Source organism: Homo sapiens, chromosome 1, assembly GCF_000001405.40.
Source record: "Homo sapiens chromosome 1, GRCh38.p14 Primary Assembly".
Lineage (NCBI taxonomy): Eukaryota > Metazoa > Chordata > Mammalia > Primates > Hominidae > Homo > Homo sapiens.
This window is the reverse complement of record NC_000001.11, coordinates 149,831,024-150,244,559: the sequence shown is the minus strand read 5'-3', so window position 1 is coordinate 150,244,559 and position 413,536 is coordinate 149,831,024. Positions and strand designations below refer to the sequence as shown.

The window sequence follows — 413,536 nt, the reverse complement described above, 5'->3', positions numbered from 1 at the left end:
TTTGTGGCATTTTGAGCATCAATAAATAATAAGAATGATATTTTAGGGAGCAGAACTTTTTGTGCACCCATGAATTAAACAGGATTCTATTGGTAACCTTTGGAAAAAGAGTTGAACTTCGAAAAAGAGGAAATAGAGGAAATGAATTTGAGTTTCATATTTACAAATTACTAATCACTACCTCTTGTTTTAGTTATCTTCTAGTTATCTATTATTGCTATTGTTTACTTATTAATAATTAATAAACAACCTTAAAAATGAGTAGTTTAAAACAACAACTATGCTTTATTTATTCAATATTCTTTTGCTGTTGTTGTTGTTTGTTTGAGACAGGGTCTTACTCTGTCACCCAGGCTGGAGTGCAGTGGGATGATCTTGGCTCATTGCAGCCTGGACCTCCATGGCTTAGTTGGTTCTCCTACCTCAGCCTCCCAAGTAACTGAGACTACAGGTATATGCCACGATGCCTGGCTAATTTTTTGTATTTTTTGTAGAGATGGATTTTTGCCATGTTGCCTACAGTGGTCTCAAACGCTTGTGCTCAAACGATCCGCCTGCCTCTGCCTCCCAAAGTGCTAGGATTACAGGTGTGAGCCACCACATCTGGCCTTACTCAAGATTCTTTTTTTTTTCTTTTTGAGATGGAGTTTCACTCGTGTTGCCCATGATGGAGTGCAGTGGTGCAGTCTCGGCTCACTGCAACCTCCGCCTCCCAGGTTCAAGCGATTCTCCTGCCTCAGCCTCCTGAGTAGCTGGGATTACAGGTGTGTGCCACCATGCCCGGCTAATTTTTGTATTTTTAGTAGAGACAGGGTTTCATCATCTTGATCAGGCTGGTCTCAAACTTCTGACCTCGTGATCTGGCCACCTTGGCCTCCCAGAGTGCTAGGATTATAGGTGTGAGCCATCACATCTGGCTGTACTCAAAATTCTTTAGGCCAGGCGTGATGGCTCACGCCTGTAATCCCAGCGCTTTGGGAAGCCGAGGCAGGTGGATCACCTGAGTTTGGGAGTTCGAGACCAGCCTGACCAACATGGAGAAACCCCCATCTCTACTAAAAAAAATACAAAATTAGCCAGGCATGGTTGTGCATGCCTGAAATCCCAGCTACTCAGGAGCCTGAGGCAGGAGAATCGCTTGAACTCAGGAGGCGGAGGTTGCGGTGAGCAAAGATCATGCCGTTGCACTCTAGCCTGGGCAACAAGAGCAAAATTCTGTCTCAAAAAAAAAAAAGAAAAAAAGAGAAAGATTCTTTAATTTGGCCAGAACATAGTGGAATAGCCTGTCTCTACTCCACATGGTGTTGGCTGGGCAGCTTGACAAAAGGCTGGAGGATCCAAGTCAACTTCACTTGCATGGCTGGGGCCTGCACTGGTTGGCTGGGACAGCTGGAGGATGTCTAGGCTCTCTCTCCCTTCATAATCTCTCATTTCCCAGGGCCTCTATCTACAATGAAAGATACATGGCCACTCTCTCCAATAGGGTAGTTAGACTTCTTTATATGAGAAATGGCTTCCCAAAGAGCAAAGCGGAAACTGCCAGGTCTCTTAAGGAATAGGCCCAGAACTGGCACAGTGTTATTTCCACTACATTCTATTGGTGAAAGCAAGTCATAAGACTAGCCCAGATTCAAGGGGAAAAGAAACAGACTCCACCTCCTGATGGGGGGAGTGTGGTGTGTGCACAGGGATGGGAGAAACTGTTGATGACTATTTTTCTACTTTTGCAGACAATTTACCACACCACTTAACCTCATAAAATTCAGTGTTTTTTGTTTTTGTTTTTGTTTTTTTTGTAAAAGTAACTCACTTTAGATCTATAGATAGAATATAAATATATAGACATATATCCCCTAACTCTAAGGTCCTGTACAAATATAAAAACCTACATTGCCTTAAAAGGTGTTGACCTGGAAGGTTCTCAAAACATATTAGCACAGTGGGCATCTAGAATTATTGGTGTTCTCTGGGTATTGATCATCTCTCCTAGTGCTAAGGAGAGCAGTAGTGACCCTGTTGGGTGGTTTTCTGGGACAGGATTTCTTAGTGGTATGAGTGGGAATGATTTCTGGTGGTTCCAAGTGAGTTTAAACTCTGGAGAAAATGCATTAGTTGCACTGGCCTACCTTTATCTTTAAACTGCAAATTAACTAGTTTGGAAAAGGGAAAGTGAAAAGGTTAAGAGAAGAGCAGAACAGCAGTCTGTAGCTATTCTTTTTTTTTTTTTTTTTTTTTTTAGACAGAGGCTTGCTCTGTCACTCAGGCTGAAGTACAATGGTGCAGTCTCAGCTCACTGCAATCTCTGCCTCCCAGGTTCAAGCATTTCTCCTGCCTCAGCCTCCTGAGTAGCTGGGATTACAGGCACGTGCCACCACACCCAGATAATTCCTGTAGTTTTACTAGAGACGGGGTTTCATCATGTTGGCCAGGGTGATCTCGATCTCCTGACCTCGTGATCCGCCCGCCTCGGCCTCCCACAGTGCTAGGATTACAGGCGTGAGCCACTGCACCTGGCTTGTAGTTATTCTTAACTCCTACTCCATCACCTATTCCCCAAGAAAGCATCAACCAAATTATTTCCTAATAGAAGTATGAATTTAAAGGCAGGGCGTGGTGGCTCACGCCTGTAATCCCAGCACTTTGGGAGGCCAAGGTGGGCAAACCACGAGGTCAGGAGATCAAGACCATCCTGGCCAACATGGTGAAACCCCATCTCTACTAAAAATACAAAAATTAGCTGGGCGTGGTGGCACGTGCCTGTAATCTCAGCTACTCCGGAGGCTGAGGCAGGAGAATCGCTTGAACCAGGGAGTCGGAGGTTGCAGTGGGCTGAGATCGTGCCACTGCACTCCAGCCTGGCTACAGAGCGAGACTCTGTCAAAAAAAAAAGAAGTATGAATTTAAACTACTAGCTGAGACTTATTTGAGGTATAATCAATTATTAAAACTGTCTTAAATACCCACTCTGTGCTCAGCACTGTGCCCACTCCTATGAGTGATGCCAGAGAAAGCCAAGTTAACTGACTTAATTTCCCTGTAGGAAATTCCAATCTAGTTGGGAGCAATCAGAGTTAAATAACATATATGAGACCGGGCATAGTGCCTCACCCCTGTAATCCCAGCACTTTGGGAGGCCGAAGTGGGTGGATCACCTGAGGTCAGGAGTTCAAGACCAGCCTGGCTAACATGGTGAAACCCCATCTCTACTAAAAATACAAAAATTAGCCAGGTGTGGTAGTGCACAGCTGTAGTCCCAGCTACTCAGGAGGCTGAGGCAGGAGAGTTGCTTGAGCCCGGGAGGCGGAGGTTGCAGTGAGCCAAGATCTCGCCACTTACTTCTAGCCTGGGCAATGGAGTGAGCTCTGTCTCAAAAAAAAAAAACAAAAACACGCACACACACAAACATATATGAGATGTTGCAAGGCATCATAGGGTAAATGCTAAATGAGTAGAACATTTAATAAGTGCTGAGAATTCAGAGGAGGGAATTTGTTTTGTTTAAGGTAGAAAATAGCATAAGCAAAACTAAAAGGAGCAGAATGACTATCACCTGTCATCACAGAACAAAAAGGGCACTAGTGAGATTTTGTTTGTTTGTTTGTTTTTGTTTTTTTTTGAGATGGAGTCTCACTCTGTCACCCAGGCTGGAGTGCAATGGCACGATCTCGGCTCACCACAACCTCTGCCTCCTGGGTTCAAGCAATTCTCCTGTTTCAGCCTCCCAGGTAGCTGGGATTACAGGTGTCCACCACAACGCCCGTCTAAGTTTTTGTATTTTTAGTAGAGACAAGGTTTCACCATGTTGGCCAGGCTGGTTTCGAACTCCTGACCTCAAGTAATCTGCCCACCTCAGCCTCCCAAAGTACTAGGATTACAGGCGTGAGCCACTGTGCCCGGTGCACTAGTGAGATTTGATCAGAAAAATGTGTGCTAGGAAGTTGTTCCAATTACTATTGCTACCTAACAACCCCAAATTTAGATATTTAAAAGAATAATGATTATTTTATTATTTCTGGTGATTTCTGTGACACAGGAGTTTGGGAAAGGCTGAGCTGGCTGGTTCTGACTCAGGATCTCTCATGAGGTCAGATGGTGGCTGCAACTGGAAATGGGGGTTGAAGAAGCTGGGGGCTGGCTGGGCACCTGTCACTCTCTTCACATGGTCTCAAGGCTTCTCTAGGTGATTGCTTTTATAGGTTAGTTTGGGCGTTCTCAGAGGGTAGGTATTTGGAGAGAGCCACTGTCACATGTCCCCAGGAAGCAGACTGAGATGTTGGGACATTTGTTGTTGAGTGATATTGGGACCATTACCTGTGGGAGGAAGAAGAAAGAAGCAGGATGAAGTAGAGAGAGAAACTGAATGGCAATGCCATCCTAACGAAGGCCTCAGCTGACCCCAACAGGGTGCTCTGGAGCTGGGATGACCCTTCTGAGTTTGTCTAAAACTGGGCAAAAGGGCAGGCTGGTCCTTTACACCTCTGTGTTAATCACTCGTTGGATTCAGGCTTCCCCAAAAGGAGGTATAACCTTGAGTGAGGTAATCTTGAGCCAGGCAATCCCCTAAAAGGGCTGACAGTTTAGGGTCATCTTCCAGTAGTACTCCCAGCAGCTACAGGAACAAGTTCCTCATTCCTGAAGGAAAAGCTGGGTGGTACATCACAGTGTCCACCACAGTTCTGACACCATCTATGGCTTTCCTTAGAGGGACTCAGCCATTTTGTATGGACCTGGCAGAGAGGAAGCTGGGGAATAAATGTCCAACCTCACTTTCCTCCTGACTTGATTTCCTATCAGGACCAAGTCCAGGAAGCCACAGGACTTCACGCAGTCCATATAGGTTCTGGGTTACAGAGCAGGGTGGAGAAGCGTGAAGAGTAGATCTAGAAGTGCAAACAAGATATTCAGCAGCAGTAGATGAGCTTGGATTTTGAATGTTAAAGGCATGTTGAATTTAATAATATCCTGAGGGGCCAGGCGTGGTGGCTCAAGCCTGTAATCCCAGCACTTTGGGAGGCCGAGGCGGGCGGATCACGAGATCAGGAGATCGAGATCATCCTGGCTAACACGGTGAAACCCCCCGTCTCTACTAAAAATACAAAAAATTAGCCGGGCTTGGTGGCGGGCGCCTGTAGTCCCAGCTACTCAGGAGGCTGAGGCAGGGGAATGGTGTGAACCTGGGAGGTGGAGCTTGCAGTGAGCTGAGATGGCGCCACTGCACTCCAGCCTGGGCGACAGAAGGAGATTCTGTCTCAAAAAAAAAAAAAAATGATAATAATAATAAATATCTTGAGGGAGCTTTCTTACTGGTGGATTAAAGGAGTTTCTGAATCACTCTCTCGCCTGCTCCACTTAACTTGTTTTTTTTGTTTTGTTTTTTGTTTGTTTTTTTTTGAGACAGAATCTTGCTTTGTTGCCCAGGCTGGAGTGCAATATCATGATCTTGGCTCACTGCAACCTCCACCTCTTGGGTTCAAGTGATTTTTGTGCCTCAGCCTCCCAGATAGCTGGGATTATAGGCATATGACACCAAGCCCGGCTAATTTTTGTATTTTTAGTAGAGATGGGGTTTCACCATGTTGGTCAAGCTGGTCTCAAACTCCTGGCCTCAAGTGGTTTGCCCACCTCAGCCTCCCAAAGTGCTGGGATTACAGGCGAGAGCCACCGTGCCCCACCTTAACTTGGTTACTTAACCTCACTTTTCATTTTGCCATTTAAACCCTACCTAATTACTTCAGCTTAAATAAAGAGTGATCTGATCTGGTACATGTGTTTGGCTTTGGCTTTTCTCCTGACTAAATTTCACTCTTTTTTTTTTTCTTTGAGACGGAGTCTCGCTCGTCTCCCAGGCTGGAGTGCAGTGGCGCGATCTCGGCTCACTGCAAGCTCCGCTTCCCGGGTTCACGCCATTCTCCTGCCTCAGCCTCCTGAGTAGCTGGGACTACAGGCGCCCGCTACCACGCCCGGCTAATTTTTTTGTATTTTTAGTAGAGACGGGGTTTCATCGTGTTAGCCAGGATGGTCTCGATCTCCTGACCTCATGATACACCCGCCTCAGCCTCCCAGAGTGCTGGGATTACAGGCGTGAGCCACCGTGCCCGGCCCTATGGCGTACTTTCTGCAGCCACTATTCAATGGTAAAATGAGTTCATGGCCTTTCTTCACATTGATTATTTCCAGGATACAATTTAATCCCAATCATCATCTTTTATTTGAAACCCTACCATTAATAATCTCTTCCATCTCTTCTTTGGCTTCCATACATTTTTTTCCTTCTCTACCTACTCCTCAGTTTCATTGAGGACTTTGGTAGACAGTCCCTCCCTCTTCTCTTTTCCCCTTCAACCATGTTTTGCTCTCCTTTGCCTGAGAATCTTATGTACATGCCCTATGGGATTTTATTTATTTATTTATTTATTTTGAGACAGAGTCTCACTTTGTCGCCCAGGTTGGAGTGCGGTGGCGCCATCTCGGCTCACTCTGTCGCTCAGGCTCATTGCAATCTCCCGCTCCTGGGTTTAAGCGATTCTAGCCGGGGTTACGGGCGCGCGCCACCGCGTCCCACTAATTTTTGTATGTTTAGTAGAGATGGGGTGTCACGATGTTGGCCAGGATGGTCTCGAACTCCTGACCTCAGGTGACCACCCGCCTTGGCCTCCCAAAGTGCTGGGATTACAGGCGTTAGCCACCGCGCCGGGTCAGCATTTACATTTTAAATGTAATCCTCTTTGAGGAGCAGTGTGTCTCTGAGTGGGGTGGAGTAGGGAAGGTGGAGTTGTGAGGAGTCTGTGTTGGAAAGCCAAAGATCTCTAACCTGAGAAACAGGAAAAATAGCAACCAGTTCTGGGAGGCATGGGACTAATTCCCCCACTTTCCACTTCCTTCCCCAAATCATTTGGAATTTATTTGGTTATTTATCCTGAGAATGGTGTAAGGGAATAAGAATGATATAATTTAAGCAAGAGCTAAGAAAAAAGTTAGACCGTCGAGACAAAATTTTAAAAGATAATTCTTTTTATTTTTGAGACAGGGTTTCGCTTTTGCTGTCTAGGCTGGAGTGCAATAGCACGATTTCGGTTCACCGCAACCTCCGCCTCCCGGGTTCAAGCAATTCTCCTGTTTCAGCCTCTGGAGTAGCTGGGATTACAGGCGCACGCCACCACACCCGGCTAATATTTTGTATTTTTTGTAGAGACGAGGTTTCACCATGTTAGTCAGGCTGGTCTCCAACTCCTGACCTCAGGTGATCCAACCGCCTTGGCCTTCCAAAGTGCTGGGATTACAGGTGGGAGCCACCACGCCCGGCCAAAAGATAATTCTTATCCCACTCTTTTGTATCCCATCCCACATAGACAGACTGTTTTTTTTTCCTTCTTCTGTTTTGAACATTAAATTTTAATCCCCTGAGGGGGTGCACTGTTCCTGGAGGTACTGCAATACCAGATCGATGCGTGAAGTGAACAAGCAAGCTCCTATTCCGTCTTCCTGCTCCCCAAATCCATTTAATATATTGGACTCGGATAGAAAATATATCAGATATTAAACTGTTAAGAACAGATCCTACACTTGATCTTAGCCAAAAGGCAGAGAAGCGATAAACACTTTTAAAAGCACACTTTACCTACAGATTTCCATGGAAACCAACCAAAGGGAAATTAGAGCGGCATCGCGGTGCCATTTCTATGCTAATTAATGTCTGATTTTCATTAGGACAGCGTCGTTTTTCCTCCAAGGTCTTAGTGTTTATTACAGCAACAATTAACTCAGTAACAATTCCTCCAGGATAGTTTTATTTAAATATTACTAACTTACATACTGCTTTCACCCAACTGCTTTCAAAATTGTTGTCTTTTATGGTGTTAACCTACCATCTTTAAAATCTCGGCTCTAGCTCTGCATCACGGAAGGTCAGTCTCTGTGAAGAGCCTGACCCCAGCAGGACAATGCCACGAAGGCATCTTTTTAATGTGATGCGCACGTTGCTGTACACCTTGGTTGCAAAGCAGAGGCTATGCTTTTAAAACGGCCAAGAGCCAGTGCGTGCCGTGTGGTGAATTCTCAGTATCGCAAGTTGGGCACGGAAGGATGCTTTCTCCCTCTTTAACACTAACAACAGAATAAAAAACCAAAAACTAAAAACCAAATCCAACAGACAACGAAACTGTCCGAGTGCCTAGGGAAAGCGCGCCAACTACATAAAGAAAAGTAGGGGGGGTACTGGGATTCAAAATCATTTCTCCGGGACGTACACCCTCCTGGACCTATCAAAATTAACTGCGCGCTTGATCGTAGCCAATAGGTACGGAATTTCTGGTCCAGGGCCTCCCTGAAGACTGATAGACCTTTACCTAGCCCAATGAAGTAATGTGACGCTGAAGAATCAACCAACACGTTTGGGAGGTGGGTGGAGTGTAGGCCAGGGGGTTGGCGGTGCCGTGTCATGGAGGCTCAGTCTCTGAGCAGCCATTGAAGGGGAAGGAACTGCGGGTGTGTGTGTGTATGTGTGTGTGTATGTGTGTGCGCGCGTGCGTGCGTGTGTGTGCGCGCGCTAGTGTGTGGACAAGGAGGTGGGGGCAGCTGAGTTAGAGTCCCAACTCTTGGACTCCATTTGCTATTCTCTTCTTTCTCCCCCACACCTATCTGGTGGTGGTAGTGGGCGTTTATATTTGCGTTCCTTTTCATTCATTTCTAAATCTCTTAAAAATTTTGGGTTGGGGGTATTGGGGAAGGCAGGAAAGGGAAAAGGAGAGTAGTAGCTGAAGAGCAAGAGGAGGACATGGAGATGAAGAAGAAGATTAACCTGGAGTTAAGGAACAGATCCCCGGAGGAGGTGAGATGACTCAGCCCCCACCGCTTCCCCATCAGTCCAGTATTCTGAGGATCGGATTTCTGGTGGTCCTGGGTGGGTGTGCGGGGATGGAGTAATAAGTTAGCCCCCATCCCCCCGGGTTAGGGTTGGGGAAATGTTTAATTTTAAGTTTTAAATCATTAAAATCTTCTACTTAAAATGGCGAAGGGTTGAAGTTTCTAGGGGCGTTTTTGTGTGTGCATGGGGGCTTAGCTCCTTTCGGCTTTCATCGAGTCGGGCGTCCTGACCTCGTGGGGGCGGGAAGCGGGCTGGTGGGGGCGCTCCGCCGCTTCGCTCCCGGCACTCCTCCTCCTGGGGGCCGGCGGCGTGGGCGCGACCCCCCAGTCCCACTCAGCCCCTGCCGCAGCCATAGGCGCCTGAGAAGTTAGTCCAACTTTTCTGCAGTGCGGCCAACTCATCTTTTTAGGGGGTGGGCTTCCCCGGCCTCGAGGCCCTGGGCGTCCGACGTCGCGACGGGCGCGGGCTGGGGTCGCTTGCAGGGTCCGCGCACTGTCTGCTCCGGCGGCGCCCACTCCTCCGGGAAGCCGCGCGCGCCGCCCTCTGCCCTTCGCCCGGCGGAATCTGGGTCAGCGGCGGGTTCTCCGACCGCGGGCGAGTTTGGGGACTCGTCGCAGTGACCGGAGGTGGAGAGGGGACGGGAGGCGTAATCCGCTTCTTCCCCCGCCGTGTAACGATATGTGGCACGTCGTGTGGCCGCAACTCTGAATTTGATCCCTGGAGACGGTTTCACAAAACTCAACATAAGGGACGTAGTAGTTTCGTGCTTTAAAGATGGGTTCGCCGAAACTAAATGATGCGCTCTCACTGCTGTCGCCTTAAAGAGACGGGGTTGGGAGGGGCCATGTGAGGCGGGGTCGCGGTCAACTTTTCGGGGGTCGGGTAGGAGGCGTTTCCGCCTCCTTTTCGCGGTTGCCTTCTCGGCCTCACCTACCCAGGGCGAAGGCGCGAGGACAACGCGGGTTGGGAGGCGACCCGTTTTTTCCTTGGGGAGTCCCCGCCCCGTGTGGGGTTTCCCGTCAGTCGGAGCGGCAGGTCGCGAGAGCAGGGCTGGTGGCCAGCGGGGAGCCTCGCAGAGGAAAGCATCAGTCTTGCTGAAATAAGCCTAGAATTGGAACGTAAGGGAGTTGTCTGTAGCTGAATCGACCGATCGATAGAAGGATATAACTGGGGTGGTGTCTGTGCAGATCGGCATAGAGGATGAGCAGGGTCTGTCTGGGCTTTCGCGTCCGGCGTGTGGAGTGGCAACTAAGATTTTTTTTTTTTTTTTAAGTGCCTGTTTTCTGAAATTGGCAGGGGCCAGGGAGAGGAAACAGTTGCTTGCTATCAGGGTCATCCCGGAGATAACTTGAAGTTTCTAGAGCTTATTCTTAGAGGCTTCAGGAAAAAAATAAAAAAACCAAAATCAAACTTTAAAAGCTGTCTCTCACAAGCACACGTTTAGAATACTTTTTGGTGGCTTGGGTTGGAAAATTGAATCCCGCCCCCGCCTCCCCCGCCAGGATTCTTTCACTTAGTGATTGTAGTAATTTCTTTGCCAGTTTTGGGGTGTGCAAGACGTTGCCTTTTTTCAACTTCTTCCGCTGTGTTGTAATAACGGTCTCTTATATTTGTATAGACAGTTTACAAAGCACTTTACCCGTTTGTTATTTACTTTCCTCCTTACGTACTTGTAAGGTGGATTGTGTTGTTCTAGAATCCAAATTAGCAGACAGTCTCAGGGCAGTGAAATGATTTACAGAAGTGGAGGAACTGGTTTTCTGACACCAAATCTAGTAGCCCCCACTCCTCAGCTAAACGGGGAGTCTGAAGACAGAACCAATTCACAGTCCTTCGGCAAACCAACTGTGACTCTAGGCAAGCCATTCTTCATCTCTGGGCCATAGTTTCCTCTTCTCCAAAACGGAGCTCAAGATGCTCTTTCTGGCCACAGAAATAATTATGTCAAAATCATATTCAAATAGAGAAGGTGGCATTCCTTGTTGCCAAATTTTAGCCCTCGGATACCTCAAACAGGTTTTCACATTGGGTATAGAGAACCAGGATCTTCAACCTTTCCCTTAAAGATTAAGTCCATTCAGGCCCACACCAGGAAGTTTGTTACTACAACTCTTACCTAATAGGGAATTCAGCCCCACTCCTTGAGGAATGGGGAAAAGTGCACAGAAATGCTATTATACCAGAGTGGTAGGGAGAAGTAACATTTTGTTAAGAATGTATTGTTCTGGGTGATACCGTTTGGCCTGGATGTGAGAACCAATAACACCCTCTGGGCTGTTCCCAGAAGAGCTTTCTAACGTTTCTTCATAAAGGGTAAGGAGGATTTTTTGAGTTATGATGGTTTTATCAACCAAAGAGAAGGAGGTTTAAACTGAAAAAGTGATTAAACAGTTTCTTCTCTTTGTAGGTTTTTTTTTTTTTTTTTTTTTTTTGAGATAGAGTCTCTATCTGTTGCCCAAGCTGGAGTGCAATGGTGCGGCCTCGGCTCACTGCAACCTCTGCTGCCCGGGTTCAAGTGATTCTCCTGCCTCAACTTCCCGAGTAGCTGGCATTACAGGTGCCCACCATCACGCCCGGCTGATTTTTGTATTTTTAGTAGGGACGGGGTTTCACTATGTTGGCCAGGCTTGTCTTGATCTCCTAACCTCAAGTGATCCACCTGCCTCAGCTTCCCAAAGTGCTGGGATTACAGGCGTGAGCCCCCGAGCCTGGCACTCTTTGTAGGTTTTAGGGCAGCTCACTTGAATCTTTTCCTGGTAGCTCAGGTACTCGCTCCTTGCATAAATATATTATCTGATGTTGAGGGTCCTCCTTATCAGGGTCAGAAACAGGTTTCACATGGGAACTTCTTCAAAGTTTGTTTCTTATGCATCAGTGATTTGAAGCAGGCATTGAACTTTAGTCCAAGTTTAAATTTAAAAAATGGCCAGGCAAGGTGGCTCATCCCTGTAATCCCAGCACTTTGGGAGGCTGAGGGGGGCGAATCACCTGAGGTCAGGAGTTCAAGACTAGCCTGGCCAACATGGCAAAACCCTGTCTCTACTAAAAATACAAAAAAATTAGCCGGGAGTGGTGGCATACGCCTGTAATCCCAGCTACTCCAGAGGCTGAGACAGGAGAATTGCTTGGACCCAGGAGGCAGAGGTTACAGTGAGCCGAGATCGTGCCATTGCACTCCAGCCTGGGTAACAGAGCAAGACTCCATCTACAAAAAAAAAAAAAGAAAAAAGAAATTTAAAAGATTACTTATAGTGATGACTTTAGATTGTATATCAGTTTTGGGGGGAAATGAAAAGGATCCGTGTAAGGGGATTGGTGGGGTTTCTGTTGTGTTGTTATTTTTTTTTTTTTTTGAGACGGAGTCTCCCTCTGTCGCCCAGGCTGGAGTGCAGTGGCGGGATCTCGGCTCACTGCAAGCTCCGCCTCCCGGGTTCACGCCATTCTCCTGCCTCAGCCTCCCAAGTAGCTGGGACTACAGGCGCCCGCCACTACGCCCGGCTAATTTTTTGTATTTTTAGTAGAGACGGGGTTTCACCGTTTTAGCCGGGATGGTCTCGATCTCCTGACCTCGTGATCCGCCCGCCTCGGCCTCCGAAAGTGCTGGGATTACAGGCGTGAGCCACCGCGCCCGGCCGTATTTTGTTTTAACTGACGGGCAATCAAACTGGAGATTGGTGGTTTTAATACATTTCCAGAGTGTCAAGACCCAGGTCTCTACCTAAACAGATTACAAACTAAAGAATCATTAATTAATGTTTTCCCTCTTACAGGTGACAGAGTTAGTCCTTGATAATTGCCTGTGTGTCAATGGGGAAATTGAAGGCCTGAATGATACTTTCAAAGAACTAGAATTTCTGAGTATGGCTAATGTGGAACTAAGTTCGCTGGCCCGGCTTCCCAGCTTAAATAAACTTCGAAAAGTAAGTTGGCATTTACGTGAAGCATCATGATTTCAATGCCACGGCTATATGTCTAGTGTTTGGCCAAATGGAATGACCATTCTGCTTGTTAATTAGAAGTTTTTAAGTTTCTAGAGATAAGAAAAAGTTATATAGGATTTTGAGAATAAGCTCTAATACTGCTTTTATAAATTTATTTATTTATTTATTTTTGAGACAGGGTCTTGCCAGGCTGGAGTGCCGTGGCAAGATCTTGGCTCATTGCAACCTCTGCCTCCCGAGCTCAAGCATCCTCCCACCTCAGCCTCCCGAGTAGCTGAGACTACAGGCATGCGCCACCACACCTGGCTAATTTTTGTATTTTTTGCAGAGATAGGGTTTCACCATGTTGTCCAGACTGGTTTCAAATTCCTGGGCTCCGGTCATCCTCCTGCCTCGGCCTCCCACAGTGCTGGGATTAAAGGAGTGAGCCTCTGTGCCCGGTCTAGAAATGTAAATCTAATAGTGGAATTGCCTTATAATATGAATTTGGATTTAATATATACCAAATATTTTTCTCTACATCATGAAATCCAAATGTAGTACAACTAGAATCCAAGCTGGGTTAAGAGCCCATTATGTAGGTGTTCTAATACATTATTTGGCAGATGTAGAAAGGAATTTGGAAATTAATGATCTGTCGTGATAGTTTCTTGAAGCCAGAGAGAATGACAGTTTTTTTTCTTCAAATTGATATACTTTAAAAATCTTTGATATGCCAGGCTCAGTGGTTCATGCCTGTAATCCCAGCACTTTGGGAGGCCGAGGCGGGTGGATCACCTGAGGTCAGGAGTTCGAGACCAGCCTGGCTAACATGGTGAAACCCCATCTGTACCAAAAATACAAAAGTTAGCTGGGTGTGGTGGTGGGCACCTGTAATCCCAGCTACTTGGGAGGCTGAGGCAGGAGAATTTGCTTGAACCCAGGAGGCGGAGGTTGCAGTGAGTGGAGATCGCACCACTGCACTCCAGCCTGGGCGACAGAGTGAGACTACATTTCAAAAAAAAAAAAAGTTTGATATGATACCTTTACCATTCTTTGTTTTTTCCTTTGTTGAATGTATAGTTGGAGCTTAGTGATAATATAATTTCTGGAGGCTTGGAAGTCCTGGCAGAGAAATGTCCAAATCTTACCTACCTCAATCTGAGTGGAAACAAAATAAAAGATCTCAGTACAGTAGAAGCTCTGGTAAGTGGAACAGTTTTGTCTCTGGACTTGCTTTTTTTGGTTAAATTTTCTGAGATTTGTTTGTGTCTATTAATTTCTATTTAACTCTTAAAACTTAAGAATTTTTTGTATGTTGTGATCTAGGCAGTTACTGCTTTTGTTTCTTTTAGACTAAAATATTCAGATGAATTTTTAAATCAATGAGAAATTTATTTTATCATCAACTTCAGGAGTTGACTATCTGGTTTTAACATTTCCAGTATTTTTTTTTAACCTTCTTTCATTCTTTTTCTTTGCTTCTTGATTATTTTTTGAGTTTTTTATTATTTGTCCCCTTCTTTCCTGGTTTGAGGGAAGGAAAAGAAAAACTGACATGCTGAAAATTATTGCTCTGATTTTGAAAAAAGATTGGAGGCTGGGCACAGTGGTTTATGTCTGTAATCCCAGCACTTGGAGAGGCAGAGGTGGGAGGATCGCTTGAGTCCAGGAGTTTGAGACCAACCTGGGCAACATAGTGAGACCCTGTCTCTACAAAAATAAAAAATAAAAAATAAAAATTAGCCAGGTGAGCTGGTTGTGCTTGATATAATAACCCTTCATTATAAAACTCGAAAAATACAAAAATCATTCTCAATTTCAAATATATATTTTCTGGATCATAAATTAAAAAGAAATGATGTGGTCGGGCACGGTGGCTTGCGCCTGTAATCCCAGCACTTTGGGAGGCCGAGGTGAGCCGATCATGAGGTCAGGAGATTGAGGCCATCCTGGCCAACATGGTAAAAGCCCGTCTCTACTAAAAATACAAAAATTAGGCCGGGCGCGGTGGCTCACGCCTGTAATCCTAGCACCTTGGGAGGCCGAGGCAGGCAGATCACCTGAGGTCAGGAGTTCGAGACCAGCCTGACCAATGTGGAGAAACCCTGTCTCTAATAAAAATACAAAATTAGCTGCGTGTGGAGGCGCATGCCTGTAATCCCAGCGACTCGGGAGGCTGAGGCAGGAGAATCGCTTGAACCCGGGAGGCGGAGGTGTGGTGAGCTGAGATCATGCCATTGCACTCCAGCCTGGGCAACAAGAGCAAAAAGTCCGTCTCAACAAAACAGAACAAAACAAAAACACAAAAATTAGCGGGGCATGGTGGTGCGCACCTGTAGTCCCAGCTACTCGGGAGGCTGAGGCAAGAGAATCGCTTGAACCCGGGAGGCGGAGGTTGCAGTGAGCAGAGATCGTGGCGCTGAATTCCAGCTGGCAACAGAGCTAGACTCCGTCTCAAAAAAAAAAAAAAAAAAAGAAAAAAGAAATAACATGGTATTTTAAATCTTGAATGTAAGTTTTAACTTTACTTTTCCAGCAAAATCTTAAAAATTTGAAAAGTCTTGACCTGTTTAACTGTGAGATCACAAACCTGGAAGATTATAGAGAAAGTATTTTTGAACTACTGCAGCAAATCACATACTTAGATGGATTTGATCAGGAGGATAATGAAGCGCCGGACTCTGAAGAGGAGGATGATGAGGGTAATCGTTCTTAATACTCATAAGTGTGTCATAATTATAGCCTCTGCTGTAGCTGTGCAAATTAGATTGGGCCTGGAAATTTAGGTGTGAAAAAAAAAATCCACAACAAGATATTAGTAAGACAAGAAAAAATTAAAAACCCATAGCTCTAGCCAGTATTTCTTCTTTCAGATTTCCCATAGTTTCAGGGAATTTAATGACTATTATAACATGAAGCTCTGTGAAATTTTATATCTGTAGAAAGTTGTACACCCAGTAAAAGTGGCAACCTCTTAAATAGTATTTTTTTAAAAAAGCAACCACTTATAATAGCCAGAAAGTAGAAACAACCCAAGTGTTTATCAACTGATGAACGGAATTTTTTTTTTTTTTTTATGTTGAGAGGGAGTTTTGCTCTTATTGCCCAGGCTAGAGTGCAGTGGCACAATCTCGGCTCACTGCAACCTCTGCCTTCTGGTTTCAAGCAGTTCTCCTGCCTCAGCCTCCCAAGTTGCTGGGATTACAGGTGCCCGCCACCACTCCCAGCTAATTTTTTTGTATTTTTAGTAGAGACGAGGTTTCACCATGTTGGTCAGGCTGGTCTCGAACTGCTGACCTCGTGATCCACCTGCCTCAGCCTCCTAAAGTGCTGGGATTACCAGCGTGAGCCACCACGCCCCGGCCCGATGAACAGATTTTAGAAATGTGGTTTATCTATACAGTGCAATATTATATCACCATTAATATGAATGAAGTAGTGATACATGCCACATGAATGAACCTTGAAAATGTTCTTCTACGTGAAAGAAGAGAGACACAAAAGACCATGTGTTGTTTGACTTCATTTATATGGAAAGTTCATGGGAAGCCGAGGCAGAATTGCTTGAACCTGGGAGGCGAAGGTTGCAGTGAGCTGAGATCGTGTCACTGCACTGTAGCCTGGGCGACAGAGTTAGACTCTGTCTCAAAAACAAAACAAAAAAGCAAACAAAAAACCATATATATATATATAATATATATATGGTTCAGAATAGGCAGAAACTTCAGGATAGGCAAATCCATTGAGACAGAAAGTAGATTATTGGTTGCTTGATGCTGGGGGAGACGAAAATGGGAGAGTGACTGCCTATGGGTATGGGATTTCTTTTTGAGGGATGAAAAATAATCTAGAAGTATATTGTGAGCATACAGTTTTAGGTAAGTGGATGACTAACAGATCAGATGACAGAATAGCTGTTAGTAATAGGATACTGCTCATTATTATTGAGTGAAAACTTCTTCATCGTAAAAAGAAATTTGATGGATAAATACTGTTATAAAATGATGAAATGATAGATAAGCAGGTTTATTTTTTATTTTAGATTAAGGGGGTACGTGTGCAAGTTTATTCCATGGGTGTATTGCATGATGCTGAGGTTTGGTCTTCTACTGATCCTCTCACCCAAATAGTGAACATAGTGCCTAATAGGTAGTTCTTCAGCCACCCTCCTTCCCCTCTTTTGAAGTTTCCAGTGTCTGTTCCCATCTTTATGTCCCTGTGTCCCCAGTGTTTAACTCCTGCTTGTAAGAGTGAGCATGCAGTATTTGGTTTTTTGTTTCTGCATTAATCCACTTAGGATGATGGTCCCCAGCTGCATCTATGTTGCTGCAAAGGACATGATTTCATTCTTTCTTTATGGCTGTGTAGTATTCCATCATGTGTATGTTCTACATTTTCTTTATCCAGTCCACCATTGATGGGCACCTAGGTTGGTTCCATGTCTTTGATATTGTGAATAGTGCTGTGGTGAACATACAAGTGCATGTGTCTTTTTGGTAGAATGATTTACTTTCCTTTGGGTATATACCCAGTAATGGGATTGCTGGGTCGAATGGTAGTTGTATTTTAGTTCTTTGAGAAATTTCCAAACTGCTTTTCATAGTGGCTGAACTAATTTACATTCCCACCAACAGTGTACAAGCATTCCCTTTTCTCTGCAGCCTCTCCAACATCTCACAAGCAAAGTTTTGAAGTGTTCACAAAGTAAAACAAACTTTAGTGCATGCAATATTTTCATGAGAATCTAGATATATATTGGATACCAGTATTTAGAAGCCATACTTCTCGCATTTGGTTTGTAGGAATAACTAGGAATGTTGTGAAACAGAAATCTTAAAAAAAAAAAAGTATCGCTGTGAGTTACTTTCCACCTATTGGCTTACAAGTTTGAAGTGATTGGGCAAGGGTAAAAAGCATCAACATCCTAGGAAGAAACATTTACCCAGTCATTTACTCATCTTTAAATGATTTTTTAAAGATGGCGATGAAGATGATGAAGAGGAAGAGGAAAATGAAGCTGGTCCACCGGAAGGATATGAGGAAGAGGAGGAGGAAGAGGAAGAGGAGGATGAGGATGAGGATGAAGATGAAGATGAAGCAGGTTCAGAGTTGGGAGAGGGAGAAGAGGAAGTGGGCCTCTCATACTTAATGAAAGAAGAAATTCAGGTGAATACACACTTCTTACCTGCACTGAAAATTAATTTCTAGGCATAGGAGTAAGTACTATATAAAGTGTGTTTTGTAGCAATCTGAGAGTTGTTTCTAAGTTGTGGGTGTGCATATGTCTATCCACCTGTCTTTTTTTTCATTGTCCTCCACCCCAAACTATATCCAGATAATCATAAACACCTATTGATTTTACCTCCCAGATAACTTTCAAATCTGTTACAGCCTCAATGGCATGGTATGGTGGAAACATTTTACAAATGTCTGTGAACCTCAATTTCTGCATTTATAAAACAGATTAGGCCGGGCATGGTGGCTCACACCTGTAATCCCAGTACTTTTGGAGGCTGAGGCAAGTGGATCATGAGGTCAGGAGTTCGAGACCAGCCTGACCAACATGAGTGGGGAAACCCCGTATCTACTAAAAATACAAAAATTAGCTGGGCATGATGGCACACACCTGTAGTCCCAGCTAATCGTGAGACTGAGGCTGAGAATCACTTGAACTCAGGAGGCGGAGATTGCAGTGAGCTGAGATCGTGCCTCTGCACTCCAGCCTGGGCAACGGAGCAAGACTCTGTCTCAAAAAAAAAAAAAAAACAGGTTATATCAACCTCATAGGATTAAGGATTTAACAAGGTAATCTATGTAAAGAATATAGTCCCTGGCACATTATAGGCACTCAAGAAAACTTAAGTTTCTTTCTCCTAATTATCTCTTGCTTATACTTTTGTAGTAGCTTTCTAAATAGTCTGTCTGAATACAGCATCACCACTTAGGAGTATTCTCCACAGTGCTGCCTGTTTAGTCTAATGCAAATGTGATTATACATCAGCCTTCTTGAAACCCTTTAATGTTTCCCTCTTGCCCCCAAGACATACAAGGCCTTTCATTTCTGGCCTTTGCTTCCTTCTGCTTTTTTTTTTTTTTTTTTTTTTTGTTACAGTCTCACTCTGTTGCCCAGGCTGGAGTGCAGTGGTGCGATCTTGACTCACTGCAACCTCTGCCTCCCAGGCTCAAGCAATCCTCTCACCTCAGCCTCCCAAGTAGCTGGGACTACAGGCACACTCCACCACGCCTGGTTAATTTTTGTATTTTTTTGTAGAGACAGGGTTTCACCATGTTGGCCAGGCTGGTCTTGAACTCCTGACCTCAAATTATCCGCCCACCTTGGCATCCCACAGTGCTGGGATTACAGGTGTGAGCCACTGTGCCCGGCCCCTGCTTTCTCCTCCAGCTTCATCTCCCTTGATTCCAAATTAAATGATCACACCAAACTATTTTACCTTTATGGCTGTGTATGAATATGTTGTTCACTCTATCTGAAATGAGCCTCTGATGAACTTTTTGTTTTTTGCTGAGTGAAGCTTGTGAAGTGCACTGATTTTATTTACAACTCCATGGAATTTTACATATGCATGTACTTGTGCAACCACCACCCAAATCATGCTTTGTGAATTCTTATCTTTACAAACCCAACTCTTCAGTTGCCTCATCATTGAAGCTCTCTATATTTTTTCTTAGGCAGTCACTCCTCCATCTGTTACCTCTGAATCGTGATCAGAATTCTATTGCCTACAGACACTTGTAAAATAATTTGGCCACTTCCTGCTAAGTGGTGAGCTCCTTAAGGGGAGTGCCACTCACCTTTGTATCTCAGCATCTAGTACACTGACTGGTACATGGTAGGCTCATGGGAAATGTCAGTTGACTAGAACAAGTTATCTACAGCCCCTGGGAGTTTAGGTTAGTTATTTTCTCCTAATGTTAAATTGAAGTTTATTTTAAAAACTCATAATTTAAAGTATTTTTTATTATTAAAAATAACATCTCTTATTTAGACTGGAAGTTGCTAATATTTGTTTCAATGAGTTTTGCATTGGTTAGATACATAATATAAACGATCAATGACACATATTTGCTGATGAAACTAGTATGGAAAAAATAGGATTTATATTCATTTGGGGTCTTGGCGAGTTAGGAGCTATATATAATGAAGAACAGAACTTTAAGTGTTCTTTTTTTTTCTTTTTTGAGACGGAGTTTCGTTCTTGTCGCCCAGGCTGGAGTGGGTGGTGCGATCTCGGTTCACTGCTACCTCTGCCTCTTGAGTGCAAGCGATTCTCCTGCCTCACTCTCCTGAGTAGCTGGGATTACAGGTGCCCACCACCACACCTGGCTAATTTTTTGTATTTTTAGTAGAGACAGGGTTTCACTGTGTTGGCCAGGCTGGTCTTGAACTCCTGACCTCAGGTGATCCATGCACCTCAGCCTCCCAAAGTGCTGGGATTACAGGTGAGCCGCTGCACCTGGCCCCACCTTTTCCTTTTTTAATGAACAAATTCTGCAACAAAAGCCACATTCAGTCTTCCCCTTTTTTTCTTGTCTCTCCTTCTTCAGTTTAGTCTGCAGTATTTCCTGATTTTCATTGTGTTCCTTTTTATGCTTTTTGCTATCTCATCTATTCCTTTCGCTCCTTATAGCTTACTGGTATTCTGGTATGGAGATGCTTTATTTCAACTGATTGTATAAGAATGATTTCTGATACAGGAATTAGGCAGTTGGCCGGGTGCAGTGGCTCACGCCTGTAATCTCACCATTTTGGGAGGCTGAGGCAGGCGGATCACTTGAGGTCGGGAGTTTGAGACCAGCCTGACCAACATGGAGAAACCCTGTCTCTACTATAAATACAAAATTAGCTGGGCGTGGTGGCGCATGCCTGTAATCCCAGCTAATCGGGAGGCCGAGGCAGGAGAATCGCTTGAACCCGGGAGGCGGAGTTTGCGGTGAGCCGAGATCACGCCATTGCACTTCAGCCTGGGCAACAAGAGCGAAACTCTGTCTCAAAAAAAAAAATAAATAAATAAAAAGGAAAGAGAAAAAAAAGACTACAGATTTAGTTTAGGTTTTTTTTTTTTTTTTTTTTGAGATGAAGCCTTGCTCTTTTCTGCCAGGCTGGAGTGCAATGGCGCTATCTCAGCTCACTGCAACCTCTGCCTCCGAGGTTCTTGCGATTCTCCTGCGTCAGCCTCCCGAGTAGCTGGGATTACAGGCGCCTGCCACCATGCCCGGCTAGTTTTTGTATTTTTAGTAGAGATAGGGTTTCACCATGTTGGCCATGCTGGTCTGGAACTCCTGACCTCAGGTCATCTGCCCGCCTTGGCCTCCCAAAGTACTGGGATTACAGGCGTGAGCCACCGCGCCCGGCCCTTTAGTTAGGTTTTAAAAAGGACCTTTATAAGAATGGCAGAGGTTGTCAAAACACAGAATAACCATAGTTTCTTTGCTCTTGTTGGAATATATTACAAGAAAGAGTGAAAAATCATATGGATTTTTCAATCTTCAAACTGAATATTTGAATTTCAAGGATGAAGAAGATGATGATGACTATGTTGAAGAAGGGGAAGAAGAGGAAGAAGAGGGTGAGTTACATTAGCCATAAACAAATTATAAAATTAAAGACATAGTCATTTTTTATACTTTATTTATTTGTATTTCATACACTTTAAAGAATGAGCCTATAATGCCAATTTTTACTGATCCCTTTGATTTTGCTTTATCATAGAGTGCCTTCAAAGTTATAAAAGTTTTTTTTTTAAGAGTAATTGTCTTAGGGCACTCATTAATTCATAACTCATAAACAGCTTATAACATTTATTTTAAAAACAAATGAAGAGATGAATGGAACCTTGAGCTCAATTTATTATTTTTATAGAGTCTCATTTTGGACAGAGTGAAGCCTTATCTTATAAGAGAGGAGCAGTTGAACTCCAGATAATTAATGCTCTTTTTAGATTTGTTTTCCAGGCCTTTAAAAATTTATATATATATATATTTTTGTTTGTTTGTTTGAAACAGGGTCTTACTTTGTTACCCAGGCGAGTACAGTGATGCAATCACAGCTCACTGCAGTCTCAATCTCCTTGGGCTCAGGTGATCCCCCCATCTCAGCCTCCCAAGTAGCTGGGACCACAGGCACACACCATCATGCCCAGCTAATTTCTGTATGTTTTTTTTTTAGAGATGGGGTTTCGCCATATTGCCCAGGCTTTGTTGAACTCTGGGTTCAAACGATCTGCCCACCCCACCCTCCCAAAGTGCTGGGATTGTAGATGTGAGCCACCATGGCCAACCAATATTTTTATTTTATTTTATTTTATTTTATTTTATTTATTTATTTATTTTTTTTGAGATGGAGTCTCGCTCTGTTGCCCAGGCTGGAGTACAGTGGCCCGATCTCAGTTCACTGCAAGCTCTGCCTCCCGGGTTCACGCCATTCTCCTGCCTCAGCCTCCCGAGTAGCTGGGACTATAGGCGCCGCCACCACGCCTGGCTAATTTTTTGTATTTTTAGTAGAGACGGGGTTTCACCGTGTTAGCAAGGTTGCTCTCGATCTCCTGACCTCGTGATCCGCCTGCCTCAGCCTCCCAAAGTGCTGGGATTATAGGCGTGAGCCACCGCACCCGGCCTATTTTATTTTATTTTATTTTATTTTATTTTATTTTATTTCATTTTATTGTTTTGAGACAGGGTCTCTGTCAGCAGTGAGTGCAGTGTGGCAATCATAGGTCACTGCAGCCTCGACCTCCCAGGCTTAAGCAATCCTCCCACCTCAGCCTCTTCCAAAGTAGCTGAGACTACAGGTGCCCACCACCACACCTTGCTAATTTTTGTATTTTTTGTATAGACGGGGTCTCACTGTTGCCCGGGCTGGTCTTGAACTCCTGGGCCCAACTGATCCTCTTGCCTTGGCAAAGTGCTAGGATTATAAATGTGAGCCACTGCACCCAGCCTCAAAATAATTTTTAAAATTTACTAACAATTGCATTGATGTCAAGCCCTTGGTTTCTTAATCTGTACTTCATGATATGGCCACAAGGGTGCATAGCAAACTGTAATTATGGATTTCTAAGCCTGTTAAGTCTGTTTTCAACCTTCTCAAATTTAAAGAAATTCAGAGAGGAAACTTGAAGTATAATTTCCTTCCTTCCTTCCTTCCTTCCCTCCCTCCCTCCCTCCCTCCCTTCCTCCCACTCTCCTTCCTTTCCTTCCCTCCCTCCCTCCCTCCCTCCCTTCCTCCCACTCTCCTTCCTTTCCTCCCTCCCTCCCTCCCTCCCTTCCTTCCTCTCTTCCTCTCTTCCTCTCTTAGCCTGCCCTCCCTCCCTCTTTTTGAGACAGTCTTGCTCTGTCGCCCAGACTGGAGTGCAGTGGTGCAATCTCGGCTCACTGCAGCCTCTGCCTCCTGGGTTCAAACAATTCTCCTGCCCCAGCCTCCCAGGTGGCTGGGACTACAGGCACCTGCCACCATACCCAGCTGATTTTTATATTTTTAGTAGAGATGGGGGGTTTACCCTATTGGCCAGGCTGGTCTCCAACTCCTGACCTTAAGTGATCCGCCTGGCTCGGCCTCCCAAGGTATTGGAATTACTGGCGTGAGCCACCTTACCTGGCCAATTTTCTTCTGCCATTAACGTTTTTTTTTTTTTTTTTTTGGAGACAAAGTTTTGCTCGGTTGCCCAGGCTGGAGTGCAGTGGCGCAATCTTGGCTCACTGGAACCTCTGCCTTCCAGGTTCATGGAATTCTTCCTTAGCCTCTGGAGTAGCTGGGATTACAGGCACCCGCCACCATGCCTGGCTAATTTTTTGTATTTTTAGTAGAGATGGGGTTTCACCTTGTTGGCCAGGCCTCAAGTGATCCATCCACCTCAGCCTCCCAAAGTGCTGGGATTACAGGTGTGAGCCACCGTGCTAGGCCTTGCCATTAACTTTTCACTAAGATTCAAAAATGTAACCAATCCTCATTTGTTAAAATTAAGCACTTTGCATTTTTCTTTCCACTCTTTAAGAAGAAGGAGGTCTTCGAGGGGAGAAGAGGAAACGAGATGCTGAAGACGATGGAGAGGAAGAAGATGACTAGATCATTCTAAGACCAGATTCTCTAATGTTTCTGGGTGTGCAATAGAGTGATCACATCTTTGTTTCTTCATGTACGATAGCTATCCCTACAGAAGATAATGTGTAACTTTTTATAGGAAAAGTGTGGTTTTACTATTTTTGCCTTATCATTCCAAATAAGAACTAGTCTGTTAATGATCATATTGTATGTAGAGAAAAATTTTCATTGACTCCCATTGTGGAATTCCCTAGCAATTTATTTAGACTTAATTTTTTAAATTCAAGCTTACTGTATTAGTCATTTTTAGCCCATAATTAAAACATGATCACTTTTACACAGGTGTAGTATGGTGCATTTCATTCCTTATTTATAAATTAACTGAAATTACAGTTTGCTATAATATAAAATGACAATAGTCTCTTGAGTGGTAAGTTGGTTATTTTTTTAGTAGGTGATCCAGGAATCTTTAGTTTGAAGGCAGTTACCTTTTTTTTTTTTTTTTTTTGACTAAGAGTGTTTGGTTGCTTTTTTGTCACAAGTAACTTGGAAAATAGAAGCAGAATAGTAAAGGTTCTATTCAGCAACATAGTTCATGGATTTTGTGGAGGTTCTATTCAGTAATATGGTTCATGGATTTAGTGGTGACTGATAAGATTTTATTTTTGAAGGAAAAATTGCTTATACTAAGTCCAGAGACATGCAGGTGAGCCCTTTTGTCAGGCTGCAAATCATGACATGCCGATGGTTGTTTATTTTGTTTTTAGGTGTGCATTCTTTTTCTTCTTAGCAATTCCTTTATGATCACCTTCCCTTCTTGTTTCACTCCCTCCCGCTCTCTCAAAAGGAACTTGGGAAACTTGTGAAACCCAGGAAAACCTTTAGTCTTATACCTCAACTACCTTTCAGTCCTGTCTGGGTTTTAAATAAGTGAAGTAGAAGAAATTGAGTATTTTCTGACATAAGAATATATTATCAATACAGTTTTATGCAGTAAGCTCTCCTTACCATAAATGTTTCTTGGTTGACAACATCTAAGACAATATTAGTGGGATGAAGAAAGAAAAGCAGGGGTGCTTTTGGAAGCAGTGTTAGTGTTCCTCAAAAGTCGGAACAATTGCCTGTTGATATATTAATAAGACATTAAAGTCAAATTTTAATGTTGGCCTCTCAAATGATTTGGATACCACTCTGCAAAGTATTTCTAACCTTTAATTCCCAGTTTTAAAACAGATATAATAATAGCATTTAATTGGAATATACTAGGCAGCTGGAAAAGTATTTGAAACTAAATTGACATTAAAATTAAGATTTGTTTTCAAGTGGATGTCCATTAAAAGTAGAAAAATATTTGGGATAAGTGAGTGTGTGTTTCCTTACATGGCTACTAAATAAAATATAATGAGTATACAAGTATATCTCCTCTTTTGCTATGGAGGCTCCATGTTCAAGGCAATGGCTTTTTAAATCTTGGCTATCTAAAATTTTTTCCCTTTGTTTTGAATATTTGTAAGTTTTTAAGAAGTTAGTGTCAGCAAATTAATTGAAGTTATGCTTCTATACTGGGACATATTTAAATACTGAGTATAGTACTGCTGCTACTGCTTCTACAATGTAAAATGTATGACTTGGTGTTTTAAAGTAAAAATTATGATGTTACTTGTGGAGAAACTAAAAATGTTGTACAACTGACCGAAAGAAAACCCTTGGGGATAAGTTTAGTGAGGGGATTGGAATCCCCAAAAAGATAACATTTTTCTTCTGCTTTTAAAAACTGAAATTCCCTGTTCTAGTTCCTAACAATTCTCATTACATACTATGCCAGATTACAAAATACTTATTTTTAAAATGAAATCTATATATTGACTTTCTTATCAATCATCTTACTGTGCAATCAAAATTAGAGTACTTTGGTTTGAAAACAACACTTAGAGCCTCCAGATAACTTTTAAGACTTATTTAGCTTTGTGGGTGGTATTTTCATGCAAATAAGTAAGGGTGGGTTTTATATTTTGTAGAAGTTTTCGGTCCTATTTTAATGCTCTTTGTATGGCAGTATGTATATATTGTGTTAAGTTCCTCAAGAATCTCCTTAAAAACTTTGAAGTTAATACTTTTGTGCAACTGTGTTTTGAATAAAGCCATGACAGTGTTAAAAACAAACAAAAAAATTTGCAGTACTCCTGATTATTCTTTTATTGTTTTTGACTGTTCCCTGTTTTTTTCTGTGACTGCTGTAACTTAAAGTTTTTGAAACTGAATTGCTTCAAATAAATTGAAGATTTGTTATAATGATTAGTTTCAGTGTATAGCATTCACTTTTTCAACAATACCATTAGCGGCTTTGAAGGTCTTTTTAAAAACTAACAGCTTGAAAGTTAACTGATTTAAATACTTGGATGTGATATAAGGCATTACAATTTATTTATTATTTTTTGAGATGGAATCTTGCTCTATCGCCATGCTGGAGTGCAATGGCGCCATCTCGACTCACTGCAACCTCTGCCTCCCGGGTTCAAGCGATTCCCCTGTCTTAGCCTCCTGAGTAGCTGGGACTACAGGCATGCACCACCATGCCTGGCTAATTTTTTGTATTTTAGTAGAGACAGGGTTTCACCATGTTGGCCAGGATGGTCTCGATCTCCTGACCTCATGATCTGCCTGCCTCAGCCTCCCAAAGTACTGGGATTACAGGCATGAGCCACTGCTCCCAGCTGGCATTACAATTTAATAGTTTTAACTCATCATCTTCTTTCTTAACTTTTTTTTTTTTTGAGACAGAATTTCGCTCTCATTGCCCAGGCTGGAGGGCAATGGCGCGATCTCGGCTCACCACAACCTCCACTTCCTGGGTTCAAGAGATTCTCCTGCCTCAGCCTCCCGAGTAGCTGGGATTACAGGCATGTGCCACCACGCCCAGCTAATTTTGTATTTTTAGTAGAGATGAGGTTTCGCCATGTTGGTCAGGCCGGTCTCGAACTCCCTGACCTCAGGTGATCCACCAGCCTCATTCTTCCAAAGTGTTGGGATTACGGGCGTGAGCCACCACACCCGGCCTTCTTTATTAACTTCTTGTCCAAAAGGCAGAAAAAAAATTTGTATTCTCTTAATTTTCCTTTTGGGGTTGCAAATTGAACCAGTACTTTCTGCAGTTTGATTTGAAGTAATAAGTTTATTACCTATACTTGTATTATCTGTGGTTTATTAAAGTGATTATAAGACTATTGTATATCAATAGTTTTTTCTAAAGTGAATCCAAAGTTCTCCAATTATACTGTATGTTTATCTTCTGAATCTTGATAATATAAATGGAAATATACATAATACTTAAATGTTTACTAGAGCAAAATCAAACTTGAAACAATAGTTTTTTTCTGCTCTCTTCTTTTTGGTTTCTCTACGGTAAGTGATTTTTAAAATGTTTCATATGTAGACAACTGGAATTTTATATTCAAGGCACAAGTATAATTAGTAATGTTTTCATGATTGCTTTACAGTTTAATATTGAAAAGGTATTTTAATTATTGAACTCTGCTTCCTGAGAGATGGAAAATATTGAAGTATTTTCAACTAAAGGTATTATTTACTGAAATTAATATAATTTTTTGCAGGTATTATCTTTAAAAAATTCAAAGCCTTTCACCTCTTGGTTACAGAAAGTGGTGGAACCACACAAAGTTTTTGATGAAGTTGTTAGATAATGAAGCAATTCAGTGAGAGATTGTGACTGAAGACACCTTTAAGTATAGTTTTTTCTATATTTTAAAGAGAGGCTTTGGAATGTGACATGCTTTCAGTTGCTGAAAATTTCCCCTCTCTTGTTTCTAGTACTGGATGCAGTGATATTCTGCAGCTGTTGCTTAACTATAGAATTCTACTACTGCATGCCTTTTTCATGTACTAATTCAGCCTAAGATTTGAGAACCTGGCATGGGTACTTCCGCCTGAGGTAGTTACTTGTGTTACTAACCCTAACTTGAAGGAGAATGGTTACACCACAAAATGGAAATTACAAAATGAGTTGATCTCCAAGAAAATTGCTTTTTTTTTTTTTTGAGACTAGTCTCGCTCTGTCACCCATGCTGGAGTGCAGTGGCACGATCTTGGCTCACTGCAACCTCTGCCTCCAGGGTTTAAGGGATTCTCTTGCCTCAGCCTCCTGAGTAGCTGGGATTACAGGCACGCGCCACCATGCCTCGCCCAGCTTTTTTTTTTTGTATTTTTAGTAGAGATGGGGTTTCACCGTGTTGCCTAGGCTGGTCTCGAACTCCTTTCCTGAAGAGACCTGCCCGTCTCGGCCTCCTAAAAGTGCTGGGATTATGGGCGTGAGCCACCGCACCCAACCAAAAATACTTTATTTCATACAAATCTAGTCACATTTTTGGGTAGTAAGACCCTGAAGTAAGGTTATCCCATAATACTCTGGGGCCGGGTGTGGTGGCTTACGCCTGTAATCCCAGCCCTTTGGGAGCCTGAGGCGGGCAAATCACCTGAGGTTAGGAGTTCCAGACCAGCCTGGCCAACATGGCGAAACCTCATCTCTACCAAAAATACAAAAATTAGCCAGGTGTGGTGGGGCTCACCTGTAATCCCAGCTACTCCGGAGGCTGAGGCAGGAGAATCATTTGAACCCAGTAGGCAGAGGTTGCAGTGAGCCAAGACTGTGCCACTGTACTCCAGCCGGGGCAACAGAGCAAGACTCCATCTTAAATAAATAAATAAATAAATACTCCAAAACTCGGATTAATAATCAGAAGCAGGTATAACCTTTTCTAACTTCACGAATATTTACAAATAATTCAAATTTTTGTTTGGACTTGATCCCTTATAATATGGACACATCCATGTTGATGGTTAATACTGACACAAGCCACCAAATAGGCACACAGCTCTGGTGAAAACTACCTGTTCTAGCTTCAAGAAGTAACTTCGACACTGTAAACACTTGCCTACTTTCTCTGACTTCCCTATTATCTTTTTTTTTTTTAGACAGAGTTTGACTCTTGTTGCCCAGGCTGGAGTGCAATGGCATGATCTCGGCTCACTGCAACCTCTGCCTCTCGGGTTCAAGCGATTCTCCTGCCTCAGCCTCCCGAGTGGCTGGGATTACAGGCGCCCGCCACCACACCCAGCTAATTTTTTGTATTTTTAGTAGAGACGGGGTTTCACTATGTTGACCAGGCTGGTCTCGAACTCCTGACCTCAGGTGATCCACCCACCTTGGCCTCCCAAAGTGCTGGGATTACAGGCGTGAGCCACCACGACTGGACTCCTATTATCTTTAAAAAACCTTTTTTTTAAAAATATGGCAGTATATTGATGATTTTTCTATTAAATAAACTGCACCATCTTGCCGATGGTGAAGGCTACGATCTGTTTTCCGCTTTAGTTGTGACTTTTCCTGGCTAGAGTCACTCCCCGGAATTAGCTCAAAGGGGTTACAGGGTTTCTCCACTTGGAGGGATTTTCTCCCAGAGTCCATTTCTCTTGGCACTGAGTAGACACCAACAGTGTAGTCAGTGGCTTTCAAAGCCATTTATATAGAGAGCTGTGACTGAGGAATTCTGGGGGTCCGTAGAAGAATCTGTAAGTGTAATGGAAGGAACTGCAGTTGAAACTACTAAATTATCAATGACAGCAACACCAGAGGAACCCAAGGGAAGCAGCAGTCACTATCACTGCAAGTCTGCAGCGAAGCTCCTGTGAGTCCAGCGCTTTGAGCTGTGTTGCACTCTGCTCCACCACCGGCCACTTTTCTGAGAATATGCTGAGTTAAAAACAAACCAATTTTTGTAGTGTGGAGGATTTATTATCTGTGGGGAATTAGTTAAATCTTTCTGAAAAGGATTACGGGTGAGAAATTTTTTCAGTAAATTGGATACTTTTACCAACACTTTTTTTTTTTTTTTTTTTGGAGACAGATTCTCACTCTGTCGCCCAGGCTGGAGTGCAGTGGCACGATCTCGGCTCACTGCAACCTCCGCCTCCCGGGTTCAAGCGATTCTCCTGCCTCAGCCTCCTGAGTAGCTGGGATTACAGGCGCGTGCCACCACGCCCAGCTAATTTTTGTATTTTTAGTAGAGACAGGATTTCACCATGTTGGTCAGGCTGGTCTCGAACTCCTGACATTGTGATCCGCCCGCCTCAGCCTCCCAAAGTGATAGGATTACAGGGGTGAGCCACTGCGCCCGGCCTGTCAACACGTATTTTTACCAAGCCATGTATATTGGGGTATGTGACATGAACCACTGCTAAGCTTCCTGGGCTGTAGCAGTCAGTACGTGAAGGATTAGAGCTCTAGAACTCAGCCTCATCCATTTTGCTTTTCCCCCAATTCCCTTTATTTCAGGGAAATGAGGAAAGTACTCCAGTTTTAAGATTAAATTTCTCTAAGCCCTGTTTCCCCGTCACACTCCACTGGGTTGGACCAACCACATATTATCTCAGCATCACTACTTCAGATTTTTGATAGGCTTGAATAGACAGATTGGGAGATTTTAAATGCTTAAACTGACAAAGTGACCTTTGGGGGTACGTGTTGAGGTACGTATCTGTCATAGTCCTAGGGGACACTTGCTTCTTTAAATTTTTCATCTTTATTTCTCCAATCCTCAACCCCCTGATATAGATAAAACTTTCTCTCTCTTTTTGTGGGGAGTGCTATTTTTACAACAGGGCGCCCTCCAGCGATTCTGGAATCTCAAGCAATAGAACAGAATTCGAGCGTCTTGGGGAGACAGCAATGTTATTTTAGTTGATGAAGGAAAAAAATAAAAAGTGCTGATCACTTTAGAGTGTGTCCCTAATGTAATTCCTGGAACACAGGGAAAAACTTCTGCCAAGGCAAATTTTTAGATTCGAGAGCAGAGTCGAAAAGCCAGAAGCAAAAGAGGAGGTCAAGACTCGGAAAGGACCCGGGCAACCCGAATTGCTCTACAGGGCGCTCTACGAAACCGTCTCGGATTGGGCCAGAAATGCCGCAACCCCAGTCACGTGGTCCCGCACCGCCCTTCCCCTCTAGATAAACTAGGGCTGGCGCGCACCCGCCAAAACGGTCAGAGACCTGCGCATGCGCGGGGGCGCAGGCGGCCTGCTGAAAGCGTTTTGGATCCTACTTCCGCTTTGCTTCCTCTGGGCAGGTCCAGGTTACTTGGACTGAAACTCGTGGGTCAGATTCTTAGGACCTTCCTTTTCTTTACTGTCTTCCATTTTGCAATCCTTACTTAACGATTAACAAAGCTTTTGTTTTCTTAATTTTTTTTTTTTAATACACATGGAGTCTTGTCCTGTTGCCCAGGTTGGTCTCGAATTCTTGGGCTCAAGCGATCCTCCTGCCTCGGCCTCCCAAAATGCTGGGGTTCGAGGCGTGAGCCACCGTGCCTGGCCTTATTTTCTTTCTAATTTTATTTCAAACATTGCATTATTCTAAACCCCACGTTGACGAATGTCATCCACCTGCTCAGCAGCTATAAATGGTGGAGTTAGGTATGTTTTCAATCTCTCTAAGGTGGAAATGAGGGCTGATCATGAGTGTGGTTTATCAAGTGCTGCGTTTGCAGCTGAGGCCACTTTCGCTTCTGTCACTTGTTTGTGCACAGTCTGGTTCAAGTTTGCACTTAGGTGACCTTTGCTTAAGTGAATTTCTCTTCTTGTCCCCAGGGGCTAACCTACTATTCCACGTTGTTCCTACTCCTATTTTTCTTCTATTTTATTTTATTATTTATTTATTTATTTATTTTTTTGAGACAGAGTCTTGCTCTGTCGCCCAGGCTGGAGCACAGTGGCACGATCTCGGCTCACTGCAAGCTCTGCCTCCCAGGTTCACGCCATTCTCCTGCCTCGAGTAGCTGGGACTATAGGCGCCCGCCACCACGCCTGGCTAATATTTTGTATGTTAAGTGGAGATAGGATTTCACCGTGTTAGCCAGGATGGTCTCGATCTCCTGACCTCGTGATCTGCCCTCCTCGGCCTCCCAAAGTGCTGGGATTACAGGCGTGAGCCACCGCGCCCGGCCTTTTCTTCTATTTTAAAGCCAGAATTGCTGAATTGAACGGTCAAGTTGGTACCTAAGAACGAATCAATTCTGGAAAATATTGGAGCAACCAGCTACCCAGAGGGAAACCGTTGAAAAATGACATGTAGCCCACATGTAAAGTGATTAAGAGCTTTAAGGTATAAGATGTAGGATCCTTTTCCTCTCTCTCCGAAGGAAAGAATGGGTCCATTGAGGGACATTTTGTAGAGGTCACTGTGTGAGATTATTAACATTTTTCTTCTTTTAATTAGGACAACTAAATTATAGTTTGTTAGAAGTGTCTTAAACTATTGAAGAAAAACTGTCATCAAATTATACTTTTTTTGTGTGTGTGACAGAGTCTCGCTCTGTTGCCAGGCTGGAGTGCAGTAGCACGATTTCGGCTCATTGCAACCTCCGCCTCCTGAGTTCAAGCGATTCTCCTGCCTCAGCCTCCAGAGTAGCTGGGACTACAGGCGCGCGCCAACACATGGTGAAACCCCATCTCTATTAAACATACAAAAATTATACGTTTTATTGGCATCAGTCACTTTTCAGAGAATATTTGCTTCACTTTTTCTTGTGCAACCAAAAGATGTCTTTGATCCTATGGAAGGAGAAGAGAATAATTAAATTTGAAATCTTGTATACACAATTTTTATTAAAATGTCAAAGGACAGTTACATGTTTCTATAGAATTAGCATATGTATATATATACGCTCTATCTATCTATCTATCTATCTATCTATCTATCTATCTATCTATCTATCTAGAGAGACAGGGTCTGTTACCCAGGGTGGAGTGCAGTGGCTATTCACAAGCACGATCCTGCTACTGATCCGCACGGGAGTTTTGACCTGCTCTATTTCTGACCTTGGCCAGTTTACCCCTCCCCTTAGGCAACCTCGTGGTCCCCTGTTCCTGGGAGGTCACCATATTGGTGCCGAACTTAGTGCGGACACGCGATCGGTATAGCACACTACAGCCCAGAACTCCTGGGCTCAAGCCGTCTCCTGCCTCAGCCTCCCAAGTAGCTGGGACTACAGGCACGGGACACCGCGCCTGGCAAAGTTAACAAATATTTAACTGCAGTAAAACTAATGTCAGTAGTTTCTCAGGCATTTTCATTGGCTTTTACAAAGTCACAAAATTGGGTAAAATGAGGGCCATTTACTTTATTTAAAAAAAAGAGGCCGAGCGCTGTGGCTCACGCCTGTAATCCCAACACTTTGGGACGCCGAGGCAGGTGGATCACAAGGTCAGGAGTTGGAGAGCAGCCTGGCCAATATGGTGAAACCTCGTCTCTACTAAAAAATACAAAAATTAGCCGGGCATGGTGGCACGTGCCTGTAATCCCAGCTACTCAGGAGGCTGAGGCAGGAGAATCGCTTGAACCTGGGAGGTGGAGCTTGCAGTGAGCCAAGATCGCGCCACTGCACTCTGGCCTGGGCAACAGAGTGAGACTCTGTCTCAAAAAAAGAAAAAAAAAAAAAAAAGAGATGAGAATATTCTTGGATTTTAAGAAGCCAAGATTTTCTAGTGGGTAATAGCATTTCTCAGAAAAGACTTTTTCTTTTAACAGACTAAATATTTAGGAAAACTTTTTTTCTTATATTGAGGGATTGTATTTTCAGCATTGTTTCGATGTTGCCGCAATATTTTAAAAAATACTTATTAGCAGGTGGAGATGATGTGAATTTGTTGTTTACAACCCGTAGGATATTGAAGAGCTACCTGCTGAGAGAGGAGCTGCTACCATCTGGTCTCTGCTATGAGGCCAAAGCACTACATTGGTCCCATGATAAACCTACTTTTCTTTTTGTGTCATTTATTTTCCTTTCCACTGCTATTCTATATCAGCCTTGAGGTTGCTATTGGAGTTGAGGGACAAATAAGAGGTCATATAATGTAGGCCATCGCATAATGATGAAACATCAATTCTGTGGTCTGTCTCTAAGGCTCTGTCCTTGATAATAAAATACAGTGTGCTGTAATGGTTATCAAGTTTCCACTCCATATTATTAGGTTATTAGCTATTAATTAGATATCACTTGCCATTTTTACTTTACATGACTGTAAATAACTGCTGTCTTTCAGATCTTCATGTACTCAATCTTTACAAGCGGTTTGCAATTAACATATTAAGAAAAAAACCATGGAGAATTATGTGCAAATCCTTTTCAAGGCAAGCAGTCTTACAGCTATGATCAAAGGCATAAAATGTAGAATATTTAACAAACTTTTAAAATCCTTTGTTTAAGGAACATAAGTGATAGGAAAACAAATATGAATGATACCAACTCTATCCCTTGAAAAACAGCCTAAACCCAAGATTATAAACCAAGAGCGAAATTGCAGGCAGAGAAATGGCTGAGCTGACAGCTTGTGCCCAGAAAGCTCAGAAGATGCCAAAACTTTGATTTGCTCACTTCAGTGAAGGCGTGATCCTTCATTTTGCAGGGCTATAGAAGGAGATGTATTTGAGTTTGTAAATACAAAATCGATCAATATGTGAGGGACAGACTTGTGCCGTGAAAATTCACCAAAGTCAGATTTCTAAATCAAGTTGTCAATTTATTAATTTACAGGGAGAATGTATATTTACATTGTTTATGGTATTATTGTTCAGTGTTCTAAATTGGCGCTCTTTAATAGACATATAATTCTGTCAAAAATGCAAGTTGGTGGAGTGCGGTGGCTCTCACCTATAATCCCAGCACTTTGGGAGGCCAAGGCGGGTGGATCACCTGAGGTCAGGAGTTGGAGACCAGCCTGGCCAACATGGTGAAACCCTGTCTCTACTAAAAACACAAAAATTAGCCAGGCATGGTGGTGGGTGTCTGTAATCCCAGTTACTCGGGAGGCTGAGGTAGGAGAATTGTTTGTGCCTGGGAGGCAGAGGCTGCAGTAAGCCAAGATCGAGCCACTCTACTCCAGCCTGGGTGACAGAATGAGACTCTGTCTCAAGAAATAAATAAATAAATAAAATAAAAATGCAAGTCACAGATGTATTTAGAATTTTCTAGTAGACATATTTAAAAAACTAAAAAGAAACAGGTAAAATTAATTTTAATGTATTTTAATTAACCCAACATATTCAAAATATTATACTTTCTACATGTAATCAATGTAAAAAATCATTAGTAAGATGTTTTGTATTTTTTTCATGCAAAGTCTTCCAAATCTGGGATGGATTTTATGCTTACAGCAAATCTCAATTCAGATAGCCACTTTTCTTTCTTTCTTTTTTTTTTTAACAGAGTTTTATTTTTATTTAGTTACTTTCTTCTTCTTTTTTTTCTTTTTATAAAGATAGGATCTCACCATGTTGCCCAGGCTGGTCTCAAACTCCTGGGCTCAAGTGATCCTCCCTCCTTGGCCTCCCAAAGTGCCTGGATTAGCCACATTTCAAGTGCAGTAGTCATGTTGCTAGGTGAAGGTCTCGTGTATCCCTTCTAGGAAAGGTAACTGAGAGGCCAAGTGCACAATCAGAATCCTCTCAGGTGAGCATAGAAGTGGAGGAGAGGGTGCTAGAGGGATATTTTATGTGTTTGACAAGTATGAGGAACCTACCCTGATCCACACTATTCTTTCTAGAGGTTTTAGTATTTGTTGTGTTCAGTTTGTCTGACTTTGGCAGCAGTACGCTCAGCACTATTAGACTAATGCTGCCAAATTCTTGCTTCCTTTGATTCTATGTAAATTACTTTATTCTATTAACATACTTTCTATTTTTCTTTCTTTCCTTTTTTTTTTTTTGAGACAGAGTCTCGCTCTGTTGCCCAGGCTGGAGTGCAGTGGTGTGATCTCGGCTCACTGCAACCTCCGCCTCTCAGGGTCAAGCAATTTTTGTGCCTCAGCCACCCGGGTAGCTGGGATTCCACCACCCTGGCTAATGTTTATATTTTTAGTAGAGGTGGGGTTTTGCCATGTTGGCCAGGCTGGTCACAAACTCCTGGCCTCAAGTGATCCGCCCACCTTGGCCTCCCAAAGTGCTGGGATTGCAGGTGTGAGCCACCGTGCCCGGCCACAGTTTTTAAATATAATAATTATACGAATCATTTTTTATATTAGATGATAATATTTCTCCTTTTTGTCTTTTTAAAATTTTTTAAATTTTATTTATTTATTTATTTATTTATTTATTGAGATGGAGTCTTGCTCTGTCACCCAGGCTGGACTGCAGTGGTGTGATCTCAGCTCACTGCAACCTCCGCCTCCTGGGTTCAAGCAATTCTCCTGCCTCAGCCTCCTGAGTAGCTGGGAATACAGGCATGCACCACCACGCTGGGATAATTTTTGTATTTTTAGTACAGATGAGGTTTCACCATGTTGGTCAGGCTGGTCTCAAACTCCTGACCTTGCTAACTGCCCGTCTTGGCCTCCCAAAGTGCTGGGATTGCAGGTGTGAGCCACTGCGCCCGGCCACTTTATTTATTTATTGAGACGGAATTCACTCTTGTTGCCTAGGCTGGAGTGCAGTGGCGTGATCTCGGCTCACTGCAACCTCTGCCTCCCGGGTTCAAGTGACTCTTCTGCCTCAGCCTCCCGAGTAGCTGGGATTACAGGCGCCCACCACCACGCCTGGCTAATTTTTGTATTTTTAGTAGAGATGGGATTTCACTGTGTTGGCCAGGCTGGTCTTGAGCTCCTGCATGCACCTGTAGTCCCAGCTACTTGGGAGGCTGAGGCAGGAGAATCACTTGAACTGGGGAGGCAGAGGTTACAGTGAGTTGAGATGGCACCACTGCACTCCTGGGTGACAGAGTGAGACTCTGTCTTTAAAAGAAAAAAGACCTACCAAATGAGAGAAGCAACGGCTGTTTATTCTGAGCTTGCTTTAGCAAGGGAGTCAGCTACCAGCACTGGCATTTGGGCAGAGACCCAAAGGCAGGCAGAGAAATGGGAAAGCTTTATAGAGGAAAAAAGCCCTGATTGGAAGCTGTTGGCATGAGGAAGCTGTAGGTGAGCTAACCAGAAGTGGGGCGTCTTATGTGATTGGTTAGTGGTGCATATTTGGCTTTCCTTGGTTGGTCCTATGCTGGAAATGGGGACTACAATTCTGGACGCCGTCAGTTATCGATCAAGTCCTGGCCATTTTAGGCCAATTGTTACAGAAGTTATTTTTTAGCTTCTTGGATTGTCACTAGAGATAGCAAACTGGCTTCCTCTAAGTCTGACTTATAGCAGGCTGGCTTCCTGAGTTGTTTATTTTAGATAAAGGGTTGATCTCCTGGGCAAGGTGTTGCACATCATGGGTCAAAGTTCAATTTTTCATATGATCTTGCCATTGTCCATTTGTTATTCAGTCTCTCAGCCTCTATAATTTGACGTTGTTATAGAAGTTCCGACAAATACAATAAGATAGTAAATAAATAAGTGGCTTAAATTCTGGGAGAAAAGCAGATGATGGAATCTTTGTGCTCAACTAAACTATTTGAATTAATGAAGTTGTTCAGAAAAAAAACACTCTAGACCAGGTGCAGGGGCTCATGCCAGGTGCTGTTTTCTGTAATCCCAGCACTTTGGGAGGCCGAGGCAGGCAGATCACTTGAGGCCAGGAGTTAGAGACCAGCTTGGCCAACATGGGGAAAACCCATCTCTACTATAATAAAAATACAAAAATTAGCTTGGCGTGATGGCGGGTGCCTGTAATCCCATCTACTTGGGAGGCTGAGGAAGGAGAATCATTTGAATTCGGGAGGCAGAGGTTGTAGTGAGCCAAGATCGCATCACTGCACTTGAGCCTGGGTGACAGGGCAAGGCTCTGTCTCAAAAAACAAAACAAAACAAAGCACTCTAATATTCTGGCAATAATTAGGTAAAGAACGTAGAGAAAAAAAGATCCCATGCACCATATCAACAAATACAATTCATAGGCATAGTCTTACTGAGGACTTGTTTGAGCTATATAATACAAACTATCAAACTATTACTAGAGAGAAAAAATTAGAAACACCCTTTAATAGAAACACTCTTAATTTTTCACCAGTGAGTAAAAGGAGAGGCATGCTAAGTTTTAGATGAAAAGGCTAAACATTGTGAAGATTTTAGCCTGTCCTCAATCAATTTAAAAATTCAACGCAGTTCCCATCTAAATTCCCACTGGATTTTTTTTATAGGGAGGAAACCATGAAAAAAAATTTTTTTTTTGAGATGGAGTCTCACTCTGTTGCCCAAGCTGGAGTGCGGTGGCGTGATCTTAGCTCACTGAAATCTCTGCCTCCCGGGTTCAGGCAATTATCCTGCCTCAGCCTCCTGAGTAGCTGGGACTACAGGCACGTGCCACCACACCCGGCTAATGGAAATTTTCTAAAGGTTATCTAAAAGAGTAAACAAAAAAGTACAAGACAAATTTACTTATTTAATAAATATTTATTGATTTCCATGTCCAAGACCTAAGGATATATAATATTGTTTCCTCACCCATTGGTTCATGGCTGAGGCCACATAACAAAAGACAGTTTAACAAGAGAAATGCAAACAAAAAAAATTTTTTTTTAACAACACGGCTGTTTACTTCACCTGGGTGCAGGCAAGCTGAGTCCGAAAAAGGAGTCAGCAAAGGGTGGTGGGATTATCATTAGTTCTTACAGGTTTGGGATAGACGGTGGAGTTAGGAGCAATTTTTTGCAGGCAGAGGGGTAGATCTTACAAAGCACATTCTCAAGGGTGGGGAAAATATTACAAAGTACCTTCTTAAGGGTGGGGTAGGATATTACAAAGTACCTTCTCTTTTTTTTTTTGAGACGGAGTCTCGCTCTGTTGCCCAGGCTGGAGCACAGTGGCGCATCTCCGCTCACTGCAAGCTCTGCCTCCCGGGTTCATGCCATTCTGCCTCAGCCTCCTGAGTAGCTGGGACTACAGGCGCCCGCCACCGCGCCTGGCTAATTTTTTTTTTTTGTATTTTCAGTAGAGACGGGGTTTCACCGTATTAGCCAGGATGCTCTTGATCTCCTGACCTCGTGATCTGCCTGCCTCGGCCTCCCAAAGTGCTGGGATTACAGGCGTGAGCCACCACACACGGCCTAGACCTGATATATGTTAACCTAAATAACAAGCAGAAAGAGAGGCTCTCTAAAAGCAAATGATGTTTATTTGGGAATAGAGCATTGCAATGGGAATCCGCATGCCATAGTAAATGATGTGCATATTCAAGGAGATAAAGGAAGACCAAAGTTTTTAAAGGGAAAAATCAGGAGGATTATGCAATTGTTTTGAAATAATTATCTTTGGCTACAAGGATTAATAACAGGGGTGATACCAGTCTGAGGCTGAACAAGTAGTTGCTGGGCAGATGTCCTTGTAGAAGTCTTTTTTGCCTAAGATTGTGATGGCTTTTTTTGTAAGGTTGTGGTTTTTGTATAGTCTTTTTCATTCTCAAGCATACAAGTGTAAAAGCCCTTTCATTATGACTTCTTCTGGCCTTATTTGTGAGGGTTTTCTTAACATTAGTGACTCCATTTTGATTCTGACAACTTTTACATACGAGAACACTAATGTCCAGGCACTGTGGCTTAAGCCTGTATCCCAGCACTTTGGGAGACAGAGGCGGGTAGACCACCTGAGGTCAGGAGTTCGAGACCAGCCTGGCCAACATGGTGAAACCCCCATCTCTACTAAAAATACAAAAATTAGCTGGGCGTGGTGGCGGGTGCCTGTAATCCCAGCTACTTGGGAGGTTGAGGCAGGAGAATCCCTTGAACTGAGGCGGAGGTTGCAGTGAGCGGAGATCATGCTGTTGCACTCCAGCCTGGGTGACAAGAGCAAAACTCCATCTCAAAAACAAAAAAAAAGAAAAAAGAAAAAATTAATGATTAAAAATCTTAAAGAAATCAGGCAAGAGTAAAATGTGTTTTATTTTTTCTTACTAAGTCCCCATAGTGGCATAATACTGGTTTTAAAAAACAGGTATAGTAAGATAACACAGCTTAAATTACATTGATTAGATGAACAAAACTTAAAAAAAAAACTCATTACAGGAATGGATGGTGATAGAATTATTTCTAAGGATTTATTCTAAAAAATAATCTGTAAAACACCAGAATGTTCATTGCGAGGATAATTGTGTTAAGGAAAAACTGGAAGCAGCCTAAATGTCCAGCAGTACGGTAATAGTAAATTATCTTTTACTCATAAGTAGGATATTATGCAGCCATTAAGAATGGTGTTTTGGCCAGGTGTGGTGGCTCACACCTGTAATCCCAGCACTTTGGGAGGCCCATGTGAGCAGATCACTTGAGGTCAGGAGTTTGAGACCAGCCTGGCCAATATGGGGAAACCCCATCTCTACTAAACATACAAAAAAATTAGCTGGGTGTGGTGGTGTATGTCTGTAATCTCAGCTACTTGAGAGGCTGAGGCGGGAGACTAGCTTGAACATGGAAGGCAGAGGTTGCAGTCAGCCGAGATCGCGCCACTGCACTCCAGACTGGGCGACAGAGCGAGACTCCGTCTACAAAAAAAAAAAAAGAAAAAAAAGAGTGGTGTTTTGAAACTATTTGTTTATTTATTTATTTAAGAGAGTCTCGATCTGTTGCCCAGGCTGGAGTGCAGTGGGGCAATCTCAGCTTACAACCTCCGTCTCCCGGGTTCAAGCGATTCTCGTGCCTCAACATCTGGAGTAGCTGGGACTACAGGCACACACCACCAAGCCCCACTAATTTTGTATTTTTGTAGAGACAGGGTTTCACCACGTTGCCCATGCTGGTCTGGAACTCCTGACTTCAAGTGATCTGCCTGCCTTGACCTCCCAAAGTATTAGGATTACAGGCGTGAGCCACGATGCCCAGCCTTGAAACAATTTAAATGAAAAGGGGAAACACTAGAGTTGAAAGGAACATTAGTAATCATGGAGTCCACCTTCTCTATCTTAACTGCATGGAAAACCAAAATCTGTGGGGTTAAGTGACTTGCTTGAGGACACAGGGAGGAAGTATCAGTTGTTACCAGCACAGGCTCTTGAGTGAACTGACCTGGCTTTGAATCCTTACTCTACCAATTACTGATATTACGATCTTGGGGCTCATTATATAGTCCCTGCGTTTCAATCTCCTCACCTGTAAAATAGAGATGATAAATAAGGTTGGTATGAGAGTTAAATGTGCCTGTTATATATCTAGTCCTTAATCCTTAATAAATATCATTTATTAAAATGTATGTGATATAATAAAGGCTTGGCACGGTGGCTCAAGCCTGTAATCTGAGCACCTTGGGAGGCTGAGGCAGGCGGATCACCTGAGGTTAGGAGTTTGAGACCAGCCTGGCCAAGATGGTGAAGCCCCATCTCTACTAAAAATACATAAATTGCCGGGCGCGGTGGCTCACACCTGTAATCCCAGCACTTTGGGAGGCCAAGGCGGGCGGATCATGAGGTCAGGAGATCGAGACCATCCTGGCTAACACAGTGAAAACCCGTCTCTACTAAAAATACAAAAAATTAGCTGGGCGTGATGGCAGGCGTCTGTAGTCCCAGTTACTCGGGAGGATGAGGCAGGAGAATGGCGTGAACCCAGGAGGCGGAGCTTGCAGTGAGCCGAAATTGAGCCACTGCACTCCAGCCTGGGTGACAGAATGAGACTCCGTCGCAAAAAATAAATAAATAAATAAAAATAAAAATAAAAATACATAAATTAGCCAGGCATGGTGGTAGGCACCTGTAATCCCAGCTGCTCGGGAGACTGAGGCAGGAGAATCGCTTGAACCTGGGAGGCAGAGGTTGCAGTGAGCCGAGACTGCATCACTGCACTCCAGCCTGGGCAACAGAGTGAGTCTCTGTCTAAAAAAAAAAAAAAAGTATAGTGATATAATAAAGAATACTGGCATATTTTATTGAGCTTCACCTTTATTGCACTTTGTAGTTTTTTTTTTTTTTTTTTTTTTTTTTTGAGATGGAGTCTTGCTCTGTCACCCAGGCTGGAGTGCAATGGCACGATCTCGGCTCACTGCAACCTCTGCCTCCCGGGTTCAAGTGATTCTCCCACCTTAGCCTCCCAAGTAGCTGGGATTACAGGCACCTGCTACCACGTCTGGCTAATTTTTGTATTATTATTTTTTTTTTGTAGACACAGAGTTTTACCATGTTGGCCAGGCTGGTCTTGAACTCCTGACCTTGGGTGATCTGCCTGCCTCGGCTTCCCAAAGTGTTGGGATTACAGGCATGAGCCACTGCGCCTGGCCTGGATGTTATATTTTTTACAAATTGAATGTTTATTGCAACCCTGCATCAAGCAAGTCTATCGGTGCCATTTTTCTAACAGCCCTAGTCACTTCATGTCTCTGTGTCACATTGTGGTAATCCTTATAATATTTTAAACTCTTAAATTATTATTATATCTTTTAAGGTGATCTATGATTAGTGATTTTTGTTCTTTTCCCAACCCTCAAGTGGAAACAGAGATGATCAGTGATCTTTGATGTTAGTATTGTAATTATTTTGGGGTGCCACAAATTGTGCCTATATAAAATGGTAAACTTAATGGATAAATTTGTGCGTTCCGACGGCTCTTCTGAATGGCCATTCCTGTGTCTCTCCCTCTCTTCAGGCCTCCCTATTCCCTGAGACACAACGACATTGAAATTAGGTCAATTAATAACTTTACAATGGCCTCTAAGTGTTTAATTGTAAAGAAGAGTTGCATGTCTTTCATGTTAAATCAAAAGCTAGAAATGATTACATTTAGTAAAGATGGCATTTCAAAAGCCAAGAAAGCTGAGATAGGCCAAAAACTAGGTCTCTTGTGCCAAGCAGCTAGCTAATGATAAGTTAGCCATGAATGATAAGAAAGCTAAACAGCCTTATTGCTGACATGGAGGAAGTTTGAGTGGTCTTAATAGAAGATCAAAACAGCCACAGCATGCCCTTAAACCAATCCCTAATCCAGAGCAAGGCCTTGTCTTCATTTCTGTCCCTTAGGAAATTCTAAGGGTTTTACTTAGTTTGTTTTTAGAGATGGGGGTCTCACTCCATTACCCAGTCTGGAGGGCAGTGGTGCAGTCATAGCTCATTGCAGCCTCAAACTCCTGGACTCAAGCAATCCTTCTGCTTCAGCCTCTCAAAGTGCTGGAATTACAGGCGTGAGCCACTGTGCCCATTCTCCAAGGGTTTTTGAACCCATGTGCTGGCAACCAGAGACAAAGATCAGACATATAGGCAAAGCTCAGAGATGCTGCAGTTTGTTTCCAAACCACAGAGGTGAGGAAGCTGCAGAAGAGTAGTTAAAAGCTAGCAGAGGTTGGTTCATGAGGAAAGAAGCTATCTCCATGACATAAAAGGGCAAGGTGAAGTAGCAAGTGCTGATGTAGGAACTGCAGCAAGTTATCCAGAAACTTTAGCTAGGATCATTGATGAAGGTGGCTCCATTAAACAACAGGTTTTCTTTTTCTTTTTCTTTTTTTTTTTGAGACAGAGTCTTGCTCTGTCACTTAGGCTGGAGTGCAGTGGTGCGGTCTTGGCTTACTATAGCCTCCACCTCTCAGGTTCAAGAGAGTCTCATGCCTCAGCCTCCCAAGTAGCTGGTACTACAGGTGTGCGCCACCACACCCAGCTAATTTTTGTATTTTAAGCAGAGATAAAGTTTCACTATGTTGCCCAGGCTGGTATTGAACTCCTGACCTCAAGTGATCCACTCATCTTGGCTTTCCAAAGTGCTGGGATTATAGGCGAGAGCCACCATGCCCAACCCAACTGGTAACTTTAAGTTGAAGCCAATGCTTATTTACCATTCCAAAAATTCTAGGATCCTAAAGTATTATGCAAAATCTACTCTGCCTGTGCTCTATCATTGGAAAAACAAAGCCTGGATTACAGCATATCTGTTTACAGCATGGTTTACTGAATACTTTTTTTTTGGTTTGTTTTTGATACAGGGTCTCATTCTGTCACCCAGGCTGGAGTGCAGTGGCACGATCGTGGCTCACTGCAGCCTCGACCTCATTGGGCTTGGGTGATCCTCTCACCCCAGCCTCCCTAGTAGCTGGGACCACAGGTAAGTGCTACCACACCTGGCTAATTTTTGTATTTTTTGTAGAGACAGAGTTTTGCCATGTTGCACAGACTGGTCTTAAACTCATGGGCTCAAGTGATCCTCCTGTCTTGGCCTCCCAAAGTGCTGGGATTGCAGGCACTAGCCACTTCACCTGGCCTATTAAATACTTTAAGCCCACTGTTGAGACCTACTCCTCAGAAAAAAGATTTCTTTCAAAATATTACTGCTCATTGACAATCCACCTGGTCACCCAAGACCTCTGATGGAGATGTAAAAGGAAATTACTGTTGTTTTTATGCCTGCTAACCCAACATCCATTCTGCCACCCAGGGATAAAGGAGCAATTTGGACTTTCAAGTCTTCTTATTTATGAAATATATTTCATAAGGCTATAACTGTCATTGATAGTGATTCCTCTGATGGATCTGGGCAAAGAAAATTGAAAACCTTCTGGAAAGGAATCACCATTCTAGATGCCATTAGAACATTTATGATTCAAGGCCAGGTGTGGTGGCTCACGCCTGTAATCCCAGCACTTTGGGAGGCCGAGGTGGGTGGATTGCCTGAGGTCAGGAGTTTGAGATCAGCCTGGCCAACATGATGAAACCCCATCTCTACTAAAAATACAAGAATTAGCCAGGTGTGGCAGTAGGCACCTGTAATCCCAGCTGCTTGGGAGGCTGTGGCAGGAGAACAGCTTGAACCTGGGAGGCAGAGGTTGCAGTCAGCCGAGATTGCACCATTGCACTCCAGCCTGGGCAATAAGAGTGAACCTCCATCTCAAAAAAACAAAAACAAAAGAAAAAGAACATTTATGATTCATGGGAGGAGGTCAAAATATCATTAACAGAAATTTGGAAGAAGTTGATTCCAATCCTCATGGATGACTTTGAGGAGTTTAAGACATCAGTGGAGGAAGGAACTGCAGATGTGGTAGAAATAGCAAGGGGACTAGATTTAGAAGTGGAGCTTGAAGATGAATCTGAATTGCCTCAATCTCATGATAAAACTTTAACAGATGTGGAGTTGCTTCTTATGGATAAGCAAAGAAAGAGATTTCTTGAGATGGAATCTACTTGTGAAGATTCTGTGAACATAGTGGAAATGACAACAAAGGATTTAAAATATTACAACAACTTAGTTGTTAAAGCAGTGGCAGGGTTTGAGGATTGATTCCAATTTTGAAAGAAATTCTACTGTAGTTAAACGCTATCAAAAAGCATCGCATGCTACAGAGCAATCTCTTGTGAAAGGAAAGGTCAATTGATGCAGCAATGTCATTGTTTTATTTAAGAAATTGCCGCAGCCACCTCAGGGTTCAGCAACCACCACTGTGATCAGTCAGCAGCCATCAACATCAAGCCAAGACTCTCCACCAGACTCAGACGATCGTTAGCATTTTTTTTAGCAATAAAGTATTTTCAAATTAAAATGTGTATACTTCTAAGACATAATGCTATTGCACACTTAATAGTCTACAGTATAGTATAAACATAACTTTTATAAGCACTGGGAAACCAAAAAATTTGTGTGACTCGCTTCATTGTGATATTCACTTTATTGCTGTGGTTTGGAACACAAACTGCAACATCTCTGAGCTTTGCCTATATGTCTGATCTTTGTCTCTGGTTGCCAGCACATGGGTTCAAAAACCCTTGGAAAATGGGCACAGTGGCTCACGCCTGTAATTCCAGCACTTTGAGAGGCTGATGCAGGAAGATTGCTTGAGTCCAGGAGTTTGAGGCTGCAATGAGCTATGACTGCACCACTGCCCTCCAGACTGAGTAATGGAGTGAGACCCCCATCTCTAAAAACAAACTAAAACCCTTAGAATTTCCTAAGGGACAGAAAGGGATATTTTTTTGTTATTCTTTATGATCCTCTTTTGACCATACCTGAGTTGATGTGACTGAATTAACACACTGTGAGTCCTTTGATATTTTCAAGGGACTGGCTGGTCACACCAGAAAGACCAAGCATAGGTTCAGAGGACTGAACTTTCAATCTTTCAATTTTACTGACCTACCCTACTCCCGGCAACCCTGATCTTCTTGGAGGAGAGAGAGTCTAGAGATTGGGTTCAATCAAGTGGCCAATGATTTCATGAATCATGCCCTACATAATGAAAACCTAATAAATACTCTAGACTCCAAGGCTCAGTGGAGCTTCCTAGTTTGTGAACACGTTGATGTACAGGGAGGGTGATGTACCCAGATTCCATGAGGAGAAGGCACGGGAAGCTCTGTTCCTGTTCCCTGCTCCCCCACCCTCAGACCTTGCCCTAAGTGTCTTTTTCATTGGTTGTTCTTGAATTGTATTTTTGTTTTTGGAGACAAAGTCTCTGTTGCCAGGCTGGAGTGCAGTGGCATGATCTTGGTTCACTGCAACCTCTGCCTCCCGGGTTCAAGCGATTCTCCTACCTTAGTCTCCCAAGTAGCTGGGACTACAGGTGCGCACCACCATGCCTGGCTAATTTTTGTATTTTTAGTAGAGACAGGGTTTCACCACGTTGGCCAGGATGGTCTTGATCTCCTGACCTCATGATCCGCCTACCTCGGCCTCCCAAAGTGCTGGGATTACAGGTGTGAGCCACCACGCCTGGTTTCTTTCTTTCTTTCTTTTTTTTTTGAGATGGAGTCTCACTCTTGTCACCTAGGCTGGAGTGTAATGGCACAATCTCGGCTCACTGCAACCTCTGCCTCCTGGGTTCAAGGGATTCTTCTGCCTCAGCCTCCCAAGTAGCTGGAATTACAGACGCCTGCCACTACTCCTGTCTAATTTTGTTGTATTTTTTTTTTCAGTAGAGATGGGGTTTCACCATGTTTGCCAGGCTGATCTTGAACTCCTGACCTCAGGTGATCCGCCTGCCTTGGCCTCCCAAAGTGCTGGGATTACGTGGGATTACAGATGTGAGCCACTGTGCCTGGCTTTTTTTTTTTTTGACAATCTTATTCTGCCACCCAGGCTGGAGTGCAGTGGTACAATCAGCTCACTGTAGCCTCAAGCTCCTGGACTCAAGCAGTCCTCCTGCCTCAGGCCTCTCAAGTAGTTGGGACTACAGGTGCATATCACCACGCCCTGGTTTTTTGTTTTATTGAATTGTATTCCTTTTTTTTTTTGAGGCAAAGAAAATTGTCATTCAGGTCTGTCATCCAGGCTGGAGTACAGTGGCACAAACATGGCTCACTGCAGCCTTGGCTTCTTGGGCTCAAGTGATCCTCCCACCTCAGCCTCTGTCTGAGTAGCTTAGGACCACAGGTGTGCACCACCACACCCAGCTAATTTTTAAAAAATTTTGTAGAGATGGGACTTGCCATGTTTCCCAGGCTAGTATCAAACTCCTGGGCTCAAGCAATCTTTCTGCCTTGGCCTCCCAAAATGTTGAGATTCCGGGCATGAACCACTGCATCTGCAGTGAATTCTATTCTTTTTTTTTTTTTTTGTGAGGGAGTCTCGCTCTTGTCACCCAGGCTGGAGCGCAGTGGCGTGATCTCTGCTCACTACAAGCTCCACCTCCCGGGTTCACGCCATTCTCCTGCCTCAGCCTCCCTAGTAGCTGGGACTACAGCCGCCTGCCACCACGCCTGGCTAATTTTTTGTATTTTTAGGGGAGACGAGGTTTCATCGTGTTAGCCAGGATGGTCTCAATCTCCTGACCTCATGATCCGTCCGCCTCAGCCTCCCAAAGTGCTGGGATTACAGGCATGGGCCACCGCGCCTGGCTGTGAATGCTATTCTTTATGATACAAATGTGATGTTAAATAACAGTTGTATTATTTACCCAGAACAGTGGGTTCTGGGTTGTTCTAGCAAATTATTGAACCTGAGGAGGTTGTGGGAAGCCCCGAATTTATAGTTGTGTGGGCAGAAGTTTGGGTGGTTTGGGGACACCCAAGATGCAATTTTGTGAAGGACTTTGTCCTTAACCTGTGGATTCTGCACTTAAGGTTCATAAATTTGGAAACAAGAGTTTTATTTTTTATGATGGATTGCAGCCTGCAGGCTGGGAAGTGTAGCCTCTGGTAGAAACTGAAAGCAGGCACTTTGAGGGAGGAGAGGGTGAGGCAGGAATTTATGCTGAATGGATTGGCTTTGTATACAGTCAACAGGTTACAGGAGGAGCTGTGAATATTCATAAAGAGGGGGGCACATGCTAGTAAGTCAAAATGCGTGTTACAAATGTCACATGTTTACTTTGGGGTGGTGACTTAATATTTAAATGTATTAAAATTAGGCTGTAATGTCAGAAAGTAATTAAAATTAGGCTGTAATGTCAGAAAGTGAAATGGAGGACATAGAGGCATCCTGTGTACAGCCTCTGTAAAGTGGCCAGAACAAGTCCACGGACAGTGGTCTCTTGACCAAGAGGGGGCCCATTCAGTTGGCTGGGAGTACTTAGGATTTCATTTTTATTTCTCAGTAGGTAGTATCAGAATTGAAATGTAGAACACCCAGTTGACACCCGAGAATTGGTGTTAGAATGCAGTTTGATTAATGTAACAATGATAATAATTCTAACACTATTCTCCTAGTCCCCAACTTCAGTCATACCTCATCTCTTATAACCAGGCTGTCTTGTATGTCCCATTCTTTACAGATCTATGGACTATTTTATTTGATGCATCACGAACCCCCTCTATTCCTGAAGTAGCTCTCTGACTTTTCCTATTCTTTTCTCTTTTTCTACTATAATGAATTTTAAATAATAATGACAAATCAATTTTCCCAAATGGACAACTTTATTAGTAATACTCCTTTTAATTTAATTAATTAATTAATTAATTTATTTATTTTTTTGAGATGGTGTCTCAGTCTGTCGCCCAGGCTAGAGTGCAGTGGCATGATCTCAGCTTACTGCAGCCTCTGCCTCCCAAGCTCAAGCAGCCTCCCACCTCAGCCCCCCAAGTAGCCGGGATCACAGGCATGCACCACCATGCCCAGTAAATTTTTGTATTTTTAGTAGAGACGAAGTTTTGCCATGTCGCCCAGGCTGGTCGCAAACTCCTGAGCTCAAGGGATCCACCCACTCGGCCTCCCAAAGTGCTGAGATTACAGGCGTGAGCCACCACACCTGGCCAGTAATACTCCTTTACTTAAAAATATTCTGTGCACCCTAATGGCTGGGCGTGGTGGCTCACGCCTGTAATCCCAGCACTTTGGGAGGCCAAGGCAGGCAGATCACCTGAGGTCAGGAGTGCAAGACTAGCCTGACCAACATGGAGAAACCCTGTCTCTACTAAAAATACAAAATTAGCCAGGTGTGGTGGCACATGCCTGTAATCCCAGCTACTTGGGAGGCTGAGGCAGGAGAATCGCTTGAACCCGGGAGGCAGAGGTTGCAGTGAGCCAAGATCGTGCATTGCAACTCCAGCTGGGCAACAAGAGTGAAACTCTGCCTCGAAAAAATATATATATATATTCTGTGCACCCTCATTGCTTATTCATCAAGGTTCTCTATACTCCAGCCCCTTCTTCCTGAGTTACTTCCACTCTTTCCCTAGATATACTCTACTTTCTGACCACACTGACCTTCTCATGACCATATGTTGTGGGTTGAATTGTGTCCTTCAAAAAGATATGTTCAAGTTCTAATGCCTACCTATGAATGTGACCTTATTTGGAGATAGAGTCATTGTAGATGTAGTTAAGATGATGTCCTAGTGGGTGGGTGGGCTCTAATCCAGTATAAGCTATGTACCTATGAGAGGAGGAGATATAGATACAGACGCAGAGCTGGGGGGCATGTGAACAGAGAGACATATAAAGAAAACAACATATCACGGTGGAGGCAGAGATTGGAGTGATGTGTGTCTACAAACCAAAGAATGCCAAGAATTGTCTGCAACCACCAGAAGCTAAGAAGCAGCAAGGAAAATCCTCTCTTAGAGCCTTCAGAGAAAGTATTGCCCCACCCACAACTCTATGTCAGACTTCTGGCCTTCAGAACTGTGAGAGATTTCTGCTGTTTTAAGCCACCCAGTTTGTGGTACCTTGTTCCAGCAGCCCTGGGAAATGAATACACAAATCTCTCTGTCTTTGCTCACACTTTTCCCTCTGCCTGGAAGGTTTTCCATCTCATCAAGATCCCACCCACCTTCAGGCAGTCTCTTTCATGGACCCCTGGAGACAGTCTTTCTCTTGCATATCCATGGGTTGCTTGTCTAGACTACCCTCATGATGCAGCCATTACTCAGCCTCTTACCATTATTCTTTCTGTCCCCACAACAGAGAAAACTGAAAGGCAGTACTCGTCTCAGGGAAATTCTCTGGAGGGTAGGAACTCTCTTTGTGTCTTCCATATTTTGTAGCATTGTCTTGCTTACAATGTCGGTTTAGGTTCTTTTTTTTTTTTTTTTTTTGAGTACGGAGTCTCACTCTGTCGCCCAGGATGGAGTGCAGTGGTGCGATCTCAGCTCACTGCAAGCTCCGCCTTCCAGGTTCATGCCATTCTCTTGCCTCAGCCTCCCGAGTAGCTGGGACTACAGGCGTCCGCCACCATGCCTGGCTAATTTTTTGTATTTTCAGTAGAGACGGGGTTTCACTGTTAGCCAGGATGGTCTGGATCTCCTGACCTCGTGATCCGCCCACCTCGGCCTCCCAAAGTGCTGGGATTACAGGCATGAGTCACCGCGCCCGGCCGGTTTAGATCTTTATAACCAACCCGCTTAGTTGTGATTAGCTGTCTCATTACAGAAATGTAAGACAGAAAGATCTTAAGTATAGCTTAAAAATGGCTGGAGTTGGCCGGGCGCAATGGCTTACGCCTATGATCCCAGCACTTTGGGAGGTCGAGGCGGCGGATCACGAGGTCGAGATTGAGATCATCCTGGCCAACATGGTGAAACCCCATCTCTACTAAAAATACAAAAAAATTAGCTGGGCGTGGTGGCACATGCCTGTAGTCCCAGCTACTGGGAGGCTGAGGCAGGAGAATCACTTGAATCTGGGAGGCGGAGGTTGCAGTGAGCCGAGATCGTGCCACTACACTCCACGCCGTGGGTGACAGAGCGAGACTCTGTCTACAAAAAAAAAAAAAAAAAGGATGGAGTTTGCTTTTTTTTGATATCATCCCTTCAACCCACACTGTACTTGATGTTTAGACTTAAAGCATACAGTTTTCTACAGACATTTTAGTAGCACATCAAGGAGAAAAAAATTATGTAAAACATCTCAAAAGAGAAATACAGTAAAATCTCCAAGTTACTATAGGTATATATAATCCATGTTACCAATTCAGATTAAACTGCTTAGTAGGAGGACACCTTGATGCCCACATTGATGCCAGCTGAAAATAAAGAAAATGTTCTGTAATGAACTAATTTATTCTAAACACACTATTTGAAAAGTCAGTCTACTACATGACCATTAGTTAGGGCTAAGAAGAAATCAACTCATGTCCTAATTGAAGCCAAAGGCCAAATGATATTGACACATCACAGGAGAAACAGGAGAATTTTTGAAGCTTACTTTCTTAAGATGTAAGTGCTAAACTGAATTGGCCAATTTAGAAAACAGCATCTGGATTAAACATTCTTGTTTTTCTTAAGCATTTTGGGAAAGATGAGGGACTAGTCTGTGTACAGAGTTATCTGCATAAAGTTTCAAGAGTCATAATCATAAGAACAATGAACATTATGTTGGGATTTTATCTTTTCCAAATTTGTCAATATATTGGCAAAGGAAGAAAAGTTTTCTTTTTAGAGTATGTGCTATTGCTTTAGTTATTTGGAGGAATTACAAGCCTTAAAAGTTGCAATTAGGATTCCTTAAGAGGGTCGGGTGTGGTGGCTCATGCTTGTAATCCCAGCACTTTGGGAGGCAGAGGTGGGCGGATCCCTTGAAGTCAGGAGTTCGAGACCAGCCTGGCTAACATGGTGAAACCCCGCCTCTACTAAAAATACAAAAATTAGCTGGTGTGGTGGCGCACGCCTGTAGTCCTAGCTACTCGGGGGGCTGAGGCAGGAGAATCGCTTGAACCCGGGAGGAGGAGGTTGCAGTGAGCCGAGATTGCGCCGCTACACTCCAGCCTGGGCAACGAAGTGAGGCTCCATCTCGGGAAAAAAAAAGAAAAAGGATTCTTGAAGAGTGTCCAAATAATACCTTGCAGGAAAATGAAGAGTGTATGGATGCTGCAATCAAGAGGAATTCTGGGAACTGCGAGATGAGAATGAGGCCTAACAGGTGCCATGCAGCGAGCTTTCGCAGTGGCAGCTTCCACTGTTAAAATGATAGTGGAACAAGATGAGACTAAATTGTCAGTGATTTCTCTCTATATTATGGGGATAGACCTGTTTTCTTCATTTATCAAGCTCTGCTCTCTCCTACAGACATACCTTGCTTTTTAACAACTGCCGAAAAGGTCAGCTTTCTGCTAAAGGGTCACATCAAAATAGCATTGTTAACGTTACCATTTTTGTCTTCTGAATCAGATTCTATTTTCTGAATCAAATTTCAGCCTGTTTGACAGCCAGTGTGGTTGGGCTGCTGGACTTTATCTCTTGAGATTTGATAGGTAGCTGCTTAGAATTTTCCACATATTTAAATGCATGTGTCATGTCTACTAAATGTGTCTGGTATTGCTAGAGTGGTGCTCCTTATTGTGTGTATATTTGCCCTGGATTTTAATTCTGGAATACATTATTCACTTAAAGGTAAATAGCAAGTATATTTGAGCAAAAACATTTTTATTAGCAACCATAAAAAGGGTGCATACAGTTTTATAGCCAACATGATAATATGAGATGTAATTGGACAGGCACGGTGGCTCACGCTTGTAATCCCAGCACTTTGGGAGGCCGAGGCGGGTGGATCACGAGGTCAGGAGATCGAGACCATCCTGGCTAACATGGTGAAACCCTGTCTCTACTAAAAAAAAAAAAACAAAAAACAAGACAAAAATTAAGCCGGCGTGGTGGTGGGTGCCTGTAGTCCCAGCTACTTGGGAGGCTGAGGCAGGAGAATGGCGTGAACCCAGGAGGCGGAGCTTGCAGTGAGCCGAGATCGCCCCACTGCACTCCAGCCTGGGCGACAGGGCAAGACTCCATCTAAAAAAAAAAATACATATATATATGAGATGTAATTATTTAAATGCCACAATTCTGACTGAACGGGATAGTCAAAGTACTAAAAGACTAATAAAATGCTCCTGTATTAGTTTCATATTGTTGCTATAACAAATTACCACAAATGAAGCCACTTAACACAAATTAATTTTCTTACAGTTTTAGAGGTTAGATGATGGAAATGGATCTTACGGTGCTAAAATCAAGGTGTCCACAGGGCTGTGTTCCTTCTGCGGGCTCTAGGGGAGAATCTGTTCTTTGGCTTTTCCAGCTTCTAGATGCTGCCCGAATTCCTTGGCTCATGGCCCCGCTTCATCTCAAAGCTAACTATTGCACCACGCTGACCTCCACTTCCAGCATCTCTGGCTCTGACTTTCCCGTTTCCCTCTTTTACTTATAAGGACTCTTGTGATTACGCTGGGCCCAGGATAATCTCCCCGCCTCAAAATCCTTAACTTCATCACACCTGCAAAATCCCTTTTGTCCTGTAAGGTAACATATTCACTCTGAGGATTAGGACATGGACTTAGGGTGAGGAGGGATTATTCTGCCTGCCACAGTTCCTTAATATAAAAACCTAAGGAATTTTCCTTCACCTAAGGGATTTAAAGTGCTAAGAAATTAGCAATGAATATATAAACAAATTTCTACCATAATTTGTTTTTTAGAAAAACTTCTGGATGTTTTAAATAATTGCATATTCCAGAATAGCTTGACTTTTTTATATAACTGAAAAAAGATCCTTTTAATATCTGGTGACATATACCTCTCCTCTCTCTGTGATCAGAATGATATATTTCCAGATTTTGTGTTTTGCTTTAGCTTTTTACTTCCAAGTCATATGACTTTTCTAGGTTATAGTTTCAAATATATATATTCTAAATCATTTGGTTGCCCTTTAAAGATGAAAGCATAAGAACTATTTGCACTTTGCTTTATTGTATGATTAGAAGACTTTCTAATTGCATTAATCAGAATGGGGCCAGGTGCGGTGGCTCACACCTGTAATCCCAGCACTTTGGGAGGCCGAGGCTGGTGGATGGCTTGAGCCCAGGAGTTCAAGACCAGCCTGGGCAACATGGTAAAACCTGTCTCTACCAAATCCATCCCACCCTGTGCCCCCTCCAAAATTAGCAGGGTGAGTTGGCACGTGCCTGTAGTCTCAGGTACTCTGGAGGCTGAGACAGGAGGATTGCTTGAGCTCAGGAGGCAGAGGTTGCAGTGAGCTGAGATCATGTTGCTGTACTCCAGCCTGGTGACAAAGCACGACCCTGTTTCAAAAGAAAAAAAAAGAGAGAGAGAGAGAAAGAGAATAGGATGAACCCAGTAAAAACAGAGTCAGTAATGCCACAGCCTCTGAAGAAGAGATCGGGCAGTGATCACAAACCGCTCTGGGTAGCTGTATTAGTCAGGGTTCTCTAAAGGGACAGAACTAATGGGAGAATAAAGGGGAGTTTATTAACTCACATGATCACAAGGTCCCACAATAGGCCATCTGCAGGCTGAGGAGTAAGGAGAGCCAGTCCGAGTTCCAAAACTGAAGAACTTGGAGTCTGATGTTCGAGGGCAGGAAGCAGCCAGCACGGGAGGAAGATGTAGGTTGGGAGGCTAGGCCAGTCTCTCTTTTCACATTTTTCTGCCTGCTTATATTCTAGCTGCACTGGCAGCTGATTAGGGTGCCAGATTAAGGGTGGATCTGCCGTTCCCGGCCCACTGACTCAAATGTTAATCTCTTTTTGCAACACCCTCACGGACACACCCAGGATCAATACTTTGCGTCCTTCAATCCAATCAAGTTGACACTCAGTATTAACCGTTACAGTAGCTAAAACAGATTTCCATTCCAACGGTCTGCTAATAAGAGCTTGACGATTGTAGAGCTCTATGACTTTCAATTTCACTAAATGATAAAAAAAACTAGGTCTGAAAATGTTAATAAAGAATGAAATATTTTTAATTATACAAATGTATTTAGGCCGGGCATGCTGGCTAATGTCTGTAATACCAGCACTTTGGGAGGCCAAGGAGGGCAAATCACTTGAGCTCTGGAGTTCAAGACCAGCCTGGGCAATATGGTGAAACCCCGTCTCTACTAAAATTACAAAAATTAGCCAGGCGTGGTGGTGCGTGCCTGTAGTCCCTGTTACTCTGGAGGCTGAGGCACGAGAATCACTTGAGCCCGGGAGGCAGGGAGGTTGCAGTGAGCAGAGGTTGCACCACTGCACTCTAGCCTGGGCGACAGAGCGAGACTCTGTCTCAAAAAAAAAAATTATTATTTTTTGAGACAGAAAAAAATTATTATTTTTTTGATACAGGTTGCTCACTGCAACCTCCGCCTCCCAGACTCAAATGATTCTCGTGCCTCAGCCTCCCCAGAAACTGGGATTACAGGCATGCACCACCAAGCCTGGCTAATTTTTTGTATTTTTAATAGAGACGGGGTTTCACCATGTTGCCCAGGCTGGTCGCAAACTCCTGGCCTCAAGTAATCCACCTGTCTCAGTCTCCCAAACTGCTGGGATTACAGGCATGAACCACTGCTCCCGGCCCGATTATTCTTATTTTTTGTTTAGTTCTTCAGTGAAATCAACTAAGTCAGTGAGAAATTTGATGAGGGGAGGAAGTTAGTGACAGTCCAAACTCCTTTTTTATTTTTTAAATATCAAGTTCTCAGTAATTTGCAAGTGTTAAAATTCATAGAACTAGCCAGGCACGGTGGCTCACACCTGTAATCCCAGCACTTTGGAAGGCTGAGGCAGGCGGATCACGAGGTCAAGAGATCATGACCATCCTGGCCAACATGGTGAAACCCCGTCTCTATTAAAAACACAAAAATTAGCCGGGTGTGGTGGCGGACGTCTGTAATCCCAGCTACTTGGGAGGCTGAGGCAGGAGAATTGCTTGAACCCGGGAGACGGAGGTTGCAGTGAGCTGAGATCGTGCCACTGCACTCCAGCCTGGGAGACAGAGTGAGACTCCGTCTGGAAAAAAAAAATCACAGAACCAAGGTTTATAAGCATAATGCACTTGTATGAAGAATAATCATTCATAGCAGATTGGAATAAACCCTCCTAAATATCTTTCTAAAAGCCAGATTTGAAACTTATTTTGATATTTGATAAGAATTTTCATATTAGGCTGACAATCAATACAGGTTCCTGGTTGGCTGGCATTATTAATGCTGAGCCTTAACGCTTTGCTAGAGCCCCTCTCCTTTTTTTTTTTTTGAGACAGAGTCTTGCTCTGTTGCCCAGGCTGGAGTGCAGTGGGGCAATCTTGGCTCACTGCAGCCTCCCTGCCCCCTAGGCTCAAGGGATTCTCATGCCTTAGCCTCCAGAATAGCTGGGACTACAAGCACCTGCCACTGAACCCGGCTAATTTTGTATTTTTAGTAGAGATGGGGTTTTGCCATGTTGCCAAGGCTGGTCTTGAACTCCTGCCCACCTCAGCCTCCCAAAGTGCCGGGATTACAGGCACGAGCCACCACATCTGGCCAGAGCCCTTTTTTTGAGTACAAATGCTCAGACCTCCCTTCTTCCTTTTCCCTACCACATTCTCTGCATTTGGCTAGAAGGGCAAGCTTTGTTTGTGATGCACTTTGAAAGGAAGTGAAGAGGTCTAAGAGGTAAAGCTGGAACAGAAAGCTAAAGGTGTAAAAAATGTCCCAATGGCCAGGACTTTGCGGGTACGTGGAGGCGGGGAGCTGAAAATCTTAATTCTCTACCTCCTTGTTTTTCATGCAGAAATGAAGTTCTTTATCTCATTCAATGGAATTAGCCCAGAGAAGCCCTTTTCCCTTACAATTTTCAGGTCTAATGTGAATGTTTTGGACAACCTTTAGACTAATACAGTGGATCTCAAGCAGGGGTGATTTTGTTCCCCTGGGGACATTTAGCTGTGTCTGGAGATATTTTTGGTTGTCACACCGGGATGTGTGTGGGAGTGCTACTGCATCAAGTGGGAAGATGCCAGGGGTGCTGCCAAAACGTCCCACAGTGCACAAGACAGCCCCGCAACAAAGGGTGATCAGAATGCCAGTAGTGTGAAGGTGAAAAATCTTGGGTTAATAGGATATTATTTAGTTTTTGACAGATTTTCCATGCTTTGAGGTCAGTTAAAAGGGTAGTGTGTAAAATTTTTATTATAAAAGTATAAACACTAGAGGGCAGTACCTGCCCGATAATTGCAACGGATGTGACTTTGGGCGGGGTCTCTGAAGGAAAAAAAAAAGAAGCTAGTGATTTAGGTAACTGGAAGATAAGTGACTATAGGAGACCCTTAAAGAGGTATTTAAGTAATTTTAAATCAAAAGACAGTTTTGCTTGGTGTGGTGGTGTGCCTGTAGTCCCAGCTCTGCTTGAGCCCAGGAGATGGAGACCTGTCTGGGCAGCATAGCAAGACCCCATTTTTTTTTTTTTAAAGAGTTTTAACAACTACTGCTTCTGAGGTCAGGAAAAGCAGAACAAGCAGTTTTTTCTTCTGCTTTTCTATAATGATGGCTTGTGAGCTTTTGCCAGAGAAGGGAAAATTCACACTAGGTTTTCACACACACAAACACTAACGTCATTGCCACTTACACTTCTATTTGCTCTGATGAGGCAGATGATGGAAAGTCGCTATTCCTAGGGCATGTAGATCATTGTAATGCTGTGAGAGATGTGTCTGGAACAGGGGAACTTGGAGCAGACAGGCAAAACATCACGACTGAGTCCGTTAGACAAGTCAGAATCTGACTCAGCTCTTTTTTTTTTTTTTTTTTTTCCCGAGATGAAAAAAACCTCCAGCCCAGGCTGGAGTTCAGTGGTGCAATCTCTGCTTGGCTCACTGCAACTTCCACCTACCGGGTTCAAGCGATTCTTGTGCCTCAGCCTCCCCAGTAGCTGGGACTACAGGCACGCGCCACCATGCCCAGCTAATTTTTGTATTTTTTTGTTGTAGACATGGGGTTTCACCACATTGGCCAGGCTGGTCTCCAACTCCTGACCTCAGGTGATCCGCCTGCCTCGGCCTCTCAAAGTGCTGGGATTACAGGCATGAGCCACCGTGTACAGCCTGACTCAGCTCTTTTGAAACGGATCAATAATATCTAGTTTGTTGCTTGAAGCTATTTACATTAGCTAGCTATGCAAGAATGTAGTACAATTTTCTGTTTTCTCCTAAGGTTCAGTCCAATTTTAAAAAATGAAACAAATAGGCTGGGCGTGGTGGCTCACGCCTGTAATGCCAGCACTTTGGGAGGCTGAGGCAGGTGGATCACGAGGTCAGGAGATTGAGACCATCCTGGCTAACACGGTGAAACCCCGTCTCTACTAAAAATACAAAAATTAGCTGGGCGTGGTGGTGGGCGCTTGTGTTCCCAGCTACTCAGGAGGCTGAGTCAGGAGAATGGCGTGAACACGGGAGGTGGAGCTTGCAGTGAGCCAAGATTGCCCCACTGCACTCCAGCCCAGGCGACAGAGCGAGACTCCATCTCTAAAAAAAAAGAAGAAAGAAGAAAGAAACAAATGGGGCATTTTTTGTTTTTAGTGTCAGAAATCTGGGCTCAAACCAAGTTTTTGGATATGTTAATATAAGCTGACCTCACCTCTGCCCTCAAATAGGACAAACCATTTGCTAAATTCACATTAAATCTACACATTCCTGGCTGGGCGTAGTGGCTCATGCCTGTAATTCCAGCACTTTGGGAGATCAAGGCAGGTGGACCACTTGAAGTCAGGAGTTCGAGACCAGCCTGGCCAACATGGTAAAACTCTACTAAAAATACAAAAATTAGCCAGGCATGGTGGTGCACGCCTGTAGTCCCAGATACTCAGGATCTGGGCGTGAGCCCAGATCACGCCACTGTAGTCCAGCCTGGGTGACAGAGCGAGACTCTATCTAAAAAAACAAAAAAAAACAAAAAAAAGCCCAAAACTGCACATTTCTTTTTATTTATTATTAAATATTTAAGGTACACAGTGGTATCAAGAATGGACATTGATCGACTTGTCACTCAGTTTAAAAAATGAAACATCAACAATGCAGTTGAAGCCCCCTGTGCATCCTTCTCCAGTTGTATCCTTCTCCTGCCTCCCCCTGACGTCATTCCCAGGTAAATGAGTTTGATGTGGAACATTCCTTTTTGTTTTTTGAGACAAGAGTCTTACTCTGTCACCGAGGCTGGAGTGCAGTGGCACAATCTTGGCTCACTGCATCCTCTGGCTCCCGGGTTCAGTGATTCTCCTGCCTCAGCCTCCTGAGTAGCTAGGGTTACAGATGCGCAACAACACACCTGGCTAATTTTTGAATTTTTAGTAGAGATGGGGTTTCGCCATGTTGGCCAGGCTGGTCTTGAACTCCTGATCTCAAGTGATCCACCTGCCTCAGCTCCCAAAGTGCTGGGATTACAGGCATGAGCCACTGCGCATGGCCTGTTCAGACTTTTATTATATATGTTAAATATGCTCAGTAATATATAATTTCTGCATATTTAAAATTTGTATATAAATGACGTTGTAACTGTTCTTCTGTAATTTGTGTTTTCTCTTAAATAGGTTTGTAAGATCATCCATGTTGATACATGTAACTCCAGTTTTTGTCTACCAACATTTTTGGTATCTGCATACTTGCTAATTCACATAATGATGTTATGAACATTCTCATGTGTAGTTGAGTTATGTGTATGTAAGAGTTCTTTTTGTCTGTTTGTTTTTAAGACAGAGTCTTGCTCTGTCACCCAGGGTGGAATGCAGTGGCACGACTTCGGCTCACTGCAACATCTGCCTCCTGGGTTCAAGCGGTTTTCGTGCCTCAGCCTCCCAAGTAGCTGGGACCACGGATGCGCGACACCACACTCAGTTAATTTTTGTATTTTTAGTAGAGACAGGGTTTCACTGTGTTGGCCAGGCTGGTCTTGAACTCCTGGCCTCATGTGATCTGCCCACCTTGGCCTCCCAAAGTGCTGGGATTATAAGCGCGAGCCACTGTGCCTGGCCTGTAAGAGTTCTTTAGAGCAGGGATTGGCAAACCATGGTCTGGCCCGTGGACCCTCCACCTTTTTTTTGTATGACCCAGACACTAAGGTGGTTTTTACATTTCTGAATGGTTTTTAAAAATGGAAAGACTAATATTTTATGACACATGAAAATTCAAGTTTCAGTGTCCATAAGTAAAGTTTTATTGGAACAGCCATGCTCATGCATTTATATATTACCTAAGGCCGTTTTCAGGCCTAGTGAGTGGTTGTAACAGAGACTGGATGGCGTGCAAAGCCTAAAATATCTGGTATCTAATTCTATGCAGAAAATGTTTGCTGATTACTGCTCTAGTGTGTACGTGGAATGAAATTGCTGGGTTCCACATATTCATTTTTTGCTGTCTTATCAATTAGATCTATTTTTTAAAAATGCAAAACTCTATAATCTGTGCATCAGATTATGTTTTCTAAAACCCTTTTTTCTTTCCTTTTTTTTTTTAATGAGGCCTCACTATGTTGCCTGGGGTGGATACAAATTCCTGGGCTTAAGCTATCCTTCTGCCTCAGCCTCCCGAGTAGCTAGGACAACAGGCATGTGCCAGCCTGCCCAGCCTTTCTGAAGCTCTTAAACAAACATAAAAAGAACTCTCTGGATCTTATGTTTTCATTTTGTTTAAGTAATGAGCTTTAAATACATCCTTGTATAGCTTCCTTTCCTCTCACTTCAGTGGTCCTGATTGTTGTAGTGGTAAGGAATACCAATTAGGTTTATCTTTCTTTGGAGTGGAGAAAAGACTAGGAAAATAACAGACTCGTATAATTTTTGAACTTCAAGATCTTTTTTTTTTTTCAGACGGAGTTCTGCTCTTGTTGCCCAAGCCAGAGTGCCATGGCGCAATCTCAGCTCATTGCAACCTCCGCCTCCCAGGTTCAAGGAATTCTCCTGCCTCAGCCTCCCGAGTAGCTGGGATTACAGGCGTGCGCCAAACACGCCTGGCTAATTTTTTGTGTTTTTAGTAGAGATGGGGTTTTACCATGTTAGCCAGGCTGGTCTCGAACTCCTGACCTCAGATGATTCGCCCGCCTCGGCCTCCCAACATGCTGGGATTACAGACATGAGCCACTGCTCGGCCCAAGATCTCTTTTAAATACCCAAGAATAAGTCAGCTAAAAAACACAAGTGTTGGTCACTGGCTTTTATCGGTCACTGGCTTTTCTGCCCTCTACTAGAATATAGAGTCCATAAAGACAGCAATTTTTGTCTACTTTTGTTTTTACTTGTAAAAATGCCTAGCATGTCGTAGATGCTCAAGGAATATTTATTAGTTGAATGAATATGAAGAACTCCATTCATCTGGATGAAAACTTGAAATTCACTGAACTATTTGGACATAATACATTAATATTTAACAATACTGTATTTGGAATTATGGAAGGCACTTCCTGTTTTCTTCTTCTTCTTTTTTTTTTTTTGTGAGACTGAGTTTCACTCTTGTTACCCAGGCTGGAGTGCAGGCTCAGTCTTGGATCACTGCAACCTCTGTCTCCTGGGTTCAAGCGATTCTCCTGCCTCAGCTCCCGAGTAGCTGAGATTACAGGTGTGCACCACCATGCCTGGCTAATTTTTTGTATTTTTAGTAGAGATGGGGTTTCACCATCTTGGCCAGGCTGATCTTGAACTCCTGACCTCGTGATCTGCCTGCCTTGGCCTCCCAAAATGCTGGGATTATAAGCATGAGCCACTGTGCCCGGCTAAAAAGATTTTTAAAAAATTACTTTATTGAGGTAAAATTCACATGTGAAAATATTTCTATTTTTACATTTTGGAAGGCTGTATTATTTGATTGGGAAAAGATAGATGGGCTGTGCACATTTATTTTTTGTTTTTAAATTTTTTTGTTACTCCACACCCTGAAGAGTCCCTTATTGTTGATTCCCAGGGTTGAGGACTGAGTTTTTTTTTTTTTAATTAGTACTGGTTTCTATGGGATGCAAACTTTTCTCTAATAGCTGAAAGCAGAGGCTTCTGGGTGCTTTCAAATTTATTCTTTCTTCACGGTTTTAAAAGAGGCCCTTGCCTCTTCTGTGTGTCGTTATGCGTACTGGAGTGCAGAATAGAAAATGCAAAACAAGAGAGCCGTACAGGAGGTTTTTCTTTTTAAAGGAGTTGATAGACAAATGGCACAGAGTTCACTGTTCTCGCCAGCTGAGAGTTTAGCTTCCAGAAAGCACTACTTTAGGGAACAAGTGAAGCAGTGTGGAGGGCCTGAAAGGCTTCATTGACACAGCAGCCGGGAGGCTCTTGTAGCACATTGTCTGGGGTGCGGTGCCTTCGGAAACCAGCTCTCGAGATGTCTACACCCCCAACATCCCCAACGCTGAAAACATTCGGGTTTTTTTTTTTGGTTGTTTTTGCCATTATACTTGGTTTTCCAAGTGAGATTCCTGAAAAGGTATTTGCTTTTATTTGTTTTTGTTTATTAGTTTCCTCTGGGTGTCAGTCAGTTCTTCACATGGTCACTTGGCTTACTTGGTAGGAACGTGGGGGATCTGGGTGGTGGGGCCGAGGCAGTTTCCCCAACAAATCACTGGTACGGCATGAATGCGTTTGTTTTCTGAATGAGAATCTAAGTGCTGCCACAAAAAAGGCATGCTGGGGTAGAAGAAATAAGGTGAATTTGAAGCCGACAATTGAAATCATTATTGATAGTTTCCTAGTTTTCCTGAAGGTTGATCTGGAGAGATGGAAGTCTAAGCTAAGGAATAATAGATCTGTATCAGTGAAGTTGTAGAGTCACTTGTAGGCTCTGAGGGTCTGTCCCAGGGAAGATACAATGATCCATGGTGTGTTGGTTTGGTATAGAAATGCCAGGGCCAGGCAAGCTCTTCATCCGTGGTTTTTATTCAGGTATTAATAGAGCTCCTAGTATGTGTCTGGCCTTGAGAAGGGATGTGGCTTGTGTTTCTGCACTTTGAGGAGTTTCGAGTCATAAACCCATAGACCACGGAAGATCCTTAGAGATCGGCAGTCCTCCTCTTACCCTGCAGGAAGCACCAAGGCCCAGAACATTGGCTTGCTCAAGGTTACACAGAGAGTTAGTGGCGGCCTCTTGAGAGGCCAGATCTTTTTTTTTTTTTTTTGAGACGGAGTCTTGCTCTGTCGCTCAGGCTGGAGTGCAATGGCCCGATCTCGGCTCACTGCAACCTCCGCCTCCCAGGTGCAGGCGATTCTCATGCCTCAGTCTCCCGAGCAGCTGGGATTACAGGCGCCCACCATGACGCTTGACTAATTTTTCTATTTTTAGTAGAGACAGGGTTTCACCATGTTGTCCAGGCTGGTCTCGAACTCTTGAGCTCAGGTGATCCGCCCGCCTCAGCCTCCCAAAGTACTGGGATTACATGCATGAGCCACCGCGCCTGGCCTGGAAGCCAGATCTTTTTACTCCCAGTTTGGTATTTTTCCATTCAACTACCGTTGAAAACGCCTCATAGTTGTTAGAGAACAGTTCCAGAGAATATATAATTCAGTGTTAAATTGAATAATCAACTGTTACTGCATAGGGGGAGAGTTCATTGTTCACTGGAACTATCTGGAAGTGTGACAGATTTTGAAGAATGGGAATGGTGTGGACATTCCAAAAGGACCAGAAACCTTGTCTCTGTTCTGTGTTGTTTGGGGATGTCCATGAAGAAATGTATAACCCTCAATCCAAGTGTGAAGCCTTTGCACATGCTGTGGGAGCAGGCGTGTTCAGGGAGTGCCCCTGCTGAGCATCCTGCAGACTGATAGGGAGAGAGACATATTGTGTAGAGACCACTTTCTCCCCAAGCAAAACCAAAGCAAGGTGGGGTGGAGGACCCAGGGTGGGAGGGGAAGTGGAGTCCAAGTGATTTACAGGTTTTCATTACACATTTGAGGATGAACCTAGGTCGCTAGAACTTTGACTCAATGACAGAAGGGGCCTTTGTGGAGGTCTTGATGTAAAAAACACGAGTCACCTCTCAGAACTTCTGCATAGCTGCTAGAAGTTAGTTCTCAACCTTAAAGTTCCTTCTTTTTCTAGAGGATCGCTGAAAGCAAAAGTAACAATCTAAACCATCTGCCACTTAAATAAGAGGAGATTTATTGCTTTTAATAGAAAGGATGCTTGTTCCAACAGAAGGGTATGGCTCAGAGAAGCAAGCCTGGCTGGGCACGGTGGCTCACGCCTCTAATCCCAGGACTTTGGGAGGCGGAGGTGCGTGGATCACCTGAGGCCAGGAGTTCGAGACCAGCCTGACCAACATGGCGAAACCCCATCTCTACAAAAAAAGACAAAAAATAATTAGCCGGGTGTGATGGTACACCTGTATAGTTCCAGCTACCTGGGAGGCTGAGGTACGAGAATTGCTTGAACCTGGGAGGTGGAGGTTACAGTGAGCCGAGATCGCACCACTGCACTCCAGCCCGGGCAACAGAATGAGACTGTCTCAAAAAAAAAAAAGAGGCAGCTGCGGCTTCATCTCTTTGGCCTTCCTGAGCATATATTCTGGTCACTGCTCTGCCGTCAAGCTGTGGAGTAGGGGGGATCCCTAAAGAGCAAACAGCAGGTATGAGTGTTAGAGACCAGAGACAGCAATGCTGATTCAGCGCATAAAGTTCACCAATGTGCAGTGTGGCTGGAGTTTAGAGCATGGGGCAGCCCTGAGGTGTCTATAAGGGGAATGGAGAGGAAGGACAAGGCCAAAGAAAGAAGCGACTAGGATCACAGAGGCCCTGTAAACCGTGTTAAAGAAGGTGGACTCTAACTCAAGGGCAGTGGGGACTATAAATATCAGATTTAAAATTTTAATTTTTTTTTTTTTGATATGGAGTCTTGCTCTTGTTGCCCAGGCTGGAGTGCTATGGCATGATCTGGGTTCACTGCAACCTCTGCCTCCCAGGTTCAAGCAATTCTCCTGCTTCAGCCTCCCGAGTAGCTGGGATTACAGGTGCCTACCACCATGCCTGGCTAATTTTTTCTTTTTCTTTTTTTTTCCGTATTTTTAATAGAGACAGGGTTTCATCATGTTGGCCAGGCTGGTCTCAAACTCCTGACCTCAGGTGATATGCCCGCCTCGGCTTCCTAAAGTGTTGGGATTACAGGCGTGAGCCACTGCGCCAAGCCAGATTTAAAATTTTAGATCACTCTAATTGCAGTGTGGGCATAAGAAACAGTAGAGTTAGTGACACTAATTAGAAGACTGTTGCAGTCGTTGGAGAGAGAGGGGTTGATGGCCTGAAACTGTAGAGGCAAAACCATGAGTAGCAATGTTGGCACTCAGGGCAAACAACTCAAAATTGACCTTCAAACAGCTCTGTAATGCAGGATACAGCCAGGTGTGACTGGTAATATGCCTTTTGATAGTTTTCAATTTAACCAAATGGTCTGGATAACCAGGTGTTTTTTTTTTTTAAACAATTATGTTTTAAAGGAAACATGCCCCTTGAGATTATGGAATTCAGGAGCAAAGCACAGTCCACTCCTGTAGTTGGGCTGGGGCAGAGGCAGTGGGAAGGGGGTGGTAATCAGATTTGGGAGATACTTAGGAAGTAGGGTGGACAAGTAAAGCTTTTGGTAGAAAAACATGTTTAGTTAAAGTTGTTTTTGTTTTGTTTGAATTGAATTAGTAATATATGCCATGGTAAAATTCAAACAGCACTAAAGGAATACAATGAAAAGTGTCTCCTTAACCAGAGTCAGCCATTCTTAACAGTTCTTGTGTATTCTAGAGCTTTTTGTGCCACTGTAAGCCTATGTTTAATATTTATTTTTTATAAAAATTGGAACATACTATACACCTTGCTCTTCCCTTTACTAATTCACTTAACATTATATTTTGGCAGTCTTGCTATATCTATTTTTGGTTTGTTTCTAAAGAGACAGGGCCTTGGTCTATTGCTCAGGCTGGATTGCAGTGGTGCAATCATAGCTCACTGTAACCCCAGACTTCCTCCTGCTCCTGCCTCCAAGTAGCTATAACTACAGGAGTGTGCCACCATGCCCATCTAATTTTTAAATTTTTTATAGAGATGGGCTCTCCCTATGTTGCCCAGGCTGGTCTCAAACCCTGGCCTCAAGTGATCCTCCTGCATTGGCCTCCCAGAGCACTGGGATTACAGGTGTGAGCCACCATGTCCTGTCTACTTTGTTCTTTTAATAGTCCATTGTTTGAATGTGTGCTCTCATTATTTATTTAAACTAGTCTCCTTTTTTTTTTTTTTTTTTTTGAGACAGGGTCTCGCTGTATTTCTCAGGCTGGAGTGCAGTGGCGTGATCTCGGCTCACTGCAACCTCTGCCTCCTGAGGTCAAAGTATCCTCCCACTTCAGCCTCCTGATTAGCTGAGACTACAGGTGTGTGCCAACACACCCAGCTAATCTTTGTATTTCTTTTTAGAGTCGGAGTTTCACCCTGTTGCTCAGGCTGGTTTCAAACTCCTGGGCTCAAGCGATCCACCTGTCTCAGCCTCCCAAAGTGCTAGGATTACAGGTGTGAGTCCAGCCAAATTGGTCTCCAAATTGATGTACATTGGGGCTGTTTCTAATTTTTGATATTTGAGTTAGATTTTTTAAAATTAGCTTTTAAATAAGGGAAGAGACACAAAATAATGAAGGAAGAATTCTAGGTGGTGAAAAAGATTTATACATAAATAGGGACCACTAGTGTCTTTGTGTCTGACGGACTACTCTTGACTCGCCTAGGCCATAGGATGAACATATTTATGAGGAGGGAGGTGGGAGAGTAGTGGGTGTTTCTGCAAACCCTTGAGTCTATGTGTAGAATTGGGATGTGACTTAAGAACTGGGCATTTCTAACAGGGTCAGAGTGAAGCTGGCTATAGCCACTTCTTCTCCAATTAAAGATCTTTCAGGGGAGCAGGCTGCCACAGCTGTGAACATTGATCATACTCCGCTCCAGTAAAAATGCCTTCCTGCCCGTGCACAGACGTCACCCTGTTGTATCCTAAATCCACCTGTTGTCATAGTTGTTTCTCTGGGAACCCCAGCCATAGTAAGAAATATGAAGTACTGGCCGGGCGCGGTGGCTTATGCCTGTAATCCCAGAATGTTGGGAGGCCGAGGCAGGTGGATCACAAGGTCAGGAGTTTGAGACCAGCCTGGCCAACTTGGTGAAACGCTGTCTCTACTAAAAATACAAAAATTAGCCGGGCACGGTGGCATGCACCTATAAACCCAGCTACTTGGGAGGCTGAGGCAGGAGAATTGCTGGAACCAGGGAGGTGGAGGTTACAGTGAACTGAGATTGTGCCACTACACTCCAGCCTGGGTGACAGAGTGAGACTCCGTCTAACAAAAAAAAAAAAAAAAAGAGAAAAGAAGTATTTGTGAAAGAAAATGTTTGCTGGCTTGGGTAGAAAGTTGTGTCAGGGAGGAATGAGAAATGGGCCATTTGTTTAAGGCCACCCCCGACTAGCTCTTCCTTTTCTTTTTTTTTTTTTTTTTTTTTTTTGAGACGGAGTTTCATTCTTGTTGCCCAGGCTGGAGTGCAACGGTCTGATCTCGGCTCACAGCAACCACTGCCTCCTGGGTTCAAATGATTCTCCTGCCTCAGCCTCCCGAGTTACAGGCATGCAACACCACGCCCAGATAATTTTTTCTTTTTTTGTATTTTTAGTAGAGATGGGGTTTCTCCATGTTGGTCAGGCTGGTCTCAAGCTCCTGACTTCAGGTGATCCACCTGCCTCAGCCTCCCAAAGTGTTGGGATTACAGGTGTGAGCCACGCGCCCGGCCAGCTCTTCCTTTTCATGTAAGCATGCTCTTAACTTTTCTGCTGGAGTTGGAGAAATTTGTTTTGATGCAGCCATCTGCCAGTTGCATAATCTTGGGTATGTTTCAACATCTCCAAGCTTCAGTTCCCCATCAGTCAAATGGGCATCATAATTCCCACTTGGCACAGTGTTGGGAAGATTTATTGAGCCAATGTATGTGAAAGGGCCTATGTTTCATTTTACTTTTTTGCAAGGCCTTGTCACAATGGAGTTCCTAAGGCAATGTGTAATCCAACCCAAGATAATAGATACCAAAATGTTCTATTCTTTCCTGGGATGTGACTGCCAATGTTAGCCTCCCATACTCTCAGCCTGTGTGCTTTACTGAAACTGTCTCTGAAAGCTCATCACCTTCAGGTAATTCATACAAGATTTTTTTACATTTGTATAGTACTTTATAGCTGTCACAGAGACCTTAGCAACAATCATCTAATTTGAACCCCCTAGCAAACCTTCTGGGGCAAGGCACATTTTATCACCATGTTACATATAACATAAACGAGGCTCAGAGAGAATGATATAAAGAAACTGAGGGCCGGGCACAGTGGCTCACACCTGTAATCCCAGCATTTTGGGAGGCCAAGGTGGGAGGATCACTTGAGGTCAGGAGTTCAAGACCATCCTGGCCAACATGGTGAAACCCCGTCTCTACCAAAAATATGAAAGTTAGTCAGGTGTGGTGGCACACGCATGTAATCCCAGCTACTCATGAGGCTGAGGCATGAGAATTCCTTGAGCCCAGGAGGCGGAGACTGCAGTGAGCTGAGATCGCACCACTGCACTCCAGCCTGGGCGAGAGTGAGACCTTGTCTCAAAAAAAAAAAAAGATCCAGGTGCCATGTCTCATGTCTGTAATCCCAGCACTTTGGGAGGCTGAGATGGGTGGATCACCTGAGGTCAGAAGTTCGAGAGCAGCCTGGCCAACATGGTGAAACCCCGTCTCTAGTAAAAATACAAAAATTAGCCGGGCATGGTGGCAGGTGCCTGTAATCCCAGCTACTCAGGAGGCTGAGGCAGAAAAATCGCTTCAACCTAGGAGGTGGAGGTTGCAGTGAGCCGAGATCGTGCCATTGCACTCTGGCCTGGGCAACGGAGTAAGACTCTTGTCTACAAAAAAAAAAAAAGAAAAAAAAAGAAACTGAAGCTCAAAGAAGACAAATAATAAACAGCAGAGACCAGGAGTAGATTACTTCTAGACTACTTCAAGACTAAAGAGATGAGAGGTACCTTCCCTGACCTCAATCTGCCTAGGTTTAGAATTCTTGAGTCTGTTTCCCCAATCATGTTTTGCATCCTAGTAAAATGCATGCCACTTCTAAAATAATTTTTCTGTTGAAATAATAACATCAGCAGGCCGGGCGCGGTGGGTCACACCTGTAATCTCAGCACTTTGGGAGGCCGAGGTAGGTGGATCACCTGAGGCCAGGAGTTCGAGGCCAGTCTGGACAACATGGCGAAACCCTGTCTCTACTAAAAACACACAAATTAGCTGGGTATGGTGGTGGGTGCCTGTAGTTCCAGCTACTTGGGAGGCTGAGGCAGGATAATCATTTCAGCCTGGGAGGCAGAGGTTGCAGTGAGCTGAGATGGCACCACGGCACTCCAGCCTGGGTGACAGAGTGAGACTCCGTCTCAAAACAGCAACAACAAAAAGAAATAATAACATCAGCAAAATACTTCATCGTTTGTAAAACACCTTAAAATTGATGGATTCATTTGATTCTTACAGTAGCCTCCTGGGTAAGTAGAGCAAACATGAGTTATTCTGTTTTTCAGATGAGGAAATAGATGTGAGAATTGAGACCTGCCCAATGTCAAACAACCAAGGAGCAGAGCTGGAACGGGAAACTGACTTTCTGGGCAGCAACTTCAATGCCTTCTTATAGGTTCATTATTGTTGTTATACTTTTATTATGCTTCTATTGTGCTGTGTAATTTTTTTTTTTTTTGAGATGGAGTCTCGCTGTCGCCCAGGCTGGAGTGCAGTGCCACGATCTCGGCTCACTGCAGGCTCTGTCCCCCGGGGTTTACGCCATTCTCCTGCCTCAGCCTCCCGAGTAGCTGGGACTACAGGTGCCCGCCACCTCTCCCGGCTAATTTTTTGTATTTTTAGTAGAGACAGGGTTTCACCGTGTTAGCCAGGATGGTCTCGATCTCCTGACCTCGTGATCCGCCCACCTCGGGTAATTTTTTTTAAAAATTCAAATTAGTTAACCTCTTGTAGACATTCATTAAAATACATTTGTTGAGCACCTGTGTAAACTGCTCACCATCTAGTTGGGAGAAAGGTAAATAAACAGTTACAAAAACAAAACATACTTTGCAATTTGGAGACTTAATAAATGTTTTTGATGACAGTGTGATGACAGCTTGTACTCCAAAATTAATAATCACAATGAAGGCTGGGCGTGGTGGATCAAGCCTATAATCCCAGCACTTTGGGAGGCTTAGGTAAGCAGATCATGAGGTTAGGAGTTCGAGAACAGCCTGGCCAACATGGTGAAACCCAATCTCTACTAAAAATACAAAAAAATTAGCCAGGTGTGATGGCGCATGCCTGTAATCCCAGCTACTTAGGAGGCTGAGGCAGGAAAATCGCTTGAACCCAGGAGGCGGAGGGTGCAGTGAGCAGAGATCATGCCACTGCACTCCAGCCTGGGCAACAGAGCGAGACTCCATCTCAAACAAACGAACAAAAAACCCGCAATGGACTTTTGTGAAATAAGAGAGAAAGCAGCCACACGTTTATATACCCATGTGCATAAGCTCCCACCACACACCAGTGAAATCATCTGAATTTTACATTTCAATAAGTAACTGGCACCTTCTTGGCATATTAATCTGTAGGAAATTATAGGCTGCAGTGTTGTGGTATATTATCAGAGAATGTCAAGTAGATTACAGTATTATGTTACTTTGACATCACTGCCCGGCATTGCTTTGGTCTTTTCCTTACTAACAGATACATTTACTAGAACTCATTTCAATGTCATGTAAAAAAAGATAATTTATAATAATTTCCATTGTAAACAGAATATTTCTTGCTTGATCATAAAGACTTCACTTACCTTCTGTCCTCTTGCTGTTTGGGGTCATGATTGGTGTCTGCTCACCCTTCTCGGTTCTCCAGAGCAACATGTGACCTGAAGCCAACTTGGAAAGAGAAGAAACAGGTCAAAGAAGAGAGCAAAGATTAAACAGAACAGTGTGTTATAGCACTCGATCTCGAATTAAAAAAAACAAAAGGTAAAACTCCCCTGTGTAGTGAAGAATTGATTTTACCCAAAGAGAGGTCTGGCTTTGGCCCTCGGCTACTGGGAGATGATCTCTAGGCCTCTGGAATGTCCTGCCCAATAGGAATGTCATTGTTTGCCTGAGGAGTTTGGCCACCAGATGCTCAAATGATGTGATTTATAATGGGGGCTCCGAAACACGCCATATCAGTTCCAGCCCCCATAGGGACTGGAGAGCAAAGGTCAGTCATGCAGGCAGCATGTGGTCAAGCTCCAGCAAGGGCTCTGGACACCAAAGACTCGGGCAAGCTTTCCTGGTGGCAGCACTCGCAAGCACTGCCACACCTCGTAGCAGGGAGGGGCAGTGATGTCTGGAACTCCACAGGAGAAGGTGCCCAAAGCTTCCCGTGTAGCTCTTCCCAGACTTTGCCCTCTGTATCTCTTCTCTTGGCTGGTTCTGATTTGTACCCTTTTGCTGCAATAAAAGTTTAACTTATCATAAGTATAGTGCTTTCCTGAGTTCTGTGAGTCATTGTAGCAAATTATCAAACCTGCAGGGGTAGTGGAACCAACCCCTGAACTGGCTACTGGTGTCTGAAGTGAGAGTGGCCTGAAGTGGAGGACTGTTCCTTACCCTGTGAAGTCTGGCCTGAATCCAGGCAGTTGGGGTCAGACATCACTGCATTTCCCAAAGCCTGCTTTTAGATTTTGATTTTGACACTTTTTGACACTTTCTACCTTGGTTACTTCTCTCGATTTCATTTTTTTTTTTTTTTTTTTTTTAAGTACAGATTCTTGCTCTGTCACCCAGGCTGGAGTGCAATGGCACGATCTCAGCTCACTGCAACCTCCGCCTCCCAGGTTCACCTGATTCTCCTGCCTGAGCCTCCCGAGTAGCTGGGGTTATAGGTGCCCGCCACCACGCCCGGCTAATTTTTTTTGTATTTTTAGTAGAGATGGAGTTTCACCATGTTGGCCAGGCTGGTCTCAAACTCCTGACCTCAAGTGATCCACCCGCCTCGGCCTTCCAAAGTGCTGGGATTACAGGCGTGAGCCACCATGCCTGGCCGGCTTCAATTTTTCTAATCCTTAATTTGGGGGTCATACTTGTCCTATTTTCTTCACAGGGTTAATTATGAAGATCAAAAATTAAATAGTGTGTGTGTGAGAGAGCTATTGATGGCAAACAAGAACATGCTATCTAAAACTGTAAAGGACCATCAAAAGGTATTACTTTTATTACAATGGAACTAAATGGTGGGGATAATGTGGTGGAGATGTACATGTGTTAGGTAAGGCTTTCTTCAATCATTCATTACACAAATAAAGATTGAGTTTAGGTGTGGGGAGATAAGTCAGGGCCCCACCCTGTGCGGGCTTCTATTCTACCCAGGGAGAGAGAAAATAAAGAGGCAACTGAGGAGAATAATTAGACTGTGGTCATTGTTGTGATGGAAGCAGAATGATAAGGTAACAATTCTGTTGGAAGGGGTGCCTCTCAAGACAGAGCAGCCAGAGAAGGCTCATAAGAACTGATGTTTGGATAAAGAAGTTAAAAAAGAGAACAAGGGTATTTTAGGCAGAAGGAATAGCAAGGGCAAAGGTCCTGAGGTGGGAAAGAGCTTGGCGTGTGTACAGAACAGAAAAGAGATCTGTGTGTCTGGCCTGGGGATAAGGTTGGAGATATGCATGAGTCAGAAGAAGAAGGACCTTTTTTTTTCCCTTTTTCTTTTTTGAGACAAGCTCTCACTCTGTCGCCCAGACTGGAGTGCAGTGGGACAATCTTGATTCACTGCATCCTTGACCTCCCAGGCTCAAGTGGTCCTCCCACCTCAGCCTCCCAAGTAGCTGGGACTATAGGTATGCATCACCACGCCTGGCTATTTATTTGTATTTTTAGTAGAGATGAGGTTTTGCCATGTTGTGCAGGCTGGTCTCAAATTCCTGGGCTCAAGCTATCTGCCTGCCTCAGCCTTCCAAAGTGCTGGGATTACAGGCATGAGCCACTGTGCTTGGCAGAGAAGGGCCTTATTTGCCAAAGAAAATATTTGGATTTTTAAGAGTGACATGAAATTAGGGTGGTTTTAAGTAGTCAAGTGACATGAACTGCTTTAAGAAGACACTCCAGGCTGGGCGTGGTGGCTCACACCTGTAATCCCAGCACTTTGGGAGGCTGAGGCTGGCAGATCACCTGAAGTCGGAGTTCAAGACCAGCCTGACCAACATGGAGAAACCTCGTCTCTACTAAAAAAAAAAAAATACAAAATTAGCCGGGCATGATGGCACATATACCTGTAATCCCAGCTACTCGGGAGGCTGAGGCAGGAGAATCACTTGAACCTGGGAGGCGGAGGTTGTGATGAGCCGAGATTACACCATGGCCCTCCAGCCTGGACAACAAGAGCGAAACTCTGTCACACACACACACACACACACACACACACACACACACAAACAAAAACAAAAACAAAAACACCCACACACATACAAGAAGACACTCCAGCTGCTGAATGGGGATGAGAGGAGGCAAAGAGACATCACTAGACTATGTAGGGAAGGAGCTGGCAGAGGAGAGATGGAGAAATGGTCATATTCCAGCTATGCTTTAAGGTAGAACCAAAAAGACTTGCTGATGGATTAGATGTTGGGGATGGGAAAGACAAGAGGAAGAAAGGTTTGTCAGCTGCCTCCTCTGAGAAGCAGATACTGAATGAGGAGTGTAAGAGGCCTAAGAGGGAGTACCTATGAGAGGGGACAGGAAGCAGGGTTCAACAAGGAGAGCCTCAGACTGAAATGCAGATAGAATCTTGGGCAACATATTGGGGAACTCCAGAGCAAAGGTGTTTCATTAGAGGGGTTCGCATAGGGCAGAAATGTCCAGGCCCTAAGAACCCCTCCACTCTGCTCAGTCACTGGCCAGAGCCTGCTGAGAGCAGTGTGCCTTGGCTGGAAAACTGAGACAGATCCCTCAGCACTAACAGCTGGAGGCTGACAGCTAACTGTCCTCCTTGCAGCTGAGCAGCAAGTTCTTTCTTGAAGACAAATCCAAGTGGGGCACCTTCATGGCTACCACAGTCTTCCTTTTGTACCATGTGGATCTACTTTCCACACACATTGAGGGGTAGCTCTTCCGGGGTTTCAATGGGCTCTTTTCTTGAAGGGACTTAGTTAAGGGAGGTCAGTGGGTTAACCACAGGCTGTTGCTGCAGTTGGTCTTGCAATAGGTAACATCATTTCCCTCCTCCATTATCCATTCTAAATTCCACTCTCCCTCTCTGCTACAGATGACACCACTGTCATTTCTGCTGGTCTCGATAGCCTACCAGGTGGCGTAGCACAACCCTGATTCCTGAGAGGCTCTGAGTCCCTGATCACGTCACCCTTCACAGGCTGGGCTGCACTTGCCATTCAGGTCACCATTGGGCATGAAAGGTATCATCAAGAGGTGCTCAAGTGGCTGACCTGAGTTTCACACATATTCCTGCCTTATTGTCCAAGAGCAGTTCTAGCTCCTTTTGTTGATCAGGCTCTATATCCCTGCCCCAGGCCCACACAAAGCTGCACCCTCTAGAATACAGGCTGGAGCACTATTCCCAGGCATGGAATATGCTTGCTGCCAGAACCCTCCAGGCATTTTAGTTCCTTCTTTGTGCATGCAAGACGCAGCATTTTGTCTTTTGTTTCAGAGGCAACGTCCTAGTACACCCTTTACCACTGGATTCCAAAAAACTTTATGGGAGGGGCAAGCCCTGGAATCTTCAGAGAGTTTATGTCTCATTTTCTAGAGTGCATGTGTCTTCCCGAGGCTTTCAGGTGTCAGCCACCTCTTGCTATTCTCCCAAATTAGCCTAATGTCATTGATGAATGGAGCATTGTGATATTCTGTGGGAAGTCCAGATGATCTAGATCTTTTCTGAATGTATCATGACATAGATTGGGAGAGTTAACAACAACCCTGGGGGCCGGGGGAATCTAAATGAATATTGTCATCCAGTCCATGTGAATGCTGTTTCTGATTCTCTTTCTTGATCGAGATAAAGAAGAATGCATTTGCCAAATCAATGGCCAAATGTCATGTACTTGAAGCCATATTTATATAATCTAGCAATGACACCACACCCTGCATGATCACTCGGGGCTTGAGCTGAGCTAGGAATCGTCTATGGTTATTTCCCAGGATCCATGTGTTTTCTGCAGGGGCCAGGCTGGTGAATTAAACAGAGGTATGACACAGACCACAATCCTTGCATCCTTGAGGTACTTAAGGGTGGCAATGATCTCTATCTTCCCTCTGGAATGAGATATTATTTTGTATTTGCTATCTTGGCTGGGTGAAGGGGGACGGACACAATTTCAGAGGCTTCCACTGACCTTCCCCACATGATAGCTCTTATATCATAAAGCAGGGGCCCCACATCGGGGCTTCCCCAACTGCTGAATATACCAATCCCAGTTATACACTCAGGGACTGGGGCAATGACCACCAGGTGGAGCCACGGCCCCGGTGGACCCACTTGAAGCTGGACATCAGCCAGAATCCCCATTTTACCTGACCTATAGCCCATCATTGTAACAGGGGCCATAATGACATTTCAGGTCTTTGAATATCAGTGTCATTTCAGGCCCTGTGTCTAGTGGATATTCCTCCTCTCCCAGGTGACAGTCACCCAGGACTGGTGGAATTATTACAGTGCACACTTGCTGTGATGTTGCAGGGACCTTCCTCTCGGGGACTCTGTCACATTTTCCCATTCAATAGATTTCAGGTCTGAAAAATGTCTCAGGTCTAGGAAATGAGAAGGAATCATGACTTTTTTTTTAGTATTCTTAAAACATATATTTTATTTTAAATAGTGATAAAAACATAACATTTTCAGCTGGGTGTGGTGGTGTGCGTTTGTAGTCCCAGCTACTTGGGAGGCTGAAGTGGGAGGATCGCTTGAACCTAGGAGGTCAAGGCTGTAATGAGCCGAGATAGCGCCACTGCACTTCAGCCTGGGCAACAGAGCGAGACCCTGTCCCCAAAAAAGAAAAAAACCACACACAAAACAACATTGATTATCTTAACAATTTGTAAGTGTACAGTTTCATAGTTTTAAGTATATTCACAGTGTTGTGCAGCTGAGCTCTAGAGCTGCTCATCTTGCAACACTGACCCCCCCATACCTATTAAACAACAACTCCAAATTTCTCCCTGCCCCTGGCTCCTGGCAACCACCATTCTACTTTATGTTCCTATGAATCTGACTACTTTAGATACCTCATATAAATAAAATCATACAGTATTTTTGTCTTTTTGTGACTGGCGTGTTTCACTAAGCATAATATCCTCAAGGCTCATCCATGTTGTAGTATGTGACAGGACTTTCTTCCTTTTTAAGGCTGAATAATGTACATTTCCCATTTTATTTATCCTTTCATCCATCAATGGACACTTGAGTTGCTTCCTTTTGGCTGTTGTGAATAACGCTGCTGTGAATATGGGTGTGCAAATATCTCAAGACACTGCTTTCAATACTTTTGAAGTGGGATTGCTGGATCATACGGTAATTCCATTTTTAATTTTTTGGGAACACTCAGACTGTTTTCCACAGCAGCTGCACCATTTTACATTCCCACCAACACTGCACAAGGCTTCCAATTTCTCTACTTCAAGACTTTTTATGGGGGCAACTGTGCTCAGCCTATTCTTGCATTTGTTTGATTTGCCCTTGTTGGCTGTTAATTTTATCCCTAGGGATATCATGTTCTATTAATCAACTTAATTTCCCCTTGACTGGCTTTTTTATTGATTGATTGATTGAGACAAGGTCTCACTCTGTCACAAGGATGGAGTGCAATGGCACCAGCCTAGGAGGCTCACTGCAGCCTCCAACCCCTGGGCTCAAGGGATCCTCCCACCTCAGCCTCCCAAGTAGCTGGAGCTACAGGCACATGCAACTATGCCTGGCTAATTTTTTTTTTTTTTGAGATGGAGTTTTGCTCTGTCGCCCAAGCTGGAGTGCAGTGGCGCGATCTCAGCTCACTGCAAGCTCTGCCTCCCGGGTCACACCATTCTCCTGCCTCAGCCTCCCGAGTAGCTGGGGCTACAGGCGCCCACCACCACGCCCAGCTAATTATTTTTTGTATTTTTAGTAGAGACGGGGTTTCACCATGTTAGCCAGGATGGTCTCGATCTCCTGACCTCGTGATCCGCCCGCCTCGGCCTCCCAAAGTGCTGGGATTTATAGGCGTGAGCCACCGCGCCTGGCCGTGCCTGGCTAATTTCTAATTTTTTTTTTGTAGAGACAGGTCTTACTATGTTGCCCAGGTTGGTCACAAATCCCTGGCCTCAGGTGATCCTCCCACCTTGCACCAGGATTACAGGCATGAACCGTACCTGGTCTTGACTGGCTCTTTGACTTTGCTGGTCATTGAGAGAACTGTGACCTCCTGGCTTCTATTGTTGCCACCTGGCCTTTATTGCTTGGCATTGGGGAGGGGGTCGGTTATTTCCATTGCTATCAATAATCCCAGCTTTGTTATGACCTCTCCTACCTTCATCCCTGGCCCACTGTCTGTCTAGCTCCCATTTTGTTTATTGATGCTGGTGCCCCCCTCACCAATGCTGTGGTAAAGGATGTGTGTCTTCCATGGAACATAATCCCACGGTGAGTCTTTAGACCTCAAATAATACATTCCAACATGTCTACTTTCCTAAACTTTTAAATTTCTTCCTCCACTGCTGATGTGGAGGAAGCATTGAAATTCAAGCATTTCAACTGGGCTGCGTGGGTCATTACTTTTTCAAGGCTTGTAGGAGCACAATAATATTCATATATCTGAACTATTTCGTGGGGTCCTTGCTGGAGTGTAAATCCTGTATCCCAAGAAAGTGCCCCTAAATTAATAAACTTTCTTATCCAGGTTTCTATTCTGATATTCTCAAAACTCTAGGTCCGGCTGGGCACAGTGGCTCACGTCTGGAATCCTAACACTTTGGGAGGCGGAGGCGGGTGGATCACTCGAGGTCAGGAGTTCGAGACCAGTCTGGCCAACATGGTGAAACCCCGTCTCTACTAAAATTACAAAAAATTAGCCGGGCGTGGTGGCAGGTGCCTGTAATCCCAGCTACTAGGGAGGCTGGGGCAGGAGAATCGCTTGAACCCAGGAGGCGGAGGTTGCAGTGAGCCGAGATCGTGCCACGTGCTCCAGCCTGGGGGACAGAGCAAGACTCCATATCAAAAAACAAACAAACAAACAAAAACAAAAAAAAATTCTAGGTCCATGGGAACCTCCCCCGCTCCTGTGGGTACATGCTTGGTTTAGTTCCTTTCTTCCTTGTAAGGCCCAGCACATTCTTGGCTCTGAATTACGTGGTGACTTATGTCCAGTTATTCTGGTAGCCAGAAGAGGAGATGGGGCTGATCTGGTGGGGCACTCCTGTTATGTTTCAGGGAGAGATCTCTGCATTGCCTTTCCTGGGCAGCAGGTGGTGCTAGCTCTTAATAGAGAGGGGTGGGTCCTCTTAGCAGGGTATGTGGGGTCAGAGGAATCTGGGAACCAAAATCTTCAGGGATCTCCACCATCCAAGGTACCAGATGTCCCCATTCTGCGTGTTGGAATCCCAGCCCAGGTATTCTCAGCCACGGCCTTGATCTTGATGGGGCAGATCTACCTTGGCTGAGGGTTCTAGCCACCTGCCTCAGCCTCAGTGGGGTGTTAGTTTTTGAAGCTCCTGGTTGCTATCAATTTCTGAGTTCTGTCTATCTTTTATGGCTCTTCTGTTGCAGGCGATCTCTTTGCTACCAAAGAAGCCCCTGGCCCTCACACTTAGTTTCAGTTGTTTGCTAAGTGCCTTTCCTTATCTTTCTGTACGATACCAGTGCAGCTGAGTAACAGCCAATTCCTTTGTCATTGTGTGCTTTGTTCTCCTGTGCATTTTTGGTGTGTTTTAATTTTAATGTTAAAAATGGACACACTGTTATTGCCCATCCTTATGGGGTACAATTTATCTCTGTACTTTTCAAAAGCCTGAATTGTTTCACTGACCAGGTGGTCCCTGCCATCAGCACATTCTCCTAAATTACCAATGGTGAAAGTTTTTCTTGCTGGAGACTGTTCTGGTCTCTTATTTTTCTGTCAAATTCTGCTTGCAAACTGAAAAGTTTCTTTTTTAGTTCCTCTTTCCTGCAATACCTTACCAATCACAGCTAAGAAAAGCCTGTTGCTACTTTTAACATTCTGCCTGGAAGTCTCTTTAGCTACCTCCAACAAATTTATTAGGTATATTTTCTAGCTCCCAAGATACCACAGGTGACAGTTTTGTGAATGATTCCACCGCCATATAACACGGGTGGTCTTTCTCCCGTCTCTGAGAGCAGTTTTCTCCCTGCTCATCCAGACTCTGTAAGTCTCCTTGCTGCCCTTCTAGGCTGTCTGCTGCTGGGTCCCAAGATCAATGCCACTTGTTTCAGGTTTTAGTTAGGGCAGCATCCCACTTCCAAGAAACAATCTTTGTTTTAGTATCTATTGCTGAGTAACAAACCACCCCAAAACCTAGTGACTTAAGACAGCAATGGTTTGTTAGTTTCTCACACTTCTGGGGGCTGGCCGAGCGGCTGGTCTCTGGTCTTGCTTGTGTGCTGCTCCAGCTGTGTCTGACTGGAGGCTTGGATGCTGGGACAGAGCCATGTGGTTTCATGGTCTCATAGCAAGGATGCTCGCCCAGGCTTCTTAGAAGCACCTGAATTTTAAGAGAGTAAAGGAGTGGAAACTACAAGGCCCTTTAAGGCCTAGGCGCTGGAACGTACACAGCACATGTTCTTTGTTCTATTGGGCAAAACAAGTCACTGGCAAACCCAGATTCAAGCAGCAGTTGGAGAGAAAGCAATACCTCTCAAAAGGGAGGAACAGCAAACTCATATTGCAAAGGAGCCTGGAGTGGGGCTGGTTCACTGAGGATCATTATTTAGTCATTTATTACATTTATAGTACATTTAAGATGCATGTTAGATACCCAGGTAAAGATGTCAAGTTGACACTTAGCTCTAAGTGCCAGAGAGGGAAATTTAGGCTGGAGAAATAAATTTGGGACAACACATCAACATACAGATTTGGTGTGTCTCGGAATCATCCTGCCCTTAGGGTTGCCGGCTGCTGTATAAGTCTGGACTGTGCATGAATTGCGGTACAAGCGGAGTGCGGCCCTCTGCAGCCAGAGCTGGGTGGAGGCTGGGGCAAGAGGAACATTGTGTTTTTGAGTCCACTTCCCTATTTGTGCACAGAGTATTCCACTAGTGTTCTCTTCCCTGCCTCCCCCACTTGATAGAGCCAAAAACATTAGGGATGGTATTAGGACAACTGACCTGCATGCCAAGGACATAGGACAGGAGACTATGCCACTGCCTTGTTTTGCCACTTCAAATCAGGAACCTTAGGAGAAAGGGGCTGTTTGCTGTCATGGCTTTAATATCTGGAGGAAGGGAAAGAAAGAACGGACATGAGCCTACTATTTCTGAAAGAAAGGGGTGATTTCTGAGCCATCCCAAACCAGCAGGAAGGACAGGGGTGATAACCCCAACTTGTTCACAGCAGGAAGCAAAGAGGAGAAGGGATTTGGTGTCGGAGACCATGACAAAGGTCAAGAGTTCTAGTGCTACTTGCCTTTCTATGAGTTACTTTTCCTCATATTAAGTCCTTATGAAAGCCGCCTTATGTCCATGGTTTCTGTAGCTGCACCAGCCTCTACACTTCTGATAGTTCAGGAGGAGTTGGGAATCTGTATTCTCCAATTGCTCCCCAACCTTAATGCACTTAACAAGTGTGTTCTCCACACTTTTTAACCCTCCAAAACCCCGTTTTTAAACTGGTCCTGCTAATTTTTGCATTCTCCCCATCCTTGCTTCCAACCCCAGGGTTGGGGTGAGGTTGGGGTGGGCCATGTACAAGACTTTCTGGCTCTATCTCTCATTTCCTGAGCAGAGCTGGGCTGCACTAATTGACCTCGAGGGTCTCAGCTGTTCTAAGTGGGGTGTTTGTTAGCTCTTGTTAGGCTTGTAATTAGTGCAAGGAATCTAGGTCAGAGGCAACGGGTTGGAGTGATGGTCTCCTGGGGCACGACTAAAGGTGGGGAATAGCAAACAGCCTCCTCATTCTGTGGGTGGGACTTGTGTCACACAGAGACAAATAGACACAGGGTCACATGCAGAAAGGCGGTCAAACTCTGCTGTGTGTGCATGAGTATGTGCATGAGTATGAGTGTGTGTGTGTGTTCGCTCCTGCATTTACTCGGGTTTCTTTCCAACCTCTCCATATATGGCGTGGCTCTAGAGCAGGCTGGGGATTGGCTGCTCCTGTTGGGAGACAGGGAGGTAGTAAGAAAGCAGAAAGAGAAAGGAACCCAGCGTAGAGAAGGGAGTGACGAAGTGGGGGGTGGGGGCAGTAGCTGAGCTTGAGGGTTGCAGAAGTGGGCTGGGACTGCTTGCCTGTGAGGTTTAGATAGAAGAGAGATTCTTAGAGACTCATTTCCTGGGAGAATGAGGCAAATTTATTACTGGCAGAGGGGTTGGGAGAGCGGCTGGGGAAGGAGGCGAGAGCTGTTTCCCCAGGGACAGAGCTCTAGGCTCAGAACCGCATAGTATGTGAGGACCAGGGCAGGAGTTAGAGAAATTTGCACCTTTCTTTTCTCCCTGGTAAACCTATGCTGTGGAGATAGAAGGAAATCAACTCATCAGCGTTCCAGGCCAACACCCCAGACATTCTTCCTAATGGAGGGAGCCGGGACTGCAGTTCCTTTATCCCTCCTCAGGCCCCTGGCTAACAACCTGATGGGGAAGGACAGGAAAAGTTGAGGAAAGTGTCACTGAAATGAGAATTAAGATTTCGTTCTTTACCTGCCTCTACCCCTCACCCCCTCTCAACTCTGTGTCCTGGGTTCCACCCCTTACCCCGTCTCCCCATCCTAGGGCCTCCGGAGGGCACTTCCCTTTGCTTCATCTGTGTAAGAAAAGAAGGGAGCAGAGCGGTTGGGAGTGGAAAGGGAGGGAGAATAAGTGCACCCTGAAAGTGTCTGGGGGCAGCTGTGTGCTGAGAAAGTTGCCCCACACAGCTACTGAGCCAGCCCATTTGCCACGCATCACAGTTACCGGGGGCACGGAAGGGAAATATTGCAGGCAGAGGGGCTAAAATGATGAAGTGAGGGAGGAGAAGCACTGGGAGGAAGGGAAATGAACGTAAGCACCTTCCCATCCTCCTGTCACAGTGCCCAGGTTCAATACAAATGCTTCAACAGAACTCATGCCAGCAGCCTACCACAAGGGTGCACCTTAAGCGATTTTTCTAGTGGGAAGCCTGGTTCCATGCTAAGCTCTAAAGTTCTTGAAGACCAGGGACCATGCTTTCATCCCTTCTGGCTCTCTCCTCTGAAGAGAGAGGTCCAGCACAGCCTGTGGCCTGGATCTAGCTAAGTGACAGTGACCCCACCCCGGTGGCCTCATTCACACAGTGCTCCTTCCAACTGAGCTAGCGGCTCACTGCCCAGAGTCAAACCAGTAACAGTAGCTGCAGTGGTCACTTTCTGACTGACAGGCATTTTCCATATTGTCCTCACCCATCCAATAGCTCTGCAGCTTGCAGATGAAAAAAACTGATACTCGGAAAGCATGTGCCTTGCCCAGAGCCTCATAATCAAGAAGTAACAGAGTTAGAATTTGAATCCAGATCCATCTGGTTTCAAAGCTGGGCTCATTTCACCACCCTAGGGCCTGGATGTTCCAGTAACTGCTGGAGAACTGGAAGCTGTTGGTTTTAGAGCCTGAAGCCCAGGAGCACAGTGCCCAGCTCCTCTCTTACTGTTGTGAGGTCCCCGATCTTTCTTTTCTGCTTCTTTCACCTGTCATTCTCCTCTCTAGTGTCTCCCTCCATCTTCTGGCTCCCCTGGGAGCCACAGATAATTGACATGTTGGGATACACATGTCATTTGTGCTTTTGTCTTTTTTCATTATGTGGGAGCAACAAGGAAGAAAAAAAGAAAAGGAAAAATGCTGGTAAAATACAAAGATAGAGACTTGTAAAAAGAAAGCATAATTCTACCTTAGACTTCAATACTTGTGACAATGGATGGCTCTGCTGACCATGCTTAGGGCTGTGGAGAGTGCAGCTATTTGAAGGACAGGAAGTCTGGAAGCCTGGGTTCTCACCTCATACCCCAAGAGACCATAGAATGACATGAAGGTGGCACTCTTGCACACTTTCCCTCACTCAACTGGGATACACATTCTTCAAGGAAGAGGCTAGGTAACTACAGTCTAGAGCTGGGGACAATCTCCATGACAGAGTGGCAAGGGACTAGAGAGAGCAAGAATTCCTCTGCCCTAGGGATGGTTTAACAGCAGTGATAAGGTCCAGAGAAGAGCTGTGAAGGAAAGAGATGATTTCTGGAAAGGGGACAGAGGCCCCCATTTTGCTTACATGGGTTGTAGGAGTGACGTTAGAGCAGAAGAATGCGGACTGAAGAATCTGTTTCTCCCACAGGTTTTTCCCCCGCTTCCTCCTATCCCATCTTCCTATAACATCGGGGCAGCGTCATGGCCAGGTCTACATGTAACTTGGCCCCGTTTCCTCCCCCTCCTCCCCTTACCTCTAGTGAAGCCCCGCTGCTCTTGGAGGATCAAGCAGCTAGCAAGGCACACTTCAATGTGGCTTTTAACCCCTCATTTACTTGATTCATGAGACTCTGTCCCCTTCTTTCCCAAAATCAAATTATTCCCTTCATAGCTCTTCTGGGGACCTCACCGTTACTAAACCTCATCTCACACACTTCCAAGGAAAGAGTGAACAGTGAGTTGTGTGGGACCTACCACAGACAAGAATGTTGGGAAGCCTGGCAACTTCAGAGGTGGCTGGGAGGGTGGTGGCGTGGGCATCCAGATGCTTTTCTAAAGTGGGGACTTGCTTAGTGATGGAAGAGGTTTGAGGAAGGAGAGGGGGAGGCTACAGGAAACCTCAGCATGGCTGAAAGAGGAACTTGGACAGATGTTTGGTTTTCCCCTTCATCCTACCCAGCTTGCATCACACACCAGTTTCATTCTTAGTTCAGTTCTTCTGTGGGGTCTGTCTCTAGTTCCCCTGTGCTAGGGCCCTGAATCAAATAATGAAACTAGTCTCATCCACTCAAGGTTGGATTTTTTTTTTTTTTTTGAGACGGAGTTTCGCTCTTGTTGCCCAGGCTGGAGTGCAATGGCACAATCTTGGCTTGCTGCAACCTCTGCCTCCCAGGTTCAAGTGATTCTCCTGCCTCAGCCTCCCGCATAGCTGGGATTACAGGCGCCCACCACCATGCCTGGCTAATTTTTTGTATTTTCGGTAGAGACTGGGTTTCATCATGTCGGTCAGGCTGGTCTCAAACTTCTGACCTCAGGTGATCCACCCGCCTTGGCCTCCCAAAGTGCTGGGATTACAGGCGTGAGCCACTGCGCCCGACAAGGGTGGATCTTTGAGTCAAGGTTGGGAAGGGTGTGGAAGATGAAGGGAAGAAACACCTCATGTAAGAAAATCCAGGCAGCTCGATCTCAATGAGAGACTGCTAGGAATGAGAAGCCAGTGTCTGGCTGGGGAGATTTTAATTCCACAAATCCTCCTCAGGGCTGGGATAAATTTCACTTCCATGTGCACGGACAGGTGACACTGGCCTCCACATCCCTACAACTAGAGTTGGGCAGCTGAAACTTCACCCTCAAACTGAAGGCCTGGGGTGGGACATAACAGAAAACATCCTCATCCCCCTCCCGCTCTAAGCTTAGAAGCCCACTGTATCCTTGGGAGCAGCAGTGGACTCCCTGTGCCGTCTTGGGGGCGGGCGGTGTGTGGAGTGGTCAGACTGTGTCTTTACCGTGCCTTCTCTCTCTCTGGCTGGGTAAAAACTTCCTGCTACTGCTGCGGGGTCACTTCCTCAAACCTGAGGGGCATACGAGGGGCATATGGAAAGTAGGTGGGGCAATAAGGGTTGTAGTGGGGTCAGGCATCAGCAAGAGCAATGAGTTCATTTTTGTTTTCTTTTTTTGATTGAGGTAAATAAAAAAGCTTTATCCAGCAACACGGAGATAAGAGTCTGTCCAACCCGACAAGTTCCAGACCCCACCCTGCCCTCACATCAGGCTCTTCCGGTACTGACTGTGCGGGGTGGTCTGTCTGAGGTGGGAGTCCGGGGTCTGCAGGTCCATCTGTCTGTACAGGTCTCTCAGCTCCCTGACCTCCTGCAGCACCCTCTTTGCCTGGCTCCAATTCGATGATGCCTCTCCCAGCAGCCGTTCCGTCTCCAGCAGCAGCTGCTCTGACTCAGAATCCGGCGGAGACCGAGGGGGGTCCTTGGCCTTTCGCTTCCCATCTCCCAGTCCCTGAACCTCTGCCAGAAGCTCCTGAGTCTCCTCCAGTTTCCTTGCTACCAGGTCCTGGATCCGGGACAGCTGCCCCGGGTTGGGGAGGGCAGGGGTTGGGGGTTCCTCAGCCCGCAGCTGGAGGGTGCGGGCAGAGGCAGCATCCCGCTGAGATAGGATCTCCTCCAGGGAGGCGCAGCGGCCTTTCTCTGTGGGCGTCAACTTCTTGGGTGCCTGGGGGGTGTAGGTGGCCCCTTTGTCTGTTTTTTCCCAAGGTCGGGAGAGACTGCTTGCCCGGTCTGCGGAGGGCTGGATGCGGTCTGAGTCCGCTCTCCGCCGGCTCCCTGCCAGCTGGGCCACAGACTTGTCCAGGTCAACCCGAAAGCTCTCAGCACAAGAGGTTGGTTCCTCAGGGGAAGGGTCTTCCTCTTGGATCAAGTCCAAGGTCAGCATCCCATCCGAGGTAGAGGTGGAAGCCTGTGGAGGAAGGGGGGAATGAGTGGGGAACCTGTCATCAGGAGGGATTTTCGGAATGACTGCCTAAAAGATGCAAGCTGTGGTCATTTTCCTCTACAAGCCTTCCTTGAATGAGAAGTACTTTTTTTTAGAGACAGAGTCTTGCTCTGTCACCCAGGCTGGAGTGCAGTGGCACGATTTGAGCTCACTGCAAGCTCCGCCTCCCGGGTTCACGCCATTCTCCTGCCTCAGCCTCCCGAGTAGCTGGGATTACATGCGTGCACCACCACGCCCAGCTCTTTTTTTTTGTATTTTTAGCAGAGGCAGGGTTTCACCATGTTGGCCATGGCTGGTCTCAAACTCCTGACCTCAAGTGATACACCGTCTCAGCCTCCCAAAGTACTGGGATTACAGGTGTGAGCCCCCCTGCCTGGCAAAGCCCTCTGCTCTTGACTGAACCCTCCTACTGAATGTGCTGTTTCTTATTCCTTTGATAGTGACTTGAATGTTTCTTCTTCTGTGATTTAGTTTGTTACTTGTTTCCTGTATTCTCCACTCTACCATAAGCTTCCTGAGGGGCGCCCTCTTCCTTGGTATTGTGGACTCTCAGCAATTAAACTGCATCTGATGCACACAGGATGCTCCCCATGGCACGACTGTCCTCCTCCATCTGCATCCTCTGAGTCCCACACTTCAGCCCCCTTGCCTTATAATAAAATTTGTTCTCTTATTTCCAGAATACTAAAAATGATGAGTATTCAATACCAAATATGTTGTTTTAGTCATTCCTCACAGCAGCCCTTCAAGGCAGGCATGATTACTGCCTCATTTTACAGTTGGAGACATGCAACTTCAGGGAACCACACAGGTAGCTGATTACAGTGAGGTTCCAACTCAGGTTCTAACTCCAAAGCCTGTGTTCTCTGCATTATACCTGCCTGCCTCTCTCTCTGAAGACTTAAGAGCTCAGAGGCATGAAAGAAACTAGCACGTTGTATGTTTCAGGAGTTCATTGTGATCCTTTCTCCTCCAAACACCCGCGGTACTACATGTTGTTACCCATCAAGACAGCCACCATACAGTAGCTAATTTTTCATTTTCCTGTGGGTATAACTCATTTTCTCCGAAAGAGGGTAACATTACTGGGAGCTGGGACTTTTGAACTCCTAATGGGCGCTGAATAAAACCTTTTGATTTAGATCTGGCAGAGGCATTGGGTGGAAGGACTTCCCTCGCCTTTGATCTTGGCATCAAGGAGGCCTCCCGCAAATGCCTCTGGTGGCATACAGTTCTGTCTGAGATGGACTGACACAGAATTGGCCCTTTGGCAATGTTTATTACAGTCTTACATACCACAGCCATTAGGTGTCCCCTTGTTGGGGGGCGGCGGGAGTGCTGGATTTTTGCCCTGTCTCGAGTGGGATGGGCAAGATAGCTGTCCTCCTCAACGGTGACCTGAAGAGATGTACTGTGAATCATGAGTGCTCTTCAGCGACTCGCTGTCCCAACCCAGCATCCCGAGGCCTGAACATGTGCCCACTCCATTCACTGCTTCTGAATGGGCAAGGGGATTTACTGGACACGAAGGGGGCTCTTTAAGCTGACCCAAGGCTGGCTCCCCCATCATGAAGCGGGGAAGAGGAGGTGTCAGATGAGACTTGGAGAGAAGGTAGAAAGAGATCAGGGCTTTTAAAAGGGTGGTAAAGAAGTAGAGCTGGTGGAGGAGCGAGTAAACGGGGCCTGCACAATCCTCCCCCTTCAGTGGGTCACAGCTGTTCCCTCTGCCCCAGCGTTCCTCCCTCTCCCCACAGTGAGCCCCCTGACCTCATCCAAGATACGGTTCTTGGCTCGGGTGATGGCAGAGTTGAGGGCATTGATCCACGATTCCTTCTCTTCTGGACTCACTGCCAGGAAGATCAGGTTGGGTGCCTGTGAGGGGAAGATTCCTGTTTCAGCCAGGGTTTTAGAGGTGGTGCCTCACCTTGACAATGAAGAAATAAGAGATTATAATCTCACTTTCTTAGACCTAGCTCCAGGAAGGAGAGATATTCTGCTTCCAGAGTCATCCATAACTTAAGGAAACCCAGCTTCTATTCCTGCAAAATGCATAGCTAGGAGGTTGTTTTAGAAATGACCAAGGAGGAGCTAAGAAGGATACTGAATATTAGTATGGTATTAGAGATAATTAGAGGAAGTCTGATGAAGGATAGGTATTAAAATACAAATCTTTCAATGTTTGAAGAAATAGAATGTGACAGGAATAACTTCCCTGGGTTCCCTCAGACAAGATGAATTAGATTCAGAACTTCAACCACCTATCAGGGTACAAGGACAGGGATTTTCTTCTAAGGGATGTAAATATGCACATGTGTGGATGTGTGTGTATAAGACAGAGAAAAATAAAGAGATATATAGAGAGATGATCTTTGTGGCTGAACAGGTTAAAGGGTGGCCTGCCTGGAAAGAAGGAAATGGCTACAATATTCTCAGGTGAAATGATAAAAGCCAGCAGGAGAGCAATTCAGGGAATCTGAACCAAGATTGCTGAGAGAGAAACTGAGGGGAAGGAGTTCTCCCCTGCCCCCTCCAACCCTGTCCATGTTCCAGCAGCCAAGGTGGCAGGAGAAACATACCGTGTTACCGGGCTGTTTGGAGTGGGCAAGAGTAAACTTGCTATGATTTTTCTTGCTCCTGCTCTTGGACTTCCGGAGCTCTTCACACTTCTCATAGTCACTCAGGTCAAATACCTCTTGAATATTTTTCTCATCTTTTACCTAGGGGAGGGTTGGGGTGAGGTGAGGAGGATAAAATTATTTAGCCCCTCCACCCAGACTGTTAGTTTAGATCATCTTGGGAAACAGAGGAAGCCTGAGGAGAGGGAGGCACGCCAGGAGAGGAGAGGGCCGTCTGCCCAAAGCCTACAAGGTCCTCACATCGAGGAGGACGCTAGGGCAGCTCCAAGTCTTGAATGTTAAGGTGTGTTTCTGTTTAAACCCCTTCTCTTCACTCTCCTTAGCCAGGCTGCCATTTCCAGAGTCCCACTATGCCTCTCTTCACCAACCGCCCCACTCTTTTCCTTAAGGACACAGCTTACATGTTCTAAAAAGGCTCACGTCCTTAAAGGGACATGGTAGATGGTTGATCCATTGCCCTCAGTAAGACAGACCTGTATGGCCCTTGATGGTCCACAGAAAGAAGATCAAGGCAGGGCCAGTTATCGGGGTGTCTGGAGGGAACGAGGGGCGGTCTCTGGCCTCCCCACTCACATGTGTGCAGTATAGCTCTCCCACCCCACCTCGCTTCCTTCTCTGGTATGTACAATTATAGAGACTCATCTTCCTTGTTCATTTCAGGAGCATCGCCACCACAGGACGGCAGCCCCGTGTTCAGTTTGCTGAATTTGTCCAGAGAAGCTGAAAACTACAATTACAGTTCCTACCCTTTCCTCCTCCCTCTAAGGTACTGTGACAATCCAAACTAACTCCTCCAGACCCCCTATCTCTAGGCAAGAATGCACTTAGACTCTCCCTGGGAGACTACACTTTAGACTTGGAAAAAAGTGACTTCTGTGACTTCTTGCCATTATTCCAGTTTGAGTGCCTGGGCCCCCTTTACTGCCAGGAAGCTCTTCCTCCTATCTAAACTTAGCCCTCCCTGCTATAGTCTCCGTCCCGCACTCTGGTTCCACCTTTAGCAGGTTTTAAGCAACATTTAGCTCTTAGCACTCCTGCTGAACGTCTCATCGAGGCCGCATTCCTAGTGACATTCTCCAACCCCAACTAGCCTTTTCTGAGCACTGCAAAGCAGCTCTAGGAACATTTCTTCGCAGGTTCATCTGAAACTGACCACAATGTTTTCTCTTTTCCCCTAAGGTGGTGTTCCTACAACTCTGGGACTCTGAAGCAGTGGCTTATGGATTTGTTTTGGCTAGCAAGGACCAAAGTTACAGAGAGGAGACTTAGTTACAAGTCCAGACCGTGCAGTCTGTCCACCCTCCGTGGCTTGAGCCCAGGGTTGGAACACCTCAGGAAAAACCTGGTCACGTTTTCCTGGAATGAGAATTAAAAGCACCAGCACTTGTCTCATTAAAACTAAACAAACAGATAAAAGTAGCCTCACGTCTTCCTTGGATGACATCTACCCACCCTGACTGAAATTATTTTCCAAAACAGTCCCCAACTTCCCAAGTTCTGAAATAGGACTCGTGTGCATGGAGGTGAACTCATCTATCCTCCTGGTTCCTGGAAACCTGGAAGTGGGGAAGTGGTTCTCCCTTCCATTACCCAGACCATCTACAGTCTTGTATCTGCCCATCCTTCTGAACTGCTGCTGGACCTGGAGGCTGATGACAGATGAGGACAGATGTCAACATGGCCCCATTCAGGTGAGTGACGCCTCATACATCTACCTCCATTTGTTTCAGCAAGGCTTGGCTCCTCCAGGGCCTCCCACTTTCCAGGGTTCCCTGGCTTTGGGCTGGAAAGTGGCCAGAGGCCTTGAATGATTACGGGTGGAAGTAGGACAAGGTGCTGGCAAGGGGTGTCCAAGAGCAATTCCCAGAAACACGGGACAGGGATACAAGATGATGCATCATCCCTCCTCTCCCCCTCCTTCTCCAGAGCTGAGACTATCAGCAGAGCCCAGAAACCGTGGAGAGGAAAGTGTTGGGTGTGTGAATGTAGCCAGGGGAAGAGAGTTAACTTACTATGTTTTCCTTAGGGGAAGGGAAGGAAAGGGAGTTATTCTACCTTGCATACAGACTGATTAGGAGCTCTGGGGAGCAGGAGACACTGATAGAGGTTAGCCCTTGGTGGAGAGGGTGGGAGATGGGGTGAGGCAAGCAGTAGGACAAGTATATTCCAGTGCCTGGGAAGATGGACAAAGCCAAGCAGCCTTGTTCTCCACCATATTGTTTTTTTTTTCCCCACATATCTAATTCCCAGAGTCTCATTTATAACTACCCATCTTCCAAATTAACCCTTCCTTTCCCCTGATTCTTCGTCCTTGACTATAGAAAGGGATTTTTCCCACGCCTGTCCAAAGAGTTGCCCCGAATCCAATTTCCTCCACCATGAGGTCTTCCTAAGGTCTAGCTTCTGTTCTTACACATCAGCCTGTGATCATAAGGTGCTCCAGCCCTCTTTGAGAGAGGATGCCCTTTGAGAAGGAAGAAAATGATTACTATCGAACACAGAAGAAATTCTACGGCAGAGGTGGTTGTGGGAGACCCTGCCTTTAAGAGAGGAAATAACAAAAGAGACTGGTGAAAATTCTGGGAGATAGGGTTAGAAATTTTCTTGCATTAACAGTAAATGATATAGATTATACTCTGCCTTAAAAAAAAAAATCTTGGTCAGGGACTGTGGCTCACGCCTATAATCCCAGAATTTCAGGAGGTTGAGGCAGGAGGATCACTTGAAGCCAGGAATTTGAGACCAGCCTGGGAAACATAGTGAGACCCCATGTCTACAAAAAATAAAAAAAATTAGCTGGGTGTGGTGGTGCATGCCTGTAGTCCCAGCTACTCCGGAGGCTGAGGTGGGAGGATTGCTTAAGCCCGGGAGGTCAAGGCAGCAGTGAGCTACGATTGTGACACTGCACTCCAGCGTGGGCGACAGAGTGAGACCCTGTCTCTAAAAAACAAAACAAAACAGAACACCGTGTCTTGATTCTATTGGCCCTGGAGCTTTTCACAAGTGGGCAAAATAAAGCCCAGAGTACTCTGTCAATTTCACTTTTTAACCAGGCCCACTGTAGCATTGAAACTGGCTCTAAAAAAGCACAGTATCAATATGCCTAGTCCCTCTTTCCTGTGCCCTTCCCAGCAGGAGACAGCTGGCTCCATGACCAGTCAGATGGTCCTGACTCATAGGACACCAGATATCCTAGGCTGAGGTCATTCCATCCTTTCCTCTGTCTCTGTACCTAAAAGCAAGGATCAACTACGCTTTTGCCCCCAGACTCTGCTCTTTGGGCAAATACAAACAAGCAATGGATGTCTTATTCCTCTTACCCTTTCACTATTATGTTTTTCTCTTTGATGTGTAGGAAGTTCTCCCTGATTCGTAACTAGAGTTTCCTGCAATTAAGAAGTTCGGGGAAGACAGGAGATACACTTTGACACTTGTTTTTTTTTTTTTTTTTTTTTTTTAATTTAGAAAGCCAGAAAATTGTGGAGAAAACTTTCTGGAGGATTTGTGATTGGGCAGAGGTAACTCTTAAAAATAAATCCTCCTGGCCAGGCACGGTTGGCTCACACCTGTAATCCCAGCACTTTGGGAGGCTGAGGCGGGTGGTTCACTTGAGGCCAGGAGTTTTGAGAGCAGCCTGGTCAACAACGCGAAACACTGTCTCTACAAAAAATACAAAAACTAGCCAGACATGGTGGCACCCACCTGTAGTCCCAGCTACTCCAAGGATGAGGTGGGAGGATCACTTGAGCCTGGGAGGTGGAAGCTGAAGTGAGCTGTGATTGAGCCACTGCATTCCTGCCTGGATGACAGACCAAGAAAAGTGCCCTCACCTCACTCCTAAGACTTTCCATCACCAACTTGCTAGTTTTGTGTAAACAGCTAGGTTTCAATACCCTTAAGAGGGATCTCTTTGGCTGTGGCACAGCTTAGTTCTTCCCTAGATGCCTCAGTAGATGTTCTTTTAGATGAGTACTTTGTCTCAGGGTGTGTGTGTGTATGTTTCAATACCATAAAAGGTTTTATTTACCTAAATATAATCTACTGAATAAGGATGTCTACTGCAGAAAGCAGAAGAGGTTAGAACTCAGGGAGGACTTCCCAGTTAGCCCTGGGTGAGGGAACACAGAATACCTCCCGTGAGGGCGGGAGGAAGGGCCACTCTAACCGGTACACAGGACAGTCTTCCAGGCTATACTGACTGCCTTTGGACAGTCACAGAGGCAGGGAATGGAATGACTTCTAACCACTGTAGGGGCAATTCTGATTTCTCCACATTAGTACACGTTATTGATCCCAAGACTTAGGGAAAAAAGGGAGATGGGTCTGGATTCAATTATCATAGCTCAGGTCTTGACACAGTGTAGACTGTGGTTTTCATGGTTAACTACACAGCCAAAGCTATCCAAAGACATACAGGGGTTCTTAACTCCATTTCTCTCCCTTCTGATACAAATGGAGGGGTGGGCAGGAAGTGGGTAGAAAATGGGTTCCTTGCCTTTTTTAAATGGGGTGGGGGTGGGGAACAGAGAGCATACTGGTTAGGGACACTGGCTTCAACGAAAATAACTGCCACTCACACACCCGAGGTCACAGGGGCCTGACGGCGGGGTGCGTGTTTTCTGTGATTCAGGGCGGATGCGCCACGGACAGGACCTGTGCACGCTCCTGCCACAGACAGGAAAGGGGAGGCTGGCTGGGTTAAGGTGGGGGGACAGGAAGGGGTGGCGAATAGGCTAAACTGTTTCAGCAGAAATAGAAAAGAAATCCTATATGCAGGAGGCCAGGTTAGGGTGGGAGGCAGCAAGGGACACTTAGAACTTCTGGGGCATCTTGGGAGGGGCTTATCGTTGTTAGAAAGGTATTTGCAAACAAAAAAACACTGAGTAAGCGGCCAACTCAACTTCTAATTCTCACTCTGGTCTTCTCATTAAAGGGTGGCCTTTCTCTGCAGATGAGATGGGGGTAGAGAGGAGACCACTGAACTTGCCTTTGGAACAAAACGGGGGTGGAGTAAGCTAGGCGAGCCCTTGGGGAGTGACAAAGTGGGGGCTATGAGAAAACGGAGAGTTAGAGGCAAGAGGCACCCACCTCCTTCTCAGAGATGTAGAGCTGGTCCCCTTTCAGCACCACATAGCGGTTTTTCCAAATCTCCCTGAAAATCCCTTTCCCGCAGAATTTCCGGACCCAGCCGACCTTCTCGGGCGGTGCAGGCTGCTGGTTTCCATCCTGAGGTCCCTGCCCCAGGACAAGATGAGAAGCGGGCGGTTAGGAGATTCCAGCCGGCGCTTCCTCTCCGTCCGTCTCTCACGACCGCCTCGGCGGCCCAGTCTCCTCCGAAGGCTGCGGCCGGGGGGCGGGGGGCCGCCCCAGGTTCGCTCCCACTTCGGAAAGGTTTTCACTCCGAGGAACTCCCCCCGCTCCCCTCCCCCGCTCCCGAATAAACAACCGGGGCTGCAAGTGGCAGGGGCGCCGGCCGGGCGCGGAGAGGCTCCCAGGTTCCCTCCAGGCCCTGCGCCCCCGCCGCCCCGTCCTCGCCGCGCGGGGACTAACGGCGTTTCTCTGGTTTTCTCTCCCATTGTCTCCTCGCCACGGCGGAGCGCGAGGCAAACGCTCGCCCGGCGCCCGGGGGCGGGGGAGGTGCGGGTCGTGGGGAAACTCAGCCAAGTTGAAGCCCCCCGAGGCGAGTAAACAAACAAAAGCCCCCGCGGGCGCCTGGCGGGGCCGAGGCCGAGGGGACCGGGCCGCCGGGGCGGGGGCGCGGCCGGGCCGTGGGTCTCCCAGGCCGCCGCGGCGCCGACGGAGCGGGGGTCGTCAGAGCGCGGAGGCGGCGGCGGCCGCAGGGCGGGCAAGCGCACTCACCCGCTTGGCGGAATTGTTCTTCTTCATCATTCCCAGCGGGCGCGGGCGCGGGGCGGCGAGCCGAGGGGCGGCCCCGCGTCGGGGCCTCGGCGGCACCGCGGGGGCTCCTTCCCCGCGGGAGGGCGTCGGAGCTGCCCCGGCGCCGCCGCTCCTCCCTCGCGCCCTCCCGCTCCCGGACTCTCCCCTTCTTTGTAGCTCCGGTTTCACTCAAGGCCGGCCTCCCTCGCATTCGCACTCGCACACACACGCACGCCCGCTCCCCGCCCCTTGGCGCCCTCCATCCCGGCGCCCACGCGGCCCGGGTCCCCGAGCGCACCCCCGCCACCCGCCCGCCCGGCCCAGCGCGGCCGCTCCCCCGGCCCGGTGCGCTGTGGGCGGCCCAGTCCGCACCCCGCAGCTCCATCCGCGGGCCGCTGACGTTGCGAGTTCAGAATAAAGGGCGAATCGCGGAGCCGCAGCTCGGGCGCTCCCCCCGCCCCCCCGCCTTTGTTTCTGACTCACGGAGGGGGAAGAAGGCGGCTTCGAAGCGGCTGGAGACCGCTCCCCAGGGGGCAGGGACCCTCGCTCCGGCGGCGGCTCGGGCGACACGCGGAGCCCGAGAGACCCGGCCGCCGGCCGCCCCGGGGCCCAGTGGGCGGGCGCGGTGGATAATGGAGAGACGTGCGGATTCGTGAAGACTGGAGATCGCCAGCCTCTACAGCATCGCCTTACCCGACCAAAAACAAAAACGAGAGCGGGAACCGGGAGGGCGCGCCACCCACAACCCGCATCAGGAATTCACGCTCCTAGGTGCTAGGGTGGCCTGGGCAGGTCAGATGCTGGGGGAAAGTTTTATGCTCCGGAGGGGATCGACGTGTTGGGGGATGGGGTGGGACAGAAGTTGCTATTAATACACGTTTCTTCCAGCGTACAATGCCTCAGGCCTTATTGTAGCTTCAGGAGAATAATCCTAAGGATGAGGCGGATTTTATGATCTCCATCTCACAGGGAGAAAACGGAGACTCAGAATAGCTGAGGGATTTGCAGACACAGTGTCGATGCTGGCTTTTCAGACACAGTGTCAATGCTGGCAGGAATAGAACTCTGTCTCCAAACCATTATCCTTTCTACCAAGTGGCTTTCAATATAAGTTCCAGGTGAGGCTTAAACTTCCTGCCACCTGGGTATCTTTTCCCGCTATACTGATAGGTAAAAACCCCACCCTCTCTACAGCGCTGGAGCCCAGTGGAGGGAAGGGCTGAACGCCCAGAGAATGCCCTGACTAGAGAAGCCTCTGCTGATCCCTCCTACAGCAGATCTGCCTCAGAGCCTCCAGGACACATCTTAGTAACTTCATGTCTTTTTAATATATATACGTGTGATGGAAAAGGGGAGTGAGAAACCCCGCGCTTGGGTACTGGTTTCATCACCACTCTGGGCTTTGGTCAAGTCACTGAATTTCTTTAGGCCCGCGTCCCTCCACGTATTAAGTGGTGAGGGATGAACTGCCATTTTTATCAACAAGGAAAGCTAGGGGAAGATATGAGATGACCTCTGAGAGTCCTTTGAAGATATGTGTTGTCTTCCAGGGCTAATTTTGAAATCATAATAAGCTAATAAACACATTGCCTGGCATATGGCAAGCATGCAGTAACCACAAAATGAATAAAAATCCCTGGCACTGAGGAGCAGGGAAAAGGAAAAATCATTTTTCCAGAGATGTCTCAAGATAAAAGTGTTGGCTAGATTTGTGGTTTGAATAGTGGAGGCTCTTTTGACTTTTTCTGGTGTCTGTCAAATGAAGGAGGGGCTCCCTCTCTTTTCCAGTTCCACCTTTCCTCCTAATCCAATGATATTCCTCTCAACTTCTTTCCATTCACCATACCAATTAATTCCACGATTTTAGACTGACACAGAACTTTATCCTTTCAAAATGCTCTTATATGTCATTTCTTTACACTTTTAATGCCACCTTGTAAGGTATATAGAGTATTAATATTTCCATTTGGAAAATGAGGAAACAGGGCATGCCAGATAAACTGACTTGCCCAAGTTTATACATCAAGTTACTGGCTAAATGGATTAGAATCCAGGCTTCCTGACTGCAGTCTCCTCTTCAGATTTTGTAACCCCCTCCCATGGGCATGAGTGTGCACACACCACGTTCCCCAAACCATCTTGTCCCCTTTCCACCGTCTCTATTTTCTAACCCCCTGTTTAAAGAGCGATGAAAAAATAATGAGCAAATCCAGGGTGTCTTCATATGTGAGGATGCAAAATGTCCAAATGTACTGGTGAGCAAATAGCCTGCACGATTTTTTGAGGGCTTGCTGGACAAACACACAGGAGTGGTTTAGAGTTATCATTTAAATAGATTCTGATTTATGGGAAAAAAGTAATTCATCATTTGCCCCATCTTCCTCCTTTCCCAGTAGTTTCTATCAGTCAACAAATATTGGGCTGCGTGTGGTGGCTCACGCCTGTAATCCCAGCACTTTGGGAGGCCGAGGCGGGTGGATCATTTGAGGTCAGAAGTTCAAGACCAGCCTGACCAACATGTCGAAACCCCATATCTACTAAATACAAAAAAAAATTAGCTGGGTGTGGTGGCACACGCCTGTAATCCCAGCTACTTGGGAGGCTGAGGCAGGAGAATAGCTCGAACCTGGGAGGCAGAGGTTGCAGTGAGCCGAGATTGCACCACTGCACTCCAGCCTGGGCAACAGAGTGAAACTCCGTCTCAAAAATAGATACATAGATAGATAAATAAGTATTTGAGTGTCTCCTATATGCAAGGTCCAGGGTTCCTTTCGTGCCTCATCAGATAGGTGCCAGAGCATTGTGAAACATTAGGCAGAGGGGCTAATGAAAAAGAAAAACCGTCTAAAGTAATTTTCAGATTCCACAGCAGATGCATGTGGGCTGCAGAACCTTCCCTGCCTGTCTGCTCTCTTAAGATGTTACATAAATCTCTGGTGTCCTCTCTTTCTCTCTGCCCTGCTCCATCCTGTGATCCTGCCCCTACTTTCGTTCACCTGTTCTCCCTTTGTCCTGTCACTCACCCCTTTCCACTTCCCCTGGCCTATTCTTGAAGCTGGTTTGTCTCACCAGGTGAACCTCATGGCACCTGAATTGGGATGTAGGTGGGACTGTTTTCCAAAGACCAATGCTAAAGTGAGAAATCTGAGAACGTATGTGTTCCTATACACATTTTTATAGCGCTGTCTCCTCAGCGCTCCTCAGTGAGCTTGACACTACACGCACATAAACCACAGAAATCACTCTCAGCCAGTTTCTGTCTGTGGTGAAGATAAGACACTGGGAGGACCTCATGATGGGGGTACCTCTCTAACAACATCTGAGGATAAGACGCGACTGCTAGTAGCTGTATTCTATAACGGAATATTTTATAACTTCACTAAAGGGAGAAAGAAGGGAACTATTAGAGATAAAAACTTGTCAACTGCTGCTTGCAAGTTTACTGGACAGAAACTGTTATTCAAACACAGTTGTCTAAAAACAAATATCCTTGGCTTTTGTGGAGTAAATGGAACACAGAGGTTTTGACCAGGGCATTTCCACCTATGGGGGAGAGGATTATTAAAAGCATACAAGACCTTAATTAAAGTGATGTTTTTAAAGGGCACAAAAATAAAGGGCCAGTACAAATGGAATCAGCTCTGTAAATCTTACACAAAAATACGTGTCTTTGATTCTTAATAAAGAAATGCCAACTTCTGACATCAAACACCCTGATGGTAGGGCTCATTTCTTAGACTTCTTGATATTGTCAGTTGAGTAGGCACAATGGAAGCAGATGAATAATGAGGAAAATGACATAAGGAAGGTCTCTGTTTTTGCTCTTTTTATTCCACAGCGTTATCTTGCTGATAGGAAGAGAAGCACAGATATTCCTGCTTGGAGGAGGGAGTTTTTCATATTTTAAAAGGCTATATAACTTGTAAAATGCTGCATTTAAAATACTCCATCCCCAAGTGCAGGCTGTCTTAAATACTTATAAAAAATGAAGAAGAAAAAATTACCCAAAGGGACCCACAAAAGCAAAAAAAAAAAAAAAAGAACTTGGATTTTACTTCATGAGTGCGTGTAAAGAAACAACAGCTGAGGCCGAGTGCAGTGGCTCACGCCTGTAATCCCAACACTTTGGGAAGCAGAGGCGGGTGGATCACGAGGTCAGGAGTTCAAGACCATCCTGGCCAAGATGGTGAAACCCCATCTCTACTAAAAATAAAAAATAATAAAAAAAAAGAAACAACAGCTGAGAGCTGGGACGAGTGGAAAAAAGAGAGGGACAGAATGACCTTTCAGCTTTTCCCTCTATTTTTTGAACTGCTTATTAGTGCAATGATTAGATGTGCAATGATTAAAATGATTAGTCCAATCATTTTACATGTGACTCTGTAACCCCAACTTAGAGACAGAAATTAATCTTATTTACTATTAGCCAAATTTTATTAAATGATTACCGTATACCAGTGTTTTAAGCACTTTTCATGTATCATCTCATCTCATTTAATTCTTCTAATCCTATGAGGAAGGTTCTATTTTATAGATGAGAAAGCTGAGCCACAAAGAGGCTAAATAATATTCCCAAAGCCATATAAATATGACATAGGTTTGACCCTTACTGTCTGATGCTAGAGAATATTTGTCAACATACAAGTTTACACACACACACACACACACACACACACACAAAACAGGGAGGGATTGTGCTTTGGTATTTTTGCTATGATGATTTGAGGATGCCTTAATTTCCTGGCAATAATGATACTGTCACTTTCTCCTGTTTTCAAGAGAGGTGAAATTGACACTAGAATTTATTATTTGCCTTGACATACTTTAAATATCCTTCAGGTAGAAGTAATGCCTTCATTATGTTTGGTGTGAAACCAGCTCATGTCCCACCTCATAAATTCCCATAAATTAGCCTCAAAGAAATAAAACTAAATCACTCATATCCTTTCACAAAATGGATTTTTATTGTGGTCATACATGGTTTCTCAGTGCCACAGAAAATTGCTATGTAGGGACAAAAAATTTTTGGATGGCTCTGTAAAGAAACATGGTAGGTTTTCAGAAATGAGTTGTGCAGGAATGTGGTTAATGAAAAGCAGAAAGGGTTAAGGGAAGAGAAAGGAAGCCAAGGAGTGTGGTATGTACATCAAATGATTACTTTTTAAGCCCCTCTAGGCTCTGATAACCCTTTCCCCAAGTCAGATCCCAACAAAATTCATCAGTAACTGAAGTGATTGTGCTAACAGATACATAAAGACTACCGGAGAAAAGTGGGTTGAGATGGGCTCAGACTTATTGTTAGGACAACTCTGGGAGTCTTGTGTCTGTGCCAACCACGTATCCGTGGGCTACCTGGAGATGAGTTCTAACAACCAGCACAGAACCCAAAGCTGCTCTCCAACACCTTTGTTTAGTAGGGAAAACCTGTAGTGGGGACAAGAGAGGAAGCTGTGCCCTTCCCCCAACCACCGTTTCATCTTCTGCTCGCTGACCTTGATGTGACTTGAGAGCTCTCCTTGCTTCGGCTGTGCAGTCCAGAAGCCAGAACTTCCTCTAGGAAACTGATAAGTAGTTTGAGGTTACTTGAAGGAAAAAACAAAAGCATCTCCAAAAATAGAATGTCTTGCTCTGGACATCTAACCAGATGAAAATATATCATGAATAGTAGGCAGGAGGTACTGGTCTGATATTTGGGTATAGAATGGAAGCATCAGTTGAGCACTACAACATCCATACTGCAAGGACAGTCCTTCTGTGCTCTTCCCCAGGGTCTTCATTTTTTTTTTAGAATTAAATTTGTAAGATCTATTAAGACTAACATTTCAAGTTTGAAGTTTCTATTTAGGATCCCAGAATTTTTAAGGGCAAGGCCACTATATTAACTCAGTACCATGTTACATCAGCACCTGTTATCTGTACTCTTGAAACTGTCTCAGAGCTTGTATGTTGTCTATAGTTTCTTTCTTATCCAATCTACTCTCCAGAGTGGCACCAGAGTTACTTTTCTAAAATGCAGATTACAGGCAGGCGCGGTGGCTCAGGCCTGTAATGCTAGCACTTTAGAAGGCTGAGGCGGGTGGATTGCTCGAGCCCAGGAGTTTGAGACCAACCTGGGCAACAGAGCAAGACCCTGTCTCTAATAAAAAAAAAATTAAAAAATAAAACAAAATACAGATTATATCCTGTTGTATACTCTCCCTTCTTCTGCTTTAAAACCTTTCTTTTACTTATGGAAAATGTACAGTTCAAGGCCTTTCATAATGTGCCCTAATAAAGAATACTTATATTCATTTTGTTCTGAGCACCGTTTAAAGCCATGTGTGTGTATATATGCATATATGCATGCGGCCCTGTCAAACAGATGCTACTATTATCCTCATTTTAAAAAACGAAGAAACAAAGCTATAGAGGGGAGGTTAAGTGACTTGCCAAGGTCACAACAGCTAGTAAGTGGCTCAGCTGGGATTCAGATCCAGGCTCTAGATTCTGTGCCTTTCAGCATCTTGCAATACTGCTTCCCACTTGTCTGTTCCATCTCTCAGAGTGCAGCCTCTATGCCATCCATGCCCAACTACTCACTGTTCCTAAACACGTCATGAGCTTTCCTACCTCAAGTAGTTATTCTTACTATGTCCTATGTTTGACTATTCTTTCTCTGCTGAAATCTTCTTTTTTTTTTTTTGAGACGGAGTCTTGCTCTGTTGCCCAGGCTGGAGTGCAATGGCACAATCTCAGCTCACTGCAACTTCTGCCTCCCAGGTTCAAACGATTCTCCTCCCTCAGCCTCCCGATTAGGTGGGATTACAGGCATATACTACCATGCTGGCTAATTTTTGTAGTTTTAGTAGAGACGGGTTTCACCATGTTGGCCAGGCTGGTCTCAAATTCCTGGCCTCAAGTGATCTGCCTGCTTCAGCCTCCCAAAGTGCTGGGATTACAAGCGTGAGCCACTGCGCCTGGCAAGAACCTTATTCTTCAAGACTAAGGATTAAAAGTCACTTTTCTGGCCAGGCATGGTCTCATTCATACATACATACATAAATACATAATCATAAAAGTCACTTTTTCTGTAAAGCCCTTCCAGACCCCTCCATGCTGAACTAATTACTGTTATTACTTTATCCCACTCCTATCTTAGCACTGTATAATTGTTGCCAAGACAGACTGTGAGCTTCTTGGGAGGTAGGGGGAAGTCTTACTCACCTTAGATCTCCAGGGCTTAACACAGAGGTATCCAATAAAGTTATGCTGAGTAAATGAATAAAATAGCTACCCATTGGCAAGACAGCCTTCTTTATAATATAAAAGTTATTTGGATGGACGGGTGCAGTGGCTTACGCTGTAATCCCAGCACTTTGGGAGGCTGAGGCGGGTGGATCGCTTGAGCCCAGGAGTTCGAAACCAGGCAGGGGAACATAGTGAAACCCCATCTCTATAAAAAATACAAAAATTAGACAGGTGCCTGTAGTCCCAGCTACTTGGGAGGCTAAGGCAGAAGAATTGCTTGAGCCTGGAGGCAGAGGTTGCAGTGAGCCAAGATTGTGCCATTGCACTCCAACCTGGGCGACAGGAGTGAAACCCTGTCTCAACAACAACAACAGCAACAACAACAAGTTATTTGGATGCTCAGGACTCTCTCTCAGAGCAGACAGATATTTAAAAGACAGAGGACTGGAGGAATGACCAGTTATTACCATTGTTTTGCAGTTTTATTACCATCTTGCATTGAAAGATTCTGGGCTTGGAGAATTTAAATTCCAAACTCCTTTGCAAAAGAAAAAATTGCAAAGTAGAGGGAAAGGAGTAGAAGCTAAGTTCATTTGTTCCTCTATGGAAATACAGACATCTTTGGCCTGGCTTTTTGGCCAGTTGGACTAGACACAATTGGAGGTCAGAAAACAAGTGTTAGGAAATGAGGTAGCACTGATTTTTTTTTGAACAATAACACAATAAGTCTTGATGACTTCTAGAAAGAATGAAATAAATGTGCTGGGAAGCCCTATAGGAATTTTATCAGGGGATCTTTGGTTCATTTCCAACTCTGCTACAAAGGGAAGAAATAAAGATCCTCCTCTGTATATCAACAAGACCCCACATTCCTGACTATAATGAGAACACACTTACTATTTATATTTACCAGCCTAATTTTGTTTCCTAGGGCCACTATGACTTAAAAAAAAACTATTTGGGGACTCTAATGAGTCATTGCTCAGAATGCTTAAAAAATTATGGCGAATGAACATATTGCTAGCTGTACCCCAAATTTAGACTATGTTTAAAAACAAAACAAAAAGAATAATTTTTCTTTCTAAATTCATTTTAAATCAATCTCACTTAAAAGCAAACTCAAAAATCCCCTTCTCCGTTGGTGCCATAGTCCAGTTCAATTCAGTTCAATTCAATCCAATTCAACAAATGTTTAATGAGCATCCATTATGAACTAGGTGTTGAACTAGGTGTACAAATGTACACCTTAGTTATGATTCCTACCTTAAGGGACTCTCAGAGACAGATACACAATCACAATCCAATATGAGTATAAACAGAGGCAGTGCCAGAAACTAACAGAGTGGATTAATGCTACTGCTTTTTTTAGTTTGTGCTGTCATCAAGGGTGTTTTCCTGACTCCATGTATAGAAGGAAGGTGGGTGGAAAAAAGCAGAACCCCAACCCTGATTTTAAAAAGTCAACCTTGAGAAGTCTTGAGTCACACACTGAAAAGCAAGCTTCTCCACTTACATCACTGGTAAGGGACTAGAGACCAATGTTTATAGGATTAAAAATATTAATTACTAAAATAATTCAGCTGAACAACTGTGTTTCTATTCCTAAACAAAGCTATCATACTGTAACAAAAACTATGTGTGTGTATGTGTATATAATTTAAGGATATGTCTTCCTCCTTTTTCACTATACTCCACAGGTAAAAATTACATGTGAATTTCTTATACCAAAGACACCAAGGGGAATCTAGAACCTGAATAGTGTTATAATAATTAAAAAAATAGAACTTGTGGGGAGCAGAAAAATAGAAAAAGACTTTCAGGAAAATAATGAGAAAAACCCCAAGATATTTGTCTTAATGGAGTAATAAGCTCCTAATTACAGCCAAACACTTACTTGGAGAAGTTAGGAGTATGGGAGTGGGTAAGGCAGAAGGATAAGATGAAATTATTAATAGCTTAAAACACTGAAAATGCTCCTCACCTCTCAACTTCCACGGCTTGCAGTTTTCAGAGCCACTGCTATGTTTCATACTTCTTTGCTTTTGCACCTGCTATTCAAAGGCTGTCCCATCCATCTCACACTTTGTTTGGTGGAACTATGCATCTTTAAAAACCCAACTCTCACATTATTACTCCTCTAGGAAGCTTTCCTCAACTGCATTGCTTTCCCCTTAGAGTTACGTACTCATTCTTCCATATCTTGTAAATATACTGTGTTGTAATTTATTTGTCTGTATGTCCATTTTCCATGCAAGCTTATGAAGCTTTTAGGGGCACAAGGATACATGAGTACATTCTCTTTGTAAAAGTTCTAAACATATACCTTGTCTTCCTTGACCCTCCTTATCCTCATCACTCCAGAAATAACATAATTTGATCAACAAATATTTACTGAGTGTCTACTATGTGCTAGGCACTGTTCTAGAAGCTGTGAATACAGCAATGAAGAAAGTAAAAAAAAACCCCTCTGCTCTCATGGAATTTATATTCCAATGGGAGAGAAGGAAAATAAAATTAATTAGTAGTTAATAATAATAATACAATAATAATGGTGTACACATATTACTATATGCAAAGTACTGCTCTAATGGACAGAAACCATTCCACTTTAAATACACACACACACACACACACACACACACACACACACACACACCAGAAGTGATGGAATTGGGATATAATCCCAGGCAATCTGGCTTCAGTTTGTCTTCTTAACTATAATGCTATACTGCCTCTTTGTAATATGTTAGATGAAGAAATACTATGGGAAAAGATAAAGCAGGTTTAAAAAAGGAGTATTGGAGATGGTAGTGGTGTGAGATTTTAAAACTAGTGACTGGGCTGGGTGCGGTGGCTCACGCCTGTAATCCCAGCACTTTGGGAGGCCAAGGCGGGAGGATCACTTGAGGTCACTTGAGGTCACGAGTTTCAGATCAGCTTGACCAACATGGTGAAACCCTGTCTCTACTAAAAATACAAAAATTAGCCAGGCGTGGTGGTGCATGCCTGTAATCTCAGCTACTTGGGAGGCTGAGGCACAAGAATCGTTTGAACCTGGGAGGCGGAGGTTACAGTGAGCTGAGATTGCACCACAGCACTCCAGGCTGGGCACCAAAGCAAGACTCCATCTCAAAACAACAACAACAACAACAACAAAAATAAAATAAAACTAGTGACTGGCTGCCCATGGTGGCTCACGCCTATAATCCCAGAACTCTGGTAGGCCGAAACAGGAGGATATTTTTAATCCTATTGCTTGAGTCCAGGAGTTCAAGACCAGCCTGGACAACATAGCAAGACCCTCTACAAAAAATTTTAAAAATTAGCCAAGCATTGTGGTGCACACCTGTAGTCCCAGCTCCTCAGGAAGCTGAGGTGGAAAGATCACTTGAGCATGAGCCCAGGATTTAGAGACTGCAGTGAGCTATGATCATCCCATTGCACCCCAGCATGGGTGACAGAGTGAGACTCTGTCTCAAAAAAAAGAGAGTTCATCAATGTTAGGTAATAGCTTTTCTTGAAGAGGAATAAAATGCTACCATAAAAAACATCCCCCCAAAACAAAAACAAAAACTAGTACCCAAGGAAGGCCTCCCTGAGAAACTGACATTTGAGTCAAGACCTGAATGAGGCAACAGAGCATGTATCTGGGAAAGAGCAAGTGCAAAGGGATCAAGGCTCTGTATGTTTAAGGAACAGAAAGAAGGTTAGTGTGGCTAGAGTGAAGTGAATAAGGTGTTGGATAGTAAGAGGTGAGATTGGAGAGGTAAGGAATGGGTAGAGCGGGCTATAAGGAGAGACCATATAAGGCCTGGCATGTCATTGTAAGAATTTTGGTTTTTACTTTGGGTAAGATGAGAGACATCTGGAGGGTTCTGCAAAAAGATGTGACATACCCTGAATGACACATTTTCACAAGATCACCCTACTACTATATTGAGAAGGGGGTGTTGGGGGACAAGAGTAAAGCAGCTGCAGTAATCCCAGTGGGAAGTGACGGTGGCATGGACCAGAGCAGTAGTGGTGAAAGGGCATTAGATTCTGGGTGTATTTTGAAGGTAAAGCTCTCAGGACTTATTGATAAGTCAGGATGTAGGTGTGAGATAAAGAGGAGATTCAAGAAAATGCCAAGTTTTTTTTTGCCTAAGCAACTAAAGGAATGGATGTGCCACTGAGGTGGGAAGTCGGAGGGAGGATTATATTGAGCAACAAAGATCAGAAGTTTGGTTTTGATCACGTTAAGTATGAATATTTATTAGACATTCAAGTAGAGATGTCAAAAAGACAGTGGATATACAAGTCCAGAGTTTGGGGGAGAAGTTCGGACAAGAAACACTGGTTCTCAATGGGGTGAGGAGTGTGATTTTAGTCTCAGGGGACATTTGGCAGAGTCTGGAGATGTTTTTCCTCGTCATAACTGGTGGAGTGCTGCTGGTTTCTCATGGGTATAGGCCAGGAATGTTGCTGAACATCTATAATGCAAAGGACAGTCCTCCACAACAACAGATTATCTGCCTCCAAATAGCAATAATGAAACTCAGGACTAGAAATATAAATCTGGGAGTTAGTAGTCGAGACATACAACTTAAAGCCGTGAGACTGAATGAGGTGGCCAAGTCCCAGGGATTCCAAAAATAGGAGAAACAGCAAATGAGACAGAGAAGGAATGGCCAGTGAGGTAGGACGACCAAGACAGTATAGTTCCTGGAAGCTAAGTGATAACAACGACCAGCCTGCGCAACATAGCAATACCTCATCTCTATTTTTTTTTAAAAAATAAGTAAGGGAACTGCGTCAGATGCTGCTGATAGGTCAAGCAAAATGAGGACTGAAAGTTGACTCTATGTTTAGCTATGTGGAGGTCCCTAGGGACCCTGACAACAGCGATTTTAGAGTGATGGGAGTGAAGGCCTGAATGCAGTAGTTGAGGAGAATATGTGGATTTAAGAGAATATGTGAGGGAAGGAATTAGAGACAGTGAGTGTAAACAACTCTTGGAGAATTTTCCCATGAAAGAGAACACAGAAATGAGATGGAGCCTAGAAAGAGTAAGGGGGTTAAGAGAGGGCTTTTAAAGATGCAGAACATAGCAGGATATTTCAAACTGTTTTTTTTTTTTTTTTTTTTGGAGACGGAGTCTCACTCTGTCGCCTAGGCTGGAGTGCAGTGGCACAATCTCGGCTCACTGCAACCTCCACCTCCCGGGTTCAAGCAATTCTCCTGCCTCAGCCTCCTGAGTAGCTGGGACTACAGAAATACGCCGCCATGCCTGGCTAATTTTTTATATTTTAGTAGAGATGAGGTTTCACTGTGTTGCCCAGGCTGGTCTCAAACTGCTGAGCTCAGGCAATCTGCCCACCTCAGCCTCCAAAAGTGCTAGGATTACAGGCGTGAGCCACTGTGCCCAGCATAGCAGGATATTTCTATGCTTCTATGAATAATACAACAGGTGGGAAAAAATGATTTGGGAAAGAAAGGGGAGTTTGGAGAGATATCCCGGTGTAGGTGAGGTAGATGGGCTCTGGTGCCCAAGTGGAAGAGCTAGCCCCAGCTAGGAGCATTCATCCCCTATGACAGGACAGAAGGCAGTGAGCGGGTTTTCTTCCTCCTAATTCTCTTCTAATGGTTTGTCTTACTAGTTAGTGCACATCTTGAGTATTACTTTCTTCATCCTTAGTATAAAGTGGATGAATTGTTTGCCAAATGAACATGATTCAGATACAGATTTTTAAAAGAAGACCCCAGCTTAAATGTCACCTAGTGTGCTAAACTTTTTCTAAATATCCAACAGCAGTTTTATCAGGAGCAAGGGAATAGGTTGGCATTCAACATCTACATCTGAGGCTGGGTGTGGTGGCTCACACCTGTAATCCCTGCACTTTGGGAGGCCAAGGCAGGTGGATCACTTTGAGTTCAGGAGCTCGAGACCAGCCTGGGAAACATGGTGAATCCCCGTCTCTACAAAAAAATACAAAAATTAGCTGGGTGTGGTAGCATGCACCTGTGGTCCCAGCTATTTGGGAGGCTCAGGCTGGAGAATCGCTTGAACCTGGGAGGTGGAGGCTGCAGTGAGCCGAGATGGCACCACTGCACTCCAGCCTGGGTGATAGGGTGAGACCCTGTCTCAAAACAAACAAACAAATCTACATCTGGAAATACCAGGCATCTCACACACAGAGATCATCCTGCCCCTCACTGGAGATAGACTTTACTTATGAAGAACTTCTCATTATTTCTCAAATGTGGTACACCTTTTTTTTTTTTTTTTTTTAAATCTTGCTCCTGTCCTTAATCATGCTTTTCCTCAGCCTTGACTGCTCTTTCTTCCTATGGAAATCCTACTTATCCTTTATGGTCTAGTTCAAAAACCAGCTCCTCTGTGAGGCATTTCCTAGTTACTCTGTCAGAATTAATTATTTATATTTAGGATACATTTTGTTTAACTTCTGTACATGAACACTTTTCAATTTTTTTTGTTTGTTTGTTTGAGATGGAGTTTCGCTCTCGTTGTCCAGGCTGGAGTGCAGTGGTGCGATCTTGGCTCGCTGCAACCTCCACCTCCTGAGTTCAAGCAATTCTCTTGCCTTAGCCTCCTCAATAGCTGGGATTACAGGAGTCCACCACCATGCCCAGCTAATTTTTGTATTTTTTAGTAGAGACGGGGTTTCACCATGTTGGCCAGGCTGGTCTTGAACTCCTGACCTCAGGTGATCCACCCACCTCGGCCTCCCAAAGTGCCGAGATTACAGGTGTGAACCACCGCACCCGGCCTCAAATTTTTTTTTTTTTTTTTGTAGACAGAGTCTCACTCTGTTGCCCAAGCTGGAGTGCAGTGGGACGATCTCGGCTCACTGCAATCCCTGCCTCCCAGGTTCAAGCAATCCTCCTGCCTCAGCCCTGCTAGTAGCTGGGATTACAGGCATGCACCACCATGCCTGGCTAATTTTTGTATTTTTAGTAGAGATGGGGTTTTGCCGTGTTGGTCAAGCTGGTCTTGAACACCTGACCTCAGGTGATCCACCCGCCTTGGCCTCCCAAGGTGCTGGGATTACAGGCATGAACCACTGCACCCGGCCTCAAATTTTTATACCTAGGAAGAAGCAGGGCTAGGCGTGGTGGTTCATGCCTGTAATCCCAGCACTTTGGGAGGCTGAGGCAGGCAGATCACCTGAGGTCAGGAGTTCAAAACCAGCCTGGCCAACATGATGAAACCCCATTTCTACTAAAAATACAAAAATTAGCCAGGTGGGATGACATGTGCCTGTAATCCCAGCTACCCAGGGGGGTGAGGCAGAATTGCTTGAACCTAGGAGGCGGAGGTTGCAGTGAGCTGAGATCACACCACTGCACTCTAGCCTGGGCGACAGAGGACAAAAAGAAGCAAATGAATTATGAGTCCTAAGGGTGTAGTCCAGATTGGTATATCAGCTTACATCTTTCTTTGACTTTCAGTATTTTGTTTTAAAAATGCATAACTGGCCAGGCCCAGTGACTCATGCCTGTTATCCCAGCACTTTGGGAGGCCGAGGAGGGTGGATCACGTGAGGTCAGGAGTTCGCGACCAGCCTGGCCAACTTGGTGAAACCCTGTCTCTACTAAAACAAATACAAAAATTAGCCAGGTGTGGTGGTAGGCACCTGTAATCCCAGCTATTGGGGAGGCTAAGGCTAGAGAATCACTTGAACCTGGGAGGCAGAGGTTGTAGTGAGCCGAGATCACGCCATTGCACTCCAGCCTGGGTGACAAGTGTGAGACTCTGTCATAAAAAATAAATAAATAAAATAAAAAATAAAAATGCATAATAATTTTATATTATTTTTCATAAAAGGACCTTTTAAATTTTGACACAAACATATTTTAAGGTACTTATCAGTTAAATTATTTAATTCTACCCCTGCACATCCCCCTGATTATAAGAAACTGGGCACTTCAAAAGATGTGTCATGTTTATTTTGTGCCATTAGTCTTTGAGACTAATCATATCCTAATATGAAAAATACAGAATTTGTTTGACTCCTCCACTGGACCATAAGATCATTGAAGACAGGGATGTTTTATTTATGTTTGCGTTTTAGTTCCTGCCTTGAATAGTAAAGGCAGCCACTCAATAAATATACTCCTTAATGCTCCCAAACAATATAATCATAATATTCTGTCAATATTCTTAGCTCACATTTTCTTCTTGTTTCTCCTTGAGAGGAGCAATAGTAATAATAAAAAATATAACAAAAAACCTCACGTCTATGGACAGGTGAATGGAAAAGTAAACTGTGGTATGTTCACATAATGGAATGTTACACAGCACTGAAAAATGATTGAGGTTACCTGCAACAATACAGATGAATCTTAGAAGCAAAGTTTAATGAAAAAAGTATGATACTATTTTTATAAAGCTCAAAAACAAGCAAAACTAAACAATGTGTTATTTAGAAATACATAGGTAAGTGCTAAAAACACAATCTTCTTCCACCAAAGCAAGGGAATTAAATACAAAATCTAGGTTAGCACTTACCTGCTGTAGGGAGATAAGGGATGTAATTGGAGAGGAACACATGGATACATCTATGTTACTGGCAATTTTCTAGTCCTTGGGTTAGGTGAAAGGCTCAAGCGTATTTATTATATTATGCTTTCTAACTTACATGCTACATATATTTTATCAAATATTATATTAAAATACAATTAAAAAACACAAAAGTGAAGTGGGTTTCTTTACCCTAGATTTTCTCAGAATCTTTAATATGCTAATATGAGTTTTGACTTTTCAAGAGAAGGATAGAGTGTTTTCCAAACTTAGTTGGCTATAGAACCCTTTTAAAAATGGAATACCTATCAATATCTCCTCAAATAAATTTTCTATATAATAAGTCTTGGAATACACTGAATTAAAGTATAAGATATTTCCTTGATTCTAACTAATTCCACTGGGGTTATTTTACCCTATGACACTTTCTTACAAATGATATAATTGCCTATTCAAAAATGTAGCTATTCCTTCGGAATTCCCTCCTTAGTACTGGCCACCTGATTTATGAAATGAAACAAAACAAAACAAAACAAAGAAGCAAACAGGAGCCCTTGGCACTATTTCCTCTCTTATTGAGAAGAAACAGCAAGAAAAGCAAACAATGAGATTCTGCATGGATCTAGCACTGTTTGTGTCATTCACTGGAATGTCATGCGAAGAGAAAGGAAAAAATTACCCTCATCGTCCACAGGGTTAAAAATGGACTCCTCAAGGACAGAACTCAGAGATCTGAAAGGTGGTTATCATCTGAGAACATATCTGAAAGGTAGTTATCATCTGAGAATAAAAAGAGGTGTAGATGTATGGGAACATTCAAGCCCACATCAATGTGTCAGAACAACCACAACTACAGGGGCAGCATGGTGAACACTATTAAAAAATGCAAGAAACGAAGCCCCAAATAGCCCAGCTGTAGCAACCATGAATGCTGAAGACTCTTTGCAAGTCTTCTTTATTTTTTTGAGATGGAGTCTCGCTCTGTTGCCCAGGCTGGAGTGCAGTGGCACAATCTCAGCTCACTGCAACCTCCACCTCCCTGGTTCAAAGGATTCTCCTGCCTCAGCCTCCCGAACAGCTGGGATTACAGGCGCCCACCACCACGCCCGGCTAATTTTTGTATTTTTTTTTAGTAGAGATGGGGTTTCACCATGTTGGCCAGGCTGGTCTCGAACTCCTGACCTCAGGTGATCCATACACCTCAGCCTCCCAAAGTGCTGATATTACAGGCGTGAGCCACCACGCCTGGCCTTCATCTTTTAATTATAGTGGTACTGACTCTGGGGGGCCCCAAAGGAGAAATTTTAAGTGAACACAAATGGAAATGGAACTACTAAAGATTTTTCTTCTCACAGACTGCAAAGTCATCTGACATCGGACTATCTTCATAGTACATTTTATCACTGCCTCAGTATATTTCCACTTGGAATAATAATATAATTCTGCCTTTGAATTATGGTAAAGGGTTTTAAGACAACTTATTTGGAAGTAAGGGTGATGACAGAGGTGGTGATAATGAATACCCAAAGTCTGTTTTACTTTATCTCCCCAAAATGTAACAGTAATAACAGCAACAGCAGGTAACATCCATTGAGTGCTTACCCTCTGCCAGATCACCTCTAAGCATTTTACAAATATTAATCATCTAATCATCACAACAATGGTATGAAGGAGCTATTAATACCTCCATTTTACAGCTGAAAAAGCTGAGGCAGAAAGAGGCTAAATGATTTGTCTCAGATCATACAAGTGAATATGTGGCAAAACTGGAATTTAAACAAGGTAGTCTGGCACTGAAACCCATACTCTTAATTGGTATGTTACACTGCTTCGAACAAGACCAAAGGGTACTAAAAGGTGATTTATAAGTAACAGGTTCCACTTAGGCTCAGAAGCTCTAATGATAATCCTAGTGAAAGAACATATGTGCTGAAGGATGCATCATTTATTTGGGGAAGGTAATACTGTATGGTTTTGTCAGAGGAATGGAACTCAGGGCTGTGTTGAATATAATCAACTGGACACTTTATTATTTAAATAATTCCAGTGGCATCAAATTGATGGCTCTTTAAAATTGGTAGAACATTTTAATATTTTTTGATCATGAAAACAGAAATATAGATAATACTGGAAATAATGAGGTAAACAGGTCACTTCTGTCTCACTATACAGAGTTAAGCATGTTTGAGTTTTTCCTTACATTTTTAACTTTTTAGTTTTACACAAGTCCTGAAACAAATATGCAAATCTGTATTGGATCTTCCACATGACACAAAAAGGCATATCCTACAAACTTGTGAGAGAGAATAACTTTTTCCCATAACTCAACATTCTGGCTGCAGGAAACAAACCCATTCAAAGTAGCTTACACAAAAGAAAAATGATTATTATATGGCATTGACAGGGCAGGCGTGTCTGTCACTGACTTAATGTAAGAAGATCATTGCTTCATAAAACCCTGGAATCTGGAACTGGAAGGCTGCTTTGAAACTAGATAACATCTACCTTGCTGACTCTTGCCTCCATTTCTTTCTCATTTATTCATTGGTCTCTTCTTTAAGCTTCACACTATTAATCTGTTTCTTCCTTCTTTCTCTGCATCTGGGTTGAAGTAAACTGCTTTTTAACTGACCTTCTCCACACACATTGATAATTTTTATTTATTTACTTATTGAGACATAGTCTTGCTCTGTCACACAGGCTGGAGTGCAGTGGCGTGATCATAGCTCACTGTAACCTTTAACTCCTGGGCTCAAGTGATCTTCCTGCCTGAGTCTCCCAAGTAGCTGGGACTACAGGTGCATGCCATCATGCATGGCTAAAAATACTTTTTTTTTTTTTTAGAGACAAAAAAAGAGTCTGGGCTTTGTTGCCCAGATTGGTCTCGAACTCCTGGCCTCAAGTGATTCTCCTGTCTCGACCTCTGAAAGCATCGGGATTATACGCATGTGCCACTGTGCCTAGCTGATAATTTTTAAATTTTATTTTACCTTATTTTTATTTTTTTGAGATGGAGTTTCGCTCTTGTTGCCCAGGCTGGAGTGCAATGGTGCGATCTTGTCTCACTGCAACCTCTGCCTCCCAAGTTCAAGCGATGATTCTCCTGCCTCAGCCTCCTGAGTATCTGGATTACAGGCGCCCGCCACCACACCCAGCTAATTTTTGTATTTATAGTAGAGATGGGGTGTCACCACGTTGGCCAGGCTGGTTTCAAACTCCTGACCTCAGGCAATCCACCTGCCTCGGCTTCCCAAAGTGTTGGGAATGCAAGTGTGAGCCACCATGCCCAGCCTAAATTTTATTTTTAAGAATCAGCAGCAGCTAACCTCAGGGTTGGCACGGGCATGATGTGAAGATATAAACACACTATTATGTGTATATACTATACAGGTATAATAAAATTTTTCTGGCCGGCAGTTTAGTAATTTTGCATCTTAAAAACGCTTACACCCTCTGATGCCTAACCAACATTGCCAGCAGTGCATGGAATCCAGCATCACACAAATCTGAGCTTGAGTTCCAGCTCTGTATTTCCCTGCTATATGACTTAAAGCAAATTACTTAATTTCTCTATGTTCCTATTTCTTCGTTTGAAAATTGAGATCATAATGATCTCACTTCTTGGATCATGAAGATTAAATGAGATAATATATGTAATGAAGTCAACCAACTGCCTGGCACATAGTATATATTCAATTATTATTATTCCAAGTCAACAATTGAATAAGTGTTTAAAGATGTATGTAAAATGATGTTTATTACAGTACTGTTTATAAGAGTGAAAAACTGCAAACAATATCAAACAATATTTGTTTTGCTCACCACTATATTCCAGTCTCAAGGTAACCCCTGTAATATAGTAGGTGCTCACTAAGTATTTGTTGAATGAACAAAAAATTGAGGATTGATGAAATTGTGCTACACTTAATAGAATATAATTCAGTTATTAAAAATGATATAGATAAGCATTTTCATTGAAAGCACATGTAGAGTATGTTTCCTTTTATTTAAAAATATATGTGGGCTAGGCCTGGTGTGGTGGTTTATGCCTATAATCTCAGCACTTTGGGAGGCTGAGGCAGGCAGATCACTTGAGCCCAGGAGTCTGAGACCAGCCTAGGCTGTAACATGGTGAAACCCTCTCTCTACAAAAAATATAAAAATTAGTTGGGCATGGTGGTACACACGTGTAGTCCCAGCTACTCGGGAGGATGGCTTAAGCCCGGGAGGAGGAGGTTGTAGTGAACCAAGATCACATCACTGCACTCCAGCCTGGCAACAGAGCAAGGCCTTGTCTCTCAAAAAAAAAAAAAAAAAAAAGTGTGTGTGTGTATTATATATAGATATATATGTGTGCTGGGCACAGTGGCTCATGCCTATAATCCCAGCACTTTGGGAGACCGAGGCTGCAGGATCTCTTGAGGCCAGGAGTTCAATACCAGACTGGGCAATATATTTGAGACTCCATCTCAAATAAATAGATAGATAGATAGATTAGACAGATAGATAGCCAGGCTTGGTGGCCCATAGTCCTAGATACTTGGGAGGCTGAGGTGGGAGGACTGCTTGAGCCCAAGAGTTTGAGGTTACAGTGAACTATGATCACACCACTGCATTCCAGCCTGGGTGACAGAGCAAGACCCCATCTTAAAAAAAAAAAAAAATTGGCCAGGCGTGGTGGCTCATGCCTGTAATCCCAGGACTTTGGGAGGCTGAGGCAGGTGGATCACTTGAGGTCAGGACTTTGAGACCAGCCTGGCCAACATGGTGAAATCTGTCTCTACTAAAACTACAAAAATTATTTGGGTGTGGTAGCGTGTAGTCCCAGCTACTCGGGAGGCTGAGGCAGGAGAATCGCTTGAACCTGGGAGGCGGGCGTTGCAGTGAGCCGAGGTGGTGTCACTGCACTCCAGCCTGGGTGACAGAGCAAGACTCCGTCTCAAATAAATAAATAAATAAATAAAATTAAAAAAAATGTGTATACATTCATAGCAAAAGATCTAAAAGGCTGACAACATTCCCTATGGTGGCAGTATGGCTATTTTTTTGCTTAGCTGTATTAAATTTTTTTTCCTACAGGAATTATATATTGATTTTGTAATGAAAAGATATTTTTCTTTTTTAAATTTCTTTTTTACACACAATTCAGAGGTAAAATGAAAAGCTATTTTTTTAATTAAAAAATATACGTTACAGTGCACAAACAAATTGGAATCAAGGGACATGCCTAAATTTGAATCCTGGGTTAAATTCAACTTTTAAAAAGGCATCTTATTAGAGTTGTTCATTTATATGTTTATTTTCCTATTAGACATTGAGATCCTTAAAGATACAGAACATGTCTTCATCTTTCTAGCACCGTGCACAGAACATTACACATAATCAGCACTCAATAAATGCTTGTCAGTGACAGGCGACACACTCCATCACAACTCTTGCAATGATGTCTAATCCTTTGGTCACTGGAGGAAAATAAGCTGTCAAAGAAAATCTCTTTGCCGGATGCAGTGGCTCACGCCTGTAATCCCAGCACTCAGATCACGAGATCAGGAGATCAAGACCATCCTGGCTAACACGGTGAAACCCCATCTCTACTAAAAATACAAAAATAATTAGCCAGGCGTGGTGGCACGCACTTGTAGTCCTAGCTACTTGGGACTTTGTGGCAGGAGAATCGCTTGAACCCGGGAGGCGGAGGTTGCAGTGAGCCGAGATCGTGCCACTGCACTCCAGCCTGGGCGACAGAGCGAGACTCTGTCTCACTGAAAAAAAAAAAGAAAGAAAATCTCTTTGGGAAAGTTTCAAAACTTATCCTGAAACGTCCGTAGTGAAGAGAAGTCCCCTCTGGGTTCCTGCCTCTTTGAAATGCAAATTCTGTCATAGTATCCTAATTTTTCTGTAAATAATTCAGAGATTGAACCTACTGGTGGTTACAGGAGAAGGTCCAAGTTTCTAGTGTTACTTGTTTAGGTGGAAATCTATAAAGTACCTGTTGATAACACAAATTGAATCAGCCCCCTACCAGCCTCAAACTTATGTATAGAAATTCAAGATGCCAACTATTTTTTAGGCCCTTAGCTGTATTCACTACAAAAAGTATTAATTTCACTTACTCCATGTCAAAGTTAAATTATTATAACACTTAGGCATCATTTCAGATAGTTATGAAACTAAAAGCTTCCACTAATTAATCAAGTTAATTTTCTTTTTTTTTTTAAGACAAGGGTCCCATTCTGTTACCCAGGCTGGAGTGCAGTGGCGCGAACTTGACTCACTGCAACCTCTGCCCCCTGGGCTCAAGCTATCCTCCCATCTTAGCCTCCCGAGTAGCTGGGACCACAGGCACGCACCATCACGCCCAGCTATTTTTTTGTATTTTTGGTAGAGACAGGGTCTCACCATGTTGCCCAGGCTGGTCTTGAACTCCTGAACTCAAGCAATCTGCCCGCCCCGGCCTCCCAAAGTGTGGGATTACAGGTGTGAGTCACCATGCCTGGCCAAGTTAGTCATTTTTACTCAAAGAGCAACACTGTCTCTTAAATCTCATTTTTAATCATCATTGAATGATAAAATTCTTAAAATAAAAGTAAATGATCCCTCAGTTCTGTATTATTTTTTCCCCAGCTTTGGTTTACAATATTTCTTAGTAGTCTGAAAGCTTCACATATTATCCATTTGATAAAAACATATTTTGCCTATCTTATAGGTGACATTTATAAACAAAGGATTTAAAAATATCATAGCTAGATAAATATTCCAAAATATTATTTCAACTGAGTGCTTAGGTACTCATACTGGAAACAGACTGTGCCCAATTCCAGGTTTACCACTTACTAGCTTTATGACTTTGGACAAGGTACTTAACTTCTCTCTACTTTGATTTCCTCATCTGAAAAAGGAAGTTGATAACAATTATAAAAATATCTACCTTGGCTGGGTGTGGTGGCTCATGCCAGTAATCCCAGCAATTTGGGAGGCCAAGTTGGGAGGTTTGTTTGAGCCCAGGAGTTTGAGACCAGTCTGGACAACATAGCAAGACCCTGTCTCTAGAAAAAAATAAAAAGTTAGCACAAGCTACTTGTGAGGCTGAAGTGGTAGGACTGCTTGAACCCAGATCAATGTCACAGTGAGCTGTGTGTGTGCCACTGCACTCCAGCCTGGGCAACAGAGCGAGACCCTGTTTCAAAAAAAAAAAAATCTGCTTCACTGAGTCATTATGAGAATTAACAAAATTAAATGGATAAAGCAGTGCAAGTCACAAATGTTCTCGTGGCCACATTAAAAAAGTAAAATGAAACAGGTAAAATTAATTTTAGTAGTGTATTTTATTTAACCCATATATCCAAAATATTATCTTTCAGCATGTAATCAACTTAAAAAAGTACTGAGATATTTTACATTTTGTTGTACTGTCTTTAAAATTTGGTTAAGTGTTTTACCAAATTATCATCATACCCGTTGCTTTAGGAATTGTAATAGCCCAGTTTTCCTCAAAGTGTGTGAGTCATAACATCAGTTGACATCAGGTGGTTCTGGGGCATGGCATTAAATAACATTGAATTATGCAGTGAGAAACTATTCCATTTTAAATTATCTTTTTTATCTTTCTGAACATTTGAAGGAGAAAATGTCAGTTTGGTACTACAGTGCTTTGTCTTACCTGTAGCTATGATTACAGGTGCGTACCATGATGCCTGGCTAATTTTAACGTTTTTTGTGGAGATGGAGTCTCACTATGTTGCCCAGGCTGTTCTTGAACCCCTGGCCTCAAATGATCCTCCCAATTGAGCCTCCCAAAGTGCTGGGATTACAGGCATGGGCCACCTCTGCTCAGCTACATATAAATTTTTTTTATTGAGCTATAACTCATAGACAATAAAATTCACTGATATCAAGGATATTCTTTGATGAGTTTGCCAAATATATCCAGTTGTATAACCAACTCCTCAATCAAGATATAGAACATTTCCATCACTTGAGCAAGAGCTTCTTAAAAATCAAAAAACAGGCCGGTGTGGTGGCTCACGCCTGTAATCCCAGCACTTTGGGAGGCCGAGGAGGGCGGATCACGAGGTCAGGAGATTGAGACCATCCTGGCTAACATGGTGAAACCCCATTTCTACTAAAAATACAAAAAAAAATTAGCCAGGCATGGTGGCAGATGCCTGTAGTCCCAGCTACTTGGGAGGCTGAGGCAGGACAATGGCGTGAACCTGGGAGGCGGAGCTTGCAGTGAGCCGAGATGGCACCACTGCACTCCAGCATGGGCGACAGAGTGAGGCTCTGTCTCAAAAAAACAAAACAAAACAAAAACCCAACAACAAAAGCCATGAAATTAATCCCATACCTTAGAATATATAATGCTAAATTGCTTTCTAGGAAAGTTATACTAATTTATCCTTCTACTGGCAATATTTCAGACTGCCTCACTATACGTTTATCTTAAACCTTTGTCCCCACCGAGATGGGGACCAAGTTTTATCAGTACGTAAGATGTTTATTGAAGCATTATTTATATTAAAAATGTAAGCTTGGCCAGGGGCAGTGGCTCATATCTATAATCCCACCACTTTGGGAGTCTGAGACGGGTGGATCACAAGGTCAGGAGTTCAAGACCAGTCTGGCCAAGATGGTGAAAGCCCGTCTCTACTAAAAATACAAAAATTAGCTGGGAGTGGTGGCAGGCGCCTATAATCCCAGCTACTCGGGAGGCTGAGGCAGAGAATTCCTTGAACCTGGGTGGTGGAGGTTACAGTGAGCTGAGATCACATCACTGCACTCTAGCCTGGGCAACAGAGGAGACTCCATCTCAAAAATGATTAAAAAATATAAAAAAAATAAAAAATATATCTCCTAATGCTATCCCTCCCCCCTCCCCCCAGTGTGTGATGTTCCCCTTCCTGTGTCCAAGTGTTCTCATTGTTCAATTCCCACCTATGAGTGAGAACATGTGGTGTTTGGTTTTTTGTCCTTGCGATAGTTTGCTCAGAATGATGGTTTCCAGTTTCATCCATGTCCCTACAAAGGACATGAACTCGTCATTTTTTAAATGATGAGTTAATGGGTGCAGCACACCAACATGGCACATGTATACATATGTAACAAACCTGCACATTGTGCACATGTACCCTAGAACTTAAAGTATAATAAAAATATATATATATTAAAAAATAAATAAAAAAAGTAAAAAAAATAAAAAATACATATCCAATACAGAAAAAAGAAGATTTTGAATGTTCCCAATACAAAGAAATGATAAATGTTTGATGTGCTGTTATGCTAAATATCCTGATTTGATCAGTATACATTGTATACATGTATCAAAATATTACTCTGTACCTAATAAATGTGTAAAATTATTACATGTCAATTAAAAATTTAAAAAAGCAAAAAAATAAATAAATAAAAAATAAAAGTAAACTTGCAGCTGAATATGCTGGTGAAAAAAATGTAAACAACCTAAATGTCCAATGGTAATAGTTAAATAAAGACCCATCCTTAAAAATAAAATTATATAGCCATTAAGATTGTTTTAAAGACTTTTTAGTAACATGGGAAAATGTTCTCAAATGATTAAAGAAAAAAACTCTATAGATCTTATGTTAAAAACAAAACATAAACAAAATTCTAAAACATTTAGGTTAAAAAAATATTAGAAGGGGCTGGGCACAGTGGCTTATGCCTATAATCCCAGCACTTTGGGAGGACAAGGCAGGCGGATTACTTGAGGTCAGGAGTTCAAAACCAGCCTGGCCAACATGGTGAAACCCCATCTCTACTAAAAATACAAAAAAAAAAAAAATTAGCCAGGTGTGATGCTGCAGGCTTGTAGTCCCAGCTACTTGGGAGGCTGAGGCATGAGAATTACTTAAATCCGGGAGGTAGGGGGGTTGGAGTGAGGCGGGATTGTGCCACTGCACTCCAGCCTGGGTGACAGGGCGAGACTCTGTCTCAAAAAAAAAAAAAGAAAAAAGAAAAAAAGCCAACATATTAACAGTGATTAGCTCTGAGCTGTGGTATTATGAATGATTTTTACTTTTATAATTCATTTTTTTTTTCCAAGACGGAGTCTTGGTCTCTCACCCAGGCTGGAGTGCAGTGGCGCGATCTCGGCTTACTGTAACCTCTGCCTCCCAGATTCAAGCAATTCTTCTGCCTTAGCCTCCTGAGTAGCTGGGACTACATGTGCACGCCACCACGTCTGACTGATTTTTGTATTTTTAGTAGCGATGGGGTTTCACTACGTTGGCCAGGCTGGTCTTGAACTCCAGACCTCGTGATCCACCCGCCTCGGCCTCCCAAAGTGCTGGGATTACAGGAGTAAGCCACCGTGTTCAGCCTCATTTCCTTTTAACAATGAGCATGAATTACTTGGTCAAGGGGAATGCCTACTTTCCTTTACCTGTTTGCCAGCACTATCTGTCTTTGCTACTTATGGGGAAAATAATTGAAAATGGGATCATTAATTATTCTTTAGGTTTATAGCTAATGAGGGCTTAGTTGGATCTAGTACTATGACAAAGAATATACTATGTACAGTAATTATTATTGGCTTGAAAGGGAATCTGGCAGCGAGAGAATTGTTGCTCTCATGCCATCTTCTAGCAGGATATGTCTTTCTATTTGTCAAAAGTTTTAAGAAGAACTGGAGACTAAATAAAGTTCACATAGTGTTCAAGCAATGGCAGCGCTATTGGCTAATGAATTCACCTAGCCACCCTTTTTCCCTCTACTTCTATCCTGAATCCCATGAAGACAGGTATTTTTGCCTATTACGATAACAATTCCATCTATATGGATTGGGTTCTTGACCTCTCAGCTCACACAGCTAACTTAAAGGTGTCAATTACTGCTGGCAGGGACTAGAACTCTTTAATATTGATCGACCTGTGAAGTGCTAAGGCAGGCCAGCTCAAAATCCAAACCAAGATGCTCGTTTATTTGCAAGGTAGGATCATGTGCTTCAGAAAACCAACTACAATAATGGCTCAGTTTATTGCAGGTGAATAAAATAATGGGTATAGTTTATTTAACTACATCTAGAAATTTGCATTTTTATAATAAGCAAATGTTCATTTTGGTGGATAATTTCTTAATTCACATTGCTTTGATAGATCCTCCTAAAACGTAAGTCAGGTGTCATGGCTCTGCTTAAAACCCTATTAACGCACACAAAAACTTGTACATAAATGTTTATAGCAGCATTACTTATAATAGCCAAAGGATGGAAACATCCTAAATGTCCATCAATTGATGAATGGATAAATAAAACATGGCACATGCATACAGTGAAATATTACTCAGTCATAAAAAGGAATAAAGTACTGATGTATGTTACACATGGAGGAGTCTTGAAAACATTATGCTAAGTGAAAGAAGCCAGTCACAAAAGAATACATATTATATGATTCCATTCACATGCAATGCTCAGAATGGGGACATTTGTAGAGACAGAAGTTAGATTAGTGGTTTATTAGGGCTGGAGAGGGGGATTTTTGGATACAATGAAAATGCTTTTTTTTTTTTTTTTGAGAAGGAGTTTCGCTCTTGTTGCCCAGGCTGGAGTGTAATGGCGTGATGCAACCTCCGCCTCCTGGGTTCAAGCAATTCTCCTGCCTCAGCCCCCTGAGTAGCTGGGATTACAGGTGCGTGCCACCATGCCTGGCTAATTTTTGTATTTGTAGTACAAATGGGGCTTCACCATGTTGGCCAGGCTGGTCTCAAACTCCTGACCTCAGGTGATCCACCCGCCTCAGCCTCCCAAAGTGCTGGGATTACAGGTGTGAGCCACCACGCCCAGCCAATGAAAATGTTCTAAAATTGACTGTGGTAATAGTTGAATATATCTGTGAATATACTAAAAACCACTGAATTTTACACTTCAAATGGGTGACTTGTATGGTATGTAAATTTTAGCTCAATAAAAACATTAAAAAAAACCCCAACCCAAAAGTGCTCTCTAACTCCTAGTGAAAAGCAGTCCTCACAGTATATAAGGTGCTCCAGGAACAGCCCCAGGTATTGATGCCTCTCGCACTGCATTTCTTTCTACTCCTCTTGCTCACTCCACCCAGACTCACCAGCCTCCTTGCAGCTCCTCCAACGCATTGCATGATTCTTAGGACATGGCTGTGGCTGTGCCTGGAATGCTTTTTCCCTCTATCTGTTTGGCTTACTCCCCCCACCTCCTTTAAGTCTTTGCACACTCTTCTTTCTGTCGCCCACGCTGGAGTGTAGTGGCTCAATCTCAGCTCACTGCAACCTCCACATCCTGGGTTCAAGTGATTCTCCTGCCTCAGCCTCCCATGTAGCTGGGATTACAGGAGTGCACCACCAGGCCCGGCTAATTTTTGTATTTTTAGGAGAGATGGGGTTTCGCCATGTTGGCCAGACTAGTCTTGAACTCTTGACCTCAGGTGATCCGGCCGCCTTGGCCCCCCAAAGTGCTGGGATTATAGGTGTGAGCCATGGCACCTGGCCTACACACATCTCTTCTTAAGGAGGCCTTTCCTGATACCATACTGAGTAGTGTAACCTACAGCCACTGTCCCCAAGCACTATCAATTTCCCTTTACACAGTTTCATATTCCCTGCCCCCCCACTGCATCTATTACATACTGATTTACTATAAAATATACCTATTTGTTAAGTTTATGGTTTATTTCTGTCTCCCCCTGCATTAAAATGAAGCTTCACAAGGGTTAGGATCTTTGTTTTATTCATGGAGGTATCCCAGTGCTCAGTAAATATTTGAGTGAACCAACTATTGGCTTTACATTGTTCTCACATGTTCAATAAATATCTATTACAGAACTCATAACTAGAACTCCTGACTGTTCTAGATAGACGTTGATGAAAATTTCTGTGATGCTATAGCAATGACTCATGCCATATATAATTCCTAGAAACTGAAATTTGACATTCCCCCTCCCCTACAAGTAAATATATATCTGGCTAATACAACTAATGAGACAAATGAAGAGGAGGAAATAAGGTAGTAAGAGGAAGAAAAGTAATTCCATAAGAAGGGCAAATACTGAGACAGGAGATAACAGTCTGTACACTGCAAACCTGCATAGACCCCAGAGACACACTAGACTAACTGCTTAGGACAGCATGTGTTCAGGTCAGATTCTTTTTCAGGGCAGGTTCTTTGCCTTCAAAAAAGCACAACAGTTATATCTTTAAAGAAGTCTCTGTAATTGGTTACTACATTTTATTTCTGTGTATTTCATTATATATGAAATGAAAAAGGGAAGTAATACAAAATTCATGTTAAACTTCATATGGCTATGGAAAGAGAAGAAATATTGACTGCCTCTCTTTATTTAGAAGGCAATTTTATTAAGAATGTTGCTAAGGAGGGCAGGGCATGGTGGCTCATGCCTGTAATCCCAGCACTTTGGGAGGCTGAGAAGGGTGGATCACAAGGTCAGGAGATCGAGACCACAGTGAAACCCCATCTCTACTAAAAATACAAAAAATTAGCCGGGCGCGGTGGCGGGCACCTGTAGTCCCAGCTACTCAGGAGGCTGAGGCAGGAGAATGGCGTGAACCCAGGAGGCGAAGCTTGCAGTGAGCCGAGATCGCGCCACTGCACTCCAGCCTGGGCCACAGAGCAAGACTCTGACTCAAAAAAAAAAAAAAAAAAAAAGAATGTTGCTAAGGAGATAAGTTGCTTCTGCAAAGTTCCTTGGTGTCTTAGCAGCAAATACATGCCTTCTATTTTAAATGGTGTTTAAATCTAAACAAAGATAATCACAATTACAGCTAATCAGAGCAGGCCCTATAGAAACAAATCATACAACTACGGAAGGCCTGCATATATAGAACTCTGCTTCATTACAACCAGCGCCTGAATCACTAAAAAATATTATCGCAAAAGAACTGTTTTAAAGAAATAAAGTATGCAAGAAAGAGCCACTTTAAGATAACTTTGAATGGCAACTTCAATTTCAGATTAAACTAATGTATATTTCCTATTAGGATCTAAGGGACCTATATCTTCAGGTGACTCCTTGCTTAAGATGACGAGCTTACTTATACAAAGGCTCTGTTCTTACACTAAAAATTATGTTCATTTTTGGAAATATACTAGGGAGGAAAGGAATAATTGCTTTCTCTTCTTTATTTTTAAGTTTTGTTTACAACTAAGATTTTGTTTCAATTTACAGTAAAAGTGATCTTGATATATGTCAGAAATAAAAATAGAGAAACCATGATTAAGGTTGCTAAAATTGCTACCTGACGGGTAAGGGTACTTGTTATTTTCTGGGATGCAGGAGATCAATTTTGACCTATCTACCCATTACATTAAGTGATTAAGTAATAAAAAAACTAGTAAGTGGTAGTTCTGAAATTTGCATGCAGAATAAATCTGTTTAGTAATCTCAGATTTATTATTTTTTTTTAGATGGAGTTTCACTCTTGTTGCCCAGGCTGGAGTGCGATGGCGCGATCTCAGCTCATCGCAACCTCTGCCTCCTAGGTTCAAGCGATTCTCCTGCCTCAGCCTCCCTAGTAGCTGGGATTATAGGCATGTGCCACCACGCCTGGCTAATTCTGTATTTTTAGTAGAGACGGGGTTTCTCCATGTTGGTCAGGCTGGTCTCGAACTCCCGACCTCAGGTGATCCGCCTGCCTCGGCCTCCCAAAGTGCTGGGATTACAGGCATGAGCCACCGCGCCCGGCCTCAGATTTTATTTAAGAGTTGTAATAGGGAAACCAAGTGACCTGTATTCCAGAAATATTCCACAATAGACATTTCCTATTCTGGAAGGATAGTAGCTTCTGTATTAATACATCACACAGTGACAAGATATCATTTCTTTCCTGTTTATTGGGGTACCCACTAATCCAAATCCATGGATTTGGATGTAAGACATGTAAGACATGGCCAACCATACCATGACTTACATGATTCTAAGTGTAAAAGGAGAGCAATATCGCGGCAAATCTAAACGTATACCATTTTCTAATCTCCCTAGTCTCTCAAAAAGCTACTTCTGTGCTGCAGAGCTCTTGAGGTCAAGGCTGCATTTTTGTCACTAATTCTTTTGGCCTGTTTCCTTAAGAAATAACCCATATATTACAGAGAAAATTATACACTAAAACTCCTACAAAATTAAACCCTAATAATTCACAGAAACAAATTATTCAATGTTTTCTCCTCCATATCATATTATTGCTAGTTCACTGCAGCCCTACTATATCCAGGTATAAAACTGATTTTTAAAAAATATTAGCCTTTCCATTACTGAGAGTCTAAGATTCCAATATGTATTAAGAGTTGTAAACTTACTAAATATGTTAGTAATACCCAAGGTATCCTACATTCATCATGAAAATTGAGCCTTTCCATTCAAAGGTGAAACTATTGCTTTCAGTTACTTAAGCCTTCACAATAACTGGCCTCTGAAATATAAATTCCATAATCTTCTTACTGGTATGATAAATTTCACTATTTACTTATTGGCTAGGGCTATCTATTTACAAAAGTAAACTATAAACACTTGATATTGAATCATTTATGTGTTGCAAAAATCAACTAATATTTTTTCCTGTTTGGTGATTGCCATAGCAACTCCCTCTTTGCAAAAGTTTCTTTGGTCAGGAAGCCAGTGAACAATTCTGTCCAAAATTTTATTGAATCTTTATTGCTAAGATATCTGCTCAAATGTAATACAGTGTACTGCTTAGCATGCTATTAGGTCACACAGAGATACCAACGCTGACAATAGCTGGAAGAATCTAGCATAAGGCCTTCGCAGGACTGCCTTACCTTCTTAATTTTATATAAGGATGATTTGTTGAGGCCGGGTGCGGTGGCTCACTCTTGTAATCCCAGCACTTTGGGAGGCCAAGGCAGGTGGATCACTTGAGGTCCAGAGTTCGAGACCAGCCTGGCCAACATGGTGAAACCCCGTCTCTACCAAAAATACAAAAATTAGCCAGGTGTGGTGGTGCACGCCTGTAGTGCCAGCTACTCTGGAGGCTGAGGCAGGAGAATTGCTTGAATCCGGGAGGCAGAGGTTGCAGTGAGCTGAGATCAAACCACTGCACTCCAGCCTGGGCGACAGAGCAAGACTCCGTCCCCAAAAAAACAAAAGGTCATTTGTCAGGAACTTGAACACTAATTTAAGGAAAACCCTAGATGTTTCATTTTTTTTTCTTTTTTCTACTTTTTTGAACAGAAAATGAAGTTTTATTCATAGTACCTTTTTTTTTTTTTTTTTGAGACAGGGTCTTGCCCTGTCACCCAGGCTGGAGTGCAATGGTGCCATCTCAGCTCACTGCAAACTCTGTCTCCTGGGTTCAAGTGATTCTCGTGCCTCAGCCTCCCGAGTAGCTGGGATTACAGGCACACACCATCACACCCAACTAATTTTTGTATTTTTTAGTGGAGACGAGGTTTCACCATGTTGGGCAGGCTGGTCTCGAACTCCTGGCCTCAAGTGATATGCCTGCCTTGGCCTTCCACAGTGCTCAAAATGCTGAGATTACAGGCGTGAGCCACCGTGCCCAGCCCATAGCACTATTAATTAGTCAAACACATCTAAAACATGTATTTTTGTATGTACTATGACTAAATTACAAAGACATATAAAAAATCTTTACTAATCTATCTTTCTATCTAAATCCAACTTATATTATTTATTTTGAGACAGGGTCTTGCTCTGTCACCCAGGCTGGAGTGCAGTGGTACGATCTCAGCTTACTACAGCCTCCGCCTCCCGGACTCAAGCGATTCTCCTGCCTCAGCCTCCCAAGTACCTGAGACCACAGGTGGCGCCACCACACCTGGCTACTTTTTTGTATTTTTGGTAGAGATGGAGTTTCGCCACATTGCGCAGGCTGGTCTCAAACTCCTGAGTTCAAGCAATCTGCCCACTTCGGTCTCCCAAAGTGCTGGGATTACAGGCCTGAGCCACGATGCCTGGCCCCCAACTTATTTTTAATTTTTTATTTTTACTTATTTATTTATTTATTTATTTTTGAGACAGAGTCTCACTCTTGCTGCCCAGGCTGGAGTGCAGTGGTGCGATCTCGGCTCACTGCAACCTCCGCCTCCCAGGTTCAAACGATTCTCCTGCCTCAGCCTCCTGAGTAGCTGGGACTATAGGTGCCTGTCACCATGCCTGGCTAATTTTTGTATTTTTAGTAGAGATGGGGTTTCCCCATGTTGGCCAGGCTCCTCTCAAACTCATGACCTCAGGTGATCCGCCCACCTTGGCCTCCCAAAGTGCTGGGATTACAGGCATGACCCACCATGCCTGGCCCCCCTACTTATTATTATTATTATTATTTTATTATTTTTTGAGACGGAGTCGCCCTCTGTAGCCCAGGCTGGAGTGCAGTGGCACAGTCTCGGCTCACTGCAACCTCTGCTTCCCAGGTTCAAGTGATTCTCCTGCCTCAGCCTCCTGAGTAGCTGGGACTACAGGTGCACGCCACCACGCCCAGCTAATTTTTGTATTTTTAGTAGAGATGGGGTTTCACTGTGATAGCCAGGATGGTCTCGATCTTCTGACCTCATGATCCGCCTGCCTCGGCCTCCTAAAGTGCTAGGATTACAGGTGTGATCCACTGCACCTGGCCTATTTTTTTAAATGGAGATATATATGTTTAATTTTAACCTGCTGATATTTCAGATTAAAGGGATGATGCTACAATTCTTAGTCCCTGGCCATAAGGCTACAAATAGTGAGAAATATTAACTCTCAGAGGAATCACTTAAGGGTCAAATCATCTTTTTGAATTCTGATATGGAAGCCTATTTAAAAGCATATGATTAACTAAACATTCATGAAATAACTCATTTGGATCAAGAAGACAAAATCCCATATGGCTACCATCAAGTAATAAAACCTTCTGCACCCTAAATTATTAAATATTATTTAGAGAATAATGCAGCATTAGGCATTCAAGTAATACTGAGGAAGGAAATGCATAGTGGTTAAAAGCATGGGTTCTGGCTTCCAATACTAGCTCCATCTCTTACTAGTCATGTTTACTTGAATAAGTTAATCTCTCTGTGCCTCAGTTTCCATATATAAAGATAATAATAGTACAAACTTTATGTGAGGATTCAATGAATTAATAGATTTAAAGTACTTTCAGTACAGTGCCTAGCATACAGTATCTACTCAATAAGTATGAACTATTATTGCTTTATTAGCAGCAAAGGGAGACACTTGAAAAAATAGCTCTAATAATATTATGTCACTTCTGTGCTCAAAAATATTCAAGAGGTGCCCTTGAATTAGGTACAAAACCCTCAGTTTGACATTTTAGGATGCATGGCTATCCTTCCAAATCATATCATCTACTGATGTTCAAAATGGAGTTTCTATAATGTCACTACCATTTTATCCACTCCCAAGATCATAACCACACTGACACTTCCATTTCTAGAATTAAGGGAGATTATATAAGGTGAAAATTATCTTGTAATAAAACACATACAAATGCAGGATAAAAAATGACAAACATTCTTTTAAATGAATATCTAACTTCTTTGGAAAGTGAGAGGAATTGCTAAGGGTCAGCACAAAAAGGGAACCAAAACTTAGCTTGATAAGTATAAACTGATGCTACAACTATCTAATAGGTGTGTGCCAGTGTTATTAAACAAGGGCACTGTGTTTTAGTAGCCACAGAGGGTCAGGAAAGAAGGCTTAGGCCTCGGTAAGAAAATAAATCAAAATTGAGATTTCCATGTAATATAGAGACCCTCACTGAAAAAGTGGACTAAAAAAATCTATCTGCACAAGGAGATATGCTTTGCAAGGTTCAGGAACCCTTATGTATAGCAACTAACATAAAAATGATTCCAGACTGACAATGCTCTTGGGGTACCTAGCAAAAATGAAAGAAGAATATGCAAGAGAGATGTATCTTGAATGTCAGCTCCTCACGGGTGCTATAGATAAAATCCTTCTTAAGATAACTCATAAGTCAAAATCACAGAACACATGCAGAAATGCTTCATCATGAGTTAATGTTAGCAGATATAACAGCAGAATTAGACCTACACATACTTCAGATTATAGAGTTAATGTGGTTTAGGAAAAATAAAGGATTTGAAAACATGAGAAAAAAAGAGGATACTAACAAAAACATCAGGCAAATTTGAAAAAGAAGCAAAATAGAACTCGTGAGCATAAAAATATAATATTAGTGGACTTAGTAGACAAATTAAACATAGATTAGATATAGCTGAAGAAAGAATTACTAAACTGGAACACTGATCTGAAAAAATTATACAGAAGACAGCACAGACAGATAGCAGATGGATAACATAAATGAGAGATTAAGAGACCTGAAGAATAGATGAAGGTTTAACATATATCTCACAGTAATTCCAGAAGGATAGACAACAGGAGATGAAAGAGAAGCAACAGTCAAAGAAATAATGACTGTAAAATTTCCAGAAATTATGCCAAACATGACTTTTTCATACCAAGTAATACAGCATTCCATTGTTGTCTTACTTTTAAGTAAGTGAAAATTATCAACCTGAAATTCTAAACTTGGCTGAATTAAGACACTTTTAGACAAAGGCATCAAAATGAACAATAGCTGAAAAAAATACTAAAGTTTTTTTTTTTTTTTAAGACAGGGTCTTGTTCAGATAGGCTGGGGGGTGGTGACATGATCACGGCTCACTGCAGCCTCAATCTCCCAGGCTTGTGATCTTCCCACCTCAGCCTCCCAAGTAGCTGGGACCACAGACACATGCTACCATGCCCAGCTAATTTTTGTGTTTTTTTGTAGAGACAAAGTTTCACCATGTTGCCCAGCCTGAACTCCTTGAACTCCTCTTGAATTCCTGGGCTCAAGCAATCCGCCTGCCTTGGCCTCCCAAAGTGCTGGGATTACAGGTGTGAGCCACCATGCCTAGTCCATGCCCAGCTAATTTTACCTTTTTTTTTTTTTTAGAAACAGAGTCACTCTATATTGCTCAGGTTTGGTCTTAAACTTCTGAGCTCAAATGATCCTCCCGCCATGGCCTCCTAAACTACTGGCCAATAATTTTTTTTTTTTTTTTTGAGATGGTGTTTTGCTCTGTTGCCCAGGCTGGAGTGCAGTGACTCGATCTTGGCTCACTGCAACCTCCACCTCCCCGGTTCAAGCAATTCTCCAGCCTCCTGAGTAGCTGGGATTACAGGCATGTGCCACCACGCCTGGCTAATTGTTGCATTTTTCAGGAGAGATGGGATTTCACCATGTTGGCCAGGCTGGTCTTGAATTCCTGACCTCAAGTGATCTGCCCACCTCGGCCTCCCAAAGCGCTGGGAGTACAGGCATGGGATTCAGGCAAGAGTGTTCTTTAGTTAGAAGAAAATTGGATTGAAGAAAGAGCCAGGAGGAAAGAAACAAAGTGGAGGGGGAAAAGGGGGCAAATATGTGAGTAAATATAGATAAACATTAACTACTGAAAATAATGATTAATTTGGGAATTTAAAAAGGTAAAACCAAAACACTGGACAATGATAGTGTACAAATTGGGAGGAAAGTGATTACAGTTAAAACATTTTAATATTCTTATATTATTTGTGAGAAAGGCAGAAATAGATTAAGTGTAGCCTTTATTTCTTCTTCTTCTTCTTCTTTTTTTCTTTGAGACAGAGTCTCTCTCTGTCACCCAGGCTGGAATGCAGTGGCATGATTTCGGCTCACTGCAACCTCTACCTCCCAGGTTCAAGCATTCTCCTGCCTCAGCCTCCTGAGTAGCTGGGACTACAGGCGCCTGCCACCACGCCTGGCTAATTTTTGTATTTTTAGTAGAGACGGGGTTTCACCATGTTGGCCAGGCTGGTCTCAAACTCCTGACCTCAAATGATCTACCCACCTTGGCCTCCCAAAGTGCTGGGATTACAGGTGGGAGCCACCACGCCTGGCTTATTTCTTCTTTTATTCAAAAAATATCTTTTAAGAACAGGTAAAACTAATCTACGGTGACAGAAGTCATAATAATGAATACTTTGCACGGATTTGTGACAAGGAGGGAGCATGAGGAATAAGAAAGGCTGCTGGGGGTGCTGGCAATGTGCTATTTCTTGATCATTACACTCAGAGGTCATCTCATAGATATATTCACTTTGCAATGTTTTACTGAGCTGTTTATCATTTATATACTTTTCCGTACATAATGAAATAACTGTGTGTAAGTGTATGTATGTGGTATCACAGAAAGATATTTGGTCTTTGTCCCCATTCTTGGCACAGAGCTCCTAATTCCCTAAGAATTTTCTGAGTACTGAGGGTGACGGGAGTGTCTTTTGTTTCAATGAGATGACTCTTGGTGGGCCTCTAGATAGCTTCAGGATGAGGGCTAGTTGCCGGAAAGGCCAAGCCTTAATAAGAAACTTTGAATTTTCAGTCCCACCCCTGAACCTCCAGGGTGGGGAAAACAGTTGGAGCCTGAATCAATCACCAGGGGCTAATGATTTAATCAAGCATGCCCACATAACGAAACCTCCATAAAAACCCCTACCCAATAGTGTTCGAAGAGTTTGTGGGTTGGTGAACGTATCAAGGTGCTGGGGTGGGGTGGGTGTTCCTAGAGCAGGCATGGAGACTCCACACCCCACCCCTATACCTTGCCCTATGCATCTCTTACATTTGGCTGTTCCTGAGTTGTATCCTTTGTAATAACTGGCAAATGCAGTAAAGTGGTTTCCTGAGTTGTGTGAACTGTTCTAGTAAATTATCAAACCTGAGGAAGGGGTCATGGGAACCCCTGATTTACAACCAGTCACTCCCGAAATACGGGTGGTCTGGAACTTGTGACTGGCATCTGAAGTAGGGGTGGTCTTGTGGGGTTAAGCCCTTTTAACTTTGAGATGAGATGCTAACTCCAGGTAGATCGTGTCAGAATTGAATCAAATTGCTAAATATCCAGTTGGTGTCTGGAGAATTGGAAAAATGGTGTTGGGAAAGACATGGTGTATTTGGTGTCAAGAAGAAAAAAGCCCCTCACTGTAATATTTCTCACTGTAATATTTCTGTAGAAGTTATAAAAGGAAACCCTACAGCACAGTTTACACAAAACTAAAATTCTGATAGACTGTAAAGATATCATGTTAAATATGTATCCTAAAAATAATTTTTAAAATGCATCTTAGTATTTATATAATCTTGTGTAGGAAATAACTTTCTAGGCATGACACCAAAGGCAGAAATCACAGGTAACTGTGACCATATAAAATTAAAGTAATAACAACAAAACTTTTATACAACAAAACACTGTGAATAGTATAAAACAAAAATATAGAGGAAAAAGATTTGCAAAATAAATACTAGACAAATGGCCAATAACCTTATTTATATAAATAGAATTAAAAAAATTATTAAGAAAAAAAGGAATACTTCAATTGTGGAATGGGCAAAGAATATGAACTAGCAATTCACAAAAGAAATATATAAATAGCCAGTGAGTTCTGGACACTAACAAAGAGGTTAGTAATTGGCCCAAGTTTACAAAAATAGTAAGAGGGAAATCAGGATTCAAACCCAAGAAATCTTATCCAGTAAATATTTGTTTAATGAATGAATGATTATATATTTAACACTAGAAGACGTTTACATCAGACTGCAAAATGAAAGTTAAAACACAGAATGTACGATGAGATCCCTTTCTGCCCACACACTCATACAAACGTCTATACAGGCTTAAAAAAAGGCCTGAAAACACTAAAACGTAACAGTGGTTAGATTATGGAAACGTTTTTTCTCCTTGTACTTTCTGAATTAAAAATATTCAGAATATGCATATATTACTTCCATAATAAAGGAGAAAAGTTATATTAAAAACCAAATAATCATACAAAATTAAAAAGTATACAAATACTTTTAATGACTCCCAATTATCTAGAATACATGGCTCAGCATGGATCTCTCAGGGTCCCCAATCTTTAGATTCAACAATCATGTCACGGTTCTCCAGTCTTTTCCTCTTCTACCTTTAGCTGCCAAATTAATCCTCCTAAAACACCGTGAGTTTCTTGTAATCACTACTTTCAATAATTCCCCATTTTCTATGTAAAAAAGTAGAAATTCCCAAGCCTGGCACTCAAGGCCTTCCACAATGATGGCATTCAATCATCCTTTCACTTTATTACACACATTCCAGCTAGTCAACTATTTGCTGTTCTTTGTGTATGTATGTTGCCTACAGCTTTTATAACTTGTTCACGTGGTTAACTCTACCTAGAATGTGCTCTCCCTCCATATGTCCATTTTCACCCAAGGCTCAGCTAATATACTATCTTCTATGTGAAACATTTGCTAATTTCCCTTAGTCACTCTGAGAATCCTTGGCCCTTTTATCTGCCTCTCTGGGCACTTGTTTTCTTATTTTTAAATGTTCTTTCCTAATAGACAATAACTTGAGGTAGGATCTTTAGATTATTCATCTTTGTATTCTTACTGAATACTTGCTAAGTGAATAAAGTTAATCAACAAAATAGAAAAACTCACAGACTTCAATACCATTATGTTTAAGTATTTTCAAAGTCTAAGCTGTGGCTATTAGGTTTCTCCCTCTTTAAAAAAAACCCAATTTTTAATTTTTCCCCCTTCCTTATGAATTAGGTCCAAGGGTTTCTCCTTTTTTGAACACAGGAAATACAAATTGTTAACAGTGTAAGATGGTTCTTACTTTCTAGGTCTTTGACCTAATAAAGAGATTTATGAACTTAACGAACTTAACTACTATAGATCCTTTCTCTCACAAATTCTTAAATTATTCTGGAGCTGCAAACACCAGAGAATTTCAGTCTACAGCAGTTTGGTGAGTATTGACCAAATTTTTCCAACATAAAGGGAATTTAAGCTTTATCCTCTGGGAAAGAGGACACAGTTGTAGAATGAATGTTCTCTTTTACCTTTTCGTGTTGTGCACTGTGGTGCCTCCCAGGACAATCCTCACTCCAGGAGTGGTGCGGTTCAGGTTATAAACTGTTAGAGCCTCTTCATAGGTGGCTCCTCCAATTACAAACACAATGATATCCTGAGGTCTGCAATAATGAAGAATGAGATATTATCACAGGATAAGAAAAAAAAAGGACTGTGACTTACATACACAGAGTTTTAATTTCTAAATCTTTTTTTTTGGTGGAGGAAGCAGAATTAAAGCAGAATAGAATAAAAGGTTTAAAAAAAGTTTCAATTATCTGAAATTGGCAGGAAACAGAGCAGGAAATGCTGAATAGTGATTTGCTTTCTGTTTATGAGCGGATGTCTTATAATTTCTGTGCTGTGGATTTCAGAATAGCACAATAGTGTTTGCTGGAACCAAATGTAGAAATATTCTTTTATATTCAAGAGGGTGCAGAGTGCCTTACCATGACATGATATCAATACGGCAGAATTTTATGTTTGTATTAATACTACACATCTCCTTTCATGTATAAGCCTTTGTCAAATACTTAATACAGTGCTATTACAATGGCCTCTGTACAAGGACCTCAAAGCATTTTTGAAAGAACTAGCATATTTAGATGTCCCCAAAACATGGAAACTAGAAACATTTAGTATTTTGAGTATAAAAAAAAGAATGGGACACAAAAATTAATGGTGCTTCTAGGAACTCTATCTTTTCTTGAAATCTTTTTTCTGAATCCTTTGATAAACCAAGAAAAAGAAACCATGGAAACCAAAAAAACCATGAGTGTAGCTGATACTGGACATGCGAACACAGCTCAGTCACTAGCTTCACTTGGGTAGCACTGTGTTGTTTTACTCTGTTTCCTGTTTCAATCCGTATCAAAATGGCTTCATAACAAAAGTGAATGTTCCTATTAGCTCCTTCCTTAAATATCACCAAGAAGGAGATCAAATTATTTTCAAAACCATTACTAGGCAAATAATTTTGTTAAATCACTCATTGGACACTAAAACTACATCAATCAGAAGCATCCGTTTTGAATGTTATTGCACAAAACTAACCAGAAACATCTTTAATCAAGGAATATACATGCTTATGTATAAATCATGAAAAAAACCCCAACCCTACATTTCCTTCCTGCTTGTCTCTCTCTCTCTCTTTCTAAAATACCTTGAAAGAATTAACTGAGAGAGTATTTGTTCTTGTGGGACTTCACTGAAACAGAATCAGCTATTGTGGCTATTTTAAAATGTTCAGATAGTCTCTAAATTGCAGAGATTTCCCAGTAAAATTTATACAAGGGTGGGGATGATGGCTCATGCCTATATGCATTTTGGGAGGCCGAGGAAGGCGGATCACTTGAGGTCAGGAGTTTGAAACCAGCCTGGCCAACATGGTGAAACCCAGGCTCTACTAAAAATACAAAATTAGCTGGGCGTAGTGCTAGCTGCCCGTAATCCCAGCTACTCGGGAGGCTGAGGCAGGAGAATTGCTTGAATCTGGGAGGTGAAAGTTGCAGTGAGCCAAGATCGTGCCACCATACTCCAGCCTGGGCAACAGAGACTCCATCTCCAAAAACAAACAAACAAAAACACCCCAAAAAAACCTTCCCCCTAAAAACAGTTATACAAGCTACCAATGATGAAGAGGGTGTTATGGTAAAGTGTCAATTACGATAAGGGTCCCCAAACCCAGGCTGAGGACCAATACCAGTCCGTGGTCTGTTAGGAACTGGGCGGGGGCACAGCAGGAGGTGAGCAGTGAGTATTAGGGCCTGAGTTCTGCCTCCTCTTAGATCCGTGGAGGCGTTAGATTCTCATAGGAGTGCAAATCCTACTGTGAACTACGCATGGGAGGGATCTAGGTTGTGTGTTCCTTATGAAACTATTGCCTGATGATGGGTGAGGTAGAACAGTTTTATATTACTTGACTTATCAGCAACATATGACTGAGGTGATCACTTGCTCCTCCTGGATATACCTTCTTCAATTGGTTTCCAGAAAATTTCATATTTGATTTTTTCCCTTGCTACTTTTCAGTATCCTTTTATGGTCCCACTTCATCTCTGTGACCTCTTAATTGTGGAATACTCAGAGCCCAGACATTGATCCTCCTTTCTTCTTAATCTAAACTCATTCTCTCCATCTGTTCCATTCAGTATAGTGACCACTTGTCACTTATGGTTATTTAAATTTAAATTAACCAAAATAAAATTAAATATTTAATTCCCCAGTAGCACTAGCCACATTTCAAGTGCTCAACAGCTACACTGACAAGTGGTTACATTACTAGTTACCAGAGAAACAGCACATTTCCTTCCCTGGATAATCACACCATTTTTTGGTTGTAAATACATCTGCTGATGGTTCCCAAATCTCCATCTCCAGCCCAGACCTTTCTTCTAAACTCCAGACTTAAATACCTGTTTACTTGACATTTCCATTTGGATGTTTAATTATTTCTCAATTCAACACATTTTAAATCCCCAATCTTCCCTAAGTCTGTTCTACCTATAGCCTTCCCTATCTTACTTGATGGTCACTTTAGCCTTCTAGTTGCTTGGGCCAAAAACTTTGGACTCATCCTAACTCTTCCTTTGGAGCAGAAGTGAAGTTGGGGACATAGTGAGAAAAAGAGGGAAAAGCATAAGCCAGCTCACACACCTCAAATCTCACAGGTCATGGGGTTCTCACAGGTTACTATGATCAAATTTGCTTTTTTTTTGAGACGGAGTCTTGCTCTTGTCACCCAGGCTGGAGTGCAGTGGTGCAATGTCAGCTCACTGCAACCTCTGCCTCCTGGGTTCAAACGATTCTCCTGCCTCAGCCTCCTAAGTAGCTGGGAATACAGGCGTGCGCCACCATGCCAGACTACTTTTTGTATTTTTAATAGAGACGAGGTTTCACCATGTTGGCCAGGCAGGGGGTCTTGAACTCCTGACCTCAGGTGATCTGCCAGCCTTCGCCTCCCAAAGTGCTAGGATTACAGGTGTGAGCCACCATGCCCAGCCAAATTTGCTTTTTTGAAGGATAGTTTTGGCAGCTGTGCAAGAATGAATTGGGTGTAACTGTTGGGAAAAGTTGGAGAATAAAAGGCTAGTGTAAGACTTCTGGGAAGATATGATGAAACCTAGAACTAAAGACATCCCAGAAAGGGTGAAGAGGAGGTACTGGATGTCCAGTCACAAAAAAATACATATTCTTCAGTATTTGGTCAATGACTGAATGTGGAGGATAGGGGTAAAGGGGGAGTCCATAACTTTGTTTTCTGGTTTTGGTAACTAGGTGTAGTGGTTTAGGTTTGAGAAAAAGGACATTTACTGTGCATAAGACAAAAACATGCTGTGTTTTAGATACCTGTGGAATATTCTAATGGAGATGCCCACTAGACATCTGTATATTCAGGTCTAGTGCTTTCCCCGAATATGTGGTAGCTGAAGCCATGGGAATAGATGAGTTTTATCTAGGGAGATCATGTAGAATGAGAAGAAAACCAAAAGACAGATTTTTTGCTGAGTCCCTAATAACTAAAAAACAAGTAAAAAGAGTAGCCAGCATTAGCAACTGAGAAGGACATTTTCAGAAAGGTAGGAGGAGAATCAGAAGGGAGAGGTTGAGGCCCAACTGAGTCTCAAGAAGAAAAGAATGGTTAATAGTGTGAAATGCAGCAGTGGGGAAAATAAGGTGGGAATTGAGAGTCCCCTGGATTTACTACTGTGATTTTGCAAGAAATGTTTTAGTGTGTTGTAGTGGAGTAAGGAGCCAGGCTACATGGATTGAAGAATTGAGAAACAGAAGACAGTGACTGTGGGCTTCTTTATCCAAAAAGCTTGGCTATGAAGGGAAGGACATAACTTACAGGAAAATCTAGGACCAAAGGCTTTAAATTTATTATTTAACAAAAGAAAATTGAGTATGATTATAGCCTGTGGAAAAGAAGTCGGCAGAGAAGAAGCTGAAAATAATGGGGTGATGGGGGGAGCCAGAGCCAGAGTGAGAGCAAGAGCGAGAGCAAGAGAGAGAAAATAACAAAGGCTTCAGAAGAGCCGGTAGGAAGGTAAAACCAGAGTGGTGGCATCTGACTTTCTGACTAGCGTAAGATGATATCTCAGTGTGGTTTTCATTTGCATTTCTCTGATGATCAGTAATGTTGAGCATTTTTTCAAGCGTTTTTTGGCCACTTGTAATTCTTTTGAGAAATGTCTTTTCATGTCGTTTGCCCAGTTTTTAATGGGGTTGTTTTTACTTATTGCGTTCCTTGTAGGATGTGGATGGTAGTCCTTTGTTGGAGGCATTATTTGTAGGTTGTCTGTTTATTCTGTTGGTTATTTCTTTTGCTGTGCAGAAGCCCTTTAGTTTAATTAAGTCCTACTTGTCTACTTTTGTTTTTGTTGCATTTGCTTTTGGGATCTTTGTCATAAATTCTTTGCCTAGGCCAATGTCCAGAAGAGTTTTTCCTAGGTTTTCATCTAGGACTTTCACAGTTTCAGGTCCCACATCTAGGCCTTTAATCCATCTTGAGTTAATTTTTGTATATGGTTAAGAGATAGGGGTCCAATTTCATTTTTCTGCATATGGCTGGCCAATTTTCCCAGCATAATTTATCGAGTGGGGTGTTCTTTCCCCATTGTTTATTTTTATCGACTTTATTGAAGATCAGTTGGTTGTAGGTATGTGGCTTTATTTCTGGGTTCTCTATTCTGTTCCATTGATCTATGTGTCTGTTTTTGTACCAGTACCATGCTGTTTTAGTTACTGTAGCCTTATAATATAATTTGAAGTCAGGCAATGTGACTCTGGATTTGTTTTTTGCTTAGGAGCACCTTGGCTATTCAGGCTTTCTTCTGGTTCCATATCAACTTTAGGATTCTTTTTCCTAATTCTGTGAAGAATGATGTTGGTAAATTGATAGGAATTGTGTTGAATCTGTAGATTGCATTGGGTAATATGATCATTTTAATATTGATTCTTCCAATCCATAAGCATGGGATGTTTTTCCATTTGTTTGTGTCATCTATGATTTCTTTCATCAATGTTAAGTAGTTCTCCTTGTAGAGATCTTTCACCTCCTTGGTTAAATATATTCCTAAGTATTTTGTGTGTCTCTTGTAAATGGGACTGAGCTCTTACTTTGATTCTCAGCTTGAATGTTATTGGTGCCTAAAAATGTTACTCATTTTTGTATGTTGATTTTGTATCCTGAGACTTTAATGAAATCACTTATCAAGTCTAGGAATCTTCTAGAGGGATCTTTAGGGTTTTCTAAGTATATAATCCTATTGAATGCGAACAGAGATAATTTGACTTCTTTTCCAATTTGGATGTCTTATATTTCTTTCTATTGCCTGATTGCTCTGGGTAGGGCTTTCAGTATGTTGAATAGGACCAGTGAGAGTGGACATCTTTGTCTTATTCCAGTTCTTAGGGGAAATGCTTCCAACTTTTCCCCATTCAGTATGATGTTAGCTGTGGGTTTGTCATATATGGCTCTTACTATTTTGGTTTATTAAAAAGTCAAAAAACAACAGATGTTGGCATGGATGCGGAGAAAAGGGAATGCTCATATACTGTTGGTTGGAATGTAAATTAGTTCAACCTCTGTGGAAAACATTATGGAACTAGCTCAAAGAACTAAAAATAGAACTAGCAATTAAGCCACAGGGAGGGGAGCAAATGCACAGGGTACATCCTTGCTCATGTCCCCTCTTCCTCCTTAAAAACAACAACGAAAAAAGGCTGGGCCTGGTGGCTTATGCCTGTAATTCCAGCACTTTGGGAGGCCAAGGCAGGTGGATCGCTTGAGCCAAGGAGCTTGAGATCCACCTGGCAACATTGTGAGACCCCAACTCTGCCAAAAAATTTTTAAAAATTAGCCCAGCGTGGTGGCTTTCCCCTATAGTCTCAGCTACTTGGTGAGGCTGGGGGCAGGGAGGGGGCACTGAGATGGGAGGATCACTTGAGCCTGGGAAGGCTGCAGTGAGCTGTGACTGCCACTACACTCCATCCAGCACTCCATTCAACAGAATGAGATGCTGTCTCAAGAAAGGAAAAACAAAAAACAAAAACAACTTACCATTTGACCCAGAAATCCCACTACTGGGTATCTACTCAAAGGAAAGGAAATCATCATATAAAAAGAGACACTTGCACTCATGTTTATCCCAGCACTATATACAATAGCAAAGCTATGGAACCAACTTAAGTATCCACCAATAGTGGACTGAATAAAGAAAATGTGGTATATATACACCATGGAATACTAAGCAGGCATAAAAAAGAATGATATCATGTCCTTTGCAGCAACATGGATGGAGCAAGAGGCCATTATCTGAAGCAGAAAAATCAAATATAGCATATTCTCACTTATAAATGGGAGTTAAACATGGCAGGTACACATGGACATAAGGATGAAGAGAAGAGACTATGGGGGACTCCAAAAGAGGGGAAGAAGGAAGGGAGATGACTGAAAAATTACCCAGATAGTTACAGACTATGTAAAAAGCTGGAAGATAAGAGGCAGTTAAAGTGTTCGGAAACAATAAAATACTCAAGGCTGAAAGGACATTATATTCACCAAAAAACATGAAAAATGTAGGAAAGTAATATATATATTTGCTCAAGATAAACTGCATAATGGATTACTCAAATAAACACATTTTATTTACTTAAGTAAATAAATGAATTGCAGATTATTTTATTAAGAAGAAGGGAGGGAATCTTTCCTTTGCAGGGGTACAGTGACCATCTTGGTGACTAATGGGAAGAATCAGATAGTTAACACCTTTGTTTTGAGCTTCTGATCTGATAAGTCAATTTAAAAAGCGATTGAGCAGACAAATGAGAGCATCATGGAAAATGATGTTGCTTCACCATAGCTATCCTCTGACCATCACCTGCCTGGACAATATATCTGTCTCTTATGGAAAAGAAAGGCAAGAACTGGGAAGGAACAAATTCAAGTGGGCTTTTAGCATAGTAAGAGAACACTGTCCTTCAGTCTGATCATTTCAGGGTGGCAGGGTATTTTTGTACTACTGGAGAGGAAAGAAAATGTCACGGATGGTAAACTGTGGGTGTAGGTTATATACATGTAAGGACAAAACCTAGATACAGGGATAGGCTCTTAGAGCTTGGCTCAATTGTGTACCTCGCAAAGATGACTATGTCACATTTGGTTATGAAAACATTAATAAATGTTTTCCTGAGCCTCCTCCTACTACTTATTCAAGCTGACTTAAGGAAGAACGTCTATGAAAAACAATGTTTAAATACCCCTGACATTTTTCCTTTTCATTCCTTTTCCCAGTAAATTTTAAAAGTAGATGTTCTGATGAGGCCAATGGTAAAACACATAGCAAATCTTTTCCATATGATGGTTGAAGCTAAGTGGAATACACAAGTTCAATTCTTTGTATGCATCTTCCTGTGCTTTGTAATTCACCATAGCAACCAAAGCATTAATTAATGCAGACAGCAAACATTAGAAAACAGCAGCTAGCTCATGCTGTATAGAGATATACAAGGATAATCAAGGATAATATCTTATTTTGTTAAAAATAAAAAAAAATATATAGGATATCTGGAAATCATTATTTCTTTTTAAAAATTTTTAACTTAAGTTTGGGGGTACATGTGAAGGTTTGTTACATAAGCATGTGTCACGGCGGTTTGTCATACATATTATTACATCACCCAGTTATTAAGCTCAGGACCCAATAGTTATCTTTTCTGTTCCTCTCCCTCCTTTGACCCTTCCTGCTCAAGTAGACCCCAGTGTCTGCTGTTTCCTTCTGTGTTCCTGAGTTCTTATCATTTAGCTCCAACTTGTAAGTGAGAACATGCAGTATTTGGTTTTCTCTTCCTGCATTAGTTTACTAAGGGTGATAGCCTCCAGCTCCATCCATGTTCCCACAAAAGGCATAATCTCATTTTTTTATGGCTGCCTAACATTCCATGGTGTATATGTACATTTTCCTTATCCAGTCTGTCATTGGTGGGCATTTAGGTTGATTCCGTGTCTTAACTATTGTGAAAAGTGCTGCAATGAACATTTGTGTGCACGTGTCTTTTTTTTTTTTTGAGACAGAGTTTCGTTCATTGCCCAGGCTGGAATGCAAGGGCACAATCTTGGGTCACCACAACCTCTGCCTCCCAGGTTCAAGCAGTCCTCCTGCCTCAGCCTCCCAAGCAGCTGAGATTACAGGCATGCACCAACATGCTCCGCTAATTTTGTATTTTTAGTAGAGATGAGGTTTCATTATGTTGGTCAGGCTGGTCTTGAACTCCTGACCTCAGATGATCCACCCACTTCGGCCTCCCGAAGTGCTGGGATTACAGGCATGAGCCACCCAACCTGGCCATGCATGTGTTTGTTTTTTTTTTTTTTTTTTTGACGGAGTCTCACTCTGTCGCCCAGGCTGGAGTGCAGTGGAGCAATCTCGGCTCATCACAATCTCCACCTCCCGGGTTCAAGTGATTCTGCTGCCTTAGCCTCCCGAGTAGCTGGGATTACAGGCACCTGCCACCATGCCTGGCTAATTTTTTTATTTTTTAGTAGAGACGAGGTTTCACCATGTTGGCCAGGCTGGTCTCGAACTACTGACCTCAGGTGATCCACCTGCCTCAGCCTCCCAAAGTGCTGGGATTACAGGCGTGAGCCACCGTGTCCAGCTGCATGTGTTTTTATGGTAGAATGAGTTATATTCCTCTGGGTATATACCCAGTAATGGGATTGCTAGGTCAAATGGTAGTTCTGTTTTTAAATCTTTGAGGAACTGCCATACTGCTTTCCACAATGGTTGAACTAATTTACACTCCCACCAACAGCATACAAGTGTTCCCTTTTCTCTGCAGCCTCGCCAGGTTCTGTTATTTTTGACTTTTTTTTTTTTCAAGGTGGAGTCTTGCTCTGTCGCCCAGAGCTGGAGTGCAATGATGCGATCTCAGCTCACTGCAACCTTTGCCTCCCGGGTTCAAGCCATTCTCCTGCCTCTGCCTCCCGAGTAGCTGAGATTACAGGCACGCGCCACCAGGCCTGGCTAATTTTTGTATTTTTAGTAGAGAAGGGGTTTCACCATGTTGGCCAGGCTGGTCTCGAACTCCTGATCTTGTGATCCGCCCACCTCGGCCTCCCAAAGTGCTGGGATTACAGGCGTGAACCACCATGCCCAGCCTATTTTTTGACTTTTTAGTAATAGCCATTCTGACTGGTGTTGAGATGGTATCTCACCATAGTTTTGATTTGCATTTCTCTAATGATCAGTGATACTGAGTTTTTTTTCATATGCTTGTTGGCTGCACGTATGTCTTCTTTTGAGAAGTAGCTGTTCATGTCCTTTGCCCACTTTTTTTTTTTTTTGCGACAGGGTTTTGCTCTTGTTGCCCAGGCTGGTGTGCAATGGCACAATCTCGGCTCACAGCAACCTCCATCTCCCCAGGTTCAAGTGATTCTCCTGCCTCAGCCTCCCGTGGCACAATTACAGGTGCCAGCCACCACTCGTGGCTAATTTTTTGTATTTTTAGTAGAGACAGGGTTTCACCATGTTGACTAGGTGGTCTCGAATTCCTGACCTTAGGTGATCCACCTGCCTCGGCCTTCCACATTTTAATGAGGTTGTTTTTCTCTTGTAAATTTGTTTAAGTTCTTTATAGATGCTGGATATTAGACCTTTCTCAGATGCATAGTTTTTTTGTCATGAAATCTTAGCCTGTTCCTAGGTCCAGAATGGTATTACCTAGGTTGTCCTCCAGGGTTTTTATAATTTTGGGTTTTACATTTGTCTTTAATCAATCTTGAGTTGAAATTTTTGTATACCGTGTAAGGAAGGGGTCCAGCTTCAATCTTCTGCATATGGCTAGTCAGTTATTTCAGCACCATTTATTGAATGAGTCTTTTCCCCATTGCTTGTTTTTATCAGCTTTGTCAAAGATCAGATGGTCATAGATGTGAGGCCTTATTTCTGGGCTCTCTATTCTGTTCCATTGGTCTATGTGCTTGTTTTTGTACCCATACCATGCTGTTTTGGTCACTGTAGCCTTGTAGTATAGTTTGAAGTTGGGTAACGTGATTCTTCCAGCTTTGTTCTTTTTGCTTAGGATTGCCTTGGCTATTTTGGCGTTTTTTTGGTTCCATATGAATTTTAAAATAATTTTTTCTAGTTCTGTGAAGAATGTCATTGGTAGTTAGATAGGAATAGCACTGAATCTGTAAACTGCTTTGGGCAGTATAGCCATTTTAATGATATTGATTCTTCCTATCCATGAGCATGGGATGTTTTCCATTTGTTTGTGGCTTCTCTAATTTCTTTGAACAGTGTTTTGTAATTCTCACTGTAGAGCTCTTTCACCTTCCTGGTTAGCTGTATTCCTAGGTATTTTATTTTTTTGGTGGCAGTTGTGAATGGGATTGCTTTCTGATTTGGCTTTCAGCTTGGTTGTTGTTGCTGTATAGGAATGCTAGTGATTTTTGTACATTGACTTGTATCCTGCAACTTTGCTGAAGTTGTTTATCAGCTGAAGGAGCTTTTGAGCTGAGACTATGGGGTTTTCTAGATATAGAATCATGTCGTCTAAAAACAGTTTAACTTCCTGTTTTCCTGTTTGGATGCACTTTATTTCTATCTCTTGCCTGATTGCTCTGGCTAAGACTTCCAATACTCTGTTGAATAGAAGTGGTGAGAGAGGGCATCCTTGTCTTGTGCTGGTTTTCAAGGGGAATGCTTCCAGCTTTTGCCCATTCAGTATGATGTTGGCTGTGGGTTTGTCATAGATGGCTCTTTTTTTTTTTTTTTTTTTGAGACGGAGTCTCGCTCTGTCCCCCAGGCTGGAGAGCAGTGGCTTGATTTTGGCTCACTGCAAGCTCTACCTCCTGGGTTCACGCCATTCTCCTGCCTCAGCCTCCCGTGTAGCCGGGACTACAGCCACCCAACACCACACCTGGCTCATTTTTTGTATTTTTAGTAGAGACAGGGTTTTATCGTGTTAGCCAGGATGGTCTCAATCTCCTGACCTCATGATCCGCCCGCCTTGGCCTCCCAGAATACTGGGAATAGATGGCTCTTATTATTTTGAGGTATGTTCCTTCAATACCAAGTTTGTTGAGAGGTGTTTTTTTTTTTAATGGAGTCTCACTCTGTCGCCCAGACTGGAGTGCAGTGGCGCAATCTTGGCTCACTACAACTTTGCCTCCCGGGTTCAGCCAATTCTCCTACCTCAGCCTCCCAAGTAGCTGGGACTGCAGGCATCTGCCACTGTGCCTGCCACCACACCCGGCTAATTTTTGTATTTTTTTTTTTAGTAGAGACAAGGTTTCACTATGTTGGCCAGGCTAGTTTTGAACTCCCGACCTCTGATCTGCCCCACCTCAGCCTCCCAAAGTGCTGGGATTACAAGCATGAGACACATTGCCCACCTTATTGAGAATTTTTAACATTATTTCTATATGTGGTTAAGTTACATGGAAACACAAACTTTCAAAAGGCAACATTTTATCTATTTTGTGGAGCATTACACTTATGGCTAAAATTGTAATTTCTGAACATACTTACAAATGGTACAGTTCTTATGAGCATTTACTGCAGGAAAAAAGGCCAATGAAAAAGGACTGCTGCTTCACAGAAACAAAAAATAAGCTGTAGCAACAAGATTCTACTACATTTGTATAAACATGAAAAGTACTTCCTTTTTGAATTGACTGATTCTGGAATGCATGATCATATAGCTCCATTTCCTCACCAAATGAAAAAGTTGCTTGCCTTTATCAGAGACAAGAGGCAATTCTAGAGTGAGAAAAAAAAATTAGCTTGAAAAATAGGGTATGCAAGAATCCCATCTGCAGAATGATCAAATCCAATTTGTGGATATAGCTATACTGCCAAACAGCTTAAACACTAATTTAACAGCTAAGGGCTAAAAAAATTTCCACCAGTGTTCTGGTTTTGCAAAGTTGTGTTCTTGCCACATTTCCTTTGATATTTTCTATTATTATAGCAACAATAAAACCTAGAATTTCTATTATGATGAGACAAATAATAATAAATACCACTATAATCAAGGACTCTTTTCAATATGATAATACAGGGCCAAGAAAGTGGCTAGAGCTGATAGTGTGGCCAAGTGAATACAGAGCCAGAATGTTTTAAAGGGTTGTTTATGAACTTCAAAAATCTAAATTTTGTATAGCATCAATTAAGTTTATTCTCTGGTTTAAATTTTCCAACTATAAATATTGGCATATCAACTAGAAGAGATGCCTATAGAATTTACCAAACATCTATTGAACACCTATTATTTGTAAATCACTGTGTTAAACATTGTGAAAACCCCAAAGATTAACAAAACATAATACTTACTTCAAGATTACAATACCTAATACAATAACTAATAGGAAGGATAGATATGTAACTAACTACTGTCTCAATATCCAGAGGTAACGACTATTAACAACTTCTTGATTATTCTTTCAGAAATAATTACTGTAGGCAGGGCATGGTGGCTCATGCCAGTAATCCAAGCACTTTGGGAGGCTGAGGCAGGCAGATTGCTTGAGCTCAGGAGTTTGAGACAAGCCTAGGCAACATAGCAAAACCTTGTCTCTATAAAAATGCAAAAATTAGCTAGGTACTGTGGCATGTGCCTGTAGCCCCAGCTACTTAGGAGAATGAGGTGGGATGGCTTAAGCCCAAAAGGTGGAGGCTGCAGTGAGCTGAAATCACGCCACCACTCTCCAGTCTGGGCTACAGAGCCAGACCCTGTCTCAAAAAAACAAACAAACAAACAAAAAGAGTTACTGTATTTATACATATATGTGCTTGTGAAAATATATTATATATATAATATACATACATATGTATAGTCAAGCACATATTTATATACATGTACACTTTTTTTGTTTTGTTTTGTTTTGTTTTGAGACGGAGCCTTGCTCTATCACCCAGGCTGGTGTGTAATGGCATAATCTCGGCTCACTGCAACCTCCACCTCCCTGGTTCAAGCGATTCTCCTGACTCAGCCTCCTGAGTAGCTGGGACTACAGGTGCATGCCACCACGCCTGGCTAATTTTTGCATTTTTAGTAGAGACAGGGTTTCACCATGTTGGCCAGGCTGGTCTCAAACTCCTGACCTCAAAGAATCTGCCCGCTCGGCCTCCCAAAGTGCTGGGATTATAGGCATAAACCACTGCACCCAGGATTATACAGTTTTTTTACCTGAAAGAAATGTTATGGCTGGGCACAGTGGCTCATGCCTGCAATCCCAGCACTTTGGGAGGCCGAGGCGGGCGGATCACGAGGTGAGGCGGGCGGATCACGAGGTCAGGAGTTCGAGACCAGCCTGACCAACATGGTGAGACCCCATCTCTACTAAAAATACAAAAATTAGCCAGGCATGGTGGCATGCACCTGTAATCCCAGCTACTCAGGAGGCTGAGGCAGGAGAATCTTGAACCCAGGAGGCGGGGATTGCAGTGAGCCGAGATGGCACCACTGCACTCCAGCCTGGGTGACAGAGCAAGACTCTGTCTCAAAAAAAAAAAAAAAGAAAGAAATGTTACAACATCCTGCTTTTCTATCTAATATATCTTAAAAAGCTTTGCATATCACCCGTGAGGAGTTATGTCATTTAAAAAAAAAAGAATACGTAATATTGTACTGTAGTTTAGGTAACCAGCCCTCTATTAATAGATATTTAGCTTGTTCCTAGTTTTTTTGCTATTACTTCAGTGAACATCCTGGCTTAAGTATCTTTGTGTACTTGCACAGGAATATCTATACAGTAAGCTTTTAGAAGTAGAATTGGTAAATAAGAGTATTTTCAAGTCCTTTGCAGTATTCCTTCTGTTAGGCATGGCCAGGAGGTGGTATAGGTATGTTCTGTGACACCCACTGTAGTTTTGTAACCATTTCTTTGCCTTCTTCCTTCAAAATTTCCACTATCTTAGAAGCTCATAATGTAGCTGCACCGTTTTCTCCTGACCTCCTTTCCTGGTCACTTTTATTCCATGAAGACTTTAGCTCTGGCTTATTTGTCCTCCTTTTTCTCCTTCTCTTTTCAAGATTGTCAGTGACTTTAACATCACTGTGGATTACTCATCTAACATCCTGGTCTCCTTACCAATCCTGATCTTTTCTTTTACCCACTACAACCACCCACATCCATGCTTACAATCTAAACTTCTTCGTTACAAGTATCTGAACCCCCTATGAAATCTTGAATTCAAAATATCTTTATCCAATAACTACCTCTCAACTTCCAATTTACCTGTACTAATACTCTTCTGTAATAATTCTTTGGCCTCATCAAATCTCCAATTCATTCACCAATACCTTTGTCATGATCCAATACACTCTCCTCTTGTTTCCATTTCCCCAACTAGTTGCCTTTTCCATGTTTAATCTGGAGCAGTTCAACATTTCCAGAGGTTTTAATATTACTAATGTTTTTGTCAACTCTCAATATGTGACATTTCTACTTGTTATCTAATAGACATCTCCAACTGAACAACAAAACTCTGTTTCTCCTCAAAGCCTGAGAGTTATTCTTGACTTCTCTCTTACCCTTGTTCCATAAATCTGTGCCATTAAATATGACTATTGATTCTGGCTTCTCTCTCAGCCTCCTACCCAAACCACTTCCATTTCTCACCTGGACTACTGCATTCATCTCCTCAGTAGTCTCTCTGCTTCTATTTTTGCCTTCAATAATCCATTCTTACCACAAATATCTTTTAAAACACAATTAAGTTCATGTTACTCATATGCTTAACTCTTCAATGGCTTCCTATGACATTAAAAAAAAATCTCTTTACTAGGGTCTTCGAGAACCGATGTGATCCAACCCTACCTATCTTTCAACCTCTTATTTCCTCCTTATTCACTATGCTCCAGCCAAGCAGGGCTCCCTTCTGTTCCATTAACTTGCCAAATTCTCTCTTTCTTCAAGACCTTTGCTCTGGTGTTTCCCTCTGCTTTGGATGCTTTCTCTCCTAATCATAGTGTGATTGCTTTTTTTTTTTTGAGATGGGGTCTCACTCTGTTGCCCAGGCTCGAGTGCAACGGTGCAAATTTCAGCTCACTGCAACCTCCGCCTCCCAGGTTCAAGCGATTCTTCTACCTCAGCCTCCTGAGTAGCTGGGATTACAGGCGCCTGCTACCCACGCCAGGCTAATTTTTGTAGTTTTAGTAGAGACAGGGTTTTGCCATGTTGGCCAGCCTGGTTCAAACTACTGACCTCAGGTGATCCTCCCGCTTTGGCCGCCCAAAGTGTTGGGATTACAGGCGTGAGCCACCGTGTCTGGTCTGGTTCTTTCTTATGACTCAAAGCTCATCTTAAATATCACCTCTCAGAGAGGTTCTCTCTCCATCTAAAGTAGTCCTCCCCACCCCTACAATTACTTTGAAGCTCATCACCCTATTTATTTCCTGGATAGCACTTATTAAAATTATATTCTTCATTTGTTTACTTGTTTACTCATTGTCTCTATGTAAGTTCTTTGAGGGCGGGTACCTTGTCTTTCCTGTCACTTCTATATCGCCAGCATCTACAACAGCTCTTAACATACTGAAAGCATTCAATCAACATCTGTTGTGTAAAAGGACAAAGCAACTGAATTATTAACTATATGCATACTTAGGTTATAGTGACAAATGGTAACAGATGTTGACAACTGATAAATGTGCATTTTGTTCAAGGAATATAATTTTGAGCTTTGTGTGGGAATGAATTATGTAAATTAGAAAGGTTTCCTGCTGTGTACTGATCATATACAGTATATTCTTCCGGTGGCCTGTGGTTTCCCTTTGGTAATAAATAATTCCTTGTTCAGTAATTCTTATAAAAATTCATAAGCAAATAAATGTTTTTATTTATCACATTAATGCAAAAGCTCAAGAATAGTTGTTTTTTAAAAAGCCTCTCAGATAGGTGCATAACTTTGGGCTGGCGTTCATTCTTCCCACTTAGCTGACATTTCTGAATCTTGATCCCAAGGTCTTTAAACATTTTATCTGAATGAGTGTACTCTCTGAATTTAACACCAAATGTTCTGCATCTCAACCTTGGACTTTTAAAAGATGATTTTTTTTTCTGTTCTGTACCAAATTACAGAAAAAAATTTTTTAAAGGACAAAGTGAAAAAATACACTTTATCACATAAAAGAATCACCTATGTATCTCAAAACATTTTTCTCATTCAGAATCTCATTATGTTTATAAAACACTATACTTCCAAGGCTCTTAGATGTTTATTAACTGAAATAATAGAAGAATTATGTCAACAGTAAAATTTTCACATTAATCTATCCAATAGGATTCAAGTATATATGTTAGCCCCTTAGATAACATGTGTTCCAACAAAAAAAATATATAATTTTTAACTAGGTAGAATTTATGTATACAGTATTTAAAATTTCAGGTTGGCCTAAATAAGTTGTTCTGGACAAGTTTTGTTTTTATTAAAAATTAACCACTGGATTAAGATGACAATTATTGCTTCCTTTAGTTAATACTCAAAAAGAAAGCCATCCTTTGCTCCTGTGTAACAAATGGCCTTTATTAATTAGGTCTCTCAGTTTGTGTGCTGGCAACATTTGGCAAAGTCCAGTCCTCACCAAAAATAGTAACAACCTGCTCTGGATGGCAATCAAGCAGCAAGCCTATTTTTGGCCTCAATGTTTGAAACACCAAATGCCAGATGCCATCGAACAGAACCTTAAATGGCATAAGTAAACTGGTCTGATACTGAAATACAGAAGGATTTGAGGCTCTCCAAAACACTTGTTTCTTTAGTACAAAAGAAATAAATGTTTCAGACTTAGCAGGGGAATTCATATCTAATGCTGACATATGTAAAACCAAAAGAATCTTAACAGAAGAAAGGAGCAGCAGAATGCTATAACCTCAGCTTTAGTCCTTAACATTACTCTAAATTTTCTGTTTGTTCAGTATTTCTGGCTTTTATTATTAATATCTTTGTTAGCTTACCTGTCTCTGAGTGTGCTGGGGCCTAAATAAGGATATAGGTTTTCCTTAAGCCTTCCTTTGATGAGATGATCCAGGGTTTCATGTAGGAAAGGTTGATGCTGTGTATATACATTTTCTACTCCCTAAAACAGGGGAAAATGGTTCTTATGTCATTTTTGGGAAATTGGCAACACAAGAATTAATAATATTCATATCAGAAAAGGACATACACTCAATAGAGATTTCATGGGATAGATTTACGTAACTGTGGGAAATTTAAAAATTATTTTAATCAGCTAGAAATGTTCTAATCTCATAAAAATTACTCTGTAATTTAGGGCTAGTTATTGTAAAGGATTTTTTAAAAATGGAATTGCTTAAATCCTTAATCATGTCTTCACTGTCTCTCACCCTTTTGTGAAATGTTAAATGATAGGTAGAGCAAATAAAAGGAAAGGATTATGTATAAAAAAGACTGAAAATACCCAGGAAAATAGAAAAACTTCAGGAAACATAAGAAAGGCTGCCGGGCGCGGTGGCTCACGCCTGTAATCCCAGCACTTTGGGAGGCCGAGGCGGGCAGATCACAAGGTCAGGAGTTCGAGACCATCCTGGCTAACACGGTGAAACCCCATCTCTACTAAAAATACAAAAAAAAATTAGCCGGGTGTAGGTGGTGTATGCCTGTAGTCCCAGCTACTCGAGAGGCTGAGGCAGGAGAATGGCGTAAAACCCGGGAGGCAGAGCTTGCAGTGAGCCGAGATCACGCCACTGCACTCCAGCCTGGGAGACAGAGCGAGACTCCGTCTCAAAAAAAAAAAAAAAAAAAAAAGAAAGGCTAGCAGATTAGAATTAATTTTTGAGTATTTTAAGAAAACAGGTTAGTATTTTTAAAAGATCAAAAGTTTGCTTCATCTTTAATTTCCTTCAAAGAGAAACTACCTAAAAAATCTTTAATTATAAACAAATGGTGTAAAATATCTGTGACTAACAGAACTGTTGGTCTTTTTCTTCTTATTTCCTGGAAATACCTCCAGTTATTTCCTGCTAAGCTATTTGGTCCAATGTTGATACGGCTCTAAGACAGAAAGCACTAAAAGAAAAAGCTTTCAAGAGGATGCCAGTTTTAATTTCATTTAACTGACACAGTACTAAATTAGCAGCAATCTTCAAGATACTTTGAAGATCATATTCATTCACTCTCAGCCTCAAGGACTTCAACTGTTCTCACTCAGGAGAGCATAGAGGAGATGTCTATACCTTCAGTCCTTTGAGGAATTGTTTGGTGATAGCCACAGCATCTTTGGGGCTGAAGAGGTCACTTCCTCTGACTCGTTTACCACCATATTCAACAACTGCAGACACGAGCTATTAAGAAAGAGAAGCAAATTTTGATTGCTTAGGCATCAGGAAGCCCATTTCATAAGAAAATAATTTTATTAAGGAAACAAAAATGAAAAGACAGAATTATACATTTCTGTAAATAAAAATAGTATGATTTATCATTCGTTAGAGCTAAGAATATAATAACAGAGTTGGTTCCTGTTTGGTGGGCTAATATGGAAACTGGTTACCTTTCGATACTTCTCAGAAACACCTTTATTCCTGAGGTCCATCATTAGTCCTGGCAGGCTATTGCTGCTGTGTCGCTCATAATGTAAAGCATAAAGCATCACCAGGCGGGCAGCATCAAACTCTGTCACTTTGGGGTTCTGCAGAAGCCTTTTTATATTCTGAAGAAAGATAGAACTTATATTTATCCCCCTTTCACTTGAGTCATCTGTTGTACAATGCCTTAGATCTAATAATTATTGAATGGTAGTGATACATCACTACTATGACAATTATAAGTCATACATTTAGCAACTGTCTCAACTATAGAAAATTAAATGCCTTTTGTCCAAGGTAAGAATTAAATAAGGAAATATATTTCCATTGTAATTGCTTTAGGACAAAAATGAATTTAATAATGGATAGTTCCACTTTTCTTTTCCAATAGCTGAAGTTGTAATTTCCTTGCTGAAAGAACACTTACTATTTCCACGACTTGAATCAATACGGCACAACAAAACTGACTAGTTGATTTGCAAAACCTACTGCTTTCTCTTAGTATTAATGATTGACCAGTGAAATGGAGACAAGTTGGTAGAATTTTACACAGACTGGGCTTGATCTCTAAGAAGCATCAGAACATGTCTCAACATGGTTGACAGAGATGAGTATGTAATAGCATGTAATCTCTAGATTTAGTACTTAATGATTTTAAGAGGCAGGTACCGATAGGAAAGGGGGCCAGGAGAAGCCATGTTTACATTTTTTAATCCTCATATTCAGGACCTTCCATATAGTATAGATTTATATTTATTATGCAGCAGAACAAATAATTTAATTCAAGTCAACAAATACTTTTGAGTCCCCATAAGGCAGTATGTCATGCACTGTTGCAGGCACACAGATAAGTTAAAGACAATTCCTGTCCCCAGTGAGTTCACAGTCAATGGGGTGAAGGATGATCAAAGTAATATAATTTATTCTGCTATATACATGTTTCTTTAATGTACTTTAGTTCTGTGAGATGGATAAATATGGAAATGGTGTCAGTTTAACACAGAAGGCATATTGGTTCACATGTAATTTTTCCAGAATGGATAGGCTTTCTTATGATTAAAGGGGAAGCCTTACCAATACCTTAAGAAAAAAAGATGATAATCCTACAGAAGTGTGTTCTGCAAGAAGTATCTGGTTTTGTAGCTTCAAGAACTGTTGCACTTTCCACTGTGTTATGCTATATGGGGAAAGGGCAAGTGCAAATAAAAAGGATGCAAATATATTGCACTGTGTAAAAAAGCAAAACAAAACAAAATAACAATCAAACACTGATTGATGAAGAAAGCTGTCTCCATATGGTATTTTTAATTTTGACAAAGTAGTCTTTATGAGAAGTGAGTATTTTCAAGACCTTATAATTTGAAGAAAACATGAGCCCCAGGAATAAGGCTGCAGAGGATGGACTGGCTCTATTTCTAGGTGCAAATGCCGGTGGAGATTTAACCATGCTAGTATTTTTATTATAATTGTTACTATTTTTATTAGGGCTCTGATTTAAAAATTATATGAATGTTTTCTTTCTTTCTATAGTCATGTAGATTTTAAGTGGTCTGCTTATAACCCTATATTCTCATAACCCTTTTTTTAGTGCATGTTTTTATAGAATATGAGGTTTTTCAGGAACAAATATGTGGTGTTATAACAGAAACATGTATGCAAAAAACAAAACAAAAAGCAAAAGCTGAAAATCAGTGCAAAAGAGGAAGGGGAGAGAAAGGGGAAGAGAAAGTATATTGGGTTGTTGAGAAATTAGGAAAGACTTCACAGAGGTGACACTTGCCAAAGGTCCTGAAGAATCAGTAAGTATTGGAACCAGTGTGAGAGACCAAAAGCAGTGGCACTATCAAAATAAATATGGAAATCAGAGGAAGAAATGGCTTGGTTTGAAAGGCTGGCAAGAGCCTTGAAGGGCACTGAATTCTGAGGACATAACTATCAACTATATGATTACTTTACAACTTACAAAATGCTTTCACGTACATTATCTCTTTTGTACCTGACAACAACCATGTCCAATGTCTAAGAGCTCTTCTGTTCACACTGACTAGGGACTATGATGATAATGGGGAACCTCCCATGTAGCTTTCAAGTACAGAGTTCTCTGAAAGAGATTTCTATTGTTGATTTTTTGGGTTACTATTTCACTACCATCATCCTTAAGGGATCAAAAAGGGAGAAACTTCTCTTCTGTAGATTTCGATCCCAAATTCGTAAGATTTTTCTTATTTTTTTCCTTTCATGGGATCTTTCCCCTAGAGCAGCCACGGAATACAGCCCATTTAGGGTATCTGTTCAAATGTTCCACTATTTTCTACTATAATATGAAGAAATTTCAGGTACAAATTATGTATGTATCTCAATCAACAGCGTAAGTTTAAAACATTAAGAAATCCTGTTGGGGGCCGGGTGCCATGGCTTACACCTGTAATCCCAACAATTTGTGAGGTCGAGGTAGGTGGATCACTTGAGGTCAGGAGTTCGAGACCAGCCTGGCCAACATGGTGAAACTCCCTCTCTACTAAAAATACAAAAAATTAGCAGGATGTAGTGGCGGGTGCCTGTAGTCTCAGCTACTCAAGAGGCTGAGGCAGGAGAATTGCTTGAACCTGGGAGGCGGAGGTTGCAGTGAGCCGAGATTACGTGCCACAGTACTCCAGCCTGGGCGACAGAGTGAAACTGTCTCAAATAAATAAATAAAAATTTTAAAAAATTTTTTTAAAAAGAAAAGAAATCCCATTTGGGATTTCTGTTGTTACTTTTCTTATAGGCACAATGTCTCATTTCCTGCCCTTGCAGTCACTCTCTTACCACCTTTTCTGGCTGATCTGTCTCTGTACTTTTAAGCAAATCTGAGAAATCCAAGTAACTATAAATTCACAAAACTGGTATGATGACAGTCAAAGACTATTTGCAGTAATCAGTCTCTGCCCTTTTCTATTTACCTTCACTTGGATCTTGACTCTTGGCTGTTTCTTATTAGAGATAGTAAGTGTTGTTGATGATGACGTGGAGAAATAAGAACCCTTACACACAACTGGTGGGAATGTAAATTAGTACAGCCATTATGGAAAATAGTATGAAGATTCCTTAAAAAATTAAAAATAGAACTACTATATGATTTAGCAATCTAACTACTTGGTATATATCCAAAGGAAATGAAATCAGTATGTTGAAGAGCTATCTGCACTCCTATGTTTACTGCAGCACTATTCAAAATAGCCAAGATATAAAATCAACCTAAATGTCCATCAACAGATGAATGGACCAAGAAAAGCAGTATTTAGGTCGGGCACGGTGGCTCAGGTCTATAATCCCAGCACTTTGGGAGGCCGATGCAGGTGGACTGCTTGAGCTCAGGAGCTGGGGACCAGCCTGGACAACATGGTGAAATTCTGTCTCTACAAAAATACAAAAATTAGCTGGGCATGGCAGTGTATACCTGTAGTCCCAGCTACTGGGGAGGCTGAGGTGGGAGAGTAGCTTGAGCCTGGGAGGCAGAAGTTGTAGTGAGCCAAGATTGCACCACTACCCTCTAGCCTGGGCGATAGAGCCAAACCCTGTCTCAAAAAAAAAAAAAAAGAAAAAAGGGAAAAGAAAATAGCAGCATATATATATATATATATATATTTATTATTCAGCCATGAAATAGAACAAAATCCTGTCATTTGTGGCAAAACAGATTAACCTGGAGGACTTACATTAAGTGAAATAAATCAGACACAGAAGGACAAATAGTGCACGATCTTACTCATATGTGGAATCTAAAAAGTTGTTCTCATTGAACTCATAGAAGTAGAGAGCAGAATAGCAGTTACCAGAGGATGGGATGGTGAAGGATAGGGGTGGTTAGAAATTGGTTAATAGGTACAAAGCTACAGTTAGATAGCAGGAATATGTTCTGGTGTTCTATTGCATAGTAGCATGAATAGAGTTAACAATAATGTATTATATATGTCAAAATAGCTATAAGAGAGGTTTTTAAATGTTCTTATCGCAAAGAAATGACAGATGTTTAAGGTGATGGATATGCTAATTACCCTGATTTGATCACTACACAATGTATACATGTATTGAAACATCACATTGTATTCCATAAATCTGTACAATCATTATGCATCAATCCTAAAAAAAATCCACTTCCATTCCTTGAGACTTGGTAGTGGTATTTAGATTGCCTGGCTTGACTCTTAGTTCTTGACTGAGGACTTGGCCCAGATCTGACCAGGCTTACTGCGAGTAATTATTTTGCCTACTTTTGAGCCCTTAGGACCCAACTCATGGCTCAGGTCCATGTTCTAGCTAGAGGCATCTATTCTCTCATGAAAAGAAACCTGTAGGTACAAGCTGAGTTCTTTCTTTTCTTTCAGCTGTATCAGTCCTTGGAGACGCAGGACCTTTTTGTCTGCCTTGATCCCACTTTATCCTTTGACTTCATTTTGAAGGATTTCCCTCATAACTACTTGACTTGTCAACTTGATTGACAGTGGCATACATTACATTGAGATTTCAGGGCACTAACCAGAGAAGAGGAGAAAAAAGAATCAGAGAGGCTTATAATTACAAAGCAAGTTATATGCTACACGGTAGTATTTATCTGTTGGAAATTAACTGAATTACATAATTTTTTGGTTTCTCTTATTAAATTTTCCATCAGCCTTGTGACTATTAGAAAAGAACACTGTCACATTATAACAATGACTGAGTAAAGAGCAAAACAGAAAATTGTCATCTACTTAAGAAGACAGGATTCGAAAACCTTGCACTGAACTCTAACATTTGTGTGGGCGTAATCAAGGAATAGGAAAAGCAAAGCAAAGCAAAGCAAAAATAGTGTCTTTGGAGATCAAGTTTCCTAAAGGAACTAACATTCATTTATAAGACATCAACGAGAAAACCATTCTTCTTTTCTGATATTTAGAGATTCTTCCATTGTTTCTGGCTAAATCTTTTTTTACTTTTCTGTTTTCTTCTATCAAAACTATGATAAAGCAGCACAGCAAGAAGAAATCATTATGACATACACACATTTCAAACTATTATACAGATTACAGTTGGTCTTGGTAATAAAGATAGTCTCCGTCTTTTTTTTTGTTTTAGTTTAACCTAAAGAACAGGATCCCTTCTTTGTTATCTACTATATTAATGTAGTAAAGTCAGAGAATAACAAAATAAACCAACAGATTAGGACAGTAAGATGGAATTGGCAGAAGACTTCCACATGCTGATCTGACAAAAATGAGCCTAACAGTTTGAGAGAACAGTGTTGTGGGAATATAAAAAGCTTATCAGGGAAAAATGATAGAAAGCAGACAAGACCCAATTCTACTGACTGGTAAATACATCGGAGCCAGTATTCCTTTTCTTAATGACTAGTCAACATAAAATTGAGCTTTGCAGTAGATCTTCTGCTGATCAATACTATTTCTAAAATACTGGCTAAATGTTGTTTTAGAGTAAAAGGATCATTTTTACATTTAATTAATCAAAGTAAAATTGTCAGTCAGTTCAATGTGTCCCAACCACTTTTCTTATAATTTTAATGAGTGGCAAAACAAAACAAAACACACACACAAAAAAACCAAACACTTTTCTGAAATCAGAGAGATACAAGGCTATCACTGAACTAAAAAACATGTCTTGGATGCCATTAAGAAAATTAAATGTACCATCAAATAATAATACTCTTAATGTTGGTAGTTAATATTTCTTGAAAGCTGTAAGTACCAAGTACCATAAGTGTTTTACATGTATTAGCTCATTGCACTCTCACAACAATTCTGAGGTAAGTACTATTATTTTTCCCCCTTTATAGACAAAAGGACTGAGTTTTAGAGTGGTTAGGAATTATTTTCAAACCCAAGCCATCAAAGGCCCAAGCTCTTAGCCACTACTCTATACTGCTTCAAATAGAGCTCTTCCTCCTCATTTTTCTAATAAATATTTATTGAGTCCTTATTATGTATCATTAACAGGATGATTTGAGATCTTTATGAAAGGTCAGGAAAAAATACAAAATAGACTGGTTCCTCTCTCCAAATGAAAAACTGTGATATGACAACACAGGCTGGGCATGGGGGGCAGGGTATAGGGAGGATGGTAAGGGTGGAATTGCTCACTTTCTAAAGATGCTTTTCTTCATGGTATGGCAAATCTTCATTACTAATTAATAAATCTCTTCTGAGGATATGTATATGTTTCAGTGGTAGTAAATTTCACTTTGGTTCTAGTGAAATTCTTTCTAAATGAAATTTTCATTAGCCTACAAAATAATGGTTAGAATGGCAGCAATTTTTAAGTTAACTTTTAGCAATACATGCTTTTTTTTCTTGTCATGATACTATTCAATAAAGCAAACCCCATCTCTACTCACAAACCTCATTTCATTGCTTCATGACGTATTATCATCTAAGGTCAAGCCAAGGAATGCTATAACCCCTCTAGAAGTCAGGCCCCTGACATCCACTTACTATCAAACAAAAGATCCCTTTATAGACTATTTAAGTTATGTTGCCAAATAAGTCGTTTATGATGGGGGACTCCAAATCAACTGCTCACTGTAAAATCCCAATACCCTAGACAAGAAAACCTTCAAAAGATAAGTTCTAAAAATAAAAAGTGGATCACAAATAGAATTTATATTTTTAAAGTGACTATTTTTCTTTTAAAGTGAACACAAAAATAAAGTTTCAGACAAGTTATTACAAGAACTTTTTCTAATTGCTTTCCACATGTAGAGAGATACAAATAAAGACAGTAAAACTGGCTAGTGATTAAGTCTGGTTCTACTGTTTTCAAGGGAAAAATCAAATGATAAAGAAATATAAGAAATTTAAATTTAGTTACGGGACACAATTTTGTTTTTTATTTAATAAGAGGCAGAAAACTCATTTTTTGTGGTAAATATCAGGACATTTCTATTAGGCCCACAAAACAACTATAAAATACTATTAGTAGTGTTGTTTAAAGGCCAAGTTAAATAGATTAGGATACATCTTTACAAAGGATACTATTTAGTGATTAAAAAGAATGCGACTTTAGGTTCTGATCCAAAACCCAACAACAATAAGTCCCAGTAAAGACCCTGGTATAACTAGAGCACCCACAGGTAGACTTCTTTCTTTTGTTTGCACTATGTGTAAAAAAAAAATCATGCTTAGAGGAAGGGAACTAACATTTACAAAGCACCTATTACATGTGAAGCATTTTACATATCTCATTGAATCATCGTAACAGTCTGAAAGTTTGAAATCATAATCCCCAAGACTTGGGCAAATCAAGTAATTTTCCCAAAGAAACTTTGGTAAGGAGAGGTAGGATATAAGCCAAGCCAGTCTGGGTCCAAAACCTGAGTTGTTTCCAATATAACAGGTTGGCATTATTTTATAGAATAAAGTGGAACTGTAGCTGGGAAAGAAAGAAGCTAAGCTTTAGAATATAGGGCCCTATTAACAGGGAAATGTGCTTCTTATAAGTGGCTTAGAAATGGCTATTTCCTAAAGGACTCGTAGTCCTAAATTACTTGTCAGTGACATCATACTTTGTCATTTCTCAGGAAACATGGGATTACCTCTGATTTATTCTATCTTTATATCCAGCCTGTCGTCTAATTCTTCTCCCTTTGAAATGTTTTTCAGTTCAGCCCCTTGCTGTACATTTTTACTACTATCACTGTAAGTCTACAAGTCTCTCTGACCTGTTTTTTCACCTCTAAAGCATCCTTACTAGGTTACATTTCCTAAAATACTGCCTTCCTCACCTCAACTTTCTACATAAGATCCTATACTGGATCTCTTTGCTTATCTCAGCAGGTATAAATTCTTACAAGCCTCTTCATAAAGCTTGTAAACTGTTTTTTGTTTACCAATTCAATTTTATCTAATTCTGTTTCATACTCACTCTCTACAGGTCAAACTGTTTATTACTTCCTGCATATTTCTACATCTTTGCTTTTGCTGCTCCTGGCTGAACTCCTTCCCCAAATTCTATTCATTCTTTTGTGGTCCATCCAAATCTTGCCTTCTCTAAGAACTGTTCCTAATAACCTCAAAACCTGTTACAGTCAGTATTACAATTATGACTTAATTCTCATCTTGAAACATTATCTAATTTTTTCTTGTGCTTTAGTTTTGTCTCTTCAACTAGACTATACATTTCTTGAGGCCAGAGTCTGATTATGTTGCTATTCTTCTAAAATCCTCCGGGAGCCCCCATCATTTTAAGATTAAAGCCCAACTTCCTTCCAATGGCCATAACCTGGCTTCAGTCAGTCTTTCCAGTCTAAGACCACTCATCTTGTACCCTGGACTAGCCACACTGAACTATTCTCTGTTCCCATATATATATTTAAATATATGTATATTTCAAATATAAATATTTTATATATATATAGAAAATATATATATATATCAATATTTATTTCTTCACATCTTCATGCCTGCATTCTCTCTGCTGAGAATGTTTCTTCCTTTTCCCTGTTTGATGTTATTTTCCCTAAGAAGTGCTAAGAAGCTTCATCCTTGGGGAAAACAGTTGTCCTTCCTCTGTATTTCCATATTCCTTTGTAAATACCTCTAATATAGTACATAGTGCTTGGTATTACAATTGCTGGTTTAAATTTCTTTCTCCCCTACTGTAATGTGGTATCTTATTCATCTTTGTATTCAGATCCTCACAGCAGTAGTATATACATATAGCAGGCATTAATATGTTGGTGCGATGAAAAGCAGATCTTCAATAATGAAAAAACTTAGACAATACATTTTAATATATGTTTTATCTTTTAAAGTCTTCCTAACCACTCTGTGAGATGAGTATTAATATACCTATTTTACAAATAATGAAACTGGCTCAGAGATTAAGTCAACAGCTCCATGTCACAAAGCCTGTAAGTGGTATACCAAACACTCCAATCTAGATCTTCTGATTCTAGTTTGGTGCTCTTTCTAGTAGACTAGGCTGCCCTTATACTAATTAACTGAACCCTTGGGAATTGCACATTACACTTCTCTTGTGACTCTTTTTATAGATCTATCTTAAATAATATTAATTTGTGTTCTCATGTCAGCTCCTTGTTGGACTAAATTCCATGTTGATGAAGAAGGATTACTTGCCTTTTTATCTCTTGCTCTGCCTGGCACAGTGCCTTACACATAGTAGGTGCTCATCAAATTGGACTGACCTGGAGAGCACTAGAATGGTCATTTTGACAGGCCAGTTCTTGCTCAACCTCTGAAACCTCCAGCAGATTCCGTTCACTGACCAATCGAGACAGTTCTCCAACCACTGTCACATGCTTTGAAACAGTCCCAGACATTTTCTTGAACTGTGGATAATTCTCAACAAACGCCTGCCATGGGAAAAACATCAATGGGAGGTTCTGTTATTTTTTGACTGAGGATAAGCATGTACTGAATGGGGGTTGGGGAAAGCGGGGGTTGTTTTTCAGCCCAGATTAAAGCATCTACAACTTTCAGCCACATGGCATTTTGTTATGCTTAAGAAGAGAAGAACTGGTATATGTTGGTAGACTGAGTTTTTTTTTTTTTTTGAGACAGAGTTTTGCTCTTGTTGCCCAGGCTGGAGTGTAGTGGCGTGATCTTGGCTCACTGCAACCTCCCAACCTCCGCCTCCCAGGTTCAAGCGATTCCCCCGCCTCAGCCTCCCGAGTAGCTGGGATTACAGGCATGCGCCACCACACCTGGCTAATTTTGTATTTTTAGTAGAGACGGGGTTTCACCATGTTGGTCAGGCTGGTCTTGAACTCCCGACCTCAGGTGATCCACCCGCCTCGGCCTCCCAAAGTGCTGGGATTACAGGCGTGAGCCACTGCTCCCAGCAATAGATTGAGTCTTTAAATAGTCCAGATATTACTGAAGAATGGAAAGAAGCACATGGCTTATCATAAAGTTTTCACTATATTGTTTAAAGACATTACAGAAAATAAGTCTCAAACCAAATAAAATCAATCAAGGTAGAAATTAGACCCAGAAGATTCCAAAAGTGTTGCTTACATGAATAGTACCAAACTGTCACATGTTTGTCATTCATGTACATGTTCAATTTACCTTCATGTCTGCTATTGATTCTAGTTTTTGCTGTTCTTTTGGTTTCTTCTTCTGAAAATCTTCCATGAGATTCTTTATATTGCTACCAATCTCAGCAAAGTTCAGGTACATATTCTGTGAAAAAGAAAGTTGGAAGCACACTTCATCAACTAGTCTGACTTTCAGACAACTTGAAAGAAGTGAAAAAGAATTTGGAACACAGAATTGAAGGGCAGGGAAATTCTATTTTAATTACCAAATTTGGACATTAGCTGGGACACTGTTGATGAATACCATTACTATTCTCACAAACAGCTACTGGAGGGGAGAGAAGTAAATAACTACGTGATCTCTATGAAAAAAAATTGCTAAAGGGTCAGAATCCAAGTCTTCTGCCTTCCCTTCAGAGGCAGTTTATGCACAGGATGCCCCTATCATCCTTTCACATGAAATCCCATGCCTGCCCCTATACTAACAAGCCAATATTGATCTTCTTACATAAAAACAACTAAAGACAATTTAAAAAAATTTAAACCACCTACATTAGCATAGAATTCATCATTTTCAGCAGATAGGACCACTTCTCTTAAGTCTTTACTGATTCCCGGCACTCTGGAAAGATCAATCCGATTGTTGTTTATGCCTAGTAGTTCGTGGACCATGGCCTGATATGTCCACTAAATAAAGAATTATGAAAAAAAAAGGTAACTGACAGAATATGGAAATAGTAAACGTTCAGGAAAACAAATAAAAACTGATAACATTCTTTAACTAGTCTTCTTTACATGAAGATTCTCGAGTTAAATTTTATTCATACTTTGTGCTATAAGCATTAAGACTGTCATTTTAATTGATTAAACACTGAAGAAAAGTCAAAATACTTTTAGATTTCATACTTTTGGAAAAAGGGCAGCAAGATTAATATTCTTGATAGAAAGAAAACAAATTAGAGCTATTATTAGCTCCAATTTTTTGCCTGTGAATTAAGAGTATATTTTTGGCTTCACAGATAGAGCTATATTGGTACTGCAGTTACAAGCTGTACCATTTCCTGTATGCTTCTATGGTTTTCTGCAGCATGAGAAGTGTGTTCTTGCAGATCTGAGTGGTACTATATTTGTCCTGGGAACACTAATATTATCAGAAAAACCTTGTGAGTTGATCAAAACACTGGGATATTCAGAAACTTACCTTTGAACCCATTTTATTTTATATTTTTACCTAAGGGGAGATGAGAGGAAGGACTGGTTTCCAGTCTCACAAATTGAGAATTTATTTGGTAAAACTGGAAATGAGAAATCTCCAAATTTTCCCTTTTCACCAATTATGGAGAATAGATTACTTTCAGTCATAGGTCTGTTAGACAAAATGAAGTATTTTCTAGCATGTTCCCTTCTGCATCTAGAATCTAAATGCTAGAAATATTTATATACATATTTTATCTTAAGAAAACTAGATTTATTAAGAAATAATTTAGAAGGTTATAAAAGAAGGTGCTTATTTCCTAAAAGATTTGCCAAAGGAATTCTTGAAAAAGCAAGTTCCATTAAGTCGCACTTAAAATAAGTACAACAAGGCTGGGCATGGTGGCTCATGCCTGTAATCCCAGCACTTTGGGAGGCTGAGGTGGGTGGATCACTTAAGGTCGGGAGTTCGAGACCGGCCTGACCAACATGGTGAAACCCCATCTCTACTAAAAATACAAAACTAGCCGAGCATGGTGGCACATGCCTGTAATCCAAGCTACTCAGGAGGCTGAGGCAGGGAATCACTTGAACCCAGGAGGCGGAGGTTGTAGTGAGCCAAGATCACACCATTGCACTCCAGCCTGGACAATAAGAGCAAAACTCCATCTCAAAAAAAAAAAAACGTACAACAAAATGTTTTATGCTTTTATGGATAGCTTCTTGTACATGCTTCTAGCACTTACTCTACAATTAAAATTATGTTTATTTTTCTCATAATTGGACCATGAGCTCTTTGAGGACAGAAATTGTAACTTTTAACCTTTTATCTCTAGTACTTAGTTTAGTACGTGGCACAAAAGAAGTCCCCAGTGAAATCTGTGGGATAAATAGTTGCTTTTCTTTGGGAGACAGAATAATAGGCAATTAATTTTCTTTCTACTTTTTGATATTATCAAAAGTTTCTTTGGTGAACATATATTACTTTGAATTTTAGGAATACAAGGCTATTTTATACTACAGAGAAGTTTCACTCCACAGATTTCCCTTAGCATTAACATTAGTACAAGCTGGGAAGAAACTGAAACATAGACTGTGCCTTTCTCTGTAAATACAAAGTCACAGCCGGGCGTGGTGGCTCACGCCTGTCATCTTAGCACTTTGGGAGGCCGAGTCGGGCAGATCACTTGAGGTCAGGAATTCGAGACCAGCCTGGCCAATATTTAGACAGAAACCTTGTCTGTACTAAAAATATTTAATACAAAAATTAGCCAGGTGTGGGGGTGTGCACCTGTGATCCCAACTACTCAGGAAGCTGGGGCATGAGAATTGCTTGAACCTGGGAGGCGGAGGTTGCAGTGAGCTGAGATCACGCCAATCTGGGTGACAGAGAGAGACTCTGTCTCAATAAATACATACACACATACAAAATCACTATTAATAGAGCACCCGCTATGTGCACTGTTCTTATACTTGAAGGAGAAAAAACACTGGTGAGACTCAGTCTGCCTTGAAGAAATATGTAACGTAGGAGAGGATGTAAACAACCAAAGCTACAACATGGCAAGTACAGCATGAGACATGAGAGAGACACAAAGGTCTACAAGTCTACAGGGATTTTCAGGAGATAAGAACAATATCTGACTGAAAGAATACAGGCTTCGAGATGTTGAAGAATGGCTGGATGTTGGAGATGGCTTTTGAGTGTTTTTTTTTTTTTTTGAGACAAGAGTTTCGCTCTCGTTGCCCAGGCTGGAGGACAGTGGCATGATCTCGGTTCACTGCAACCTCTGCCTCCCAGGTTCAAGTGATTCTCCTGCCTCAGCATCCTGAGTAGCTGGGATTACAGGCATCTGCCACCACGTCCAGCTAATTTTTTGTATTTTTAGTAGAGACAGGGTTTCATCATGTTGGCCAGGCTGGTCTCAAACTCAGGACCTCAGGTGATCTACCCACCTCGACCTCCCAAAGTGCTGGGATTATAGGTGTGAGTCACCGCGCCCGGCTCTTCTTTTTTTTATTCTTTGCTATTATTCATATAAATCATTTTATTTATTTATTTATTTATTTTTGGAGACGGAGTCTTGCTCTGTCGCCCTGGCTGGAGTGCAGTGGCATGATCTCAGCTTACTGCAACCTTCGCCTCCTGGGTTCAAATGATTCTCCTGCCTCAGCCTCCCAAGTAGCTGGGACTACAGGTGTGTGCAACCACACCCGGCTAATTTTTTTGTAGTTTTAGTAGAGACGGGGCTTCACCATGTTGGCCAGGTTAGTCTTGAACTCTTGACCTCAGGTGATCCAGCCACCTTGGCCTCCCAAAGTGCTGGGATTACAGGCGTGAGCGACCGTGCCCGGCCAGATTGAGTGGTTTTAACAGCAGTATTTTGATAGGTGAAGATGGGAAGAGAAGGTATTCCAAACATTCTAGAGTTTAGAAAGCAGTCACAGTAAAAGCATGCTGGCAGGAAACCATGTGGCATTATCTATGTAAGTGGTGAACTCTAGGTTTTATAAGAGGTTTAGCCCACATTGTGAAGGCTCTTGGATGCCAAGTTCAGGAGTTTCTTTTTAACCTAGTAGGCAAATGGGAACCAATGAAGTTTTTTAAGCCAAGAGTAATAAGATAGAGCTGTGCTTTAGGAAATTGTACTTGTGGAACATTTGGAGTGAGAAGAAATAAAAAGTAGGGAACGAAGTAGATGACTATTTCAATATTCTTGCAAGAGATTAGGATCTAGACCAAGGCAATGGCTGTAAGCATGGAAATGAGGAGACAGAAGGAAACACAGGGAAATAGAATCTACAGAATTAAGAAGCTGTCTTGATTAGGGGTGGAGGTACTGGCAGAAAGGTACAGGAGAGATGAAGCAGAAGAGTTATGATGACAGTGGATGGAAGAATCATGATACCAAAACACCAGGAAATACAAAGCAAAACCAAGAATAGCTAAAAATAAGGAGGCAAATAAATGGACCATGTTTTTACTTCCCTATCTGTATTTTGATGAATATCACTTAAAATTATCCTTCTATTATGCCAAGAAAGGGTTTTGTACCTGGTTTAGCAATGGGGTGATGGCATCATCACAGCGATCTAAAATAAGGAGCAATGGAGGAACCTCTGTCCGACGGAATTCAAACAGTTCATATTCTTTAGTTATCACTTGCTGTGGGTGAGAGAGAAAGATGGTTTGTGCAACCATCTAGTTACATATAGAAATGATATAAATAGGAAATTAATAAACACTACATTTAACAATAGTTCTTTGCACCCACATAGATCTTCCATATGAAGGATTCAAAAGTCTCACAAAGTTTAGTAGCATACTATTTAAGAGGTTAGGATATGAAACCCTATTTTATAAGTGGTTTAACTGGACCAAAAAAAGTTAAATAGCTTGTGAATGTTTCTTGGGTTAAACCTAAGAATCTTAGCTCTAATTGTTGCTTTTTGTTTTAAATTACATATACCTACCTCTTTTCGCGGAAACCTAACATACAATCATCTCCTTGGTTGTAAATAAACTATTCCTTTAGTTTCTGAAATATGATAGAGAAATGAATGGCCTTTATGTTTTGGAACCAGGAATAGGTAATGCCATACCTTAACGCACTCTGCAAGTCTCTTTGCTGCCTCTGATGAGAGCTGATAACGAATCATGGGACACTTCTTCAGAGATAAAAGGAGAGCTGTAAGCCCTTGAGTTGTTCTAGATAGCTGGGCTGGATCCCAATTTCGACCCTTTTTGTTAAAAACATATATTCAGAGAAAATATTTGAATTTTCTCTTACAAGTCTAATTATTTGCTGAATTAACTCTCGACTGATAAATTAAACCTTTCCTTCCATACCTGGCAGCAACCCAAAATATTGAGGGAAAACAAATGTGGGTTCACAGCAATGTAATCACCATAAAATTCCTGCAAATAAAGCACCAAGAATAGTCATTCCATAAACTTCAATTGTATCAAGCAGTAATATTTTCATAAGTGATATAATATGATATAGCCAAACTTTGTGAAATACAGGTGTAAAGAGATACTAAATTGTTCAATTAATAATTGGGTAACAACAGTCAACGTGGGAGAATTAAAATAATTACAAAACAGTAGCAATAATAATAAATCTAACAAATAAAGGTTGTAAGGTTATACACATTATATTTCTGGAGACCTCTATGCATACTTATCAATTAGTAAAAATAAAATACTGCTAATAGGAGATACAATGTTCTACTCAGATAAAAAAGAACTTTGCTGTCCAATGTGTTGTCATGAGAGAGAATATAATTTAAAACAGGTATTCTTTTTATTCATTTATCACCTATCACATCCTTCTGAAAAATTCAAAACTAGTTTATTTGCTGCCTCTGAAAACAATATTCCTCATTTATGTGATAAACATATTCAAGTATTCATAATAAAACTTCTTTTGAGACAGACCTTTCCTTATTTTTTATTTTTAGACTCAAATATTTAAAAAGGGCCAACATACGAGATGTGTTACAGGACCAATATGTTTACCTGAACCTCAGCCACAACTTCCTGTTCATCAGCTTCAGCCAATGACTTCACGTCACTCTTGCTGATCACATTACTGAAATCTGAAACACATGAGTTGGGGTTGACTCAAAGGAGATAATTTCTGCTGCAATATATGTAAAAGGGCCTGATAGTTAAAGCCTAATGAATAAGTGACCTTCAAATTGGAATGGGTAGCAAAAATATATTTAATCCACAAATTCATAATTTTATATATATATATATATATATTTTAAAAGGACTGGCCAGGCGCGGTGGCTCACACCTGTAATCCCAGCACTTTGGGAGGCTGAGGCAGGTGGATCATGAGGTCAGGAGATCGAGACCATCCTGGCTAACACGGTGAAACCCCGTCTCTACTAAAAATACAAAAAAAAATTAGCTGGGCGTGGTGGCGGACGCCTGTAGTCCCAGCTACTCGGGAGGCTGAGACAGGAGAATGGCATGAACCCAGGAGGCAGAGCTTGCAGTGAGCCCAGATCAGGCCACTGCACTCCAGCCTGGGCGATAGAGGAAGACTCCATCGGAGGAATTGGAGAATGAGAATACTAGGGAAGTAAGTCATTTTATTGAAAATAAGGAGAAAGAAGTAAACTTTCATGCTGTCTTTTATATATAAACTGTACTACCAGGTAACCAAATAGATGAGGGAAAATTTTTCTTTGTGAAAACATTCCAGCTCAACAATAACTAACAAATGTTAATGACAGAATTAGAATATCATCATTTTTTCTAACCCCCAATGAATCAATTGAATGGACCCAGGCATTGAGCATCAGCAGCTACTAATATCAAAAGAATAAGCAGCCAATGAAAGCACACAATACCACCTATAAAGTATTCTTGCCAAGAAGAAATCAAATCTTAACCTAATTAAGGCTCTGTATTCACCTATGAATTTACAGGAACTAGAAGACAGAGGAATATTTTAAACTTCAAGGAACATGTTAAACTACCCCCTGGGGATGCAATCAGCAAGATCCAGTCTGTGGAAAACTTAACAGTTTCTTCAATAAATAAATTGCATGGGGCAGCAGGGGCAGGGGTGGGAGGACCTATACAGAAGATTAAGAAACTTAACATATCAACCAACAGCAATGTGTGAACCTTACTTTGATCCTGATTTTAAAAAACTGTAAAAAAAAAAAAAAAAAAAGACAATTTTAAATTTGAACGCTGAATGGTTATTTGAAAATGGTACTAAGAGTTCAAGACCAGCCTGGGCAACATCACTTGAACCTGGGAAGTTGAGGTTACAGTGAGCCGAGATCATGCCACTGCACTCTGTCTGGGTGACAGAGGGAGACTGTGTCTCAAAAAAAAAAAAAAAAAAAAAAAAGAATAAATAATTATTTTTCACTTTTAATCTAGATGTAATAATGGAAATGTGTTTTTTAAAAAAATGAGTCCTTATCTTTTAGAGATGCCTACTGAAATACTTATGGATAAAATTATATAATGTCTTAGATTTGCTTTAAAATAATATTGCTGGAGAAGTAGGTGACAGTATAGCTAAAACAAGATTGGGTGAGGCTCAATAATTGTTGAAACCAGCTGATAGGTACATTGGAACTTATGATACTATTCTACTTTTGTATGTCTTTAAAAGTTCGGTGCGGTGGCTCACACCTGTAATCCCATCACTTTGGGAGGCCAAGGTGGGCAGATCACACATGGAATTACCATATGACTCAGCAGTTGCACTCCTGGGGGTTATTTACCCCAGAGAATGAAGACTTAATGTTCACATAAAAATCTGTACACAGATATTTATAGCAGCTTTATTTGTAATAGCCAAAACTGGAAATAACTCATATGTCCTTCAATGGTGTATAGTTAAACAAACTGTGGTACATTCATACCATGGAATACTACTCAGCAATAAAAAGAAATGAACTATTTTTAAATTAAGAAAACTTTTTTTTTTGCAGTTCCAGCTCAAAGGAGGAATGAACTATTAATACACACAACAGGTGAGGTGTGGTGGCTCATGCCTGTAATCCCAGTACTTCGGGAGGCTGAAGCGGGCGTATCACCCAAGGTCAGGAGTTTGAGACCAGTCTGGACAACCAACACGGTGAAACCCTGTCTCTACTAAAAAAAAATACAAAAATTAGCTGGGCGTGGTGGTGTGTACCTGTAATCCTAGCTACTCGGGAGGCTGAGGTGGGAGAATCGCTTGAACCCGGGAGGTGGAGGTTGCAGTGAGTTGAGATGGCGACACTGCACTCCAGCCTGGGTGACAAAGCAAGACTGCTTCTCGGACAAAAAAAAAAAACAAAAACAACACACACACACACACAGAACAGCCTGGATGACTCTCCAGAGAATTATGCTGAGTGAAAAAAGCCAGTCCCAAAAGATTATATGCTGTATGATTTCATTTATAGAACATTCTTCGAATGACAAAATATAAAATGGAGAAAATATTAGTGGTTACCAGGGTTAATGAGGGGGTTGGGGTGGGACAGAAGTCCATATAAGCTAATAAAAGGGATCCTTATAGAGATGAAAATGTTGTGTATCCTGACTGTATCAGTGTTAACATCTTGGTTGTGATATTGTACTATCATCATGTAAGATACTACACAGGGGGAAGCTGGGTAAAGGGTATCTGGGATCTCTGTATTATTATTCGTTGTTTTTTTTTTAACTGCACATGAATCTACAATTACTTCAAAATAGAAAGTTTAATTTTAAAAAGAAAACCTGTGACTATTAGCCAAAAACAAACAGACAAAAACAAACAAAAATTAAGTTGCCACAGATTAATAAAATTGCCTATTTTTACCTCTTGGGGCGTCGTGCACTGAAAACCCACTGGACAAGCTTTATGTAACTTTTCAATTCTACACAGAACTGAATGAAATAAAATATGAGAGAGCTCTTATATATATATAGTCTTTTCGCAAATGTTAATTTTTTGTATCATTATTCTATTTAAGTAGTATACGCTGAAGAAAGTATGTACGTCTTAGACTGTAGTCTAAACCCTAAAACTCTAATACCTTTAAGTAAGCTTTAAAACTTCTCAAATGCCCTACTTACTGTTAAATCTAGTCCTTGGTTTTGGAAATGTTACCAAATAGACTACACTAACACTATTAACATAAAGATAAATAATGACATCTAGAGGAGAATAGATGTAACTTCTACAGCCGAATGTATTGGATCAAAAAAATCCATGTAAATTGTATAGTAAACACAAACCTAGTTTATTTCCAGATCTCCCCTACCTAACCCCCACTCCAAGAAAGTTGTGCACATAAGAGATCACTACCTGATGATTTATACTTTCAGTGCATTAAATATAGTAACAAAGAGAAGTGAAAGGCTTTTATCTGGTATGTAAAGTAAATTTCTGCTTTTCCAGCAAACTCAAGTATTACCTTCCCACTTCAAAAAATAAATCAGCTTCCATGCCTCAATTTTTAAGTGTAAAACAGGGATAAGTATATACTTTTTTTTTTTGGCAGGGGTGAGATGTGAAATTTGTCTACTTAAAACTTTTGACTTACAAAGCATCTTGAAAGGCAAAGTAAAATGTAAAATTTTTAATTTAAGCAATCAAAGATGAATGGAAATCACATTTAGCCCTCTGAAACAGAATATTGGTCAAAAGTATTTTTTTTTTTTTTGAGATGGAGTTTCGCTTTGTTGCCCAGGCTGGAGTGCAATGGCGCAATCTCGGCTCACTGCAATCTCCGCCTCTCCGGTTCAAGCGATTCTCCTGCCTCAGCCTCCCAAGTAGCTGGGATTACAGGCATGTGCCACCATGCCCAGCTAATCTTGTATTTTTAGTAGAGATGGGGTTTCACCATGTTGGTCAGGCTGGTCTCAAACTCCTCAGATGATCCGCCCGCCTTGGCCTCCCAAAGTGCTGGGATTACAGGTGTGAGCCACCGCGCCCGGCAGGTCAAAAGATTTTTAATACTTTGGAAGGACATTAAATAAACTAGACTTTTATAGTGACAGATTCAATGAAGTTATTGATGATATGAAGGGCTCAATGAAACACACTAACTGGGATGTTGTTACATGTTTGAAAAAGTGAACTAACATACTTACAAATGAAATATATAGTGTATTTGGGTCTTCGGAGCTCCTGAATAATATAATCCACATTCTCCTAGAAAATGAAGAACAAGCAAACAAAATATGAGGAGAGTTGCTTAAGGAAAAAAGTAATAAGCATTCACCCATTGATTTGTTTATTTACTGCGTCTACTGCATATTGAAGTCTAGGTTAAGTGTGCTTATGTTGGTGGGTAAGGGCTGGAGACAAAAGAGATAAATTAAATACAATGATCGGGAATCATATATTATTTAATAATATGTGTATAATATTAAATATTAACCAGCTGCATTTTGGCCAATTAAGATAAAGAATATAAAGGACACAGATGTTGAAACACAACATAAAATTGATTATAATTCTGCAAACTCACATCAAGCTGCTTGTCTATAAATTGTATTCATTTGCTCAAAATTCTTTTTTTTTTTTTTTGAGATTAAGTCTCACTCTGTTGCCCAGGCTGGAGTGCAATGGCACAATCTTGGCTCACTGTAACCTCCGTCTCCTGGGTTCAAGCAATTCTCCTGTCTCAGCCTCCCAAGTAGCTGAGATTACAGGTTTGTGCCACCATACCCAGCTAATTTTTTGTAATTGTAGCAGAGACGGGGTTTCACCATGTTGGCCAGGCTGGTCTCGAACTCCTGACCTCAACTGATCCACCTGGCTTGGCCTCCCAAAGTGTTAGGATTACAGGCATGAGCCACTGCGCCTGGCCTGATCAAAATTCCTATATAGAGCATTAAATGTGTCTATTCCTTTAAAAATTAACATGCAAGAGAAAATAAAGTTAATTATATTCACTTTGGCTTTTAACTTATTGGGATGTAAGACTCTGCACAACTACAATGTTTGTGAAGTATTTGCAAGTAGCAGGCTAAGATCTTTTCTACAATTACATTGTTTTAAAATAAAGTATGAAAGTTTAAAACAAAAAAGTTGATTTTTATATGGTCAAAATATAAGATTCCAATTACATAAGATTATAATGCAGGTTTTATTGGTTTTTGATACTATAACACCTGGTTAAATTTCAATATAAATTGTTCCCTAAACATATTAATTTGTTTTAAAAATCACATTTCTTTACAGAATTAAAAAAAAGTAAGCAATATATACTGCTTATTAATGGGGAAAGGGTTTTAAAAATTGTAATTTAGATTTAAAAATGCAATTTAGATTTCAAATTAACTTTATAATATAATCTTAAGGCAAAAAATTTAAATAATAAATCTTTTAAACCTCAATTACTTCCTCGTAATATGCTAGGCAAAAATAACAAAGTGAATTAAAAGATTCTTAAAAGTTCAGACAATGTGGAAAAAGACAAAAGAGAATATATAAAAGAGGAAAAAGAAAAAGGAAAGATTCTTTTTTAAAAATTATTTTTAATTTTTATTTTATTATTATTTTTTGAGACGGAGTCTTGCTCTGTCGCCAGGCTGGACTACAGTGGCGTGATCTCAGCTTACTGCAACCTCTGACTCCCTGGTTCAAGCGATTCTCCTGCCTCAGCCTCCCTAGTAGCTGGGACTACAGGCGCCTGCCACCATGCCTGGCTAATTTTTTTGTTGTTTTTTTTTTTTGTATTTTTAGTAGAGACGGGGTTTCACCATGTTGGCCAGGATGGTCTCGATCTCCTGACCTCGTGATCCGCCTGCCTTGGCCTCCCAAAGTGCTAGGATTACAGGCGTGAGCCACCGCGCCCGGCCAAAAGGAAAGATTCTTAAAAGAGTTCGAGAGACAGTACATAACAGTGAAAGAGTTTCTCTAATAAAAAACATTAGGAAATAATGAACTAGATGATCTCTAACATATCTCTTGAACCAAAATTTCATGACTAAGAGCTACAAACATGAAACAATTGGAAACTATTATAACACAGCATGTGTTCATTAATTCAGCAACTGTTTATTGAGTGTCCACTGTGTGACAGGAATTGGGAATATAGGGTGAGAAAAAACAGATATCATATCTGTTTTCATGGAGCTTACTGCTGGTAATCACATAAACCATATAAAAGTTCAAACCATTACACACAATAGGGAGATAAAGATGGTGTTGTAAATGCATATAAGGGGCAGGTTTGACCTGGTCAGCAAAAACAGTGAAGGGTTACTTGAAGAAGTTAAGTTCCAGGCAGAGGAAGAAGACTATGCAAACGTCCCGTGGCATGACGGGACAAGGGGAATATAGCGGATTGATATACATAGGGTGATTAAGATGCAGAGTGCAAAAGGGGGATGGTTCGAAATGAGGCTGGAGAAATGGTAGAAACCAGACCATGCTGCACCTTGAAGGCTACAATTAAGGAGTTTTGCCCTTATCAGAAAAGCAATGAGAAGTCATTCAAGGATTTCAAGCAGGAGTGTCATGATCAAATTTGCATTTTGGAAAGTTCATATGCACAAGCATGATAAAATGCATTAGAGTTGAAGAACATGAATATGAATCAAGAAAGTATAACAGCCGGGCACGGTGGCTCCCGCCTGTAATCCCAGCACTTTGGGAGGCCAAGGCGGGCGGATCATGAGGTCAGGAGATCAAGACCATCCTGGCTAACACAGTGAAACCCTGTCTCTACTAAAAATACAAAAAATTAGCCGGGCGTGGTGGCGGGCACCTGTAGTCCCAGCTACTCGGGAGGCTGAGGCAGGAGAATGGCGTGAACCCGGGAGGCGGAGCTTGCAGTGAGCCGAGATTGCGCCACTGCACTCCAGCCTGGGCGACAGAGCGAGACTCCATCTCAAAAAAAAAAAAAAAGTGTAACAAATAAGATTAAAATAGCAAAGGCTTTTTAAAGGAGAGACTCAAGCTAGATTTAGAAGATGATGGATAAAAAGTGACAAATGGCCAAAGAACTTTTAATCAGTGCAAGAAAAAAAAAACAAGGAACAGGAATGAGCATGTAGAATTGCTCATTCCAACAGTAGCCTAGCTGGCTATAGAGGAGAAGCAGACCTAGGACATAGGAAGGCTGGATACACATGGGCAGATCAAACCAACAAAGTAGGGCTTTAATGGCTGGGCTAAATATAGATTTAATCATGGAAGTAACATCAAGCCACCACAGGTTCCTGAGCATAAATGTGAATAAAGTGGCAAAGATTCAAGACACTCATAGCTGTATATAAAATTAAGTGTTGATGGTGTTCAATGTGACAGATACGGAGGTTAATCCAGGAATAAAGTAATGTGGGTCTCCGTTAAGAGTAGTTCATTAGTGGCAATGGGAATGGCTGTGAACCTAAAAAACATCTTGAAGGAAGAACTGGCTGTAAGGGGTCAACTGAAATATGGAAACAAAACAAGAAAAATGAAGGTTATAACACTGATGAACCAGGATAATTATGATGCCACAAATTATGATAATACAAATTTATTTTGCCTTCTTAATGCTTTCAGATCAGAGTGTTCTGCATCTGCCTGGGCAGATGGAAGCTCAGTTTATGCAGTACCTTTGTAGGTCGAAGAAAACAAATTGCCTTCAGGTGTTTCATGATCTCTCGATTTTGAGAATCAATGCGTTCAAAGAGGTACACTTCCTTCTGTAGAATCTCCGATTGTGTGTATACCATACTCACTATGCCAGTCTGTAAAAACAAAAGATTAACTAAAAGTATGCTAGTCTAGAATAATAAAAACAAGTAGCACATCTAACCCTCTTTTTTCATTAATACTTAGCTGGATAACTTAAATAGTAATATACGGAAAACATTTACTGAACATCCAAACAGGTAGGTAACATACGAGAATGAAAAATACGCTCTATCCTTTCAGCTGAAGCTTCAAGATTAAAAACAAAAAACATGGTCTCTTTGAACAGGAACAATCCATAAGTTTCCAAAAATATTTTTTTCTATCACCTTAAAGAGTTTTGTTTTCTGGTCTGTGGCCAACAAATAATCTGTCATTTCAGCTTGAGCTCCAACAGCTTTACTTTAAAAACACAATGTTGAGTGGAAACAGTAGGCCCATCCCAAAGCCTTCCAAGTGCTCTGACATATTAATGATTTCTTGGCGGGGACATTTAGAAAAGGATTTCTGATTCCAATAAATTGTTCCGGGTAGAAGTAGTCTCTAGGCAGTGGCTGGAGCCATGTAGACTGAAAACCCACCGGGCAAGCTTTATATAAACAACTTTTCAATTCCACACAAACCGACCCTCATTTTCGTATGTTTAATTAAATGCTAAGTCCTACAGTGGAATGGGACGAGCAATTGTAAGGTTGAGAGGGTTCCTTCACAAATGCTGAGCAAAAGCAAACTCACCGTCTCTTTATCCATGAGAAGTACTTTCATACCAGGCCCGCTGTCCTCTATCATTTTGGAAATGTACTGCTTCACAGCAAAAACCACGTTCATGGCGGCGAATTGACAAGTACCCTACAGCCCTTCCCGCCCCCTTTTCTGGCTAAATTAACCCCCAGTCTGTTGGCCGGGTCTCAGCTGCTTCCTCCCAGCCGGGATTCGGCTTCCGGGAGTCCGGGCAGCCACGGTGCTGGGAGTTGTAGTTCCGCTGGAGTGTACAGGGGACCAAGCCTACCCCGGGGATGGAAAAATCCGGCTGAGACGGCCTGGGCCGCTGCCACGCGCGGGCGTTATTCTCCACCCACCTGCGGCCTGAAGATGCCTGAGGCCCGGACTCTCAGACCCCTATTGCCCTTTGGTGCTGGAGGCCCAGCGGCAGCCTGAAGCCCAAGAGAGTGGAGCCTCGCGAAATGAGGAACCTGGCACAAGGTTTGCTTGGAAGCAGGAACGACGGAGTGTGGCTACGTGCCCTATTTGCCATTAACGCTTTCTTGCATGGCAGTGAGAGATGAGGGCAAGGGAGGTGGCATAATGCTCCCGGCCGCTTGGGACTCGGAGAGACGGCATTTAATAAATCACACGCGGTATTTGCGAAACAGTGGTCGAGATTCGTCTTCCCGGGTTCATTGCGTCATTAATAGGCGGGAACAGTGCCCCTGTGTTGAGGCTGCAGAGGCCCTAATTGGTTTTCCCAAGACAGAGGGGCATATGAGATTGAACAAATATTTGTTGAATGAATGAACAAAGGGAACGCCTTTTAGGGATGTTTCTGGGGGAAAGGCCTGAGGTTCTCCAGGAGGGTCTGCAGCTAGGGTCGGCCGTGGGGGCTCGCAGCCCGCGGGACCACCGGACCTGCAAGCGTCCCCCTGCCCCGCCCCCGCCTCGGCGCTCTGAGCAATTGGACTCTGCCAGCTCTAACTCCGGCGGGACTCTGAAACTCAGGCAAGAGCCGAGGTGACTGGGTCCTTTGAAATGGGTAGGGGACACGTATCCGGTAGAACTAAAACTAGCGTGGGGATTTGAAGCCAAAACTCTCAAGTTTTTACTGAATCTTAAAACCATCAACTTCCAAATGTCTGCATTTGTCTTTACACCACACAGGTCTCCCCTCTATCATGGCATTTGTCGAAAAGGAGGGTAGATGTTTGTTTTTCGCACCTTTACTTTGGGGAATTGTAAAATCAGGAAGATAATAAGAAACAATTGTTAGAAATCAGTAACTAAAAATGCTTATGAATATTTCCACCAAAATAATGACCAGTGTTTGTGAGGTCAATAGATTCAGGATTACCAAATAAATTCTTTCATTATATTTTAAGAAGTACACAGTTAAAATAGACCAATAGCACTTTAACATTAATCAGCTTAAGATTATGCAATATTATATATAATTCTCAAATCCCTTAAGGGAGATCAGAAACTACTGAAATATAAGAGATTTTTGTCACCTCTGAAATTGTGAAGAATATGTTTTTTTTCTTTCAGCTTTTCTACCAAGTAAATAAAGCTTCCCTTTAGGCATTTTACTAATTTTTAGATGTGTTTTGAAAGAAAAGTCTTAAGTTATATATTAAAGTGAAAATGTGAATCTTTAAATGGATACAAGAAATGTTATATGAACATTCCATTCTTATCAATTTAAATGTTCGTATCTTACAGAAAACATGGAAACAACGCTAATGAAAATCCTGTAAATCCTGTAAATTACTGATATTTGAAAATTCACTGCCAATCTCCTATGTCACTTGGTTTTTATTTTTCTTACCTATAATTTAGATTGCAGTATAGAAGATTTTTCCCCATTTTCTGTGCTTTTTTAAGAAAGAAGGAGATAAAGACTTGTCTATGAAATTCGTGCCTTTTTAAACAATAGTCAGTCTGTAAGCAATAGATGGAAAGAATCTTTATCCTTTTGATGATTTATACTTGGGCACATAACTTTTTGAGGGACGAGGAAAATACCTACTTGACACTTACTAACTCATTCCATTTCACATAAAATTTCATTGATGTCAGTGGCAGTGATATTTTATACATTGAGCGATAAGATATGGAACATAAACATTTTGAACAAAATAATTATTACATATTTAAAGGGTGCTGTGATGGTCCTGAAGTTAGACAGCATCCTTCCTTCCTGAAGAAAACCACACAAGCCATTTTAAATGTCTCCAAATTAAGAACTTCTTTTGTATCCCCATACCTCTAAAAATAGAACTGAAACCAATGATAAAATCCAAGCTCTTGCTTTGTGACTCATCCAGGATAAACCCAGTTACTTGTTTTGTTGCAGGCAAGTGACAGCAAATCCAGAATATGAAGTGCCTACTTATTTTTAATTTAGGGTATAAGTAAACTATAATAACAAGAAATATTTTCAATAGTAAAGACATTAAATTTAAAAAATAAATCATGACATCCTTCAAATATGAATGACTACATTAACTTAAAATCTTCAACTTGAAAAATTTGTTTTCACTGGGTCCAAGAAATCAGTGCTTTAAGGATAGAAAACAGGAAGTCAAAAAATGCAGTATTGGTCAGGCACGTGGCTTACTCCTGTAATCCCAACACTTTGGAAGGCCAAGGCGAGGCCAATCGTTTGAGTCCAGAAGTTCAAGACCAGCTTAGACAATATGATGAAACTCTGTCTGTACAAAAAAATACAAAAAATTAGTTGGGCATGGTGGCCAGCGCCTCCAGTCCCAGCTACTTGGGAGGCTGAGATGGGAGGATCACCTGAGCCCAGGAGGTTGAGGTTACAGTGTGCCACTGCACTGCAGCCTGGGTGACAGAGTGAGACCTGTCTCCAAAAAAAAAAGCACTATTTACATTTGTACATTTTATTTAGGCTTGTAAATATGTAAGTTAAATAATCAGGAATGATTATCTAAATAATTAAATGTACTTCAGCTTTCTCCATGTATACTATTTAGAGGTTTAACTGCCCATTTTGTGTTTAATCAAAATCATGATTTTCCCCCACCAGAGCTCAAGGCTTCAACACAAAACAAAGAATATGTAAATAAGCTTCAGCATAATTATAATAACAATATGGCCAACTCAGTTATTTTAGATTATTAATTCTCTATTTACTATAATCCTTGTTGCTTCATGTTAACACTTCTCTCATAAGCCATGGATAGGAAGGAAGTAAAGATGAAATTCAATGAAACTGAAGTTAATTAGATTTCCTACTTGATAACAATTGAAAAAAATATTTGCATAAAGAATGGCAGTATTGGCCAGGCACAGTGGTTCATGCCTGTAATCCTAGCACTTTGGGAGGCTAAGTCAGGAGGATTGCTTGAGCCCAGGAATTTGAGACCAACCTGGGCAACATAGCTAAACCTTGTCTCTACACAAAATTTAAAAATTAGCTAGGTGTAGCGGGTACATCTGTGGTCCCAGCTACTTGAGAAGCGTGCGGTAGGATTGCTTGAGCCCTGGAAATCGAGGCTGCAGTGAGCCATGTTCATGCCACTGCACTCCAGGCAACAGAGTGAGACTCTGCCAGAAAGAAAAGAAAAGAAAAAAGAGAAGAGAAGAGAAGAGAGAAAAGAAGAAAGAAAGAGAAAGAAAGAAAGGATTACTTGTGTCATACAACTAGTATTTGTGCAGTGTTCTTAATTTCTCTAACCATTTCTTCATCAGATAAATGGTAATAACGTAACCTACCTCATGAATTTGTGAGAATTAAATGAAATAATGTGCAAAAAAGTATTTTACACAGTGCCTGGTGCATAGTAAATGCTCAATAAATATCAGCTTCGATTATTAGAAATCAAAAGGTAAACATGTTTTAGCTTATTTTTCACTTATGGTTATATGTATTTCCCATTGACAAGAAAATTTAAACATAGAATCAATTTCAGAAAATGTCATCCATAGCTTCTAAATATAATTTCCATTAAGACTTGATCTTGTATTACTATACAATAATAGAAATACTAATGGGAAGATTTGACCTGCTCCATCATAATTTGTAAAACATGCAATTTTTATGAAGAAAAAACTTAGGAAAAATATGCTTCAAGTGATTTCAGAGGCTTAGTGTCTACGCAGCCTCAAATCAAACAGAATTTGTTAAATTTTCATCACAGTTCACCAACTGTGATGTGCTGAGCTTTATGGTAGCAAAAGCATTTAATAGCTTTAAATCATTGAGTAAAAATTATCTGCATGAAGAGTTCTGTCTGCACATTCAATAATTTCAGTGATTCCACCTTTCTGAGTAGGTAAATTGATAATAGCCACAGTGAGAATATTATAGCTGAGTTGGCTTGTAGCATGACTACCAACCAGCTATCAAATCCTGTGCAGACTCCTTTAAAATAACGATCCTGAATTCATACTTTTTATTACAAATAAGTTCACCATTTGTAGCATTTTGAGATGGCCAAAGAAACTGGATTTCTGTATTGCAACCACTCCACAGCAAGAAACATTTCTTTTTTTTTCTTTGAGACGGTCTTGCTCTGTCACCCAGGCTGGAGTGCAGTGGTGCCATCTTGGTTCACTGCAACCTCTGCCTCTGGGTTCTAGTGATTATCATGCCTCAGCCTCCTCAATAACTGGCACTACAGGTGCCCGCCACCAAACTGGCTAATTTTTGTATTTTTAGTACAGGCAGGGTTTCACCATGTTGGCCAGGCTGGTCTCGAACTCCTGGCCTCAAGTGATCTGCCTGCCTTGGCCTCCCAAAGTGCTGGGATTATAGGCATGAGCCACCATGCCTAGCCTAGAACCATTTCTATCTGCAGAAACTACAGGTAATATACTCAGAGACCTGAGTAACTGAAAATTTAGTTAAATAAGATCTTTGCATTCCCAAGGATGAAATGATCTAGTCTGAGTGAAATTTTTGGTGATTTGAGCTTGTTATAAGTATAAGTCAGGGCCAGCCTTGGTGGGTCACGCCTGTAATCCCAGCACTTTGGGAGGCGGAGATGGGTGGATCACTTGAGGTCAGGAGTTTGAGACCAGCCTGATCAACATGGTGAAACTCTGATTCTACTAAAAATACACAATTAGCCGGGCGTGGTGGTGCATGCCTGTAATCCCAGGTACTCAGGAGGCTGAGGCAGGAGAATCGCTTAAACCCGGGAGGTGGAGGTTGCAGTGAGCCGAGATCGCGCGCCATTGCAGTCCAGCCTGGGCAACAAGAGTGAAACTCCGTCTCAAAAAAAAAAAAAAAAAAAAAGAAAGAAGAAGAAAAAGAAAACAAATGTATGTCAGGTTTCCCCCTTCACTTTTTAATCAGTTCTAGACCATTTTATAGATTAGCAGCTTTCAAAATGTAGACTGTGCACTATGGTAGTTTTGTAAGTTGCTCTGATATATAAAATAGAATGTGCTTTTGTTTAAGAGAGATTCCTAGCTAACACAGGTAGAAAAGAACAGTTGCTCAGAGTAAGACATAATTTCTTGGCAAAAGATTAGAAAAGGGAATTCGCTGAAAATGAAATAAATGACTAGTAAACATTCGAAGAGATGCTCAATGGTAATCTAAAAAATGCAAATTAAAGTCACAATGGAATTACCATTTCATATCCAAAAATTAAAATGTCTGATAATACCAAGTGTTGGTGAAAATGTAGAACAACACTTCATATATTGCCAGCAGAAGTGTAAAAATTGGTATAACATTTTGGAGAGCAATGTGGACATTAAAAAGCTAAAGATATACTGTACATACTCTTGTACTCAAAAATTCGTCCCCTTGGTATATTTCCCTCTTCCTTCCATGGAAACTCCCAAGGAAGCTTCCTTTCTTTGTTCCGTGAAAGGGCCATATGTGCAAAGTGGCCCCCAAATGCTGAAGGAGCTGAGAAGGCAAAGAAGGAGGCAGACAAATCCAGTTTGTCAGTTTTGAGTGATTTATTAGGGGAATGTACAGACAGAAATATGGTTCTGGGCAGCTGCATGACAGGTAGATCTCTGCATCGAAACCTTCCAGACCCAGGGCTTATATCTTAGGGAAAGTATATGTGATCTGGAAGGAGTATGTAGGTGGCTGTGGGCATCACAGCCTATGATTTCTGCAATTGCATCAAGTGTGGTTTAGGAGGAAACTTACAGTGAATAGAAGTTCTTACATAAAGACTAATACATCATTTAGACATTCTGGAGGCATTCCCAGACTCGGGGTTAGTCAGAAGTTACGTGGCAGATTAGCATTTAAAATAAAGTCACTCTTGTCCCCACACTTGTTATTAGGCTAGGAGTAGCCAAGCAGGTCTTGGGGCAGCCAGAGCCCCTGGGCAGGTCACTGCTGGCTATGAACAGCCTCCTTTTTTTTACCTATATGCTTTTCCAAGATTTCCTATGTGCGGTCATGAAAGGAATTGGAAATCGTTGCCCTAGAGAACTCTCACATGTATGTGAGACACGTATGAGAATGTTCTTAACAGTATTGCTGATAATAGCAAAAAAGTTGAAAACAACCTAAATGTCCGTCAACAGAAGAATAAATAAATAAATCATGGTATGATTTTATAACAAAATACTATATTCATATTTAGCAGTTAAGACAAATAAACCAGAGTTAAGGGCATCCATATGGTTGACTCTCAAAAAGATGGTAGGGGTATAGAAACAACATACATAGTCCTTGTAGAGTATGATATTATTTATATAACATTTGAAAACATGCAAAAAATAATAGTATATTGTTTAGGGCTACAAACCTATAGATAGGTGTATGAAGAAATGCTACATGTGGCTGGGCACAGTGGCTTACGCCTATAATCCCAGCATTTGCGGGCCAAGGCAAGAGGATTGTTGGAGGCCAGAAGTTTGAGACCAGCCAGGACAACACAAGGAGACACCATCTCTACAAATTAAACAAAAAAAATTTTTTTTGTTTTTTGTTTTTTGTTTTAGTCAGCCGGGTGCGATGAGCTTGAGGCTGCAGTGAGCCATGAACGTTCCACTGCAGTCCAGCCTGGGGGACAGCAAGACCCGGTCTCAGAAAAAAAAGAAAAGAAAAGAAAAGAGAAAAAATAAATCCTACACGAGAATGATAACCAAATTCAATTAGTGGTTATTTCTAGCATGGGAGCAAGTGGGATGCCACTGGGAACCAGAGCATAGGTGCTTCAACTATAATGCTGATGCTTCATTTCTTAAGATGGGTAGAGGGTATGTGGATATTCCTCATATTTAATAATAGCTTTTTGCCTGTCTTACTGCATAATAAATATTTAATCTGACTTTACTGGTGGAAAGTCAACCTTCAGCCTCAGCTTTGGGCAGAATTAATTGCTGGATAAACTGTAACCTTCGTTCCTTCAGTAAATACCTATTGCATATCTTGTATGTCAGATGCTATGTAAGTTTGAGAGGGCTGCAATAACGAAGTACCCCCAGACTCAGTAGCTTAAACAATAGAAACGTATTTCCTCAATAGTTCTGGTGGCTAGATGTCTAAGGTCAAGTGTCAAAGGTTGGTTTCTTCTGAGGCCTCTCATAGATGGCTGTCTTCTCCTGTGTCTTCACATGGTCTCTATGTGGTGTCTGTGTCCTAATCTCCTAATCTCTTCTCATAAGGACACCAATCATATTAGGGCCCACCCTAATGACCTCGTTTAACCTTAATTACCTCTTTAAAGACCCTTTCTCCAAATGCAATCCCATACAGAGATACTGAAGGTCAGGACTTCAACACAGGAATTTTGCAGGGACACAGTTCATCACCTAACAGATGCTAACTGGTGAATAAATCCTTCAGCCCTAGATGTCACCTAATAGCCTGAAAATATGTGAGATGAGGCATTGAAATCTCACTGAAGGAGTCACGCTGATATTACTTGTATTTTCTCTTTTATATGCCAATATTAAATAGGAACATATGGCCCTACTTCTATCCTGGATTTTTTTTCTCTTTTAAACTATCTTCTATTTCATGAAATGGTTGAGATGACTAAAAATATTCTAAATCAAAAGACTGCTGGTTTTTTTTGTTTGTTTGCAATGGCAAACAGATGTAATGGATCATGTAATTCATATTGGTCTGAACCCTTCCAACTTTTAGCTGAATATTTTGTATTTACATTGTTATTAAGTTTTATGTTTATGTTTTAAAATAATTTTAAAATAATTTTTCTTTCTTTTTTTCCCTCTCTTTGAAGAGCAAGGCTGCTCCATAGGCAGTGTGCCCAGAGTAGCCGAGTTTTATGTTTATTTTAATGAACATATTAGTAAATGTTAATCTTCCCTACCTAGACTGGGCATTAAAGAAAGAATATGATGGTGGCTCGTGCCTGTAATCCCAGCACTTTAGGAGGCTGAGGCGGGCAGATCATCTGAGGTTGGGAGTTTAAGACCGAGCCTGACCAACATGGAAAAACCCCGTCTCTACTAAAAATACAAAATTAGCCGGGTGTGATGGCGCATGCCTGTAATCCCAGCTACTCGGGAGGCTGAGGCAGGAGAATCGATTGAACCTGGGAGGAGGAGGAGGCGGTGAGCCGAGATTGCGCCATTGCACTCCAGCCTGGGCAACAAGAGTGAAACTCTGTCTCAAAAAAAAAAAAGAAAGAATATGAAAAGTGGCCAGGTGCGGTGGCTCATGTCTGTAATCCCAGCATTTTGGGAGGCGGGGGGGGGGGGGGTGGATCACGAGGTCAGGAGTTCAAGACCAGCCTGGCCAAGATGGTGAAACCCTGTCTCTAGTAAAAACTACAAAAATTAGCCAGGTGTGGTGGCAGGCACCTGTAATCCCAGCTACTCAGGAGGCTGAGGCAGAAGAATCGCTTGAACCTGGGCGGCAGAGGTTGCAGTGAGCCGAGATCACACCACTGCACTCCAGCCTGGCCAAGAGAGTAAGACTCCGTCACAAAAAAAAAAAAAAAAAAGAAAAGAAAGTAAGAAAGTATATATTTGCATTCAGTACCTTAATTTGTCAGTATTCTTTAAAAATGTCTAATACATAATATATTTACTTTAAAACACAGATTTGGTATATTTTGTAAGAAAATTATAAAATAAGAAATTTATTGTAAAAGAAATATTTTTTCCTAACTAGTCTCTGACAGATAAGCATAAAGAATACCTAAAATACCTTTTATACTGGATGTTTTATTGTGCTTTTCTCTTCTAAAGTGAGATTGAAAGGCTGTCTAATGAAATACCAAGCTACTTAAACCACCAATTTGGAGATTAATGTGGTATGACATATCTTATTGTTTATTTCCTTAAAACTCAATGTGTTTGGGAAATGTTGATCAAACTTTAATGTGCATGTACAAATCTCCTGGGGATTCATCAAGTGTGGATCTTGCTAAAATGAAGATTTTTTAGTCAATGGATCTGGGATGAGGTCTTATTACATCATGTATTTTTATTTATTTAATTTATTTACTTATTTTTATTTTTCAAGACAGGGTCACCCAGTCTCAAAAAATAAACAGCCTGTCACCCAGGCTGGAGTGCAGTGCTACAATCATAACTCGGCTTACTGCAACCTCAAACTCCTGGTCTCAGGTGACCCTCCTCCCTCAGCCTCCTGAGTAGCTGGGAGTACAGGGATGTGCTACCATGCCCATTAATTTATTTGTATTTTTTTGTAGAGACAGGATTTTTCCATGTTGCCCAGGCTGATCTCGAACTCCTGGACTCAAGTGATTGGCCCCGCCTTGGTCTCCCAAAGTGCTGGGATTAAAGGCACCAGCCTATATCCTTTGTTTTTAACTAGCTCCAGATGATGTTGGTGCTGGCGTTCCATGGACCACATTTTGAGTAGCAAAGCAGTAGAGGGTCAAGATTATTGGGGGCTGAGCGAATACAAGGAGATTGAGTAGTTTTTGTTCTCTTTCCGTTGAGCTTTAATACTATTCTTTACCCCTAAATCTTCTGTCCCACAATCCTTCATCCAATTCTATTAGTATTTGCCCCTTAAAATGGGCTCATAATTATGCTCCAAGGGCATTTGGGCAGTGCTTTCACTTGTCATACTTTTCTGCTTTAGGCTTGGTTCAGACCTTTTGAGTTAAGCTGTGATGTTAGCTAGCTATACATTTCTGTTTATTCATACTTATTGCCTTAGCACAGTCATATCTCTACATTCTTAGAGTAAGGATTACTGAGTCTACATGTTTAAAACATTATGATAATGAAAAGTACTTTATTGGACAAATCCTAACAGAATGCTGTTTCACTGTATATAATGTTTTAGAGTATCAAGACACAGAACCTCAGAATCATGGGCAATAATTTTATTTCATGATTAAAAACTAATGAACACCTCTAAGAGAAAAGACTGAATCCTTTCATTTTAAAATAGTTGTTCTTACTACTTACAAATACAAGATTATTGTGTATCGTCATCATCCAATCTCCTTACAGAAGCATGTAGTATATGGAGAAGACAGTTGACCCATGGAGAACTATTCTTAGCTCCTCTGCCAGTGACACTAGTCAACTCATGGGAGAACTTACCAATTTGGCCTCTCTGAGAATAAAGAGGAAGATAAATTAATAAGGTTTGGATTATAGATTTTAAGAAAATTGTTACTTTTTCAACTTCTTATTTTGAAATTTAAAACTTACAGAAAAGTTGCAAAAATAGAGAGTTCCCTTATACTCTTTACCAAACTTCCTTCAATATTAACTTCTTACATAACCATAGTACAAAGACCAAAACTGGGAAATTATCATTGGTAAAATACTATTAACTAAATTACTCTTTCTAAGCACACTGGTCAGTTGTTTCGTAGAATATCCGTCAATATGGGTTTATCTAATGTTTTCTCATTATTAGATTGAGATTGTGCATTTTTGGCAGAAATATCAAAAAAGTGATGTAGCCTTCTCAATATCATGGCATACATAATGTTGATATATCTTATCATTGGTGATATTAACTTTGATCACTTGGTTTACCTGGTGTCTGCAGGCTTTCTCCACTGTAAAATTACTATTTTTCTCCTTGTAATTAACATATGTCATATGGAGAGATGTGTTGAAGCTATGAAAATATTCTGTTTCTCATCATACTTTCACCTCCTAATTTTAGCTGTAATCCATTGATGGTTCTTGCCTGCAACAATTGGTGTTTATCTAATGGTGATTATTTTCTTCATTCCTTGTGTATGTATTGGAATTTTCTGTAAAGAAGACCTGTCCTGTCTTCCCCCATTTATTTATTTATTCAGTCATTTATTTGTGTCAGTTATAGACTCATGGATATTTAAGAAAATTGTTCTTTTTAGGTATTAGGAAAAATATAATATAGAGGTTAAGAGTGTAGGCTCTGGAATCAGTGAGCCTGGATTTGATTCTGTGTGTACTAGCTGCATAACTTGGCAAGTTATGTAACTTCTCTGTGTCACAGTTTCCTCATTTGTAAATGGAGAAAATAACGCCTACCTCAGATTGATGTGAGAATTGAGATAATACAAGTAGTCTTTAGCCTAGCTATAATTAATTTTTCATAACAAGTATTTTATACTGTGCTTAGTTTTACTGTTTATAAGTTTCCTCATCAACAAATGGAATATAAAAATATTTATCATGTGCTTGCCTCCTCCCAGAATTATTGCAATTCATGAGATGAATTTTAGAATAACTTATAATGTTAAGGAGATACAGAATAAGTTTTATTCCTTAAAAAAGATCAAACTAGATTAATTGCTAAGATCCCTTTTATTATCATTATTCTGTTTTGGGGCTGCTCTTGGTGTTAGATATGTAGATGACCATAAATGTGACTGAATTATTTTTAACATCTTAGATGATGTTTTAAGAGAACAGGCAAGCCATATGAAGTAAGTACTAGAAAATTCATATTCCTGTAACTCCTTAAATTTCATTGGTGGTAAAGGAGTCTTGAGTATAATAGTTTTTTCTTATTTATTTATTTATTTAAACTTTTATTTTAGGTTCGGGGGTACATGTGCAGGTTTGTTATATAGATAAACCCATGTCACAGGGGTTTGTTGTACAGATTATTTAGCCACCTGGGTACTAAACCTAGTACCCAATAGTTACTTTTCCTGCTCCTCTCCCTTCTCCCACCCTCCACCCTCAAGTGGGCCCCAGTGTCTGTTGTTTCCTTCTTTGTGTTCATTAGTTCTCATCATTTAGCTTCTGCTTATAAGTGAGAACATGCAGTATTTGGCTTTCTGTTCCTGCATTAGTTTGCTAAGGATAATAGCCTCCAGCTCCATCCATGTACCTGCAAAAGACATGATCTTGTTCTTTTTTATGGCTGCATAGTATTCCATGGTGTATACGTACATTTTCTTTATCCAATCTGTCATTGATGGGCATTTAGTTTGATTCCATGTCTTTGCTATTGTGCGCAGTGCTGCAATGAACATTCGTGTGCATGTGTCTTTAGGGTAGAATTCCTCTGGGTATATACCCAATAATGGGATTGCTGGGTCGAATGGTAGTTCTGCTTTTAGCTCTATGAGGAATCACCATACTGCTTTCCACAATGGTTGAACTAATTTACACTCCACCAACAGTGCAGAAGTGTTCCCTTTTCTCTGCAATCTCATCAGCATCTGTTATTTTTTTTTGTTATCAGTTATTTAATTAGATTCTTCTTAAGAAATTTAGAACACCAGGCCGGGCGCAGTGGCTCACGCCTGTAATCCCAGCACTTTGGGAGACCCAGGCGGGTGGATCACGAGGTCAGGAGATCGAGACTATCTTGACTAACACGGTGAAACCCCGTCTCTACTAAAAAATACAAAAAATTAGCCGGGCGTGGTGGTGGGCGCCTGTAGTCCCAGCTACTCGGAAGACTGAGGCAGGAGAATGGCGTGAACCTGAGGGGCGGAGCTTGCAGTGAGCCGAGATCAGGCCACTGCACCCCAGCCTGGGTGACAGAGCAAGACTCCGTCTCAAAAAAAAAAAAAAGGAAATTTAGAACACCAATTTGTAAGGATAAATTCCATTTGTCGGGGCAAACACAGATCAGAGGTAGCCCTGGAGCTGAGGAATAGCTTTGATTTTGGTTAAAATCTGTGAGTCCACAGCTTTTTGATCAATCTTGTGCTGCTCTGTAATCTCGTATTTCTCTTTCTATATGGAACATGTCACGTTCCTGGTGTCTGGGCTTCTGCAGCGTCTTTTTTTTTTTTTTTTTTTTTGAGACTGAGTTTCCCTCTTGTCACCCAGGCTGAAGCGCAGTGGCACGCTCTGGGCTCACTGCAACCTCTGCCTCCTGAGTTCAAGAGATTCTCCTGCCTCAGCCTCCCAAGTAGCTGGGATTACAGGCCCATGCCACCACACCCGGCTAATTTTTGTATTTTTAGTAGAGACAGGATTTCACCATGTTGGCCGTGCTGGTCTTGAACTCCTGACCTCAAGTGATTTGCCTGCTTTGGCCTCCCAAAGTGCTGGGATTACAGACATGAGTCACCATGCCCTGCCTGCAGCTTCTTCTTGAAGTAAGTATCAGTAAGATGTTTTGGGATTTTTACATTGCTGATATCAATTTTGGCTGAGGTGGCAATGACAGATTTCTGGTGTGTTCTTTGTAGAGGAACTTGATTGAGGACCAGAGGTCCAGTCACAAGTAACCAGCCACTAGCCAGCTGCTTCAGGAAAATCACCCTCTTGCCCCTGTGGCTTTCAGTGAGGATGATCAGAATGGTCTTGGGAGTGATCCTGGCTCACAGTTTTCTCATGTGCTGACTGAAGGGTTTTTTTCCTTGGCTCAACAGCTTTGAAAGCACATCTTCAGTAAGATAATATGTAGGCATTTTGCAAAGTTTAACCACCTGCGTACCACCGTTCTTGCCACCACCAGCTGGTTTTGTAATAGTTGCAGGAAACTTCTCCTTTTGCTTTTCAACCTTGGATTTCACAGCTGAGTACTTCCTCTTGCACGTGGCCTTTCTGGAATACATAGCAGATGGAGAATATCTGCCAATCCCTCTGACAATGACAGGATTTTGACTGCAATGGGGCTTCCTGTTCTTGGGCTTCTTAGCCTTGAGGTTACCCTTTTTCACCTTGCCACCAGCATCAGCCTTCTTGACTTCAGGTTTCTTCTCTTTAGTATCTGGCTTCTCAACTTGTTCACCCTCCATCTTGTAAGATGGAAAAGAGCTGACTTTTTAATAATGGCCATTCTGACTGGTGTGAGATGGTATCTCATTGTGGTTTTGATTTGCATTTCTCTAATGATCGGTGATATTGAGCTTTTTTTCATATGTCCGTTGGCTGCATATATGCCTTCTTTTGGAAAGTGTCTGTTCAGCCGTGCGTGGTGGCTCATGCCTGTAATCCAAGCACTTTGGGAGGCTGAGGTGGGTGAATCACTTGAGGTCGGGAGTTCGAGACCAGCCTGACCAACATGGAGAAACCTCGTCTCTACTAAAAATGCAAAATTAGCCAGGCATGGTGGCACATGCCTGTAATCTCGGCTACTTGGGAGGCTGAGACAGGAGAATCGATTGAACCCAAGAGGCAGAAGTTGCGGTGAGCCGAGAGTGTGCCACTGCACTACAGCCTGGGTGACAAGAGGGAAACTCAGTCTCAAAAAAAAAAAAGAAAAAAAAAGGGAAAGAAAAGTGTTCATGTCCTTTGCCCACTTTTTAATGGGGTAGTTGTTTTTCTCTTGTAAATTCGTTTAAGTTCCTTATAGATGCTGGATATTAGACCTTTGTCAGATGCATAGTTTGAAAATATTTTCTCCCATTCTGTAGATTGTCTGTTTACTCTGTTGATAGTTTATTTTGCTGTGCAAAAACTCTTAAGTTTAATTAGATCCCATTTGTCAATTTTTTGCGATTGCTTTTAGCATCTTTGTCATGAAATCTTCACCTGTTCCTAAGTCCAGGATAGTATTGCCTAGGTTGTCTTCCAGGGTTTTTATAGTTTTGGGTTTTATATTTAAGTATTTATTCCATCTTGAGTTGATTTTTGTATATGGTGTAAAGAAGGAGTCCAGTTTCAATCTTCTGCATATGGTTAGCCAGTTATCCCAGCACCATGTATTGACTAGGGAGTCTTTTCTCTATTGCTTGTTTTTGTCAGCTTTGTTGAAGTTCAGATGGTCATAGGTGTGTGGCCTTATTTTTGGACTCTGCATTCTGTTTCATTGGTCTATGTGCCTGTTTTTTTTTTTGTTTTTTGTTTTCGTTTGTTTGTTTGTTTGTTTTACCAGTACCATGCTGTTTTGGCCACTGTAGTATAGTTTGAAGTCAGGTAATGTGATGCCTCCAGGTTTGTTCTTTTTGGCTTTGCTATTTGGGCTCTTTTTTAGTTCCATATGAATTTTAAAATAGTTTTTCCTAATTCTGTGAAGAATGTTATTGGTAGTTTGATAGGAATAACATTTTATCTGTAAATTGCTTTGGGCAATATGACCATTTTAATGACATTGGTTCTTCCTATCCATGAGCATGGGATGTTTTTCCATTTGTTTGTGGCTTCTCTGATTTCTTTGCACAGTATTTTGTAATTCTCATTGTAGAGATCTTTCACCTCCCTGGTTAGCTGTATTGCTAGGTATTTTATTTTTTTAGTGACAATTGTGAATGAGAGTGCCTTTCTGATTTGGCTCTCAGCTTGACTGTTGTTGGTGTATAGGAGTGCTAGTGTTTTTTGTACATTTATTTTACATCCTGCGACTTTGCTGAAGTTATCAGCTGAAGGAGCTTTTGAGCCAAGACTATGGGGTTTTCTAAATATGGAATCATGTCGTCTGCAAACAGAAATAGTTTGACTTCCTCTCTTGCTATTCAGATGCCGTTTATTGCTTTCTCTTGCCTTATTGCTCTGGCCAGGACTTCCAATACTATGTTGAATAGGAGTGGTGAGAGAGGGCATCCTTGTCCTGTGCCAGTTTTCAAGGGGAATGCTTCCAGCTTTTGCCCATTCAGTATGATATTGGCTGTGGGTTTGTCATAGATGACTCATTATTTTGAGGTATGTTCCTTTAATGCATAGTTTATTGAGAGTTTTTAACATGAAGAGAGCATAATATTTTTATATTGAAATAATCTTTTAGAAATGGCTCATTCCTGATCTGTCAAGCATTTAATCAAGATCACTGTTTTTCTTAACTAGAAAGACTGTTTAATATTGTAAAAGTAAATCATAAACTTTTTTATTTACATATCTTTCCATTTGAAGCAAATAAAATGTCTTTAATGTAGGACACTATTATTTAAGATTATTCTCTTAATAATAGTAGTAAATAATAACAACCACCTTTCATTAAGCTTTTACTATGTGCTGAGACCTTTACAGATATCTGAATTAACCTTTGCAACTTTCCTTTAAGGTGGATATTATTTTTATATTCCAGATAAACTGAGGTTCAGAGAAGTTGAATAACTTCCTTAAAGTGGAAGCAGATGGAAAGAAACCTACTTTTTAGTGGGCATTTCACTATATATTTTTGTACACATCCTTTTTATGTGTCTTGTTTTAGAAACTAGACATAATAATAATAATAAATAACATGTCATTTATTAACAATGACATGTTAAATAAAGTACAGAGTTTTACATGGACAGGACAAAAAAAGAGAGCAATAAACTTATCTAGGTGACTCATGTCAATAATTTCATTGAATAATATGGAATAAATTTTGAGAAAAATATCATGGAATTTCCAAATTTCCAGGTAAATTACAGAGATGTAGACATGAATTTCTTGTGCTCTTGTAACAAATGACATGACATTTGTTGGTGGTTTTTTTTTTTTTTTTTTTTGAGGCGAAGTCTAGCTCTCGTTGCCCAGGTTGGAGTGCAATGGCGCAATCTCGGTTCACTGCAACCTCTGCTTCCTGGGTTCAAGCGATTCTCCTGCCTCAGCCACCCGAGTAGCTGGGATTACAGGCTCCTGCCACCACGCCTGGCTAATTTTTGTATTTTTAGTAGAGACAGGGTTTCACCATGTTAGCCAGACTGGTCTTGAATTCCTAACTTCAGGTGATCCACCTGCCTTGGCCTCCCAAAGTGCTGGAATTACAGGCGTGAGCCACCGCACCCAGCCGTTTTTTTCTTTCTTTTCTTTTTTTTTTTTAAGGACTATCTGCCAGCAGTGATTAAAGACAGGATCAATTTCATAGAACTGTTTATTAAGAATTTACTTGAAAGCATGTTTTTACATAGTTTTAAATTTGGGTTTGGATTTTTTCAGCACTCAGACAGAGGGCGCCCTTGAATCACCAAGAACAGGCTCTGTAACACTGGGAGCTGGCATACTGAGTAATTGTTATGTGAATGAGGGAAAATGCATTGTTTTGGCTAAAATAGATTGCAAAATGCTTGTTTAGTGTTGGATTTAGCCTGTTTATGGCTTTAAATTTATTGAGTCACTGCATGAGTTTGCTGTTACATTATTTTTTCATTTCTTAAAGACTAGATAAAAGTAATTGCTGTAAGATTCAAATCAACAGGTGTTCTGGACTTGGAAGATTTGTTGAATTACTATGAAGTCACATCTAAAGTTTGAAAGGTGAGAATCTGATTATGATTTCCATTCATGTCTGACTGCAATTGACAGTAGTGTATCTGTCACTATGAATATATATATGTGTTAGGCCATGTGCTAAGTACTTTCTGTGCATTTTTCTCACAACTCAAAGACATAAGTAGTAGTGCTATCTTCTTTTTATTGTTTAAATTTTATTCATTTATTTCTTTTATTTATTTTTACTTGATTTCCTGGGATATGAGAGATAAATATTTATTTTTAATTGGCAAAAATTGTAATATTTATCATGTAAAGCATGCTTTTTTTTTTGAGACAGGGTCTCCCTGGATTGCCCAGGCTAGAGTACAGTGGCGCAATCATGGCTCACTGCAGCCTTGACCTCCCTGGTTCAAGTGACCCTCCAGCCTCTACTGGCACGTAACACCATGCCTGGAGAATTTTTTTAAAAGTTTTGTACAGATGGGGGTCTCACTGTTCTGCCTAGGCTGGTCTTGAATTCCTGGGCTCATGCTACCTTCCTGCCTCAGCCTCCCAAAGTGTTGGGATGACAGGAATGAGCCATTACACCTGGCCTCATGTACAACATATTTTGAAACAATAACCTTTCTTTTTTAAAAATGAGAAAATAGGGCTGGGCACGGTGGTTCATTTGTGTCATTCCAGCACTTTGGGAAGCCAAGGCGGAGCCCAGTAGTTCAAGACCAGCCTGAGCACATGGTAAAACCCATCTCTATAAAAAATACAGAAATTAATTGCGTGGTGGTTTGCACCTGTGGTCCTAGCTACTCGGGAGGCTGAGGCAGGGGGATTGCTTGAGCCCAGGAGGTCGAGCCTGTAATCAGCCTGTCTCAAAAAAAAAAAAAAAAAAAGAAAGAGAGAGAGAGAGAAGGAAAATAAAAGCTTAGAGACATTAAGATAATGTCCCCTAATAAGTGACAAAACTGAGATTTGAACTTGGGGATGTGAACACCGGAATCCATGCCTATGCCCAGAAAATTATACTGTAAATGACAATTTCCTCTGTTCATGGCACAAAATATACAAGTCATAGTGAATTGGGGTTTTTTCTGCTTCAATTTTCAGTTATTATTAAAAGTATATAGCAACATCCTGACTAACCACGATTTAATTTAGGAATAATATTGGGAAGTTAGACTTTTTTATTTCCTGGTGATATAGTAGTTTCAACTCAGATATAGAGAATAATTTAATTCCTGGTCAAGAGAACACTCAAATTTAGAGAGCAGCATGACAGAATGAAAAGAACATTGAATTGAGAACCAGGTAATCTGATTTATAGTGTATTTTACTACTACTGTCTGGAAAAGCTTCAGAACTGATTTAAGTTTACTAGACCTCTAAGTAGACGGGGCATGGTGGCTCACACCTGTAATCCCAGCACTTTGGGAGGCTGAGGCAGACGGATCACTTGAGGTCAGGAGTTCGAGACCAGCCTGGCCAACATGGTGAAACCTCATCTCTACTGAAAAAAAAATACAAAAATTAGCCGAGTGTGGTGGCGGGCGCCTGTAATCCTAGCCACTCAGGAGGCGGAGGCAGGAGAATTGCTTGAACCAGTGAGGCAGAGGTTGCCGTGAGCTGAGATCATGCCACTGAACTCCAGCCTGGGTGACAGGGTGAGACTCCGTCTCAAATTTTTTTTTTAATGAAACAAAATAAGAAAATAGACTAGGAAACTTGAGTTATTAATCTATGAGTTTTATGTTTTGTACATGGAAATCATTTTCTTTGTTTATATCCACATACTGTGTATGTCTTGTTTAATTTCTGGAAGTAGTGTATTAATACAATTTTTTTTTTTAAGAGTCAAGGTCTTACTCTCTTCCCCAGGCTGGTGTGCAGTGGTACAATCATAGTTCACTGCAGCCTTGAACTCTTGGGCTCAAGCAATCCTTTCACTGTGCTAATTTTATTTATTTATTTTGTGTAGAGATCGGGTCTCACTATTTTGCCCACGCTGGTCTTGAACTCCTGTCCTCAAGCAGGATATCCTCCTGCCTTGGCCTCCCAAAGTTCTGGGATTACAGGTATGAGCCACTACACTCAGCCTTATTAATATAAATCTAATAATATTATGTCTCTGTGTTAGCAATGGTATGAAACCCCCCAAATGGTGTTAGATCCAGAGTCATTTGTCTCTGACATTTCTTAGGAAATGTTTTTCCTTTCTATCGATGAATGGGTTCCTACGGATAGCTTGTTCATTCTCTCTTTAATTTTGGTTAAAGCATTTCCGAAAGTGGGAGGATACGTCTCCTTTCTTTAACTTCTGGTGGAAGGGTGTGGAATTTATCAAAAATATGAGGGAAGACTGCATAAATGTAGGGGCAGAGTATTTATATTAACATTACCTTGTTTTCTTCTGTGGGATATTTAGGAACTATTTTTTTTTCTGGAAGTAGTGATGGCATCAAGGCTTAAAGTAGGAAAGAAGTAAAGAGAATAATTGTGTAGTTATTATGTGAATGTTTAATTGAATGCTCCCTATTTTTAATTAAGATGTTTAAATTAAATGAATTTTTTTTTTTAAACGTAGTCTCGCTCTGTCGCCAGGCTGGAGTGCACGCTGGAGCGCGATCTTGTCTTACTACAACCTCTGCCTCCCAGATTCAAGCGATTTTCCTGCCTCAGCCTCCCGAGTAGCTGGGACTACAGGGACGCACCACCATGCCCAGCTAATTTTTGTATTTTTAGTAGAGATGTGGTTTCACCATGTTGGCCAGGATGGTCTTGATCTCTTGACCTCGTGATCCACCCGCCTCGGCTTCCCAAAGTGCTGGGATTATAGGCATAAGCCACCACGCCTGGCCTGAAATTATTTTTCTATACAGTTCTTAGAGGAAGTGTTTGGGTCACCTACATAGGCATGTAGTTCTTGACACTGGTTACTAGAGGATTTATAGAGGATGTTCATATATTCAACAAGCATTTGTTGAATACCTATTAGGTGCTAGCCATGGAAATATGGGATTGAAAAAAACAGACAAAAATCCCTAATCTCTCTTACAATCTAGTGAGGACAATCAGACAGTACACAAAATAAGCATAATATATAGTAATCATGTGGTAGTAAGTTCTATAGAGCAAAAACAAGTTTAAAGAAGGAGGTTGGGGGGAGTGTTGAGATGCATAAGGTTTGCAGTTATAAATGTGGTGGTTAGGGAATCATTTGCTGAAAAATGAACATTGAGCAAAAACCTGAAGGATGTTAAAGGAATAAGATACATGTAATCCAGATGAAAGTTTTTTGGATAAAGGAAAGAGCAATTGCTAAATCCCTGAGGTGGGAGTGGGCTGTTCATAAGACAGCAAAGCAGCCAGGGTAGCTGAGTGATTGACAGCGGAAGATGGAAAATGGGGAATAGTTGGTGTAGGACCTAGTTGTGAGGATATTGACTTTGTTTTTTTTCCAAGACAGAGCTGTGCTCTGTCGCCCAGGCTAGAGTGCAGTGGCATGATCTTGGCTCACTGCAATCTCCGCCTCCCGGGTTCAAGCAATGCTCCTGCCTTAGCCTCCCCAGTAGCTGGGATTACAGGCACCTGCCACCATGTCCAATTAATTTTTGTATTTTTAGTAGAGATGGGGTTTCGCCATGTTAGCCAGGCTGGTCTTGGACTCCTGACCTCAAGTGATCTGCCCGCCTCAGCCTCCCAAAGTGCTGGGATTACAGGCGTGAGCCACCATGCCCACCCTAGGATATTTACTTTTATTTTGAATAAGGATGCCACTGGAGGCCAGACGTGGTGGCTAACGCCTATAATCCCAGCACTTTGGGAGGACGAGGCGGGTGGATCACGAGGTTAGGAGATTGAGACCATCCTGGCCAACATGGTGGAACCCCGTCTCTACTAAAAAAAAAAAAAAAATTAGCCAGGTGTGGTTGCATGCGCCTGTAGTCCCAGCAACTCAGGAGGCTGAGGAAGGAGAATCACTTGAACCCGGGAGGTGGAGGTTGCAGTGAGCCGAGATCGCCCCACTGTACTCCAGCCTGGGTGACAGAGCAAGACTCTGTCTCAAAAAAAAAAAAAAAAAAAAATGCCACTGGAGAGCTTTGAGGAGAGGATCAGTCTGGCTACTGGGTTGGGAATTAATCATAGCAGGCAAAGGCAAAAGAAGTGAGGTTAGTTAGGAGGCTTTACAACAACCCAGATGAGAGATGGGAGGTTTTAGCCAGGGAGATGGAGATGTTGAGAGAGTAGCTGGACTCAGGATTGTGACAGTGGACTGAAGGAAAAGCAGGTTTTGGGGGAAGATTGCATTTCTCCCTTCAACTTCAGTTACGTAGATCACCCATATGCCACACAACTGCAACTCTGTAACAGCCAATTTTTAGCTTCTTCCTTATCTAAGCCATCCTGTAGGCCATAGGAATTAAAACTAGGTTGGATCAAGGAAAAGTGAATGCTAGATCCATACAAAACTATTTGGATATTTGCCTTTGTATTTTATTGTTTTGAAATTATTTTTAATGGTTCAATAAACTCTTACTAGAACTACAAGCAATATAATTATTTCCTCTGCTTTATTAGAAATGTTTTTGTAATCATGTTAATTATATTACTTTTAACTATATAAGGCTTGTGTCTCTTTTTTATAAATTGATGTTTATATCCTCTGTAAGATAAATATAAAGGCTTTTTGTTCATATGAGGATGTGCTGTAAGATTGCAGGGAGTATAAAAATTGGCAATGGAGTAGGTGACTTGTATTATTAGTCTGATCTTAATGTTGTAACATACTGATCATGCAAAATATATAATTAGTTTGTTTTTGCTATTTAATATGTGTAGGACTGTAACAAACAGACTAGAGAAGATGGCCATAAGTTACAAGAAAGCAAGTAAATTACTATCTAATTAAAAGTATTTGATTCTAATACTAGCAGAGTTCTGTCTAGAAAATAAATTAACTTTCTGTATGCTTTTTTTGGTCTCAATTTTCCAATAATTTCCCTCAACTCTGATATGTGTCTGTTGAATAATATTTCTGATGTTAAGAATTAAAGGGGGTGTAGATCAGTGGTAGGGCGCACGCTTAGCATGCATGAGGCCCTGGGTCAATCCCCAGCACCTCCACAAAGGTTTTCTGGCTGGACACGGTGGCTCACACCTGTAATCTCAGCATTTTGGGAAGCTGAGTTGGACAGATCACTAGAGGTCAGGAGTTCGAGACCAGCGTGGCCAACATGGTGAAACCCTATTTCTACTAAAAATACAAAAAAATTAGCCGGTCACGGTGGCACACACCTGTAATCTCAGCTACTTGGGAGGCTGAGGCATGACAATCGCTTGAACCTGGAAGGCGGGGGTTGTAGTGAGGTGAGATCATGCCACTGCACTCTAGCCTGGGTGACAGAGCAAGATTCCATCTCAAAAAAAAAAAAAAATTTAGTTTAAGAACAAATAATATTGTTTATTTTCATATGGGATTTGAAATCTGAATCTAATAATTATTGGTATTATTACTAATTCCCTTGCACCACTGAACAATTTTCTGTTTAGGGACGTTGGCTATAACAAGTATATAGACATAGTGATATATAAGTTTTCTGTTTTAAAACTGAGTTTCTTTTTTTCCCCTGCCAATTTAAAGGCACACAATCAGAGAGCTATTTTCACAGGTAACTAATACATCTTGTTTCTGCTTCATATTTTAAACTCTTATTTTTCACCCTTATGAAGTTGGAAGGAGTAGATGTGTTTATTTTATAGACAGACTATAATGTTGGGTTGTTGTAAGTGATTTTCTTTGCTACATATCCTTGAACTTTATTTTTATTTATTATTATTATTATCATTATTATTATTTTTTGAGACAGAATCTTGCTCTGTTGCCCAGGCTAGAGTGCAGTGGTGTGATCTCGGCTCACTGCACCCTCTGCCTCCTGGGTTCAAGCGATTCTCCTACCTCAGCCTCCCAAGTAGCTGGGACTACAGGTGTGCACCACCACCCCAGGTGGTGGGCTCATGCCTGTAATATAACAGGTGGCTCATGCCTGTAATCCCAACACTTTGGGAGGTTGAGGCGGGTGGGTCACTTGAAGTCAGGAGTTCGAGACCAGCCTGGCCAACATGGTGAAATCCCATCTCTACTAAAAATACAAAAATTAGCCAGGCATTGTGGAGTGCACCTATAATCCCAGCTACTTGGGAGGCTGAGGCAGGAGGACCACTTGAGCCTGGGAGGCGAAGGTTGCAGTGAGCCAAGATCATGCCACTGCACTCCAGCCTGGGCTATGGAGCAAGACTCCATCTCAAAAAATAAAAAATAAAATAAACCTTTAAAAACTCTTAAATTTGAAAAAAATATAATTGGGTGAGATTTTATTTACTCAGACCAGTTTTTATTTTATTTTATTTTATTATTTTTTTGAGATAGGGTCTTGCCCAGGCTGGAGTGTAGTGACCCTATCATGGCTTACTGCAGCTTTGACCTCCTGGGTTCAAGAGGTCCTCCTACCTCAGCTTCCTGAGTAGCTGGGACTACAGGCACGTGCCATCATGCCTGAATAATTTTTTAAAATTTGTAGGGGAGGAGTCTCTCTATGTTGCCTAGGCTGGTCTTGAACTCCTGGGCTCAAGTAATCTTGTAATCCTTTAGCCTCAACCTCTCAAAGTGCTGGGATTACAGGCGTGAACCATAGTGCCTAGCCTCAGGCTTGTTTTTATATACATTGTGTGAAATCACTAAATGTGTCTACATCCTTGACTATGAGGAAATGGGCTTCTAGTATCACCTGAAAAATGTTATAATAATTATAACCCATATTGAACTCATATTCCTAAAATTAGAGAATCTTAAGAATCCTGAGTTGCAAGGGAATGTAGTGATCAACTAGTTTGATGTAAAAGTCCCTCTTCAACATCTCTGGCATAAAGTCATTCATCATCTGCTTGACTATGTCCAAATAGGGGTGAACTCACGAATTCACAATAAGTCTATTCCATTTTTGAAGAGCTCAAATTGTTGGCAATCTTTTCCTTACATTAAAGCGGAAATCTATCTCCTTCTAATTTCTACCCTTTGAACTTACCCTCCAAAAACTGTATGGAATAAATCTAAAGTATTTTTCACATAAGTGGCATCTCTCATGTTCTGCCAACCAATTCTTTTTTATGTTTGTTTTTAGTACTAAATATCCTACGTTCCTTTAAAATTCTTTATATGACACGGGTCCTAACACCTTTTTACCTAGTTGATCTGCTCTGTACTTAACTGAAGCTTATCAGGGTATCACTTAGAGAAATAGTTGTCAAACTTCAGCGTGCTAGAATAAACTCATCTTGAGGGTGCTTGTTAAAAATGGAGATTCCTGAGCCCTCCCCCTAGAGATTCTGACTTAATAGATCTGAGATGGGGCTCAGTATATATACTTATAATAGTACCACTGGCGATGCTGGTGCAAAGGTCTCTGGACTTTGCTTTGAGAATCATTGTTGGAAATGTATCTCTGAATACATTTCTGAATGTATTTTATATGAAGAATTTAGTTTAAAAACAAATAATGTTATCTATTTTAATATGAGATTTGAAATGTGGATCTAGAAATTATAGATATTCTTACTAATTCCTTTGCACCATTGGACAATTTTCTGTTTAGGGACATTGGCTATAACTACTATATAGACATAGTGATATATAATTTTTCTGCTTTAAAACTGAGTTTCTTACATTTCTGAATGTATTCAGAGATACATTCTGAATTCCTTACCTTAGGGCCTTAGTGGTGGGAAAGATCTCTAAATTCCTTACCTTAGGGCCTCAGCTAAGTGGGAAAGACAAATGTGTAAAATGACTCTTACAAGAAGGAGCAGGGTGAAATGAGGGCATGCTGCTCATTAGCCCAGTGGATGGGGCCAGTCTTGGGAGTCTCAGCCCTAAAGTGGAGGACTAGTTCTCTGGGTGGAAATGAGTGTAAAGGGAGGAGTGGGAGGAAAAAAATATGTATAGTGCCAACAGGTAACTAAAAAGGTAACTATCTGCTTGTAAGGTAAAAAGAACTCTTGGGGCGGGTTGCGGTGGCTCAAACCTGTAATCCCAGCACTTAGGGAGGCTGAGCGGGGGCGGATCACCTGAGGTCAGGAGCTCGAGACCAGCCTGGCCAACATGGTGAAACTCCATCTCTACTAAAAATACAAAAATTAGCTGGGTGTGGTGGTGGGCGCCTGTAATCTCAGCTACTTGGGAGATTGAGGCACGAGAATTGCTTGAACCTGGGAGATGGAGGTTGCAGTGAGTCGAGTCCGCGCCACTGCATTCCAGCCTGGGCGACAGAGTGAGATGAAGGAAGGAAGGGAGGAAGGGAGGGAGGAAGGAAGGAAGGAAGGGAGGAAGGAAGGGAGGGAGGGAGGGAGGGAGGGAGGGAGGGAGGGAGGGTCTGCACCTCTGCATTCCAGCCTGGGTGACAGAGTGAGACTCTGTCTCAAAAAAATAAATAAAGAAAGAAAGAATTCTTGGGTTAAAGGGTAAATCAAAATGGAAATTAAAGACAATACTGAAAACATTACAAAGCAAAACCTATAGTGTACAGAAAGTGGCATTCAAAAGAAGATGTATAGCTTTAGAAATGCACTCAAAGAACATAAAAGATTGAAAATCAATGAACCAAACATTAAACTCAATAAGCTAGGCAAAGAACATTACAAACAACTCTTTTAAAAGTTGGGGGATGGAATTAAAAGAGATAAAGCAGAAATTAATGAAATAAAAAACAAACAATAAAAGGCACACTCAATTAGTGTACTAAAAATCTGATTATTTGATAACCAATAAAACAGACCAATCTTTGGCAAGTCTGATTAAAAAAAGAAAGATGGAGAAGGAGAGAAAATATAAAAATAGCATCAGGGCCAGGTGCAGTGGCTCACGCCTGTTTTCCTAGCACTTTGGGAGGCCGAGGTGGGTGGATCACTTGAGGCCAGGAGTTTGAGACCAGCCTGGCCAACATTGTGAAACCCCATCTCTACTAAAAATACAAAAAATTAGCCGGGTGTGGTGGCATGAGCCTGTAATCCCAGCTACTCTGGAGGCTGAGGCATGAGAATCGCTTGAACGCGGGAGGCGGAGGATGCAGTGAGCTGAGATGGCACCACTGCACTCCAGCCTGAGCAACAGAGTGAGACTCTGTCTCGAAACAAACAAACAAAAACAACAACAACAAAGCATTGGAATGAAAAGGACATATAATCACAGAAATAGTGAAGATTTTAAAAGCATACTAATGTATTGCATATTACCTTATAGCAATAAATTTAAAATTCGGGTGAAATTTATCTAAGTATATAACAAACCAAAATTGACTCAAAAAGAGGTGGGGAATCTAAGATATTAAAAAAAATTATTGAAGAAGAAAAAGAGCACAATATAGTTAACATGACTGAACTGTACACTTAAAAATTATTAAGATGGTAAATTGTATGTATTTTTTTAACTACGATGAAACAAATTTTTTTAATTAAAAAAAGGAAAAGAGGCCAGGCGCTGTGGCAAACACCTGTAATCCCAGCACTTTGGGAGGCCGAGGAGGGCAGATCTCTTGAAGTCACAAATTTGAGACCAGCCTGGTCAACATGGCGAAACCCTGTCTCTACTAAAAATACAAAAATTAGCTGGGCATGGTGGCGGGAACCTGTAATCCCAGCTATTTGGGAGGCTGGGGCAGGAGAATGGCTTAAACCCAGGAGGCAGATGTTGCAGTGAGCAGTGACTGCACCATTGCACTCCAGCCTGGGCAACAGAGTGAGACTCCATCTCAAAAAAAAAAAAAAGGAAAGAAAAGGTCTCAAGTCTAGGTGATTTTATGGGCAAGTTATAGATAATCTCTAAAGAAGAGACAAATTCATTTGTTACTTTCACATTTCCATAGCATAGAAAATAATGAGACATTTGCAATATATTTCTGTAAGGTAAATCTTAATAAGGGAAGCAAACAAGTATGGCACAGAAAGAAATACTTGTATCAATCTCATTTATAAATGTAAATATAAAAATATTAAATCAAAAATTAGCAATTTTAATTCAACAACAGGTTAAACAAAAAATAGATCATGGATATCTACTAGAATATAAGCTCCATGAGGGTAGGAATCATTGTGAGTTCCTTTAATACAAGCTAAGTGGCCAGAAAGCTGCCTGGCATATATTAAGTACATGAATATTTGTTGAATTGAATGAACTGAATTAACCAAGTAGGTTTGATCCAACTGTGGTTGACCTTAAGGAATATGTTCAGTATACTGAAAGAAAAATAATAAAAGAGATCATCTTTCTAAGATACTGAAAACCCTATTGATAAAATTTAACTCCCATTCCTGATAAAAGCTATTGTAAGCTAGGAAAAGGAAATTTCCTTAATTTGATGTAGGCTATCTATTTAAAAACTTAAACATCACAGTTTATTATGAAACGTTAGAAGGCTTTTCATGAATAACACAAAAAATGCCTGCTATAACTGCTGCTATTCAACAGTGTTCTAGAGGTCTTAGCCAATGGAAAAGAAACATAGAAATGAGTTAAATACTGGAAAGGAAGCAACAAAAATCATTATATACACAGGCAATAGAGGTAATCTAAGACAACCAATGAAGCACTAATTTGAATTAATGAGAGTGCAATAAAATGGCTCCGTATAAGGAAAACAAAATCAGTATCTGCTCTTATGCCACAATAACTAATGAAAAAATGTAGAGGAAAAAAATTACATTTATAAGAATAACAAAAGCCTAAACTGGACAAGAAATGTGTAACACTTATATGAGAAAGAAAGTATAAATATTTTCTGAAAGACACTTTAAAACATTTTGAATAGGCCAGGCGCAGTGGCTCATGCCTGTAATCCCAGCACTTCGGGAGGCCGAGGCAGGCGATCACGAGGTCAGGAGATTGAGCCTATCCTGGCTAACACGGTGAAACTCTGTCTCTATTAAAAATACAAAAAATTAACTGGGCATGGTGGTGGGCACCTGTAGTCCCAGCTACTGGGAGGCCGAGGCAGGAGAATGGCTTGAACCCGGGAGACGGAGCTTGCAGTGAGCCTAGATCGCGCCACTGCACTCCAGCCTGGGTGACAGAGCGAGAATCCGTCTCAAAAAAAATTTTTTTTTTAATAAATGAAGAGATAATATAATTTATGATAATATTCAGTCTTATGATTATGGTAATCTCTCAATTAATCATTAAATTCAATGTAATCTCAATCAAAACCTTGATAGGAATTTGACATATGAAGAGAGAATTGAGGATAGGAACTTGACATATGAAGAGAGAATATAGACAAGAACAGACAATTGTAAAAGTTTTTTCTTTTCTGTTTTTAAAGAGCAATGAATAGCATATAGGGCTGGAAGAACTTGCTCTATTAGATATTAGAAAGACAAGAGTAATTAAGATAGTTTAGTAATGGCAAAGGAAAGCTAAATAGATTGGAATAGAGTAGAATGTATCAAAATAGATCCATATATATGGAAATTTACTTAATAATAAAGATTACATTTCAAATCAGTGGGGAAGAAATGGACAGTATAAGAGGTGTTCAGACCATTAGTTATTTATTTGGACACTAAATAAAGGTAGATTCCCTCCCTGAAACCCTACACAGAAAGAATTATAGATGAGTTAATTACTAAAATGTACAGACAAAAATTATAAAAGTACTACAGAAAATAAAAATAATTTTTATTCTTGAAACTGAGATTAGCTTTTCTAAGCAAAACATAAAACTCAAAAATCATGAAGTGCCATAATTTTAGACTTTATAATTTAAGAATGCATAATAAAAATTAAGAATAACAACTTAGGCTGGGCGAGGTGGCTCATGCCTGTAATCCCAGCACTTTGGGAGGCTGAGGTGGGTGAATCATTTGAGCTCAGGAGTTCAAGACCAGCCTGGGCAACATGACGAAATCCCGTCTCTACTAAAAATACAAAAATTAGCCAGGTGTGGCGGTGTGTGCCTGTGGTTCCAGCTACTCAGGAGGCTGAGGTGGGAGAATTACTTGAACCCAGGAGGTGGAGATTGCAGTGAGCTGAGATCATGCCACAGCACTCCAGCCTGGGCAACACAGTGAGACCCTGCCTCAAAAAAGTAAAAATAAATAAATAAATAAACAATTTAAAGAATGAAAATAAAATGTAAAACTTGGATACTAAATAGAGGAAAGAAAGAATAAAGAAAACATAGTCAATCCAATAGAAAGCAGGAAGTGAAGAGAAAAGGGTATGGAAAAGAAATCTAAAAAGCAAAAAAATAAAGTGGGGGAAAATAACTCATTTAAATGTGTCAGTAATCACAATAATTAGGATAAATGGATTACAGCACCAGTTTAGCTGGGCCCAGTGGTTCACGCCTGTAATCCTAGCACTTTGGGAGGCTGAGGCGGGTGGACTGCTTGAGCACAGGAGTTTGAGACCAGCCTGGGCAACACAGCAAGACCCTGTCACTACAACAAAAATACAAAAATTAGGGTGTGAAGGCATGCCTGTAGTCCCAACTACTTGGGAGGCTGAGGTGCCCTGAGCCTGGGGAGGTGGAGGCTGCAGTGAGCTATGATTGCACCACTGCACTCCAGCCTGGGCAACAGAATGGGACTCCATCTGAAAAAAACAAACAAAGCTACCAGTTTATAAATATATTCGTTTGTTAGATTTAAAAAGAGATATAAAATAAATATTTTATTTAAAAGATATCAGAATGATTGAAACCCCGTCTCAGCTGAAAATACAAAAATTAGTTGGGCATGGTGGCATGCACCTGTAATCCCAACTACGCGGGAGGCTGAGGCATGAGAATCGCTTGAATCCGGGAGGTGGAGGTTGCAGTGAGCTGAGATCGCGGCACTGCACTCCATCCTGGGAGACAGAGTAAGACTCAATCTAGAAAATAAAAAAAGAAAAGTAGATACAAACTTCATCTGTAGTGAGAGAACAATACTGTCCAGATTATACCAGTCTTGAATTTTTCATAATTAGCAATTTTTAATAAAAAAGGAAAATATATGAAGAGGCTTGAAATTTATATAAGGTATCATCTGCCAAAATAGATACTTATTAGCCAACTTTCAAAATGTCGTGTATCTTTTCTCCCATTCTCTTTGTTCTTGGAGCTGTATGCCTTTACTGCCATTTTAGTGGGGTTTATACAAGGCAAATGCTTGTATTTGATTCACTATCTATAAATAGTCCTTTTCTTCAGATTAAGGAATGGGCAATAAGCTTTTACTTAAAAAAAAAAAAAGAGGGTATTTTGTGCGGCTTCTTGAACATTTTGTGATCTCTCCTATCAAGGACAGCCAGCATGCTTTCTTAGGAATTGATCTTCAGCATCACTTCCATTAGATAGAATGCTGAGTTGACCGGACTGTATCTGATCTAATTTTTGCTAGCTCTTATTTTCTCGTATATGCTTGAAAATTGCCCTAAATAAAGGACATGCCATATTTAAAAATTAACAGTTGTAGTTTTTGTCTATAGGATGAATAGGAGCAGTAAAAGAGCAGTTTACCATTATTTTAAAAGGGTTAGACAGCTGAGTGTTTATACATTGCTTCCATTTAGATCTTACTAGATGAATAATTCAATTCTAAGAATGAGTTAATGACATACATGAGCTCACATTATTCAATTTTGTGTGTGTGTATGTGTTGTTGTTATTAAGCTGTTGTGGAACAAAGATTTTTTTATTAAGTAAGAAAAACTAATGATTTTAATCAATATGGAAATGGTCTTAAAGTGTATCTTAATTTTCTTAATTTCATGATGTTTATTTCTAGATCCGCTCCTTTGTGGATCATTCTATTAAAACAAATTTTTCATATTCACTGTAGCTTTATTTATGATCATAAAAATTTCAGCAACGGAAAAATGGTTGATTACATAATAATGATAGCTTCACTCCTTGGAATGCTGAACTTCAAAAAAGTTACAATGGGCCAAGTGTGGTGGCTCAGCCTGTAATCCCAGCACTTTGGGAAGCTGAGGTGGGTGATCACTTGAGGCCAGGAGTTTCAGACCAGCCTGGCCAACATGACAAAACCCCATCTCTACCAAAAATACAAAAATTAGTTGAGTGTGGTGGCACATGCCTGTAATCCCAGCTACTTGAGAGGCTGAGGCAGGAGGATCACTTGAGCAGGGAGGTGGACGTTGCAGTCAGCCGAGCTCGCGCCACTGCACTCCAGCCTGGGCAACAGAGCAAGGCTCTGTCTCAAAAAAAAAAAAAAAAGTTACAATGAACTGGGCACGGTGGCTCTTGCCAGTAATCCCAGCACTTTGGGATGCCCAGGTGGGAGGATTGCTTCAGCCCAGGAGTTCAAGACCAGCCTGGGCAACATGGCAATACCCCATCTCTACAAAAAAATACAAAAATTAACCAGGTGTGGTGGCACGTGCCTGTGGTCCCAGTTAATTGGAAGGCTGAGGGGGGAAGATCGCTTGAGCCCGGGAAGGGGAGGTTCAGTGAGCCGAGTTTGCACCATTGCACTCCAGCCTGGACGGCAGACAGAGAATGTCTCAAAAAAAAAAAAAAAACAGTTACAATGGTGAAGACCACATAGTAACATGATAAAGTCTCACCAAAAAGCAATGTATGCGTAAGTAGCAGGCAAAGATATTTTATGGGAGAGGCAGTTGTGATGTCATTAAAAGATACTGACTTTGAACCCAAAGCAACTAGGGTCCCAATCTTAACTTTATCCCCTCACCAGTTGTGTGGCTTGACTCTCTGGGCATCAGTGTCCTTATCTGTCCCATGAGGATATTGTTAGCTACTCTGCAGGTTTGGTGTGAAAATAAGGATTATCCCCCTACCTAGCACTGTTCTTGGCACACAATGCTAATATTAACTGAGTACCTACTATTATTGCAACTGTAAAAATGACGTAAGCCTAAGGAAGACAATAGAAACATATACATATGGTAACCCTTGCATTAGGGTTGTGGTTGGCATATTGTTTTTCTCTTTTCTAGAGACTGGAACCCAGGCAGCTGATGGTTCTGTGTTAGAGGACATTAGATGCTCTAAATAGCACTGTATTTTGTCAGTGAGGGCATCCATGCCACCCATACCTGAACCCTGTGTTCCCCTCTCTGTCTCTGAGGCTTAGGCCTCCCGGACTCAGGCTGCCTTTTTCTCCCCTGCTGTTATGACCACTCGTTTCTTGGGCTCAATTTCTCCCAAGCCTAGCTCTGGATTGGATTACTGTATTACCAATATATCACTAATCAGAAAATATTTAAGTATTGGGAAGCTGTCAAGTGTTGGTCTTATGAAAAAAGCTGTTAAAATCAGTTATGCAGTGTACTGTATTAGTACTCTAAATCATACTGACCTTTTTTTTTTTTGAGATGAAGTTTCGCTCTTGTTGCCCAAGCTGTAGTGCAATGGCGCGATCTCAGCTCACTACAACCTCTGCCTCCTGGGTTCAAGCGATTCTCCTGCCTCATCCTCCTGAGTAGCTGGGATTACAGGTGCACACCACCATGCCTGGCTAATTTTTTGTATTTTTAGTTGAAACGGGGTTTCATCATGTTAGCCAGGGTGGTCTCAAACTCCTGATTTCAGGTGATCTTCCTGCCTTAGCCTCTCAAAGTGCTGGGATTACAGGTGTGAGCCACCGTGCCTGGCTCATAATGACATTTTTAAAGGCCCATAAGTAAACATAAAATAATAAAGCCGCAATGTTCAAAATATGCTATTTTGAACAAGTCAAAGCCTATGCATATATTTATATTTTTGGACAAATCTAATGGCATAACAATACCAAAAAATACTAAAAACACAGGCATTTTAATTCTAGCATCAGAAAACAGATTTCTAGATTATTCTGACAGAGTCCTATTCTGCTAAATGCCAGAGGGTTGAGCTGCTTCACATGTTTGCAGAAATGATTTCTTTTTTTAAAGTAGCTCTGTCAGCTGGGAGCAGAAACAGAGAAAGAACAAGCTTGCTGAATGAGGATGGGTTGGAGTTGGCCAGAACTCCTGTCATAATTCTGTCACTGGCATTCTTGCTGCAGCTAGCAGAAACTATGTGTGTGTGATATCTATAGGGCTGTCATCTACATCTAACTTAAAGTGCTTATGTGAGTAATTTTTGAGTTCTAACTGCAGGTATGGTGCTGGTTATGACCCTAATAGGCAGCAATGGACATGTGTTTATTATTATATTGGAGCAGACTTTGCCTTAGTTCCCTAATCTAGAATTGATCCCAATACCTTTAATCATATCCCACAGACTTATTAGGGCCAAACTATGTATATGAAAGTCTTTTGAGAAATTAAAAGTACTAAATGAAACAGATTTATTAGTAATAACTGCTTAGAGACATTCTAATGTCATGGTTTTGGAGTTAAACTAGCTTGGGCTTGAATCCTGGCTTTGCCACTTATCATGTAACTTTAAACAAGTCTCCTTAACCTGTGTGATCCTCAGTGTTGTCCATTATAATTCTTAAAATAATATTATTAGGCTGGGTGCGGTGGCTCACGCCTGTAATCCCAGCACTTTGGGAGGCTGAGGTGGGCGGATCATAAGGTCAAGAGATTGAGTCCATCCTGGCCAACATGGTGAAACCTGGTCTCTACTAAAAATACAAAAATTAGCTGGGTGTGGTGGCGCACACCTGTAGTCCCAGCTACTTGGGAGGCTGAGGCAGGAGAATCGCTTAAACCTGGGAGGTGGAGGTTGCAGTGAGCCAAGTTCGCGCCACTATACTCCAGTCTGGTGACAGCGAGATTCCATCTCAAAAAAAATTATTAATATGTATAGTACATACTAATATTGATAATATGTCATAATATTAGTATGTATTGTTGTGAGGATGAATGAAGGCAAAATGCTTGCTACGGTGCTTAAACATAGTAAAATGAGCAGTAGATGATAACTACTGTTACTGTTAACACTACATGGTAGAGATTAGCAGAGACTAAAAATATCCTATATTTTAACTCCTCTTTTTTACCACTGGCAAGTTCTTTGTGACATAAAGACACTGGATAATATTGAAGTGTTGATGTTAAGGATAATATTGATGGCTATAGTTAGGATTATTGCCTTCCTCCAACTATTTCACTTAGTTGTCTGGGCAGCAGGGAAAAGAATGAGTTTGGGAGGCTGGAGGGAAGAATATTTTGTCCTCAAAAGGCCATATTTAAAAGATGTATATTATTTTATTATTAGATTTTTTGGGCAAAAGTTTTAAAAGTGATAATACAGATATCAATAACGTCAGAAAAGTGGGCTGGTAGAAATGTACAGTAGTACAATTTTTTTATAAGGTAATTGAGCAATACATATTAAAGGTCTTAAACGCATTCAGACTTTGACCCAGCATTTTTATTTTTAGGAAAAGAGATGTAGAAAATAAGTATAACAAAGATTTATAGATGTTCTTCCCAGCATTATTTATAATAGTGGGTCAAAAAAAAGTTAAATGTCTAACAATGGAAACTGAGTAATTACAGAATGTCCTAGTCATGTAATAAGATAATATGCAGTTACTAAAAATTATGTTGGGGGTTAAAAACTCAAATGCCTTCAGTTGTTTAGCAAGTAAAGTATATGTGTGAAGACACTAGGGATTGGTGAGGACGGTGGTGAACTGGAGAGTTTATATTCCACGTGGAGGCATTAATTTACATTATAAAAGAATACTGTTTTGGCCAAGACACGATTAAATTCTATCCACAGGTTTACCAGTTTGAAACATCTACTGTTGAAGAATTTTAAAATGTGGGAAGATACTCATGGTATACTTTCTTCTTCTTCTTCTTCCTCCTCCTCCTCCTCCTCCTTCTTCTTCTTCTTATTCCTCTTCCTCCTCTTCTTCCTCTTCTTTTCTTCTTTTCTTCTTTTAACAGGATTTTGCTCTGTCGCCCAGGCTAGAGTACAGTGGCAAGATCATGTCTCACTGCAGCCTTAAACTCCTGGTCTCAATCAATCCTCCCACCTCAATTTACCAAGTAGCTAGGACTACAGGCATGCACCACCATACCTGGCTATTTTTTTTTTTTTTTTTTTTTCTGTAGACAGGTTCTTGCTATGTTGCCCAAGCTAGTCTCGGAACTCCTGGGCTCAAGCAGTCCTCCCAATTTAGCCGCCAAAAGTGCTGGACTACAGTCTTGAGCCACCATGCCTGGCCTCATGGTGTGCTTTTTTTTTTCTTTTATTTTTTTGAGACAGAATTTCGCTCTTATTGCCCAGGCTGGAGTGCAATGGCGGGATTTCGGCTCACTGCAACCTCCGCCTCCCGGGTTCAAGCGATTCTCCTGCCTCAGCCTCTTGAGTAGCTGGGATTACAGGTGTGTGCTACAATGCCCAGCTAATTTTTTGTATTTTTAGTAGAGACGGGGTTTCACCATGTTGGCCAGGCTGGTCTCGAACTCCTGACCTCAAGTGATCCACCCGCCTCAGCCTCCCAAAGTGCTGGGATTACAGGCATGAGCCACCGTGCCTGGCCTTATGGTGTGCTTTTAAGTGACAAAAGCAAATAAGAAAACATAGGTAAAGAATGGTTCCAATACTTTTTAAAGTATGTGTGTTTATAGTTATATCTCTTCTCTGTTGGTCTGTCTTATCTATCTGGAAGGATATTTGCCAAAACAATAATAGCAAATACTTAACATAGACCTTATTATGTGCCAGAGAGTGTTTTAAGCACTTCACATATGTTAGCTCATTTAATTCTCATAGCAATAATAGGTACTATCACTATCTCTGCTTTACAGATGATAAAGCTGAGACATAGACAGGTTAAGTCACTTGCCCAAGGTCAAAGAGCTGGAAGGTGGTAGAGCTGGGATTCAAGCTTAGGCAGCAGAGTCTGGGCTCTTAACTACTATGCTATATTAAAACCAAAATGTTATGACTTGTCTGATTTTTGTGTGTGTGTGCTTTTTATTTTCTATATTTTGGTGCTTAAAATTTTTTCAACAATAAAAATGTATTTTATAATTAGAAAAAGCACAGCGTTTTATTAAAAATGCACATTTATTGCCTAGGCATGTGCTTCTTTTGGCTTCTCCAATTACTGTTCTCTATTAATGAAAATTAGTTTGTCTGACTTGCTGGCTGAAATCTTAGACCCTGAGGAAATAAAAAATAGGACAGGTAAATTTTATGGCAGTAGAAGGGAAAGTAACAGGCTCTGTGGGACAGCAGAAGAGCACTGAGCCAGAAACAGCAAGATGAGGTTAATGAGGAGTATAATGCAGGTAGTTGTCACCAGAGAAAAGTTTTGTTTAGGCCTAGCCTTGTGCCTCATCTAAAATATGGTGGCATCGTGCTCTTTCATGTTACTTAAATTTTTCTTTAATTTATTTAACAAATATTCGTTAGATTTCTTCTTGCTGGGCACAATCAAGAATACAATGAAAAATCAGATAAGGGGATAAAAATAAAAATAAAAAATAGAGGCCAGGTGCCATGGCTCATGCCTGTAATCCCAATACTTTGAGAGGCCAAGGCAGGTGAATCACCTGAGGTCAGGAGTTCGAGGACCCAGCCCAGCCAACATGGTGAAACCCTGTCTCTACTAAAAATACAAAATTAGCCAGTGTGGTGGCGGGCCTGGGTGACAAGAGCAAAAGTCTCTCAAAAAACAAAAACAAGAAAAACTGTGCAGTAACTGCACAGACAAAAATTCAAAGCTATATTCAATGACAAAACAGAACACATAGGTAAACAATAGTAATCATGAAAGGGTGACAAGTACAGCTGCTACAGACATTTGCTAGAACAGTTTCAGTGAACTGGTGGAAATGGAAGCCCAATTCAAGTGGTTTGAAGAGCAAATGGGAGTTGAGGAAGTAGAGAGGAGAGATTTGGTGTACATTTCAAGAAGCTCATTTGTGAGGAAGCTCAGCAGTTTAAAGGAGACACAGGTTCCAACGAATGTTTTATGAAGCTGACTTTTGCTTTATTTGTTTTAAAATGAGGGTGCTGTGGGCTGTAGGGAGGAATCCAGGAGAGAAAGAGAAATGGAAAATATAGAAGATAAATGAAACATTAATGGCACAAATTCCCTGAGGAAGCAGAAGGGGATAAAACTATGAACAATAACGGGGAATGTTAACCTTGAACAGAAGGGGCATTTCGAAGGGGCATTTCCTCTACGCTAGAGGGAAGGGTTTTTGTTCAGAAACTTGTGTGAGATAAGGATAGATTCAGCTGTAAACAGCCTTATAAATGTAGGGCCTGGAGGGTAAGGAAATTCCTTCCCATCCACACCAAGGCCTCAATTTTCTAAGTGAACTGGGAGATTAGGTCATCTTTTGAGAAGGAGCAAGGTGATGGTCATAAAGGAAGATGGTGGTTAAAGTTTAGAATCGTGACTGAAGGAATGAGAGAAGCGTTTTCTAACTTAAATTTGATATTTAAAAATTTGTATTGTTATCAATCCACAGGTGTAATTTTCCCCAGCTGTACTTAGAATGCAGTAGCAGAGAAATCAGTTTGACTGATCCAACATTAGGAGTTCATGAATTATGTATGTAAGGACAAGAGAGAACCAGTGCATGAACAGTTTGACTATGGGACCTGGGCTCTTCTAGATAGACTCAGAGAAAATGAAGATATCTAGAACTTGAGCTGGCTGTGGTGCTAAAAGAGGGGTGTGGAGAGTATGAGGGGTAAACAGATGGAGGGATAGGAGATTTGTATAGGTTGTGGATTACTGGACTTTTAAGATTTCAGAGACGACAGCATCTTTGGAGAACCCATTGCACCTTCCCTGCTATATGACCTAGGGTGAGTTACTGAAATATTTTGGATCCTCTGTTTCTTATATGAAAAATGGGAAGCCAAGAGAATGCAACCACCAAATTGCTTGTCCTGGAGACTGTGGACTCTGAGAGAATGAACAACCTCTACTGGAGACAGTGGCAAATAAACGCTTTCCTTGAGCTTTCTTTGGGCTAAATTGTTGAAACTTCTCTTGGACCCTCCAGTAAGTTCATTCTTGAGCTATTGCTTCTAGAAATCTAAAGCATCCTTAAGCAATAGGGTCATAAATGCAGTTACTTACTATAGTTACTTATGTGCCAAACATAAGTCTTCTAAGTATCAAGAATGACCTCGCTTGAATCACAATTCAAATATAGATAGAATTGTTGGTGTTCCATAGCCTGCTGATATCAGAACCCTGGACAATGGGTTTAATCAAGCAACAGTTTGTGGGTGGATGGGTCCTTCTGTCAACATACCACAGTAGGGATTGTTGTTTTATCACTGAAACTTTCCTATTAAACTTATAACAATTTTGACAAAAATTATTCATCTAATTAACTGTATAGATAAATATATTCTCTCTGGTATCTTTTGAGATTTGGAAACAAAACTGAATTTCCTAACTCACCATCAATTCAACTATTTTTCTAGTATATTTATTGAATATAGCCGATACTAGAGATTATTAATATATAATTGTAATTCATAAAAACAGTACAGTTCACCAAATGTTCATCAGCATATGAATTGATAAAATATGCTATATATACACAATGGAATATTATTCAGCCTTAAAAAGGAAGGAAATTCTGACATATGCTACAATATGGATGAACCTTGAGGACATTATGCTAGGTAAAATAAGCCAGTCACAAAAAAAGACAAATACTATATGTATGATTTCACTTATTCAAAGTACCTAGAGCAACCAGGCGTGGTGGCTCACGCCTGTAATCCCAGCTTCTTGGGAGGCTGAGGCAGGAGAATCGCTTGAACCTGGGAGGCGGAGGTTGCAGTGAGCTGAGACTGTGCCATTGCACTCCAGCCTGGGCAACAAGAGCGAAACCCTGTCTCAAAAAGCACAAAGTACATAAAGCAATAAAAAATATAGAGACAGAAAGTAGAATGGTGGTTGCCAAGGGTTAGGGGGAACAGGGAGAATGGAGACTTATTGTTTAATGAATATAGTGTTTCAGTTTTGCAAAGTGAAAAGAATTCTGGAGTTGGATGGTGGTCATGATTGCACAACAATATTGATGTGCTTAATACCATTGAACTGTATATGGTACTTAAAAATGGCTAAGATACTGTAGTACATTTGTATTATGTGTATTTTACCACAATTAAAAAAAATGGAAAAAAAACCCACAGTGAAGTGTTTAATTTTTCTTTCACATTGCCTTTTCTCTTAATTTGGCTTTGCCCAGGTTCTCTTGAGAATCCCGAACCTTTTATTAGGCCAAATGATCTTGATTGTATTGAATCCAATGATCACTTTAGCTTGAGCTGGGCTCTACAGAACTTGTTAATGCTTGCTTGGCTCTATGTGTTTGGCTTCATGGTATCTGTTGTGTTAAGGATACTATTGACAACTGCATCCTAGAGCCTTGTCAAACCTGTTTGATTTAAATAAATAACTCTTTTGAGAAAAATAGTTATGTACAGATGATCTAGTGAAAACATAAGTATTATTGAATACCACCTACTATCTAAAAAGTTAATTTTCCTATTTAAGGGAATTCAGCCTAAAATTATGGTTTTGTGATTCAGATAGTGATATGTTATTTTGGATACTTCAGAAAGCTTTTTTAATTGTATTTTTTCCTTGTATTAAAAATGTCTGAGAAATTCATATGGTCTTGACTAATTAATCATCTCAATATTTTGAACTCACCAAATTAGTCAGTTTTTTAATTATTCTACTTAAAATCTCTCAGGATAAAATAGAATAGAATATAATTATTTCATAGGGAAATAATAAAGAAAAGAAATATTTCCAATTTGGAATTTTAAGAAAATACACTTTTTTTTTTTAGCAGTTATCCTTTTAGCACTAAAGGACACTAGCAGATTATTATAAGAAATCTTCTTTGGCAGATGAAGTTAGAAATGTCAAGTTGATCACTTCTGCTTTTGTGCCATTGATTATCTTATTTACTTATTTATTTATTTTTTGAGATGGAGTCTCACTCTGTTGCCTAGGTTGGAGTGCAGCGGCCTGATCTCAGCTCAGTGTAGCCTCTGCCTTCTAGGTTCAACCGATTCTCCTGCCTCAGCCTCTCAAGTAGCTGGGACTACAGGTGTGCACTACCATGCCCAGCTAATTTTTTGTAGTTTTAGTAGAGACGGGATGTCACCACGTTGGCCAGGCTGGTCTCAAACTCCTAACGTCAGGTGATCCACCCACCTCAGCCTCCCAAAGTGCTGGGATTACAGGTGTGAGCCACTGTGCCCGGCTTTACCTTTTATATTTCTGCATGGTATTATAATTATTTATTACCTCTCTGTATTCCCTATAGAAGATGAGGACCTTGAAGTTAGAGATAGTGCTATAATCTTATATCCCTAGAGCCTAGTTAACAGGTGCTAGGTTCGGTAGGTGATTGTTCAGAATCACCTGATATAATACAGCCCAATACAACACAACAGAACACAACACAGTACAATACAATGTAATACCTTTGATTTACGTTATCTGAAGGCTGAAAGTTGGAGACTATTTAGCAGGAACACATCACATGATTAATGGCTTCCACTGATTATGAATATAGTATAGCTTTAACTGTTTAGAAATTTCATTTCTAAGTATTTCTACAATTTATATAAATTCTAAATATAAATATACTTTTGATTGCAAATTACAGAATCCTAGATGGAATGAGCTTAAGCAGTAATCGGAGACATATTGGTTTATATGGCCAATCTGCAGAAAGGGTAAGGGTGGATTTATTTTTATGGATGACTGGCACCAAGAGCTTGGATATTATTCAGAAATTTCTCATTTCTCTCTCTTCACTTTTCACTTTTCTCTTTCCGTACTGGCTTTATTCTTTTAAGTTGCTGTCACCGTATCTCAACTATAGCCTTAAGTAGCCCTGGGCTTATATATTTATGACCTTGTAACCCGAGAAAAATTCAGTTAGAAAATCCCAGGAAAGGGCTCTCATAGGTCACATTTGGACTATGTGTTACCTTTGCACAAATCACTGAGGATAAGGCAGACGGAGGTATTATGCTTGAAACAAGCTGGGTTAGGAACTTATCTCTACCATCAGGGAAGTGGGATACTGTTATAGGCAAGTCCCTTCAAAATCACATGGTTGCAGAAGGAGAGAACCATTCTCTCCAAAGAATAAAAGTACTGTTATGATGAGACAAAATAATAAATAAATATTCATTGCATGGTCTATGATATATGTTGCTAGTTTTCTTCTAATTTCCATCTGGCCTTCTTTCTTAGTAAAAGAATTTTTAATTTTAACCTGGCAAATGGCCACCCAGAATAAATAATGCTCATATCAGCCTCCTTTGCAGCTGAGTGTGATCATGTTCTGATCCAAGTTCTGGCCAATGGATGTAAGCAAAATATTGTATGCACCTTCCAGGAAGTGTTCTTAAACTGAAGGGTCATGCACTTTCTCAGTCCTTCCTGCTCCCTTTGGAAAACACTGGAAGGCCTATTTCTCCATAAAATTCTAGGAATCTCCAAGGAATGCTTGTATTTTCTAAAATTCATATTGGTAGTCACTTGTCCTGTTCGCCAAGTGCCCTCACTCAAGGCCATTCAAGCTCCAGAGCTCTGCAGATCCTTCTTGCAACCTGACAAACAGACTATCAGAGCTCTGTGTCTCCTCTGCTCTTTTGTCTCAAGTATGAACAGAGCACCTGACCACATCTCTTTTTTCAGTTGTGTAATTCATGTGGGGGCTTATTTCCCTGCCACAATAATTGCTCTAGGGCTAGAAAACTGACCCAAACAAAATATTTCACTATCCCCTATATTAGACATAATGTATTTGTCTGAGGATGGTCACCTGACCCAATATGGTCTGATCAGAGCCTTTCCATCAGATTTTTGAATTCACACAGAGAAAGGTAGTCTTAGGTCCTTTCTGGTGGTGAGCACTGTAAGATGTGAGGCTCTGAAGTTGATATTCCCCTCTGGTGTGGAAGAAGTCAGTCTGTAGTGGGAGAGAATAATGCTCACATGCAGAAAGAAGTTGTAATAGAGGCTACAGAGAATTCTGGAAACATTTTAGCCCTGGGTTTCAGTCTTTCCTGAGGTCTATTTGTGTGTGTGTGTGTGTGTGTGTGTGTGTGTGTGTGTGTTTTGTTTGCTTGTTTTTGAAACAGAGTTTCGCTCTTGTTGCCCAGGCTGGAGTGCAATGGCACGATCTCGGCTCACTGCAACCTCCGCCTCCTGGGTTCAAGCGATTCTCCTGCTTCAGCCTCCCAAGTAGCTGGGATTACAGGCATGTGCCACCATGCCCAGTTGTATTTTTAGTAGAGACAGGGTTTCTCCATGTTGGTTAGGCTGGTCTCGAACGCGTGACCTCAGGTGATCCACCTGTCTCAGTCTCCCAAAGTGCTGGGATTACAGGCATGAGGCACCGCGCCCAGCCCCTGAGACCTATCTTATATTTTATCTTCTCTAACTCAGTTCAGATAAGGTTGTGGTGGGTTTTTTTGTTTGTTTTGTTTTGTTTTTGTTTTTGAGACAGAGTCTCACTCTGTCACCCAGGCTGGAGTGCAGTGGTGTGATCTCAGCTCACTGCAACCTCTGCCTCCTGGGTTCAAGTGATTTTCCTCTCTCAGCCTCCCGAGTAGCTGGGACTACAGATGTGTGCCACCACACCTGGCTAATTTTTGTATTTTTAGTAGAGATGGGGTTTCACCATGTTGGCCAGGCTGGTCTTGAACTCCTGACCTCAAGAGATCCGCCCGCCTTGGCCTCCCAAAGTGCTGGGATTACAGGCGTGAGCCACCACGCCCGGCTAATTGTGGTGTTTTCTAAAACTTCACTGAAGACTTTTAAAGAAAGCGTTGTTGAGAGGATTGAGTGAGAAACCATCAATTCTTTAGCTTTCCATGTGCTACACATATACCACATTCTAAAATGGCAGCTGCTATTAGTTCTATTTATTGAGGCATTTGTTCTCCAATATCTGTATTTATATATTTATAATTCTTGTTGTATATCTTAGGCTAAACTCCTAAAATATTAATTTCTCCAGTTTTTGAGAAGGACACTAAAAATAGCATGCAGATCAGTATCTTTAACCCTATTTAACATTCTTCATCAAGCCATCTGTTTCTAGGCTTTATCACCTTGTACTCAAATCCCTGATCCTCTTTATTGTTCTCTTCCTATTTAAGCTAATGTCCCCTCATAAGTCTGTGAGATCCTTCATTCCGGAGTGCAGAGGCGATAATCAGGAACAAGCTCCTGCCAGAAAAACTGTTACCTTGACATTATTATATGCCCTGGTCTCATTCTTAACAAAAAATGAAAATGGCTTTATTTGAAAGGACTTAAGAGTTGGTGATCTAAAACAAATCACAGGCTCTTAGAAAAGCTAAGGAGGAACTAGATTTAACTTGTGGAATGGAATATTTATTCCACCTTGTGCAGATAAGTGCTCAGAAATTGTTTTTGTTGATAAACTAAATAGTGGCACTCTATTGAGAAATAATTGTCTCTCATGTCCTTAGCACTGGCCACTATCTGATGTGTCAAAATTAGGAAGGTAATAGTACTGCTGCCAATTAAAGTGCTTGTTCAATTATGTCATTACTCATTAACATATGCAGGAGGAAGCTGGAATACCTTTAAAACTTTTTAAATTGACAAATAATGATTATATATTTATAAGGGTAAAATGTGATGTTTTTATATATGTATACATGTAGAAAGATTAAAATCAAGCTAACTAACATATCCATCACCTAGCCTACCTTTTTTGTGTGGCAAGAACATTTGAAATCTACTCTTTTAGCGATTTTGAAATATATAAAACCTTATTATTAACCAAGGTCGTCATGCTGCACAACAGATCTCTAAAACTTACTCTTTTTGTGTAACTGAAACTTTGTATCCTTTGACCAACATCTCTGCTTTCTCTATCCCTGCACCACAGCCTCTGGTAACCACCATTCTACTCTCTGTGTCTATGAATTCAACTTTTTTAGATTCCACATATAAGTGAGATTATACGGTATCTGTCTTTCTGTACCTGACTCACTTCACTTAGCCTATGTCCTTCAGGTTCATCCATGTTGTAAATAAGATTTCCTTCTTCTTCAAGGCTCTCTGGTATTCCACTGTGTATATATACCACATTTTCTGTGTCTGTTTATATGCTGATGGACATTTAGGTTGCTTCTATGTCTTGGCTATTGTGAATAATGCTGCAACAAACATGGGAGTGCGTATATCTCTTTGATGCACTGATTTCGATTTCTTTGGATATGTACTCAGAAGTTGAATTGCTGGATTTTATGGTAATTCTATATTTATTTTTTGAGGAACCTCCACACTGTTTTTCAAAATGGTTGTACAAATTTACATTCCCACAAACAGTGGGCTGGGTCCCCTTTTCTCCATATTCTTGGAAACACTTACCTTTCATGTTTTTGATAAAAGCTATTCTGGGTCGTCTAGTGACTAAGATTCACCTTTGTGCATCTGAAGTCAATACTTCTTAATTCTGCTTTCAGAACATATACCAGGTGAGAGGGATTTCTGTTTTTTCTAGTACCCAGTTCTACACTGCCAGTGATCATTTAATTGTGATAAATCTCTTGCCACAATGGTGGCAAACACTATGACCTTACTGGATGCTAATGCTGTTTGTTGCTGTGGTTGCTGTGGCTGCTGCTGGGTAAAGAGACTCCTTGGGCTCTTTAGTAAATAGGGCACTTTGAGATATTTCTTTTTTCTCTTGGGTTCTTAAAAATACATACCATTGGATATAAGATAAATCTGGTGGGATACTAAAGAGTTAAATAAAAGTAAATGGAGAGTGACTCTTAACTGATCGGCCCAGGTAAACTTCCACTTGTTGTAGTGGCTTGCAGAAGCCTGTTTTAGAGACATAGTGATGTCATTAGATGGCCTGTGGTGTCTCTTGATGCCCACAAGTCTCCTGTCTGCATTTCCAATGAGCTCCCAGGTGAGGCACTACCGCTAGGCTGGGAAACACACCCTGAAGCCGTGAAGTGTGTGCTCTGCACATGTGATCACATGTGGTTACGGCTCTTTTCAACAATCCCAGTTACCAACGGCTGGAGTTGCTCTCTCAGCCAGATCAGCTGCCTCAGACCTTCAGCATGTAGTTATTTTTTTTTTTTTTTTTTTTTTTTTTTGTAGAGAGTTTCGCTCTGTCACCCAGGCTGGAGTGCAATGGCACGATCTTGGCTCACCACAACCTCTGCCTCCCGGTTTCAAGCGATTCTCCTGCCTCAGCCTCCTGAGTAACTGGGATTACAGGCATGCGCCAACACGCCTGGCTAATCTTTGTATTTTTAGTAGAGACGGGGTTTCACCATGTTGGCCAGGCTGGTCTCGAACTCCCGACCTCAGGTGATCCACCTGCCTCAGCCTTCCAAAGTGCTGGGATTACTGGTGTGGGCCACCATGCCCAGCCCAGCATGAGATTTTACAGTATTTGACACAGCTAAAGACTGTGGAACTAGTCTTGACTTGACCCATTACTTCCATTAAAAGTTCCAGGCTCAGGCTGGGAAGCAGGAAGAATGATTAAGGAGAGAGAGAAAGGGAGAGTTTAGATTATTCTTCATGTTGGAATAAGAAGCTGTATTCTAAATGACTGGATTAGATGTTGTTTCAGTGGCAAGAGAAAGTCTGGAGTAACCACTGCATCTGTAATGTTAATGAATTTTAAATGTTAACATTCACACCTTTTTTCTCCCTTCTGCCTCTCTTTAGGAAAGCTGCTAAATTTGCTGGTGATATGCACATTTTAATGAATCTTATATATGCTTCATAAATCTTGTTGACTAATTAGTAAACCCATTTTATCATGCAAGAAGTATTCACTGAGCACTAGAACTTGGATTCCACTGGGCTGGTGCTGTCGTGTCTTCTCTCATTAAATCCAATGCGGACTTAGTTCAGGTTCACTCATCCCATACAGGGAGCTCTGGGGCTCCACCTGTTTCACTCTGTAGCACTGGTTCCTTTCACCTCATATCTGCTTTAACTACTGGACTTGGGTTTACTGAGTTCCTGATCTCTGACTTCATCTCCTATTTTTGGCTCTGAATTTGACCCTTGAACTTGGTAAGATGACAAGATCTCGTTTTTCCAGATTAATATTAACCTTTGCCACACCTCCCCAAATATAGTTTTACATTCACCCTCTGGCTTTGTTCCCTCCCAGCTGCTGTGTGTGAAAACCTGACTCCAGTCCTCCCAGCCTCTAGGACCCTGCCCAGACCTGGCCTACCTTCTTCCTCACCGCCACTGGAAAAAAACAGACGTCAAAAGCCTTAACAAAATACTGTCTGATATAGCAAAATGGAACATGTTTCCTACTAGAAGTATATGACCCGAAGGGGGAAAAATCTGACTCATTTTAAAAACAATTGTTAGGGGTGTGTGTGTTTTGAGAGAAAGAAATAGAAAAGGGCCAATGTATTTGCTATTAAAAAAATCTTCAAAATAACAGAAAAAATTTAAAACTATGTACTCAAAAAATGAATTGCTTTTGTCGTATTAGAAGTCTAGCCAACAGAAGTAAGGGGATGGAGACTGAACCAACCAGAGGAGAAAAGGTGGAAGGCGCTGCCCCAGCAGAGACCAGAACAGGGCCAGATAAAGTTAGGGTCAAAGATCCACACCCTGTTTGGAAACTAAGCAATCAACAAGTGTCAGTTGTTATTTAGGTGCACCAAACATTTTGGGGGGAAATGTGATTTCAGACACAGATAATTATATGATAGGGGCCTATTTGGCTTTCAGAGAAAATTTTCAAGATAAATCAGTAGCTTTAAATAAAAATCTAAGTTTGTAATCAAAGTTTTTCAGAAATAGCAGAGAAACATATTTTCCTTTAAGTAGTTCTCTGTTAATAGTCTCTAGTCTCAAGCAGTTTTAATTTTAAATAGGACTACCTCTAACTTTGTGGGGTCTGGGGCAAGGGTACAAATAGAGGCCCATACAGCATATACCTAGATATTTAATTTTTTGTTTGTTTGTTTTTTGAGATGGAGTCTTGCTCTGTCACCCAGGCTGGAGTGCAGTGGCATGATCTTGGCTCACTGCAACCTCCACCTCCCTAGTTCAAGCGATTCTCCTGCTTCAGTCTCCTGAATAGCTGGGACTACAGGTGCGCGCCACCATGCCTGGCTAATTCTTTGTATTTTTAATAGAGACAGGGTTTCACCATGTTATTCAGGCTGGTCTCGAACTCCTGACCTCAAATGATCCACCCACCTCAGCCTCCCAAAGTGCTGGGATTACAGGCGTGAGCCACTGCGCCTGGCCTGCCATTCCCTTCTTCCAATTCTATTAGGAGGCAGTGTGAAGAATTCTTTCCCTGCTATATGAATTACATCACCTACCTTAAAAGTAGGCAGCTACAGTTGGGGTTGATTGTGTTGTTTTGTTTTTGAGACAGGGTTTCACTCCGTCACCCAGGTTGGAATGTAGTGATGCGATCTCAGTTCACTGCAGCCTCAAACTCCCTGGCTCAAGTGATCCTCTCTCCTCAGCCTCCTGAGTAGCCAGGACTGCAGGCACATACCTGGCTAATTTTAAAAATTTTGTAGAGACAGTGTCTCACTACATTGCCCAGGTTGGTCTTGAACTCCTAGGCTCAAGTGATCTTCCCGCTTCAGCTTCCCAAAGTATTGGGATTACAGGCGTGAGCCACTGCACCTGGCCTGGTTGGGTTCTAAATAACAAGTTTTTCTTTCTCAGTTACACAATGATCCCAGAGCAATCTATGAGCTCTCTGAAATCATTTAGTCCCCTAGGGATGGATCGTGCCAACCACGTGAATAATGATAACAAAGATAATAATATTTACTATTATTTTTATTATTTGCAGTAGATAAATTTCCCTTTAAGGAAAATTGGGCCAGGGCGCCAGTGGCTCACACCTGTAATCCCAACACTTGTGGGGTGGGTGGATCACCGAGTTCAGGAGTTCGAGGCCAACCTGGCCAAAATGGTGAAACCCCATTTCTACTAAAAATACAAAAATTAGCCAGGCATGGTGCCCATGCCTGTAATTCCAGCTACTCAGGAGGCTGAGGCAGGAGGATCTCTTGAACCTGGGAGCCGGAGGTTGCAGTGAGCCGAGATTGTGCTACTGACCTCCAGCCTGGGCAACAGAGCAAGACCCTGTCTCCAAACAAACAAACAAACAAACAAACAAAACAAAGACAATTGGGGGCTTTTGAGCTGGGAAATGATGTGACCAGATCTTAGTTTCAGGCAGGGTGTGAAGAGTAGATGGGAGAAGAGAGACAGGAAAGGCAAGAGACAGTTGTGGAGTTACTTTACAATAGTTTACGTCAGAGGTAATGAGCTAGGGGATTGTAGCAACGTGAATTGAGAAAGGAATAGATATAATGATTCAATGTAGAGGTATTGGCAATGGATTCAGACCTTAAAACAAAAATGCTAACCTAGATTCTGAGCAGGGACACTAGTAACAACTGTGTCCACAGTGTAACCTAATTATTGTAGATGTGTGTATGTCTAGATCGGGGTATTCCATAGGAATAGGCTAGAGAAACATCAACTCACTAGACTGTGCTTTAATTTTAGGAGTAGCCACCATACTGTCTTGCTGAGTGTTAGAAGCTGTTTGCTGCATAAAGGCCTGCAGATATCATTCATATAGAGAAAGAGGGGAGGAGGAAACTAAAGGAAAGGAAAGTCTTGTAGGAAGTAGGAAACCAAGAACAGAATATGCTGTTGGGGCAGTAAGACTCAGCCCTTTCAGCTCCTTTCAGGGATGAATGTTTGCAGTCACAGGCTGCCTTGTCCTTTACACCTTTTGTCTTTTTTCCTGAATAAGATGAAAGATGTCAAGCAGAGAAGGACTTGGACCTCTAACTGCTAGTCTTCTTCATGAAAACTTCTTAAGGGCAATGATTGCATCTTTGCATGCTTTACACATAGTGGGTGCTTAGATACATCAGTAGAATTCATGTAATCGTCATTAATTCCCATTTTGCTGAGTATTTTTTGCTCATATAGAGGGTCTAGATAAGGAAGCAAGCAGTATGACACTAGCTGCAGCATCATATATTGGCAAGTAAGAGGAGAGCTGCCACTTGTGTGTGATCTGCAGCCCGGGGAAGGAGTGGAAGGGCACTGCCTGGGGGCAGCTAGTCTGCTTAAAAGGTGTTGCAGGTCCAGCATCCTTGATTAGCACTTGGGACCTCTTTCTGCCCAGTTTCATTATTTGGCCCCTCAGTTTCCCTTCCTCTTTCCTGCTATAGGCAGTGTTTTATTTTTAAACGTGCCTCAGTTCTTATATTTTTCCCTTGGGTGCTTCTAGAGTACTTTACTCGTATCCATGGATCCCTTCGTAGGTTTTGGTCTTGTTTCACTAATTTCTTTGGACCTCAGGATTTTATCTCTTTTTAAACTAGGAAGGTTACCTACGTAATGGTGACACTTTTCAATTCTAAATTTTTTTCCAACTGAAAATAATGACTTCCATTGACATCTCTATGGTTGTTGCTATGCTTTGCAGGCTCGTCCATAGACCATAAGCAACATGGGAACAGCCACAGTGCTGATCAGGACAGTAATATGGAAATGGAGGGCACGTCAGTGAGAGATTCTAGTAGATGCCAATTAGATATAGTCACTGAACCCCAAAGCTCCCTGATGTGGGGAGAAAAAGCATGTCTTTATAATTTAGGAAATGTTCTTAGTATGTGGTACCTGTTGAGGTCAACCTGGGCCATTAGTCACAAAGAAAAAAGGGGAGTTAATGACAGTGTCAAGTAAATGCCCCAAAGCAATAACCAGAGCCTGATGTAGTGTCAATCTTCTATCCCCTGAATGCTCTGTCAGTTTCCAGTAGCCTGAGTTTGGCCTCCCTCCTAGTGCTGACCTAGTCAGGGGCAGAGTGACTTTGTCATTCCATTCCCAGGCCTCTCCTCATTGCCTGAGCTAAAGTGTTGGTAGTCTTAAGTACATGCTTCCTCCAAGCCTGGGGTGTGTCACCTGTGAGGTGGAGATTAAGCTGACCCACCTGACCTGCATTCCAATTAGGTAAGGTAGCACTTGCTCTCCTCATAGCCTAAGGAACTGGCTTCTTTTCTCTACCTACTTGTTGCTAGGCCTGTAATGGCCTTAGAAGCCCATTCTTACATCCTCAGGGGATTTGTCAGGACCATACTAGAAACACACCCAATCTTGCCAAGGGCCCTTTTTTAATCTCTTAACCCAGCTCTCCTGGGAAACTGTTACTTGCAATAATTGGGAGCTGATAAATCTTATTTACAATAAAGCACCTCCAGTGATTTTAGGGCCTGGAGGCAGGGATTTTCTTCTTAGGAGTTCTCCTAATGCCTAATCCTAGGAACACTTTAGGGAGTGCAGGAAGGTAAGATGGTGTCACTAAACTCCTCTCTTTTGACATTTTTATTATTGCTAAGTATTTTTCATTAATTGATTAAGCGGTTCACTTATGAGCAAATACTTGTGAAAATTAACAATTCAAGGCAATTGCTAAATTCCAGTTGACTGATAAACACATTTATAGTTTAGGATTTAACACAAAGACTTTAAAAGGAGGTGATACAGATTGGGCCTTGAACTCTCTCCAGAGAGAAAACTTAGAGACAGGGGAGACAGTTGGGTGGTAACATGGTGGTTTGCTGGAGTTAGCTCAAGCTGTCTCTTACTGACTTGCTAGAGCCGACTGCACATTTCCCAGCTCCTTGTTCAGCAACATCACATTGGTAGCATGAACTTATCAGTGGTAGAAATATTTGCACCATGAAAATTAGTAACTGCTGGCTGGGCATGGTGGCTTACTCCTGTAATCTCAGCACTTTGGGAGGCCAAGGCGGGTGGATCACCTGAGGTCAGGAGTTCAAGACCAGCCTGGTCAACATGGTGAAACCCCGTGTCTACTAAAAATACAAAATTAGCCAGGCGTGGTGGTGGGTGCCTCTAATCCCAGCTACTCAGGAGGCTGGGGCAGGAGAAGTTTGAACCCGGGAGGCAGAGGTTGCAGTGAGCCAGGATTGTGCCACTGCACTCCAGCCTTGGCGACAAAAGCGAGACTCTGTCTCAAAAAAAAAAAAAAAAAAAGAAAAAGAAAAGAGAAAGAAAATTAGTAAATGTTACAAATCAGGGCTTTTTCACCCTGGAGAACCGGTTGTTAATATTTACTAGCACACCACTGGTGGTCAAGGAAGTAGAACACAAATGTAGAAATGGAAATGTAGAAATGGAGTTAAGACCAGGCTGGGTTCCCTCTTACAAAGGAGATTAAGGAATTTTCAGTTTATCCATTGACACTGAGGTATTGTTGATGACATTTTACTCGTTGGGATTATTTTGGTTACAAGCAATAGAAAGACTAAATTTGAAATGGCTCAAAAAATAAGAAAGATGCATTTATCCCATATAACAAGAATTTCAAGTTGGACCACTCTGGGATAGGTTAATTCAGCAGGGCACCAAAGACCCAGATTCTTTTAATATTTTTGCTCTGTCATCCTCAGTATGTCAGTCTGGCCTCTGACCAGCACAACATTTCCAAATCCAACAACTTTCAGCAGCAGAGGAAAATAATTTATTCTTTCTTTTCATCTCTTTGTAAGAGCAAAGAAGACTTTCCCAAAAGCCTCCAGCGGATTTTCTCACATCTCGAATTGGTCAGAACTCTATCACATGCCTAGATCAAGCACTGGCAAGGGGAAGGGAGCCCCATGATCCATTAGTGTTTCACCCGTGTTCCTCCCACTCAGCCCCCGCCCCCTCTACTGAGGCCAATCTCCCCTGAAGCCATGTACAGCAGGCTGGTTACTTGAACCTAATCAAGGTTCTATAGGCATGGAGGAAGAAGGAGGATGGACATTGGTTAAGCAACCAACATGTTTGCTAGAGTTTTTGAAAAGAGAGAAAACATCCATGAAATAATTTAGGAAGTGGCCGGGCATGGTGGCTCACACTTGTAATGTCAGCACTTTGGGCTCACGCTTGTAATCTCAGCACTTTGGGATGCCGAGGAGGGTGGATCACTTGAGGTCAGGAGTTCAAGACCATCCTGGCCAACATCTCTACTAAAAGTACAAAAATTAGCCACGCGTGGTGTCACGTGCCTGTAATCCCAGGTACTCTGGAGGCTGAGGCACGAGAATTGCTTGAACCCGGGAGGTGGAGGTTGCAGTGAGCCGAGATTGCACCACTGCACTCCAGCCTGGGTGACAGAGCCAGACTCCATCTCAAAAAAAAACAAAAAAAAAAAGAGAAAGAAAAAAAGAAATTTAGGAACCATAATCTTAGCACTGGTGTGCAAGCAGATAGAGGGCCTGGGATTAGGGAGGCTCAGCTATACTATTACAAGATACTAAATATGAAATAATAATCTACCAAAGCAATGCTTTCATTTGCCAAATGGCTGCCAATTCATTCATTCATTCATTCACTTAATAGATATTTAATAAATGACTGTCGTGGGTCAGATACTATGCTAGGTACTATACACAAAATGGTAAACTTAGCTAATGGAGTGTCAGAATCTGATGGGTGAAGTAAATATCAATCAAATAATCCACAAGTAAATGTAAATGTTTAACCTGGTTAAATGTTATCAAGAAACCCTGGATTTTTTTTTAATTGAGGCAAAATTCACATATAGTGATCTTAAGTATACAATTTGATGTCTGTGTGTAACAGCCATCCTTATCAAGACACAGAACATTCTCATCACCTCAGAAAGTTCCCTCATGTCCCTTCCTATTTGATCTTCACCTCCCTCTAATAGGTAACCACAGTTCTGATTTTTATCTTCAAGATTACGTTCGCCTGTTCCTGAATTTCACATAAATGGCTTTTTTTGCACCACAAATGAGTCCAAGATTCATTCATATTGTTGTGTTTAATGATCATTTGTTTTTTAAATTTGTACTCCATTGTAAGAACAATATAAGTAATTTTCTGTTGGTGAACATTTAAAATGTTCTAGTTTGGAGCTATTATGAATAAAGCTATAGTGAACATTCACGTATAAGTTTTTTGTGTACACATATATTTCATTTCTATTGGGTAAATTCCTAGGGAGTGGAATTACTAGGTTTTAGGGTAGGAATGTGTTTAACATTATGAAACTTCCCCTCATACAGCTTTTTTTTTTTTTTTTGAGACACTTTCTCTCTGTCACCCAGGCTGGAGTGCAGTGGTGCAATCATGGTTCCCTGAGCCTCGATCTCCCAGACTCAAGTGATCCTCCCACCTTAGCCTCCCTAGTAGCTGGGACCACAGGCATGCACCACCATGCCTGACTAATTTTTTTTTATTTTTGTAGAAATGGGATCTCCTTATATTGCCCAGGCTGGTCTCAAACTCCTGTGCTCAAGCCATTCTCCTGCCTTGGCCTCCCAAAGTGCTGGGATTTCAGGCAGGATCCACCATGCCTGGCTGAGCCCCTACTATATATATATATATATATATACACACACACACACACACACACACACATATATATACACACACATATATACGTATATATACGTATATATGTGTGTGTATATATATGTGTGTATATATGTGTGTGTATATATATGTGTGTGTGTGTGTGTGTGTGTGTGTATATATATATTATTTTTTTTTTTTTTTGAGACAGAGTCTCACTCTGTTGCCCGGCTGGAGTGCAGTGGCGCGATCTCGTCTCACTGCAAGCTCCGCCTCCCGAGTTCACGTCATTCTCCTGCTTCAGCCTCCCAAGTAGCTGGGACTACAGGCGCCCGCCACCTCGCCTGGCTAATTTTTTGTAGTTTTAGTAGAGACAGGGTTTCACCGGGTTAGCCAGGATGGTCTCAATCTCCTGACCTCATGATCCGCCTGCCTCAGCCTCCCAAAGTGCTGGTATTACAAGCGTGAGCCACTGCTCCCAGCCGAGCCCTAGATATTTTTTTAAAAAATATGGATTCATGGTCTTCAGTTCCAAGAAAGAATTCTGCGTCAGTCTGAGGTTCCTAGGCATGTATAATATGTAGTTTTTAAAAACTCCCCAGAACCAATGGTCTAAATTATATTGGTGGCGGTGGAAAGGAAGTTATTTTGGTTTGGTTTTCTTTTCCACCACAAAAGCATATAAATGTAAATAGTTTTTTTCCCTGCCTAGCTACAACCTTTCTCTGAACATTTTCCCCAACTCTAGCCATTAGCCCCAGTATTGAAATAGTCTCTCTTTTTAGTTTCTCTGGTGAAATGCAAAGCTCTGGTTTTTCTGCTCTTGCTTAAAGTGATGTAAAAGCTCAGGGAGCTCCTTGAAGCAGCCCTTAGAATTGCTAAGACGAGTAAACAAAAACAGATCTCTAGGGTGGAAAAGAACTTTGGACAGAATAGCAGTTGAGGGTGTGTGGCCCTGTGTACACCGGTAGGATTTTGTCTGGTGCTTTTACCTTTTTTCCCTTACTATTCTACCTAGCAGCAAGAAATAGTCAACTGTGTTCTGGCTGCTGCCAATGTCTACATTAAACAGCTGCCTCTGAGCATCCAACCTAGTGCCAGCCTAAATGGCTGCATATCACTAGAGAAGAAGCCTCTAGTTTCTACGCAGAGAAACTGAGACACAGGAATGGGAAGGGAGTCACTTAATGGATTAGGGACTGGTTGAGCTGGGACCAGAACCCAGGTGGCCTGGCTCCCAGCCCAGCTGACCACACTGCTACCCACACAGCCTGGGCTGACCAAAGACAAGCAGCCCATTGAGCAACTGCACAAACAACAATGAATGATGGATGGTCAGAGCAAGAAATAGGCACAAAGCAACTGTGACCCCATCACTTCCTGGCCCCTAAATTTCCAGGCAAGCCTATAAAGTGTGGTCACTTAAATGACTTTGACCAGCAACTTGGCCCAGCTTTCAAATCTGGAGACCTTCTATGGTCACTGCCAAAAGAAAAAGTCTTATATTGAGGGTAGAGTGCCTTTGAGCTCCACGCCTGGTTCTATTAAGTCTGTGGCAGTGGCGTTAAGATTAGAAAGACATATTTATATGGGTATAACCTGGTTCTGGACAGCTGTGGTGAAACAAGGCAACTTTCAGATTTTGAGGCTCCTCTTCTACAGATCTGTGCTCCCATCTCAGATTTAACTAGCAAAGGGTAGGTGTGGTCAGTGATTGTTGTCACAATCATTCCAGAATGTTTGTGTAGAGTTACTAGAATTTCAGTCTTTTCATTCTAAAGTATTTTCATCCCTCTCACCTTTCTAGAACGACACCCTTTTCAGCTCCTTTCCAACGGCTGTAGCCAACTGATTCTACCCCAGAGTCCCAAGCGTCCACCCCCGTACCCTTCCAGTTCAGTTCAGTTAGAGTTCAGTTAGAGTCAATTTAGGTGACCAAATCTCATCCTGCTCTCCTCCTTAAATTTACCACTAAACGGTAGCTAAAATTTGTGGTCCCTTATACGCTTGAAGCCCACGCCAAATGACTTTACTTGTCAACCTCTATTGTATGTCTTGGATATGCCCCCATGCAAGGCACTCTGACTTGTTTGGCCTTAGCATGTGTGGACAGCCTTGGGCCCAGCCCTAAATTTTCGATTGTAAACCCAGGTGTATCCCTAAGAGATATAGCTGTCTAGGAAGTTTCCCTGTTTCAGGTGTCAGTTTCCTATTCTGAGCTAGACAATTCTAAAATGCCTATGCCCCACGCCTCCCCTTTAGAAACTGAGGAAGAAGTGAGGGGAAAGAAAAGTTGACTAGAGTATTTGTTTTTACATAGGCATAATGGGCACAATTAGGCAATACATTATTTTGAATATGCAGACCAGGTGCTATAATGTTAGGAATCTGAATTAAAATTTCAAATGTCTTTTGTTAGAGTATAGCCGGGGTTGGCATCGTTTTGTGTTTGTCATAAAGAGGTATTTACTAAATGGCCTTTCTTTCTTGAAACAGTCCACACAGGCCTAATACTTATTCATTCATTCAACAAATATGGAAGGTCTACTATGTGACAAGGATGGCTTATTATGTTCTCATAGCCATAGCTCATTGTCACTCAGGTAGGACACATACAAGTTCTGCTACATATAATATAGTTTTATGTATTTTACTAAATTGTAAAACCTTTGATGTCTGGGATTATGTCTTGTTAATTTTTGTATCCCCCTGTATCACTGAGAGCAGTGATACACATCACAGGGATACAATACATATTTGAATTATGCCATAATGTTTTAAAAGACATAACAAACGCACTAGAAGACATAACAAACGCACTATGTAAGTTTTTTTTACTGTTAGCAGTCTAAAGCAGATGTATCAACAGGGTATCACTGTTATGCAAGTAAATAAATATTAAGTGTTTACAGAGAAGGATATGTTCACTTCAAGAGTGAAGGAACAAGAGAAATATATAATTGGGTGGAGACTGGTGTGGAAGAAGCTAATCTTCCTCCGGTCACTCCAGAATGATTGTGTAGAGTTACTAGAATGTCAGTCTTTTCATTCTGAAGTATTTTCATCTCTCTCACCTTTCTACAACTACTCCACCCCTTTCAGCTCCTTCCCAACGGCTGTAGCCAACTGATTCTACCCCAGAGTCCTAAGAGTCCACCCTGTACTCCTCCAACTCCTGTTCAAGAATGCTCCAGACCAGGAGCTTTAGGGACTCGGGTCGGGAAAACACGGGGTCACGCGCGGGGCAAGCGCCAAACTGGCCGCAGCCTGGGGAGCGGCGCTAAAGGCGGGGCTGCGACGGGGCGGAGCGGGAGGAGGCCCGGGGGCGGCCTGGGTGTCACCACCAACCCGCTCCGGCCGGAAACTGGCGCCTGTTTCCGGCCGGACAGCAGAAAGCCACCGATCCTGAACCAGCCGCCGGAGCCGGAGTGGCGACCGGGTGCGGAGTGGGCAAAAAGCCACTGGGGGAGGCCAGTCCCGATCAGTCCTTTCTGGCTCCAGCTCCAGATCCCGTGCGGAGCAACAGCTGCGGTCGCAGTCTCCACCACCGCCTCCACCTCCATCGCCGTCGGGGGAGGGGCCGGCCGGACCCCGGGGTCACTGCCGAGGAATGAAGAGAGGCGGCCGGGCCCCGCGCTCCGCCCCGGCCTAGGGCCTTGCCCCGGGAGCCCGCGAGGGTAACGGAGCCCCCCGTCCTGACACCGTCCCCCGTCTGCTCCCGCCCCTCCCGGCTTCTCAGACTCGCAAACTCTGCTCCTCAGATCGCCACTGTCCCCTTTCTCCTTTCTGAATCTGTTTCACCCGAAGCCATCTCCCCTCGGCACTCCTTTCTCGCCCTGACTGCTCCTTGCTTCGTCCCGATCTTTCCTCCTCCCTTTCACCTGCGTCCTGCGTTCCTACCCCGCGCTCTCCAGCTCCCGGCCTCCCTTCCTGAGCTGTGCTGGCCAGTTTGGACGGTCCCCCCTTGTCAGCTAGACTTTCGGGAGGGATGGTGGAGTTTTAAGGTGATTAAGATGCAGTGTATTATCCCCACAGTAGGATAAAGTTCATTTAAAATCTCAATATAATACTAAAATGAAAAGCAAATAAGCTTATTCTTCCTATTGATAGCCAAACTAAGGTGCATACAGTAATGGAGGAAAGGCGAGAAAAAGGTGTGTGTGTGTGTTTGTGTGTGTGTGTGAGAGAGGGAGAGAGACGGAGGTTGACGGATTCTAGGGCAGTCTTAAGAACTTTAGAAAAAAGAAAAGTTGCCATGAGCCGATGGAAACTTTAGAAGCTGATGATGAGTAAGCCGGGGGCTGCGTGATCTCACTCTTCTCATAATTACTAGGTTAACGGTGTGGCTCCGGTCGGGATGGAATGGGATTTGTTTACTGGGCCGGCGTATTTTTAGCTTGTCGGCTCACAAGGACCAGCGCTCAGAGTCTCTTTCTCCCCGCTCGTGGTAGTCTTTCTTGTCTAACCTAGGTGGCTTCTCTGGGCACAATAAAGATGTAAAAATTTGAAATTAGAAACTGACTGGTGGAATTTTATGGAAGAAGTTCCCCACAAACTTTTCAGGCAGCTTTTCACGAATGCAAAGCCTAGAATTAGCAGGACGTTGACTTTTATTTTCCTTATCTTTTTATACGTACTACGTAACGCTTTGCTTAGAAATTCACATGCTGCTAATTTTTCAGTCTTTGGCCTCTAGTACTGTATATTTAGGAGATTTTTGAGGAGGCTGGATCCCTTTGTCTTTCAGAATCTATTTCAAAGGTGGAAAAGGACAGAGTAGAGAAAGAGGTGGCGGTAAGACTGGCTCCAAAGAGTTGCTAACCCCTAAATATTTAAAAAAGTTTCTATGCTATGTAACTTCTGAAAACATGTAGAAAATTTTCTTCCTACTAAATGAGATTGCATTCCTGATGGGGAGAAGACTTCAGGGACGGAAGCTGGGTGGCTAGGGAGAATCAGAGGTAGTTAAATATTTGCTGTGTATAACTTACAAATACATTATGCGCAAACAATGAAGAATTAATTATACGCTTTGTCTTCATTGTTTTTCAAGTAGTTCTTTTAACGTTCAGTAACCAACCTGCTGTGCTAGTCTATTGATATTTTGAAGGCTGAACAAAACTGTAAAATAAATGAACTTGATGTTGCTCCTCTGCAGGCTGAATACCCCCGACCGTTCTAATTTCCACTATTGACCCAGCTTGCCTCAGAGCACCTCCCTGACAAAGTGGCCAGTTACTATGTACTTAGAGATTGCAAATCAATGCAAATATTAGCTCATACTAGGAATAATTAAGAAGGTAAATATGCTGAAAACATATATTCCAAAACCAAAATAGATTTTTTCGATTTTACCCTCATTTTTGATTATCACCACCTTTCTGCCAATAATTATCCGTTAACATGAATAATTTAGAATTGAACAGATATCTGCTTTGGACATTACACTTTCAAGATAGAAGGAAAGATGGAAGGAAGATAGTGCCAAACTAATTTTTTATTGTCATTGCCTTATTTGACTTATTCCTTGCTTTTAATACTGAAGACTCCCTCGGAAAAAAATGTAAAACTTTGCCAAAGCAAGAGCTGGCTATCTACTGACTTGTATAAGGCCCGGTGACTGGTAATGAATGCTAATCATTAGGTGGCCTTTAGTGGCCTTATGTTGCCAACAACTTGGAAAATTTCCCAAAGCTTTATTTGTTTAATCTTTCTTTTGAGACCCCTATTTAAAAAACGACTTAATTTGGAGACGAAAATCTAATTTTTAAAAACCACATACACCTTTCCCAGAATCTGTTGATGATCAATAATTGTTTTGATCTGTGTGAGTTGATTGGTGCCAATATTAGTGATGATATCTGGGTAAATTCTATTTATATCTGCATCTAGCAACTCCCTAAGTTGAACTGCATACTTTATTCCAGGGCATGGGGATCAAAGGGGTTGAAGAAGCCTAGGAATGAGTGGAGAGCTGCCTGGTAGTCCACCACTATTCCTAGTTCTCAGGAGGCTTTATTTGCAATTTTGAGATTCAATGTATGTAACCAAAATAAGTATTCTGATTGTTATGAGGGCACTAAGTGCCACTTGTCAAAGTTTTGGAGCTCCTGAGTATCTTAAGCATGCTAAAAGACACTGGCCATTATAGTGTGGGTGTATGTGTGTATGAGTAGCACTCTCCTTACCCTAAACACTCATCCCACCAAAGGGAAAATCCTTAAACAGCGCTTTGAAATGTGACCTCAGCAGTATCTTTCCTATGGGAACTTAGGAGCTGTGGAATAGCAGACTGTGGAATCTTTTTTGTAGCCTCTGATAAATTCAGGTAATTAAAAATTTGTGTAACTGGAAGATAGATACAGGGCAGTTTTTCTCATGAATGCCTGAATTCAGTTGACTTTTTAATATAATAGAAGAGAGTTGTTTGTTTGTTTTTAAATAAGACATCCTTGCTGAGTAATGATTGAACACTTCTCTGGATAAAGCAGTCTCCATGCTCCAGTGACAGGCTTTAGGGAGGTATAAAAGATGTAAAGACATGTGTCTTTGCTCTTGGGGTTGAGGGTGGATGGGAAAGGTGGTGTATAAATATGGGAAGGCAGACTATTATGAGCTTTAACATTTAGGAAACAACATATAGACAAAAGCAAATTTAACGTGCTGATAAGTATGTAAGGGCTGAGAAGACTTAAAGTAACAAAGTAAGAATCAGTGAAATAAATTGGGGAGATTTCTGAGTCAGTAAATTTTGAAATGGACTTGGGAGGCTATGGATGAGTCATAAAGAGGTATGGGCTATTGAGTTAGATGGGTCTTCGTTCAGACCTTGCGGCTATTTTTTACCATGTGACCTTGGACAAGTTAACTTCTTTTCCTTATCTGTAAAATGTGAGCATTCAAGTAAATGAAATAGTTACTGTGTTGGGAATAAAAGAAAAGAAAGGATCTTCCAAACAGAAAGTATAGAATGTACAGTGTGCAATGATGATATGAATGACTAAGTTGTGAGTGGGGGGAATATATGAGAGTGACTGTAGAGAATGTGGGTTGGGCAAGTCATGAGTAGAGCAGGCAAGAGGGTGGAGGGGACTCAGAAGCCAGACTCTGTTGGGTGTTGATAGAAGGGTCAATAGAATCATTGTAGGTCCTTGAACAAAGGACGGATTTAATGAGAAATATTGAGCCCTTTGGTTCAGGAACTCAGGGACAAGGAATCAGGCAGGCATCCGTACATTGTGACTCTTATTTTCTGTACCATCCTAACCTGAAGGGATACAGCCAGGAGGCATAAGATTCCTTGTAGAAGTTTTTGTGTTTACACACCTTACTATGCTGAGCCTGCTTGTTCCTGTCTCGTAGTGCACCAACCTGTGGGGAAGTCTCAAGACTATGGCCGGATTCTCCTCAAGAGCTTATAGTAAGGACAGCATTATGTTTCAAGTGCATTTAACTCTCAGTTGTCTCTGCTAATGTAGGGAGCACTGTTGTAGGTAATTCAGAACTTAACAAAGACATTTCCTGGTTATTTTCAACTGTGTTTTTTTTAGGATTATACCTTATCCCTTTATTTCCTCTAAGAAATAGTTTTAGATAAGAAAAATTACTAAACTGTTATTTGTAGTGACCCACTATGAGTTTAATTCTTTGCTAGGTGCTATGGAGGTTTAGGAAAAATGACAACTTTGCTCCCAGACTGAAGTACAGTGGCGCAATCTCAGCTTACTGCAAGCTCTGCCTCCCAGGTTCATGCCATTGTCCTGCCTCAGCCTCCCGAGTAGCTGGGACTACAGGCGCCCACCACCACGCCCGGTTAATTTTTTGTATTTTTAGTAGAGACGGGGTTTCACCGTGTTAGCCAGGATGGTCTTGATCTCCTGACCTCGTGATCCGCCTGACTCGGCCTCCCAAAGTGCTGGGATTACAGGCGTGAGCCAGTGTGCCGGGCCGAAAATACATTATTTTTTAAACTAGATTTATTTTCATTTTTGGGGATCATACTAATATTGAAATAAATTTGCATTTCTAAGCTTATATTACCTGATGGTGGGGAGAGTACACTGATGATGAAGAACAGTCATTCTTGCATTAAAGATTTGGCCTTAGAAATCCGTAAAATGAATAATCCATTTGTAGATAATTAAGACTAGACTACACTGAATATGTTGATAGACCAATTTCTTTTCAAAATCTGTATGGATCCAATGTGGCCTCCTAGGCTGTCTGTCTTATGTCTGAGAATGACTGGCAGGTGATGCTTGTGTTCCAGCCAGAATGAGCCTTCATTCACAGTATCTGGACGAATGCCACTACATTATGTTGTGTTGTTGAAGATTAAGCCGGCTTTCTCAAAGGACTTGTGCTTTGTAGAGGCTCTTCCAGATATCAGCTTCATTGAAAATCTGTCAGACTTTTCCTCCTGTAGGAAAGTTGTTTGAAAGTATGTCCAATTAAAAAAAAAAGGAATGGGCAGAAGTGTCCACATTTAAGAAGTAAACAAAATCACATGCCATTCTTTCATCCCTTTTTTTTCTTCTCCAGTTGACTTGCTTTTCTCCATCCCTGCCACTCTCCCCCACCTCTTTATAATCATTACCAAACTGATGTCACGAGCACAGGATTATTATTTACTTCTTGAGTCAGGAGATTGTAGTATTTCTGAGCTAGAAATCAGGTGGAAAAGTCAGGAATCTTATTTTATACAACTAGATAGGGATTATTTTCAACTGTGCTTTTTTTAGGATTATACCTTAGCCCTTTATTTCCTCTAAGAAATAGCTGTAGATAAGAAAATTACTAAACTGTTATTTGTAGTGACCCACTATGAGTTTAATTCTTTGCTAGGTGCTATGGAGGATTAGGAAAAATGACAACTTTGTGTCCTTGAAGAGTTTACAGTCCAGTTGGGAGTAAGAAGAATAAAAAGGAATGAATACTTGCTGAGCCTCTTAATATGCCACACAAAATTTTAAAATGTGAAACTATATTGTTAGTTGCATAGTGCAGACCTCATACCGTAGGTATTTGGGGAGAGGAGTACTCAGGTAGTTATGTCACAGAGGAATTATAACTCATTTCAGATCTTAATAAAAAAATAGGCCAGGCACAGTGGCTCACGCCTGTAATCCCAGCTACTCAGGAGGCTGAGGCAGGAGAATCACTTGAACCCAGGAGATGGAGGTTGCAAACAGCCGAGATAGCACCACTGCACTCCAGCCTGGGTGACAGAGCAAGACTCTGTCTCCAAAATAAATAAAAAAATAAATGAATAAGTGTTATTGTATTAGGTACAAGGGATGAAGATGAAGAGGATAACAAAACATTTCATATTGGAGCTGAAAGGGATCAAGCGAAAGCCTGGAAACAGGACTATACCTGAGATGTTCTTGGGGCGGTGAGGAGACTAACCTGAGTGGCAGTGAGCAGTAGTGAAATGAAGGTGGGTAGGTTGGTTTGGAGCTATGTTTATAGAGGGTGTTAAAAAGCTAGGCTTATAAGTTTATATATATATATAAAATTTATTTATTTATTTATTTATGTATTTATTTATTTATTTTTTTGAGACAGGGTCTTGCTCTGTTGTCCAGCTCAGGCTGGAGTGCAGTGACACAATCTTGGCTGACTGCAACCTCCGCCTCCTGGGTTCAAGTGATTCTCGTGCCTCAGCCTCCTGAGTAGCTGGGATTACAGGCGTGCACCAGCATGCCCAGCTAATTTTTGTATTTTTAGTAGAGACAGGATTTCACCATGTTGGCCAGGCTGGTCTCAAACTCCTGACCTCAAGTGATCCGCCCACCTTAGCTTCCCAAAGTGCTGGGATGACAGGCATGAGCCACCGTGCCCGGTCAACTTTATATTTTAAATGGTAGAAGATTTTTGAATAGAATAGCAGTATGATGATACTAATACACAGGTTGGCTGGGAGGGAATGGAGATTGACACTGGGGGTGTGTGAAGTGATGAGGCCCGAGTTAGAGTTGTGGAGGGTAGGCTAAGGAGAGGAAAGAGTGAAAAAGAGACTGTGAAGGAAAAATGGAAATTAATGAGGGGTGGATGTGGGAGATGAAGAAGGGTGATGAGTCAACTACAACTGTGACACGTTGTGCCTGGGTGTCTGAGACATTGAGTGAAATAAAGAAGTTAGGAAGCTTTCCTCATTTTGGGGAAATATGATGAGTATAATTTGCGATGTGTTGGATTTAAAGTGGCAATGAAATGTCCAAATGAAGGCTGTCCTGGGTGTGAGCTGGAGTAAAGATGGGGGTAGGTTTGGAAATGCAGTTTTGCAATTCATGGCCTAGATGTGGTAGCTGTAGCCAAGAGAATTAATAAGCTCTCTGAGGACTAAAGTTTAGGGAAAGAGCAGAAGGGCAAAGAAAATGGTACTGATAAACCTAAACACGTCTAAACCTAAACATGTCTCCTATCTTGTAAACACCATCCTAGGCACTGAGATGGAGGTAAGGGAGACAAGGAACCCACGAGGAGCGTATGGGTCTAGTGGGAGGAGACAGATATGTAAATATATAGATAGAATGAAGTGTGATAGATGCTGTGATAGAAGTATGCAGCAGGGAGAGTGGGAGCCCAAGGGTCAGTTCTGCCTTGGGCATGCTGAGGTTGGAAAGAGCCTCCCTGAGGAGTTAGCATTTGAGCTGAGTCTTGAAAGATGAATTAAGGATATACTCTACAGATGACAAGAATTACATTCCAGTCTGAGAAAATACCATGAACAAAAGCTTAAAGGAATGAAGGCCAGACTTCTTCAGGTAACTTTTACTTAATCATTATGGCTGGAGGATGGGATGGAGGGCAGGCTGAAGAGGTAGGCAACGCTGGATCATACAGAGTTTTTATCTTTTTTTTTTTTTTTTTGAGACAGAGTCTTGCTCTGTCACCCAGGCTGGAGTGCAGTGGCACAATCTCAGCTCACTGCAAGCTCCGCCTCCCGGGTTCACGCCATTCTCCTGCCTCAGCCTCCCGAGTTGCTGGGACTACAGGCGCCCGCCACCATGCCCGGCTAATTTTTTGTATTTTTAGTGGAGGCGGGGTTTCACCATGTTAGCCAGGATGGTCTTGATCTCCTGACCTCGCGATCCGCCCGCCTCGGCCTCCCAAAGTGCTGGGATTACAGGCGAGAGCCACCACGCCCGGCCTGGAGCTTTATCTTATACTGCAGTATATCAGGAGCCATTTAATACGTTTCACATCCTAGAAAGATTATGTCAGTGGTGTGTAGGGTGGATTGGAGATGGAGAAAGCAGAATTCCTTTCAATAACTTCATTATACTGAACACATTTATTGAGAGTGATCATATTTACAGATTCATGGAATCAGACAACTGGCGGGGCTGCGATGCTTTCTTAGTTTTCCTCATTCATTTTCAAATAGAATACCTGAGGTTTACTCAGGATCACAGAAGTGGTTCTGTGATAGCTTAGTCTAGAATTCAGTCTTCAGCATGTACTAGGTGATTAATAAAGGTGAATTCACCTCTCTCTTCTCTCCCAAGTCCCATTTCAGTGTTTGTGTCATTCTGCCACATTGCATTGTACTAGCAGATAGAAGGACTTAACATCATTCCATTCTACCGTCTTTTTTTAACCAGTCCAAAGTGAATAGAGGTATTTTCCTAGGTCTGACTGAGAAAGATGTTCCCTGAGAGTACCATTGGGAAGAGGGGCAGTTCGGTGCCCTGGACTGGGCTGAATGAGGTGTTAGGATTTTTCAGCTGTAGTGATTCAGATGTAGAAGAATGTCAAGGTATTTGTTTTGTTGCATGTCTTTATCTCTGCCACTAAGCTCCCTTTAAGTTGTTTTCTTTTAAACTTAGTTTTATTTGTGCCACTGAAACTTGTTAAATAAGCTATGATAAATTGGGCACTGATTAAAAGTATATTTATCTAAAAAAAAAAGAATATCTAAACAAAATTTAGAAAAGTTCAGGGAAAAAACCCAAACAGAAACAATTTTGAGCCTACATCCCAAATTTGATGGACATTAACATTTTGTCATATTTGTTTTAGATGTCTTACTCTCTTTAAAATATTAAATACTCAGATTCTGCATCTTCCCTGTATTTTCATTTTCATTGGATTTTTGTGGAGGGAAATTGTTTGGTTTTAAAGTGCTAAGTGAGAGTTTGGATTTTGTGTTTTAGTCACTTTTGCTGGAGGAGAACAGAACAGGGTAGAGGGCATCCTCTAAGTCCTTAGATTCCCCTGGGAGAAATTGGGACTTAAGGACGTGTGGAAGGATGGATACCTTCCATTGATAGGCCTTCCTCAAAACTTGTCTGAGTTGTGATTTTTAAATTCTTTTCTCTGGGCTCTGTCAGCATCTTCCCCAGAGAAGGGCCTTGGTTTGGAAGCTGTCCACTTAAGCAGAGCTGCCAAGTCTTAATTCTTTCTCAAGTGGGCAAGGGTACATTTTGTTTTTGTTTGTGAGTATTTGGGAGAAGGAAGGGGTGGGTAGAAAGGAGGCACAGAATAGCTACTCACAGTGAGTACTTATCTGAATTCCTGTGTAACTGGAAGCTTTCTTGGCTGTTTTAGGGGAGATAACTTGGTTACACTAGCATTTAAATTATGTGGGAAGGTGGTTTTTCACTCCCCTCTGCTATCTGATTTGAGATGGCAATAAACCTTCTTGTCCATTTTTGTCAGTCCTCACTCTACCCTGTTCTAAGCGCTGCTGTTTGAGGGATGTGAAGGCTCCTCTTCAGTCTAAAACTGAACAAGTCAGATATCTCCTTATAGTTTTGGGAAACCATTCTGCTCCTGACTGTTTTTGTGTTGACTCCTCTATTCATCAAATCACCTGGCCCTTTATTAATTTTACAATTTTGCATAATGAGATATTTCAAACATTTAGAAAAGTTCAGGGGAAAAACTCAGGCAATTTTGAGTCTACAACCCCAACTTGATGGACATTAACATTTTGTCATATTTGTTAGATGTCTTACTCCCTTTAAAATATTAAATGTTATAGATATAGCTGAAGTTCCACCCTGCATCCTTTCCTCCTTCCTCTTTCTCAAGAAATGACTACTGGCCTGAATTGATGTGTTCATTCCTTCATGTTTTATACTTCCTCTGCCCCGCCACATCTTTATTTATTTATTTATTTATTATTTATTTATTTTTGAGATGGAGTCTTGCTCTGTCACCCAGGCTGGAGTGCAGTGGCACGATCTCTGCTCACTGCAACCTCTGCCTCCCGGGTTCAAGCGATTCTCTTGCCTCAGCCTCCCGAGCAGCTGGGATTACAGGTGCGTGCCACAGTGCCCAGGTAATTTTTGTATTTTTAGTAGAGACGGAGTTTTGCCCTATTGACCAGGCTGGTCTTGAACTCCTGACCTCAAGTGATCTGCCCACATTGGCCTCCTAAAGTGCTGGGATTACAGGCATGAGCCACCATGCCTGGTCCCACATATGTATTCATAGGCAACATACAGTTTTGTTTTGAAATTTTACATAAATAGGATCATGTATGTATCCTTTTGTAACTTTTTTTCTCAACATTGCTTTTCAGATGTGTCTACAGGTAGATCTAGTTCATTCAGTCACCTAAATTTTAAACCTGTTTTCTCCATTGCCCTCCCCACTTGTCCTGTTTTTTTGTTTGTTTGTTTTTTGTTTTCTTTTTTTAAGACAGGGTCTTGCTCCGTCACCCAGGCTGGAGTGCAGTGGTGCCATCTTTGCTCACTGCAATATCTACCTCCAGCGTTCAAGTGATTGTCCTGCCTCAGCCTCCCAAGTAGCTGGGACTACAGGTGCGCGCTACCACACCCGGCTAATTTTTGTATTTTTTAGTAGAGACAGGGTTTCCTAATGTTAGCCAGGCTGGTCTCGAACTCCTGACCCCAAGTGATCTGCCTGCCTCAGTCTCCCAAAGTGTTGGATTACAGGCGTGAGCCACCATGCCCAGCTCCCACTTGCCCTGTTTTGTTTTGTTTTGTTTTTAAACTTACCCATTCTTAAAGTCCCAGTGTAAACTATCTCTTCCACAAAAACGTTCCTGATTTTCTTTTTTCTCCAGCAGGATATAATCTTTCCCACAACTGGCTTAGAATTCTTTATAAGCCTTTTATATTAACTAATCAAAGTTGTATCCAGGCTACACTCTACAGATACCTACTTAGAGAATATTATAGATAGAATGCAGCTTTGAAAGTGCCAGTGCTGTGTTCTAAAATAGTTCTTTGAAAAGTCAGGGTCATTTTAAATGAGTTAGTCTACTAGTGCCTTTTGAATCATTAACAGCTAACATCAAAAGAAAAGGAAGAGCGAATTCCTCTGAGGCTTTAGTGTTAATTAATATTGATATTTACATGAAGGTAGTCGCATGTGAAGAATTAAGACACGACAGTGGGAAAATACAATGATGCTAACTAACAAAAATGTAGTTTGTTTATTTATTTATTAGGGACAGGGTCTCACTATGTTGCCCAGGCTGGTCTTGAACTCCTGGGCTCAAGCCATCCTCCTACCTCAGCCTTGTGAGTAGCTGGGACTATAGGTGTGTGCCACCATGCCTAGCTCCAACAAAAATATATTTTAGAAACTTATCTCCTCTTATGTGTTCCATTGTGAGCATCTGCTTTTGCCTCCCTTGAACTGGTAGCTCACCTGGCTAAGTATGAAACCATCAATTTCCTGAAAATTTCTATCAGTTCTAAGGGACAGGATTCTCTGACATGAACAATACTTGGTCCCTGTTGTTTACTGACATGAATAGAGACTTTCCATACCCCTTCTTAGAACTCTGAAAATAGAATTTGAGAGTTAGACTTAAGAGTTTCTGTGTCCTAGCTTCTTTGCTTGCCTAAAATAAATTCCTGGCTATTTGGCACAAGGTGTCCTGTCATTTTAACAACTTTAAGTTCCTTCTTTCTCACATCTTTGTAATTTTGTATAATATACTAGTTCATTATGAAAATTGAGATTTAAATCATCTGTGCAAATTTCCCTTGATGTTTGCTGCTTGATTGAAACTACAAATTCCTTTCCACCGAACACTTGGCTGTGCACTGGAATCTGGGGACAATGCACTAAGGAGATGCCAAGGAGGAGTTACCCAGTAAATAAATAAGCAGGAGGAGAACTGGCCCCTTGGGAATTTATATTCTGGGTTACATAGGACATGGTTACATACAGATAAATGCATATAAAGAAAAAAAATGTGAGAAACAAATACAGGCTATGTAGCAGTATATCTAATATCATATAGCATTTTAGAACTGAAAAGAGATTTACATATTGTCATTTTCTAGGTGAGGAAAATGAGACCCAGAAAATTTAAATGACTTGTCTAAGGTAGTAGTTACTGTCAACAGTTTATTGGATATCTGTTCTCTGAAAAGTTAGGCTTCCAGTATATTATAGAAACAGTCAAAGTCATTAAGAACTCACTAATTATTTGTGAACACTGAATATTTGCATAAATAGATAAATAGTAATACAAGTCCAAGGTACTAAGTACCAAGTGAGGAGTACAGTTACATAGCTATATAGAAGTTTAAAGGGAATAGATAGGGAAAAGTTTTACCTTTATGGTAATCTAGACCTTAGAGAAGAGAGAAATATAGCGGGGAAACATTCAAGGTGGAGAACCAGTGAGCTGAGCTCACCTTGTTTTGGGGGCAGGAAAAGTAGTTTGTAGCACAGTGTTTTACCTAGGAGGGCAATAAGATCAGTAAAGTTAGTAAAGTTAGAGAGTTAGATAAATTGGAGTGAGACTTAAATCTCAGCCAAAGGAATTTGGTTTTTATACTTATACTGAAAAATCTCTGAGTAGGGAATTGTATTGTATGAATTAGTATTTTAGGAAAACTGATTCAGCCTTGTGGTATAAAATAGAGGAAAGGATACCAGTTAGAGGACTGTTATAATAGTCCAGGAAAAAGACTGTCTACAAGGGTAATGGTAATGCAGAAAGGGGGAGAGATTTGAGTAATTTGAAGAGAGATAAGGGGAATTTGGTAACTGATTATCGTGAAAAAGGTTAGGTAAGAATGATCACACATTTTCAGTCTGGGTAATAGCAATAAGGAGAGCTGGGTTTGGTGGGTTTCTGATGCCTCTCCGAAGTGGGGTACCTTGGTAGACAGCTTTGAAAGGTACTGAGTCTGGCTCAGCATTCTCAGTGGATACTGAATTCAGGGTTTAAGTAACTGGTTTATGTTTGCATGCCTAGTAAGTAGTAGGACTTGGTGTGTATCGTCCGTTCTTTTGATTGTTGTTTAGTGCTCTTTCTACTAGATCACATTGCTTGAGAAGAGATGGGTCAAGTGGTTAAAAACAGAACAATGCCTGGAAAACAAAATGGGAAGTTGAAGACCACATTATGGTGAGGTTTAACCACAAGCTGTTTCAGTTCCGTATGGGTTTTCCTTATATTTAGACACAAAATGTGTGTACTTAGTCTATCAGGCTCTTAATGCAATAGTGGCCTGGGTTTCTTAGAGCTATCTTCTGAGATTCAATTCGTCATATTCAAGGGGAAAGATTTCTTTAGATTTTGGATTTAAGTGCATAGTCTCTCTGACTCCCAATTTGAAGATACAATTAGTGTCCCCCCACTCTCCCTGCAAGAAGGTAGGCTTGCTTGAGTTGAAAGCTGTGGGTGAAGTAGCCTCAAAGGCCCATTAGTCTTTTTTTTAGTAAAAGGAAGAGAGCTTTAGACCCAAATCTTTGAGACTTATTTACCCTGTCAGCAGTTAAAAACAATTTACTGACATAGATCTTATTACCTGAAAGGGAGAGTAAATACTATAAATCAATTGAGTATTTTTGCTAATAGGAGATTTTTTACAGCGTTGAATAGCCTTAGATCTTTTGTATTTGCTTTTAAAATACATAGTCAGGCATATTTAAGATGTGACTCGTTCCTACCCCTTTTCTTGTTTTCTTCTTTTGCCAGACTTTTATCTATGTGATAACAGATACTTGAGGATTGAAAATACAATTTTCTGAATCAGCTAACACTTGTTATGCACCTACCGTAAGGGACTGGCACTGTTATTTAATTTCGTCTGCCAAGACTAAATATTCTCGGATTTTTTGACTAGGAACTCAGCTGCTTCCTGGAACTCAGCTCCTTGCTGTCACAGTTTTAAGCATTTTTAAATGTTTTCTGCTAGGTAATGCTCACAAGAAATCCTTGTGCCTGTTATTAAGCTTCTAACTCCAGAATAAGCACCAGTCATCCTAGGTATGGCCCATGATGATAGTAATAAACATCTTCTAATGCTTGGCTTCTTCCATGCTTATCCTATCTTATTCGTGGCCACAGCTCGTCTGTCATAACTTCTGACCTGGCTGGAGAATAAAGGGAAGAAAACTTTACTCTTTAGTAGCAAGATCCTAGCCTGAGTTATACTAAACATTTTATATAACACCTCATTTATACTCATAGCAATGCCATAAAATAGATACTGTTATGCAACCTTACAGATTAATTCATTCAAAGTATGTATTAGTGTGATTTAGGCACTGTTTAAGGTCCTGAGGATGCTATAGTGAATGTCAGATGAAGTATCTGCTAAGCAATAGAGACGTTAAATAATTTACCCAAGGTCACAAATCAAGAAAGTAACAGGTAGGATTTAGATATAGCTCTAACGGATTCCAAAAGGAATGTCTGCAACCATTGTTACATTATGCCACTGTTTACATATATTGGATGTTCTCTGTGAATATATAAAGGCATAAAAATAGGTGGAACCCCAGTTTTTTTTGTTGTTGTTGTTAAAAATGGTCTTGATGAATCCAAGAAAGAAATGTGTCTTGGTGCTGAAAAGCATACTTGCACAATAATGCTTTTCCTCTCTTCCCCTTGCCTCTCCCTTCTCCCTCTCCACTCACTTGTACCTGGGTATAAACTGGACAGTGTGACCTGCTTTGGCATTTGAATGAGTTTGTGCTTTGAGAACTAGGAGAATGTTGTTTGCTTGTTTCTTTTTGGCTTCCTGAAAGTTCGTGCCTGCTTGCAGGTTCTTTCTTGTAGCACAATGGTGAGTAATGTGTTGTTAACATTGTAATGTGGTCATGCGAGTTGGAATTTTTTTTGTTTTCCCTCAGTTCTCTCTGATGAGTATGCAGGTAGGGACTCTTGAGTCAAACTTGCCTGCTCAATTCATTCAAATAGAAAAAGCTTTCTGTATTCAGAGGACTAGAAAAGAGTTTTGAGGTTGGAAACAATACCAAGATCCAATGTCTTTTGCCCAGCTGAAATTCAGTTTTGTTAGCATTCTAGGTTTATTCTTTAGCTTGTGCTATCTAAGAGAGGACTTGTTTTAGATTACGGCCACTATTACCGTGTGCCATACCTGGGATGTGTGGTCTTTACTCTGGAGTTAGCATCTTCAGAACAGGTGCAAGGATTTATTTTGAGCATTATCTCGTAGAAAGCATAAAAAAAATGCTGAAGACTTAGAGCGAGTAGCTGAGTTCCAGTAGGAATTGAGTTCCAGTTAAGTTCTAAGGATTAATTAGGTGGGATCAAGGTTGCCAGTGTTTTTTTTTGTTTTGTTTTGTTTTTTTGAGGTGGAGGTTTGCTTTGTCACCCAGGCTGGAGTGCAGTGGCACGATCTTGGCTCACTGCAACCCCTGCCTCCCAGGTTCAAGCGATTCCCCTGGCTCAGCCTTCCTAGTAGTTGGGATTACAGGCACGCACTACCATGCCTGGCTAATTTTTGTATTTTTAGTAGAGACAGGGTTTCCCCATGTTGGCCAGGCTAGTCTCTAACTCCTGACCTCAAGTGATCCACCTGCTCAGCCTTCCAAAGTGCTGGGATTACAGGCATGAGCCACTGCGCCCGGCCAAGGTTGCCAGTATTAGAACTGTCTGGTATTGGAAAGCTAATCAATTTAGTATTGGGGATCCAGGAGTATCTGGGCATAGTTGATGAGGTTAGCGAGATGATTTATGTGGATGTATCTAACCCACAAGTAATGCATGGTACTTGGATTAGGTGCACAATAAACGTTAAATCTTCAAAAGGTCCTTGAATGCTAAATGTTGTCAGTTTGTCTTTCTAGAGCAGCTTCTTTATTGTTAGTATTCCTTCTGTAGAAGAATATTTATTAAGTATTTAACTGTGGGTAAAGCATTTGGGAAAAAGATTGAGGTAAACAAAGATTTATAGTGTCAAATTCTTGCTGAGACTGTAATCTTAACATTTATACACTGAATCAATTAGACCTAGCATTTAAGGGGATAATTTACAGGGAAATTTTTTCTGTGATGTTTGCATTGCTAGAGTCAGTCCAATGCTTTTTTGATAGAAATAACTTCTTGAATTGAAAATGCTTGCTCTTCAATTCCAGTTAAATTGGGTTTGATTAGCCAGGCATGGTGGCATTCGCCGGTAGTCCTAGCTACTCAGGAGGCTAAGGCAAGAGGACTGCCTGAGCCCAGGAGTTTGAGGTTACAGTGAGCTATGATCGTGCCACTGCGCTCCAGCCTGGTTAATAGAGCAAGACTCTTGTCTCTTAAAAAAACAAAAAATTGGGTTTTTTTTTTTTTTTTTTTTTTGAGATGGAGTCTTGCTCTGTCACCAGGCTGGAGTGCAGTGGTGTGATCTCAGCTCACTGCAACCTGACCTCCGCCTCCCAGGTTCAAGCGATTCTCCTGCCTCAGCCTCCCAAGTAGCTGGGTTTACAGGCGCATGCCACCACACCTACCTAATTTTTGTATTTTTAGTAGAGACGGGGTTTCAACATGTTGGCCAGGATGGTCTCGATCTCTTGACCTCGTGATCCGCCCACCTCAGCCTCCCAAAGTGCTGGGATTATAGGCGTGAGCCACTGCGCCCGGCTGGGTTTTGTTTTTGATGTTTGAGATAATTGCCTATGATATTTCCTTTTATCCCCTCTTCATTTTTTTCAGTGAATGAGGTAATAATACATTTGAAAGTATTTTATGAACTGCAAAGTTAGCACTTGTTATCACCACCACCACTACCAATAATAGTGTTAAAAATAATAATGGGATAGGACTCACTCTTAGAAGGGTTGGTTTCTTGGATTAATTTCAAGAAGGCTCAGAACACAATGGATGTTTACCAGATGGCTTGTGTACTAATTGATACCTTTTGTAGTTTTTGTGGAAAGGAGAAGGAAAAACAGAAACCTTCACTGAAAACTTGGCCTATGTAATTGTGGTCATTGTGAAGCATTGCCCATACTACTTGTACCCACTCAGTATGGGGCAAGAAAGTTTAAACAGGATTTACATGTTTGACCCTAGAGGCTTAGAGTACATTCTATTGGAAGCATCTGTCTGCACAGGAAGCAACTCATCCCAGTTTTGGTAAGATCAACCACATTCCTATAATACAGATATTATATAATAGATATTTTAAAATGTATCGATGTAGATCAGTATCTGCTTGTTTTCCCAGATTAGTAAGATTAAGGAAACAGTGCCTTTGACCAAAATATTTGGTTAGATATTATCATAAAAAAACCTTTACAGTCAATTTCTGATGATTGACATTCTTGGAGAGGAACACATGACTTTAATAATCCAAAGGAGTAAATTGTTTAATAAATTTGTTTAGTAAATTGAAAAAGCCTCTCACCTTTTAAAATTTCCTCTTCATCTTTTTCTGTCTCTGGTCTGGCACTTAATAAACCTTTTGTTAAGAAAGTTGGCTGATATCTATCTTGGGGTTTTCTCTGGAACCAGTCCATTAGATGAACTTTTAGAAAGCAGAGATAACGACTTATTGGCTGATGCATCCCCTTCACTTAGCAGCCTGCCTGGCATTAAGAATGCTTTTTGAATGATTGAGTCAGGATGTTAAGGTTTTCATCAGGAGAGAATTGCAGTGACCTGGGCACTACTGTACTGATGGTGGGCCTTCCTCAGGGGAAGAGGAAATATTGCCTCCCTACAAATAAACTTGAATAAATGTGAATGTGAGGGAAGTTATTGCTTTGATGCTTTCAGGCTGTATACTTTCTTTTTTTTGAGACAGTCTCTGTTGCCCAGGCTGGAGTACAGTGGTGCGATCTCAGCTCATTGCAGCCTCCACCTCCCTAGTTCAAGCGATGCTCCTGCCTCAGCCTCCCTTGTAGCTGGAATTATAGGCACGTGCCACCATGCCTGGCCAATTTTTGTATTTTTAGTAGAGATGGGGTTTCCCCATGTTGGCCAGACTGGTCTTGAACCCCTGACCTCAGGTGATCCACCCATCTTAGCCTCCCAGAGTGTTGGGATTACAGGCGTGAGCCACCATGCCCGGCCAACACTTTTGGCTAAGGAGAAGTAATACAGTATGTTAAAAGTTGGTGGTTTATTTCTCTCTTGGTTTTATGTTTTGTCCTGTTCAAAATTTAGCTATAGGCCAGCCCGGTGGCTCACGCCAGCAATCCCAGCACTTTGGGAGACTGAGGCGGGTGGATCACTTGAGGCCAGGAGTTTGAGACCAGCCTGGCCAACATGGCCAAACCCCGTCTTTATGATACAAAAATTAGCCAGGTGTGGTGGTGCACACCTATAATCCCAGCTACTTAGGAGGCTGAGACATGAGAATCACTTGAACCCGGGAGGCCGAGCTTGCAGTGAGCCGAGATTGCACTACTGCACTCCAGCCTGGGTGACAGAGTGAGACTCTGTACTAAAAAAAAAAAAAAAAAAAAAAAAAACACATGCACACAAAACAATTTAGATATAGCTGTGATTTCTGGATGGTGTATGATAAGTAGCTTCAAACTATCAGTAGAAGAGAAAAATTATCCTGATGTCACACATAATCTTGTCCTACCCTCTTGCTACAAAATAGTTATAACATTAGAAGAATACTTACAAATTCAGTTATACCTTTAGTAGTGATGAGCAAAACATAAATGATTATTTGGTTTTGGCATGACTTCATGATTTTCTTATTTTGAGACGGAGTCTTGCTGTGTCGCCAGGCTGGAGTGCAGTGGCGCCATGTCAGCTCAGTGCAACCTCCGCCTCCCGGGTTCAAGTGGTTCTCCTGCCTCAGCCTCCTGAGTAGCTGGGACTACAGGTGTGCACCATGCCCAGCTAATTTTTGTATTTTTAGTAGAGATGGGGTTTCACCATGTTGGCTAGGATGGTCTCGATCTCTTGACCTAATGATCCGCCTGCCTTGGCCTCCCAAAGTGCTAAGATTACAGGCATGAGCCACCGTGCCCTGCCCCATGATTTACTTTATAGATGATTTCCTTTCCTAAATATGGCTTGCTTAAGTGATTAAATTTCCTAGGTATACATCTTTTTCTTTGGTATACATCTGTAGGAGTAAGAGATTTAGCTGGGTGGCTGGGGAAAGGCAGTTTTTGTGAATAAATCCACAAAGTAGATCCCATGGAAAATTGAGGGCTAGTGGTACATGTGAAGTCAAGGAAAGATTACTGGAATGGGAGTAAGCAGATTTATATTCGGTACTCAGTTTTACTATAGTTAGCTCTTTGAATTTGGACAAGTCACTTAATCTCACTCTCCTGGTTCTGTGTGTTGTCATCTGTAACTTGAGGGTATGGAATAAAAATAATCTCTGATGTTCTAGTTCTAAAAGTTTATGATTCTAAAGTGTCAATCAGGAAAACAGACTGACTTTCTGTACCTCACCACCAGGTTTGTTCTACATAAGACCCAAATGTGAAATATTAATTATATAAATGAAGTATATATTCTATGTTCCCAGGTAAACTAGAACTATCAGATTGTGTTATATGCTTGTAACTAATTTTATGTGCATAAATAAAAGAGACTTGGTTTCTTCTAAAAGAAAAATTATTATTATAAAAGGTACGATCAGTAGAAATGAGAGGGCCAAATAGTGCCCAGGATACACTGGGTTAGAGTTTCTGCTTTTTAACACCAACCTGGAAAATGTGTGTGTGTTTGTGGGGTTGGTGGGAGGTGGGGAGGGTAGTAGTGGCTAGGAGACAATGTAGTGAATATGGATATTATTTTAAAAAACAAAATAGTAAGAGTTATTTAGCCTGTGGGGTTTGCACATCTAGACTGATCTGGTTTTGCTATAAATCCCTAGAAAACTGATATGAGCCCCGCATTCTAAGTCCGAATACATAGGCCCAACCTCTGTGCTATCTGGGTATCATTTAAGCTTTGTAAACTTTTTTTTTTTTGCGACGGAGTTTCGCTCTTGTTGCCCAGGCTGGAGTGCAATGGCGCGATCTCAGCTCACTGCAACCTCTGCCTCCCAGGTACAAGCGATTCTCCTGTCTCAGCCTCCCAAGTAGCTCGGATTACAAGCATGTGCCACCATGCCTGGCTAATTTTTTGTATTTAGTAGAGACGGGGTTTCACTATGTTAGGCTGGTCGCAAACTCCTGACCTCAGGTGATCCACCTGCCTCGGCCTCCCAAAGTGCTGGAATTACAGGCATGCGCCACCGCACCTGGCCTAAGCTTTGTAAACTTTTCTATGTGTATATGTTTTCCATCAGAATAGATGGGATTAAAAACCTCAAAAAGTATTTAATTTGAAAAATGTTTATTATGAGGTTATTTATGAAAGTGCTTTAAAAACAAAAAATTATAACAGAGAAGCTATTAGTGAACAGACAGCTATACAAATATAAGTTATATTTATTCATATAGACCTATTTATACATCTTGATGGGACAAATTTGAAACCAGTATGTAACTCACAAGCCTATTTTAGGTGTAGATAACTCTCAATTATCCACATATACGGACTAGCATGAATAGTTTAGAACCACAAATATTTGCTAGGCATCTACTATGTGCTAAGCAATGTGTTAGGCCTGTTTAGAATGTTTTCAAGTATAAAAGAAAGGTGCAGACTTCAAGAATCTTACTTCTGTCTTGAATGTATTCTTGTCCTCCATCCTGGTGAGCTTTTACACGTCCTTAAAGGCTTGGCTAAAAGTTTAGAAGCTTCCCTAACCCACCTGGGTAAACTGGTTGCTTCTATATCTCTTCCTATCCCAATGGGCACTAATAACATGTTTATATTTCTCTCATCAGATCAGAGTGCCTTGAAGGTAAGACTGGGATATCTCCAGGCCCCATGGCAGTGCCTGGTAGATGGTAGACCAACTTGGTAAATTTTGAATGAATGACTGATAGTCAGATTGGAGAGTTAAAATGTGAGTATCAGGAAGGTCAACTAGTATCACAAGACAGTAAATAATAACAGCAGATGCCAGGTGGATGTTTTGAATACTGGGCCTATAGATCAAATGAGATTTAAGTATGGCTAGCAAAGATGGAACTATGGAACTTAAAGATGGAGAATTTTAAAAATGACGATAGTAATAAGAAGTATCCATCTTTTAACTGAATTATATAATTTTATAAAAGACAAATTTCCCTCCCTCCCCCCGCCCCCCACCTTCTTCTTCTTCTTTTTTTTTTTAACAGGGTCTCACCCTGTCACCCAGGCTGGAGTGCAATGGCACTATCATAGCTCACTGCAGTTTTGAATGCCTGGCCTCGATTGATCCTCTTGGCTCAGCCTCTTGAGTAGCTGGGTCTACAGTGTGTGCCACCATGCCCAGCTAATTTTTGTGGGTTTTTTGTTTGTTTTGTTTTTTGTAGAGATGGGTCTCACTGGGACTACAGGTGTGTGCCACTGCACCTGGCCCAAATTTCTAATTGTTCTGAGGCTTTTTTTTTTTTTTGGACAGAGTCTCACTCTGTCACCCAGGCTGGAGTTCAGTGGCACGATTTCGGCTCAGTGCAAACTCTGCCTCCCAGGTTCAAGCAATTCTCCTGCCTCAGCCTCCCGAGTAGCTGGGATTACAGGTGCCCACCACCACGCCTGGCTAATTTTTGTATTTTTAGTGAAGACAGGGTTTCACTGTGTTGGCTAGGCTGGTCTTGAACTCCTGACCTCAAGTGATCTGCCCACCTCGGCCTCCCAAAGTGCTGAGATTACAAGTGTGAGCCACCACGCCCGGCCTGTTTTGAGGCTTTATAAGAAATTAATTAGTACTTGTATGCTGAGGGAAATTAATTTACCAGAAGAAATTTATGAAGTGGATTAATTTCCTGTGGATAACCAAGAGTAGACAGTATAGTAATTTGAATTTTTTTCTTCTATTTCTCCCCTTGAATGGAAATTCTGTAATTTATAGTGAAATGACTAAAGAAATCAAGAAAGGGAGAGAAGATTGTCAGCTACTGAATAAATGTTTGAGAATTGATTCTAGAGAGATAGTGTGTTTTGCTATTAGCCTAGTCTCTTGATTTATAGTGTTTTTTTCTCTTGTGTGAAAAATTCAATGATTAGAATCTTTAATAGGTCAAGTAGAACTTTTGTTTTTGCAGGTTATTCTTTTAAAAGTTGAATTTGTTGAGAGCCCAAACCTTGGACTATCCTTGGCCTTAGTTGAAAGGAATAAAACAGTTCATTGTGTGTTGCAAATAGACATGCTGGTCTGGATCTAAAAAAAATAAACATTGACATGATTCTTGTTTCTATTTAAGCTACTATTGTTGTGCCAATATTATAATAACAGACTTTCTGTATGACTCTCCCTGCCCCCATTTTCCCAAAGATTACTTCCCTTTTGCAAGTCTTCCAAATTATTAAATTTCCCAAATAACTGTAATTTAAGGAGCCTTTATCAGTAGCACTGAAGAGACAAATGCCAATTTCCAAGTTCTCTGTTCACTAGTCCCTGATCTTTATATTACCCTTTGGTTATTGATGGGATTTGTCTGTTGGAGTTTTATATCAGGCCTGCTGTTTGTAGGCCTGATACAAAACTAGAAATTCTTGAAAAAATAGTTAAATTTTTTTCTGACACACACACATACTAGTGGTAGTGATGAAGCCACCAGGGACTAGTTCCTGAGACCTTAATGTTGTGTATCCACAATAGCATATGATAAACAAATAAATTGTTTTGGGAGTGGTTATATGATTGAGTTGAGATTTTTTTTTTTATTCCATGTTTGACTTAGGGGGAGAAAGTAGACATTCCCAAAGTATATCCTGCATTAGAGGTAGAAAACAACCCAGAAGTATGCAGGGTGAGTAGAAGGATATGTAAACATTTCCTTCCAATAATCAAAAAAATAGATAATATACATGAGATTAAGAGACTATTACAAAATCTTTGAACCTGGAATGAGTAGAAGTAGTAAGAGGTACAGGTGGGGGAGGTAGGATTGGTAGATTAAGACATTGGGATTCCAGTAAATATGTATGAAATTGCTGTTCCTGGAGATTTGGGAATGAATGAGCTATGTAGCTGTGTACATCTAGGAAGGGACAGACACTTTTCTTTTGCTGTTATTTTTGAGAGACCATCTGGTGGAAGGTACAACTAAGGGACCCCCTTTAGGGTATTTTCTTGAAGGCTTGAGTTGAAAGACACTGGATTGGAAATGATGGGCTGGGCACTGTGTGTATGTGTCAAGACTCTGTTTTGGAAATGGTCGTGGGACTGAAGGGTTTGTTTGGGAGGGGTAGAGGAAGCTTTTAAAGGAAAGATACAGGGAGGGGGCTATGTTGGGCACCAGTGGAGTGAGAGTGTATGGAAATGAATTGGGCAGAAAGAAGGCAACTGACAATTGTTGAGGATTTATTGTATATCAATAAGCTGCCCTAAGGCTTCACGTATGTTATTTAATCCTAACAGGAGGGCTGAAATGCATACATTTCCCCCATTTTATACATGAAGAATCTGAGGCACAAAATGGTTATATTACTTACCTATGATTACACAGCCCTTAAATAGTAGCTCTGGGATTGGAACCAAGATCTGTCTGAATCCAGAGCCAGTTCTTTCTTCTGATGTGGAGTTGAGAGGAGTTGAAGCAGTGAGGGTGGACTTCCACATGGTGGACTGCCCGTGTTTTCTTAGTCCTCCTCCCTGGACAAAATGTGGCATTGTATGTGAGCGTATGTTCTCTGGAGTCAGCTGGGCTGGGTTGATAAAAATCCTGGGTCTGCCACTTTTACCTGTGTTGCCTTGGGCATATTACCTAACCTCTGTGAGCTTTAGTATCTTCATCTGTGATGTGGAGTAACAATACCAAGTTCTCAGAGTTGTTTGGAAGTTTAAATGAAATAATATCTAAAGCTTTAAAACATATTACTTTCTTTCTCTTCTTACTTTGAGACTCATCTTGTTACTTCTGGATTGTAACATTTAGTGTTATATAGATCCCTTTAGAGTAGGATTGGTCTGGATTCAGGACTAGATCCACAGATAAAAGAAAAAAGAAAAAATATAGTAAAATTGGTCATATTTTCTAAGAAGGTTATATTTTGTTTCTTTGACTTGAAGGACCCATATTAACTAAAAACAAATTGCCAAGACAATTATTCATCTCTCCCTCCCACCTAATCAAGAATTATGTGAAAGTTCTAAGTGCCTCTGTCCCTCCTCTTTCTCTCTGTCTGGATTCCTTGGGACTGACATCATAGACATGGAGGAGTCTCTGACTTTTTAAAGTTTTTGACAGTCTTGAATGTTGTGGTTTTCCAGTGAGTTATGGGAAGAGTTGGAGAGGACTCAAATGCAGCTCTAATGCTTCAGTGGAATCAGGAGACGGTTAGAGAGTGAAACTCTGGAAGCTTTGGGGGATGTTGTAAATGAGAGAATGTACGGTCAGTAGTTTCTCTGGCATTTTAATAGAGGGTTATTATCCATGGTCTTTAATTTTGGGTCATTTTTCTCTGTTATTAAGTAAGTTGGACACTTGGAATATGCAGACTGATTTTAATATTACTCTGAGCTAAACAATGTTTAGGAAGAGAAATTTGTTGCAAATAAAGTCGTATAACAATCTTAAACATATGTCTTTGAGATGAGTTACTGTTTTAGACTTGTCTGTGTACAACACTGATAGACTATCAACAGTACTGTGTGTGTGTGTGTGTGTGTGTGTGTGTGTGTGTGATGGGGTACCATACAAATATACTTCAGTTCATCTGAACAAAAATTGCCTGCTGTGCTTGGATGCTGGGGAATATTGGATGAACAAGCCAAGATTCCTGCCCTCAAATTGTTCCTGGTTTAGTGGGGAGACAAACATGTAAATAAACACAACTACCATGCAGGGTGATAAACATTATGGTAGAAGTAGCATACAGGGTGCAGTGGGGGCACCAAGAAAGAAGTGGGCAATTTAGGAAGTCAGAGAACTTTTGCAAATGAGGTAGTACTTAAGTTAGTTTTAAAGAAGAGGTGAGAATTCACCTGCTACACCTAGGAGTTACTCCAGTTAGAGGGAACAATATGTGCAAAGGGACTGAGATTTGAAGCACATAGTACACTTCGGGAACTCCCAGTACAAGGAAGGGAATAATGGGAGGTAGAAAAGGCTGGAGAATTAGGTAGAGCCAGATCATGAAGGGCCTTGTTTGTCCTGTATAGATTTTTTTTTTTTTCATACAGGGTCTCACTGTGTCCCTCAGGCTGAGTGCAGTGGTGCCATCATGGCTGACTGCAGCATCAACCTTCTGTGCTCAAGTGATCCTCCCACCTCAGCCTCCTGAGTAGCTGGGACTACAGGAGTGCACCTCCACACCCGACTAATTAAATTAATTAATTAATTTTTTTGTAGAGATGGGTTCTTGCTACATTGCTCAGGCTGGTCTTAAACTCCAGGACTCAAGTGATCCTTCCTCCGTGGTCTCCCAAAGTGCTAAGATTATAGGTGCAAGCCACCAGGCGTGAGCCAGCATGCCCGACCCTGTATAGGAATTTGTTTTTTTGTTTGTTTATTTTGAGATGGGGTCTCGCTCTGTCGCCCAAGCTGGAGTGCAGTCGCATGATCCTGGCTCACTCAACCTCCACCTCCCAGGTTCAAGTGATTCTCCTGCCTCAGCCTCCCGAGTAGCTGGGATAAAAGGCACACACCACCACGCCTGGCTAATTTTTCTATTTTCAGCAGAGATGGGGTTTCACCATGTTGGCTAGGCTGGTCTTGAACTTTTGACCTTAAGTGATCTGCCCGCCTCGGCCTCCCAAAGTGCTGGGATTACAGGTATGAGCCACTGTGCCTGGCCTCTGTATAGGAATTTGAGTCTTAGGCTTTAGCCATTGAAAATCCATTGAAGAATTTAGAACAGTGGGATGTAATACTATAATACTGGCATTTTAAATTGCTCATAGTGGTTGCCTGTGGAGGCCAATCAATTGACGGAGAGAGGTAGAGGGAGGAGTTAGGGAGCTATTTCCTGGGGTGCAGGTTATGAAAACCTGAGATAGAATAAAAGAGCTGTAGCCTGTGGAAGGTTTTGCAGGGATTTGAGAGATATTTAAGGTAAAATTAGTAAAACTTAGTGAAAGATTATTTGTGTGGATAAGGCAAGAGAGAAGTCCAGGGCGGCTCCCTGGCTTGTGACTTGGATGATTGGGGACTATTTGCTACAATAGGCAGTACTGGAAGAGGAATAGTTTGAAAGGATGGGAGACAGAGATGAGAGAATAAGCTCATGTTTTTATATACTGAATTTTAAGTGCCTGTATGATTCCCAGGTGAGGTGGAAAGAATTTGGGGGTGCAGATACATTTGGAGTCATGAACATTTGGGTGCTTAGGGCTGTGAATGAAGTTTCAATGAGAAGATGGAAGGCCTAAGGCTAGAATGGTGGGTGCACTAAGTTTGGTTCAGTCACAGAAATGGGAGTCCACAAAGACGACCAAGACACAGGGCCAGAGAAGCAGGAAGAGTGGTCAGTAAGTGTCAAATGCTACAAAGAGAGCAGAAGTAAGGATGATTGTGTTCATCTTATATATAAGCCAGTGCCATTCTCTTTCTGCAGAAGCCTATTTTTGTAGGTTGAGGACAAGGAGATTTGCAGGGAAGAGGAGAGTAACCGCCAACAAATAGGAGCAGGGGAGGAAACCTAAAGGAACCCCTCTTGCTTTGCTTTGTAATTTTTTTTTCTGTGAAGTAGGAGGCAAGGTCATTTGACAGGAGTAAGGGGAGGTGATGTGGCTTGGGTGGGAGGCTCAAGGAGCATGGTGAAGGTATGGGATAGTAGCTCAGAAGATTGATTGAGGTACTAAAGCAAAGATAGCAGTGTTTCAATAAAAGCAAGGTGGCTGAATAACATGTTAGTAGTCATATTGCTCTGCAAGGTTAGCAGGGAAGTTAGAATGTGGGATCCATCCAAGTTGGACAGATGAAATGGATAAGGAAACTAAATTTTCACAGGAAAGTAAATTAGGTGATCAATTATTGGTTTTACTTTGTTAGGTAAGAAGAGATAAAGTGGAATCTATCCATTTCCCTCAACCTTCACTGCTTTTATCCTGGTTTAGCGCTATTTTGCAAGAATTTTCTAATCAATTCTCTCCCTAAATCCACTGTGCTTCTTCCAAACTCTTCACATTGTAACCAGGGTGATCTTTTAACAATTCACATCTGATTATGTTCTACCTCTGCGTGCAACCTTTCAGTGGCTTCCCATTATATTTAAGATAAGATCTCAAATCTTTAACAGGGTCCACTAGGCCCTCTCTTCATCCTCCTGTAGCAACATTCTCATCTTTATGTTCCTTCCTGCCACGGAAGTTTAGCGCATGTTTCCTCTGCTTGGAGCGTTCTTCCTTTCCCAATTTGTCTCTCCAATTGCTGCTTAATCTTAATTAATCTTAATTCATAGATGAAACATAATTTCCTTGGGGAAGCTTTTCCTGACTCCCTATAGGAGATAACACTCCCTTCTCTAACATTGCTTTATTATAATTGTTTGTGAAAATATTTGAAAAGATTATGAAAGGCAGAAATGTTAGATGAATTGTGCAGGTGGTTGTTGAAATTGCTCAGGAAGATGGTAGGATTTTGTGGTTTTTTCCTCCATGCTGGAAGCTTTTGAGGATAGGGATTGTGTCTAGTTCACTGTTGTGTTTTTACTCATGAGCATAGTGCCTCACACAAAGGCACTCCAAATACTTCTGTTGAATTAATGAATAAGGTGGTTAAGAGACTGGATGTCTTAGTGAGCAGGCAGGTTTAAAAGTACAGAGGAGGCCGGGCGCAGTGGCTCACGCCTGTAATCCCAGCACTTTGGGAGGCCAAGGCGGGTGGATCACGAGGTCAGGAGATCGAGACCATCCTGGCTAACACGGTGAAACCCCCTCTCTACTAAAAATACAAAAAAATTAGCTGGGTGTGGTGGCAGGCGCCTGTAGTCCCAGCTTCCCAGCTACTCGGGAGGCTGAGGCAGGAGAATGGCGTGAACCCGGGGGGCGGAGCTTGCAGTGAGCCGAGATCAGGCCACTGCACTCCAGCCTGGGAGACAGAGCGAGACTCCGTCTTAAAAAAAAAAAAAAAAAAAAAAAGTAAGAGAGGAGAAGCTGGAAGGAGATGAGGTTGTGGCCAGAGTAAAATGTTTGAGTTTAAGATTTAGAGGTGGAATGGTTTCAGGACATGGCAGGGTCCAGGTTTGAGTTGTTGTTGTGGAGGTGGTCTTAGTATTAGAAGAGATAATGAAATTCTAAGGCAGAAATGTTAGGCGAGTTGTGCAGATGGATACTGAAATTGCTCAGGAAGATGGTAGGATTTAAAGTTATTTAAGTGCCTTTGGTCCTAGCTACTCAGGAGGCTGAGGTGGGAGGACTGCCTGAGCCTGGGGGGTGGAGGTTGCAGTGAGCCAAGATCAAACTCCTGCACTCCAGCCTGGGTGACAGAGCTAGACCTTGTCTCTAAATAAATAAATAAAGTTATATAAGGCAGGTGTTTAAGTCTTTGATAAATACGAGAGATAGGCACAACCTTTTCCTATGGTGAACAAATTAAATGGGCAAGAATCAGGGGAGTTCCAGGAATCAGTAATGCATCCCCTAGTATGGTACAGTGAAAGAGCATGGGTTCAGACTATCTAGGTTCAGACTTTTGGCCACCTACCTGACTTTTGAAGTCTTTTTTTTTCTCTGTTTATAAATTGGGAATAATGAGACCTGCTGCAAGAGTTTTGTCATTAATGAGTAAGAATGTTTTTATTTTTTATATTTATTTATTTATTTATTTATTTAGAGATGGAGTCTCGCTCTGTCGCCCAGGCTGGAGTGCAGTGGCGCGATCTCGGCTCACTGCAAGCTCCGCCTCCCGGGTTCACGTCATTCTCCTGCCTCAGCCTCCCGGGTAGCTGGGACTACAGGCGTCCGCCACCACGCCCGGCTAATTTTTTGTATTTGTAGTAGAGACAGGGTTTCACCGTGTTAGCCAGGATGGTCTCGATCTCCTGACCTTGCGATCCACCTGCCTCGGCCTCCCAAAGTGCTGGGATTACAGTCGTGAGCCACTGTGCCTGGCCGAGTAAGAGTGTTTTTAGAAGTGCTTAACTAATATTAACTTGTTAGTTTTTATTCTTGACTGCGTCATTACTTCAAGATGGTCTGGAAGTGGAAGTAGGGGTGAGAGGCAAAGATAGCAGAAGCGAATTTTGAACAACATAATTTATTCAGCCTGTTAAGTTTATACAATGAGGTCAGCACAAATATTTATGAATGAATATAGGTACAAGCAAGTACTGATATAAGACAGGATTTTGTAAAATAAGGCCACTGTTTGGCTCATAACAACATCATGATGCTGATCTACAACAAATGTTTATGTAAAGAAATGCTTTGTCTAACAATTTTGCATGAAAATTCCATCATCCTTGGGAAGTAGATTTTATTGTCCTGGAGAACAGAATCAAAACCGGTATGTGAAAGTTATAGTTGGGGTGTGAGGCTGGTGATAGCTTTTGTTTTAGTTTAGAAAAGCATTTTCTAACAGTTAAAGCTGTCCAGTAATAAAGTAGACATTATAGCAAAGTAATGAGGTCCCTGTCAGACCTTGTATCCAAGTGGAGACTATGTGATTTGTCAGAGATGTAATAGAAGGATTCTTGCATGGGGGCAGGTATTTGGATTACGTAATTGCTAAAGTCCCTTTCAGTTGGAAGATGATGCCAGGTGAGAGCTGTCTTTACACCATTCAGTTAACAAATAGTTGAAAACCTCCTCTGTTTTATTTGAAAGGTTGAAAGCCACTGCTTTTCTTCTTCTCCCCCTCCCCCTCCTCCTCCTCTTCCTCCTCCTCTTCCTCCTCCTCCTCCTCCCTGAGACAGAGCCAAAAACTGTGTGTTTGGTTTGCTTTTTTTTTTTTTTTTTTTTTTTTTTGAAACAGGGTCTCACTCTGTTGCCCAGCCTGAAGAGTAGGGGCACAGTTGTCGCACACTATATAGCCTTGACCTCCCAGGCTCAAGCAATCCTCCCACCTCAGCCACTCACGTGGCTGGGACTACAGGCACACACGACCATGCTTAATTAGTTTAAAAAAGGTTTTTAGAGACAGGGTCCCACTGTGTTGTCCAGGCTGGTCTCAAACTCCTGGGCTCAAGTGATCCTCCTGCCTCAGCCTCTCAAAGTGCTGGGATTACAGGCATGAGCCACTGTGCCCAGCCCAAACTTTTTGTTTTTTTCGAGACAGAGTCTTGCTCTGTCGCCCAGGCTGGAGTGCAGTGGTGCCATCTCAGCTCACTGCAACCTCCACCTTCCTGGTTCAAGTGATCCTTCTGCCTCAGCCTCCCTAGTAGCTGGGACTAGCCACCACACCCAGCAAATTTTTGTATTTTTAGTAGAGACAGGGTTTCACCATGTTGGCCTGGCTGGTTTCAAACTCCTGACCTCAGGTGATCCACCCTCCTCGGCCTCCCAAAGTGCTGGAATTACAGGCGTGAGCCACTGTGCCCGGCCCAAACACTGTGTTTTAATCATTGGTTTGATATCTCCATTTGGAATTTGAAAAGCTTAAGCAAGGTATTAGTGGTGATGTAACAAAAGCTGTTGTTCTCACCTGTTGGGTGGGGTTAGGTCAGGGTCCACAGCATGCACCTGGAGACATCAAATGTAAGAATGTGCTGTTAGGAAGTTTGGCTTAGTGCTTCAAATTTTTGCTAAAGAGCAAGGCATTCTAGATAATGTTGAACCTCTAAATTACTTTGTTAAAATGTTTTTTGAGAAGAATAGCCTGTGTGCTGTGTTGACATGTGAGATCTATGATGCCATAACACTAGTTTTCATTCACTTCTCTCACCCAGAAGACTGTCTGGCTGTGAAATTGCCTGTATGCCTATGGCTTAGTCAACTCTTTTCCTTTTTGCTGAGCACCTGTTTGTGATTACTATTTTGTGTACTTATTGTATATTTCTCACATTCTTTCAGAAAGTTATTAAAATGGCTTTACAGTTGCGTTGCTTTTTTTTAAAGAGAGAAGATTGAAATTTATTTTGCAGCTATACACTTGGTTTTGGATTATTCATGTGTATAAGTTATTTGAGCTGCTACCACTTCCTCTGACCTAAGGCTGTGGCTAAAATGGGTTTGGAGAAGAAATTCTTGCCTGTACTGGGGGGTAGGGGGAGGATTCATTCATCTATTAATTCTGAAGGAATTTAATTCCTAATTCCTGAAGGTAAGGGACTTGACATTTTGAATTTGAATTTGACATTTGAATTTGACATTTTGAATTTGACATTTTGAATTTGAGGTATCTTAGACCAAAAGTTCTTTATGTATTAGTAATTCTTTCTGATAATTATGATGTTGAAACTCAGGTAAATTTAAAATTGACAATATCTAGAATGATAGTCAAAGATCATAGATCATGAGGCTATAGTGAACTGAAGAAGTTTATTTTTTAAACCTTGAAAGTATCTTATGAGTCATCTAATACAAGTCTAGATTATAGAAGAGACAACTGAAACCCTGTAAGTAATTTGACCAAAGTCACCTAGTTAATACATATAGGTGTATGTAGGTAAACTCATGTAGTGTGAGGGAGGTAAGAGTTGTGACAGCATGGTTGATGTCCCTTTGGAAAGGAGAGTTTTTAAAACTTAGAAATAGAATGGTGATAAGAAGTGCCGTAGAATTTCTGATCTGCTAAGCTTCAAATTGGTTGGTTTGTTGGTAGCTGATGTGGAAATTGGCTTAGTCATTGAATCATTTATTCATCAGGCATTTGACTACCTACCATATTATAGATGCTACACTAGATGTTGGAGTTACAAAAATGAAGAAATCGTGTCCCTGCGCTCATGGATCTCTTGTACTATTAGAACAGGACAAGAGAGAAAAATTTCTATTTTGCCATCTTTCTCTGTCTCAAAAAAAAAAAAATCCAGTGTTAGCAAGTTAGTGACCTGCTGGTTTTATAACCCACAAATCTTTTTTGTTTATTTGCCTTGCCACTTTTTGCCTTCAACAATTATGCTTTGACCTTTCCCAAAAGGCAGGGGATTGGTGGGTATGGTAGGGCAAGTGTACCTGGCAACTTAATGAATGAGTCTTCTATAGAAAGCTGTAAACTTGGCAGAATTTGATCAGAGATTGTTCTTTACTCTGTTATTGCTTCCCTCTGACTTTTAACCTCAGAGGAATGTTGGATTGGTGCCAGGCTGTCAGGTTAGGGACATAGTTTCTGCCAAAGTCTGAAAGAAGAGATCTTTTTCAGTTGAACTTATTTGACAGTCATCTGTCCTGTGTGGAGAAAGACGTGTTTGGAGTAGATGTGTTTCCTGGGTTCAAGAGGTTAATGGACAGAGATTGAATCTTGTTATGAACCTTTTGGGTCCCCACTCTGCTTTGTGGAATAACTTATTCTTTAATTTAATTTAAGTTAGTTTTTTGAGACAGTCGCTCTTTTGACCAGGCTGGAGTGAAGTGGTGTGATCTCGGCTCACTGCAACCTCTGCCCCACGTAGGTTCAAGGGATTCTCCTGCCTCAGCCTCCCGAGTAGCTAGGATTACAGGTGCCCGCCATCATGCCTGGCTAATTTTTGTATTTTTAGTAGAAACAGGGTTTCGCCATGTTGGCCAGGCTGGTCTCAAACTCCTGACCTCAGGTGATACACCTGCCTCGGCCTCCCAAAGTGCTGAGATTAAAGGCGTGAGCCACCGCACCTGGCCTAATACTGTATTTTGAGTAATTTTAGCTATCAGTTTACTCCTCTGCTAGCATCAAAACACTAGTCAACTCTGAAATTATCCAGTGTATAGTAATTGTTCATTCACTCAACAAATATTTATTGAGGGCCAGTGTGCCTAGCACTGTGCCAAGTGATACGTGCAGGGGATACATTAGTGAAGGAGACATACAAGTTTCCTGCTTTCAAGAAACATATATTAGAGGAGATGGCTAGACAGCAACTAATTAAAATAATTTGAGAGTATTCAAGTGCCAGTAAGGAAATACACAAAGGTGCCATGTTAGAGACTATTGCAGGTGGGGAGTTCTTTAGGGTGGTAGCCTGTTGCTTCCTTCTTTAGTTTGGGTAAGCAAACTCATGGTAGAAAAGCAGTACTCAGGAAAAGTACAGGAAAAGCATTTTTCAGAGTGGTATTACAGGTTCCTGGTTAATGTAGATGTTGAGATGTTAATGAAGAGTTAGGAAATAAAATGTTACTCTTCATAATTTTAAAGTGCTGTATTTTAAAATTCAACTGAAATGAATGAGCTAGGATAGTTTCCCCATTTGGTTAGGAAGCTGCTGACATGGGACTGTGATTATCCTGTTCCAGTGTAATTTGAGCCTTATGTATTTATTTATTCCTCAGGTGGAGGCCTGAATTTTGATCTATGTTCTACCTACATCCAGCTGGCTGAAAGTACTTGAGGATCACATGACCCTGGACATGGATGCTGTTCTGTCAGATTTTGTCCGTTCCACAGGAGCAGAGCCAGGGCTAGCGCGAGATCTCCTAGAAGGTGAGGAGTTGTAGGGGAGAATGAGAAAAGAGAAAGTAAAATGTGGTATTTATCATTAGGATGATTTGGACCATTTAAGGTGATCAGGAAGATACTTTGTGTAGGTTAGGCCCTATAGTTAATTCTAATGATATACTTTGTGTATAACCCGTCATAATTAGAAATTTTAAAATCCCTTTTTCACCTTGAACTTACTGGGGTAGTTTTCTCCATTGTCAGTTTATGCTCAGGCAATGCAAGTGAAATTTTATATTAGTCCATTACAAACATAATTTTATTTTATTTTATTTTATTTATTTATTTTTGAGACAGAGTCTCGCTCTGTTGCCCAGGCTGGAGAGCAGTGGCATGATCTTGGCTCACTGCAGTCTCTGCCTCCCAGGTCCAGTCAATTCTCCTGCCTCAGACTCCTGAGTAGCTGGGATTACAGGTGCCTGCCACCACACCTGGCTAATTTTTGTATTTTTTAGTAGAGATTAAGTTTCACCTGTTGGCCAGGCTGGTCTTGAACTCCTTACCTCAGGTAATCTGCCTGCCTCGGCCTCCCAAAGTGCTGGGATTACAGGCATGAGCCACTGTGCCCGGCCTAAAAGCATAATTTTAGATCTGTAAGACTTCCTCTTTATATAGAAGTGACTTTAGGGTTTTCATGATGGGATCATCCATGGTTTTGTTCTTTCCTTACATAACATACATTATGGGTAATTCTATGTTGAGTGAATCAATTTAATGTTTTCATTTTGCTGCTTTTGTTTACTTATATCTTTATACACATAAGTTTGAATGTTCTAGTATTTTTTTTTTTTTTTTTTTGTAGACGGAGTTTTGCTGTTGTTGCCCAGGCTAGAGTGCAATGGTGCGATCTCGGGTCACTGCAACCTCCTCCTCCCGGGTTCATGCAATTCTCCTGCCTCAGCCTCCGGAGTAGCTGGGATTACAGGCATGCACCACCACACTCAGCTAATTTTGTATTTTTAGTAGAGATGGGGTTTCTCCATTTTGGTCAGGCTGGTCTCGAACTCCCGACCTCAGGTGATCCGCCTGCCTCGGCCTCTCCCAAAGTGCTGGGATTTCAGGCATGAGCCACCATGCCTGGCTGAATGTTCTAGATTTTAAGGTCCTGAAGGGTTAGAATCATGTCCCTAGGATTCTGTTTAGAGTCACAAATAATAGATGAAAATATGTAATGACACAAACAGGCAGGCCTATGGGGAAGGGGCAAGTTCTTAGCATACATAGGTAATATTTTAAATTGCCAGCCCTTAGCAAGGTGTGACAATTAGACATTTGCTTGGCTACCCGTGAGGAGAGCATGAGTTTGGAAACAGAAGATCAGGGTTTAAATTCCAGTTTAGTAATTTAGTACAACTTTGTCCTTAATTTGCATTTCTTTTTTTTTCTTTTTGAGACAGAGTCTCACTCTGTCGCCCAGGCTGGAGTGCAGTGGCGCGATGTTGGCTCACCACAACCTCCGCCTCCCAGATTCAAGCGTTTCTCCTGCCTCAGCCTCCCCAGTAGCTGGGACTACAGACGCGCGCCACCATGCCCGGCTAATTTGTGTATTTTTAGTAGAGATGGGGTTTCACAATGCTGGCCAGGCTGGTTTCAAACTCCTGACTCGTGATCTACCCACCTCAGCCTCCCAAAGTGCTGGCAGGCATGAGCCACCCTGCCCAGCCTAATTTGCATTTTTAGTTTCTTCTCCTACTACTTTTCCCTATACTTCCTATGCAGCCAGGCCTGACTTGTCACCTCTTGGTGATCATGTTAGGTTACTTCCTCAGTCTGGAGCATTTCTTTCCTCTATTCTCCTCATCCTTCAAGATTCAGCTCAAATGTTTCCTCTTTCATAAAATCCTTAACCTTTCTGCATTCCTCTTATAACATGTGTTGAACACTTATGAGTGTTCAATATGTGCAACGTACTTGAGATATGTTATTTTATTCTCACAACCACCATACAATAAAGTTTTATTATCCTGGAGTTAATAATTTTAAAACCTGAGGCTCAGTGAGGTTTAAGTAGGATTTGAATCTAGGCAATCTGGTTTCAGAGTATGGCTGTAAGCAATTATGTTACAAATTATTGCTAGCATGCTCACATGTGTGCACACACACATACACTCATGCTGTGAAAGAAACATTGAGGGTGCTGTGAGAGTGAAGAAAGAACCCTAACTTAGATCTAGAGTGCAGGAAGGCCTTTTCCGAGGAGTGATTTTTAAGCTGAGCCCTGAAGGACAAGTAGGAGCAGCAAGACAAAGGGATGTAGAAGAGAGTGTTTATGCAGAATAAACAGTTTATGCAAGGGCCCTAAGGTGCAAGAGAGTTTGGCACATTGGAGAAACTATTAATAATGAGGTAGTAAGAATGGTGCAAAAGTGGTAGGAAGCTGGTGAGATAGGCAGGAAGCAGAAAATAGGGGCTCTAGCCAGGTGTGGTGGCATTCACTGTAATCCCAGCTACCTGGGAGGCTGAGGTGGGACGGTCGCTTAATTAAGCCCAGGAGTTTGAGACCAGCCTGGGCAACATAGCAAGACCTCATCTCTTAAAAAAAAAAGAAAGAAAAAGAAAGAGGCTGGGTGCAGTGGCTTATGCCTGTAATCCTAACACTTTGAGAGGCTGAGGCAGGCGGATCACCTGAGTTCAGGAGTTTGAGATCAGCCTGGCCAACATGGTGAAACCCCGTTTCTACTAAAAATACAAAAATTAGCTGGGTGTGGTGGCGGGTGCCTGTAGTTCCAGCTGCTTGGGAGGCTGAGGCAGGAGAATCTCTTAAACCCGGGAGGCAGAGACTGCGGTGAGTCGAGATTCTGCCACTGCACTCCAGCCAGGGTGACAGAGTGAGACTCTGTCTACAAAAAAAAAAAAAAAGTTAACTAAGAAAAAAAAAGAAGAAAAATAAAAGAAAAAAAGAGTGTAGGGCCTTTGTAGGCCATGACGAGGAGTTTAAATTTTATTCTAAGTTCACTAGGAAACTGGTGAAGGATTTTAATCAGGGGAGTGACATGATTGGATTTGAGTTTTTAACAATGTACTTGTAGAGAACACTCTGGCCAGAGAAGAAATGATTAAAACAGTTAGGAATATTGCCTTAGTTCAGGTGACAGATGATGATGTTGCAGACTATGGTGGTAGCAATAGATAGAAGGAGGTGGAATTAAGATAATTTAGAAGGAAAAATACAAAAAACTTAGGTGGGCGTGGTGGCACATGCCTGTAATCCCAGCTACTCAGGAGGTTGAAGCGTGAGAATCGCCTGAACCCAGGAGGGCAGAGGTTGCAGTGAGCCGAGATTGCACCACTGCACTTCAGCTTGGGTGACAGAACGAGACTCCGTTGAGTTCAAGACCAGCCTGGCCAAGATGGTGAAACCCTGTCTGTACTAAAAAAATAGAAAACTTGGCCGGGCGTGGTGACGCGTGCCTGTAATCCTAGCTACTCGGGAGGCTGAGGCAGAGAATTGCTTGAACCCAGGAGGTGGAGATTGCAGTGAGCTGAGATCATGCCACTGCACTCCAGCCTGGGCAACAGAAAGAGACTCCATCTCAAAAAAAAAAAAAAAAATTAGAAGGGGCATAAAAGGACCTCATCCTCATTTTCTCTCTGTTGCTTGTTTTTTCTTTTAAAAGTTAACTGAGGCCAGGTGCGGTGGCTCACACCTGTAACCCCAGCACTTTGGGAGGCCGAGGCAGGTGGATCACCTGAGGTCAGGAGTTCGAGACTAGCCTGGCCAACAGGGTGAAGCCCCATCTCCACTAAAAATACAAAAATTAGCCAGGAATGGTGGCACGCGCCTGTTATCCCAGTTACTCGAGAGGCTGAGGCAGGAGAATTGCTTGAACCCAGGAGGAGAACGTTCCAGTGAGCCGAGATCGTGCCACTGCACCCCAGCCTGGGCGACACAGCAAGACTCCATCTCAAAAACAACAATAACAACAACAACAACAGTTAACTGATTGTATTTCAATAGGACTATTTGATTTTTGTTTTGTTTTGTATGAGATGGGGTCTCACTCTGTCACCCAGGCAGGAGTGCAGTTGTGTGATCTCAGCTCACTGCAACCTTGGCCTCCTGAGCTCAAGTGAGCCTCCCATCTCAGCCTCCTGAGTAGCTAGGACCACGAGCACACACCACCACACCTGGCTAATGGGACTGTTCAATACTGATAATTGAAAATGAGAGAAAGAAATCAAAAGTAAACTATCGTATTATAAAGAACAAATTAGAAAGGAAAGAGATTAGGAGCAGAGAGACCAGATAGAGAATTCCTTCCTAAAAGACCAAAGACTAAGTAAAGATTATGAGGACCTCAAATGGGGCAGTGGCAATAAAAATGGATAATAAGAAATGGATTTGAGAGATGTTTTAGGGGTACAAATTGACTTGGTGGTGAGGGAAGAGGAAGAGTGCAATCTGAGGAAACTTGAGGAGCTAAAAATGACTGAAGTTTCAGGGCCTGGAGGGATTGTGATGCCATTACTGATTTAGGGAACATAGGAAGAGGAGAAGCAGCAAGTTTTGGGAAGGAAAATGATGGATACTCAATTTGGCCATGTGGATTGTTAGGAAGACCTGATTTTAAGGAGATTTGCAGACAGTTGGAAGTATAGATCCGATGCTCAAGGCAGATGTCACTCGTTCATGCATTGATTCAGGAGAAGAGTTATCCATTAATTCAACAAATATTTATTGAGTGACTACTGTGTGCCAGGTACTGTTCTAGATGCTCCAACAAAACAAAACAAACAAAAATACCTGCCTTCATGTTCTAGCAGGAGAGAGGGTCAATAAACAACAAATGTGATAACTAAGTAAATTATAAAGTATATTATAAACTGTTAAGTGCTATGGAGAAGAGTAAAGGGAATGATGAAGTGGGTTGTGATTTTTAAGTCAGGGTAGGCCTTACTAACAATGTGATGTTTAAGCAAATACCTAAAGCTAATGAGGAGTTGTCTGTGTGGATATATTGGGGAAAGAGCCTTCTAGGTAGAGGGAATAGTCAGTGGAAAGGCCCTAGAGTGAGAGTGGACTTAGCATGTTCTAGGAACAGCAAGGTCAGTGATGACTGGAACAGAGTGAGCAAAGGGAGTCAGAACAATTGGCTAATGTAATGATTTAGAAGTAAAATCATCAGTAATGATTTAGACGTAAAATTGTGAGTAAAACCAACCACTATTCTAAGTGCTTTCAACTCATCTAATCTTCATAACAGCTCTATGAGGTAGGCACTGCTACTATCATCTGCATTTTCACGGATAAGGAAATTGAAGCACAGAGAAGAGGCCAGAAAAGTAGGCCAGGACATACAAAGCCTTGAGTATCAAGCCAAAGAGCCTGAGTTTTATTCTGTAGGCAGTGGTAAGCCATTAAAAATCTCGATTATGGAACTAAAATGATCACAACTGTGCTTTAGAAAGATTAATCTCATGGGATTCTTTGGAATGGATCGGAGGTAGGACAGTAGGTGATAGGAATTGAATTAAGGTGGTAGTAGATGGAATACAACAGAAAGAAATGTGAGCAATTATACAATGCATATTTGTTGAATAATTTAGCTGGAGAAAGCATCAGAAAAATCCATTATGACAAATCTTATCATTTAAGGTCATTTCTTTAGTAGAATGGTGATTCTTAAATTTGGGGGAAACACTGTTTCCTTTGAAAAGCTGATGACAGCTATGAACTCTTTCACTAGAAAATGCACAAGCCCATGATCTTATATGCAGGTTTAGTGGTTTAGGACACACTAGAGTACATGTAGGCTAAGAACCTCTTTGGATCTCAGAATTAGGAGACCTGGGCCTGAGTCCTGCTGGGTCTGGTGTGAACTAGCTGTGACTTTGGGCAAATAATTTACTTCTCTAGACTTTATCTGTAAAAGGAAGTTTTAATTTTCGGTTACTAGATCTTTAAGGGCTCTTTTAGTTCAGAGGGACAAAGTTTCTATTTTCATGGCACTTACTTAGGAAATAGACAACAAATAAGTAAGTAAAGACATTTGATAAGTTAGATTGAAGTGTTATAAAGAAAATTAAAGCAGGGTAAGGAAAAGAAGAATGATTATGTGCATGCGTATTTGCATACTGGTTTTGATAGGATAGTTAGTGTGATCTTTGTGTCTCTATACTATGGTTGCACAGTTTGCTTTTTGCTTTGTCTCCTGACAGGAAAGAATTGGGATGTGAATGCCGCCCTCAGTGATTTTGAACAGCTACGTCAAGTCCATGCTGGAAACCTACCCCCATCCTTTAGTGAGGGGAGTGGTGGCTCCAGGACCCCTGAAAAAGGGTTTTCTGACAGAGAGCCTACTCGCCCTCCCCGACCCATCCTCCAGCGGCAGGATGACATCGTTCAAGGTACTGGGGTGACTGGAATGTTTCCGTATATGGAGTAGGAAGGGAGGGGATTGTTAAATGGAGTCATAAAGTCTAGTGATCCATTGGAGGTGATTCCATTTCTTCCCCTTCTCCCAGCCAAACCCAGACTGAGGTGGCCTCAGTCTGCCCAGGTGCTGCAGTCCCTCACTGCGTCTCTGCATCTTTAGTGTTATCCTGTATAAAAGCCTTCCTCAGATACTGTGAAAGAAATAGAGGAAGGAGGATAACAATCTCCTTGTTGATATAAAGTTCACATAAAGGTAGAATTGAAAGAGTCATTACCTCTTTGGGGGGTAATTTGTTAATATTTGCCAATATCTATCAAAATTAAAATGCATATGTACTCTGACTTAGCAATTTCATATCTAGCAATTTATCATATATGTGTATGTGCACATAAGTATTCTCTAAATAAATACATAAGGCCAGGTGCAGTGGCTCACACCTGTAATCCCAGCACTTTGGGAGGTCGAGGTGGGTGGATCACCTGAGGTCAGGAGTTCGAGACCAGTCTGGCCAACATGGTAAAACCCCATCTCTATTAAAAATACAAACATTAGCTGGGCGTGGTGGTACATGCCTATAATCCCAGCTACTTGGGAGGCTGAGGCAGGAGAATTGCTTGAACTTGGGAGGTGGAGGTTGCAGTGAACTGAGATTACACCACTGCACTCCAGCCTGGGTGACACAGTGAGACTCTGTCTACAAAAAAAAAAATAAATAAATGAATAAAAATTAAAAAAAGAAATACATAAATGCAGCATATAAGGATATTCACAGCAGCATTATTTTACAATAATTAAATCTTGAAACTTTTTTTTTTTCTTGAGGCAATCCATCTGACTTGGCCCCCCAAAGTGCTGGGATTACAGGTGTGAGCCACTGCACCTGGCCCTGAAAACATTTAATGTCCATTAGTAAAGGAATGGTTAAGTAAATTGTAATCATCCATGTTGTGGAATACTCTGCAATCATTAGAAAGAATTAGGCAGAACTTGGTGTACTGTTTTGGAAAAATTTCTAAAATCTATTCAGAAGGGGGCTGGGCATGATGGCTCACACCTGTAATCCCAGCACTTTTGGAGACCAAGGCTGGTGGATCACCTGAGGTCAGGAGTTCGAGACCAGCCTGGCCTACATGGTGAAACCCTGTCTCTGCTAAAATTACAAAAATTAGCTGGGCATGGTGGTGCACACCTGTAATCCCAGCTACTTGGGAGGCTGAGGCAGGAGACTTGCTTAAGCCCAGGAGGCAGAGGTTGTAGTAAACCTCTTAGATTGCACCACTGCTCTCCAGCCTGGGTGACGGAGTGAGACTCCATATAAAAAAATATATAATTTTTTTCAAAAAGGTAAGACACAATGCAATGTATGTAGTATACTCTCATTTGCGTTTTAAAAGATGATTTTAAAAGCTGTACATGCATTTTTAGTGGAGATGGGGTTTCACCGTATTAGCCAGGATGGTGTCGATCTCCTGACCTTGTGATCCACCTGCCTCGGCCTCCCAAAGTGTTGGGATTACAGGCGTGAGCCATCGTGCCCGGCCAAAACCTGTATATGCTTCTGTATGCATAAAAATTTCTAGAAGGATACAAAAGTTTGCCTCTGGGGAAGGGATCAGGAATTTTGAATGATAAGAAGACTTCCTTGTGAAATCATTTTATACCTTTTGATGGTATATTGATTTTTTACCATAGGCACATGGTACTGTTTTTGAGGCAGGGTCTTGCTCTGTCCTCCAAGGCTGGAGTGAGGCTGGTGGAACACAGCTCACTACAGCCTAAACCTCCTAGGCTCAAGGGATCCTACTGCCTCAGCCTCCCAAGTAGCTGGGAGCATGGGCACGCACCACCTCACCTAGCTAAATTTTTGATTCTTTGTAGAAATTAGGTCTCACTCTGTTGCCCAGGTGGTCTCGAATTCCTGGGCTCAAGTGATCCTTCTACCTTGGCTTCCCAAAGTTTTGGGATTACAGGTGTGAGCCACCATGCTCAGCCTACGAATACCTAAAAAATATTTTTAAGGTGGGTGTGGTGGCTCACGCCTGTAATCCCAGCACTTTGGGAGGCCAAGGCTGGCAGATCACCTGAGGCCAGGAGTTTGAGGAGAACAGCCTGACCAATGTGGAGAAACCCCGTCTCTGCTAAAATAAAAAAAAAAATTAGCTGGGTGTGGTGGCGTGTGCCTGTAATCCTAGCTACTCAGAAGGCTGAGGCAGGAGAATCCCTTGAACCTGGGAGGCAGAGGTTGCAGTGAGCCGAGACTGCAGCACTGCACTCCAGCCTGAGCGACAGAGCGAGACTCTGTCTCAAAGAACAAAAACAAACAAAACTAAAAAATATTTGAAAAATAACATCACTATAAGATAACTTTAGACAACTCAGTTTATTTTGTGTATCATATCTGGCAAATGTTGTATTAAGAACAGCCCAACATGCTTTTGAAATTTTGCCCCCTTTGGATCATCATTAAATCATTACATAATTGAAGCCATACAAATGAACTGTAATACTACATTGAGCAAATTATAATCACAGTGGAATATCTGCTTGGGAATTACAAGTGTCATGTATTCAAAACAAATGAAATGATGTGGGGTACTATCTACATTATTGTTCTCTATAGACTGTTAAGAATTGACTGTCCCTATAAATTTCTGATAAATATGGGTATTGAGAGTAGTTGTAGTAAGCAATATAAATTAATGTTATTGATGTAGGAAGAAAGTTCCCAAATGTGTAAGATTTGTTGTTGATTGTCTTTTTTTTTTTTTTTTGAAACGGGGTCTTGCTCTGTTGTCAGGCAGGAGTGCAGTGGCACAATCTTGGCTCACTGCAGCCTCCGCCTCCCAGGTTCAAGCAATTCTCCCACCTCAGCCTCCCGAGTAGCTGGGATTATAGGGGCACACCACCATGCCCGGCTAATTTTTGTATTTTTAGTAGAGACAGTGTTTCACCACGTTGGTCAGGCTGCTCTTGAACACCTGACCTCAGGTGATCCACCTGCCTTGGCCTCCCAAAGGATTTTCTTTTCTATAATGGATTTCTTTTATAATCTTTCTAGAATGAAAATACCCTTTAGAAAAGGTATTTCCCAAGACCCTGAGAATTACCAGAGAGGTTATTTGACTAACTCTAGTCTAGTGAAACCTCACTTCCCTTATTCCCTCTCCTCCCACCAAACAATGACCAAATTGCTAAATGAATGGGTCCCTATCACACTGGGAAATATGGAAGTGGAGGAAGACAGTCAGAGGGAGGGGAAGATCAGGCAAATTCCAAACAAGGGCAGAAAGAGGAATGAATAATTTGGTGCTAATGTGAGTGCCTACAAAAATACTGTCTCTATTTCTCCAATTGTATTTGGCTTCAGAAAAAGGGTTCTGAAATTCAGTAGTCAGTTAGACTTAGTTTTTCTCTGACTGTAAACCCTGTTGAGAGGTAACTATCACCACATCAGTGTAGAGTTCTCCAAGTGGGCTGTGTATGTTCTAAGGTGACTCCATTTCTCATTGCAGAAAAACGCCTGTCTAGGGGCATCTCCCACGCCAGCTCCAGCATTGTTTCCCTGGCCCGGTCCCATGTCTCCTCCAATGGTGGGGGTGGGGGGAGCAATGAGCACCCCCTGGAAATGCCCATCTGTGCCTTCCAGCTTCCAGATCTCACTGTATACAATGAAGACTTCCGCAGCTTCATAGAGAGAGACCTCATTGAGCAGTCCATGCTGGTTGCCTTGGAACAGGCAGGTCAGTGAGTGCTTCCTCTCCCACACTCTTCCCTCTACTCTCCACCTACAGGCAGCCTTGTGGAGGGGCTGGACTTGATCGCTAGCTTCCAGTTTAAGTGTGTTATCTGATTGCAAAGTCAGGAGTCAGTGGGATAAACTTGTGCTGTCAAAGAATGGATACAGATTAGATACTTTACTCTGGGAATTTCCTGGTTGATGGAAGAGAAACCAGATACACATGTGAAAAGGCCTAGGAATCAATACCTCGAAATCAATACATGAAAAAAATACAACTAATTATAATTGGCCCTGGAACACCCTTGTGAACAGAAATGACCAATGCTGTAGATGATGCACAGTAGTGAACCTATCCCCCCAAATGTATTTACGTTTGTAATTGTGTTTATCTTAAATTATTGTTAAAATTAATTCTTATCATAGGGTGAGGCAGCTGGGAATTTTGGAAAAGCTAATCAGGCATTAAAATGCTTGTGTGGGATAAGAACTGGAGTTAGATGAGGGCATGGAAAGGAAGCTTTTATTTTTCATTTTGTAACCTTCTATATTAACCATATACATCTATTTGTAATTTTTTTTTAAGTTGGTAAATTATCTGGTCTGGGGAGTTTATAAGCCAGTTTTTCATTCAGTAGTTCAAAAACTATGCTCCACAGTAGTTCAAGAAAACTTATGCATCACTCATAAGATATTTTCCTCATGTAAATAATGGGTTGGCAATTGTGGGATGACTGCATGGAATTAAGACTTATTTTCTTGGATATTTTATGTACTTTATCTTATTGCTCATTCCTTTAAAGTCACACCCCACACGTGATGACATGCTGTCATATATGCAGATGATACTCATAAAACACCTTAAATACATGCTTTGAGTTGTTTTTGTTTTGTTCATGATGGATTTTTGCTGAGCTTTGTTGCTGTGATACATACTGGTCTCCTGAGTGGAGGGAAGGAATCAGGGCCAGTCCAAGCAGTCAACAGTTTCAACTTATGTCCTTGGCCTCGTCATTTAACCCAGGGTTTCTCAACCTTGGCACTATTGACATTTTGGTCTAGATAATTCTTTGTTTTGCAAGCTGCCTTGTGCATTATATCATGGTTAGCAGCATCCCTGGCCTCTACCCATTAGATACCAGTAGCATCCTGCTACCAGTTGTGACATGCAAACATATCTTCAGTCATTGCCAGTGTCCCTTTGGGACAAAATTGACCCTACTCACTGATCTAACCAATTGTGCTCACAAGATTCTGACTGACTAGATATAAGTGAGGAAGATATAAAGAGTAATCAAGTGATGGTTTTATTCTGGGTAGGCCTCCTAGAGGAGGCTGCTTTGGAGTCTGTTTCAGAAATAGGAAGGTGGAAGGGCTTCATGGATAATCTCCTTTTCCTCCACTATCTTGTTTCTACAGGGCGTTTGAACTGGTGGGTGAGTGTGGATCCCACCTCTCAGAGGCTGCTTCCTTTGGCAACTACTGGAGATGGGAACTGCCTCCTGCATGCAGCCTCCCTTGGTGAGTCTTGAAAGCAGTCCTCCATTCACCTGCAGAAAGGAAGCAGTTGAGTCAAATCTCATGTGTAGGACTTGATCCAGATAACCTTGATCTTAGGCGGAAATGATGGTTCAGAGCGAGATTGTGCATGCTTACGTGTGTGTCTGTGTGTTTATGTTGGCACAAGAGGAAATGGGAGTGAGCCCTACCTTTGCTAGTGAGATAGTGAAGAGAGCACAGATATTAGCTTGGGCTGGCTTTGAAAGCTGACCCCAGGAGTAATGAGTAGGAGTAAGCCAGCAGTGTATAGCTAGATGTGTGTATGTGTACAATTCTACTTAATATTTATTCTTTTGTTGTATGAAAAAGGTATGTTTTTAGCAGTCCTTTGTAACACACACTTACTTTATTTTATTTATTTATTTAGTTTTTGAGACGGAGTCTCACTCTGTTGCCCAGGCTGGAGTACAGTGGTGTGATCTCAGCTCACTGTGACCTCCACCCCTGGGTTCAAGCGATTCTCCTGCCTCAGCCTCCCAAGTAGCTGGGATTACAGGTGGGAGCCACCATGCCCCACTGTAAATAGGCTTAATATTTAAAGTAAGGGCTGGGCTCAATGGCTCACGCCTGTAATTCCAACACTGTGGGAGGCCAAGGTGGGCAGATCACTTGAGGCCAGGAGTTTGAGACCAGCCTGGCCAACACGGTGAAACCCCATCTCTACTAAAAATAAAAAAATTAGCTGGGCATGGTGGCAGATGCCTGTAATCCCAGCTACTAGGGAGGCTGAGGCAGGAGAATTGCTGAATCCGGGGGCCAGAGGTTGCAGTGAGTGAGCCGAGATCGCACCACTGTACTCCAGCCTGGGCAACAAAGCAAGACTCTGTCTACAAAAAAAAAAAAAGGTCAGGCGTGGTGGCTCACGCCTGTAGTCCCAGCACTTTGGGATGCCAAGGTGGGTGGATCACCTGAGGTTGGGAGTTCGAGACCAGCCTGGCCAACATCGTGAAACCCTGTATCTACTAAAAATACAAAAATTAGCCTGATATGGTGGTGGACACCTGTAATCCTAGCTACTCGGGAGGCTGAAGCAGGAGAATCTCTTGAACATGGGAGGCGGAAGTTGCGGTAAGCCAAGAACACACCATGGCACTCCAGCCTGGGGGACAGAGTGAAACTCTGTCTCAAAAAAACCAACCAAAAAAACCCATAAAAAACCAAATAAACAAAAAATTAAGTCAATTTACAACTTAATATATTATTTGCAGCCTGGTGCCATGGCTCACACCTATAATCCCAGCACTTTGGGAGGGTAAGGCAGGGGGGTCACTTGAGGCCAGGGGTTTGAGACCAGCCTGGCCAACATGGTGAAACCCCATCTCTACTAAAAATACAAAAATTAGCAGAGTCAAGCTGAGGTATCTTACCATTATGCTTTTTTGCCACAGGAATGTGGGGTTTCCATGATCGGGACTTGATGCTGCGGAAAGCTTTGTATGCACTGATGGAGAAGGGAGTTGAGAAGGAAGCGTTGAAAAGGCGCTGGAGGTGGCAGCAGACACAGCAGAATAAAGAGGTGGGAGAGCGTGGGTGGGAGCGCCTTGTTTCCTAAAGTTACCAAGCTGCCAAAGTCACTGGGTGCCTGCCAGTAGAAAATATTTCCAAGTGTTTAGGTCAGTGTGACTCCCCTTATGATCCTGAAAATTGGAGAAAATGCAGTTAACACCAATGGGGTAAATGCCTTCTGATGTGGTCATGAGAACTGGTGGTGGGCATGAGACCTACAGAGAGGTTATCTAACATTGTGCTTTTCCCCCAGTAGGTGCTTTATAGCTTTTAGTGGCAGTGTTTTGCAAAATGAGTTATGACAATTCCATAGGATTTTTGTATTGTTTTGTTTTTTTGCTTGTAATAAGGCTAGATCAATTTTTAAAGACTTATGTTTTCAGCCCCTATAGAAATGTGAATGGTTAAAATCTTTTAGGACATATATACCATTTGTTTTTCATATACTCAGTTTTAGTTTATTTTAAATTTTAAAAAGCATAAGGAACCAGCATTCTAATCACACACACACACAAAAAGCATACCTATTTAATTGAGTCTGAACAGTACTTCTCAGGAGTTTGTCAAATGTTGAGGCTGCTGTTATATAAGGCAGTAACAACAGATTGTTTGTACTTGCCCTCTCCAAAACGGGTTGCGCAAACTATGGCTATTTTGTAAGAAAAAAAAAAACAAAAAAAAACAAAAACAAAAAAACCTTTTATCAGAATACAGCCCTGGGCATTTCTTGGATGTTTACACGTGTAACTGCTTTCTTCCTCCAGCAGCACAGTAGTAACATGTGGCCTGCACAGCCCATACTTACTGACTACCTGGCCCTTTACAGAAAAAGTTTGCTGATTACTTCCCTTCAATAATGACATTATGCCTTTACATAAAAATAATGAGGCTCCCTATTTCCTTTTCCTGTGATTCTGTGCTATGTTTATATCTCCTGCTCTTTATGTATATCTATTTTTTTTTTGCCATGTTATGGCTGGATCTTTCTGGCATTTAGTATGGCAATATCTCTTCAGAAACTTTCCTTTTTCATCCACCTTTCTTTTTTTCTCATTTTATTGCTGTCATAACTTGACAATATAGAAGAGTTTTTTTGTTTTAGTTATTTAGAATTTTATATCCTGAAGATTTAATATGTAAGTAGAACATGCTATGTTTCTTCCTCAAAAACAAATAATCCAGTTGTTAAAAGTAGATGATATTAAGATCAGAATCCTCTCCTTGAGCAGCCAGTCTTCCCCAGAAGATTCCTGAGGGAAATAAACCCACAGGGGCAAGGCCACATAAGTACTTGACATTCTTTTTTAGCACCAAAAGCTTGGCTGGATCTCGTGGAAAGCTTTTGCCTGAGCTAGAGCTAGCCTAGAATTTAGAATCCAGAGCAAATCAGTAGTCAGTTTTGTGGTAGTCAGCTTTGTCCTCTTCACTGTTGAGTTCAGATAATACCGGAACCTTAACCACTGCAGAGGCAAGAAAAGGCCAAACCAGAACATGCCAACTATTAAGTAGAAATGACAGCAACACCCAGAAAATTAAGTGTGCCCAATTCCAGTTATTAAAGCAATTAGTTATTATTCTAAAGATGGGGTTAGATTATAATGGTATTTAGCCAGGAAACCCAGAAATACCCACGTTCTATCCTTGGCCAGCCAGCCTTTCCCTCTCAAAGTCAGCCTTTCCATCTGAAAGTCCCCAACATGCATAGAGAATAGTGGCTAGTAATGGAGCAATAGTTTTAGTCCTTTTGCTCAGCACAGTGAAAGTTCATACTGAAAATGTGGCTTTCATAATTGTCTTAGCTTAGACCATTCATAGCATTATTACCCACCTTGGGAGTGGGAATGGTAGGAGGAGGATAATGAACTGGGGAAGCTTCCTTTAGCTCCCCAGTACCAAAACCACACTAAATAAGTTTTGATTTCCTGGGCTTCCTTGTTTTATGTTGAAATTGGTGGTGAGGCTCAGTAATAGTTTCTTAAATGTTAAGGCTAGAAGTTGTACACCACCTAGTGGCTGTGTACATTAAAACAGGAAGCAGAAACCGGCCAGGAAGAGGGAGCCGGATCTGGATGTGTCTATTGGAGTGACTGCAGCACTCCATATAGAACCTGGGCATTGCTCTCTTTATTTTTAATTGAAGTAAAATTTGTGATAGCATTTTACAAATTGAAAATAGCTGTGTCATTTAAAAAATTCCCATTAAATTTGTTCCCAGTACCCCTCATGTTTCCAGTGATTTCCTTCTACTCTGTCAGTGTGCGGTTAAGCCGTATAGACTCATTTTAATACTAATGTCAGCCAAATAAAATTAATAAGTTAAACTTATTTCCCTTATCATTATATACATCCTAAAGCCAATGTATTTTAAAATTGCTTGTACCATTGCCTGCTCTCCTTTGATAAAAATTGTAGTTTCACTTAGCATATGTTTATTGATTATAGTCACAAAATAGACCTTGGGTGTATTGCATAAAACATGATCCTAGCATAGAGGAGGAGATGGACATGTAAATACATAATTGCAACAGGTTATAACATGTATGACTCTTACAATAGACGTCTCTATAGCAGTTAATGCTGGCCGGATGCGGTGGCTCATGCCTGTAATCCCAGCACTTTGGAAGGCCAAGGCAGGCGGATCACCTGTTGGTAGTTCGAGACCAGCCTGGCCAACATGGTGAAACCCCGTCTTTACTAAAAATACAAAACTAGCCAGGCATGGTGGTGTGCACGTGTAGTCCCAGCTACTCCGGAGGCTGAGGCAGGAGAATTGCTTGAACCTGGGAGGTGGAGGTTGCAGTGAGCCAAGATCATGCCACCACACTCCATCCTGGGTGACAGAGCAAGACTTTGTCTCAAACAAACAAACAAAAAAACAACAACAACTCTATAGCAGTTAGGGAGAGAGGATACAAAGGAAGGAGTGGTTGATCTGCCAAGGGAGATTTAGAAGACTATTTGGAGGAATGATACCTGAGTTCTGTCCTAAAAGTTGAGAAATTGTTCACAAGGTTGACAGAAAGTGAGCTACTCCAGGCAGAAGGAACAGCTTAGACAAAAGCTCAGTGGTATAAAACAACATGGTATATTTCAGGAACTACAGCTGATTCAGTGAGATATATCTGACTAGAGAAGTGGGTAGGGGCCAGAAAGTAGGCTTTGTATGCAGCACTTCTACTTGGGAGGCTGAGGCAGGAGAATTGCTTGAACCCGGGAGGTGGAGGTTGCAGTGAGCTGAGATCGTTCCACTGTACTCCAGCCTGGGCGACAGAGTGAGACTCTGTCTCAAAAAAAAAAAAAAAAAAAAAGAAGGTATCCAGGTGTGGGGTGGGTGAAAGAAAGAAAGGAATATTAGATAATTCCTTGGTTTTGAGCTTGGATGTTTGGGTGATAGTTGGTGCTATTCACTAAGGTAGGAAAATAGGAAGAAGAGTGGGTTTGGGAAAAAACAGGAGTTCTATTTTGACTTTACAGAGTTTGAGGTAGCCATGGGCAGGTGGCAGTCTCCAGTAGGTAGCTGGATATATGAATATAGAAATTAAGAAGTCTAGGCTGAGTGCAGTGCCTCATGCCTGTAATCCCAGCATTTTGGGTGGCTGAGACAGGCAGATCACCAGGTCAGGAGTTCGAGACCAGCCTGGCCAACATGGGGAAAGCCCGTCTCTACTAAAAATACAAAAATTAGCTGGGCCTGGTGGTGGGTGCTGTAATCCCAGCTACTCGAGAGGCTGAGGCAGGAGAAGCATTTGAACCCGGGAGGTGAAGTTTGCAGTGAGCCGAGATTGTGCCATTGCACTCCAGCCTGGGTGACTCTGTCTACAAAAAAAAAAAAAAGAAAAAAAGGAAAGAAAAGAAAAAGAAAAGAAATTAAGAAATCTGGGCTGGAGATAGATGGTATATACCATACAGATGGTAGTGGATGAGATTATGGCAGTAGAAGAGATCACCCAGAGGGAACCAAGGTGAAAATCATTGACACACCACTAGTATTTTGGGGGCAGACAGAATTTAGAGGAATAGAAAGTAATTTTATGGACGCTAATGGCAAAGAAAATTTAAAGAGGAAAATAACCCATGTGAAGGCTAAGATGGGAACCAGGGTCCACTGAATGTGGCAATTAGAAGGTCATTGTTCTTTGCCAAAATCAGGTAGGTGAAATGTTATGTGGCAGGTGGGTGAGCAGGATGGAGGGCAGAAATGGGACAGATTGCAGTAGGTCAAAAAGAATGGATGATAAAGAAGTTTAATAGTCATAGACTATTAGTTCATGGATCTTGACTGTAAAAGAGATAAGAGATTTGACTTTGTAGTACAATTTGTAAACCAAGTGCTAAGGGATTAGGGAGTAAGTAACAGTGAATAAGGTGGAATAGGTATTGCCTCTTAGAACCCAGCCTCTAATTGCCCAATGTCCCCTGCCTGTCCTTCACACAGTCAGGGCTGGTATACACAGAAGATGAATGGCAGAAGGAGTGGAATGAACTGATCAAGCTTGCCTCAAGTGAACCCCGAATGCATCTAGGTACCAATGGAGCCAACTGTGGTGGGTAAGTATGGCTAAGTAGGGGAGGAGGAAACCTGCATAGAGTCCTCACTGGGCTTCCACAGCCCAGTGTCTAGAGAGCTCTGTGCTAAGAGGATATTAGAAGGAAAGAGGGGAACTATGCTAAGGGCACAAAAGTGTGTAACAACATGATATGTTTAGGAACTACAGGTAGTTCGGTATTGAACTGGAATATAAAGTAGCCCATCTAGACTTTGGAAACTTCAGGACAAATGACCCAGTATCTTCAGTAAGTAAACTGCAAGGAAAATAAAAAGGGACCAGGAACTTGTAGGTTTAAATGGACTAAAAAGACATATCAGGCCGGGTGTGGTGTCTCACACCTGTAATCTCAGCACTTTGAAAGGCTGAGGCAGGAGGATCGTGTGAGCCCAGGAGTTCGAAACCAGCCTGGGTAACATAGTGAGACCCCCTTTCTTTTTCTTTCTTTTTTTTCTTTTTTTTTTGAGACAGAGTCTTACTTTGTTGCCCAGGCTGGAGTGCAGTGGTGTGATCTCTGCTCACTGCAACCTCTGCCTTCAGGGTTCAAGTGATTCTCTGTTTCAGCCTCCCAAGTAGCTGGGACTACAGATGCATGCCACCACGCCCAGCTAATTTTTGTATTTTTATTAGAGACGGGGTTTCACCATTTTGGCCAGGGTGATCTCAAACTCCTGGCCTCAAGTGATCCACCCACCTTGGCCTCCCAAAGTGCTGGGATTACAAGCATGAGCCACCATGCCTGGCCAGTGAGACCACATCTTAAAAAAAAAAAATTAGCCAGGCATGGTGGTGCATGCCTATAGTCCCAGCTACTTGGGAGGCTGAGGTGGGAGGATTGCCTGAGCTGGGGAGGTCGAGGCTGCAGTGAGTTGTGACAGCACCCCTGCACTCCAGCCTGGGTGACAAAGAGAGACCTCTGTCTCTAAAAGAAAAAAAAGACATCAACCAGTTGGGATGTGTGGACATCATAAGACAATTAAGGAAATGTGAACAATGTCTCTGTGTTTGATTATTGTTAAAATTATAAAATGTGATATTAATGGTATAGTGGTTGTTTAAAAAGGTAGTCCTGGCCAGGCGCAGTGGCTCACGCCTGTAATCCCAGAACTTTGGGAGGCCGAGGTGGGCGGGAATTCGAGACCAGCCTGGCCAATGTGGTGAAACCCTGTCTCTACTGAAAATACAAAAAATTAGCTGGGCGTGGTGCTAGGCGGCTGTAATCCCAGCTACTCGAGAGGCTGAGGCAGGAGAATTGCTTGAACCCAGGAAGCAGAGGTTGTAGTCAGCCGAGTTCGTGCCACTGCACTCCAGCCCTGGCGACAGAGTGAGACTCCATTTCAAAAAAAAAAAAAAAAAAAAAAAGGTAGTCCTTTATGTTTTTAGAGATAGAAACTGAAATAAAATAAAAATGGATGAAATTATATAATGTCCAGGATTTGCTTCAAAATTCTCTGGTGGTAGCCCCGTGATGGGGGAGGTAGGTAAATAGATCTGAGGTGTAGTAAAACAAGATTGACCAAGTGTTGAAGATGGCCAAATAGGAACAGCTCCAGTCTACAGCTCCCAGCATGAGTGACGCAGAAGAGGGATGATTTCTGCATTTCCAACTGAGGTACCGGGTTCATCTCAGTAGGGCTTGTTGGACAGTGGGTATAGCCCACGGAGCGTGAGCCGAAGCAGGGCGGGGCATTGCCTCACCTGGGAAGCACAAGGAGTTGGAGAATTCCCTTTCCTAGCCAAGGGAAGCCGTGACAGACGGTACCTGGAAAATCGGGACATTCCCACCCTAATACTGCCCTTTTCCAACGGTCTTAGCAAATGGCACACCAGGAGATTATATCCCGTGCCTGGCTCGGAGGGTCCCATGCCTGCGGAGGCTTGCTCACTGCTAGCACAGCAGTCTGAGATAGAACTGCAAGGAGGCAGTGAGGCTGGGAGAGGGGCGTCCGCCATTGCTGAGGCTTGAGTAGGTAAACAAAGCGGCCGGGAAGCTCGAACTGGGTGGAGCCCACTGCAGCTCAAGGAGGCCTGCCTGCCTCTGTAGACTCCACCTCTGGCGGCAGGGCATAGCTGAACAAAAGGTAGCAGGAACTTCTGCAGACTTAAACGTCCCTGTCTGACAGCTTTGAAGAGAGTAGTGGTTCTCCCAGCACGCGGTTTGAGATCTGAGAACGGACAGACTGCCTCCTCAAGTGGGTCCCTGACCCCCGAGTAGCCTAATTGGGAGACACCTCCCAGTAGGGGCTGACTGACATCTTATACAGCCGGGTGCCCCTCTGAGATGAAGCTTCCAGAGAAAGGATCAGGCAGCAACATTTGCCGTTCTGCAATATTTGCTGTTCTGCAGCCTCCACTGGTGATACCCAGGCAAACAGGGTCTGGAGTGGACCTCCAGCAAACTCCAACAGACCTGCAGCTGAGGGTCCTGACTGTTAGAAGGAAAACTAACAGAAAGGACATCCACACCAATACCCCATCTGTATGTCACCATCATCAAAGACCAAAGGTAGATAAAACCACAAAGATGGGGAGAAACCAGAGCAGAAAAGCTGAAAATTCTAAAAATCAGAGTGCCTCTTCTCCTCCAAAGGAACGCAGCTCCTCACCAGCAACAGAACAAAGCTGGACGGAGAATGACTTTGACGAGTTGAGAGAAGAAGGCTTCAGACGATCGGTAATAACAAACTCTGAGCTAAAGGAGGATGTTCGAACCCATCGCAAAGAAGCTAAAAACCTTGAAAAAAGATTAGACGAATGGCTAACTAGAATAAACAGCATAGAGAAGACCTTAAACGACCTGATGGAGCTGAAAACCATGGCATAAGAACTATGTGACGCGTGCACAAGCTTCAGTAGCTGATTCAATCAAGTGGAAGAAAGGGTATCAGTGATTGAAGATCAAATGAATGAAATGAAGTGAGAAGAGAAGTTCAGAGAAAAAAGAGTAAAAAGAAACAAACAAATCCTCAAAGAAATATGGGACTATGTGAAAAGACCAAATCTATGTCTGATTGGTGTACCTGAAAGTGACGGGGAGAATGGAACCAAGTTGGAAAACACTCTTCGGGATATTATACAGGAGAACTTCCCCAACCTAGCAAGGCAGGCCGACATTCAAATTCAGGGAATACAGAGAACGCCACAAAGATACTCCTTGAGAAGAGCAACTCTGAAATACATAATTGTCAGATTCCCAAAGTTGAAATGAAGGAAAAAATGCTAAGGGCAGCCAGAGAGAAAGGTCGGGTTACCCACAAAGGGAAGCCCATCAGACTAACAGCAGATCTCTCGGCAGAAACTCTGCAAGCCAGAAGAGCGTGGGGGCCAATATTCAACAGTCTTAAAGAAAAGAATTTTCAACCCAGAATTTCGTATCCAGCCAAACTAAGCTTCATAAGTGAAGGAGAAATAAAATCCTTTACAGACACGCAAATGCTGAGAGATTTTGTCACCACCAGGCCTGCCTTACAAGAGCTCCTGAAAGAAGCACTAAACATGGAAAGGAACAACCGATACCAGCCACTGCAAAAACATGCCAAATTTAAAGACCATCGATGCTAGGAAGAAACTGCATCAACTAACGAGCAAAATAACCAGCTAACATCATAATGACAGGATCAAATTCACACATAACAGTATTAACCTTAAATGTAAATGGGCTAAATGCTCCAATTAAAAAGACACAGACTGGCAAATTGGATAAAGAGTCAAGACCCATCAGTGTGCGATATTCAGGAGACCCATCTCAGGTGCAGAGACACACATAGGCTCAAAATAAAGGGATGGAGGAAGATCTACCAAGCAAATGGAAAACAAAAAAAAGCAGGGGTTGCAATCCTAGTCTCTGATAAAACAGACTTTAAACCAACAAAGATCAAAAGAGACAAGGCCATTACATAATGGTAAAGGGATCAATTCAACAGGAAGAGCTATCTTAAATATATATGCACCCAATACAGGAGCACCGAGATTCATAAAGCAAGTCCTTAGAGACCTACAGAGAGACTTAGACTCCCACACAATAATAATGGGAGACTTTAACACCCCACTGTCAACATTAGAGAGATCAACGAGACAGAAAGTTAAAAAGGATATCCAGGACTTGAACTCAGCTCTGCACCAAGCAGACCTAATAGACATCTACAGAACTCTTCACCCCAAATCAACAGAATATACATTCTTCTTAGCACCACATCACACTTATTCCAAAATTGACCACATAGTTGGAAGTAAAGCACTCCTCAGCAAATGTAAAAGAACAGAAATTATAACAAACTGTCTGTCAGACCACAGTGCAATCAAATTAGAACTCAGGATTAAGAAACTCACTCAGAACTGCTCAACTACATGGAAACTGAACAACCTGCTGCTGAATGACTACTGGGTACATAATGAAATGAAGGCAGAAATAAAGATGTTCTTTGAAACCAATGAGAACAAAGACACAACATACCAGAATCTCTGGGACACATTCAAAGCAGTGTGGAGAGGGAAATTTATAGCACTAAATGCCCACAAGAGAAAGCAGGAAAGATCCAAAATTGACACCCTAACATCACAATTAAAAGAACTAGAGAAGCAAGAGCAAACATTCAAAAGCTAGCAGAAGGCAAGAAATAACTAAGATCAGAGCAGAACTGAAGGAGATAGAGACACAAAAAACCCTTCAAAAAATCAATGAATCCAGGAGCTGGTTTTTTGAAAAGATCAACAAAATTTGATAGACCGCTGGCAAGACTAATAAAGAAGAAAAGAGAGAAGAATCAAATAGACACAATAAAAAATGATAAAGGGCATATCACCACCGATCCCACAGAAATACAAACTTCCATCAGAGACTACTGTAAACACCTCAATACAATTAAACTAGAAAATGTAGAAGAAATGGATAAATTCCTGGACACATACACCCTCCCAAGACCAAACCAGGAAGAATTTGAACCCCTGAATAGACCAATAGCACCTCTGAAATTGAGGCAATAATAGCATACCAACCATAAAAAGTCCAAGACCAGATGGATTCACAGCCGAATTCTACCAGAGGTACAAAGAGGAGCTGGTACCATTCCTTCTGAAACTATTCCAATCAATAGAAAAAGAGGGAATCCTCCCTAACTCATTTTATGAGGCCAGCATCATCCTGATACCAAAGCCTGGCAGAGACACAACAAAAAAAGAGAATTTTAGACCACTATCCCTGATGAACATCGATGCAAGAATCCTCAATAAAATACTGGCAAACCGAATCCAGCAGCACATCAAAAAGCTTATCCCCCAAGATCAAGTTGGCTTCATCCCTGGGAGGCAAGGCTGGTTCAACATACGTAAATCAATAAACATAATCCATCATATAAACAGAACCAAAGATAAAAACCACATGATTACCTCAACAGATGCAGAAAAGGCCTTTGACAAAATTCAACAGCCCTTCATGCTAAAAACTCTCAATAAACTAGATATTGATGGGACGTATCTCAAAATAATAAGAGCTATTTATGACAAACCCACAGCCAATATCATACTGAATGGGCAGAAACTGGAAGCATTCCTTTCGAAAACTGGTGCAAGACAGGGATGCCCTTTCTCACCACTCCTATTCAACATAGTGTTAGAAGTTCTGGCCAGGGCAATCAGGCAGGAGAAAGAAATAAAGGGTATTCAATTAGGAAACGAGAAAGTCAAATTGTCCCTGTTTGCAGGTGACATGATTGTATATTTAGAAAACCCCACTGTCTTAGCCCAAAATCTCCTTAAGCTGATAAGCAACTTCAGCAGTCTCAGGATACAAAATCAATGTGCAAAAATCACAAGCATTCCTATACACCAATAATAGACAATCAGAGAGCCAAATCATGAGTGAACTCCCATTCACAATTGCTTCAAAGAGAATAAAATACCTAGAAATCCAACTTACAAGGGATGTGAAGGACCTCTTCAAGGAGAACTACAAACCACTGCTCAATGAAATAAAAGAGGACACAAACAAATGGAAGAACATTTCATGCTCTTGGATAGGAAGACTCAGTATCGTGAAAATGGCCATACTGCCCAAGGTAATTTATAGACTCAGTGCCATCCCCATCAAACCACCAATGACTTTCTTCACAGAATTGGAAAAAACTACTTTAAAGTCCATATGGAACCAAAAAAGAGCCTGCATTGCCAAGACAATCCTAAGCCAAAAGAACAAAGCTGGAGGCATCACGCTACCTGACTTCAAACTATACTACAAGGCTGCAGTAACCAAAACAGCATGGTATTGGTACCAAAACAGAGATATAGACCAATGGAACAGAACAGAGCCTTCAGAAATAATACCACACATCTACAACAATCTGATCTTTGACAAACCTGACAAAAACAAGAAATGGGGAAAGGATTCCCTATTTTATAAATGGTGCTGGGAAAACTGGCTAGCCATAGGTAGAAAGCTGAAACTGGATCCCTTCCTTACACCTTATAAAAAAGTTAACTCAAGATGGATTAAAGACTTAAATGTTAGACCTAAAACCATAAAAACCCTAGAAGAAAACCTAGGCAATACCCTTCAGGACATAGGCATGGGCAAGGACTTCATGACTAAAACACCAAAAGCAATGGCAACAAAAGCCAAAATAGACAAATGGGATCTAATTAAACTAAAGAGCTTCTGCACAGCAAAAGAAACCACCATCAGAGTGAACAGGCAACCTACAGAATGGGAGAAAATTTTTGCAATCTACCCATCTGACAAAGGGCTAATATCCAGAATCTACAAAGAACTTAAACAAAGTTATAAGAAAAAATCAACCCCATCAAAAAGTGGGCGAAGCATATAAACAGACACTTCTCAAAAGAAGACATTTATGCAGCCAACAGACACATGAAAAAATGCTCATCATCACTGGCCATCAGAGAAATGCAAATCAAAATCACAATGAGATACCATCTCACACCAGTTAGAATGGTGATCATTAAAAAAGTCAGGAAACAACAGGTACTGGAGAAGATGTGGAGAAATAGGAACACTTTTACACTGTTGGTGGGACTGTAAACTAGTTCAACCATTGTGGAAGACAGTGTGGCGATTCCTCAAGGTTCTAGAACTAGAAATCCCATTTGACGTAGCCATCCCATTACTGGGTATATACCCAAAGGATTATAAATCATGCTGCTATAAAGACATATGCACATGTATGTGTATTGTGGCACTATTCACAATAGCAAAGACCTGGAACCAACCCAAATGTCCAACAATGATAGACTGGATTAAGAAAATGTGGCACATATACACCATGGAATACTATGCAGCCATAAAGAAGCATGAGTTCATGTCCTTTATAGGGACATGGATGAAGCTGGAAACCATCATTCTGAGCAAACTATCGCAAGGACAAAAAACCAAACACCACATGTTCTCCCTCATAGGTGGGAATTGAACAATAAGAACACTTGGACACAGGGTGGGGAACATCACACACCAAGGCCTGTTGTGGAGTTGGGGGAGGGGGGAGGGATAGCATTAGGAGATATATCTAATGTAAATGACGAGTTAATGGGTGCAGCACACCAACGTGGCATATGTATACTTATGTAACAAACCTGCACATTGTGCACATGTACCCTAGAACTTAAAGTATAATAAAAAAAAATTAGTGCAGGAGCAGCAAGCAGTTCCCATGCTACTCTAGATCTGAGGAGTAGCTTTGGGTGCATTCCTGAAAGTGCAGGCTAGAATCTGTTTATTGATCAATTTAGTACTGACACAAGCCTGTAATATGCTGTAATAAACTTTCTGTTTAAAAAAAAAAAGGTTGACCATGTGTTTATAATTGTTAAAGCTGGGTGATGGATACATGAGTGTTTAGTATATTATCATTTCTAGTATTGAATATGTTTAAAATTTTGAAATTTTCCATAATGGTTAAAAATTATAACCTATGCAGATTTTATTGTACATAAGAATAATCTGGGAGAGTTATTTAAAAAGCTGATTTCTGGACCTCCACCCCAGAAAAGTCCAGTTGAGTTGGACAGAGGTAAGGCCCAGAAATCCTTGTTTGTAATCAGCATCCAATATTGAATAAAATTGCTTTAGGGGGTGGAAGCCATTGAATATTGAGTATGTGAATGACAGGAGCAAATTTGTCCCTCCGTATTTGAACACGCTGACTCCAGTGGATAATGAAGTGGAAAGGAGTGGGATAAGATGCAGTTGTAGTAATCCAGGAAAGGGCCATGGATGAACAGTGTGGTAGACTAAAGATAAGCCCGGGAGACAGATAAAAGAAACACACAGGAAGGCCAGGCGTAGTGGCTCACACCTGTAATCCCAGCACTTTGGGAGGCTGAGACGGGCGGATCACGAGGTCAGGAGATCAAGACCATCCTGGCCAACACGGTGAAACCCCGTCTCTACTAAAAATTTAAAAAATTGCCAGGCACAGTGGCTCACGCCTGTAATCCCAGCACTTTGGGAGGCCGAGGCGGGCGGATCACGAAGTCAGGAGATCGAGACCACGGTGAAACCCCATCTCTACTAAATATACAAAAAAATTAGCCAGGCATGGTGGTGGGCACCTGTAGTCCCAGCTACTCGGGAGGCTGAGGCAGGAGAATTGCCTGAACTCAGGAGGTGGAGCTTGCAGTGAGCCCAAATCGCACCACTGCACTCCAGTCTGGGCGAAAGAGTGAGACTCCATCTACAAAAAAAAAAAAAAAAAAAAAATACAAAAAGTACAAAAAATTAGACCGGGCGAGGTGGCGGGTGCCTGTAGTCCCGGCTACTCGGGAGGCTGAGGCAGGAGAATGGCGTGAACTTGGGAGGCAGAGCTTGCAGTGAGCCGAGATCGCGCCACTGCTCCAGCCTGGGGGACAGAACGAGACTCTATCTCAAAAAAAAAAAAGAAAAAAAAACAAAAAACACACGGGAGATGGAATTGGTTAAATCACGTGACTACTGGAAGGTGAGAGATAAAAGCACAATAAATATTTCCAAATTTCTGATTATGCTACTGGATAGATGGTGAAGCTGTTCTTTCAGTGAGGAAAGGAACATAGGAAAGGAATTGTGTTTGGCTGTTTTTGTAAGACATGAGTGTGATGTGTGGGTGGCTGTAGTATATAAAATAAGTAGGATGAAGCTATGCAGTTGTGTATTGAGCTACTGGATGAAGAGAATGGAGAGAGGCTATTGAACAGGAAGAATATTAAGAGATAGGGATTACCTCCAAATTCCTAACACTGCTTTAACCCTAGAGCCTTCAAATCTCTTTTCTTGGATTTCCCCATCTGTGAAAACGGAGGTAGAAACAGCCATGGTAGCATAAAATAATCAGCTATATCAGTGGCAGCCTTAAGATTGGAAAACCAGGAAAGGACATTCTTCTTTTCCCTTTCTGCAGAACTGGTCTTCAGGGTCTCCTGTTTCTACTCTCTCATTTTTACTGCACCCTTTTCACTCTCTCCCTTCCCGTCGTTCCAGGGTGGAGAGTTCTGAGGAGCCTGTATATGAGAGCCTTGAAGAGTTTCACGTCTTTGTCCTTGCTCATGTGCTTAGGAGGCCCATAGTCGTCGTGGCAGACACCATGCTGAGGGACTCCGGAGGGGAAGGTGAGTCAGCCAGTCAGTCCTCACTCCATGCTGAGCACCCCCTTTTGCAAAGCCTTAGGCTAAGCATTGGAAGGAAGGCAGGAAAGGGGATATATAGACCCTTGGGGAAAAAGCAAGTTATCAATTAGAATAGTGCAAAATTCTCAAGAGATTCTGAGTAAAGCAGTTGGGATTAGTTGACAGGGCTTCTTAGGAAAGAATTATTAAACATGTTGGAATGAAAGCAGGGAGGGACTCAGTTGGCAGAGTGGGATGTAGGGATTGTCCACTAGGCAGAAACACAGCCTTCATAATAATCTTCATGGCTTCCTGCAGCATTTGCCCCTATTCCCTTTGGAGGAATCTATCTGCCTTTGGAGGTCCCAGCCAGCCAGTGTCACCGCTCCCCTCTGGTGCTCGCCTATGATCAGGCCCACTTTTCTGCACTCGTGTCCATGGAGCAGAAGGAGAATACCAAGGAACAAGGTGCTGAATGACATGTCTTTTGGTCTGCATTATTTTCACTTGAAAAAATTGAATGAGATCTAATGTAGGAGGAAAGAATTAAGTGACATGCAAGCCCAGACAGCACATGTTGATACTGTTTTATTAAGCCAGAAGTTACGCCAGAGTTTTCAAATTAAAAAAAAAAGGGTTGGGAGAAAAGCAAGACCTATATACCCTCTTCTGGAGTAAAGGCTTATGATTAAGGTGTAAGAGCTTCTAAATGATGCTTTTCTAATTTGTCTTAAATTATGACTGAATTCTCTGAATATACATTAACTGGAAAGAACATCATGAGAGTTAGTTGACTGACTGGTGGGGACTCAGGGAGATTTGTGGCCTAAAACATATGCTGCGTGGTAGCGGGAAAACTAGCCAATTAGTTTTAATACCGGGGTAATTCACGTGTAAGAATTGAGAAGTGACTACAATTAAAGACCTTAGTATGATTTTAGTGAAATAAGTCTGTGTTCAGTTACCTTTCTCTCTTAAGGAGATTCCTTGATGATATGTTTCTTCCTCTCCAGCTGTGATCCCACTTACAGATTCAGAGTATAAGCTGCTGCCCTTGCACTTTGCTGTGGACCCTGGAAAGGGCTGGGAGTGGGGCAAAGATGATAGTGACAATGTCCGATTGGCCAGGTAAGCCAGGCCTAGTCTTTTCATCTATTTTGTGCTGGGATTTCTTCCACATGTGGCATCCATCTCCCAGGGATTTTTCCTCAGCTCAGGCAAGACAGTCACAAGCTAAGATGAGTTTTGGGAAGATGGGGAGGTAGAGGAGAGGTTGGGCACCAGGACTCTTTCATGGTGCAGCTGCTTTTTCTCCCTGTGAAAGAGATGGGAATCCTAGCATCTCAACTTGTTCTTTTCTTACAATAGGAAAAGTGTTCATACACTGATTCATCTCTAAAACATTGATCAGAAAATCAGGATAATCAGGCCGGGCATGGTGGCTTATGCCTGTAATTCCAGCACTTTGGGAGGCTGAGGTGGGTGGATCACGAGGTCAGGAGTTCGAGACAAGCCTGGCCAATATGGTGAAACCTCGTCTCTACTAAAAATACAAAAATTAGCCAGGCGTGGTGGTGCGTGCCTGTAATCCCAACTACTAGGGAGGCTGAGGCAGGAGAATCGCTTGAACCCAGGAGGCAGGGGTTGCAGTGAGCCGACATCGTGCCACTGCACTACAGCCTAGGCAACAGAGTGAGAGTCTGTCTCAAAAAAAAAAAAAGAAAGAAAGAAAATCAGGATAATCAAATCACATGTCTTAGCCCAAGTGAGAGGAGTTTTAAAGAGTTGATCAAGGCTGGGTGCGGTGGCTTATGCCTGTAATCCCAGCATGTTGGGAGAAACCACCATCAGAGTGAACAGGCAACCGAGGCAGGCAGATCACCTGAGGTCGGGAGTTTGAGACCAGCCTGGCCAACATGGAGAAACCACATCTCTACTAAAAATACAAAATTAGCCAGGCGTGGTGGTGCATGTCTATAATCCCATCTACTCGGGAGGCTGAGGCAGGAGAATAACTTGAATCCAGGAGGCGGAGGTTGCAGTGAGCTGAGATGGTACCATTACACTCCAGTATGGGCAACAAGAGTGAAACTCCATCCAAAAAATAAATAAATAAATACGTGATAAAAATAGTTTGCTCTGAGTTTTTGCCTTTCTGGAATTTAATAGCAAGAAAAATATGTTCCCTACCCTCTCAGCCCCCACTCTACCTCCCTGTGGCTTGTTAAGCCTTCCTTCTGCCTCCTGCATCAACTTCCTGATGGAGAGTGTATGAATGCAAAAGCTCCTCCCTTAGCACTTACCTAGTGCTTCACTCTCTGGGCTCCTGCCACTGGGTCCCAGCTAAGAGAGTTTGATTTTAAAATCCAGAGTTTATGGCTTTTTAAAAATAACCTCTCACCTATTTATCAAAAGCTCCTTCTAAATAATATTTACAACAACAACAATGATAATGGCTACTATCTAGTATTTCCCATTTTCCAGACACTGTGCTGGGCTCTTTCCAAACACTGTTTTAATCTTTACAACAACCCTACAGGATAGATATTATCTATACCCATTCTCAGCTGCAGCTGAGTTTCAGGGAGGTTGAAGTGACTTGCTCAAGGTCATAAAGCTTATTAATTGGTGGAGAAATAGTTCAAACCCAACCCTATTTGAGTCCTAAGCCATGTAGCCCTCTCCCACCCTTTCTCCCAACTATATCAAATTGCTTTGCTTTTAAAAGGTGACAGTAATTTGTTTTTTCTCTTTTTCATAGTGTAATTCTGTCCCTAGAGGTCAAATTGCATCTGCTGCATAGCTACATGAATGTGAAGTGGATCCCACTGTCCTCTGATGCACAGGTGAAGACTTCTCCCACATCTACCCTGGTGTGTCTTCATTTCATTTTCAGTGACAGAACAAGGAGATCTGGGATGGTTTCCTTCTGAATCTATTCTGAGTGGTGGCTTACAATTCAAGGTTAGAAGTAACTAGAAGATGTCAGATAAGTTCCAAAGACAATTTTTCCTGTTTTTATTGTATTTTTTATTTTTATTTTTGAGATGGAGTCTTGTTCTGTCACCCAGGCTGGAGTGCAATGGCACAATCTTGGCTCATTGCAACCTCCGCCTCCTGGGTTCAAGCGATTCTCCTGCCTCAGCCTCCTGAGTAGCTGGTATTACAGGCATGCGCCACCACGCCCAGCTAATTTTTGTATTTTTAGTAGAGGACAGGTTTCACCATGTTGGCCAGGCTGGTCTCGAATGCCTGACCTCAGATGATCTGCCCGCCTCAGCCTCCCACAGTGCTGGGATTACAAGTGTGAGCCACCGCGCCTGGCCTTTCCTGTCCTTTTTTTTTTTTTTTTTTTCAGAGGAAGTCTTGCTCTGTCAGCCAGGCTGAAATGCAGTGGCACAATCTTGGCTCACAGCAACCTCCACTTCCCAGGTTCAAGTGATTCTCCTGCATCAGCCTCACGAGTAGCTGGGATTACAGACGTGCGCCACCACACCCGGCTGATTTTTGTATTTTTAGTAGAGACGGAGTTTCACCACGTTGGCCAGGCTAGTCTCGAACTCCTGACCTCAGGTGATCCACCCACCTTGGCCTCCCAAAGTTCTGGGATTACAGGCATGAGCCACCACACCCAGCCCTTTCCTGCTTTTTAAAAACCGTTAGTCTCCTGTTTTCCACATCTCCTCTCCAGCCAGTCTCTGTTATCTGATACTAAAACATATATATATTTTTTGAGACGGAATCTTGCTCTTGATGCCCAGGCTGGAGTGCAATGACACGATCTCAGCTCACTGCAACCTCCACCTCTTGGGTTCAAGCGATTCTCCTGCCTCAGCCTCCCGAGTAGCTGAGATTGCAGGTGCCCGCCACCATGTCCAGCTAATTTTTCTATTTTTAGTAGAGATGGGGTTTCGCCATGTTGGCCAGGCTGGTCTTGTGATCCGCCTGCCTTGGCCCCCGAAAGTGCTGGGATTACAGGCGTGAGCCACCGCGCCTGACCTAAAACATATTATTATTATTATTATTATTTTTCTTTGAGATGGAGTTTCACTCTTTTTGCCCAGGCTGGAGTGCAATGGTGCGATCTCAGCTTATTGCAACCTCCGCCTCCTGGGTTCAAGCGATTCTCCTGCCTCAGCCTCCTGAGTAGCTGGGATTACAGACATGCACCACCACGTCCGGCTAATTTTGTATTTTTAGTAGAGATGGGGTTTCTCCATGTTGGTCAGGCTGGTCTGGAACTCCCGACCTCAGGTGATCCACCCACCTCGGCCTCCCAAAGTGCTGGGATTACAGGCATGAGCCACCGTGCCTGGCTTAACATATTCTTTAAGAAAGGTTTTCTGGACTGTTTGTTGAACTTGAGATGATCATTATTTCGTCCAAAGTCTTCTGTAGATAGACCTCTGTTTTGGGCACTAGGAGACGGAGTAGCTTAAAGAGCTCCTAATTCAGTGGGCTCTGAGTTAGAACAGGAGCACAGGAGTAGGGTCAAATTGATAACTCCAATGCAGAATGTATAAAAGTTGAGGGGATGCAAAGTGGCTAGACTTGGTTAGTTTTGATTAGTCAAGACTTTCTTGAGATTAGTTTCGAGCAGAATTTGGCATAGAGAAATGTATAATAAAGAACATTCTAATGTCTGGGCCTCTCACCCGGAAGCCACGTATCATATGGTTGCTCATTGTTCTAAATGAACAGTAAGGCTTTATTCTACTATCTCCTTATTACAGAAGGGAGTCAGATTGCAGTGGGGGAGAAAGCTGACTGACTGGAACCCAGGAAGGACAGTGCCATCCTGGGTGACCCTTCCCTCATCATGACAGAAGCCCTTCTCTGGAGCAAGGCAGTCACTAGGCAATCACTCAGAGGACGGAGTTCATAGGTGTCCATCCTTTTCTACCTGGCTAATTTCTATAGCCATGGCTGCAGGGAGCTCCCTGAGCCAGATGGATGGGCTAGAGGTCCCTGGGGGATTCCCCCACCCCAGGCTGCTGGGATAACTGTCAACAGTGTTCTTGTCTCTTCCAGGCTCCTCTGGCCCAGCCTGAGTCCCCCACCGCCTCAGCTGGAGATGAGCCCCGGTCCACTCCTGAGTCTGGAGACTCAGACAAGGAGTCAGTTGGCAGCAGTTCCACCAGCAACGAGGGCGGCCGGCGGAAGGAGAAGTCAAAGCGAGATCGGGAGAAGGACAAGAAGAGAGCAGATTCTGTGGCTAACAAACTGGGCAGCTTTGGCAAAACCTTGGGCAGCAAGCTCAAGAAGAACATGGGGGGCCTGATGCACAGCAAGGGTTCAAAGCCTGGAGGGGTGGGGACAGGGTTGGGAGGAAGCAGCGGCACTGAGACACTGGAGAAGAAGAAGAAAAACTCACTGAAGAGCTGGAAGGGTGGCAAGGAGGAGGCAGCTGGGGATGGGCCTGTGTCTGAGAAGCCCCCAGCTGAGTCTGTTGGTAACGGAGGGAGCAAGTATAGCCAGGAGGTGATGCAGAGCCTGAGCATTCTGAGGACTGCCATGCAAGGGGAGGGGAAGTTTATTTTTGTTGGAACCCTGAAGATGGGTCACCGTCACCAGTATCAGGAGGAAATGATCCAGCGCTACCTTTCTGATGCTGAGGAGAGATTCCTGGCAGAACAGAAGCAGAAGGAGGCAGAGAGGAAGATCATGAATGGAGGAATAGGGGGTGGCCCTCCTCCAGCCAAAAAGCCAGAGCCAGATGCTAGGGAAGAGCAGCCGACCGGTCCCCCAGCAGAGTCCAGGGCAATGGCATTTTCCACTGGCTACCCTGGGGACTTTACTATCCCTCGGCCGTCTGGGGGCGGAGTCCACTGCCAGGAACCCCGGAGGCAGTTGGCAGGGGGTCCATGTGTCGGGGGCCTACCACCATATGCCACCTTCCCCAGACAGTGCCCTCCTGGGCGACCCTACCCCCACCAGGACAGCATCCCTTCTCTGGAGCCAGGCAGCCACTCTAAGGATGGACTTCACAGGGGTGCCTTGTTACCACCCCCCTACCGAGTGGCTGATTCCTATAGCAATGGCTACAGAGAGCCCCCTGAGCCAGATGGATGGGCTGGAGGTCTCCGGGGCCTTCCCCCAACTCAGACCAAATGCAAACAACCGAACTGCAGCTTCTATGGACACCCTGAGACAAACAACTTCTGTTCCTGTTGTTACAGGGAAGAACTGAGGAGGAGGGAGCGGGAACCGGATGGGGAGCTCCTGGTGCACAGGTTCTGAACGGGTGGAACACTGAAGGGCAAGGAGGCTAAACAAAGTTAAGCTCAACTAATTGGCTCATCAAGAACACAGTCCCCATGTTGAGGGGGAAAATGCAGTAATGTTTGTGGGAGCCTGGCTGGAAACTTTTAAGTGTGTGCACACAGGAGTGCTGCCAGGCTGGCAAGAGCAGGTCGGGGCTGGATGGCACCTCAGGGGCTGTACTATTCCTCTGCAGAGCTTGACTTGATGAGGTTTGAGGTACAAGGGGAAAAGATGGCGATTCTGTCTTATAACCTCCTGGGTCCCATCCAGGGACCTAAGAGAAAGTAGCAGGGGAAGGTTTGGTGTGTGGGGGTGGGAGGTGGGCAGAAGTCTTGGGGAGGAATGGGCAAAGGAGGTTCTCAGTCAATAAAACCAAAGTTCTTTAGGTTGGGAAAAAGCACATGGTGGAGTGAGAAGTGTGGAGGGGAAGTGGGAAATTGGACACATTTGCTATTGATTTGAATTAAGCTAGAAATTAAGGTTGGATAAATTCTTCCCCTTGAAGGATCTGGAAAGACAAGGCAGTAATGTGTCCTCATGGGTGCCTGTTAGGAGGTGGGGGTAGTTTAAATCCGTTTGTTTAGATGGGAAAGGGAGGAACTTAAGAGGGAAATCCTTTTCCTCTTAAGGTTTATTTCCTTCCAAGCAGTCATATGTCATCTGTTACAGTTTGAGAAGAGATTGCTGATTACCCCCTGTCTTTTCCTCATCTAAGTCTTTAATTGTATTTGTTTAAAGGGAAGAGTGTGGTGAGAACAGCCGTCATGTGTGTTGCATTTTCTCCAGGTGAATTGGGGCAGAGCTGATCTATTTTTTAACCACAGCAATAACCATACGTTGGGGTTTGAGTGCACCTTGGGAGGGGTGGGAGGACAGACATTTTAGCCAGAGGCTGTTTCAAACAAAACCAAAAACCTAAGTAGAGCATTACAGGCCTCTGTGGCTGCTGCGTTTCTGTAGAAAGCAACTTATTTTATTGACTTTTTTTTTTAAGGAAAAGAAATAAAAAGACCCCAGCAAGCAAAAACATTTAAAAAATGATTTTTTTTCCTCCTACTTAAGTGGTTCTTTCTCCCTTTGCTCTACTTTTGGAGAATGAACTTAACATCCCGGCTTCTTTTGTTAAGCCATAGCTGACCTTAATCTGTGGTTAGTTTATTAAAATAATTAAAAATACTTTCTAAGAAGAGATATTTTTGATATTAGGACTGATGTTGAAACATATAGGGGCAATTTATAAAAAGGTAGTTAGAGAAATATATTTTAGTGAACTATAACCACAGAGCACAGATGACTCCCAATGAGCTGATCTGTCTTTAGGTTTCTCCCTTTCCCTGACCCTTCCCTGTTCTCTAGGGGCTGGGAGTGGGGATGCGGACACAGTAGGGGGAGCTCCTTCGCATTTTGCACAAAGCACAAGTCTGAACAGCCTATGCTCTGGCCAGAGCCATTTCTAAGAGCTTTAAACCGGAAGACCTATCCTGGGCCAATTTTCCTTTTTCTTTATATTTTTTTCCGGGAAAAAAAGTCAACTATGCAATTGTATACACTCCCGGGTGCATGTGAAGAAGGGGAATAAGTGTACTTATGTGTCCAGAGTATTAACTGGGGCTGTTTTTCTGTGTTTGGATTTCTCTTTTGAGGTATGTACTCATAACCCATCCCTTGGAACGTAATCCCCACATTTGATCTAAAGCACTTGAGCGTGCATGCATGTGCGTGCGTGCATATGTGTGTGTGTTTTCCTCCTCGGTAGCCAGTCAAGATTGTCCTTGTTGGAAATGCTCACGGTTTATAAAGGTTATTTTCTCCTCAACAAACTCAGAAGTCACCTATTTTCCAAATCTGATTTAATAATTTCCTATGGCTATTAATTCTTAGGGTTTTCTTTGAAAATAGATTTGTGTTAAGGAAGCAGTGAGATTCCAAAGGAAGGGATGTGTATATGTCTAGGCAGGTCTGGAACCTGGTATGAGATGAGCACTCCCCTAAGTTGCAAAATTTAAGGGTTACTATAAAACTCATTAATCAAGATACTATAAAAAATGCAGTATTTAAAAAAATTAATGCAAAAAATTTATGTTGGATAAAATAGCGAAATCTTACAGGATCTGACAGGACTGAGATTAGGAGGAGGGAAGTGAGGCTGAATTGAATAAGTATGGGGATGAATCCTTCTTATTTAAATTTTTGATACATTGTCCATCATAGACTTTTTACATTAATTGTGATTTTTTAAAAATGTTGCATTAAAATAGTATTTATCTTGGTTACTGGGTTTTTTGGCACTCCTTAAATTTTGTGCCCAAGGTGAGTGCTTTGCTCACCTCACCCTAGTTACGTCCCTGTTTCTGTGATTTGAACACTAGCGAGAACACCACTGTGTGCGCCTCCACCCCCATCACACACCAAACAACAGGTGGCTCAGACACCCTGAATTTGCACAGCTCACCTAGCTTTCCTAATTTAGGCCTTCATATCATAGAATGGTGGCCTGGACCAATAGGAATGAAAACAGACCAGGGGTTTTCCCAGAGAATAAAGCCGGAAAAGTTTTGATTCTCCACTGGACTGCTGTGTTTGGATTTGATCTGTTGTTAGATTCTAGTTAACACTTTTGTTTTTAAAAACTAAGGACAAATGAACAAAAAACCTTGTATCATGTTTGTTTTTATTTATAAGTTAGCCAATCCCAATTCCGTTTGCTTTATTTTCAAATAAAAAAAGATGGAAATTTTGAGGGGTGGTCTAGGGGTGAATATGGTAAAATGGGGCTTTAGGCCTTATAGCTTTTTATTAAGAAATAAATTATTTTTTTTATTTGGGAGGGTAACTATTTATTGAGGCATTGAAAAACCTCTCCATTCTAAGGATGAGAGACCCTGAGACAATGGATATTTTTTATAGGAGATAGTGAAGTTTGTTTTGCTTCATTCTTTCGGGGAGGGTCTTGGTGGGATGGGGGGAGGTGAAGGAATAATGCCTGGGAAATTAATATAGATTCAGCTTGGTTTGTGGTATTTTGGGAAGATGAGGGAATAGAAGAGGCAAGCCCATGTCGTTACTGGGTTGGGGAGAAGGAAAGAAGGGGCATATGGCCTGCACTCGAAATGGGCAGAAAAATTCCTTAGTTAAGGAGGGGTGTGTGAGTGAAGGGGGAAGGTAGACCCTTTAACCCCAAGTGAGGGATGATATCATCTCTCAGGCTTAAATTTAAGTGCACTTAGTTCCTTTAATCCAGGGCAACTGGGGTACCTACTGAAGTTTTTAATGGAGAGGGGAGATTTTCAGGGTTCTTGTTTTTCCCTTTTTGATGTTAGACAGTGCTACTCCCTCCCTGCTGTGCTCTCTGCCCCATCTCCAATGGAGTAAGTATTACTGTAGGATAGGCCTCCGCTTCTCCCTTAACCTATGCTGCATTTATTGAAAGTTACAAGATTTAACCAGAAGTTTTTCCTCCATACTGGTTTTTATCAACAAAATAAAAAGATTATATCCAAAGATTTTTTAAAGATTCAGTCTTTTTAAGGAGTGGAGATGGTGTTAAACTCAGTGCTGTAGAGGGCAGTGGAAGGGAAGTACCTTCCCTCTATTAGCTCAGTTTTTTTTTTTCTATCAAGCGAAACTAAGGCCCACAGACAAACAAGAATTAGCAGTGACTTCGTGTTGTATATCTGCGGGGTGATACTGAGCCCAAAAGAATAAAGCTGGTTTTGAATGTGTTCTGAGAACCTAGCTTTTGCCATTCTTAACTCCTTTTAGCCATGTGTCCAAGGTTCCAGTCACATTTTTTTTTCTCAATAAAGAGTATTTCAGAGATGATTGTCTCTGAATTACTCAGACACCTCTGGACTCTGAGTCTTCTTTCTTTTTCCTTTTTCTTTCTTTCTTTTTTTTTTGGTTTGAGACGGAGTCTCGCTCAGCTGCCCAGGCTGGAGTGCAGTGGTGCAATCTCGGCTCACTCCAACCACCGTCTCCTGGGTTCAAGTGATTCTCCTGTCTCAGCCTCCCAGGTGGCTGGGATTACAGGCACCCGCAATCATGCCCGGCTAATTTTTGTATTTTAGTAGAGATGGGGTTTCACCATGTTGGCCAGGCTGATCTTGAACTCCTGACCTCAGGTGATCCGCCAGCCTCGGCCTCCCAAAGTGCTGGGATTACAGGCATGAGCCACCGCGACTGGCCTCTGTGTCTTCCTTCTCCAATGAGTCAGTGCCCCAGACATATAGCCACAGGTGAGAAGACAGAATTAGAAGCCCCTTCCCGGCCTGGAATCACCTGCACTCCAGATTTTTCTAATTTCCTTCTTTCCCTCCAGGCCTTTCAACTATAGATCTGGATGAGTCATGCAGGCATTCTGTCTCTTCTACTTTGCAGACAGCCAGTCTGCAAATCACAGGGTATTTTGCCACCATACATCAGTTGGGTAACAAAATATTACGATGTCCCCATGTAGACTTTCTCTGTGCCATCTCTTGCATTGGCCAAGTGGGTAAGGGGCAGTACAAAAGAGCAACGGAAGCTGGCTGGCAGCAGTTAAGAGGAGTAGGGGTGGGAAGGACCTTGGCCTCTTTCTGTGCTTATAACTGGATCTGTGACTCATCTTGTGAGTCACTCAGCTCCACCTCCCTCCTCCGGCTGCCCCTCCCAGCAGCCTTTACTCCTGGCACAAACCTGCAGCCAGAACAGGATTCTGAAAATGGAAAAATCTGATATAGCCCCTTGCCTCTCCACCCTTCCCTTCATCTAGTGCTTCTACTGGGGGTGTGTGGGGTGGTGAGAGGCAGCCTTAACCCTCAGCTCCTGCCCACTCCATTCCTGGTTAAGTATTGATCCAAATCGCCCAATTCTTTTCTCCTCCTGATTTCCCCCCACCCCGCTTTTTTTTTTTTTTTTTTTTGAGACAGAGTTTCGCTCTTGTCGCCCAGGATGGAGTGCAATGGCGCGATCCCGGCTCACTGCAACCTTCGTCTCCTGGGTTCAAGCGATTCTCCTGCCTCAGGCTCCCGAGTAGCTGGGATTACAGGAGCCTACCACCATGCCTGGCTTAATTTTTTTTTTTTTTTTTTTTTTTAGTTAGAGTCGGGGGTTTCGCCATGTTGGCCAGGCTGGTCTTGAATTCCTAACCTCAGGTGATCCGTGATCCACCCACCTCAGCCTTCCAAAGTGCTGGGATTACAGGCATGAGCCACCACACCCCTACCCCCCGATTTTTTTTCTCCGTGTTCCTCCACTGTCTCCACACCTCAAAGTGCTAAAGAATAGAATGAGGCTCTTGAATGAAGGATGGTGGTGAGAAGGAAAGTGGATAATGGGATTTAAAAGTTATGGTACACACCTCTTCCTATGTCTTTTTTTTTTTTTTTTTTTTTGCGATGGAGTCTTGCTCTGTTGCCCAGGCTGGAGCGTAGTCATTAGATCTTGGCTCACTGCAACCTCTGCTTCCTGGGTTCAAGCGATTCTCCTGCCTCAGCCTCCCAAGTAGCTGGGATTATAGGTGTGAGCCACCACGCCTGGCTAATTTTTGTATTTTCAGTAGAGATGGGGCTTCATCATGTTGGCCAGGTGGTCCTGAACTCCTGACCTCAAGTAATCTGCCTGCCTTGGCCTTCCAAAATGCTTGGGATTACAGGCGTGAGCCACTGCGCCTGGTCCCTATTTTCTTTTTACAACAGACCTTGGGAAATATTTTCTTCCCCCAAGAGGTTGAGGCCCATGGAATGCATTAGGGGCAGGTGGGGTGGTGGTGCTCTGTAGCCTTTAGGACTTCTAGAATCAGGCTTCTGGGCCACCTTCTTAGCAGGTGTATACCTCTTTGTTCCAGACTGACTTTCTGTCTCACAATATCTTCACTATTTCCACAGTTGCAGCCAAGACAGGAAACTGAAAGCTGAGGCCAGAAGGGTGGTGTACTGGGGGGAGGGGAAAATTGAGTGTCACTTTGGAAAACTGGGGCCCCCATCTAAGGATTGCTGCCTCTGTAGATTCAAAAGCAATAAAACAGCAGCTCATTAACTCTTATTTTGTATTTTATTTTCTGTCTTTTTCATGTCTAAATAAAGATTTTTGCTTTGCTGTCCCCAAGTCCCCCTCCTTTAAAGGAGCTGCAGCTCCTTCTCTCCTTGTTCCCAGCTTTCCTTACCCATCTTTGCTTCTAGGGTTGCAGATGGGAGGGACGGGGGATGGACTGCTGAGCTGAAGAGAGGTTTCCAGCCCTCACCTGTGAAAGTCCTGAACATGAATCATTCATTTGGAGATCTGGTGTCTGGGTTGGAGGGGTGGAGTCACATACGGGAATGGGCACTTATTGCCTATTGGTTGTGTATCTACGTGATGGGCAAGATTAACTGGTAAGATCTTTTTGTCCCACCCACATCCCCAAGACTTGCACACAAACTGTACTTGTGTCTGCATCTTGGACACATTTCCATCTCTTTTTATACTTCTCCACTGCAGTCTTCACATGATGTCTGTGTCATGCCCTCTAGAGAAAGATATGCAAAACCACTTTAACCAGTTTCCCTGCTTCCTCACCTAATTCTTGGGCCTCTGCTGACAAAAATCCCCCCAGGTCTAATTTTCATTTTCTTCTGGAAGAGGCGGCAAGGAGGCTTGAACCACTTTCACATTCCTACCCCTCTCCCCGCCCCAAACCCCTTTGAGAAGACAAAAGAACGGAGCTTTTAAGGGAAGTCATCACTGAGACACTCCAGACAGGTAGCCCAGATGATTCCAGCTTCATAATCAATAGAACTGCTCCCCTCAAACGGTCTCCAGTACTCATGAACAGGAAGAGAACAGGGTCTGGGATTGGGGTAAAGAAGGGAGTCGTTTTTCTCTCAGTCCCCATTTCTTCCCCACCCGTCCGTCTCAGACTCCACCGTTTCCTCTCCACTTTTCCAGAATTGTGTGTATTCTCCTTTAAGGGGTTGGGCATCTCTCCCGCCCTCTCCAGAGTCGACTGAAGTTTCCGAGGAGACTTCTCAGGCTGGGCTGGACACACCTTTCCAAGGACCCCCAAACTCTGCTCCGTGCACGTCAAATGCTCCTTTCCCTTGTGTCCAACCCCCTACCCCTCTCCCTAACACCCCTCTTCTCAACAAGACTCAGCCTCTCCCCGAGGTGGGTGAGCATCCTTGAGGTTTCCCACCCTTAACTGCTGTGTCCCCGGATGGAGCCAGAGAAATGTGGTGGGGGGGCCGGGGCCAGAGTTTCAACATTGCCCCCCAGAAGGAGGAGCCAGAGATGGGGGTAAGGAGAAGGAATTTGGGGGGTGTCGGCAAGAGGGTGAGAACGGGGATGAGGTGGAGATAAAAGGGGGAAGCAAAGGCTCTAGAGGAGGAGGAGGAGGGTGTGTCTGTCTATCAGCTTCTGCTGATGGAGCCTGGTCCGTCTTTCTCAGTCTCAAGTTCGTTGTCTCATTATCCATTAACCAGCCCCTCCCTTTACTGTTTACCAGCCCTGTTAGGTCTGGAGCTCCCCACAGACACTGATCTCAGTTTCCCCCGAGAGTGTGAGTGTAGGCCTCTACAGGCAGCTGCCTCTGGGGAGTTGGGGAGCCTAGGGGTTAACTCTAGACCCCCCTCAACCCTCTGGACCAAAGTCTGTCCAGGAAAATAGGATGCCGGAGCCCAGGAGTCGTCAGCCTAGCAGTTGCCTGGCCTCCAGATGCCTCCCAGGTAATAATGCCCTATCACTCTCCAAAGACTTCCAAATTTCATCCTACGCCAATCTTGTTTCATGCCCTCACCAAAGATACCCCTGTGTTCCTCTCGTGGCTCGAAGTACGTCTGCCTGAGGCTCGCTGTCCTCCCTGACAGCCTCTAGAGCTGGCTGAGAGCTGGACCTTGACATTCCTTCTGTTTCCTTGACCCTGTTACCCCTTTTCAAATTTACTTATTCGATACATAGTTAGTGCCTGCTATGTGCCAGGCCTTGTTCTAGGCTCTGTTCTAGTTACAGAAATTAAAAAACATTTATCTTTCCTCATAAGCTTACATTGTAGTGGGCTTTGGGGAGGATTTTAATCTTCCCTATTTAGATCTCCCTTTCTTGGAGGGGTGGGTGTATCCAAGTGTGGGCAACACTGGGAACAGTCATAACAGGGCTTCCCTTCTTCCCCTTTAGGGGAGCAGATCCTAGCATGGGCCCCAGGGGTGAGGAAGGGCCTGGAACCAGAATTGTCTGGAACCCTGATCTGTACCAACTTTAGGGTCACCTTCCAGCCCTGTGGATGGCAGTGGAATCAGGTGAGATGGTTGGGGCCACAGAAATGACAGCTAGTGGGAAATGGGTAGGGGAGTCTAGCAGGATTTAGACAAACATTATGGGTTAAGGGCTGTCTTTTGAATGTATCATTGATAATCAGTGGGAACTCTCTCTAGGGTTGTTGCCCCCTAGAAGGGGTTGGGGCTGCCAGGGTAGGAAAATGAGGGCGATTTCAGATGTCTACCCAGTCACGTGTTTCGTCTAGGACACTCCCTTGAACAGTGAATACGATTTTGCCCTGGTCAACATTGGACGATTAGAGGCTGGTAAGTTGGGGGGGGGTTTGGTGAAGGGGTTCACTGGGGTTGTTGGAACTCCCTCCTCATCCTTCCTCTGTTCTCAGAAAACAGCAGGGATGGAGTGGGATGGGCTGCAAGAGTCCCTTCTGGAGAGACTCTGGTCCATGGTTACACTGTTCTGTACCTCTTGACTTCAGTGAGCGGCTTGTCCCGAGTCCAGCTCCTCCGTCCAGGGTCCCTGCATAAATTTATCCCTGAGGAGATTCTGATTCATGGCCGAGACTTCCGGCTGCTCAGAGTTGGTTTTGAGGCTGGAGGCCTAGAGCCTCAGGCTTTTCAGGTAAGAGGCCCCTAACCTGAGGCTTTCTCCTCACCTCAGAACCTTGGGATCCTCTCCCTGACAATTTCTGAGACTCCTCCAGCCCCTGGGATCCTCTCATCATTCCCCCTGCTTCTCTCAAGGAAAGGCTAAAAGGCTGGGATAAATGATTGCGTGATGAGAGTAAAGAGCCTGCGCTCTAGCCTTACTCTATTAATTACCAGCAGTGTGACTGTGGGCAAGTTTCCTCCTCTGAAAAACCAGGATTCCTCCCAGAATCATCATTCTAGGATTCTGTGGTTCCAGATTTGTTCTCCCGACCCCAGTCCCCATGACCTGAGGAAGCCCCCTTCTCTAGGGACTGTCTTCACTGTTCTTCTTCATTCTTGGCAAAGAGAGTGGAGCAACACATGGGCTCCATTTCCTTCTTTTCACTTACTCAGCCTAAGCCAAAAGGATGGAATGTCCTTTCCTCTGCAGGTGACCATGGCCATTGTCCAAGCCAGAGCTCAGAGCAATCAAGCCCAACAGTATTCGGGGATAACCCTGAGCAAGGCTGGTGAGTGAGAGTGCTTTAGGGTAAGGAAGAGTCTGAAAAAGCAGAGGATGGCTGATGACAAAGAGCTGAGAAGCTGTCTCTGATTTTCTCCTTCCTCCTCTATGTCTCACTCCTGTTCTAGGCCAGGGTTCTGGCTCCAGAAAACCACCAATTCCTCTCATGGAGACAGCGGAAGACTGGGAGACTGAGCGGAAGAAGCAGGCAGCCAGAGGCTGGAGGGTCAGCACGGTCAACGAGAGGTTCGACGTAGCCACCAGGTGATCCCCCAGTGCACCCCAACCCTGCTGCTCTCCCAATCTTCCCTTAGTTCCTTGATCCTCTAAAGCTAGGACTTCCCACAAACTCCAGCCTCCTAGGACACCCACAAAGCTATCTCCCTTGCCTCCTAGATCCCTAAACCTGAAATCCCTTGGAATGGTCCCTCTGAAGCAGCTTCCTTGTAATAAGAGCTTTCCATTATAATGAAGTCACTGAGCCAAACTGTAATATCACTCTCATTTCACAGCCTCCCCCGTTACTTCTGGGTCCCTAACCGAATTCTGGACAGTGAGGTCAGGAGAGCATTTGGCCACTTTCATCAGGGCCGTGGACCGGTCAGTGTGATGGTTAGGGTAATGGCTGTGGATTAGAGGGTCATGTGGGCCAGGGACATCGTGGAGGGAGGAACCTCTGTGAGGTCAGTGTGGGGGCAAGGGTAGCGTGGAGCTAGGCATTTCTCCCACAATGACCCTCTTCTGCCCCATGTGAAGCGCTTGTCCTGGCATCACCCTGGGGGCAGTGATCTTCTCCGCTGTGGAGGCTTCTATACAGCCAGTGACCCTAACAAGGAGGATATCAGGTGAGGGAGGCTTGATGAGAAGAATCAAGGGTTAGGTGCTCAGGGTAGACTCCTTATTTCCTGACTCCCTCCCCTCCAGAGCAGTGGAGTTGATGCTCCAGGCTGGGCATTCAGATGTTGTCCTGGTAGACACTATGGATGAGCTGCCCAGCCTTGCAGATGTCCAACTTGCCCACCTGAGGCTGAGGGCCCTCTGCCTGCCTGGTGAGAATAACCTTTGACCCCTAACCCTCACCCTCACCCCTAGGTCTGCTGAGCCTAACCTGGTTTACCCTTTGCTTGCTGTAGATGAGTAGCTCTTTAGTCCAATGAGCCCGTTTTCTTTTCTTTTCTTTTTTCTTGAGACGGAGTCTCGGCTGGGCATGGTGGCTCACGCTTGTAATCCCACCACTATGGGAGGCCGAGGTGGGCAGATCACTTGAGGGCAGGAGTTCAAGACCAACCTGGCCAACATGGTGAAACCCCGTTTCTACTAAAAATACACACACACACAAAATTAGCTGGGTGTGGTGGCCGATGCCTGTAATCCCAGCTACTTGGAAGGCTGAGGCACAAGAATCGCTTGAACCCAGGAGGCGGGTGAACTGAGAATGTGCCATTGCATTCCAGCCTGGGCGACAAGAGTGAAACTTGTCTTAAAAAAAAAAAAAAAGGCAGATGAGACGGAGTCTCCCTCTGTGGCCCAGGCTGGAGTGCAGTGGCGTGATCTCGGCTCACTGCAACCTCCAACTCCCATGTTCAAGCGATTCTCCTGCCTCAGCCTCCTGAGTAGCTGGGATTACAGGCGCCTGCCACCATGCCTGGCTAATTTTTGTATTTTTAGTAGAGACGAGGTTTCACCATGTTCCCCGTGTTAGACTAGGCTGGTCTCAAACTCCTCAGATGATCCACCCACCAAGGCCTCCTAAAGCGCTGGGATTACAGGCACAAGCCGTCGTGCCCGGCCAGTGAGACTGTTTTCTACTCACCTCCCACCTCTCCCACCTCTCCCACAGACTCACTGGTTTCCTGTCTTCTTGACCCCAATTTATTCTTTAAACAGCTTTATTGAGACATAATGTACATACCATAAAATTTACCCTTCACTGAAGTATACAATTCAGTGAGTTTTATTATATTTACAATGTTGTACAACCATCACCACAGTTTAATTTTAGAAACCATCCTGGCCATTTACAATTACTTTTCATTCCTGTTCTTAACCCAGCAGGCTATCAACCTGAATCCTGAATCCTGAGTTCTAATCTCTTGCCCTTCTGATCTTTCTACCCTCTATCAGATTCATCTGTAGCTGAGGATAAATGGCTTTCAGCCCTGGAAGGAACACGATGGCTGGACTATGTCAGGTACTCCCTCGCTTCTTCTAGCCATCATTTATAATTCAACCTTCCTCAACCTTCTGTTAACTTGGGGTCCTAAATGGCCTTTCTTTAGTTCTTCTCCTCGGTTTCCCAAGAAGACTGCCATTTTCTGCTCTTTAGAAGGAGGAGGGGTAGGATTTGGAGTCGGCCTTATTCCATCCCATGACCCATCAAAATCACTCCATTCCCCTAGGCTTATCATTCTTCCTCCCTCTTCCTCACCTGCTCCTCCAGGGCTTGTCTTCGAAAGGCCAGTGACATTTCAGTATTAGTGACATCCAGGGTTCGTTCTGTAATACTTCAAGGTGAGTTCCTTGGTTAAGCCCATTCCATTCCTTGCCTCTTTTCTTTACCCACCTGACCAGATTGCATTCAGGGAGGGAGACCCATAAGGCTTCTTCCTCTCCTGTTCCTGGGAACTACCTGCGAGCTCTACTCTCATCCTTCAGTGCTACCTCTGCCTCCCCATCACAACTTGTGGTCCCTGACACTAGGATGGTCTTAGCCCCTTTGTTCCTTTCCTTCCATCAGCGGATGGAGACTGGGGTTGGGGTGGGAAGGGCAGTGTGGAAGCTGGTTTGAGAATTGTGATTCTGCCCCTTACATGTGAAACTGGGTATTTCTATCCGGGTGGAGTCCAGGAAGTGAATCATTCAAGGTCTTTGTTTTCTCTTCACTTCTATGTGCTTTCTCAATCCTCCTACCCCAAACCTTTCCCCTCTGTGCCTCTCACTTCTCCTTGCCGTATTTCTCTTCTCATTCTCTTCTGCCCTAGTTTCTTGGACCCCTCTTCTTTGTCCCTTCTTCCTCTTTATCACCCAGAGCGCGGTGATCGTGATCTCAATGGCCTCCTCTCTTCACTCGTCCAGCTGCTTTCAGCCCCCGAAGCCCGAACACTGTTTGGCTTCCAATCACTAGTACAGCGAGAGTGGGTGGCAGCTGGACATCCCTTCCTGACTCGGCTTGGGGGAACTGGGGCCAGTGAAGAGGTGAGAATGATTCGGGATGGCATCGGGGGCATATTACTAAGGAAGTAAGAGAATGAGAAATTATTTTGTATAATCCATTGGAGGTGAATCCGGTCAGAAGGGCCCCGAGGTTAGGCTGGGACGAAGATCCTGATGAGTGAGGCCTTACAAGCCCCTGCTACCCTCAATTCAGATTTTCATTCCCTGACTTCCATAAGTTCCCCCTATTCCCTGTGTTCCCCATTCCCTTATCATCTCGTCATCCTCCCTCTTTGGGTCCCAATAATCCCTTCCAACCTCTTAATTTCTTTTCAGGCTCCGGTGTTTCTCCTCTTCCTTGATTGTGTCTGGCAGCTCCTCCAGCAGTTTCCAGCTGATTTTGAATTCTCTGAGTTTTTCCTTCTTGCTCTTCATGACAGTGTCAGGGTTCCTGACACCCTTACCTTCCTGAGAAATACCCCCTGGGAGCGCGGAAAGCAGAGCGGACAGGTCAGTGACTTCTATTTTTGACTCGTGTTTTTTTTTCCATTGAGATGTACTCTCTGAAGTTTGGTCTTGATTTGTTTTATGAGAAGTGAGGTCTGTGAGTGGGGAGGGGGAGATTTATTCTCATTTTCAGGACGAGACTTTTGCCCTACATCTTTCCTAGAATAAGAGGTGAGAATCTCATGATTTGTCTCTAGATGTGGGAGGATTGTGTGTAACCATCCTTTTTCTTGCTTCCTCTGTCCAGTTAAACTCCTATACACAAGTCTACACCCCAGGATACTCCCAGCCTCCAGCTGGGAACTCTTTTAACCTGCAGCTGTCTGTCTGGGACTGGGATTTACGTTATAGCAATGCACAGATACTACAATTCCAGAATCCTGGCTATGACCCAGAACACTGTCCAGATTCCTGGCTCCCTAGACCACAGGTGAAGTGTCTAAACTTCCTAAATTCCCTTGACGTTCCCACAGGCTCATGCTACTAGACAGTGAGAAGTGAAAGACAAAATGTCTTGAGTTCCTTAGGGAAAGCTACTCCACTACTCTTCTGCAGCTGTCACTTATAGTCCCTGGGTGTCCCTAGGAAGACAGAAGACCTAGAATAGCACAGAGGGCACCCTTTTTGTCCTTCCTCAAGTCTGTTTACTCATCTTCCTGTCTCGTGCACACATAAGGTGCCCTAAAATCAACCTTAATCAGTCCCGAGGCCTAGTTGAAGCCTAATGAGGAGGGTAGAAGAGTTCTCATGGGGAGGCTTGTAGTTCTAGTCACCAGTGCAGTGAGTGGGTGGCAGCAGGACACCCTGTCCTGATCCAGATTGGGGAAACTAGGGTTATCTGGTCTCTCTGTTGCCAGTTGATTTTCTTTTCCTTTTAGCCAAGCTTCATGGTTCCTGGACCCCCCAGTTCTGTGTGGCTCTTCTCTAGAGGAGCATTGACCCCCCTGAATCAGCTCTGTCCTTGGCGGGACAGTCCTTCCCTGCTGGCAGTCTCTTCTCGTTGGCTCCCTCGACCTGCTATCTCCTCTGAAAGCCTGGCTGACCAGGAATGGGGTCTCCCCTCACATTGGGGAGCTTGCCCTTTACCTCCAGGGCTGCTGCTGCCTGGGTATCTGGGACCCCAGATCAGGCTCTGGAGACGCTGCTACCTGAGGGGAAGGCCTGAGGTCCAGGTAAGAAGGGAAAATAGACTGGGAGTGGGACAAGGGACTTGACTCTGCTGAACCAGATGAACAGGAGCTGGAAAGGCAAGGAGCTGAAGCCTCTGGGAGTCTGGGAAGTGAAGTTCTACTCCTCTTGGCATCAAACAAGGTTTGGGAGTGTAGGAGGTGCGGGAAAGTGCTTGTGGCTTAGATTAAGTGGAATTTAGGGCATAGCTGAAAGGGGAAACAGAATTAAAGACACCAGAAGTAGCAGAGAAGCAGGGGGCCAGAGCTACAACAGTATTCTTCTCTGTTCCTCTTTGCCTCCTCCCCAGATGGGCCTCTCAGCTCCCACAATCTCTGGCCTCCAGGATGAGCTATCCCATCTTCAGGAGTTATTACGGAAATGGACACCAAGAATATCTCCTGAGGATCACTCCAAGAAAAGAGATCCACATACCATTCTCAATCCCACTGAAATTGCTGGCATTCTCAAAGGCAGGGCAGAGGGGGATCTGGGGTAGAGGAGGGTTCTGTCTAATCTTTTTTTTTTTTTTTTGTATCTGCACTTGCAGCCTCAGCTTTCACACTTCAGCCCTTAAGTTCACTAAGAAGGTCTGAGTTTCTGCTGCAGATAGTGGTGTTAACTGCTCCAACTCTTGTCTTGCTTAGTTTCTACAAATATTTTTGCTTCTTGTCATTTGAAGGATTAAGAAACAAAAACAATCCAGAAATTGATCGGTTTTTTTAGGCCAATCCCATCCCTTCTGGATAACCAGATGTTAAATCATGAGATCAGAGATGCTGTTCATCAGTCCCAACAAGATGGCCTAGAAATCGCATTCTCACCTCGCCTTGCTGCTGCTTTAATTCCAAGTTCTATTTCTTCCCTTATAGTTTTCTATGGGAATGAGGCGGATACAGGAAACACCCTATCTCCTCTGTATTTTTGTAGTGGAATTTCTATTTAAGGGGCTCATTAAAGCATAGTATTTATACACATTGCTGGCATTGTTTCTTGTGTTTGAATAAAGGATTCTCCTAGGTAGGAAAGTGGTGGGTAAAAGGGGTGTATGACCCAAGAGAGGAAGGCATCCACCATATTATTGCTAAGGAAATAGGGGAACTGGGTTTGGTGAGGCTCTGCAAAATTCAAGTGCAATTTGGGGAAAGGGTTCTCTTGTGTGTGTCTCCCATTTAGAGGCAGATGGGGCCAGAGTGTTCTAGAGATCCAGACTCTAGAGCTCCGATCCCATCCACCCCTCAGCTGTGGTCACACACCAACGCGGAGCAGCCCTCACCCTCCCCATGCAATTAGGACGAGGTGAGCGCAGACGTCACTCTAAGCTCAGACATTTCGCAGTCTCCTCCCCTGAGGGAAAACCAAATACCTCCAGCCCAAATCAGGGTTGTGAGGCCAAATCTGCAAGAAGGCTGCAGGCGAGAGGGAAGGCTCCCTCTGCGCCTGAAAGCCCCCAAGTCCTCGGGTTGGGGGGAACTCTTCAGCACATCCTTCTCTGGACAACAGAAGAAGAATCACTGTCCACAAAATATATTAAAACTGAAATTTTTGTTCTTTTAGCTTTCGAATTTACACTTTTGAGAGCAGTGTGATTCTTTCAAGTCTAGCAGTGCATTAAGAGGGCCTGAGCGTTTCCGTTCCGCCCTCCTCGCTAAGACAACTAGCAGCGGCACCTCAGGACGCGAGCCGAGGACTCTACCGCCCGACCCAGGTTAAGTTTCGGAGGCTCCTAAGATGGCTGCAGCCGCTTCCAGGCACCTCCTCTTCCGCGGCCCCGCCCACCGCTACGTCCGTCTTCGCCCCGGAAGTGGAAGTCGTGCTGAGGTCAGAAGGCGGAACCGCTGCTGGGAGACGGCGGGATCTCTTTCGCCATGGCTGCCGGGCCGATCTCCGAGCGGAATCAGGGTAACTGGAGGGGGAAAGTCTGGAATGGGCTCAGCGTGGCTAGGAGGCCCCGACTACAGCCAGCAGTGTCTCTGCAGGGGTGGGAGACTGGACTCCTCCCTTCCCCAGAGGGCGCGAGACCGGCCCTCTGCCTGTTGGGGGCGGGGTGGCCGGGTGCTGGCTGAGGCCTCTGGGTGTGATACTTAAGTCCGGTCCCCTGCTGACTTCTCACTCAAAAAATCAAAAAAACCCACTCACAATACTAAATTAGACTTCAGAGGATTCCCGAAGTCCTGGGAAGAGAGAAGTTTAAGGGTTTAAACTTTTTTTTTTGCTCCTGTCCCCTACCGCGGTCCCCAGTTCCCCTGGTTGGGTTCCATCTTCATGTTTCCATCACTTCCTTCCTTCCCGTTACACTCTCACGCTTGCTCTTTTTGCTCCCTCCCTTCAAGATGCCACTGTGTACGTGGGGGGCCTGGATGAGAAGGTTAGTGAACCGCTGCTGTGGGAACTGTTTCTCCAGGCTGGACCAGTAGTCAACACCCACATGCCAAAGGATAGAGTCACTGGCCAGCACCAAGGTGAGTACATGACAAGGGGCGAATTGCTCCCGGAGGGTCCCAGCAGTATTCACAACTGTTTTGGAATAACATGAGCAACCTAAAGATTTTTTTCTTTTAAGCCTCTCTTCAGTTTATTTCTGGAACCATTCTTAAGTAAAGTGATGTTGTTTCTTTCTTGTTCTTTGTGATTAGAGGGTAGATGAATTTTACCCCATTTTCAGTCTCTTTACTTACGTTGTTAACCTCCTCTTCTCCACTTTTCCAGGCTATGGCTTTGTGGAATTCTTGAGTGAGGAAGATGCTGACTATGCCATTAAGATCATGAACATGATCAAACTCTATGGGAAGCCAATACGGGTGAACAAAGCATCAGCTCACAACAAAAACCTGGATGTAGGGGCCAACATTTTCATTGGGAACCTGGACCCTGAGATTGATGAGAAGTTGCTTTATGATACTTTCAGCGCCTTTGGGGTCATCTTACAAACCCCCAAAATTATGCGGGACCCTGACACAGGCAACTCCAAAGGTTATGCCTTTATTAATTTTGCTTCATTTGATGCTTCGGATGCAGCAATTGAAGCCATGAATGGGCAGTACCTCTGTAACCGTCCTATCACCGTATCTTATGCCTTCAAGAAGGACTCCAAGGGTGAGCGCCATGGCTCAGCAGCCGAACGACTTCTGGCAGCTCAGAACCCGCTCTCCCAGGCTGATCGCCCTCATCAGCTGTTTGCAGATGCACCTCCTCCACCCTCTGCTCCCAATCCTGTGGTATCATCATTGGGGTCTGGGCTTCCTCCACCAGGTAAAGCTTTTGGTTAAAATATGTTTGTCTTAAGGTTGGGGGAGAGGGTCAGGAGGAAGAAGAAAACAAGTCTGAAAGGGGGACAGGGGACATTGAGTCAGTGAGTTGATGGGAAGAGGACTGAGGGGTGATGGTAGTGGTGAAGAAGAAAGTTGTTGGGTTTCTTTAGGAGGGTGAAGTTGGTTGACTTTTCTAACATTGCTTTTGATTTTAGAGCACTGGGAGGAGGGGGAAAGAGCTCACCCTGCCTGGAGAGGCCAGATCAGGACAGGCTCTTTAAAGACATTTTCTCCTCACTACCATTAACTCTTCCTTTTTCCATTTCCTCTATAGGCATGCCTCCTCCTGGCTCCTTCCCACCCCCAGTGCCACCTCCTGGAGCCCTCCCACCTGGGATACCCCCAGCCATGCCCCCACCACCTATGCCTCCTGGGGCTGCAGGACATGGCCCCCCATCGGCAGGAACCCCAGGGGCAGGACATCCTGGTCATGGACACTCACATCCTCACCCATTCCCACCGGGTGGGATGCCCCATCCAGGTAGGTGTGCTTTGTTGGGAAAGGGAGGGAAGAGCTTGGTAGAGCATCTCTGTTACCACTCACCCTGCTGCCCTTTGTTCCTCAACAGTAACAGTTTCAGAGTTTTCCTTTCCTTCAGACATTCTATTATAAAAACATACAAAATGCTCTCTAACATCTACCACCCTGAATCCATTTCTTAAGTTTTTCTGACAAGTAGACTCTACTTGCCAGTTTTTATTTCTTTAATCTTTAGTTCCATTCTCTTCTCTGACTCCACCTCAAAGTGGTGACCTAATTGCCAAATCTCGGGGACGCTTCTGCTCCTTATCTAGTTTGACCTCTGATATACTTGAAACTAGTTGTGTCCTCCTGTTTGAAATTCTTGTCTCTTTTTGCTTTTGCTTTTCTAGATCCTCCACCCCTCTCTCTGACTTCTTAATCTCAGCTACCGTGATAGACTCATGTCTACTTGTGCCTAGATTTTTGTGCTTGTTTCTCTTTTCTGCATATATCTATAGTTTTAATTGGGTATATACTGATGCCTCCTAGGTCTGTATCTCTAGTCCGTAGCTGTTGATATTCCAGATCCTTGATGCTGCTGCTTAATAGATAGCGTCATTTTTCTATCCCTCTCCTTCAAATCCATTCTTCTTCTAGTGTTCTTTTTTTTCAGGTGCTTAATTCATGAATCTGAGAGCTATGTTTGACTGCTCCCTATCACCCCACTCTTAATACCAAGTCTTATTTGTATCAGTGGCATCTCTCCCCATGGCCAGTGCCCTAGTTCAGTCTCTCATTGCCTCATTATTTTACACTTAATTTGTTGTAGTAATCTCTTGCCACTTTGACTCCAGTTTTCCCTAACTTTGATCTACTTTCACAGTGTAGGTCTTTTAAGACACAGATGTGCACACACTTGCTCAGAATTCCTCTGTTGCTCCCTTTGACCTACAGAGTAAAACCCAAACTCATTACCATAGCATTCACAGCTCTTTATGATCTGGCCCCTGCCCCTCATTTCTATAACTGCATTTTGCTCCTGATTACTGAGTTAACTGGCATTTCCTGGAACATACTGTGCTGTTTGCCACACCTGTGACTTGCACATGGTAATCTTTCTGCTTGGATGCTTTCTTCCCATGATCTTATCCTCCTGAAGTATTCATCCTTTAGAATTAGATCTTTGCTTAGACAGTTATGTCCTCTGCTACTTTCTCAAATCCTATCAACAGAGTTATTACTCCACTTGTTATATACTTCATCATTACTATTACAGTACCTAAATCATGGAAGAAGCAAGCAAATAGGGTAAGGAGTTGATTGAGTAATTGGTTGATTGGTTGGTTTGTGCTGTTGGAATAGGGTCAAGGATAGGGAGCACTTTTTACCACCCTTCTTTTTTTATTTTTATTTTTTGGTGATGGGGTCTCACTCTGTCATCCAGGCTGGAGTGCAGTGGCGTAGTTTTGGCTCACTGTAGCCTTGACGTCCCAGGCCCAAGTGATCCTCCCACCTCAGCCTCCTGAGTAGCTGGGAATAGAGGCACACACCACCATGCCTGGCTAATTAAAAGTATTTTTTGATAGAGCTGGGGTCTCACTATGTTGCCCAGGCTGTTCTTGAACTCCTGGGCTCAAGTGATCCACCTAGGCCTCCCAAAGTGCTGGGATTATTGGCATGAGCCACTGTGCCCAGCCAGCCTTATTTTCTATACCCTTTTTTCTATATAGTTCTCTTTCTGATGTCACTTTCTTTCTAATTTTGTTTTCTTCCTTTCTCTATTTTCTTTGCCTCCTTCTCTTTGTCTCTTTTCTTCTTGTGTCTATTTTATTTTCATAGGGATGTCTCAGATGCAGCTTGCACACCATGGCCCTCATGGCTTAGGACATCCCCACGCTGGACCCCCAGGCTCTGGGGGCCAGCCACCGCCCCGACCACCACCTGGAATGCCTCATCCTGGACCTCCTCCAATGGGCATGCCCCCCCGAGGGCCTCCATTCGGATCTCCCATGGGTAAGTCGGCTCTAGCCACCTCCCTCATCTGCACTTATCATGTTCTTACAGCTTCCTGTAGGCACACCCCTTGTCCCGTGCCCTTACTAACTTTTCTTTTACTCTTTGCAGGTCACCCAGGTCCTATGCCTCCGCATGGTATGCGTGGACCTCCTCCACTGATGCCCCCCCATGGATACACTGGCCCTCCACGACCCCCACCCTATGGCTACCAGCGGGGGCCTCTCCCTCCACCCAGACCCACTCCCCGGCCACCAGTTCCCCCTCGAGGCCCACTTCGAGGCCCTCTCCCTCAGTAAATTCACATTTTCCTTCCTCCTGTTACATTTTCCCAATATCTTTTCTATTCCTTGGACCAATCAGAGATGCTGTAGCTCCTTGGGGCAAAGGTACTAATCCCTTTCAGCACCCCCACTCCATTCCCCTTTTTAATGTAACTTTTTCCACAGGAGGTATTTCTTTTTTATGTTGGTCCTGAGTATTTTGCAAATGCACAGAGAAAATAAAACTAAACTCCTTGTTTATTTGTGGTGTTTTCCTTGACAACAGTAACTTTTCTCTTTTTCTTTTAAGAAGAGATGTCAGTATCATGAAAAGAATGGTAAGGTAGGAGTAGGAGCAAGGGTGCTTACTCCACATTTTAAAGGCTTATTCTGTAATGTGCTGTTGCAGTTGCTGAGCTTTGCTGTGCACTAGAGTAATTGTTTCCTTACGTAGAGCTTATCTTCTAGTTTGGAAGATAGGGACCCAATATATATAGCATAGGATCGTCATTTTTTTTGTTTCTTTTTTTTATTTGGAGACACGGTCTTGCTCTGTTGCCTAGGCTGGGGTGCAGTGGCACGATCATGGCTCACTGCAGCCCCAACCTCCCAGGCTCAGGTGATTCTCCCACCACAGCCTCCCAAGTAGCTGGGACCACAGGTGTGTGCCACCACACCCAGCTAATTTTTGTATTTTTTGTAGAGGTGAGATTTCGGCATATTGCCCAGACTGGTTTTGAACTCCTGGGCTCAAGCGATCACCCCTGCCTCAGCCTCCCAAAGTGCTGGGATTACAGACGTGAGCCACCTCACCCAGCCGGACTATTGTTTTAAAGTGAACAGATGTATCTGGAGATAGTCTGGCAAAAATGAAGTAACATGCACTATGCAATTCATTGCAGCACTGTTATAATGGCAGTAGATTGGAAACTCACATCTCCATCAGTAAAGGGACGGTTGAATAAACTGATAAATTCATGCAGCAGAGTACTGTGCAGCTGTAAAAAGGAATGTAAAAAAAGCTTTAAAAAGGATCTCCAAGTGAAGATCTCTACGTACTGCTGTGGAGAGATCTCCAAGTGAAGAAAATAATGTGTGTAGTGTGCTACCTTCTCTAAGGGTAGCATATATATATATATATGTATTAACGTTTTTAAAAATGGGTAAACCAGCTACTCAGGAGGCTGAGGCAGGAGAATCACTTGAACCTGGGAGGCGGAGGCTGCAGTGAGCCGAGATCACGCCATTGCACTCCAGCCTGGGCGACAGAGCGAGACTCTGTCTCAAAAAAAAAAAAAAAAAAAAAAGGATAAACCAAATACTAATGGAAATTGATAACACTGGGGAGGGAGTGGATATTGAGGGAAGCTGGATTCTCTGAGTATACTGTGTTAATGTGTTTTTCATTTGGAACAATATAGATGTCTTACATAATTACAAAACAAAATGAGTAAATGGAGACAGTAAATGTTCCATACGTGTTCCATTTTGTTCTGTTCCTACAGATGTCTGTAAACAGTCATCTCAGATAAGGAGTTTGTATTTCAATTTTTTTTCTCATTTCTCAGTCCTTCCAAACTTGATTTTCATCACGTGTAAATCTCAGTTTAAAGACTTTTCAGTAGACCAAATCCAATGGCCTTTTTCTCCCCCATGTTCTTTGCCACATTAATCCTGTTAAGTCACCCCTTCCTTGAAGTGCCCTCTGGCTTATGTAACTGTGAACTTTACTAAATTCTAGGCAAGAAGTGAGCATGGCCCCCTTGTTCTCGTCCATCATTCTCATTAACATTTTTATGGTACCTGCAAAGGATGTCTGTTGGTGGCAGCTGAGGATTCAAAGATAAGCAAGGCAGTTCTGCTGTCAAAACTGACACATAAGAGATTGTTAATGAAACAAAATATTTTGAGAGCAGGAAGAAAGTTACCTATTCTGGCATGAAAGTCCAGGAAAACGGCCAGGCACAGTGGCTCACGCCTGTAAGCCCAGCACTTTGGGAGGCTGAGGCGGGCAGACCACCTGAGGTCAGGAGTTCGAGACCAGCCTGGGCAACATGGTGAAACTCCGTCTCTACTAGAAATACCAAAAATTAGCCAGGTGCAGTGGTGGGCGCCTGTAATCCCAGCTACTCAGGAGGCTGAGACAGGAGAATCGCTTAAATCTGGTAGGTGGAGGTTGCAGTGAGCCGAGATCAAGCCATTGCACTCCAGCCTGGGCAACAAGAGCGAAACTGTCCCCCACCTCCCACCTTAAAAAAAGAAAAGTCCAGGAAAACTTCCTGGGAAAAAGGTGATACCTGCATTTAATCTTCAAGGAAGGATAGACCTTTCCCAGGCAAGGAGAAATTCAATCCAGGTGGATGGGATGTTTCTGAGGAGAAACAGATTGATAAATAGCATGGTGTATAATGCACTAGAGCTGTTTGGGATTGGAGGCAGGCTGAGGTCAGAGCCAGTTAGGGAGCTCCCAAAAACCATTTTTCAGCCCTTTTTCACATCATGGCAGGGAACCATTTGAAACAAAATTGAGGTAAGGGGAGGCAGCTGCTTCAGCCTGGAGGCTGTTGGCTCGGAAATTCTAGCTGCCCCAGTTTGATATGCTTATTAGATGTTCGTGTGGTGATATTGAATAGACAGAGATTTTGAGTCTGGGCTTGATGGGAAGGTCTGGACTGCAGATATAAATGGGAATCATCAGCATATAGGCAGTATTAAAGTCGGGACTGCCTGTGGTGAGCAAGAAGAGAGTAGAAGGCTTCCCGCCCCTGGGACTGAGCCCATAGGAACTCTAAAATTAAATGGCCCCAGCAAAGGGGACTACAAAGGAGTGGTTGGTGGGACAGGGCACTGGCACCTGGGGGAAAATGATGAGGTCTTCCCTCAGAACTTGAAAATATATACAGTCATTTGTGTATTCTCAAGGGATTGGTTCCAGGACCCTCCACAGATAATCAAAATTCACAAATGCTCAAATCTCTTATATAAAATGGCACATTTGCATATAACCTAGGCACATCCTCCAGTGTGTTTTAAATCATCTCTAGATTACTTGTGACACCTAATGCAGTGTAAATACTATGCAAGTAGTTGTTATACTGTATTGTTTAGGAAATAAATGTCAAGAGGAGAATGTCTATACATGTTCAGTACAAATGCAACCATCATAGGCCTAACTACATTTTCCATCCACAGTTGGTTGAATCCATGGATGCCAAACCCATGGATATGGAGGACTGATGGTATAAGTTTTCACTCTAAAAGTATGCAAGATTTCTATTTTAGCAAATAAGGTATCAGTGGAGAGTAGGCAAAGTCACCTTAAAGGGAAGAAATGGCTCCCTGCTGGCCAAATGCTCTCCTGCTGGACTTGGCTATAACCTAATTGAAAATGTTAACATATTTGGCTGGGTGCGGTGGCTCACGCCTGTAATCCCAGCACTTTGGGAGGCAGAGGTGAGTGGATCACTTGAGGTCCGGAGTTCGAGAGCAGCCTGGCCAACACGGTGAAACCCTGTCTCCATTAACAATACAAAAGTTAGCCAGGCGCAGTGGCTCACGCCTGTAATCCCAGCACTTTGGGAGGCTGAGGCGGGCGGATCACAAGGTCAGGAGATCGAGACCATCCTGGCTAACACAGTGAAACCCCGTCTCTCCTAAAAATACAAAAAATTAGCCGGGTGTGGTGGCGGGCACCTGTAGTCCCAGCTACTCGGGAGGCTGAGGCAGGAGAATGGCATGAACCCGGGAGGCGGAGCTTGCAGTGAGCCGAGATTGTGCCACTGCACTCCAGCCTGGGCGACGGAGCAAGACTCTGTCTCAAAAAAAAAAAAAAAAGTTAACTGGGTGTGGTGGCTCGTGCCTGTAGTCCCAGCTACTGGGAAGGCTGAGGCAGGAGAATCACTTGAACACCGGAGGTGGAGGTTACAGTGAGCTGAGATTGCGCCACTGCACTCCAGCCTGGGCGACAGAGTGAGACTCTGTCTCAAAAAAAAAAAAAAAAAGAAAAAGAATGTGTGTTAACCTGAAGACGGGTCAGCAATGAAAGTCTAGTAAAGGGAGAGTCCCTGAGGCCAGTCCAAGCACCATCCTGGAAAGCCGTCACATTCAGAGTAGTCCAGGAGTGCTGGCAAGGCTGCCAATAGCAAAGAGGTGGGGGTAGAAGATTGTTGCCAAGAAGAGTTTTCTGGACCCATTGGCATGGCTGCTTATTGCAGATGGCCAGATGCCATTAAAGATACAAATCCTCCAGTAATGTCATTGTGCATTTATACATTGACATTATGATTCTGATTTGGCTTCAGGGAGAGAATGTACTAGACATGTAGATATGAGTTTTCAGTCTGAGTGACAGTTAAATATTTATGATAAATTAATATTTATGTATTATGGCTTTATATTTCAGAAGATTGTGAACTTTGTTGGCATGAATGATTATTTCCAAGATCCAGCTTTGGAGTCTGCAAAGCCCAGGCCCGTGTCCCTGTCAGAGGTAAATTCAACCTGGCAAATGTTACCTGTGTGGTCTCTTCGGACATAGCCTGTCAGCCTTCTCCATGTATATATATCAGCATTCTGAAGCCTCCACATTTAGTAAGGCAGAATCACACGCTATTAGATCTGAGAGGGACCTGATGCAGTATCTAGTCCAAGCCCCCCTTTTCCAGATGAGAAACCTGAAGTTCACAGATGTGGAGAACTTGACCAAGAGTTGACAGCTTGTTAGCAGTGAGAACCCAGGTCCAAGCCCAGGTCAGTGCTGTCTGGAAGGTCCTGACCTTATCTGGCATAGACACATTCAGGATGTATTTCCCCAAATCACCATATTCCCTCTCACTCCTTCGGCAGGGATGGTCATCAAGTGTCACCAAGTGGCATGTCTTGGATCTCTGAGTCCAGGTTATTGATGCAAGAGCAAAGGAAAGATGAAGGGAAAAGCTGAAACAATTTACTTCTTCCTGCCCGGGAAGTACAAGTGTGTGGAGGGGAGGGGAGGGAGGTAGAGGAGAGTAAGAGAAAATGGAGAAGGGTATTGAGAGGATCCTTTTTGAGTCATTGGAGCAAATTAATGGAAGGGGAACTGTCCGGTTGGTCAGGTCTGTAAAAATCCCTCAACTTCCCCAGTACTTCTGCTACCACCAACTGAATGGACAGGATGAGGAGGTGTCCACTGTAAATAAGTAACCTGGACTGTTTTGTGAGGAAAGAGATGGAAGGAATCCAGGGGTCTCTGACTCTGGCAGTTCAGGATAGAAACCACACCTTGTTATCTCTGCTTTCTCTAAAATGTCCAGGTAAACTTGGAATAGGAGCACTCTGGATTTGGGAGACTGTTGTGAAAAAGGAGTTTGAGAGCAGTGGAGAAGGCAAGGGAGGTGTTTTGAAGGCAGCAAAAGCCCCTGAAATTATTGGGTCCTGCCATACTGAGACTGGGGTGCTAAGGAAGGGGCTGCCACATTCCCCATCTCCCTGTCTTCCCACTTGTCTTCCTAACATCACTGTTTTTTTCTTTAGTTCCTTCTATCTTTTACTAGGAAGGGCCTGGGAAGGGCTGGGTGCCATTTCCAGCTGTTCTTGTGACAACCTCCGGCCCTTTCATCATTTCTCCCCGTGCCCTGACTCCCTCCCCATCCTCTTTTCTCCTCTCCCCACCAATGGTCTCTCCCGATGCTCAGTGGCGCGGGGTAGGGGGGGGCGGAGGCGGGGCTGGAGTGGTGGAAGGGGGGTGGCAGGTCTGCATTGCCGCTTCCCTGGTGCCGGGAGCAGTCGCCGCTGCCGCCTCCGCCCGCGGCCGGGACCCCCGTCCTCGCCCGGGACTCCTTACCCGGGGAACCTAGACCAGGTGAGACCCCTTTCTCAGTCGCTCACCTCCTCCCCGCCCCTGGCAGAAGCATCTTTGCCTTGCCTTGCAGCCATTTTATCCTCCGATGCTTTGCTTATGGGGAGGGTGACGATCCCCTCTCTAGGGGTGAGGGGGGTTGGTGGGTTGGTGGTGGTTTGGGGATGGACATTTATTTCAGTTGTGCTCTTCAGGACACACACACACACACGCATATGTATAATATTGGTGAATGGGGAGGAGGGGTGTTTTTCTCTACCTTAACCAAGTCCCCACTATCCCCTTCGGAGATTAACGTGGTGGTGGGGTTGTGAGGTGGGATGAGGTTCCCTCAAACTCCTATCCCCTCCTCACCTTGACGTCCCCCCACCCCCAGGATGAATGATAAATGACCTTGGCTGGGGCTGGAGAATGGATGCTGCCTCAGTGTGCACGCCTGGACTTGGGTGGGTGGGGGGCAGGGGAAGAAGGGCAGGTGAAGGATGGAGGGAAGGGGAGTGAAGAATGGAAATACTGGGGAGACAGAGATGTAGAGCCGCCAGGTGTTGGGGGCATGGATGGCGGGGGCTGGCGGCAGTTGCTCCGGGGTGGGGGGAAGGGATGTTGAGTGAAGGTGGACACTTGTCTAGCAGCAGGACCAAGGGTGGAGGAGGTGCTCAGAGCAGGGATTTAGTCAGTTCTGGGGGCTTTTCCCTTATTCCGGAGCTGAGGCAAGATGGGGTGTGGGGGGGTCGCTGCAAATGCTGATAGGGGCGGTCTCTATGTCTGTGCATGCGGAGGTCTCTCCCTGCGTCCCCCTCTCTGCCTCTCCGTATTCCTCAGTGTGCATTCTCAGCTGACACCCTCATTTTTATCCCTCAGAACTGTGGGTGCTCCTATCTTCCTAACCTTGGTAGGATGTGGGGAGGGGAGGCGCAGTCTTGATGGTCCTGGGTGGGGGCTGAAGTTCGATGACCGGGCTGTCATGGGGAAGGGGTGCTCCCGCACCTCCCACATTCTACCCCCGCCCCCGCGGACGTTTTGATAAGTGATTGCTTTTTAATGACCTTGTCACCTGAGCTAGGAAGGCCTGGGGATCTGGGTGGACCCCAAAGTCAGGGGCTTTGACTGGGAGGGTGGGGGGTTCTGGACCCAGGGCTGGATGAGCTGTTCTGAAAGAAAGCATTTGCTCTGGAGTCCCCTGCCTGTCTCCACCCTCTGCAGAAAATCTCCTGGGCACATTTTTTCCTGTCAGGTGAAGTCAGCCAGCCTAGGACCTTGTAACCCTGAACCTTGTCTCCTTTAACCTCCACCTCTCCAAGTCTTGTCTCACTCCCCCAGGCTTAGCCACCCTGTGCTGTTTTGGGGGCTAAAAATAGCACCACTTCCTCACCAGCTCAAAGAATTTGTCTTCTTTCTTTCTCTCCTGACCTCCTGGGCTTGCTGGCCCTGAGGAAGCTGGCTGTTGAGACCTCATATCCTGCTGTGGTTGTGGAAGGCTTCCCTGCCCTACGTGCCCCTCTCAGGGGGAAATAGGGTCAACAAACATAGAGTATGGCTCCTGGTGGGTCCTGCCTCCTTCAGGGCTGGAGGGGAGATCCTGGTTAGGAAAGAGAGGAAAGCTAGCAAATTGCCATGCGCTGAGGGGATTCCGCAGTTCCAGCTCTTTCATGGGGGATGGTTGGGCCCTGAACCATGAAGAAAAGGTGACATAGGGGTCACTGCTTCTGGTCACCGTGGTCCACTGCTTACATCTGTCCTGAGGGGATAAGGCGCTGCTTGCCAGTGCTTCTCTCTGAACCACATAGCATTGCTTACCGTCTTCTACCAGGGCGTGTGTGTGTGTGTGCGTGTGTGTGTGTGTGTGTGTGTTTTAATGAAGGCCCTGGATGGGTGGGAGCACCGGAGGCAGGATATTTTTAGGGGGATGATTTCTGATCAGAATCTAGGCCTGCTTCCTCTGCTCCTATGAAGGAAGGGGGCTATCCCATGCCTTCCTCTGGAGAATGTCTTTTTTGGGGGGACACCCAAACCCCCTTTATTCTACATCCGCCTCCTACGCAATGCGGTGTTTGTGGACTCCTTCTTCCTTGACTCCTGGAGGAGGAGCAGAAAGGATTAAGGGGGATTAGGAAGGGAGGCCCTGGAGGGATGGGATGCAACTGTAGGCCTTAGAACCTCATGTTGGAAATGTATGCATTTGACAGTCATTTCCATTCTCACCCCCATCTGTGGAAAGGGGGCCTATCTATGACATTCTGAAGCAAGGTGGCAGTGGACAGTCATCACCTCTTTCTTAGCTTTCCATCTTTCCTCCACTTTACTTGGGTTCCAGGTCCCCCTTTTCTGGATCTTCCCTTGTTCTTCTGGAGGTAGTTAATGTGGGCCCAGCTACTGGAATTAGTTGAAACATAGATAGGGGTGTCTTGGGACTCTGTTTGCAAGGATGCTGGGCAACAGCATCTAAGTATGACCCCCCTGTTGTCCCTTGCTGCTTCCTGTTTCTTTCCCACTTTCAACATCATAGGAAGGAAGAAAACTAACATAGAGTATCTACTGTGAGATTACATTCTCACATCAACTCCAAGAAACAGTCTCCCAATTTAATTATCCCCAGTTAAAATAGATGGACACTGAGGCTTAGGGAGGTTAACTACCCTGACTGAGATCAGTTAGTAAGTGGCAGAGTTGGGATTTCAACTTAGGTCACCCCTAACAGTCATGTGCTTTGCCCTGAACCAGGATTCTCCTTGCCAGTGTCCCTTCCTGCTGCTCACCCTAAAGAGCATCCAAGATAGCTTTCATCTGGGGACCTTATGAGGTAGTATAGGGCATTTCACTATATTACTGTCACCACAAAATTAATAATTAATATTTATTCATCATTTTTATGTGCCAGGTGACTTATGGTAAGGAGCATAGATACATTATATCATTCGACCCTTACTTTCCCCTTTTTAAACAAGAAGAAACTGAGGCTTGGTCCCTTAGCTAGTATTTGCCAAAACAGGAAGTCAACCCCATGTCTTTGTGACTCTGGAAGCTGAGCATTTACCCATTAGACTATGTTGAGAGAAAATCCCTCCTTGTTGAAGCCTGTAAACATGGGACCTGAGGGAAGGACAGTGGAAGCCCCTGCCTTCAGATGCCATCAGAGGAGGGAAGGCCACAGGTTGGAGGGCTTGTCCTCTTACACATCCTCCTCAACTCCACCCCTAGTAAGAAACCCAGGCAAGACTAAAGAAGGGAATTCTGGTTTCTCATATTTCCTGTTTAGTTCTTTGCAGATTGGTGATAAAGCAAGGGCTGGGGTGGGTTTGGGGGTAGGTGACTGCGACTTTGGAGCAAATTCCACAGGCCAGGCCTCCAAGGTCAAAGTAAGGGGACTTCTATGTGAGTGACCCGGTTAGCCCAGATAGCCATCCCTTTTTAGTGTGTGGATGGGAGCCTAAAGCGAGAAGACCATCTCTGCACCACATGGTCCAGATGGGGCTCTGGGTTGAGAGGCTTTATACTGGCCTTCTTCACCACCTTAGGACTCACAACTTCCTTTTGCTGTCTGTTATTTTTTCTAGGTCTCCAGAGGCTTGTGGAAGAGAAGCAGGCGACCCTTCCTGAGTTATCCTGGCTTAGCCTCCCAATCTGGCTCCCCTTCCCCTTCCCATTCCCCTGCTCCCCCTGTCCCTTCCCCATCCACCCAACTGAACTGGGTATAGGTCAAAGCTCCTCTCCTTCCTTTTCCTTCCTAGGCACTCATTGGCTAGGACCTGTTTGCTCTTTTTTTTGTGCCCAGAGATACTGGAACACGCTTCATCTAAGTAACTGTGGGGAGGGGTCTTTTTGACTCTACAAGTCCTTGAGCAAAAAGCTGAAAAAGAAGCAGGAGGTGGAGAAGACCCAGTGAAGTGCCCCAAGCCCCATCATGGAAGAGGGCTTCCGAGACCGGGCAGCTTTCATCCGTGGGGCCAAAGACATTGCTAAGGAAGTCAAAAAGCATGCGGCCAAGAAGGTGGTGAAGGGCCTGGACAGAGTCCAGGACGAATATTCCCGAAGATCGTACTCCCGCTTTGAGGAGGAGGATGATGATGATGACTTCCCTGCTCCCAGTGATGGTTATTACCGAGGAGAAGGGACCCAGGATGAGGAGGAAGGTGGTGCATCCAGTGATGCTACTGAGGGCCATGACGAGGATGATGAGATCTATGAAGGGGAATATCAGGGCATTCCCCGGGCAGAGTCTGGGGGCAAAGGCGAGCGGATGGCAGATGGGGCGCCCCTGGCTGGAGTAAGGGGGGGCTTGAGTGATGGGGAGGGTCCCCCTGGGGGCCGGGGGGAGGCACAACGACGGAAAGAACGAGAAGAACTGGCCCAACAGTATGAAGCCATCCTACGGGAGTGTGGCCACGGCCGCTTCCAGTGGACACTGTATTTTGTGCTTGGTCTGGCGCTGATGGCTGACGGTGTGGAGGTCTTTGTGGTGGGCTTCGTGCTGCCCAGCGCTGAGAAAGACATGTGCCTGTCCGACTCCAACAAAGGCATGCTAGGTAAGACATGGGGGGCTCCAGCCTTATCCCCTCAAACTCTGGAAACCTCCTTGCTCCTGGAAATTGCTCTTGTCCTTACCACTGGGTTCCCTAGGACCCTGCACCCAAGATGTTCCCAGAGGGCTCAGGGTTCCTCTGCACACTCTTCCCTCACACACTCCCTCTTCTTGGCCTTGGGTCAGGGTGAAGTTGAATGTGACAGAGGGGCTTGCGGGAGGGCAGCTGGACTGGGGCTTGGGCCAGTGGTTGGGTGGTGGTCTGCTTCATTCTGCAGGAGGTGGCTGTGGTAGGATGGTCCCTACCATTTAATGTTTCTTCATAGCTTTCCCTCTGGTTATCCTGTTCCCTTTCACTGATTGGGGAACAAGAAGCCAGTATCCAAACTCCTTGGTATAAATGGGGAGAGTCAGTTTGGGGTGGTTGGGGGAGGGGGGGAGGGTCCTGGATCTTCTGCCAGAGAAGCTGGTTAGACTTTCTCTCACTCAGATGGGAGTTTCCAGGGGACAGGATGTAGTCTTTGATGGCCTTTCCTGACAGGGACTCTGAGGAGGAACCCCGTAGACTCACAGAGAAAGAATCGAGGCCTTACTCTGCCACCAAATTGCCATGGGGTCTTGGACAGGTCTCTTCTTCCTGGGGCTTGGTTTGGGCATGGGAAAATGCAAAGTTTGGAGTAGATGATTTTAAAGATTAATTCCAGCTTTGGTTTTATGAAGGCAGTGAAAAACAGGAGAGTTTTTGGACCAGAAATATTGAGACTGGAAGGAGTAAAGGATGGATTTTGTGTGGGAGATTTCCTGGGAAGATGAAATGAATTGGAGCCCCTTTCCCCAGGAACAAATGAGAGCTCTCCTGCTGCTTTGAGGGATCAAAGCAGGGAGAATAGAGAGGACCCTGGGGTGGTCTGTGATCCTAGGCACACCCATTCCTCCTTCAAAGTGAGCCAGGGGTAAAGGTGTCACTGTGTGTGTGTCAGAGTGAGAAATGAGACAGACCGAAGAGAGTGGAGAGTTTGCAGGTTCTCCCATATCTTCATTCCTGCCTTTGAACCCCTGGCCTGCAGAGATGATCTTCTATCTTTGCTTACACCATTCATTTTCTCTCACTTGCTCTAATCTCTGGGTAGACTTACCTTCTAGAAGTTTTTCAGATCCTTCAGCTCCCTCAGTGCTCATCTCCTGGGAGAATTAAGGTGTGTCTGCTCACACCCCCTCTGCCTGTTTTCCTCCTCCTTCCAGGCCTCATCGTCTACCTGGGCATGATGGTGGGAGCCTTCCTCTGGGGAGGTCTGGCTGACCGGCTGGGTCGGAGGCAGTGTCTGCTCATCTCGCTCTCAGTCAACAGCGTCTTCGCCTTCTTCTCATCTTTTGTCCAGGGTTACGGCACTTTCCTCTTCTGCCGCCTACTTTCTGGGGTTGGGTGAGTGTACACTTCCTAAGTCCCTTGAGGGCAGGACTGTGCCTTGGTCACTGTTGTATCTTTAGGGCCCAGCACAGTGCCAGGCACACCAAATGCACCTTAAATCTGTGTGAGTTGAACGGATGAATGAGTTCCTTTCTCCCCCAGCCATCTTCAGGCCAGCTCCTCCCTGCCCAGGACCTGTCTGCTGCTGTCCAGAATGCTGTTCCTTGGCCCACTCCTGAGTCCTCCACCCCACCTCTAGTTCCATTTTTGAGCCTGCCTCCACAAAGAGGCCTAGTGGGCCTCAGCCCCACCCCTGGGCTCCTGTGGACCCAGAGTTACCCCCTACCAGAGTCTACACATTTCCTGCATTACACAACAAACCTTGCTAACACCCACACCTGCCAGAACCCTGACGCCTTGTCCGCACTGCCCCTTCACTTTTGCAAGCATGGCAGGCCCGCTTACTCTGCTTCAACTCCAAGCTCCTTTCTGGCCATTCCCACAACATCTGCCCTTGGAGGCTTTTGGCTTGTCTTTTTTCTCTGGAGATTTATTCTCTTTTCTGCAATTACTTTCCCGCCCTTCCAACTCTGTAATTCATTTTCAAGATTTAAGATTTGCTCTTTCCCTTTCCCTGAGACTCGCTTGCCTGTTTCCCATGGTCCCAAGGATGGGTGCTTGATGGCTGGCCCACATGGGAGCTTGTAAGGCTTTATGTGTGAGATGGAGTCTCTTCAAAAGCCTGGAAGACAAAAGGGGCTCGGGGTCCAGAGCAGTGGGGCAGGGGATCAGGACTATGGCCATTTGCTAATGCTGAATTCTTGAAATGCACTTCAGGATTGGAGGGTCCATCCCCATTGTCTTCTCCTATTTCTCCGAGTTTCTGGCCCAGGAGAAACGAGGGGAGCATTTGAGCTGGCTCTGCATGTTTTGGATGATTGGTGGCGTGTACGCAGCTGCTATGGCCTGGGCCATCATCCCCCACTATGGTGAGCAGCCCCCGGAAATCCACCCCAGGTTATCTCCCTCCTCCCTCTTCTTCTGTGCTCCCTGTGGTGGGTTCCCCCAGCCTCTGGCCTCTCTGCTGATGCTGTCACTTTCTCCCTACCAGGGTGGAGTTTTCAGATGGGTTCTGCCTACCAGTTCCACAGCTGGAGGGTCTTCGTCCTCGTCTGCGCCTTTCCTTCTGTGTTTGCCATTGGGGCTCTGACCACGCAGCCTGAGAGCCCCCGTTTCTTCCTAGAGGTGATGGGGCTGAGCTGCATGGGGTGGGGTGGGGTGCGGGCTGTGGAGTGTGGACGGCAGCAGGGGCTTCTGTGTTCAAACACCAACTGGAGTTTGATTTGATCCTGTTTGACTGCCTGCCTTCCTCACAGAGTCCACTCTCCAGGGGACTTTATCTTGCATTCTTTGCCTTGGAATGTGTCCCTGAGGGGTTCTTGGGTGGAGAAACCAGGGGACCTCTTTACCCATGGATGACTTAAGATTTTGCAGGGAAGGGCCTTGGCCCTGTCCTGCATTTACAGCTCAAGAGACATTCCCACCCCCTATACCTTCCCCTCCTAACCCCAGCAGGATTAGGTCTTTGACTACATGCTTGCCCATCATTTCCCTTACCTTTGGTTTTTACATTCCTCTGTACTATGGAATTCCCAAGACCTGTGCTTGCCTTTTTCCCCTGGACAACACTCCCCACCCCCAACCCGCAGCTCTTGCCCAAGTCTGATTGTCTTGCTATACCTCAGCTTGGGGCTCTTTCAGAGTGGTGAGTGCATGCCCATAGGTCAGGGCTTGGTGGTGGGGTTGAGGGCTGGGAACCATTTAGTGTCCTGTGACTACAGAAGCCAGGTGGGAGGGAGGGGGTCTATAACTCTGGGTCAGGTAGGGGCTGACTTGGATGTGGGGATTGTGTCTTTGGCTCTAGAATGGAAAGCATGATGAGGCCTGGATGGTGCTGAAGCAGGTCCATGATACCAACATGCGAGCCAAAGGACATCCTGAGCGAGTGTTCTCAGTAAGCCACAGCCCTCCCGACTCAGACCTCCACGCCCTGCAGCCCCAGCCCCTACCTGGCCCCTCTCTGAGTACCCCCCACCTCAGACCACACTCTACCGTAAGGAGATTTTCAGGGTATCATATCCACCTCCTGCCTCCCATTTTGCTAATGCAGGGGAAACTGAGGCGCCTGGCCGATGTTGGGAAACACAGAGTGTGTGACTGCCCACCCCTTCTCTTGACCCCAGGTAACCCACATTAAGACGATTCATCAGGAGGATGAATTGATTGAGATCCAGTCGGACACAGGGACCTGGTACCAGCGCTGGGGGGTCCGGGCCTTGAGCCTAGGGGGGCAGGTAATGGTGGACGGGGTGGTAGATAGAAGGGAGTGGGGGAAGTGGAGAAGAAGGCAGGACTGAAGTCTATGTGTGTGGGTGATGGGTGAGCTGAAGGGAGGTGGGAGGGCAGAAAAGTGGGGATCTATGGGTGCTAGAACTTAGTATAGTCAAGGTCTGACTTTGTCTGGTCCCCTGTAGGTTTGGGGGAATTTTCTCTCCTGTTTTGGTCCCGAATATCGGCGCATCACTCTGATGATGATGGGTGTGTGGTTCACCATGTCATTCAGGTGAGGAGATGGGTGGGCTGGGTGATGTGTGGTGGTTGTGGTGGTGTGTGGGCTGGGAGAGAGGTGGGGAGAATGGAGATGCAGGGGACAAGCGATGAGGGAAGGTGCCATGCAGACCCCCTCTGATCCTGCAGCCAGCTCCTCTACTTCGCTAGTTCACTCAACAAACTTGTACTGTAGGCTGACCAGGATTCAGTTTCTATTCTGTGCTGGGATGAAACAGATGTGGTCCAAGGTCCTCCTGGAGTTTATGTTTTGGTTAAGAAGCAGGACGATGAGGCTCGTAATCCCAGCACTTTGGGAGGACGAGGCGGGCGGATCATGAGGTTAGGAGATCGAGACCATCCTGGCTACGGTGAAACCCCGTCTCTACTAACATACAAAAAATTAGCCGGGCATGGTGGTGGGCGCCTGTAGTCCCAGCTACTCTGGAGGCTGAGGCAGGAGAATGGTGTGAATCCGGGAGGCAGAGGTTGCAGTGAGTCGAGATCGCGCCACTGCACTCCAGCCTGGGTGACAGAGCGAGACTCCGTCTCAAAAGAAAAAAAAGAAGTGAGACGAAACTTGCTATGAAGCAGGGTGATGAGAGAAGGGTGGGGGAAGGGCAGTGGGAGCACTTGGGGCTTGGGCTGGGGTGGGGACCTAAGTCCTCAAAGGTGAATGGGAGTCAGACAGGTGGAGTGGGGGTGGCTGGGGTGGAGAAGAGTGTTTTTGGCAGAGGGAAAAGCAAATGCTTGGGAGGTAAGAAAAAGTATAGTGGCTGCTGTGCGAGACCCTGAAGTCCCCCAGGAGCGCAGCAACTGTTGAAGGGAGGAGCAGGGAGAAGCTGGTGAGGCTGGAGAGGAGCAAGGTCCTAACAGAGGTTGACTCCATTTCTCCCTTGTTCTGAGATGATACACATTTCCGTTTTCTCCTCTGCCTGATTCTAATCTCTGAGCCTTGTCTGAAGCCCTGTTGTCTGTTTCCATTGTCCTTGACTCTTCAGCTACTATGGCCTGACCGTCTGGTTTCCTGACATGATCCGCCATCTCCAGGCAGTGGACTACGCATCCCGCACCAAAGTGTTCCCCGGGGAGCGCGTAGAGCATGTAACTTTTAACTTCACGTTGGAGAATCAGATCCACCGAGGCGGGCAGTACTTCAATGACAAGTATGTGGGGACTTTTAAACTTCACTTCTTCCCTGTTCCTTCTACCTCGTCTCTTTTATGAGTCTAGGGGTTCAAGACAAGACATTTGGGGGGCAAACACTTGTGGTTTCTTCTCAATGCCCAGCTTCCCATTACTTCGCTAAAGAGTGAGTCTTGGAGGGGGCATGAGGATGACGGGGGAGTGTCTTTCACCATCCTGGCCTTACAGGTTCATTGGGCTGCGGCTCAAGTCAGTGTCCTTTGAGGATTCCCTGTTTGAAGAGTGTTATTTTGAGGATGTCACATCCAGCAACACGTTTTTCCGCAACTGCACATTCATCAACACTGTGTTCTATAACACTGGTAAGGCGGGGTGGCTGGTGGGTGTCAGACCAAAGGGTTGGGTGGACCTTGATGAGAAGGAACCTTTTTCATTCACTATCTTAGGGTTCTCAAGCTGAGATCCCTGGACCCCTGTGGGAAGGTGGCAGAGGGGCCTGATAGCTACCACCAATAATTCTGAAAATCTAATGGATGTTGGACATTTTCCTGTAATAGAATATCTGACAAAAACATCAAGTTTATTTGCCTTTGGCTGAAATTATAACTCAGTGAGGTAAAATTAATGCACTTTTGAAGAAGGTAAAAATCATCCAAAATAGCATTCTTGGGAAAAAGAAAAACAATCAATAAAAGGGGTATTTGGTGCGGATCATTGCATGAATCCACTCCTTTTTAATAGTGATTCTCAAACTTCAGTATATGCACACGAAATGCTGGTTTTGTGAGCTAGACTGAAATTTCCCACCTCATACTGGGCGAGCTTTTTCCATGTTGCAGGAAAACAACAATGGATAGGACTTTTTATTATTTTAAATGTTTTTCTCAGAAAAATTTCCTAAGTCCACGGCATCGCTACTGCTTATAGTCAGCTAGCACGGACAGAAAGAATGAATAAGCAGCTAAGACTATTAATGGGAGAACTTGGACAAAGTCACACTGTTGGACAGATGATGGTCATTTTCTGCTCTAAAGATCCCTAGTTCCCATGGTGATGTTATTTGATGTTTTGTGATTAGCACTGTGAATAATTTTGAGAGCCCCTCCTACTAACTTTCATACATGCAGAGCCCTGAGCCATAAGCCGTAACAGCCTCCCTCTCCCATCTGCTATGACTGCCTGCTTATCTTGGCCTTTGCCCACAGACCTGTTCGAGTACAAGTTTGTGAACAGCCGTCTGATAAACAGTACATTCCTGCACAACAAGGAGGGCTGCCCGCTAGACGTGACAGGGACGGGCGAAGGTGCCTACATGGTATACTTTGTGAGCTTCCTGGGGACACTGGCAGTGCTTCCTGGGAATATCGTGTCTGCCCTGCTCATGGACAAGATCGGCAGGCTCAGAATGCTTGGTAAGGGGGAGAGGCTGAGTCAGATCTGATAGTAGGGGCCAGGGGCTGCGGGAGGCAGTCAACAGGCTTCTCACCTTGGGCTGTGGAAGAGATTGGTCAGAGAGTTCCTCTCTCATGTTTTCTGTTTAGGGGGTGCTGCAGGATGGGGTGGGGACTGGCACAGAAGCTTCTCTGGGGGTAAAGGAGGTAAGCAGAATTGCAAGTGGTTAGGGCACAGGCTTTGAGGTTATGGGTTTTGAATCTCAGCTCCACCACCTGCCTCTGGCCTCTGGCAAATTACCTCTATGAGCCTGGTTGTTTCCTCTGCAAAATGGAGGTGATAATAGTACCTGTGTCATAGGGTTGATGTGCTAGATCAATGCATGTAAAGCATCAATTGCCTTGGCCCATGGCTGGCATTGAATAAATGATGGTTACTGATATTATTAATAAACAATTATAAGGGAGGTTGAGGAGGAGTGAAAAGCCTTCCTTTTGGATACCTTGGTTGGATACCTTCGGAACAAGTCTCATCCTGGGCTATCTGAAAGCCAGCTGATGGGACAGGGTGGGCTGTGGGTGGGTTTCACTGTGGCCAGGCTCATGTTGCTCTCTCCTCTCCTGGCTCCAGCTGGCTCCAGCGTGATGTCCTGTGTCTCCTGCTTCTTCCTGTCTTTTGGGAACAGTGAGTCGGCCATGATCGCTCTGCTCTGCCTTTTTGGCGGGGTCAGCATTGCATCCTGGAATGCGCTGGACGTGTTGACTGTTGAACTCTACCCCTCAGACAAGAGGTAGTTGGAATGTGTTGGAGGCAGGGCAGTGGATTCAGGGGAGGGGTGGGGTGAGGAAGGAGGGCTGAATGGGAAGAGCATCCTTAGGGGTGAGAGGATATACATTTCCATTTTCTCCTCTAAAATCTGGTAGCTTTGGCCGGGCACGGTGACTCATGCCTGTAATCCCAGTGCTTTGGGAGGCCGAGGCAGGCAGATCACCTGAGGTCAGGAGTTTGAGACCAGCCTGGCCAACATGGTGAAACCCTGTCTGTACTAAAAATACAAAAAGTTAGCTGGGTGCCTGTAATCGCAGCTACTCAGGAGGCTAAGGCAGGAGAATTGCTTGAACCCGGGAGGTGGAGCTTTCAGTGAGCCGAGATCGCACCACTGCACTCCAGCCTGGGCAACAGAGCAAGACTCCGTCTCAAAAAAAAAAAAAAAGGAAAAAAAAATCTGGTAGCTTTTGTATCTACTCCTCAAAGTCTTAACTGTTAACCTCAATTTTTGGTCTCCTTTCCCTTTGTCTCTCAATTTATTTACATTCCTGGTGTACATCCTTTACCTCTCTGATCTCTCCAACCTTCTCTCTCCCTCTTGGACACTGCCTGCATCTTCCTGGACTTCACTTCCCTGCCCTCCACTCTTCCTTTGCCTCCCTCCTGTACCTTGCGCCGTGCTGCACTGGGGGACTCCTGAGCAGGACCACAGCTTTTGGCTTCCTGAATGCCCTGTGTAAGCTGGCAGCTGTGCTGGGGATCAGCATCTTCACATCCTTCGTGGGAATCACCAAGGCTGCACCCATCCTCTTTGCCTCAGCTGCCCTTGCCCTTGGCAGCTCTCTGGCCCTGAAGCTGCCTGAGACCCGGGGGCAGGTGCTGCAGTGAAGGGGTCTCTAGGGCTTTGGGATTGGCAGGCACACTGTGAGACCAACAACTCCTTCCTTCCCCTCCCTGCCCTGCCATCCTGACCTCCAGAGCCCTCACTCCCCACTCCCCGTGTTTGGTGTCTTAGCTGTGTGTGCGTGTGCGTGTGCATGTGTGTAAACCCCGTGGGCAGGGACTACAGGGAAGGCTCCTTCATCCCAGTTTTGAGATGAAGCTGTACTCCCCATTTCCCACTGCCCTTGACTTTGCACAAGAGAAGGCTGAGCCCCATCCTTCTCCCCCTGTTAGAGAGGGGCCCTTGCTTCCCTGTTCCAGGGGTTCCAGAATAGGCTTCCTGCCTTCCCCATCATTCCCTCTGCCTAGGCCCTGGTGAAACCACAGGTATGCAATTATGCTAGGGGCTGGGGCTCTGGTGTAGACCATGGACCAAAAGAACTTCTTAGAGTCTGAAGAGTGGGCCTCGGGTGCCCTCTCACATCTCCTGTTGGATGCTGGGGGAGAAGCAATAAACCTCAGCCCTCTGGCCTCCACTTTCCTCTCAATTTGGGCTGCAAATATGAAGCCTGAATTTTATGAAATTAGCTTTCTGATTCTTATTTATTAATAGATTAAGTTCTGAGGCAGCTCCGCAGGACTGTGTGTGAATGTGTATGTATACTTACATATGTGTGTGCATGTGCCATGGGGCGGGGGGTATCACTATACTGTCCTCAAATATAAGCCAAGGGTAATTTCAGCGGATGCACACACAACCCTGCCTCCCACAGTTCCTCCCCTAATCTGGTTTCTGTGTTGAGCCTGGGATGGAGGAGCCCTAGGCCAGCCTGGGATAAGAGTCCCACAGTCTAGGGAGATCTGAGGGCATCCGACAAGGCCCATCTCCTTCCCTCCTCAAGAAGCAGAGGCCTCCTCTGGAGTGAGAGGCTCCACCCACTACAGCACAGGCGGGAATAGCACAGCTGCCCTCCCATGCTCCCTACCTGTCCCCTCACAGGGAGGGGAGCAGGGGAGGGAAAGAAACCAGGCATCTGGTCAAACCAGCAGATCAAAAAGCACAAAGAGCTGGGGCAGAGGCAGGAAGCAGGGGCCCTCCTGGCAGCTCCTCTGAGTGGGGAGAGGTTGGGCAGTGAGTGAGGGACCCCTAATGCAGGGACTAGAAGCCTCAGTTTCCCCATTTTACCCTTCCACACAATAGCCTCTGTAGGTTAGGCTGCCCCATCCCACCCTACTCTGTGTGGCTGCTTTCTTTGGTGCCCTCCCCTCACCCCACTGTAGCTGTGACGTGTTGTAGTTTTTAGATGTTTGTAAAATGTTTAAAAAAATGTTAAAAGGAAAAAAGTGAAAATAACAAAAAAGAAAATCAAAATTCACCTTCGTCATGCTGCGTCCAGTGCCCCAACCCTGTGGTCACTCTCCCCATTTTGTAACACTGTACCAGGTGGTGACTGTTTAACTCTTTGGTGTCTGTGCTCAAAAGACTGCCTTCTCCAGTGCCCAGTGTATGAGTGTGTGCCCTGTGCCCTTGTCCCTCACTCCCCACATGCTGGACGTAGCCCTCTTCCTCGCACCCCTGGGAGGGACCCATCCATCTCCCTTGCTCTCCTGGGGAACCCTAAACCCAACTCTGTTGATGTGAAAAATGCAGTGAAAAATATTGACGAAAAATAAAACGGAAACAAATCCTCAAAATACAAAATGGCTATACCTGCTTCTGTGACTCTCCACCTACATCCAATTCTCCTAACAGCCTTGGAGGGTAAAATGGTGAGATGGACTGAAGGTCAGAATAACATGGTGTACCAGATTTACTTCCTAAATTGGCCTCTCTACCTTGATCTTTCCCCTACAGATGGAGGGCCCTCTAAGTCTCCCAGATTTGAAAACTTTGGGAGTAATGTTTCATAAGAATAGAACCAACTTTCCTCTAAATCTTCTGGTATGCTTTTTAAAAATATAGACCCCAGACTCCACTCTTGACTTGTTGAATCAGAACCCTTTTTTTTTTTCTTGGTTTGGAAGGATAGGGACCTTGAATCTACGTTTTTTTTTTTTTTTGAGACAGAGTCTCGCTTTGTTGCCCAGGCTGGAGTGCAGTGGCGTGATCTTGGCTCACTGCAACCTCCGCCTCCCGGGTTCAAGCGATTCTCCTGCCTCAGCTTCCTAAGAGGCTGGGATTACAGGTGCCTGCCACCACACCCAACTAATTTTTGTATTTTTAGTAGAGATGGGGTTTCACCATGCTGCCCAAGCTGGTCTCGAACTCCTGACCTCAGGCGATCCGCCCGCCACGGCCTCCCAAACTGCTGGGATTACAGGTGTGAGCCACCACACCCAGCCAGAAGCTTCATTTTAAACAATCTCATGGGAGTTCTTACCTGAGAAAATCTGAAAACCACTGCCTTGGGGTTACCATTGACTCCCCTCTCACTCTAGTCCATTTCTGTTCCAATCAAACCATTTTCTGATTTTATGGTAGCTCTCAAATAAACTCCTTCCTTTCCATTCCCACAGATGACTTGTAAGTCAGGGTTCTACCCTCACTCTGGATTGATCTCTGTTCCTCCAGTCTCCCATGCCAACTCACTTACACATCACTGCCAGATCCATCTGCCCCCAGATGCTCTCTGGCATGTCTGTACTCAAAATTTGTCAATGACTCCCTACTGCCCAACCACATGCACCTTAAATTCTTTAGCTAGAAATGGTCAAGATATATGTTAACCGGGCCGGGCGTGGTGGCTCACGCATGTAATCCCAGCAATTTGGGAGGTCGATGCAGGCAGATTGCTTGAGGTCAGGAGTTTGAGACCAGCCTGACCAATATGATGAAACCTCGTCTCCACTAAAAATACAAAAATTAGCCGGGCATGGTGGCAGGCACCTGTAATCCCAGCTACTCGGGAGGCTGAGACAGGAGAATCGCTTGAACCTGGGAGGCGAAGGTTGTAGTGAGCTGAGATTGGGCCATTGCACTCCAGTCTGGTCAACAAGAGCAAAACTCCGTCTCACAAAAAAAAAAAAAAAAAAAAAAAAAAAGATATATGTTAACCAAGTTTTTTTCTCTAATAATTTCCACATTGAGATTATTGGAAAGTTGCTTCTATAGACATTACTCGAGCTCCCCTCAGAAATATGACAATATCTGTAATGCTCAAAAAGGGCTACATTGCGGGGCATGGTGGCTTACGCCTATAATCCTAGCACCTTGGGAGGCTGAGGTGGGCGGAGTGCCTGAGCTCAGGAGTCTAAGACCAGCCTGGGCAACATGGTGAAACCCTGTCTCTATAAAATACAAAAAATTAGCTGGGTGTGGTGGCACAAGCCTCTAGTCCCAGCTACTTGGGAGGCTGAGGCAGGAGAATTGCTTGAACCTGGGAGGCGGAGGGAGGCTGCAGTGAGCTGAGATCGCGACACTGCACTCCAGCTTGGGCAACAAAGTGAGACTCCATCTCAAAAACAAAAACAAAAACAAAAACGCTACGGGTAGTGGCTCACGCCTGTAATCCCAGCATTTTGGGAGGCTGAGGCAGGAGGATCACCTGAGGTCAGGAGTTTGAGACCATCCTGGTCAACATGGTGAAACCCCATCTCTACTAAAAATACAAAAAAATAGCTGGGTGTGGTGGTGCATGCCTGTAATCCCAGCTACTGGGGAGGCTGAGGCAGAAGAATCGCTTGAACCCAGGAGGCGGAGATGGCAGTGAGCCGAGATCGTGCCATTGCACTGCAGCCTGGGCAACAAGAGCGAAACTCCATCTCAAAAAAAAAAAAGAAAAGAAAAGAAAAGAAAAAAAAGGCTATATAAAGGTTTCTTCATCATCTGTAATCATTTTCTTAGTTCTTATCCTCTTTTCACTGCTTTAGTGGTTTTTAAAAACATTTTTCTTTTAAACAAATACAAATACTACTTTTTGGAAATGAACAGGCTGTAAAAAAGCCAAACATTCCCCCCCTCAAGATGAAATTCAAATGTGTCCCTGCCTATATCCCCTGTCTTGTCCATTAACTCACTTCTCAGTCCAGCGTCTATGTCTTTGCTCAGGTTCTTCTCCCTGCCTGCAGCACCTATCCTCTCCTTTCTGGTTAATTTTGTGCTTTCCTTTAAAGATCCAACTAGATCACTTCCCTCATAAAGCCCTTCCCGACTAGTCTACAAGTATCTTTCTTCTCCCAAGAACACCTGTGGCACTGATTCAGCAGTCCATTAAGAACACAGCCTCATAGTGTAATTTCTTTTAATGTATAGGATTGTTTCCAACTCATCAGGTCTGGTGCAATTCTGTCACGATTTAACATGGAACATCCGGGCTGCCCTTCCTGAATAGTCCAGGGCAAGAGCAGTAGTGAGTGATTCTTCTCTTTTCTCGGGTTCACTTTGACCTGAAGCAAGTTGCTATCTTCGGAGAGTATGTATGGACCCCAACAGAATGGGGCCCAGGGGTCTTCATCCCTTACAAATCCTGGACTGTATCAAAGGGAAGGCCTCGGTAATTCGTGCTCACCCAGCCCATTCGGATCCTGGTCCTCCCTCTCTTGGGGTTCAGGGGGTTCCTAGAGTTTTCTTGTTCCCACCCAGGCATGGGGGGCTAGTGTCCAGCTGAGAGTTCTCTCTCCACTGGGCGGGGGTCCGTGCCTGGATGGCCAGCGCATGGACCGGACCTCCCAGCTCCTCGGCCAGCGCTGCGTGGACCAGCCGGTGTCGTTGTAGGGGGCTCAGTCCCTCGAAACGAGAGCTCACCACAGCCACGCGGAAGTGAGTCTCACTGCCAGGCGGGACCGCGTGGCCACCGCTCTCGTTGCGAAGCTCTAGCACCTCGGGGCTCAGGGCCTCCTCCAACTTCGTGCGAATGGCGGCCTCCACCGGACCGATGGCCCCGGATCCCGCGCTGCCCTGGCACAAACAAACGCGGCCAGCCATGGAGACCAGACCCAGGACCAGCCGCCCACTCAGCATGGGCTACGCCAGAGACTCAGACGCCAGGAGTGAGGGTCGGGGCGATCCGCCTGGTGAGAGCACAATGTCAACACCCGCCCCGCGATCCCCGCATCCGCCCTAACCCCACGCCCGGACGTCCACACCAGCTCCTATAGGGAGCCCGCCTTGATGCCACACGGGGAGACCCGAGACACCGCCCCTTTTCTCTACGTGACGTGGTGAATTCGACCTCCAGCTGTGGAAGTGAAGGGACAAGCGAAGATTAGAAAGGCCCGCACGCGAGGCGCGTTCGTTCCTTAGGGGATTTGCAAAGAATGGGCAAAAGTAGGGCATGTGCAACTGCGTACTTGTGGTTGGGCCGAAGCCCCTGTGTTCCCTGTGAAGCCCCGGAGACGCCCCTTCTACCTGCCGCTCAGCCTCGGCCACTGCGATTCCCGCTCAGGGCCAGGACTCTGGACGCTCCGGAGCAAAATGCAGTCCTGGCGCCCTTCCTGAGGCACGCTGGGAAATGGAGTCCTCGCTGCGCGTTGGTAGCACGGGCAGGCACCACGTGGTGCCCTGAGGGCTCATGGGAACTGTAGTCTCGGATTCTCCCCACTGGTAAGGTGGTCAGAAAGTCTGAACCCAGCAATGCAAAGAAAAAGGGAATTCACGCGCAGTTGGGATTGGGATTATTAGATCTATTTTACTGCCAATAGATCTTGTAGATCATCCAGCCCAACTCCTTTATTTTATATGCAAGAAAATGGAAGTCTGATTGAATACATAATTACTGTGCCCCAGACTAGTGCTGGGGACTGGGGAGTCAAGTCAGGCCCTGTTTTCAAGGAGACAACAGAGCACTGAAGACTAACAAGTGAGCGGACAATTGCAATACTGGGTACTAGGTGCTACGATGAGATAAACACAGGATGCTAAGGAGGCAAGTTACCCAGACTTGGCCGGGGTTGGAGAGGTGGAATGGGAGGCGGGCAGAGAATATTTCCGAGATTTAGGGAAACAGTTCAGCAGAAACAACATGAGAATCCATTTCTCAGTCCCTCATAGTGAGGTTTTGGCTTTGGTAGCTGCATGTGTAAAGGACAGGAGGAGAGAGAATTTTGAGGGAGTCTTTCCTTCTGGTGTAGTTAGGGTGTGGTTATGTGTGGTTGGAGCCTAGGGGGCAGCTGATGGTGATGAGTAGGGTACCAGGAGGAGAGGAACGGGCCAGACCACCCCAGGCCTTGTAGCCCTTGTTAGGCAATTTTGTCTTTATCCTAGAAGTAGTGGGAAGCTACTGAGGTTTTAAGCAGGGATGTAACAGGATGTAATTTTTCCAGGATGATTCTTAACTTGTAAAATTATTTAAATTTTATTTTGTATCCTTAATATATTTACATATTTCTAAATGTTTTTCCCCAACTTCTCATTTTGAAAAATGTCAAAGCCACAGAAAAGTTGAATAGTTCAAAGCAACACCCTCTACCTTTCACTTGACCCACCATTTTTTGCATTTATATTTATTTTATACTTGTACATATATACTCATATATTTAAGTACTTTACATATACTTTAAAATATATTTATATGCTTTTTTGGATGAACCATTTGAAAGTAAGTTGCAGATAGCATGACATTTCACCCCTAACTACTCCAATATGTATCTCCTAAGAACAAAGATATTCTCATACATAACCACAATAACCTTATCACACTCAAGAAATTTAAACTATGACATACACTGTTTTCCCTAGCCTTTAAAAAAAATTAAAACTTCCAGAAAATTTGCAAGATTAATACAATGAGCAACCCATTTATCCACTCTTCACCTAGGTTCACTGATAAGATTTTGCCAGACTTGGCTTTGTATCTCTTTTAATGTATGTGTGTATAATAATAATGAAATAATAATAATTATTTCTGCTGAATCACTTGAGTTAGGTGCAGAAATCTTATTTATTTATTTTTTTTTGAGATGGAGTTTTGCTCTTCTTGCCCAGGCTGGAGTGCAATGGCGTGATCTTGGCTCACTGCAACCTCTGCCTCCTGGGTTCAAGCAAGTCTCCTGCCTCAGCCTCCTGATTAGCTGGGATTACAGGCATGTGCCAACATGCCCGGCTAATTTTGTATTTTTAGTAGAGACGGGGTTTCTCCATGTTGATCAGGCTGGTCTGGAACTCCCAACCTCAGGTGATCCACCCTCCTCGGCCACCCAGGATTACAGGGATTACAGGCGTGAGCCACTGCGCCTGGCCCAAAATTCTTTTTTTTTTTTTTTTTAAACAGAGTCTCACTCTGTTGCCCAGACTGGAGTGCAGTGGCGCCATCTTGGCCCACTGCAACCTCCACCTTCTGGGTTCAAGTGATTCTCCTGCCTCAGCCTCCTGAGTAGCTGGGACTACAGGCTGGTGCCACCATACCTGGCTAAATTTTTTTGCATTTCTAGTAGAGATGGGGTTTCACCATGTTGGCCAGGCTGGTCTGGAACTCCTGACCTCAAGTGATCCTCCTGCTCTGGAACTCCTGACCTCAAGTGATCTGCCTGCCTCAGCCTCCCAAAGTGATGGGATTACAGGCGTGAGCCACTGCACCCAGCCACAAAATTCTTTTTTTTTTTTTTGAGATGGAGTTTCGCTCTTGTTGCCTAGGCTGGAGTGCAATGGTGCGATCTTGGCTCACAGCAACCTCCGCCTCCTGGGTTCAAGCGATTTGCTTGCCTCAGCCTCCCATGTAGCTGGGATTACAGGCGTGCGCCACCACTCTGGCTAATTTTGTGTTTTTAGTGGAGACGGGGTTTCTCCATGTTGGTCAGGCTGGTCTTGACTCAGGTCATCAGTCCGCCTCGGCCTCCCAAAATGCTGGGATTATAGGCGTGAGCCACTGCGCCTGGCCCCACAAAATTCTTTACACTTAATTGCTATGTACTTTCAATGTGTATCTCCTAAGAACAAGGACATTTTCATACATATCCACAATACCATTACCACATCCAAGACATTTAACATTCATACAATACTATAATCACATACAGTTGATATTCAGATTTCCCCAACTGTCTCATTGGTGTCTACTATAGTTTGAATATGTCTCCTCCAGAATTCATGTTGAAAATTAATCCATGGTGTTGGTATTAAGTGGTGGGGCCTTTAGGAGGTAATAAGGCTATGAGGGCTCCACCCTCAAGAATGGACTAACGCCTTTTGAAAGAGCTTGAGGGGGTAAGTTGGCCCCTTCTGTCCCTTCTGCCATGTAAGGTCACCTCGATGGCGTATCTATGAGGAACTGGCCTTCACTAGATACCAAACCTGCCAGTGCCGTAATCTTGGACTTCCCAGCCTCCAGAACTGTGAGAAAATACATTTCTGTTTATAAATTACCCAGTCAGTGGTATTTTGTAATAGCAGCACAGTCTAAGTAAACATTATAAATGTTTAATTTTCAGAAACCAATCAAGGATCATGCATTGCATTTAGCTGACTTTAAGTTTGTATTCTGCAAAGATCACTGGCTTCAGGGTGGAGAATGGATTGTAGAGGAGGCAAGAGTGGAAACAGGGAGACAAGTTGGGAGGTTACTGTAGCAGTCTAGGTGAGAGATGATGATGATTTGGACCAAGGTGGTGGTGGTGGTGGTGGAAATGGAGAGAAATTGTGGCTACAGGATGTATATTAGGAAAGTAAAACCTACAGGGTGTGGTAATGGCTTGGTTGTGGGAGGGAAAGTGTCAAGGATAATTACAAGGTTTGTGCATCTAAAGTTAAAAAAAACAGTTCAAATAATTCCTGTATATCCTTTATCCTGATACCTAGATTACCCAAATATTAACAATTCACTGTTTGTTTTATTTGTATGTACCTATCTACAAATATATAATTATTTTCTGGACTGTTTGAGACTAAGTTTCAGAGATAAAGCCTATTAAACTCTACCTGTGATGGTTAACTTTTTTTTTTTTTTTGAGATGGAGTCTCACTCTGTCGCCCAGGCTGGAGTGCAGTGATGCAATCTTGGCTTACTGCAACCTCTGTCTCCTGGGTTCAAGTGATTCTTGTGCCTCCGCCTCCTGAGTAGCTGGGATTACAGGCGTGGACAATGGCGCCTGGCTAATTTTTGTATTTTTAGTGGAGAGGGGGGTTTCACCATGTTGGCCAGGCTGGTCTCAAACTCCTGACCTCAGGTGATCCACCCACCTCAGCCTCCCAAAGTGCTGGGATTAGAGGCGTGAGCCACCACGCACGGCCTGTGATGGTTAATGTCCCAACTTCTAGAGGATTGGTGCTCAGATATTTGGCCAAATATGGGTGCTTCTGTGAGAGTATTTTGAATGAGATTAACATTTGAATTGGAGACTGAGTAAATTGCCCTCCCTAATATAGGTGGGTCCCATCCAACCAGTTGAAAGCTTGACTAGAACAAAAGACTGACCCACTCCGGAGTAAGAGAGACTTCCTTCTGCCTGACTGCTTTGAGACCCGGACATTGGCTTTTCTCAGCCTTCAGACTCAGAAGTAAACACTGGCTCCATCTGGGTCTTAGACTCGGCCTTTGGACTGGAACTACACCATTGGTTCTCAGGCCTTTGAACTTGGACTGGAACTATATCATCAGTTCTCCTGGGTCTCCAGCTTGCCAACTTACCCTGAAGATCTTGGGGATCTTGGGATTTATTAGCTTCCATAATCAAAAAGCCAATTTTTTATAATAAAACTATCTATCAAAATATCTACCATTCGTTCTGTTTCCCTGGAGAATCCTGACTGATGTATATTTACTTAAAAAAAAAAATTTTCTCACATAGCCGGAATATAACTGTCAGACTCTAGAAATGAACACAGATACGGTACTATTATCTAATCTACAGACCTTATTCAAAATTTGCCAATTGTTCCACTACTATCATATATATAAAATGAAAAGAAATATCTTCTGGTCCAGGATCCAATCTAGGATGACGTGTTGCATTCAGTTGTTATATTTCTTTGTTCTCCATTAACTTGAAATAGTTTCCTAGATTTTCTTTGTCTTTCATGACTTTGGTAATTTTGAAGTTACAGACATTTATTTTGTAGAATGTCCCTCAATCTGGGTTTGTCTGATGTTTCTTTATGATTAAAATTTAGCACATGCATTTTTGGCTGGAATACTGCAGAAGTAATGTTGAATTCTTCTCTGTGAACCTTACCAGGGCACGTGATCTTTTTGTTATTACTAGTGATAGTTCTGATCACTTGATTAAGATGGTATCTGTCAGGCTTTTCCACTATAAAATTCCTTTTCTGTCTGTAATTGTGGAAGATACTCTAAGTGTATCTACTTTCCTAATTCTCATTAAGTTTTTTCCCACTAATTTTAGCATGTGAGAAGTATATTTGAGACATCTCTTAGTTAGGGGTTGTTGAAGATGAAATGAGATCATGGGGGTGGGGCTGGGGTGTGGTATGTGATCACCTGGGGAGAGAGTGTACAGTGAGAAAAGAATCAGAATGTCTATTAGAAAGGCCACTCTGGTGAGGAGTGGGAAGAGTAGAAGCAGGGAGAGGAGTAGAAAAGTCTTTGTTGGTAGTCTGGGTGAAAGATAACCTGAGTGAAGGCACGAGATGGGCTAGAGAGAAGTACATTGATTAGAAAGCTGCTACAAAGATGGCATCTATAGGACCTGCTTTGGTTAGGACCTTGCAGTTTGCAAATCCAGTGACAGTGTTAGGCAGAGGTAGGAGGCTGAGGTCAGGGAAAGCCTAGGTGTGAAGGTAACATTGAAACAGAAATTTGAATGACTAGAGGGAACTAACCACGTGGAAAGAGAGATCCAGGCACAATGAATGGTATATTCACTATATTCTAGATGTGTGATGCCAAGCTCAGTGTTGACATACTTAGGTGTTCAATAAGATATATTGGATGGATGAGTGAATTGATGTATGAATGGAGACGGCAACTTCACTATTATTGCTGTCGTAAAAATAAACGAAAGCTTTGCAAGTTGCGAGCTCCACAGGGCAAGCTTATTGTCTTTGTTTCTAATAAAAATATAGTCATAATAATATCTACTATTTAATGAAGGTCTGTCGTGGTCAGATTAAGGCTTTTAGAGGCTTTAAGCACCGAGAGATTATGTTAGCCACCTCATACACAATTAAACAAAACAACCAAACAATAATAAACACTCATTTGTAACATGAGGATTGGGATGCCCAACAAAGTACTCATTGTTTTCCCCATGATGACTCCTTCAATTTTGTTTATATTTAAAAATTGTGCTTACTGAGGTATGATGTACATGTAAGAGATTTATAAATCTAGGCCGGGCGTGGTGACTCACGCTTGTAATCCCAGCACTTTGGGAGGCCAAGGAAGGTGGATCACTTGAGATCAGGAGTTCGAGACCAGCCTGGCCAACATGGTGAAACCCCCTCTCTACTAAAAATACAAAAATTAGCTGGGCGTGGTGGCAGGCACCTGTAATCCCAACTATTTGGGAGGCTGAGGCATGAGAATTGGCTTGAACCCGAGAGGCAGAGTTGCAGTGAGCTGGGATCACGCCACTGCACTCCAGCCTGGGTGACAGAGGGAGACTGTCTCAAAAACAAACAAACAAAAAAACCCCTATAAATCTTAAATGTAGAGCTGAATTTTACATATGAATATGCCTATATCAAGATAAAGAAAATTCCCAGCACCTCAGAAGACTTCCAGGGAAGTCAGTATTACCCTGCCACAGTTAATCATTAGTCTCATTATTCTAACCTTTATCACCATAGATTACTTTTTGTTTGTTTGTTTTTGAGACAGAGTCTCGCTCTGTTGCCCAGGCTGGAGTGCAGTGGTCCGATCATGGCTCACTGCAACCTCCACCTCCTGGGTTCAAGCGATTCTCCTGCCTCAGCCTCCTGAGTAGCTGGGACTACACAGGTGCATGCCACCACGCTGGGCTAATTTTTTGTATTTTTAGTAGAGATGGGGTTTCACCATGTTGGCCAGGCTGGGCTCGAACTCCCGACCTCAGGTGATCCGCCTGCCTTGGCCTCCCAAAGTGCTGGGATTACAGGTGTGAGCCACCGTGCCCGGCCTCAGATGCTAATCTCTTTCAGAAATACCCAGAAAAATGGGCCAGGCGTGGTGGCTCATGCCTGTAATTCCATCATTTTGGGAGGCTGAGGCGGGCGGATCACCTGAGGTCGGGAGTTTGAGACCAGCCTGACCAACATGGAGAAACCCCATCTCTACTAAAAATACAAAATTAGCCAGGCATGGTGGCTCACGCCTGTAATCTCAGCTACTTGGGAGGCTGAGGCAGGAGAATCGCTTGAACCCGGGAGGTGGAGGTTGCTGTGAGCCGAGATCACGTCATTGCACTCCAGCCTGGGCAACAAGAGTGAAACTCCGTCTCAAAAAAAACAAAAAACAAAAAACAAAAACAAAACCCAGAAAATGTTTTACTAGCTATTGGGCTAGGCAAGTTGACTCATAAAATGAACCATCATATCCTCCTAATCTAGCTGTGGGGCCTCTCAGGTTCCCAAGCTCTCTACTAGGTTATTTACATTTATTCTCCTTTATTCCAGCAACCGTATTATGGTAGGCTATATTATTATTATTATTATTATTATTATTTTTTGAGACGGAGTCTCGCTTTGTCACCCAGGCTGGAGTGCAGTGGCACGATCTCGGCTCACTGCAACCTCTGCCTCCCGGGTTCAAGCAATTTTCCTGCTTCAGCCTCCTGAGTAGCTGGGATTACAGGTGCCCACCACCATGCCCAGCTAATTTTGTATTTTTAGTAGAGATGGGGTTTCACCATGTTGGTCAGGCTGCTCTCGAACCCCTGACCTCGTGATCCACCTGCCTTGGCCTCCCAAAGTGCTGGGATTACAGGTGTGAGCCACTGTGCCTGGCCTGTATTATTTTTATTTAACTGATGAGCTTCTATCTTCCATCATTCTGTTTACCATCATCTACTATTTATGGTTGTCATTTGGAGAGTGGTTGTTGACTAAATATTTTAGAAAAGAAAATGCTAATTTTCTAAGAGTTTGTTTCATGTATTCATGCCAAAAACATTTAAGGAAACTATTAAGGGCCAGGTGGAAGGAATCAAGAACTCTTGATTCAAATAAGAGGAAGACATGATCTTTCTCTGGAAATGGTTACAGAAAGGAGATTAAAGCACAGTACAGGCCAGGTATGGTGGCTGACGCCTATAATTCCACCACTTTGGGAGGCTGAGGTGGGTGGATCACCTGAAGTCAGGAGTTCAAGACCAGCCTGGCCAACATGGTGAAACCCCATTTCTACTAAAAATAAAAAAATTAGCCAGGTGTGGTGGCACATTACTGTAATCCCAGCTACTTGGGAGGCTGAGGCAGGAGAATCTCTTGAACCTGGGAGGCAGAGGTTGCAGTGGGCAGAGATCGTGCCGTTGCACTCCAGCCTGGGCGACAGAGCGAAACTCCATCACACACACACACACACACACACACACACACACACAGCACAGAATGGTGAGTGCTGTCACCAGGATATGAACAAAGAGATGTGGCCACAGCAAGGATATTTGTGTGGGAGTAGAGAAGATCTCATCTAATAATTCTTTCTTCCTTTTTTTTGTACAGAGGAAGAAACAATGGCTGGATAAATTAAATGACTTCTTTAAGCCCAACATCTAGTTAGTGAGAGTGTGAATGACATGGTGAGGAGCATGTTATTTGAGTCAGGCAGACCTAGGCTCTAATCATGTGGCTGTGTGACCTTCAGCAATTTTTTTTTTTGAGATAGAGTCTTGCTCTGTCACCCAGGCTGGAGTGCAGTGGCGCTATTTTGGCTCACTGCAACCTCTGCCTTCTGGGCTCAAGTAATCCTCCAACCTCAGCCTCCCAAGTAGCTGAGACCACAGGTCACAGGTGTGTGCCCCACCACATTCAGTTAATTTTTGTATTTTTTGTAGAGATGGGGTTTCGCCATGTTGCCAGGCTGGTCTCAAACTCCTGGGTTCAAGCTATCCGCCTCGGCCTCCCAAAGTGCTGGGATTACAGGTGTGAGCCACCACACCCGGCCCAGCAATTGTTTTAATCCCTGTAAGCTTCAGTTTATTTGTGAAACACATAATTTTATCTACTTTGTAGGCAGTCACTACTGCAGGGTTTATCATAGCAGGGTTTCAACATAATCTCTTTTTCTTTCACCCTTCTTATGGCACAGAGCACCGTGATAGAAGTAAAAAAGAAATCAGAGGTCAAGTCCAGGCGCAGTGGCTCACACCTGTAATCCCAGCACTTTGGGAGTTCGAGACCAGCCTGGACAACATGGCAAAACCCTGTTTCTACTGAAAATACAAAAATTAGCTGGATGTGGTGGCGCATGCCTGTAATCCCAGCTATTTGGTCGGCTGAGGCATGAGAATCACTTGAACCCGAGAAGCAGAGGTTGCAGTGAGCTGAGATTCTGCCACTGCACTCCAGCCTGGCTGACAGAGTGAGACTCTGTCTGGGAAAAAAAAAAAAAAAAAAATAAGGTCAGCGAAAGAAAGGAAGGTCATCTTGCCCCTCAAGCAGGGCCTTATGGGGTGCCAGGATTGTGGTGGGGTCCCCTATCATCTGGGTTTTGTTCTCAGCCCTTTAGGTCTGAAAAGTTGACACTATGAGAACTTCCAGGACTGACTGGCTTCTTGGGGAGGGGCCCACGCTAACAAAGTACACACAAAATTTATGAATAGTCCAAAATGCAAATTCATTGAATTATATGATGAACATCTTTCTATAACTGGCTCCCCCCACTTCAGTCTTATGTTTTTATCTTGGAATAGAATAATCAGAAAGTTGTTAATTGAGCACAGAATCTGAATGAAAGAACTTGGATAGTCTTCAGAAATATTTCACCCAGGCTGTGAGAAAGGGTTGATGCTTTCATAACCAAGGACCCTTTTCTAGGCCAAACTTTACATCTGCCAGATATATTTTAGTGTTGGTGAAAACATAACATATTCCTACTATAATTGCCACCTGTTTGGACTCTATGTGGACCGCACCTTTCTGTTAACATTCATCTTCTCAAATGATATAATCAATTGGATTAGAAGGATCTTAGGTTACACCCTCATCACCTCTGTCTGAACTTTGGTGTTTCCCAAATCTATACCAGCATTCTTATCAGGAGTAATCTCTATACGTAGCTGATTTTAACTAATTTAACTCTCAGAGTTCACCAGATTTCCTCCATTTTCTGGAGGCATTTCATCACAGACTTGTTTGTACTACTTTCAATTATCTATACACCCATGGCCCAATAGCACACATCCAATAAATGCCAGTTGAATAAACTGGTGAGAATAAAGGAGAAAACATCAGGAAAAGTGTCAAAGAATGATTTAAGTATTTTCTGGCCGGGTGCAGTGGCTCACGCCTGTAATCCCAGCACTTTGGGAGGTCGAGGTGGGCAGATCATTTGAGGTCAGGAATTCGAGACCACCTTGGCCAACATTCGAGATTTGAGGTCAGGAGTTCGAGATCACCCTGGTCAACATTAGTAGAGATGAAACCCCATCTCTACTAAAAATACAAAAATTAGCCAGGCGGGGTGGTGGGCGCCTGTCATCCCAGCTACTCGGGAGGCTGAGGTGGGAGGATCGCTTGAACCCGGGTGGGTGGGGGCGGGGTGGAGGAGGCGGTGGTGGAGGTTGCAGTGAGCTGAGATAGTGCTCCAGCCTGGGTGACAGAGGAAATTCCGCCTCAAAAAACGAACAAAAAACCCACAAGTCTATTTTTTCTCTCTAGCATTCTACCTGACCTTAAGGGATACTAAGGAAAGGGTGAGAATGGTGTAGGAGATGTAGAACTCCCAGAGATGGGACGTTGAGGAGGAAGAAACACAAGAGCTTTCAGGTTCATCTGTTATATGGGATAAAAGAAAAAAAGGAGAGCTTTCAGGAAAGATTTCTAAGACCGCTGGAGTCATGCCAGCGATTAGTGCCTGACGGCAAAATTACCCTTTCCCGGCTGTTGCTGAAATCTAAGGGATGATGATGAGGTGGACAAGGGAGCATGGAGAAAAAGTCTGAAGGGATGTTAAGGAAGCAACTGACTGGATATGCTAAGACGAAGGGAAGAGTAGAGTAGATTTCGGCTTAGGTATCTGTAAGTATGCTGGTGCATTTCAGGAAAAGAGGGCAAAGAGGGGAGGTTGTTTGTATGAGTTCGCGTTCGGATAGGCTGAGGTAGAGTTTGAGTTTGAGGTGCTCGTTGGGATAAGTAGGTTGAAGTATTCTGTAAGCAGTTAGGCATAAGGGTCTGAGCTTCTGAAACAAATTTGGACGTTAGTTGAAAGCATATAAATGGGTAAGACTCTTCGGGATAAGTGAAGAATTGGAGACAGGGAAACAGTCCAGCTGGACTCGCAGATTTAGAGATGGGCAGTGGCATGGGGGAGCAGGATAAGAAAAGTCGGCGAGGTAAGAAGAAAAACAGGGCGACATTTTGAAAGCCAAGGGAGCAAGTTTGAAGGCCGCCTCCTGGAGGTCAAGAGGAGGATGACAAATCTATTCTAGCCTCGGTCAAACCGGATTCCGAGGAGTGCAGGCGGGTGGGGGTGGGGCGGAGACACGCCGCTGCGGGCGACTTAAGTTTAGGGGCGAGAAAGGAGGCAGCCTTAGTAGTACATGTATTTTTAAAGGGAATTTGGCTGTGACGAGACAGAAAGGGCGGGACTTGGCAGTTTAGAGCTCAAGGGGATCATCGGCTTCAGAATCCCCTACTCTTTCGTGAGAGTAACTCTCCGTCTAAGGATGTCTTCTGCAGTTCCTTAGGGTCCATATTGGGATTTCCCGGCTGTAAACTAAACAAAGCAAAGCAAAACAAAACAAAAACCCACAGTGCCTCTCAGTAAAACAAAACCAGTATTTTGTTTGAAAGCCTGCTCTCTTTAAAGATCCTGGCATGCAAATAAGGGGCTTTAATGTGGCTCTCAGCGATTGGTAGATACTTACAAAATCCGTCATTTCCTTTCAGTGCAGGACGCAAACCAAGAGGCGGCTTTCTGCTTTTCTATTGGCTGTTAGATACGGCTCCGCTTTTAGCCAATCAAACGACTTCCCTTCACCCCTCCCGGTAGCTCTTATAAATTACATCAAATTGGTTATTCTTTCCACATTCTTCTCCTTGTAAAAGAAGCTGTAACTGCAATTTTAGCCGTAATGTCAGGACGCGGAAAGCAGGGAGGCAAGGCCCGCGCTAAGGCCAAGTCGCGCTCGTCCCGCGCTGGTCTCCAGTTCCCGGTGGGGCGAGTGCACCGCTTGCTGCGCAAAGGCAACTACGCGGAGCGGGTCGGGGCAGGCGCCCCGGTGTACCTGGCGGCGGTCCTCGAGTACCTGACCGCGGAAATTCTGGAGCTGGCGGGCAACGCGGCTCGGGACAACAAGAAGACGCGCATCATCCCTCGCCATCTGCAACTAGCCGTGAGGAATGACGAAGAGCTCAACAAGTTACTCGGGGGTGTCACCATTGCCCAGGGCGGCGTCTTGCCCAATATCCAGGCTGTCCTGTTGCCCAAGAAAACGGAGAGTCACAAGCCTGGCAAGAACAAGTAATTAAGAGGCTTGACACCATACTCATTCACCCCAAAGGCTCTTTTAAGAGCCACCAAAGTGTCAAATGAAGGGCTGATCACGAAATAGCGCATTAGCTCTTTTTTTGAAAACTTGGGTGGCTCTAAAAAGAGCCTTTGGTCTTGGTTTGTTTGTCTGCATTTATTTGCTTTTGGCTTTGTGGCTTTCGGTTTTCTTTGGTAACAGAACGGCCTGGATGTTAGGCAAAACGCCGCCCTGGGCGATGGTGACTTTGCCCAGCAGCTTGTTCAGTTCCTCGTCGTTGCGGATGGCCAGCTGGAGGTGACGAGGGATGATGCGCGTCTTCTTGTTGTCCCGAGCCGCGTTGCCCGCCAGCTCCAGGATCTCGGCGGTCAGGTACTCGAGGACCGCCGCCATGTAGACGGGCGCGCCGGCCCCCACCCGCTCCGCGTAGTTGCCTTTGCGCAGCAAGCGGTGCACTCGCCCTACCGGGAACTGGAGGCCAGCGCGGGACGAGCGCGACTTGGCCTTGGCGCGGGCCTTGCCTCCTTGTTTGCCACGACCAGACATGACTGAAATCAAGGTTAAACACAGACAACGCTCAGAACCTCGCAACAAAATAAGATTGAAAGAGAACCAAGAGGAAAGCCTTTATAAGCTTTCCTAGGGGTGGGGTCAAGAACGAGTTTTTCATTGGTCCTAATATGGCTTCAGAACCGGCCAATCAAGTCAAGAGTCGGTGTTGTTACGTACGCATTGCTGAAAACGCAAGGTCCGCACACGGACCAATGGAAATGAACGACTTTCGGAGCCCTAATTTGCATAAGGTGGTTATAAAAGAATCAGGCCCGCCCATTCTCTTACTTCTTTTCTTGGCTAAGCCGCGTTTGTACTGTGTCTTACCATGCCTGAACCGGCAAAATCCGCTCCGGCCCCTAAAAAGGGCTCCAAGAAAGCCGTCACCAAAGCCCAGAAGAAAGACGGCAAGAAGCGCAAGCGCAGCCGCAAAGAGAGCTACTCCATCTACGTGTACAAGGTGCTGAAGCAGGTCCACCCCGACACCGGCATCTCGTCCAAGGCCATGGGCATCATGAACTCCTTCGTCAACGACATCTTCGAGCGCATCGCGGGAGAGGCTTCCCGCCTGGCGCACTACAACAAGCGCTCCACCATCACATCCCGCGAGATCCAGACGGCCGTGCGCCTGCTGCTGCCCGGCGAGCTGGCCAAGCACGCCGTGTCCGAGGGCACCAAGGCGGTCACCAAGTACACCAGCTCCAAGTGAGTCCCTGCCGGGACCTGGCGCTCGCTCGCTCGAGTCGCCGGCTGCTTGACTCCAAAGGCTCTTTTCAGAGCCACCCACCTAATCACTAGAAAAGAGCTTGTTCACTTATTCCCTTAGTTTCTTTTCATAAAGTAAGTTATTTTAGTGTGAAGGTCATGGGAAATGGCATACGTAGCTTTTTAACTATTTGGAACTCGAGGTCCCCAGTGCGTCATTGGATTTGCTTTTGAATCTAGAGCGTGTCTTTACTCATTGTGCTGCTTAGCCTTCCCAGGAGTCGGTTCTCAATTAGGCTGTTGGGAATCCGCCTCTTTACCCGCCCCCACTCCCGCCCCACACGCGCCCTGGTGGCTCCTTGGGTCTGTTTCATTCTAAAACGAAGTGGCTGAGTTCGGCTGTCATTTAAGAGAACTCCAGGACACAATTCAGCCCGGGTTCCGCAAACACTGCGTGACAGCTCTGTATGACTGACGCTTGGCAGCAGCTTTTGTGTCCGGTCACCAGTTCTGCCGTGCGATGGGGCCTCCTGTGGATACCAGCCGTTCTGTGTATTTTGGACGAAGGCCGCGCAGCCGGGTCCCAGCCTTGTCCTGATTGGGCGACAAGAATATTCAAAATTCTGCGCCTTTTTCTAATTTGTAGATTTCAGTTTCCGTCGTTCACTTTGAGACTTTGAAATTCCTATTTCTCATTTTGTTGATAATTTCTGCATTTAATGGTCTGTGCTTTAAATGGTAACGCTACGGCCCCAGGTCACTGCGAGGCACTTACCATGTAGATACGGGCTCAAAAGTCACCTCTCAGAGACCTACGTCATCCACTCAGGAATTCGCGCCTCTCATACTTGCCTGTCTCATTTTATCTTCCTTCTAGCAGCTGTCTGAAATTGGTTCGTCTGTTTTCTTGTTTATGGTATTCTCAAGCCCTTGACAGACCGGCTAGTGTGGTTTTCCCGTGCATCTTCAGCCTGGCACATTATGGACACTTAAATACTACGTATTGATCTAATATTGTTGGGTTAATTTTTCCATCCCACCCTTTTCTTAATCGCTTCCGTGGATGGATGAAGGGTGCTGTTCATTTCCATTAGATGTATGTGAAGGCACAGTGAAAATGGAAATGTTCTTGGAGCTACTTCCTCAAAATGTATCCTTAGTCACCTCAGTGCAACAGCTGGGAGGGGGCCGTGTTAAGATTTTTTTTGCTACAAAGAGGAGGTGGCAATGGTAGATCCACCCTTATGCTTCTCAGTTTAGCATAACCTCTTATGGATTTTCATCAAATTCAGCGTGTTGGTCACTGGAAAGAGCCTTTTCCTTCTCCTTTTCTTACTCTCCCCTCATGGTGTTCCCCTCTTAAAGGAGAGGAGCTTTTAATTTACACTTACCACCTCATTTGCTTTTCTGGAGGCCATGCAATATAGGCGGGACTACAGAGTTAATCTCCTTTTTACAAATGAGGCCAAGAGAAGCCTCATTGGTTCACAGTCATGCAGCTCATACTGTCCACCCTTGTATTCTCAGATGCAGGACAATTGCATTTTAGTTTTATTTTGTGGAGGTGCAGAATATTTACTCTTTCTGTCCAACCCTTGATTCTGCCGAGGAAGACACTGATGGTTTGATGAGTGATTCAGCTGTTTTTGGCTAAGGGCTTTTGGAGCTGATGGCAGGGGTTTGATGAATCCAAATGAGCTCTAGACATTATCACAGACTGAATAGATCTTAACTGTCTCCTACATGTGTGTTTTCAAATGTGTATAGATGCTATTGTTATTAATAAAGTTACCAATTAATTTAAAGGCTTTGCTGGATTCTTTTATCTACAGTGTATTTTCTCAATGAATGAAATTAACAGATACAACTTCCACTGTGTCTGTAGAAAAGCGTGGGTGCCTCTGATCTGGGGGATGACTATTTATAAGCCACCAGCCAAACTGCTGCCCCAAAGGTGCACTGGGGCTGAAATAGTCTGTTACAAGGCCACTGTTAATGCTTAGTAATTGAAAAATATATGATCACAAATAGACAGCAGTACAAATAAGATGGAAGAAATAAAGTTCATAATAAAGTTAAGCTAACACCTACGGAGCACTTACTACGTGCCAGGTAGTGTCCTAGGCCCTTTATATGTATTGACTCATCTAATTCTCACTGGGACCTCAGGAAGTAGTACCGTTATTATCACCCATTTTACAGATAAGGAAACTGAGGCAAAGAGAAGCCTTTCTTCAGAAACTCTCCAGAGAATAAGCTCCTAGGTTAGCAGTTAAGGGACTTGAGAAACAGGGTCATTCTGAAAACCTGGACCCTTCCTGTGTTTTAGGGGGAAATATCTATGCTTTAGAATTGAAAAGAAATACCACTGGCTTTATTCTCTTCAGAGTGCACCCTGGATATAAATCCTGGGTGGTGGTGGCTGAGTACATTGAGGGTGGGATTAGGTGGCTGTGATCCTTCATCCCAGAGGCCATAGCTCAACTCAATTGAGTTTGTCCCCACAGTGGTGGGGCTCACCAGCTGGAATCCTTTCACTAACATGAGAGAGCCTTAGTTGCTGGTTTTGGGCTCCACCTGGGGATGATGTTCACTGGGAAGGATGTTATAGAGTGAGGAAGGGGGGGAAGAGGTGATAGATTTTGATATTTTAACTCTGGAGGGGAAGTAATTGGTGAGATTAATCCTCAAGAACCTCTTTGATCGTTTCTCCTGCTCAGACATCTTTAAACATTTGCTTATGTTGGGGTTAATAACAATAATTGTTAAAATAATGATTGCTTCCCCTTACTAAGCACTTAACTGTTTACCTTAAACTTACTTAGCAGTAAGCTAAGAGTTTACCTTACACTTACTTAGCAGGATGGTCTTGATCTCCTGACCTCGTGATCCACCCGCCTCCTAAAGTGCTGGGATTACAGGCGTGAGCCACTGCGCCCAGCCTACAGCCACTTTTTAAGATAGGTTCTGTTGGCCACACGCAGTGGCTCACACCTGTAATCCCAGCACTTTGAGAGGCCAAGGTGGGTGGATCATTTGAAGTCAGGAGTTCGAGACCAGTCTGCCCAACATGGTGAAACCCCACCTCTACTAAAACTACAAAAATTAGCTTGGCATGGTGGTGGGCACTTGTAGTCCCAGCTACTCGGGAGGCTGAGGCAGGAGAATCCCTAGAACCCGGGAGGTGGAGGCTGCCGCCACTGCACTCCAGCCTGGGCAACAGAGGAAGACTCTATCTCAAAAAAAAAAAAAAAAAAAGGAAAAAAAAATGAAGGACCAAAAGGACACTGTCATAGCTCTGTAATATGGCTTATCAATAATTCTGGAGTAGGCCTAAAGGGCAGCTCTGTTTGGGTTTCAGAAATTGACCCTTAAGTGAGAGACTGTCCCTGTAACCGAGGGGACTAGGTTTAATAATTCATTTAATATGTGTGATTGAAAATCTGTATCTACTAATTTTATAAATATTAAGTATCTATGCACATTATTAAATTCTATAAGAACGGCATTCTGGGACCAATTTTCTTCTCTCTGACTCCTAAGCATTGTTAGGTGTGATATCATTTGTTCTTTCATTCAAGAGTTTATTATCTGTGAAGATGGCAGGCAATCTGCTAGGTAGTGAGGACAGAAAATTGAACAGGCGTGGCTTCTGCCTTCCTGGACCTCTAGTGACTAGAAGAGAAGACATATTAATCCAGTGACTATGAGAAAGTGTGACAAGTATTACGACTGTAGAAGTATAGATATAGAGAGTATAATGGAGGGAGTCGTAACTTCACATTGGTGGGTGTAGGGAAGGCCTCCCTGAGGAAAGAACCTTTAGGATGACACTTGACAAGGATAGGAAGGGTGTACCAGGCAGTGGATGGCATGGGCAAAGGCCTGGAAAGAGTGGAAAAGATCATGGTCAGGTAGATAGGAAGAACTGCAGGAAGTCTAGTACAGGTGGTGGTTAGAGGGCAAGGAGGACAGTGCAGCATCAAGAGGTTACACAGGTAGACAGAGCCAGATCTTGCAGGATTAGGCCAGAATGTATAAACTGCCTTTAAAGAAACCAATGAGCTCCTAGGCTGACCTGACTATGGGAACAGAAAGGAGCTGTGTGGCACTAAAAACAGAAGAGTTAAAGTCTCAGAGACCACATGGTTTATGCCCATCAAGCACTTTCTGGAGCAGATGGACCCTGACCCTCAAAAGTGTGTGTTTGTTCCCTGCAACAGGGCTTCCCTTAAAGTGGAAATGGCTTTGTCAGGCCAACCAGATTGACACCAACTACCATGGTCACCTGCCTCTGTGTGCTGCAGGTGGCCTTCTCATTATAGTTTGCCTTTCTTTACAACTCTGCTTCCAGTAGAATGATGGGTGGATCAGGGGAACCGAATATGTGCTCTTTAGAGAGTTGTCTTCAGGATGTAGTTTATCATGAGCCTCTGTGCTCTATTTTCTGTAAATTGGTACTTAGAGGCTTGATTAGATTTAGGTTTAGTTTTTCACCCCATGACATGACTACTTCATAGGTGGTACTATTTCTTTTCTATCAGGAGACATGTAATGTCTAGCTGCTTCTTTTTTTGTGGTAACAGCAGTGATTGATTCTCAATGCTTAGATCAATTAATTCATTATCAATTGCAAAATAATGATATTCTGTCACTCTTCTTTCATATATTAGCTGGAATACTTCAGTAAAGAGGAATATTATTATTTTTTTTAGAGATAGGGTCTTGTTCTGTCACCTAGGCTGGAGTACAGTGGCCAGATCATAGCTCACTGGAACCTCAAACTCCTAGGCTCAACTGATCCTCCCACCTGAGCCTTCCCAGTAGCTAGAACTACAGGTAGGCATCACCACGTTGAGTTAATTTTTAAGTTTTTTGTAGAGATGGTATGGTACCAAGGCTGGTCTTGAACTCCTGGCCTCAAGTGATCCTCTCACTTCTTTTCAAATCGCTGGGAAAAATTATTATTTTTAATAGTAAATATCTGGAAACTACTTGTATATCTACTAGTATGTGGCAATAAAATGTTAGGGTCCCTTTTGGTGGAAATAAAAAAGGATATGTGTGTATTGATATGTATGCACCGATATGAAATAAAACACTTTCCGGGGATTTCACATAACAAAACTAATAATAGTGGCTACCCTTTTTTTTTTTTTTTTTTTTTTGAGATGGAGTCTCATTCTTGTTGCCCAGGCTGGAGTGCCATGGCACGATCTTGGCTCACTGCAACCTCCACCTCCCAGGTTCAAGTGATTCTCCTGCCTCAGCTTCCCGTGTAACTGGGATTACTGGTGCGTGCCTCCACGCCTGGCCAATTTTTTGTATTTTTAGTAGAGACAGGGTTTCACCATGTTGGCTAGGCTGGTCTCAAACTCCTGACCTCAGGTAATCCACCTGTCTCGGCCTCCCAAAGTGCTGGGATTACAGGCATGAGCCACTGTGCCTGACCAATAGTGGCTACTCTTTTTTTTTTTTTTTTTGAGATGGAGTCTTGCCCTGTTGCCCAGGCTGGAGTGCAGTGACACGATCGTGGCTCACTGCAACCTCCACCTCCCGGGTTCAAGTGATTCTTCTGCCTCAGCCTCCCAAGTAACCGGAACCATAGGCTCGTGCCACCATGCCCCGCTAATTTTTGTAGTTTTTAGCAGAGACGGGGTTTCACCATGTTGGCCAGGCTGATCTTGAACTCCTGACCTCGTGATCCACCTGCCTTGGCCTCCCAAAGTGCTGGGATTACAGGCGTGAGCCAACGCACCCGGCCAATAGTGGCTACTCTTAAGGAGAAGAATTTCCTTGGGCCAAAAGATTTTGCTTTTTCCTTTATATCTTTCAGTACTGTTTAAATTTATGATCAATGTTCACTTAAAAACAATGTCAGCAGAGGTTATGTGAACAGTGGGATTATTGGCCATTAAAAAAAAGCCTATAAGATTTTTTTTTGTTGAAAATAATGTATTTAAAAATACCTGTTCTACTGCCTGGCACTGAGTAGGCTCTCAATACATTGTAGTTAATTCTAAAAAATGGTTAAAAAAACTTCATCAATGCAAATAGCAATCAACTTAATAACAGTAGCAGCAACAGCAACAACAAAAACTCCAGAAGTCCCTAGGGTGGATGAGGTAACATATAGGTTTGGGATTGAGTCTCCACTATTCCTAACCTATTTTTTAAAAATCCCTCAAGATTATGAACACTTGCTTTGCAGGAGGCAGTCTCTGGAGTGATTTTCCTGACTAGTTAACTTCACTAATGTGTCCTCGGTCACAGGTTTGGTCATCAGACGGACTAAGAGAGCCAGTCAGGCTCTTTAAGGAGGCCTGGGTCATCGAGAACTGTGAAACTAGCTAAAAATCAGAGTTGATGGAACTGGCCTGGGAGAGTTGGTATAGGTTCTTGAGCAAGTCAAGAGCAATATTTTGGGCAGGTTATTATGACCTTTGTATCTTTATTCTGAAGAAATGTGCAGGATGCATAGAAGAAAGAGAATACAGGAAACCAGAAACCAGTGGGGAGGCTGCTGCAACCAGTAATGAGGTCTTAGACAAGTATAGAGACAGCAGGGAGAGAGAAGATAAACAAAAACCATGTTCTGAATGAAGGAGGCAAAAAACTGTTTTAGTTTTCTATTTATGTGTAAAAAATTACCCCAAATTAAGTGGCTTAGGACAATACTCCTTTAGCCTCTCATAGTTTCTGTAGGTCTGGGCATGGCATAGTGGGAGTATTTGATTAGAATCTCACAAGGGTAAAATCAAAGTGTCAACTGGGCTGCATTTTCATATGAAGCCTGGGGTCTTCCAAACTCATCCACGTTGTTGGCAGAATTCAGTTTCTTGCAGGTGTAGAATTGAGGCCCTCAGAGGCTGCCCTTCTCCACAGGCATGTCACAGCATGGATATTTGCTTCTAATGGCCAGCAGAAGAGCATCTCTGTTGCTTCCACTTTATCTAATTCAGGGAAGGCATTGACCCTCTTTTAAAAAGCTCACTAGGCCGAGTGCAGTGGCTCATGCCTGTAATCCCAGCACTTTGGGAGATCGTGGCAGGCAGATCACCTGAGGTTCGAGACCAGCCTGGCCAACATGGTGAAACCCCAGCTCTACTAAAAATATAAAAATTACCCGGGCATGGTGGCAGGTGCCTGTAATCCTAGCTACTCAGGAGGTTGAGGCAGGAGAATCACTTGAACCCAGGAGGTATAGGTTGCAGTGACCCTGGATTGCACCACTGTACTCCAGCCTGGGCAACAGAGTAAGACTCTGTCTCAAAAAAAAAAAAAAAAAAAAAGGCTTACCTAAGTCAGGGATTCCCTTTTTATTAACTCAAAGTCAACTGATGAAGGATCTTAACTACATCTGCAAAGTTTTCTTGATTAACAGCAAGTACAGGTTCTGCCCATACTCAAAGGGAGGGGATTTAAACAACGGGTACCAGGGGCCAGGACTCACGGGAGCCATCGCAGAATTTTGCCTACTACAGGAATATAGAGGAACTGTGTGTCTGAAGTCAGATACTTTTCTGTGACTTAAATTAATTTTAAAATAAAAGAGTAAAAAGTAAAAATTCCCAGTTACTGAAAGCCCACAGTGTGCAAAATACTATAGACATACCATTTCAAATCCTCAGAACAAATCCTGAAAGGTAAATGTTATGGTTTTTATCGTGGAGGATACTGAGGTTCAGACATGTCAAAGAACTTGGAATTTTCCTTCTAGTACATCATGTTGTATCAAAACAACCCCAAAAAAGTAAATATTACCCCCATTTTACAAAGAAAGAAATGGATATTTATGCAGTTTAAATAACTTGGCATTCCCTGATACACCATGGTGCTCCTGAATTTTACTAAAACATTTGTCTAAAATTTGCAAATAGCAAATAATCTGAGGATCTAGCAACATATTTTCCATGTCTGTTTAATAGAACCATAGAATATTAGTGCTGGAAGGAACCCAGAAATCATCTGGTCCAATTTCCCCATATTATGTTTTCCCTGATTTTAGTATAAAATTATTCTCTCACCTCCTGTCCCCATCAGATCCCTAAGTGGAGTAGATGTTCTTTAGAGGCCCATCTTTGGGATCATCTCTCTTTTTTTTTGGAGACAGGGTCTCACTCTGTCACCCAGGCTGGAGTGCAGTGGCGTGATCTTGGCTCATGGCAACCTCTGCCTCCCGGGTTCAAGCGATCCTTGTGCCATAGCTTCCCAAGTATCTGGGGCTACAGGTGTGCACCACCATGCCCAGCTAATTTTTGTATTTTTGGTAGAGATGGGGTTTCTCCATGGTCTCAAACTCCTGGGCTTAAGTGACCTGCCCGCTTGGCCCTCCCAATGTGCTGGGATTACAGGAGTGAGCCACTGTGTCCGGCCGGGGCCACCTCTTCATAAGCTCTTCCCAGGGACTCCCAGGGCTTTCTCCAGCTCCTCTGGGCAGATGAGAGAAGCCAACTGGGTCTCTAGATGTGCCTCCAGATACACACTCCCAGTTGTCTGAAGTACGTGGCCACTTGCCATTGCCAGTTGACCGTTATGATCCAGTGTGGCCTGAAGTGAACTCTGTTCAGCAGCTCCTCCTTGCAGGCTGTCTATTCCTGTGAAGGTGGCATCATTCTCCTAGTCATTCAGGCAGGAAGGTGCAGAGTCATCTTGGATTACATTTTGCCCCAACAACTCCCTTTCTGCTCTTTCCCCTATCCAGGTTCAGGCAATCTTCTATGTGCAATAAAGTCAACAGTTCCCCTCCTGTCCATTCCTGTGTCTGGTTCCCTTGTTCTCATCCTTGGTCCTCTCATCTTTGTCCCCAAGACTTGGCCTCCTGCTTTGGGTATGGCTCCCTTCTGATTGGTTTTGCACCCTCCATCCCAAATTAACCGACTGTATACACAGCTCATATCACGTTACTTAGAACCATGGCTGCACTGTGTCCCCTGACATTTCCTCCTTAAAATTTTGTTTTTAATGCAAACTTATTTGGAGATATCTCCCTTTTCCTTATTTAGTATTATCCCATTTTATGTGCATTCCTTAGTCTGAGACAATTACTCTTTTTGCTTTTATGTGTTATTGTGAAAAAGTATATTTCTATGCATTTAAAAATTATTCTTTAGTATTTTTTATTTTTATTTATTTATTAATTTTTTTTTGAGACGGAGTTTTGCTCTTGTTGCCCAGGCTGGAGTGAAATGGTATGATCTCGGCTCACTGCAACCTCCACCTCCCGGGTTCAAACAATTCTCCTGCCTCAGCCTCCTGAGTAGTTGGGATTACAGGCACCAGTCACAATGGCCAGCTAATTTTTGTATTTTTAGTTGAGGTGGGATTTCACCATGTTGGCCAGGCTGGTCTCGAAATCCTGATCTCGTGATCCGCCCACCTCCCAAAGTGCTGGGATTACAGGCATGAGCCACCGCGCCTGGCCTCCTCTTGGGTTTTTATGGAAGCTTCATGATGTCAGCATTCCTTCCCCCAGGGTATAGGGCGGGAACCTCTCCGGGGAGGGTCTTAAGACCCTCAATTAAAAAAGTGGGCAAATATTAGAGTTCTGCCTTGGGGCAGGTGAAAGGAGGGCAGGAGAAAGAGAGATTCTGTTTCCTGAGACCTGCCTCTGGGGCCTAACATACCCAACATTGGAGTGTACTGTACTCTGTAAAAAGACCATACAAGGGCTATGGAAGTTATGAGCCAGGAACTGTGGACAGAAACCAATATACATTATAACACCACATATATGTATATTTTTTCTTTCTTTTCTTTTTTTTTTTTTTTGAACCTTGCTCTGTCGCCTAGGCTGCAGTGCAATGGCGCTACCTTGGCTCACTGCAACCGAAGCCTCCGGGGCTCAAGCGATTCTCCTGTCTCAGCCTCCTGAATATCTGGGATTACAGGTGCACACTGCCATGCCCGGCTAATTTTTTGGATTTTAGTAGAGACAAGGTTTCACTGTGTTGCCCAGGCTGGTCTCGAACTCCTGAGCTCAGGCAATCCACCCGCCTAGGCCTCACAAAGTGCTAGGATTACAGGCGTGAGCCACCACGCCCCGCCTATATATGCATATTTTTTTCTAACACTTACATACTTTTTCTTGGTGCCAAGAATGTTTTAAACACTTTACATGTATTAACTCATTTTATCCTCACAAAACCCTGTCAAGTAGGTAGTGTAAGTATGTCCATTTACAGATTGGGAGATGGAGGAATCACAGAGCGGTTAAGAAACTTTCTCATAGTCACACAGTCGGTGCCAAACCAGATTTCAACTCCAGAGTCTTCCTTTAGTCACTATACTACACTACTAATATCAAATAAGTAAGATGTTGATGCAACATTGATAGTAATTTAAAAGATTAGAAACAACCAAGAGCCGGGGTGTAGTGGCCCATGCTTGTAATTCCAGCATCTGGGAGCCCGAGGCGGGCAAGTTTGTTGGGAGTTGGAGACCAGCCTGACAACATGGCAAAACCCTGTCTCTACAAAAAATATAAAAACTAGCCTGGGCGTGGTGGTGTGCGCCTGTAGTCTGAGCTACTTGGGAGGCTGAGGTGGGAGGATCGCTTGAGCCTGGGAGATTGAGGCTGCAGTCTGCAGTGAGTTATGATCACACCACTGCACTCCAGCCTGGGCAACAGAGACCCTGTCTTAAAAACAAAACAAAACAAAACCACCTCCGACAACGTAGGAATGCTGAAATGAGTTATGTTAATTCTAAGTAAAAACTCAACCTATCCCAATTAGCCCAAGACCACTACTTAGTCTACCTAAGCCAAGTCTGTTGACTTGTTACAATGAGGGAGAACACACAACAGAGAAACTGGTGGCAGGGTGGTGGGAGGAGGGTGCTCACCAAACAAGAGGAAAATTAGAGTTATCAATGATTTTGGGGGACGAGTGGAGTGTAGTTTTCATAGGCTCAAAGCAAAGCAGGGCTGTGTGAAAGGGTAGGCATAGGATGGGACTTTGCAGTGGATCCAGGGTCTTGTTTCCTCAGAAACTACAAAGTTGAGATAGAGGTGGAATGCTGTGTTCAGAAACCCCTTACTTGAAGTTTTTGCACCTGGGTTGAAAATTACTGCTGGTTTTTTGTGTCAAGGTGGCTTAGGTCCTCCAGACAGGAGGGGGATACTGCATTGTTACTGATTGATAGGATTTCAAGCAGCCAAAGTTCTGATAGTCTGTAATTTTGAGTACAAGTTCCTCAGTGAATAAGAAAGGAGTGGTCACTCAAAGAGGGGAGTTATGAGCCTTTATAGCTGTAGCATGCCCTTGGGAGAAGAATGTTTTCTGTCATTTCTAGTCTAGCTTTATCTCTGTTAGTGCAGCCTAATGAATGGCAGAACAGGTTTTGATTTTCTCAGTCCTAGCGAATTTCTGCTTCTCGAAGTGCATGTTAGTGGTAATGTGTTTTATATCTTACTTTATTTATTATTCCCCCCCCTTAATCTATATTTTATTTTATTTATTTTTTATTTTTTTGAGACGGACTCTCGCTCTGTCCCCAGGGTGGAGTGCAGTGGTGCGATCTCAGCTCACTGCAACCTCTGTCTCCCGGGTTCAAGCGATTCTCCTGCCTCATTCTCCTGCCTCAGCCTCCTGAGTAGCTGGGACTATAGGCGCGCGCCACTACGCCTGGCTAATTTTTGTATTTTTAGTAGAGACGAGGTTTCACCATGTTGGCCAGGCTGGTCTTGATCTCCTGACCTCGTAATCTGCCGGCCTCGGTCTTCCCAAGTGCTGGGATTACAGGCATGAGACACCGCGCCTGGCCTAATCTATATTTTAAAAATTGAACTCTTCCATGTACCCCTGAACCTAAAATAAAAGTTGAAAACAAACAAACATACAAAACAACAACAACGACAAAAAAAAAAAAAAAAAAAAAAAAACCAGGCCGGGCATCGTGGCTCACGCTTGTAATCCCAGCACTTTGGAAGGCCGAGGCGCGCAGATCACGAGGTCAGGAGTTCGAGACCAGCTTGACTAACATGGTGAAACCCCGTCTCTACTAAAACTACAAAAATTAGCCGGGCGTGGTGGCACGTGCCTGTAATCCCAGCTACCCAGGAGGCTGAGGCAGGAGAATCCCTTGAACCAGGGAGGCGGAGGTTGCAGTGAGCCGAGATCATCCCACTGCACTCCAGCCTGGGAGACAGAGCGAGACTCTGTCTCAAAATAAAAAAAAAAAAAAAAAAAAAAGAGAGAATTCTGTACTTTGTAATTAGAGGGGTAATTCATTAATTCATGTCAGGGGCATATTATTTTATTTTTCCAAATGCTAGGAAGCAGGTATCCATTTTTGATAATATAAATTTTGGGATAATTGGCAGTCATCTGGCTCACAGGGAAAACAGGAAAAACAAGAAACCTAAATAAACTTCATATTGATTTCCCAAAAAAATTACCTTTTATTTTCAACCCTTATAGAACTCAACCTGCATCTCTTTGCCATCCATGTTCTTTTTTTTTAGAGACTGGGTCTCATTCTGTCCCCTAGGCTGGAGTGCAGTGGCATGATCATAGCTCACTGCAGCCTCAATCTCCCAGGCTCAAGTGATCCTCCCACTTCAGCCTCCCAAGCAATTGGGACCACAGGCGCATGCCACTGTGCCTGGCTAATATTTTATTTTTTTGTAGAGATGAGGTCAATCTGCATTAAACTTCATGTTGCTCCAACACCGCATTTTATCTCCCCACTTTCCCAGCAATGGACAACTAGGCTTGTGCCAATTCTCCATCACCACCAGAAATGCTGCAATGAACATTGTTGTATATATTCCCTTTTGGACCTATATAAGAATTTCTTTTGGATAAAAACTCAGGAACAGGAGTGCTGAGAAGCCAGAAACCAGCAGTTCTGTTCAGAGTTTTATTTACATCTAATTGAACTAAGGAGTGTCAGGCTCCCCTCCAGAATGCTTGTCCCGGACTTCCAATACCAAGGTAGCTGGACTCTGAGCCCACATCCAGGCCCAGTCCTCGGGTCATCCAACTTTCTAAGTTTTGCCAGACTGCCTGGTGTAAAGTGGTATCTCAGCATTGCTTTCGTTTTCATTGTTCTGGGTATTCATGAGTTCAAGCATCTCTACCTGAGCTTGATAGTTTTCGGATTTCTTCTCCTGTGTATTGCCTGTTCATATCCTTTGCTCCAACATTGTTTATAGAGCACTCCCTCCCTACTTTGGCATTTGGGGTCCCCTAAACTGGCCCCCATTGCTAAAGCTTACTTCTCATGACTGACCTTTGCCCATGCTGCATGTGGTCCAGGAACAATTCTTCTGTCTTTGTTTTTGCTGTCCCCTCTTGCCTGGATTACATCATCTTCTCCAAACCCCCAATCTAAACATGTCCCGAATCCTAAATATTCTTTAGAACCAAGCTCAGATATCACCTCCTCCTGGAAGGGTTCCTTTATTTGCTCAGCTGGCCTTGGCCTTTCCCTCTTGGCTCCCACAAAGCTCAACCTGCATGTATTTTTATTTATTTATTTATTTATTTATTTATTTATTAATTAATTATTTTTTTGAGACGAAGTCTTGCTCTTGTCCCCGAGGCTGGAGTGCAATGGCACGATCTTGGCTCACTGCAAACTCCGCCTCCCGGGTTCAAGTGATTCTCCTGCCTCAGCCTCCTGAGTAGCTGGGATTACAGGTGCCTGCCACCATGCCCGACTACTTTTTGTATTTTTAGTAGAGACGGGGTTTCACCATGTTGGCCAGACTGGTCTCAAACTCCTGACCTCAGGGGATCCGCCCCCCTCGGCCTCCCGAAGTGCTGGGATTACAGGCGTGAGCGACCGCGCCAGGCCTCAACCTACATTTCAAGTCACCATCTGTCACAGGATACCTTCCACTCTGGCTCTGGATATGGGGGTCACCTCCTCACAAAGACAGACAGGTTGTATGTGCATACACAGAAAGATTCAGAAGAAACATGAAGACTTTTAAAATCAGTGAGATGATTTTAACTTTCTTTAAATCAGTGAGATGATTTTAACTTTCTTCTTTGTAGTTTTCTCTAGCCAGTTTTAAAAACTGTAAGTTGTAGGCCGGGCGCGGTCACTCACACCTGTAATCCCAGCACTTTGGGAGGCTGAGGCGGGTGGATTACCTGAGGTCAGGAGTTCAAGACCAGCTTGGCCAATATGATGAAACCCTGTCTCTACCAAAAAATACAAAAATTGGCCAGGGGTGGTGCCGCATGCCTGTAGTCCCAGATACTCAGGAGGCTGAGGCAGGAGAATCCCTTGAACCCAGAAGGCAGAGCTTGCAGTGAGCTGAGATTGCGCCACTGCACTCCAGCCTGGGCGATAGAGCGAGACTCCATCTCAAAAAAAAAAAAAAAAAAAAAAAAAAAATCCAGAAAAACAAAAACAAAAAAACCTCCCAAAAAACCACAACTATAAGTTGTAATCCATAGTGCAATTAATTTACTTGGTAGAGATCATCTTTTCCTTTCATTTTGCCCTTTTGTAAGAATCATAAAACGGGAAAATATCACCAATAGTAATTATCATTTTGTGAAACTTGTTGCAATTTTTATTTTCCTGTGAATGTGACTGGGAGGCAATGTAAATGTATTTCTTTTTTCTTGTTGTTGAGACGGAGTCTCACTCTGTCGCCCAGGCTGGAGTGCAGTGGCAGATCTTGGCTCACTGCAAGCTCCGCCTCCCGGGTTCACGCCATTCTCCTGCCTCAGCCTCCCGAGTAGCTGGGACTACAGGCGCCCGCCACCCATGCCTGGCTACTTTTTTTTAATTTTTTTTTTTTTTTTGTATTTTTAGTAGAGACGGGTTTTCACCGTGTTAACCAGGATGGTCTCGATCTCCTGACCTCGTGATCCGCCCGCCTCGGCCTCCCAAAATGCTGGGATTATAGGCGTGAGCCCCAGCGCCCGGCCAATGTAAATGTATTTCTTACTGTAGACTTGAGGTCAGGAGAGTGGGCTGTACTGGACACATATTGATATTATTTGTATCTATTCCATGTATCACTTTCTCCTAAAGCATCAAATCTAATACAAAAAAAGAAAAGCAAAACACAAAACCTAGGCTCAAATTCCACCTTGGCCATGTTTTAGCCGAGTAACTCACGTTCCCCGGTGTCTAATCTTTACCAGAAACTTCCTTATCTTTAACATAGGGAAAAAGCCTTTTCTTCTTTCCAGGGTTGTTGTGGACTCAAACGAGAGGCTGTTAGTGAAAGGTTTTTGTGAGTTATGAAGCTCCTAGGAACCCAATTATTTCTGCTGCCTTGGCCACATAGTCTAGAAGAATCTCTACATAATTAGCATCTAGAGACTAGATAATTTACCCATTATTTTCCATGTGCTTGTCTTATTTCCCAGCATGACGGTAATATTTCCAAGGGAAAGATCTAGGATATATATCAAGTAACGTTTATCATAAAAATAATGAAATTGCTAATAACTATTAATTTATTGTCATGTTGAGACTCTGCTCTAAGTACTTTGTATGGACTGTATAGCAATTTATCCCTGCACGAATCCTATGAGGTATGTGTATTTATTGTTACTGTTTTACAGATATTGAAACTAAGACACTGAGCCTCTATTTTAGCCTCATGTCTTCTTTCCTTCCAGCTTTTCCAGGCAAGTAAATGCAGGCCACAGTCTGCCAGCTGTCCAACCATTCAGGCTTTTCATTATTATAGGAAGCATCTGGCCAAGGACCACCACCATCTTCCTGTCCTGCCCCTGAAGCTGTGAGTTCCCCAAGTGGAGACACAGCCTGTTCCCCAACACCTACACTCATGAACATGGGAGGGTTGGTCAAAATTGCACAGCTATCATGCTTAGTTTTATACTCAGGTGTAAGTGACTGATAGAAGGGCCTTTTGGAGGTGGAGAGTGCGCAGGTTCTGAAGAGGCAAGACCGGGGAAGTCTGGACCTGCTTCCAGAGTGTCCTCCCACAAGGCTTAGTGCTCAGGACCTGTAGTGGGTTGAATATGTTCCCTAAAGTTCGTGTCTATCCAGCATCTCAAAATGTGAACGCATTTGGAAACTGGGGCTTTGAAGACGTAAGTAGTTAAGGATCTTGAGATGAAATCATGCTGGATATAGGATGGGCCTTAAATTCAATGACTGGTATCTTTATAAGAGAAAGGAGAGGGAAATTCGGACACACAGAGATGAGTAAGAAGCCATGTGAAGATGGAGGGAGAGATTGGAATGAGGCTGCCACAAGCCAAGGAACATCAGAAGCCACCAGAAGCTGAAAGAAGCAAGGAAGGATTCTCCCTGAGAGCCTTTAGAGGGAGCATGGTACTTTATTTCAGACTTCTGGTCTCCAGAACTGTGGAAGAATACAGTTCTGTTGTTTTAAGCTACCAAGTTTGTGGTCATTTGCTATGGCAGCCCTAGGAAACTAACACAGGTTGAGTATCCCTTATCTGAAATGCTTGGGACTGGGACTGTTTCGGGTTTCAGATTTTGGAATATTTGCATATATATAATGAGATATATTGGGGATGGGACCCAAGACTAAACACAAAATCCATCTATGTTTCATAAATACCTTATACACACTTACACTGTGCCCCATTTTCTCCAACAACTTGACTTTCTGTACTATAGATAAACATAAATGTTTTCTCTCCCTTTTTTTTTTTTTTTTTGAGACAGAGTCTTGCTCTGTCGCCCAGGCTGGAGTGCAATGGCACAATCTCGGGTCACTGCAACCTCCTGGATTCAAGTGAGTCTTCTGCCTCAGCCTCCCGAGTAGCTGGGACTACAGGCATGTGCCACCACGCCGGCTAATTTTTGTATTTTTAGTAGAGACGGGGTTTCACCATGTTGGTTAGGCTGGTCTCAAACTCCTGACCTCAAGTGATCCAGCCGCCTCGGCCTCCCAAATTGCCGGGATTACAGGCATGAGCCGCCGCGCCTGGCCTTGCTTTTTCTCTTTTAAAATTACTGTTACTCATGGGGTATCTGCAGGCCTTTTTGATATTTTCAACAATATCTTTATACCACAGAGCAGAGAATAAGCAAAAAAACCCCACAGTGAGTAAGGCACGTAGGTCTTGGCTCCTACATGGGGCATTATGGGGAACGTGCTGTTGACGACACTGGCCTGCACACATGCCATTTTATGACCCTTTGTGGGTGTGTGCACGTTGGGGAAACCGGGCATGTGCAGAAAAGATATATCTCAGCGGAAAGGGGCTGGGAGGGCCTTTTATTTCCTTGGGGGAAATACTGTGCATTGTATGACCCGTTGTGTGAGGTCAGGTGTGGAATTTTCCACCGAGGCACCACATTAGTGCTCAAAATTGTTCAGATTTTGGAGCCTAGGGTTTCGGATCTTCAGATTAGGGATGCTCAACCTGTACAACATCCTTGCAACAATCTAGGTGTGAGCTTTCCTCAAGAGCAAGAAGAGCTTGCCACTTCTGCTATATGACCACGGTGAAGCCAGCCTGTCACCCTCCTGCCCTGGATGACCCCAGGGAGCTCTACAGAGGTCCATGGCTGGGGGAGGCCAGCAATTGTCTAGGAGAGCTCAGTCCACTTGCAAAGACGACAGATCTCTCTACAAATTCTGGGCTGAGCAGGTGAAGGAGGCTGGTCAGGCCCATGAAGGAGCCTAGTCAGCCGTAAGGAAAGGTTCACTGTGGGGCCCCCGACTTTCCATTCCTGATCTCCTTTTTACCTCTGCTGCCCACTTCCTTTCCTCTTTCCCTCCAAGTATACCTTATACTCTGCTCCTGATGACACTCAGATCTCCCCCCGCCCCCCCGCCCCCATCAAATATAAAGAGCCTAGTGACTTTTGTAAGAACGGTGTATTCATTTCCTAGTGTTGCATTAATAAGTTACCATAAACTTAGTGGTTTAAAACAACACAAATTTGCCGGGTGTGGTGGCTCACGCCTGTAATCCCAGCACTTTGGGAGGCCAAGGCGGGTGGATCACCTGAGGTCAGGAGTTCGAGACCAGCCTGACCAACATGGTGAAAACCCGTCTCTACTAAAAACACAAAAATTAGTCGGGTGTGGTGACGCGTGCCTGTAATCCCAGCTACTCAGGAAGCTAAGGCGGGAGAATTGCTTGAACCTGGGAGGCAGAGGATGCAGTGAGCCGACATCACGCCATTGCACTCCAGACTGGGCAACAAGAGCGAAACTCCGTCTCAAAAAAAAAAAAAAAAAACATGAAACCAAACAAAACGAAAAAAACCACACAGATTTATTCTCTTACCATTCTGGAGGTCAGAAGCCCAAACATAAGTTTTAAGGGGCTAAAACAAATGTCTGAAGGACTGGTTTGTTCTGGAGGCTCCAGGTATATAATCCACTTTTTGACTCTTCCAGCTTCTAGAAACTGGCATTTTTTAGCACCTGGACAGATCACTCTAATGTCTGCTTCTGTCATCACACCCCCTTCTCCCTGATTGACCCTCTCGTCTCTCTAAGGATTCATGTGATTATATTAAGGGCTCATCTCAATAATCCAGGATAAGTTCTTTATCTCAAGGTCCTTAATTTGTTCACATTTGCAAAGTCCCTTTGCCATATAAGGTAACATATTCACAGATTCCAAGGATTGGGATGTGGATATCTCTGTGGGGCTATTATTCAGTCTACCACAAATGTGCACTCCTTTCTAAAGTATTTATCTTCGAGCACTGAGGGGAACTCTGCCTTCAGCTAAGGCTACACAACTATCCTGATGGTGGACTGTAGCAACTTGTAGGCAAGGGGTACAGCTCAGGGCAGCTACCTCTCCCTCTTCTCGGGCCAACCTGGAGGAAGTTCCTTCCAGAGTCCAGGCTATACTTGCTTCTGGCCTGCAAATTCCCGAGAATTCTTTGAAACCTAGGAGGGGCCTGGGTATTATGCCGTTTTGAGTGAGAATTCAGAGGCCAGTGGAATTAGGGCAATCAGGCATTTCCTGATCATCTGCTATGCTCCAGGATGCTGACTTGAAGAGATGAACAAGGCAAAATGCCCATTCTGACGGCACTCAGAATTTCACGGGGAACTGGAAGGATAAATGAATCTGGGAGGAACTGCTAAAACAGGTAGGAGAGGGTAAGCTTGTTAGAACCTGAGAAGAATGCTGTCTGAAAAGGTAGAGAAGTCAGGAGAAGCAGTGAGGCCCTCAACCCTGTGTGTCACAATGCCTCCTGTCATTTCCTCTCTGAGTTTCCAGTACAAGCTTCTCGGTGGCTGTTTTCTGCCCAAGCACATGAACTTTGGAAGACCTAGCACTTTGGACAAAGTCCCTGGCCCTGACACTTAATAGTTTGGGGAACTTGGGCAAAATACTCAAAGCTTCCCAGTCTGTAAAGTGAGAATGATAAAACATCTGCCTTCCTTGCAGGATTGTTGTGGTGATGTGTAAGACAAAATATCAAGCATAGTCAGCAGTCACTGAGCTTAAGGAATGTTAAGTTATAATCATTATTTCTGAACTTCAGTGCCCAATATGACCCTGTTGACACCTCCTTTGCCTCCTTGGGACATACTCTCTTCTGGTGGTCCTCATCCCTTTCCAGCTATCCTCTGTCTCTTGGTATTCTCCTAATCTACCAACTCCCATCAATGTTCCTGCTTGCCCAGGGTGCCTGTCTCAGTCCTCTTCTTTTCTCCCTAACCCCTGGGAAGATCTCATCAAATTCCCTGCCTCTCGTTTTCCTTATCGATTTGCTGAGGGCTTACTCACAAGTTTCTCCAGCTGAGACCCTTTACTGATCAGAGTAATAACAACTGGTGGATGTGTTCTCCTAGGTAGAGAACAGGAATCTCAATTTTTAATGTTGGGAGGGACTTTATGCATCTTTTTGCTTTCAAAAGCAATTTCTGGCTGGGCGTGGTGGCTGATGCCTGTAATCCCAGCACTTTGGGAGGCCGAGGTGGGTGAATAACTTGAAGTCAGGAGTTCGAGACCAGCCCAGCCAACACGGTGAAACCCCGTCTCTACTAAAAATACAAAAAATTAGCTGGGTGTGGTGGCAGGCGCCTATGATCCCAGCTACTTGGGAGGCTGAGGCAGGAGAATCGCTTGAACCCGAGAGGCGGAGGTTGCAGTGAGCAGAGATCTCGCCACTGCACTCCAGCCTGGGCAACCGAGAGAGACTCTCTCAAAAAAACAAAAACAAAAATAAAAGCAATTTCTTCTCTCTGCATTCTCCATGTTACTGAAACCTAACATCAACCCCATAGCTCCTCAGGCCAGAAGCTCCTTTATTGCATGCATTCTCCAAATGCCTAAATCACCAATTTTTTCTTTCTTTCTTTCTTTCTTTCTTTCTTTCTTTCTTTCTTTCTTTCTTTCTTTCTTTCTTTCTTCTTTCTTTTTTTTTTTTTTTTTTTTGATACGGAGTCTTGCTCTGTTGCCTAGGCTGGAGTGCAGTGGTGCGATCTCAGCTCACTGCAAGCACCGCCTCCCGGGTTCACGCCATTCTCCTGCCTCAGCCTCCTGAGTAGCTGGGACTACAGGCACCCGCCACCACGTCCGGCTAATTTTTTGTATATGTAGTAGAGACGGGGTTTCACCGTGTTAGCCAGGATGGTCTCGATCTCCTGACCTCGTGATCTACCCGCGTTGGCTTCCCAAAGTGCTGGGATTACAGGTGTCAGCCACCACGCCCGGTCAATTTTTGTATTTTTAGCAGAGAGGAGGTTTCACTGTGTTGGCCAGGCTGGTCTCGAACTCCTGACTTCATGTGATCGGCCCACCTTGGCCTCACAAAGTGCTGAGATTACAGGCATGAGCCATCACGCCCCGCCCTAAAACACCAAATCTTATTAAATCTATATTCTACAACTCTGTCACATCCATCACTTCATCTCTGCCCACTCCTAGCACTGACTTAGCTGAGGACATCATCAATTCTGATCAAAGGACCCTAAGTCTAAGTAACAATACCACTTTCATGGTAGGCTTTCCCCGGAACCAGCTGGACATAATGAGAATTTTCAAGAGAATGTGAATTGCTCTTTACTTGATTTTCTTTTTTTTTGAGATGGAGTATCGCTTTTGTCGCCCAGGCTGGAGTGCAATGGTGCGATGTCAGCTCACTGCAACCTCCACCTCCCGGGTTCAAGCGATTCTCCTGTCAGCTTAGCCTCCTGGGTAGGTGGGATTACAGGCGCCCGCCACCAAGCCCGGCTAATTTTTTTTTTTTTTTTTTTGTATTTTTAGTAGAGATGGGGTTTCACCATGTTGGTCAGGCTGGTCTGGAACTCCTGACCTCAGGTGATCCGTCCGCCTCGGCCTCCCAAAGTGCCGGGATTTCAGGCACGAGCCACCGTTCCCGGCGATTTTCTTTTCTTTAAGACTAATCTGAAAGTGCGGAACTCTGTGTACCTGAAATGATTACATTTTGATATTGACATGAAAAAATTGGGTACTACTTTGCCCCAGTTTCTCAACCCAACAAAGACATTCCAAAAGTTTCCTATGGGGCCTAGGAAGGTTGGCCTTCACAGGATAGTGGCAGGAGTGTTAACTTTGTCCTATTACCAAAAGGTGTCAAAGCTGTTACTAAATTGTCTGTGTCAGTATCGGAAACCCCGACAGCACTGGAGAATTCCTCATGGTCCTTCCAGACCATGGTCACAGTGAGAAGCAGATTCTGTTGCCCTGGCCCTGTGGGGAAATCCCCAAGATGGCTGCTGATAGTTAAGGAAACAGTGTCCTGCCATGGCCTGACCCTAGGCTGGGTGAGAGAGAGTGGGTCAGACAGGCTGCACTTCCTCAGTGAGTGTGCATACACCTGTTCGCACTGCCTATCGTTTCCTCACCCAGTGTGAGAGCAGGGGGCTCAGTTGGGCTGAGTGGAGAATTCATGGGACCTTTCCATGGTCAAGGCCCAGAGCTTCTATTGTGTAGCATCCCTGGAACAGAGAACAGGAGGCAGTCACAAGGCCCCAGCTTCAACCTTTGACAGTACACCAGAAAAGACCAAGTAGTGAGGCCTCCACTGTCTCACACCAGCCAAGAAAGACCAGGTCTTAGACTATCCAGTGTTCCTGCCTCTCTTTCACGGTGCTGTATCTGGGGAATGAATACTCCATTGTCATAGGAGGGGCAGATGCGGGCGGAAGACTCAGAAGGGTCAAGGTAGGACATAGACATTCCCACTAAGCTAGAGACCCCTGAACTGCCATAGCCATGACATGCACACGTTGTCCTCAAATCCCAGGGCCATGGGCAGGTCTTGGATATCTTTGGAATTTTAAGTTGGTTGGCATCTGTCTAGTTTTAAACCTGATTTAGGTTCAGTTCAACCAGGGAGTATGATTCTTTGGGGAGAGGGCCCTGACCTAGAAATCTACATGCTCAGCGGTCTGCTCAGCCACTAATGGCTCTGACACACTGGAAAGGCACTCACCCTCTGGGAGTTTCAGACTGTATCTTTGAAAACAAAATTCAGTGGATGGGGTGCAAAGGTATTGTCCTCAACAGCTCTAAGTTACTACTTCTAACTCACAGAGCACATATCACAAAGGATCCCACTATCCATTGTCGGTCTGAGCAGGGAATGAGACTTTGGCAGACCATGAATCCTGTATTAATTTCTAGGGGGACTATAACAAAATACCACAGACTTGGGGGTTTAAACTGAGATTGCACCACTGCACTCCAGCCTGGGTGACAGAGTAAGACCCTGAGTCAAACAAAAAAAAAAAAAGTGTATACATGGGAGCACTCTGTGATGAGTAACTCAAAGGAGTGGTTAGAATTTGGGATCTACCTAGCAGCAGGGGAAAAGGAGGAGGAGTAAAGGACATATGGAAAACCAAATGACTTTTGAAAAGATAAATGGGCCCTTAGAATAGATGGAAGATTCGAGTCTTGTGACAATGTCTATTTGGGTGTGGTGACCACTTCTCATCTCCGAGGTTAGATTTGCTTCTAGTGCTGAAGAAGATTTATGACAACTGAGTTAAAAATTTGAGATTTGCGAGGAGGATCTGCTATTAAACAGGTAAGGGATTTTAGCTGTTTGTTTCAGCTGAAAATAATTCTTAAGTCGAAACTGGCACATTTGGAGGTAGCATGTCCTGATCCCCTTAAAAAGGGAACTGCACAGACACCGTATCTCTGATTCTGCCCAGGGTCCTGTGCCCTCTGACACCAGAAATCACCACTTCTCTCAGCCTTGTTTTGCGGTTGTTTTATCATGTTGCAATTTGGTTATGTCTTTTCTAATAGTGTTTAAAAGCAATCAAAGGCAGGAACTTTTCCTTTTATAAACTATTGTTGAGCTTATATTGGACACTGAACTAAGTGTCAGTTTACAAAAATGAATAAACAAAAATCACTGCCAGTAGGGAACACACAGCCAAGATGGGGGAGTAGTAAGATGTAAAGAGATGTAAAATAATGTGATAGATTCGGCCAGAGTTACTAAAGAGTCAGAAAAGGGCAAGCATGTTTCTTCCCTGTCCTGAAGCAGCCAAGGGAGAGGAAGATATCTGTTGCCAATGCTGGGGTGTTGGTTTAGGCATGTAGATGCTGTGATGCGCAGTGGAACCGTTCAATGAGCAGACAGGAGAACCAGCTTTATGCGGGGAGGGAGAGAATTGCTCCCCTCATCCCCCGTGAGTCACACCCTGGAGATTATAAGTTTAAACATTTTGATTTCGGGAGATTTTGAGTTTTGGGCTTAAAATGACTGAAGAACCACCAGGTGGATCTACGTGTCTCGAGTCCAGAAGTCTGAATACAGATTTACGATTTATGAGCACACAGAAGGTGGATCCAAGGGAGAGATTAAACAGGGCACAGAAGAGTTTTTAAAAATAATATTTTTCGGGAAAAAAACCCCAACAAAACACGATTCTTTCAGCAGAAACCAGAAGATTTTCTCATAGACTCTCCTACAGAGAGCCCTGATAAAGTAATAAACATGCTAACAGTAAGAACCCCAACCAATTTCATAGGGCAGTTTGCGGTAACTACTCCCAGTATGGAGCAGACAGTCCTCTTGCAAAACCCGATTTAGCAAACTTTGCTAGCTCCATGTGGGGCCTCCAAAGGACACAGCTGGGCACTAAATCCTGGCTGAAAACAAAGGCCGATTTAGAGGATCCGTAGAAACGGATGCACAGAATATCCCTCAGTCTTCTCTATGTAGCAGGCCCTCCATATACGCGGGTTCCCCAAGACCGAAAATATTAAACAAATGAATTTCTTTTTTAAAAAAAAGTACAACAAAAGATAGTAAAAATAAAAACAGTATAACAATTACTTACATAGCATTTACACTGGATTAGGTGTTACGAAGTAATTTAGAGACTATTTAAAGTACACGGGAGGATGTGCATAGTTATGTGCAAATACTACGCCACTTTCTATGAGAGACTTGAGCAACCTGGATTTTGGTATCGGCGGGGGCCCTGGACCAATCCCCTCTCAGTTCTACCGAGGGAGAACTGTTTTGTTTCTTCCAGCACGGCTTTGACCGACAGTGTGTTGGGATTCGCTGACGTCCATGAGAAAGCTTGGCAGCATGCTGAGACCAATTTTCCCAGGGCCAGAATTCTCCTGTGTGAGCTAAAATACAGTGGCTCGGTCCAACAAAACAGAGCCTGGAGCCAGGAATTATGGCGAACCTGCTCCCTCCCGTCCTCCCTTGGCGCACAGATCCCTGGCGCCGCCGCTCTTGAGGTCGCCTCTCGCGTGTCGACCTCATCGTCGGAACGGCGCTTCCTGAAGCTTTATATAAGCACGGCTCTGAATCCGCTCGTCGGGATTAAATCCTGCGCTGGCGCGCTCCTGCCAGTCTCTGGCCTCCATTTGCTCTTCCTGAGGCTCCCTCCAGAGACCTTTCCCTTAGCCTCAGTGCAATGCCTTCCGGGCGTCCTCAGACCAGACACAGGCCAAAGCCACTACAGAATCCGGAAGCCCCGGTTGGGATCTGAATTCTCCCGGGGACTGTGGCGTAGCGGTTAAAAAAAAAAAAGAGTGAGAGGGACCTGAGCAGAGTGGAGGAGGAGGGAGAGGAAAACAGAAAAGAAATGACGAAATGTCGAGAGGGCGGGGACAATTGAGAACGCTTCCCGCCGGCGCGCTTTCGGTTTTCAATCTGGTCCGATACTCTTGTATATCAGGGGAAGACGGTGCTCGCCTTGACAGAAGCTGTCTATCGGGCTCCAGCGGTCATGTCCGGCAGAGGAAAGGGCGGAAAAGGCTTAGGCAAAGGGGGCGCTAAGCGCCACCGCAAGGTCTTGAGAGACAACATTCAGGGCATCACCAAGCCTGCCATTCGGCGTCTAGCTCGGCGTGGCGGCGTTAAGCGGATCTCTGGCCTCATTTACGAGGAGACCCGCGGTGTGCTGAAGGTGTTCCTGGAGAATGTGATTCGGGACGCAGTCACCTACACCGAGCACGCCAAGCGCAAGACCGTCACAGCCATGGATGTGGTGTACGCGCTCAAGCGCCAGGGGCGCACCCTGTACGGCTTCGGAGGCTAGGCCGCCGCTCCAGCTTTGCACGTTTCGATCCCAAAGGCCCTTTTTAGGGCCGACCACTTGCTCATCTGAGGAGTTGGACACTTGACTGCGTAAAGTGCAACAGTAACGATGTTGGAAGGTAACTTTGGCAGTGGGGCGACAATCGGATCTGAAGTTAACGGAAAGCTACCGCGGCCCATAGCGCTCACAGCCGTAAAGACTTAAGTCGTTGACCGAAAGCGGCTTTTTCACTTACCTGGGCTTTTTTTTTTTTTTTTTTTTTTTTTAAAGCCTTTATCGGTATGAAAGGTTGAATGCTCTAGGTTTGAGCACTGCTTTCTCGGCTTGCTCTTCTGGTGCAGTATAGGCACACCTAGAGGGCCACGTCAGTCTTTGCGATCACCAAATCTGGTTCTGAGAAATAGGCACTGGCAATTTACACATGCCTTGCTGTGTAATCTCACTATATTTGCTCAGGCAAAGTGGGAGAAGCAGCCTTAGGTTTTCATTCTAGAGATGCCGGCTTTCCCACCTGATCGGCTTAGAGTTCACGATTGACTGTTTTGGGCTTCATTTCACCCTCTACATAACAAGCGGGTGGACTAGATGCCTTAGCAAGGGTCCGTGTTGTGTGGTGTCTCCAGCCACGCACTCAGCTCAATCTTAGCACAGTTAAAAAATGCCTTTCTAGCAAGTTATCTGCCCAGTGCCTGAAAAGTATCATTTCTTGTGTTCAATAAAAAGCCTCCTAATTTAATCAAGGACCTATGAGATAACTGTCTTTTAGTTGTGGCATTGCAAGGATACAAATGCAGAGATATTTTAAAGTGATCCTTCTGTAAGAGTGAACCAACGATATGATCTGAAAGCAACTTCACAGGTAATTCAGGTATGTGACTTCTACCTCTTAGGGCCTGTTGTAGCTTAGAATGAGAGACCTGCAGAAACATGCCCACCATCAATACAGAAAGCACAATTTAATTTTGACAAGGCCAAAAGCCAATTCTGTATCAGCATGGCGTATATTACAGCAAGCTATTCTTTACGCTACCACCTCTAAATTGCCCTAATTTGGATTAAAATGTGGGTTCACATTTCTAATCCTTATAGTTTTGCAGCCATTGCATTGCCCGTAAGATTTTTTTTTTCTTCATTCCAGGCTTATGATTTTACTGTGTATGTATTTGGGAGAAGAAATTCTGTCAGCTCCCAAAGGATAAACCAGCAGTTGCTTTATTGGTCTTCAGATGTGGCTGCAAACACTTGAGACTGAACTAAGCTTAAAACACGGTACTTAGCAATCGGGTTGCCAGCAAAGCACTGGATGCAAGCCTTGCCTTCCAGAAGCTTACCAGTCGGGTTGCCAGCAAAGCAGTGGATGCAAGACTTGCCCTCCAGGAGCTTACCATCACAACGAAGAAGACAAATAAATGCATAATATATAGACGACATAAATCCATACTGTACACATTTAAGAATAAACAGTCCAGTAGTAAGAGGCAGTACATATTCAATCTGCTGAGAAATGTAGACAATAACTACTATAAGAATCCTAATGCTACAGAAGTCACTGGCTGCTGGGAAACCGGGGAAAACTTGGCTATGGACGTGGGGGCTTGTGTCGGACTCTGAATAAAGAGCAGAATGATTGGCGTCCTACTGAGATACATAGTAAAGGGGGCGAGGGCAGGGAGGAAGTGGCAAGAATAACATTTGTGAAGATGTCCAGGTGAGAAATAGAGGTTTTAATGCTCAAGATGTTTCCTTTTCCCTTTTAAATCTGACCTGTGATTTCCAGCATTGCTATTTCGAATATCACTGATTGTTTTTAACTTTAAAGGCAATGCTGATGAATATATCTGATCCGCACCAAGATCCACTAAAGAAGGAGATCAAAAATTTGAAGATAAAGCAGAAAGGGAGTGGGGGAGAAAACACGTCCATTGTCTGAATTAGTGGTTCTCAAAGTGTAGCCTCTCATCTAGCAGCACTGATCACCTCGGATAAAATCTTGGGACCCATGCCAGACCTACTGAATGAGAAACTGAGGGGTGAGACATAGTAATCGGTGCTTTAAAAAAGCCCTCCCGATACACATTAAAGGTTGAAAGCCACTGATGCAGGTAACAGCTTTTCTTTTTTTCTTTTCTTCTTTCTTTCCCTCCCTCCCTCCCTCCCTCCCTCCCTCCCTTCCTTCCTTCCTTTCTTCCTTCCCTTCCTTCCCTTCCTTCCTCTTTCTTTTTTTGAGATGGAGTCTCGATCTGTCACACAGGCTGGAATGCAGTGGCACGATCTTGGCTCACCGCAATCCCCGCCTCCCGGGTTCAAGTGATTCTCCTGCCTCAGCCTCCCAGGTAGCTGGGACTACAGGTGCCCACCACCATGCCGGGCTAATTTTTGTATTTTTAGTAGAGATGGAGGTTTTGCCATGTTGGCCAGGCTGATCTCGAACTCCTGGCTTTAGGTGATCCACCCTCCTCGGCCTCCCAAAATGCTGGGATTACAGGCGTGAGCCACCGCGCCTGGCCTCTTTTTCTTTGGCATGAGCCACGGTGCCCGGCCAATTACTGAGAATTCCTGCCTTTTTCACAGGATTATTTTAAGGATCAAATGAAAAGTTCTGTGTGAAAGAAGAATGAGGCCATGAAGTGATACAGAAACCAAAGGTGATATATTTATTGCCTTTCCCACTCAATGTAGTTCGTTTTTTGTTTTGTTTTGTTTTGTTTTTTTGAGAGATGGTTTCACTCGACTTACTGTGACCAGGCGTTGCTTGGGTACTGCTGCTACTATGGAAATAAACAAAGACAAATCCTTACCCTGAGAAATGTTGCCAGCCTAATGCTGAGGTTAAGGAAGGGAAGGGGTATTAAGATAGGAGAGGGCAGAGGCAAGGAGGAGGGCCCAAAGAGATGAGGGCAAAGAAGAGCAAGGGAGCCGGGCACTGTGGTTCATGCCTATAATCCCAGCACTTTCGGAGGCCAAAGCAGACAGATCATGAGGTCAAGAGATCGAGACCATCCTGGCCAACATGGTGAAACCCCGTCTCTACTAAAAATATAAAACTTAGCTGGGCGTGGTGACACACACCTGTAGTCCCAGCTACTCCGGAGGCTGAGGCAGGAGAATCGCATGAACCCGGGAGACGGTGGTTGGAGTGAGCCGAGATCGCGCCACTGCACTCCAGCCTGGGTGACAGAGCAAGACTCCATCTCAAAAAAAAAAAAAAAAAGAAAAAAGAAAAGAAAAAAAAGAAAGAAAAAGAAAAAACAAAAAACCAGAAGAGCAAGGGAAGGCTCACAGGGCTGAATCTTGAAGAATGGGGGTTCTCAGGGTTACAGAGAAGGGGAGGACATTCTGGACAGAAATGGAATGTGTGAAGATATTGTGTACTTGGAGATTGCAGATGTCGTGTGGGGCTAAACATTCTTGTTCAGCTGCAAGAACATCTGAAACCTGGGAAGGCTGTGGGAAACATAAAGAACTAGATGTATAATATTTTCAGTTTTTTTTTAAATTAGTAACTATTAATAGAGTAGCACAAATTAATTGGGTGCTTGTTCTGGACCAGATACTGTGCTACTACTGTGCTAGGTCCTTTGTTTTTTTAGACATGGGGTCTCACTGCTGTTGCCGAGGCTGAAGTGCAGTGGCACAGTCACAGCTCACCACAGCCTCGAACTTCTGGCCTCAAGCAATCCTCTTGCCTCAGCCTCCTGAGTCGCTGGGATTACAGGCATGAGCACCGCAATTTACAGAAATTGTCACTTTCATGATTTCCAACAAAACAACGAGCAAGTTACTCGTTGTTTTACAAATGGGAAAAGTTAAACCTGTTGAGATTTGCTTCCTGAAGTCATGCACCTGTTTACATGGACAAGGCTAGGAATCAAACTTGGGTTTGTCTAACTCCAGAGTCCTTCCTAGTAATTAACCTCCGGTGCTCTGAACTGCCATGCAAAAGAATGTGAACTTCATTCTGAAGGGAATGGGAAGGTCGTGGAAAATTTTTAAGCATGAAAGTGACAGGCTCAAAACAGCAACACCAACCAACCAACCAACCAACAAAAAACCCTCAGTTTTTAAAAGATAGCTCTTGGCCGGGCGCGGTGGCTCACGCCTGTAATCCCAACGCTTTGGGAGGCCGAGGCGGGCGGATCACAAAATACAAAAAATACAAAACTACAAAAAATTAGCCGGACGTGGTGGTGGGCGCCTATAGTCCCAGCTATTCCGGAGGCTGAGGCAGGAGAATCGCATGGACCCGGTAGGCCAAGGTTGCAGTGAGCCGAGCTCGTGCCACTGCACTCCAGCCTGGGCGACAGAGCGAGACTCCGTCTCATAAAAAAAAAAAAAAAAAAAAAGATAGCTGTCATACGGAGTGGAAGCTCAATGGCAGGGCAGAAAGACCAGCCTGACTATGTAATCTACTAGACCAGAGCTGGCGAGGACTTCAGTTAAGGCATGGTCATGGGTGGACGGAGAAAAGGTGATACAATTGAAAGTCAGAAGACAGATTTAGTAATATTTGGAACTCATGAGATTTGGACAGAGGACAAGAGGAAGGGACACCCAACCAGAACAGATGGGGCTAATGAAGGTGTCTTCCAGGAAGATGGGGAATGTGGAAAGAAACAAATGGGCTTGGAAAGCAAGATGAGGCATGTGGTTTTGGAAATAAGCTGGGTTTGAAGTGCCTAGTATCCATCCAGAAGGACCTGTCTACCAGGCAGTTAGAAACATTGGTGTAGCCAGGCACAGTGGCTCACGTCTATAATCCCAGCACTTTGGGAGGCCAAGGTGGGAGGAGGGCTTGAGCCCAGGACTTCAAGACCAGCCTGGGCGATGAAGTGAGACCCTGACTCTACAAAAAATAAAAAAAATTAGCTGGGCCTGGTGGTGTGTGCCCGTAGTCCCAGCTACTCAGATGGCTGAGGTGGGAGGACCCCTGAACCCAGGAGTCCAAGGTTGCAGTGAGCTTTGATTGTGCTACTGCACTCCAGCCTGGACGAGTGAGACCCTGTTTCTCTTTCTCTCTCTATCTCCCTCTCTCTCTCTCTCTCTCTCTCTCTCACACACACACACACACACACACACACACACACAAAATGTGTAGAGCTCAGGATAGGGTCTCAGCAGAAGATAGCAATTTGGGAGCGCTTAGCTAAGGGACAGAAATAGTGAAAGCAGGCAATCAATCTCACTTGAGTTGCAGGGAGAAAAGAAGATGGCCAAGGCCAGCATGGGGGAAACCAGGAATATTGATGGGGAAGAGAAAGACATGAGAAGACTGAGATGGGGACCTAGAGAAGGATAAGGGTGACCAGGAGAGTGGACCCAGGGGACAAGTCCTCTTCTAAGGAAGAAAAATCAGTGTAAACGTGGCCATGTCTCTTACCACGTAGTTTCCCTCTAAACACACACACACACACACACACACACACACACACACACACCTGTCCCCCACTAGCCTAAGGCAGAATTAAATGTGAACAAAGCACGTTTTTCACTTCATAAAAGCCACAGATTCAGAGTGGACTTACTGGCAACCAAGGTAGCCACGTAGAAGCTGGTTATTAGAGGAAGAGGTGGGTTTTCTTCGAGACAGGGTCTCACTCCCTGTCACCCACACTGGAGTGCAGTGGCACAATCTCAGCTCACAGCAGCCTCCGCCTCCCGGACTTAAGCGATTCTCCCACCTCAGCCTCCCGAGTAGCTGGGACCACAGGCAAATGGCACCACCCCCGGCTAATTTTTTCATTTTTCTTTCTGTCTTTTTTTTTTTTTTTGGTAGAGACACAGGGTCTCGCTATGTTTCCCAAGCTGGTCTGGAACTTTGACTTCAAGCAATCCGCCCGACTTGGCCTCCCAAAGTGCTGGGATTAACAGCTGTGAGCCACAATGCCTAGTCAGAGGAAGAGTATTTCTTTACCCTATCCTTAATTATCCTTTAACTCTCACCTGAGGGTAGACAATGATTTAAGTACAGGGAATGATTAAATGTTAAAACTTAACATTTTAGAATGTTATCTTGTATTGATGAATTCAGCTTATGCTGGTCTCGCAAACAAATACGAAGACTGACAGATTCCTGTGAGTGCAGGCCTTCACAGTGCCAGGACCACAAGATGTAATGAATTCTATTCCTGACTGGATATAAAAAATGCCACGAAATTTTCCTTTTGAGATTCAGCCAGGGAGACCTCCTGGAGTTTAGAGGTACCCAGACTGGTGAGTAAAAGGAGTGTGACCTTGTGGGGGCAGTCAGAGGACCTAGATGTCTGACACCAACATCCCCAGGTTCCAGTCTCTGCTCAGTTACTACTGGGCCTGAGAAGCTGGGTGCAGAGATAGTGACCCACCCACCTCTGAAAGTCACTACTTTTTGAAGTCAGAATACCGCCCATACATTGTGGGCCTAAGCAGGTTACGAGGGTCTCGGCAGAGACCCAGAGGCATGCTCTAGAAATTGCTGTGACCCTGGAGCAGAAACATGTGGCAGTCCCCAGCAGAGCTCACCTACGCTGCTCTCCTCGCTTAACACGCCTCAGGAAAGGCAAAATGGCAGCTTTACAAAACGAAGTTTTATTCCATTTCCCCTTCTCCCCTCTTAATTCTCATAGATCGCTGCAGTGAATGCTTTTAACCTGTCAACTGTGATGAAACAAACAGAAAACCGAAGCCCTGGCTTCTTCTGAGGTGCAAATAAATGACCGAGAAGGTGTTATCTAAGACCTCTACAGCCATTTGTATCTGGCCGTGTGTAGAGTGGGCTCTGCAAGACCCTGCCTCACTTTCCCACTAAGAGGCCTTGGACTTCCCAGCTCCCAGAGACTGTAGAGATCACCTCTGTGGCCTCCTGTCACGATTTCCTAAGGCGAAGAGCTTCATTTGCCCAACGGAGGCCCACGTTCTTCCTGTCTGATCTACTGTCTTCCCAAGGATCTGAACTCGGGCACCAGCGTCTGCCCACATGTCCGACGAAAACAACGTAAAGGAACTACTGAGTCTGGACAGAAAATCCAGACATACCATGCAGCTTCTAAGAGGACCGAGTGCCTTCACTGGAATAGTGAATCTCCTTCTGTGGACATGGACAGGGAACGGCTCGATAAAGCCCAGATTCACAAAATTCCGCCCACACCCCGTGCCCCCGGGAATTTTGGCTTAGGGGCAGGATATGGGGGTTACCACTGTGCTAGTGGAGGTGGCGCGGGGACTGAACGGCAGCCCCAGCGCAGTTCTCCCCACGTTTGTCCGCAGAACCCCGGCGAGGCCGAGGTGGTCATTTCCCTCCCTAGCCGGATGGCCGCGCCGGGTGAGGCCGGTTTGGGCGCGAAGCACGGGCGTGTGGCGCTCCACTTCCGCAAAGGCCAGCCGCGCTCAGGACCGCGAGCCCTGAGCGTCCCCCTAGTGACCCCTGGCCTCGTGCCCGACGCCCCGTCTCTCCTGCCCCGGCCCCCCCGCCACGCAGGGCCCCGGTCACGCGCGGGGGGAGCCGGACCGCCAAAGCCCGCGAGCCGGCGCCCAGGAAAGCGTCCGCAGCCCGGCCAGTGCGGATAGGCCAATTGGCCGAAGTCGGCAAAGCTCAAGACGGCACCGCAGCAGGGGGACCCGACCCCGTTTTGTTGGGAGCCTAAGCGGAAGTGCCTTCCCCGCTCTAATGCCGGAGGAGCACGGAGGGCAAGCGGTACAGCTTCTTCCAAGTGCTGATGTGGGTGGCTCTGAAAAGAGCCTTTTGGATACGATGGAACCTCCGGCCGAACCGCCACTTCTTAAGCCCGCTCTCCACGGATGCGGCGGGCCAGCTGGATGTCCTTGGGCATAATGGTCACGCGCTTGGCGTGGATGGCGCACAGGTTCGTGTCTTCGAACAGCCCCACCAGGTAGGCCTCGCTGGCCTCCTGCAGCGCCATCACGGCCGAGCTCTGGAAGCGCAGGTCCGTCTTAAAGTCCTGCGCGATCTCGCGTACCAGCCGCTGGAAGGGCAGCTTGCGGATCAGCAGCTCCGTGGACTTCTGGTAGCGCCGGATCTCCCGCAGGGCTACGGTGCCGGGCCGGTAGCGGTGCGGCTTCTTCACCCCGCCCGTGGCCGGCGCGCTCTTGCGGGCCGCCTTGGTGGCCAGCTGCTTCCTCGGGGCCTTGCCGCCGGTCGACTTGCGAGCAGTCTGCTTAGTACGGGCCATAGCGAACCAAAACACAGGCTTACCAGCGCAGCGGCGGGGAGAAAAACGAGCTCCTAGCCCCGCCGCAGCCGTCTTTATAAGCACAGTCTTTTCCCGATTGGGCGGAACAATAATTGAAAATCCCGCGCTGGCTGTCCATTGGCTGTGACGTCACCCGTCCTAAAGTCACCGGTTGGCTTGGGCAGATTCCTCCCTAATCCCGCCCACCCCGCCTCACTTTCTACTTACCAGTTGGCGAAGTTTCGCAAGCTTGTTTTTCCCCTTTCCTTCAGGGTGAAAGTCATTTTCCATTGCAGCTTTGTCAGATTGTTCCCTTTCCGCCCTTCGCTTCCTTAGAACACACTGCCCGCAATACCCCCCCTTTCTTGCTGCGCCCTACAGCTCCCGCGTGGAACCTCATTCTTCCATTTGCCCCCCGCCCCCAGTTGCTACTTGGCGGATCGTTTTTCGCCTGTCGGGTGCCTTTTGGGTGGGAGAGGTGCCCGCCCCCAGGACGCAAGATTCCGCCTCCGAGGCCCTTACTCTCCGCCGCCAGGGCGCTTTGGAAAACAAAACAGAAACTAAGACTTAAGTCAGCTCAGTGAAGCCAAGACCCAGCTCCGCCACACTAGCGAGCACTACCCGCTCAGGGCCCTCCCCATCGGGGGTGGGGACGAGGAGCACGTCCCGCTGGTGCCAGACTAGGTCTAAGTGTCCGGCCATAGCCTGCGGAAACCACTAGGGAAGCGCGCGCTCCGCGCGCAACACTTCAGCGCGTTGGGTACTGCCCGCGGCGCTGGTGTTTGTGACTGTGTGGAGCGGACCGTGGCGGCGCCCAGGACGTTTGGTGCCTGCACCTGCCCTGGGAAGTCCTAGGACTGGGGACCCACTCATCGAAGAGCCAAGGCAGTTACGTGCTCCAGATGGAAGACGGCGCGCACACACACACACCCCGCCCCGCCCCGCCCCGTCCCGTCCCGTCCCGTCCCGTCCCGTCCCGTCAGCTCCAGGTTCGCTATTCACTACTGAGGAACGCTGGACTGAGAGTGGCCAGCATTAACAACTCTTTTATTTGAAAACGTGGGTGGCTCTGAAAAGAGCCTTTTGAGTTCACAGGTGCCCCTTCGAGACGCGGGCCGGGCTGGGCCCACTTGGGCCGGACGTCAGCCTCACTTGCCCTTTGCCTTGTGGTGACTCTCCGTCTTCTTAGGGAGCAGTACGGCCTGGATGTTAGGCAAGACGCCGCCCTGGGCGATGGTGACTTTGCCCAGCAGCTTGTTCAGTTCCTCGTCGTTGCGGATGGCCAGCTGGAGGTGACGAGGGATGATGCGCGTCTTCTTGTTGTCCCGAGCCGCGTTGCCCGCCAGCTCCAGGATCTCGGCGGTCAGATACTCGAGGACCGCAGCCATGTAGACGGGCGCGCCGGCCCCCACTCGCTCCGCGTAGTTGCCTTTGCGCAGCAAGCGATGCACTCGCCCTACCGGGAACTGAAGGCCAGCGCGGGACGAGCGCGACTTGGCCTTGGCGCGGGCCTTGCCTCCTTGCTTGCCACGACCAGACATGACAGCGATAGTAGTCACCGAGAGAAACTCCTGCCTGGCGATCGGGAAAGTCGCCGAAAACGCCGCTGCTTCACCTTTTTATAGACAGAACGGCGATTGTCCACGGAGCACTTTGATTGGCTCAAGCAAATTTTGTCCCGATAGCCAATAGGATAGCTCAGCCAGAATCCACTCATTTACATAATCTCGTCTCCCTCGCATTGCGCGCCGCGGAAAACTCGCGAACCATAACGCAGCGTCATGCGCACAGCCTCTGTAAGTACACAGTCGTTTCCGGTAGACCCCGAGCCTACCGCTCTGCTTGCGTTCTCGGGGGTCGGTGTCGGTCTTGGGTCTGGCCATGCCTGAGCCTGCAAAGTTCGCGCCGGCTCCCAAGAAGGGCTCCAAGAAAGCCGTCACCAAAGCCCAGAAGAAAGACGGCAAGAAGCGCAAGCGCAGCCGCAAGGAGAGCTACTCCATCTACGTGTACAAGGTGCTGAAGCGGGTCCACCCCGACACCGGCATCTGGTGCAAGGCCATGGGCATCATGAACTCCTTCCTCAACGACATCTTCGAGCGCATCGCGGGAGAGGCGTCCCGCCTGGCGCACTACAACAAGCGCTCCACCATCACGTCCCGGAGATCCAGACGGCCGTGCGCCTGCTGCTGCCCGGCGAGCTGGCCAAGCACGCCGTGTCCGAGGGCACCAAGGCGGTCACCAAGTACGCCAGCTCCAAGTGAGTCCCTGCCGGGACCTGGCGCTCGCTCGCTCCCTCCCTCCCTCCCTCCGCGGGTCGCCGGCTGCTTTGTCTCCAAAGGCTCTTTTCAGGGCCATTTAACCACCTCAGTTAAAGAATCTTTCTTGTGTTGTCAGTCCCAGTTGATGTTTTTGGCTTCACGTCTGGTTAACTTTAGGAGAGCACACAACACCAAGCACAGATAACTATTTTCTTTTCACATAGGCATTGCTATAAGTAAGCTTACATAGATTGATAGTGGTATCTTACTATGGCATAGATAGGTTGGGGCTTGCCTTAGAGGGCTGCTCTTGAACTGTCTTTGGCCTGGTTACGTACCCGTGAATATGTGCCCAGGAGATTGTTTCCTGTTGAGAAACGCAGTGTTAATTTTGATAAGTTTATGTAAGATCAAATTGTGTATATGAACAAAGGTTGGGTCCGCTCTTCAGTGGTAAAATGAAGGTAGAGATTAAATGCATTGTATGCTCTCAGATGTGTACTTAAAAGGGAATAGCTCAACTTTTATATATGGTATCGAGAAACCTGAGGTTTTTATATCATTGGTTCACAAACACGTGCCTACACCACCACTCATGTGAAAATTCCTTAAGGAGGTAGATGGAAGTTCGATTTTGATAACCAGGAGTTAACACCGATAACCTTCTGCGCTTTCTAGTTGAGATACCCTAAAATCTACCCAATACCATTAAATGGTTTTTTTCCCCAAGAGTTATCACTCGGAAAAGCTTGTCCAGTTTAAGGGTTTGTTCCATACAATAGCAACAAAATATACGATTTCTGAAGCCAGAGTTTGGGATCCCTGAAGAGGAGAAGGACCACCAATTTGCAAGGGAGGTTGATTAGGTTTGTTTTCTGCTTTGGGAACACTGGACTTGGAATCACACAGCCTCATTAACCTCAAAATATTATACTGATTGCTCTGGGGATCGTAAATCCTAGGCTGGCCACAATAGAAGCGAGGAAAGCAATTAGGAGGCTGTTGCAGTGTTGTGGGCTGGAACAGTGATTAAGACTTAAAGTCTCTCCAGACCAGCAGCATCAGCATTACTTGAAGTTACTAAAAATGAAAATTCCCAGGTTCCATTATTTGTGTTAAGCTTTCTGGGTGATGGTGATATATGCTAAAGTGTGAAAAACAACGGATAAATGACATGCTGGAGTGCAATGGTGGTAATGGAAACAAATGTTGGATTTTATCTTTGAGGTAGAATTAATAGGTGTGGCTGAGGAACAGGATTTAGCTAACAGTGAAACCCCTAGATTTTTGGCTTGAGCAACTGTGTAGATAGTGGTACTATTAGGATAGAACACTGAGAGAAGATATTCGTTGGGACACTGAAGGGAGATCCAGAGTTCCGACTGAAATTTGAGAAGCTCTTTGCTATTCAAGTGGATATGTGCAGTTGACAGTTTGAGAGATGCATCTAGGGTTCAGTAAAGACAACACAAGCCTGTCTTTAGGGTCTACCTGTGAACTGTGAACACAGCAATGAGAATGATGGACATCACCTTTAAGTATTTTTCTAGACTTTATTACTCATGTGTTTGTCATGAGGTGTAACTTAGTAGTTCATAGTCCTATAATGTATGTTATTGACTAGGTAGCATTTATTTTTCTAATTGTTTCTGTTATAGTGCTGCCACATGTGTTTCCCAGAAACGCATTTTACCCACAGTTCTTAGGGTTGGCCTGATTAGTTTAATTGCTGTCTGAACCTGCTTCTTACTGTGATTAGTTCAGGAATCTAGATCAAACTCATTGGCATTTAACATTTCAGGAAGTGAACTGAGTAACAACTAACTCAGCAGGGGAGTGTAGTATGCTATTATCTTTTGGGAAAGCAGCTTATTTGCTTTCAAGAGGCAGCAGGAGGATGGACTGTCTTTAGGTATGAAGGCAAGAATGATTATAGACAATATGCAGAGGAGGACACAGTGTGGGAGAATCAGGGAACTGAGCCACTCATGGAGTTCAGCCAACCTTGGATCCCTGCTGCACCTTTGGACTTCCAGTTAAGCCAATTTGTCTGACATATTTACTTATACCAGTTTGAATCTTGAAATATTTCAGGAATAATAATTTCCTAGATAAAAGGAAAGACCTTTCATGAAAGGTCTCAAGTCAAATAGGGTCAATTAGGACAGAGTTGCTCCAATTACATATTTGGAACAGATGTCCAAATGTTAATACTTGACTAAGGCTAAAGACTAATATTACCATCACAGGAAAAATGTCCAGGGTTTTTTTTCAGATGTGAAATTTTATTTAAAAATTTTAAATAAACTAAATCAAAAAATTTTAGTAGTTGTACTAATTTCCTGGGGCTGTCAAAGTACCACAAACTGTATGGCGTAAAACAACACAAAGTTATTCTTTCATGGTTTTAGAGGCTAGAAGTTTGAAATCAACGTGTTGGTAGGGCCATGCTCTCTCCAAACCCACTAGGGGAAGACTCCTGTCTTTCAGTGTCTGGTAGCCCCACTTGTTCTTTGGTTTCTGGCAGCATAACTGTAATCTCTACCTCAGTTTTTTCATGTATGTCTCCATGTTTTTTTACTTTCTTTCTTGAGATGGAGTTTCACTCTTGTTGCCCAGGCTGGAGTGCAGTGGCATGATCTTGGCTTACTGCAACCTCTGTGCCCCGGGTTCAAGCAATTTTCCTGCCTCAGCCTCCCGAGTAGCTGGGATTACAGGCATGCGTCAGCACGCCCGGCTGATTTTGTATTTTTGGTAGAGATGGAGTTTCATCATGTTAGTCAGGCTGGCCTCGAACTGACCTCAGGTGATCCACCTGCCTTGGCCTCCCAAAGTGCTGGGATTACAGATGTGAGCCACTGCACCCGGCTGTCTCCATGTCTTCTTATAAGGGTATCAGTCATACTGGATTAGGGCCCACCCTAAAGACCTCATTTTAACTTGATTACCTCTGTAAAGACCCTGTTTCCAAAGAAGGCAAAATTCTAAGCAACTAGGGGTTAGACTTCAACATATCTTTCGGGGGGACACAACTCAACCCATAACAGTAGTCAATGGCTGTGGCAGGCTAAATGTGGCTCCCAAATATGTCCATATCCTAATCCCTACAGCCTGTGAATATTACCTTATATAGCCAAGAGGATTTTGCAGATGTGATTCTGAGATTGAGAGATTATGCCAGATTATCCAGGTAGGCCCCAAATGTAATCACCACAGTCCTTATAGGAGAGGCAAGAAAGTCAAGTGTAGAAGGAGGCGATAGAAGGAGAGAGGGATTTGAAGATTAATAGGCTGCTTGCTTTGAAGACAGAGGGAAGGGACCATAAACCAGAAATAAACCTCTAGAAGCTGGAAAAGGCATGGAAATAGACCCTCCCTTAAGGTCTCTGGAGGGAGTGCAGCCTTGATTTCTACCGAGTAAAATTGATTTTGTACTTCAGACCTCCAAAACTGTAAGAGAATGACTGTTGTTTTAAAACCATTGAGTTTGTAGTAATTTGTTGCAGCAGCCACAAGAAACTAATACAACATCTATATAGAATTTTTTCAATAATTGGAGAAATTTGAATATGGATTGCATATTAATATTACTGAATCAGCATTAAATTTGTTAGGTGTAATAATGTGATTGTAGCTATTTAGGAGAATATCCTATTTTTAAGAGACATGCCACCATATTTAGGGAGAAGTGCCAACATATTTGCAGTTTATTTTCAAATGGTTCAGAGGCTGTCTGTGTACATGAGAAGACAAAGATAAGGCAAATGCAGCAAAATTGTAATAATTGGTGAATCCAGGTGAAGGGACTATGGCTGGTCTTTGTACTTTTTTTTCCAACTTTTCTGTAGGTTTAAAATTTTCAAAATAAAAAAATGGGAAATACTTTAAAAATTGTAATCAAAGACATTAGTACAGAAACTTTCATAATGTATTTTATTTTTACAGTAAAATTAATTTATGTAAATTGATAGAATTTTACTAATTTCACTCCCAAGTTACATTAAAAGGCTTACATATGTTTGATAATAGCATATGTAAACTAGAACTCTGAATGATATCCATTGGTCATAATACGTACTATGTAGCGGTAATGGTGACTTTTGTGATTGCACAAGTCTAGAGATGCCCCAAATGACATTGACTTAGACATCTGGTTATTCTAAGGCTGAAACTGAAGTTGAATAGAAGGTTTTAGTCAAATACTGAGATGAAAACTGAGGCAGTCCTGGCGGGGGGGAGTGAGTGTGTGTGTATATATACACACATAGACATCATGCTTCTAAACATTTACAGAAAGAAAGGGTAGATTATCTACAAAAAAATAAGAATCAGACTGATATGAGATCTTACAAACCTAACCCCCTTCTCTTTCCTAAACTCCAGATTCTCATATTTCTGACTTCCTATTTGATATTTACACTTCGATATTTACCAGGAGTCTTCAACATTTTGTTCAAAACAGTACTCTTGGTTTTCTTCCTCCAAGACTACTCCTTACTCATATCAGCAAATAGCAGCTCTTTTCAAGTGCTCAGTGTAAAAACCTACAATTAATCCTTGATTTCTCTTTCAGTCAGCCTATACTAAATCAATTTCATTTAAAATATCTCGGCTACTACTCTGCATCTCCACTGCTACCATCGGCCTCTCCAGTCACATTCTCCAAGAGCACTCTATCTCATTTAAAAGACAAAATCTCTGCAGTGGCCTGTGATGCTCCTTAATGGCCTACATAATCCAGCCCTCAAGCACCTCCGTGATCTCTGTAAAACTTTCCCTTGGTCACTGTGCTTCAGCCACATTAACCAGCTTGCATATTTCTCACATTCACCAAGCTTGTTCCTGCCTTGGGGCCTTTGTACTTACCATGTTCTGTTCTGAGAATACTCTGCCTCAAGATATCCTACAACTATCTTACTGTATTCAGCTCTCTGCTCAAGTATTAACTGATGAAACCTGTCATCCCTACTCCACTCCATGTTCTGCTTTACTTAACAGCAATTGCACATATGGCCCCCTGAATAATATACATTTAGTCACTTATTTTTACTTATCTGCTAATTAAAATGTAGACTTTTTCTATTCTGTTTACTGCTGTATTCCCAGCATGTTTTATCCGAATGTGCAGTGGTTTCTTTTCTTCTCCCTTATCGTGGGAAGTGATGTGCACAAATACACATAATGGAGCCTGAATGTCATATTGCTTTCATACCTGTGTGAATTTTGGTAAGAAAGGAAAAGTAGCGATTGACAGGTAATATAATTACATTAAGTCACTCTCATAGTTAGCTGTTTATTGCTTTCCTGCTCTTATTCTCAGTCCCCAGGACCAAATGTTGACCACTACCTTCCCCCACATATAATTAGGTTATTTACCGAACGCCATGCAGGTGGCTGTTAAAAGGAAGATATATACTTACCTTATAAACTCAACTTTTCCCTGTTGTCTTTCTGTCTCACCCCTACCTCCATGCTTTAAATTAACTTTTCAGGCTTAGGCCTTATCTCTCAGTAGAGCCATATAAGGTATGTGTAAAAGCAGGAAAATGTTTCCTGGGGATGAAGCTTTGAAAAGCTTTTTTTTTTTTTTCTTTTGGCAATAAAATAAGGTAGATTCAGCACAATACCTAATAACTAAAAAATCTGTTTTTAATTGGGTGGGGCAGACAGCAAGTGTGTCATCCTGGAAGATACTATTTGGGATTTTATGTAGGTACATAAGAGAAAAAAGTGAACAAAAGCAAGGGGCTACCAGGACGCCGCAGTATGCTTAACATGTATTTTCTAAGTTTGTATTATGCCTTTATCTTGGTACTTTTATCTTCTGTTCTCACTTGATCTTTTTGAAATGTATTTTAAATCCTAATAAAAATATATAAAGTCTGGAATTAATAAAGGATTAAATGAAACTTTTGTATATCTCACTGAAATTCTCAGAAAAAAGGGGGGTGTGGGGAGGGGGAATTGCCTGGGGTAGTGAGTGAAAATTGTGACCAGGTTCTTACTAAGGAATATGGCAACTGCATAATCAAATGTCAGTGGTTACCAAACTTATGAATCACCTGGTGTTGTGTCATAGATTGTCTATCCTTGCCTCTCGCCCCCAGTGATTTAGATCAGTGGAACTATGTGGGGTTTAAGAAATATACAATATATATTTGTATATATTTGTGTGTCTCGAAAGCTTCAGGGTTAAATAAGTTTTAACTGTTTAGGAAACACTATTGTTTTAGGTATCCAGTCTCAAAGACGAAGGCCTTTAAAACTTACTTAATTTTTCATTACATTTCTTGCCCAGAAAATTGTAAAATACCCAACGATAACAATGGGGAATTGTCTATCAGCACTTGACTAAAAAGCTTTACTATCCATGACAGCAGCCTTTGCATTACTCAATTCTGATGGCATTTAACGTCTTGAAACCCAGAAATAAATACCTATAGACTCACAGTACCTGAAAGGAATACCAAATTGAGACAAGAGAGCTATATAAACCAAAAATTGCTTCAACCACAGAATGGAGGTCTACAGGTGCGGAAGGAAAGTTTATATGGTGAGGCTTGGTCGCAAAACTATTAGGAATATTTTCAGGTTACTACACAATTTTGCGAGCTCAATATGCAGTTAACACTTTTTCCCTTGACTCTCCTGAGCAGATTTACATTGACCGCACCCGTAGCATATCGTCTCACTTTGGAAAAGGCAAATTATGTGCACATGACCCTGTCACTACAAGGTAGTTCTCGACCAAGCTACATCTTATAGCTTTATCTTATATTCCTCTCCCATCATCTGCAGGAAAAGGGATAGGTGCTGAGGGAAAACCCCTAAGTAGAACTCACAGTAAGCAGTGGGAAAACAGCTTATTTCACTAACGGGGTTAAGTGGCCCTGAAAAGAGCCTTTGGAGACAAAGCAGCCGGCGACCCGCGGAGGGAGGGAGGGAGGGAGCGAGCGAGCGCCAGGTCCCGGCAGGGACTCACTTGGAGCTGGCGTACTTGGTGACCGCCTTGGTGCCCTCGGACACGGCGTGCTTGGCCAGCTCGCCGGGCAGCAGCAGGCGCACGGCCGTCTGGATCTCCGGGACGTGATGGTGGAGCGCTTGTTGTAGTGCGCCAGGCGGGACGCCTCTCCCGCGATGCGCTCGAAGATGTCGTTGAGGAAGGAGTTCATGATGCCCATGGCCTTGCACCAGATGCCGGTGTCGGGGTGGACCCGCTTCAGCACCTTGTACACGTAGATGGAGTAGCTCTCCTTGCGGCTGCGCTTGCGCTTCTTGCCGTCTTTCTTCTGGGCTTTGGTGACGGCTTTCTTGGAGCCCTTCTTGGGAGCCGGCGCGAACTTTGCAGGCTCAGGCATGGCCAGACCCAAGACCGACACCGACCCCCGAGAACGCAAGCAGAGCGGTAGGCTCGGGGTCTACCGGAAACGACTGTGTACTTACAGAGGCTGTGCGCATGACGCTGCGTTATGGTTCGCGAGTTTTCCGCGGCGCGCAATGCGAGGGAGACGAGATTATGTAAATGAGTGGATTCTGGCTGAGCTATCCTATTGGCTATCGGGACAAAATTTGCTTGAGCCAATCAAAGTGCTCCGTGGACAATCGCCGTTCTGTCTATAAAAAGGTGAAGCAGCGGCGTTTTCGGCGACTTTCCCGATCGCCAGGCAGGAGTTTCTCTCGGTGACTACTATCGCTGTCATGTCTGGTCGTGGCAAGCAAGGAGGCAAGGCCCGCGCCAAGGCCAAGTCGCGCTCGTCCCGCGCTGGCCTTCAGTTCCCGGTAGGGCGAGTGCATCGCTTGCTGCGCAAAGGCAACTACGCGGAGCGAGTGGGGGCCGGCGCGCCCGTCTACATGGCTGCGGTCCTCGAGTATCTGACCGCCGAGATCCTGGAGCTGGCGGGCAACGCGGCTCGGGACAACAAGAAGACGCGCATCATCCCTCGTCACCTCCAGCTGGCCATCCGCAACGACGAGGAACTGAACAAGCTGCTGGGCAAAGTCACCATCGCCCAGGGCGGCGTCTTGCCTAACATCCAGGCCGTACTGCTCCCTAAGAAGACGGAGAGTCACCACAAGGCAAAGGGCAAGTGAGGCTGACGTCCGGCCCAAGTGGGCCCAGCCCGGCCCGCGTCTCGAAGGGGCACCTGTGAACTCAAAAGGCTCTTTTCAGAGCCACCCACGTTTTCAAATAAAAGAGTTGTTAATGCTGGCCACTCTCAGTCCAGCGTTCCTCAGTAGTGAATAGCGAACCTGGAGCTGACGGGACGGGACGGGACGGGACGGGACGGGACGGGGCGGGGCGGGGCGGGGTGTGTGTGTGTGCGCGCCGTCTTCCATCTGGAGCACGTAACTGCCTTGGCTCTTCGATGAGTGGGTCCCCAGTCCTAGGACTTCCCAGGGCAGGTGCAGGCACCAAACGTCCTGGGCGCCGCCACGGTCCGCTCCACACAGTCACAAACACCAGCGCCGCGGGCAGTACCCAACGCGCTGAAGTGTTGCGCGCGGAGCGCGCGCTTCCCTAGTGGTTTCCGCAGGCTATGGCCGGACACTTAGACCTAGTCTGGCACCAGCGGGACGTGCTCCTCGTCCCCACCCCCGATGGGGAGGGCCCTGAGCGGGTAGTGCTCGCTAGTGTGGCGGAGCTGGGTCTTGGCTTCACTGAGCTGACTTAAGTCTTAGTTTCTGTTTTGTTTTCCAAAGCGCCCTGGCGGCGGAGAGTAAGGGCCTCGGAGGCGGAATCTTGCGTCCTGGGGGCGGGCACCTCTCCCACCCAAAAGGCACCCGACAGGCGAAAAACGATCCGCCAAGTAGCAACTGGGGGCGGGGGGCAAATGGAAGAATGAGGTTCCACGCGGGAGCTGTAGGGCGCAGCAAGAAAGGGGGGGTATTGCGGGCAGTGTGTTCTAAGGAAGCGAAGGGCGGAAAGGGAACAATCTGACAAAGCTGCAATGGAAAATGACTTTCACCCTGAAGGAAAGGGGAAAAACAAGCTTGCGAAACTTCGCCAACTGGTAAGTAGAAAGTGAGGCGGGGTGGGCGGGATTAGGGAGGAATCTGCCCAAGCCAACCGGTGACTTTAGGACGGGTGACGTCACAGCCAATGGACAGCCAGCGCGGGATTTTCAATTATTGTTCCGCCCAATCGGGAAAAGACTGTGCTTATAAAGACGGCTGCGGCGGGGCTAGGAGCTCGTTTTTCTCCCCGCCGCTGCGCTGGTAAGCCTGTGTTTTGGTTCGCTATGGCCCGTACTAAGCAGACTGCTCGCAAGTCGACCGGCGGCAAGGCCCCGAGGAAGCAGCTGGCCACCAAGGCGGCCCGCAAGAGCGCGCCGGCCACGGGCGGGGTGAAGAAGCCGCACCGCTACCGGCCCGGCACCGTAGCCCTGCGGGAGATCCGGCGCTACCAGAAGTCCACGGAGCTGCTGATCCGCAAGCTGCCCTTCCAGCGGCTGGTACGCGAGATCGCGCAGGACTTTAAGACGGACCTGCGCTTCCAGAGCTCGGCCGTGATGGCGCTGCAGGAGGCCAGCGAGGCCTACCTGGTGGGGCTGTTCGAAGACACGAACCTGTGCGCCATCCACGCCAAGCGCGTGACCATTATGCCCAAGGACATCCAGCTGGCCCGCCGCATCCGTGGAGAGCGGGCTTAAGAAGTGGCGGTTCGGCCGGAGGTTCCATCGTATCCAAAAGGCTCTTTTCAGAGCCACCCACATCAGCACTTGGAAGAAGCTGTACCGCTTGCCCTCCGTGCTCCTCCGGCATTAGAGCGGGGAAGGCACTTCCGCTTAGGCTCCCAACAAAACGGGGTCGGGTCCCCCTGCTGCGGTGCCGTCTTGAGCTTTGCCGACTTCGGCCAATTGGCCTATCCGCACTGGCCGGGCTGCGGACGCTTTCCTGGGCGCCGGCTCGCGGGCTTTGGCGGTCCGGCTCCCCCCGCGCGTGACCGGGGCCCTGCGTGGCGGGGGGGCCGGGGCAGGAGAGACGGGGCGTCGGGCACGAGGCCAGGGGTCACTAGGGGGACGCTCAGGGCTCGCGGTCCTGAGCGCGGCTGGCCTTTGCGGAAGTGGAGCGCCACACGCCCGTGCTTCGCGCCCAAACCGGCCTCACCCGGCGCGGCCATCCGGCTAGGGAGGGAAATGACCACCTCGGCCTCGCCGGGGTTCTGCGGACAAACGTGGGGAGAACTGCGCTGGGGCTGCCGTTCAGTCCCCGCGCCACCTCCACTAGCACAGTGGTAACCCCCATATCCTGCCCCTAAGCCAAAATTCCCGGGGGCACGGGGTGTGGGCGGAATTTTGTGAATCTGGGCTTTATCGAGCCGTTCCCTGTCCATGTCCACAGAAGGAGATTCACTATTCCAGTGAAGGCACTCGGTCCTCTTAGAAGCTGCATGGTATGTCTGGATTTTCTGTCCAGACTCAGTAGTTCCTTTACGTTGTTTTCGTCGGACATGTGGGCAGACGCTGGTGCCCGAGTTCAGATCCTTGGGAAGACAGTAGATCAGACAGGAAGAACGTGGGCCTCCGTTGGGCAAATGAAGCTCTTCGCCTTAGGAAATCGTGACAGGAGGCCACAGAGGTGATCTCTACAGTCTCTGGGAGCTGGGAAGTCCAAGGCCTCTTAGTGGGAAAGTGAGGCAGGGTCTTGCAGAGCCCACTCTACACACGGCCAGATACAAATGGCTGTAGAGGTCTTAGATAACACCTTCTCGGTCATTTATTTGCACCTCAGAAGAAGCCAGGGCTTCGGTTTTCTGTTTGTTTCATCACAGTTGACAGGTTAAAAGCATTCACTGCAGCGATCTATGAGAATTAAGAGGGGAGAAGGGGAAATGGAATAAAACTTCGTTTTGTAAAGCTGCCATTTTGCCTTTCCTGAGGCGTGTTAAGCGAGGAGAGCAGCGTAGGTGAGCTCTGCTGGGGACTGCCACATGTTTCTGCTCCAGGGTCACAGCAATTTCTAGAGCATGCCTCTGGGTCTCTGCCGAGACCCTCGTAACCTGCTTAGGCCCACAATGTATGGGCGGTATTCTGACTTCAAAAAGTAGTGACTTTCAGAGGTGGGTGGGTCACTATCTCTGCACCCAGCTTCTCAGGCCCAGTAGTAACTGAGCAGAGACTGGAACCTGGGGATGTTGGTGTCAGACATCTAGGTCCTCTGACTGCCCCCACAAGGTCACACTCCTTTTACTCACCAGTCTGGGTACCTCTAAACTCCAGGAGGTCTCCCTGGCTGAATCTCAAAAGGAAAATTTCGTGGCATTTTTTATATCCAGTCAGGAATAGAATTCATTACATCTTGTGGTCCTGGCACTGTGAAGGCCTGCACTCACAGGAATCTGTCAGTCTTCGTATTTGTTTGCGAGACCAGCATAAGCTGAATTCATCAATACAAGATAACATTCTAAAATGTTAAGTTTTAACATTTAATCATTCCCTGTACTTAAATCATTGTCTACCCTCAGGTGAGAGTTAAAGGATAATTAAGGATAGGGTAAAGAAATACTCTTCCTCTGACTAGGCATTGTGGCTCACAGCTGTTAATCCCAGCACTTTGGGAGGCCAAGTCGGGCGGATTGCTTGAAGTCAAAGTTCCAGACCAGCTTGGGAAACATAGCGAGACCCTGTGTCTCTACCAAAAAAAAAAAAAAAGACAGAAAGAAAAATGAAAAAATTAGCCGGGGGTGGTGCCATTTGCCTGTGGTCCCAGCTACTCGGGAGGCTGAGGTGGGAGAATCGCTTAAGTCCGGGAGGCGGAGGCTGCTGTGAGCTGAGATTGTGCCACTGCACTCCAGTGTGGGTGACAGGGAGTGAGACCCTGTCTCGAAGAAAACCCACCTCTTCCTCTAATAACCAGCTTCTACGTGGCTACCTTGGTTGCCAGTAAGTCCACTCTGAATCTGTGGCTTTTATGAAGTGAAAAACGTGCTTTGTTCACATTTAATTCTGCCTTAGGCTAGTGGGGGACAGGTGTGTGTGTGTGTGTGTGTGTGTGTGTGTGTGTTTAGAGGGAAACTACGTGGTAAGAGACATGGCCACGTTTACACTGATTTTTCTTCCTTAGAAGAGGACTTGTCCCCTGGGTCCACTCTCCTGGTCACCCTTATCCTTCTCTAGGTCCCCATCTCAGTCTTCTCATGTCTTTCTCTTCCCCATCAATATTCCTGGTTTCCCCCATGCTGGCCTTGGCCATCTTCTTTTCTCCCTGCAACTCAAGTGAGATTGATTGCCTGCTTTCACTATTTCTGTCCCTTAGCTAAGCGCTCCCAAATTGCTATCTTCTGCTGAGACCCTATCCTGAGCTCTACACATTTTGTGTGTGTGTGTGTGTGTGTGTGTGTGTGTGTGTGAGAGAGAGAGAGAGAGAGAGAGGGAGATAGAGAGAGAAAGAGAAACAGGGTCTCACTCGTCCAGGCTGGAGTGCAGTAGCACAATCAAAGCTCACTGCAACCTTGGACTCCTGGGTTCAGGGGTCCTCCCACCTCAGCCATCTGAGTAGCTGGGACTACGGGCACACACCACCAGGCCCAGCTAATTTTTTTTATTTTTTGTAGAGTCAGGGTCTCACTTCATCGCCCAGGCTGGTCTTGAAGTCCTGGGCTCAAGCCCTCCTCCCACCTTGGCCTCCCAAAGTGCTGGGATTATAGACGTGAGCCACTGTGCCTGGCTACACCAATGTTTCTAACTGCCTGGTAGACAGGTCCTTCTGGATGGATACTAGGCACTTCAAACCCAGCTTATTTCCAAAACCACATGCCTCATCTTGCTTTCCAAGCCCATTTGTTTCTTTCCACATTCCCCATCTTCCTGGAAGACACCTTCATTAGCCCCATCTGTTCTGGTTGGGTGTCCCTTCCTCTTGTCCTCTGTCCAAATCTCATGAGTTCCAAATATTACTAAATCTGTCTTCTGACTTTCAATTGTATCACCTTTTCTCCGTCCACCCATGACCATGCCTTAACTGAAGTCCTCGCCAGCTCTGGTCTAGTAGATTACATAGTCAGGCTGGTCTTTCTGCCCTGCCATTGAGCTTCCACTCCGTATGACAGCTATCTTTTTTTTTTTTTTTTTTTTTATGAGACGGAGTCTCGCTCTGTCGCCCAGGCTGGAGTGCAGTGGCACGAGCTCGGCTCACTGCAACCTTGGCCTACCGGGTCCATGCGATTCTCCTGCCTCAGCCTCCGGAATAGCTGGGACTATAGGCGCCCACCACCACGTCCGGCTAATTTTTTGTAGTTTTGTATTTTTTGTATTTTGTGATCCGCCCGCCTCGGCCTCCCAAAGCGTTGGGATTACAGGCGTGAGCCACCGCGCCCGGCCAAGAGCTATCTTTTAAAAACTGAGGGTTTTTTGTTGGTTGGTTGGTTGGTTGGTGTTGCTGTTTTGAGCCTGTCACTTTCATGCTTAAAAATTTTCCACGACCTTCCCATTCCCTTCAGAATGAAGTTCACATTCTTTTGCATGGCAGTTCAGAGCACCGGAGGTTAATTACTAGGAAGGACTCTGGAGTTAGACAAACCCAAGTTTGATTCCTAGCCTTGTCCATGTAAACAGGTGCATGACTTCAGGAAGCAAATCTCAACAGGTTTAACTTTTCCCATTTGTAAAACAACGAGTAACTTGCTCGTTGTTTTGTTGGAAATCATGAAAGTGACAATTTCTGTAAATTGCGGTGCTCATGCCTGTAATCCCAGCGACTCAGGAGGCTGAGGCAAGAGGATTGCTTGAGGCCAGAAGTTCGAGGCTGTGGTGAGCTGTGACTGTGCCACTGCACTTCAGCCTCGGCAACAGCAGTGAGACCCCATGTCTAAAAAAACAAAGGACCTAGCACAGTAGTAGCACAGTATCTGGTCCAGAACAAGCACCCAATTAATTTGTGCTACTCTATTAATAGTTACTAATTTAAAAAAAAACTGAAAATATTATACATCTAGTTCTTTATGTTTCCCACAGCCTTCCCAGGTTTCAGATGTTCTTGCAGCTGAACAAGAATGTTTAGCCCCACACGACATCTGCAATCTCCAAGTACACAATATCTTCACACATTCCATTTCTGTCCAGAATGTCCTCCCCTTCTCTGTAACCCTGAGAACCCCCATTCTTCAAGATTCAGCCCTGTGAGCCTTCCCTTGCTCTTCTGGTTTTTTGTTTTTTCTTTTTCTTTCTTTTTTTTCTTTTCTTTTTTCTTTTTTTTTTTTTTTTTGAGATGGAGTCTTGCTCTGTCACCCAGGCTGGAGTGCAGTGGCGCGATCTCGGCTCACTCCAACCACCGTCTCCCGGGTTCATGCGATTCTCCTGCCTCAGCCTCCGGAGTAGCTGGGACTACAGGTGTGTGTCACCACGCCCAGCTAAGTTTTATATTTTTAGTAGAGACGGGGTTTCACCATGTTGGCCAGGATGGTCTCGATCTCTTGACCTCATGATCTGTCTGCTTTGGCCTCCGAAAGTGCTGGGATTATAGGCATGAACCACAGTGCCCGGCTCCCTTGCTCTTCTTTGCCCTCATCTCTTTGGGCCCTCCTCCTTGCCTCTGCCCTCTCCTATCTTAATACCCCTTCCCTTCCTTAACCTCAGCATTAGGCTGGCAACATTTCTCAGGGTAAGGATTTGTCTTTGTTTATTTCCATAGTAGCAGCAGTACCCAAGCAACGCCTGGTCACAGTAAGTCGAGTGAAACCATCTCTCAAAAAAACAAAACAAAACAAAACAAAAAACGAACTACATTGAGTGGGAAAGGCAATAAATATATCACCTTTGGTTTCTGTATCACTTCATGGCCTCATTCTTCTTTCACACAGAACTTTTCATTTGATCCTTAAAATAATCCTGTGAAAAAGGCAGGAATTCTCAGTAATTGGCCGGGCACCGTGGCTCATGCCAAAGAAAAAGAGGCCAGGCGCGGTGGCTCACGCCTGTAATCCCAGCATTTTGGGAGGCCGAGGAGGGTGGATCACCTAAAGCCAGGAGTTCGAGATCAGCCTGGCCAACATGGCAAAACCTCCATCTCTACTAAAAATACAAAAATTAGCCCGGCATGGTGGTGGGCACCTGTAGTCCCAGCTACCTGGGAGGCTGAGGCAGGAGAATCACTTGAACCCGGGAGGCGGGGATTGCGGTGAGCCAAGATCGTGCCACTGCATTCCAGCCTGTGTGACAGATCGAGACTCCATCTCAAAAAAAGAAAGAGGAAGGAAGGGAAGGAAGGGAAGGAAGAAAGGAAGGAAGGAAGGGAGGGAGGGAGGGAGGGAGGGAGGGAGGGAGGGAAAGAAAGAAGAAAAGAAAAAAAGAAAAGCTGTTACCTGCATCAGTGGCTTTCAACCTTTAATGTGTATCGGGAGGGCTTTTTTAAAGCACCGATTACTATGTCTCACCCCTCAGTTTCTCATTCAGTAGGTCTGGCATGGGTCCCAAGATTTTATCCGAGGTGATCAGTGCTGCTAGATGAGAGGCTACACTTTGAGAACCACTAATTCAGACAATGGACGTGTTTTCTCCCCCACTCCCTTTCTGCTTTATCTTCAAATTTTTGATCTCCTTCTTTAGTGGATCTTGGTGCGGATCAGATATATTCATCAGCATTGCCTTTAAAGTTAAAAACAATCAGTGATATTCGAAATAGCAATGCTGGAAATCACAGGTCAGATTTAAAAGGGAAAAGGAAACATCTTGAGCATTAAAACCTCTATTTCTCACCTGGACATCTTCACAAATGTTATTCTTGCCACTTCCTCCCTGCCCTCGCCCCCTTTACTATGTATCTCAGTAGGACGCCAATCATTCTGCTCTTTATTCAGAGTCCGACACAAGCCCCCACGTCCATAGCCAAGTTTTCCCCGGTTTCCCAGCAGCCAGTGACTTCTGTAGCATTAGGATTCTTATAGTAGTTATTGTCTACATTTCTCAGCAGATTGAATATGTACTGCCTCTTACTACTGGACTGTTTATTCTTAAATGTGTACAGTATGGATTTATGTCGTCTATATATTATGCATTTATTTGTCTTCTTCGTTGTGATGGTAAGCTCCTGGAGGGCAAGTCTTGCATCCACTGCTTTGCTGGCAACCCGACTGGTAAGCTTCTGGAAGGCAAGGCTTGCATCCAGTGCTTTGCTGGCAACCCGATTGCTAAGTACCGTGTTTTAAGCTTAGTTCAGTCTCAAGTGTTTGCAGCCACATCTGAAGACCAATAAAGCAACTGCTGGTTTATCCTTTGGGAGCTGACAGAATTTCTTCTCCCAAATACATACACAGTAAAATCATAAGCCTGGAATGAAGAAAAAAAAAATCTTACGGGCAATGCAATGGCTGCAAAACTATAAGGATTAGAAATGTGAACCCACATTTTAATCCAAATTAGGGCAATTTAGAGGTGGTAGCGTAAAGAATAGCTTGCTGTAATATACGCCATGCTGATACAGAATTGGCTTTTGGCCTTGTCAAAATTAAATTGTGCTTTCTGTATTGATGGTGGGCATGTTTCTGCAGGTCTCTCATTCTAAGCTACAACAGGCCCTAAGAGGTAGAAGTCACATACCTGAATTACCTGTGAAGTTGCTTTCAGATCATATCGTTGGTTCACTCTTACAGAAGGATCACTTTAAAATATCTCTGCATTTGTATCCTTGCAATGCCACAACTAAAAGACAGTTATCTCATAGGTCCTTGATTAAATTAGGAGGCTTTTTATTGAACACAAGAAATGATACTTTTCAGGCACTGGGCAGATAACTTGCTAGAAAGGCATTTTTTAACTGTGCTAAGATTGAGCTGAGTGCGTGGCTGGAGACACCACACAACACGGACCCTTGCTAAGGCATCTAGTCCACCCGCTTGTTATGTAGAGGGTGAAATGAAGCCCAAAACAGTCAATCGTGAACTCTAAGCCGATCAGGTGGGAAAGCCGGCATCTCTAGAATGAAAACCTAAGGCTGCTTCTCCCACTTTGCCTGAGCAAATATAGTGAGATTACACAGCAAGGCATGTGTAAATTGCCAGTGCCTATTTCTCAGAACCAGATTTGGTGATCGCAAAGACTGACGTGGCCCTCTAGGTGTGCCTATACTGCACCAGAAGAGCAAGCCGAGAAAGCAGTGCTCAAACCTAGAGCATTCAACCTTTCATACCGATAAAGGCTTTAAAAAAAAAAAAAAAAAAAAAAAAAGCCCAGGTAAGTGAAAAAGCCGCTTTCGGTCAACGACTTAAGTCTTTACGGCTGTGAGCGCTATGGGCCGCGGTAGCTTTCCGTTAACTTCAGATCCGATTGTCGCCCCACTGCCAAAGTTACCTTCCAACATCGTTACTGTTGCACTTTACGCAGTCAAGTGTCCAACTCCTCAGATGAGCAAGTGGTCGGCCCTAAAAAGGGCCTTTGGGATCGAAACGTGCAAAGCTGGAGCGGCGGCCTAGCCTCCGAAGCCGTACAGGGTGCGCCCCTGGCGCTTGAGCGCGTACACCACATCCATGGCTGTGACGGTCTTGCGCTTGGCGTGCTCGGTGTAGGTGACTGCGTCCCGAATCACATTCTCCAGGAACACCTTCAGCACACCGCGGGTCTCCTCGTAAATGAGGCCAGAGATCCGCTTAACGCCGCCACGCCGAGCTAGACGCCGAATGGCAGGCTTGGTGATGCCCTGAATGTTGTCTCTCAAGACCTTGCGGTGGCGCTTAGCGCCCCCTTTGCCTAAGCCTTTTCCGCCCTTTCCTCTGCCGGACATGACCGCTGGAGCCCGATAGACAGCTTCTGTCAAGGCGAGCACCGTCTTCCCCTGATATACAAGAGTATCGGACCAGATTGAAAACCGAAAGCGCGCCGGCGGGAAGCGTTCTCAATTGTCCCCGCCCTCTCGACATTTCGTCATTTCTTTTCTGTTTTCCTCTCCCTCCTCCTCCACTCTGCTCAGGTCCCTCTCACTCTTTTTTTTTTTTAACCGCTACGCCACAGTCCCCGGGAGAATTCAGATCCCAACCGGGGCTTCCGGATTCTGTAGTGGCTTTGGCCTGTGTCTGGTCTGAGGACGCCCGGAAGGCATTGCACTGAGGCTAAGGGAAAGGTCTCTGGAGGGAGCCTCAGGAAGAGCAAATGGAGGCCAGAGACTGGCAGGAGCGCGCCAGCGCAGGATTTAATCCCGACGAGCGGATTCAGAGCCGTGCTTATATAAAGCTTCAGGAAGCGCCGTTCCGACGATGAGGTCGACACGCGAGAGGCGACCTCAAGAGCGGCGGCGCCAGGGATCTGTGCGCCAAGGGAGGACGGGAGGGAGCAGGTTCGCCATAATTCCTGGCTCCAGGCTCTGTTTTGTTGGACCGAGCCACTGTATTTTAGCTCACACAGGAGAATTCTGGCCCTGGGAAAATTGGTCTCAGCATGCTGCCAAGCTTTCTCATGGACGTCAGCGAATCCCAACACACTGTCGGTCAAAGCCGTGCTGGAAGAAACAAAACAGTTCTCCCTCGGTAGAACTGAGAGGGGATTGGTCCAGGGCCCCCGCCGATACCAAAATCCAGGTTGCTCAAGTCTCTCATAGAAAGTGGCGTAGTATTTGCACATAACTATGCACATCCTCCCGTGTACTTTAAATAGTCTCTAAATTACTTCGTAACACCTAATCCAGTGTAAATGCTATGTAAGTAATTGTTATACTGTTTTTATTTTTACTATCTTTTGTTGTACTTTTTTTTAAAAAAGAAATTCATTTGTTTAATATTTTCGGTCTTGGGGAACCCGCGTATATGGAGGGCCTGCTACATAGAGAAGACTGAGGGATATTCTGTGCATCCGTTTCTACGGATCCTCTAAATCGGCCTTTGTTTTCAGCCAGGATTTAGTGCCCAGCTGTGTCCTTTGGAGGCCCCACATGGAGCTAGCAAAGTTTGCTAAATCGGGTTTTGCAAGAGGACTGTCTGCTCCATACTGGGAGTAGTTACCGCAAACTGCCCTATGAAATTGGTTGGGGTTCTTACTGTTAGCATGTTTATTACTTTATCAGGGCTCTCTGTAGGAGAGTCTATGAGAAAATCTTCTGGTTTCTGCTGAAAGAATCGTGTTTTGTTGGGGTTTTTTTCCCGAAAAATATTATTTTTAAAAACTCTTCTGTGCCCTGTTTAATCTCTCCCTTGGATCCACCTTCTGTGTGCTCATAAATCGTAAATCTGTATTCAGACTTCTGGACTCGAGACACGTAGATCCACCTGGTGGTTCTTCAGTCATTTTAAGCCCAAAACTCAAAATCTCCCGAAATCAAAATGTTTAAACTTATAATCTCCAGGGTGTGACTCACGGGGGATGAGGGGAGCAATTCTCTCCCTCCCCGCATAAAGCTGGTTCTCCTGTCTGCTCATTGAACGGTTCCACTGCGCATCACAGCATCTACATGCC

At 43.5% G+C, this 413,536-nt stretch overlaps 17 protein-coding genes, 3 long non-coding RNA genes and 5 pseudogenes across 69 annotated transcripts, besides 52 other annotated features; 12 read left to right on the top strand and 13 right to left on the bottom strand.

Annotated features, from left to right (window-relative positions):
* On the bottom strand, positions 7,404–7,593 carry RNU2-17P (RNA, U2 small nuclear 17, pseudogene; annotated as a pseudogene).
* Positions 7,497–8,064: an enhancer, noted in NCBI's record as "NANOG-H3K27ac-H3K4me1 hESC enhancer chr1:150208844-150209411 (GRCh37/hg19 assembly coordinates)". NCBI's record gives its function as "activates a minimal SCP1, AML or CMV promoter by ChIP-STARR-seq in primed H9 embryonic stem cells {active_cell/tissue: H9 hESC(primed)}" and the evidence as "EXISTENCE:reporter gene assay evidence [ECO:0000049][PMID:30033119]".
* Positions 8,081–8,170: an enhancer, noted in NCBI's record as "active region_1676". NCBI's record gives its function as "activates an Ori minimal core promoter by ATAC-STARR-seq in GM12878 lymphoblastoid cells {active_cell/tissue: GM12878}" and the evidence as "EXISTENCE:reporter gene assay evidence [ECO:0000049][PMID:35858748]".
* On the top strand, positions 8,448–26,143 carry ANP32E (acidic nuclear phosphoprotein 32 family member E). 8 transcript variants are annotated; one of them, NM_001280559.2, is made up of 7 exons: positions 8,448–8,827; positions 12,634–12,783; positions 13,867–13,989; positions 15,323–15,488; positions 17,765–17,952; positions 21,320–21,374; positions 23,802–26,143. In NM_001280559.2, the coding sequence occupies exons 1-7, from the start codon at positions 8,774–8,776 to the stop codon at positions 23,867–23,869; spliced, it is 804 nt and encodes a 267-aa protein (NP_001267488.1). In that variant the 5' UTR covers positions 8,448–8,773; the 3' UTR covers positions 23,870–26,143. The 8 variants fall into 8 exon arrangements, with proteins under 8 accessions (NP_001267488.1, NP_112182.1, XP_016857907.1 ...); NM_030920.5 differs by having other exon boundaries at positions 23,799–26,143; XM_017002418.3 differs by having other exon boundaries at positions 21,266–21,374.
* Positions 9,291–9,370: a silencer, noted in NCBI's record as "silent region_1299". NCBI's record gives its function as "represses an Ori minimal core promoter by ATAC-STARR-seq in GM12878 lymphoblastoid cells {active_cell/tissue: GM12878}" and the evidence as "EXISTENCE:reporter gene assay evidence [ECO:0000049][PMID:35858748]".
* Positions 9,541–9,670: an enhancer, noted in NCBI's record as "active region_1675". NCBI's record gives its function as "activates an Ori minimal core promoter by ATAC-STARR-seq in GM12878 lymphoblastoid cells {active_cell/tissue: GM12878}" and the evidence as "EXISTENCE:reporter gene assay evidence [ECO:0000049][PMID:35858748]".
* Positions 10,101–10,190: an enhancer, noted in NCBI's record as "active region_1674". NCBI's record gives its function as "activates an Ori minimal core promoter by ATAC-STARR-seq in GM12878 lymphoblastoid cells {active_cell/tissue: GM12878}" and the evidence as "EXISTENCE:reporter gene assay evidence [ECO:0000049][PMID:35858748]".
* RN7SL480P (RNA, 7SL, cytoplasmic 480, pseudogene) lies at positions 32,635–32,928 on the bottom strand (annotated as a pseudogene).
* Positions 57,456–57,742: a transcriptional cis regulatory region, noted in NCBI's record as "candidate enhancer chr1.8432 targeted for multiplex CRISPR interference". NCBI's record gives its function as "positively regulates VPS45 gene expression with high confidence in K562 cells {active_cell/tissue: K562}" and the evidence as "EXISTENCE:mutant phenotype evidence [ECO:0000015][PMID:30612741]".
* LINC02988 (long intergenic non-protein coding RNA 2988) lies at positions 63,332–83,832 on the bottom strand. Its single transcript, NR_135098.1, has 4 exons — positions 83,750–83,832; positions 80,258–80,364; positions 70,746–70,830; positions 63,332–63,648 (listed from the first exon to the last, which is right to left on the bottom strand). It is a non-coding gene; the product is annotated as a long intergenic non-protein coding RNA 2988 (long non-coding RNA).
* Positions 70,917–71,211: a silencer, noted in NCBI's record as "tiled region #9169; K562 Repressive non-DNase unmatched - State 7:EnhWF". NCBI's record gives its function as "represses a minimal TATA promoter and a strong SV40 promoter by Sharpr-MPRA in K562 cells {active_cell/tissue: K562}" and the evidence as "EXISTENCE:reporter gene assay evidence [ECO:0000049][PMID:27701403]".
* Positions 79,098–79,367: an enhancer, noted in NCBI's record as "active region_1673". NCBI's record gives its function as "activates an Ori minimal core promoter by ATAC-STARR-seq in GM12878 lymphoblastoid cells {active_cell/tissue: GM12878}" and the evidence as "EXISTENCE:reporter gene assay evidence [ECO:0000049][PMID:35858748]".
* Positions 79,548–79,597: an enhancer, noted in NCBI's record as "active region_1672". NCBI's record gives its function as "activates an Ori minimal core promoter by ATAC-STARR-seq in GM12878 lymphoblastoid cells {active_cell/tissue: GM12878}" and the evidence as "EXISTENCE:reporter gene assay evidence [ECO:0000049][PMID:35858748]".
* Positions 81,225–81,414: an enhancer, noted in NCBI's record as "active region_1671". NCBI's record gives its function as "activates an Ori minimal core promoter by ATAC-STARR-seq in GM12878 lymphoblastoid cells {active_cell/tissue: GM12878}" and the evidence as "EXISTENCE:reporter gene assay evidence [ECO:0000049][PMID:35858748]".
* Positions 82,425–82,494: a silencer, noted in NCBI's record as "silent region_1298". NCBI's record gives its function as "represses an Ori minimal core promoter by ATAC-STARR-seq in GM12878 lymphoblastoid cells {active_cell/tissue: GM12878}" and the evidence as "EXISTENCE:reporter gene assay evidence [ECO:0000049][PMID:35858748]".
* Positions 83,083–83,152: a silencer, noted in NCBI's record as "silent region_1297". NCBI's record gives its function as "represses an Ori minimal core promoter by ATAC-STARR-seq in GM12878 lymphoblastoid cells {active_cell/tissue: GM12878}" and the evidence as "EXISTENCE:reporter gene assay evidence [ECO:0000049][PMID:35858748]".
* Positions 83,763–84,072: an enhancer, noted in NCBI's record as "active region_1670". NCBI's record gives its function as "activates an Ori minimal core promoter by ATAC-STARR-seq in GM12878 lymphoblastoid cells {active_cell/tissue: GM12878}" and the evidence as "EXISTENCE:reporter gene assay evidence [ECO:0000049][PMID:35858748]".
* PLEKHO1 (pleckstrin homology domain containing O1) lies at positions 84,495–94,914 on the bottom strand. Of its 4 annotated transcripts, none has more exons than NM_001304722.2 (6): positions 94,774–94,914; positions 93,502–93,648; positions 88,354–88,494; positions 87,545–87,649; positions 87,074–87,175; positions 84,495–85,741 (listed from the first exon to the last, which is right to left on the bottom strand). In NM_001304722.2, the coding sequence occupies exons 5-6, from the start codon at positions 87,080–87,082 to the stop codon at positions 85,037–85,039; spliced, it is 714 nt and encodes a 237-aa protein (NP_001291651.1). In that variant the 5' UTR covers positions 87,083–87,175; positions 87,545–87,649; positions 88,354–88,494; positions 93,502–93,648; positions 94,774–94,914; the 3' UTR covers positions 84,495–85,036. The 4 variants fall into 4 exon arrangements, with proteins under 4 accessions (NP_001291651.1, NP_057358.2, NP_001291653.1 ...); NM_016274.6 differs by lacking the exon at positions 94,774–94,914 and adding an exon at positions 94,273–94,644; NM_001304724.2 differs by lacking the exon at positions 87,074–87,175.
* Positions 84,853–84,902: a silencer, noted in NCBI's record as "silent region_1296". NCBI's record gives its function as "represses an Ori minimal core promoter by ATAC-STARR-seq in GM12878 lymphoblastoid cells {active_cell/tissue: GM12878}" and the evidence as "EXISTENCE:reporter gene assay evidence [ECO:0000049][PMID:35858748]".
* Positions 85,203–85,704: an enhancer, noted in NCBI's record as "H3K4me1 hESC enhancer chr1:150131051-150131552 (GRCh37/hg19 assembly coordinates)". NCBI's record gives its function as "activates a minimal SCP1, AML or CMV promoter by ChIP-STARR-seq in naive H9 embryonic stem cells {active_cell/tissue: H9 hESC(naive)}" and the evidence as "EXISTENCE:reporter gene assay evidence [ECO:0000049][PMID:30033119]".
* Positions 94,204–94,704: an enhancer, noted in NCBI's record as "H3K27ac hESC enhancer chr1:150122046-150122546 (GRCh37/hg19 assembly coordinates)". NCBI's record gives its function as "activates a minimal SCP1, AML or CMV promoter by ChIP-STARR-seq in naive H9 embryonic stem cells {active_cell/tissue: H9 hESC(naive)}" and the evidence as "EXISTENCE:reporter gene assay evidence [ECO:0000049][PMID:30033119]".
* Positions 94,204–95,016: a biological region, named in NCBI's record as "H3K27ac hESC enhancer GRCh37_chr1:150122046-150122546".
* Positions 94,337–94,416: a silencer, noted in NCBI's record as "silent region_1295". NCBI's record gives its function as "represses an Ori minimal core promoter by ATAC-STARR-seq in GM12878 lymphoblastoid cells {active_cell/tissue: GM12878}" and the evidence as "EXISTENCE:reporter gene assay evidence [ECO:0000049][PMID:35858748]".
* Positions 94,557–95,016: a silencer, noted in NCBI's record as "silent region_1294". NCBI's record gives its function as "represses an Ori minimal core promoter by ATAC-STARR-seq in GM12878 lymphoblastoid cells {active_cell/tissue: GM12878}" and the evidence as "EXISTENCE:reporter gene assay evidence [ECO:0000049][PMID:35858748]".
* Positions 99,231–177,178, bottom strand: VPS45 (vacuolar protein sorting 45 homolog). Of its 7 annotated transcripts, none has more exons than XM_024452791.2 (15): positions 176,954–177,178; positions 175,796–175,930; positions 172,334–172,394; positions 168,248–168,327; positions 167,576–167,644; positions 167,329–167,466; positions 166,781–166,891; positions 163,084–163,218; positions 162,563–162,676; positions 161,677–161,844; positions 152,465–152,623; positions 152,151–152,258; positions 150,912–151,033; positions 133,933–134,064; positions 99,231–99,851 (listed from the first exon to the last, which is right to left on the bottom strand). In XM_024452791.2, the coding sequence occupies exons 2-15, from the start codon at positions 175,913–175,915 to the stop codon at positions 99,764–99,766; spliced, it is 1,605 nt and encodes a 534-aa protein (XP_024308559.1). In that variant the 5' UTR covers positions 175,916–175,930; positions 176,954–177,178; the 3' UTR covers positions 99,231–99,763. The 7 variants fall into 7 exon arrangements, 4 of the variants coding, with proteins under 4 accessions (XP_024308559.1, NP_001266283.1, NP_009190.2 ...); NM_001279354.2 differs by lacking the exon at positions 176,954–177,178 and adding an exon at positions 176,610–176,784 and having other exon boundaries at positions 175,796–175,950; NM_007259.5 differs by lacking the exon at positions 176,954–177,178 and adding an exon at positions 176,610–176,784.
* Positions 176,828–177,157: an enhancer, noted in NCBI's record as "active region_1669". NCBI's record gives its function as "activates an Ori minimal core promoter by ATAC-STARR-seq in GM12878 lymphoblastoid cells {active_cell/tissue: GM12878}" and the evidence as "EXISTENCE:reporter gene assay evidence [ECO:0000049][PMID:35858748]".
* On the top strand, positions 176,907–306,748 carry OTUD7B (OTU deubiquitinase 7B). Of its 12 annotated transcripts, none has more exons than XM_047425721.1 (12): positions 176,907–177,077; positions 266,984–267,134; positions 273,309–273,497; positions 277,039–277,266; positions 278,682–278,783; positions 280,211–280,338; positions 284,764–284,876; positions 294,339–294,466; positions 294,782–294,931; positions 295,477–295,591; positions 297,225–297,309; positions 299,495–306,748. In XM_047425721.1, the coding sequence occupies exons 2-12, from the start codon at positions 267,050–267,052 to the stop codon at positions 300,701–300,703; spliced, it is 2,532 nt and encodes an 843-aa protein (XP_047281677.1). In that variant the 5' UTR covers positions 176,907–177,077; positions 266,984–267,049; the 3' UTR covers positions 300,704–306,748. The 12 variants fall into 12 exon arrangements, with proteins under 12 accessions (XP_047281677.1, XP_047281672.1, XP_047281668.1 ...); XM_047425716.1 differs by having other exon boundaries at positions 297,225–297,336; XM_047425712.1 differs by having other exon boundaries at positions 176,907–177,602; positions 297,225–297,336.
* Positions 177,368–177,607: a silencer, noted in NCBI's record as "silent region_1293". NCBI's record gives its function as "represses an Ori minimal core promoter by ATAC-STARR-seq in GM12878 lymphoblastoid cells {active_cell/tissue: GM12878}" and the evidence as "EXISTENCE:reporter gene assay evidence [ECO:0000049][PMID:35858748]".
* On the bottom strand, positions 187,037–232,097 carry LOC124904413 (uncharacterized). Its single transcript, XR_007066598.1, has 3 exons — positions 232,035–232,097; positions 196,430–196,494; positions 187,037–187,101 (listed from the first exon to the last, which is right to left on the bottom strand). It is a non-coding gene; the product is annotated as an uncharacterized LOC124904413 (long non-coding RNA).
* Positions 189,520–190,715, bottom strand: RPL6P31 (ribosomal protein L6 pseudogene 31; annotated as a pseudogene).
* Positions 226,112–226,769: an enhancer, noted in NCBI's record as "H3K27ac hESC enhancer chr1:149989751-149990408 (GRCh37/hg19 assembly coordinates)". NCBI's record gives its function as "activates a minimal SCP1, AML or CMV promoter by ChIP-STARR-seq in naive H9 embryonic stem cells {active_cell/tissue: H9 hESC(naive)}" and the evidence as "EXISTENCE:reporter gene assay evidence [ECO:0000049][PMID:30033119]".
* Positions 226,770–227,429: an enhancer, noted in NCBI's record as "NANOG-H3K27ac hESC enhancer chr1:149989091-149989750 (GRCh37/hg19 assembly coordinates)". NCBI's record gives its function as "activates a minimal SCP1, AML or CMV promoter by ChIP-STARR-seq in naive H9 embryonic stem cells {active_cell/tissue: H9 hESC(naive)}" and the evidence as "EXISTENCE:reporter gene assay evidence [ECO:0000049][PMID:30033119]".
* Positions 233,673–233,722: a silencer, noted in NCBI's record as "silent region_1292". NCBI's record gives its function as "represses an Ori minimal core promoter by ATAC-STARR-seq in GM12878 lymphoblastoid cells {active_cell/tissue: GM12878}" and the evidence as "EXISTENCE:reporter gene assay evidence [ECO:0000049][PMID:35858748]".
* Positions 233,983–234,272: a silencer, noted in NCBI's record as "silent region_1291". NCBI's record gives its function as "represses an Ori minimal core promoter by ATAC-STARR-seq in GM12878 lymphoblastoid cells {active_cell/tissue: GM12878}" and the evidence as "EXISTENCE:reporter gene assay evidence [ECO:0000049][PMID:35858748]".
* Positions 233,983–235,089: a biological region, named in NCBI's record as "H3K27ac hESC enhancer GRCh37_chr1:149981420-149982302".
* Positions 234,207–235,089: an enhancer, noted in NCBI's record as "H3K27ac hESC enhancer chr1:149981420-149982302 (GRCh37/hg19 assembly coordinates)". NCBI's record gives its function as "activates a minimal SCP1, AML or CMV promoter by ChIP-STARR-seq in naive H9 embryonic stem cells {active_cell/tissue: H9 hESC(naive)}" and the evidence as "EXISTENCE:reporter gene assay evidence [ECO:0000049][PMID:30033119]".
* Positions 234,793–234,842: an enhancer, noted in NCBI's record as "active region_1668". NCBI's record gives its function as "activates an Ori minimal core promoter by ATAC-STARR-seq in GM12878 lymphoblastoid cells {active_cell/tissue: GM12878}" and the evidence as "EXISTENCE:reporter gene assay evidence [ECO:0000049][PMID:35858748]".
* Positions 305,464–305,523: an enhancer, noted in NCBI's record as "active region_1667". NCBI's record gives its function as "activates an Ori minimal core promoter by ATAC-STARR-seq in GM12878 lymphoblastoid cells {active_cell/tissue: GM12878}" and the evidence as "EXISTENCE:reporter gene assay evidence [ECO:0000049][PMID:35858748]".
* Positions 306,749–307,680: 932 nt separating the features above from the next.
* MTMR11 (myotubularin related protein 11) lies at positions 307,681–315,909 on the top strand. Of its 8 annotated transcripts, none has more exons than XM_047441008.1 (17): positions 307,681–307,978; positions 308,331–308,406; positions 308,940–308,976; positions 309,201–309,261; positions 309,432–309,574; positions 310,034–310,112; positions 310,234–310,369; positions 310,618–310,705; positions 310,862–310,950; positions 311,030–311,154; positions 312,230–312,296; positions 312,546–312,616; positions 313,134–313,300; positions 313,595–313,768; positions 314,013–314,195; positions 314,644–314,937; positions 315,243–315,909. In XM_047441008.1, the coding sequence occupies exons 2-17, from the start codon at positions 308,396–308,398 to the stop codon at positions 315,429–315,431; spliced, it is 1,914 nt and encodes a 637-aa protein (XP_047296964.1). In that variant the 5' UTR covers positions 307,681–307,978; positions 308,331–308,395; the 3' UTR covers positions 315,432–315,909. The 8 variants fall into 8 exon arrangements, 7 of the variants coding, with proteins under 7 accessions (XP_047296964.1, NP_001139334.1, XP_024308346.1 ...); NM_001145862.2 differs by having other exon boundaries at positions 308,855–308,976; NM_181873.3 differs by lacking the exon at positions 307,681–307,978 and having other exon boundaries at positions 308,187–308,406; positions 315,243–315,405; positions 315,659–315,909.
* Positions 307,891–308,415: an enhancer, noted in NCBI's record as "H3K27ac-H3K4me1 hESC enhancer chr1:149908038-149908562 (GRCh37/hg19 assembly coordinates)". NCBI's record gives its function as "activates a minimal SCP1, AML or CMV promoter by ChIP-STARR-seq in naive H9 embryonic stem cells {active_cell/tissue: H9 hESC(naive)}" and the evidence as "EXISTENCE:reporter gene assay evidence [ECO:0000049][PMID:30033119]".
* Positions 315,377–315,446: an enhancer, noted in NCBI's record as "active region_1666". NCBI's record gives its function as "activates an Ori minimal core promoter by ATAC-STARR-seq in GM12878 lymphoblastoid cells {active_cell/tissue: GM12878}" and the evidence as "EXISTENCE:reporter gene assay evidence [ECO:0000049][PMID:35858748]".
* Positions 316,581–316,960: an enhancer, noted in NCBI's record as "active region_1665". NCBI's record gives its function as "activates an Ori minimal core promoter by ATAC-STARR-seq in GM12878 lymphoblastoid cells {active_cell/tissue: GM12878}" and the evidence as "EXISTENCE:reporter gene assay evidence [ECO:0000049][PMID:35858748]".
* Positions 316,757–321,243, top strand: SF3B4 (splicing factor 3b subunit 4). The gene is made up of 6 exons (NM_005850.5): positions 316,757–316,834; positions 317,266–317,394; positions 317,642–318,184; positions 318,518–318,724; positions 320,546–320,719; positions 320,831–321,243. Exons 1-6 carry the CDS (start codon positions 316,801–316,803, stop codon positions 321,016–321,018), a joined length of 1,275 nt encoding a protein of 424 aa, NP_005841.1. The 5' UTR covers positions 316,757–316,800; the 3' UTR covers positions 321,019–321,243.
* On the top strand, positions 326,716–341,242 carry SV2A (synaptic vesicle glycoprotein 2A). Of its 4 annotated transcripts, none has more exons than NM_001328675.2 (13): positions 326,716–326,821; positions 330,591–331,341; positions 332,580–332,760; positions 333,583–333,734; positions 333,857–333,990; positions 334,670–334,759; positions 334,989–335,099; positions 335,280–335,368; positions 336,354–336,518; positions 336,727–336,860; positions 337,704–337,910; positions 338,521–338,680; positions 339,363–341,242. In NM_001328675.2, exons 2-13 carry the CDS (start codon positions 330,720–330,722, stop codon positions 339,544–339,546), a joined length of 2,229 nt encoding a protein of 742 aa, NP_001315604.1. In that variant the 5' UTR covers positions 326,716–326,821; positions 330,591–330,719; the 3' UTR covers positions 339,547–341,242. The 4 variants fall into 4 exon arrangements, with proteins under 4 accessions (NP_001315604.1, NP_001315603.1, NP_055664.3 ...); NM_001328674.2 differs by having other exon boundaries at positions 330,547–331,341; NM_014849.5 differs by having other exon boundaries at positions 330,373–331,341.
* Positions 326,803–326,872: a silencer, noted in NCBI's record as "silent region_1290". NCBI's record gives its function as "represses an Ori minimal core promoter by ATAC-STARR-seq in GM12878 lymphoblastoid cells {active_cell/tissue: GM12878}" and the evidence as "EXISTENCE:reporter gene assay evidence [ECO:0000049][PMID:35858748]".
* Positions 333,382–333,881: an enhancer, noted in NCBI's record as "H3K4me1 hESC enhancer chr1:149882231-149882730 (GRCh37/hg19 assembly coordinates)". NCBI's record gives its function as "activates a minimal SCP1, AML or CMV promoter by ChIP-STARR-seq in naive and primed H9 embryonic stem cells {active_cell/tissue: H9 hESC(naive and primed)}" and the evidence as "EXISTENCE:reporter gene assay evidence [ECO:0000049][PMID:30033119]".
* Positions 333,882–334,383: an enhancer, noted in NCBI's record as "H3K4me1 hESC enhancer chr1:149881729-149882230 (GRCh37/hg19 assembly coordinates)". NCBI's record gives its function as "activates a minimal SCP1, AML or CMV promoter by ChIP-STARR-seq in naive and primed H9 embryonic stem cells {active_cell/tissue: H9 hESC(naive and primed)}" and the evidence as "EXISTENCE:reporter gene assay evidence [ECO:0000049][PMID:30033119]".
* BOLA1 (bolA family member 1) lies at positions 343,765–344,992 on the bottom strand. Of its 4 annotated transcripts, none has more exons than NM_001321026.2 (2): positions 344,830–344,992; positions 343,765–344,717 (listed from the first exon to the last, which is right to left on the bottom strand). In NM_001321026.2, exon 2 carries the CDS (start codon positions 344,498–344,500, stop codon positions 344,087–344,089), a length of 414 nt encoding a protein of 137 aa, NP_001307955.1. In that variant the 5' UTR covers positions 344,501–344,717; positions 344,830–344,992; the 3' UTR covers positions 343,765–344,086. The 4 variants fall into 4 exon arrangements, with proteins under 4 accessions (NP_001307955.1, XP_006711411.1, NP_001307954.1 ...); XM_006711348.4 differs by having other exon boundaries at positions 343,765–344,550; NM_001321025.2 differs by having other exon boundaries at positions 344,888–344,992.
* Positions 344,899–344,958: an enhancer, noted in NCBI's record as "active region_1664". NCBI's record gives its function as "activates an Ori minimal core promoter by ATAC-STARR-seq in GM12878 lymphoblastoid cells {active_cell/tissue: GM12878}" and the evidence as "EXISTENCE:reporter gene assay evidence [ECO:0000049][PMID:35858748]".
* On the top strand, positions 345,012–349,184 carry LOC124904412 (uncharacterized). The gene is made up of 2 exons (XR_007066597.1): positions 345,012–345,082; positions 348,839–349,184. It is a non-coding gene; the product is annotated as an uncharacterized LOC124904412 (long non-coding RNA).
* Positions 355,707–356,301: an enhancer, noted in NCBI's record as "NANOG-H3K27ac-H3K4me1 hESC enhancer chr1:149859809-149860403 (GRCh37/hg19 assembly coordinates)". NCBI's record gives its function as "activates a minimal SCP1, AML or CMV promoter by ChIP-STARR-seq in naive H9 embryonic stem cells {active_cell/tissue: H9 hESC(naive)}" and the evidence as "EXISTENCE:reporter gene assay evidence [ECO:0000049][PMID:30033119]".
* Positions 355,785–355,904: an enhancer, noted in NCBI's record as "active region_1663". NCBI's record gives its function as "activates an Ori minimal core promoter by ATAC-STARR-seq in GM12878 lymphoblastoid cells {active_cell/tissue: GM12878}" and the evidence as "EXISTENCE:reporter gene assay evidence [ECO:0000049][PMID:35858748]".
* Positions 356,525–356,814: an enhancer, noted in NCBI's record as "active region_1662". NCBI's record gives its function as "activates an Ori minimal core promoter by ATAC-STARR-seq in GM12878 lymphoblastoid cells {active_cell/tissue: GM12878}" and the evidence as "EXISTENCE:reporter gene assay evidence [ECO:0000049][PMID:35858748]".
* Positions 356,595–357,091, top strand: H2AC21 (H2A clustered histone 21). The gene has a single exon (NM_175065.3). The coding sequence runs from the start codon at positions 356,644–356,646 to the stop codon at positions 357,034–357,036; it is 393 nt and encodes a 130-aa protein (NP_778235.1). The 5' UTR covers positions 356,595–356,643; the 3' UTR covers positions 357,037–357,091.
* Positions 356,835–356,974: an enhancer, noted in NCBI's record as "active region_1661". NCBI's record gives its function as "activates an Ori minimal core promoter by ATAC-STARR-seq in GM12878 lymphoblastoid cells {active_cell/tissue: GM12878}" and the evidence as "EXISTENCE:reporter gene assay evidence [ECO:0000049][PMID:35858748]".
* Positions 357,092–357,148: 57 nt separating the features above from the next.
* H2AC20 (H2A clustered histone 20) lies at positions 357,149–357,642 on the bottom strand. Its single transcript, NM_003517.3, has one exon. It carries the CDS (start codon positions 357,583–357,585, stop codon positions 357,196–357,198), a length of 390 nt encoding a protein of 129 aa, NP_003508.1. The 5' UTR covers positions 357,586–357,642; the 3' UTR covers positions 357,149–357,195.
* Positions 357,385–357,444: an enhancer, noted in NCBI's record as "active region_1660". NCBI's record gives its function as "activates an Ori minimal core promoter by ATAC-STARR-seq in GM12878 lymphoblastoid cells {active_cell/tissue: GM12878}" and the evidence as "EXISTENCE:reporter gene assay evidence [ECO:0000049][PMID:35858748]".
* Positions 357,575–357,644: an enhancer, noted in NCBI's record as "active region_1659". NCBI's record gives its function as "activates an Ori minimal core promoter by ATAC-STARR-seq in GM12878 lymphoblastoid cells {active_cell/tissue: GM12878}" and the evidence as "EXISTENCE:reporter gene assay evidence [ECO:0000049][PMID:35858748]".
* On the top strand, positions 357,878–360,101 carry H2BC21 (H2B clustered histone 21). Its single transcript, NM_003528.3, has one exon. The coding sequence runs from the start codon at positions 357,920–357,922 to the stop codon at positions 358,298–358,300; it is 381 nt and encodes a 126-aa protein (NP_003519.1). The 5' UTR covers positions 357,878–357,919; the 3' UTR covers positions 358,301–360,101.
* Positions 357,965–358,254: an enhancer, noted in NCBI's record as "active region_1658". NCBI's record gives its function as "activates an Ori minimal core promoter by ATAC-STARR-seq in GM12878 lymphoblastoid cells {active_cell/tissue: GM12878}" and the evidence as "EXISTENCE:reporter gene assay evidence [ECO:0000049][PMID:35858748]".
* Positions 358,325–358,414: an enhancer, noted in NCBI's record as "active region_1657". NCBI's record gives its function as "activates an Ori minimal core promoter by ATAC-STARR-seq in GM12878 lymphoblastoid cells {active_cell/tissue: GM12878}" and the evidence as "EXISTENCE:reporter gene assay evidence [ECO:0000049][PMID:35858748]".
* Positions 358,682–359,275: an enhancer, noted in NCBI's record as "H3K27ac hESC enhancer chr1:149856835-149857428 (GRCh37/hg19 assembly coordinates)". NCBI's record gives its function as "activates a minimal SCP1, AML or CMV promoter by ChIP-STARR-seq in naive H9 embryonic stem cells {active_cell/tissue: H9 hESC(naive)}" and the evidence as "EXISTENCE:reporter gene assay evidence [ECO:0000049][PMID:30033119]".
* Positions 358,825–358,904: an enhancer, noted in NCBI's record as "active region_1656". NCBI's record gives its function as "activates an Ori minimal core promoter by ATAC-STARR-seq in GM12878 lymphoblastoid cells {active_cell/tissue: GM12878}" and the evidence as "EXISTENCE:reporter gene assay evidence [ECO:0000049][PMID:35858748]".
* Positions 359,285–359,334: an enhancer, noted in NCBI's record as "active region_1655". NCBI's record gives its function as "activates an Ori minimal core promoter by ATAC-STARR-seq in GM12878 lymphoblastoid cells {active_cell/tissue: GM12878}" and the evidence as "EXISTENCE:reporter gene assay evidence [ECO:0000049][PMID:35858748]".
* Positions 360,102–383,319: 23,218 nt separating the features above from the next.
* On the top strand, positions 383,320–400,072 carry H4C15 (H4 clustered histone 15). Of its 9 annotated transcripts, none has more exons than XM_047424442.1 (3): positions 383,401–383,858; positions 384,879–385,448; positions 390,343–400,072. In XM_047424442.1, exon 1 carries the CDS (start codon positions 383,429–383,431, stop codon positions 383,738–383,740), a length of 312 nt encoding a protein of 103 aa, XP_047280398.1. In that variant the 5' UTR covers positions 383,401–383,428; the 3' UTR covers positions 383,741–383,858; positions 384,879–385,448; positions 390,343–400,072. The 9 variants fall into 9 exon arrangements, 6 of the variants coding, with proteins under 6 accessions (XP_047280392.1, XP_047280398.1, XP_047280395.1 ...); XM_047424439.1 differs by having other exon boundaries at positions 384,879–385,842; XM_047424434.1 differs by having other exon boundaries at positions 383,401–384,608.
* Positions 390,718–391,396: an enhancer, noted in NCBI's record as "NANOG-H3K27ac-H3K4me1 hESC enhancer chr1:149824726-149825404 (GRCh37/hg19 assembly coordinates)". NCBI's record gives its function as "activates a minimal SCP1, AML or CMV promoter by ChIP-STARR-seq in primed H9 embryonic stem cells {active_cell/tissue: H9 hESC(primed)}" and the evidence as "EXISTENCE:reporter gene assay evidence [ECO:0000049][PMID:30033119]".
* Positions 391,397–392,074: an enhancer, noted in NCBI's record as "NANOG-H3K27ac-H3K4me1 hESC enhancer chr1:149824048-149824725 (GRCh37/hg19 assembly coordinates)". NCBI's record gives its function as "activates a minimal SCP1, AML or CMV promoter by ChIP-STARR-seq in primed H9 embryonic stem cells {active_cell/tissue: H9 hESC(primed)}" and the evidence as "EXISTENCE:reporter gene assay evidence [ECO:0000049][PMID:30033119]".
* On the bottom strand, positions 391,435–391,952 carry H3C15 (H3 clustered histone 15). The gene has a single exon (NM_001005464.3). It carries the CDS (start codon positions 391,903–391,905, stop codon positions 391,495–391,497), a length of 411 nt encoding a protein of 136 aa, NP_001005464.1. The 5' UTR covers positions 391,906–391,952; the 3' UTR covers positions 391,435–391,494.
* Positions 392,754–393,436: an enhancer, noted in NCBI's record as "OCT4-NANOG-H3K27ac-H3K4me1 hESC enhancer chr1:149822691-149823368 (GRCh37/hg19 assembly coordinates)". NCBI's record gives its function as "activates a minimal SCP1, AML or CMV promoter by ChIP-STARR-seq in naive H9 embryonic stem cells {active_cell/tissue: H9 hESC(naive)}" and the evidence as "EXISTENCE:reporter gene assay evidence [ECO:0000049][PMID:30033119]".
* H2AC19 (H2A clustered histone 19) lies at positions 392,966–393,499 on the bottom strand. The gene has a single exon (NM_001040874.1). The coding sequence runs from the start codon at positions 393,444–393,446 to the stop codon at positions 393,054–393,056; it is 393 nt and encodes a 130-aa protein (NP_001035807.1). The 5' UTR covers positions 393,447–393,499; the 3' UTR covers positions 392,966–393,053.
* H2BC20P (H2B clustered histone 20, pseudogene) lies at positions 393,787–394,368 on the top strand (annotated as a pseudogene). The gene has a single exon (NR_036461.1). The product of NR_036461.1 is annotated as a H2B clustered histone 20, pseudogene (transcript).
* Positions 398,472–399,235: an enhancer, noted in NCBI's record as "OCT4-NANOG hESC enhancer chr1:149816892-149817655 (GRCh37/hg19 assembly coordinates)". NCBI's record gives its function as "activates a minimal SCP1, AML or CMV promoter by ChIP-STARR-seq in naive and primed H9 embryonic stem cells {active_cell/tissue: H9 hESC(naive and primed)}" and the evidence as "EXISTENCE:reporter gene assay evidence [ECO:0000049][PMID:30033119]".
* Positions 401,050–401,523, bottom strand: H2BC19P (H2B clustered histone 19, pseudogene; annotated as a pseudogene).
* H2AC18 (H2A clustered histone 18) lies at positions 401,810–402,342 on the top strand. Its single transcript, NM_003516.3, has one exon. The coding sequence runs from the start codon at positions 401,862–401,864 to the stop codon at positions 402,252–402,254; it is 393 nt and encodes a 130-aa protein (NP_003507.1). The 5' UTR covers positions 401,810–401,861; the 3' UTR covers positions 402,255–402,342.
* Positions 402,343–403,351: 1,009 nt separating this feature from the next.
* H3C14 (H3 clustered histone 14) lies at positions 403,352–403,873 on the top strand. Its single transcript, NM_021059.3, has one exon. It carries the CDS (start codon positions 403,403–403,405, stop codon positions 403,811–403,813), a length of 411 nt encoding a protein of 136 aa, NP_066403.2. The 5' UTR covers positions 403,352–403,402; the 3' UTR covers positions 403,814–403,873.
* Positions 403,511–404,084: an enhancer, noted in NCBI's record as "NANOG-H3K27ac-H3K4me1 hESC enhancer chr1:149812048-149812621 (GRCh37/hg19 assembly coordinates)". NCBI's record gives its function as "activates a minimal SCP1, AML or CMV promoter by ChIP-STARR-seq in primed H9 embryonic stem cells {active_cell/tissue: H9 hESC(primed)}" and the evidence as "EXISTENCE:reporter gene assay evidence [ECO:0000049][PMID:30033119]".
* H4C14 (H4 clustered histone 14) lies at positions 411,508–411,903 on the bottom strand. The gene has a single exon (NM_003548.2). It carries the CDS (start codon positions 411,873–411,875, stop codon positions 411,564–411,566), a length of 312 nt encoding a protein of 103 aa, NP_003539.1. The 5' UTR covers positions 411,876–411,903; the 3' UTR covers positions 411,508–411,563.
* Positions 411,904–413,536: the final 1,633 nt, after the last annotated feature.

Bases quoted from the DNA above. Each gene is read 5' to 3' on its own strand.
- SF3B4 (NM_005850.5), top strand. From the start codon at position 316,801: ATGGCTGCCGGGCCGATCTCCGAGCGGAATCAGG. The intron at 316,835-317,265 runs GTAACTGGAGGG...CCTCCCTTCAAG, and splicing joins GATCTCCGAGCGGAATCAGG to ATGCCACTGTGTACGTGGGG. The intron at 318,185-318,517 runs GTAAAGCTTTTG...TTTCCTCTATAG, and splicing joins GTCTGGGCTTCCTCCACCAG to GCATGCCTCCTCCTGGCTCC.
- ANP32E (XM_005245513.5), top strand. From the start codon at position 8,774: ATGGAGATGAAGAAGAAGATTAACCTGGAGTTAAGGAACAGATCCCCG. The intron at 15,489-17,764 runs GTAATCGTTCTT...GATTTTTTAAAG, and splicing joins TGAAGAGGAGGATGATGAGG to ATGGCGATGAAGATGATGAA. The intron at 17,953-21,265 runs GTGAATACACAC...ATTACAAGAAAG, and splicing joins TAATGAAAGAAGAAATTCAG to AGTGAAAAATCATATGGATT.
- H2AC21 (NM_175065.3), top strand. From the start codon at position 356,644: ATGTCAGGACGCGGAAAGCAGGGAGGCAAGGCCCGCGCTAAGGCCAAG.
- H4C14 (NM_003548.2), bottom strand. From the start codon at position 411,875: ATGTCCGGCAGAGGAAAGGGCGGAAAAGGCTTAGGCAAAGGGGGCGCT.
- OTUD7B (XM_047425716.1), top strand. From the start codon at position 267,050: ATGACCCTGGACATGGATGCTGTTCTGTCAGATTTTGTCCGTTCCACA. The intron at 284,877-294,338 runs GTAAGTATGGCT...CCGTCGTTCCAG, and splicing joins AATGGAGCCAACTGTGGTGG to GGTGGAGAGTTCTGAGGAGC. The intron at 297,337-299,494 runs GTGTGTCTTCAT...TGTCTCTTCCAG, and splicing joins CTTCTCCCACATCTACCCTG to GCTCCTCTGGCCCAGCCTGA.
- H2BC21 (NM_003528.3), top strand. From the start codon at position 357,920: ATGCCTGAACCGGCAAAATCCGCTCCGGCCCCTAAAAAGGGCTCCAAG.
- MTMR11 (NM_001145862.2), top strand. From the start codon at position 307,913: ATGTGGTGGGGGGGCCGGGGCCAGAGTTTCAACATTGCCCCCCAGAAG. The intron at 312,297-312,545 runs GTACTCCCTCGC...CTGCTCCTCCAG, and splicing joins CGATGGCTGGACTATGTCAG to GGCTTGTCTTCGAAAGGCCA. The intron at 313,301-313,594 runs GTGAGAATGATT...ATTTCTTTTCAG, and splicing joins GAACTGGGGCCAGTGAAGAG to GCTCCGGTGTTTCTCCTCTT.
- H3C14 (NM_021059.3), top strand. From the start codon at position 403,403: ATGGCCCGTACTAAGCAGACTGCTCGCAAGTCGACCGGCGGCAAGGCC.
- SV2A (NM_001328675.2), top strand. From the start codon at position 330,720: ATGGAAGAGGGCTTCCGAGACCGGGCAGCTTTCATCCGTGGGGCCAAA. The intron at 335,100-335,279 runs GTAATGGTGGAC...GGTCCCCTGTAG, and splicing joins CCTTGAGCCTAGGGGGGCAG to GTTTGGGGGAATTTTCTCTC. The intron at 337,911-338,520 runs GTAAGGGGGAGA...TCCTGGCTCCAG, and splicing joins CGGCAGGCTCAGAATGCTTG to CTGGCTCCAGCGTGATGTCC.
- BOLA1 (NM_001321026.2), bottom strand. From the start codon at position 344,500: ATGCTGAGTGGGCGGCTGGTCCTGGGTCTGGTCTCCATGGCTGGCCGC.
- H4C15 (XM_047424442.1), top strand. From the start codon at position 383,429: ATGTCCGGCAGAGGAAAGGGCGGAAAAGGCTTAGGCAAAGGGGGCGCT.
- PLEKHO1 (NM_016274.6), bottom strand. From the start codon at position 94,302: ATGATGAAGAAGAACAATTCCGCCAAGCGG. The intron at 87,176-87,544 runs GTCAGGGGGCTC...ACATCTCTTCAG, and splicing joins AGAACCGTATCTTGGATGAG to GTCACCGTTGAGGAGGACAG. The intron at 85,742-87,073 runs GTATGTAAGACT...CTTCCTCCACAG, and splicing joins GGGGACACCTAATGGCTGTG to GCTTCCACCTCTACCTCGGA.
- VPS45 (NM_007259.5), bottom strand. From the start codon at position 176,702: ATGAACGTGGTTTTTGCTGTGAAGCAGTACATTTCCAAAATGATAGAG. The intron at 172,395-175,795 runs GTACTGCATAAA...TTCATTTTCTAG, and splicing joins GTTTTCTTCGACCTACAAAG to GAGAATGTGGATTATATTAT. The intron at 134,065-150,911 runs GTAAGCTAACAA...TCATTATTGCAG, and splicing joins CCCAGCACACTCAGAGACAG to ACCTCAGGATATCATTGTGT.
- H2AC19 (NM_001040874.1), bottom strand. From the start codon at position 393,446: ATGTCTGGTCGTGGCAAGCAAGGAGGCAAGGCCCGCGCCAAGGCCAAG.
- H2AC18 (NM_003516.3), top strand. From the start codon at position 401,862: ATGTCTGGTCGTGGCAAGCAAGGAGGCAAGGCCCGCGCCAAGGCCAAG.
- H3C15 (NM_001005464.3), bottom strand. From the start codon at position 391,905: ATGGCCCGTACTAAGCAGACTGCTCGCAAGTCGACCGGCGGCAAGGCC.
- H2AC20 (NM_003517.3), bottom strand. From the start codon at position 357,585: ATGTCTGGTCGTGGCAAACAAGGAGGCAAGGCCCGCGCCAAGGCCAAG.